Source organism: Eubalaena glacialis, chromosome 7 (assembly GCF_028564815.1).
Source record: "Eubalaena glacialis isolate mEubGla1 chromosome 7, mEubGla1.1.hap2.+ XY, whole genome shotgun sequence".
NCBI classification, from domain to species: Eukaryota; Metazoa; Chordata; class Mammalia; order Artiodactyla; family Balaenidae; genus Eubalaena; species Eubalaena glacialis.
The window spans coordinates 99,066,069-99,642,784 of NC_083722.1; the positions used below are offsets into that span (position 1 = coordinate 99,066,069).

At 37.5% G+C, this 576,716-nt stretch overlaps 1 long non-coding RNA gene across 1 annotated transcript; it reads left to right on the forward strand.

Moving 5' to 3' along the window:
- The first annotated feature begins 2,663 nt into the window (after window positions 1-2,663).
- LOC133094809 (uncharacterized) lies at window positions 2,664-469,427 on the forward strand. The gene is made up of 4 exons (XR_009701506.1): window positions 2,664-2,786; window positions 151,918-151,958; window positions 243,163-243,218; window positions 469,300-469,427. It is a non-coding gene; the product is annotated as an uncharacterized LOC133094809 (long non-coding RNA).
- The last annotated feature ends 107,289 nt before the right edge of the window (window positions 469,428-576,716 follow it).

The window sequence follows — 576,716 nt, forward strand, 5'->3', positions numbered from 1 at the left end:
GATTATTTGCAAAATACATGAGCACCAGTAATTCATTCATGCACTGATACAGAGTAGGGACTCAGTGCAGTGGTATTAAACTTGCTGCTGGCAGTGTCAATTGATTCGTTTGGAACATTTCCCCCCAGAGAATCCCAATGACAACTTCCCTGAGCAAGAAACTGACACCCAGCCAGTCCCGGATATGCGGGGACACACGTGTGAGGATGTTGTCATCAAAATAAACCATTCTTGTCTCCTGGCAGGGGCTGGTTCTCCCAGGAACACTCCCCAATCCTGGGAGCTTTAGTGAGAAGCTTCCTTTCTTGGCAGAGATGGCAGGCAGTAAGCTTCATGTCTTTTCTGTCGGATGGAAAAGAGGGACTGGATTATTTGTTGCATTTTAAACTTGTGGCTGTTCTTCTGGGAAAAAAGGTTGGGGAGGTGCTGATTAAGCTTAGCATTTGATCCGTGTGACCCTGTTGGTGAAAAGAAAAAACAAATGTCTCTCATCATAACACTTACTGACATTCCCTCAACACGACCCAAATCTATCTCTCCTGATACATAATGTCTGTTTTCCCAACTACATGATGAACTATGGGCAGATTCTAAGTTTTGGTCATTTTGTTTCCCAGCCCCTGCTAGAATACAATGCCTAGCATGTAATAGACAGGGAAGAAGGGTTAAAGGAAAGAATGAAAACAAAATATCTAAATGTGAAATTCAGAAACACTGTTAAGGGATTTTGTCCAAAATCTTCACAGAACTTTAAAAATTGCCTCAGTTTGTAGTCTCCTTGGGAGAACATGACAGCTTGCTTTATTCTTTTTTCTTTGAAATTTTGTTTTGAGTCTAAAATACCACTTTTCCCTAAACATGTTAAGAGTATGCATGTATATGTATGAATATTTCCTGGAGAATTTCTGGCCAGGCATTTTTTGTCATATATTTTTACTGAAAAACATATATATATATATATATATATATTTTTTTTTAATTGACTAGGTGTAGAAAAATAATCAATCTAAAAAAATTACAAGTAATGTTTCTGTCAGGAACACAAAAGCCTTCAAAGAGAGGAGAAACAATTCATTTTAACTAGTTATTTGCCATGTAATATATTTTCATTATCAACATTCCCATTTTGCGAAAGTGCCTCTACTAGAGAAACACACCACACAAGGAGGAGGGAAAAAGCTTAAAATTTCTTTCCAAGTTTAAGCAATCCAGAAATCTGGGAAAAACAACAACAAAAACTCCTTTCCTTAGCATTAACTGGAGCAACAAGGAAAGCCATGGAATTTCAAGTGGTGAAAATTTTGACCACGGCAATGCCCACTACCATGTTTGAATTTGCCCACTTCCTGAACAGGAATTAAAAAAAAAAAAAACCGAAAAAACACTGTGTGAACTAACAAGGCAGCTGCATATATTCGTAGGAGTTGGGTGTTTGCTTACTACAGTAGTTTAAAAATAGTTTTCCAGTTAACGACTTTTCCCCATAATGGAGATGTCAGGGTAGGTTTACATGATCGTGTAAATGGTCAGAAGTTGTTTATGTAGCTCTGAATTGCTGAGCGACGCTCAGGAAGACCAGGGTTCAGCAAACGCTGGGGCTTTTTCCCTGGGAGAGGAACCCGGCCTCTCTTGGGATTTCTGGACATGCATTCCAGATGAGTTCGAGTCGGCTGGCTTTCCTCTGCCTGTCAGACTCACTTTTCACAGCGTTGTTGAGGGGCTGGGCATTGCTGCCCATCTCTACGGTTACCCTGAGGTTGGAGTTGGGGTGAAAAGAGCCATTTCTGCGAGAAAACAGTGGATGCATACTATAGAATGACCATGGTAACGTCACTGTCCAAAGCACATGTTTCTGAATAACAAAGCTTTCAGTGTGCCCGCACACACCGCAAATGGATCCTCGGACCTATTTCATGGCAAACGTTTCCTCCCCCCCCCCCCCCCCCCACACACACGTTCCGGCTCGAAAGCCCCCTCGTATGGGTGAGACTCCAGGCCGGTAACGCTGCCTGTCTGGCCAATGTCCTCCCCCTACGGACAGGGAGGTAAAATCTTTCAAAAGTCCCCTCTTCCGGCTTCTCAAGTTTAGGGTCCACCCCCCCCAACCCCCCCGCCGCTCCCCGCCAGTCCTCCTGAACTCGGCAACTCTCAGCCCCAAAGCAGAAGTGCTTCCCTGGCCAGGGCGCCTTAACGAGGCCCCGCGTCTCCCGGAGGCCAGAGGTTTGGGTACCGGAGCAGGTCGCGCCTCCTTGCGCCGCGCCCCGCCCCATACTCGGGTTGCAAAGGAAGGCGGCATCGCTTCGGTTTGTTCCCCATCGCTAAGCTGCGCGTCCTCTACACGCCTGCTCCGTAACCGGCTTGATGGTCTTCGGGCGCCTGGGATTCAGGCGAGGTGCCCTTTCACAGATCTTCTCGCGGGGACCAGGGCTCTTCTCCCGCCGACAGGGCTGGGCAGGTGCAGCGCCCCGGGCGCGCGCCTCCTCCGATCGCGCACTGAGCATGCTCAGCGCGGCTGCGCGTCGGCGCCCGCCCTCCCCGCGCCTCTCGTCTCCCTCACGCGTCTCACCCTCCTCGACGCTGAGGCGCCGGCAGCCTGAATTCCGCCGCGCCGGGTTTTTTGAGCAGCCGCGAGCGTGAGGAGGGAGGGGAGCGCGGCACCAGACAGAGCACCGGCTTCAACACCAGGATTGGTCGCAAGTAGGAAGCTTTCGCCACTACACTGGGACCGTCGGACTGTGCCAGCGCCGCACCCGAAGCGGTAGCGGGCTCCGCGCTCAGGTGCTCAGGTAAGTGAGGCGCGAGCTGCCGGGGTCCGCTCCAGCCCGGGTGCGCGCTGCCCCGGGCACCCCGGCTCTCGGATTCGGGGAAAGAGCATGGTTCTCGGAGGCTGCCAGGTGGAGAAGGTCTCTTCGGGGCTCCCCCTCCTGCAGGGCTGGAGAGGGGCTGTGGGCCGAACCGCCGTGAGCCCGGTTACCCTGCGGGGTCGGGGCAGCCGGCGCCGTGCGCCCTGAACCCGGAGGAGGCAGGGCACCGAGGACGCCGCCGTCACCCCACGGCAACCCTTCTTCTTTTTAGTCAGAAAATAAGTTTGTTGCGCTGCGAGGCAGCCACAAAACAAGGAGCCCAGAGCCCGTAATGCTTCGGGAACCCTTAAAATCAGCTCCTCCGGCTGGTTCAGGTTGTAGCCCCGTCTCCGTGCGCCTTCGGCCCCGGCGCACGGTTCTTGGCGAGAGAGTTTCCCTCTGATGTTGTTACCCCGGGCTCCGAGGGCCCAGCTGCAGCCCACGGTAGAGGAAGGCGAACTTGGGCTGAGGTTTGAAGGGACTAAAAGATCAGGATCCCGTAGCCGTGGTGGAAGAAGCCGTGTTAGAACAGACACTGATTTTCGGGGACGCCCACTGTGTGCCAGGCCCAGTGCTAAGCGCTGGGGGTGCAGCGGCGAACCACCTCCACCAGGTCCCCGCTCTTGTGGCACGTACCTGGTGTACCCACGCGCTGCCGACGGGGCTTGTGGGGAGTAGCGTTAATTTTTCAGCAACTTCGGGGGGATTTGCAGTTTCTTTTGAAAGGCCAAGGCAACAACCTCGTCTTCCCTCCGGACCCAGACACCAGCGAGATGTGCGCCGGGCACCCCGCAGACACCAACGGGCTCGCTCTCCTTCTGGAAAGGAGGGCTCAAAACCTGCGTGCATTTCTTCTCATTGTGCTTCGCGTATTTATATATTTTTTGTTTATGAAAGGTGTGGAGGTGAGGGTAGGAGGACGTGGGCTCCTGAATCTCTCAGAACCACTCAGGGCGTCTGATGCATGGGGACATTCTGCAGCACAGCGGAGCTCCTGCAAGGAGGCGGCTTCGCGCAACGCGAAGATTGGGAGGTTGGGTCGTTGGCTGGGGTCTACAGATTTGGAGCGAAGAGGCTTGCGGAGGTGGTCGTAGGGCCAATCAGTGTGACAGATCACCTTGGGTGGGTGGTCTCCGTGGAGGTGGGGTTGGATCTTGGGGTGTGTTGGAGGGTTCTTTGCAGGGAGGAGCTCCTGGGAGGAATGCTCGGCTCGTGGAACTTTTTCTAGTTTTCCTACCGGAATCAACATAGGGGCGGGAACACATTTGTCAGTCTTTTAATTGCTGGGGAAGCTCCTGCAGTTTACTGTGAAGGGGAACTGGGTATTTCAAGGAATAATTCCACATAGCTGATTTGTTTGGACACTTACAATAGTAATTTGGAATGTGCGTTTATTTTTGTATTTTGAAGTTTATGGTTTATGTCCTTTAGGGAGAGGGGCAAGAGAATGAAGACTGTAGATTTCCATGCAGGCAGGTCCACGCAGTAGCACTGTCCGTCGGGCTGATTAGCAAGTTTGTTTTCTCTGTGTCTGCCCAAGTGGGTGAAAAAGAACGTTGTGTCATGGAGGCAGGCACGTTGAGGTAGTTTTCCCAGCATTGATGAGAAAACTCACATTTCACCCATAACTTTATGCTTGCCATCTTCATATTGATTTCGCTCAAGACTTGTGTGAATCAACACAAGGGGTGGTGAGAGTATAAGATTGATAAGGATCGAAAACAAGTTCCATGGGAATGTTGTTTTTTGCCACTTTATAAATTGCCATTGATTTTGTTTGTTTGTTTAAACTGACTTCCACTGCTCTGGATTGATGAGGAGGGATCATGATGGTAAGCCCCATGATTATTTTTCAGTCTGGACCCTGCAAGTTTGCTGGCTAGCATGAAAAACTGACCTTTTAAAATTAGGGGCTAAGACTATAGGAGACACGACCTGCTGTTTAAGGGTGCGGGTCAGAGCCACTTGGAAATTACAATGGAGGCAAGTTTCCTTATTTGCAGCCGTTATACAAACTCTTTTCATTTCCTTTAACCTGGGGGACTTTGTCTCCTCCAGTCAGTTTGCTGCCTCTTTCCCTAGTCATTTCATATTGGTAGGTCATTAAGGGTGGATAGAGAACAAGCCTTTCAAATAAAGTTGGCTTTTTTTGTTTTTAAATCATCCACTTATTTTACCTAGTGCTCTCTCCTTTTTATTCAGAAGTAGGTCTTTGAATATTTTTCCCTTTAGGCACTAAATCTTTTAACTAGATTTTTTTTTTTTTCTTAAAGATACACAGGACATCTGTTACTTCAAGTTAGGTCTTAAAAAAATAAAGGTAACCTGGACAATTAAACTTCTCAACAGAAAACTCCCCTTTATAATTCTGACTCTTTTCCCAAGTTTGTATGATCATGGTTTTAACGTGTTTGATTCTTCTTTGTTTTATTTGAAGACATAGACATAATATACATTAGTTTCAGTGTTTCTTTTTATATAAAGAATTTTTTATGAAAACATGCTTTTATATGATTTTAATTGAATTAATCCATTTCACAGTATAAGCTAGGAGATGTCTGTATACACAGATGTGGCGAGTTTTGTTGTTTTCATTTCCCATAACACAGTGTTTTAAGTCTGGTGAAGGAAACCAGATTTATTAACTTAGACTTATTGGTCTTCATATTTTTTAAATTATGTACTATCAGAAGAAAATTTGACTGTAGAGCACTAAAAGTTATTTATAAATTACACACATGTACTGTTACATTGATATACTACTTATAAAACATACCCAGAAAGAAACTAAAGGATAAATTAAGCAAAAATCATGGAGCAGAAGTTCTAATATTCTTTTTCTGTATGTATCCCAGTGGATTGTTTTGCACAGCCCCTAGGGTGTACGCCCAGCTTTGGAGATCACTGATGGATTGGTGTTTTTTACCTTTCTCTCCTTATTTGTGGCTCTCTCATTTATCATCTCTGATACTGTAGCCAGTTGCAAAACTGCTAGGAATCTGTGTCTCCTGTAACAGATGAGTTAGGAACACTTGTTTCCCTGTCATGGACTCATAGGTGGATGAAATGAGGCATAAGAGATGAATGTGATCTAGGGGTCTTCCTAGATCTCCCAAATTGGAGATACAGATGAAAAAAAAAATGAAGTTTTCATTCAAAGACTAAAGTTCCAGTGGTCAGAAAGTGAGGAAACGAAGGAGTAAATGAGTGAGGGAAGGAAGGATACTTTTTGTGTTACAGTATTTACTGTGTGGAGGGTAGAAAGCCCATTTACCTTGGAGCAGATTAACCTGGACCTAAATGTGGCCCTGCCACTTATTACATTCATGATATTGGACAAGATAGTTCCATAACTTCTGTGAGCCTCTGGTTCCTTAGCTATAAAATTGGAATGACATCTATTTCAAAGCAGTGTGGTAGGTATTATACATAGGAGTACAGGTGTAGAGCTTGGCTGTATTAGATTGGGTAGGTTAAAAGCTATAACAAATGAATCGAAACAAAGTGTACTGCCTCAGATGCAACAAATGTATTTCTCATTCATGTAAAGTTCCGTAATGCATGATCCTGGCAGCACTCCTCCAAGGTGTGATTTGAAGATCCAGCTTTCATGCATTCTGTGTCCCTGCCTCCTTTAGCAGGTTCCCTGTGTTCATATGCATCAAGCCATTGGATGGAGAAAGACTTGCAGGATGTTAACTGCCCAGACGTGGAAGTCATACATATCACTTTTGCTTTCATTCCATTGGCCAGAACTCAGTTATGTATGTGTGTATCTTACTATAAGGGAGTCTGGGAAATGTAGTTTAGCTGTGTTTTCAGGAAGGAGAAAAAAGGCTTGGGGGAATAGCCATCATTGTCTGATATTCTATTATTGTATGTGATATTTCCTCCATGTTCAATAAATGTTACTTCTCTTTTCTCCCCTCCCCCCCACCCCAATCCCCGGTTGTCTTGGCAGAAAAACTGGAACAGATATAAGACAAAATGATAGAAACAGCTAATACATACATAGTGTTTACTATTTTTGAGGTACTTTTCTAAGCACTTTGCCCCCCTAGATAGGAATTATTATTGTGTCTATTGTATAGATGAGGTAAATTAGGCTTAGAGAAATTAAATCATTTGCCCGACATAGCCAGCAAGTGGCAGAGCTGGGATTTGAACCAAGTTGTACGGCTCTAGAATTGCTTTTCCTAGCAGTTTCACTATACTAGTTTTTTGTTCTTGCTGCAACGTTTTTCTTATTGCAGCCATTGGACCACCTTTTCTTTTCATTTATATAAAAAAAGTTGGAGGAGAATTAAAAAATCCTAAAGAAGATAAAAGATTGCATCTAATCTGAAATATACTGGAGCAGAATTATATGTGATATTGGTTTATCTTGAATACCTACCAGGAGCGGATAGTTAAAGGAAGACCACCCTCCGCGCCAACTAAATGCTTTCTCATTTCTGGTAAACATATTGCCAGGGTTTGTTCCCTGAATTTTAACCTTCTTTTTAAGCTTTCATTTTGGAAATCCTGGGCTACCACTTTTATGCTGCAGTATGTGAAGATAAACTCCTGTTCATCTCTTAGCCCAAGCAAATATCCTTTCTGGTAAGTTCACAACTAAAGCATTCTCTCCTCACCTTCCCTTTGATCAAAGGCATTGCTGTTCATCAACATCCCCAGCTCCCAAGAAGCCTCCCCCTGTTCGCTCAGCTTTGCAAAACTGTTTCAGTATTTCCTGCATGACTGAAGGGACCGCTAGCTATTATCCTAGTATCCTCTGAACAAAGTGACCCCTCTCGCTGTTCTCATCCTGTTGTCCCACTTACATTAGAGAATCTGCCTCATCTCATCTTTCCTATGCATTTGTCTTTTACAAAAACACCTAGTACAGTTTTGGTTTCCAGTGGCCACAGTGGAAATGTGAGGTGGTCACAGTGAGAGTGGACTTTTTGCTAGGACACTTCATACTTCCACATGATTAACTCATTTTTTTCTTCTTGTTCAGTATGTATTTGTGGCATCTTCACAATTAATTAATGAGAAGACACACATCTTCCCACCATGTAGGGAGGCAGATGTACTGTAAACTTATCAATCAACTCTCAAAAGCCCATGTTCATTTCCTTCTAACTTTCCCTGAACCTCTTGTCCTCAGAGATTTGTTTTATTTTGCTTTTTTTCCCCTAAATTTGTCTCCCTTCCAGTATCCCTCACATCCATGCCATTTGTATGTGTGTTTTCAAGCCCCTTCTTGTGATGTAATGGCGTTAGAGAGATGGAGAGGTTTACTCATGTTTTTAGACTCCCAAAGAGCTGAGTCCCACAAGGCCTTGTGAAAAGCTAATTCTAGCTGTTGTAACAGATAAACTAAATTTTCAGTGACTTGAAAAATCTTTATACTTCTTGCCCATGTGCAGTGCTCACAGCACAGGAGTGGCTTTCCATGGAGTCATTCAAGGAATCAGGTTCCTCCTCCTTCTGTGGCTTTGTCCTCTCCTGAATCCCCACAGTCCTCTTTGTTCAGACAAGGTGTACGGCATTTGAGGAGAGAAGTGTCCTGCCAGGTTTCAGAGAAGCTTGTTTTAGGCTCAGCCTGGGAACGGTTATCGTGGCTCCTGCCCACATTCCACTGGGCAGAACTCAGTCACTTGGCCATTGTTTACATTGCCTCTCTGTCTGGTCTACCCTTGCTGTCTTCTTCCACCATGTTTACTATATTTTGCACAAGGCTCAACTCAAATGTCACTCTGTTAAGCCTCTTTTGATACTACTAAGGAGTAGAGAATGGTTCCCTTCTCTGTACATACTCCTATTGGGTTGTTTTTCATGCCACTTGTATAATACCTATCATGAAAGTGACCAGCTCTCCCAGTTATCCCAAGACTGAGAGGTCCCCAGTGTGCTGGACATTCATTGTTTGTTTGTTTTTTCTAGTTCATCTATTTTATTTTTAGAATGTATTTGTCTTTTTTTTTCTTTTTTTTAAACTGCAGTATAGTTGATTTACAATGTCGTGCCAATCTTTGTTGTACAGCAGAGTGACTCAGTTATATGCATATATACACCCTTTTTAAAAAAATATTCTTTCCATTATGGTTTATCACAGGATATTGAATATAGTTCCCTGTGCTGTACCTTAGGATCTTGTTGTTTATCCATTCTAAATGTAATACTTGGCATCTACCAGCCCCAAATCCCCAGTCCATCCCTCCCCCCCCCCCGCCCTTGGCAACCAGAAGTCTCTTCTCTATGGACATTCATTGTTAAAATCAGGAAAGTCCTGGGCAAATTGGGACAAGTTCATTGCCATACCTACTACCTTGTAAAGTTACTTCACGTGTCACTCAGTACCATGTGAGTTTCTTGAGACAGTGGATAAGAGCTTGAAATTTGGAGACAGATTTCTTACCAGTCCTGAATCCATTATGTACTAGATGTATTATTGTGTGTGACAGCAAATTACCTACCTTTCTAGGTTTCTGTTTCATCAGCTGTATGATGGGATAATATGCATTTTGTAGGCTTGTTCAGATATTTAAAAGACATGGTAAATTAACTCACTGAGTGTATTGATGGACATATCCATAAATTTGGGTAGTACCTAAAGGTGCAGGAGTTTGTGAAGACTATGTGCAGTACTGCATGCAAAGTACTTAGTACATCCTAGTACTTAGTACTAGTACCTAGTACTTAGAAAAGCCTAGTAAGCTTCTAGTAAACAGTTTTTAATTGACTAATCTTACTTATATTGGAGTATCTCTTGCCTAAAACATGATAGGCACCAAAAGGACAATTAAACTCAATATACGTGTTCATGGAGCATTAATGATATTACAGGAGTTTGGGATAAGGGGAGCAAACAAGTCAGTGAGAGTGGTTAGGAAATATTTGGCAAAGATCTTCTGATGTTTGAAACTTGAAAAAGCAAGAGTTGGCTGCAAGATTCGTTTTTTGTTTTGACAGAGTTTTATTTTTCTTTCTTATTTAAAGTCAGAATCAATAAGTTTCATGGTTTGGAAAGTGAAAATGTTTTTCCATATTTAGGCAGGGTCAGTTTCAGCTCATAATCCTTAAAATGCCTTTTTTTTTTAACGGTTAATTAAAAAAAGTGGTGCATTTCTGGGAAGGGAATTTGGTTCATGAGAAAGTGAGGGTTTGGATGGCAGCACGCCTGATTCCACAATGAATTTGAGGTTCTAAAAAATGTATCCAGAAGTCTCCTTTGTTTTTACTACAATAAAATAGCTTTTCCACCTTTGGGCTAAACTTTTGTGTATAAAGTACTTTCTACCCTGCACAACTGTACTAATATAACTTTGGTAATTCATGTTGCCTATCCCTTTTAGGTTTGTCATGGAAATTTCTAATGAGGACAGGTGTTAACCAGTGTGCTTATGCTGAAATGGGTCCCATTTGGAGGAGAAAAAAATAAAACAAACAAAAAATGACGTGACTCAAATCCCCTATAGGGCTTGATTCTAGGCACACTGCCATCATTTTGAGTTGTACAAATTTATATTGTCATCTGTTATGATTGCTGTTCAACTAGCAAATATAAATGTGGATATTTTTGTCTTTAGTGACTCATTTGATTAGCTATTAGCTAGCTATTGATTCTAGACTCCATGCAGATCAGTGAATTAATTGGGAGTCCAAGCAGTACTTTTACGGTATTTAATTAGGTGAATGACATCCTTAAAGAGAGAATATTTACTTAAGTCATGTTTCTAATTCCTAGTAAAAATTATAGCAAGAACATGGTTATCTAGAATTCTTGGAATTAAGTAATGGTAAATAGAGGTTTGTCTTTAGTCTAACAATAGTGGTTTTTAAAAAAAGGAAATCCATGTAAAACTATATTACTTTCCCCTTTAAACAGGCAGCTAAATATGATTTACTTCTTGACACAGATCACTGTGATGAACATAGTCTAGTAGTTTAGACTAGAACATTGATTGGCCTTTGAATCAGACCCACCTGGATTTGTTCTGTCACCAGCTGTGTGATCTTGAACATGTTCTTAACCCTTACAAGGCACTTTTAAAAATCTGTAAATTGAAGTTGATCATGCCTACCTTGCAGAGAGGCTGTGAACATTAAATGATGTGAGTTTAATACTTTCGTACAGTGCACACAATACATTCTAAGCACTAAGCAAATTAGCCCTATACTATACTCTTGGCAGTTTATACAGAACACGGTACATACAGCTGCTTTCTATATTTGTTGAGACAATGAATGTTATACCAGACTGTGCAACAGGATCCCATCAGGTGCTGGTGAAACATAAGTCCCTATGCCGAGTGACCTCTGTCTGCTTTCCTCTGTCTTTCAGGTGGTCATATATGATTCCTTGCTTTGGTGAACGAGCCATTTCTATTTACTTTTTCTTATCGTTTGTGCAGTAGAAAAAACCAAATATACAAGCCATTCAAACTATATTTAATGGTTTGAATAGTTCTGAATGAGGCTCTGAAGGGCTCTCCCCCCCCCTTTTTGTGAGAGAACAGTACGGATATTTCATATCCATTTTTTTTCTTTTTTTAAAATTTTTATTGAGGAATGGTTGATTTACAATGTTGCACTAGTTTCAGGTGTACAGCAAAGTGAATCTGTTATACATATAGATATATCCACTCTTTTTCCCATATAGGTCGTTACAGAGTATTGAGTAGAGTTCCCTCTGCTCTACAGTAGGTTCTTATTAGTTATCTATTTTTTTTTTTTTTAATATTTTATTTATTTATTTATTTATTTATTATATTTATTTTTGGCTGTGTTGGGTCTTCGTTTCTGTGCGAGGGCTTCCTCTAGTTGCGGCAAGTGGGGGCCAGTCTTCATCGCGGTGCGCGGGCCTCTTCACTATCGTGGCCTCTCTTGTTGCGGAGCACAGGCTCCAGACGCGCAGGCTCAGTAGTTGTGGCTCACGGGCCCAGTTGCTCCGCGGCATGTGGGATCCTCGCAGACCAGGGCTCGAACCCGTGTCCCCCGCACTAGCAGGCAGACTCTCAACCACTGCGCCACCAGGGAAGCCCAGTTATCTATTTTATATATAGTAATGTGTATGTGTTATATCCATTTTCACTCTTCTCAGCTTCCCCTTCCCCTACTTCCTGACTGGGGTACTGAGAGGTACAGTAGAAATAGAAAATAACTTTCTTTGATAGTATTGTCACATGTATTTGTGATATGCTTTGTAGCAGCAGCCTGTTTGTGAAGATTTCTGTGTTACAGTTGTGGAAGGTTGGCTAGCTTGCCTGTGGTACAGTAAAGTTCATTCAAAAGTCTGTACTCTGAGTACATGATCTTTACTGTATAAAAAAGTTCCTTTTATTTTCTTTAGCACATTTCAAGTTCTCATTTACCATTTACTAGAACCTATCTAAAAATTCCTAGTCTGTTCCCTTTATTTTCTTTCTTGAACCTAATGGTCAGAATTGGAGACATTTCAACAATTCTAGGTACTGTTAAGGTGGTGGTAAGGTATGTATGTGCTCTATGTAACATGGGTTTATTGTGAATTTGTATTTCCATGAACTCTACTCAATTCTTTTATTAGTAACAATTTACTAGTATATTGTAGTTTTTATTTTCTGTTGTAACTGAAATTAGTATTTTTCTTTTAGACATTACTGTTATTCAAAGCAGCAGTCTTCTTCTGAATTAATGAGCTTTTACAAATTTTAGTAATTTTCTTATAATGTAGCTCCTTAAATCAATATATTAAGATTAACGCTTAAGGAAAGGGACATAATGTAATACAGTCCCCATAATAATGAATTCCATGTTTTAGGTTGGGATTCAGTCTCCACAGATGGAAACACTGTTTTATGTGATGTAAAAGAAAGGCAGTAGGCAGATTGGTGATTGAAAATGATTTGATGATTCAAATTCTGGCTCTACCACTTATATATTTGTAAGATTAGACCAAATTATTTAACACCCCTCAGCTTCATTTTTCTTATCTGTGTAATGTGGGTATTCTTGTAGGGTTGTGAAGACTAAAATGAGCTAATGCTATATACACATAGCCTGGTGCCAGGCATATAATTAGATTATCCCTAAAAACGTTGAGTTTATCATTATGATCTTATTCTTCTCATACAGTTATTCAATATGATATCTATGTTGTTGATGAAATATGTGAAAGTTATGATTTACAAACTTGAAATGTTATTCTTTTAAAATACTCAATAAAGTGATGTATGTTTGTTCCTGTGTCTTTATCCATGGATAGACAATATGATCTCCCTTGGCTGCGTAGAAACAGAGGAAGGCATCCTTTCCATAGCACGTTGTTTTATGGTTGACCATTACAGAGGCCACTGTATCAGGACTGAGATGCGATTAGCACTGTTTGAGATTTCATTTTGGAGAAATGGTTTTGGCTGTGGTCAAGAGTCTTATTTATTATAAAGAATGAATTACTGAATAGGCTCTCATCTGTATTCTTTCTACTGCAGCTATAGCCCATCTTACCATGCTGCAAAAAGAAATGCTGACATGTGACAGAGTAGAAATATAAAAATGTTTCCAGTTGCTCTCAGTCAAATGTGATTGAAATTTTTAAAAAGGTTTACACAATTTTTAAAAATGTGTGATACTGACAGTATTGGGGAATGAATTTCTGTTTACTTGGGAGAATATCAGTCTACATAGTCTCTTTATGGGTGCTTTGAATTTCAAAACTTAGCAAGTATAACAGTAATGACTGGTATATTACTAATATGCTTGCAATGAAGGAGTTTTACATATTTGAAGAGAAACAAGCTAATGTTATTTTATTTTCCATGTGTTTGTATATAATGAAATATTTTTAGTAATTTTATTTTGAATGCTTCTCTACTTCCTCCTTGTTTGTAGGTTTACTGTGTAGGTTTTTGAAATTCAAAACTACTTATATCATATATTGTTTTATTTATAGTTCACCATTTAACCTCATTACTTATTTTAATTACTTTTATATTTGTTTCTATAATTTCTAACACATACAGTGAGAACTTACTGTTTTTCTTTGTGTTTTACATCCCTCCCCACCCACTATCTACTAAGCTAACTCACATCCAGATCTTAATTCATTGACAGACTTCCATCTATTAATTTATAACCTATAGAATCTAAGTTTTGGGCTTTGTATGGAAAATTGCTTGACTGCAGGCTTCTAATCATTCATGCCCTGGTGTTCTCTGCTGTTAGATTATTTCCCAAATGAACTATGTATCACAGTTTTTAGGTGATTCTTTGGAGCACCAGACCAAGTGTTCATGAATGTCCTAAAGTATACATTTTCAGTGGAAATGGTGGTAGAATTCCTGCCGTTTCTGGCTTCTTGGGCTTTCAGATGTTAGAAAGAGCTACAGAAACATAATTACACTGCTGGATTTCACCACTTCCAATTATTTGAATTACCTGGAGTGAGTAACTGAAGGGGTGGAGGGGCTGTTTCTCTTATATCTGAAAATAATATAATGAATTGTCCATCAATAGGGATTATTTGAGTTTGCTATTGATCCTTGATGTTGTGTACCCTACTTCTCATTGACTAAGAACATCCGTTTTAGCGAGGCCTAGGTATACAGGGTAGGTATACGGTGTGTAGTTCAGAACAGAATATCATTCCTATGGGTAATTTGCCCAAGACCTTACTGTCATTGTTGTCCATAGATGAGTATTTCATGGGAGTTTGTGCGAAATGCAGAACTTTGACCCCCACATCACACCTACTGTATCAGAATCTTCATTTTCTCATGTGATTTGTATTCACATTAAAGATTGATAGGCATTGATTTACCTCATATTCTTTTTTAAAAAATAATTTTCTCTTTTATTTTACTTAAAAAAAAAAACTTATTTATTTATTTATGGCCACACCATGCAGCTTGCAGGATCTTAGTTCCCTGACCAGGGATTGAACCCACACCCTCAGCAGTGAAAGCACCGAGTCCTAACCACTGGACCACCAGGGAATTAAGATTTACATCATATTCTTAACTAACTGAACCAACTGGTTCCCTGCTGCTAGTTATAAGTGTCAAACATATACTCAACATGCTTAATTATATATATATATATATATATTAAGGACCCAATACTGCAGGATTAAAGATAGGTACAGTAGGCTAGTAGCGCTTGGCCAAAGGATGATCAGAATCTAGATGGGTAGATAAAATATATAGATATGTAACTCACATCCATTGTAGCTAACATCAGAAATTCGGGTAGAATATGGTCAACGTGAATGGAATAGACAATGCTTTAGAAATCATTGTAGGGAAGTGGTTTTATTTCTTGGAAACATGTTCTCATCATGTTCTTCTTGAAGCTCTTAGCAGTAGAGTATCTCAAGCCATTTTTGCTTATGTTGAGGTCAGGATCTCGAGTACAATATCTACCATCTTACCCATCATTGTAATTGATCAGGCTTTAGTGAGTTCTTACATAGCCTATATATATATGTATACACACACACACATATATATATGTATATATACATATATATATTTGTGTATGAAGAGACACGTATAATGTGCTTTCAAGGAGCTATTTGCTTGGTGTGAAAAGAAAACTCAGATTACAATGTGATGTGGGATATTATGGTGGCAGTTGCAAAGAGATTATGGGGAAGAATTGATAATTGAGTTAAAGTGAAAAGATGGACAGAATTTGCAGGTTGGGTTTAGAAAGAACACTTAAGAAAAAGGATATAGTGTGTACAGTGGCATGAGGTCATGAGAGAAATGGCGTGTTCAGGGAATGGCAAAGAGCTGAGTGTGAGTGGACCTTAGGGATGTAGGAGGGTGGCGGCAGGATCTTCACCGTATACAAATGCATAGACTAGAATGTGAATGATCCCCCAAGAGTTGGGCAAAGAACAAACAAAGATAGTGTGATTAGTGCATCATAGAATTGTATAAAGTAGCATCTTTGAGGAATAAGAGAAAATTGAGCTGTATCCTTTAGGCCATAGAAAGCCATTACACGATATTAAAGGGCTGAAATGACGTCAGATTGCTAAATTTGAAAAACTCATCCAAATTTAATGTGGAAATCTGAATGATGGGCTGGGGGTGGTGTGTTGAGTGGCATCTGTAACCTGTCTAAGCTTTTAGATGTGTGCCTGACCTATGAATATTTCTTATTTCCTATTTTCTGATCATGTTAATTATGTAAGATTACAGTAAACTAGGTACAAAAGTCCATTCACATTTTATTTATATAAAATATTTATACTTGTTTAATGTATTTCATATTTAAATCCAGTATGCATAGGGATTAGTAAGTAATTTGGGGTTTAAATTAGAAAACTAAGAAAGTGAGCAAACAGCAACTGTTCTTAAACATATAATGGAAAAAAAAAAGCATTACACAAGGTAATTAAATGCTTTTATATTGTAGCATGAGATTTGTCTCATGGCAGTAGGTTTCCAAATGTACAATTTCAATTGAGTACAAGACACTTCTTTTTTTCCGTTTAAAAACGTTTTATTTGAGATGTCATAGGTTTACATGGCGAGGTATCCAGTGCCCATCTGCTATCCCCCCATATTTTCTGGTTTCACTCCATATTGCTCTCCCGTGGCTGTGGTACATTCCTTTGCTAATAACATTTGCTGTCCTTAGATATTGTTAAAGGGGAACTAATGCTGTTTGACAACATTTCAAGTAGTAGCCATTGATACTGGATATTTTAAAAATTTAATTCACCGGAACAAGCTTACTTTCCTAAGAGTAAAATCACTTCCACTGTATGTGGTCTTGTAGGTTGATAAATCCAGAGCCCACCCTCCCACTAAGAAGTGGTCCAGGACATCTTTCTTCACCTGGCCCTTCCTCCGTCCCAGTGTATGAAAGGTGCAGGCATATGACCAGCACCTCTGAATGCATGGATTATCAGATCCTCTCTCCTCATCGGTAGAATCATGAGCTCAGTAACACAAGGATGAAGAAAGAGTTGGAGTGGTTATTCTTTGTACTGTGTCCGTGTCCTGGCCAGACTGCCCAGTGGTATCTGCTCCTGGGGAATTTGGGAGCTGTTTGATTCCCACATTCTCTCTTCTATCTTATGATCTCCTTATATCCTTTTTATAGAGTATCTTCTTCCCTAGGTTCTCAGAGGTCACTATTCTTGCTTGCAACCCAAGGACTGTAAAGAGTTTCTCCTAGTATTTGGAAATGTTTGGAGGTGCTTCTTATTTGCGACATGCCTTATAGTGTTATGCCCTCATCTATCTGTCAGGAACTTCTGAAGCACAGACACAAAGGTTATTTTTTCAGGGTGCACTACTCATTAGTTTGAGGCCCCTCCAGGAATTTGGAAAAGTCATCCCCTTGGAGAGCCTATGGCATTTTCTTCAGTTTACGGTAACTACTCTCATGCCGACGTTCTGCAGGATGGGGAAGTTGGCTGGGAATTCGGTGTGTAAATCCCCTTGCCTATCTCTGGTTTTCAGTTTTGGGTGAGTGTTTTTTTTCAGAAGGAGTTCTAGCATCTCATACAACTGCAGATGCCAAGGTGTTTCTTAATAAGCTTGTTCTTCTCTGAATAGTTCATATCAGCCAGTACTTTCTGATGTTTGATAAAATCAACAGCTGAAAGTTCCCTTCTTGGTCTAGTCAGTGCTTAATGTCTTTTGTGCAAATGTGTTTCTGGAGGCTCTGTTATCACAGTAAGGAGCTAAAGCTTAGATTTGTGGGCGCACCTTGCAAACTTGTCATTAACTCTGGGAACCAGGGCTCTTGGTATTTATGGGCTGAGACTTAGTCTTTGTCCAGTGTGCCTTATAGTAGTCTGAGCATAAAAGTCTCTGAGTGTAACTTGGGCCTGGTGTTCATAATTGAGTTGCACCCCAGGCCTGATGATCTTCTAATACTCTTTCATATAGAGTCATGCACCACTAAACTCTTGTTGATCTTCTGTTAGAAGCAAGGCATTGCAGGAGGCCTAGTGTCAGATATAAAGACCCATTCCCTGCCTTCAACTTGGAAGTGGAAGAGGAGGCCATGATTATGGGAGTGAATATAAAGTCTCTGGGGTAATTGCTACAAAATATGATCCTCAGAAAAACCTGGCACTTTAGAAGAAAGTAAAGATTCACAGCCCCACTCTAGAGGTACTGAATAAGAGTCCCTGGAGATGCGGTTTAGGATACTGTATTTTGAATATGCTCCCCATGTGATTCTGATGTTCAGCCAGGTTTGGGAAGTAGAGCATGTTCTGCAGAACACTAATTCTTCAAGATATAAATAAGATTCCCTTTAAAAAAATTCTCAGCAGGAATGAGCTTAGGAAATTGTGGATTTTGAATAGGTTTTCTTACATTAGAATTTCTCAGTATCTTTATGTGCCTTGTGAAAATACGTTTCTGAAATTTACTTGAGTAAGGTCTTTCAGGCTGCTGTAACAGAGTACCATAGACTGGGTGGCTTATAAGACAACAGAAGTTTATTTCTTACAGTTATGAAGGCTGGGAAGTCCAAGATCAAAGTGCCAGCATATTCAGTGTCTGGTGAGGCCCACTTTCTGGTTCTTAAATAGCCATCTTCTCACTGTAACCTAACATGAAAGAAGGAGCAAGAGAGCTCTCTGGGGTGTTTTTCATAAAGACACTAATCCCATTTGTAATGGTTCTGCCTTCATAACCTAATTACCTGCCAGAGTCCCAACCTCCAAATACCATCACATTGGGAATTAGGTTTCAATATATGGATTTTGAAGGGACATACACATTCAGTCTATAGGAACTGAAAAACAACCTTCCTCCCCAGTGCAAAGATGGTCTATGAAACATCTAGTGGGGTGGCTCTCAGCCATGGCAGTGCGTTAGAATCATTTGATTTAGTTGGTTTGGGGTGAAGGTGGGTTCTGGGTAATATAATTTTTATAAAGGTTCCCAGATGATTTTATTAAATGCAGCAGGGTTGAAGACCATAGATATTGTGGTATATTCTTTGGAATACGTGTTGGGACATTTAGTCCTAGTATGTGTTCCTTATCACCCAGGTTATTTTGTTTCACATCTGTCAGGTAGTTTTACTCAATTTATATGTCTCATGTCATATTTTTTAGAGTAGGTTTTCAAATGTCTTTTTTTCTGATTATGATAGAAATTTCTTTTTAGGACTTGGAGTCCTTGGAGACATTCTACGAGAAAAATATATATATACATGGGCTTTCTAAGTAAATTTTAATCAGAATGAGTAATGTTAATCATATACTCACAATGTACCAGGGAAGTTGCTAAATGCCTTTATTATATTATCTCATTTAAACCTATAATCATCCTATGAGTTAGGTGCTGTGATGACCTCTAGGTCCTAGATGAGATAACGGAGAATCAGTTGTCAGTTATTAAATAACTGAGTTCACACAGGTAGGAAGTGGCCACACTGATGTCATATCCCCGGTCTGCCTGCCTGTGAGCTAAAGCTTTTAACCAGTATGGATTCATCACTAAAGTAGAGATTTTTATATTTAGTGATCAGTATATGGTTAAAAGACCTAAGCACGTGTACAATGCTTTCAGAATGACATTTTATTGCAAGGATGGTGCATCTCCATAAACTGTAGGGGTTTGGGAATACATACCAAATGTTAAGAACCATTTTAAAATAGGAAGATTTTCAGACAAACATTGGTATATGAATGTAAATAGAATTTTTGCAGTTATAATAGATTGGTAATATGTGTATGTAAATTATATGTTATGTTCATTATTCTGAATTTATTTGAATATTCAAAATTCAATGTATAAATATATTTTTCTTACAGCTAGCCTTCCAAGTATTGCTAAGATTCTAGAAAATATTGAGTTTGATAGATTTTTGTTACTCTGGCCACAAATCTAAACAAAGGGAAAGAGTGCTTTTGACTACTGGCAATAAAACTCAGTGAAGGGGATTTATGTGTGGGTCCAAATGCATGCTTATTAGTTTCCCAGAACATGATGTTTCCTTTTAAAAGTACATGCCTGGGCATCTTATTATGACAAGTAGAAAAAGTTTCCAGTTGCATGTCTTTCATTTTCCCAGAGAAGATAAATTGAGTAATGTGTAAATGACAATACAGAGTCTTTTTAATGAAGTGTAGTGATTTCATCTTATGTGTCAACTTGGCTAGGCCACAGTCCAGATATTTGGTGAAACACATCCGGATGATGCTATGAAGGTATATTTAAAGATGCGATTAACATTTAAATCGGGACACTATGAATAAAGCAGATCAATAACGTGGGCCACATCCAGTCAGTTGAAGGCCTTAAGAAAGACTCACGTCCCCCAAGGAAGAGGGCAATCTACCAGAAGACTGCTTTTGGACTCAAGGTACAACCTCAGCTCTTCCCTGTGTCTGTGGCCTGTTCTGCAGATTTTGAACTTGCCAGCTTCCATAATCACATGCGCCAGTTCCTTAAAATAAATCTCTCGCTCTCTCTCTCTTTCTAATACATATATATTTTGTGTGTAAACACACACACACACACACACACACACACACACACACACATTCTCTTGGTCTGTTTCTCTGGAAAACCCTGACTACTACACCAAGATTCCTTATTCTCCCTGTTTAAAGAAGGTTCTCCCATTGTTTTTCAAATAGTTGACTTGGATGTTCTTGTCCACAGTTGCCATCATACTTTTGCAGAATGATGAGCAGTGGATGGCACCAAATTCTACCCTCTCTAACACTGGTGATGTGTCCCCATGAATTGGGCCATTTCATAAATGTCATAGAGAGTAAATGTGAGCACAGAAAGTTCAAAATGGCATTTCTTGCTCCTTGCAAATTTGTGGTATTTACAGGTATTACAGGTATGGGTTTGGTCTTCTAGTCAGAGTAGGGTAATTTAGAAAAAAGTGAATGAAATATCCTACAATTCACTTCATTCATCCATTTTACTTATACATATTGACCGCTGCTCTATGCTAGGGCCAAGTTAGGTCATGTGGGTAGGAAAAAAAAGAAAAACAGACATGCATCCTGCTTCATGGAGCTTAGGGTCTGGTAGGGGAAGCGGAAAAAAGTGTTAAATAACTAATACTTATAATAAAAATAATCATAAACCGAAATAGGTGCTCTGAAGGAGAGAATGATGGTGCTAAGCTGGAGAAGAATGTGGGAGGGATCTACTGTAGATGGCTGAGTGAAGCAAGTCTTCTTAATGAATATGAATTTTGAGACCCAAAACTTGAGAAGAAGCTAATCATACAAATAACCAGAGAAGAAAGTTCCAGGCAAAGAAAATAACATGTAAAGGGACAGGAAGCAAGGAAGAGCTTGATTCGTAAGTTGACTTCATGTGTAAATGATCAAGTGGCCCTTGGTCAAGAAAGCCTTAGCGAAGGCTGAGTGAAGGAAAATGCTGGGAGTGAAAGCTGTGAAGAGAATGATGTAGGAAACTGGTTCCACTGGGTAACTGAAGTTTGTTTAGCTGGATTCAAGTTTGAGAGTATATTCGAGGGATAATATTACCTTTAATATTAATAATATTACGTTTAACCAGTTTTTCAATATGTTAACTTCCATATTATTGAAACCATACATGAGGCATTTAGGTAATAGAGAAATATTTTCTGTTTTTGGTATGAATATGACCATCATGAGCATGGATTGCTGTCTAAGTCTAGCTCATGGATACTTGTCTAGAGATCATAGATCTTAGAGTGTCATTTTGTTGGTCTGGAAGGCTGTCCATACTTTAAGAGGCTATCTCGATATCTCAAGTCACTTGAAACTCTGGGCTTACTGACTTTTGGAATTTTAATTGTATGACTGTTTATTTTCTTCTCTTCTCCTTTCCCTGCTTCTCCCCCCACTTCCTCTACCTTTTTTACTTTTTTAATCAAGTCCTTACCAAGAGCTTAGAAGTCAGTACAGCACTGTATATGGTGAATATATCATTTCAGTTGTAAAGAGTTATGTGCCTGGATATGTGCGTCCTCCAGTTCTGTAGAATTGTAAAATAGGTCACTCTAGAACTTGTGCTGTATATGAAGCCCCTCACTGAATAATTTAAGCAAATCTCAGACTTTCAACTTGGCAGAGTTTTCATTTCATATCTTGAAAAATTCAGGTATACAAACTCAAATGAACAGTTAAGGTAATTATCCATGTTATTTAAAAGAAACAAATTCTGGTACTGATGAAGAAGTAGGGTCTGGGACCTTGATTGATTTGGACTGGCTATTAATGTTGTTGAATTTCCCTGGATAATGTCTGAACTTTCAATTTCACTTTGGCTTTATAACACTTTGTATTTTTAAATTATTTTTCCAAAAGGTTATATGTCTGTGAGTCTGCATTTTAATAGTATAAAAGGGTATCTGGTCAAAACTAAGCTTCCTTTCTGTCACCTTCTATTAGCTCTCTCTCCTAGAGGCAATGCCACTATTATTTGTCTTTCCAGAGATATTTAATATATATGAGCACATATATATTAAGATACTTATTCAATAAAAAAAGATATGTGACTGTCTACTATAAAAACAATGGCATGGAATATCCTTTTTTTAATTAAAGATAAATCTTAGACATCAGTCTATGTATAGCTATCCCTTGCTTGCCAGTGACGACTCAGAATATTTATTCCCTTATACCAAGACCATAATACTAGACCCCTGGTCATCAACATTTATGCTCTTTATAGGCCTTTGCTACTGTCAACATTATTTTTGTAAACATATGTGAGTGTATCTGTAGAGCAAATTCCTGAAAGAAGCATTGGAATTTCTTAGTTAAAAAGTAGTGCATTTTGCATTTTTAATATTTGTTATTTCCAGATTGCCCTCCAAAGAAACAATCACAATTTACGTTCTCCAAATAATGTCTTTATCCCTTTTGAAATGATGTAGTAGCCCCTTAGTAATTAGCAGAAGTTCATTCTATAATCAATGTTAGCAATTTTCAGAAAGCCTTACAAGCGATCATGTACCCAGGCAGAACAGCTTATATTAGGGCATTCTTGTGCAAGGTCATAGTTGTTGTTGTTTCTCTCCTTTCCAGCTATAAGAGCTCATTAAGGCCTCTCAGCTACAAGGTTGCATGTTATATTATGAGGTATTAGGTGCTACAGGTAAGACAGTGTCGTGACTGGGCAGTCAAAATTGGTCTTCAATTTTGTGCAGCGGATAGAAGATGGATAGAAGATGCCAAGAATATATGTTCTTAGCTTAGGGCAGCCTCAGGATTTGGTTACCAAAGTGATAACCTAACTGATCTTTGGAGAACTTGCAATCAGGTATATTAAGTTAACAATGAATAATAACTCTCATTTGTTGAGCATTAACAATAGGCCCAGGATCTTTGCCTACGTTATTTCCACTCTTTACAACAACCCTCCAAGGTGGGCATTATTATCTGCACTTTACAGTTGTGGAAAAATAAGTTCAGAGAGGCTGAGTGCCTCTCAACGTCTAATAATTGGCAGAGCAGGAATTTCAGGAAAAAGCCTAATAACTAATAATTGGCAGGGCAGCCATTTCAGTTCTAAAGTCTCTGTTCTCTCCTCCACGTGGCACCAATATTTTTGACGTAGAGCTACCTACTTCCATAGGATTTTTTCCCTTTTATTTTGCATAATTTCAATGGGCCATTAGAATCACTCTGGTAATCTTTGTGCATTGAAAAGGTCCTTGTTATCAATATTCTGGAAATTTTAGACAGTGCCTTGTCTAAGGAATCCCTGTCTTTTGTTGGTCCAGCTTTTGTACCCCTGCTGCTTAGCATCCCTCTAATATGCCTGCTATAGATAGTCTGCTAGTCCTGAATCCAGCAGTGCTGTCCCCTGGCAACACCCACAACCTAACGTTTCTGAACTGACACCTCACAAGATTTATTGAGATGCTGTAGTTTTTTCTTGCACTACACTGACTGTAATTAGTTGCTGACATAGGATGATTTATTGTTGGAAATTTCCTTAGAAATTTACTTTGTGTTTTGGGGCTAAGAGATGAGTGTTAGAGTTTCAGATTTACAGCTCTGTCTTGCACCACTTAACATATCAAAACTACATTTGGGATCACCAGGCAGCTTGACATCATAGGGAAGGTCATCCCAACTCTAAGTAAAACTGAAATGTGTAGCAATTAAGAGCAGTGAAGAAGCTACATGACCAAATCAATTCTTCTTGATTAGGCCCTGGTTGAATCTTTAAAGATATAAACAGATGGAAAGAATTTAAGATGGGAGCTACTCAAAGCCAAGAATCCAGGTAAACATCTAACGATTCTACAAAGACAAAGAAGCCAGAAAACGAAACCCTAGGCCCTCAAAGCATGAAGAGCAAGTAAGAGGAATCTGCCTGTGGCAAGGCTGACACAGAGAATGCAGATCAGGGAAAAACCACTTACAGGAGGTTGGCAGCATATCCTGTCTGAGAGTCTGTCAGAAGAAGCCAGGTAAAATTCCCAACCCACTGACAGATTTTGGAGAAGTGAAGCAGTAGGGGAGAGGGGAAGGAGTTATCCAAAAAGTATGAGCAGGGTAACAGAAAGAAGAGGTCAGCACCAACTTCCATTCTCACTTGTTTTGTCACCCCCATTAACCATGCCACCGAGGTCAACTAGTTATGTTGTTTAACTGGGTTAGTTTTAGGTCATGGTGGCTTTCTTGGTAATAGATTATTTTCTCTTTTTTAAGTCACACATTTCTCAAACCTATTGTCTGCATTAAGACTTCTGGGTCCCTCAGTTTTTTGGTTTTTTGTGTGTGTGTGTGTTATTTTTAATTTTATTTTAATAAATTTATTTATTTTTGGCTGCGTTAGGTCTCTGTTGCTACGTGAGGGCTTTCTCTAGTTGCAGGGAGTGGGGGCTATTCTTGGTTGTGGTGTGCGGGCTTCTCATTGTAGTGACTTCTCGTTGCGGAGCACAGGCTCTAGGTGTGCGGGCTTCAGTAGTTGTGGCACGTGGGCTCGGGAGTTGTGGCTCGCAGGCTCTAGAGCACAGGCTCAGTAGTTGTGGTGCACAGGCTTAGTTGCTCCACGGCATGTGGGATCTTCCTGGACCAGGGCTCGAACCCGTGTCCCCTGCGTTGGCAGGCGGATTCTTAACCACTGCGCCACCAGGGAAGTCCCTGTGTGTGTTAATTTTAAAAGTTCTATTATAGTTAGGATTTCCATTCTGATGGGTATGTTTGACATCGATAGTGACTCTGTGTTGTTATCAGAAGCCCTTCCCATAGTGTATCTTATTACAAGCATCCCCTGACTGTGGAATTGTGGATATAGCCGTTTGAGTGTCTGAATATTAAACATCTGATGCCTTTATGGAGTATCCACCAATGAACACTTTTTAGGCGCTCACTGATCTCTATCTAGTTAGAGCCCACAGACTCTAATTTGGTAGGGTGGAAAATGAATAACAACATCTCCATTGTGTGTTATGATGTTTTCTTGTTCATATCTCTCATCAGAGTTTGAGATAATTGACTGTTTCTTCCTTGTCTGTGTTCCCAATGCATGTGGCATTTCTGTGTGCCTCACAGTTCCTAGTATTAAAGTGCTCAGTAAGTAAAGGTCTGAGTAAATTTTACTTTTGGTTCCTTTATCTGACACCTTTTCTTATACTTTCTGGGTAATAAGAAGTAGAGATCTGTGTTTCTAGTAGATTTATGCCTTATAATTAAGAAATATTGATTTAATACTTTTTTGTCCTGTGGACTTTATTTAATCATTAACTAATAAGATTTATTGAGCACCTTGTACTTGATGGTGTTAGCTCCTAAGCACATAATTGTTTTGAATGGAATAATAATTTAGGTGAATTTGATATACAAAACTAAGTGCTGTGTGTTAAAAAAAATTCAGCCGAGTAAATTTTAAAGATCGTATTGGCTTTATTCAATGATTCATGAATCCCATCTGGCAAATAGAAAGGAGATCCAAGCTGTACAAAAAAAAAAAAAAGACTTATAGACAGCAGTGAGAGGGAACAAGGAAGTTATACCAGCAAAAAGTGGATTAGTTGTGGCAAGGTCACTTTCCTTTAGGGGATGGCAGGGGTCTTATCAGGTGGATTAACCACTAGTGCTGACCAGGTGATTCCAGATTGACTTGTTTAAGATTCCATTCCTGGGAGAGGCTGAAACTGTAATTAAGTTAGGTATTAAGTCTCTGGTTGGTGACATGGGGCTTAGCACAAGTGACTCCATATGGGTTCTGTTGGCTTTTTTTTTTAACATGTGTCTGGAGGTTGAGAAGAGGAGGGGAGATGGTAACTTTAAACATGGTTGGAAGCTCATCAAGGAGTCGCTTTCTTCCTTTTACATGTGCGTTGTCCTCTGCTGGTTACAAGCAGTGAAAATTTATCTAGGTTTTGTTAAGTAATGGGGGTTTATCAGAAGGTTAAAAGCAGAAATGAAGAAGAGAGGAATATCTTTCACATGGAAGGTTCTGATTGGAATACTGGGAAAGCTACACAACCGTGGTACACTTAGACCTCACCAAGACAGGGACGTCTAGGACTAGAAGGTTATGTGAGATCTTTTTTTGATGTTTACCTGATTAGGGGTGTTAGCAGTTTATGGGTCCCTATTTCACTGTGGCACAGTTAATATGATTTACCTACTCTTTCTTTCTCATCTGTGTAGTCTGTGGGGTTTTTTTCCTCGTTCCTATGAATTGCTTACTCTTTTTTCATGAGAAGAAACTGAATTGGTTAGGTCACCATCTCCCCAGTTTGGGGGCAGTGCCCTTGCTAGGGGCCACTTGGTAGACTGCTGGCTGCTCTGTGGTGATCAGCTGTCCTTTACCAGGTGTCCAGCACAGCCCCAATATGTGTTGATGATGGGGTAGCTTCATTATCTGAGATAACAAGTACATCAGAGAACTCTGAGAAGTACCTTTCTGTGAATCATCTTTCAGAACCTAGTGGATGCCTTTCCTTTTCCTTTCTTTCTTTCTTTTTTTTTTTAATTTAGGAAAGAACTCAATATTTGATCACATTAGGTGGAGTGAGGGAGAGAGTAGTAACATGATCCTAAAATAGTGGGATTTAACTATGTGATGCTCCATAATCCCTTCCATGATTGAAACTAGTCTGTTTCTTCTATTTACTTTTTAAATTGATTGCTAGAAATCAAGGCCATTCCTAAAATATCAAAGAAATTGCTGAAGAGAGAATTTGAGTCTCTTTACTTCTTATACTACTGCCAAGAGTTCTCCTCAACCTCACCAATCATAGAAGGATCAGAATCCATATTGGAAATATATGCCAAGTTTAGTGCAACTGCTCTGTGCCAAGAACTCTTCCACCTCTAAGATGCTACAGGTTTGGGCTAAATGGAGCCCCATTCATCATTATTGTAGAACTCTGCCAGTGTTTAAAAGGTGCTACAGGGAACTATAAGTCATGTGCTAAATTAAAAGATTGTGAACTCCACTGGTATAGCCAAAAGCAAGCTCAGAGCTGTGTGGCATCAGGCCAGGAGTAGAAAATAACCTGACACTGAGTTTTTCTTCCTTTGAATGACACTCCTTCAAGCAGAGCAGGAAAAAGTTGAAGTCTGTGTTGTTAAAAGATGTTTATTTCCACACCCCCATTTCTCATTCACACTGAAGGCTATTGTAAAGTGTGTTTCACTGAAACCCTTAAAAGAAATTGACATGTTACGACATGGGAAGACAAAGATAGAGTCTGTTCACTAACGATTATGCAGTCAGGGCTTTATCTGCTTGCAGATAATTTGTGGCTTATTTTTAATCCTCTGGCAGTTTCTTTCCTCACTCTTCCATTTACCTGCTATTTACAGCCCTGAGCCAGTCACTGTTGAGTACTTGGTGAATTTTACTTTTTATAAATTGACTAAAAGAAAACACATGTTTCCAAAATGGACATACTGATACTAGCTAATATTTATTGAACACTTTTTTGGGGGCAGGTTCAGTATTTTAAATGTAATGTTCACAGAAGCTTCATGATGGCAAGAACTATTGTTACTACTGTTTAACTAGTGAGTAGAGTGAGGCTTAGAAAATATTGGCTATCTCGTCAAGGTCTCAAAGATAGTGAATGGCAGAGCCAAGGCTCAGGCCCTGGGAAAACAGGCTCATTATTAATCCTGTGCTGACTTGATCCCACTCTGAGAACTGTGATCTACACGACTGCATGTATCTCCCAAACAAGGAGGTATCATGAGGAGATCAGTTTGGTTAATGAGGGCCTCCCAAACCATGAAGAATTTAGGATGTTTAGCTTTTAGTGGTAGAAATTCAGTGCAAGGGGTTTCAGTAGATGTCTTCATATACAGGAAAGGTTTTCAAGTGGAAGATGATCTGTTTTGCATTTATTTGCACAGAGGTAAGAACCAAGACATACTGAAGGAAACCGTAGAGAGGCAACTGAGTGGAACGGCCCCAAAATAAATAGGCCGTCTCAGCATGTAGTGAATCCCCCATCACCAGAAATGTTCAAAAATAGGCTATTTTGGTTTTATAGGAATCTTAGATCAGTGGGTTGGTTATGATGTGTTATAGAGAATCACAACCCAAAAATACTCTGTGCAATGTCAAGAACAAACCCTAATTTTCTGTGGATACATATTTGGGAAAAGCATCTTTTGTCAATTTATAATATATATTAGAACATTAAGGGCCCAAAAATTATTCAGGAAAACAAAATAAAACAAAACTCTTCAAACTGTTTATTTAACCCTGAATTTCCCAAGATGTTAAAATTTATTGTATTATTATTTTAAAATACCACAAAATTCTTCTTTTCCTGTGGCCCCAATCAAGAGCCCATAGAACATTGTTTGCAAATGCTGATATAAACCTACAGAAAATAGCATTGTATGCAGAGACCTTCCATGGTCCTTGTATGCAGCTATTTGTAATGAGAAACAAAAGAACTCTTAGCTTCCTTGGTGATTCTGTGAGAAAGCAGTAGTTTTGTGGGATGGATAAGGAAGGTTGTTTTAGATATGCTAGTTTGCATTCTCTTCTATTCTCAGAAGTAATCAAATGTTGATGGTATTAAACTTGCTTTCGCACACAGGTAAAGAAGTAGAGCATGTTTCTGGACTTTGATTTTAATCTCTTATAATGGGCCTTATGTTCCCTGGGTATGTTTCTACTTACTTAAAAACAGATGCTCTCTGAAAAATTCATGAAAACTGAAAATATGCTGGAGACTTTGGAGGGAAGCCCTTCACCCTGTTTATTAAAGTCAGATTTTTTTTTTTTTTTTTTAAACAAATGGTCTTTTGCATCATTTGCTTGGCAGTTAGCTTCATGACCTTGAGCACACTTCCTGGTTTTATGTAACTCAGTCTCTTCATTTACCTACTTAAATAAATTGTACAGAAAATGACATCCCTCATATCAATGTTTATGTGAACAGATAGATCCTTTCAAACAAACTTATATTGGTGATTTCATGAATGAGTCTTTCAGTTTGGGCAGCTAAACATGTTCTCTAAAATAAAGGTTTTTGAACCTGGTATTAGGTGTAAATTTTACATAATATCATTTGCATGCCCCAAAATTTGCACTGTGAATTAGAATCCATTTAAAGGAAGAATTTTTTAAAAAGGATGTAAAGAACTACAGTGGTGGGGACTTCTCTGGCAGTTCAGTGGTTAAAACTCCGCACTTCCACTGTAGGGGGCGCGGATTCCCTGGTTGGGGAACCAAGATCCTGCAAGCTGCGTGATGCGGGCAAAGGAAAAACAAAAAAAAAGGAACTACAGTGGAAAAGATGATAGTGTGCTTCATAGCTTTGCTCATTATCAGACATAATAAAGCTCTCTCTATATCCTTCTGCTTTGAATTACAATTTTTATTTTTGTCGTGTAGGGATTTGCATACATATATCCTCAACCTTCCGTTTTAATTTTAAAAATCGATCCTCACAATGTTTCTTCTAAAGTTAAAAATTTAACCCTAGAGAAAGGATGCTGCAGTGGTTTAGCGTGTTTTTCTGGAGCTCTGGACCATTGAGAGCCAGATCGGACAGTATAAACAAATGCTGCAGTCCCAGGATGGGATTATAATTTAAACCTCTGATTTATCCAATTCACTATGAGTAAGAGGATACAGTGTGAGTGAACAGCAAGCCTGTGAGAAACCTACAAGTGTGGAACCAATGGTATTTAATTCAGGTAATAAAATATAATTCTTAAACACACACTAAATTAAAAAGCCAGAAGATGCAGTTCTAATTACATGCCTTAACTAGAAGTACAATATTTGTAGAGTAGCTTATCCAATTATATGTACATTTGTTCCTTTGGTACAATTTGCCTATATAAGCAGCGTTAGTTCAGTATAAAATGTTTGTTATTGAATTGGCTCCAGTATAATTTCTGGGTTTTTATAAATACTTCCAGTTTTATAGGATCACCCATGGTTCTCCTTAGACACTGTTCTCAATGTGTATGGTTTTTATTTTAAATTTCTTGAATAATAACTTATAGGTTTACAGTCTTTTATCTGAAACCCTTGGGGCTAAAGGTGGTTTAGAATTTTACATTTTAGAAAGGTAATATGCCCCTGGCATATGTGCAATATGCCATGTGGCATTCCCATAGGATCACAGGCGGCACCTAAACATGCTGACATTTCCACAGTGAGGCATAAAATAGTCACTTGAATGGGATTAAACATCACAAAGAGTTCCATTTCAGCTCAAGTCAGGTTTTACTAACAGTGGGTTTGGTTTTCAGAGTTTTTTGAATATTAGAATGGCAGATAAGGGATTATGGACCTATAATATTAAACATAATACCTAACCTTACCTGACCTTGCTATGAACAATACACTGTGCTTTACTTGTACTATCTCCTTTAAACATTGCAACTGTTTGAAGAAGATGACATTTTAAATTTTGATTTAAAAATGAGGAACAGCTTCAGAGAAGTTAAGTAATTTGCCTAAATATGGACACACCCAGTAAGTGGCAGATTCATATTTAAACTAAGTTGAGTTAGACCCCAAAGTGGTGCTTACCACTGCTATAGTATGCTTCGTATCCCAGACACTACATGCCTGGTTGTCGGTGTATCTGACCTGCAGGCCATCGACTCTGGCTTACATTAGCACAAAGGGAATTTACAGGAAAGAAATCGGGTGGCCAGAGTACCAGGCCTAGCGGATAACTGGGGGAGGAGATGGGTCTTATTTATAACAACCATTTGGCAGTCTTTCCAGGACGTTGCCAGTAGAATAAATGTGGTTCAAACATTGTAGGCCTTTTGCCACTCTGTTTAAGATTCAGATCCCAGAGAGTTAGAAAATACTTGAGCCCATGGCTGTCTTCAGCTAAGGTGGAGCAGGGTATGCTGTATCCAGTGTGGATAGAACAGCATTCCTAAAGGAAAATTGATGGCTGTTAGCAAAAGAAGGTATGATTAATGTGGGATAGCAGACTGCTCTGAAATGTCCACTCTATGGATGATTAATTAATTGCAGGTAAAATTAACATTTGGATGAAAATCATATTTACATTTTTAATTATAATCCATTTTGACTTTGACACCTTAAAATCAGGAAACTTGGATTCGTGTCCCAGTTTGGACAGTTTCTAGATCTTGGATCTCAGAACTGGAATCAAAGAGTCTGTTTCTTATTTGTAATTTGAGAGAAGTAATACCTCTCCCCATTTACCCAGCAGGCTTTGTGGTAGCTGAGATGGCCCAACTTGCCTCTGGTATTTCCTACACTGTGTGGTCATCTCTCACACTGAGTCTGCGCTGGCCCTGTGCAATCAGTAGATGCAGTGGAGGTGATGCTGCATGACTTCTGTGACTAAGTCACTCTGGGGGCAGCCACTGCTGTGTTAGAAGTGTGACCAATATGCTGTGAGGAAGCCCAAGCTGGCCACGTGGAGAAAGAGCCACTCCTGGCCAGCCAGCTGCTGTTCCATTATTCCCAACCGATGTGCCAGACATGTGAACTATCTTGGATACCCCCGCCTAGCCAAGCCATCAGATAATTTCAGTCTTAAGTGCCATCGGTCTACAATTGCTTGGAAGACCCCAAGGGACAGCTGCCCAGCTGAGCTCGTTCACAGAAACATGAGAAATAATAATCCATGGTAATAAGTCGTGAAGTTTCTGGGTGGTGTGTTATAGAGCAGTAGATATCCCAAAGAGGTTTGTTGTAAAGATGGGAGATAATGTGTTAAATTCCTCAAGTGAAGGTGAGCAGCTGTTTTATTATAATTGTTTTGACAACCTCAAAACCAAGGCCTTTCTCTCTAATATCCTTGGAGGTTTTGTTATAATATGCCATTGTGATGAGGATAGTGATCATTCTGTACTCCCTGGGCAAGTATAGAGAGTGAGTATTTGTGGTTGGCTGGCAGCCAAGGTGGTCATCCTTCCTCCTTACTGCAGGAGTTTAAAAAATTCTGCGTTTTTTTCACTCATATTTATTTTTTCATAAAGAATGGGATTTTCTATAATAACCGTCCTTTATTGTTATGACAGTAACCATGCTTAGACCATCTGATGGATCCTCATTCTAGATGACAGCACCCATTTCTCTGTTTTTACAGACTCTGTGTCTGGAAACTATAAGGGAAATAAGATGTGGTGGATTTTGAAAAAGTGACAGCAAGAGTCGAAGAACATTTGGACGAAGAGCTTCCCAACAATTGGGAAAGGCTGCCAGAGTGACTGTTGAAGAGAAATTGGTTCTTTGGTGGTGTTACAAGCAAGCAGATAAGGAAACAAAAAAAGAAGAAAGCAGTAGGAGGGATGCAGAGAGGAAGAAATGAGGAATGTGACCCTGGAACACCAGAGCAATCTGTAGTAGGTTGAATGGGAGGGGTCGGGGAAGAGAGAAAGAAGCAACTAAGGGTTGGTTGACACATCATCACCTAACGGGTTCACTCCGTCCTATGTGTAATTAATTCCGGCTTTACTTAGTTCATTTTCTCCCTAGAGAAGGAAAATGATGACATGGATTGTCTTCTCTATATTATACTTTTTTTCGGAATCAAAGGACATTTTCTGTGAAGTCAGTTTTCCCATGTCATTCTTCAGGTTTCTTAAGTGTCATTGTCTCATCAAATTTAAAGTCTCCATGCATTTTGTGACTGTCGCTAGCAGAGGGGACTAGGAGAAGATAATTGTATTTTGCAAAGAGTAATAAAGAATAAATTACATATTCCAGTCTTGATCTAGTCTCAAAAGAGAATTAACTCAAAGTTTCTCCATAGCTTTTTAAAAAACCTCTGATTTCTGTATTTTTCCTAGCTGTACATAGATTTTACTTGGAGGAAAATTTTATATAGTTACATTATCCATAATATTTACTGATTTTCTGTAGTGTTAAAATGAACACATGAAAGCCCTTGAGAATGAGAAACTTATATTCTAATTTGGCAAAGTAAATATATATGTACTGCGGCTTGAATTGTTGTTAGAGAATTTTAGGAAATTACTTGTATGTCTGAGTTCATAAATTATTCAATTTAGGGTTACTTTCCTTTTCAAATTTATCACCAGCTAAGTCCTTTAACAGTCTTTTGATTTATTAAAAGTCACTTTCCAGAATCAGATTTAAAGCCTATTGTTTTCTCACGATTTTACTATGAAAATTGAGTATGTGTCTTCTAAAGCCTGTATTTCTTTTCTATGACTTTGCCTATTCCTCTGCTAAGAAAGATAATCCTTTTAGAACTAATGGAATTAAAAACATTTGACCTCCTTTGAAGAACTAGCCCACAGAAGTGACAAGACATTTCATGATCTTTCTTCACTTATTGGAAAAACCATTGAGGTGAGGGAGGCCCACCCTGACTTCTTTTCAGAGGCAGGATACTTGCTGTATCTAGAGGTGTTCGGTTTCCTGGATGTCATGTCCCTCTCGGTCCTTGCTGCCATGTTAGGGCAATTGTGCTTCTCCTGGGGCTGTGCACCAGGATCACCTCTGAAGCTTTTGATTAATTGAGAGTCCCTGGCCCTACACCAGGTTTGTTAAATCGAAACCTCCAGAGCACAGGTGTGCTGAGCAAGCCTCACAGGTGATTTGAATTCATACCCAGCCCAGGTCTGAGAACCATTAGTTTATAGACAGGGTAGCACATTGGATGGGTGACAGGATCTAGCCTGAGGCATAGAAAAGCTTTAAGAAGAGAGCATGGAGACATGGCTAATTTAAGAAACACTTGCATGTTGTGAATGATGGTGTAATCACTGCTGAAAATTTGTGATATTTCTAAGACATTTTTATGTCCCCAGTTGTCCTGATGGTGTCTCCAATTGTAACCTCTGGTGCTGTGATTCTCAACCAGGGGCAGTTTTATCCCCAGGGGATATTTGTCAATGTTTGGAGACACTTTGGTCGTCACAATTAGGGGGATGCTCCTGACATCTAATAGGTAGAGACCAGAGATGCTGCTAAGCACCCTAAAATTCAGGGGAGAGATCCTATATTAGTTAAGTTTATCCAGAGAAACAGAGCCAAAAAGAGATGTCTATATGGAGACATGCATATCTATACCTATATCTATATATGTATGTGTATGTATATATGTACATATATACATATCTGTATATACACATATATATCTCCCTATCTCTATTCTATCTCTATCATCTCTGTCTCTATCTCTATCTAAAAAGATTTGTTAAAAGGAAATGACTGAGACAATCATGGAGGCTGAGAAGTCCCGAGATCTGCAGTTGGCAAGTTGGAGACTTGATGGTGTAAGTCCCAGTCAGGGGGTTTTCCCTTCTACTCAGCCCTTTGTTCGATTCAGACCTTTAGTTGATTGGATAAGGACTGCTCACTTTAGGAGAGGCAATCTGCTTTACTCAGTCTTCCAATTCGGATGTTAATCTCATCCAAAACACCGGGACAGACATAATCTCAATAATATTTGCCCAAATGTCTGGACCCTGTGGCCCAGTCAAATAGACACATAAAATGAACTGTCACATCCCCTTTTAACTAAGTGTTAATCTGGCGCCAAATGTCAGTAGCGACAAGGTTGAGAAACTCTGATCTAGTGAAGTGCAATGAAATACTTCATTCTGAAAAACGTTCTGGGAACCAGCATTAAAAACGGTGGTGACAGGCCGGTCCAGAGAGTATTGGGGATGACCTGTGTGGACCTCGAGGAAGCCAGGTGAGATAAGGAGGAGGAGAGGGAAAGAACATAGGATAAAGGCCTGGGACAAGAGGAGTAGTGGTTCTAATGAACATCAGGAGTTTGAAAAAAGGCACGCTCATTGGAATATTATTCTTCCTGAAGGCAGTGTATAACATACAAGTATGATGTATCTTATAGTCTGAAAAAATAGAGCCTAAATATCAGATTTAAGATAGTACATCTCCTCTGTTCTGTAAGACCTAATGATAGTTCTTGAACCTTGAAAACTGGAAACACAAGACAATGATCCAGAGAGAATTTGATGGTACGTTACTATTCTGGGACTGTTGTCACCAGGAGGAAGAGTCAAGAGAAAGACTGGGGTAATCAGCATATATTTTTGCCTCTCCAGGGCTAGTAATGGGGTAATAGGGTAGGCAGAGCCTTATGTTTGAGGGGGTGGAGCTGGTCAGTGCAGATGAAGGAGTAGTATGGAAACCATGTAATTTAAATTACACTGTTTATTGTCTTGGTCCATATCTCTAATTGCCTGATCTGTGTCCAGATTTGTTGTTCAGAATGAATGGTGTTATCATAAGTAATGAAAATGGCTCCTGGCTTCTTGGAACTTACGTCTAATTGGAGAGAAGAGGCTAGTTCATACTCCATCCGCCTTCTGGTAAATACTTACTAATTTTCGCACAGGGATACCCTGTCCTCATGTTTGGTCTCCTTGGTCTGTGAAATGTTGACTTCATCCCTGGCTCTAGGGTTGGGTTTGTGACGTAGCCATATGGTTTCAGAGGCATTTGGTTTTGAGTCTCTTTCTGGTACGGACCGATGACCTCAGGTGATCCATTCAGGTGTAATGATGCTAGTTCTAAGACTCTTTTCTTCCTTTGCTTTCTGTACCTGGAGGTGTGAGGATATAACCCCAAGTTCTTGGCCATCATCTTGCCATCCTGACAGGAGGCACTGACTAAAAATGTATTCAATTTAATGGAGAACAGAGCTGAGAGACATCATATCATTTGTGCTCCAGGATGAAGCTGTATCTGAAGCCAGTATAGACCCAGAATTCAGTTATGTAAACCGTTAAGTTTCCATTTTGATGATACCAGATTGTGTTATATTTTCTTTCACTGACAACTGAATAAATTACTAAAAGGTACACTGAGTTATTAGGAGAAACTGTCAGTAAGAGAGGAAGTGTTGTACCCAAGTAATAACTTTGAATGGATTAGTCTTTCATATTCCATTACTTAGACTTTGTGAACATATTCATAATATTCTTCCATTTTTGTATGTTTGTGTTTTGGCGAGTTTCAACAAAATGCACAGGCTCTCTCTATTAATGCTTTATTTAAGGTGTTTCTTATATTTTAGAGAGTTATATTTGAGAAGTGATGTGATAGTAATTTGTGAGAGTGTAGTTCTTAGAAAATTAAAGGGTAACAGTGCTTCCTTGGTTAAAAAAAGAAAGAAAGGAAGAAATCCTAGAGTGTCCAGATGTGTAAACAGGGACAGTACACTTTATGGTATATGTAATTACAGACACCATTCAACAGCATTGCCTGTGTTTGCTTTTTTATTAGTGTACTGTAAGAATTAGTTGATTGTGAAGTCTGTTCTTATCCAACAACATGGAATGAGTAAAGATAGAAATATATGGATTATCAGTTTGAAGGACTAGTTGCATGTCATCCTGCTTCATAATGATTGCTGAAATGCAAAAAAAGAAAAGAAAGTTCTTAAATAGAACATCTGTGACATAACAAATTAGAACCTGGGAGAGGAAAAATATTTTCACAGTGTCTAAAGCCATTGAATCAAAATAATCGTGTAGATCATACTTGAGTTCAGATATAACCTAGATAAATTCTCTAGCCGTGGCATCCATCTGTCAAAAAATAAAACTCTGACTCTCACATAAAATGGCTCTTTTAGACTAAGGTCATCTAGCTGTACCTAAAATGGACATGAAATGTCAATTTCATATGTTATAGTAGCACATTTTGTATTGCTCTGCTTAAGGTTATGTCAGCCTTACCCATAAAACGAAAGTGATTTAGATCTTCTTCTAAATGAACTAAGCACAGGTATCAGCAATGGGACTGCCTTGCCACTATAGACAAAGGGATGTGTGGACAGCGGCTTAACTCTGCAGCTGTACAGTGTTCCAAAGCAAGATGTCTTCTCTGCATTTTTCCACATTTTCCTTCCCCATATGTGATAAATTGATGGGGGAATTCTTTGGAAAGATGCTTGACTCAAAATGAGTTTTGTTTCCTGCAAGCGATCCACTTGATTAAGTTCTATTTGTGTGTTGTTTCATGTAACTATTACATTGGGAGGTTTATGAATCTTCTGTGGGAAGAAGATTGTGTTTGGGGAACTGTGTTCATCCTGACTTTACTCGTAAGTGACAGAAAAGAGCTGCAGATGATAGAAGCAGGAAGAAATGAATTTCTTAGAGATACTATGTCCAGCAGGAAGATTGGAGAGTCAGTCTTAGAGGATGGCAAGATCCAAGGAGGCCGGGCAGGTGTCCCCACAGCTACAACCTCCCAGGGTAGCAGTGCCGTCAACACCCACGGCTGCTGCTCAGCCCTGACTGCTGCAGTGGACACTGGACGTTCTGCTGGTACCCCTTCCCCTGGTCCCTGGAGACAGAACGTTGCTGCCTCTTGCTGCAGTGTTCACACGGCTCCTTATTCTTTCCTTCTCTGGACCCCATTCACAGTCAAGGGAGCAGTGCATCTCTTTGGCTGAGCACGTGTCAGGCACTTGTTTTCAAGCTGCAGGGAGGCTGGGAAAGTGAGTAGCCAGCTCTTTTGGGTTCGCTAATGGGCTGAATACCTCCCAATACGCCTTCTTCTGGTGGGAACTTCCCCAAAGAGGAAGAGGCTTCAGATGCTTGGCAGCCAAAGAATTGTCATGCATATGGTTTTATGGGAAGAGGAGAGGAGGAGAGTATTCTGAAAAGCAGGAGTTAGACAGAGATTTGGGTACTGCATCTTTTTTCCTTTAACAGATGAAGATATGGTCTTCTGGGTACTGGTTTTTTTTTTTATTAGCTAAACAGGAAAGCCAGTATTTGCAAACATGACCTTCAATGAAACAGCATAGATCCAAGGTTCCCCAACTTTCCTCGTTCATGGTGCCCTTAGTACCTCAGTAGTGTTTTCATAGCACCTCATGCCAATGGAAATGCCCAGTAGTTTCCTTTATTAAGTAGTTAGGTTGAAACAAATTAACAAGTATTTATGTCCTAATGTAATTTGAAAAAAAATTATTCTGTTTGAAAAAAATACAAATTGAAAGAAAAATATTTTTATTCCAGTCTTGACCACAATTACTTATGAATATGTCTTAGTTGGGCAGGGGAATGACTTCTCAGACATTGGAATTAGATTGGACACTGCCACTCTCTTTCCAGTCCACATTGATTTTCATGCAGCACATTTCGTCACAGCAATGGTATGAATCCGCCTTTGCAGAGATATGATGTCATCAGAAGGAATGTAGTGCAATCTAATGTTGAAACTGTGAACTACCTGCAACTACCTTGAAAGTTTAACACAAATGGGAAACACACATGGATGTAAACTGTCAGTGAAGTTCTGAAGGGGTGATGATGGAAATTTGAGTTTAAGGGCACGCCTGCAAGACAGCTTGGTTGGGGAGTGTTAAAGCAGTTGTGTTACAGAACCAAGGGCTGGGCAATAGCTTTGCCAAAGTGTACCCTTTACCTTGGTGTAGCCACTCTGTTTTCATTTGGTGTTTCCTTTTCTCAATCAATTGGGCACTTAACGTAGATGTGTACAGTCTTTTCCTTTCAACAAAACTCTACAACACCTAAAAAACACATCTTTTAAAATATTTGTTTACTGACTCGGGAGAAAACATCTTTCTTCTTATATGATTAGCAAAAAGATGAGTACCTCTGTTGCCCAGATCAGAGTTAGGTGTACGTGAAAGCATGGTTTCTCTTTTTGGGTCCTGTGCGTGTTAGCACAAGCTGGAGTATGCGTTGAACTTTGTGTTTTGGATTTGGAATAATACTGTCTTCTTTTTCTTTTTTTCTCTGTTGCTTGTTCATTTGATCTCTACTGGTATACGCCCAGGTCTGTTATATATATGTGTGTTGACTGTTTCATTGAGACAGGAGTACCCTCTGCTTTTGTTAAGAATTGCAGCTTCATTCCTTTAAAGTTCCCAAGTTTGATCATCTACCAGCCGGACCAAAATTCAGTATATAGTCCACAAGGTAAAGGGTTATATGGAGCCTCAAATCAGATACTATTTAGCCCTGTGTTCAGCTGGAATACTAGTTGCTGGAAGAGTTGGGGGGAAATTTCTCAAAGGCAGAGCGCCTTAGAATTTTAAATGCTTTTTCTTCATTATAACAGACAGCTTTCTACGAAGTTGTCACATGGGGTGATGTGATAGGCAGAATAATGGCTCCCACCAAAGATGTCCGTGTCCTCGTCCCTGGGAAGAGGGAGACAGGAGAGTTAGAGTCAGAGAAGGAGCTGTGATGATGGAAGCGGTTGGGGGGATGCGATTGCTGGCTCTGAAGGTGGCGGAGGACCATGAGCCAGGAATTGAGAGTCACCTCCAGAAGCTGCAAAAGGCTGGAAAACGGATTCTTCTCTAGACCCCTGAAAAGGAACGCAGCCTGTCAACACTTGATTTTAGCCCAGTGACACCCACTTCAGACCTCTGACTTCCAGAACTGTGAGATAATCAATTCCTGTTGTTCTAGATCACTATGTTTGTGGTGCTTGGTCACATCAGCAGTGGGAAACAAATACAGGCATGAAGGTGAAAAACCAGAGAAAGCTCACTGAGCCTTTTGAAATTAACCTTGAACTCATCCTTTAGAAGAATATGGCTCTCAGAGTCTCAGACTGACAACTATACAGTCAACTTCACTGATCTCAGTTTTACCACGAGCAGAATTATACCATCTTTGTGCTCAGGCAGATGGACTCTCACTATCAAATTCTTTTTACATGGGGTTCTGGTGATTACCTCCAAAAAGCGTAAAGCCTTTGGCAGATGCATGCATTTTATGAATCCAGCTTCAATAAAAAATAAAGACTGAAATGCTCTATATCACCGACCGTTAGGGGCTTAGTCAGGAACCGAGGGTGAGTCTGCAAACCTCAAGCTGCTAGCCATTAGACCTCACTACTGTCAGTACATATTTCTTCATCCTGATACATTTCACATTCATTTTATGACACTTTAATTGTTTCTGTCATCAGCATGTTAACGGTCCACACATAAGCCTCTGAGACACTGTTTTGCTTTTCCATGGGGCTATCTTCACTGGTCATACAGCCGAAAATGGAAGCAGAGGATATGCAGTGTGGGTGCATACATCTTCTCCCAGTATTTGTGGAAGCATCTGTGTCTACGTCTGATTATTGCAAATAATAGTTTTTGATAAAAGTATTTTGTAATCTGTCCAAAATACACCAGCATTTTCTGCTCGTTTTAGAACTAGGGCCTTTGCATTCCTGCTTTGGGATAGTCTTTCATTTCCCAGTACAGTTTTCTTAGTCTTCCCCTCCCTTACCAGTTCAGAAACTATAGAGCTGGCTTTGCAACGGAGGAGTCTGAGGAAGAGGAGCAGGAGGAGGAGGACGGTGAGGGGACATGGAGGAGGAGCGGTAACGAGAAAGGGAAGCAGCAGCACTTCAGAAAAATTAGGATTTGACTTCAGGCATATAATGTAAGCTCTTAGGAGAGAATTGGGGAGCGAGTTTCACATGGCTTTCAGGTTTTGTGAATGAGCTGCCTCTATTTTTTGCACCTGTCAGGTGGTGAAACTGTACTGTATTTCGGCTTTCCTCTGAAAGAACAAAATGAATGCTCTGTGGCCTTAACCTCTTTTGTCTCTTAGCTAGATTCAAATGTATGTCCTGTTTTGTGCCTTCATTGCATAAGCAATCAAGGTCACTCAGAGCGTGGCGCTCCCTCCATGGGGACGGTTCACTGCACTGCAGTATGGCCACAGACTTTCTGACCATCTCATGATTTGTGGTACCTCTTCACTTCTTCGTTTTATAGACTGGAGGAGTTTTTGGTTTGTTTTTATTTTTAAGGTTTCCCATTTTCTTTGTGATGTGGAATGAACCGTGGCCAAATTAATTAATAAAATTGTTCTGTTTGGATGTATGTTTTTTCTTTCTTTCATTTGTGGATTTGGTTCACAGTTACCCACACAAGTGTTGTGGTTGCTAGTGAGATTAAAGCAAAGATTGTCAATTCTGGTTTTGCATAAACTATGTGCCATAACTGTATTGGGTTCAATAATATTCATTTTTTTGTTTGTCTTTACAACACCTTTTTGGAATAGGTGAAAATATTCCCACTATAGAGATAAAGAATCTGAAGCTCAGAGAGTAACCAGCAGAATGCAGTTTTGAGCCGAGATCATCAAAATCTAAAGTTTTACTCCTTCTCTTATACCACTCTGCCAATTTTATTAATAACTAGCATTTGTTAAATGCGTGCTCTGTGCTAGCCATTGCTCCCAGTCTTTTATTAACACTCACTCATCCAATCCACAAGCCTATGAGCTATCATTATCTCTGATTTATGTGATGGGAAAGTGAGTTTATGGTTAAGAGATGACCCGAGGTTTTGTTGTTAGCTCAGTGCAGAATCAGGAACCAAACGGACGTGCTGTGTCCTCTAGCGTTTGAGCTCTTGCTTTGTGATGAGCCATCAAAGGTGAAGGGGCCAATTAAAGGCAGCCGTGAGTAATTTTAATGGGCAATACAGTTGATTTATACCATAATATTTTGGTTACTATTTAGGCCTTCTGAGGCATATGTACTTGAACTGTAGTGGCAAATGATGTAAGGCAGAAATAGGGTTTCTGAACCCCCCTTTTTGTGAGTTACAGCCATGGGTGGGGCTAAGAAGATAACTTAAAATCAGATGTGAGCAAAGCTTTTTCTTTTTTCGTTTTTCACCACTGCCCACGTACAGGGCCCTGGGATTCTTCTTGACATGGGAGGTTCTAGTCTCCAACCTTAAAATGATTCCCTGGCTACTAGGTATATAAAACATGAGTTCCTTTTACCTGAAAAATTTTCTGTAGACTGTTTCATGACAGTTCACATAAACCAATGGCATCTCTGTTTGTGTCTACTTATGGGGTTTCATAAGGGTTCTAGAAGGGACAGACATACATTTGCCTAAGCATGGTTCCCATTGCAGAATGGTCAGCCTTGGCTGGGCACACAGATCAAGGAGTTCAGGACAGGGAGGTAAAGGGTGGTTTTGAGGGATATGTGTGTCATTCGCCTACCTATGATAGTTGATTCAACTTGGCCACCAGGAGACATGGGTTGTTGAAGTTCTGAGTTGTCTTGTATTCATCCTCCTGACCCCAGGTCCTCATGTGAAGCTCATTGTTAAACCTGAAATTGAGGACCTGAAGACAAGGCAGTGCCTGGCTGGTGTGCTATCCTCTTGCTAAGAGAGAAAAATCTGCCCAGGATGTCCATGGAGAAGTGTCTCAACGTTGGAGTCACTCTGTTCATACCAGATTAATTTTATTTATGTAAATAGGAATACATATGCACGGAAGATAAGCTACCACCGTAAGACTTTTGCACCATGTTATACATCCTGACGCCTCTTCCAGGAAAGCAATGTGGATTAAAACCATTTTGTGGGGGAGGAGGGTTCTCTCATGAGAGTTGATGTGCAGGTAGAGGTAACCTCTGGTGCTCTGGGCTTATTTTTCATAATTTTCTCCCTACAGAGAGTCGTTTTTAACCTCAAATTTCCTTTTCTCATTTGGAAATATAGTAGCAGAAGGGTGAAGAGAGTTTGTGACCCAAAACTAAAATCTGTGTTCTCTTGTCACTTCATCAAATTAGTTCTGGTGGCATTTTGTTTCCCTCCAAAAATAAACCACTGTTAAGTGATTCTTTATAAAGCAGTCCCACATTTATCACACCATGGCAGTCCAAACCATTTAAAGTGCAGCTGGTCGTTTGCTGGAGTAGCAACTTCGGCCTTGTCACGCTGCCGTTAATCCTCCAGAAGAGAGACTGAAAGCTTTGCCACTTGCAGGTTTGGAAACTATCACATGAAACACAGTAGGCTGGCTAGGTGAGACAGAGCTTTTAATTTTTCCGGATTAACAGAGAGTGGGAAGACTGATAGGAAAGGGCAGATAAATTGGGAAAAAATCAGGAATAATGATGAACTATCCTCACAACTTTAGCTTTTGTGATTCATTTGCCTCACGCTCAGTTTAACTGGTATGAAATTTACTGAAAGCAACAATTGGCTTCTTGAATAAATTAGTCATGCCAACCATTAAACATGAAATGTAATTTCAGTCACATTTGTTGAGCATTTTCTAAGAGCTTGGCTTTCTTGCTCTGCCCTTTACATATAGTTTCTCGTCGTGCTCCTTACAAACCTATATGGTAAGTAGTATCATTCTCACTTTTAATACAGGATATTTGGGGATTAGAAAGTTTTAAGTAATTTGACTAAGGTCCTACCGCCTAGAATGATAGTCTGGGATACAAACCCAGGATGTTCTAATTACTGCCCTAGAATAATTCTTATTATTTAAGAAGGAAGTCTTGGCCTTTTTTTTTTTTTTTTAACACTTGTGAAAGTTGATAATTAACCATTTTAAGAAAGCAGTTATGTTATATAAACTTAGAAGTCATCTGGAAAACAGGTAAACTTGCTACACTGTGTATTTATGATGTTTATTTTATTTCAGAAATAAGTAGTAATATTTGTTTATATTTGAGCAGTGTCTAGGAATCCAAGACTTTACTGTATATTAATATTGATTTTGTTTACTGTGATTTTGGGGAATAATTTAATAGTATTAGTTCATATGCAAACTTAGAGTAACTGCTGTTAGAATTTTAGAGTAAAAATTTATTTATTCCCAGAAGGAAGCTGAGTAACATCTGTGTTTTGAGCATCTTGTAGTGAGTGTTGTAGCTTTCAAACCTACTTTATTATGACCCTGAATAAATACTATTCCTTTAAATATACACATACAAATACATATATATGAAACTAACATTTCCTAAAATAGTAGTTACCCAAAATATCAGTGCTCACTGATATTTTGTATTTTATCCCATTTCAAACTATATGCTGGTCCTGACCCACAATATGGTTGTAACCTGCAGTTTGTAGTTTGTTTAAATGAGATTTTTTTTCTAGTCAGATAACCCTGGTTTGGTCCTTATCTAGTATATATGAGTTGTGTATCACCTAACCAGTGAAATGATGAATACTTCGCCAGGAGGTTGTGAGGCTGGTTACTGAGTAGACACTCAAATGTCCATTTCTGTTGCCTTTAAAGTTCACACTTCAGCCATTATTTATTATTCCATAGTATGATAGAAAATATCTAGTTGTTTGGGCATACCTGCATTCTATTGGATTCTTAGACTATATATGATTTTAACTATGTCTGCCCTTCATATCTTGGGCTAAAAAAACACCCAATAAAAACAAACAACAGCAAAAAAAAAAAAAAAAATCTTGTAATTTTAACAGACCCACATTGAGTGTTCCAAGAACCAGAACAGAATCTAGGGACTTGTTAACTTTTATGTATCACAAATGGAAATGACTACTTGTATTTGTTAATTTTTTTTTATGACCACCTTTTGGAAACCTTCTAAGACATTTTTTTTCCAGCCTCTACTCTTTAACCTTCCTGGCCCATTTTCTTGTAGCGGGGCCAGTAAGGTCTTTCTCAATCAAAGCTTTAATCATGTTATTTCCCACCTCATTTCACTGGCTCCTTGTTATCTTTCAAATTAGTAACAGGTTGGACTTCCCTGGAAGTCCAGTAGTTAAGACTCTGCGCTTCCACTGCAGGGGGTGCAGGGTCATCCCTTGTGGGGGAACTAAGATCCTGCATGCCTGCCGCTTGGCAGGTGTGGCCAAAAAGTAAAAAAAAAAAAAAAAAAAAAAAAATTAGTCACAGGCTCATCAGCTTGAATTGAAGCCTTCATGATACAGGTCCAGCCCACCTTTGGAGCTTTATTTCCTTTTGGTTTCTAATCTGTTCTTCATACTAACTACTCTCATCAGACAAGATGACCTGTCATTCCCCAAACAGATCTCACAATTTCCAGTCTCTGTGCCTTTATTTTCTATGTAGAAGATCCTTATTCTTGTCCATCTCTACTCATTAAAAACTCTGCTCCTATTTTCCTATTTTCAGATTTCCTTTCAGAACTGCCAGTTTTATTGTGATTCTTCTAGTAATCGACTCCCCCTTAACTCCCACATTACTTCCATTGACAATGGTTTTTGTGAAGCTCCTTTCTAGGGCTTTCTTTCTTTCTTCCTTCCCTTCCCTTTCTTTCTTTTTTAGTCTCAACTTTATCTGTAGATATGTCCGTTTTGTTGTTCATAATACCATCTCCACACTATGCAAAAGCATTTGGAAAAAAAAAAGGGCAAATTCCTTGAATAAAATAATCTACCAATTAAAAAATCATTTTCTTTCTAGCTTTAATGAGATAGTTGACATATACTGTTGTGTAAGTTTTAGATGTGCAATGTGTTGATTATTCACACACATATTGCAATTTGATTACCACTGTAGTGTTAGCTAACATGTCCATCATGCCATATAATTTCCACTTCATTTGTGGTGAGAACATTTAAGATTTACTCTCTTAACAACTTTCAAGTATATGATACAGTATTGTTAACTGTAATCCCAGTGCTGTGCATTAGATCCCTGGAAATTATCATGTGACTGGAAGTTTGTACTCCTTGATTAACATCTCCCCATTTTCCCACCTTGTGCTCTCTACCACTGCCTCCTGTAACCACCATTCTAGTCTCTGTTTCTGTGAGTTTGACTTTTTCAGATTCCACATATAAGTGATATCCTATAGTATTTGTCTTCCTCTGACTTATTTCACTTAGCAAAATGTGTAGGGTCCTTTTCCTTCTTGTCTCAAGGCATGTACAGTCTGACTCAAGTTGAAGTATTTCATGGCTCCCATATAGTTGATTGGTGGTGGGATTTTATCCCTGAAAAAATAATAGTGAAAAAACAGTAGTAAGAGCAGAGATTGGTTCAAGATGGTGGAGTAGAATGATGTGTGCTCATTCCCTCTTGCGAGAGCACCGGAATCACAACTAACTGGTGAACAATCATCGACAGGAAGACACTGGAACTCACCAAAACAGATACCCCACATCCAAAAACAAAGGAGAAGCCACAGTGAGATGGTAGGAGGGGCACAATCACAATAAAATCAAATCCCATAACCACTGGGTGCGTGACTCACAAACTGGAGAACAATTATACCACAGAAGTCTACCCACTGGACTGAAGGTTCTGAGCCCCACGTCAGGCTTCCCAACCTGGGGGTCTGGCAATGGGAGGAAGAATTCCCAGAGAATTAGACTTTGAAGGCTAGCAGGATTTGATTGCAGGACTTTGACAGGACTGGGGGAAACAGAGACTCCAGTCTTGGAGGGCACACACAAAGTAGTGTGTGCATCAGGATCCAGGGGGAAGGAGCAGTCACCCCATAGGAGACTGAACCAGACCTACCTGTTAGTGTTGGAGGGTCTCCTGCAGAGGTGGGGGGCAGCTGTGGCTCACTGCAGGGACAAGGACACTGGCAGCAGAAGTTCTGGGAAGTACTCCTTGGTGTGAGCCCTCCCGGAGTCTGCCATTAGCCCCACCAAAGAGCCTGTAGGTTCCAGTGCTGGATCACTCAGGCCAAACAACCAACAGGGAGGGAACTAAGCTCCACCCATCAGCAGACAAGCAGATTAAAGTCCTACTGAGCTCTGCCCACCAGAACAACACCCAGCTCTACCCACCACCAGTCCCTCCCATCAGGAAGCTTTCACAAGCCTCTTAGATAGCCTCATCCACCAGAGGGCAGACAGCAGAAGCAAGAAGAACTACAATCCTGCAGCCTGTGGAATGAAAACCACATTCACAAAAAGATAAACAAAATGAAAAGGCAGAGGACTATGTACCAGATGAAGGAACAAGAAAAAACCATGGGAAAACAACTAAATGAAGTGGAGATAGGCAACCTTCCAGAAAAAAAAATTAGAATAATGATAGTGAAGATGGTCCAGGACCTCGGAAAAAAAATGGAGGCAAAGATCAAGATGATGCAAGAAATGTTTAGCAAAGACCTAGAAGAATTAAAGAACAAACACCTAGAAGAATTAAAAAACAAAGAGAGATGAACATTACAAAAACTGAAATGAAAAATACACTAGAAGGAATCAATAGCAGAATAACTGAGGCAGAAGAATGGATAAGTGACCTGGAAGAAAGAATGGTGGAATTCACTGCCATGGAACAGAATAAAGAAAAAAGAATGAAAACAAATGAAGACAGCCTAAAAGACCTCTGGGACAACATTAAACGCACCAGCATTCACATTATAGGGGTCCCAAAAGGAGAAGAGAGAGAGAAAGGACCCGAGAAAATATTTGAAGAGTTTATAGTTGAAAACTTCCCTAACATGGGAAAGGAAAATAGCCACCCAAGTCCAGGAAACGCAGAGAGTCCCAGGCAGGATAAACCCAAGGAGAAACACGCCGAGATACATAGTAATCAAACGGACAGAAATTGAAGACAAAGAAAAATTATTAAAAGCAACAAGGGAAAAACGAAAACATACAAGGGAACTCTTATAAGGTTAACAGTTGATTTCTCAGCAGAAACTCTACAAGCCAGAAGGGAGTGGCACAGTATATTTAAAGTGATGAAAGGGAAGAACCTATAACCAAGATTGCTTTACCTGCCACGGATCTCATTCAGATTCGACAGAGAAATCAAAAGCTTTACAGACAAGCAAAAGCTAAGAGAGTTCAGCGCCACCAAAGCATCTCTACAACAAATGCTAATGGAACTTCTCTAAGTGGGACATACAAGAGAAGAAAAGGACCTACAGAAACAAACACAAAACAATTAAGAAAATGGTAATACGAACATACGTATCGATAATTACCTTAAATGTGAATGGATTAAATGCTCCAACCAAAACACACATGCTCGCTGAATGGATACAAAAACAAGACCTGTATATATGCTGTCTACAAGAGACCCACTTCAGACCTAGGGACACATACAGACTGAGAGAGAGGGGATGGAAAAAGATATTCCATGCAAATGGAAATCAAAAGAAAGCTGGAGTAGCAATATGCATATCAGATAAAATAGAGTTTAAAATAAAGAATGTTACAAGAGACAAGGAAGGACACTATATAATGATGAAGGGATCAATCCAAGAAGAAGATATAACAATTATAAATATATATGCACCCAACATAGGAGCACCTCAATACATAGGGCAAATGCTAACAGCTCTAAAAGAGGAAATCGACAGTAACACAATATTAGTGAGGGACTTTTAACACCCCACTTATGCCAGTGGACAGATCATCCAGACAGAAAATAAATAAGGAAACAAAAGCTTTAAATGACACAATAGACCAGATAGATTTATTTGATATTTATAAGGCATTCCATCCGAAAACAGCAGATTACACTTTCTTCTCAAGAGCACACGGAACATTCTCCAGGATAGATCACATCTTGGGTCACAAATGAAGCCTCGGTAAATTTAAGAAAATTGAAATCATATCAAGCATCTTTTCCAATCGCAACACTATGAGATTAGAAATCAATTACAGGGAAAAAGCGTAAAAAACACGAACACGTGGAGGCTAAACCATACGTTACTAAATAACCAAGAGATCACTGAAGAAATCAAAGGGAAAATGAAAAAATGCCTAGAGACAAATGGCAATGAAAACACAACGATCCAAAACCTATGGGATGCAGCAAAAGCAGTTCTAAGCGGGAAGTTTATAGCAGTACAATCCTACCTCAAGAAATAAGAAAAATCTCAAATAAACAATCTAACCTTATACCTAAAGGAACTAGAGAAAGCAGAACAAACAAAACCCAAAGTTAGTAGAAGGAAAGAAATAAAAGATTAGAGAAGAAATAAATGAAATAAAAACAAAAAAATAGCAAAGATCAATAAAACTAAAAGCTGGTTCTTTGAGAAGATAAACAAAATTGATAAACCTTTAGCCAGACTCATCAAGAAAAAGAGGGAGAGGACTCAAATCAATAAAATTAGAAATGAAAAAGGAGAAGTTACAACAGACACTGCAGAAATACAAAGCATCCTAAGAGACTACTACAAGCAACTCTGTGCCAATAAAATGGACAACCTGGAAGAAATGGACAAATTCTTCAAAAGGTATAACCTTCTAAGACTGAACCAGGAAGAAATAGAAAATAGGAACAGACCAATCAAAAGTAATGAAATTGAAACTGTGATTAAAAACCTTCCAACAAACAAATGTCCAGGACCAGATGGCTTCACAGGTGAATTCTATCAAACATTTAAGGAAGAGCTAACAGCCATCCTTCTCAAATTCTTCTTTACACACAAGCAAAAGCTAAGAGAATTCAGCGCCAAAATATTGCAGAGGAAGCAACACTCCCAAACTCATTCTGTGAGGCCACCATCACCCTGATACCAAAACCAGACAAAGATACTACAAAAAAAGAAAATTACAGACCAATATCACTGATGAGTATAGATGCAAACATCCTCAACAAATACTAGCAGACAGAATCCAACAATGCATTAAAAGGATCATACATTATGATCAAGTGGGATTTATCCTAGGGATGCAAGGATTCTTCAATATACGCAAATCAATCAATGCGATACACCATATTAACAAATTGAAGAATAAACACCATATGATCATCTCAATAGATGCAGAAAAAGCTTTTGACAAATTCAACACCCATTTGTGATAAAAACTCTCCAGAAAGTGGGCACAGAGGGAACCTACCTCAACATAATAAAGGCCATAGACGACAAACCCAGAGCAAACATCATACTCAATGGTGAAAAACTGAAAGCATTTCCTCTAAGATCAGGAACAACACAAGGATGTCCACTCTCGCCACTATTATTCAACAAAGTTTTGGAAGTCCTAGCCACGGCAATCAGAGAAGAAAAAGAAATAAAAGGAATCTAAATTGGAAAGGAAAAAGTAAAACTGTTATTGTTTGTAGATGACATGATACTATACATAGAGAATCCTAAAGATGCCACCAGAAAACTAGAGCTAATCAATTAATTTGGTAAAGTTGCAGGGTACAAAATTAATGCACAGAATTCTCTTGCATTCCTATACACTAACAACGAAAGATCAGAAAGAGAAATTAAGGAAACAATCCCATTCACCATTGCAACAAGAAGAATAAAATACCAAGGAATAAATCTACCTAAGGAGGTAAAAGACCTGTATTCAGAAAACTGTAAGACACTGATGAAAGAAATCAAAGATGATACCAACAGATGGAGAGATATACCATGTTCTTGGATGGGAAGAATCAATATTATGAAAATGACTATACTACCAAAAGCAATCTACAGATTCAATGCAATCCCTATCAAATTACTAATGGCATTTTTTTACAGAAGTAGAACAAAAATCTTAAAATTTGTGTGGAGGCACAGTAGACCCCGAGGAGCCAAAGCAACCTTGAGGGAAAAAAACGGAGCTGGAAGAATCAGACTCCCTGACTTCAGACTATACTGCAAAGCTACAGTAATCAAGACAATATGATACTGGCACAAAAACAGAAGTGTGATCAATGGAACAGGATAGAAACCCCAGAGACAAACCCACGCACCTATTGTCAACTAATCTATGACAGAGGAGACAAGGATATACAATGGAGAAAAGACATCTCTTTAATAAGTGGTGATGGGAAAACTGGACAGCTACATGTAAAAGAATGAAATTATAACACTCCGTAACACCATACACAAAAATAAACTCAAAATGGATTCGAGACCTAAATGTAAGACCGGACACTATAAAACTCTTAAAGGAAAACATAGGAAGAACACTCTTTGACATGAATCACAGCAAGATCTTTTTTGATCCACCTCCTAGAGTAATGGAAATAAAAACAAAAATAAACAAATGGGACCTAATGAAACTTAAAAGCTTTTGCACAGCAAAGGAAACTATAAACAAGACGAAAAGACAGTCCTCAGATGGAAGAAAATATTTGCAAATGAATCAATGACAAAGGATTAATCTCCAAAATATATAAACAGCTGATGCAGCTCAATATTAAAAAAACAAACAACCCAATCCAAAAATGGGCAGAAGACCTAAATAGACATTTCTCCAAAGAAAATATACAGATATCCAGGAGGCACATGAAAAGCTGCTCAAACAACAAATGCTGGAGAGGGTGTGCAGAAAAGGGAACCTAACCCAAAGGGAACCCTAACCCTCTTTCACTGTTGGTGGGAATGTAAGTTGATACAGTCATGATGGAGAACAGTATGGAGGTTCCTTAAAAAACTAAAAATAGAATTACCATATGACCCAGCAATTCCACTACTGGGCATATACTCAGAGGAAACCGTAATTCAAAAAGACACACGCACCCCACTGTTCACTGCGGCACGATTTACAATAGCCAGGTCATGGAAGCAACCTAAATGCCCATCGACAGATGAATAGATAAAGAAGATATGGTACATATCTACAATGGAATATTACTCAGCCATAAAAAGGAACAAAACTGGGTCATTTGTAGAGATGTGGATGGACCTAGAGACTGTCATACAGAGGGAAGTAAGTCAGAAAGAGAAAAACAAATATCATATATTAATGCATGTATGTGGAATGTAGAAAAACGGTACAAATGAACCAGTTTGCAAGGCAGAAATAGAGACACAGGTGTAGAGAACAAACGTATGGACAGCAAGGGGGGAAAGCGGGGGACGGGTGATGGTGGTGGGATCAATTGGGAGATTGGGATTTACATATATACACTAATATCTATAAAATAGATAACTAATAAGATCCTGGTGTATAAAAAAAAATTCAAAAAATTATATATATATATATGTAGCAATGCAGAAAAAAAAGACAAATTCACAATTATAAAAAAATAAATTAAAAAAAATTAAAATGCCAAAAATATAGTAGTAATATTAATTCCAATTTTACAATTTGGGCTTTAAACATACACCGTTTCTTCGGCTATGGCAGTAGCGTAAAATGATCCAGTTTGTATAAATCTTATGAGGCTTGATAAATGCACTTAATAATTGTCAGGTGATGACAAAATTAAATGAGTCAGTGAATGTTAATATCTCTCCTTTCATATGTCTAGATGCCTTGGGCCAGTTTCAATATGTGGCATATATAATGTATTATGATGTATTAATAACGTGGATCAGAGGGAAGCAAAAGTCAAGGACAAATGAAATTTTTTGTGAGATGTACATTTAATACTTTTTAACATTTAGCTGATTACCTTTGGATGCCAATTAAACATTATACCCCCTTCCTCCAGTGGTTTTTTGTGTGTATCTGTTGACTGAGCGTATTAATTCTCATTACTAATACAAAATACTAAAATATTGTAGATTTTCTTTAATTGTACTGAGTTGGGTTTATTTTATTGATTCTGCTCTAATCTGAGAGGTTTGTTCTTGTAGTTTAGAGCAAACCAGGCAGGTTTCACATTGTGTTAAGCCTTCAGGTCACCTATTAGTTTCTTACATCTTTTCAGAAATGTTCATCTGCCTTATGGTGGTCCTCAAGTTGGGTCAAGTGATGGAGCAGCGCAAAGACTAGTGATATAGTAAAAACCTCAGGACAGTAGACAGTGGTTTTATTTCGCTGTGAGGGGTGTACAACTTCCACTTGGTTGTGTTTAGGCAGAGCATAGCACACTTGTGAAGGTAGGTGAAATGGCAACGTTTAGTCTGTGGAGGGATACAGTGAGAAGTGTGTCACGGGACCGTTAATTATCAATTTGAGATTAATGCTTACTTCAGAGGCCACACTGGGTTATAGTTATTGCTCTACCCTAAAAGGATGGTCCATGTGCTTAAGGTGGTGACCTTCATAGTTAGAAAATAGCATATCCCTAGATCATAAGAAACTCTGTCTGAAATTCTGTAACTGTATTTGATGTCTCTGAAACAGCTTGCTACTTAGATGCTAACCTAGGTTATGTGTATTTTTATACAAAGGCAGTTAAGCCCATGGTTTTTAAGAATAGTAAAGCTTATATTTATATAAGTTGATGCAGTGAGTTTTCCCTGTAATATAAAATTATTTTAGTGCTTCGTAAAATGGCAGGATCCAGCTGCCTTGTACGTTACCTGGTCAACTTGTGTGTTTTTACTTTGTTGTACTGATTACAGAACCAGGGGCCTGGCCCATGCTAGTCCAATAGCTAAAAATGATGTCCACAAGGTTATCAGGCAAACATTTGGGTCTCAGTGCAAACTGAATAGGGAACAGAGTAGAAATAGCTTTTGTTCATTTTTTCATGTTGTAAGGTATGTGGACATGTAGGATTAGAATTCAGAAAATAATGATTAGGTTGATTCATATACATTTATAAGCCAATATCTACAAAGTGCTTAGCACCATACTCAGCTCATTGTAAGCACTCCTTATACTGATACTATCCTTTGAGAAGCTTTTACCACAGGGGTTAACAGCATACACTCTGGAGCAAAACTCTCTGGGCTTAAGCTAAGTAACTTCAGGCAAGTTGTTCACACTATCTGTTCCTGTTTCCTCATCTCTAAACTTGTGATAGAAGTATTTACTTCATGGGGTGATTGTGGGAAATAAAGGTTGATAACAGTGGTTTTAATAAGAAAGAAAGTAATAATAAAAATGCCAGCTAAACATTAGTTATTGTTATTTGTAATGTATTCTAAAACTAATTCCTAACATGGCTCTACGTGTTAACATTCTTGGAAAAGTAGCATCTCTTTGTTTCCTTGCCTTTTTTGGAAATGTGAAAGTGCATGTATCTCTACCTTGTGTGGGATATATTTTTTCTATTTTTTCCCCCTTGTTGGAGACATCTATTTCCAAGGGATAGTGTGGATATTTGTCTACAGATCCTCCCCTGGGGATTATGTGGCAGCTACTTCAAAACTATCCCAGCTTGCACTTAATCATTTGAAACATCAAATAACTTGCTTGTTCATTTAATGCATGTTTTCTTATTGAGGAAAGTAGTTAACCTAAAATGAGCACCAGAAGCTGCTTTTTCTTGGTTTTCCTCCTAGAGTAGCTCTCAAGCATGCTTCTCTTGGAAGCATTGTGCACTCTCCTATAGCTTTTTAGGATGACTGAACTTGGGAGCATTCTGTTTAACCACAAAACTCATGTTCCCTCTGTTTAATTTCTTAAGGCTTGCCCTCCCTTCAGTGCAGTTACCTTTTCTCTTCCACATTAGGTGGATGAGATTTGTACTGCCCTCCCTTTGAGAAGGGACCTTGATTTATTAAGGAACTATTTGAGTTCTTACTGACCCACTAGGCACTGTTCCTGGTGAATTGAGGAGACAGTGATGAGTAAGATAGACCATGTCCCTGTTCTCATGGGGCTTTCACCCTTGTAGGAGAAGACATACAGTAATAAGCAAACAAATCAATTAGATATTTTTGAAAGTGTGAAAGTATGATGAAGAAAATGAAACAGGAGAATGGGACAAAGAGGCAAGAAGAAGGAGTGTGCTTTAGATGAGGTGACCAGAGGCGGCCTCTCTGAGGAAGTGATGTGTGGGCAGAGATGTGAAGGATGAGAGGCAAAGAAGGTTCCAGGCAGAAGGAACAGCAGGTGTCAGGGCTCTGAGGCAAGAAGGAGTTCAGTCTGGGTGAGAATGGCAATACTTGACTGAATGCATTTCTGTAACCTTCTGGGTTCCAGGTGCTATTCAAGTGTGTGGGATATATACACCAGTGAACAAAATAAACCTTTTTTTTTTTTTTCCCCTCATGGCACATCTTGTCAGGCTAGGGCATTGGAGGGTGTTGGGGGAGAGTGGACAATAAACAGGCATAATAAATAAGTTAGGTGGAGTATTAGCTCATCAGTGATATGAAAAGAATTAGTGTGGAGGTTTACAGTGGGTGGGCTACAAATTAAAATACTGCAGTCAAGACAGGTCTCACAGAGCAGGCGACATTCAAGCAAAATATTGAAGGAGCTGGGGAAGTCAGCCACATGAGTACCTAGGAGAAGAAATTGCCAGGCCTAGGTAGGAGCTAGTGCAGAAGAGGTAGGTAGCAAGCATTAGGCTTGGCTTGTTCAGAAGGCCTCAAGGAAGTGTCTGATACCAGAACAAAGTGAGTGAGAAAGAGGTGGGTGGCACATTTGGAGAGGTAATAAGTGATACCATGCAGGGTCTTGTAAACCACTGTCAGGAGTTCATTCTGACTCTGAGTGAAATGAGTGGCTATCTTGGGGGGGTGAGTTAAGGGGCATGGCCTGGGGCTGGGGGACTATAAGCAGGGAGACCTGCTAGAATAATGGAGTGAACCAGGAGACACACCCTAATGGCTCGTAGAAGGAGGTGGTCGAGATGGTGAGACTTTGTCAGATTCTGAATATATTTTGTAGGCTGAAGTGGAGCGTGTGAGAAAGAGGAGTCCAGGATGACTCTAAGTGTTTGGTCTTGAACAAATAGAAGATTAACATGGTAAAGACTTGAGCTGGAGCAGGTTTGGACGGGGTGGGCTTGGAGACGTAAAGTGGGAGACGTCTGTTACACACTGTGGTTACTGTTCTTGTGACCTCGGGTACACTGTATCCCCCCTCCTGACTTAGTCTGGGCAGTGTGATCGCCTTGGCCAGTGGGTCATTAGAGGTGAGATGAAACGGGGTTGAAATGTGCTCACAGGGTTGGGTGCAGCCTCTTGTGAGAAGAGCTTTCTGTCGTCATCATGAGAAGGGTTTTCCCTCAGTAGTAGTTGTCTTCTGACTCGGTCCTCCAGTGAGTGCAGGTGAGGCAGTTACCCAGCCAAGTGCAGCTAGACCAGAGCTGCCCGCTGAGCCCACGTTAGATCATCAGACCCTCACTGACCTACAGATCCTTGAGAATCAATGGCTGCTGTAATAAGTCACTGAGTTTTTTTTTTAGTTTTTATTTTTATTGGAGTATAGTTGATTTACAATGTTGTGTTAGTTTCAGGTGTACAGCAAAGTGAATCAGTTATACTTATACATATATCCACTCTTTTTTAGATTCTTTTCCCATATAGGTCATTACAGAGTATTGAGTAGAGTCCCCCCAGTCACTGAGTTTTGAGGCAATATGCTATGCAGAAGTTTTATGGCAGTAACTCTCCAATAGAGCATCTAAGCAGTGAAGTGAAACAGCGATTTGGAGGTAACAGTCTGGCGTTCAGAAGAAGTCTGGGCTGGAGACAGAAATTTAGGAGTTATTAGCATATTAATGATATTTAAAGCCTCAAGATGAAATGAGATCACCATGGGAGTGAATGGAGTAGAGAAGGTAACCAAGGATTGCGTTACTGCATCATTACAAAATTCTAGAAGAAGAGGGGCAACCAGCGGCAAAAACTGAAAAGGAACGACCAGTGAGGTAGAAGAAAAGCAGATTTCCTAAAAAGTAAGTGAACAAAAACAATATGGAGGAGGAGGAAGTGATCAACTGTGTCAAAGATGACTACTAAGTATTGGTTATTGGCTTTGGTAACCTCATTGCCTTTATTTTTTATTGAAATACAGTTCATTAACAATGTTGCATTAGTTTCAGATGTACAACATAGTAATTCAATATTTTTATAGATTATACTCCATTTAAAGTTATTATAAAATATTGGTTATATTCCCTGTGTTGTACATTATATCCTTGTATCTTATTTATTTTGGGGGGAGGGGTTCATTGCTGACCTTGATAAAGGCAGTTTCACAGGCACGGTGGAGGTGCAAGCGAGTGAGTTTAAATGTGAATATAGGAGGAGAGGAGTTCTGTATAGCAAGTAAAATAAGTTTGTGAGAAAAATTGTGGAAAGGGGATAAAAATGAGATTAAATGTGGCCTTTTCACAGAGGGAATGGTACATCATGGTAAAGGCGTTGGATTTTATTCTAACTGAGGTGGGAGGTAGTCGGAGGGTTTAAATAGTGATCTGTTTGTCTGTTTAGTATTGCTCTGGCTGCTGTATAGAGAAAGGTCTGAAGTGAAAAGTGGGGAGAGCAGTTAAGAGGCCATCTCTGGACTTGAGGATACAGGATGGGAGGGGGAAGCTGGGGCGAAGTGAGAGTAACATCGACATATATACGCTACCGAATGTGAAATAGATAGCTAGTGGGAAGCAGCAGCATAGCACAGGGAGATCAGCTCGGTGCTTTGTGACCACCTAGAGGGGTGGGATAGGGAGGGTGGGAGGGAGGCTCAAGAGGGAGGGGATATGGGGATATATGTATATGTATAGCTGATTCACTTTGGTGTACAACAGAAACTAACAGTATTGTGAAGCAATTACACTCCAATAAAGATCTATTAAGAAAAAAAAAGAGGCCATTTCTGTTTCCCAGGTGAGAGATTATGTTGGCTTCGGCTAGAGTTGTAGATGTGGAAAGCCATGTATAAATTTTACAAAGAGGTAATGCTGTTAGAAGGACAGTAGTGTGGGATCTCTAGCTTACAGATTTTTAGAAAGTTTTTGTGATCAAATGAAAATCACAAATGCACATGAGAGTTTTTTTATAGTTTATTTCCAGTTGTACCTTATCTACATGAATAATGCCTATTTGAAGCAATATGATGTTATGTTGGTTAGTTTATAAAATTTACATTCTGCTGTTTTTCAAAGTAATAATTTGTGTTGTCTATGGATAAATATGGAAAAATATGATAATTTTTCTCTCCTTCAAATTCCATTCCAGTCTGAGCCATTCCAGTGACACTGGCCTATTTTGCTCAAATGACATTAGTGGCAGTTTCTGGTATAATGTCCTTGACTGAGTTTGTGTGCAAAATAACTTTTTTTTGCATGGAAAAATTTCCATGAGTTCTATTTGGGATGAGGATTAAGCAACAACAAAACACATTTTTACTTTCTTCGATCTCGGATTTATATGTAGTAGAGAACTGTTCATACAGAAATGGCCAATAAAGTATTTTGCCAAGTGTGCTTTCAGTAGAGACTCCAATGATTGTCTGTGATCTGTTTTGCTCTTATACCATGTCCAGAGGTTCCCATGGGAACCACCCCCAATTCGTGGGAAGAGTCAAATTTAGCAAACAATACAGAAAAGCCATTTAATCATCCTCTGTGTGATCCATGAAAGAGCCAGAAATACAGAGGAAATGAAGTCACTAGAATCTTTCTATCTACATGGGACTGCCCGGAGAAAAAGTCCTGCTTGTGGTAAACAGATTTGATAGATAGCAAAACAGCTAATGTCCTAAATCTGACAATACCAAAACCTCTTCCATCATCTGTCTCTCTCGGTTCAGATATCTTTCCAAGATTTGTTAAGTGTTTTGGTGTTTTAGACTTTGGCATCCTGACAGTCATTTTCATTTAACTTATCTTTCTCCTGAAAGATTGTTTCCAGGAAAAAAAAAAAAAAGCCATTGAGCCTTATACATAATCTTCTCATTATGTTCAGAAAGCTAATTTTAAACCTGAATTCCCCAGCTCTCTCTCTCTCTCTTACCTGACTGCATTAATTAATTCCTGTACAGCAGTGGAAATTTGCCTCAGACACCTGACCCATCAACTTCTGAATATGGAGACTCCATCTTTTATGAAAAACTGGGGCACCCGTTACCACAGGACATGTGAATACAGATTATTTGTACCTGGGAGGGAACTTTTCTGAGAACAGAGACTTTGGGGTCCCCCAGGATCAGCTGCTCAGACAACTGGTGATTAAGAACAGAGAACACCCCCATAACCTTTGTATTACAAGACCTGACTCTTCTCTTTTCCCTGACTTGACTGAAAACTATTTTTAAGTGAATTTGTTTGTGCTAAGTTGCCAATGGACACTGAGTCCGGGAGGGTCCTGGGGTCCACATAGTCCAAGGCTGCACCCGATCTGGACCTGGCCTTCCTCTCCAGGTTCATCTTCTCACTCCCTACCTTGTTCTCCACCATGAACTGTATTGACCTGTTTATTTTCTCAAACACATCTACGGCTTGTCTGCTCCAGAGTCCTTGCACATGTGGTTTATTTTTCCTCAGGTGCCCCCCGGCAATTTCTATTCATCCTTAAGATCTCAGATTATATGCCATTTCCTCAGAAAGCACTTCTTTGACCCTCCAGTTTACATTCGATTTCCCTCTATTGTTTTCTCATCACACCTTTACTTTTTCACCAAAACGTTTAACGTGGCTTATAATTACATTTTGTCGATGAGGTCCTACAGGGGGGGTTTTACTTGGGTTTGCTTTTTCTCTTCTCCATCGATAGAGATTCCAGAATTTCTCCCCTTAGAACCATATGTGCGAGTTTCCCCCTAATGGCAGACTGGGAGCAGGGCTGCCTTATAAGGGGTACAGTCGGACCGAAAAGCAAAAACCCTTGTGATCTTTGAAGGAAAAGAGTTGGCATTTTGGAGAGATGGAAGATGCCAGAGCCATTCCTGCCAGTGCTTCCATGACCGGCTGGGGACCTGGGAGGTGGCTGTTTGTGAAAATTAAAAAAATCTGAGTCATGAGAATATTGGAAGCCCGAGAACTGCGCATCTTTGATGAGCTTAGCCTCCAGGAAGTGAAATTGTCTTCCAAGTGGCATGCGGGGCCCCTCTGGAGATCCCATTGCAGCAATAGCTCCGCTTCCTCCACAGCCTCCGTAAACAGCGCCACCATGAGGCAGCAGTACGCGGTGACAGTGGTCAGCTCTCTGTTTCCTGGTGTGATTGTCCTAGGAGGACTTCCTGCCCATTATGCATGTGGAAGAATGAGCATGCAACTGCATATGAACCCTGATTTGGAGAAGCCTTTGTCTCCATTGGTTTGTAAGATTCATTGTAGACTCTCAATGAATGCTTGTTTTATAGATGAGGAGATGGAAACTGAGAGAAGTCAAGTAACTTATCACAGGATCACAGCATTACATAGTGGTAGGGTTAGGATAAAACTGTGTGAATCTTCTGGTCCCCGTTTTGGTAGTTCTGCAGTTGAGTGAAACCATGAGGAAGGCTGCCCAAATTTCCATGATGTGTATTGAGAGGTTAAATTTTATGCCCTCCTGGTGTGAATACCTGGCTGTTTTGGAATAGGTAAGCCTGTGTCTATGGGGTGCTTATCTTATGTCTGTCAATCATTTTGGGATCATTAAAATTTCACATCTGTATATCTGAACCTCTTCATTCTAGTTTTCCTCGTAACCTCCCTGCTTTTCTTCTTGCCTATCTCCATTTCTCTTTCATTACTTTCCCAAAGAGATTTTTAAAGAAAGAGAAGTTTTGCTTTCTGATATGAACTTACTCTTACACTTGTGAAAATGGAAGAAAATATTTAAAAACTGAAATACATGAAGTAAACACCTATGAGCGTAATAAAATAGATTACGTAAGGCCTGGTGGGTAATAAAAGTGAGAATGGGGTGAGACTGATGGATGATGGCTTCTTAGAGGAAGAGGGTTTTAAGGTAGGCGATATGAAAATATCTGAAGAAGATGTGCATCCCAGGGAGAAGGAAGAACAAGGCACGTGTGTTTATTGGGGTTGGGAGAAGAGAGGTGGTTAGCCTTGGTGGGATCACTCAGAACCAGCTGAGGAAAGGATGCATTGGAGAAGGAGTTCCTCGAATCAGTGGGTTTTAAGTTGCCAAAGGACTGGTGCATAAAGATCAGTAGAGGAACTTGTAAAACTGCAGACTCTCACAGGGTGCAATGAATGGGAAAGGAATCCTCGTATGTTTTGTGTGTATAAATTGGGGATTACCTCTACAAAGTAAAAATTCAAAAATGAACAATCTCTGGCATAATTTCTGGTTTCAAATCTGACTTTATTGCTTACTACCTGAGTGACTTTGGATAAGCTTTTTAAGATTTAAGCCTATTTCCTCATTTATAGAAATTGGTTTTTGAGATGATAAAGTGAAATATCCAGTGAGATGTCCTAGGATAATGCTAGCTTATAGGAGGTGTCCAATAAATGTTAGTTTTATGTATTAAAATATATTCATTCCACATTGCAGTAACTGACTTAGCTATAGTTTTAAATGAATGTTTTCAGTTAATCTTGAATTATTGTTGCTGACTTAAAAACTTTTCCCTTCAAATTTTCTCAGAAATTAATTGTCTTTCATGAGTAGGTGCAGAATAAATCATTGTTTTCAATCAAGAAACATGGCTGAATAAATACACATTTGCATAAAATCACTCCCAGGAATCTTATCAGAATGAATGAAAAGAACCCCAAATTAGGGAGGATGATTTCACTTATACTGAAAGTAGAGTGGAGCCTCAACCTCATACCCTAACTTACAAGGACTAGTGTTTGGATTCAATTTAGTAGAAGTTGCCAGGATTTAATTCACATGTTCTTTAATCTTGGACATGCTCTCCTACATGAGAAATGAAAATGAAGGGCTTTTTAACAACCCTGGCAAGTAGGACAGAGTGGCCAAGTTACACATCAAATTTTATGTTCCAGAAAATGCAGCTTATAACACAAAGACAGACAAAGTGGTGGAGGAGTGTTTTCCAAAAGTATTAATGTAAGAAGTTTAGGTATGTTTCCAAAAGTCTACTGTCCATTATTATTTGTGCATTAATGTTTCACTACATACATACTCAATGTCTCTTAAAATGCATTTCATAAATAATAGAGAAATCAAAGCTTTTATTTAACAGTTTCTTACCATACAAATGTGATTGTGGTCTCCACAACTGCTAAAAGAATTATGAAGGACAAAGTGAGCTGTTGCACCAAAGACAACCGTCATAAATGCTGGCCACTTAGATGAAAATGGCTGGGCCAATTATCCTCATCTTCTTTCCTATTCCACATTTGAAAAGAGCCTAGTCTCTCAATGAAGTGAATCATCACTGATACAGAGAAGTGAAAATGTCCTTGCCAGCAGGGACCACAAAGAGAGGAGAATCAGACTAGTTATAGAACATGTGAGTGGTTGAGTCTGCAGAGAAGGCTGGAGAACAGGCAGCGTATGCTGCTGGTTTTGCCATTTGGGAATTTGAGCCCATTGTTTCTAGATCTGCACTTTTTCAAGAGAAGCCAAGTATCCATTGGTTTTTGTTTGACTGTTTGTTTGTTTAGAGGGGTTAAATCTGCAAATTTTAGAATATTGGGAAATAATCCAGCATTCTTTCCACGGCCTAAGTCAGTGCAGGCAGCACTGAGTGGGCTGGACAGGACATACCTTGTGCCACATTTGGCCCAGGGACTTTGAGCTCACAACCTCTGAGGCCTAATGCATGGTGTGGAATCCTGAGAGGCAAGAAAGGAGGGTGATTATGATCTCAGATCACAATCAGTGCTCTTGGCATCAAGCCTACATCTTGTTCCTGGAGCGCTGATTGACTGTCTTAGCACAAGACAAGATCCGATCAGGGAGATGGTTATGTAAGATTAATGTTCCAGAATTGACACGTTTAACCAAGATCTTTCCCCTAAGAGTTTTGTTCCTCAGTATGAACACACTGCTCTCATGAGTTTGAACATTTTTTTTTTTCATTTTAAAAGAAAACAGTTAATTTCAACATATGCCCAAACCTTGCCATATCTATGCCCGTAACACTTCCTTATGAACTTTCTTAATATTTAAAAAATTAAATATCAAAACAAACTACAAAATTGTTAGGCATCCTTTGTCTCCTCTTGTCCTGACCTATCTCAGGTTCTTTATCAAGCTTTTCATCTGGTGATACAAGCCAGTTTTACCTGAGCATTGGGAAAGGATTGTAGGTCCTCAGAGCAGTGGGAAAAGATGCAAAAAACATCAGAAAGTTGGTTTTGAGACCCTCCTCATGAAAGGTATTCTACCCCATGGATTTTTTATTAAATGGATTATCTTTCTGCCAGGTGTTTGAGACTTCCCCCATCACTGGCTTTTTCTGAGGACTGTTGAAGTATTCTGTTGTGTGAGGTGAGCCATTTTTTTGTAGGTGATTTGCAGGAAATGAGATCTGTAAGCAGCCATTAAAAATACTCTATTTCATTTGTAAAGCAGCGTTTGAATGGATTATGTTTGTCCCACTATGGTCTTTTTTTATCTGAACAATAATAAGATCCGTTTGACACAGCCTGACTTTTTTTTTAAAACGTTTAGTTTAATCCTTTGACAGACCTTGCTCACATTTGTCTTTAACCTTGGACCACCTGCCTTTTCTGGTTATGTAATTTGAAAATTAAAAATGCTTATTTCCTTTTCCTTGTTATTGAACTCCAAAGCTCACTCAGACCCTTTTTTTCCCTTGCTTTCCTTTCCCCTCTATTTCCCCAATTTCTTATTCTTGGATTAGTAAAATTGCTTGAAAAATAATAGTTCAGTCAAATGCAGAGTTACCTAATTTGTTTATGGAAAAGTTAAAGTGGGATGGGAAGGACTTGTTACTAAATTGTAATTTAAAGATTTTTATCACTGAATGTCAGTCTCACAGTGTTCCTTCTGTGACTGTATAAATATGCGTTCTGTTGATTGTTAGAGGTGAAAAGCACTTGGGCAGTCATTTGGTCTAACACCCTCCTTTTACTCAAAAGGCCATGGTGAACCTTGTAGGAGGGTCATCTTGGCCAAGGTCGTGCAAATGCTAGTGGTGAGATGGTACTGCATAGTGGTTAAGGGCTTAGGATCTGAAGGTGGACAAACTGTGTTTGTGTCCTGGCTGGCTGACCATATATTAATTATCTTGCTGTGACTTCAGGCAAGCCAAATAAAATTTCTGAGCCCTAGTTTCAATGATTTTAAAATGGAGATAATAATAGTACTCACTTCAAAGGATTGTGATGAGGGAGAAGTGATAGGATCCAGGCCAACCGCATGACGCGTTCCCTGGCACATACCAAGTTCTCAATAAATTGTCACTGTTACTGCTGTCACTGGCATAATCAATGTTCTGATCACCAACCCAGGTTTATTTTATCACATAGCTCTAGCAGTGCTTCCAAACTATCTAAAGGCTTTCTTGAGGTCTGTTACAGCTTCCTCAATAGGGGCTTGGAATGCGTTGTCATTTGCTGCGGGTGTCTTGTGTGGTTCAGCAGTGCACATGGGTGTGTATTATTAAGTTTGCACCCCATTCCCCTTGAGGCCATATTCATATTTGGTTTATAAATTCAATAAGTATGTATTGAGCACCTTTCTCCTCTGTACACACTTCTGTACTAGATCCTGAGCAGACATTTGGGAACAGAGGGGACACCCCTCTTTTCATGGAGCTTAAGTTTTGGGGTGGGAGATAGATGCTAAACAACTAATCATATTTTTGTTTATTTATGGCTGTGGTAAGTGATAAAAATGAGTACTAATTGCTATGAGTGAGTAAAACAGGGCGGCCAATGCATGGAGTTCTGAAGGATGAGGAGGTCTTAGCTAGGCAAATAGGGCAGAAAGCTTTGCGTTTTGAAGCTTTCTTCAAAGGTACGTGCAGAGGTGCAGGAAGAGAAAAACATATTGTAAATCTAGGAATAGATGGAAATACTTGTGGCTGAAGTAAGTGGATACTGGAGGATGAAGCTGGAGAGGAAGGGGTCCTAGATCATGAATTTTTAGGCCATGTTAAAATATCTGGGCTTTATTATGAGATAATGGAAGGTTATTAGGCGATTATAAATAGAAAAAGTCCTAGCCAGATCTTTTATAAAGATCGTTGTAGTGCTATATGAAAAATGGGTGGAGGGAAGAAGATTCAAAACAGAGAAAGCTCTTCAGGAAAGAGGGTGGCTTGTGATAGGCTGGGGAGAGTGGAGGTGAAGAGAGATCTGAGGAGATACACAAGGGGTACAGTGAAGGAGCCTGGTGTGTGATCAGTGTGTTAACAGAGCCCGAAGGAAGTAGAAAGAGCGACTCCACTTCTGTCTTGGGCTCCAGATATTATTAATACTGGATCAAACTTGATATATGATCAGAATTTTCCCTGATGCAACTGAAGCACAAGGGTGTTCCGGGTTCTGGCATAAGAATATCCACATGGTGGACCACACAATAGAGAGTGTGTAGGAAAAATACACTTCTCCTTTAGTCACACCACCACCATACTCACAACGCTTCTGACACCATATGTGAGGATTTTTTTTTTTAATCCCACGCCAAGCAACTCTCTTTGACACCAGCTGAATGTCCTATAATTCAGTGCAGTTCTGACACTAACCAGAGTTAGTGCAGAACCCACAGGTTAAGGGCTCAGTTCCACAAGACTGCCCCTACATCAGAACCAATTGCAAGTAGTAGGTCACCAGGTTACCCACAAATTCTGTCAGACTTGGCACAATTCAGGGGTTCATATGACACCCCAACCCCCCAACCTTGGATTCAATCATTTGCTAGAATAGCTCATAGAACTCAGGGACACACTTACTTACATTTACCAGTATGTTATATAATAAGCATATGATAAAGGGTACAGATGAACAGCCAGATGAAGAGGTACGTAGGGGGAGGTCTGGAAGTGTCCTGAGCACAGGAGCTTCTGTCCCTATGGACTTAGTGTGTGCCACCCTCTAGGTACGTGGATATGTTCACCAACCTGGAAAATCCCTAGACTTTTGGGATTTTTATGAAGGCTTCATCATGTAGGCAAGCTCAGTCATTCACTCAAATCTCCAGTCCCTCTCCCCTCCTCTGAGGATGGGGGGGTGAGACTGAAAGTTCTAAACTTCTAATCATGGCTTGGTTTTTCAGGTAATCGGTCCCCATCAGGAACTATTTAGTAGCCCACCAAGAATTGCCTCATTAGAAAAAAAGATACTTCTATGATGTAGGAAATTCCAAGAGATTTAGGAGCTTTGATTAGGAACCAGAGTCATAGACTAAATGTTAGAACCAAAGATGCTCCAGTGCTCTTACTAGGAAATTCCAAGGGTTATGGGAGGTCTATGCCAGGAACGATGGATGAAGACGAGGTATATTTCTTATAGATCACAGAATCGCAGAGAAGGAAGTGAAAAGAGGACTTCTTGGTCATGATTAGTGTAATGTTGTGAATTGGTTTGATATAATTTCAAATCCACTTGTTTATGATTTAAGTGAAGTTTTTTTTTTTTTTTAAATTCACTTGTTTATGGACAAAAAAAGTTGTTTTTTAGAGGTAAAGTTGTTTTGATATAAGAATGCTGTAAGTTATGTCATGATGTCATCGTCTCCTCTGGTATAATCGATAAGCAGTTAGTAGCTCAGCTGCTGAGGGTCCCCACTGGGGGCTTATCAATAAAAACAATTAGAGAAGCCAGTCTGGTGAGGGGACGTAGATTATAAATACCCAGAGTTTGTGAGGATAATCTGAGAATTGAGGTCTGGGTAAGGTGACTCTTTGCTGATCTACATGCCTTGGGGCATTAGCTCCTGCCTTGGTAAAGACAAGTCTTTTACCAGCAGTGGCAAAAGCTGTTAAGCGGCTCAGGAGGATGGTCTTGCTGCCAACACCAGTGCCATTGTTCGCTAGCAACGTGCTCTAGCAACGAGGCACTTTTATTTTTGCACTGGCAGCTGGAAGTCAGCTCTAGGTTGGTCAAGCATCTCTCCCCAGTACCAACTCCTATAAAGATACAGGGGATATGGGAATATATGTATACGTATAGCTGATTCACCTTGTTATACAGCAGAAACTAACACAACATTGTAAAGCAATTATAGTCCAATAAAGATGTTAAAAAAAAAAAAAAGATACACCTCAAACTAAATTTGGTCTTTACTCCTTTCATCCCCCCTTACCTGGAACAATAGTGTGATTAATCTGTCATTGGATTTGAGTGTTATTTCTTTTTTAAGAGACATTATCCTGTGTGCTATTGGCTTGTGAAATTATTGTAATCCCCACAGTGAACCTGTGTTTAAGTAAAATATTGGCAAAGACAATCTCATTCTCTGAGCCTAATTTGCTGCCTCTTCTAAACAAAACAGATAGAATACATTCCTACTCCAAATATGTTGAGTAATAAGATAGTCAAATACCAGGAGTCAGTGTAGTTAACTTTTGAATTGTGAGGTTTGTGTATGTTCATCAGTATTGAGGAATTCTTGTTTCTTGTTGTTTCCATGGGCACAGTGTTTTTCAATGACAGTAATCAGATAAATTGCTTAGGTCAACTAAATTCATCGCTTTTTAATAGAAACCTGGAATAGTCTGTAACAGTTCTTTGGTATCAATTGATTGGTTAGAATATTTGCATCTGATTTGCATCTGAAATTAAGGTAGAACCACTGCCATTCGTACACAAGATAATGATCTTGCATCTTTTAAAAATATCCCCAATATTTTATTTTTTGGTTAGTTTTATTCTTTTTCAATGAAAACCTAGGCTTAAGACTAAATATAATGTAGGCGTGAATGAGGATAAAAGAAACAAATCATATAATTTAGTGTAGTTTTCTTATATGCATTTTATACATTTGAGCATATTATGATGTCAACTTGATTTGCACTTGAATACTCATGTTTGTTCATTGCCATGAGGTTCCCATTTGATTGAGAATTAAGTATTTTTTGTTCAGAATTCTGTTCATTGTATTGAAAAATATTCCTTTTTAATTCACATATGTTCACACATTGTACATATGTTTGGATTTCAAAGAATTTAAAAGAATCTCTTCACTGTGAAACAAATTGGAGGTAACACCATGATGTACAATTTAATTAGGTTTTATTTGTTTTTATTTTGTTTGGACTTTTCTTCTTTCCCAACTTCCTACCACATAAAGTAGAGGGAAAACTATGCCCCACAACTGGAAAATCCCTACGGGTCCCCATCTATGTGTTTGAAATTTTGTGGGTTGTCTGAGGCGCCCATTCATTCAGAGAGAGATATGGGAGAGCTGTTGTGACCTGTTTATTGACTCAGGGGTATTTGTCAAACTTAGGGACTGGGGAATGTTCCTCTTGCTATCTGCTGGCCACGTGGCCTGTCAAAGCCCATAACCACAATTGTTTAGAGAAAGTTTAAAGCTCTATATAGACAAGGACTATAATGATATACCAATTGAAGTTTTCAGTCAGTCACAGGGGTTATTGCATTTATCAATCAAAAACCACCATGAAAAAAAGGGGAAATTGAAAATTAAAGGGAAAAGATTCTTTCAGGAAAAAACACCAAGTATATGTAGAGGTGGTAAATATCAGAAAGGATTCTCCTGGAAACCATATTAGTTAACTGGAAGTCTGGCAAAATGAACATAACTGCAAGCAAAAAGACAGTTTATAAAAGAGAAGATGAGACACGAAGGGTAGGTCCTGGGGCTCAACTCATAGCTAATAATAGGCATTTTAGAAATAGAGAACAGATGTGAGGAAGGAGGAGAAATGATAGATTACCATTCCCCCTAAGCCGGACTCATTCTTAAAGTTTTCACATTAAATGAACTCACCACAGGCTGGTGAAGATTAATGAAAATAAAAACTTTTAGACATATCGTGGTGAAAACTTTGAATTCCAAGGATAAAGAGAAAATTCCTACAAAAATTGACACAAAAACAAAAAATAGGTTACTTACAAAGAAACAAGAATTTGTTACCTACTTTCTCATCTGCAACACAAAATGCTTGTGGACAGTGCAATATTCTTTTCAGAACTTTGGGTGGAAAGGGTTGCAACCCTGGTATTCTTTAACCAGATACCCATTCTCATATATGAAGGGAAAGAGTACATTCTGAAACATGAAAGGACTCCAAGTATCTACAAATATATTGTTCCTTAAAAAAACAAAAAAGAAAGAAAGAAAAGGAAAGAAGAAAAAAAGAGGGGAGGGGAAACGTAATGAAGCAGTGAAGTACTATAGCCAAACTGAAAATGCGTCAGAATGGATCGTGAAGGAGGAGGGCATGGTATATAGTTCACGGATGCTGCTCTAAAACTGGCCGTGGGCTGACTGCATTAAAATCACGAGGAGACTTTTAATGCTGGTTTTTAGAGTCCAAAGTTAAGGATGGAGTATGTAAATCTGAGCTAGGACACGGCAGTCTGTATTTTTAATAAGTTTCTCGAGTGATCTGATACCTAGCCTCATTTGGTAACCTGTGAGTAATGAGTCCAGTAAAATATATAATTAAATTATTGTTGATAATGTCATCATGAATGTTAATGTAATGGTTTAGGGTTTAACATAGAGGGTCTTCAACTAGAAAGAACATAATGTAAATAATTCTTTTACTAAAACTAAAATCCTAGCTTATTTCAGAAGAAACTAGGTGATTTGTGAATATTGTGGTGAAAAGGTTATACCGGGTGAGGAAATAGAAGCCTGTGATTTCCTAGCCTTGTTCTTAAAGGGGAGTTCTTAGAGATGGTGTAATTATTGAGATTGGAGAAATATGTTATGTGTGTTTATACAGGCAAACCTCATTTTATTGTGCTTCACTTTATTGCCCTTTGTGGATATTGCATTTTTCACAAATTTAAGATTTGTGGCAACCCTGCACTGAGCTAGTCTGTTGGTACTATGTTTTCAAAAGCATTTGCTCACCTTCTGTCTCTGTGTCACATTTTGGTAATTCTCACAATATTTCAAACTTTTTTATTATTATTACATATGTTATGATGGTGTGTGATCATTGATGTCACTATGGTTTTGGGGTGCCACAAACTGTACCCATGTAAGATGAAGAACTTAATTGATAAATGTTGTATGTGTTCTGACCGTTCCACTGACTGGCTGTCCATCCATCTCTTTCCCTCTCCTCAGGCCTCCTGATTCCCTGAAACACACCACTATTGAAATTAGGCCAATTAATAACCCTGTAGTGGCCCCTAAGTGTTCAAGTGAAAGGAAGAGCCACATGTCTCTCACTTTAGATCAAAAGCTAGAAATGATTAAGCTTAGGAAAACATGTCGAAAGCCAAGATAGGCTGAAACCTAGGTCTCTTGCACCAAACAGGTAGCCAAGTTGTGAATGCAGAGGAGAAGTCCTTGAAGGAACTTAACAGTGCTATTCCAGCAAACACATGAATGATAAGGAAGCAAAACAGCCTTATTGCTGATATGGAGATAGTTTTAGTGGGCTGGATAGAAGATCAAACCAGCCACAATGTTCCCTTAAGCCAAAGCCTAATCCAGAGCAAGGACCTGACTATCTTCAATTCCATGAAGGATGAGAGAGGTGAGGAAGCTGCAGAAGAAAAGTTTGAAGCTAGCAGAAGTTAGTTCATGAGATTTAAGGAAAGAAGCTGTCTTCATAACAGAAAAGTACAAGTGAAACAGTGCTGATGTAGAAGCTGCAGCAAGTTATTCGGAAAATCTAGCTGAGATAATGAATGTAGGTGGCTACGTTTAAACAACAGATTTTCAATGTAGACTAAACAGCTTATTATATCAGAGGAAGATGCCATCTAGGCCTTTCATAGCTAGAGAGGAGAAGTCAATGCTTGGCTTCAAAGCTTCAAAGGACAGGCCGACTCTCTTGTTAGGGGCTAATGCAGCTGGTGACTTTCTGTTGAAGCCAGTGCTCATTTACAATTCCCAAAATCCTAGGGCCCTTAAGAAATATGCTAAATATACTCTGCCTGTGTTCTAAAATGGAACAATAAAGCTTGGATGACAGCACATCTGTTGACAAAATGGTTTACTGAATATCTAAAGCCTACTGTTGAGACCTACTGCCCAGAAAAAAAGATTCCTTTGAAAATATTACTGCTCATTGACATTGCACCTGGTCACCCAAGAGCTCTGACAGAGATGTACCATATTAGTTTGTGTTTCATGTCTGCTGGCACAAAATTCATTCTGCAGCCCATGGATCAATGAGTAATTTTGACTTCCAAGTCTTAGCCTTTAAGAAATACATTTTGTAAGGCTATAGCTGCCATAGATAGTGGTTCCTCTGATGAATTTGGGCAAAGTAAACTGAAAACTTTTCAAAAAGGATCCATCACTGTAAATGCCAATTAAGGTCATTTGTGATTCACGGGAAGAGATCAAAATATCAACATTAAGAAGAGTTTGGAGGAAGTTGATTCCAACCCTCATGGGTGACTTTGAGGGGTTCAAGACTTCAGTGGAAGAAATAACTGCAGATGTGGTAGAAATAGCAAGAGAACTAGAATTAGAAGTGGAGGCTGAAGGTGTGACTAAATTACTCCAATCTCCTTATAAAATTTTAAAGGATGCGGGGTTGTTTCTTAGGGATGAGCAAAGAAAGTGGTTTCTTGAGATGGAATCTACTCCTGGTGAAGATGCTGTGAAGATGGTTGAAATGACAGCAAAGGATTTAGAATATTACAACAACTTAGTTGATAAAGCAGTGGCAGAGTTTGCGAGGATTCACTCCAGTTTTGCAAGGAGATTACTGTGAGTTAAATGCTATCAGACAACATTGCATGCTACAGAGAAGTCTTTCGTGAAATGAAGAGTCAATCAATGTGGCAAAGTTCATTGTTGTCTTATTTTAAAAAATTGCCACAACTGCCCCAACCTTTAGCACCCAAAACCCTGATCAGTCAGGAGCCGTCAACATCAAGGCAAAACTCTCCATCAGCAAAAAGATTAAAACTCACCAAAGGCTTAGAAATTGTTAGCCTTTTTTAGCAAAAAATTGTGTTTCGATTAAGATATGTACAATGTTTTTCTAGACATAATGCTGTTGCACACTAAATAGACTACAGTATAATGTAAACATAACTACTATATGCACTGGGAAACCCAAAATGCTTTATTATAATATTTGTTTATTGCAGTGGTCTGGAACCGAACCTGCAATGTCTCCGAGGTATACCTATGTATTTTAAGATAACTAACAGTGCAAAAGAGATAAGATGAGGATCTCCATGATGACTACAGATTGGAAAATAACAAAGAGAAAAAGAAAACTTCAGTAATAGTGTAAAAATTTGAGGGAAGAAAACAACAATAAAATATAAACAAACAAAACAAATGAAGTGATAGAATATATACAAGTTATGACTAAAGTGGGTAAGTAAAATCTTAACTACAAAACAGATATGCTTATATTAGGTAAAAGGTATAACCCAGTTACATGCTGTTTAAGAGACGACACATTTAAATAAAATGGCACAAAATAATCAGAGGGTTATTCATAATTATATCAGCCACACTTGGCATGTGGCTCAAAAATGGTTGTCAACTCATGGAATGAAAGGGTGTGCAAATTATAACAGAGCCTCCCATCACCACCACCACCATCACCAAAAAAGAAATTCAGAGTGAACAATACCAATATCAAAGAACACTTCAAAGTAATAAAGTATTAAAGTATTACAGGACTATATTTATTGATGAAAATTCAACCATTAACCAAGATATAGTAGCATTAAACCTTCATGCACTGAAAAACATGCATTAAAGTATGATGAATTGGAATCTTAAAAATCTAAGGATTAATTAACGCAACTGCTACTGGACTAGGAAATTTTAGCACATCTCCTAGATTGGACTGTCAAAGAAATCCTAAATAAATCATACACGTAATGTTTTCTACAATTTTAAGTTTATACCTCTTCTTTGATAATATAAACTTTTACTTTCTTCTTTAATGTCATTCCAATTTTAAAATAAATTGGTGACTAAAAATAAAGCTTTAGAACAAAACACTTCTTTGTTTATACATCCCTCCTAATCCATTTTGATAAGACTTTTAGGTTATTGTAATATGTGCTGATTCTCTTTTCTCATTTGATAATCACTCATTTGAATATTATAATTCAATTAAGATTTATTGCAAAGATATGTTTTGAAAATTATACTCTACTAACATAACGTCTGCATTCTTTAAAAAGTGTGGAATGTTTATGAACATTGATTATATAATATATCTAAAAGAAGTTCCACATTTAAAAATTTAAAAATCTTACCGGTTGCATGCTCTAATTAGGGAGAAATAAAGCTATAAATTAACAAGTAACAAAAGTGGAACTACTTGAAAATTAAAAGAAAAAAAAAAAAAAAAACAATTTCAGAATGGCTCTTGGATTGAAGAGGAAATCCGAACTAAATTTTACAATATCTTAAAAAAAACTCACCAAGCATACTTATTTAATATTTTGATATTTGGTCAGTTTTATACTCAGAGATTTTTTACAAACATTATTGCTTCCATTTTTTAAATATAAAAGACTGAAATTAAGTAAACTAAATAATTAAGAGGCTGGAAAACAAACATAACAAATGAAGAGAAATTAGTAATTGAAAAAGCAGAAATTAGTGAAGTGTTTACATACAAAATATACAGAATTAAAAATAGCTCATGTTTTGAAAAGACTGGTAAAATCAAAAAAGTTTTATCATGTCTGATTCAGAAAAATGAGAAGTCCATTAATAGGTATTATTAAAGTTTAAAGGGTATAGGACCATAGATATGTAATAAATTTTTAAAATTGTCAGTGATTTTATTGATATATACATGCAAACAAAATTGGTGACTTGAGGAGGAAAAAAACAGAATCAATATTTTTTTCAGGAAAAAGAAAAATTCCCAATTAAATGAATTTCCTAGGGGGAAAAATGAAAAATATTGTCTTAGATTTACCTTTATTTCTACAAAACACACAGAATCAGATGGCTTTATATAGTTAAGTGCTGGAAGCAGTTTAAGAAGCAAATCATTACTAAGTGATTTAAAATATTTCAGAATTTTAAAACTTAAAGTAAGAGGGAACACCTTCTATTTTAGGTAAAGTCCATATTTTGAGAGGCTAACATAAAAGTATACTGTCACATTTGAGAAGGGCTGCACCAAATAACAACAAAAATTATAGACCAGTTTCCTTATGATTGCTTATGGAAGTATTGGTGAATCACAGTCTTCATTACATTTAAAGAATGCTATAAACTTATCAAGTGCATTTATTTAGAAAATGCAAGACGAGTTCAATATTCAGAAGTATGTTAATCTAATTCATTACAATATATTAAAAAGATAAATTCCATATTATTATGTTGATAGATGTTGAAAGCCTTTTGATAAAATTAAATAGACATTCCTCAATAAAGATCTTAGCAAACTAGGAAAAAAATAAAAGAAAAGTTCTTAGCATGATTAAGATTGAGGGTAACTATGAAAAATAGTAGTAAACATGACAGTTCATTGTGAACACTAAAAGCATTCCTGTTCAAAGTCAGAAACAGGACAGACATGTTCCTTATAAATGCTCTTAGTCAACAATGCTCTCAAGGTTGTAGAAGGTAAAATGGAAACATAATTAAGAATAAATATTGGGAAGGGACAAATTATTACTATTTTCAGATTACTGTTGTGAGTTCTTCAATAGAAGTTTTACAATTACTTAGAAACTTTTAGAACTAATGAGCTTAGTAATATAGCAAGCTATAATATAAACAAAACAAGTAGCTTTGCTTATAAGAATGAGAAATGTAAAGAAAATTAAAATACCCATGACATTTTTCATAGAACTAGAACAAATAACCCTAAAATTTATATGGAAACACAAAAGGCACAGAATTACCAAAACAATCCAGAGAAAAGAGAATAAAGCTGAAGGCATAACTCTTCCAGACTTCAGACTGTACTATAAAGCTGCAGTAATCAAAACAGCTTGGTACTTGCACAAAAACTGACACATGAATCAATGGAAAAGAATAGAGAGCCCAGCAACAAACACAAACACCTATGGTCAATTACTCTGTGACAGAGGAGGAAAGAATATAGAATGGAGAACAGAGAGCCTCTTCAACAAGTGATGATGGGAATGCTATGTGTCAATCAATGAAATTAGAATACTCCCTCACACCGTATACGAAAATAAACTCAAGATGGTTTAAAGACCTAAGAGTAGCATCGACATATATACACTATCAAATGTAAAATAGTTAGCTAATGGGAAGCAGCAGCATATCACAGGGAGATCAGCTCGGTGCTTTGCGACGACCTAGTAGGGTGGGATAGGGAGGGTGGGACGGAGGCTCAAGAGGGAGGGGATATGGGGATATATGTATGCATATGGCTGATTCACTTTGTTATACAACAGAAACTAACACAGTATTATGAAGCAATTATACTCCCATAAAGATCTGTTAAAAAAAAAAAAAAAAGACATGACACCGTAAAACTAGAAGAGAACAGAGGCAAAACATTCTCTGATATAAATTGTAGCAACATTTTCTTAGATCATTCTCCCAAGACAAGAAAAATAAAAGCAAAAGTAAACAAATGGGACCTAATTGAACTTAAAAGATATTGCACAGCAAAGGAAGCCATCAAAAAAATGAAGAGACAACCTACAAAATGGGAGAATATATTTGCAAACGATGCAACCAACAAGGGGTTAATATCCAAAATAAACAAACAGCTTATACAACTCAATATCAAAAAAACAAACAACCCAATCAACAAATGAGCAGAAGACCTAAATAGACATTTTTCCAAAGAAGACATACAGATGGCCAGCAGGCACATGAAAAAGATGCTCAGCATCGCTAATTATTAGAAAAATGTAAATCAGAATCACAATGATGTATCACCTCACACTGGTTAGGATGGCTGTCATCGAAAAGTCTACAAATAAGAAATGCTGGCAAGGATGTGGAGAAAAGGGAACCCTCCTACATTGTTGGTGGGACTGTAAATTGATGCAGCCACTATTGAAAACAGTATGGAGTTTCCTTAAAAAAATAAAAGTAGAGCTATCATATGATCCAGCAATCCCACTCGTGGGCATATATCTCGAAAAGACAAAAATTCTAATTTGAAAAGATACGTGGACCCCCAAGTTCATAGCAACACTACTCACAATAGTTAAGGTGTGGAAACAACCCAAGTGCCCATCAACAGATGACTGGCTTAAGAAGATGTGACATATATATATATATATATGTATATATATGTATACACACAATGGAATATTAGCCATAAAAAACTGAAATACTGCCATTTGCAGCAACATGGATGGACTTAGAGAATATTATACTTAGTGAAGGAAGTCAGACAAGAACAAATATTATATGATATCACTTATATGTGGAGTCTAAATATGAATGAGTCTATACACAAAGCAGAAAGAAACTCCCGGATATAGAAAACAAACTTTTGGTTACCAAAGGGGAAAGAGAATGGGGGAGGGACAAATTAGGAGTATGGGATTAACAGATACAGACTACTATACGTAAAATAGATAAGCAACAAGGATTTACTCTGTAGCACAGGACATTATACTCAATAACTTGTTGTAATAACCTATAATGGAATATAATCTGAAAAAAAGCCTGAATCACTTCGCTGTACACCTGAAACTAACACAATATTGTAAGTCAACTATACTTCAATAAAGAAAAAAAAAAAAGAAAGAAAAAGAAGTGTAAAGGAAATATATTCACAGGAGAAACAAGTACAAAAAAGAAAAATAGAAGTAAACTTAAGAGGAAATGCACAAGACCTACGTGAAGAAAAGTATTACCGTTTACTAATTAGTATAAAACAAATACTTGATTGAAGAGTAAAGCACACTTTCTTCCTAATTGTGAAAACCTATCATTTCAAGGATGTCAGTTGTGCACACATTAATATACAAATTTATTGGAGTTCTGATAAAAATCAACAGGTTTATTTATTTATTTTTGTACTTAGATTTAGGGCAGAACTTAAACAATGAATCTAAATTTGATCTGAAGAAAAACTCGCTAGAAAAATGTAAGGGATTTATTAGAAGTAGGTCACTGTGTAAGGGGGATAGGGGACTTTCTTAAATATATACATGAATTAATAAGCCAAAATAGTTTTTTAAAAACTGCACAATAAAAAATTGTGCACATATAGATAGCTCAATAGAAACAAAACAAATTATAGATAGGAATTTAAATGTTTACTAAATGTCATGTATATGGATTGATAACAGATACTGCAATAAAAAAACACTTGTTTTAGTAGATTTATACTTCAAACAAAAAAAATGTATATTAGCTTGAAATTTAAATATAAAAATAATCACACACTACAATAGGAAAATATGGAATATTTTTAACTTTGAGGGAAGGACCTCTTTAGTATGATTCAAATCCAGGAACTATAAAAGAAGAGAAAGCTAAGTAAGGTTTTCTTAAAAACTTAAATTCAACAAGACAGAAGTTCTCCATAAGCACAAAGGTATATGTAAATGGGAGTATTTTTGATTACGTGCCCCCCCCCACAAAAAAATTAGGCACCTAGATGTCTACCAGTACTTAAATAAAAATAATACATTCTTACAAAAGAATGTTTAAGTGACTCTAAATAATGATAAGGTGGGTCTGTATGTATTGACTTAGAAAATGTTCAGTGTATGTAGTTTCAGAGGAAAAAAAACAGTTTCTAAATAGGGTATAATCTGTGGTCTCATTTTTGTAAACCTTTGTCTTCATGTTTGTGTCTGTCCTTTGTGTAAAGAAAAGAAATATTTGCAAAAATGAAAGCCAAACTTTTAAGAATACAGTGGCTGAAATGACAGAGTGGAGATTTTTAGCTTTATTTTATATAGTTAAAATTCTAAATTATTTGAATGTTTATAGTGAACATTCACTGCTTTAAGAATTGGAAAAAGTAGAGCTGTTTTCATTTTAGGTAAGAAATTCAGTGGGGAGTTACAGTCTATATTCTACCTGTATGGTAAGTAAAATCCTAGGGCAAACTGTAATTCTTAGAGGTGTTCCAGTTGACACATTCCAAAGCTCATGTAAATCAGGCTTATTCTCAGTGTGTGGTCACAGTTATGAGGGAAACATAGTCTCTAGCTACAACGAAAACCATAAAGGACAAGAACAGATCATTTGTATAATGTATTTACTTGAATTACTGTATTATGTGCATCAAGTTCTTGATGTGTTTGGTGTTAATATTGTCTGTGATGCTCTAGTCTAGACAAGTGGTTTTCATAGAGTGGTCTTTGGACCAGAAGCACCTGGGAACTTATTACAAAATGAAATTCTCAAGCTTCATCCCAGACCTACTGAATCAGAAATGGCTGCATCCTACCCCCAGAATCTGTGTTTTAACGAGCATTCCATGGGTACTGAAGTTTGGGAACCACTGCTTTGGTACATTCAAGGGAAAGCTTTTAACTAAGTCAAGTTTTATTATAAGTTGATCTTTCCCTTAGAGAGTATCAGAGAATTTATTAACAACGATTAGAAAGTCAGTTGCTAAAATGGCTAGCCCATGTGAGCCTGTAAATACTTGGCTAAGTAAGTTGGAGATTTTTTGGTAGAGGATAGGAAAATTCAAATGTTTCTGAGTATGGGAAGGACAGGTATAGAGATGTCCATCAGGACAGCTGTTCCTTCCAGCCGTAGTGTATAGCAAGTGGATTGTAGGGGAATGACACTGGAGCTAGAGAGACAAGTTAGACAAGCAAGAAAGAGATAGACATTTGGATAGACAAGCAAGAGATAATAAAAACCTGAATGGTAGTAGAGAAAATAGAGTTGGAGAAGAAGAGGGAAATGAGAGAGATTGTGAAAGTGAAAACAGGACTCGGTTACTGATTGCATGTAGGGGCCAAAAGCAAAGCAAAGCAAAGATGATTGAGATTTTAAGCTCTTGTGACAGGTATCATTGGCACTACAGATCAGAAAGCCTATCAGTGATCTGCAAGTTGGTAGATTGTGTTTGTGCTGATATCAGTCATCAGAAAAATGATTGGTTTGTTTGGATGTCTAAATTGGGGCTTTCAGTTCATCAGAAGGGTGGTTAAAATATTCAACAATTAGCATTAGAACAAAAGAGAACACAAATACAGTTGAGTACTTTGCCAGACTCATCAAATATGATTTTGATGGGCTAAGAACTCCTAATGAGAACACAGTGATCAACTGAGCAAACAGACCATTTGGCTTGAATGGAAGTGTCAACATAGGCATAATCTCCTAACTTGCTGATTAGGGATGGTACTAGCTGGTTGGTGTACTTTAGCAAGACATGGAGTGGTGGGAAGCCAGTGCAATAAAGCCTCTGGGAATCTGAATAATCAATGATTTTTCATCTTGTAACCTAATTTACCTGTATTAGAGTTTATCTGCAGAACTAAACACACCTTCCTCAGAGTTTCCACGGTACTTTATGTTTTTATCATAGTGATGGTTTATTAATCTTGAGCAGAGCTTCTTGTGGGCTGTAGAGCTATTAATAGCTATCAAGGGATAGACTGAATATTCCTGGGAGGTGGATCAGTGTGAACCAAGGTTTGAAGTTGGATATACCATGTTAGGTAAGATGTAGGAATAAGATAAAAGTCCTTGGCAGTTCAAAGCCAAACTCTGCTGCTTACTTTCTGAGAGAATTTGGTTTGACTTGAACTGTCTGGTTCCTCATCCATTAAATAGAAATAATAATAATGGTATATATCACGGGGTTATTAAGTGAATTAAATGAAAAAACTTAAATGAGATTATGCATATGTAACATAACACAGAATCTGGAGAAGTAACGTCTCAAAAAGGGTAGCTGTTGTTGCTGCTGATGTTATTTTCTTTTATTGTTGACTAGGCTTCGAGTCAACTAGAAGTGTGCAGACCTTGAGGTGAGAGGTTTCTGCATCTCTCGAATACACTTCAGCGGCCACTATTAGCTACAAGCTAAGCAAATGTCATCGAGCATACACTTGTTTGTAAAGGACTGGTAAAGTCTACATTGATTTGTTTTTACTTTTAGGGTAGAAGAGTGCAGTGACTTGTTTATTCCAAAATATACCATTGCTGTCTTTTCTGTGGAAAGTGAGGGTACAGTTGATCCTTTAGATTGAGCACCTGATGGTAAAACTGTAATAATCCCTGATGGAGGTGGATGAGAAAACTAGACTATTTTCCTCTATAAATATATATATTAAAAAATATAAAAATTATATATATATTTTAATTTATAAAAATAATGTCTGTACTGGACAGGTCATAAAAGGCACCTTCCAGGTTAACTGTCCTATTTTAGGAAACCTCAGAATGTTTGAAGATCTCTTAAACTTCAGCTGATGGCTTACTTTTTCTCTGTGGCCTTGAATTATTTTGTGAGATTCCTTGCCTAGGCTATCCTAACTTGACACTTCTAAGCTTGGAAATCACTAATCCTTCAAGACCCAGCTTATAATCCTCCTCCTTAGCAAAGTAATTTCCCTTGACTTCAGTGAGGAATGACACTATTATGACATGCATTTTAAATGACCTGCTCTTGTATATGTTTGTATACAAATATTTTAAAAATCTTACTAGATTGTAAACTCCATCAGAGAAAGGTGAGAAAATGAATTGAAAAATATGGGGAAGAGTCCCCTAAATGCCATACTGAGGATTTAGCTTGCACAGTAGTGCTTGATACCATATGACTTAACCCACTAACCAAGGTTTAATGAACCAGAGATGGCCTCCAAAGGTCTGTGATCTTTAAATAGTGGCTTGGCAAGAGCTCTGGTTAACAGGTGTGCCCAATTCTTCATGGAAATACTGACCCAATGAGATCGTCCAGAGGGAATGAGCAGAAAGTGGGTTGACTAAAGCTGAAAGGTGCAGAGAGAGGGCAGAAATCAGATACCACGGGCAAGCAGAGAGCACAGCCTGAAGTCAGTGTAAACAAAGTGGTTACTAGAAGTTGGAGAAGATTATCGGCTCTTTACCAACCCATTTATCTTTACAGTAAACCTCATTGACTGAAATGACTAGAAAATGTGGCTTATTCCTTGTATCTGAAAAAAAAAAACCTTCCCTAATGTAGCATCATTTTATAATCTCTGTGATAGAAGTGACTTTATACGTTGAGTTTAGATATGCCTCCCTGTAGCTTCCATGCTTAAGTACTTGCCGTGCTTCCTGAAATCACCAGAACATGCACTAACCCTCTGGCCAGTGATAGGCCTTGTAGGATGGACAGATCTCCCAGCAGTAAGGGGATGTTGTCTTTTACAGAAAACAAGAGTCAGTAAGGTCTTCTTGTGGCACATCTTATACCACTATCTCAGTGAGGAATGGTGGAGTGTAACTGAAGGATCTAAAATTTAGTTATTAATTTTATGGAGTTTTCCTAAGTAGAATATATATACCACTTAGTGGTACTATGGTTATATTGGATGACACATTTCAGATTAGCTCTTGTTTTAATAGTTATATATCTATTATAACTTATATTAGGGAATTATAATTAGCATGGCAAATCCATGGTTTCCTAGATTCTCTTGATTAGGACAAGTGTAAAATAGGTATTTAAATTTAAAACATTAATTAAAAAATACCACTTAAGCAGTTTTGGTGGCATGCACATATGGTCACAATAATGGAGGATCTTTGCAAATGACTGTAATCAGTATAAGACTTCTTCTTCTTCAAAAAATGTTACCAGATTAGTATGATATGCCGTGGGCAAACTGGACGAAGATAATCCCCTTTATTTTTGCTTTCTAAATTCAGTGGGTATATTTTAAGATATTTTATATAGTTTGGGGGATATGTTGCTTTAAAAGTGAGTTTAAATATAAAATAAACTAGTCTCTGTACTAGCACTAGTAATGCAGGTAACTATTAAGTGTTGATAATAACCTTCTTTTACCTGGTTTCTCTATATCTAGTATCTTTTCTCTCTTTGATCCATCAAGAATACTACTGACATATCTGCCTTTCTAAAGCACCTCATGGATTGTTCTGCTCCTCTCCTCACACATCTTCAGTGGCTTCTCCATGAGTTCCTCCCCACATCTGAATTCTTCAGCATGCCTCTGCTCTATGTTCCAAATCTACTTCTCAAGGGTTTTCATGTATTCTTGGATTTTTTAACTTTTACTATACTGTATCAGTCAGGGTTCTCCAGAGAAACAGAGCCAATATGATTTTACGTGTGTGTGTGTGTGTGTGTGTGTGTGTGTGTATGTATGCATGTGTGTATGTTAAGGAATATCAAATATATATGTTAAATATATAATATATTAAGGAGTTGGCTCACATAGTTGTGGAAGTTAGCAAGTCTGATACCGGGCAAGGTGGCAGGCTGGAAACACAGGCAAATGAGTTGCTGTTGAAGTCTTGAGGTTAAAATTTGTAGAAGAGGCTAACAACCTAGAGACTCAGACAAGAGTTGATGTTATAATCTCGAGTTTGAAATCTGTAGGGCAGAGTGGCTGACTGGAAACACAGGCAGAATTTTGTTGTTACAGTCTTGAGGAAGAATTCCTCTTCTCCAGGAAACCTCAGTTTTTGCTTGTAAGACCTTCAACTGATTTGATGAGGCCCACCCACACTATAGAGGGTAACTCTTCATTTAAGTTCAACTGATTATAGGTATTAATCACATCTACAAAATACTTTCACAACAATATCAAGACTAATGTTGGAACAAACAACTGGGCACCATAACTTAGTCAAGTTGATGCATTAAATTGAACCATCACACATGCCTTGTGATAGAAAGAATTTTTTTCTGTCAAATGGATATTGTATTTGCTTCCTCTGCCTTACATATCCTTACTTGACATTCCTAAACTTGAATATCCTTCAAGCCCCAGCTCATTTTCTCCCTCCATTGAAAAGTCATTACTGTTCACTTCAGCCAGGAATGATTGAGCAAGGACCTGTGAAATTCTGTACCAAGATACACCACTTTCACAGCATGCCTTTCATGCTGCTTGGTATTGAATGTATTTGTGTAAGCCTTTTGCATTGTATGAGAGCTTTGAGCATCTCAAGGGCCAGGGTAGTAACACATATGTCTTTGCACTGAGTTAGTGTATAATACATTGCTCTACACAAAGGTGCTTATAATTTTTTGTTTTGTTTTGTTTTCTAAAGTGCAGAGTGCTATTCTAAGCCATTCTTTTTTATTATTATTATTTTATTATTTTTTTTAACTTTTGAATTTTATTTTATTTATTTTTTTATACAGAAGCTCTTATTAGTTATCCATTTTATACACATTAGTGTATACGTGTCAATCCCAATCTCCCAATTCATCACACCACCACCCCCACCTCCTACCACTTTCCCCGCTTGGTGTCCATATGTTTGTTCTCTACATCTGTGTCTCTATTTCTGCCCTGCAAACCAGTTCATCTGTACCATTTTTCTAGGTTCCACATATATGCGTTAATATACGATATTTGTTTTTCTCTTTCTGACTTACTTCACTCTGTATGACAGTCTCTAGATCCATCCACATCTCTACAAATGACCCAATTTCGTTCCTTTTTATAGCTGAGTAATATTCCATTGTATATACGCACCACATCTTCTTTATCTATTCATCTGTAGATGGGCATTTAGGTTGCTTCCATGACCTGGCTATTATAAATAGTGCTGCGATGAACATTGGGGTGCATGTGTCTTTTTGAATTATGGTTTTCTCCGGGTATATGCCCAGTAGTGGGATTGCTGAGTCATACGGTAATTCTATTTTCAGATTTTTAAGGAACCTCCATACTGTTCTCCATAGTGGCTGTATCAATTTACATCCCACCAACAGTGCAAGAGGGTTCCCTTTTCTCCACACCCTCTCCAGCATTTGTTGTTTGTATATTTTCTAATGATGCTCATTCTAACTGGTGTGAGGTGATACCTCATTGTACTTTTGATTTGCATTTCTCTAATGATTAGTGATGTTGAGCAGCTTTGCATGTGCTTCTTGGCCATCTGTATGTCTTCTTTGGAGAAATGGCTATTTAGGTCTTCTGCCCATTTTGGGATTGGGTTGTTTGTTTTTTTAATATTCAGCTGCATCAGCTGTTTATATACTTTGGAGATTAATCCTTTGTCCGTTGATTCCTTTGCATATATTTTCTCCCACTCTGAGGGTTGTCTTTTCGTCTTGTTTATGGTTTCCTTTGCTGTGCAAAAGCCTTTAAGTTTCATTAGGTCCCATTTGTTTATTTTTGTTTTTATTTCCATTACTCTAGGAGGTGGAACAAAGAAGATCTTGCTATGATTTATGTCAAAGAGTGTTCTTCCTATATTTTCCTCTAAGAGTTTTACAGTGTCTGGTCTTACATTCAGGTCTCTAATCCATTTTGAGTTTATTTTTGTGTGTGGTGTTAGGGAGTGTTCTAATTTCATTCTTTTACATGTAGCTGTCCAGTTTTCCCAGCACCACTTATTGAAGAGACGGTCTTTTCTCCATTGTATACCCTTGCCTCCTTTGTCATAGATTAGTTGACCATAGGTGTGTGGGTTTATCTCTGGGCTTGATTACTGTAGCTTTGTAGTATAGTCTGAAGTCAGGGAGTCTGATTCCTCTATCTCCATTTTTGTCCCTCAAGACTGCTTTGGCTATTCGGGGTCTTTTGTGTCTCCATACAAATTTTAAGATTTTTTGTTCCAGTTCTGTAAAAAATGCCATTGGTAATTTGATGGGGATTGCATTGAATCTGTACATTGCTTTGGATAGTATAGTCATTTTCACAATATTGATTCTTCCAATCCCAAGAACATGGTATATCTCTCCATCTGTTTGTATCATCTTTAATTTCTTTCATCAGTGTCTTATAGTTTTCTGCATACAGCTCTTTTGTCTCCCTAGGTAGGTTTATTACTAGGTATTTTATTCTTTTTGTTGCAGTGGTAAATGGGAGTGTTTCCTTAATTTCTCTTTCAGATTTTTCATCATTAGTGTATAGGAATGCAAGAGAATTCTGTGCATTAATTTTGTATGCTGCAACTTTACCAGATTCATTGATTAGCTCTAGTAGTTTTCTGGTGGCATCTTTAGGATTCTCTATGTATAGTATCGTGTCATCTGCAAACAGTAACAGTTTTACTTCTTCTTTTCCAATTTAGATTCCTTTTATTTCTTTTGCTTCTCTGATTGCCGTGGCTAGAACTTCCAAAACTTTGTTGAATAATAGTGGCGAGAGTGGACATCCTTGTGTTTTTCCTGTTCTTAGAGGAAATGCTTTCAGTTTTTCACCATTGAGTATGATGTTTGCTCTCCGTTTGTCGTATATGACCTTTATTATGTTGAGGTAGTTTCCCTCTGTGCCCACTTTCTGGAGAGTTTTTATCATAAATGGGTGTTGAATTTTCAAAAGCTTTTTCTGCATCTATTGAGATGATCATATGGTTTTTCTTCTTCAGTTTGTTAATATGGTATATCACATTGATTGATTTGCCTATATTGAAGAATCCTTAAATCCCTAGGATAAATCCCACTTGATCATGGTGTATGATCCTTTTAATGTGTTGTTGGATTCTGTTTGCTAGTATTATGTTGAGGATTTTTGCATCTATATTCATCAGTTATATTGGCCTGTAGTTTTCTTTCTTTGTGACATCTTTGTCTGGTTTTGGTATCAAGGTGATGGTGGCCTCATAGAATGAGTTTGGGAGTGTTCCTTCCTCTACAAATTTTTGGAAGAGTTTGAGAAGGATGGGTGTTATCTCTTCTCTAAATGTGTGGTAGAATTCACCTGTGAAGCCATCTGGTCCTGGACTTTTGTTTCTTGGAAGATTTTTAATCACAGTTTCAATTTCATTACTTGTGATTGGTCAGTTCATATTTTCTATTTCTTCCTGGTTCAGTCTTAGAAAGTTATACCTTTCGAAGAATTTGTCCATTTCTTCCAGGTTGTCCATTTTATTGGCATAAAGCTGCTTGTAGTAGTGTCTTATGATGCTTTGTATTTCTGCAGTGTCCATTGTAACTTCTCTTTTTTCATTTCTGATTTATTGATTTGAGTCCTCTCCCTCTTTTTCTTGGTGAGTCTGTCTAAAGGTTTATCAATTTTGTTTATCTTCTTAAAGAACCAGCTTTTAGTTTTATTGATCTTTGCTATTTTTTTGTTTGTTTTTATTTCATTTATTTCTGCTATGATCTTTGTGATTTCTTTCCTTCTACTAACTTTGGGTTTTGTTTGTTCTTATTTGTTTAGTTCCTTTATGTGTAAGTTTCGATTGTTTATTTGAGATTTTTCTTGTTTCTTGAGGTAGGCTTGTATAGCTATAAACTTCCCTCTTAGAACTACTTTTGCTGCATCTCATAGTTTTTGGATCATCGTGTTTTCATTGTCATTTGTCTCTAGGTACTTTTTAATTTCCTTTTTGATTTCTTCAGTGATCTCTTGGTTATTTAGTAACGTATTGTTTAGCCTCCATGTGTTTGTGTTTTTCACGGTTTTTTCCCTGTAATTGATTTCTAATCTCAGAGCATTGTGGTCAGAAAAGATGCTTGATATGATTTCAGTTTTCTTAAATTTACTGAGGCTTGATTTGTGACCCAAGATGTGATCTATCCTGGAGAATGTTCTGTGTGCACTTGTGGAGAAAGTGTAATCTGCCGTTTTCGGATGGAATGTCCTATAAATATCAATTAAATCTATCTGGTCTATGTGTCATTTAAAGCTTGTGTTTCCTTATTAATTTTCTGTTTGGATGATCTGTGCATTGGAGTAAGTGAGGTGTTAAAGCCCCCCACTATTATTGTGTTACTGTCGATTTCCTCTTTTATAGCTGTTAACAGTTGCCTTATGTATTGAGGTGCTCCTATGTTGGGTGCATATATATTTATAATTGTTATATCTTCTTCTTGGATCGATCCCTTGATCATTACGTAGTGTCCTTCCTTGTCTCTTGTAACATTCTTCATTTTATAGTCTATTTTATCTGATATGAGCTTTGCTACTCCAGCTTTCTTTTGATTTCCATTTGCATGGAATATCTTTTTCCATCCCCTCACTTTCAGTCTGTATGTATCCCTAGGTCTGAAGTGGGTCTCTTGTAGACAACATATATATAGGTCTTGTTTTTGTATCCATTCAGCAAACCTGTGTCTTTTGGTTGGAGCATTTGATCCATTCACGTTTAAGGTAATTATCAATATGTATGTTCCTATTACCATTTTCTTAATTGTTTTGGGTTTGTTTTTGCAGGTCCTTTTCTTCTCTTGTGTTTCCCACTTAGAGAAGTTCCTTTAGCATTTGTTGTAGAGCTGGTTTGGTGGTGCTGAATTCTCTTAGCTTTTGCTTGTCTGTTATGCTTTTGATTTCTCTGTCGAATCTGAATGAGATCCTTGCTGGGTAAAGTAATCTTGGTTATAAGTTCTTCCCTTTCATCACTTTAAATATACTGTGCCACTCCCTTCTGGCTTGTAGAGTTTCTGCTGAGAAATCAGCTGTTAACCTTATGGGAATTCCCTTGTATGTTTGTCATTTTTCCCTTGCTGCTTTCAATAATTTTTCTTTGCCTTTAATTTTTGCCAATTTGATTACTATGTGTCTTGGCGTGTTTCTCCTTGGGTTTATCCTGCCTGGGACTCTCTTTGCTTCCTGGACTTGGGTGGCTCTTTCCTTTCCCATGTTAGCAAAGTTTTTGAGTATAATCTCTTCAAATATTTTCTCAGGTCCTTTCTCTCTCTCTTCTCCTCCTGGGACCCCTATAATGGGAACATTGTTGCGTTTATTGTTGTTGCAGAGGTCTCGTAGTCTGTCTTCATTTCTTTTCATTCTTTTTTCTTTATTCTGTTCCACAGCAGTGAATTCCACCATTCTGTCTCCCAGGTCACTTATCCGTTCTTCTTCCTCAGTTATTCTGCTATTGATTCCTTTTAATGTATTTTTCATTTCAGTTATTGTATTGTTCATCTCTGTTTGTTTGTTCTTTAATTCTTCTCGGTCTTTGTTAAACATTTCTTGCATCTTCTCGATCTTTGCCTCCATTCTTTTTCCGAGGTCCTGGATCATCTTCACTGTCATTATTCTGAATTCTTTTTCTGGAAGGTTGCCTATGTCCACTTCATTTAGTTATTTTTCTGGGGTTTTATCTTGTTCCTTCATCTGGTACATAGCCCTCTGCCTTTTCATCTTGTCTATCTTTCTGTGAATGTGGTTTTTGTTCCACAGGCTACAGGATTGTAGTTCTTCTTGCCTCTGCTGTCTGCCCTCTGGTGGCTGAGGCTATGTAAGAGGCTTGTGCAAGTTTCCTGATGGGAGGGACTGGTGGTGGGTAGAGCTGGCTGTTGCCTGTAAGCCACTCTTAATCTTAAGGAATTACAGATACATTCTAGCATACAGTGGGAGTGTGATATAGGGTAGTGTTTCACATAGTGTGGTACGCATTCCACAGAATACTGAATAATACTACAGAACGTAGTGTTTATATTAACAGACATGTTTCATTTTAGCATGATTTAGGAAAAATTGTAATTGACATGAAAATAATAAATTTTTAGGTATTAATGTTTAGGATGAGATTAAGATAGAGAACAATATTAGGCTTGAGTCAATTATTAAATAAGTAATAGAGGGTCAGTATATAAATATGGCAACATCGTGAAGTAGTATGTAAAGGAATTAGGTTTGGGAAACATTAGTGTAATACAATCCTAGACTGGAAATGAGGAGGTTGGAAATTAGTTCTCTCACTCACTGTCGGTGTGATCTGCACACATTTTTTCTCTCTCATCACCTGTATCCCTTTTTCTTATAGATACTCTGTTATTTTATCTTCCAACTCTAAAAATGTGATTTGTTACTTAGATGACTTTAAATACACAACACAGACCACCACACAGATGATGCATACATGAAGAAACTCTCTGATTGGTAGACTAACCCAAATAAGCTGTGTATATATTGAGTGAAATAAGGCTAAAAAATTCGCTACCAGCAGGCATGGAACATCCTTCAGCTTGGAACAGAGACAAGTAGATTTATGATCTCATCTTACTTATTCTGTGACATTCCTGTTAAATGAATGTCCCTGATCCTCCTGCCAACCTACTCACATTTCTGATGTGCTGATAGTACTCCAAGGTAATCATGATCATTTGCAATTTTAAATGTCCTGTTATCAATTAATTTGCAGTTCACCAGTAACCATCTGATTATCTCCAACAAAGCTGTCTTGGCGTAGTAATTACATTGAAAGTAATTATCATGTAATTGCACATAATTATTTGTACCTTATTAAGTGCTCACGTGATTAAAATATTTCTGGTCAAATAAAAATTATACATGGGACTAATATTTTTCTTTTTTTGAAAAGAAGAAAGGTTGCTTCCTGGTCATCACTTTTGTGGGCAGAGTAGAGCTGTCAGGGTGACATTCCCACAATACCCCAAATGAATGAATTGGTAAGGAGAGGAGAAACTTAGATTTCATTAATAGGATTCCTTGTACATCCAATGAAGTTGAGATAATAAACTTCAACTTTCAGCATGGATGAATGCTTTCCCTCTTGTAGCTGTAACAAAAAATATTGCCCCATTAAGAGTATACACTATGAATGCCATTGAGGACAATGTGTTTTTCATGTCCAGTACCACCATTAGCGATTTTACAGTGAACTTTTATTTTTCTCACACTATTCTTTCTTCAAAACTTTAATATTCACCTACTCATATTCAGTGTGTATTTTAATTTTCAAAGGGCTTGTTTAGAGTGGGGCAAGCTACATGTATGAGTCCTAAAGTAGCTCCCAAATTTGTTTATTCAGACATCCATTAAAGATCAAATATATATATACCGGCACTGTCCTTCAGAAATATTATGTGAGCTACCTATCCAATTTAAATTTTTCTAGTAGTCACATAAAAATCAGCAAGGAACAGGTATAATTAGTTTTAGTGGTATATTTTATTTTAAACCATCATTAATTCAAAAATACTCAGTGTAAAAATTATTAATGAATTATCTTACACGTTTTGTAGTAAGTCTTTGAAATCTGTTATACATTTTGCTTACAGCACATCTCTTCAGATTAGCCACATTTTGGAAATAAAGGAGTGTGATGTCCATGAGCAGGTTATTAAAGACATTGCAGTTTTTTCACACCTGTCAGAATGGCCATCATCAAAAAGAATACAAATAACAAATATTGGTGAGGTAGTGGAGAAAAGGAAACCCTCGTACACTGTTGGTGGGTGTGTAAATTGGTGCAGCCACTGTGGAAAACAATATGGAAGTTTCTCAAAAAACTAAAAATAGAACTACCATATGACCCAGAAATTTCACTCTTGGGTATTTATCCAAAAAAAACCAAAAACAGTAATTTGAAAAGATACATGCACCCCAGTGTTCATAGCAGCATTATTTACAATTGCCAAGATATGGAAGCAACCTAAGTGTCCATCAACAGAGAAATGGATTAGGAAGATGTGATATACATATATATGTATGTATGTATGTGTGTGTGTATGCATATATATAATGGAATATTACTCAGCTATAAAAAAGAAGGAAATTTTTTTCCATTTGCGACAACATGGATGTTGCAACAACATGGACAACATTAGAGGGTGTTAAGCTAAGTGAAATAAGTCAGATAGATAAAGACAAAAATACTGTATGGTATCACTTATATGTGGTTCTAAAAAATACAACAAAATAGTGACTATAACAAAAAAGAAACAGATTTACAGATGTAGAGAACAAGCCAGTGCTTACCTGTGGGGAGAGGGAAGGGAGGAGGGGCAATATAGGGATAGGGGATTAAGAGGTACAAACTAGTATGAATAAAACAAGTTACAAGGATATATTGTACAACACAGGGAATATAGCCAATATTCTATAATAACTGTAAATGGAATATAAACTTTAAAAATTATGAATTACTATACTGTAGACATGTAACATATTATGTTGTATATGAACTACACTTCAGTCAAAAAAAAAAGACATTGCAGTTTTTGCCTTGGATCACTTGCTCTGGGGGAAACCAGTGGCCATGTGGAGCCTTAAGGGTATTCAAGCAGCCCTATGGAGATGTCCATATGGCAAAGTACTGGGACATCCAGCCAGAAGCCAGCATCGGCTTGCTAGTCATGTGAGTAAGTCATCTTGGAAGAAGATCCTCTAGTTTAAGTCAAGCCTTGAGATGCACCTCTGGATAACATCTTGACTGAAACCTCCAGAACGACCCAGCTAAGCTACATCCAGACTCCTGATGCACAAAAATTGTGTGAAATAATAATTATTTATCGTTGTTTTAAGCCAAAAAAGATTAGCCACATTTCAGTTGCCCAATAGCCACATGTAGCTATGGCTACTGAATTAGATAGTATAGGTATATTGATTATATTGATCATATCTACATGGTAGAAATATGGCTCACAATGTATAGTTTACTTTCTGATTTGTATGTATTACATCAGTTTATATTTCATAATTTGGTAAAATATATGTCCAGCCTAAAAGAATTCCTATTTTTTTGTATTCAAATGTTTACTAAAAGATAGGGATGGAACTAACATTTATGAACTATTTCCTAGGTTATATATGATGCTAAGTACATTTACAAGTATTGCCTAGTTTAATTCTCATGTAGCCCAGCAAGGTAAGTTGTATGTCCTCATTTTACATATTAGAAAAGTGAGGCTCAGAAGGTTTTACCTTACAAAGTTGTACAGCGAATAGTAAACTGGGATCCAAATTTGTCTCTCTTTGATAACAAACTTTGTCTCATGGTTTTCCATTAAGAAACATATTTTGGGTTCACTGGCTCATTGGTGGTCCTAGCAAAAGGATTTTGAATGACCCCATACTTCCTTAAATATTGTGTAGCAGGCTTCATTAGAAAAAGGTTGGTTGTTTGATTAGTTGATTAATATGATTCTTAGGTTTACTCTTGACCTTCCTTATCCACTGAATTAAGTTCCGCAGTTCAATTCCTTGAATTGGACTCTCCTGACAGCTAGCTCTGGCAGATTTATCTCAAATAGTATAAATTGTCTTTCAGTGGCATTTTAACTGAGTTTGTTGCCTATTGTGCACACTTCTAGAAAGCCTACCTTTGGGGATAACTCAGTGACTGACAGCAATGCCTTAGCAACCATCTGATTGTAGTTATAGAGGAAATTTACCTTGGATTGAAGAATCACATGTCATTGTGATTGACAGAGTCTGTAAGACAATCAAGGTCAAATCCAGAGTGAATTGAATATGTGGCTGTGAGCATTGACAGATAAGTCATGTGTCAAATATTGCCTAGCCATCTGGCTACTGCTCATGATTAGGCTGGACTCATTGTGTTTAACATTGTACTGAGGGCAACTACGTGGGAAACTTGTTTGGTTTTAGTTTATATCAGTGAAATGTGCTTTATCTGCTAAAACAAACCGATTCTGCTTAAAATGAACTTGAAAAACCATTGGCTAGTATGACTCCAGCATGACCTTCAAAAAACCTTTATTTGGGAGATTGCCATAACTGTTGTAAAACATTTTCTCTTCATTTTTGAAATGACTGATGCATTATTGAAAAAAATATATTAGGTGCTGAAAATGGCACTCACTAATTGGTGCATAATTCCTTCAACAGTAATTAGAAAACAGAGTTGGCTACCCCCAGGGGTTTTAGACGCTGCCAAATGTTTAAAGACCATTAGCCAATCTGTTGTTACTCAGATATATGGGTAGTGAAAGGTGTGATGGGGTGTCCCTGATGAGCCAAGCATAAAGGGGCAGGTGACTTGTGTGAAATTCTGAAAATTTATATTCAGCAGAATGTGTCAAGAACCAGGAGTCATTTGAATGAAACTCCACTAGCAAATATTTGGTTTATTTTTGAGGAAAAAATGAAAACACAGGGAAGTGAAGTTAATTGTCATTTGTCATATTATACTTAGAGTGGGGCTCCTAGTCTCCTGACTAAAAATCCAGTATTATTTCCTCGTATAAATTCGGTGGCTTCGTAGATGATTCTGTTTTAAGTGGCTGGTTGTTTGTCAATTAATATTAAAAAGCCAAAGTTGCTCTTAATCACTGATGGATTAGTAATTTTCATTCTCTTTTCAACTACCATATTTTCCTTCTAACTGGACTATTAAAAATATGTGTCCTGTTGGTCATAGGTTGAGTGAACACATGGTAGGGGCTAATCAAACATAAATTCCCAAAGAAAATAGAAATAGCACCTGTTTTGGTGGTTTGATGGTTACATTTCCATATACAAAATATTGATAGAACACTAGATAAACAAATAATATGAACCAATTTTAGTTGGTGGTCTGTGTGTCATTGCTGGTTCCCCTGCAATAATACGTATTGAATGCCTTTAGGCATTGACAGTAAGCACAGAAAATTGATTCCAACAATGATGATTCTTGAGAAAACAAAATAATAGAACCAATAGGTTCTAGCGAAGTGTAATTTTGTCATCAATTACATGATGTTCCACCGTGTCAACACTTATGCTCCAGAGTGTTTCGGATAGTTTTGCTGAGGCTGGAATTCTCAGCCAGTACACTAGGTGGTGCCTATTTCAGGATGCAGCCAGTGATAGCTGTTTGTAAGTGGAAACTCAGTTATCAACTGTACTTTCTTTTTTCTTTACTCAAGTTTGTCTATTTATCTATCTATCCATCTACCTACCTACCTACCTACCTACCTACCTACTTAGCCACCTACCTGTCTATTGTTGGTAGCTATTCAAGGGCAAGACCATAAATAAATTCACAATATTAACTGAATAGAGATGATATAACGTTGTTAATCATCTTTAATAAAGTCTGGAGATATAATATTAGTTGTATCTTGTTTATTCCTTTCTTACTAAATAGGAGATCCCAAGTTATGTTATTTTATATTCTCATTAATAAGCAACCAATATGTAATATCTACCATCTATTATTGTAAACTATTATGAACGATTTGTACTAGTATTTAAAATTATGGGATGGCCAGCAAAAAAGCTACTGAATCTGCAGTTCATTGTACATGTTATGAATTATCTGAGTTAATGTTTAAAACTATGGGTCAATCAGCCAAAAAGGTATTGCATATGTAACTCATTATAACATTAATAAAAGCAAACATGTCTTCCTGTAATCCAATTATTGGTAATTTGGGAGCTATTTTCTAAGCAAAATGTCCCCATAAGTTTGTTTTTCTCTTGGTTGAGAACTGTGGTACTTTTGAGATAAAGCCGCTAGCCCAGCATGTTTTTTTTTTTGCCTCGTGAATGATTTTATTCAACTTAAAATGACTGTTCCTAACAGCAGGTGCTCTTTTCTTTGTTTTAAATTATATTGAACATGCCTTTGGTGTTCACAAATACTGAAAAATCAACTATAACAATGGTGGAGAAAAAAGAGCTATATACATACGGTAAGAAAATAATAATTTAGCTCTAATTCACATCTTCTTTAAAGAAGAGTTCTTGATAAATTCAATAACTTACAACATGCATTCCACCTTTCAGGGAATCCTTAGATTTACTTTCAAAATACAGTTAAGCATTGAACAATGTGGGGGTTAGGGGCACTGACCCCCTACATAGTTGAAAATCCAGGTGCCGCTATCTCTGCCTCAGAAACAAAGGAATTGATAAATGACTCACCCAAGAGCAGGAAGCTGAAAACAGTTTTCATAGACTCAGGACTCAAACCCTAGGGCTTTTGATTCCGCATACTGTGATCTCTAATTGAACACAAACTTGTTCCCACATTTAGTTAAAGATCTGGAAAATGAGAATACAGGTACTATGTTTATTGAAAAAAATCCACATGTGTAAGTGGACCATGCAGGTTCAGACCCATGTTGTTGAAGGGTCAACTTGAACAAGAAACAAACAGTTATAGCATCTGACTAGTTCCCTTATTATAAGTAAAATAAAATCTTTAAGAGCTGTCAATCTTATATCTTTATGACAATCATGATTTTAACTTTTAAAAAAATTAATTATATTTTTCAAGTTTTGAGATATCCAGTGGATTCAACAGACAGAGTCAGGTAAATTTTTTCACAAGAGAAATATACTTACTTCATGGGAAAATTAAGCCTACCTCATGTCTTTTCTCGGCTCCCAGAGGGACAATAGAATTTTGCTGAGTTTGTTTTTCTCATCTTAATTTTTTCTCTACTAATTTTATGCTTTTTGTCTGCTTGTTTTGTTTGGGGTTCATTTTTGGCCTTATAAGTTATTTCTCATTAGTGTCAAGAATGACTGGCAATTTGGTGTTATGGTCTCACCATTTGGTGAGGTCTGTAAGTAGATTAATGGTTTATAGAGATCTGTTCTCTGTTGGGTAAGAGGCAATAGAGAATCTGGTTTGTTAGTCTTTATTTGTTTGTGTATTTGTCAGCTTTGAGCTCAAATCAATTAAGAATTTTGTGCCGCCTTGGAAGGAGAATGACTCAGGTCTGGACTGTATATAATGGGACATAATGGCTATGCAATCAAAGGTGTGCATAGAATGTCATATTTGAGAATGATGCTTACATAATCAGCCCAAGCTACTAAGACTATAAACTTTGACTGCAAATGCAGCAGAGATAGAAGACACAACTCTCTCATTAGAAGAAACAAATGTAATTGGACAAAAAATATTTTGGGATAGAAGATATAAAGGCTGTCTTTTTCAGAGAACAAGCTAGTGAAATACATTTGGTCCACATGGACTGAAAATTTTCATTGACAGTGTTTTCCCTTCTAGGAGGGAACAGAGGAGGATTTTCAGGCACACTAGAAATGCTAGGCCCAAAGACAGAGCCCAGAGCAGGGGTGAGGGTGAGTGTGACATCTTCCATCCTGGACACCCACTGGTAGGTCCAGAATGGGGACAAAGGCTCCTGAGGAAGCATGGAAAGAGGATGCCTCAGACACAGTTGACCTTCTCAATGTTTCCAGGACATCAATTCCTGTTTCTGAACCAACTGTTCTTCCTAAAAAAACCACGATCCTTAGAATCTGCTTGAAGTCTGCAGGATGTGGCACTTAGCACTTTGCTTTGCTTAAGGAAGGAGGAAGGTCTGCATTGGCAGGATCGTTCAGCCCTGGGCTCTGCCTGAGCGTGGAGTTCTTCCACGTGTGGGCCATGCTATCTTGCCTGAAATTTATGCCTTCCTCCCAGTCTCCTCTCCAGAACCAGGCCTATGACTGATGTGTGCCCTTACCCTTCGGGGACCACACTAGCCAAACGCAGCTCTGATTTGAACAGGGCCTGGGCTCTGCCTAGAGGCTGGAACTGACTTGGCATTCTACAAGGCACCTTGCTGACTTTTCCCTTTTTCCCTTGGATGATTCCACGGAGACAGATGACTCATACTTTCTCTGAATTTCATTTTTTGAGGAACCCATGCCCTTTGGGGCAGAAACTGGGAAATCTTGCTCAGCAGGGTCTCTGCTATTCCTTTGTCCTTCACAGGTTGGCTTTTTCCCTTGTTGTGGAAGGTCACCCTTCTTGTATTCCCTCTGGATTGTCTCCTAGTTACTGGCTGCTTGATGCCTCATTTTCTTCAGATGGGTCTAAATTGGCATCCTAGATCTTTCTTAGGGTCTGAAACTTAGGAGGTCCATGCTTCTGCGATCCTAGGGCTTGCCCTCCCCTCTATGTGAATATATAACACCTGGGAAGGTACCATATTCCCAGGGTGCATGCTATGGGGATGGGGCTATGAGCCATTAGCAGCCAAAGTACCCGAGACAGGGAGCACTTCAGTGGCACAGTTATGAACCTGGCTCTTAGGCTTTACCTTGTTTTGAGCTTGCTATTTATTTATTTATTTATTTATTTATTTATTTATTTATTTATTTATTTATTTGACTGGGGCAGGTCTTAGTTGAGGCATGCTGGATCTTCGTTGCCGCGTATGGGATCCTTGTTACGGCATGCGGGATCTTTAGTTGTGGCATGCGAACTCTTAGTTGCAGCATGTGGGATCTAGTTCCCTGACCAGGGATCGAACCTGGGCCCTCTGCACTGGGAGCATGGAGTCTTAGCCACTGGACCACCAGGGAAGTCTCTGTTTTGAGCTTCAACTGAGAAGAAAGTTGGTGTTTAAGGCATGGTTTCCCTAGATTTTGGATTACCAACAGTCATGGTGCCACGAGGCATTCCTTGGTTATTAGAGCCCATAAACTACTCAGATTTCCAGTTAGTATCTGGGAGCTTCCTAGCTCAATGGTGCTTAGAATGTATCTTCATTTTTTTCTTTTGAGGCATCATGGACTCTGCAGCCCTAATTATACTATCTCTTTGGAAACATTGGCCCTTGAAGGCACCTCTAACACTACCTTCCATATCTCTACTCCATGAGGACACCTATGCTATGGCGGGAGTCTCCTGGGGCACAGTTTTCATTCTTATCTTTGGGTTCATGGTCTGCTGTTGCTCAACTTATAGTTAGCTCTGGGTCACCCTCTTGGCCCCCAGCTGAGTCATACTCTGCTAGGTTTTTCTCTGTTGCAAAGTATGGGGGTTTTAAAATGTATTTGCTGCCTTCCCTAGCCTGATGAGTCTGTGCAAGACCACCACAAATATCAAAGCAGGACCACCTCATGCCTCTGGACTTGCTCACCCCTAGGAGTGGGTGGTCCAGGGTTGGTACTACATTTTTTCTGATTATCCATTTTCCCTAGCTCAGTTGTTGAGTGAGTCTCCCCTGAAATGTGGATGACTGAGTGGGGGAAAGATAGCTTGGTGAAAAGGCCAGGCTGGAGCCTCTCATCTGATACCATAGTTTTATGAACCCAGGGACCTTCAGAAGTAGGCCCACTTTGCCACTCATGAAAGCAAGTGAAATAGATGTTTGGCTTCTAGTGGTATGCTCCCTTGGGCCACTCCACAATTCCCTGAGTGACTCATCAAGTCCTTTTTTGTCTCCCTATCAGCACCAGCCCCGTGAGTGAGTCTTCATTGGATAGCTTTCTGAGCCCCTTGATAGGTTATTTTTGGACCCCTCCTCAGCTTATTCCTTAGCTAGAATTATCTGGATCTTCTAAACAGAATACTGGATGCTTCAGGTCAATCCTCTTGAGATCCTTGTTTCTCTGGCCCTTCATCACAGAGGGCTGTGAGAGTCCTTGTTGCCTCTTCATCTGTGAGGTTCCTGGTAATTAACCTCTAGGCTGCATTGGTGCCAGTCTCTCGGATGCTGAAGGCTGACCCCTCTCTTCTTCTATGAGCCTATTTTGAAGGTGATACACAAGTTGCTTCCACATTTCCCTGTTCAAAACAAATTCTTCAGGAAGGTTAGAGGTATTCTCCATTTTCTGTAGCACACTGCTTCCTCAGTAACTGGGTATTGACCATGAATACTCTATCCTAGAATTCTGGCCCACATCTCAGAGCCATGGGAGAATCACAAAGGGGTCTCCAGGGTTGGGGAGGGGAGACAAAAAATGATGAACCTACAGACCATTCATCACCACCCTCATTTCTCCTAGCAGATCCCCACCACCCATCCTGAGCCTATTAAATCCCTACAGCCTTCCCTGGGCCTTGTTATTTTCCAACTTCAACCTTTCAGCTTGTATATGTTGGTATGTGTTGGGGTCAGGACTTGGAAGACTAAATATACATACACACAACACGCAGTATATGTACATACATATACATATTTACCAAATATACATGCATATGTGTGCATATACATATACACGTACACACCCCATGCACACATACAAGCCCACACCTTAGTAGAATTTTCTATGTATTCCACATATATCCAGATATTAGCTCCGTTGATCTTTACTCCTTGGTGTTTGTGGCTTTAACTTCACCAATTCAGTAGTCTTGAAAATCTGGAGCTTTCCCAGAAATTTTTACTAATTCTCAGCAGTTCACTCCCTTAGAATCTCCTCTGTTCTCATCTCAGGCTTCCCAACGTAGTATGTTTTTTTTCTTGCATTAACCCAGACATAGACCTCAACTCTCACCGTGCCCCGCCCTTCGAGTTTACCCAAAATGTTATATTTGCACACACACAACAAATCAGTAAGCAGAATAGCCTCTGTGTTAAAGGTGCTAGAAGAGAAAAAAAGCTGGAGAAAGGTGTGAGTACCCTCCATAGCCGATCATGTAAATACTCTCAGTCATTGTTTGCCATTCTTGTCCTTCTCAGAATGCTTTGCCCTGAGACCTCCCAAAGCTCCCCCAAAACACTTCCCAATATTAAAAAAAAAATAGTGAGAGAAAATATGTGTGTGTTTGCCATGTGTTCCAGGCCTGTAACAGATTTGAAATACTTACAGCATCACTGTTAAGATCACAAACTGCTCAAATCAAGCACCGTCTAATGTATTTGCTTTGATTTCCTCATTTCCCTCTCTTTCTGTTGCATTAGCTATGGGAGGACACCTAAACCTTTCCCACTCATAGGATGAGCATTTATTAGAGCTGTCTTACTTTCTTTGCCCAGTTTCTCCTGCGACAGAATCTTCTCCACAGGTGCTGTCCCCTCCAAAATTCTTGGATTTCAAGCCGCGCCCCTAATCTGTTCTTCCTTCACTGCAGGATTTCTTTCCGTATGGAGAATTTCCTCCACACATCCTATCATCTCTGTCACTGTCAATGGTAAAATGACCTGACCCTGATTGGCCCTAAAACCTCAGGACGCCCCATATAGAAACATCTTTGCCTTCTAAGTCTGAAGGAATGTAAACTCTAGAAAGATAATATTAAGGTCATATAAAGGACTATAAAAATGGCCCATCAACTTTGTTCTGCAAAAGTATCAGTATCATAAAAGTAAAAGAAAGGCTGGAGAACTTTTACAGATAAAAAGATATGAAAGATATTTGATGACTAAATAGATATAGCCTGGATCTTAAAGTATAAGGCATACTAATAGGTGAATTAACAAAATAGCAATACAACCAGCAGATTAGATTAAAGTTCTGTATACATATTTAGTTCAATGAAGTTAGTAACTGTTCTACAGGTATAATAGGAAATATCCCTTTTATTTATTTATTTTTATTGGAGTATAGTTGATTTACGATGTTATGTTGGCTTTCTGCTGTACAGCAGAGTGAATCAGTTATACATATACATATATTCCCTCTTTTTTAGATTCTTTTACCATAAAGGTCATTACAGAGTATTGAGTAGAGTTCTCTGTACTACACAGTAGGTCTTTATTAGTTATCTATTTTAGGGAAATATCCCTTTTAAAAGAAATAATGAAACATGATACCTGTCTCAAATGTTCTAGAAAAAGAATAATGTGAATATGTATAAAGAAAGTAAATAGGACAGAATGTTATGAGTAGGTTTTACCAGTTGAATTGTGTCCGCATAGAAAAGATATGTTGAAGTCCTAACCCCTAGCACCTTGGAATGTGCCTTTATTTGAAAATGGGGTGATTGCATATGTAATTATTTAAGATATGGTCATTCTAGAGTAGTATGGGCCCCTGATTTAATATTACTTTTCTTTTCCCAGAACAAGTTTGTTTATTCAATAGCAAAGAGCTGAAAAATGTCCTACAAAGGAGCAGAACCTGACCCAAGGCCTGTGATGCATCTCTACCCCCACAGAGGTGCCAGCTGGGCCAGGTAGGGGTAAAGGCAGCAGGAATGGGAGGCCCCACCCCAAGATGGGCAGCCAGGCATGGGGGATGATGTAGTGTAAGGACCAGGCAGGCAGAGCCCTTTCAGGTCTTGTTGAGTGTCCAGAGCAGATCCAGAAGGCTGAGGGGGTCGTCAGTGGGCTGGGTAGCCCGCAGACCCTGCCCGTTATGGGCCTGCAGACAGCCATAAGATGAGGGCCAAGTGAAGATACAGAAGCGCAAAGGGAGAAGGCCATGCGAACACAGAGGCAGAGATTGGTGTTTATGCAGCTGCAAACCAAGGAACACCAAAGATTGCCAGCAACCCCTCAGAAGCTAGAAAGAGACAAGGAAGCACTCCCCTGCAGATTTCAGAAGGAGTGTGGCCCTGCTGACACCTTGATTTCACACTTCCAACCTCCAAAACTGTGAGACAATACACTCCTGCTGTTTTAAACCACCCGGTTTGTGGTGCCTTGTTACAGCAGCCCTAAGAAGCTGTTGAATAATACAGTAGGTGAATCTGGGTAAAGGGTTTAGAGGTGTTCTTTACTATTCTTGCAGCTTTCAGTATGTTTGGAATTACTGCAAGTTAAAAAGATTTAAAAAATAGAAACACACACACACACACATATACACACACTCAGAAATGGAAAGTCTTTTACCACCTTCAGTTTCATCACCCTCGTCTGAGTCACCATCATCTCTCTAGACTATTGCAGTGCCTTGTCATCGTTCTCCTGCTTTGATGTTTGCCCACTCGCCCATCAGCATTGTCTAGTTTCAGCAAAGTGTGATCTATTTAAATTGTGTGTGAAATCATGGCACTTCTCTGCTCAAAGCTTTGCAGTGACCCTCCATTTCACCCTGAGTGTAAACTGAGGTCCTTACAATGAACTACAGATTTTTACAGGATGTAGCCCCTTAATTTTTTCTTCTACTACTTTTTCTCTCACTCTGTTCCAGCCACAGTGACCTTGAACATGCCAGGCACTGGCTCGTGTTTAACTTTCACTCTCTGAATCCTCTAATTGACTTACTCTTTTACACATTTAATTCTTTCAAGTCTTTGCTCAAACTACATCCTGTTTAATGTCTTTGGACACCCCTATTTAGGAGAGGACACTGCATCCTCTCCTTCTGCAGGAGTCTCTCTAGTAGTCCGAATCCCCCTTACTGTTCTGGGTTACCTTCTATAATGCTGTTTACCTTGCTTATTGACTCTTACGGATTATTGTCTGACTGCCTCCGCTATAATATAAACTCCTCAAGAACAAAGGTCTTTTTTGCTGTATTTTGCTGTATCTCAAATGCCTAGCCCATAGTGGGTGCTTAGTAAAATCTGTTGAATGAGTGTCATGTTAAATGAAATTGACTTAAATCATACTACTACATTGGTAGGAAAATCTTAAAGTAAATATAAATTTAGTAATCACTTTCTCTCCTAGTTACTTGTGAAATAATCTGTCATTTTGTTTGAATAACATAGCTATACCAATGACTCTTTGCAATAATAGATTATTGGTAAGTAGCCCTAATTACTTAGAGTAGAATTTTTTAAAGTGTAATAAATACAGAATTCTCACTCTGTTCTGCAGTGTGGATCTTCCATCATTCTTACAATCCTATATTATAAAATAGTCTTTTCAGAGGAGCTACTTCCTTAGTCTACTCACATCTATTCTCCTGTCTCTTCCCAGCCAGTCATTTCTCTGGCATTCCATGATCTGAGAATATTATTAGGAAGCTGTTGGCTGCAGGTAAAAGTAAGCCCTAACCTACCAGGCTTAAAAATGAGCATCTTTATTATTTTACCTAGAAAGAAGCTCTGGGATAAGCAGGCTCTAAGTTTGGTTAATTTGGTGTTTCACTGACTTCATCAAGGGACTAAGTTCTTTATTTTCACTCAGATTTCTTCAACATACAGTTTTTCTCCCATTAAGGAAGCAAAGAAACAAACAAAAAACAGGTTGTCCCAAATTTAGCCACAGTATGCAGGCATATCAACATTAAAAAAAAGAAAAGGGATTATTTCTTTGTGTGTGTTTCTCTTGATTAGTAAGGAAACTTTTCTCAGAAGTTTTCATCGACTTTTCCATATATCTTATTGGATAGGATTGTGTCATATGCATTTATTCAAACTAGTCACTGGTGAGTGGAATGAGACAATTAGGATTAGGTTACACCAGTGGGTGGCAGACTTTTTCTGTAAAGGGTCAGATAGTGAATACTTTAGGCTTTACAGGCAATATTGTCTTTGTTGCATTTACTCAATTCTGCCAATGTAGCGGAGAAGCAACCAGAGATATATGTAAAGGAATGACATGGCTTTGTTCCAGTAAAGCTTTATTTGAACAACAAACAGATGGCCCACTTTCCCTCCCTGGATTAGACAAATTTGGATTTATCCCTTCTTCACATCCTTGAGTTTGAGAAGAAAGAGGTAAATTCTCAAGCAAAACCCATGCTCTTCCTCTAAGTAAGAAAAAGATAATGTCCAATGGATAAGCAACTAGCTGTATGTCCTACACAAGGGCCCTCATGTTAAGTTTGAGATTTTCTTGCTATTAAAATAGAGATATGGGGCTTCCCTGGTGGCGCCAGTGGTTGAGAATCTGCCTGCCAATGCAGGGGACACGGGTTCGAGCCCTGGTCTGGGAAGATCCCACATGCCGCGGAGCAACTAGGCCCGTGAGCCACAGTTACTGAGCCTGCGCGTCTGTAGCCTGTGCTCCGCAACAAGAGAGGCCGCGATAGTGAGAGGCCCGCGCACCGCGATGAAGAGTGGCCCCCGCTTGCTGCAACTAGAGAAAGCCCTCGCACAGAAACGAAGACCGAACACAACCATAAATAAATAAATAAACAAACAAACCCAAAGTTTAAAAAAAAAAAAATAGAGATATGTAAAAAGTCTTTTAAAAAGAAGTTAAGAAATCTGTGGTTGAGTTCTGAGAACCAGGATGTGGTAGTTTCCTACCCCATGTAGTTAAGTTAGAGATGAATATTCAAGGAGGTAGTTATCCAGTTTTACTCCTTTTAATTTTTCTTTCCAAAATATAGATGTACCTTTATAATCAACCCTAAATTTCTCGAATCAGGACTCAGAGAAGGGGAAGATTATGCTCTAGTAACGCTAGTTTCATTGGTGATTTTGTTTAATGGGTCAAAAGAAATGTGGTAAAACAAATGAGTACAAATTGCTGAGATGAGACAATTTAAAGATTACCACTGAAAACGAGATAGAGAACATGAGGGAGTATATATGTTAAGAAATGTTGAACAGATTCTGTTTATATTTTCTTGAGTGCCATCTTTTTCACTCATGATGCTACTCTAATAATAGCATGTGCATTGTAATAGAAAATATGATTTGTCAGGAAATGGACTTTCTTGTAAAATTAAAGTTTCATTGTTATATATTAATATTTGGAAATAATTGTTATTCTGATGCAATATATAATACTAACACCTACAAGAAAAAAATACGGGAGGAGAATTAGCATGTGTTCTTAAGTATTAGTTACTTATATAGGACAGGAAGTAACTGACACTTTTTAGATGCTTAACAGTTCTGGATCCATAATATCAGATAAGCCCTCCACTGACAGGTGTCATTCTAGGAACCACATGGTTGTCCAACTCGTGGAGAGTTGCGTTCAGAAACAGGGGTGAGTACTTTCCTAATATTTCAAGATAATACTTATAGTGACAATCACCTAGTTTGGCTTGAAATAATCTGAAGCTTCTTGTGAACCAACTTAGTTCTGGAGAGAAAAATCACTGTCTTGCAGACATGTTCTTTAATTGTCAGGGAATAAAAAAGTCAACTTTCTCAGTGAATTGTCGGAAAGAATTGTGGCATTATCTGCTATGTTGCTAAGCTTTTAGTAAGTACTCGTATGTGTTTGTTTGATCTCCTTTTGAGTATAAATGTCCCCCAATTTCTAGAGATGGCATGGGAATAAGTAAGTTTCTGTAGGCCCTGTAATCAGTAGTATCTGACCCAGCTTTAGAAGACACTAATTTATATAGAGCTATATCATCTATAAGTTATATCCTGTAAAGAAAACAGGCTGGAATTAACACCACTTTGCTATTTTTTAGACACCTAGCTTTTATGTCTTACTTGGAAAGACATATTCTGAGGTATGTGTCTGAAGGGCTGGAGATGGAGAGAGCAAAAATTGTGCCAGAGTAATTTTTGAAATGGCCAGCTTGATATTCTTGCTTTCCTGTGAATCCTACCATGAATCCTGATTTCTGTTATGGACTTTGAATTATTTCACTGGTAGGCCTTCTGGAACATATGTGTTCTTTTATTCATTGGCTGCTTGGTAGATTCAAAGGAACCTTCTTTCGTTTGTTCATTCCTTTAATCTTTGTATCATTTGTTCATCACTTCATTCATTTGTTCAATACAGAAAGTATTTGTTGAGCATCTACTCAAGCACTTGATCTCTGATTTCTTTTCCATTACTTTTGTTGGTATCATTCATTTATCATTCAACAAATACTAGTGCCTACCATATGCCAGGCATAAAGGGATAGAGACAAGTGATAATACTTCTTGTGAAACTCCTGGCTTAGTTGACTGTGATGTCTTCTCTGTGAATCACTCCTATCTTGTCTGTGCTCTGAGCTGTGATCCACTTCTGACCTGTGAAAGATTCCTACACTGGACCTCTTCCACTAGTAAATTGAAGCACAGCCTTTCATGAAGTTATAGCAACTTTTAAGGAATCTTCACAAGTTAGCATCACTTCCCTAGTTCTCATTTCAAACTGGCTCCTAGGCCTCTACTGCTTTTTATAGATTTCCATGGATGCTGTTTACCTGGATTCATCCTGTGTATATAGTGGAGGGTAACTGCCCATTTAAAAATTCAAAACACTGTCATTCCCTTTTCATTCCTTCTTGGTTTGCTAGCTTGAATTAATTGACTTTTTTTATGAAAGAAAAATCAAGAAAGAGCACATCTGAATTATTCTACAGTAAACACTTATTGAGTGAATACCATGTGCCAGGATGGTGATGCTGCATTTCCGGGTAATCCTCAAAATAATACTTCAGGGCGAGGGTTAATTTCTTCATTTTACAGATGAGGAGCTGGAGACTCAGAGATTTGGTCACTGTCTCATATTAGTATATGTCATCAATGGTCAGATCTGGATTTGAACTTAGGGTTTTCTGGCATGAATTTTCCAATCTTTTAATGCTTTCCTAAGTAAAGCGTTATCAGTCTTGTGAAAAAGATGAAAGCTGGTAGGTACATACTTTTGAAGATAGAGGGTTTTCAGTAATGTGTGAATTCTCTTGAGGGAATAGTGCAGCAGATATTTTGGTTTCCCACATGGGGTTCTTGACTAGTGACAAATTCATACAGAACCATAAATCTGTACTCCTGTCATACAAGGAGGAAGATGTATTTGTCTTATAACAATGTTCTTTTTAGCTTTGGAAAATTTTAGGTTTATCCTGTTAACTTGGTTGCTCTCAATTTTATTACCATTTGAAATACATATTTTCTCACATCACAGCAAAAGAAAATAATGCCGTTGGATGACTCATTTTTAATATTCAAACAGAATAACACATAGAATTCAAACTGGTGTCAGTTTTCAAGTTGGTATGATGCTATTTTTTAGCCAGTACATGCAGAATAGGAAAGTGTTTGTATCATGCAGATTTGTACTAACCCCATAATAATTTAACTTATGGTTGTGAAATCATACAGTGGATATATCCTATCTGAATCACAAAATACTTATTCTAGTTAACCCCCCCCCAATTTTTATTTCTAAATATCCAAATTTATGAATAACTTTGGACCTCTGAATTGGCATGGAGTCAGTCAAGAAGAAAAAAAGTACAGTCAGAGAAATAAAACACTCCTACTCCTCCCTCCACCCATCACAGTCATCAGGGACTTGCATAGAGTGTACTTGAGACTTAATTTGCTTCATTTTGAGTTTCATTTTCAAAGCTATTTCTTTTCTAGGCTTCCCATTTCGCTTTATTTGAAAACCAGCTCTTATCATTTTAGTCATTATTGTCACAGATTCCAAGTTCTTAAATTATGCTGATCACAAAAGATACCAGTTTTATGTTCTCATCTCATTCAGTGGCTGTTCCAGTATCCCATCTGAGGGGCGCACTGGCGGTGTTCAGCGCAGATGACAGCTTTTGTTCTGAGCAAGTACACAAAGACATGGCTGGGGAAGCTGAGTCACATTTCACTCACACAAGAAAGGAGTGTCTCTCTGGGTCATGCAGCCCGTGGCCAAGAGATGTCAGAATACCTACAGCAAACATATAAGCAGCATAATTAGCTCAGTCTCTAGCTGGTAGCACCCCTCACTTGGCATTATTAATCCAGGCGTCCTAAAGGCAAAGTGTTGACAGCCTGTAGTTGGCTGAAATACATATTGACCTATGCTTTTTTCAAGATGCAGCTTAAGCTCACCTCCTAAATGCAGGCTTCTATGATCCCACCCTCTACTTCTTTCTCTTCCACTGTTTTGTGTCCATACCATTGTTTTGGTGTTTCTCTCATGTGCTTTTAAAAAATGTGTGTGTGTGTGTGTGGTGTGTGTGTGTGTGTATGAGAGAGAGAGAGAGAGAGAGAGGGAGGGAGACATTCTCCCATAGATTGTGAGCTTTTCCACTGCAGGGACTCCCCCCTTATTCACCTACTATCCCCCTGTCCCTACCTTTCTTCTGTTATAAATATTTTTATGAATTGATGGCTTTGAAATGACTGTTTTTTAATAGTATAATGGAAAGAGCCCTCTGGATTCTGGTTCTGACTCCTTAGTCATTAATACCTTTATTCAACATGATTAATTAATTGAGTGCCTACTCTGTGCCAGATTGTTTCCAGCCCTGGGAATATAGGAGTGAACAAAACAGTCAAGATACAGACTAGACATCCCTGCTGTCCTAGGGTTTGCACTTTATGGAGAAGACAGATGACAGATAACACATGAAAATAGTCAAGACAAATATTAAATGAATGGTATGCAGAGAATTAAAATAGGAAATGTGTAAATTATTATTTTAGGTTTGGTAGTTAATTAACTGAGATATAACGAAATCAACCATGAAGGTCAGGGAAAAGGAATTCATGACTGAGGGAATAGTTTATGCCGAGACTCCAAGGCAGCAATGTACTTGTCATATTCTAAGAATGTGAAGGAGATCACTGTGACCAGTGTCCTGGGTGAGGGTGAGATGCCAGAGAGATAAGAAAGATGAATGTTTGGATTTTATTTTTAGTGCATTGGGATAGCATCTTAGGTTTCAAGCTGCACAGTGTTGATATTCAGTTTGTTTTAAAAGTATTACTCATGTGGAATGTGGAGAATGGATTTGAGAGGGGGGAAGAAATAGTAAGGGTGCTAGATGGGACATTATTGCACCAGCCCAAGCAAGAGATTGTTCGTAGGTCTAGGTGGTGGTAATAGAGGTGAAGATGGGTGGATAGATTTGGGGATATGTTTGAGGTCAAATTAAATATTTACTGATGGTTTGTGGAGGTTAAGTGAAGAAAGGAATCAAAGCCTTTGTAAACATGGGTGAGTCACTTAAATGTTTCTAGTGATGGACCCCTCATAAAATCCAAATTATAGATACATCAGTGGTTCCCAACTGGGGGTGATTACTGGGGGTGATTTTGCTACCATTCCCTCCTCCCCAAACCCTGGAGACATTTAGCAATATTTGGAGACAATTTTAAATATCACAACTGTGTATGGAGTTGATGCTACTAGCATCTAGTAGGTAGAGGCCAGGGATGATGCTATGCATCCTACATTGCACAGGGCAGCTGCCTCCGCAAAGAATCCTCTGCCCTCAAATGTCAATCATGCTAAGGTTAAGAAACCCTGAAGACATCTACCCGCCTCACAGGGCGATTGTGAGGATTTACTGAAGTAATATGTTGTGAAGCCGGATGGAGGTTTTAAATTCTATACACAGTTTTATTGATGCCACAATTTTACAATATCTGTTGGAGTAAACATGGTACATTCTTGCAGTTGAGTAATCAGAATGATCTCTTCTCTTCTTGTCCTGAATGAACGTGGTGCATTTTGAGCGTGGTACTTTGGGCAGTAGCCCCATCAGCCTTCAGTAGAGTAGCAGAGAAGAACTGAAAAAAATTTGCTTCCAGGTTTCTTTTGACTCCACAATAGCTACAATTTTAAATTGTGTTGCAGAAAAGACTGATGATAAAATTCATTGGAAATGAGTAGCAAAGTAAACTTTTATTTTTAAGAGAAAATGGTGGGTGGGAGAACATGAGACTTTAGGGGCAGTGTGCTACCTTTTTCCCCTGAGGAATGGCAAGGGAATTAATTAAAGAAGGTGGCGAGAAAGCAGAGTCATGAATAGAGTAGTCAGTTCTCCATGCCTTCCGTCTCCAGCACTGAGCATCCACCCCATGCTTTGCTCTGCACCAAGCTCTTGTTAGTAACCTCCCACAGGACAGGGTGCCTCCCTCCAGGAAGTTAATGCCTTCAAATGAGGGGAACAAGCAAGCCATTCCTGTAATTAAGAACACTCCCTACAATGAAAGAGAGGTTAAAAAAAAACTGCCTCAGTGAGTTCTTAATTGGGTACAAGATAATGTTGGTAGAAGTTTAAAATACTTAACCAGCAGTAAATATTCAAGGCAGTCATTGAAGTAGTCAATGGCTAGGTGAATGCATGCATCAGTTGGCAGAACATCACTTAATCAACAGTTCAAGTAAACAAGAGGAGAATTAAAAATGCAGAACTTAAAATATAGAGAATTAGCAAAGTTGCTAATTACATACAGGTTCTTTCTTACTCCAGGCATTGACTGTTTAAAGTTTGGTCAAAGTGTTGCTAAAAATAACCAGTTATCAAGAGATTCATTCATTTTCAGAAGGCCTGCTTACGAAGAATGATGGCCAGGTCCAGCAGATAGCTTAGAAGTACCCAAGAATGAAGTGTTAGGAGGTGACCTCAGAATGTAAAGCCTGAGAATCCTTCAGCTGGCGTATGCTGCTGGCAAGAAAATGCTTTTTTTTTTTTTTTCGTTTTTAGTCTTTATCACTTAAAAGTTCTAGACTTTTATAGAGAGGATCTATCAGGTAGACAGCCACATTCATAGTAATACGCTGATACTGACATAATGCATGATTTTCTTCATTTAACAAATTCTTACAATCCTCTAACAAATTCCTACTTCAATCCTCTCAACTTATTATACACCTGCTAAATGTAAAATATATTAAATTGGTTTAAATATTATAGGGGAGGCTATTTTCAGTATCTCCAACTAGAAGAACAGAGTTCTTAAGCTGTGTAATAGGTTCACTTGTTAAAATGAGACTCTATCCTACAGGCATTTTTCTTTTGCTTTTTGAAGGAAATATGACTTTTTTTCACTTCAAAGAGCAGCTTCTTGTTCTTCCTCTAGCTTCAGTAGCCATTAAGCAGTTCTTCATTTTGAAGGATATATATTGATCCCAAGACATTGTCTGGTTGGAGAAAAACAGTGCATATTTCTAAGTTTTTCTGATGTCAAGGCTCCTAGTCCTTAAAGTAGCAGGATAATCAGATTAACGTGTTGTTGCTTATATTTTCCTTGGAAGAGTCACGAAAATGGGGGTTAGAAGTATTTGTTCTAATTTCAGCATTGTTACTACTTACCTCTGTGGCCTTGGGCAAGTCATTTACCTTGAGTTTCAGTTTACATGCAGGGATGTTAAAGTAGAAAGGGTCAATTTGTTAAGTGGATTTGAAACCTGATGGAGAGTAAGAATCATACCCAAATGGATTTGAAACCTGAGGGGAGTGTTAGAACCCACTGAATTTAGGTTTTTCCAAAGTCTCAGGAAATGCATTCTTTTACACCATTTTCCTGGTGTTTGTGCATCACTGAAAATTCATTCCCTTCAATTTGCAGACAATAAAAATGTAAGGTTCAGAGAAACTAATTTGCTCAAGGTCACATAGCTAGCTAATGGTGGCACTTGGATTTTAAATGTAATCTGCTGACCTGCACAACTGCTTATTCCCCAATTTATTAGCTGCTTATTTAATCTGGGGATGACCATACCTTTTTGAGTAACAATCACAATTTAATATTAAAAAATACACAGACACACACACTCGTACACTAAACAAACCGGGTATAAAGGAAATATGTATAACATAATAAAGACCATATGTGACAAGCCCACAGCTAACATCATAGTCAATGGTGCAAAGCTAAAAGCTTTCTTCTAAGATCAGCAGCAAGACAAGGAAGCCCACTCTCACCACTCCTATTCAACATAGTACTGGAAGCTCCAGCTAGAGTAGTTAGGCAAGAAAATAAATAAATAAATAAAAGACATCCAAATCAGAAAAGAAGGAGTAAAACCGTCTCTATTTGCAGATGACATGAGGTTATATATAGAAATCCCTGAAGACTCTGCCAAAAAACTGTTATAACTAATAGACAAATTCAGTAAAGTTGCAAGATATAAAATCAATGTACAAAAATCAGTTGCATTTCTATACACTAATAACAAAGTATCAGAAAAAAAAATCCCATTTACAATTGCATCAAAAAGAGTAAAATAGGGACTTCCCTGGTGGCGCAGTGGTTAAGAATCTGCCTACCAATGCAGGGGACACAGGTTCGATCCCTGGTCTAGGAAGATCCCACATGCCACGGAGCAACTAAGCCCGTGCGCCACAACTACTGAGCCTGCACTCTAGAGCTTGTGAGCCACAACTTCTGAGCCCATGCGCCGCAACTACTGAAGCCCGCACGCCTAGAGCTGTGCTCCGCAACAAGAGAAGCCACCGCAATGAGAAGCCTGTGCACGGCAATGAAGAGTAGCCCTCACTCGCCGCAACTAGAGAAAGCTCATGCACAGCAACGAAGACCCAATGCAGCCAAAAAAAAAAAAAAAAAAAAAAGAAAAGAGTAAAATACTCAGGAATAAATTTACCAAGGAGATGAAAGATCTGTGCACTGAGAACCGTAAGATATTGATGAAAGAAATTGAAGAAGACATAAATAAATGGAAAGATATCCTGTGTACATGGGTTGGAAGAATTAATATATTGTTAAAATATCCATACTACCCAAAGTGATCTACAGATTATTTGCAATCCCTATCAAAATTCCAATGACGTTTTTTCACAGAAATAGAAAAAACAGTCCTAAAGTTTCAATGGAATGGCAAATGACTCCAATAGCCAAAGTAATCTTGATAAAGAAGAACAAAGCTAGAGGCATCACACTTCCCGATTTCAAGCTACATTGTAAATCTATAGTAATCAGAACAGTGTGGTACTGGCATAAAAGCAGACACATAAATCAACAGAACAAAATAGGAAGCCCAGAAATGAACTCAGGCATATATGGTCAATTAATTTACAACAAAAGAGCCAAGAGTATACAGTGGGGAAGGGACAATCTCTCCAATAAATGGTATAGGACAACCACATGTAAAAGAATGAAACTGGACCCCCTATCTTACATCATACACAAGAAAATCAACTCAAAATGGATTAAAGACTTGCTCGTAAGACCTGAAACCATAAAACTCCTAAAACAAAACATAAACAGTAAGTTCCTTGACATTGGTCTTGCCAATGAATTTTTGGATTTGACACCAAAAGCCAAGAGTACTAGTTTCCCAGGCATATTGACCCAGCATTAGAAGCTGACACCATTAGAAGTCATTCTGCATCTACACTCCATGGGATGTCTTCATTCTGTAATTCTTTGGATTTTATTAAATTACATCTTATATGGCTTGGTTTGGTATCACAGAAGACTGCAAGAAAGAAGAGACACGATGGTCCAGAGTATAGGGGATAAAAGGCAAGAAAGTCCGATAATGAGTGGATGGAGTAGGGCAGGTAGAGTAGCCAACAGGACAGGAGAGAGCTGTGTGTAAGCGGTTCATTAGAGAGGTTCTGTAGAGAACAGGAGAAAGTGTCCAAATACTGTGATGTTTCATATGGTAGATTCTTCCCAAAGGGAGAGCTGTCACTATTTCTTTGTCACTAGCTTGTTGAATATAATGAGAATCAGACACAACTAACAGTGCAATAAGAAGAAAAACATGAATGTGCAGTGTCCTGGAACCCAAGTGAAGAAAGTGTAAAGGGATGATCATTCTTGTCAGATGCGGGTGATAGGTCAGGTAGGATGCAGACTGAATAGTAGCCTGAGATTTATAGCTGCTATATTTAAATAGAGCCAATTCAAAGAAAAAAAAGAAAGCCAAGGCAATAAAAACGTAAATTGACATTACACTAAAAAGCTTCAGCACAGCAAAGGAAACCATCAACGAAATGACAACCTAGAGGATGGGAGAGAATATTTACAAGTCATATATTTGATAAGAGGTCACTATCAAAATATATAAAGAACTCATAAAACTCAATAGAAAAAAGAAACAATTCAATTAAAAATGGGCAGGGGAACAAAATAGACATTTTTCCAAAGAAGACATACAAATGGCCAATGAGTACATTAAAAAGGTGCTCAACATCCCTAATCATCAGGGAAATGCAAATTGAAACCACAGTGAGATGTTACCTCACATCTCTTAGAATGGCTATTATCAAAAAGACAAGAAATAACAAATGTTAGCGAGTATGTAGAGAAAAGGGAACCCTTGTGCACTGTTGATGGGAATGTAAATTGGTTCAGCTACTGTGGAAAATAGTATGGAGGTTCCTCACAATTAAAAAAAAATTACAGTTACCATGTGAACCAGCAATTTCGCTTCTGGGTATATATCCAAGGGAAATGAATACAGGATCTCAAACAGATATCTGCATTTCCATGTTCATTGCAGCATTTTTCACAATAGCCAAGACATGAATGCATAAAGAAATTGTATATATATACACGTATACACATATATACATATATATATATGTATATACACAATGGACTATTATTCAGACCAGAGAAAGAAGAAAATCTTACCCTTTGTGACAGTATGGATGGGACTTGAAGGCATTATGCTAAGTGAAATAAACCAGATAGAGAAAGACAAATACTACAGAGTATCATCTATTTGTGGAATCTGAAATAAAAAAGTCAAACTTACAGAAGCAGGGAGTATAAAAGTGATTGCCAGTGGCTGGGGGATGGAGGAAATAGAAGTTGGTAAAAGGGTACAAACTTTCACCTCTATGATGAATAGTGTCTAAGGAGCTAATGTAAAACATGGTGAATAGTTGCAAAAATATATACAATGTGTATTCCTATATGTATACATTGCCTTTTACATAATTGACTAGGACTTAGAGAGGTTACTTACTAATTTTTCAACAACAGGCAACCTACTTAATTTATGTCAGCTTAGTTTGTTTTCCCCTAACTCAGAAACCATTATGAGAATCTCAGGTGTAACTAGTCAGAGTACCTTAAAATGGTTCATATAAAAATAAAAGTGTTCATTATTGTATTTTATTGGTATCTCTATGGAGCCGTAATACTTATCATTTTAACCACCAAAAATAATTTTAATGCGTTTATTTTATCTAACTAACCTAAGTGTACCACTGGTTAATGCTTTCCTATCTGGGACTCAGGAACGTGCTCATTTATTGTGTCCTTGTATTTAACATTTTCCAGTATGTGAAATGAAAGGATTTGGACTACATGATTACAAAAGGACTATCTGGTTCTTACCTTATAGAGAGAGTATGTATCACTACCTACCATTTTATCAAACCACATTTTGTACAAGACACCATGCTAGGTATTACAGTTAGACACTGAAAAATGGGGTGCTATCTTTATGATGATGTGATGGCCATTTATGTGAATAATATTCATAGTCTGTCTGTCCAAGAAGTGTCTCCTTCCTATCATATTTCTGAGAGGAATAGATATATAAAGAAAGGAAAAGAAAGCAAAATAGAGTCCGTTATGTTAACCTGGGGCTTGGGTCAGTATAGAACTGAAGTCTAATAGGATGGACCACATGGAAGAATTCATTTTCTCTGGGATAATTAGTCTGTACTTGATCTAGTTGGACCTGCTCAGGTTCATTCTAGAACAGGTGCATGTACTGTCTACCATACACGTAGGTAGAGGGATCGTATTGAGTCAGCTCATTATCCCAGACAGTCGCGTTGAGAGAGAGAAAAAAGTCAGAACGTATCTTGGTGTCCTGACCTTAGAAGCCCCTTGAAAACTCTATACACAGGAGACTTGACCCAGTTAATGCCTTACAATTGTCCAACTCAGATCAATTATAGTCCTTTTCCTAGCCTATAAATAGGATACTGGGCAAAACGCCTTTACATAGATAAGAAAACTAGCATATAGGTTTAAATCACAAGCCCGGAGTTGCTTAGCCAGTTAGGGCAGAATCGGTATGTGGACCTGGATATATAGTTAAAATAGAAAACAAGATTTCTCCAAGTGTCTTTTTTTTTTTCTCTTGCAATTTCTTCATATATTTATGTATATGAATGGTGTGTGTATATTTTAAATCTATATATTCAAAGGTTTAGCCTGTAAATGTAAAAATTGTAATTTTTAAATTATTAAATTTCATAGAAAATTAAATTTTATAATTTGTATTTGAGGTTTTTAACAATTTAAGGTTTAACAATTGAGGTTTAACAATTCATTCATTGTTATAACCCATGAGGAGCACTTGTGAATACATAGAAATGCAGAGAAGTGGTTAACCTTTAAGATCTTTGACGTACAGACCTTAATAAATAGGTTCAGTAAAATTCATATTTCTTGACATATTCGTTACCCAGCAAAAAATTGCATACGTCTTTTTAATTATTCACAAACTTACAATGCCTTCAAATGTTAACAATGAATTAATGCCTTTGATGTTATTATACACATTTAATAAAGTTATATGCAACTGCACAGAAAAATAATATAAGCCTTTGATCCTAAAAATAGATAATTAAACTCTTTCTTTTGCAATTGTAGAATTTGTTCACAGATTCTTCTTGAAGTTTTGCACTTTTGTGGTTTGCCGCTTGCTGGTTTGTTGGTTAAGCAAAGTGAGACTTTTGGGTGGCTTTTAGAACTGTACACATGCTTTAAAATTAATAAATGTGGTCTTTAAATAAATAATGTTAAATTAAGAAAGAACAATTATTTTTAAACTTTTTTTTTTCCCATTCAGACTTAGGGCACATAAGAAAAATGCTCGTGTGTTAATTTTTGTTTCATGATTGTCCAAGGAGGCAAGGCACTGCTTCGGATAAATTGGACATGTTCAGAGAAATAGCAACCGTGTCAATTCTTGAAGAAACACTTGGAGTTTGAAATAGTAATTTGCTGAGTGGATAATTCAGAAGGCTGAGTTATGACAACACTTCTGGTCTGAATAACAGATGGATGTCTCATAATTGTCAGTATAGAATTATGTGAAATCTACTTTGAAACTCACTAAAGATACTATTTCATTTATATTTAAGTATTTATTCATTTGTAGTAGATAGGTGTAGATTGGGATATACTTAGGATTTGCTTAAAATAGTCACTGTTTTTTTTTTCCAAATCATGAATTTTTTTTTTTTTTTGGTGAGGAAAGTTCACGTCAAAATGAATTATCTTTAACATGATTTTAGTATTGTCTTTTCTTATGGCCTGTTGAGTTTAAAACAACTTTTTTAGCCTTGTTACTCCACTTTTTATTATGTGGATGATTTTCTGTCATATTCAATATATTATTTAATAATAATGTTTTAAAAATTCCTAAATACCACTATTTAAAATTTTTTTCTGATTATGAAATTCAGAAAAGTGTGATCCCTGACTTAAAGTAGGATGCTCCAACCTAATTTTACATTTCTTTGACCATGGTAGGAGCCATGTAGTTTTTCTCCAACTGAAACTTCCACCAGGGACATGAGACGTGAACTTCAGGGACTTGTATATTCCTGAAACCAGTTTGGGCCTCAAATACAACCCGGTTAAGTTCTTACTCAATTATAAGCTCCCAAAGGGCAGAGATTATATCTTGTCTTGTTTTCAAGAGCCTAATGCATGTCAGGCTCCTAGTAGCCATTCAGTAACGAATGACAAGTGTGCTTATGCAATTTTAAAACAGTCTCTCAGTTCTTTTTCTCTGGAGTCGAAATAGTAATACTAGAAACACAGAATGAAACAGAAGTAATATTTGTCTCAGCAAAGTGACATGTATACAGTTCTCGGAAAACTGGCTGTTTCATCCTTTTTAGAAGTGTACGATTATTAAGTAAACTTCTGTACTCGTGGATAAGATGGTGTATCCTATACAAGTAACCAGAGAAGCAATCAGCAATTGTGAGAGACAAAAGTCTCATTTTGAGGAAATGCAAAACAATTGAATACATTTCATCACTTTGCATTTAAAGTAGGGAGGTGATGAATACTTAGAAGAGCATTCCAGCTATTCCAGTCCTGTTTCTTAGCAGGCAGTTATTTTTACTGAACAGGTGAGAACATTTCACCTGTATTTTTTTGACAGAGGTAAGCTCTTACGACATACCTTTTCCTTCCGTGGGCCCTCTCCCCTTCTCCTTCTTCCCAAGTAAGGTGTAGAAACAGGACTATTCCGAAGTAAAGTGAGGAAGAAGAGAGGTAATCTGTCTCTGCCTGCTCTGCCTAAACCATAGGGAAAGATCACAGTTAGGATCAGCGCTAATAGTGTCAACTTATGAAAGAGCCCACTCATCATGTCTAACTTTCTTTGACAGTATCTACAAAGGCTTCTGTATCTAAGGATGATTTTACTGTCAATATGCAATCAGGCAGGTCAATGTTCATTTCATTTGTGAAGAAAACCACATCAAGCAAATTTCATTATAAAACCTAAAAATCAATATACATTCGTGCCAGTGTTCTCTAAATAATGAATGTGAGTACTCCTTTACCCTGAAATAACATTTTTAAGGATTGGATTTTTACTAAAAGAAGAAAGAAGCCATAGTTAGTTTTTCCTTGGACAGTATTTGTATTTGATATTAAGAATGACTTTTGGAGTCCATTTTGTTTTAAATATGTTTATTGGTCAGTTATGGTGTCTACGCACGTTGACACTGACTAGAGTGAAAAAATATACAGATGTGTCAATTGGTAAATATCAGAACAGTGATGAAAATCATAGCTAGCAGTGGTTTAATATGCACTGTTTATGGATGCTGTGATAAGACTTTTCTTTTGATTTTTGCATGTAATCTTTATAACTACCCTAGTACAGGAGCACATAGTTTGTGTAGGCTAAATGCCATAAGCTAAAACCACCACAGAATAGATATTTTTATTTCACCTAACAGTTTAATACACATGTGCTCTTCCAGTTGTGGTCACCCTTTCACAGAGCTTCCGAATCCTTTGCTGGATTCTCTGTTGCATCTGACACAAGAAGGGAGAAAGAAGGTGAGGATAGAAAGAATGGTTTTCAATGGAAAAGGCATCTGTCCTTTTATCTATGTTCCAGTGGTGAGAGCTCAGTCATATGGCTACACCTAATTGCAAGGGAGTCTGGGAAATGTAATCCAGCCATGGGTGCAATGGGGAAAGGAAATAAGTTTAGTGAAAAACTAGCCAGTCTCTCCCACGAGAGGCTGTATTCCTTTTTTATAGGTAAGAACCTAAGGCTTAAAGTTCAGATAATATCTGATATCATCTGGGTGAGTTATGGTAATGCCAGGTCTGCCTCACAGTCCATGTGTTTAAGCACTGCCTGGGCTGGGTGCACCTTACTGTGATTTACCCTGGAGAACATGGTATCTTCCTGATGAAGAGATTAGCCAGAGAGATGCATGGCTAGAATTTTGCCTTTCGCTCTATGCAGGGTCCTCCACTAGAACTTGCTATAGCTCTACTGATAATGCTAAAATCCTAAAGCAGAAGTCATCAGTACACCTTCTAGGGGAAATTTTAAGAATCAGTGTGCAATTCCTGTGTTCGCTTTTGCTCCTATCAAGACAACAGGTAATGCTCCAGTTGGAGCTGTTCTGTCACCCTGGGTTCCTATTAAGGTTGATGCATAGACCCATGTTGGATGTGTGGTATGAGTGATAAATAAAATTTTGTGTGAGCCACTGAGTTTTAATTTAATTTCATTTTGTAGATTTTGTAGTGTTATTGTTATTGAAGCATAACCTAGCCTTTCCTGACTGATACACAGTTCAGCCCAGAATCTCTACTTTTAGTGTCTTACAGGAGTGTATATAGAGGTCCATAAAGATATCTGTGTCCCTGTGTCTGTCTGTCTATCTGGTAATATTCGTTGGAGTCTTGTTTCAATAAGTCATGGCTGAAAGAATTCAATAAGTTATGCTGTAATTACACAGTAGGATATATGGAACTGGTAAAAAAGTTTACGCCTATGTTTACCTACATGAAAAGATGTCTGTGATTATGTGGAAAATGTAACTTGAAAAATGCATAAAATTATATACACACACACACGATATTTCATAATGGCAATGAAAACTTTGTTTATATTTTCTGCAGGGAAGTAGACTTCCCAGGCAGAGAGCTGGAGGGGGTGATGGCATCCTGCATTATTCCTAATGTAATCACAGCCACAACCATCTTTTCCCTAAATCTCCAAATTAGCTTTCTTTTTAAATTTTTATTGAGGAATAGTTAATTTACAATATTGTGTTAGTTTCAGGTATACAACAAAGTAATTCAGTTACATATAAATATATATATACATTTTTCAGATCCTTTTCAACTATACATTATTACAAGCTATTGAATATAGTTCTCTGTGCTATACAGTAAATCCTTGTTGTTTATCTATTTTATATATAGTAGTGTGTATTTGTTAATCCCATACTCCTAATTTATCCCTCCCCCCACTTTCCCCTTTGGTAACCGTAAGTTTGTTTTCTATGTCTGTGAGTCTTTTTCTGTTTAGCAATAAGTTCATTTCTATCATTTTAGATTCCACATATAAATGACATCGTATGACGTTTGTCTTTCTCTGTCTGACTTCACTTAGTATGATAATCTCTAGGTCCATCCATGTTGCTGCAAATGGCAGTATTTCATTCTTTTTATGGCTGAGTAGTATTCCATTTTGTGTGTATGTGTGTGTGTGTGTGTGTGTGTGTGTGTGTGTGTGTGTGTATCACATCTTCTTTATCCATTCATCTGTTTCTAATAATTAGAGATATTGAGCATCTTTTCATGTGCCTGTTGGCCATCTGTATGACTTCTTTCAAGAAACGTCTATTTATGTCTTCTGTTCAATTTTTGATTGTTTTTTTCTTTGATATTGAGTTGTATGAGCTGTTTGTATATTTTGGATATAACCCCTCATTGGTTGCATCATTTGCAAATATCTTCTCCCAGTCCATAGCTTGTCTTTTCATTTTGTTAATGGTTTCCTTTTGCTATGCAAAAGCTTTTAATTCAGTTAGGTCCCATTTAAAATTTTTTGCTTTTATTTCTTTTGCCTCAGGAGACTGATCTAAGAAAATATTGCTACGATTTATGTCTGAGAATATTTTGCCTGTGTTCTCTTCTAGGAGTTTTAAGGTGTCATGTCTTATATTTAGGTCTTTAAACCATTTTGAGGGTTTTTTTGTTTTTGTTTTTGTTTTTTTATGGTATGAAGGCATGTTCTAATTTCACTGATTTACATGAGGCTGTCCAGCTTTCTCAACCCCACTTACTAAGGAGACTGTCTTTCCTCCATTGCATATTCTTGCCTCCTTTGTCAAAGATTAATTCACTGTAGGTGTGTGGGCTTATTTCTTGACTCTCTATTCTGTTCCATTGATTTATATGTCTGTTTTTTGTGCCAATGCTGTGCAGTTTTGATTACTGTAGCTTTGTAGTATCATCTGAAGTCTGGAGGGTTATGCCTCTAGGTTTGTTCTTTTTCCTCAGGATTGCTGTGGCAATTCTGGGTGTTTTGTCAAATTAGCTTTCCTAATGGTCTTAGTCCCTCAGTTTTGACTCCCCTCTAATCCACAGCCCATGTGATCTTTGTAATAGATCTTATAAATATCTTTGTCTCCTATTGAAAACTTAAAGTTGCCCCCATCGTTACAAAGAAAAACTCATGTCTTATCCTTGTTCCTGGAAAGACAGAGCCTAAGACAAAGTGTTCAAGCTTTACTGGGAGGTGCCATTCCGTAGTGGCAAGAGTGAGGAAAAGGGCAGTGAGGACAAGGAGAAGGGGCAGCAGAAAGGTGCTGCATTTCCAGGGTGGCCACTGATTTATAATCTGCTTAACATCAAGGACAGTTGCTTGGCAGGTACAGTGGTTGGATCACGTGGGACATTTCTGATGTGTGAACGCAAGAAAAACACAGCTTAAAGAAAAACACATCTAATTAGTGGAAGGAAAAGAGAGAGAGTTCACCTCCAGCTCTCTCAGGCCTCTTACTGGTGAACCCTCCCATGCTTCTGGGTTTCATCATCTGGCCCTGAGGAGCTGCTTAGGAAGCCAGATTCCGCATTTGCTGTGGTGGTCTGAATATGAAATTAACAGGTGGTGGCAGAGATTTGGGGGCATATGGCAGCTGGCTCTCAGGAGGCAGAATCTAGTGTGCTGACATGAAGTTGGACAGCAGCCACTCAGGCTGAGGTGGAACAAAATGGCAGAGGGCTCAATAAAGGGGGAGGCAGAATGAACTTTGAGGAGGTACATGTGATGTGATGAATGCAGTTCATTAGAGTTAGGACCCTAGGTCCTGGCACACTCAAGTCCTTACTGGGTGTATGAACGTGTTAGCCCTCTTTTCCTGCCCCCATCCCTGTACTTGACTAAATATTACTAATTTATTTAGACCCTCAACTTTTTTTCCTCCTTCTGTGTGATGAGACTTATCATCTCTATCTTAGTTGCCCCTTCTTTGTTCTTACTGCTTTATCGTCTTTTAATTGTCTGTTTGAATCTCCTAACTTCCTTCATTACATCAAAAACTCATTGGAAGCAAAGGGTTTTTATTATTAACTGTTTTTTACCCAAAAGCAAACACATAATAGAAAAGCAAATAGGAATGAATTGATGAATGATAATAACAACTAATATTTATTATTTGTCATATTTTAAGCAATAAAACAATTTCCCTGATAATTGGGTTTTCAGACGATTCTTTTTTTTTTTTTAAATTAATTATTTATTTATTTATTTTATGGCTGTGTTGGGTCTTTGTTTCTGCGCGAGGGCTTTCTCTAGTTGTGGCAAGCAGGGGCCACTCTTCATCGCGGTGCGCGGGCCTCTCACTATCGCGGCCTCTCCTGTTGCGGAGCACAGGCTCCAGACGCGCAGGCTCAGTAATTGTGGCTCAGGGGCCCAGCCGCTCCGCGGCATGTGGGATCCTCCCAGACCAGGGCTCGAACCCGTGTCCCCTGCATTGGCAGGCAGATTCTCAACCACTGTGCCACCAGGGAAGCCCTTCAGAGGATTCTTGAGTAAGGTAGTAACTGCTGCTTTAGTTTGTTGTTTTCCTGTTGGTTCTGAGAACATTATGCACTCATGTGCATGTGTAATTTTATGCTAGTCTACACTCCATATAGATTTTGTCTTTTCATTAACATCATACACATAGAGAACTATGTGTATGTTTTCTCAGACAGATTACAATCAACTCTTGTTTTTTTTTTTTTTTTTTTTAAACATCTTTATTGAAGTATAATTGCTTTACAATGGTGTGCTAGCTTCTGCTTTACAACAAAGTGAATCAGTTACACATATACATATGTTGCCATATCTCTTCCCTCTTGCATCTCCCTCCCTCCCACCCTCCCTATCCCACCCCTCTAGGTGGTCACAAAGCACCGAGCTGATCTCCCTGTGCTATGCGGCTGCTTCCCACTAGTTATCTATTTTACATTTGGTAGTGTATATATGTCCATGACACTCTCTCACCCTGTCACATCTCACCCCTCCCCCTCCCCATATCCTCAAGTCCATTCTCTAGTAGGTCTGTGTCTTTATTCCCATCTTGCAACTAGGTTCTTCATGACCTCTTTTTTTTTTTTTTTCCCTTAGATTCCATATATATGTGTTAGCATACTGTATTTGTTTTTCTCTTTCTGACTTACTTCACTCTGTATGACAGACTCTAACTCCATCCACCTCATTACAAACACCTCCATTTCATTTCTTTTTATGGCTGAGTAATATTCCATTGTATATATGTGCCACATCTTCTTTATCCATTCATCCGATGATGGACACCTAGGTTGCTTCCATGTCCTGGCTATTGTAAACAGAGCTGCAATGAATATTTTGGTACATGACTCTTTCTGAATTATGGTTTTCTCAGGGTATATGCCCAGTAGTGGGATTGCTGGGTCGTATGGTAGTTCTATTTTTAGTTTTTTAAGGAACCTCCATACTGTTCTCCATAGTGGCTGTATCAATTTACATTCCCACCAACAGTGCAAGAGTGTTCCCTTTTCTCCACACCCTCTCCAGCATTTATTGTTTCTAGATTTTTTGATGATGGCCATTCTGACCGGTGTGAGATAATACCTCATTGTAGTTTTGATTTGCATTTCTCTAATGATTAATGATGTTGAGCATTCTTTCATGTGTCTGTTGGCAATCTGTATCTCTTCTTTGGAGAAATGTCTATTTAGGTCTTCTGCCCATTTTTGGATTGGGTTGTTTGTTTTTTTTCAACTCTTGTTTTTAATTCCTATACTAAAGGCCTTCCAAAACCTATCTGATAACACCATTTTGTCTGTTAGTAAGTACTACTCACAAGGAGTTTAAAAGAACAATTTAGCTAATTCTTACTGATTTTAAAATTTATTTTTTCTTGGTTGTTAGTTAAAACTATTGAAACATATTTGAAATATTTTGATTTATAAGCAAAGTATATATTTGGCCATTCAGATGACCAAATATATATTTCTCGTTTCTCATATATATTTGGTCAGTCTTCATCCATGGTTCCTGACTCACAGGTGCCAAAACCCTTGGAATTTCCTAAGTACTGAGCACGATCAAGGTGTTTCTTGTTAGGTTAATGAGGTTAATTTTGGATTCCCACCTAAGGATGAGGACTGGTTGCCAGAAGAACCAACCATGTTATTAGAGGGTTGAAACTTTCATTCCTGCCCCCTGACTTCCGGGAGGGGTGCTGGAGGTTGAATCAATTGCTATTGGCCAGTGATTTAATCAATCATGACTATGTAATGAGGCCTCCATAAAAACCCAAGAGAGGAGGGTTTGGAGAGTTTCTGGGTTGTTGAACTCCCGTAGGTGCTGGGAAAGCAGTGATTGGAGGACGTGGACGTTCTGTGCCCTCTCCCCATACTTTGCCCTATGCATGTCGAGCATCTGGTGGTTCCTGAGTTATAATCTGGTAAGTGAAACGTTTGTCTGAGTTCTAGTAAATTAACCAAACTAGAGCAGGGGATTGTGGGAAACTCTAGTTTATACTTGTAACAAAGTTGTACAGGGTTGTACAGGTAACATCCTAGGCTTGAAATTGACATCCTGAGTTGGAGGGGGTCTGGGAACCTCCAGTTTGTAGCCTGTTGGTCAGAAGCACAGGTAACAGCCTGGGTTTGTGATTGGCGTCTGAAGTGGGGAAGGAGGCAGTCTTGTAGGACCGACCTGTTAACCTGTGGAACCTGATACTGTCTCTGGGTAGATAGTCTCAGAATTGATTTGAATTGTAGGACACCCAGCTGATATCCTGAGAAGTGTTTGTCAGTGTGGGGAAACCCCCATCCCCCGCTACTGCCATTAGAATTGGTACAGACTCATTTACATTTCTTTAGCATTCTTCCACATAGGTCAGTCATGAAATGAGCATATGCACTCATTGATTCGGTGAAGTACCCTCTTTGGGTGGACTTACGGGTAGCTAAAGCCAGCTTTCTGACCTTCTGTTTAATGATATCTTTTAAAAAATTCCCCATGTTAATAATTTCGCTTGCCTTTTTTACATCTCATTATAGGCACTCTGATGCTTTAAAAATGTTCCTTTCTCATATTGAAGCTCTTCTGGAATGCCCTTAAAGTGCCCCACCCCATTTTTCATTAATTTTAACTTGGTTTAAAACAGTGCTTTCCAGTCCTTGAACACTTGAATTGACTAGGGATGTTAAAAAAAAAAAAAGCAATGACGGAGACCCTCACACAGAGATTCTGGTCTAATTGATCTGAGGTGGGAGTTAAGGGAGAGATATTTCTAAAATTCACCCCATGTGTTTCCTATATGTAACTCAGGTTGAGGAATTTTGATTGAGAAGAGTTTCTCAAGATGTGATCCACAGTTCATTGGGGGATTTTTATGAATCTTTGAGATCATCCAAGCTCTTAGCATATTAATACATATTTTGTTCCTCATGTGAAATCATGAATTTTTCAATTTCAAACTTTCTGTATATCTGGCTAGTACTGGCATCAATTTCATTAATGATGTGGTTTGTCTGGTGTTGGTTAGCAAGTTGGGAACCTGACCTACTGATTGAAATTACTGTTTTAAAGTATCTGAAAGTCAGGGGACATGTAGAATGTTGGAGTTGAGAGTTTGTTATCCTTAGTCTACCTCCCCATTTTATGGATGAGGAAATTGAGGTCCAGAGGGATGAGATGTATGGCCCAACTTCACAGGCTGGTCAGGTGGGGAGCAGGGACTATGAACTCGAGGCTCTTAGCTCTTGTCAGGTGCTCCTTCTGTTTTACCCCTTGCTTTCTGGAAGAAGCCTTGTGAAATAACCCTGGACTTGAGATTTCACTTGTTCTTTCTGGGTCAGGTCCTAAAAATTCCATTTGTTATTTAAGCCCCAGTGCTAAGTTCTAATTACCATTGAGAAATTACTTTACAGTGAGCAGGTGTGTGTTATTTTCTGGAAGAAAAAATAAAACGCAGTAATGATCTACACCTGTACTTTCGGCAGTGTTTCTCCACTGAGAAGTAGCAATCAGCATTAATGGATAAGCTCAAGTTACCGAGGTCTCAAATTTAGCTGATGTGCAGTGCGATGTAAGGGTTTCTGTTGCCAACAGATCAAATGTTCTCCAGGCTCCCATCAGCTTTCCCAATTGCCAGTCACCAAATTCTGCTCTCCCCCTGAAAAGCAGGTTTTGTTTTTGGTCAGTTAAGTGGTCCATTGGTGAAATGAGACAACATCTTTCTCATAGGAAATAACTTTTTGCTCCCAGGGAAATTAACAGAATAGCAAAGTGAATCAACTGAGGATGTATTTTTGTTGTTGTGAGTTTCTTACATTGTACACATCTAAGATTACAGAAGGTGGGATGAGGTTAGCAACAAACTATATCAGTGGATTTAAAAAAATTTTTTTTGGTGGAATGGGCTCATCGGCATGCTGCATTCCTTATTGTGTTCAGAAATGAGGGTAGAAAATACTAGAAGGCTTATTTCTTATTATGATTCATTACATCATGTTATCTGGTGGAATATTATGTTTGTTTCACTCTCATTTTATAGTTACAAATTTTGCACACTTTCAACCTGGGCTTAAGTGGTCTCCACGATTTGAAGATAGGACTGATCTTTTAAAATGTATATTTGCTCAGGGTTTGCTCTTAGAGATAAGGTGGGTAATATGGCTTAAATAGTCCTGAGTGTGGAAATTTGGTTCAATGCAGCTTAAGCTGGGGATATGAGTACAGATACTTCATTTGAAGTCTTCCTATTTCTACATCCTCAAATAATCTAGCACTTCAGATCAATTGGTGTTTTTTTCCCCTGAATTTGGACAGTTGATTATAGTGATGAATCTTAAATGGTGTCTTCGTGGTAGTCAACCATGATCAGACAATTGATCAGATTTACATTTGTTTAGTATTGAGCTTTTATAAATGTCTGTCACTTTTTTCCTTGAAAGGGATAATGCTAGCCCCTCCCCCCATCTTTCCTTTTTCCTTTCAAAAATTAGTAATGGTAGTAAGACAGACGGTGTCTCAGACTGAAGGAGAGGGAAATTACGCATGACTGAATTTTGACATTATGAGTTGATATTACAGAATGAATCTTCCTCACATGAAATTTGATAACATAAAATTTTTCACAAAGTCAGAAAAAGAGCATAGAGTCCATGAAAACCATCACATAAAATCAGCCACAATGATCATGTGAGAACTATCAAAGCCTTAGGTAGGAGAGCGTTTCTACCTGAGTAGGGGCTTAGGCTGCGTTCCAGGAAGTACATAATAAATCTCAGTGTACATACTCTGCAGTGCTGTTAAATGTAATCTGGGAATCCTACTTAATAGAAATTTAAAATAGTGGTGTTCAGTAGAAAAGAGGAAGTTCTGCAAGAAAAATATTTTCTGCCATTTTAATTGTGAAAAATGTTATAAATATTCTAAAGATAAATAATATTATAGAAGACAATACTAATCCATATCCATGTATCCTTAACCAGCTTTGAAAACAGTTGAATACTTTACTGTTTAGATCCATTTTAATTATAGATATAATTGAATCCTTAAAGTACAGATATAAATGAAGCCCCTCGCCCCAGTCTCCTCCTTCCCACCTCTTCAGAGGTATTACATATCCTGAAGTAAGTGTGTTTCCTTCCCATTCAAGTATTTATACTTTTATACACATCTACTTAACTAAATATATGTGTGTATATGTATATATTTATATTTATATACACACACTGTTTTGTGTTAAAACTTAATTTAAAAACGTGATACAGTGTATGTCCTTTGGCTAATGGCTTTCTTTCTCCTTATATTTAATATGATCAACATCGATAATAGTTCATTTATTTTAAATGTAATATAATAGTCTAGTGTGTGACTGGATCATGATGTCTATCTGTTCTCATGTGGGCATTTCAGTTTCAAACATTTCCACTTTAACTGTGGCAATGAATTTCCTGGTACATACCTCCTCCTGATGTAAACGTTTCTCTGGGGACATCCCCCCACAGATGCTGAATCATTGAGTTGTAGTGTATGTGTGTCAGTTTTCCTGGATACGTTGGTGAATTGTTTCCTGAAGCGGTTGTACCAGTTGACGTTCACACCAAGTGAAGACGAGCTCCCTTGCTTTGATTATAGTTGATGCTACGCCCTGAGTGGTTTCAGTCCACGTACCCTTCTTACCGCAAAGCCGCGGCCTTTTGAAACCCTTTCAGCCTCAGCCTCGTCTCCTTTTCTTGAGCAGACCTTGCCCTTCCGTAGCAGGTTTGAGGGAGCTACAGCCCACTGCTCTGTAGCTCATGGGTGGATTATGCTTGCTGCTAGTCTGGCCTTTGCTTTGTGACTTATTTCAAATAATGAGACTTTTCTTTTATACGAAATATGCTTGGACGCACATTCTGAAAAGTAGAAAACTCTGCTCTGTCTCAAAGCCTATTCCTTTAGGATCCGACATTAAATGTAGGATTTGGACTTTATCTAACTTCTTAAAGTTTCTCTTCTAAGGATTGAAGTTCATCCCCTGAAATTTAGTTTGCTTCTTTGGGACGTTGATGCTGCTGGGCTTTTTTGTAGCATGATCCTTGGTCCCCATGCTTCAGCAACCCCTCTTATCTTCTTTTGGGCTTCTTTCCTGTCTGTAGTATAAGAAGGTTGCTCTTTATTTATTGTCATAACTTTCAGGATCCTTCTCTTGGCACCTTCCTGGCCTGGAGGGCTGACTAGTTCCAAACAATCTGTTTTCTGGTATGGACTCTGCCACTGATACCATTTAAGAAAAAGATTGATTGCTGTCATTTCTGGAAGTGATTTCATGCTGTTTGCTCTAATCTTTTGTAAAAACTGTCAATTGTTTGGTACCTATTTTTTCCCCCTTGCGTACGTTTTGAAGGTCATAATCATTACCAGGACTACCAGATACTTCAATATCTTCTTTACTGTGTGAACATCATCTCCACAGATGTGACTAATACCTATATTCTGATCACCTAGCAGTAAATGACTGCTTTTAGCTCAAATATATGGAGTATATCAGAAAACCAAAGCCCTAAGAATAGCATTATAAAGGGAAAGCAACCCTCAAAAAAGAGAATTTTTTTTCTTGATTTCACAAGTCAAATACATGTGTTCATTTTAGAAATTCTGTAAAATATAGCAGTGCATAAAGAAAACAAAAGGTTTTTCATGGAACCATAATTAACTTTTTGCAGCAATCCAGATGTAAAGATGAACATGTATGTATTAATTGAAAAAATTTGAGTGCCTACGAGATGTTGGGTACACAAAGAAAGTGATAAATAAATTAACTATAGATCTACCATTCATGGAGCTTAAAGTCTACAGGGGGAGATGGTAACAGACAAATAACTAAATATGTAAAAGCAAATAGAGAAAAATGGTGTAAAAGTAAGAAAGAGGTACAGTGATAGCAATGTTGTGACTGAAAGGGAAGGAAGAGTGGGTTACATAGACTGAGTTACACGAGTAGAGACTAATTAGTGTGATGGGGAAAGCCAGTGTGTTTTTAGAAGAAAACGTTTCAGCTGAGTTTCACAGGATACGAAAAGCAGGCGTACAGAGATCAAGGAGGACGAGATTACAGGGAGCCAGCGCTGCAGGTTCAGAGTGTATAGAGATATGAAAGAGGTTGGAGTGTAGCTAAAGTTAGGAAGAGACACCATCAATTTAACCACAGCTTTCTAAGGAGTCAAGGGGAGATAGGAATACAATAATTGAAATGTACAACCCAATTTAAGGATCTAACTAGTTTCAGGTAAACAGAAAGTTTATAGAAGTGCATTTTGGAATCAGATAGTATGGTATGTTTCTATTTTTTTAAGAAATTGGGAACAGGTACACATCTTGTAACTTTCTTTCAAAATATAAGTCTAATAATAGCTGTTTTCTGATACATGCCCAGGCCCGGATGTGTAGAAAATAAGTAATTTGTAAATTGGTTTAAATATTTGGTGGCATATAACTGTAAAAATTCCATTATCACTAATTCTTTACCTTGTATATTTTTCTGAAACACATGCTTATTGTATTAAACCAAAGGGATCCTTTCCCCTGATGTAAAGGCAGAGTAAAAGGTTACATATAACCAAGGAGGATTGGTCCCAATCCACCATTCTTCTCCCCCGTATTTTCCTATCAGGAATGAGGTCCTTCCATTTCTCATCATGCTAGGAGTGGCTTATCAGATGGTCCTATAGCAATTCCAATTTCGCTTATCAGTTATGACCAAGATGTGTCATCGTGTTTTCTATATATAGGGGTTGTAGGAAGCTGTGCTGACATGTGGGATGTGAGGAGCATCTGTTAAAGTGAATGCTGGAGTTGAAGGCGTTAAGTGTTTAAAGACGTGATGAGGCTTTGGGCTCAGCTGTCCCCTAGGTTTACCCAGGACTTGCAGATACTAATTCTCAGCACATTTCCAGGAGGCAGATCTGATCTTCCATAAGTGCCTGGATGCATAGAAATGGTGAGTTGTTGCAGTGCTAATTTTCATGTCTAGCTTGATGTTAACAGTAACTCTGAAGGAAGAGAGTTGGTGATTTATATTTGAACCATTTCCTTACTTGGGACAATCATCTGTCTTGGCTACAGTTAAATACCTTTCGTAGGGCTCCAAAAATAAACAGATATGTCTACGATATTTTTGAGTTTTTGTATCCCAGTTCCAGAAAAATATCTCTGGAAATGTATATGAAACAGAGAATCAGTGAATTGAACTTTACTTCCTTTATTTAAATTTTCTTTGCTCTTGTATGCCTTTACCAACTGTTACTGAAAAATGTTATTTGGCTTGGCTTTGCCAAAGTCTACTATTTGGGTTATAGTGGATTTTCTAGGCCATTGCATTCTTTTCCTATTTATTATTTAGATGCCCCCAGTTATCAACTGAAGTGTCTATTAAACTTCTTCTCCTAGAGCTTTGAAGTCATTTCTCTCTATCCTTTAAGGTACACTCTCTTGGAATATTCCTTAATTTTGTCCCGTATCAACAATAAAAGGTAATACAAAATAATGACTTTGTTTTTGTTTTAATTATGGCAGGGTAATTTATAACAGCTTTGTTTCTTTACTTATAACTCATAATCATTAGTCACATTTGAGACTGCTTTTAGCATTATTTTTATGGTTTTAAGCTGGATCTTATGCCATCTTTTATCGGGGAATATTTGATAGCTTTTTTCAGAATTATAGACCTTGAAGTTAATGGAATTAGCTTTGCCAAATTCATACCATGCTTCTATTTATTTCCCTATGACAACTTTCTTATTACATCTAATTTGTTTTAGGTTCTCTTTCCATTTCCTTTCCATCTACTAGGAGGATATTGTTTTCACCATGTTCAGGACACAAGTTTAAATAAGTTGATTATTTCACTACTTGATTTTGGGTAAATACAACTACTCATCTCTCTTTTTCTATGTTGTCACTCATAGTGTTTCCTGCATCTGGTATGCTATTGTTTTAGCTCAAGCTGCCATAACAAAATACCATATTCTGGGTTGCTTAAGCAGACATTTATTTCTCACAATTACAGAGGCTGGGAAGTCAAAGATTAAGGTACTAGGAGATTGGGTTTCTGGTGAGAGCCTTCTTCTTGGCTTGCAGATGGCCACCTGTTCCCTGTGTTCTCACATGTTGAAGAGAGCTAGCACTGGGCTATCTGTGTCTGTCTGCGTCTCTAGTCTTACAAGGACACTAATCCCATCATGGAAGCCCTACCCACATGACTTCATGTAAACCTAATTACCTTCCAAAGGACCCACCTCCAAATACCATGAAATTGGGGATTAGGGCTTCACCATATGAATTTGGGGGAATGCAAACAGTCAGTCATAACAACTATCTTTCTCTTTTGTTAGGTTCCTTTACTTCCACCCAAATCCTACTCTAAAAGTAATCCTCAAATCACACCTTCTTGGGTTTGATCTTTCCATTTGGAATTACTGTGAAAACTTACCTCCATCTGCCACTTATTATGTATATAGGCGAGGATATTTTGTTTTCCCACTATGACAACAACTACTAGATGGCATGTCATTTTTGTAAGCTGCAAGGCATCTACCTTCTCCATAATACGTATTTAGGAAGACTGAATGTAAATAATTAGGAAGCTTCTTAGTCAAGCCATTGCTCTTGAAATTACTGGCCTTCAGATATTTGTATTTGCCAAAAACAAGTGTTGATGAAGGAAAAAATTTGAACCCTCATACACTGCTGGTGGGATTGTAAAATAATATAGCTTATTTGGAAAACAGTTTGGCTATCCCTCAATGTTAAACATAAGGTTATCATTTGACCCAGAAATTCCCCTCCTAGATATATACCCAAGAGAAATGAGAACATAAATCCACACTGTTCATAGAAACATTAGTCGTGAAAGTCAAAAAGTGGAGTCATCCTAAATGTTCATCAGCTGATGCACAGATAAACACGTACTGAATATCCATATGATGGAAAGTTATTTGGAAATAAAAAGAAATGAAGTACTGATAATGCTACAACATGGATGAATCTTGCAAACATTATGCTGCGTAAAAGAAGGCATGTATTGTATGATTCCATTTATATGAAATTTCCAGAATAGGCGTATTCATAAAGACAAAAAATAGATTGGTGGTTGCCAGGGGCTAGGAGGAGGAGAAATTGGGAATGATTTTGAATGGAAATATGGGAGTGAATTTATATAGTTTCTTTTGTAGGGAGATGAAAATATTCTGGAACTAGGTGATGGTGATTTTCCAACCCTTGGAAAATGTTAAAAAACTACTGATTGTATATGTATAAATATATAAATAAAACCTTCATATGTCCCAGGGTAATGAACAGAAACCTGACTGAGCCAGAGTCAGGCTTTCTGCAAAACTTTGTATATCAACAATTGCTGGCCTTAAACAAATAGCGTTTCTGTAAAGAATGCTGAACTGAGGTGCGTGGGATTTTTAAGACAGAGTTTTTACTCTGTTACTTTCTTTGCCGTGCAAAAGCTGGAGTTACCACTGTCACATTGGTCCACAATGTTTATTCTTTTTTCTAATCCTTGAAAGCTACTTAGGGACTTCTAATCCATTCTAAAGGAATCTGACAGAACCCACCATGATGACTCAGGTATAGCATGGGGAGTCACACTGCCTGAGGTTTAATACAGACTGTTTATTCTTTTTATACCCTATCTTTCATTCTCTGGATGCAGATTTTGGCTCCCACCCTTGCTGCAAAGCCAGGTTGTGTTTTGCCTCAGGGATTTTTGCTTTCTGCCCTAAGATTTCTCTACTATGAGGAGTTAATAGCTCCTGAGAACCTTGACCAATAGGGGATGAACAACCAGTAAATAGATATTCCCCTGGTCGGTGTTTTGAGTGGAAAACTTTGAAGTTCATTTCGCAGTGTACCACAGTGGGACTGACTCCTGCTTGACCACGATGGTAACCAATTTAACTACAAACCCTTGGATTAGCTTGCTAGCCTTCCTTTTTCCACACCTGGCTATCATTGTGCCCACCTACAAGTAGCCCTTCAGTTTCCCGGATCTCTCCTAAAACAAAACAGCTCGCCTATAACCTTGTGTCATGTCTGTTTCAGGAGCTCTCAAGCTGTGACACATTGTCTGGCACTTAGAACTTCTAGGATCCTAGATGAGTTAAATAATGTCTCTAACTCAGTTACTCCTTCTACATGAAACAATAATAATTGCCTCCTGTGTAGGAAAGAGTATATCAGACCTGAGACTCCTATCCTAAGAGGAATGCATGTGAGATTGGCCCTTGGCTGACATCTGAGATCTTGGCTGGTACTAATATAATTTTTTTAATTGACAAGGGTTGATGACTATGCCTAGACTGTCTGTACAAATAATGTGGTGTATGCTCAACACCTGCTGTCTTTGAGTCGTATGGAATTTTGGTAGTTCTAGCAGAGTGTACCTATGTGACCAGCCCTCCTACAAACGGAATAAACAGTGCCCACACTGAGTCCCTAATCAGCTTGCCTGGACAGAAATATTGCACCCGTGTTGATGCATTTTCATTGCTAGGAAAGTATACACTCTGTGTGACCACCTGATGGGAGGAAGGACACGTAAGGAAACTTGCATATGGATTACTCCAGACTCTGCCTGTGGTTTTTTTCTTTATCATCCAGCTTTGTATTCCTACTACACCATTGTAATAAATCTTAGACATAAGTGCAACTTAGATGCTGAGTCCTGTGAATCTTTCTAGCAAGTCTTTGATTTTAGGAGTAGTCTTGGGGACCCTGACACAGCTGCTGTGGTTATTTTGAAGATTAAATGACATGACGTGAAAGATTTTAGCACAATGCTTCTAACATCATAAGATACTGTGTATCTTAAGATTTACTCAAGTGCCTGCTGTCATTCAGTATGGGGTAGCAATTGGTTTGGGGATCCCAAGTGAATCAGATTGACTGAGTGTGTAGGTCATATCAGAGTCTCAAGAGATAAAGGGGTAGATACACATTAGAGGTGGTGGAGTTGAAATTTAGTTTCATAATGCCTGATGCAGTTGCTTTAAAACTCCAGTCCTTCTCTCCCATCTTTTGCACAGCCAATAGGAAACACAGAATACTAGCTAATGACTTTTCTACTTGTGCCAGCACAGACCTCCTCTCCAAACGCTCCATTTAAAGCCATTGACCTGGACTTTTTCTTTACTTCATTGAGCTGACACCATTTCTCATTTGCAGTGACCTTGCCCTCTGGTCACATGACCACTTCTGACCACTCATCATGAACTGGCTCACACCCTCTCTCTAGGAAGTGATCACAGAGTGCTGGAATCTTGTGGGTCTCTCCTTTCAGGGAACAGAGCGCTGTAGTTTAAAATCATGGATGTGAGTGTGAATATCTAGGTTCTGCACTATGGCTTTGTCTGTAATTGTAAGACTTCGAGCAAGTTACTTATATTTCCCGAGGCTCTGCTTGGTAGTCTGTAATACCAAGATAGCAGTTTTTTTTTAACTTGCTGGTCTACAGTGGGATGGAGGCACAGAATGAGTTACTGTACTGGTGAGAACACTGTATAGACACTAAAGCACTGCACCCATGTTTGCATTTTGGGTTCTTACTTCCTTTCTGTATAGTTTTATGTTGCCATCATCTTCTCACTTTTTTATACTTTGTTTCTCTAAATAGATTGTAAGCTCCTTGATAGTTTGGGCTGCCTCTTTTGTGTATTGACATTCTCTATGGTAGTTAGCAAAGTGGTGTGCTGCTAAATGGGGCTCAGTTAAGAATCTTGTCAAGTTTGGGACTTCCCTGGTGGCGTAGTGGTTAAGAATGTGCCTGCCAGTGCAGGGGACACGGGTTCGATCCCTGCTCTGGGAAGATCCCACATGCCGCGGAGCAACTAAGCCCGTGCACCACAACTGCTGAGCCTGCACTCTAGAGCCTGCGAGCCACAACTACTGAGCCTGCGTGCTGCAACTATTAAAGCCTGCGCACCTAGAGCCCGTGCTCCACAACAAGAAAAGCCACCGCAAGGAGAAGCCCGTGCACTGCAACGAAGAGTAGTCCCCACTCGCCACAACTAGAGAAAGCCTGTGTGCAGCAATGAAGACCCAGTGCAGCCAAAAATAAATAAATAAATAAATAAATTTAAAAAAATAAAAAAAGAATCTTGTCAAGTTTATTGATGAGGACCTGGGAGTTTGGAGGCAGTAGGTCATAGGGGTATTTAGAAGAAAACACTGGATTGAGGGTAACCACTTTATGTAGCAGGAGCTAATTTAGTGGCCGAGTCTATACTGCTGGTTAAAGGCTTCTTCATTATTAGGTGCTTTAGAAGTAAGTGCCCTGTTGCCCTGTAATTTTGTTTCATTAATTATGTCAGACATTGGTGGTATTTGAGGCAAACAACCCTTAGATTGCCTTTTCACCTGTATCATTGGCAAACATTTATCATTGATGGGGCTATTAAGTTCTTATGATTTTTTTTCTCATAGAGATCTAAAAAGAGCCGTGTAGTAATCACCTATCAAAATGCAAACATTATAAAGAAATGGTAATAGAGTATTATTCAATAATAAATACTTTTTTAGCCATTGCTTTATTTAACATTTACATAGTTCTTTGTGTCAGACAATATTATAAAAACTTTATGCATATTAAGTTAATCCTTCTAACATTCTGTGGTGGCTCTGATTATTTTTTTTCCATTTTACAGAGAAACTCAGGAATACAATGATAAGTGAATTAAGATCACATGGATAGATAAATGGCTGAGCTTACAAAACTGGTCAGTCTGGCTCTGTAGCATGTGGTCTTAATCCGTGCTTTTTGCTGCCTTCTGTTATTATCTGTGTACTTAACTATCTGTAGATATGTGCATCCATGGTAACGTGGATATTGTGTTAATTGTTTGGGGGCTGATGTGATGCCATGACTCAGAAAACAAAACAGAAACCTATTCTGAGGATTTACAAACGTTTCTGACTTACTTATCTTTGCATTCCTAACATTTTTACTTTTCATTCTAATTAGGTTCAACAAGGTAAATAAATTGGTGGGTTATAAGATAATGATAGATTAGGAATGCTTGGTAAATCTCTTTAAACTCTAAGTTAATGTCACAAGAGCAACTAATATGAACCTCAACAGCATGTCGTTTGGTACCATAGTCGGTTTGCTTGATTGTCTCAGCATAACTGGCCTGATATTCACGGTCTTTTGTTCATTTTACATATAATCCAGCATTAAAAGCATAAGAAATAAAGGGATAAAAGGTCGATGCCCCGCTTAACTTATTCAACTAAATTATTAAGCCTTCACCTTTTGACCAAATCAAATTCATCTTCTCTCTCCCTGTCCTTCTGCCCATTTTAATACTACAGCACAGATTTAATGGATTAGGAGTAAGTAATAAGAACACGGAGAAGAGTGGCCAACATGATTAAGAATTTCTTGGTGGTGTAATTCCATTATAATTAACATTGTGTAACTGGAGAAATATGGTGTTTGCACATCTTGCTGGCAGATGTTTTTAAGTCAGTGGCAGAAAGGAGATTAAATAGTAAATGAAGACCTATTTATTGAAATTGTTTTTGCATCTTGTATTGTTGGATTTATTTGTTTGTTTCACGAACCACAGTTAATTTAGTAAGGAAAATAAGCAATATGTTTAACAAGCACTGGAAATAAATTTGTTTGCAATGCTTTGAAGTACCATAGTTGAACTTTTTACGTTAGAGAGAAAATACTACTTAAAGATCTATAAAGTGGAAGGTGATTAAATAGTGAAAACAGAGTATTTTCTTCCCAAAAATGTTCAACAGAATTTGAAGTAAATGAAAATAACATGGTTTTGTATGTAGAGAAATTTTCAATTTGTTACAAGTGATTTTTTTCCCAAAAACTCTTTGGCCAATTAAATATATAATCAATTTACATAAGGTTGGATCAGAGTCTTCGGGCCGAGGGGTTGGCAATTTATGGCCCATTGGCCCAGTCTAGTTCTCCACTTCTTTGTGTGTCTTCCACATACTAAGCATGCTTTTTAAAAATATTTTTAGATGGTTGGGAAAAAATCAAAAGAATAGTAATTCATGATATGTGAAAACTATGACATTCAAATGTCAGTGTCCATAAATAAAGTTTTGTCGGCACACAGCCACACTCGTGTGTGTATATATTGTCCATACTGATTTCATGTTACAACAGCAGAGTTGAGTAGTTCTGATACAGATTTTATGACCTGCAAGGCTGAAAATATTTATCATCTAACTCTTTACAAAAAAGTTTGCAGACCCCTGCCCTAGCCAATAAAGAAAATAAAACATCAGTAGTAATAATAAGACCGTGATTTCTAATAGGACAGTAATTTCAATACAAATATCTCCATTTTACAGATCAAGACACTGAGGCTCTGATTTTTAAGTCATTGACTTGGTTAGAATTGTGTTTTAAGGGCCTTCTTGAACTATAACAACTTGTAATATATATAGATGCCTACAATTTAGATCTATTTAAAAAATATTTTAAGTCTTTTGAAAATGGGCTACATGTTCTAATTTAATTAAGTTATTAAATACAATTTGGTTGATTGATTTAAAAGCAGTCATTCCAGTGTAGGGAACTTTGGACATGCCGTATCAACTTGTAGCTATCTACAAAAGGGAGGTTGGTATTCCGTTTTCATAGTAGATGGTAGAATCACTTTTCTGTGTCAGTGTGGATCCTGCTATATATAAAAATGATTACAAGTTGGTGCAACTTTTATTTTGAGAATTTTAATACAGTGGTCTTGGGGAATTGGCCCCTAAGGCCTTTCTGTGGAAATCCTTGCTGCTCACTCATTTATTGCAGAAAAAAATAAATTGGCAAAGACGATGGCTGTTCATGGTAAGAGCTTACTTAGCTAGGTTTATGGAAGGAGGCAAGAAGTTATTGATGTTTTCCATCATTGATTTCTCATCTTCCTTGCTGAACTAGAGGGTCACAATAAATGATTGTTGCATTAGAATGTGATGATGATCAGTTTTCTGTGTTATTAAAAAATGGCTTAAGAGGTCTATTTAATAGGGTACTTAGGCTAACTTTAAGCCTGGTAGAAGAGGTTTTCTCAAGAGTTTCCTGAAATTCAGTGTTGAAAGACTTATTACATGAAACACGGTAAGGTAAACCGCATTTTAGTTGGCAAAATCTCTTAGGCTTATTGAATGGATCTTCTGAGAATTCAGGTTGTCATTACACAGTGCTAAATATCAGAATAACAGCTGAAATTCATATAGTTACCTGGATTCTTAAAAATACCCATTCTTATAGACTTCCTTAGATACAGCTGATAGATGATAATCTATATAATGCCTTGAGGGCTGAGCCTTTGTCTTTCAGTATCTTCAGTATCAAGAACAGTAACTAAATAATAGTAAATATTATTATTTTAGCTAACCTTTACTGAACACTATGTGCCAGGAATTGAGCTAATTTTTTTTTTTTTTTTTTTTTACAAATAATACTTAATTAACTGTCTAAACACCTTCCGCTCTTAATAATTTATTCCAATAATACAGGGTTTACAGGGCCATATAAAACACTCAAGGTGGCTGAAATTAACACTCAGGTATCTCTGACTCCAAAGCTTGATCTTTGTCATGCTGCGGTTGTAGGGCATTCTCCAAATGTTTGATGAGTGAATGCATGGGTGTGTGAAAGAGTCAGTTGTTATCAGCAATACATCATCATGGTTTCTTTCCTCTTAATTCTAGTACTGTGATCATAGTTATTAAGCTTTTTCAGAGATCCACACTCGATTCACTTGCTTTGAAAAAGAATCCTTATGGAGGAGTCTAACTTATGACTTAGGGATCAGCTGCCTCTGTCATACACAGCAGTGTGACTGGAAGCAAAGATGTGGTATTTCTGTTGCGACTTAGATGGACTGCAAAGGATCAGTTGTTAAGTATGTCATTTGTTGAGCTAAAACTAAATGTTAATACCCCTTCAAGGACCATAATGAGTATGACTTGAAGAGGTCTCTTATATACATACCTCGAATGATTTGCACAGCAGTGCTCATGGCTAGAAAGAAAGGTATTTTATACCTACGACAAGGGACTCAGGGGATTTGAGTGATTTGCCCAGGTAACCCAGGTGGAAACTCAAGTCTTCTGACTGCAACACCATGTTGGGTAGGGCCTTGTTTTGAGGGGGAAGAGCTGGACTCAAATAAAACCCAAGCAGTTTTCCCATACCTAGATAAGATTGTACAGATACATGGGTTCTTCCCTTTTAGAGACCGACTTAGTTACTGGAACCATCAAAATACAAGTGCACACAAAGGAACATGTGGCATATACATATGTCATAGATACTAATGCTTTAGTTCTGTACTGTGCAATGGAAATATACTGTGAGCCAAAAATATAATTTCAATTTTTCTAGAAGTCACAGTAAAATGTACAATGAAACAGGCAGAAATTTATTAAATATATTGTGTTCAAAATATTATATCAACCTGTACCAGTATTAAAACAATTAGGAATAAGATACTTTACACTCATTTTTTTTACACTATCTTTTCATTTCTTATTAGCTACTTTACAAGCACTCAGTAGCCACATCTGGCTAGTGGTACCATATTGGATAGCACAGCTCTAAACAGTAGGATAGTATGACCCAGCTTTCCTGCTTGGGTATGGAAAAGCTCTGAGAAGAAAGGAAGGGAAGAAGTTTTCCTTATTTATTCTTCTACATCCCCCATATTTTGTTATTCACATGATCTCCTTTATGTTTAGATTTAAATGTCTTTTCATATTTTTAACCTAACTGGCTAGTCATCTCACTGTTTGACATTCACTCATCGGATGAAGAGTTTCTATTCTCAAGAGTTCTCTGAGGAGGCAGTATATCTGTGCAAGGAAATAGATAAGCATGACTCCAGTGATTGGAACAAAATTAGAAGAATCCTGAGGAAAAATTGCTGCTGTAATTTAACAGATGCACCTCAGCAGCATCCAAGGCTCATGAGAAGCAAATTGGTTATTTTGGGTTAATGTCAAATGAATATGCTTTTACTTCACATTTTTTTCTCTCTTTGTCATTCAGCTAAAATGAATGGTTGATAATGGTTAGAACGTCATTTAGCTACAGAAAGAAGAGAAAAACCCAGAAAATATTTAAGCTACTTTTCAAATCATTCAAACAATTATATCCTGATAAAATTATGATAATTTTGATCCAGATTACAAGGTTTTTGTGTTTTTCCCTAATCTTTTAGACATTTATTAATTCAGTATAAAACAGTCCTGTGAAATTAACACATGATTATATGCAAATTATACTTTTCTGTAAAGAAATTTCCCCAGTTGACAGGCTTACCAGAGAGCATTTAAATACCATGTTCTAGATATAGATATGTGTAGTACACACATTTGCTTTTTTTAATCTTAATATGAGGCTGTCCTCTACTTGTCTGAAATTTTATAGTATGTCAAAAAATGACTTGTATTATCATCTAATAATAATTACATGAACAGCATCATCTAATAATAATTACATGAACAACTAAGTTTTATCAGTGCTTACCATGAATACCAGTAAAATGCAAATTTTGTTCTGTACACTTCATATGAATTATTTCATTAATCTTAACAATAACCCTATCAGGTAGCTATTACAACCAGGAAGAAGTGCTCCAATGACCGTATATTCCTAGACTTTATATTTCTAGAGGAGGCATTTCTGAGTCAAAAAAAAAAACCAAAAAAGGCTTTTTGCTTTTTATAGATACTGGTAAATAATTCTCCCCAGAATTTGTACCAATGGATCCACCCACTAAAAATGTATGTGAATGTCTGTTATACCACACACTTATCAACACAGTGTAAAACTTTTGATCTTTGCCAATTTGATAGAGGGAAAACATGAAGTGTGAAAAAGTTTTGTTTCCGTTGGTGTTTTCTATTATAATTGAGATCATACCCTTTCCATAGCTCTTATCACACTCTGTATCTCAAAACAGCCTTGCCACGGAATCAACAAGTCTTAAGTGAGACAACCTTGGGGGTGGAAATTCATGAGAAAAATTGAATTGAGGAAGAGATACAGGAGCTTTTTGACCTTGGCAGATAGATTCTACTTTTATGAAATGCCCTATCGCCTTTCTGAGGTGGTTTGAGCCCTTTAGATACAAATCTGTTTTCTCACTAAGAAATTGGTTAATTTCACCTAATTGCAACAGTTAGGAGCATTCAAATCATCGAAGCATAGCTGATAACTCTGGCCACTGTCATTATATTTTTAAACTAAATGGGGGTCACATTGAACTGTTTTGAGATATGACGATTATTAAACATATACCCACAGAAACCCCAAAGGGATGCTAAGAATTGATGGGCTTTTATTTTTACATACCAGATTCTTAACTGATCCAGGACTGAAATCTGCTGTAGACTCCTCACTCAAAAAAATCGTAAGAATACTGAGTATTTCATTGTTAGTAGACAACTTTCTGTACTAGAAGCATACTTCGTACCTTCACCTTGTGGCCTGGCCTCTACATAACCTTTTAAGTGGTCGATTAAAAAGCTTTTGCCTCCTTTTTTTTTTCCTTCAGTCCTGTGATATATTCTGCATTCTCCCTCATGGCTATATGCACTATCATATACATAGCCTTTCTGAACGAGGCAGATACAATTCAGTATGTAGTACTTGATTTTGAATAATACTGCTTAACTTAAGGATTATCTGCAGTGATTGAGGACAGGCGTGGACGGTGTGGGAAATGAAATCCATTGAGAATCTTCAGATCATTTTTCTGGGTGCTTATTTCACTGGTGTTCTCTCTAATAAACCTTTTAACAAAGCAGCAGTATGATAGAATCATCCTAGGTATCACAGTTATTATCTCTTGCAGAGACTTCAAGGTCATCTGGTTCACCCCTGTAATTTTGTAGATGAAGAAGCTCATTAGAGAAATGACTTTTCCAAGAAATTATTGGAAACGTCCATCCAAACGCCTTGGTTTGAGCCTAGTGAGTTCTCCTTTCTCAAAATTATCCATGCCCTGTTTGAACAAGAAGTGAATGTGCAACAAAAGAAGAAAAGCAAACAAGGACACTTACCTGGAAAATATACCTGATGTAATTAGTGTTGGCAGTATTTCCTCTTCATTCCTGTTATTCCATATGATTTCTTGCTCATTTAGGCATCTAACACGTTTTCTTTATTTTCAGATGATAATTGGCCAGGTAGCTTTTAGATTCTGAAATGACAACCTACTTTTTGGGAAGAGAATCGGGAATAGATATTTATTAAAAGGTCATTATTGCAGCTAGCAGAGATTAACAAACTTCATCAGGTTGTTGAGTTTCTCTGCTTACCACATTTATACACAGAACTACTTATAGAAGTGACTTTATTCTGGACACTGGACCAAGAAGTCGTTGACAGGGATTCATGCTGATATATCTGATAGGACCATTTATTAAATGCCCTTTTATGGAGCTGACAAGACTGGGTATAGCACCTAGAGTTAGGAAGAAGTAAAATTACTTTCTTTAGCATGAGGCAGATGCATTGTTGACTGCCTTTGTCATAAAGGAATTGTATTTTAATCTTCATCAGTTACTCCAAATGAAGTTCAATCATTTTATCAGTGTGGACTTCACAAACAGCATGTTGCCTTTGTCTTTTTTCCTCTTCTATTCTCTTGCTCACTTAGTAGCACCCATCTCTCTGCCAGAAAAGCATGTTATTGCATCTTCAGTACTACCTCGGTCGCAAAAGATTCAAGTTTATGCTAAGTGGAGACCAGATACTTGTCTTTCTTGTTGCTTGAAGCTTTGACAAAACCTGTTCACTTGCTTTGAACAGTATTGCTCTGAGTTTACTTTTGCTTGGAAAAAGGCCATAGGTATTTGGAAAAATTGAGTTACTTATCTTGGCTTATCTGTGGCATTGGTAAGGGCTTCTGTCTTAGAGCTCACTCAGAACTAACAAAAGAACAAAGTGGCCACGAAGACCCATAAGTCTGGGTGTTTCAGAAACAAAAATGATTTATTTTTCCCTGTTCTCTTTGCCTTTTGACTAGAGCTTGAATTGAATGATTACTGTGAATTGCATGAGATTTAATGATGTTAACATTATCAATTTGTACATTTATCCAGGTGTGAACAGGTGTGCATAACAGGATAACATGAAAGCTATTTAGATTAAGCAGTTTATTAATATGAAAGCTAACTTTGATGCAGTCACAAACAAAGAACCCCAAATAGCTATCTAGGAAGGGTATATGTCAGCCTGTGTTTGAACATGCTACAGTAAATATTTAAAATAAGTCTGTCAAAATTTTGAAGAAATTAAAATTATCCTGTATCGTTTTATTTTTCTAACTTTAAAAAATTAATTCCTGTCATTGTTTTTCTGTATTTTTGAGCCTTTGTATATCCACTTAAAAATAATCTTCCCAGTGCAAATTTCATAGTCCTTTAACTTGTCTCTATATGGTAAGCATATGATGTATTAATGGTTACTATGCCGACTAGAGAACTAGATTTCAACAAAATGCTCTCATTTGATTTTAAATTTTGACGATTGAGAAGTCATAGGAGCGTCTAGTATCATGCATGTTCTTGGGCAATTCATTTATTAACTGTTGCACACAACCACTCAGTATCCAGATTTTAGGTGGCCACTGTGGTGAAGGCATTGCACCTGGTGCTGGAATGTAAACATTGAGCACCGTCCTGTTTCAAGGCACATACAGTTTAGTTAAAGTAGATGTGTTAGTAAACCAGTTTAAAATTTAGTGCAGAAAATGTTGTGATAGGAGATGCAGAAAAGACCCATCTTAATTCAGTGGAGAAGGGCTTGGGAAGTTGAGGTTGGTGGAGTTGAGTTTAAGGGATGTTGAGTGAATGCTTCCATAGCTAGAAGGTAGTATGAATCACCCACAGTATTGTGAAAATGCTGTGCGGCAGCAATATCATCGTCATGAAGTTACATGATGGTCTCAGTGGGAGAAATTGTAAGGTTTACATCATCTGGATCATTGCCAAGGCTTTGTAATTGAGCAGGAAGTACACAGGAGTTGGAGATAAGAAGTCTCATTTTGCTGCTTATTAGCAACACAACCACACGGGCCACACACTGATCCTCTCTTACTGTACTTTCGTCTCTGTCAGCTGGAGATACTGCCAGTAGGTACTCAGTAAATGTCTGACTTCATGTTCAAAGGATATCATGTATCTGGAAGCATGTAGCAAATGGGAAAGGTCTATAAAACGTTAACTTGTGAGGCTGGAGAGGGACGTTCAGGATGGCGGAGAAGTAAGACATGGAGATCACCTACCTCCCCACAAATACATCAGAAATACATTTACATGTGGAACAACTCCTACAGAACACCTGCTGAATGCTGGCAGAAGACCTCAGATTTCCCAAAAGGCAAGAAGCTCCCCAAGTACCTGGGTAGGGCAAAAGAGAAAAGGAAAAACAGAGACAAGAGGGACAGGACCTGCACCTCTGGGAGGGAGATGTGAAGGAGGAAAAGTTTCCACACACTAGGAAGCCCTTCACTGGTGGAGATGGTGGGGGGGGGGCGGGGAAGCTTCGGAGCCACGGAGGCGAGCGCAGCCACAGGGGTGCGGAGGGCAAAGCGGAGAGATTTCCGCACAGAGGATCGGCGCCGACCAGCACTTACCAGCAGAGAGGCTTGTCTGCTCACCTGCCCGGGGCGGGCGGGCGCTGGGAGCTGAGGCTCGGGCTTCGGAGGTCGGATCTCAGGGAGAGGACTGGGGTTGGCTGCGTGAACACAGCCTAAAGAGGTCAAGTGCGCCACAGCTAGCCGGGAGGGAGTCCGGGGAAAAGTCTGGAGCTGCCGAAGAGGCAAGAGACCATTGTTTCAGGGTGCGCAAGGAGAGGGGATTCAGAGCACCACCGAAACGAGTTCCAGAGACGGGTGTGAGCTGTGGCTATCAGCGCGGACCCCAGAGACGGGGATGAGACGCTAAGGCTGCTGCTGCAGCCACCAAGAAGCCTCTGTGCAAGCACAGGTCGCTATCCACACCTCCCCTCCCGGGAGCCTGTGCAGCCTGCCACTGCCTGGGTCCCGTGATCCAGGGACAACTTCCCCGGGAGAACACACAGCGCGCCTCAGGCTGGTGCAACGTCATGCTAAACTCTGCTGCCTCAGGCTCGCCCTGCATTCCATACCCTTCCCTCCCGCCAGCCTGAGTAAGCCAGAGCCCCCTAATCAGCTGTTCCTTTAACCCCGTCCTATCTGGGCAAAGAACAGACGCCCTCAGGCGACCTATACACAGAGGCAGGGCCAAATCCAAAGCTGAACCACAGGCGCTGTGTGAACAAAGAAGAGAAAGGGAAATTTCTCCCAGCAGCCTCAGGAGCAGTGGATTAAATCTCTACAATCAACTGGATGTACCTGCATCTGTGGAATACCTGAGTAGATAATGAATCATCCCAAAATTGAGGCGGTGGACTTTGGGAGCAACTTGCGGTTTGCTTTCTGTATCTAATTTGTTTCTGGTTTTATGTTTATCGTAATTTAGTATTTAGAGCTTATTATCATTGGAAGATTTCTTTATTGATTTGGTTGCTCTCTCCATTTTTATATATATATATATATTTTTCCTTTTGCTCTTTTTGTGAGTGTGTGTGTATGCTCTTTGTGTGATTTTGTCTGTATAGGTTTGCTTTTACCATTTGTCCTACGGTTCTGTCTGCTTTTTTTTTTTTTTTTGGTACAGTTTTTAGTGCTTGTTATCATTGGTGGCTTTGCTTTTAGGTTTGGTTGCTCTCTTCTTTTATTTTAAATTTTTTTAACTTTAAATTTTTTATTTTAATAACTTTATTTTGTTTTATTTTTTTTCTTTACTTCTTTCTTTTTTTTTTTTCTCCCTTTTCTTCTGAGCTGTGTGGCTGACAGGGTCTTGGTACTCTGGCCGGGTGTCAGGCCTGAGCCTCTGAGGTGGGAGAGCCGAGTTCAGGACATTGGTCCACCAGAGACCTCTCAGCTCCACATAATATGAAATGGTGAAAGCTCTCCCAGAGATCTTCATCTCAACGCTAAGACCCAGCTCCACTCAACGACCAGCAAGCTACAGTGCTGGCCACCCAATGCCAAACAACTAGCAAGACAGGAACACAGCCCCACCCGTTAGCAAAGAGGCTGTCTAAAATCATAGTAATGTCACAGAAACCCCAAAACACACCACTGGGTGCGGTCCTGCCCACCAGAAAGACAAGATCCAGCCCCACCCACCAGAACACAGGCACCAGTCCCCTCCACCAGGAAGCCTACACAACCCACTGAACCAACCTTACCCACTGGGGGCAGACACCAAAAACAATGGGAACTACGAACCTGCAGCCTGCGAAAAGGAGGCCCCAAACACACTAAGTTAAACAAAACGAGAAGACAGACAAATACACAGCAGATGAAGGAGCAAGGTAAAACCCCACCAGACCAAACAAATGAAGAGGAAATAGGCAGTCTACTTGAAAAAGAATTCAGAGTAATGAGAGTAAAGATAATCCAAAATCTTGGAAATGGAGAAAATACAAGAAATGTTTAACTAGGACCTAGAAGAACTAAAGAGCAAACAAACAATGATGAACAACACAATAAATGAAATTAAAACTTCTCTAGAAGGAATCAATAGCAGAATAACTGAGGCAGAAGAACAGATAAGTGACCTGGAAGATAAAATAGTGGAAATAACTACCACAGAGCAGAATAAAGAGAAAAGAATGAAAAGAATTGAGGACAATCTCAGAGACCTCTGGGACAAGACTAAATGCACCAACATTCGAATTATAGGGGTCCCAGAAGAAGAGAAAAAGAAAGGGACTGAGAAAATATTTGAAGAGGTTATAGTTGAAAACTTCCCTAATATGGGAACGGAAATAATCAAGTCTAGGAAGCGCAGAGAGTCCCATAAAGGATAAATCCAGGGAGAAACTCGCCAAGACACATGTTAATCAAACTATCAAAAATTAAATACAAAGAAAAATTATTAAAAGCAGCAAGGGAAAAACAACAAATAACATAAAAGGGAATCCCCATAAGGTTAACAGCTGATCTTTCAGCAGAAACTCTGCAAGCCAGAAGGGAGTGGCAAGACATATTTAAAGTCATGAAAGGGAAAAACCTACAACCAAGATTACCCAGCAAGGATCTCATTCAGATTCAACAGGGAAATTAAAACCTTTACAAACAAGCAAAAGCTAAGAGAATTCAGCACCACCAATCCAGCTTTACAACAAATGCTAAAGGAATTTCTCTAGGCAGGAAACACAAGAGAAGGAAAAGACCTACAATAACAAACCCAAAACAATTAAGAATATGGTAATAGGAACATACATATCGATAACTACCCTAAATGTAAATGGATTACATGCTCCAACCAAAAGACATAGACTGGCTGAATGGATACAAAAAGAAGACCCATATATATGCTGTCCACAAGAGACCCACTTCAGACCTAGGGACACATACAGACTGAAAGTGAGGGAATGGAAAAAGATATTCCATGCAAATGGAAATCAAAAGACAGCTGGAGTAGCAATTCTCATATCAGACAAAATGGACTTTAAAATAAAGACTATTACAAGAGACAAAGAAGGACACTACATAATGATCAAGGGATCAATCCAAGAAGAAGATATAACAATTGTAAATATTTATGCACCCAACATAGGAGCACCTCAATACATAAGGCAAATGCTAACAGCCATAAAAGGGGAAATCGACAGTAACACAAGCATAGTAGGGGACGTTAACACCCCACTTTCACCAATGGACAGATCATCCAAAATGAAATAAGGAAACACAAGCTTTAAATGATACATTAAACAAGATGGACTTAATTGATATTTATAGGACATTCCATCCAAAAACAACAGAATACACTTTCTTCTCAAGTGCTCATGGAACATTCTCCAGGATAGATCATATCTTGGGTGACAAATGAAGCCTTGGTAAATTTAAGAAAATTGAAATCGTATCAAGTATCTTTTTTGACCACAATGCTATGAGACTAGATATCAGTTACAGGAAAAAAATCTGTAAAAAATACAAACTCACAGAGGCTAAACAGTACACTACTAAATAACCAAGAGATCACTGAAGAAATCAAACAGGAAATCGGAAAATACCTAGAAACAAATGACAGTGAAAACACGATGACCCAAAACCTATGGAATGCAGCAAAAGCAGTTCTAAGCGGGAAATTTATAGAAATACAATCCTACCTCAAGAAACAAGAAACATCTCAACTAAACAACCTAACGTTACACCTAAAGCAATTAGAGAAAGAAGAACCAAAAAACCCCCAAAGTTAGCAGAGGGAAAGAAATCGTACAGATCAGATCAGAAATAAATGAAAAAGAACTGAAGGAAACAATAGCAAAGATCAATAAAACTAAAAGCTGGTTCTTTGAGAAAGTAAACAAAATTGATAAACCATTAGCCAGACTCATCAAGAAAAAAAGGGAGAAGACTCAAATCAATAGAATTAGAAATGAAAAAGGAGAACTAACACCTGACACTGTGGAAATACAAAGGATCATGAGAGATTACTATAAGCAACTATATGCCAATAAAATGAACAACCTGGAAGAAACGGACAAATTCTTAGAAAAGCACAACCTTCTCAGACTCAACCAGGAAGAAATAGAAAATATAAAGGGACCAATCACAAGCACTGAAATTGAAACTGTGATTAAAAATCTTCCAACTAACAAAATCCCAGGACCAGATGGCTTCACAGGCAAATACTATCAAACATTTAGAGAAGAGCTAACACCTATCCTTCTCACACTCTTCCAAAATACAGCAAAGGGAGGAACACTCCCAAACTCATTCTACGAAGCCACCATCACCCTGATACCAAAACCAGACAAAGATGTCTCAAAAAAAGAAAACTACAGGCCAATATCACTGATGAACATAGATGCAAAAAGGAGGAATCAGGCCCCCGGAGTTCAGAGTATACTACAAAGCTGCAGTAATCAAGACAGTATGGTACTGGCACAAAAACAGAAATATACATCAATGGAACAGAATAGAAAGCCCAGAGATAAACCCACACACATATGGTCACCTTATCTTTGATAAAGGAGGCAAGAATATACAATGGAGAAAAGACAGCCTCTTCAATAAGTGGTGCTGGGAAAACTGCACAGTTACGTGTGAAAGAATGAAGTTAGAACACTCCCTAACACCATACACAAAAATAAGCTCAAAATGGATTAGAGACCCAAATGTAAGGCCAGACACTACAAAACTCTTAGAGGAAAACAAAGGCAGAACACTCTATGTCTTAAATCACAGCAAGATCCTTTTTGACCCACCTCCTAGAGAAATGGAAATTAAAACAAAAATAAACAGATGGGACTTAATGAAACTTAAAAGCTTTTGCACAGCAATGGAAACCAAAAACAAGACGAAAAGACAACCCTTAGAATGGGAGAAAATATTTGCAAATGAAACAGCTGACAAAGGATTAATCTCCAAAATATACAAGCAGCTCATGCAGCACAATATCAAAAAAACAAACAACCCAATCCAAAAATGGGCAGAAGACCTAACTAGACATTTTTCCAAAGAAGATATACAGATTGCCAACAAACACATGAAACGATGCTCAACATCAGTAATCCTTAGAGAAATGCAAATCAGAACTACAATGAGGTTTCACCTCACACCAGTCAGAATGGCCATCATCAAAAAATCTACAAACAATAAATGCTGGAGAGGGTGTGGAGAAAAGGGGACCCTCTTGCACTGTTGGTGGGAATGTAAATTGATACAGCCACTATGGAGAACAGTATGGAGGTTCCTTAAAGAACTAAAAATAGAACTACCATACAACCCAGCAATCCCACTACTGGGTATATTCCCTGAGAAAACCATAATTCAAAAAGAGTCATGTACCACAATGTTCATTGCAGGTCTGTTTACAATAGCCAGGACATGGAAGCACCCTAAATGTCCATCGACTTATAAAGGGATAAAGAAGATGTGGCACGTATATGCAATGGAATATTACTCAGCCATAAAAAGAAACAAAATTGAGTTATTTGTAGTGAGGTGGATGGACCTAGAGACTGTCACACAGAGTGAAGTAAGTCAGAAAGAGAAAAACTAGTACCGTATGGTAACACATGTATGGAATCTAAAAGAAAAAAAAAAAAAGGTTTTGAAGAACCTAGGGGCAGGACAGGAATAAGGACGCAGACGTAGAGAATGGACTTGAGGACACAAGGAGGGGGAATGGTAAGCTTGATGAAGTGAGAAAGTGGTATGGACATAGATACACTACCAAATACGAAATAGATAGCTAGTGGTAAGCAGCCATAAAGCACAGGGAGATTAGCTAGGTGCTTTGTGTCCACCTAGAGGGGTGGGATAGGGAGTGTGAGAGAGATGCAAGAGGGAGGAAATATAGTGATACATGTATATGTATAGTTGATTCTCTTTGTTATAAAGCAGAAACTAACACACCAATAACTGATTCACTTTGTTATAAAGCAGAAACTGTCACACCATTGTAAAGCAATTATACGCCAATAAAGATGTTAAAAATAAATAAATAAATAAATAGTTTTTATTCTGTATAAATTTTTCCACACCAACTATATTCCATTCTTCAAATTACATCTGGAGAGTAACTAATGTTGGTTTGTTAAAAAAGCAAAACAATTAGCATTTTATAAAGGTCATTATTGTACCCCATGCCTTTTGTTTTGGGGCTCTGGAATAATCTAATAATCTTAAATATTTTCCTCAGGAATGCAGCATGCTTGTGTTCCTTTTATAGCAACACACTTTGGTATGAATGGAACGTGAAAATGATAAACCCCAAACTATCATTTTCAGGCATTCATATTAATTTCACTTACTAATATATTGAATATGAAGCTTTATGCTAGGAACCAGGGATCTGCAACATAGATGCCATAATCATTTAGTTTAAAGTTCAGTGAGGGCTGTAGTCATAAATGACACAATTACAAAGACAGTTTGTGATAAAAGCTTTGAAGAAGCAAATGCTGTCCTGTGAGAGTATAGAATATTATGAGAACCTGACTTAGGGTGTTAGAGGAGGTTTCTCTTAGTGAAATTTAAGTGGGAGTCCACAGAGTGAATAGGTGGAAATGGGTTAAAGGAAAGAACATGACAGAAGAAACAGTATGTATAAAAGCCCTGAGATAGGAAAGAACATGGCTCATTTCTACAACTGAAAACACTTTAGTGTATCTGGGGTGCAGAGAGCAAGGTGGAGGGTGGTGAAAGGTGAGCTATTGGGAATATTTCACAAAGGTTAGATGATGCAAGGATTTGTAGGCCAATTAAAGACTGTGGTCTTATTTTTATGACTACTTGGACGACACTGAAGCATCTTAAGAGGGTTTGGGTTGGGAGAGGTGATAATACTGGCTAATGGATAGCAAAGGCATAGGTGGTGTCAGGAGACAATGCAGTGAGAATGTGCTCATTGCTACTATAGGTGAGAGGTAATGGTAGGTTGAGGGAACTAGTGGTAGAGATAGGGAGAGGTGGGTGAAGTGAAATGATCTTGACTTAGTGGTAGATTGAGTATTGATGCGATAAGAGACAAGGGAAGGTATGTGTGTCTCCTGACTCTCTGGCTTGATAAATTATGGTGGTGCCATTCGCTATCAACTCTAGAAGTGGGCCCTTTAGTGGGGAGAGAGGATTGGTATAGGAAGTCATGTGTTTGTATACAGGCACATTGAGTTTGACATCCCTTTAGAGTATCCAAATAGAGATGTCAGGTAGTCAATTGGCTGCATGGATCTAGAGCTCAGAAAAGAAAGTATGAAGACAATATAGAACTCAAAGAAACATAAATATGTTTTTGTGTTAAGTCCAAACTATCATCGGTATCACCTGGAGTTTAAATTTAGAAACGTTTAGTGTATAATTTTTGAGGGTAAAAAAAGTGAGGATTTGTAAATCTTGGACAGCCTTTATACTATTTAAAATTTTTATAATTGTACCGTCTGTCCTACTTTTATAAATTAGGTTTCAAGTTTTAAAAAATGTATTCTAAAAATTTGGCAGTGATTTTAAAGAAAGTATAAGGGAATTGTTTTCATGTAGTTTATACGGAATGAATATTAATTGTTGCTCTTTACGATCTTATGTAATTTATCCTTTAATTTCAAATGATACAGAGTTTTGATTTTAATACGAAAATCAAATACTTAATTTAGCTCATTTAAACATATTGCCTTATCAGTATCTTTCTCGTTTCAGATATTTAGATATAGATCATCCTACTGGCCTTTTTTATGGATTCACCGTGACAGTTTTCTTGCTCATCAGGGTATCTTACTACACAGTTTAAGGAATATCTTGGTAAAACCAGGTTCTCTGTAATTGACTGAGAAAAACTTTTTCTCGCATAACTTGCCATTGAGACTTTTTTCTAACACCATTGATGCCACTGGAATGCAGCTGATTATTAAAAAGAAAAAGTCTAGGTTTATGCTTTATTCTAAAATCCATTTATTTATTTGTAGGTGATATGCAATTGAACTTGAGATGAATAACATGTTTGGGGGTAAGTACCATTTTATTTAAATAAAAATATATGTGTAATATAATATATAAATATATTTTATCTTTGAGGAATTGTAGAAAAATTTTGATGTTGATACTCACTGGGACTACTTTTCCTTATGACTTATGGGATTAATCTATAACTTATGTAAATATACAGAAAGCAATAGCAATGGATTTTATATTAAACCATAAGATAGGTGATTTTAAATGTACTATGTGGCCCCCAAAATTCATTTACAAATAACATTTTATTATTAATCTCATTTATCAGTGCATTTAAAAACTATACTTTTTAAAGTAGGAAAGTTAACTAGCTGAAGTTTATTATCTGAATGACTAAATATAATAGGCAATGCATTTGTTTGTCTTCCTTCACATATTTATTCAGCTGTAAATCTTGGCATTTTATGAAATTTATATTTTTGCTGTGTTAAATTCTAATATTACCAAAATGTGCATTTTGGAACACAACTTACCCCTGTAAACGTTATTTTATATGTTGTCATGTTAGTGATCAAATGGTTCTGTTCTTAACAGCAACTATCTCAAAAATCATCTTTTTTGATTTTTCAACCTAACACGTTTATATTTTGTACAAAGTTCTCTGTCTTCGTTCCTTTTGGTTTAGTGCATACATCATATACTGGAGAATTATCAGTTTGTTTTAGCAATTTGTACTTTGGTAGTTCCATGATAATTACATGATTTGTATTTGGTTACCCAATTGCAGATAATCCTGTGGCATTACAGAGTTTAATTTATGGGGAAGATCTTTAGACTTAAAAAGGATTACTGACCATTTAGGAGTGATTAATTAATCAGTATAAAATTGAGTCTTAACTGTATTAATGCCTTTCTAAACTACACAGAGATACATGCACAGACACACATATTAGCCAATCCCATAGCAAAAATGACCAAATTACAACAAAGAGGCTGGTGTCCTACTATTTTGGGCCATCACAGGAAGTAGTGAGCCAGGGGTTCTTGAGTCAAGTGTTTTGAGACTGTTCTTGCTCTCCCAAGCTGTGGGATCTTGAACAATTCATTTTCCCTAAAGTTCACTTTCCTCATTTGTATGGTTAGTGTGCCAAATCATGATTTGTTAGGTTCCTTCTTTTCCTGAAATACTTTCGTTTCTTACTTCAAAAAGCTGAAGTTTAGAGGTGAATAGTTTCATATTGGTAAAACTGCTATGAATTAAGAGGTGACAGGGTAAGGTAAATTCATTTATTGGGATAATCATGTAGAAAGGTTCATTGATTGTCTAGTCAGCAGTATTTTTGTTTACTTACTGAATTCGGGGATTTGGGTGGATCTAGGAAGGCAGGCTTTCCTCCCTCTGTGCCCTTTTGTCCTACCTGACATGGAGACATAGGATTGATTCATTTTGAAAAATCTCTCATTTTGAAAGAATCCCTTAAAACCTTGTTAGCTCAGGGTTATCTTTTATCTGATTTCTCTCTTCCTGTATAGGTTGCAGGCTGAAGAGCATTAAAATATCTATTTTCTTAGTGATTTCCTTTTCTAGATTTGAATAATTCACTTGATTCTTCCAAGATACTTAGATGAAAGAGTGTTAACTAGGGATTGCTAATTTTAGTTACTTTTGTTTGAAATTAGAAAAATAAATGCAGTATATATTTAGTCTGAAGAGTAAGCCCTCATATCCTTTATCTGGTCATTTAAAAAATTTTAAATAATGTTCAGGCACCTTTTCTATTGTGAGGTTAGATATTTGCTTGACATTTGTTTTTTCCTTTTTCCTTCCCTTTATTAAAAAAAAAAAATTAAATGAAGTCAGTGAATAAGTAGAAAGATCCATGTGAGTGTTGGGCTTGTTCTCATTGACTGCTTCTTTTTGCTCCCATTCATATATTATTTTAAGCTTACCTCAAGCATTCCAACAGCGGATATCAAGTGATTGCTGTTTTATACCAGAGGGGATTTTTATGAACCAGGCCAAAGGATCCACCAGATCTCTCAGACCATTTTTCTAACTTTAACATTCCACGATACTACAATTTTAATCTTTTAGTTTAAATCTAAAAAATTACCCTCTTTGTAGGTGAAAAATGGTAAGATGGTGTCAATTTTATATGGATCAGCCTACATATCAGTTATTCATTGTTGAGAAAAAATATAGCTCATCTGTGAAAATGGTAATTACAAGCAGCAAAGCTTACTAAAACACTAACTTCATTTAAGAAAACTTAGTTATCATCGTGAGTGCCAGGTATTAAAAACTATATTTTAAATATTTGTAAATCAAATAGGAATAAAACCTTCATTGCATATCTTTCTTTTTTCAGGAATTCTTTTCCTGTGTCTTATGAGACAAATCATAGGCATTACAGTTTGAAATCAAGTTCATTGTTTTCTTTGCAATTGCTACATAGCTGTTGAATATTTGCAGTAAGTTTTCATGGCTAATGAAGTGCATGCTTGATTATATGCCATTAGTAAAAATATCTTTTTATGCCAAATGGTGGTTTTCAGCATGGCCTTGACAAAGGTAACATAAATGTGCTATTTCCCTTCAAAGGAATGCAAATCAGTAGAAGCAAATTTTAAGGGAAATATTTAAAAATAAACAATTAAAATAATGGATATTTTATGTTACTTATTGGAATTATATGAACATACAAATAGAGCAGCTAGATATACTTATTTTAAGAGGCCAGTATAATACTAATTAGGAAAGTGGTAAATATCATAAGTATTCTAGTGAATTCATTCCATTTTTAGTACCTACATCTTATTGCTGAGTATACTGTTGGATAGATAGCTATAATGCTGACCCTGAGAATCTTCCACGGTTACTTTTCAGTTTTTCTAACCATCACTTCATGTTCCTGCTACTCTTGCTGCTTGTCACTTGCTATTTCACCCAGTGTTTGATCCTACCTCTCTGCCTTCTTTAATTCAGTTTCCTTTGTCAGGGATACCCCTTTCTTCCAGTCCTTACCTGTCAAAAGTTCTACTTATCTTTCTGTGTCTAGTTGAACTCCTTCCTGCCTCTTCCAGGAGGCCATCCAGTTGCCCTCTAGTCAGAACTTGCTGTTCAAGGTCATTGCTGTCAACTTGTCCTTCCATCTGTAGCTCATCTCTATCTTGCTGCCTTGTGACTAACAGATTCTGTGTCCATTCTCCAATTTGATTGTGTACCTCTCTTCCCTGTGTTCCCTGCTTTGGCACAAATCATGCTTTCGATTGAATTGTTCTGTAAAATTAAAACTGTACACCAGACAAGGTAGTAGAGGTTCAGGCTTGATTTTTCCCACGTTGGGTGTGTGGAGTGGGTGGGCCAATAATTTTTGCTTCTTACTTTTAAAATGATCTCACTTATCCTCTTGTTTTCTGCTTCGTTGGATAAATCATCTCACACCACCATTTATTTAATGCAAACAGAGTTCCTAAGTGTTGAGAAATATCAGGAAAAAAAAAAAAAGAATGCATCTGCATGCATGGTCTTAGGTATCGGGCAAGAGACCATGAAAAATGTATATTGGTTCTGGGGAGAACACAGTTATTTAAAAGGGAGTTAAATAAGTAATATTTATTTTATCAAAGATCAGAGGCACATCTTTGGTAGAAATCACAGGGCGATAGATGCTTTCTTTGACCATTCTGTTTCTTAATACTTACTTAATTTTAAAAACAGCAAAATTGCCAACTCTGATGGCCACTGCAGTTTCATAGAGTTACTGTATGCATTCACATACTTCATCTTATTGGATCCTCATGTCACACCATGAGATTAGTAGGGCAGAAATTATATACTATTCAGATACAGCCAAGGTTGTTATGAACTCTGTGATATTTTTTTCAAAGCTGATTACAAAACCATACTATTCTTTTATTAAATGTTAGTCTAATATTTAATGTCTATTATCTCTATGCATAATTTCAAAAATAAAGTAACATCTGTAATCCAAAATGCAATGGCGTAATTTACAGCTGTATACTTATAGCTGTATCTTTTATAACAGATATAATAGCAATTCTGATAAAAATTCATGGGCCAGTGTGCCACGTTTCACCATTTCACAGTTCCCTATTCCTCTGGACAAAGGGATTAGAATAAGTGTAAGCCTAAACTCTAAAAAGGACCATCAGAGGATGAGGAGAATGAGGATGAGGATGGGGAGCTCTATATACAGGAAGGAGGCTAATGTCCATCAGATAAAGCTAAACCAAGGTACCCAGATAAGAGGGTGAACAAGGAGACTGGGAAAGAGTCTGGAAAGAGTTGAGTCCCCACTTCTGTCTTCTCAGGTCCTGTTTCCTGCTACTTTGTCCAGTCCCTTGAACTATATCCTTGGGTATTTAGGAGCTACAGAAACCAATAATTTACCCTTTTACTTAAGCTAGTTTGAGCTGGGTCTTTGTTATTCAATTCAGAGTCCTGACTCATAGAGATAAAATTATTGATACAACTGAAGTTTTCTTTCTATTCCACTTCCCATTCCTCTTTTCTGTCTTTCCTTTCCTTTCTTTCTACTTGTCCTTTTATCCCTTCCCCTGTCTTTCTTCCTCTCGTTCACTGTTCACTTGTTCATTCATCCATCTATGCGTGCATTCATCTAATAGTCATCAACTGTTGAGCATATATTAAGCGTTATGCTAGGTTCCGAGGAAAAAGAGATAAGCAACATATAGTCTTCGTTCTCTTTGGAATTAAATTTCCTCTTTTTGCTTTTAAGACCTTGTTGTTCTGGAAAGGGAGGCAGAACCCAGGCCAAACATGAGGGAAAGATCATAAAAAGAAATCCTGAAAGCATATGCCTAATATTTTAGATTGGTGGAAAGATTGAAGGTATGAAGGGTGAATTGGAAAGGGGTCATGAAAAAGTGAGCTTAGAGGAGGATTTTTTAAAAAAATAAATTTATTTATTTATTTATTTTTGGGTGCATTGGGTCTTCGTTGCTAGGCACGGGCTTTCTCTAATTGCAGTGAGCGGGGGCTACTCTTCGTTGCAATGTGCGGGCTTCTCATTGCCGTGGCTTCTCTTGTTGCTGAGCACGGGCTCTAGGTGCGTGGGCTTCAGTAGCTGCAGCACGCAGGCTCAGTAGTTGTGGCTTGTGGGCCCTAGATCACGGCCTCAGTAGTTGTGGCGCACGGGCTTAGTTGCTCCGCGGCATGTGGGATCTTCCCGGACCAGGGTTCGAACCCATGTCCCCTGCATTGGCAGGCGGATTCTTAACCACTGTGCCACCAGGGAAGCCCTAGAGGAGGATTCTTATTAATGACAATTCTTCACCAAGTTCTAGGCAGATGACAAATTCAAAATACATAGCTGTGCATCATTTAAATTGGCAGAGGTAAAAAAAAAAATTGTACTTTGAATAGTAGATTGAATCTTCTTGTACTCTATTATCGATACTAGGTATGGGTAAAGAGGGATTTGGACATGTTACCCTTTCTTCTTTAGTAAGCATTGTGAGAGACTAATTATACAGTACATCTCAGAATCACTGCCTTGTACAGGTCATTGTAATTTCACGAGAGACCAGCTTCAGAGGAATTGATGAACTTCTCCTGGAAACACTAGGCATGTGAAGAAATTCAGTCCAAGTCTACTCACATGGACATTCCCAAGTATGGTTGTAATTTGGAGACAAAAGATGGAAAATTTGAGCCCTCTTATCTGTAACACTTGCTCTTACAAAAGTTCTCAGCTAAATTAACTAGTTGGCAAGCAGGTCATGGTCTAGTTTTGCCTCATCACTTCAGTCTTCTAAGTTTCTGTGTTTCTTTATTTCCACGCCTCAGCAAATGGGGTTTCTCTCTTTGGGTGTGTTATACTTCTCAAAAGGCTGTCCTCTTATACTTGGTGAACTCGTTCTTTGAAGGCCTACCTCTTGGAAGCTTTCTCTGACGATCCAAGGCAGAGTTGGCCTTACTTTGTAAGTGTGTGCATCTCTTGCTCATGTCGGCAGACTCTGCTTTGAGTTACTGTTATTTTATTTTTCTCTCTCAAATGAAACAAGGGCTCTGTTAGAACAGAAACCTTTTATATTCATCTTTATATGACCAATTTCCAGGCCCATGCATGGGGTGTATTGAGGGTTTAATGTTTGGTGAATAAATGAACAAAATGGAATGAATGAGACACAGAGTGTAGTCCAGTATGGACAAGTAAAAGGTAATGCCTGTCTCAAAAATAAGGTCAAAATAAATATTCCGATATTTGTAGATGTGTTATTCTTCAAACTTTTAGAATTGACATGTGGAAAGTACATCGTTCAAATTCTTATTTTATAAAGTAATCATGTTACAGACGTTCCTTATGATCTATGTTCAAAAAGACTGTGCAATCAAAAAGACTAAGATATGCTGGTTGCCTGCAGGAAGATATTTGAGACAAAGCTGAAAGCCTTATGATTCATGATATTTCATGTTCAATGTATGAAAAGGTCTTGTCAACCCAGTACAGTATTTTAATTGAAAAGTATTCTCAAGTCAAATTGAGATGTATTATATATATTTTAATCCATCTACCATAATATACACAATGTATGTATGTATATTAAATAAACTAAGAGTGTTCTAAAGCTCAAAATATATTCCTGTTTCAAAGACATATGTTCACATATTTTGAGGATAGGACCCACTCCCCTACTCATAACCAGTATTTCATAGAACATATTTTGGGAGTTGCTGATCTAACAGACGACAAACTAATAATAGCTTGATAGGGAGGAAATGAGGCTGAGTGAATCCCCAATTGATTTGTGGTTTTAAGCTGCCATTTTAGAATCTGAATGCTAGAGAAAAATAGATATATTGATGAAATAGTCAACACAGCTTAACAGATACTTTCTGAGTAGCCACTTTGTGCCAGGTACTTTCTGGCACGTGAAGATGCATGAGATAGGCAGGTTGAGAAGTATCACAATCGATAGGTCCCCACATGATAGTTCTCATATTTTCAGAAAAAGGCAATGACAGTGTGCACACTGTATCTGCACGTGATTCTCCTGCTATAATTAATTTCTTAAAAGCTCACAGTGCATTGAAACTCTTGTAACTGTTCGTCAGAAGTACAGACATTGAAGTAGGCAAAAGAAAATCGCTATGAGCACTGAGTTTTAGTAATTTACCCTGTACATGTTTTTAAAACTCCTACCGTTGTACTCGGAAACAATAAAAATGAGTGCACATATTTTTTTCTTCAGAGAAATGACTGTGTGGTGAAAAATTCTAAGTTTAACTTAATATTTCATTTTATTAATTGAGTCTCATTGGTCCTATGTCATGAAAAACGATATACCTTTCAGCTCCCTTTAACTAGGTATCCTGTCATCAATCACGAGCTGTCTAGCTCTGCTGAAGTTTTCATATTTTTTATGACTCAGGGCACGCGTCTCAGTAGTAAGTAGAGGTGCCTTCTGAGAATTAGCCTTCTGCTCCCACCCCTTCCTCTGACTTCGCAGCAACGGGCGGGCACATAGGCAATACGCATGTGTGTGCGCGGGTGCTTTCTTTCGCCCACACTGTCACGTTCTTACACTGTCCCATCCTCTAGATGAACACCTTCCTGGATGCTGATGATTGTCAGTAATCCTAGTTATTTTCCCCAGGTACAGATACGATTCTTAACCTCATATTCTCTATTAAGATGCTGTTTAACAACAGTATTGATCTATTTCCTTTCCATTTTTCCTATAATTCAAACTGTACTCCCTGCTTATCTTGGGCATGCTCCTCCTTCAGCCATCTCCCCTCCCTGAAATTTTGACATTCTGTGTCTGAGCTACAGTAATGTGCACATAATCATGCAATCATTTACTTATTCATTCAACAAATTGTCATCAAGGCAGTGTGCTAGCTGTTGTGGGAATCATAATGAAAAAAAAAAAATTCCTAATGCCTCTTATTCTGAAAGGAAACTTTTAATAGGGAGACTTTTTTGCCATTATATTTAAAAAATTTCTTTTGCATAATGGAACGGCTGTTTTTGACATTTGCTTTAAGTAGCTTTCATAGATACTTACTTTGATTCTGGCACTTAGCTATGATGGAAATGATGGAAGGCACGTTTTTAACTGAGGATATTTGTTTGAAGGTGCAACATAATTGGGATATATAGGATTTGTTAATTTACCACCTACCTCTGTAACACTGTAATAGGGAAAGACTATTATAGTAAGTAAAAAGATACACTGCTATTATAATTGCCCATAAATAATTTTTTTCATTAATAGGAAAAACAAGATGATAGATACAAGCAAATGACTCTACTATCAGGTAGAATACAAGATGAGTTCCTAGAAGAGGTATAGAATGAAGCCTGATGGGAAATTCAGAGAAGGCCAAAATTACTTCTCTCTGGGATTCCAGGAATAGTTTTATGGAAGGGCTTGGTGATGAAATTTCCTCAGTGACTATGGCTGGGATGTGAACATATAGAGATGTTGGTGATGGTCCTTGCAGGCTGAGTAAGTAGTACAAATATATACACAGAGCTATGAAAAGCTTTGGGGCATGGATGTGAACAGTGAGAGGAGGAGGTCAGTTAAATACAAGCATAGAACGGGGAAAGAAATGTCTGTCATGTGTGAAGCACATGCACATTGTGTTCTGCTATGTATTTAGGCAAGTGTCTCTTCTTGGCTCTGGGAGGTACATTTGCGTGGCTAGCTTTCTCCCTGGCCATCGTGCACAGTCGATTCTGTTGATAAGTTCTTGCCGATGTAGTGACTGCAGTAATCCTTGAGTTACACAGGCCTCACCAGCCCTGATAGAATGTTGAATGTTCAAAAGAAAAATCTAAGTACCTATTAAATCATCAAATGCCGTTGCATGTTTATGAAATCAGGTGAAAGCCAGTTTCTACATTGGAGCAAATCTGCTTCTCTGTACTCGGTTGGGGTTGTAAGGAGGGATTACTCTGCTCCCCTGAGAAGATTAAGCTGTCATCTCGTTAAATACGGACTTAAAATAATGCTGCCAAAGCAGCTGCCTCTTGTGATTGATGGTGATTGATGATGATGATGATGGATGATGATAGTTTTGAAATCAGTTTTGCAGGGGAAATGGCTGTTTTTCTCTTTGGCTGATGTTGTAATCCGGATTGGGGATTTCTTGTCATATTAGGTATCTTTTTGATTAAATGGGAAATTGCTAAGGACTGTATTCTCTATGCTAAAATGGCTCTAAAACTGAGCTATGGGGCAAATGATAATGAGTTGTTCTGTACATATTAGTTGAGTGACAGCAGTTATTCTGGGCTTTACAGTGTCCTCCATTGTGAGTTATATTTGGGGAATAAATAGCAACCCAAATCTAGACAGAGAAGTGGCAGACAGTGTGGTACTTTGAAGATAATAACATGCCTTACTAAAGTCTTACAAGAGTGTTGACACACATTAATATACAATGTTCTCTTCAAGTTCCTCACGGCTTATACACTTGTCCCCTCTTTTTGGATTGATCTTCCCCCCAGATATCTGCATGGCTGGGCCCCTTACTTCTTTGGATTTCTGCTCAAATATTTTCTCGTCAGAGAGGCCTTCCTGGCTCATCATCTCTAGAAGAGTGTCTGTACCTCCTCTGTTTGTTCTCATTGCTACATAGCACTTTTCACCCCCTGAGGTGTTTATTTATTTATTGTCTCTTTCCTAGGATGTAAGTGGCATCAGGGCAGAGACTGAACTGTTTAGTGCTATAAACTGAGCGCCTGTAAAATTTTCTGCCCCATAATAGGCACACAATTAATAATTGTTGAATGACTAGCTGGATGAATTTTTATTGTAGGCACAGAGGGGGCTAAATAGGGTGCTAAAGATGATTTAGAAAGCTAGTTAATATTTGGCTCCAGAGCCAAACTCAAGAATTTTGGTTTATTAACACAAATTGTTTTAGTTTGTATATACCCAAATAATACAGGCAACAAAGAGCCCTGAAAAGGAAATGGAACATTTCCTTACTTGTAGGTAGACCACTTTCACACATTCTAGAAAAAAGGAATCAATCTTATTTATACAAAATCACTGGTAACCACTATTGCATACCATTCCATTGTGTAAGCCAGAGCAGATGCTGGTCCGAAAAAGCCATGTTCAGAAAGGACAGGGAAACAAAACATACCCCCCACCCCAGTTTTTTTTAGAGGCCAATAACATTTGTATCCATTGGGTAAACATGATCAATCAAAGCTTTACAAACTTTATATGGGCTGCTTCCTTAACAAATGTGTTTTTTTGCCTTGGTCATTCATCATATCTGGAAGTTTGGATGATAAGCTTGAGCACTCTCTTAGGTTAACACCGAGAATAGCTGCTTGGTAGCTATGTAAAGGGAAAAAGCTTGTTACAGTGGCAGAACAACATGTATTCTCCAGACACCATAACATAGCATATTGTAGCCTGTTGATATTTGTGTTGGCTGGATGTGGTGAAATGCAGCTAAATTTCAGGAGGAGGATTTGTTGTAATGGGGAAATGAGATATGTGTGGAACAAGCGGAGATGCAGATGGTGAAAGTATTCCTGTGAGCCCTCCTAATGCATGAGGGATTTTCTGATGGGACTGAAAATATTAGTTGCTGAAAATAGAATCATCTACTGTTTTAAATAAGCTACCTTAAAAAATCGCAGAGGGCCTTAAATAACCCAAGATACAGGTAGCTGCTGTTACCAGCACTATTTAGAGGGATTGATGAACAGTTTTGTGCAGGAGGTAAAGAAGTGCTATGAAAAATGGAAAGTTAAATCACTGGAAGCAAGCTTATGGTATCACATCCAGAGAACACTGCACATAAATGGTCTATTGCAGAGTGGTCCAAATCATGCTGAGACCTCAGCAGTGAGATAATAATCCAGTTGTATGGCATCTCATGAATACAAATGTTGTTTCCCAGATCAGTTAGTGCTAATGAAAGAGAGCAGATAGATGGGTGAAGAAGACAGGCTCATTTATTTTTTGTGGTAGAACTGGTAAGGCTGGGGCAAAGGATCTAGCTCATTGGGTCAAGTTCAGACATTTGAGGTTGATAAGAAAAAGTGTGGAGAGCATTTGTAATAGCTTAGATTGGGCAAGAAGTTGAATGGAGGGAGAAGAAGGGAGTTGTGGAAAAACATACATTGAGATCCAATGAGTTGGAAGGAAATCAAGAAAACAGAAATCTTAGACCGGAAAGTCAGAGGGTGAGAAAAATTGTCCCACGAAAGTGTGGTTTAGATTTGCACTCACAGTACTGTAGTACTCCTTGCCATAGATATTTTCTTTTGAAAAAGCTGCAAACATACTTTGACCTTATCCTCTATATAATGAGTGTTGTTACTGGGCCTCACTTCTAGATTTTATTCTTTTCAGGATTCCTGCAGAGGGACTTTGAATCATCCCTATGTCTACTTTAGCTGGGATGTGTGCCAAAATGGAATTTAAAATAAACCGTCTCTTAGTATCTCCTCATCCCTTTCCAGGGACTTGCACATCGCCCTAAAATGTTCTCAGTGTGGGTTTTGAGTCTCATAGAGAGAAGGTGGCTTCTTGACAAAATAAGGTATCTTGTCACTGGCCCTTGTAATTTAACTTTTCTACGTAAAACTACACTCATTTCTGTGTGGCCAGTTAAGAATATAAGCTTTTAATTTCATGAGAGAATCTTAGATTTAAAAGGACTTGGGAGGATGAACTAGTCTTTAATTAGTAGACCAGGGATGAGGAGGGTGAATCAGTGTTTTCCTTTAAATGGCCTGGCTAATTCATAGCAAAATGGGATTGGAACCCAGGTTTTAGGACTGTGGCCTCGGTGCTCTTTCTCACAGGGAGAGCAGAATGGAGTGTTGGTGAGCGTTAAAATTGCAACTGTCATCTCTATTAGCTGTGTGACCTTAATCAAGATATTTACCCTGTAAACTTTTACTTCATCTGTAGCATAGGGTCGATAATAATGTTTAACTTACGAATTTGGCTTGAATGGGATAATAAATATTGGATTGGCCAAAAAGTTTGTTCGGGTTTTTTTATAACATTGTGTGGAAAAACCCAAACGAACTTTTTGGCCAGCCCAGTGTAGGATTTCGCACAATGCCTGCAAAGTCTTTGAAAATAATCAGTACATGATAGCCCATCTGTATTATATTTTTATTGCTGTGTAACAAATGACCACAGATAAAAAAGCTTAGAATAATCCACATTAATTATCTTGTAAATTCCCTGGGCCAGGAGTCCAGCATAGTTTAGCTGGGTTGTCTGCTCAGGGTTTCATAATGCTGAGATGGAAGTATCAGCTGGCCGTGTCTTCATCTGGAGGCTGAATTAGGGAAATAACTGTTTCTAAACTTCCTAAGATTGTTGGCAGCATCCATTTTGTTGGAACTGTGAGACTGAGGTCTGGGCCCCTGGCCTTGGTAGCTTTCTGTCAGTCAAGACTGTTTTCAGCCCCCAGAGGCTGCCTCTTGTCCTTGCCACGTGATGTTCTCTGTAAGCACCTACAACACAGCAGCTTACTTCCTCATATTCAAGAGGACAATCTCTGTTACTTGACATCTCTCCTTTTAAGAAGGGAGCCTGTCCCTTTTAAGTTCCTACCTCTGTAGGTCAAGATTCCAAGAGAATCTCCCTTTGGAATAACTAAAAGCCAACTGATGTGGAGCCTTAATCCAGTCCCCTTAGTCATATAAGGTAGTGTAATCTAAGGAGTGAAATTCATCATATTCATACCATCATTAATAGGGAGAGGGTTACAAAAGTGGTATATACCAAGGGGCAGGAATCTTGGCGCTGTCACAGATTTCTGTCTTCTTCAGAGAACTATTATTGTTAATTTTTATTAATTATTCTCATTATTATATACTTCTGAGGTTATGATGTCTGAGAGCTCTGTAATTAAAGGTGATTCTATGATAATAGTGGGAAATAAAGGTAACAAAACTGTCTTGGAACCTTTGCTTGTGAAATAATTTGCATTGTATCCCTCTTTTTTCATGTTCATTTGGTTTTCGATTGCATAACCATATTTAAAACGTACTAAATGTTATCCCCCCAAAACTATTACAGTTCTTCTTAACATGTCCCAAATGAAGACACAAGTAGACGGTGATCATGGAAACCCAGAATATAATACTCAGTGGTCAATATAATTCCTAATTCTTTAAAATAGAAACTTTCACTGATTTTGTTCTTGTTCTAGTTAATAGAGGAAGAGAAGAAATTATTTTAAAAGAATAATTAGTAATGGCACTTGTAAATATTACACATAAATCTGAGGAAGAGAAATTCTGCTTACAATGCTAATGTTGCCTTGTCACCTGTTTACAGAGTGTCATCATCTAAATATTTTCAGAATTCCAAATAAGAATGTCTTACTATTTACCATAGAAAAGAAGCTAATGAGAACAATGATCCTTCTGACCAGTTATTAAAATGTATTTTCTGTCCTATAAGCTCTGTCGTTAATTTCCTGGTACACCTTGAATATGCCACAAGCAATTTGTAATAACATCAATTAACATTTGGGAAGTTGAGCATAGCCATCTAGGATATTAAATATTTGCTCCAGGAATGCTAATAAAATACGGTGACATTCTGTTTCCAAAGTATTTTTTAATGGTAACAGCAAAGTTAAGGGGTATCAAATGAACGAAGGAATATCTATTTAGATTCATTTTGCTCAATTCTTCTGATTTTTGTGTTCCCATTTGATGCTGACCACTCTTACTTACATTTAGAGGTCCAAGTTTGGAAATAGGGCTCTCAGGGCTACATCACTAATGGTCCCTTAGGAAATATGTCCTTGCATAATCAAGTCATTAAGGGGACTTTCGTAATAAATTGAAAGAATGAATTTGCCCTTCCGTCTACTTCCTCATAGGTCCACTGCCATTTCTGTATTAGGGAATTTTTGGATAGCCAGGAAATAAATTATTATTTAATTTAGCTCTAGTTATAAAATACTATGTAGTCTCTTCTCTTAGGGTTACAAGTTGGCAAAAAAAAGATACTGTTCGATTTTAAAAAATTGAGTTAGTACTACTAATTTTTCTTGATTTGTAATATATTGTGGAGGCAGGTTTCATATTTTTCTGTATATTATACACCATGGATTCCACGGAAAAATAAAGTTGGTTTAGTTTCTTAGAAGCAATGCCCTGGAGCATAGATAATAAAAAGAGGAGGCTGTGTTACCATTTTAACTAGTTGTCTAGTTGATATATTTTTATCCAATATATTTTATGTAATAAAAACCAACCCTTAGGAAAGTGAGCACATCAAACTGTTTCACTGATTCGATTTTATATTGACCTAACCTAATTCACATCATCTCAATATGTATGGCATTGTAACCTGTGATGATTTCTACACACACTCTACATTCATATTTATAGGAGGTGGAATATTGCTTGGCATATAATAGGTACTAGATACATACTGACTTAATGAATGAAGGGAGTATACTTATTAAAGCCAACAGTCGCTAATGAAATGATTGAATTTATTTTTCCCTCCAATGTAGTTGAATGGTAAAAATACTCTTGATAAGGTTTTTGATTATAACTTAATACAGTAAGTCATGTTGAAAATAAAATGGACTTATTTCCAAATGAATCTTTAGCAAAACATTTAAGTGTTTACGTTACATTTATTACATTTTTGTATATCACTTTTGGGACCTTATTATTGCTTTATTAATTTATAACATTATGGTATTCCGTAAATATGCTTCCATACATTCACAGTATTTATATATCAGTAAAGGTAAAAATTACCTTCTACTCTTCCCTTCCCTTTCTTACATTTCCATTGATTATGTTCCATACATATGAACCAGAAAAAGGAAAAAAAAGTTGGAAGGCGTTTATTGAAAGTGAAACAGTATTGCTTGTAATAATGGTCAAATCATAGAACATCACTTTGATTTTACCTTTTAGCTCTTATAAAATATGTTCTCTTTTTCTGGGTTAAACTGTAGATTTAACATGGCTGATGATTAAAAGCCCATCCACTGGGGAACTTAACTCACGTACTTGAGTAACGTGATAAAAATGCTGAATCCCTTTAAGTACAGATTGGCTTGATAATTGTATTTGATGATTCAGTGGTCTTCCATAGCATTTTTGGTTCTTTCTAAAGTCATCAATACTGTTAATATCTAAAGACCTCAGAAAAAAGATTATCTTAAATTATTTATTACTTCTTTGCTTGCCAGGGTGTGTTGTTTTCTTACTTAGTTGCTTTTAAGCTAGTTAATTTAATTTTTAATTTGTTTTGTTATAGAGACTATTATATTCACAAAAGCATAGTAGATAATATATGCAAAGCACAAAGAAAAAAACCCATATTTAGTAGTTACACGATTGCTTTGAGTATATAAAGGCCATTAAAAATAATTTAAGATCCAAAGAGCATTCCTAGAGTCTAGAATTACTAGCTTGGTTTTCTTTTAACTGAAGTTGATCAAGGTGACTAGATTCTAAATCTCCCGTGTACTTTGTGCTATGTAATTATTCTAAACATATTGAAGAATTTGTCAGTGTTTTTAAACGTGTTTAAACTACTTCCATTTCTGCTGCCTTATTTTTCCGCCCATTAGAATGAACAGTAACTTTATTTCCGAAAGAAGTAGCCTTATTTCCTTTAAAAATTTTTTGTTTTTGTTAGGGGTTGATGTTATGGTGTCTATGAGAAATGAGATCAGAAATTCAAAAGTGATACTACGTTTTAGTAACAAAGCAAAACAACCAATATTCTGCCATATGATTTATGCCCTAATTCTAGAATTTCTTTTATCTAGCCTTTGATAAATTCACTGCTAAAAGCTCTGCTCACGAATTTTTATTTAATTGAATTATTTCCTTGAAGCAGAATACAGCTTTCTACTATTAATCTCCTCTTCAGTGGAATCAGTATGACCATAATGTGCCAAGAGTTCTTATTAATTTAACATTTTCAGTTATATCTGCATAGCTGATAGATGTCTTGTTACTTTCTGATATTCTGATTCAAGAAGTTTCATTGAGTATTGCAAAAATATTGTTTAATTTTTTGTCCTATTAAGCATTTAGATAGATACTTCCTAATAAATAAGAAGTAGGCCTAGATAGTTGTTAGATGAAATATTTTATTTTAGGATGAAATACTGCTTAAGAAAACAATGGGAGAGTTTTCCTACCTTTTTAATCATATCCTCCTGCTCGATGCACTTTATTTGCTCATGTTTGTGAACTCACAACCCGTACTATAATTGGCTTTGAACATCCTGGATCACAAATCCTATATTTAATAATTCTATTCACACAGTCTGTTTCTCACATCATTTCTGGAAACTCTAATCTTTGGCTTAACAGATATTTTGAATTAGCATCTCATGTCTTAACCTTATTTCCTGACCTTTAAAATTTTTTATTTTTGATTATTTTTATTATATATTGATCTGCTCATGTCCCCCATTGAAATGTGGGGCTTCGATGAAGAGTGGCCCCCGCTTGCTGCAACTAGAGAAAGCCCTCGCTCAGAAACGAAGACCCAACACAGCCAAAAATAAAATAAAATTAAAAAAAAAAAAAAAAGTATGCCTTTAATGAGAGAGCAGTATAAGATCAAGTACCTTATGTTTAAAAACAAACAAACAAACAAAAAAGAAATGTGGGGCTTATGAGGGCAGAGACCTTATCCATTTCATCCACCATTACTTCGCAGATCCTCAGGGTGTCGCTAGGCCTAAGAGGGATTCTCAAAAAACATACAGATATATCACATGATGGTTGTTATTAATATATATCATGCCCTGTGGTTGTTAATATCACAGCAGGTGTTGTATGCTCTGACAACAGTTCTTTTTCTTGTATTTCATTTAGTTCTTATAACCTTATGAGGTACAAGTACTATTATCCAAATGAGGCACAAGTACGAATATCCAGTATTATCCAAATTATTGTATACTCTGACAGTTCTTTTTCTTGTATTTCATTAAGTTCTTATTACCTTATGAGGCACAAATACTATTATCCAGATGAGGAAATGGAGACTTAGGTTAAATAATTCACCCAAAGCTATATTGCAATAGTTAGCTGATTATTTAGTGATTGTTTAGTCTCTCTAAATTTAAGACTTTTTGACTTCAGACCCCTTTCTTTTAACTTCTCTTCTGCATGCATCCCCTTCCCCCCCCCCCCATATCTTTATGGGATCTGGACATGTGTTTGCTTTTGGACCTGAGCCTAGTTTTTTAAGTCAGTATGTGAACACAAATTAGGACTTCACTAACCAGATGATAAGGGAGCAAGGAGAGACCAGTGAAATTTGTCTCTAATGTTGATGATAATAAGTAACACTTGGATAGCACGTTATGTTTTTATAAAGAGCTTTGCCTATGTATTTTATTGAGTAATCATCATATTACAAGTTGGGAACTAGGCTCGGAGTTGAAAATGTTAAGTCTGCATCTGATGGGTGAGTGGCAGGCCTGAGACCCAGATCTAGGTATTTTGTTTTCATTCTCCTCTGTTGCACTGTGGTACCTGCAGGTAGTTCCCTTTTTCCCATACTTCTTTGTTTTGTTTGTCCCTTGGTTTTGGGAACTTTGCTCTATTATTTTCAAGCTTTTTTGTTTTCGTCACCAAGCTTTCCCACAGTTTCTACAGATCACTGGACTTTTGTAATATTTTAGGAAATATAAGGAAGGTACTTGGCCATAGTTAATTTTTTTTTATATATGTTAAAGACTGATGGGCCTCAGTTTCTTATCCACAAATGGAGGTAGCAGTTCGTTTACTCTACCATACAATTTAGCTGTAGGATTAAATCAGGGTTTCTCAGCCTCATATACTGACATCTGGGGCCAGGCAGTTCTTCGTGGGAGGATGCCCTGTGTTTTGTTAGGTTTGTCAGTAGCTTCTACCCAGTAGTACCTCCTAGTTGTGACAACCAAAGATGTCTTTGGGCAATGACAAAATTTTTACCTCTCAGGGGAAGCAAAATTGCCCCTGGTTGAGAACCTGTGGATTAAATTAAGATAATGAATGGGAAAATGTTTTGTAAATTTTGAAATACTCTTTAAATTCAAGGTGTTATTAGGCTGAGCTTTAAGAACAATAAAAGTTCACTGAGGTGAGTGAGAAAAGGAGGCATAAGAGAAAACAGTGCAGATGTATTAAGGACAAAAGTTGGCCCCCTACTGTTACTGCCTTGTGAAAGCTCACTCACTCCTATGCCTGCTATAAATTCCTTGCTTTTGCATTATTCTAAGCAAGTATTTAATATAATGTTGCCTCTTAACAGGAGTTCCCATTACAGATTTGAGTTTTCATTACTTTATGAAATATGCTGCAGCACATTCACCGCCATATGATGAATAATTAAAACTAAATTGCAGTTGTCAAAATAAATGAGCACACCACATTTGGAGATGGGGAAAAAATCCCTAATTTTTTCCCACACGGTTTATTGCATATTACTCCTATTTGTGGTATTCGCTGGTATGTAGTGACTCAAAGTTATTATTCAGAGTGAGAGCATTTATGCTATATTAGCTTTGTTGAATTGAAATTATAGAAGGTGCCAATTAAATTTAAAGGTCTACATGTTCGTTTGTCTACTACTCAGAGTAAGAATCTACCAGTCCTCTGAGATGGCATGAACATGTTATGGCTCACACCGTTATTATCAAGTCTGCTGATATTCATATATGAGATGTTATTAAAATGACCCATTCATACATTATATTATAGGCTTTAGTGGTGGGGCTTTGAGAAAGCAGTCCAAGGGAAGAATGTGAGCATCTTCTCCATCAAGAATTTTCTACTCTTTTATTTTAATGTAACTTGCTGCATTTACCATCTGGGATAGAAGCTTGAGCACCAGCACCACCTATTCCAGGCTGCAGAGGATCTGTTCAAAAATTATATGGAATAGAGCAAACAGTGTAGGACAAGCTCTCTTCATTGCTCTTGCCTGGCAGTGGAGTATTGCTCAGATGTGGAAGTTAGTTGTTTAATTTTCAGACAGAACTGTGTACCTTGAGAAGCTAGACATCTTCCACTTGTACTGTTTTTTGTTTTTGTCAGAACTGATCAACTAAATCTGCCTGAGTGTCTGTGTGTGGGATGCATGTTGAAAGTGATTTTATTTTTGCCCAGTAAGTCCCAAACATGCTGTCATCTTCATTTTAATTTTCCTCTCCCATAGAGTGCCTTTTGCAACTTGCCTCACAGATCACATTGTCTCTACTTATTACCCAGGTCTTTCTCCAGCTGGTAAAATGCACTTTTTTCCCCTCAGCGATATTCAGAGTTTTCCATTTAGTTATTCCCTGTATGTTTCCCTTCACTTTTAATGTGAAAATTGCAAATATATTTCTAACCCTTCTGTACAACGCTTTCCATTTATTGAAAACTCAGGCTATATAAATATAGAAGGGATACCTAAAAAAGTTTCATCTGTTTTCAGCTGTGTATCCCCAACTGGACCAGTTTTTCCAGATAATTTTTTCTTTCTTTGCAATTTCATTTGCATGATATAATTCAGGAAAATAAAAGCTATTTTTTTTTGCAGAATCATTTTGTGCAGCACACTTTCTGACTAACAAAACACTACCAGAGCCCACTTACACTTTTTTGCAATTTTATGGGGGGGGTTTATGTAAGGGAATGAAAATCTTAATGTTGGACTAAGGCAAGCAACCCATTTAGGCACCTGAGTGAAGAGCAGGTTTTATTAGCTTGGACTTGTCTTATAACCTCTTTGTGCCATGTTCTTCTATTTAAAATGAAAATTCTATCATCTGTCCTTGTCCTGCACAGAGGATTTTTGAGGTTTCCAAAAGTGAGGTATACAAAGATGTGAAATACTTTTGCAGTTCCATGTTTATTTTATTTTTCAAATGCATTTTTTTAGAACTTTTTCTGATAACTATACTATCAGACCCAGTAGAACTTTAGATAACATTTCTTCATACAATGTTAGGTAGAGTTAGAGTTGGCTGCAAGAGAAAGAAAATCCATAATAGCAGAGACTTAAATGAGATAAAAGTTGATTTTTCCTTATCAAGTAAAAGTCAAAGTAGGCAATCCAAAGTAGTCACAGTGTTGCAGGATGTTAGGGATCCAGGCTTTGTCAGACATCATCTTTGTGGATGGAGCTTTGGTGTCATAGACGCATTCCAAGCAGCATAATAGAGAAAGGGAGCAATTATTTTCTCTTAAGGGAAGTTCCCAGTAGTTGCCATACAACTGCTCCGGTTAGTGTCATGGATCAGCACTTAGTTATATGGTCATGTGTAGCTTCAAAGAAGACTGGAAGATATAGTTCTTCTTGTGGCCCTGTGCCGAGCTCAAATGTCTGCCTTGTGGAGGAAGACTAGCAGTATTTTCCCCACAAAATAGTAATTTTAATATATCCTCCACTTGAGAATATTGCTGAGTAGATTGTGAACTACATGCAGACAGGGACTAGTATAATAAAATAATTTTGTGTTATCAGTCTTAACTTACTGCGACACCAGAGCAGTGAATAAATAGTCATTGAAGATGCACACAAAGAGTATTTTTAATGTGAAATATGACTAAAAAGGAGACTGACTTTTTAAAGTTTAAAACAATTGTACTCAATCAATCTTTATTCTTCCAATAACTATTGAACCTCTTATGTGCTAAGTACTGTAGTCAGATTACTAGAGTTTTTCTCAAACTGGTAACTATGATACAACCATTTATCAAGGCATGATGTGGATTCCTCTTTGGAAATGACGTTCAGACTTAAATTTTAAAACATATCAATATAAGAAAATAATTCTCTTCACTACTCATTTTGTTCTCTTAAAACCTGCTTTTGTTATTTTTTGCTCTGACAGCTTTCTGATTCTTCCAATTAAAAAAAAAAAGAAAAATCTACCATAGTAGGATGGTAAATAGTAGAGATATCTAGAGACCATAGTAGAGATTTGGTCCCCTTGAAGGATTTTTAAATAAGGGCTGTTAACTGTGATTGAGGTTCTCATACTCCTGAGACAAGGAGCCTTAATGTCCTGGGATCAGGTTAATTAAATGTTTCATTTATTGAGCTCTGTTGTTGAAGGACATATAATGCCTTCTATGCAAACTGATTCATTGGTAAAGAACAGCATTGCTGTTTTGAGTTTCCTAGAAATGTCACAATATTGGAGACTTCTCAGAGGATTGCTGGAGAGTTCTCAGCAGGGGAAGGTCATATGTAGTAGCAACAGCTGCCACCACACTCAAGCAATATGCTTGGCTTGGGGTTTTTAGATACCAAAAGAGTATGGGCTCTCACGTACTAAAACCAAAGATGAAATTGCCGAAGTTATTTTTATGGTTCCTCAAATATAATCGAGCAGTGGAGTGATACACTTATTATTATAGAATTTTAAAAGGGAAGTCAGTTAAGAATTAAATGCATTTATTGTCATGGATCTGTGTGTCTCAAAGAAACAAAGAGGGTGCTTGGGGAATTTCCCTTTCAGGGGTGTAAAGAGCTTCTGATGACGGAACTTTGCCTGTGTCTAAAAGATACCATTCGCCTCCTTTTCTGTCTCCTGTGCCAAATATGACTGTGTGGTGTAGAAATTAAGCATAACAACCACTGAAAGAACCATTTCCTGAGGTGATACAGCCATTTAGGAATAAGTAGGTTTCCTTTGAATTGACCTGCATGTGTTTGTAAAAGAAGCAAAAGTATCTCCTCTTCTCATAGGAAGAGGACTGTTTCAAAGAGCCATTTTCTTTCCTAACAAAGAAATTCATACTGAAGACAAATCAGCAATTTCACAGCTGGTTTGTGAAATCCTGAAATGATGTATACAAATCAAAGCAGGAGAGATTCATTGGGAATGAAAGGAATATTTGAATTGCATCCCAAATTCTAATAGGATATTATTCCATGGTTCTACACCATTATAAACATGCCGTGTATGTTATACATGACAATCCTATCTCATCTATGACTCATGAACTTCATGAGAAAGTGACAATTTGAAAGCATAGAATTTTGGGATTGGCTGGAACTGTTTTCTAATCTATCTCCTTTCCCTACTTTCTCATTCTTAATTGACCATGCTGATCCCTCTCTAATACATTCCTCAACAGCTATGTGATAAAACCCATTGCTTCCTAAGGTAACCTATTAGGTTTTTGGAGAGTATTAGATTTTCTTATGTACATTGAAAAATACCACTTTATTGATTTTGATTCTGCCACCTGGAGTCACATAGGACCAAGGCTTTCCATCTTACACATTAATAGTCCTTATATATTTATATATTGTTGTCTTGTCCTCTGGAACTTTTTGAGTCTCAGGCGAGGATTCTAGCAGTGGAGGGGATGAGAAGTGATCATATTCAGGATATGTAGCAGCATTAGAAGGTATGGCCCACAGGAATTGATCATGAGATAGATGTGGGCTATGAGAGAAGGGGCCATAAACATTTTTAACCTGAACACATTTTCCTATGTGTTCAATATACTAGATTTGGTGCAAAGTCAAACATGCATTCAAATAGTTGCTCCATGATATACAGATAGGGCTGTTCTGTAAGTCTAAGAGAATGTTTGCCAGACCTCTTAGGGCCAAATAGGGCCATAAAAATCGTGTTTTGACTTGAGACAGCAGTTCTATATGTTCATTATGGATTAAGATTAGATATTTAGCACTCAGCTTTATTTTAAGTCTAAAAATATACTTTTTGTTTTTACATCTTTATTGGAGTATAATTGCTTTACAATGGTGTGTTAGTTTCTGCTTTATAACAAAGTGAATCAGCTATGCATATACATGTATCCCCATATCTCCTCCCTCTTGCGTCTCTCTCCCACCCTCCCTATCCCACCCCTCCAGGTGGTCACAAAGCACCTAGCTGATCTCCCTGTGCTATGCGGCTGCTTCCCACTAGCTATCTATTTTGGAGGTATATATAAGTCCATGCCACTCTCACTTCGTCCCAGCTTACCCTTCCCCCTCCCCATGTCCTCAAGTCCATTCTCTACGTCTGCGTCTTTATTCCTGTCCAGCCCCTAGGTTCTTCAGAACCATTTTTATTTTATTTTATTTTATTTTATTTTTATTTTTTTAGATTCCATATATATGTGTTAGCATATGGTATTTGTTTTTCTCTTTCTGACTTACTTCACTCTGTATGACAGACTCTAGGTCCATCCACCTCACTACAAATAACTCAATTTCGTTTCTTAAAAATATACTTTTGAATGTCCAGTATTTACATGAGCGTGATTCCACAGGACTTAAGAGACAGTCTTTGATAAATTACCAGGGGATACATTTTCAGTCCAGAAATATTACTCCCCATTTACTACCACTAAATTTTCAGCTACTTTGAGAGCAGGAATTTGATTCTTTTATATGGTACCTGTTGGATACCAGGAACACAGTACATGCAGTCTGAACTATTGTTAAATTACAGCAGGAGTCTGCAAGTGGATTTGTTATATAAATTAGATTCTAGTTAATATGTGATATATCTAAATCTATCTAGCTATGTCTGTCTGGGAGGAAAATAAAGAACTAGTCTTGACAAATCTCAGTCTCTTTATAATATTTTACAGTTCTCTTACTCCTTTATCATCCATGGGCAGGCAAATACCATTATGCCTGAAATTCAAATGTGTAGGACAGAGTAGGCAGGAATCTTAGGTATATTTCAACCTTTAACTTTTATCTCTGGGGTAAAAAGCAGTTGGTTCTCTCCTGTTTATACACGCAGAGAGGAAATGAGGTGACTAATTACTTTGCGATAAACAGGTTTCTCCACCTATCCACAAGGTAGTTGAGAAATCTTAGTGCCACTATGACAAATTAACTAAATAGGCATCTGTCGAAATGTCTGATGCATTAGTTGCCCTTCCTATAACAGAGCTGGGCTGCCTTGAGAAATAAACCCAGACTGAATTCCAAATGTAGGTATGTGCCCCAAACTAGCATTGTTTTCAAAGGTATGCCCTTCAGACAAGAGCAGAAGTAAACTGCACATTAAAAGAATTAGCACTCAGAGGCCTTTGTTTAATCGATGGTTAGTTTGGTGGTGATTGCACAAACTCACTACATTAAATTTAATCAGGGATGTTTTTGGCATGTGGGTGGCAAGCCTACTGATTAATTCATTTATATTCTGGAAATGATATGTTCTATGGGGTGCATTTCCATAGTTTGGCGATTCTACAGTGTGCATCTCAGCATCTCTAAATCACTACTTTGTTCACAATCTCAGAGCCAAAGTCTTGCTGGATGCTGTGGACTGATTAGCTCACCAGGCTAAGAATGACAAATGGGAAATGGTGCCATTTTAGTTCATCTCTGGAAAAAACACCAAAGGAACAGTTTAGATGGCTGTAAATACTTGAGGATTTTGATGTTACCCACTTGAAATGCCTTAAGTAACCAATTAGGAGTGGAAAGGGAGATCATGATAAAATGAGAATCTTGAAGAATATACCTTGGTCAATGGGGTGCTGAAATTGGTTAAGTATACCCTATGTCTATGATGTAATGGATTACATTAAGCCTGTGACTTGTGGGATAGAAGAGTCTGGATAGATTATAGCATTAACTCTCTATTTCAAAATAATGAAAGGGAGACTCTAAGAAGTTAAGTGACTTTTTTTGGAAGTAAAGATAGTTTTGTAGTAGAGCTTTGAACTCAGTTTACTTACTGATCCTCTTTTCATAGCAGGTTTAAAGTGTGTGTGTGTGTGTGTGTGTGTGCGTGTGTAGTCGTGGTGGGGGCGGGAGGCTAGTTTCTATACATTCGGGGACAGAGAAGTAAAGGAATATGTGGGATCACCCTGTGTAAAAATGTCATTTGACTTCAAGTGTGGGGATGGGACAGGAGTACTTGTTATGACCTATAGGACCCCACTTAGTCCATTTTCAAAGATGTTTCACAGATGGCTCTAGGAGGACTGCTGGCGAGGTATATTCATGGGCACTGTGTCCATGCTGATTGACACAGTGACAAGAATATGGTTCATTGTGATCACTTTCTGGTATTAACCATGTGATTTGCTTGAGGAAGACTGAACTATGCACTGTGACAGAAAATGGATCTTAGAACTACCCAGGATGATGACATTTCTTTCGTGGGTCCTGGGAGGGACAGACCATGGCTCAGTTCCTTGTGTTCTACTAATCTCTCATAGTCCAGCTGCCTCCTGAAATGCAAACCAGCCATTGTTACATATGTGGGCTATCAGTAGCTCATAGGTTTATAGGCTGAAGTATCTGCTGTGTCTTAAAGAATTATTTCTGATGTTGAACAACTCTGATTTTCTTTATAGAAAGCTGAATATTAATTCGGCCACTTCTTAGAACTGGGGGACCTATGTGCTTTTGGTGATATATGGTAGCAAAAAGAATGTAGATGGTAGGAAAAAATCATACCATTTTTCAAAATGTTTTATTTATGTCTGTATATAATCAACCTGTTTATATACTGAACTTGCAGTCACTAGAAATATGAACAAGTAAGTGTGTCTTTCTTCCTCTTCTGCTTGAATCTCATTTACCAGATAATTTTGTTGTTGTTGCTGAAACAGAGTGGAATGTGATGGAAAGATCCTGAATTTACCCCTGAGTTCTGATCTTGGATCCCCTGATAACTAAGTATATGTTCTTGAATGAGCCTCATATTTTGTGAATTTGCTCATAATTTTGAAGAAAGTAATTACATGGAATCTGTAGCCATAGTGCTGAGTTCAGTTTCTATCTCTGCAGTTACTTGCTGTGTTATTTTTACCCCCTTATATAAACTCTTTTGGCCTGTTTCTTGTTAAATAGGGATAATAACAGCACCTACATCAAAGGATTATTATGAAGATGAAATGAGTTAATATTAGTAATGTGGTATGTAATTATTCACCGTTATTTTAATAGAAAAATCATTGGTTAGATAATCTTGTTAAGGAAAAGAATAGTATAATCGCAAGTAGATAGTCAATTTAGACTTTTTCTTCCTAGACTATCCTGATTATATCAGTGCCTCTGAGCCAGGACATGAGATGATCTGCAGCAGAATCACGTGGTAGGGTCCCATCCCCAGCAAATGGTTTTTTGGAGCCTAAGTATTTTTTTATTGAAGTATAGTTGATTTACAATGTTGTGTTAGTTTCAGGTGTATAGCAAAGTGATTCAGTTATATATATTTCAGATTATTTTCCCTTATGGATTATTACAAAGTACTGAGCATAGTTCCCTGTGCTATACAGTAGGTCCTTGTTGGTTGTCTGTTTTATATATAGTAGTGTGTATATCCAAACTCTTAATTTATCTCTCCGCCAACTTTCCCCTTTGGTAACCATAAATTTGTTTTCTATGTCTGTGGGTCTACTTCTGTTTTGTATATAAGTTCATTTGTATCAATTTTTTTTAGATTCCATATATAAGCGATATCATATGATATTTGTCTTTCTCTGTCTGGCTTATTTCACTTAATATAATAATCTCTAAGAGCCAACTATCCTTAACTTGAGCACCTTACCTTCTACCACCATCTGAACTTGTTCTTCAATAAATAACTCTGTAATTCAGAATCATATCATGTAATTACTTTCCATATCAGAAAAGTAAATAATAGTTAAAAACTAATGTATTATACAATGAATACTCAAGTCATTAAAAACCATATTTTGAAGAATATTTGAAAATATGGAACATGTTCACAAGATGTTAAGTAGAAAAAACAGGTTAACAGGTTGCAAAACGGTATTTAAGTATGATCCTAAATTTGTAATCATCAAAGAATTTTATTATCTTGAAAAATATTAAAATGTTATAATCCTGTGATAAATTTTAATGAGTACTTTCTTGATTTGGCCTTAACATTTTCCAGAATGAAAACTACTTAACAGGTTTCTTTTTTTCTGATTATAAAAGTAATGAAGCTCATTGTAGATATGTCAAGCAAAACAGGAAAAATATAAAATCATCTGCAATCTCACCTCCTCAGCATGACCATCGTTAATATTATTAATATCCTCCAGATATTATTTATGAATTTCCATATTCACTACTTCTTTCATTTTACGTAAATGAAGTTTGAATTATGTACTTTTTTCCACTCAACAATGCATCATACACATTTCCATTGTCAAAATATACTGACTTTCATTATTCTAATGGTCCAGTCCACTGAAAAGATGTATGAAAATCTCTTACAGACATATGTATATGTGTGGGTGTGTATTTTGTTTATCTTTCACAATTAATGCACTAAAACCTACACTCTGGTAAACGTTCTTGTGCATACCAATTTATATTACCAATAAAAGTATATGCAAATACTTCTAGGCTAGTTTTTAAAAATCTCATTATTGTTTTAATCTACTCTTATTTAAATATTAATGAGGTTGAGTATCTTCTCATAGGTGTACTTGAGCCCCTCATCTAGACAGTTGGATTCAAATTATTCACAATATAAGTGTGATCATTCATTTATTGGAGGGAGTATTTTAAGAATATCAGAAACACTTAGACAGCTTTTAGTTCTTTTAATCACACTCCCGCCCAGGTGATTCTGGCCTCCTCCTTGTGAGGGTGAGGGGGTGATTGGACTCCCAGTCATCACTTTTGTAATATCGTGGGGTCCAATCACAGGAAACCAATGGGGTTGCAGTTGAGGCAGGAGCTGAAGTGTGTGTCAGGGGACAGATGGAGCCTTATCAGAGTGCCCTGTTAGGTCTTTTTAGAGAAGCTGTGTGTGCCTAACACCAGATAGCTCTCTGCATCCTCAGGCAGGAATGAAAGTTATTTTTTAAAAAATATCAATATAGGATGTAAAGCCTTCTCATAGATTAAGTAAACTGGGAGGAAAAATAAAAATAAACGTAACCTCAAAATTTCCTTAGTGGTCCAATTTTTCTACCCTATCCAGTGCTGGAAATCATACACTGAACAGATTTGAGGATGCCATCCTAAAGTTGAAATTGTATTAAAGATCTTTTTTAAAAAAATTACAGTAATAGCAGTAAACCAGGATACTGTTAGATTGTCTACAAAATTTTTCAGTGACCATTTAAAAAGTATTTATTTGTTGTATTCTTCACTTTCACTTTATAATTGATTTTGTGCAGCCTTATGAAGACATTTAATATCTCCTTCAGTCCTGTTCTCTCTGTTTCTTTCTCTTCCTCCTTTCTCCGTGTCTGTGTATATGTATATGTATGTGTGTGTATACACATATGTGTGTGTATATATATATATATATATATATATACACACATACATGATTTTTAGATTTATATTTTTATATTTACCCAGGGAGGTGATAAAAGGCCCATTTCAGCCTTCTTTACGTTAAAAACAACAGTAAGACATATTGCTTAGATGTGTCCTTTGAGTTGGTTTTCTTGCACTGTTGATGTCTTACGTGGAGACATTTAACTTCACCTCTTGATCTCATTTGTGGTGACTACCGTGACTGATGAGTGAGTGGAGTTTAGGATGATGGTATATAAATGGAAACAGGGTTTCCTTGGTTGGAAGTCAATTGCTTGAATCCTCAAGTTTGTTTGTCCTAGAAATTTAATTGACTGAGCCTGCTAGATAAAGGAAATCTTGGACACACCAGTGTGAAGGTCAGCTCCACACTTTACTATTTTCCTCTTAATACTAATATGTATTAAATCAAAACCAGAACTCTGCTCAGTATTATGTAGCAACCTAAATGCGAAAAGAATTTGAAAAAGAATAGATACATGTATATGTAGAACTGAATCACTTTGCTGTACACCTGATACTATCACAACATTTGTTTTTTATCTCACAACATTGTTAACCAGCTATACTCCAATATAAAATAAAAAGTTAAAAAAAAAAAACCACCAAAATCCTGTGCTTACAGCATAACAAAACTGATTTTAAATTGTAGCTCTGTCATTTATTATTCAGGTCCGTTTTCCCCATGTAAAATAGGATAATAGTGTCTCTCTTCAGACTAGGTATCCAAGAAATAAAATCTTCTTTCTCCTTTACTGCATCTAATGGGGGTTTAGCATTATTTTCCTGTTCTATATAAACATAGCAGTAAGCATCCCCTGGAGATTTGTGTGAAAGAAAGCATTCCATTTTGGGTCTTAGGAAAGTAGATACGATCTTCCATTCCTTCTCCAATCTACAGAGGCCCATGCCATACTCAAATCTCCGTCCACAAATCAAGGAATCATCCTGGAAATTACTTGTTCTTCAAATCTATAATTGTTTCAAGATCCCTGTTTCTTTACTTCTCATAAAACCTAGAGAAATACTGTTGTTTTTTCTAATTAAAAACTTTTTTTGGTGGGGGTGTTATAGCTACTTACCTCCCTCCTTCATCAATAAATGTTACCAACACTGAATCACTTCATTTTTCTTCTGTTAAATCTGTCTCGAATGATACCCTCAGCACATTAGAAGGCCAAGTGTATGGATCTTGGAGAAAGAAAGTTGAAAACATATCCTGAGGAAAGGACGGAGGAAAAATGCCTTAGTCCATTTGGCAATATTGATTCTTCCAATCCAAGAACATGGTATATCTTTCCATTTGTTTCTGTCATCTTCAATTTCTTTCATTAGTGTCTTATAGTTTTCAGAATACAGGTCTTTTGTCTCCTTAGGTAGGTTTATTCCTAGGTATTTTATTCTTTTTGATGTGATGGTAAAACGGATTATTTCCTTAGTTTCTCTTTGCCTGATTGATTTATATTTTAACAATTTTTAAATAATGGGTCAATTAAATGATAAATATTCATAAAGTAGTACTGTTTTATTTTTTTGTGATCCCCATAACATAATTCATTGCAAATAAAAGTTCTCAATAAATAGCTTTTTATCTATCTATTTATTTATGTATTTATTTATTTTTGGCTGCGTTGGATGTTCATTGCTGCACACCTGTTTTCTCTGGTTGCAGCGAGCAGGGGCTACTCTTCGTTGTGGTGCGTGGGCTTCGCATTGAGGTGGCTTCTCTTGTCGTGGAGCACGGGCTCTAGGTGCACGGGCTTCAGTAGTTGTGGCTCATGGTCTCTAGAGCTCAGGCTCAGTGTTTGTGGCACACGGGCTTAGTTGCTCCGCGTCATGTGGGATCTTCCCGGACCAGAGATCGAACCCATGTCCCCTGCATTGGCAGACAGATTCTTAAGCGCTGCGCCACTAGGGAAGTCCCAATAAATAGCTTTTGTTTGAACTAAATGTTGGTCAGTTTCTAAAGTTATTTGCTCTTTTATTAGAATCATTTCTAGTCCATAATTAGGTGGTATAGTATAGATCAATACAATTGCTTTTAAAGAATCCATGTGCCTCAGGATAGCCCAAGGTGTAAATCTTTACCTTTTTATATATGTATAAAAAGATTATTATATAAATAAATGACAACGAAAGTGAAAAAAAAAATTGGTAGGTTTGGTAAAAACAGACCCAAAACAGCAAGAGAGAAGGAAGGAGCTATATGTTTTAGAATCCTTTATTTCACCAGGGGAATTTTAAGGGCTGTGAGGGTTCATAAAATCATTGTATCCCAAGTCATGTGAGACTATGATATAGTACATTACTTAATTATTTCTCTTTTCTTGTTGGAGAAAGGTGGTGTAAACATCTTGGCAGACTATCAGCAAGGTTAATAATGAGCAAAATGCTTGTTGGGTTGGTTTTTCAAATATTAGAGTGACTTTTAAAGTTATTGTACATGTGTAAGTTGTTGCTTAGTTTAAAGACATTCCTTGAAGCTGAACAAACATTCCCACTAAACAGTTTATAGAAATATACAGAAAGGAAGGTAGTTTTCAGCAGGCTCTGTCTGCCGTAAAATATATTTATGCTTTTTTACCCCTTTTTCTGGTCTCCCCCTCTTGACACTATTCCCAGCTGGTATTATCGTATACCTTTCAGAAACTTTGAATTTTCCTCTGTAGAGCACATATATGCATAATTATTCATCTTCCCCTACAGTCCCTATTGTTGGCAGAATTCTCACTGAAGCTAGTATTATACACTGCTTGCTTTTTTCCTCCTCCTGGTTTGTCCTTTTCTCCCCTGGGGGATGTTGATTCCCCTCCTTTGTAGGTGGGATGCACCTGCATGGCTCATTTGTGCTTACTTCCTTCTTGTTTGGAGACTCAGCAAGTTCAGCACAATGCTATTTATTGAATTTATCTGTCAATTTCTCCTTCCTTGCATGGCTGACTAATTCAGTGGAACCAGCACAATACTGGAGTGCACAGGATAATGACTTAAATTTTTTAAAAGAAAATTGTAAATCAAGAAGACACTTTAGATTTGAAGACCAATCACTTGAGAAGGTGACGACTTTGAAAGTTTGTACAGGACTTTTCTGGGTGAATATGGCAGCACAGTTTGGTTTTCTGATGGGCTATCTCTCAAATTTTCATTAAATGTTTAAGAAGGTACACAGAAATAGACAAATTGGCAGCAAGATTATAAATAAGAATGAGAAGAGCCTATAACTCAAGTAGAAACTCCTCCAAAAATAAACAAAGATAATCTGTAAAGAAATAAAAATCAAACAATCCTCACTTTCTCCATATCACTAAATAGTAAAAATCAGTAGAGGAAATTTCAATAATAGCTCAGTCTTGGAATTGGCTTAGGAAGTACATTTGTAGTCTACACATCCTAGAGAACACCAATATACCAGCTGGACATGGATAAGGTAGGAAAGTAAACTGAACAATAATATAGCAATCTTGTTATGCACTGAAAAAATTTACTAGAAAAGTATGTGACCCTTCTTGAACGGGGTACCACCTATAATCAGAGCTAGAATACCACTGTCCTCACTCCCCATCATGGTCAGCTCATGTATTTCTACATCAATGCAGAAAGTACAAATCTCAGAAAGCAACATGTTTGAGATAAATGGCAGTGTTTGAGAAAGGCAGGCATACATAGCTATGGAAAGAGAAATACTGTACATACTGTATACATGTCCCCTTCAAAGAAGACATTTAAAATACACTTATAGTAGTTAAAAGAAAGGATGTTAAATAGGATGATTTTGAATTCCAAAATAACTATGTGCTGTTGAACACTGGAAAAGTTGCCAAACTTCTTTGTGCCTTAGTTTTCCCATTTGTAAAATAGGGATAAAACACTTCATAATATTATTGTGAGGATTAATAAGTAAGAACTAAGTCTGGTGTTTGGTGTATATTGGTAAACACTGGATAGATGGTCGCCTCTGCTATTGGTTTATCCTTAGCTTAGGGTCAGAAGGAAATGAATCCCTGCAAGCTTTGCAGATCGAGCTGATAGATCATTGCCATCAAGTTAAAATTCAAGTTTAGACCTGACAATTGAAATTGCCAACCTTGTGTTTACCTTCTATGTTGGCAAAAAGCCTGGCCCAAGTAGATTTCTCCCTGTTCAAGTGTAAACAAATACAAAGAAACAAAGCAACTAACGGAAACGAATAAAAACATCCAATAGAAATTATTGATTTGGGTAAGGGTCAGCAATTTTTAATAAATTGGTTTATGGGAGCCAGATAATTTTATAATATCAAGGTAGAACTAAACATATAACTTTCGAAAGGAAAAAATATACAATGAAGGAATTAGGTTGTTTTCATTGTAATACAGTAGTAAGTCAGATATATGCCTCTTGATACAATGCAGGGTATAACAGACAGTATCCATGATGTATTCAAAGTTTTGTTAATATCCGATCATCAGGAGAAACAGGGAATAAACAAACTAGACATCATCATACAGATGCAACCAGACAAATAACAAACGTGAGGCATTCTGTGGGATAGCAGGCCTGATCTCTTCAACAAGTTAATGTCTGGAGAAGGAACTGCACTGTATTAAAAGGGGCCAAAAGGACATAATGAGTTGCGATGCTTGGTCCTGAATTTGGTACTTATTTTGTCAAAGCAGATTAAAAGGACATTTTTGTAAACAGTGCCTGCCTGTATAGACCAGGGTATGCATTGTAAAAAATAAAATAAAATAAGCAGCACTTTCGTTAAAATATCCCTAGATGCAGTCATAATACATGTATTTTTTATGACCTGCAAGTGTTCTCTTCCTTTTATCATGTTTTCTTGATTACCAGGTATAATACTGGACTAATCAATAGGCATTTATAAGCATAGTTATGAATCTAGTGTTTTTGACTAAAGGGATATTTCAAGGATTGTTTATTATGATTCTCTGAAAGGTAATTATAAAAGCAAGAGAAAGAAAGTGAAAGAAAGAAGGCACATCTCCCTCTTTTCCCTCCTTTCTTGACTTTACCCTTTAGAATCAGGCTGCAAAACCTTAATTTACTGTTGAGGATACAGTTGGAGAGTAACACTCATTGCTCTGGGTCCCTCACCTAGTGGCACTTGGAATTGAAATGCAGGCAGTCTGATTCCAGAAACCATGCTTTTAGCCAGTATCCTATAGGTCTTCAGCTATTGACCTCCTAGGAATATAAGGTCACAACCCTAGAGAACATGGTGAAATACCAAAAATAAAAAAGGAGACACTAAACTTTACTCTTTTTCATGGAAAAACCTAGCTTCTATTGCCTACTTTCTTTGTCAGTTTATAAGAACTTCTGTATGAAGTTTGGTACTTAAGAGCCCCAGATCCTGCAAAGTTGGTCTAAAAGCCTCAACCCCACTTAATTTAAGTCCTTCACAGAAGTTGGAAACATTATGAGAATGACACACATGGTGTTTGTTCTGATCACCTGGGGAAGACACATCACACTGGCATCAACCTCCAGCTGAGTCTTGGAGTGACAGAAGCAGCCTTTCAGAGGTGGCACCTACTTGCTCTGTTAGTGAAAAGCTGAGATTTGGATGGCATTTTCCACACTCTTGACAGTTCATGACATGCTGATGGGATGAAACAGAGAGACTGAACACTAAAAGTTAGCTGTGACCTAACAAGCAAAGTTAGAGAAGTCATTCCTGGTCACATAAGAGATGGCATAGCCTTGTTTAAAAGCTGGTTCTTTGAGAAGATAAACAAAATTGATAAGCCAATAGCCAGACTCATCAAGAAAAATGGGAGAAGACTCAAATCAATAGAATTAGAAATGAAAAAGGAGAAGTAACAACTGACACTGCCAAAATACAAAGGATCATGAGAGATTACTACAAGCAACTCTATGCCAATAAAATGGACAACCTGGAAGAAATGGACAAATTCTTAGAAAAGCACAACCTTCTGAGACTGAACCAGGAAGAAATAGAAAATATGAACAGACCAATCACAAGCACTGAAATTGAGACCGTGATTAAAAATCTTCCAACAAACAAAAGCCCCGGACCAGATGGCTTCACTGGTGAATTCTATCAAACATTTAGAGAAGAGCTAACACCCATCTTTCTCAAACTCTTCCAAAATATAGCAGAGAGAGGAACACTCCCAAACTCATTCTACGAGGTGACCATCCCCCTGATACCAAAACCAGACAAAGATGTCACAAAGAAAGAAAACTACAGGCCAATATCACTGATGAACATAGATGCAAAAATCCTCAACAAGATACTAGCAAACAGAATCCAGCAGCACATTAAAAGGCTCATACACCAAGATCAAGTGGGGTTTATCCCAGGAATGCAAGGATTCTTCAATATATGCAAATCAATCAATGTGATAAACCATATTAACAAATTGAAGAAGAAAAACCATATGATCATCTCAATAGATTCAGAAAAAGCTTTTGACAAAATTCAACACCCATTTATGATAAAAACTCTCCAGAAAGTAGGCATAGAGGAAACTTACCTCAACATAATAAAGGCCATATATGACAAACCCACAGCCAACATCGTTCTCAATGGTGAAAAACTGAAACCATGTCCACTAAGATGAGGAACAAGACAAGCTTGCCCACTCTCACCACTATTATTCAACATAGTTTTGGAAATGTTAGCCACAGCAGTCAGAGAAGAAAAAGAAATAAAAGGAATCCAAATTGGAAAAGAAAAAGTAAAACTATCACTGTTTGCAGATGACATGATACTATACATAGAGAATCCTAAAGATGCTACCAGAAAACTACTAGAGCTAATCAATGGATTTGGTAGAGTAGCAGGATATGAAATTAATGCACAGAAATCCCTTGCATTCCTATACACTAATGATGAAAAATGTGAAAGAGAAATTAAGGAAACACTCCCATTTACCACTGCAACAAAAAGAATAAAATACCTAGGAATAAACCTACCAAAGGAGACAAAAGACCTGTATGCAGAAAATTATAAGACACTGATGAAAGAAATTAAAGATGATACAAACAGATGGAGAGATATACCATGTTCTTGGATTGGAAGAATCAACATTGTGAAAATGACTCTACTACCCAAGGCAACCTACAGATTCAATGCAATCCCTATCAAACTACCAGTGGCATTTTTCACAGAACTAGAACAAAATTCACAATTTGTATGGAAACACAAAAGACCCCAAACAGCCAAAGCAATCTTGAGAAAGAAAAACAGAGCTGGAGGAATCAAGCTCCTGTGCTTCAGACTATACTACAAAGCTACAGTAATCAAGGCAGTATGGTACTGGCACAAAAACAGAAATATAGATCAATGGAACAGGATAGAAAGCCCAGAGACAAATCCACACACATATGGTCACCTTATTTATGATAAAGGAGGCAAGAATATACAATGGAGAATTGACAGCCTCTTCAATAAGTGGTGCTGGGAAAACTGGACAGCTACATGTAAAAGAATGAAACTAGAACACTCCCTAACACCATACACAAAAATAAACTCAAAATGGATTAAAGACCTAAATGTAGACCTAAATGTAAGGCCACACACTATAAAACTCTTAGAGGAAAACATAGGCAGAACACTCTATGACATAAATCACAACAAGATCCTTTTTGACCCCCCTCCTAGAGAAATGGAAATAAAAACAAGAATAAACAAATGGGACCTAATGGAACTTAAAAGCTTTTGCACAGCAATGGAAACCATAAACAAGACGAAAAGACAACCCTCAGAATGGGAGAAAATATTTGCAAATGAAGCAACTGACAAAGGATTAACCTCCAAAATTTACAAGCAGCTCATGCAGCTCAATATCAAAAAACCAAACAACCCAATCCCAAAATGGGCAGAAGACCTAAATAGACATTTCTCCAAAGAAGATATATAGATTGCCAACAAACACATGAAAGAATGCTGAACATCAGTAATCATTAGAGAAATGCAAATCAAAAGTACAATGAGGTATCACCTCACACCAGTCAGAATGGCCATCATCAAAAAATCTACAAACAGTAAATGCTGGAGAGGGTGTGGAGAAAAGGGAACCCTCTTGCACCGTTGGTGGGAATGTAAATTGATACAGCCACTATGGAGAACAGTATGGACGTCCCTTAAAAAACTAAAAATAGAGCTACCGTATGACCCAGCAATCCCACTCCTGGGCATATACCCTGAGAAAACCATAATTCAAAAAGAGTCATGTACCACAATGTTCATTGCAGCTTTATTTACAATAGCCAGGACATGGAAGCAACCCAGGTGTCCATTGGCAGATGGATGGATAAAGAAGATGTGACACATATATACAACGGAATATTACTCAGCCATAAAAAGAAACGAAACTGAGTTATTTGTAGTGAGGTCGATGGACCTAGAGTGTGTCATACAGAGTGAGGTAAGTCAGAAAGAGAAAAACAAATACTGTATGCTAACACATATATATAGAATCTAAAAAAAAAAAAAAAGGTTCTGAAGAACCTAGGGGCAGGATAGGAATAAAGACGCAGACGTAGAGAATGAACTTGAGGACACGGGCAGGGGGAAGGATAAGCTGGGATGAAGTGAGAGAGTGGCATGGACTTATATATACTACCAAATGTAAATTAGATAGCTAGTGGGAAGCAGCCGCATAGCACAGGGAGATCAGCTCGGTGTTTTGTGACCACCTAGAGGGCTGGGATAGGGAGGGTGGGAGGGAGACGGAAGAGGGAGGATTTATGGGGATATATGTGTATGTATAGCTGATTCACTTTGTTACAAAGCAGAAACTAACACACCATTGTAAAGCAATTATACTACAATTAAGATGCTAAAAAAACATGTCTAACAGTTACTGGGTTTTGTGATAAGTGGGTGTACCTCTATCATATTTTGGTACCTTCTAGTCCATTAGCATGGATAGCAGTGTTGAGTTCAGGATCTGAAGTCAGTCAGTACTATGATCTTAACCAAATTATTTAACTTCTTTGAGCCTCAGTATATTTGTCAATTAAGTAGGAGTGATGACAGTAATACCATATACTCTAGTCGGGAGGATAAATAAAATGCCCAGCACTGTGATTGTCCACTATATACTTACCTCAGCTACTGTGCTTGTTACTCTCCGTGACGCATTTCAAGACTAAAGATTCTTCAGGAGCTAAGCTCTGGAATGCACTGAAAGTGTTTTGTAATCTCTTCTGTCTACTGTACACTGTGGTCTTCTATCTCTTCTGGCCACTTTCTAGCTCCCCCTAAAGGAATACAGCAATTTTTGTGGCCCCTGAAGCTCTCTGTCACACCTGACAGTGTCATCGTGTGCCAACTGATAGGTTTCTATTTTTCCTAATTCTTGATGAGCTTAAATAGTTGGATCTCACATATTTACTTGGAAAAAGGTTTGGCTGACAGCTTTCTGTTTCATTAGCTATTTTGCATTTTCCTCTTCCCTTTTTGTGCTTTTATTTTAGTGGTAACTGTGTCAGTTGCTTCATTTGTCAAGCGCGTTACTTTGCTGTTTGGTGTCATCTCGTTCCGTGGAGATTGGGTATTCTTGACTCACTTATTTTTGGCTGGCAACTCTACTGACTCTGACACGAAGATTTTCATGTGTTTTAAATTTTAATAAGCCATCAGCTTTTAACCTCCCACATTTTCCCCAGCAGCCATTCATTTTTTGCCTGTATTTTTACCTATACTCCTGCTCCATTTTTACGGTAACCCTTTGAAATTTTCTTATTTTCCTATACATATTATCCTCAATATGTTGAGGATAATAAACATTATTGTCTGAAAGATCATGAATATAAACTTTTATTTTACAATTTATTTTCTTGTGAATGCTTGTTTCACACGGTTGTCAGGTGCTTGGCCTGAATTTTAGGAGGCTGGTTACATACAGTAAACATTTAGAAAATTACTGAAAGTGTATCAGTGGTGACAGACATTTAATTACGTTTGTTTATTGCTGATTGGTTGTAATTCCATTCGTCTCCAAGATATGTCCTTTAAAATAAGGATATATCAAACGACTCGTTACACAGTATGTATTTTTCCATGTTCTTTGACAAAGAGAGCAAGCACACAATATTGTGATCACTGTCAGCCAGTCTGTGCTGTAATGTGCTGTCCTGAGTTGTATTCTGTAGTGTATGTTGTTCATGAGTCTATGGCCTGTCTGATGCTTTTTTCCCCTCCTTCTGTTTTGATGAGTCATTTGGACAAAAATGGCATACCCAATATGTATATTTTACATAACAAAACAAAGCAAGACTATTACATTGACTATTAAAATGCTGGTTTTAAGTATCTTGAGTTCTTTCAAGAAGGCCTTATATCCAAGAAAATTGAGAATCTATTTTTAAAGAAAAACCTGTGCACAAATATTCATAGCAGCATTATTTATAATACCCCAAGAGCATAAACAATCCGGATGTCCATCACCCACTAAATGGGTAAACAAAATGTGACATAGCCATAAATGGAATATTAGTCATCCATTAAAAGGAACAAAATAATCATACATGCTATATCATAGATGAACCTTGAAAATATGTGATGTGAAAGAAGTCAGATACAAAAGGCCATATCTTGTGTATGTCATTTATATGCAATGTGGAGAATAGGCAAGTCTATAAAAACAGAAAGGAGATTAGTATTTGCCGGGGGCTGTGGGTAGAGGGGAATGGAGAGTGACCACTGAGTGGGATTTCTTTTGGAAGTGATAAAAATGTTCTGGAATTAGATAGTGTTGATAGTTGCACGAGCTTGTGAGTATTTTAAAAACCAATGAATTGTACACTTCAAAATAGTTAGTATTAACCTAACAGAAAATTCATCATTTATCTCAGTAAAAAGTAAAAAGATGTTATAGTGAACAGAGGGTATAAAAATAAAAAGCCATTAGAATTAGTGGAAATGCTTTGACATTAAGAGCATCATCGAGTCTAGATGTCAGGATAATTGACATATATATTGATAATTGAACATATATGAGCGATTGCAAAATAATAATAACATTAAATGCAGGAATGCTTTTGGATAAGAAACACTTAGCACAACCTTTATTATAATGCTAAGTTAGTGGGTGTTGCAATTTCCATGAATGGATTCCCTCTTCCCCACAAAATAAAAGCAGATAATAAGCCATTGAATGGTGGATGGAAAATAGAGTAATGCATTCACAAATCTGTCACCGAATATGCTCACAAAGAGTAAGTGCCACGTCTTGAGGAGTGGGATACAGAAGAGAGGGTAATTGACACTTCATAGCTGAATGGATGTAAAGAGACCTTTTGCCAGAGCGATTCTATTTCAACTACTTTTGGAAGGAGGCATAGGAGTTCCCCACGGTGTGGGTAAGGAGGGGATAACACGATCAGTAAGAGCTTTCATCTCACCTTAACTGATTTTTCTATCCAGGAAGGGTTAGTTATTTCTTCATTGAGCCCAGTGATTCCTTCCCTAAATGTAATTGAAATAGCTTTCAGTCCTTATTTTTGGTTCAGTTTGTAAGGTTTAGTTTTCCTACAACTTCCACATTTCTGCTCAAGGGAGACTATTAGAACTTTTTTTTTTTTTTTTTTTGGTCCTACAAAAGCATATTTCCCGTTATGAATTTTTCATATGCCCATTGGATGCTCATGTGTTTTCTGCCCCTTTGCCTGGCCTGAAATCTGCTTCCTACTTATCTAGTTCATCTCTTGCTATTTGCCAATGCAAATGTGAAACTAAGAACAGGTAAAATAGTAAGGGCATGTTGGCAAAGTGAAAAAAGGAAAGAGAGGCAAATAGAATAAGTACCCAAAGAGGGAAAAAGAGCCGGGGTGATAGATTGCTATATGAGGTTTAGGTAGAACGAAAGAAAGGAAATGAGGAAACAGTTGGGAAGAAATTAGAATGATGGCTATAGGCTGGGAATAGCAAAGGAAGCAACTCCAAGAACGATGGAAAAGTTAAGAACAGGACATAAACGTTTTTTTAAAAAAATTGAGTTGCAAGAATGCAGAACCAATTAAGTTATTTGCAAATATATTTTTCTTTAGGTCCATCTATAATATACGTTTGAAGACTTAGCTTGTTCTGGTTTTGAAGGCAGTTTTACACTTTTTGGATATCTTGCAATAATTATCTCATTCATCTCTATAACCTTTTATGAAAGGTGGTTTGAAAAAAAGTTTCTTAATGTTTTTCATGAATTTTATTTATACCATCTTCTCATGATTGCTTAAAATGAAGCAATTATATGAGGTTTAGTTTCAGAGAATTTATAATATAGCATCACAGTTGGGGTTTATTATATAATTGTGTTATTGAAGGATAGCAGAATATGCCTTTCACAAATATGCACCTTTTGCATAAGTATTATTTTGAACTGTAGTCATTTGAGAAGAAGCAGATACAAGAAAGGACCCCTGCACTACGCCTGTTTGCCTAAAAACAGGAGATAAATTTTCAAAGGTGTCACTCTTCCCCTCTCTACTAGAAAAGACAAAAGTTAATCAGCTGAGAACTTTATGCTCTATTGACCTGGAGATGGCACCAGAGGAATCTGTATAACAGACTTTTCAGACTAGCCTTTATCTATCATTACTTCATTACCCTACGAGTTTGCCATCTTTGAAAGCCTAAAACTGCTTTCCTTTGTCCTGTCATTTGTCCACAAATGTATTGTTTTTTGTTGAAGATGCTATTATATAAGTCAGAGTTCTGAGCCACCTCTTTGAGTTACTTAGTGTTCCTGGTTATCTCCCATGAACACATGAGGTACACATGCTAATAAACCTGTTTGCTTTTCTCTTGTTAATCTGGCCTCTATTACAGAGGTCTCGGCCAATAACTCATAAGGGTAGAGGGAAAATTATTTTTCCTCTCCTATGCAATTGTAATTTTCTGTTGTAGAATAATTTATTTACATAGTTAATGGAACCTAACTCCTGCAATAGAGCTATTAAAATGAGCCAGCATCATCTTTGGGGATGTTCATTTTTATCAGTAATAAAGTATTTGACAGTAGTGGAAGAGTTAATCTATGTACACAGTGTACTGAGAGTTACGAAAATAATCTTGAAGAAACATTTAATAATATGCAAAATATTCCTTAGGTAGGAGCATAAATATATAGTATAGGAAATTTTTAATACTAAATTGTTCAAATTATACCACACAGATAAGTTTTGAAAAATATGTTAATGCTTCATTGGTTGTAATCTTAGGAGGTAGGTAATAGGATAGTTTTTTTTTTTTTTTTAAATTTTACCCTAAATGGACCTGGCATTTGGGCATTTTTTTTTTTTTTTTTTTTTTTAGGTTTATTTGTTTTTTATTTATTTATGGCTGTGTTGGGTCTTTGTTTCTGTGCGAGGGCTTTCTCTAGTTGCGGCAAGCGGGGGCCACTCTTCATCGCGGTGCGCGGGCCTCTCACTATCGCGGCCTCTCTTGTTGCGGAGCACAGGCTCCAGACGCGCAGGCTCAGTAGTTGTGGCTCACGGGCCTAGTTGCTCCGCGGCATGTGGGATCTTCCCAGACCAGGGCTCGAACCCGTGTCCCCTGCATTGGCAGGCAGATTCTCAACCACTGCGCCACCAGGGAAGCCCAATAGGATAGTTTTAATTTTAGTTTCTTACATATACTATGTCTGCTAGTTTGTTTACCAGAGTATACTTTAAATAATAAAGTATATTTAAAGAGGAATAATAAATAAAACATAAAAAATGAAAAGGGCTCAGTCTACATAAAAATTAGATTTTAATTTTATTGCAACAAACACAAAATATGGAATTAGAAAGTGATGTTAACAATTAGCAAACAAGTAGAATATGGGATTTAGTAGTACCTAGAAAAGTACTGCAAGATGAGTAACAAATATTGATACATATTTAAAAGGTCATAATTAAGAAGTTCTTAATCTGCAAAAAATACTAAATAGGATTTAATTAGATGAATGGGCTGGTTAAAAAAATAGTTTATCTGGTTCAGTTACAGTTGATAAATCTGTTTAACGACATTGCAATTGCTTATTCTGTCATAACATAATTTAATAACACATATTAAAATTATTGAAGTGGAAACATAGGATTGCATTGGGGCATTGGGGTGCCTAACAGTTTGCCTTCTTTCCCATTCTTTTCCTATATCATACCTCTTTTTTCTTATGTTCTAAATATACTGCTATGTAGGAGGAATAACCAAGTGAATTCTTCCTTATATTAAAAAGTATCATTGCTTACTCTCCACTTACAACACAAACAGTGTGTGTTCACTTGAGAAAACTAGAAAAATCTAGATAAACAGACCAAGGCAATTAGTCATTGATAATTCTAATACCAGGGGATTATAACCAATGTCATTTTGGTGATGTCAATCTAGGTATGTTTTTCCTGTTTAAATAGTCACATAAATAAATGATTATGTATTATTCAACTGTATTATGGCCTGTATTTTACACATAGTTTTATAATATGAACATCTTCTATGTCAGGAAACACTATTTTCCATTATTTTAATGGCCAATTATTCCATTTATGGATGTACACAGTTTATTTAACTAGTCTTTTATCTCTTGAGGGTAAATTCCTGAAGCATAATTGTTGAACCAAAGAGTGTATATATTTTATGCTTTTAATGGATTAATAAATTTCCATTAGGAAAATTTGTACCAATTTACATGTCTATACTGAATTAAAGAACCAATTTAGCTACATCCTTGCCGATTTGGGGAGGCATTTTTCTTTTTATTTGCCAATATTATAAGCAAGAAAAAGGTATCATATCTTGATGAATTCTATTAATTTAAAATTTTAACTGTATTAAATTTAATATGTCTCTCTGTATGAAATTGCCACCCATCTCTCTCTCTATATATATGTATCTATTCACCCATTCATACATACAACCACATATATACTAGACTTTTAAAAACATTGTGAACCTGTATTTTGATGTTATGTTTGGTCTATACATCAATTTTCTTATTGATTAGAAAGATGAGTACTTCCCTTTCTTCAAATTTATAGTAACTTAAAATATAGTGAAACCTGAATGGAAAATATCAGAATCCCAACCATAAAGGGTCCAGTTAGCTTAAAAATACATGGTTATTAAACAAGGCTTGTCAAGATATATAAAAAGAACAGGAAAAAAGATAAAAATTGCAATTTCTAAGTAGGACAACTGCCCTGAAATAGGACTGGTGTTTCAATTAGATGAGTGTTATAGTAAAAATATCTGCTTAATGTTAAGCAGAAATATCTGCTTAAACTAAACATATGTTTAGTTTACTCTGGGTAACATATTTTGAAAGGGGCCTAGAGAACTGGAGAATGCTTAAAATACGGAGAAAAGATTAATCACAATGTCATGAGAAGTGTTTAAAAAAACCAGGAAAGGATATTGAACTTGTATCGTATGGCCTCATTACTAAATTTGTTTTCATTCTAGTACTTTTTTGTTGTTGTTTGGTAGATTCCCTAGAATTTTCTTCGTGAGCAATCATATTGACTACAAGTAAAGATAGTTGCACTTCTTCATTTATTTAAAAAAAAAAAAAAAAGAGAAAGAAACCAGGGAAGGTTTAGTTTAGATGAGTTAAAATTCAGGAATGGCATTTTTGTATACAAACACTAGAGGGGCTATCAGTGTAGATTGAATGTTTTGATTATAGTCTTAAGATAAAACAAGGAATTGTAGGTTAAAAGATGGGGAATGTCATACCTGTCATAAAACAGGCATTCCTGTGAGGAGATTTATGGCATATTCTTTCTTTGGACCTCTTTGTTCAGAGACTGGACATTCACCTGGCAAGGTTATTGTAGAGATGATTTTATCACTTGATGATAGATGAACTAGATTACCTTTAAGGCTATTTCCAGCTTGGCAATTTAATATGAATCCATAAAGTTGAACAACTAAGGGACTTTATACCATTCTATCCATTGTAGCTCTAGGATGTAATGTGTGAAAAAAAGATTCTATTTTACAATAGCACATTAGTAAACCTGAAGTTTGAAATTGGCTGTATGTTTATAACTTGGTTATAATTGGTAGTGAACTTAGTAAACTTTATATTCATCTCCTGATGTTCAAATTATATTACAAGAGTAAAAAGCTAATAAAATTTGCTAATAAAATTTTAAATGAAGAAGTTGAGAATTAAGATCTCATTTTGGTTGTATTAATTTTATAAAGAAATATGAGGAACAGAGGATTTCAGTCACTGGCAATTTTGGCAGAAACACTGACCTCTAATAATGCAGTGAGAAAATTGACAGCAGAATTAGCAAATAAATTAGAGGAGATATTAGTAGAAATAAGGTGGTCTGGATTTGAAAAGAAAACAAGGAAGGGAGGAAATCGTTATGAAGGCAGATTAAAGAAACTGGGAAAGTTTGCAATGTGCAGGGATCTTCAAATAGTTTCTGTTTGGAATGGAATAGATGAAGCCATAGTAAGTATAAAACAGAAAATATATCACAAATGCATTGTTATCAAATAAGTAGAAGGACAGTAAGAGAAATATGAATCTGAAAACCAGAATTAAAGAAAATAACTCATTTTTTGGACTTGTTGGAAGAGAGCTGGTAAATGTTAGATGAGCATATAAATAAAGGAAAATAGTTTGTTACTCAAGTTAAACAACTTGTTTGTTCAGTAATGTAGGGAAGGTGGAAGAAGAGCTAGAAATTTCAAGGAATGGAGTGAAATGAAGTATATACTGCATTAATGCAGTATATACAAGCATTAAATATAGATAGTGAGGTTAAAGGTACACAGAACTGTTTGAGGGCTAGAAAGATCTTATAAATCATTTGTTCCAGCTCCCTGTTTAGTGAGTGGACCTTACCTAGCCCCGTATTCCTGAAAAGTGCTTGCTTAATGTAGACTCAAAAGAGGGGATTAATTATTTTGTAAGATAACACATTCTAGATTTAAATAGCTTTTATTTATAAATTTATATATTACATTCATGTATTTATATATTTATATATGAGAAATTATAAGCTATTATAAAGATACAAAAAGGAAATCATCAATTAACTTTTGCCCAGTTTTATCCAAGTTCAGACTCCTTTTAGGTAAAACTTCTGCAAATTGATGGGGAATAGGACAGTGACATCCATTTTTTTTAACGTGTTGAAATTCAACTTCTCATCGTAAACATAAGTAGGTCAGAGAGGTAAAACTAGAAAAAGTGAGCCAAGACTAGTAGTTGAGCTGGCATGTAGCACAAATTCTACCGCGAGTGATCTCTCATGACAGGTGGAAACTGGTACAGGAGGAAGCAGGTGAAAAGAATGAACGTGATGCGGAAGAAGTCCCGCAGTGAGGCTGGGATCTCAGCAGGGGCAGGTGTACACTGGCGTAAACAGATTCAGTAAGGGTTTTCTCTGTATTCTCTGAAAATTGCAGACAGTTTATGTTAAATTCATGCAGATCCTCTTCTTGGAAAGGGTGGAAGCATAACTGATCTGAAGGTGGGCCAGTTGAAGACCGGAGCCGCAGTGGACAAACTGGTAAATGAAGGGACGACAGGCATAAGTCAGATGAGGGAGTTGTGGGGAATGGGAGACCAGGTCCTCTAAACATGAGCTGGTTAAATGTCATGATTTTGTATAGAATGATCAGCATGGGTCAGACCTAGGTTTTCCATTGCATAGAGGTATCCTACGCAAGTTCCTTTACTTTTCTGTGCTTAGTTCTATCATCTGTGAAATGGGGATAATAATTGTACCTACATCACAGGGCTGGTGTTAGGATTAATTTGATATAATGTGTGAAGCACATAGCATGGTACCTGGAACATTTATGATGTTCATTAAATGCTGTTGTTCATAATAAAAAGCAAGGCATGAAGACATCTGCTTTTAGTCAACAGCTGTGGAACACGCTGTAGCGGAGGGTAGTTGAATCACATATGATGATCTTTCTGGTCTTTTCAAATCCACGTGGGATTTTTGACTTTAGGCAGCTCTCTACCACCTCCGCGCCTTGCTTCTCATCCTGTGGAAATAAAAAGGAAAATAAGATAATGAAGACCAGACTGTGAATCAATTTTGGGGCCTCTTGTGACTATCTTTAGTTTTGAGCCTCTATCTAATTTTCTTCAACTTTTTTGCATTTATAAGAATAGTCATTTGATGTATAAGTTGTCACAATAGTGGCTGAATAACTTACTGAGACTATTTCTTTGTAACATAATTCTATCTGGAAGTTTGGTTGGAAAATTAAGACCACCTTATATGGAAACTTTAAAGTGTTGTTTTCAGAGTTTTAGAACTCTCCAGTACCTTGAGGTCTGACCTCTGAGCCAGGCACTTTCTGAGATCTTGTAACTTCCTCATCTAACATGGTGGAGTAACAGGGGCTGGACTTACCTTTCTGCCTAATATAACACCAAAAATGGAAAAATAACAACAACAACAACAACAACGACGAAACAACAGTTTTTAGACAGTGAACAGAAGAGGCAGGGTAGAACAATGATCCCAGAAACAAGGGCAGCAAATGAGGTGACTATAGGATTATCCTGGCTACATAACCTAGAGAGAGCCTCCTGGTCACAGCACAGGAAGGGGAAAGCCAGATGGACCCGGGACATATGCATAGTAATTTAAAGAAACTGCTCATTTTAGTCTGGTACATTATGACTTGAATATCATCACACTGAATTGTGTTTTATAGTATTAATTTGGGGGCCTTTCATCTTTTCATTTATACATGTAACTTACTGAGTACTTAAGTTCTGTGGTTGCAATTATAGGCAAAAATCATTAATGATGATTTTTATATAGGAAGTCCAGAGTAGAGAGAGACTGTATATGAAATAGGAGTAAGTGGACAAATAATGGTACGCCCAAGAGAATGAAGATTTTCAGTATGACTGAAATCACTTGTTGCATCAAAATTGGGAAGAGATGACTGAAGAGGAAGAGCTGAGCCAGGCTACATGGGGTCTTGGGCTCCACCTTAAAGATACGTGTATTGATGTGAAGGCATCAGGAGTTCAGGCAGGCATGAGACCGTGGTGCATGTACAGTGTTTTGGGATGGTAGCTGGGGAGATAGGCAGTAAAATATTTCTGACTTCAAATAGATCAGATTGGAGGAAACAACTCATTTTCCTTTGAATAGAAACTCTCTGTCTGAGCTTTGTTTAGTTCATTATTATTGAAATGACAAGCTCTTCCAAAGGAAAACTCAAGGAACTCATGTAAATTATGATTTGTGGCTGATTTTTGTTAAAGTTTTACATTGTAAAATCCTATCACTTTTCTTATTGAGCTGCGTTTATTGAAAAAAATAGAACTATATAGGATGAGAGTTTTGGTGCACTTTGATCATGACTCATGCCATAGCTGTATGTTTGGATGACTGCATCCCTAGCCATTAAGGTATCTGGACCCCATCATTGCAAATAGGATGATTTTCATTCTTTACTGTTCGTTTGCTTCGATTTGTGTACATGTTTTACCCTTCCTGTATACTCAAGTACATTAGAATTTTCTTGGTGGCAGAGAGTATATTTGAATAGCATGTTAACTTCCCCAACACTGAATATATAGCCTTGGCATTCAATAAATTCTTGTTCAGTGATTCTTATGGAAAAACTTCAACCCATGGAGGAAACCTCTCACTATTCAAGAATTTATCTTGTAGCATCATTTTAAAATAATGAATAACTTTTGACACGCTATTAGACTAGCAGAGTCACCCTAGTTACCACTGGTGCTTATTCACTCCTTTAAATATTTGAAGAACAAAATGGGGTTAAAAAGCCTCAATAGGAATTTTTAATTATGATTGTTGAATGGATGGTAAGATATCTTTTTGTTTATTTATCCCATATTTCACCACAGGATATCAGGTGCTATAAAATCATTAAGGGGTTAACTGACGTCTTTATGATAAACTATTTGGAGGTCCCTAGAATTCTTCTGGGATATAAGTGATTTTACTTGGTTGCTTTGTTTCAAAGTGTAATGTTTTAATGACTTTTTAAAAAAGATAGTAAAATGTTAATCTGTCACATCATTAACTCTTAAAACACAATCTCTCATGAATGCTTATTCCCTGTTTCACTTATAACAAGTGGTATTTGTGTTGTCACTTCTACAACACTTGTCTGACGCACATATCTTAGCAGCAGATTATTTTTCTCTTGGATTTTCCCCTGAGTTTTCTTTCTCACAATGGATGAACTTATTAATAGCATAGATTTTTGCAAGATTTCCTTCTGTCACTCAGGATTGCCTTGAGCACAGTGCTAAGTACATAGTAGGTACCCCATAGGTATTTGCTAACTTGAGTAAGTTGAAAATGATCAGTTTTGTTTCGTTTGCTTTTTCAACTTTGATGTGCACACAGTAAAATGCTCATATCTAAAGTTTACAGTGTGTTGACTTTCTGATACCCATTTGCCACCACTCAAATAAAGATACAGGACACCTTTATCATTCCGGGAAGTTCTCCTGTGCACCTTTTCAGGCGTAGTCTCCACTCCACCACAGGCAGTTGCTTTTCTGACATATTTATTACACCTCAGAATGTTCTTAGTGTTCTAGAATTTACCATAAACGGAAATATTGATATATAGTATGTACTCTTCTTCATCTGCTTTCTTTGGCTCAGCATAACATTTTGAAATTCATATATGTTATTGCATGTGTAGGTAGTTTGATCTTTTAAAATTCCTGAGAGTATTCTATTATATGGATATACCACCATATATTTTTCCTGTCTCTTATCCATGGACATTTTGGGTGTTTCCAGTTTGGGACTGCTAGAAGTAAAACTGTTGTGAATATCCAGTACAAGTCTTTTTGTGGACGCATCCACTCATTTCCCTAAGGGTGCAATAGCTAAAGGATAGGGTAAGTGTATGCTCATATTCATTAGAAACTACCAAGATGTATTCCAAATTGATTGTACCATTTACACTGTCACCAACAATGCATGGGAGTTCTGTTTGCTGACACATCCTCACTAATGTGTGGTAGTGTTGGTCTTTTTAATATTAGCTATTCTAGTGATTGTGTAGTGGTATTGCATTGTGATTTCAAGGTGGATTTTCTTGATGACTTGATTACAGTACCAAATTTTAAGGGGCACATGTGTAAATTATCCATTTTATAATAATATTTAGAAAATTTTCCAGCACAAGAAGCAGCACTAACTTTATCTCTCTGTGCCTTTGTTAGCTGTTTAAAAATAGGAATATTAATAGTAATATTTGTTTCTCTGAGGAGTAAATGTGATAAATTTAGCACAATACCAGACAGTGCAATCACTCAATAAATTTTAGCTATTATTATAAGATAAACTAATATTTTGTCATTTTATTATTGTTACTATTGTTATCATTATTTTTTAAAAATAAATTTATTTATTTATTTTTGCCTGCGTTGGGTATTTGTTGCTGCACGTGGGCTTTCTCTAGTTGCGGTGAGTGGGGGCTACTCTTCGTTGCGGTGCACGTGCTCACTGCGGTGACTTCTCTTGTTGCAGAGCATGGGCTCTAGGCATGCGGACTTCAGTAGTTGTGGCACGTGGGCTCAGTAGTTGTGGCGCACGGGCTTAGTTGCTCCGCGGCATGTGGGATCTTCCCGGACCAGGGCTCGAACCCGTGTCCCTTGCATTGGCAGGCAGATTCTTAAGCACTGTGCCGCCAGGGAAGTCCCAATCATTATTGTTAAGAGGCAGAATGGAATAGTATTTATTACTTGAATTCACATCTTGGCTTTACCACTCACAAGCTATGTGACTTTGGACAAGTTACTTAACTTGTGTTACAGGTTCCTCATTTGGGAATAACATCACATATTTTATAGGGTGGTTGTGATAGTAAATGTGTCAATAGATTATTTGGCACATAATAAGCGTTATACATGTGCTGGCTGTTAATATTATTAGCAATAGTGTCACTCCGTTATATATTTGCTATGAGTATATTTCTTTAAATAATCAGCAGGAGTAGCAATTTATTTAAACGTTTTCACTTCAACGTCTTTATGAAATATTAATTGTAATCCTATAATCTGGTTGAACTATTGATTGAAAGTATAAACAGTACTCTTAGTCTTGATTTTGTGCCAGTTGTCCATTGCTGTACTACACCCCTAAAGCTGAGTGGCTTGAAACACCATTTATGCAGTTTACAGTTTTGGGGATCCGCAGTTTGAGCTCAGTTCAGCTGGTATTTCCTCTGGTCTTGGATGCACTGCCAGTCACCTGACTCTCTTTCTGGGAGTTGACTTGTTTCCATTAGTGGTGGCACCTAAGACGCATATCTCTCATCACCCAGCCAGTTATGCAGACTTGTTCACACGGTAACTAGGTAGGACCTCAAACACAAGATACAGGGTGCCTTGTATCTAGTGCTGTGTTGTTTCCACCATGCTTTATCGTCCAAAGCAAGCGGCAAAGCCAGACCCGATTTGGGAGCTAGGGAGCTAGACTTCCCCTGTTGTGAGTGGTGACGTGAGGAGCTGCAGTTATGTGGCAGACAGAGGGTAGAGGAATTGTGTCTTTTTAAGTCTACCACAGCTTTGAAAGTTTTTCTTACTAAAAATATTATTCAAATGCTTGTTAAGAACAGACTGTTTCTGATTATTTCTGTGGAAATTATTGAAGAGCATTAAAATTTGTTAGAAAAAAATGCTGATACCACTATGATTTATCATCATTTAAAAGTGATAAATATTTGAAGACTAAAAGGAGGAGACCAAGCTCAAATGGTTCTGCCTGAGAAGAATGATTTGTCTCAGGAAGCATAGGTATAAATGTTGACAATTTACCATGACAGAGTTTAGTCAAATAGAAATGGCAACACTAGCTTTGAGATTTTATAGGACAAAGGGTAGAAGGAAAGTGAAACGATCCACAGATAACTGCAGCTGACAAGTAGTGTATATAGAAGGGTGTCTGTTTAGTTTCTGTTACTACCTCTTCCCCTAAAAAAACCTATAAATCCAATGAACTAGAAAATTAGACTTTAAGGAAAAACTAGCCTTTTAGATTGTCTTGGAAGATTTTTGCTTTACTATTGTAAAAGTTCTGTTGAGTTCATTGTATTGATAAATCATGTCACTCCTCTTTTTTTTCCCCCCTCTAAACAGAGTGGAGTTGAATAAGTTTCGTTAGGGGAATGGTGAAATAAAGTCTTCACTCATGCCTTTGATTGTAGGCATTAATTTTATTTTGAATGCATTGATTGGGAGTTTCAGAGAACTTTTATGATTCTCGCCATCTAAGGATCCTATTGACAAAATGTTGATTTAAATCACAGTATAAATTCAGCTTAAGAGTGCTTTATATGTCAGCTATAATGTCTTTCAATGGATTCATTAGTGAGATTTTTCCAGATTTGATGTGAGGTATCAAATAATTTATTTGCAACTGTTAGAATACACAGGATGCTTTATAATTTGCATGTAAAAAGAATGTAGGACAGACTGTTTCTATTTTTATTTTAAAATTCCCATCAGAAGGAAATCAAATCACCTGTATAAATCATATTATAGAATATTGTCAAATGATGTTAAATATTTTGATGCTTTAACAATTACTTTGAAAATTACAGGATATTGTGAAGATTCTGTTAAGAGTTTATGTTGCCATTTAAAAAAGGAATGCAGTAAAAAAATGAATAAAAAAAGATACTAATCATTGCAGCCTTCTAAGTGCTGCCTACCCTGATCCACATATAAAATTGCAACTCCCTTGTACCTCTGTCTGATTTAACCCTACCCATTTAATCCCCAAGGAATTATGGACTTATAAGATATTGTACACTTCTCTTGTTAGTTACTTTTATTTCCAGGCTATCTACACATGAATTTAAACTTCATGAGAGCAGGGATTTTTGAGTGTTATATTGAGGGATGTGTGCTTAGCAGCTAGACAGTACTTGGTACAAAGTGAACACTAAATAGATTTTGAATGAATGAGCCATTAAGTGGATAAATGAATGTATTTAACTGATCCTTAAAAGAGAACATAATTAGTAATAAATCATTTTATAATATATAAAATATATATTCTATTTTATGTTTAAAGATAGTTATAAATGTATAATTTTAACTTCCTCTGACAAGGCTGTCTTCATCTTGTCAGTCAAATTAAAATCTATTCTCAGCCTTTTTCTTGGTATTTAACAGGCTTATTTTCAAACCTGGCTTTTGTCCCTGCAGTTCTAATTACTTAGTTAGAATAAGTATATTAATTTTTTAAACATGCAGTACCTCATGTATTGCTTAGCTCAACTAATTATCTAATTAACCTGGCATTCTGAGAAAGTAGTTCTCTAATTACATTCTGTATGTTTCAAAATGCCCTTGAAACAAATGGGAATTTTAAAATTTGTTCTCCTCTTTCCCTTTCCCCTTCCCTTTTTTCTCCTGTCTCTCTGTCTCTCTGTACCTCTGTCTGTCCCTTTCTCTTGTAAAACTCAATGGAGAATGAATTTCAAATTCTTTTACATTCAAATTTTAAAAGCCAGTAACCTAGTAATCATGCTTAATATTTACCCACAGGACTTGAAAACTTATATCTACACAAAAACCTGCACATGGATATTTATAGCAACTTTATTCATAATTGCCAAAATTTGGAAGCAACCAAGATGTCCTTCAGTAGGTGAATAGATAAGTAAATTGTGGTATATCCCAACAATGGAATATTATTCAGCGCTAAAAAGAAATGGGCAATCAAGCCATGAAAGGACATGGAGGGAACTTAAATTTATAGTACTAAGTGAAAGAAGCCATTCTGAAAAGGCTACATAATGTATGATTTCAACTATATGACATTCTATGTCATAGAATGTCAAGACTATGGCGTCAGTAAAAAGATCAGTACCTGAAACTTCAGGGTAGATTTGCTTGTGTAAGTTTCTCAAAATAGAATTGTTGGGGAAGTATCGCAGTTTTTATCTTAAGCAATAATTTTTTCCCTTAAGTCAGGGGCCTTGAAAATTGCAGCAACAAGTGGATGTTTATTTTGAGCCCAAATGGTGGAACTAACATTCTCATTTATAACTGTTTGCTCTTTTCATTTACCCCAGAGAAAGGATCAGAGGATAGTTAGTCAGTGAACCTTCTTTTTTTTTTTTTAATAAAACATTTTATCAGAGAAACCTGAAAATACCATGAAGTCTTGCCTGTTTGATGGCTTTCAAATAAGACCTTGATTCACCTGCAGGAAGCACAACTTAGTGGATAATCATTTTCAAAATATTATTAGTATTATTCCTCAAATCCGGATTTGGGCTAAGCCCTCCTTGATATGTCCTTGACCATTCATTGATGCATTGCAAATTGAAATACATAAATCCACCAAATGTTCTCGTATTGAATGCTAACTGTACAGTAGTAATGTTGAAATCTCAAATGCATGCAGATGCAGATGCATTTTTAGTACCCATTACTATTAAATAAAAGAAACTTTGTAAGCAAACACTAATTACTTTTGTGATGTGGAGGAAAACAAATTCGTATCAATTTAGATTATTATGGCCTGCACTGTATCTGTTTATGAATAATCTGTTTTAGCCATTTATTAAGTTATAAATACATTTTTATAAATCTGGTTGACATTTAGATATTTTATAAAGCACAATAAATGCCAGGGAAAATTGAATCAAGAGAGCTTGTAATATGCTTTACTACTAGTTAAAAAAATTTTTGTGGCTGTAAATGATTCTGCTCTGTATCAAGAATAAATCTAATCCCAGACCAGAGAATAAGTGGGGTTTATTTTCCCTTTTTCATGCCGGAGGCCTTGACCTTTTTCTTGATAGCTGTTTTTTAACAGTTTCACCTTATGTTTTATTCCTTTTGATTTGTAAGAAATTTGATTATCAGCCTTGAGCAGAAATCGTAATCACAGCAAAAGGATGCAAGTCATTTAGGGAATAATAGAGAGTTGTTTGAACACAGTGTGAAACCTGAGTTTGGCTGAGTCAGATGCACATTTCTAATAGAGTGTTCATGTCAGACTTCAGACTGGAATCCACTTTTGGCTTCTATAAGCACTTGTATTGGATGTGTCCCTTAAGCCATCAAACTTGTGATTCAGGCTGGCTTGGCCTGTCTTTTTAAAAAAATCTCTCAGCCATATGATAATGACTAAATTTAAAAATTCACTCCTGGTTTCTACATTTTAGCAATCTACTTGACAAAAATCACTAAAAACATCAAACTGTAGTCTGAAATTGATAAGAGGTAAGCAGTTGGAGCCACTTGTTATTAATCACACCAGTGTGTATATATTTTATTCTGTCTAAATTGGAATTGAGCTAATTACTATTTACGTTTTCCTTTGTGAAGGAATTGTTGTGGGATAAGCATACTGTTTACTTTCTAAAGCTTTGAGTAATTTGGTTACGCAACTTAAAAATAAATTAATAAAAATATATTACAGGAAGATCTTAGTTTGCATTAATTGGTGTACCCTAGCTAAAGTCATTACAGCTCTTATTTTTGGAATGGAGTCTTACTTTCTAAAATTGATTCTCCTGCCAGAAAACCTGAGAGTCAGATCATAGTTGCCTTACTTTCATCTAGAGTTACTCCATCTCCATCCATTTTTATCATGGGAAGTTCATGAAGGACAGAGAACCCACTGTTTCTTCCCACTGAACCCACTGTTTCTTCCCACTGTAGAGGCAAAGGATGTATTAGTCACTTTGTCCCATAAGAAGGAGCATCTAATGAAATGCTGGGATGTCTCATCGATAAGCTTATTAGTCCATCTAGAGTTTTATTTGTACCTAACAATGCCAAGCAGGCAGTATGTACTCCATTAATATTTAAAAATAAACAAGTGAATGGAATTTTGAACAGTGAGGTGCCCTTTTGTTGACACATACGTTACCCACAATGGCAGCCATCAGCTTTCAGGAGATACCCTGGAAGAGGATGCTTTGGTTACCAGTAATAACAGCTCATGTTTACTATGTGAGACATTGTCCTAAATGCTTTACATATATAAAAATTATTTGGTCTTCAAAACTATGAAGTATAGATACTGTTACCATCTCTACTTTCAGATAATGTACTGAAGCTGAGAAAAGTTATGTCACTTTCCCATCATTGCAGAGCTCTTGAATGGTAGAGCCATGACATAAATCCATGGTCTTGTTAAGAAAAATAACAACTTTGTTGGGATATAAGTTATGTACCATACGTTTCACCTGTTTAAATTGTGCAATTAATGGTTTTTAGTATGTTAACAATGAATAATTATTGATTTGTTGCCTCAGTCAATTTTAGAATTTTTTCTTGTCCCCCTCTCAAAGAAAACAAACAAAAAAACAAACAATAACCCTTGTACTCATTAGCAACCACTGATCTTTTCCCTTAGTTTACTATCCCCCCCCATTTCCAGGCAACCACTAATCTACTTCATGTCTCTATAGATTTTCTGATTCTAGACATTTCACATAAATGGAGTCAGACAATATGTGGTATTTCATGATTACCTTCTTTCAGGTAGCATAGTATTATTTTCAAGGTTCACCTATGTTGTAGCATTTATCAGTACTTCATCATTTTTTGAAAAATAGTTTATTGTATGGATATACATTTTATTTCATCATTTATTCGTTGATGGATGTTAATCCATGTTGTTTTAACCACACCTCTTTGCTACCTCTCTCATTACTTAGATACAAAAAACCTCTAGTGGTTATAAAAGTCAACCCTAACAGTTGGGACCGCTCAGCAGACTCCTTCAGCACTGCCACAAAGGACAGCTCTGAGCTTAAGGTTTTGGAGTCCAAAAGGCACATCTGATTTAGCCTAGCTGTGATCCTCTGAGAAGTGAATACAGCAAGTGAGCCTGGGGTAGGAGCACACGGACTTGTCCTCTGTCTGCCCTCTCATCTCCCTTCAGCTGAATCCTTACCTCAGGAGTCACACTTACTGGAGTTGTCAGGACAGATTGGATACTTGGAATACTGAGTAAAGAGTATACTTTGTTTAAAATAGAGTATCACTTTTGGAGCTACCCTTTTCAAAAAGAAATTAGATGATGACACCTTTAGTTGAGTGTTATTCAAGTTTCCTGTAAATCTTGATTACATATTAGTAGGTGAGATGCACAATGATATTCAGTCTATCTATTTTTTGATGGGATGTACAAGATAGTAGTATCAAGAAAGAATCATTTGGTGACATGATCTGTTCATTTATCTGTAATGGGAAGTTGGGAGCTACTGTGTAAAATAGAAAAATTCTCTTATAAAATATTTTCTTTAATAGTTCAGATTTATATGCCTGTTAATTTCATCATTCACATCAAATTAAATTCCTTATTTTATGACTTATGTAATAATTATGTAGCTTAGTTATGATGCTCAATTTCCCTGTTACTAAAGTGAGTATATTTAGAGAAAGAAATTAACTGCATATTATAAATATCTCATTGGAAGATATTAGTTTATTCATCTACACCATTTAGATGCAGTGAAATATGTTTAGAGCCAGTTTCTATCAGTAGTTTTTTGATTTTTACGTGATCCTTGACATTGATTATGATTAAAAATGGACCAAAGTGAGGGAAGAGGTGTTATATCACGTACGAGCAAGACACTTCACACCTTCTTGCTTGAATTCACAGCATAATTTAGATGAAACACTGTTGGCCTTGGTAATTAGGAAAATAATGAAGGCAGAAAGTCGGTTTTATCATATTATGTGATCTGACCCAACAAATGATGTATCAGATAATTCCCCATATCCCCAGCGTGTTTATTTAACAGAAGTGAGTAAACAGAATGGGCCTTTTTCTGTTGGAACCTATGGTATGTGGCTTGAGACCATTGTGTCTCTTTGTGATAACCTGTTGAAATTGTATCTCTCAAAAACATCAAATATGCTGTATAAAAAAATGTTGGTTGACCAATGGGGAAACTTGCGCAGTTATTTATTTATTCCTAAACAACCAAAAGAGGCAAACTGATGTTCTAAAGAGATTAGAAGTATGATATGAGAAAGTTATTTTTAGCTCCCTGTTTGCAGGTAGAATTCACTTATAGGACCATTTTCCCAGTGCTGCTATGGCCTTTACCTTCCTTTTATACTCAGAGCTGTCCAATGTTTCCAAATTTTGACACTTGGAAAGTAGCTGTATGAATGGGACAGAGTGATCACACATTTCCCACAGTTATCAGTGTTAGAAATTTCTGGTTCTACTCTGGCCTGGGTAGTTAACAGCCCAGCCTGGCAGTACAGATTAGGGAATGGCTCTGTTTAAAGAAAGGAGACATATTTGACAGCTGAAATCAATTGCTCCTCTCTGGGAATTAATTGAAAGTCCTTTTACAATATATTTGCTTCAGGGAAATCTTTGGGAATTATTTTGCTTTAAAAATTTTATTTTTGGTTGGTAGTGACTTTTCTGTGTACTTTTTTGCTTAATATTTTATATCGACTTAATGTTTAATATCTAAGTAAAGCACTTTACCAGTTGCCAGATTCAGCTTCTCTGCTCTCCTGTACTGATGTCCCAGCTGCCAGATATTAGATTCCTCTTGCATAGTCCTTCAGCTTTATGCAGGCTAATTCATAAATTACACTGATACCTTCATAAAAATATTTTTGTGGATTTCCTCTTTTATATTGAAATATCATCTGATGACATTGGGATTGCTTCCATTTTTTACTATTATCAATAATGTTGCTATGAACATTTGTGTACAAGTTTTTAAGTGGACGTGCTTTTTATTTATCTTGGATATTTTATTAGATCTTATAGATATTTTTAGTGGGTTCCATAGGATTTTCTGTATAGATCATGTCATCTTCAAATCTGTTTCCTTTCCACTTTGGATGCATTTTATTTCATTTTCTCGCCTAATTACCCTGTCTAGAACCTCCAATACAGTGTTGAATAGAAGTAGCAAGAGCAGACATTCTTGTCTTGTTTATGACCATATAAGGAAGGCTTTCATCCCTTCACTAATAAGTATGTTGTTTCCTGTGGGTTTTTTGTAGATACCCTTTAACAGTTGAGTAAAATCCTTTCTTTTCCTTGTTCCTGGTTTAGTGTTTTTATCACGAAAGGGTGTTGGCATTTTGTCAAATGTATTTCGTGCATCTGTAAAATCATGTGGCTTTTGTCCTTTAATATATTAATATGGTATATTAAACTGATTAATTTTCATATATTTAACAAACCTTGTATTCCTTGGATAAACCCACTAGGTCATAGGTTCTTTTTATACCTTGCTATATTTAGTTTGTTAGTATTTTGTTGAAGTTTTTGTTGTTGTTGATCTTCATAATGGGTATTAATCTGTAATTTTCTTTTCTTGAGGTGTCCTTAACTAATTTTGGTATTAAGGTAATACTGGCCTGACAGAATGAGTTGGGAAGTGCTCCCACCTCTTTTATATATATTTTTTTAGAGCATTCCATTAAACATTTGGTAGAATTCACCAGTGTAGCCTTCTGTTCATGGACTTCTCTGTGGGAATTTCTTTATTACTAATTCAATTTCTTTAGTGGTTATATTCATAATTTCTATTTTTTCTTGATGCAGTTTCAGTAGTTTTATGTCTTTCTGGGAATTTATCCATTTCATTAGGTTATCTAATTTCTTGGCATACAGGAATTCATAGCATTCCCTTAAAATCACTTAAAAAAATATATGGGAGTTTGGATGTAGTCTCCCCTCTTTTATTTTTAATTTTAGGATTTTGAATCTTCTCCAATTTTTTTTTACTGGTCTAGATTTTGAATCTTCTCCAGTTTTTTCTTAATCAATCTAGCTGAAGTTTTGTCAAATTTATTATCAAAAACAACTTTTGGTTTCATTGATTTTCTGTATTGTTTTACTCTTCTCTAATTTATTTTCTGTCCAATCCTCATTATCTCTTCCCTTCTGGTAACTTTTAGGTTTATTTTGCTCTTGTGCTTCCACTGTCTTACGGTGGAAGGTTAGGTTATTGATTTGAATGTTTCTTCTTTTTTAACATAGGCATTTACAGCTCTAAATTGCTCTCCAACACTACTTCATCCACATTCTATAGGTATTGCCATATTGTGTCCTCATTTTCATTCATCTCAAAGTAATTTCTCTTGTACTTTCTTCTTTGAGCTCCTGGTTATTTTGGGAGAGTTATTTAATTTCCACATACATGCAAATTTCCCAAATTTGCTTTTGTTCTTAATTTCCAGTTTCATTCTTTTGTGGTCAGAGGACATTTTTTTTATGATTTCAGTTCTCTTAAATTTTTGAAACCTGTTTCATGACCTTTTGTAGTCTATATATAGTCTGTAGTGTACTAAATAGCTTAGAGACCTCTTATAGTCTAAGAAAATGTTTCCATTTGCACTTGAGACAAATATGTATTGTGTTGGTTTGGGATGGAGTGTTCTATAGATTTTGTTGGTTTAGTTTGAGTATAGTGTTGTTAAAATCAACCATTCTCTTGTTGGCCTTCTAATTTTGTTTCCACTCCTGGAAGAGGGCTATTGAGGTTTCCAGCTATTGTTGAATTGTCTATTTATCCTTTCACTTCTCTCAGTTTCCCTTTATGTACTTCGGGTCTCTGTTTTAAGTGCATATATGTTTATTAATTATTATATTTTCCTGGTAGATTGGCCATGTTTCATTGGAAAATATTCCTCTTTATTGCTAGTAACAATTTTGGCTTGAAGTATTAAAGCCTGATGTTAGTAACGCCAGTCTAGATCACTTTTGGATACCATATGCAGGGTATAGCATCTTCCATCCTTTAACTTTCAACCAATTGTGCATTTGAATCCACATTGTTTCCCTTGTAGATAGCATACAGTTGGATCGTGTTTTTTTATTTTTTTTAATCCATTCTGCAAATCTCTACCTTTTAATCTCTTTGCATTTAATGGTATTATTCATAAGATAGGATTTATATCTGCCTTTTTATTAGTGTTTTTTTGAATTTTATTTTATTTTTTATAGAGCAGGTTCTTATTAGTTATCTATTTTATACATATTAGTGTATATATGTCAATCCCAATCTCCCAATTCATCCCACCACCCCCACCCCGCCACTTTCCCCACTTGGTGTCCATATGTTTGTTCTCTACATCTGTGTCTCTATTTCTGCCTTGCAAACCGGTTCATCTGTACCATTTTTCTAGATTCCACATATATGCGTTAATATACGATATTTGTTTTTCTCTTTCTGACTTACTTCACTCTGTATGACAGTCTCTAGGTCCATCCGAGTCTCTACAAATGACCCAATTTCGTTCCTTTTTATGGCTGGGTAATATTCCATTGTATATATGTACATCTTCTGTATCCATTCCTCTGTCGATGGGCATTTAGGTTGCTTCCATGAGCTGACTATTGTAAACAGTGCTGCAATGAACATTGGGGTGCATGTGTCTTTTTGAATTATGGTTTTCTCTGGGTATATGGCCAGTAGTGGGATTGCTGGGTCATATGGTAATTCTATTTTTAGTTTTTTAAGGAACCTCCATACTGTTCTCCATTGTGGCTGTATCAACTTACATTCCCACCAAGAGCACAAGAGGGTTCCCCTTTCTCCACACCCTCTCCGGCATTTGTTGTTTGTAGATTTTCTGATGGTGCCCATTCTAACTGGTGTGAGGTGATACCTCATTGTAGTTTTGATTTGCATTTCTCTAATAATTAGTGATGTTGAGCAGCTTTTCATGCGCCTCATGGCCATCTGTATGTCGTCTTTGGAGAAATGTCTGTTTAGGTCTTCTGTCCATTTTTTGATGGGGTTGTTTGCTTTTTTAGTATTGAGCTGCATGAGCTGTTTATATATTTTAAAGTTTAATCCTTTGTCCCTTGATTCGTTTGCAAATATTTTCTCCCATTCTGAGGGTTGTCGTTTCGTCTTGTTTATAGTTTCGCTTGCTGTACAAAAGCTTTTAAGTTTCATTAGGTTCCATTTGTTTGTTTGTGTTTTTTTCCCCTTACTCTGGGAGGTGGGTAAAAAAAGATCTTGCTGTGATTTATGTCAAAGAGTGTTCTTCCTATGTTTTCCTCTAAGAGTTTTATAGTGTCCGGGCTTACATTTAAGTCTTTAATCCATTTTAAGTTTATTTTTGTGTATGGTGTAGGGAGTGATCTAATTTCATTCTTTTGCAGGTAGCTATCCAGTTTTCCCAGCACCACTTGTTGAAGAGACTGTCTTTTCTCCATTGTATATCCTTGCTTCCTTTGTCATAGATTACTTGACCATAGGTGTGTGGCTTTGTCTCTGGGCTTTTTATCCTGTTCCATTGATCTATATTTCTGTTTTTCTGCCAGTACCATATTCTCTTGATTACTGCAGCTTTGTTGTATAGTCTGAATTCAGGGAGTCTGATTCCCCCAGCTCCGTTTTTTTCCCTCAAGATTGCTTTGGCTATTTGGGGTCTTTTGTGTCTCGATACAAATTTAAAGATTTTTTTGTTCTAGTTCTGTAAAAACTGCCGTTGGTAATTTGATAGGGATTGCACTGAATCTGTAGATTGCTTTGGGTAGTAGAGTCATTTTCACAATACTGTTTCTTCCAATCCAAGAACATGGTATATCTCTCCATCAGTTTGTGTCATCTTTGATTTCTTTCATCAGTGTCTTATAGTTTTCTGAGTACAGGTCTTTTACCTCCTTATGTAGGTTTATTCCTAGGTATTTTATTTACCTTTTTTTTTTTTTTTTTTTGCTATGGTGAATGGGATTGTTTCCTTAATTTCTCTTTCTGATCTTTTATTGGTAGTGTATAGGAATGCAAGAGATTTCTGTGCATTGATTTTGTATCCTGCAACTTTACCAAATTCATTGATTAGCTCTAGTAGTTTTCTGGTGGCATCTTTAGGATTATCTATATATAGTAACATGTCATCTGCAAACAGTGACAGTTTTACATCTTCTTTTCCAATTTGGATTCCTTTTATTTCTTTTTCTTCTCTGATTGCCGTGGCTAGGACTTCCAAAGCTATATTGAATAATTGTGGTGAGAGTGGACATCATTGTCTTATTCCTGATCTTCGAGGAAATGCATTCAGTTTTTCAGCATTGAGAATGATGTTTGCTGTGGGTTTGTCGTATATGGCCTTTATTTATTTATTTATTTTAAACTTTGGGTTTATTTATTTATTTATTTATGGCTGTGTTGGGTCTTCGTTTCTGTGCGAGGGCTTTCTCTAGTTGCGGCAAGTGGGGGCCACTCTTCATCGTGATGCGCGGGCCTCTCATTATCGCAGCCTCTCTTGTTGCGGAGCACAGGCTCCAGATGCGCAGGCTTAGTAATTGTCGCTCACGGGCCTAGTTGCTCCGTGGCATGTGGGATCTTCCCAGACCAGGGCTCGAACCCATGTCCCCTGCATTGGCAGGCAGATTCTCAACCACTGCACCACCAGGGAAGCACTATGGCCTTTATTATGTTGAGGTAGGTTCCCTCTGTGCCCACTTTCTGGAGAGTTTTTATCATAAATGGGTGTTGAATTTTGTCAAAAGCTTTTTCTGCAGCTATTGAGATGATCATGTGGTTTTTCTTCTTCAATTTGTAAATACGGTGTATCATATTGAATGATTTGCGTATTTTGAAGAATCCTTGCATCCCTGGGATAAATCCCACTTGATCATGGCGTATGATCCTTTTAATGTGTTGTTGGATTCTGTTTGCTAGTATTTTGTTGAGGATTTTTGCATCTATATTCATCAGTGATATTGGTCTGTAGTTTCCTTTTTTGTAGAATCTTTATCTGGTTTTGGTGTCAGGGTGATGGTGGCCTCATAGAAAGAGTTTGGGAGTTTTCCTTCCTCTGCAATTTTTTGGAAGAGTTTGAGAAGGATGGGTGTTAGCTCTTCTCTATATGTTTGATAGAATTCACCTGTGAAGCCATCTGGTCCTGGACTTTTGTTGGAAGATTTTTAATCACAGTTTCAATTTCATTACTTGTGATTGGTCTGTTCATATTTTCTGTTTCTTCGTGGGTCAGTCTTGGAGGGTTATACCTTTCTAAGAATTTGTCCATTTCTTCCAGGTTGTCCATTTTATTGGCATAGAGTTGCTTGTAGTAGTCTCTTAGGATGCTTTGTATTTCTGCGGTGTCTGTTGTAACCTCTCCTTTTTCATTTCTAATTTTATTGATTTGAGTCCTCTCCATCTTTTTCTTGACGAGTCTGGCTAACCGTTTATCAATTTTGTTTATCTTCTCAAAGACCCAGCTTTTAGTTTTATTGATCTTTGCTACTGTTTTCTTTTTTATATTTTGTTTATTTCTGCTCTGATCTTTATGAGTCCTTTCCTCCCGCTAACTTTGGGTTTGTTTGTTCTTCTTTCTATAGTTTCTTTAGGTATAAGTTTAGATTGTTTATTTGAGGTTTTTCTTGTTTCTTGAGGTAGGCTTGTATAGCTATAAACTTCTCTCTTAGAACTGCTTTTGCTGCATCCCATAGGTTTTGGATCATCGTGTTTTCATTGTCATTTGTCTCTAGGTAATTTTTGATTTCCTCTTTGATTTCTTCAGTGATCTCTTGGTTATGTAGCAACATATTGTTTAGCCTCCATGTGTTTGTGTTTTTTACGTTTTTTTTTTTCCCTGTAATTGAATTTTAATCTCTTAGTGTTGTTGTCGGAAATGATTCTTGATATGATTTCAATTTTCTTAAATTTACTGAGGCTTGATTTGTGACCCAAGATGTGATCTATCCTGGAGAATGTTCCATATGCTCTTGAGAAGAAAGTGTAATCTGATGTTTTCAGATGGAATGTCCTATAAATATCAATTAAATCTATCTGATCTGTTGTGTCATTTAAAGCTTGTGTGTCCTTACTAATTTTCTGTCTGGATGATCTGTCCATTGCTGTAAGTGAGGTGTTAAAGTCCTCCACTATTATTGTGTTACTGTTGATTTCCGCTTTTATAGTTGTTAGCATTTGCCTTATGTTTTGATGTGCTCCTGTGTTGGGTGCATAAACGTTTATAATTGTTATATCTTCTTCTTGGATCGATCCCTAGATCACTATGTAGTGTTCTTCCTAGTCTCTTGTAACATTCTTTATTTTAAAGTCTATTTTATCTGATATGAGTATTGCTACTCCAGCTTTCTTTTGATTTCCATTTGCTTGGAATATCTTTTTCCATCCCCTCACTTTCAGTTTGTATGTGTACTTAGGTCTGAAGTGGGTCTCTTGTAGACAGCATATATATGGGTCTTGTTTTTTTATCCATTTAGTGAGCCTGTGTCTTTTGGTTGGATCGTTTAATCCATTCCCATTTAAGGTAATTATCAGTATGTATGTTCCTATTATCAGTTTCGTAATTGTTTTGTGTTTGTTTCTGTAGGTCCCTTTCTTCTCTTGTGTTTCCCACTTAGAGAAGTTCCTTTAGCATTTGTTGTAGAGCTGGTTTGGTGGTGCTGAATTCTCTCAGCTTTTGCTTGTCTGTAAAGTTTTTGATTTCTCTGTTGAATCTGAATGAGATCCTTGCTGGGTACAGTAATCTTGGTTGTAGGTTCTTCCCTTTCATTACTTTAAATCTATCATGCCACTCCCTTCTGGCTTATAGAGTTTCTGCTGAGAAATCAGCTGTTAACCTTATGGGAGTTGTCTTGTATGTTATTTGTCATTTTTCCCTTGTTGCTTTCCATAATTTTTCTTTGTCTTTAATTTTTGTCAATTTGATTACTATGTGTCTTGGCATGTTTCTCGTTGGGTTTATCCTGCCTGGGACTCTCTGTGCTTCCTGGACTTGGGTGGCTATTATCTTTCCCAAGTTAGGGAAATTTTCGACTATAATCTCTTCAGATATTTTCTCAGGTCCTTTCTCTCTCTCTTCTCCTTCTGGGACCCCTATAATGTGACAGTTGGTGCATTTAATGTTGTCCTAGAGGCCTCTTAGGCTGTCTTCATTTCTTTTCATTCTTTTGTCTTTATTCTGTTCTGCAGCAGTGAATTCCCCCATTCTGTCTTCCAGGTCACTTATCCGTTCTTCTGCCTCAGTTATTCTACTATTGATTCCTTCTAGTGTATTTTTCACTTCAGTTATTGTATTTTTCATCTCTGTCTGTTCTTTAATTCTTCTAAGTGTTTTTTCTTTAATTCTTCTTGGTCTTTCTTAAACATTTCTTGCATCTTCTCGATCTTTGCCTCCATTGTTTTTCCGGGGTCCTGGATCATCTTCACTATCATTATTCTGAATTCTTTTTCTGGCAGGTTGCCTGTCTCCACTTCCTTTAGTTGTCTTTCTGTGGTTTTATCTTGTTTCTTCATCTGGTACATAGTCCTCTGCCTTTTCATTTTGTCTATGTTTCTGTTAATGTGGTTTTCATTCCACAGGCTGCAGGATTGTAGTTCTTCTTGCTTCTGCTGTCAGCCCTCTGGTGGATGTGGCCATCTAAGAGGATTGTGCAAGCTTCCTGATGGGAGGGACTGGTGGTGGGTAGAGCTGGGTGTTGCTCTGGTGGGCAGAGCTCAGTAAAACTTTAATCCAGTTGTCTGCTGATGGGTGGGGCCAAGTTCCCTCCCTGTTGGTTGTTTGGCCTGAGGTGACCCGGCACTGGAGACAACAGGCTTTTCGGTAGGGCTAATGGTGGACTCTGGGAGGGCTCACGCCAAAGAGTACTTCCCAGAACTTCTGCTACCAGTGTCCTTGTCCCCGTGGTGAGCCACAGCCGCTCCTACCTCTGCAGGAAACCCTCCAACACTAGCATGTACGTCTGGTTCAGTTTCCTATGGAGTGACTGCTCCTTCCGCCTGTGTGCTGGTGTGTGCACTACTTTGTGTGTGCCCTCCAAGAGTGGAGTCTCTGTTTCCCCCAGTCCTGTCAAAGTCCTGCAGTCAAATCCTGCTAGCCTTCAAAGTCTGATTCTCTAGGAATTCCTCTTCCCGTTTCTGGACTCCAGGTTGGGAAGCCTGATGTGGGTCTCAGAACCTTCACTCCAGTGGGTGGACTTCTGTGGTATAAGTGTTCTTCAGTTTGTGCATCACACACACAGTGCTTATGGGATTTGATTTTATTGTGATTGTGCCCCTCCTGCCATCTCATTTTGGTTTCTCCTTTGTCTTTGGATATGGGGAATCTTTTTTGGTGAGTTCCATCATCTTCCTGTTGATGATTATTCAGCAGTTAGTTGTGATTCTGGTGCCCTCTCTATTATTTGTTTTCTATGTGTCTTATGTCAGTTTTGTTTGTGACTCTACTAATTTCTCCATTTCCATTATCTTCCCTGCAGTCCAGGCCTTCACCTGGCAGGAACTCAACAGAATACCCGACTTGGTTTAGGTAGGTAGTGCCATTACAGAATGGAGTCCTAGTGATGTCACTTTTTCCAGTATGCCAAAAGAAGTTAGAATTGTGAATTTTTTTGGTTTTACTCAATTTTAAAATTTTGGAAACTAGTTTAGATTTTAAAAGCATTGTTGTGGATCGAACAAACTATATTTACTGGTCAAATAGAGTCAAAGAGAAACCATTTGCCGCCTATGTTTTCCATATTTGGAAGGTCTCCTGGACCAGCTGAAGTCTGGCATTCTTGCTTCTATAGGTTGTCTTTACACACTTAAATAAATCCTGCCTACCTATAAAATAGTATGAAACAATAGTAGTAAAAACTAACTTTTATTAAACACTTGATAGTATGTGGGTACTTCCATGTCATAACTCTTTTTATGCTAACATATTTCAGTTGCCAGATGGAATATGTGAAAAATTTATCAGAAACCAATTAAACACCCAAAGAGCTTCTGAATGTTAGAGTTTTGGGAACCAACTGCATGAGTGGGAAATATATTCTGGATTGAGACTTCATGATAAAAGGGACAAGTGTTGGACATAACAGTCAAATGACTTGGCTTTTGCCTGTCTTCAACTAAATTTCTAGGTGCTTTTCAAGTTTCCCACTCTTAAAGAGATGCATTTCCCTGAATGACATTGTGGAGCTATGATCATGAATGACACTGTGGAGCTATGACACTGTGAAAGTACCTGAAGAAACTTCTACATAAGAAGTTTTTGCCATCAGTACAGAATGTACAGGGGTGAACAATGCAGCATGTCTGTCATTCACTATTCCTAAAAGTAATTTCTTCTATGACTTACAAAGCTACTAGAGAGACGTTTATAGCATAAGGATTTGCATTCCCACTTTTTCACCCTAGCACATACTGCTTCATCATATAACGTCCTTATTTTTAGTTTGATACCATCAACTGTAGCAAATGTTCGACCACTACTTGCTTCCTTTAAAATTGTTTCTTTCATATCCCAGTGGTATATTAAGCATCTGTGTGTCTTTAGGTGTCCCTTGATACTTTAACTAAAGTTACCATGATTATCTGTGGATATGAAAGCCTTTTAACACTCCACCATCTAGGAGTTGCTCTGTCTCTGCTCCCACTTGTTTTCTATTATCCTATAGAAATAAAAGGATTGCCATCGAAATGCTATAAAATGTTCTTACTGTGAGTGCTCAAGTGCACAAATCTGGTTAACTCTCAAATGATAGGTATTCAACCTTTCAATGCAGTGAATGTGTTTTGAAATTTTCATGTTTGATTTATAAACAGAAAGCCTCCCTTGACTTTATCCTCCTGTTTTTCACTTTTTTCCTTCTTAATGAAAAATAACAGCTAAGGAATGTAGCCTAGAATGAAAATATCAGAAACAGAGAGGCAGACTGAATCAAAAACATACCTACCATTCCCCCTTGAAGTGACATTAATGTCTTAATGAATCTGACAAATTTCGATGAATTTCTAATTGAAGGCTGTTTCTTCATTCCTGATTCAAGCTGTCCCACCTAGCAATAGCAGCAGGAATGAGTCATAGTCTCTTCAGAAAGGAAAGCACTGTGGATGAGTCGGTGATGTATTTTTTCCCTTGATTTGAAATGCTCTTGCTTCTGTCTTTCTGTCAACCTGAGATTTTGATTTGTAATTTTATATTGATTTTAATTTACTTCATTATTTTCTTGGAACCCCTGAAGAAATATATCAAACAGAAACATATTTGACAAGAATCAGAGAGACCTTTCACTGACACAGGCACTGTTGGGTTTTCTTTCTATTGATGCTTTTAATAACTCTTTGCCATTCTACTTCTTATCAGCTGCAGTAAAAGTAGTGAATGGAGTGTTACTTGAAACAGTCTTGTCAGAGAGTGCAGCTGTGCACCTGTGAGAACAAATAACTGATGCTCTTCCTGGTCACTCAGCAGGAATAGCATTTCAGTGGGTTTTCTTCAGGGCTCTGACATGCTCAGGGGAGTGTGGAGTGTGCGTCTCGTCTTGCGTCTATACAGCAAGTTTGTTAGGTCAGAGAAGGGCTGGTACACATTTATAATACTTTGGAAAACCATATGAATAGGCAGTTATTTGGGAAATTGCTCATATGAAAAGTAGTTGAATAGAAATATGTTTTCCAAGCAATTATATTTCTTTGTGAAAACTCTTTGCCCTTCATCTAAACATAACAGAATATTTCAGGCAATCCTTAGATATTTTCCAGAGGTATGAAATTCAGAGGATTCTTAACCAGGGATGTGTATCTGGTGTAGTGTAAGCACTTATGAAATAGTCATCGATGGGATGTATGAAAAACGTGAGGGTTTCATGCCATGAGAAAAAACTGTTTTTTAAGCTAAAGGGAAAAGTAAAGAATGAATTTTATGCAATATTCTTATTCTTACTGTCTTTCTGGGTACATGGTAGGGTTGTACTTCTCCCAAAAATGAGACCAGACCAACTGCTGTGGCCAATGGAATATGAATAGAAGTGACATGAATCACACTTGGATTAAAACAGCTTTAAAAACCGGTGCCTAATTTATTTCCCTTCTCACTGTTGTGGAGATTTTGGAAATGTTTGTTGATAGCCTCTTTCATGCCCCTGAATAATTGTGGTAAACAAACATTGCCAACAAACATTAGACATAGAGCATGAATCAGAAATGAATTGCTTTAAGGCCTTGATTTTAATCATATTGGGCTATAACCTAGCTGTTCTGGCTGATTTGAACCTCTTAGTTATCAGCTAATTTGTTACAAAGATCTACAGGAAATTTTGCATCCCAGTAAGCCAGGAGGAAATCCATCCTGGTAGATCCTGAAATCTGTGTAATATAATACTCGTGATTCTTCATGTAAAAGGTGATGTGACCCAAATGGTTCAGTCCTTTCTAATAACAAAATTTGTGCTTTCTGGAATATTTGTGTTTTGTAATACAAATCACATCATAAGTACAAAGAACATAGTTTTTGGAAAATAGACTAATTTTTTTCTCAAATGTTACAGAAACCTGTATTTTCAGATGAGTTGACCTAAACCAGGTATTTTAGGTGCAAGCATCTGGGTTTTCGGTTGGTTGTTTTTGTGTGCCTGTTTCTGTGTATGTATTTATGACTGAGATTGTTTTCATATATTGTGGACATAGATAAAATAAGAACTAAATTTAGAAACTAGAGTCACGTACTATTAAGCACATGACAAAAATAAAAGCACTACATGTCAAAGCCCGTGAAGTAGGACCAAAATTGTACTTGCAGACAAATACATAGCTTTAAATAAAATGTCATCATATGACATATTATTAATTAAGTTGATGTTCAACTTGAAAGTTAAAATAGATAATAAAGCTATAAGAGTAAAGAAAATAATGAAAACATCATTAAATAATGCAAAACCAGAAAATAAATTAGATAAATCTGAGAGCTGTGACTTAAAAATCAAGACATACATAAATTGCTGAAATGTCTCATGCACAAAAAATAAGGAAAACATATACACTGGATTAGTAATTATAAGGGGGTTATATCAATACAGAATATATTAAAAATGTTAGATGAAAGATTTTTTTGAGCAATACAAATTATCTAAATTAACCCAAGTAAAAAAATAATAATAATCCAGAAAAAATGTAAAACTTGTCATAGTTATCCCCAATGGGATGACACTGGGATGCCATCTTAATGGATAAACCACTTCAAATTAATGATAAATGTGTACTTTATGTTACATAATTGTTTCAGAGCACAGAAATAGAGGCAAACTAACAAATGTCCTTTATGAAGTGGCATAATCTAGAAGCACCTGGTGCAGAGTCTGACACACTGAATAAAAGTCAGTGCTTTTGGTGTTGATGGTGGTGATTCTGAAACCTCTGTCAGACTAGAGGCATGCACAATGCTCTTGTCTGAATGTTTGTGTCCTCAACATTTATATGTTGAAACATAACCCCCAAGGTGATGGTATTAGGATATGGGGCTTTTGGGTGTTGATGAGGATATGAGGGTGGATTTCTCACGAATGATAGCAGTGAGCTTATAAAGAGACCCTATGGAGAACCCTAACCCCATGTGAGTATACAGTGAGAATTTTCCTCAAATATAGAACTAGAAAATATGTTGAGATACACTGAACTGGCCTATTTTTAGCCAATTAGGATTTTCCTTATAGAACAGAAGAATTCATGGATCAAGAATAAGGAGACTTCGATTCGCATTATGGAATTACCAGGGATGATTGTTGGTAAATCACTTAGTTTGTGTGACTCTGAGTTTCCACCTGCAAACTATAGGCTCTATTAGTAATTAATTTGGAAGATGTGGCTTATCTTTTTAATATGACATATTTCCCTTTTTTTTTTTTTTTTTTTTTTTTAAATTTTTTATTTATTTATTTTTGGCTGTGTTGGGTCTTCGTTTCTGTGCGAGGGCTTTCTCTAGTTGCGGAGAGCGGGGGCCACTCTTCATTGCGGTGCGCGGGCCTCTCACTGTCGCGGCCTCTCTTGTTGCGGAGCACGGGCTCCAGACGCGCAGGCTCAGTAGCTGTGGCTCACGGGCCCAGTTGCTCCGCGGCATGTGGGATCTTCCCAGACCAGGGCTCGAACCCGTGTCCCCTGCATTGGCAGGCGGACTCTCAACCGCTGCACCACCAGGGAAGCCCTCCCTTTTTTTGTATCATAATTTCATGTTCCTGGTGAAACCAGTAACATGATACATTGATAGATAGATACATTGATAGATAAAAATATCAGTAGAATATTTGGTAAATTGTCAATAAGTAGATATTAAACACTCTGATGTTTAAAGTCTTTCATTATACGTGATCTGTATGTATTAATTCATCTGTTTGACAGTAAAATTTCAGTTTGAAAAGGGCATTCCCTTTCAAGATATATTTGAGGCATACCCCCTACTTATCTGTCTTACTTTAAGTCTAGAAGGTCAAATTATACTAAATGATTGGAGAAGAAAGTCTTAAAGTGTAGATTGCTGATGATTTAAATAATTGTAACAGACACATTAAAACTCCAGTTTATGGTAAATATTCTGACAGCCCTTTCCCTAAGGGAATGCTCCATAACAGAGGCATCAGCTGTGGTCTATTGTGAGGTCGTTTTTATCCATTTCGTCCATAAATAAAACGTAAATCATCACATATCATACCACATCTTCCCAGTAACGTGAACATTGCAGTTGCCCTTTGAAAGGTTTAATTTATCCACAGTTATCTTTTAAAGGTGTATTGATACAAACTTTTAAAGTAAGTACCTCAAAAAAGGGAAAAATACTTGCAAATTACATTGAGGTTGAGCCAATGTGTATCTTCCTTTGATTTCTCTTTCAGGACTTCTTTCCTCCTCCCCACACCTTCCTTTCATCCCACAAACAGGCACACTACCACTTTCCTTATTTCCTCTGCTGTTCGTCACCACGTTTAAACTCTCAGACCTCTAAGTCACTCATTTCTAAAACAGGTGTCATAATAGCAGTCTTCCCTATGTCTATGGACCACATGGCAGATATTTCTCAAACACACTGTATAGTTTCTGTATAAATGTGAGGTACAGTGCTTCCCACTGAATCTAGACCTGACAGATTATCATAAAAAAGACAAATGTACGTTTCTGAACTCAATTAACAGTGGTACTTGTTTGTGAAGCAGTTGGTGTTTCTTTTAGCTTAACCGCATTAATTTATGTAAGGAGCAGATATGTATGTTGTTTATATTTTAGTATAAGCTAGCAACCAGAAGATTCATCAGAATAATAGCTGAAATACTCGGAAAAATCAATAGCTACTTTTCTAATCCAGATCTTTATCCTCACCCAGAGTGAGTGCTGGGCACCACTGTCCAGGTTATCATTCCTGGATGGACCCTCTCCTACCCACACTCAGATCCTAACTGGTGCTGGCGCCGTGGATCACCGAGGCATTCCTTTCCGTGTGTTCTTTGGTCTACCATTCTGTTCTAATGGGCAGCCATAGTTTCTAGTGACGTCGGAAGCTTTCTTCTAGTTAATCTGTCAATTTTTCTCAAACAGTGCGGCTGCTATGAAGGAAATTGGAGCTGTTACACTCTGTGCTTTGATACAGTTGGTAAAATGCAAGGCGGGAGACAGTAAACCAAACACAGCATGCTAGTAATTTCTTTAAAAAGAGTGATGTGCTAGCCCTCAGAGTCTGTGGCCCAGGAAGCTAGCATCCCTTTTTTCTGAGAAGAGTAATATTGTTTCAAAGTGTTATCTTACTTTCGCATCAACAGTACAGATGTCTTCGGTATGTCCTCTAGGACTCAATTCAGAACACTTCGTCTTTTAACTTCATTTTCCCGGTGGTTGTGTATTTCTCTCGATTTAAGTCAAAATTAATTTGAGGTTAATCTTAGTGTGATCTGATACATTAAAAGTGGCAGCTTGAATATGCTGATATATCATCATGTGAATATACATCCTTTACTATATTGTGTATACTGGAGGACCTAATGTGCTGGAAATACACATTATTAGAATTATTCTTATCAGAAAGGTAACTTGTACCAGAAGAGCTTGACCCTGCCTCCATCAGAAATTGTCAGAATACCTGGGATGTAGCAAAGTGTCTTTTAACACATCAGCATTGCTCTCCCTTGAATAGGCTGACTCTGTTCTTCTCCACTGAAGAATTCCTAAGATTAATCCAGATTTTGGTATATTCCTCTCCTCCTAATGTGAGAGCTGCACATACTCGTTTTAATTGAGAATGCTTAGGGGTGTGTGGTACCATTTCAGTGAGCAGATTTACTTGCTGTTTTGTATCTTTAAGTTGTCTGTTTACGTTATAGAGAAGCTTACTAAGTAGCTCTCTATTGTAATAAAATAATTTTGTAAGTACAGATTTGTGCCTGCATATTAGTACTATTTAAAATTTTGCAATTTAATTATACATATTCAAAGGAAAGAGGGAAGATTCAAAAGGAAGAGAAATGAAAATTAATATTTATCCATAATTATCAAATGTATACTAGGGTCCAAGTATTGTCCCGTATTTTATATATATTATTTAATATTCACAACTACCATATGAGAGAAATATTACTGTTAATGATTTTAGACATCTAGAACATCCAGAGATATTCAAGAATGGTAGCCAGTAAGTTGAGTGAGACTTGCCTAGAAACCACATTTTCCTGGTCTCAAAGCCTATATTCTTTTGGGCTACTTAAAAAAGAAGAGACTTTTCAAAGGAGAGTTCAACTTTTTCAATGGCTTAAAAGTTACTTTTATATTTATAATAAATATATATATTTATATTTGCAATAAAATAATACAGTTATATAATTATTCCTATTATGAATATAAAATATAACTTTTTACAGTTTTCAAGTAAGATTGCAAGAACATTTGGTTTGTCCATCATAATACATCTATTTATTAGGCATTATTACGTCTATTTTACTTACTTTAAAAGTTGGTCTTGGCACTTCCCTGGTGGTGCAGTGGTTAAGAATCCGCCTGCCTATGCAGGGGACATGGATTCGATCCCTGTTCCAGGAAGATTCCACATGCCACGGAACAACTAAGCCCGTGCACCACAACTACTGAGCCCGCGCCCCTAGAGCCCGTGCTCTGCAACAAGAGAAGCCACTGCAATGAGAAGCCTGTGCACCGCAACGAAGAGTAGCCCCTGCTCGCCCCAACTAGAGAACGCCTGCGCGCAGCAATGAAAACCCAATGCAGCCAAAAAAAAAAAAAAAAGTGTTGGTCTTCTACAATCTGTCAGAGTTAGAGAACAAAAGGAGATAAAGTGCCTTAGCAAAGAGAAAGCTGGAATGAAAATCAAGCAGGTTGTAGGGGATATAATTCCGGAGTGAGAGTTAGACTGGGGCTCTTTTCCTCTCTCTGTGCTTCAGGATCTCTAGATCTTCGTTTCCTCATGTATAGAATGAGAAGGTGGAACTTAATTATCTCTCGTGATGCTTCAAGCTTTAAAAATGTTCTGCTATTTGTCAGCGTAACTAAGATGTATTAATGTGGTTTAGAGAAAGAAACTTTGGTCCCAGCTACTTAAAACTCATCAACACAAATTATAGGAAACAACATCAGTGATGATATGGGATAGGGAATCCTGAACTAATACAGCTTATGTGTCAACATTTATGATTTTTATTTCAACCAAGGTTTTAATATTTAGTGTCAATTGCCTTTCCCTTTTAACATCTACATTCCACATTAACATCGAGTTAATGTACATTTGCTGTGTATCCCAGGTGGATAAATGTTCTTGTAGTTGACCTTCATGAGATAACTTTATTGGTATAGTTAACGTTAATGGCACATTAATTTTACTCAAGACATCAGTCAGTATTCCATTTTAATTTACCATGTTAATAAAGACTACCATTCTAAGTTGATTGTGTCGCTTTTGGGATGCCATAAATAATCCTGAAGCAAATATCAATGTGAACTCCAAACCATGTATACTGCTGACTTCTAAAATTATTACTGCCGGTGCCTAGGAAAAAGAAACACAGGAGTCTACATTTGGCTGATAATTCCTTCATAGCTTACTCTCAGTGATTTTCTGTAGGCAGACTGCATAAGTGCTCCCTGAGGTAACTTGCTCCAAAGGGAACAATAGTGATAATTAAGAATAATTACAATAGCAACAGTGAAACTCTCTTTAGAACATTCTAGATATCTTTCACTCCTAAAATATTTATATTTCAGTAAAACAGCCAACGTTAGAAGCTCAAGGGAGAGGTCTAAAAGAAACAGTAGATGAATCCACGTGGAGCCATGCTGGGTTGCTAAATTCCCAGAATGGAGAAATACCAGATAATGCGGGAACTGTCAAACACAGGCTGAGCAGGCTCCGTCTCATAGCTCTGAGGGGACCCATTTTAATTCACAAGGCACGTTAATTCTTATCTCCCTCATAAACGCAGATTTGCTTGAAGCATTGTCCCCGTTGTGAAATGTGGTTTGGACCAATTGCAGATAGCACAGTCATAAAAAGCTTTATCTCAGGAGTCACATAGATAGTGGTTCAAAGTTCACCTCCACCGTTAGCCATGTGCCCCCATGAGAGTTATTTGAAACTCTTAGTTTTCTTAGCTTTAAATGGAAATAACAGTTTGTCCCCAAAGAACGGCCATGAGAGTTCAATAAAGTAATATTACGTGAGTGACCAAGACTTAGTAAACATCTTAAAAATGGAGAGTTCTGCAATTGTTTAAATTAGAAGAGCTGCTCTCTTAAAATAAGGTTTCCAAAATTTCATTCTTGGGTGTGCAGTTATTGTAACATTTAGCAATCTGTGTTTTCAGTACCATTATTTTGTTAGTATTTTTATTTATATCAACTTTAAACTTATGTTCCTTTTGTTCTTAGCCTCGTCACAGCTAGATTGCCTCTGAAGTCGTGGTTTTATACAACCTAGTATCTCAGTTTTCCATTCATGGAACTACGGAATTAATATATTGACATGGTTAAGAAGGACATTTGTGGTCACATAAACTTCAAAATCATTATATCTAGCTCTGCTCTGTCAGTTGGCTGTTTGTGGTAAAAGAGAGAGAAGTGTCTTATGATATATAGTGAAGTGATTTGACCTTCACTTTAACTTAACCAAAGATGTAGTGAGCTGCTTTGAAATGGAATATTATTTGTTTCTTCCAAGTCCATGTTCGTGATCTGCTGATAAGGACCAGGTATTTTGGGTGGCCAGAGAAAGATGAAAGAATATTACCAACAACTGTACTTATTTGTTGTATATGCTTTGGAAAATAACTGAAGTTCTCCAAGTGGCAGTGTTCGTATTTGTAAAAATTATCTCTACCTGTGCCACAGGAAGTCACATAAGATCATATTAAAAAGAAAAAAAAAAGAAAACTAGATTATCTTACTTTGTAACACTTTACAGCTGTCAGGTAGTTTTTTCTTTTTAATGAGCAAAAATGAATCAAAATTTAAATAGTAAGCAGGGACTCAGATACTTTTACACCTATGATATTAGCAGCATTATTCAGAATGGCCAAAAGGTAAAACCAACGCACATGTTCAACAGGTGAATGGGTAAACAAAATGTAATATATCCATATAATGAAATATTACCGAACCTTAAAAAGGAATGGACTTCCGATATATGCTGTAACATGGATGGACCTTGAAAACGTGCTAGTGAAATCTGTCACACATAAAAGGACATTTTTATTTATTTATGTATGTATGTGTTTATTTATGGCTGCCTTGGGTCTTCCTTGCTGCGTGCCTGCTTTCTCTAGTTGCAGCGAGCAGGGGCTACTCTTTGTTGCGGTGTGCGGGCTTCTCATTGCGGTGGCTTCTCTTGTTGCGGAGCACGGACCCTAGGCGCGCGGGCTCAGTAGTTGTGGCTCACGGTCTCTAGAGCTCAGGCTCAGTAGTTGTGGCGCACGGGCTTAGATGCTCCGAGTCATGTGGGATCTTCCCAGACCAGGGCTTGAACCCGTGTCCCCTGCATTGACAAGCGGATTCTTAACCACTGTGCAACCAGGGAAGTCCCACAAAAGGATAAATTTTGATAGAAAATTCCACTTATCTGAGGTCCTAAAATTGACAAATTCATAGCAACAGAAAGTAGAATAGAGGTTACCAGGGACTGAGGAGTGATTGTTTAATGAGTATAACATTTCTTTTAGGGATGATGACGAAGTTCTAGAGATGGATAGTGGTGATGTTTGCACAACATTGTGAATGTAACTTAATGCCACTGAATCATACATTGAAAAATAGTTAAAATGGCAAATTTTACTTTAAATTTATTTTACCACCATAAATATATATTTTAAAATGAAAAACAAAATTTAGATCCTAAGATACTGAAAATCTAAATGCCTGAAACATGCTGCCAGCAATGTCTTTTTTTAATTGAGGTACTAGCTGTGTTTATGTAATGTTGTAAATGGATCAGAGCTTTAAAATGGAGAAAAATTTGAGGTCTCAGATTGGTGGATTTCAGATTAATGGAATACTGCAGGGTTACCAAAATTCAGTCTCCTGAGCGCCCTAGCTCATTCTGACTGCTGTCATATGGGCCCAAAATTGCCATCTCACTGGCACAGAGCCTCAGCTTGACAAGCAAAGGTATTTTTCGTGCCTGAGCTGTCTTGCCTCGGAGGGAGTGATCTGGATTGACTGTCAGTAGCAGCAAGCACGTACCTGAAGAATCAATCTCTTCCATGTTAATTTCATAGACATGCACTGCTGGAACAATGATGATTACAGGATGAAGAGTCCTATAGGAATGCTGGCTGAGGCAACAAAATCAAGCCCCGTTAGCTTGTCTCTGGGGCACAGACTGTAAATGACAAGGAGAGAGAAAGACAGCCAGGAGAGGATTTTGAAATGGATGGAAACTGTGGGATCTGGGAGAACATATTTGCATGCCGTGGTCTCCTGGAGGTTCATGGAAGCTGGTAAACAAAAGTTCAGAGTTTTCCCATGAAGTGTCATTCTGCTTCAAGTTATATTAAGTCTATGTGTATAGACTTTTAGATGTCTCTTTTTCTTCCATTTCTCAGAGCTCCTCGGTAGTGATGATCACCCATTCTTTTTGTTGTCAGGGTGTGCCTCAAACCAAATGAACATGTTTTGAAGCTAAACAAATAGTCCATCCATTAAATTAAGTTTCTTTGATGCTTTATTTTATTTTTTGTCCTGGCACATTGTGGTCAAAGTAACTATGGCATTGAAACCCTGATTTGAATAAGCAAGCACATATACACTCATGTATCTGTGTATACTTTCATTAGTGCATTGACTCGAGTTAAAATAGTTTGTGAACAATACAGTATGAATACAAACAGCTTCGGGAAATAGTAAAGTTTAATACTGGGCTTAATAATATTGTCTGGGTGTTTTTAGAAATCTAGGTAGTATACTGGCAATTCAGAGAGTGCTAGCCTAGAAAAACAGAAATTCTCAAACCAAGGTTATTTCCTTGAGATGAACTTCTCAGCTTTAACACTGTTGACATTTTGGACTGGATAATTTTTTGTTCTGGGGACTTGTCGTGTTCAATATAGGATATTTAGCTGCATCCCTGGGCTCTATCCACTAGATGCCAGTAACACCCCCTCCACAAGTCATGACAATCAAAAATGTCTCTAGACACTGTCCATTGTCCTCTGGTAGGGAAGGGACAATATTGCGCTGAGTTGAGAAGCACTGTGTAGAGTATGGTGTGGAGTTCCAGGGCCTCAGTTTTGGCCTGGCTCAGAAAGCTTAAGTTTTTGGAGCAGAAGGTGGGGGCAGAGGAGAGGAATGATGGAGAAAATAGACAATGTATCTGTAGTATTTTTCTCTTAAGACAGACAGACAGACACACACACACACACACACACACGCATTATGTACTACACCAGATGTACGTATTCTCTGTGGCATGAACTTTATCAGAACTTTCCCATTTTCTAGTCCAGAAGCACAAGACACTAACTTAAGTTGCGGCTTTCTCTATTTCGGCCAGGAATGTGCTTTCTTCCAGATACTGTCCTTTGCTTTCAGTTTTAATTGTATAATTGACATTCCCTGGATTCAGTTTAGGCCTAGTTGAATCCAGGGGTTCACACTGTGCTCTCAGTAGGTGTCTCTCTGTGTGTCTCACCTCTGCTTCTCTCAGGCTGTTGCCAGGACAGAGGTAGGTGGCTCCTGAGAACCTTGAGCCTGCCCTCAAAAGTCCATAGATTAAACTCAGGGAAAAAAGTGTTTGGATCTGCTTGCGTCTTATGTGTTCTCTGGACCCAGGCGCTTTTCCAGGGGGATGAACCAGCCTGCGTTACCCAATCCCTACCCACTCCTCTCAGCCCACCCTCACTGAACCCCCAACCCTGAAAACAGTCACAAAGAGTGATTCCCCTGCAAAGCAGAGATCTTTTATTTACTCTGTAGAAGAGAAAATTAAGCTGAAATTGCTTTATGAAAACCACCCCCCCCCAAATTTTGCTCATACGTATTTTCTTCTTCTTTCTTTTTATCTCTCTTATTCTTTCTTTTTATCTCTCTGTTTAAGTGAGGTGTTGCTTCTCTCTGCTTCCAAGGCATCCTCTTACAGTAGTTCTCAAAGTCTGATCCAGGGAACCCTGGTCAGGGCGATAATGAAGATTTTCAGGTGGCTGGTCAGATCCAAGCTATTTTTATTTTATAATACTAAGATGGTGTTTGCCTGTCACTCTCACTCTTTCACAGGTGTACAGTAGAGGTTTTCAGAGGCTGCCTGGCATGTGATAACACGTAAATAAGACTAAATGCAGAGACAAATAGGAGAATTCAGTTAATCTGCTGTTGAGTCTGACATGAACACAATTTGTGAAAATGTACCAACATGCCACTCTTCTCACTATTTCTTCAGATAATATAGTTATTTTTCCATAAGGCATGTTGTTTATGTTAGTGTGTAATATACTGATTGTTAAAGGAATTACTACTTTTAGAAGTTTCAGTTTTAATTTCTAATATGGTAAGTATGATATACATAACCCATACAAATAAAAGCTCTTTGAGGTTCTCAGTAAATTTAAGAGTGTACCTTTTTAGGGTCCCAGTTGAATACCTGGGGTGTTCATCAGGTTTTTTCTAGTCTGGCTTTTGGATCTTCCACATCTCCAGCCCTGGGAGAACGATGGTATATGTTCATCTCAAGCTGCCCCAGTGTCTCTTCTCTGCCAGGCCTTGTGGAATCTTGCCCTTGGCATGTGCATTTTAGTTTTTAGCTGACAGCTCAAGTGGACCCCTGTACAGATGTCCACAGATCCTTCTCTGTGCAGCTCCCTCCTTTTCATTACCTACCCTGGAAATTCTAAATTCCAAATAGCCCCAAACTCCAGTCTCTACTTTACCCAGCGAGACCACGTTTCCAGTGTGGGCATCACTTCCCTTTGCTGTGGTTGGGAAGGTGCCCACAGAAGTCAAGTCGGGATGCGTGAAGAGCTGACATCATGTGCTTCTTTTCTCTCAAAGATCAGCCTCGTGCTGTCTGTTGTCCAACACCTGGAAACAGTTTCCTCAGTATTTTGTTCACTATTATAGCAGTTTACAAGACTAAAGTAAGTGTGGTGCTCATTACTCTGAAATGGCCAAAATTGGAAGCCTTTAATTGTTCCTGTATTTAGGTGTTTCTTTGCAACAAGGGACTCACCAGTGGTCAGATGCATGCTGGATGATAGCCAAATACAGTTACTCGTCCTTTGGGGTCCTCAGGGAATTGGTTCTAGGACCTGCCCCAGGCACCAAAATCTGTGGACGCTCAAGTCCCATAGTCAGCCTTCTATATCCACGAATTCCACATCCACAGTGATACAGGGCAAACTATATGTTTATTGAAAAAAATCTGTATATTAAGTGGACCAACACAGTTCAAACCTGTATTATTCAAGGGTCAACTGTATATGCATATGAGGGTGGGAAAATAGGAGAACTTCTATTTATGTATTTTACATCATTTAAGATAGTGTTTAAATGTCATATATAATTTAATAGTACAATTATATACTTTAGAGATAAAAATACATCATTAGAAGTATTATTTTTGTGTTTTTCCTAATAGAAGCATGCTATCAAAAAAACATGGAATTTCTCCTACAGTATTTGAACTTTTTTTTTTTTTTTTTTTTTTTGGAAAATTGTAACATGGTACAGAGTGAAAAGGTCAAATAATTGGGGACTAAGGAAACCATCAAGGAAATATACTTTAGCATATAGCAACTATGAGGGGAAATTGAGCCCTAACTTGGATAACCTTCTCAGTCTGAGAACTCATTCAGGTGACTTGGTCTCTGTCCAAGGACAGAACGAGGGAATAGGGTCTCACTTGAAGCAAGGATAGGAGTGACCGCCACTATCTTTGAATTAATACCATGTGCTGGGCGCTGAGCAGTTATTATGGCCTTTGTTTTACAAATGTAGAAATCGAAGCTAAGAGAGACTCCTTTGCCTCTGGTTATACAGGAGTAAACGAGATGGCTAGGTTTGAACCAGTGTTTCTCTAACTCAGAAGCCTGTTCTCTTACTAGTTCACCAAGCTTTCTTGGACCTGGACTATATATAAAGCATTTATCTATCTACAAAAATGTAGGACAACAAGATAATTTTTCAAATGGTTTCAAATGTAGCAGTGCCTACCCTGGAGTTTAGTTAAGTCATAACTGATTTATAGTGACCTGGGGAAATTTCAGGTTGGTATGAATTACACAATCCTCACAATCAAAGTGTGCATGTCTGTCTGTGTAAAGTGCTAAGTTTCTTTTCAAGAAAGCTAAAGAAATTTGCCACTGACTAGGAAAATGTTTGCATTCTTCACATACTTGTGCATGGATTTCCAAATTCATGGCTATTTGCTTCAAAAGTAGACAGGGAATCAATCCTGGAAATTATTGTATGTGTAACTCAATTCAGTAAGTTGTAAAATATTACTTCTTTCATCCCCTTTGTGCTGTTTAGTTACTATTTCATTCTTCATGGTAATAACAAAATATTCAATGGTATTGTAAATACATACTGAGCTTTAAGATTCACTTTAGAGTTCAGTAGCCCTTTGTTGAGATGGCACTGGTCTTTTTGCATCAGCAAGTCTCTCCCCCTTTAAGGAAGAAAACCAAGTCATTCTTTGTACTTTACCTTTTGTTCTGGATGCCTTTCCCTTCCAAGATACGGTGTTGTGCAGTTAATGCTTCTGTCTTTAAAAAGAACCATAACATAGATCTCTTTCTGGACCATGCACAGCAAGAGATATGGAAAAGAACACACATATTCTCAAGTGTACTGGTGGGAAGTAGTACTCTTCCTTCAGAAACCCAGAATAAATTGATGTTGCTAGTGAAGAGCAGGGTAATATTTGAAACCCTCCTTATTCTAGGCTCATAGATCTAATTATTCATATAGAATTTCCCTTTTCAAGTACCAGTATTCCCCACATTTTAGACAGTTATGTACCAGGATCATATTTCTTACCATAGCCTCATACCATCTCTACTATTGTCTACTTAACATTTTCTATAAATTTAATGGATTTTTAACGAATTGTGGATCTGAAGAATGCCTATATCAGTAATACAAATAGATGAAAACTTGTCATTAATGGAAAATAAACATACAAATAAATATATAAATATTTACACAAACATAAAATAAATACACATAGATTTACATTAAAATGTTCAGAAAATTTAAAAATAATAGTGTGTACCCCTAGAAGTCCTATGACCATATTTTTGAAAACTGAGATCCCCTATAATCCTTATTTATCAAGGTTGAAATTGGAGTTCAGAGCCCTTACCATGGTTTCCATTATATACAAGCCGCTTATGGCTATGAACAAATTTTCTGCCTGGAGGGACCAGATTGTGAGACTCTCAGGCCTCCAGACTGTTTCCTTCACCCCACTCTCCATTATGTCACCCATCACGTATAGTTGTGTGCCGTGTACTTGATATGTGCTCAGGGAGTTGAGCTCTCACACAGCAGTCAAACAGCACACTGAGGTCCATGCAGCTATGAGAACAGGGCAGTGCTGAGCAAGCTCAAGGAAAGAGTGAATCTGGGAAAAGTTACTAACACTCATAGAACTTATGTTACTTCTCAGGTAAATGGGATAATACACTCTGCCTTATCGAGGTGTTTCTTTTTATTTAAAAAAAAAGGAAAAAAAAGGAGGTCCTAGCCTTTACTGTGTATCAGGAGGGATTCTAAACATTTTCTAAATATTAATTTATATGATCATCATAGCAGCCCTATGAAGCAAATAGGAATGATACCTCTGTTTAATACACAAGGAGAGTAAGGCACAGAGAGGTTAAGTAATTTGCTGAAGGTCACTCAGCTAGACAGTGGAGATCTGAATTCTGAAAGCCCAATTCTGCACTCTCATCCACTATTCCATGCTGTATTTCATCTTAAAGTTTATGAAGTAATCCATGTGAAAATATTTGGACTCTAACATCTATGGTTACTTTCTGCAATTTTTGCTTCATTTCATTTGTCTTCCATTTGTTGGGCAGAAATATAGGTATTTTATTCCCCCTGTGGTGGTAAAACTGAGATAAGTAGCATGCACTTATAGGAAATATAAAATTCCAAGTGTCCAATGTATTTTTATATCACATCACATAATGTGATGTGGTGGAATGCCAAGCATTGGAGTTATATATGACTTGGGAATGCAGAGTGACAGGTTGTCATTACAACTGTGCCGAATTTTTGTGATAATGGTGAACCCTTGCAAATTTCATTTTCTGGTTTTGCAGATTGCCAACCCATTGACTCTACCCCTATGGTTTCCCAAGGGGAAAGACAATGGGATTTAGCCAAACTGATAATTATTCTTAATGGAAATTTAAAGGGCTAAAAAGCCTGCATTTGGATATGGACTTCAATAATTTGAAGAGAATTATTTTCCATCTCTATTCCTAGGATGTTGAGGCTGATGAGGTAGTTTTTCACAGCACTGAATTGTAGATGTGGGTGCCTCATGAGGTAAGTCATTCAAATTATGAGTTAACTGATAACAGTAAGTGTCTGTATTTAAAGAGAACAGGGTCCTGTGCATCATGGTAGGTCTGGCAATATCCGTGTCATCCACCTACTAGATGCCAGAGCAAACCACCCTCACCCCCATGCCCCAATTATGACGATCAAAAATATCTCCATACTTTGCTGAAACATTGCCTCTGTTTGATAATCACTGATTTAGAGCAATAGAATTTTTGGCTCTTTTATGCTGTAAACTCCTAAAATCAGTAACACCTTTGCACATGTTTTAAGACTTTAGATGTTTTGAGGATAGTATCTTATGGGCCAAAATGCCAAGCTTACAGTTCCAAGCATATTACAATAAAATAATTATTAATATTATGTATTCTCTACTAGTATTATCTCATAGAAATAAACTTAGGTCACATCACTGGCAGAACTTTTGAGAAATTATGTATTCTCACCCCATTTTTAATATTTATGTAATTAATCTCTCCAAATAATAATATCTGACAAATATAGGGTGTTATATAATTACAGAGTACTTTCAAACTCAATATTTTCTTTACTTTTCCCGGTAACTCTGAGGAGGCCTTTTTTTAAAACTCATTTTATTGATTAGTAAATGGAGACTCAAGATGAGTAAATTTTGTCTATTTTTTTGTGAGTTAGGGAGACCAGAAAATACCACCATTCCGAGTAATTTTAGGTGAATAGAGTTTTCTTGCTGAATAGAACCCTCAAGTAAAGCTCCATCTTGTGTATGAACTTTTTTCCATCCTTGAGAGCAGTGCTAAAGACTCATGCCTGTGTCTTTTTCCTACTGTCCTAATTCTAAATCCACTTGCCACCATTCCCTTCTTCGATGTCACTGGTTGTTTGTCCTGGGACCTCCTGGAGACTGGAACATATGTCTCTAGTCCCTCAGGTGAGCTGGCCTAATTATGTTTCATCAGGACAACTTGAGAAGCTCAGAATCTCAAGTCCCTAACCTTACAACTGATCAGCCGCATAAGCCGTTCCCATTGCTCTTCTCAGTCCCCTTTCTGTCTTAAATAGATTCATAGATCTCTAGGCCCTTAAGCATCTCCCAGCCCTGTTTATCTTGTCGACAAGACCCTAGAAATTAGTCTTCCAGAAAATGGCTCTTCCAGCCAGACTCTTCAAGGAGATGGTGCCTGTGTAACCTTGATATGAAGCCTCCTACACTGTGTAATATTGTCATCTCAGGGAGAGCCACTCCTTGTTAGCTTAAATTGTCAGCTTTATGTTTCAGTAAAATAAATGCACATTTTCCCTACAGTAATGACTTTTCTTCTCACTTTGTGAAAACTGCAAGTACCCTTGTTATCGAGAGATAATCGTGTTTTAGCAGTGCCACTTACTGTGCCCAGTGAAAGTCCCAAGGATGTGATTATCTCTTAATAACTCTAAAGCCTGTTATGTATCATGTTGTATTGTTGTTTATGTTGAGTGTGTGGGGGGGAACCCATTAGTGATCTCTGTGGTCGATATTATACGTCATGATAATGACAAAAGAATCAAATGACCATTTGTTTGCTTGTAGCTAGACAGCACGATTAGAAATGCATCCCACTTCCCACTGGAAAATGCATTTAAATGTAATCTCTTTCTTAGTATTAGTTTTATAACCCGGATATTAATACTAAATTATGTCAAGCCAAACTAATGGAAATTCTGGAAATAAACATGGGTAATTTAATGTCTACATGACCTTTACCTCTCACAGAAAGGTCAGGTTGGGTTTTAAGTACCTGAGAAGGAAGTAAACACCCATGAGAAATACCTGCTGATTCAGTGATGGAAAATGCCATCGATAACTTAAGTAAAACAGAATACATGTACGGAGAAACACCTTAAATGTAATGGCCTTTGAGAATATGGACAGCCATTGAACGGCATCTCTTTCACCTTATGCTATCTTTTCATGTTCAAACAAAGCAGTAAAAACAGACATCGTTTATTGAATACCTGCTGTATGCCTGATAGCTTTCATACGTTCTATCGTTTTATCTTCACAAGAACCTTGCAAGGTAGTCAATACTGTTCCTCATTTACAACTGAGGAAACGGACATGGTAGGGGTTAAATGACTTGCTTGAGTTCATGTAGCAGGAAAGTGGTGAAGCTTAGAATCTGACCTGAGAGCCCATGTGTTTGTTATCCACTGATTATGTAAAGGCATGCTGCACAAGTGGCTTCAGTGCAATCATAGACTTGTAACCGCTGTGATCATATACACGTTTATTATTAGATACATACCGTTCTGAGCCCAGTGAAGGTGAAAGAGCCCACTGAGTGAAAAGATTCCTGTTTCTCCCTTCTAATTTTGCATCCTACATCTGTGAGAACTGAAACAATTAGAGATGTGTCTTCGGGTTTTTTTGAACATTTTCATGAGACGTATTTTCATTCCTTTACCTGTCACTTGGGAAGGATTGTTTTGTCCTGAATAAATTACCAACACACCATTTAGTTCTGAAGTATTGGGAAAGGTCTAGATCAGGACATTTTGTTCTCTAGAGTAGAATGATCCTTTTTGACCCAGGCTTTACCAGCTGCTGCCTCTTTATAGTTGCTTCTTGCCAGGAAGGTCTATGGTCATTCATGGATTTCTGGTTCTTTTGTATTGTGATATAGCCAGTGCATTTGTGTTGATACCAGCTGATTTGTTCAGAACTCTGATTTGTCCAATCTTTTTTTTAGCCGAGGGAGATTCATCCATTTATTAATTTGTTCGTGTATTAATGTCCTCTCTATTCTCACATGTGCTTTTTTATAATAAAAACCATCATTAAAATTTAAACATAACTTAAAATTATTACAACAGCAGGTAAATGACATAGATGGTAATATTGGAAAATATAATAAATTTTCAGTGATTTTAAAAATTAAATATTTTGTGCATATTATGAGCTGGACACTGTACTTTACGTAGATTATCTCATTCTGCCCTTATAAAAACAGTGTAAGGTGGGAATATAATTATTATGCTCATTTTATTCATAAGGAAGCTGAACTTAAAGAAGATGAATGGAATGAAAACCTTTCCTCATGTTCTTGTTCAGGGAGAGGCTGTTACACAGTCAATGCATAAATGCATAGTTTCTTTGCTTGTGTAAAGCAGCACAAAGGTGGTATGGAATAATTCCTGTATTTTTACCCCATTTCAAGGAATGGACTTGGATGTCTATCTACCTGATTTATCTCTGTGTATGCTGGCACATCTGAAGGGAAGTTTTAACTAAGTCACTTTACCCCTGATAAGAATATGGCTAGTCAACTTTTCTTCCAATAAGGACTGAAAAAACATTTCCTAATTATTAAATCAAAAACTTCTCAATATCTGCCTAGGCATCAATAGAAATTTCTTTTTAAGACCAGCCATGAAAATACACTATGGAAATTGAACTTATTTTTAGTGTGCATCCCTTACTATAACTTAGTTTTTAAGTTGGATTCATTCATTCAGTCAGCACACATTTAAAGAGCACATGTTTTAGACCAAGTTGTACTAGGCTCCGCAGCTGCAATTTGAAGAACAAGACAAATTAAGACAGGTAACTGTTTCCCCACAATAAATGATGTGTGTTTGTGTGTGGTGTGGGTGATAAATATATTGTGATTGTTGTCATGCTGAATATAACAGGAGCACGAGATCCAGTTTGGAAATACTATGGTTTTGTTAAAAGGTTTATTTCAAAAATATTAATCTATTACTCCGTTACATTTATTTAAATGATTTTTGTTTGTTTTTTTGGGGGGTGGTAGAGTAGTAAATTTATGATGACAGCAAACCCTATGATGTAAGGGACCTTGTTGTGTTTCTTCTCCTAGTAATATTTTTGATTGAATGAATAAATGTAAACGTAAAAACTATTGGCCTAAAATAGTAAAGAATAGCTGACTATGATTCATATTCAGGAGCCAGGAAAATTTGTATATGGGGATTTCCTTGTAGATAAATGGATAGCATGATGGAGTGATTTTTGTTTGTTTCTATCCGTCTATTTTTCACCTGTATGTTTCCCTTAGTTTCTTTAGACACAAAGATGGGACTTGATATTATTCATGGAAAGCTTGCCTTCAGTGGGCTTATTTCTTGACAAGCAATTGTTTAGTTAAGATGCAGAAACCTGCTCTAGCTGACAGAAATAGAAGTGCTATTGAAACCACATGCCAGGCAAAACGATGGCCATCTCAGAACAGAAAACTAGATAAAACCTGACCTCATGAGGACTTGACTTGAAAGGTCGAGAGATGTGGCTACTTCTCACCCCTTTTACCTTATTTTCATTCCCTTGTTTCTCTTGGGGATGAGGAGTAAGCGTATATGTTATCTCAACTCTCTCTTTTCTCAGAATGTCTTATTCATTCCCCAATTCTCTCCACAGACTGGCTTCTTTGCCAGTTATTCCACCTTTACATGCTTGGACCTCTTTGTTGCAATTCAGTATCTCTGAGAGACTCTTACTGGCTTAATATGGGTTGAGTGTTCATGAGTGGTTCAAAGCTGTAGCCAATTAGGGTGAATCACACAGTGCGTGTGGCTTTCCTTTTTAGGAACTATGGGTAGAGCAAGTTCTTTTAGAAACAGACGTCCGTTCAGAGGCCTTCATGGGAACGAAGATATTCATTCAAGGAATCTCAGATATTCCTCCTTACTTTGCCAACCTTTCCATCCTGCTTTCCATTCTCTGTGGCATCATTCTTTGCTTGGTGGCACCTAACAAATCTGATAAAGGTATTCATGATGTTAGCCCATCCAACAGGTAAATTCTTTTGACCAAGTTTCCCTCAGGAAGCAATTCCTAAAATCAAAGGGGTGGGATTAATGCTAAGTGTTCTAGATAATGGGGAAATTCTTTGAAGTATGTGTTGTTTTTAGGTGCTGACTTTGCTTTTTGTGTGTATACTCATTTGTCATGAGACTATTCATAATGGATGAGAAACTCTTAACAATATTAATATCGAGTTACTGGTTACCATATGCCAAGTAGTAGACTGAATACTAAATTGCATTATGTTACCTACTTTTCAATTGTTTTTTGAGGCTGAATAACATTATCCTCCCCACCTTATAGGTGAAATTGAGGCTTGTGTCAGTTAATGAATTGCTCATGATCCCATGGCTAGTAAATAATTGAACCAATATCCCATCCCAGGTAGCTTTCTCAGAGATTGTGCTTTTAAACAAGTGGAACATAATTATAATTTAATGAATAAAGTTAGAGTCTGTTTTCATTTCAGGTCTGTGTCATTCCAGTGGATAAATGTAATCCTTACTTTAATTCTGTGAAGAAAAAAAAAATATGTATGTATATGCCAAGATTGTAGTAATAATTGAAAAGAAAGAATGAAACCTTGACCAAAGTTTTTTCATTTTTGTTTTTAGGATAGTTCTCATTTTAGCTGTTGTTTCTGATATGTAAGCTGGAGTTGCAAATGGTGCCAATAGCTGTAAACAGAGCTTTACCTTCTTACCAGTGGGTGTCCTTAGTGTAAGAAAATAGTCAGGCTTTGAGGCACATACACATATATACAGCTGGTGACCAACCATATTAAAATAAAACAAATAGTGATGTAGTTATGATTCATGGTTAAGCTGATAGCATTTTTTTCTATTTCATAGGAAGCACCTCCTTAGATTTGTTAGACTCATTTGTGGCACTTTATTTTTGGAGAATATGTGAGAAAGGAAAGAAAAAAAATTATATTCTTAATATATGAGCAATATAAAGAACACATGTTTGGTTCTTACCTTCCAGACATTATTGATACTAACCTGAAAGTAAAGGTAGTTAGGTACTTAATAAAGTGATGAACTATTATGGTACCGAGCAGGGGATAGCATAAGATTAAGAAGTGATAAGGTATTTATGGCCAGTCAAGAAAATACTATATTTCTATCCCTATCAAATATGCTATGTTTAAATGTAAATTAGATGAGAATATTTTAGTTAAATATATTTTTGAGTGGCTAATATATATATATATCTACATAAAATGATATTTTCAGTTATAAAATATTAAAAGACAATCATTTTACTCAGAAGTAAAGTTAACCACAGTAGAAGCTTGGTTAACAGATACACACATATACATAAACATGAAGCTACGAATATATACATTTATTCTTAGTAATATGTATATATTTTCCTTAGAAAAACTATTACTTCAAGGAAGAGTACTCCCAGGTAGAAAATTATTTTGCAATTAAAGTTTAACTTGGTGGATTTAAGAGAAGATATAATGCCATATTTATTGGAAGAGTTTTTTTGTTTTTGTTACCTTCATTTTACATATTTATAAAACTAACAAAAACAATAGGATGCCTCCTAGTTCATTGCTTACCTTTTCGTTATTTAAAATCACTTTGTAACGTATTTTGTTAGGAAATGGTCGCTCTTAGTGAATTTGAATACCACAGAATGTCACAGGCTCCAAGAGCTGGTAAACTAACAAAGAAGGGATAGAGTGGTGAACTGACTTGTCAGTAGTCACATGGCAAGTCACACAGCTAGTTTGATTTGGTTTGTTCATTTACTTTGTTTCTCTTGCTTGTTTATTAGTTTTTTATATCCTATATAGAAAGTATGAGAGAAGTCGTACAGTATTTGTCTTCCGCCCTCTAACTTATTTCACCTAGCATAGTACCCTCCAGGTCCATCCGTGTTATTGCACATGGCAAGATTTCACCTTTTGTAATGGCTAAGTAGTATTTCATTGTATATGAATCTTTTTTTATCCATTTATCTGTTCATGGGCACTTAAGTCGTTTGCATATCTTGGCTATTTAAAATAATGCTGCAATGAACATAGGGACACATGTGTCTTTTTAAGTTGGTTACCAGATGGGAAGGGGGACATGGGGAGGGCAAAATGGTTAAAGGGTGACAGATGGAAAATAAACTTTTGTTGGTGAGCACACTTTTTTGGTAGGGTATACAAAAGTAGAAATACAATGTACATATGAAACATACAATGTTAATAATTAAGGTTACTTCAATAAAAATAAATCAAAAAAATTTTTTAAATACATGAGGTAAAAAAAAAACACAAAAAACCAGAAAGTGCACACAGCTAGTGAGACACGAAGCAAAGAAAGAAATCCAACCTCCTAATCTAGACTCCTAATCTAGGCGATTCTACCAAGCTGGAAATCCACACCAACTGTCTTTAATTTTTATTTCCTTCTAGTTTAAGTTTAGAATGGGAATAATTAAGCATCAGCTACATATAAGAATATTTATCCTTGAAAAATGTATTTATTTGTATATTTTTTGTTTTTTTTATTCTAGGAATTGTTGACATATAGTAACTCCACAGCATGTGGCCCCAGGAACTGCCCTAAATGGTAAGCTTCCCACAGGGAAGTTTTTTCTTACATTCATTTCACCTTTGATTAGCATCCTTAGTTACTATGGAAACATTGAGATCCTTTCCTTAGAGAATGATACCATGAGATCATTTTTGATGTTTTTCTTAGGGTTGAAGTTAATGAAGGTAGTGAAGTCATATAAATTTAAGCCTTGAAAATAGGAAGTTGAGACCTTTCTGGGTCCTTTCTGGAGAAGATACTTGAGGCAGATTTTTGGTGGTTCAGATTAATTTGATAATTCAAAAACTTCAGAATTTGGTGTCATGGAGAGAGTCCTGGGAATAAAATGAAGGTTGTTGCATTTTTGCCCATGGTTTACAGATAAGACGTTTTCAGTCAAATCTTCAAAATACTAAGTTAACTAGATCCTAAAATTGAAGTCTTTTAGGGGTAAAACATGACTGTTGTAACTTACTGTCTATAGTGCACGCAGTTTTTTCCTTTATAAAACATACGGGTCTAAAAAAAAAAAAAAAACTGTTACTGTTTTAGTTTCCTAAGACTCCTGTAACAAAGTACCATGAACTGGGTGACTTAAAACAATGGAAATATATTTTCTCATGTTGAGTAGGGAAGAAGTCTGAAATCAAAGGGTAGGCTGGGCTGTGGTTTCTCTGAGAGCTCTATAGGAGAAATCCTTCCTTGCTTCTTCCATCTTCTGGAAGTTGCCGACAATTTTTGGTGTTCCCTGGCTTGTAGTTGTGTCACTCAAATAAATCTCTGTCTTCACATGGCCTCCTCCCCTGTGTGTATCTGTGTCCAAATTTCCCTCTTCTTGTAAGGACATCAGTCCTTATATCAAGGCCCACCCTAGTCCAATATGACCTCATCTTAACTTGATTACGTCTGCAAAGACCCTTTTTCCAAATAAGTCACATTCACTGTTATGGGGATTCACTGTCCCCCTTTTTGGGGGACATAGTTCATCCATAATAGTACCTGGCCCTTAAAAGAAACAAGAGTGATTGTGAAGTTAACTGTGGTTAACTAGACATAAATGGAGAAAAATACTAACCTGGAGGGTAGTGGTAGAGGAAGATCTCATTGCATTGCTATACACAAAATAAAATGCTCACTTACTTTAAAAGATGCAATAATTATCTCCTGATGGCCCAGTTGTCTCCCAAACAATATAATCAAAATATTCATTCATTCAGCATAAGGATTGATGACAATGGGTAAATATCAGTGCATGCTTTTGACTCTCAGGGAATTTTCTTAACACCCTCTATTGAAAAAATATGTAGAAAAAATTTTATTTTACTTGATTTCTCAGATGATTTTCATAAGCCAAGTTTGAGTAAGGTATCCTTTACCAATTAGCTATTAATCCATAAAAAGCACCCCAAAATTCAGTGGCTAAAAACAGTAACCATTTATTATTTCTCACGAGTCTGTCAGGTCAGCTGCTTAGGTCTTCTGATACGAAACAGATTCCCTCAGTCTTGCTGGGTGCGTTTGTGTGTCCGGGATCAGTTTGTAGGTTAGTTGGGAGAACCTTGCTCCCTATGGTCGCCAGTCTTCCAGTAGGAGCCCGGCTTCTTCTCATGGTGCTGGCTTTATTCCAAGATATTCTGAGTGTTCTCAAACTTGCTGTGAACTTCTATCTTTACCTCCTCAGACTTGTTGAGCTATAATCCATCCCACACAAGGCAATAGGATTGATCTTCTTAAATCACATTCTAAAGTTAATCCAACTACCAAAACCACCTGTAAATCTGCCACTGTTCCCTATTTTCCTTGGATCAATTCCAGCCATTTAACATGGTTTCAAAAGATTCTACATTATTAGGCTCTTGCTTACCTCTCTACCTTTCTTTCTTTCCCCCACCCCACACTTTCCAAAATAGGTTCTACCAGCCTGAATTTCTTTAAATTGTTAAAATATGCCGTCTTTTCTCTTGCTTGTGCTCATTCTGTCCCTTCTTCCAGGAATAGTCGATTCTCCTCCTCCTGCTACTTCTCCTATTTTTGTGTGATCAACTCACTCACTTCTTCCAGGAAGCCTTCTATGTTTTTCTTTGCCTGAATTAGGCTTCCCTCTGCTGCTAACATTGATGTGAACAACATGATAATCACAGTGTACTGTAATTACTTGCCTGATCATCTTACTCTCCCACCGTAGACTCTGAAGCCAGTGATTACATCTTCTTGTACATTATGGTATTCCTAGAACCTAGCAGTACATGCACAAAGAATGTCCTTAGTAATTATTAGTGGAAAGAATGAAGGATTCTTTTCTGGACATCTTTTCTGCTCCAATTCTTCTGTCTTTAAAGGTTTAAGTTGTTGGACATTTTTGGAATTAATATTGAAAGGCAGGAGGTCACCTTCACTCACATTTTCCTGATCCTCCTTTGGACCTGTCTTAAGGAGGGCTCTGACACCCTCCGGTGCCCTGGCTTTTTGTTTTCTGTAAAAGCAGTAGCCTGTGGAACAGAACAGCCGCAAAACAGGGTTATTTTGGTTCACGCGTTTGCTCTTTTTTTCTTTTAATTTGAAAAAGAAAAAGTTTAATTTGTTGCTAACACTTGAAAATTAGATTTCACATGAAATGATGATTTCTAGATTCTCTTAGAAGGAGTCAGATTATCTTTCTACCCTGAGCCTGCATTCCCAGATGCCAGGGGGCTTACCTGAGCAGCAGGTGCCTTCCTCTACCTTCAGTTCATCGTGCCCCATCATTTACTACCTATATGGCCCTGGCAGGCACTTGAGTTCAATGTCCTCAGCTACACAGACACCTGAATTGATGGTATGTGGTAGCTTAACTTGGCTTCTAAGAGTTTGTCTCTCATGAACCAAAGATGATAGGTTCGGTGGCTGGATGAGCCATTTAGTTGTTGCTGACATATATCTATCAACTACGTGAAAGTAATTTTGGCTTCATGTTCAGAGGTCTGTGCTTAATTTCCTTCTCAAATGCTTGAACAGATAAACTAATCTATCCAAGACTCTTTTTTCCCATCTGTAAAATGGAGAAATAGAGACTATGATACTGTGTATGGACTTGCATCATGTAAAGTTGCTTTGCAAAAACCACAAAATTCCACCTAACCTATACACACAGAGAAAAAGGAAGAAGATTGTTAGTTCTTTTTTTCTGGATTGGTACAAATAATTTTCATCTTTTGTTAGGTGATATTAGTTAAAATAGATAAGGAAAATTAAGTATCCATACGTACTACAACGTGGATGAACCTTGAAAATGTTATGCTAGGTAAATAAGCCAGACACAACAGGCTATGCATTGTATGATTCCATTTATATGAAATGTCCAGAATAGGAAAAACGATAGAGACAGAAAGCATTTTAGTGGTTTCCAGGAACTAAGGGCAGAGAATAATGTGAAGTGGCTGCTGCTGGGCCCACGGGGTCCTTTTTGGGGTGATGAATATGATCTGGAATCAGATAGTGCTGGTGGTTACACGATCTTGTGAATATACTACAAAACACTGAACTGTGCAGTGAATGGTGAATTTTATGGTACATGAATTATATCTCAATAAAGTAATAGGATATGAAATTCATGTTTTAGAATGACAAAGTTTCTGTTTCAGATATGGCAACTAGGGAGTGTAACAAAATAAGCAGGTTCCTTGGGTTGTCACTCAAATCAATATATATTGTCTTCCTAAAAGTCCTGCTGTGTCCTCCAAAGCCAAAGACAATGTCAGATTTCTAATTGTAAGAATTTATCATTTAATACAATGGTTATGAATGATGGGGTCAGACAGAGATGGGTTCATTTTTAAAATTTATCAATTACAACTTCTCTAAGCCACACATTCCTCAGATGATAAAGTAAAGGTACTAATAGCCATTTTGTTGGGTTATTGTAAGAGTTAGGAAGAACAAATGTCAAGTTTTTACCATGGTGCCAGTTACAAAACAGCTCCTTTATAATTTATATCTATATACACACATATATATAGATACTTAAATATATATATATTTGAATTGAAGTATAGTTGATTTATAATATTATGTAATTGATGCATTTTAATTAGTGTTATTTGGTTGTAAGTATTAGGCTATAGATTTTTGGCGACTCAACTAGATTTTTGGCGAGTCAACTGTTCCAAAGTTGGCTTTTTTTTTGGGAGGGGGTGGTGGGCATCTGGGCCAGAAAGCAAAGAACAGCTAGAATACTGCTAGTGCTTAATGAATTTAATCAGCCCCGCAGGGACTTTTGATATAGCAGGGAAATATTTCACAGAGAAACATGATTTTTATGCTTCCTGTGTTCCTCTTGGTAGTCGACAGATCCTTCCCTGGCAGAGGTAACATTACCTGTGCTGAGAGAGGAGCATTAACATACCGTGAAGGTGATGCTAGAACTAAGAGAACACATCCCTGTGGCCTTATATTAAAATCCGTCTGTGCCTGTGCTTCTGAATGCAAGTCAGGCTGTTGCCAATAAGAAAATAAACTGCTGCCTGAAAATGTATGATTCAATTGTCCATCATTTTTATTATTTATGATTTTTTCCCTTTAGAACATGGTAGAGATGCTTTTACCTTTGGCTTTGGCTTTGGAAACTGAAATTAAAATCATACTGTGGGAATATAGAAGATAATTGAGTTATTCAGTGAAGTATACTATAAATTATAACATTAAACAGAATTGTTTAATCTTCATTATGAAAAAAAATGACTGTATGAATTGCTCCATTTGATCCAGTGGCTGCTTTATGCTTTTCCGTATGGATAATGGAAAGGATTATGCTATGTTGAGTGGCCAGAATAGCCTGAGACTGCATCATTTGTTCTCGGAGCAAGTATGTACACCAGCATCTTCCTTAGGACCTGGCAATATGGTGACAAATAAAATATACATGTAGCCTCGAATTCTGGGTTTGATACCTAATAGGCGTGGCAGGTAATAAACAAGTAAAAAAGTACTAATTGTGTTAGGTGCTATGAGGAAAGGAAGAGGATGCAACAATAAAGAAGCACAGCTGATAGCTCTTCATCAAGACTAGCTTGTTATGTGACCCTGGGTAGGCTGCTTCTCACCAAAGGGCGTCAGACTTCTTTTCACATAATGATTTGACCCTTTGATATTAGGGGATGATCCTCTTTCTGTTCAGAATAATGCTTTTTGACATCATATTTATTTCATATCATATTAAGATTACTATTCTTCCCTTATTTAAGTTAATTTTTGCCAGGGGTTCCTTTTCTACTTTGTTTTCAGTCCTTATATGTCATTTTAGGTGTGTCTCCTTTTAGTAGCATATAGCTGTATTTTTTCCATCTAATATTTTTTTCTCATTTATCAAGGGAGTTGAAAAGTTGCCACTTATTTTGAATCTTGAACTATCTTTACATTCTTCCTACCATCTTATTTTGTGTCGGCATATTTTGTGTGAGGTTTTTTTTTGTTTCTGCATATTTCTTCTTTACTGTATTCTAATGGACCAACTGATTTTTCTTTTATTCTACTATTCCTTCCCATTATTTCAGATTTCTTACTCTATTTCTGTTTGTAGGAGGCTCCCTTAATTTTAAACTTAGCAATGCCAAATTTAACAATGTTCTCAAATAAAACCTAAAATGCTCTAACTCTAATTGTACCACTCAAAGTTCCAAGTTTTTGTTGTACACATAGTATTTTAGCTCAACTTGATTTTTCTCACAGTTAGTGATTCTAATTGTTATATTTAATATAGTTAAGGCTTCATTTACATTGATTTCCCTATATATTTACCTATTTATTGTTCATCATTGTTTCCAGCATCCTGCTCTTTTGTGTTCAAGTTCCTTTTACTTAACACACCCACAAAGTATTTCTTTTAGCAAGTTCTCTTAGTGGTAAATTCTCTGTTTGTTTATCATTAAATGTCATTCTTTTACCATTATTTTTGAGTAATATTAAACTAGGTTGGGAATTCCTAGTTGCCAAATTTTTCCCCTCAGTACTTTGAAAATATTGTTCTATTGTTTTCTACTCTTTATTTACTGCAGCTTTTGAAGTCTTCTGTTAGTCAAATTGATGATCTTTTATATGTGATCTCTTTCTTTCTGTTTCCTTTTAAGATTTTCTCTGTTTGGAGTTCTGAAGTTTCATAGTGATTTTTCCAATTATGCATTTATTTTTAGTTTTTCTCATGTGATGCCTTACTTTCAATCTGAGGACATGTTCTTTTTTTCAGTTTTGGAAAATTCTCATTCATCATTTATTTGAATATTGACACTCTTAACATTTTGTTTTCTACTATCCTTTTCTACATATCTAAGTAGACATATTTTGGACCATTTATTTCTCCTATCTGTAATGCCTAGCTATCCTTTTAAATGTTCTATTTCTTTACATCTCCATTTTGCTTTTTGAGAAAATCCCTCAGATTCCTCCTCCAAGTTTTAAATCCTTTCTTCATCATTGTCTACTCTGTTATTTAACATTTTATATCAGTCAAAATAGCAAGTTGATGCTGCACTAGCAAACAACTCCCAAGTCCTACGGGCTAAAGCAACAGAAGTTTATTTCTCCCTCAGGTTACATACCCAGTGCAAGTTAACATGGGGGCTCTGCTCATTATATTTACTCAGGGACCCATGTTGATGGAGTCATTGTCAGGAAATGATTCCATAAGTGCTGAGGCAACATACAGAGAACCTGTGGGATCATGAGCTAAGCCTGAAATCTTTTTCCCAGGATGGACACATGTCACTTTTGTTTACATTTCATTGGCAAAAGAAGTCACAAGGCCATGGATGACTCCAAAGAGGGCAAAGAAATACAATATTAACATTTGCTTGGAAATAAAGGACAATACTTGTGAAAAGCACTTAATTGCAATACCAAATGTCTGTTGGCTTTTAAATTTTCAATTATTTTTTTTCCTTGAACTTCTATTTGGTTTATTTCGTTTATCTTCTGTGTGTCTTTTATAATGTTCTGCTGTTTTATTATGGGTTCAATTCCTTTTTATCACTTTCCAAACTCTTATTTTCTATTCATGTTCATGATCTTTTATTATTCCTAGTGCTTACATTGCGTATATTTTTTTACTGTGCTAGCGGATTCATTTTTGTGATAGCTTTTTCTTTCTCTCATATATTTCGTCATTTTGTATTGTGAACTCATATTAGGTATGTTTTTTTTTCTGTGGGAATGCTGTGGACCCTGTGTTGTGAAAACTTACCCGTAAACTAGTTTTGCTTTTGCTTTTGCTTTTACCAAGGTCTGGGATGTAAAGTGTCCCAGACCAGTGTTAATTTCCTACACCTCATGAGTAGTATACATTTAGATCATATACTTAAGCTTGGCAAAGGCTTGGAGTTTCATTTTCTTCCAGGGGGCACATTGAACCTGGTGCAGACAGCAGAATTCCAGACTGTGTCTTGAGGTGGCTTGAGATCACATAAATTGGTCTCAGCAGTGACTTCGTCTCCAGAGCGTCCCATCTGGTACCTGCCTCTCGGGCAAGTGCTTCAAGATTAGTACCTACCGCCCAAGCACTTTTCAATCCAGTGTTTTTGTGCTGGTTTTCGTGTTGAATGGTTCTGCACATGAGCCTTTTATAAAGCAGGTTTTCCGTTCCCTGCAGCTTTTTCGTTTTCCTGAGCATATGCCCCTTTGGTTTTAAAATGCAGACGTTTTGGGGGCTCATCTCTGTTGTGCAGGATCTAGCCATTGGGGTGTTTGATGTGGAGTTCAAATCCCTCACTCTCCAAGGAGAATAACCCCACCTTTGTAATCCCTCCTGTCTGTGGACTGCTGTGGCTGGCATGTGAGGTTTTCCTTGGTGAGCCCATATGGCTTCCTCTTCTACCTGTCTCAGTGCTGTCCTTTTACCTTTTGTTGTGGAGACGCTCTTCATCTAGTTTTCAGGTCTCTTTCTGAGGGAATTATTCCATTTGTAGCTGGCGATTCCTTGTGTCTGTGGAAGAAGGTTAGTTTAGGATCTTCCTATGCCACCATCTTGAACTCTCTAAACGGTAAAGTACTTTGCCTGTAATCAGTTAATGGAAACTCCTCTCCCACTCCCTTTCCCAATAGCTGGAAATGGATTAAACAATAGAAAATGGAAACCCTGAGTCTTGTATTGAATTTTCTTTGACACAGGATTAGCAGTCAAGAAGCACTAAGTGAAACAAGGTAAAAAACATACAGGCAACTACTGATGGGAGTTTTAGAAGGCAGGGAAGAAGTGGCTCCCCTGGTGTTAAGTGCTCATATTATATATTAACCAGGGATAAGCCCCGTCCTTGCTATAATTTGAGTCAGATCAGAACTGAACATTCAAAGCAATTTGCTGAATACAAAAGAAATCTTTGGGTTGTCTGCTGAGTATACAGCCCTTTCTCTTAGAAATATCCAAGTGCCACAGCGCAGGCTGAAAGGATGTCCAGGTGTCTCCTTGTACCCCAAACTGATAGGAGCAGGAGATTTTTCTCTTGGAGGATTTTGATGAGGACACAGAGATGAGACCTGAGCAAGGGAGCCAGTGGGTCATGCTAATCTTGGGCTATTTAAACTGACTATGACTACATACTAACACAGAAAGAAGAATGTGAAAAGAGAAAAGAAAACAACATGGCAGAGAGAGAGAGAGAGCTGAGTGACCGCATGGTCCCAGAAATAGAGAAAGGGAAGCACCTTTGCACCTGCCCTGTTGGTTGTGATTTTAGTCTAGCTGTACTTTGTAGCAGTAGGTTTTCCGAGATTCCTTGTATTCTTCCAGTAAACTTTTTGCTTGGCCTGCTTTAAGGGGTTCTCTCTTTCTTAAAACTGAGATTTCTTGGCCTGGGCATTGACCACATGTGCCCTATGACAGCAAATTGATACTGTCTATTTTTAAAAACCAAGACTCCTTGAAATCAACATCATAGTTTTAAGTCATTGACTGAATGACTGGGAGATATTAGGCAAAACTTCTCTAATTCTTTTTATTTCTGTATTCCTACCATTACACGTAGATAAAATTCCATTATGATGTCCAGACTCACAGGTTAGAAGTTGGGACAAATGCTAAAGCTACTTGAGAAACGGGCAAACTGTGCATAATTCAAGGATGTTACTAAGCAGATGCTAGTTTGAAGGCATTAAGATCAGTGCTGGCACCTTTAAATAGCTAATACAGCTTTCTTCCGAGGTGGCCCAACTACTGACACAGTGCGGGTTTATCCACTGGGAGGCTGTGACTCACTTGTTCTCCCAATTCCCTTATGTAATCTGACACAATGTATCCCCAAGACACTTCCTGCTGCTAATGCTTCTATTTCTATCTTGGAGCCTTTTGATTTGTATTTTCACCAAATGGCTTATGTCTGCTTGTCAAGTGGGGTTCTCACCTCACTTGGAACTCCTGGCTCTTTGATAGGGAAGAGCAGGCTGGCAAGGGGAGCTGGCATGCCACAGAAATCGTGCAAGCAATCAACAGCTTCTTTACAGCCAAGTGTGATTTGTCTGCAGCGCTGGGCATAAGCGGCTCAGCACAGCTGTCTCCTCCTCTGGCAGATTCTCATACACAAAGTTCCGGTTAGTATTTTACTACCGTGTGGAAGGTAAGAGTTTGGGTGCAACAAGCTGCTCTGATATCACCCTGGTGGCTGCATTTCTTCAATCCTATGTGCGTGACCCCTTAATTGGCACTTGAAGTTCAAGAACATGCAGTTCCTGTTACCTGCAGACCTGTGAACAGTGATTATGAATCTTGGTCCTGGAATCAAGAAGGATCTGAGTTTGAATCCCAATTCTGCCCCAGATTTACTGTAAGATATTGGGAAACTTATTTAACCTCTCCAAACTTAAGATTATTTATTTAAAAAAATGAAGAAAATGTTAGAACCTACTTTTGGGTTAGATTTTTAAATTTTGAAGATGAAAATGTGTTCATAAAGATTAGGCAAGTGCCTGGCACGTCATATGTGCTCAAAATCAATTAGCCGTTATCATCATCATCAAGTGAGGACTGCTTATGGTTTAAAGCATGTCTCCTGTGTTCTCCCATTTCTATTGAGCACAACTAAATGTCATTCAGTTCTTTAGGGGAAGTAAGATCATCCTCCTTGAGGGTGGAAAAAAAAAAACTTTTGGGAAAGTAAATTCTCACCATTGACACGAGGAAGACTCGCCATCATTGTGGACGAAGCACAACTCTGAACTTCAGGACTGCTGTTTGGTGTGAGTGTGAATCTGGACAAGTCATTAACAATTCTGAGCCTAAGTTTTCTCAACTGTAAAATGAAAGTTCTGGCCTGGATGTTACCTGGGACTCTTTTTTACTTACTGTGTTCTAGGAGTTTCCTCTTCCTAGTTTGAACGTTAAATGATCTCACATTCACGGTAGGAGTGATGCTATACAGTTCTCCAACTATGCAATAAACAGAACTTGAGCTTCAACAGTCAATATGTTTCAGGTAAACTCAACATAGGGACTTTTAAAAATAAAGAATTACTAAGACATAGAACCATTGCATTGCACCGAAACAATTTTTATTTCATGCTTTGTGGGGAGGGGGGCTGTGTTAATCAGGATTAGTTAGGCTCTACTATAATAATCAAGAATATTAATTGCTTAATATAGTAAAGTTTTATATCTCTGTCTCACGAAGTCTGGTGCCTGTTGCCTGCTTTGCTTCTCATTTTCCTTTGTTGCATTGGCTTTGCTTAAATTTTCCTTGGATAGTGAGACATGTAGATTAGTTCCTGATTAAATTCAATTTATAAGCATCAATTAACTATTGACTGAGAGCTATTCATTTCTAGCTATTTCCTGAGCAAAAAATTAATAAAGAGACATTAAGAGGGATTTAGACCCTCCGTGAATAATAGCTTTAGATGTCCCTTGAAGACAGGACCACCCCTAGAATCCTACATCCTACTCTGTTTTATCTTTTATGTAGCCATACTTATTACGTCTTTATCTTATACTTGTACACAACTCTCTACAGCAACTGCCTGTCTCTTTTTTTCAAAATTATTAGTGTTAGGACAAATTTGTCCTTGTATACTTTTGATGCTCCTTCTATTTCACTGCCATCAACCACTTGGTGGAGGTTTTTATTTTCCTGCTATTTTTCTTCCTGTGGAGTACAGATGAGGTTAAGAGGATTATTCAGCAGCTGTGTCCAACCACCTGCTCTCCAAATCCTTGGTTTTCAAGCTCTTAAGAACACTGCTGGGGATACCTTAGGTTCTGTCATTACCAACGCGGTTAATCCCGCACGTCCCTAAGATTTGGCATCCACCTACCTTGAAGGCAGCTGTAATTACGGCTCTCCTTTAAAAAGCTTCATTCTTCCAGCAAGGATCCAGTTAGCTTTCATTTTATCTTTAATCTCTTATTTCAAATGTGGATTAAAAGGTAAAATAACCACAACCACGTCTATAGGGCACATTCAGTCGTTGACCTTTGAGACAAGTGCCTTTCTCACTTCAAAATAGATCTCAGTGGGGACAGTAGATTGCTCTGACTGTTCCATGCCCTGCCCTCAACAGACTCACCAGAGATATGTTAACATCCTCCTGTTGTATGGTATTTCATCCTTTTCAGATGAAGTTGCCTGTTGTTTCCTTTCATTTTCCCTGCACTGATCCCCAAGTTTAAGCTTCTCATATTACTCTGGCTTGTTTCTGGTTGTTTGTTTCAATGTACTCAGTTCAGAATATTGGTCCATCAGCACTCTGAGATCTTATTCCACTTTGTATTTGAATATCTCCACTGGGGTAACATTATCCAAGTCATGTGCTTGCAAAGTCAGAGCTATGCTAATAGTTTGCATATAGTCCATCGGTCTCCTGAAGCCTGGATTTTTAATAAATTTTCTGTACAGTCTTTAGACAGATATATCTTTATTTTTTCCTTAAAACATATGTGCTTAACACAGAACTGACAGCAAATCATTAGCTTTTGGGTAATATCTGTTAGGATATCTTCGACTTCTATGTTCAAATCCTGGGAGTGGTTTGGACATGACTTTTAAAGAGGATACTCTAAAGGGAATTACACTATGTTTTGGGTGGTCTATGAAGTTTACATTCTTTCACTACACATGTAGTTAGAAGGGTGATTCTGCCCTGAATATACTAAATTCAAGACTTGGTTTTGAAATTTTGACAAGCTACCATATGTCTTATTTTAAACATGTCAAGCTAAAAATGTACCCTAATTCTTTTTTTTCTGTATGATGAAATAATAAGGCATGCTACTTCAGAAGGCCTCTTGAAAAAGTATCTTATGACAATCAACAAACACTTCATATTCATATTACCTCTTGAGACCCTTATAATAGCAACCGTAATTTCATTCAATCCATAGGTTTAAAAAGTCATAATGGTTCTTCACACACTTATAAAATATCACAAACCAAGTGGGCTTAAGATGTAATTTTTTTCAATAAGGTATGTTAAAAAAATTCTATTAGAAATAATCGAATAATTAAATGTTAGAATATTGGGAATGAAGTAGGGTCTTTCCAAAAAACTTGCCAGTTCTAAAGTTGCTTATTGTAGAGAAGAGGATCCATTTACTTGAGGCATTGAGTCCCAACTTCTAACTTTATAGATTGGGAAACTTAAGCCCAACAATATTTAATGATTTCTCTAACATCACACAATTGGTTAATAGCAAAGTGGAAAAAAGACAGGAGACCCGTTATTCAGTCTGGTTCTTCTTCCCATTAATTCATAGAGAGATATGTCCTAGAGTTGTGAGATCATTGTGGATAATATAGTTAGAGCATCATTTCTAACAGATTAGAAAGTTGATGCTACAGACTTCCAGTTTTGAAAACATCATGGATTTGGCTACTGTAGACCAATGCCCACCTAAAAACACAAAGAAATAATGAATAAAATCATGTGCATGGATCATATGTAAAAGGGACCCACCTACTGATCTTGAAGCATCTGCCAGGGAAGAAGGAACCAGGTGCAATACTCTTTGGGGACACAGTCACTGCTGGGAGCCATTTACGTGATCTCGAATTACCTTGTTAATACCAGTGTTGGTCGGTGCCATTTTGGAATGGCATTTTGGAAAAGATAAACAAAATTGACAAACCTTTATCTAGACTAACCAACAGTAATGAGAAAATTAGAGATGAAAGGAGAAGTTAAAACTGTTACTACAGAAATACAAAGACTCACAAGAGACTACTATGAATAATTATACCCCAACAAATTGGACAACCTAGAAGAACTGAATTAATTCCTTGAAACTTCCAAGACTGAATCATGAAGAAATAGAAAATCTGAATAGACTGATTACTAGTAAGGAGATTGAAACAGTAATAAAAGTCTCCCAAAAACAAAAGCCCAGGGCCAGACGGCTTTATTGGCAAATTCTACAAAACATTCAAGGAAGATTTAATACCTATACTTCTCAAACTCTTCCAAAAAATTAAAGAGGGGAAAGCCTTCCAAACACATTTTATGGGGCCAGCATTACGCCAATACCAAAACCAGACAAGGACACCATAAAAGAAGAGAAAATTACAGGCCAGTATTCTTGATGAACATAGATGCAGAAATCCTCACGGAAGTATTAGCAAACAAATCCAACAACACATTAAAAGAATAATATAGCATGATCGAGTGGGATTTATTCCAGGGATGCAAGGATGGTTCACCATTCACGAATCAATAAATGTGATGCATCACATTAACAAAACAAAGGGTAAAAATCATATGATCATCTCAGTAAATGCAGGAAAAGCATCTGTCACAATTCAGCATCCATTTATGATAAAAACTCAACAAAGTGGGTATAGAGGGAGTACCTCAACATAGTAAAGGCTGTATATGAAAAACCTACAGCCAACATCATTCTCAGTGGTGAAAAACTGAAAGCTCTTCCTCTGTGATAAGGAACAAGACAAGGATACTCTCACTACATTTATTCAACATAGTATTGGACGTCTCAGCCACAGCCGTTAGGGGAGGATGTAGATCCTGTCCTTTGGTTGAGAGGTCTTTTTTGTGATGTCTAGCTGTTAAAATCTGAAGAGTTAATTTTTACAAGAGATATTTTAATACCCTTAATGATTTTCGTATTTTTACTAAAAATTCCAAGACTGTCAACACAATCAGATTTATGCAGACTAGATGACATGGTGCCTGTTTATTATTACAACTTGATGTCTACACCAGTACTTTTCAAACTTAAATGTGCCTACAGATCACTTTGGAATCTTGATAAAAATGCAGATGCTTTTCCAGTAAGCCTGGGTAGGGCCTGAAACTTTAATTTCTACCAAATTCCCAGGTGACCCAGATGCTGCTGGTCTAGGGATCATGCTTCAAGTAACAGAAACATTGGAATATATATATATATATATATATATTTTACATCCACAGTTGGTGGATTTTTCAGAACATAAGAGAATATCCTAAGTTCTTATTTGAGACCTGAAGAAAACAAACCTCAGTGTAGTGAGATAACTGGCATAAGGACGCTCTGGTTTGTAGCAGTGCTGGAATTAAAAACTAATTTCTGTTGATTCTAACAGCTTCAGGGACTCTCATATTTATTATGTTGATTCCGTGCTCTTTTGTTCACTTAGTAAAAGTGCTGCATTCATAGCCCTAATTCATTGTTACTGTCTGGTTTTCAGCTCAAGCAGGTACTGGAAATATAAACATGCACACAGAAAGACAGATTTATCTGTTTATCAGCCAAGCTTTTTCAAAGCAAAGCCCAGGATGCAGAGAGATTGTTGATAGATACTAAAATTTTGACACCTGGGAGTATTTTTCAGCAACAAGATGAGTAACTTGGGCTAAAGGGGACCGATGAGAATAAAGCTCAGATTTATTAAGGACCTTTCCAGTGAGTGGGTTGTATCCTTTCTCAAAGCAAAAATAAATAGTCTATAATTTCAATTATATGATCCTGCAACATGTAGTTTAGCTTTGATTAACTGCTATAAATAGCCATCATCTTCTTAATCCTGTATATATTTGGTATCATGCTTTAACATCTGTAAATTAAAAATACTGTGGTAGTCAATATATTTCTGAAAGAATACTCTCAGAATATACCATATTTCAGTTAGAGGTTTTTAAAATAACTCCAGCGACTGTCTTTTGTGCAATAAAATGCATGATTTCTGTACTTCGCATTTGATTATTAAACCTACTGTGTAGCAGAATCAGTAGTCTGGGAACATCTATTTACCCCCCATGCAACATTCTTATTTAGTGTGGATGAGAGAAAGCCTGCTGGGGCAAATCTTTTCGTTGGGTTTCTACCAGTTTTATCTTTGGATAAAAAGATACGCAAAAAGGATACAGTATTTCTGTCTATTCAAGACGGATATCACAGTCCCCTTAGCAGTTTGAGTAATAACATGTTTTGGTCATTGTGTGACTTTGGGTAAGCTTAGCATTTTGAGCCTCAGTTTTTGCATTTATGACATGAAGATAGTAATATCTATCTTACAGGGTAATGTGGGTAAAATGACAGCATATTTAAAAGCATTTAACCAGCACTTGGCATGCTAAGCTCTCAGGAAATACTGTTTTCTTCTTATTCCCTGAAGCATTTAATATCTCCAGGAACAAGCTGTAGCAAAATGATAATTCTCTTTATTTATTTACCTCAGGCACCTAGAATACTCTTGGGTGAGTGAAATAAGTTTTAATTGTAACTGGACAATTAATAGTGTAAAATTACTGTGGGAAAAGTAAAGGAAGCATGCTTTCCAGAACCAGTTAAAAATGCGTTTTGATAATCTATTATTTCATATGGCCCAGATTGCTTCATCTATTAGCATGTATAAATGAGAGTTAATGATAAATAATAGCAACCCAAATCAGCACTAATGTGCGTAGACATTTTTCATCATGTAGCTATAATGGTATTATTAGTATCAATTTCTTGGATATATATTGGAGGGATATTGAAGGGTTTTTTTTGAATTTTGTAAAAATCATATTTTTGTCCCTATATAGGTACTTAATCGAGGAGAGTAAGTCCCTTTTAAAACCAGAATATATGGTGAATGAACAAATATGGCTGGTCCAGACATAGGGTGTGTGTCCAAAAGCATGCATTTTTCTGTCTTGCAATTCCATGAGCTTCTAAGAAGAGGTACTTTCCCCTTCCTTCTAGTTGCTGTTAGGTACTACTGGTGGGTTTATGAATATGTCATATTTGTATCATGTCATCTAATTATTCTGGGCCTTTTCACCCCATCCAAGTAAAATCATCATCTTCTTTGACAGAATTGTGATAAATATTTATTTACGGGTTTTAAACAACCAATGGCAGCCCTGTGACATAATGAAACAGTGACTTTATATGATTTGATGCCACACAGATACATCAGTCAGGTCTGCACCATTTAATTAGCTGGACGTGAGTTTACAGATAGAATTGCCTCAGTTATAGCTGGTCTCATTGTCTGGTTGGAGTGGAGTGAATACAATTATGTAATTATTATGATGTATAATGTACATTGTAATGCATTATAATGTATGATACCTGCATGTTCACTTCGCAGCCCCTCTCTGGGATTGCAGGAATGTGTTACTAAGAGCTTAGGTGCTACATTTCCAGAAAGAAGTTACACAAACATCAAGGGGGTTTAATCATTATGATCTATAACAGATCATCATCCTCCAGTTAAGTTTGAGGCAAACCCAAACTAGCATGTGCTTAACATAAATCATGTATATTTCATTGCTCATTTACTCATTCATTCACTTGTTACACAGATATTTTGGAGTTCCTCCGAAATTCTCAGTACTGTGCAATGTAGTTATAAACACATGCCTTGCCTGAAGGGATTTAACAGAGCAGAGTGAAAACTAGGTGAACAGATATTCACTCTACCTTCTGACTAGGCCTGTCCTCTTTGGAGCACAGAGTATATGGAAAACTTCACAGGGGAGGTGACATTGGAACAGGATGGTAAACAGTAAGTAGGAGACAAGATCCAGAGCACTTCTAACAGAAGGTCATTTAGAGCAAGAATTAATGATTACTTTGTATTGCAATTTTTAGCAGTAAAAAATGTTTTACTCTTCAGGTCAATAATGTTTCTAGAATCTTTAGAATTTTCTTCACCCCCCACCAAAAAAAAAACAATTCTATTTCATCTTTCATTGATCTGAAAAGACTGAAAAAATATAATTTTCCCAGTGTTTCAGTCTTCTGTGTTTGCCCAATGAAATGTGAACACAGTCTTGCGTAATGCTGAAAGTTGACTTTAAACCTTTTCTGAATGCTCGACACTTACCTCTCCTGAAAGCCTGGTGTGGTGTTCACTTTTTCTTCTGGCATAATAATAATCACAGTGCTGATGGTTGTGCATGTTCCCCAGGGCTCTGTGGTGGGTACTGTGCAAGGTATTACTGCTTTTATTAAGCAGTTTATAATGTTGATTAAGAATTGACATGGCCACGGTAAATTAGCATGAGACAATACATAATGAAATGCTAACTTCTTGGAAAAGGAGAGATTCTTTTTTAAGTCTAATAGCATTTTTTTGTGTGTCTCGGTTATTCTTGTATACCTGTATTAACACCACCCACGTAGGCTTGCAACTCATCAGAGCAAAGACTGTGTTTTAATACAGATACTGTGCATCAGTGGTACTCAACCAGGGGATGATTTTGTTCTCAAGGAAATAATTGGCAATGTCTAGAGATACTTTTAGTTCTTACAACTGGGGAGTAGGTGCTATTGGTATCTGATAGGTAGAAACCGGGAATGCTACACTGTACATGATGCATTGTACATTGTACATGATAGCCTCCTCAACAAAAAATTATGTGGCCCGAATATCAGTAGTATTAAGGCAGAGCAACCCTGCTCTACACTCTACCTAAGGTCATTCTGTGACTTAGATGTTAGCTTATAGGTTTATGCCTCAGTATAAAAGGGAAATTAATTAACCAGTGTGTGTATGCCACTATATTGGAATAAGAGCTGAATAACTAGGCTGGAAATTACATGCTCTGCTATAAAACAGAGCTAAATCTTTTCTTTTATAGAATAAAAACATTTTCACATAAAATAGCTGAAGAAACAGCTCCTCGATTAACACTGTATGACTGTAACATTAGTGACTTTGTTCTGTGAGTGTGCATTTGAGCACTGATTGTAACGATAGACACAGGCATTGCTCTCATTAGGTCTATAATTTCATGGGCTCAAGAGAGATGCTAAACAAATAATTATAGAAATGCCTATTAAATTAAAATTTAGATGAGTGTTTTATGATACATGGGGTTGTCTAAGAACTGTAGGAGGACCTGAGTTAGAAAGGTCTGACAAAAGTTCCCATTTAATTAGAAAAAAGGAGGAGCGAGAGTTGACAAGGCCAAGGAAGAACCCCAGGCAGAGGGAACAGTACAGGCAAAGGGGGAGGTAGGAAAGGGCTCGGTGCACTCGAAGAACTGTCAGGGGTTAAGTAGGACTAAGTGTAGCAGTTAAGGAGAGTGTCTTGAGAATTAGGCAAGACCCAGATCAACCGAGGTACTGTAAGGCCGTGTAAAGAATTTTTAACTTTATTCTAAAAATAAGATTCGACTTTTAAGACTTTCAAGCAAGAGAGTGACTATGTTAAGATTCACATTTAACGCCTAATATAGACATTTAGAAAACATTATATTCTAAGTTTCTACAGGAGCCTCTCTTATAATACTCTAATGATGGGAAGGGCCGTGGGTGTCTGTATCTGAACCAATCAAGGCCTGGTGGATTCTCTCATCTATAGCTGTCCAAGTCTCCCCTATTCTGTGCTTCTCCCTTAGTGAACCTGGTTTTTAATCAATTTGTGGTGAAACATCACTTATGTGATACCAAAAGGAAGCCAGCATCTTTCAAATGCCTCCTGTGTAACAGGGAAGGGAACTAACATTTACTGGTTATTTACCAAGTGTCAGTACTCGGCTAAGCATGTCACAGCTATCCTTCCTCTAAGGCAAGTGCCATTTTTCGCATAAAAATCAGGTCTCAGATCTTAAGGGACCCTACTAGTTTGAGATCCCACAGCCAGTAACTGGTAAAGATGTGATGAAAGTTAACCTCTCTGATTCCCAAAACTCTAATTTTCTCTGTATATACTACAGGAGATAGGTAATTTTTATGTCTTATTTTTGAGCTTAAAATAACCATGTGAAGCAGATATGATTTTGCCTCTTTTTTTTTTTTGTAGATGGGAAAATTCTGTCAAGGGTGTCTTTGTTAACAACTCCTGGGAGATGCGGTTTAGATCCACATGGGTCTGACTCCAAAACCGTATTTTCTTTTCACTGCACCTCTATGCTGTCACCAAAAATTACCAAAGTCTAACATCTCCCCTCTTTTTATAGACTTCTGTGCAGATGGAAAAAACTGGTCAGCATTCTCTTCAGAGTAGCTTTCTATATAATTTAAAGTCCTCTTCAAGGTGGTATTGACAGCAAGCTTCATAAAGGGTGGAATATAGTAATTCTGTTGAAGACTGAAACAATAAATAGTAAGGGAACACATAATCTATAGCTTTAATGTAGGTGATTTCCTACAAATTGAAAATAAATAATGCATATTTATTTGAAAATAAATATGTGTAATGAATATTTCCAATTATATGATAGCTTCTTAATGATCACTGAATAATGGAATATTTATAACAGACTAGGCAAATTTATGTTCCGGCCGTCTCAGGACCAGAGCTTTGCTTGGATGTGGTGCTATCCTATTTCAGTGCTACTCCTTAACCTTGTGTTTTGTGGGCAACATGGAAGAGTTCTACTAAATTAAGTTAGGAAATCAGATAGCCTTGGGTTTGAACTCTAGTGCTGAAACCAGATGGCCGTATAACTTTAACTTTTTGATCCTCTGAGCCATCTTCTATAAAATGGAAGTATTTCTCTCAGAGGAATTGTCAGAATATTTTTACAGTGCCTAGTACAGGATCAGATAGGAATCCAGTAAACTATCATAGTTTCTACACTTGCTGTTTCCAAGGACCACTAAGTGTTGGCATGTCAGAGGAGGAAGGGGTGTTACTGTGATCTTTGAAAGTGATAACAATAAAATTTCCATTTTCCAGACTGTCAAATGTTAGCCTGAGTTACATCATTTCTGGCATTCTTCAATAATACAGCCATTCTAGATCTCTTAATTTAGTTGTATCCCCGAAGAACAGTTAAATTGTTATATAATGCAGCTTTGCTTAAGAAGCAAATGATGTCAGTGGAGAGTGTATTGCATTTTGTTTTGGAAGTTGCAAGGAAAAGGAAAAATTATGCAGAATCTGATTTTATGAATCTTGGTTTCCTGTTAATTGAAAGCATCTATTAATGATTCCAACAAAGTTAAAAAAAAATTGTTACTATTTTTAAGAGAGACAACTCCGTGGTGAATCTAGGCCATTGCCATGACAATACCAAGCCCTGCAATTTCTTTCTTGCTTTTTTTCCTCTGTGTGTGTGTGTGTGTGTGTGTGTATGTGTGTGTGTACTTTATTCTGCTTCAAATATACTATTTTTATAGTCCACAAAATACTCTTACTAATGCTGCAATTTAACTTTGTAGTGGAGACCTTTTTCAAACCATTTATTTATCCTTTGGGGATAAGGAAGTTACAATATTTTATTTTTTTATTTTTTTTAAAATTGAACATGACTTTATTTTGATTTCCTAGATTTTGCAGGTAAATGTTCTTTATTATTTTATTTTATTTATTTTTTTTGTGTGTGTTAGTTTCTGCTTTATAACAAAGTGAATCAGTTATACATATACATATATCCCCATATCTCTTCCCTCTTGCATTTCCCTCCCTCCCATCCTCCCTATCCCACCCCTCTAGGTGGTCACAAAGCACCAAGCTGATCTCCCTGTGCTATGCGGCTGCTTCCCACTAGCTATCTATTTTACGTTTGGTAATGTATATATGTCCATGCCACTCTCACTTTGTCCCAGCTTACCCTTCCCCCTCCCCGTGTCCTCAAGTCCATTCTCTAGTAGGTCTGCGCATTGTGTGTATTTCACCTGGTGGCTTAAGCACTTTTCTAAATATCTAATTTTTAGAGATCCTGTGGTAGTTATTTAGTTTAATATTATTATTTTATCACGGGAGAAAAGACCACAAAGGGATTTGAAACAGTTGTAATAAGTACAGGTAATAATTTATCCAGCATTTCTTCTCATCAGCGCAGAGTGACCATATTTGCTTCAGTCTCACATTTTCTTTGGTCTGTACTTCATTATCTGTTTCTGAAGATTCATCTGCCTCTGAATCCTTATGTGGATAAAAATTCTCGCCATTATCTGTGCAATAGAGAGTCTCATCTTGCCGTTCACTGTTCTCCATCATCTGTGCTAAATGTGCTGTTCTCATCTCTGTTCTGATCATGTTTTCCACGATTTCTCAGGCCTAGTCATATTAATCTTATTGATGTGTAATTACGTTAAACACAAATTAGTCTTTTCAAATTCTACTCTACTGGTTAATAATAAAAGAACAAGGAAAAGAGGGGATGGAAGGAGAGAAAAAGTAAAAAAGAGAGAGATGGTAGAGTGCAGGCATTTGCTCTTTACCTTCCATGAGTGAGTGATGCTTTTTGCCGAAGTGAGATTGAGATGAGATGAGATGAGATTCTGCTCTTCTAGTTCCCATGTGACCATCTTGCCAGGTCCAGTGTGATTCTAGAGTGTAAATATTAATAATTGTTGGGCTTCCCTGGTGGTGCAGTGGTTGAGAATCTGCCTGCCAATGCAGGGGACACGGGTTCGAGTCCTGGTCTGGGAAGATCCCACATGCCGCGGAGCAACTAGGCCCGTGAGCCACAATTACTGAGCCTGCGCGTCTGGAGCCTGTGCTCCGCAACAAGAGAGGCCGCGATAGTGAGAGGCCCGCGCACCGCGATGAAGAGTGGCCCCCGCTTGCCGCAACTAGAGAAAGCCCTCACACAGAAACGAAGACCCAACACAGCCATAAATAAATAAATAAATAAAATTAAAAAAAAAAAAAGAAACCAAGCCTCCTTAGTGCCCACCAGTGCTTCTTAAAAATAAATAAATAAATAAATAAATAAAAAATAATTGTTAGGCAATGTGACCCCTAAATGCCAGTCAGAAGTCAACTAGGTATAGTGTTCTGTGAAGAAACAGTGATCTGTTCCAATGCTAGGGTAAAATAAAACAAAAACATAAAAATCTTTCCATGTTGGGCCTATTAAGAGAAGGTAAATTACTTCCATCCCCAACAGGGCAACTCCATAATGAATGAGGGTAATTTTGATTATATGATATTTTCAACTTATTCTTTGAGTCTTAACCCTCAATTCTACTCTTCTGCTTTCTGTACTGATTTCTCACTGTCTTCGGGAAGCAAATTCCTTTCTTGACTATATCCTTTCCTGAGAAGTGAATCTGTACATCTTCACATTTTGTAATTAAGTGAAGGCCCAGGAAACTAAATTAATCAAGTCAAATTTGTCAGTTTGCATCCAAATAAAAATTTTTTTTAATAAGTCATCCATAAGAGAATAAAATTCAGGACCTAAATTCTGGGCTTCTGACGTAAAATCCATACCTCTTTTCATTCTTAACATACTTTTTTTTTTTTCTTTTTAAAATTTATTTAATTTATTTTTTTAGACAGCAGGTTCTTATTAGTCATCCATTTTATACACATCAGTGTATACATGTCAATCCCAATCGCCTGATTCATCACACCACCACCACCACCCCCTGCCGCTTTCCCCCCTTGGTGTCCATACGTTTTTCTCTACTTCTGTCTCTCAATTTCTGCCCTGCAAACCGGTTCGTCTGTGCCATTTTCTAGGTTCCACATATATGCATTAATATACGATATTTGTTTTTCTCTTTCTGACTTACTTCACTCTGTATGACAGTCTCTAGATGCATCCATGTCTCTAAAAATGACCCAATTTTGTTCCTTTTTATGGCTGAGTAATGTTCCATTGTATATATGTACCACATCTTCTTTTTCCATTCCTCTGTCGATGCGCATTTAGGTTGCTTCCATGACCTGGCTATTGTACATAGTGCTGCAATGAACATTGGGGTGCATGTGTCTTTTTGAATTATGGTTTGCTGTGGGTATATGCCCAGTAGTGGGATTGCTGGGTCATATGATAGTTCTATTTTTAGTTTTTTAAGGAACCTCCCTACTGTTCTCCATAGTGGCTGTATCAATTTACATTCCCACCAACGGTGCAAGAGGGTTCCCTTTTCTCCACACCCTCTCCAGCATTTGTTGTTTGCAGATTTTCTGATGATGGCCATTCTAACTGGTGTGAGGTGATACCTCATTGTAATTTTGATTTGCATTTCTCTACTAATAAGTGATGTTGAGCAGCTTTTCATGTGCTTCTTGGCCATCCGTATGTCTTCTTTGGAGAAATGTCTATTTAGGTCTTCTGCCCATTTTTGGATTGGGTTTTTTGCTTTTTTAATATTGAGCTGCATAAGCTGTTTATATATTTTGGAGATTAATCTTTTGTCCGATGATTCGTTTGCAAATATTTTCTCCCATTCTGAGGGTTGTCTTTTCGTCTTGTTTATGGTTTCCTTTGCTGTGCAAAAGCTTTGAAGTTTCATTAGGTCCCATTTGTTTATTTTTGTTTTTATTTCCATTTCTTTAGGAGGTGGATCAAAAAAGATCTTGCTGTGATTTATGTCAAAGAGTGTTCTTCCCATGTTTTCCTCTAAGAGTTTTATAGTGTCCGGTCTTACATTTAGGTCTCTGATCAACTTTGAGTTTATTTTTGTGTATGGTGTTAGGGAGTGTTCTAATTTCTTTCTTTTATATGTAGCTGTCCAGTTTTCCTAGCACCACTTATTGAAGAGACTGTCTTTTCTCCATTGTATATCCTTGCCTCCTTTGTCATAGATTAGTTGACCATAGGTGCGTGGGTTTATCTCTTGGCTTTCTATCCTGTTCCATTGATCTATATTTCTGTTTTTGTGCCAGAACCATATTGTCTTGATTACTGTAGCTTTGTAGTATAGTCTGAAGTCAGTGAGGCTGATTCCTCCAGCTCCATTTTTTTCCCTCAAGACTGCTTTGGCTATTTGGGGTCTTTTGTGTCTCCATACAAATTTTAAGATTTTTTGTTCTAGTTCTGTAAAATATGCCATTGGTAATTGGACCGGGATTGCATTGAATCTGTAGATTGCTTTGGGTAGTATAGTCATTTTCACAATATTGATTCTTCCAATCCCAAGAACATGGTATATCTCTCCATCTGTTGGTATCATCTTTAATTTCTTTCATCAGTGTCTTACAGTTTTCTGCATACAGGTCTTTTGTCTCCCTAGGTAAGTTTATTATTAGGTATTTTATTCTTTTTGTTGCAATGGTAAATGGGAGTGTTTCCTTAATTTCTCTTTCAGATTTTTTATCATTAGTGTATAGGAATGCAAGAAACTTCTGTGCATTAATTTTGTATCCTGCAACTTTACCAAATTCATTGATTAGCTCTAGTAGTTTTCTGGTGGCATCTTTACGGTTCTCTGTGTATAGTATCATGTCATCTGCAAACAGTGACAGTTTTATTTTTCTTTTCTATTTTGTATTCCTTTTATTTCTTTTTCTTCTCTGATTGCCATGGCTAGAACTTCCAAAACTATGTTGAATAATAGTGGCGAGAGTGGACATCCTTGTCTTGTTCCTGATCTTAGAGGAAATGGTTTCAGTTTTTCACCATTGCGAATGGTGTTCGCTGTGGGTGTGTCGTATATGGCCTTTATTATGTTGAAGTAGGTTCCCTCTATGTCCACTTTCTGGAGAGTTTTTATGATAAATGGGTGTTGAATTTTGTCAAAAGCTTTTTCTGTGTTTATTGAGATGATCATATGGTTTTTATTCTTCAATTTGTTAATATGGTGTATCACATTGATTTGACATGCGTATATTGAAGAATCCTTGCATCTCTGGGATAAATCCCACTTGATCATAGTGTATGATCCTTTTAGTGTGTTGTTGGATTCTGTGTGCTAGTATTTTGTTGGGGATTTTTGCATCTATATTCATCAGTGTTATTGGTCTGTAATTTTCTTTTTTTGCAGTATCTTTGTCTGGTTTTGATATCAGGGTGATGGTGGCCTCATAGAATGAGTTTGGGAGTTTTCCTTCCTCTGCAATTTTTTGGAAGAGTTTGAGAAGGATGGGTGTTACCTCTTCTCTAAATGTTTGATAGAATTCACCTGTGAAGCCATGTGGTCCTGGGTTTTGTTTGTTGGAAGATTTTTAATCACAGTTTCAGTTTCATTACTTGTGATTTGTCTGTTCATATTTTCTATTTCTTCCTGGTTCAGTCTTGGAAGGTTATACCTTTCTAAGAATTTGTCCATTTCTTCCTACCTGGGCTCTTTGGTGGGGCTAATGGCGGACTTTGGGAGGGCTCACACCAAGGAGTACTTCCCAGAACTTCTGCTGCCAGTGTCCTTGTCCTCACGGTGAGGCATAGCCACCCCCCGCCTCTGCAGGACACTCTCCAACACTAGCAGGTAGGTAGGTCTGGTTCAGTCTCCTATGGGGTCACTGCTCCTTCCCCTGGGTCCCGATGCGCACACTACTTTGTGTGTGCCCTCCAAGAGTGGAGTCTCTGTTTCCCCCAGTCCTGTCGAAGTCCTGCAATCAAATCCCGCTAGCCTTCAAAGTCTGATTCTCTAGGAATTCCTCCTCCCGTTGCCGGACCCCCAGGTTCGGAAGCCTGACGTGGGGCTCAGAACGTTCACTCCAGTGGGTGGACTTCTGTGGTATAAGTGTTCTCCAGTTTGTGAGTCACCCACCCAGCAGTTTTGGGATTTGATTTAATTGTGATTGTGCCCCCCCTGCCATGTCATTGTGGCTTCTCCTTTGTCTTTGGATGTGGGCTATCTTTTTAGGTGAGTTCCAGTATCTTCCTGTCGATGATTGTTCAGCAGTTAGTTGTGATTCTGGTGTTCTCGATAGAGAGAGTGAGAGCATGTCCTTCTACTCCGCCATCTTGTCTTTCCTGAGGTATCAGGTATTTCTTGGTAGACTTGACCATTAGGTTGAAACTAATAGTATGAATTTTAAGGTGGAAAATTCGAAGTCCTGCAAATACTGACCACACAGATACAAAGATGAGAGACCAGTTCTTATAAAGGAATTTCTCTGAGCCTCATCTTCTCATGTATAAAACTGGATATTAACTTGGAATGCTCTAATAGTCCCCAAGCTGCTCCCTTTGGGGAAGAAGGAGACATTTTCAGTAGAAACACAAATTCTTAATCTTTGGGGCTCAACATGTAGTGCAATAAACAGCCTTCTGTTTCCTAGGCAATTTCAGAGTGGTAGTGAAACCTTCATTCTTAACATACTTTTTGGTGTTATAATTTCCCTCTGTAAAAAATGAAAGGAAAGGGGACAAAATCTACCTTGACAAGGTCTGTGGCTCTTCTTAAAACTTGACTTCAGAGCCATGTGTTCCTGAGGTTTATTGTCAGCAGTCTTTTTTTGATTATGTTTGCATAATTTCTTTAATGGCTAAAGAAGGTCATGTTTAATCATTTGTATCCCGTCATGTTAAATTGAAAATACTCATGCTAAGCTGTAGTTTGTGGAAACCCCAAATAATAAGGATAAATGCACTTTGTGTGATGTTCATTCAAATTTAATATATGTGACCTCTTTGATCTGGCTATATTTAACTTTTATTTTCTAATAATGTTTATTAAGCATCTGTGTGTGTGTGTGTGTGTGTGTGTGTGTGTGTGTGTGTGTGTGTATAGGACTGTCCTGATAGAAGACCAAATGGTATATAAGAAAAGAGTAGTTTTTAGCATAAAAAACAAAAAACAAACAAAAAAATCATAGAAAATACACAGATCTGTAGAAGAAAAATTACTGGATTTCTAGATGTCACATTTTATTATTTTTGGAGAAAACCTCTTGGATGGCACATGTAAAATGTATAAGTTGCTTTTCCAGATTTTTTCATTAAAATAAACAAAGGCACATTACTAAAGCTGTATTGAAAGCTTAAATTATCCTCCTCTCCTTCATATTTTTAGATTATTTTCAAGAAAATAAAGAAACAAAATATCCTTGAAAATGTAACAATCTTAATTATAGTTACAATATATCGTGGATAAGTGGGAATAGAATATCCTTCCACTGGTGGAATAATCTCACTTGGCTTTAGCTGAGTCTTTCCCTTTTTTAACATAGGGATAGGACCCATTGAAACTTTTTTATCTGAAACTCCTAAAATGACTCAAAATTTGAACCTTTAACCCTCTTGGCTCTACTTGGTATCATTACATTCACCTTAGAATTTGTAAGTACTATTATTTTTCTATAGAACTTACCTCCAGATTTATTTAAAGAAGAACCTACTCAATGATTCACTGTGACATTATACAATTCATTGTTTTAAAAATGTGCTGTTATAGCCATATCGCCTCTCTTTTTCTTACCTCTTATTTTGAGATTTCCTTCATCTGTGTTTTCATAGTCTGAATTTATATATGGATGTGTGTGCACATGTACCTATGTCAGCTGTACTCAAAACCAGTTTTTCACTTGAACCACCCTTTCTCAAGTTACTTTATTTCCAAGTTCTCCTATCATTTATTTTGAGAACCCACAAATTTATAGGAGCTAATGGGCAATTCATTATTTTCAAGGCATTTTTAAACCTGTTATCAAGTCTGTTTCCTAACATCTATGAATTCTATGTATTACGGATGGTTGTTTGAGATATAAAATATGAATGAATTGGATTCTTCACATTTCCTTAAATAATAAGAGAAATAAGTAATTGAACTGAAGTGCAAGACTTTAAAATCTCTGACTGTCTTAGGAGATCACTGTTGTGATATTGAAGTGTAAGGTTGTGTCTACAAACTAAGGAAACAGATTTTCTTCTCTGGTTAACTCACAGTCATACCTCAAACATTATAAAGAAGCAAATAGGAAAATGCTAATGTAAAATTAGACGGTGAATTAAACTTTCCTCTGTGTGTTGAGCTAAGCATCAGGTCAAAGTATGGAAATATGTCAGTAAAAGTAGTGATTTGCTGATTTTAAAATATAAGTGTTGTCCCCATTTCTTTTGCGTTTTGGAAAGCTAGCATCTTAAACTCCTATTCACAAGGCAGGTAAGAAGAATTTCACTCGCTCCTCTTGGTCTTTTAATCATACAGTTACTCTTGTTCTTGCATTAATTAAAATGAAAAATCAGAGCCATTATTATTTAGCAACGTGCATTTTTCCCTCTAAGTATCAATTGGCAGGTTCTGACATGAAGAGCAAGAAGTTCTCCAAGGAAGTCTCCTTTGAACAGAGAGTATCACGAAGTTGAAGCAATTAGAAAAGTTACGAGAAATCACAAATGTTCTTAATTTTAGACAGAATATAATGACCCGTGTTACACATAACGGCTTTATCCTCAGGATGTGAACCCATGCAGCAGAATGTCCAGGCTATATTAGAAACTGGATGCTTCCTTCCTCTTGCTTGGAAATTAGAAAGATATTTACATTTTCAGAAAAGCACAGGTTCCCTCTCTGAGGTAGAGCCCTGTCTAGCATCTAATGGTGGAGACTACAATGCTTGTCACAGATGTTAAGGAAAGAAAGAGAAAAAAATTGCATTGATTCGGAACTAGCTTCCTTTCTTTTATCCACCATAATAGAGTGGTGGTTTAATCATTTCTCCTAAGTAAAATGCTGTTTCCCTCTTGAGAACGTCTGGGTCTATTTATACTGTGACCACTGTTTTGATACAGAGTGTAATTGTCCATATTGGTAGTCTCTTTTCATACTAAATTTCCTATAGAGACTGTGAACTCATTGAGATTATAGCCACCTAGCCCCAATATACAGCCTTACTGGCAGAGTGCCCAGCCCTGGGTAACTGAGTAGAGACATCACCTTTAATTCTAGAACATAGGAATGAGTTGTTGTTTGTTTGTTTTTAGTCTTTGCATTCTCTCTGCTCTCTTTAATACACACAACTGGATTTACAGCCTAAAGCCAGAAAAGAGGTTAGTTACCCACATCTAAAGACCTGATATTAGAAAATACATTTGTGATATTTAATATCTTTAAAAGCACTTATACAGGACCAGTGTTATTCTGTGGTATGCTTAAATCCATTAACTTTTTTTTTTTAAAGCTCACTAATAATATTATGTTGAAGAGAACTGTTTCATAACTCTGGTGCTTTGTTTTGGTCTGCCTGAAATCATAAAATGGTCATGAAAATGACTTACAGAAAAACCGGGTTACAGTGTACCAGAGTCAAGTTCAATGACATCCAAAAGAATGAAATGAGCACAGATAGAGGAGGGCAAGGTGACAGAGTGATGAAATGCCCCCTACTGCTTCTGTTCCTGTTTGATCTGACAATACTGGAAGGATAACTGCTTAATGAGACTATTTGATTCAAGACTATTTGCATATTTTTTATCAGACAAAGTGGTTCTGTAGTTTCCGGAATAGTTCTTTTATTCTGAGTATGGTGGTGATCTCAAAGACAGCTCTACTCTGACTTTTTATAAGTGAATGGGTTATCTGATTCATTGCTTACCAGTGTCGATGTGTTTTTGTCATAGATTCCTAGAGTTTTAGTGTTCTAGAGGTTTATCCCAGTGTTTCTCAACTCGGAGGTGGATGTAGACCAGTTTTTCAAATTACGTGCTGGGTTCCACATCCACCTTTTTCTATGAAAGAAGCTCAGGCAGACGTTTGTGAAGACCCCACCGCCCCAGTAGGAGTGATAAGCTTCACTCTCCTGAAAAGTATGATTTGAAAGCAACAAACCGAGGCATAGGGAAAGTTATGGCATTTCTTGGGGTTTTCCTGATTTCATATTTATATCGAGCGAGAATTCAAATCTAACTTCCTTATTTGTGTTTGCATATAATTTAGAGATGGGAATGGGATCCTGTGTAGAGTGGTTTCTGATCCCTTCAGTATTCTGGATGCCACAGTTGTAGACAAAAGAACTGACAGCTGAGGACTTTACTTCTTATACTTTCCCCTCTTTGCTAACTCAGTAAATAATCCCACCATCCATTTTATCAAAGGAGTCAGAAATTTGAGCCATCCATGATGACTCAAATTTTCCATAAAGTTCACTTCCCATCACACTTGGCATAAACACCACACCCTTTTCATGGCTCCCACATCCCTGCCTGACTTTCAAGCCTCTGTTTTGTAATAGTTTTTCAAGGCATTTAATACCTTTTAAAAGTCTCCTTAATGGTCACCTTTCAGTAAAACTCATCCTTAACATGCTTTTTAATATTACTACTCGCAACTCCAATGCTCTGAATCCTCTTTCCTTCTCCACTTTTTCTTCTTTTCCTCCAGCAGTTGTCATGGCATCTGCCTCTGCATCCTGGAAGATGACTACAAAGAGGGCACTGATTTTTGTCTGATCACTGATGTAACCCAAATGTCTAGAAATAATGCCTTCCGCATTGTAGGCTCTCAATAAATATTTGTTGAGTGAATGAATATTTAGTCAGGAAAAGTTTTTGTGGGTTTTTTTCTTTTAATTAATTTATTTTTTTTTGGCTGCATTGGGTCTTCGTTGCTGCGCGTGGGCTTCCTCTAGTGCAGCGAGCGGGGGCTACTCTTCGTTGCCGTGCACGGGCTTCTCATAGCGGTGACTTCTCTTGTTGCAGAGCACGGGCTCTAGGCGCATGGGCTTCAGTAGTTGTGGCTCACGGGCTCAGTAGTTGTGGCTCACGGGCTTAGTTGCTCCACGGCATGTGGGGTCTTCCCGGACCAGGGCTCGGACCCATGTCCCCTGCATTAGCAGATGGATTCTTAACCACTGTGCCACCAGGGAAGTCCAAGTTTTTGTGTTTTTTAATCATTATTTTTTGCTCCCCCAGTAGACTAAAATTCATGAAGATAGAGAAATGGTATATTTGCTTTTTGTGCTAAGGATTGTGTCCCCAGTGCATTGCACATAGTAGTCATGTAACGTATATTTTTGAATGAATGAATGAAGGAAATAAAAAAGGACTTGGACAAATTGTAATATTCATGTCTGTAAAAATCTTCCCTGCAGTCCTCACAGAAGCCCAAAGCTAATGTGATGCTGATTTCTATTAAATAATTTCCTTTGGCAGGTGATGATTGGGAAACATGCTAAATAATCAAGTGCTTGTAGTTGTAATATTTATAATACAGCAGTTGGCCAAGTCCTGTAAGTATACAAATAATTTTTTCAGTGCAGGAATTAAAACCAGATTAAATCCAGCATCTGATTACTTTGTGCTGTTTGGTTTAGAGAAGAACAATTTCATTTCATTTAAATAAACAGTCATCATGTTTTTATGTATAAACGATGATACAGGCTCTGGTAATAAAGGTTTATATTTCTGCTTAGAGTAGGAAAGTTGCATAAACATGATCATTCTCATTATAATCTTTTGTTAAACCCTCAGTGGAGTTATGACAAGCCCTTGCAGTAGCCTTATTTATGTATGTATGTATGTATGCATGTATGTTGAAGACATATGCTTCAGAGGCTTAAGACTTGCAAGACTGAAGCAGTGATATGAAGGAGGCATAAATGATTTTTAATGCTTGCTGAATACCCAGAACTACGATAATTGTGTGATGAGTTATGAAAATAATGGTTTTATGTGATTGATCAACTAAAAGACCAATGAACATTCTGGCTGGAGATATATGATAGGATATAGAATATAAAAGGCAGCAAACGGTATGGCTAATTTGTACATTCGTCCCTGTTCATTAAAGTATGTGACATGTGCCATGCTGAAAGGTCCATAGAAGAAGTGTACTGATACTTCAGAAACTTGCAATGAGAAACAGAGTTGAAATTTGACATCCGGTTCCAATCCTTAAGTGTCTTGTAAAACACGTGTTTAGAAAGGAAAGAAATGTTTCCAAAGACAATTCCATTACCTTTCAGAACTGGCTAGCTGGCATTCAGAGTCTGACCGGAATGTTTTTATCTATTCAGTTCTTGAAAAGGAGAAAACAGGCAGGAGATGATAGAACAATTGAATGGGAGTCAGGAGATCTGGAGTCTAGTGTCAGGTGGGCTCTAATAAATTGTTTGACCTTGGAAAAATCACTTTATTTCTAATCCTTCCCAACCCCCAATTTAAGATAGGATGGAACACTGAGGTTAGAGGACTTAATCTCGAAGGTTCATCCAGTAATTACAGATATGGGAAGCAATGTTGATCTTTCGTGAACATCAGAAAAGCTGTGTTAGGCCCTGCATGGCTGAGGCAGAGTCTTACTCCTTGAGGGTACTGGCTGATGAAATAAATATTGATACTTAGATATGAATGAAATTTCTCTCCCTGAACCTATTTCCTCATCTTTAAAATAGAAGACTCTTCTTCTGTACTTCCCAGGAATGCTGTAATTTTCAAAAGGATTCAAGTAGGTAGAAGTGTTTTATTAACACTGAAAACCAAAGTAAGAATTAGAGAAGTATGGATGTCATGATTATATGCTAAACACTTCCAAATGGATACGCTGCTTAGAAGATGTTAGGGAAAAACCCGAACGAACTTTTTGGCCAGCCCCATATTTGCTTGGTATCTTGAAGCAAGTTTTGTTTTTTGTTTAACCCACACCCACCCCAAGAACACAATTTTTAGCGTTTAGGCCAATTCTAAACTAGCATAAGCAAGTATTAAAATTTTAAATCTCTTAATGGCTTCTAAACAGAACTCTAATGTTTGACAGAAGTGACAAAAATAATAATTGGCGTCTAAAACAAATATTAAGTTGTGATTTTAAAGCTTTTATAATTATATTTGGGTAGATAGATTGCATGTGAATAGTAGCATGCCGAAGCATTTTAAAGGATTTCAGTTCTAGAAGAGCTCTTTAAAGGTCACCCTGATTAAGGCAATGTTTTTGAACCACTATAAAGCAGATACTATTATTGGAAATTCGTTGCAGTAGCAGGGAATGGCATTTTACTTACAGTTTAAACTCTTTAGGTTTAATTTGGAAAGCAAAAATGATCTTTTTTGGGGTTCCTGATCTCTCACTGAAATGACATTTTAATCAATAATAATGATTTCTTTGCTATGATTGGGAGGACTTTTGTTCTCCAGGGTGCGTGGCATGCATAATTAAGCAGCTCTATTTTAGAACCCCTGAGGGAAAGGGTTCTTTTGTAAGGTAAGTGTCTAATTCAGCAAAGGAAAATGGGCTCCTGAGGTAGAAGGTGATATTCAGGAACATTCATTTACAACCTTCTGTCTATAGATCATGGAGTAAATTGGCCTGGGAGGGACATCCAGGATTTCCCCTCGCTGGCTCACAGATAGAGCTTCAGGTAGTACAAATAGGCTGTGCAGGGAATGCTCTCTTCAAATCCTTCTATAGTGAAGTTGACTTCCATGCTTCTTGATGCAGTTTTAACTCTAATAATATCTAGAAAGAAGAGTTGTTCTTTTCCCTTTTGATGTCATATCAGCTGTTGATATTAAAGCGTTTAACGTAGGGACTTCCCTGGTGGTCCAGTGGTTAAGACTTCACCTTCCAATGCAGGGCGTGCGGGTTCGATCCCTGGTGGGGGAGTTAAGATCCCACATGCCTTGTGGCCAAAAAACCAAAACATAAAAAACAGAAACAATATTGTAACAAATTCAATAAAGACTTTAAAAAAAAGAGTTTAATTTTTAAATGTTACTAGTGAATATCATTAACTACCCAGTATTCTTCATAGAGTAGGTATTTTGGAGTCTCTTGCACTATCACGTAACTAGAAATCCCCAGAGCTATTGCTCACTTGTCTCTTATTTCTGTGTACAGAAGGACATCATACATTCCTGATGGACCATTCTAAAGTGCCAAGGCTTCTTGGAAAAAAAAAAGAAAGGCTATGTTTCTAATGAGAAAGAATTATTAGAAGCAATAAAATATTTATGCTTTAGTCATTAAACATGATTGACCATGAGAAAATTAAAAAGTCTCGAAAGCCAAAACTCTCATAAATACAGAAAATATAAATGAACGTTTAAATTTTTATCTAACGATGAAATCAAAGATCATATTCTTTGAGCTCTGATACTAATCAAGTGTCACTGGTTGAAATATTGATAAAATAAATAAGAAGACAAATGACTTCTCTAAAATGCTAGACCTATATTTATAGACGTAGGATAGCATTTTATGCCAAAGTCTGTTACTTATTTGAGCAAATTCAAAATACAGTGATTATTGTTAAATTGAGTGATATATTTTAAAAAATGAAAATCTATCTGACAATATACATATAATGTGTTATCTTAAGAAGTCATGGTGCAAGTCTTTTCCAGTCACAAGAGTTTTACTGAGACTGCATATTGTTTGAAATTAATCAACAAGTTGATGACAGTAGACAGTTTCTAGTGTTTCTAAATATATGGCATATCTTTGCCACAAAATAGAAATCGCTACCTTAGGGGCATTATTTTTCTTACAGAGAATATCTATAAGACAAATGATTTGTAAACAAGCTTCATCTTTGCCAAAATGTTATGCTGTTTCTATTTTCCTTGGCATGCCAAAAGTCTTTGTACCTTTTCCCGCCTCACTTTTTTGCTTTTGCCTTTTTTCTTACCCCCTTTTTTTTTTTTTGGCCAAAACCGAAGGAGCTGGGTCATTTTGAAGACAGAAAGTTTATTACAGTGGCCTTGTTTTCTTCAGGGCTTTTCAGTACTCAGTAATATGACTTCTCAGCTTCTCCAGTGAAAAAGGCCACACAGGTACATCAGTTAAGTCACAGATGCTTTTCCTCTTTTTCTAGCGATAGAGGAAGCCCATGATTGCTTAAACACAAAGCTTCTGTCCAGTGCTGAAAGGTGCTGTGGCTGGAACAGAATTCAACTCATCTTCCCAGGGACCTGCTCTGTTTGGAACACCTCCAAACGAAAATGATTCTTTTTTTCTTTCTTCTTTGTCAGTCTTCAGTCACTGTTTTTATGTCATGAAGTGTCACCAGGTTTATGTGCCTGTCCACATTTCATAAAGTAGAGAGGATACATGATAAAAATCTCAGAATAGCATCATAAATCATCCATGCCTGTGAATTGCTTGGAAATGTTAAACGCCTTGGTTTCAGTCCAGATGTTCAACTCGCCCCTTTTATACCAGCCTGACATACATCAATTGAAAAAAAAAAGAACAGATGGTTCTACAAAACCTCTCTTGTTCACTTGCAGCTTAATATTTGGTGTATTTTCCTTTTTCTTCTTACTTTGCTATTTATTGTAGCATAGAAGGGTGCCCCACCTTCCAGGAAAGCTGTGTTCTACGACTCACGAAAGCTAAGGAAATGTGAGATAACTACCTACTGTTCTGTTCCTGGGTGACAGTAGAGTGTTAGTAGTTGAATAAAGGCATGTAGTCCCAGGACTCCTTTAGGGCCTCCACTCTAAATTTGAAGTTATCAGTAATCCATGCATCAGATAGAAATTGATATTCTGTTTCGCACTATTCTTCTAACTGTTCCTATTGGACTATTTAATTGAAACAGTAATTCTTATTATATATTCTCTAACCCAAACCAGAACATTTGCTTGTTTGTATGTTCCTAGTAATTGCCCAATGTATATTAGTGGTGATGATGACTGATGATTTATCTTATGAGGAGAACCAAGAATATTGGGAGCACACGAAAGGCAGATTACCTTTCTTTTTTTGGACAGGGGAAGATAGGAGCAGGGCAGGAAAGGCTTCAGAGATGGTGATGTTTGAAGTGGGCTTTGAAGTGTAGATATTTGTGTATCACCAGGCAGTCTCTGAGATAAAGGTGTTTTTAAGCACAGTCCACAGAGTTGTCGCTGTTTTTTAGGTGTTTTTACCTCGAGAATTCTTATTTCTCAATTTTCACGTTTTCTTAATTTCTCTATAGTTTTATGGAAGGAGGTATTCATATGTAAAAATTGTATGCCTAACATTTAATATGCTGTAATATTCCAACTTTTGGTGTCTGCTGACCATGTGTTGACTCATTATCATCAGCGTACAGGTCTGAGATGGTGTTAAGGCACCAGCTGTATTAACACAAAAAGAAAATGACCTAGAGCTCTTCTCGTATCAGTTTGCAGGTACAATATCCAGTCTTTTTTTTTTTTTTTTTTTAACATTAAGGTGTTATTAGTGTTTCTGATAGCTCCACTGTAGGATAGGATGCAAATAGCATGCGTAGCATACTGTCTTTAATATAAATGCCACCTTGAACTGTGCTTCATTACACAGAGTATTAATAGAATGATGGGTTGTACCTGCAAGGCACAATCTTTCTCTCTATCTCCTTCACCCACGCACAGATTGTTAAGTCACCGAGAGATGTGTTGTCCCTGGGCACTAGTAAAGCTTTCCTCTCTGGAGACGTGACACCTTCACGGGAAAGGACAGGCAGCTTTCATTGTCTGTGTACACTAACACACTAATTTTAGATTTGAGTTTATTTTTTGTTTTGGAAAAAGAGCTCCATTATAGCTAAGAAGACAGTAAAACTGAAGCTGCCCAGAATATTTATAATATCTATGTCGGCATAAAATATTTTTAATAAACAAACAAAATGTCAATGCAAAGGTTTCTTTTTCTAAAGGAAAGTGTTAGTAAAAGGTGAGCTCCCACCAGCTATTGTGGTCACGTCATAGTTTTGTGGGTCGTGTGTATGAAAGGGAGCAGTTGCAAGCTCTTTCATTATTTGGAATATATATATTGTTTAAAACCTAGATGCCAAAATGTGATTTGGGGCTTGAGTTCTGTGATTACCCATTGCATTAATTTAGGTAGGAGAAAGAGATGCAACAAATGGACCCAAAATTCATTGAGTTAATAAAATAGAATATTAGTTCTCAAGTTCAAAAATCTAGGGTGGTTCCATGTCCAGGAGTTGGGGAGGTTGGTGTCATCTTACCTACGTAGTTGTTCAGGGATCCAGGCAGACGAGGGTTCTGCCTCTTCAGCATGTGCCTTCAGGATGGTTCTGGGCCTCACCTTTCCAGTCAGCAGGATGAAGAAAAGAACTTGGAGCAGCTAGTGAGAGGCTTTATAGGACAGGCCCTTAATTCCATTCATTCGCCTTGGTTGAACTTCAGTCACATGGCCTTCTTTGGCTATGTATGGGAAGCTGGGAAACAGCATCTAGAATAGTATCCTGGAAAAAGAGGTAAATGGATCTTGGTGGACAGACAGCAGTCTTTACTACACTCCCTCATTTATTCTTTCATTCAGTATGTTTTGGGAGCAACCTGTTTGCTAGGCATTGGGCTAGGGACTGTATTATCAGTTCATCTGCCCACTGGCCTTCTCACAGTGCATCAGAGAAAACGGCTAATTTAATTTATGTCTTGTATAAGAGAAATAAGGCTGAAAATTCAGATAAAGCATGTGGGAACTTGAGAGGTCAGGCTCAGCTTCTTTTTCTTTTTGAGAAGGGAAGGATTACAAATAATTTTGGTAATGGCATTAATTTTTCTTTTCCTGCCCTTTGTATTCGCCTTAGTAAGAGGAGAATCTGCATTATTTTTATTAGTGTTCTGTAAGAGTGCTGCCTTTTATTACTGATACTAGAGGAATGGAAATGTTACACTACAGTTCCATAAAATTTTCACTCTAAGGCGCTTTGTTCAATCTCCATTACTCTCCATACATTAACAGTTTTTCTTTCCATTGTCATGTAGGTTAAATGAGGGCAGATGAAATGCTTGTGCTTCTTGTACTTCCCATCCATTGCCAAGCATATTTTCTTATACAATAGGGGTATGATACTTGATCATTCAAATGGGATCATGGAATTATAGCCAAAGCAGCATAAAGGAGTCAGGCTTTTTCTAACAATCAGACCATATAGCCCATTTTTTTTCTTTTACTTCCCTTTCTTTTTCCTTCCTTCCTTCCTTCCTTCCTTCCTTCCTTCCTTCCTTCCTCCCTCCCTCCCTCCCTCCCTCCCTCCCTCCCTCCCTCCCTCCCTCCCTCCCTCCCTTCCTTCCTTCCTTCCCCTCCCTCATTTCTTGCCTCCCTTCCTTCTCTACAAATGGTTATCATTGTGGGTAAAATTCTTCAAGAAACCTGCAGCTCTGCCTATAGTAGAGGAAAAAATAGTAAGGTTACAAGTTCTGGGTTCTGTTGCCACTCTTGCTACTAACTTCTGATGGTACCTAATTTTATTAATGTGGTTGACCTCAGTATCCTTATCTAAAAAAGGAAGACACTGTAGCAAGATTGTCACAGGCCTCTTTTAGTTTTGTTACCTAATTGCTATGTTGGTATAAATTGTTGGTTAAGAACATGAAGTAGATGTTTATAAAAGAAAACACTGGGGAGGGAGCATTTATTTATTATTAATCTGACCTTTGAAATCAGACTGCTGGGATTTGAATCTGTTGTTACCACTTGATTTAGCCACATGACCTTGGGAACAATGTGTAACTTCTCTGAGGTATGGTTTCCTCGTTAGCTTAAAAAATTGTGGATTATAAGAGTATCAGCTTCATAGGGTTTGGTGAGAATTTAATGATATTATCCTTCTTATAACATAAGCTCTCAAAGAAATGTTGATCAACTTAAAAAAAAAAAGTCATTCCCTTTCCTCAGTCCATTGTGTTTTTATAGAAGTTAGGGAAAATAGGGTGAAATTTTTCCAAAGCACCCTTTCACTTTTTTATGTGAAATTTGGATATTGCCTATATATCTCAGCCTTGGTGATGACATTGGGGGTTGCATTGGTGTTTCTCACTTTCAGGGATCTGTTTTTTCTCTTTTGATTCTTTAAGGCATTTCGATAAAATATTAAAGAGCCCTAAGATCAGATGTTGAAGATTGGAGGCAGGAAATAGATGAAGAAAATGAAACGAGTCTATTTTACATTTATATAGCTTTGTGGAACGGGGGAGATTTGGTATTAATTTGAATAGTAACGATGCTTACCACTCTTGGAGCATCCTATATTTGCAGAACACTTTGCAAACTTTAATTAGTTTGAGCATCACTTCTGTGGGCTAAGTAAATATTCTCACTTTACCCCTGTGGACATCTAGCAGAATGGCCAATTTACCTGATTCATTTACTGTACGGACTATTACTAAATTAAGCATACCCTGATTTCACGTGCTGATCATGCATGCTTTATGTTGTTTGTTTGTTTTTTTCTCTCTTTTTATCTTATTTGACATTAGACTAAATAAATTACTCTCTAGAGTTTAGTAACCCCATCTGCAAAATGGGAAACCTAAAAGACAGAAGGGCAGATTACATAGACATTTCTTTGTAACTTCAAAGACTGCCAGCAATTCTGTGATTCTGGATCACTGATTTATAACTGACCTGCTCCCATGTGTTTTATATGTGTTGCCTGTCTTCTCAATTCAATGCTGTTGTGGTCTGGTGTCCCGAGTACCAATTATGTCAGAATTTTTAAACCTTGGCCTTCTTTTTCCTTTCCAGGGAGAGAGGGTGCCTGATATTTGCTTTACTATAGTATGTTTCTTGGTTAGACTTAGACTCAGAAGATCTGGTTGACCCTTTTCATTTAGGTGTCTTCAGTAGATCCCACTCACTAGTCGGGAGAACCTGGAGAACGATGTAAACGTTTTGAGCTATTCGGTTCTCTTGTGTAATGTGGGACTACGTGGATCATGTGGGAATTACATGACAAAAATGTGTTAAAGTGCTTAGGAGAGTATCTGGCACATAACACATAATAGTCTCTTCCTTCAAGGTCTGTAGGTTAGGTTGGAAATTTAAAGAATTTGAGATTTGTTATATCGAAGTTAAAATTAGTACTTGTAAATGATTTGTAGACTGTCTCCATTCTTTAACAAAGGGTTAACTATAGTAATATTTTGATTATATAACTCAAGAAATGATCCACTTCTTGTAAAATATGGCATATTTGGAAAACGTATTTAGCTCATAGGAAATATTTACAAAACATGATATAGTATGATTTTTTTTTTTTTGCCAGTCGTTTGAAATTTTCCTAGCAAGGTAGCTGTGTAACATTTACAAGGTATAATTTCAAACTGTCAAGAAAGCATATTGTTCTTTTTGAATCTTGTGGCAAAGACAGTGCACACAAGGGAGCAAAGCGAGTTTCACACACACAATAATTTTGATTTGCTTATGAAGATGGTACATATACGACTCTGTGATTTCAGCTAGAGGTATGTTAAACCTGGATCACTGTACAACTTTACTTTAAAAGCCCAGTATATACTTTATTGACAGTGGCTTAACTTTCTTTTGTCACACTTTTTGTGTTATGTTTAGGTTTCTTACCCCAGGTATTCTTCCATCTAAACCATAACCAGTAAAACAGGAGCACTGTCTAAGAAATGCTCCCTATTCTCTAAAAGGCTTATTTTGCACCTCGGTTCTGCTCTTTTAAGCGATGGTTATTTGATTTTGAATTACTGATGAGTTAGAACCAAAAATAAGGAACACTTCTCTTTGGCTCCAGATTAGGCACTTTATATAATATGTGTAAAATAACACCAACGTTGTCAGTTCTACTCAAGTGTAAAATCAAGGAAGGGTCATACAGTCTGACAGAGCTCAGAAATTCTGAGTTAAAAGCAAGAGAAACAGCTTCATTGACCTTTGAAACTCTTGATAGACCTGACATTACTTTTGAAATTGCAGGAAGGGAATATATCATGTAGCATTTCCCAGACTTAAATGATCACAGATCCTAACTCGCAGGATAATGATTATCTTACCCAATTACCTATTCAGCCTGTGAAACCTTTTTATAATACCCCTGCTGTGTATTTGTCCAACTCCTTTTTAAATATCTGCAGTAACGAGTAACTACTTACGATGATGATGATGATGATATTGATGAAAATGATAACACTAGCTACATAGTACTTTCTACCTGCTTTCTATGCATGGTTTCATATAGTAACTCTTAATCCTCCCATCGCCCTTCAAAGTACCTACTATTTATTTTTCCCATTTTACATTCTGAGGTCTATAGAGATGAGGAAAATTGTCCCAGGTAACACAGCAAAGATGGACTTGGATTTGAATTTTGATCCTGCAAAATCTTGTCAAGAGCCCATAAACTTATTTTATTTTCTCTCTCCTCTCTCCTTCCTCCCTCTCCTCTTCTCTCTCTCTCTCTTTCTCCAACTCCCTCCCCCCTCCCTCTTTTATCTCTCTGTCGACACACACACACACACACACACACACACACACACACACACACACACAAATGTGTTTTAGACATTTGGTACCTATGATTGACTGTAATAACCTAATGATTAAAAGTACATTCAAATCCTTAATTCACCACTTGGAAAAGTTATTTATCTTTCCTGAGGTATGGTTTCCCCATCAATAGAATGAGAATAAGATTATGGCCTACTTTATTGGTTTGCTGGATAGATCAAATAAGATAATGCAGTGAGTTTATAGTATGGAGCCTGGCACATGATAAGGGCTCAATAAACACTAGCCACTATTATTATTGTTAGCATCATTATTGAACAAGACAAGCCTAAACAGAGGCCTCAGCCTCGGTGTACTGACTGACTGTTATGTAAGTTCATCATTCTGACCAAGTGGAGGGTAAGTACCGTGAGCCCTGAGTTCAGTTGCTCTAGTCCAGTGGAGGTATGCTTCCATCTAAGTTCTTTTCTTGCCTTTTCCAAAGTCATGTCCACGTAAATCCATCAGCTAGATTACATTGGGAGAAAAAAGCAAGGGGAATTTTCTTACAGTTTAGATTTAATGTCAGAGAATGCCAAGGAGAGATATATTTATTATGCTTATTTTAATGGTTTTTAAAAACACAACAGATTGGGAAATGGTAATTTTGTCAAAAAACAAACCCTAAATCAGAGTAAACTGCAAATGCCCAGATAAATCAGGATTTAGGGGCAGTCCCTTTGTGAAGTCTCTTTTTCTGCTTTGAGACTCAAATAGGATGCTCACATCTGCCTGGTTTTTAGCCTAGAATTTCCAGCAGCTCTCTCATCTAGATTTCTCTCTGGCTCCCACACTAGGAGAGACCCAGCATGTTTGTGTACATGTGTGTCGGTGTCATCTGTACATTATTCATTTCTAAATGGAAGGACTAAATTTTACTTATCATTTTATCTATTTTTGAGGGATTTTGTTGTTGTTGTCTTTTACTAGCACCATTGCCTTAAACAATATTCTAAAAATTAAAAAAGAAAATTGGTCCCCCATAGCCTCTTCTCTGTAGCTCTAAGTTTGAAATCAATTTGACTTGAAAGTCCTTGTTGCGACCACCACCTTCACTCAGATCCTCATTTTATCTCTTGCTTGTCCTATAACTGTAGCTTCCAAACTGGTCTCTCTCCTTCTGCTAGTGCCCAGATCAAATTGATTATCTTGCTAGCAGAGTGACCTGCTGAAAGTATAAGCATATCACTATTTCCCTAACTTCAACCATAAATCATACTGTTATTAACAGGATTAAACCCACGCTCTTCACAACTACGAAGAAGAGTTTTTAGGATCTGGCCCTGCCTTCCTCTCCAGCCTCATCATCCCACTTTTTTCTACAGTAATATCAAATCACGTCCAACTCTCCCAGTAAACAACACCTGTTCATAACTTGTGTTTTGTTTATATTATTCTTATTGCCCAGGACAACCTATTAGCATCTTGAGTCTTTGTTCTTTTCACTACCATTTCCTGAGTAATACTCTTCATGTGTTGTCCATAGTAGATGTTGCTATTAGTTTCCTAGGGCTTTTGTAACACAGCGCCACACACTGAGTGCTTAAACAACAGAAATCTATTCTCACAGTTTGGAAGCTAGAATTCCAAAATCAAGGTGTTGGAGATTGGATCAAGATGGCGGAGCAGAAGGACATGTGCTCACTCCCTCTTGCGAGAGCACCAGAATCACAACTAAGTGCTAAACAATCATCGACAGGAAGACACTGGAACTCACGAAAAAGATACCCCACATCCAAAGACAAAGGGGAAGCTGCAGTGAGACGGTAGGAGGGGTGAAATCACAATAAAATCAAATCCCATAACCGCTGGGTGGGTGACTCACAAACTGGACAACAGTTATACCACAGAAGTCCACCCACTAGACTGAATGTTCTGAGCCCCAGGTCAGACTTCCCAACCTGGGGGTCCGGCAACGGAAGGAGGAATTCCTAGAGAATCAGAATTTGAGGGCTTGCAGGATTTGGTTGCAGGACTTCGACAGGACTGGGGGAAACAGAGATTCCACTCTTGGAGGGCACACACAAAGTAGTGTGCGCATCAGGACCCAGGAGAAGGAGCAGTGACCCCATAGGAGACTGAACCAGACCTTCCTGGTGGTGTTGGAGGGTCTCCTGCAGAGGCGGGGGGCGGCAGTGGCTCACCATGGGGACAAGGACACTGACAGCAGAAGTTCTGGGAAGTACTCCTTGGCGTGAGCCTTGCCGGAGTCCACCATTAGCCCCACCAAAGAGCCTGCTGGGTTGCCTTAGGCCAAACACCCAACAGGGAGGGAACTCAGCCCCACCCATCAGCAGAAAAGTGGATTAAAGTTTTACTGAGCTCTGCCCACCAGAGCAACACCCAGCTCTACCCACCACCAGTCCCTCCCATCAGGAAGCTGCACAAGCCTCTTAGATAGCCTTATCCACCAGAGGGCAGATAGCAGAAGCAAGAAGAACTACAGTGCTGCAGCCTATGGAATGAAGACCACATTCACAGAAAGATAGACAAAGTGAAAAGGCAGAGGACTATGTACCAGATGAAGGAACAAGACAAAACCCCAGAAAAACAACTAAAGGAAGTGGAGACAGGAAACCTTCCAGGAAAAGATTTCAGAATAATGACAGTGAAGATGATCCAGGACCTCGGAAAAAGAATGGAGGCAAAGATCGAGAAGATGCAAGAAATGTTTAAGAAAGATCTAGAAGAATTAAAGAACAAACACCTGGAAGAATTAAAGAACAAACAAACAGATGAACAATATAATAACTGAAATGAAAAATAGACTAGAAGGACTCAATAGCAGAATAACTGACACAGAAGAACGGATAAGTGACCAGGAAGACAAAATGGTGGAACTCACTGCCACGGAACAGAATAAAGACAAAGGAATGAAAAGAAATGAAGACAGCCTAAGAGACCTCCGGGACAACATTAAACACACCAACATTTGCATTCTAAGGGTCCCAGAAAGAGAAGAGAGAAAAAGGACAGGAGAAAATATTTGAAGAGGCTATAGTCAAAAACTTCCCTAACATGAGAAAGGAAATAGCCACCCAAGTCCAGGAAGCACAGAGAGTCCCATGCAGGATAAACCCAATGAGAAACACACAAAGACACGTAGGAATCAAATTGACAAAAATTAAACGCAAAGAAAAATTATGAAAAGCAACAAGGGAAAAACAACAAATAACATACAAGGGAACTCCTATAAGGTTAACAGCTGATTTCTCAGCAGAAATTCTACAAGCCAGAAGGGAGTGGCATGATATACTTAAAGTGATGAAAAGGAAGAACCTACAACCAAGATTACTCTACCCAGCAAGGATCTCATTCAGACGCGATGGAGAAATCAAAAGCTTTACAGGCAAGCAAAAGCTAAGAGAATTTAGCACCACCAAACAAGCTCTACAACAAATGCTAAGGGAACTTACGTAAGTGGGAAACACAAGAGAAGAAAAGAACCTACAGGAACAACCACAAAACAATTAAGAAAATGCTAATAGGACCATACATATCAATAAACCTTAATTGTGAATGGATTAATTGCTCCAACCAAAAGACACAGGCTCTCTGAATGGATATAAAAACAAGACCCATATATATGCTGTCAACAAGAGACCCACTTCAGACCTGGGGACACATACAGACTGAAAGTGAGGGGATAGAAAAAGATATTCCATGCAAATGGAAATCAAAAGAAACCTGGAGTAGCAATACTCATATCAGATAAAATAGACTTTAAAATGAATGTGACAAGAGACAAAGGATGACAGTACATAATGTCAAGGGGTCAATCCAAGAAGAAGATATAACAATTATATATGTACCCAATATAGGAGCACCTCAATATATAAGGCAAATGACAAGAGCTATAAAAGAGGAAATCTACAATAACACAATCATAGTGGGGGACTTTAACACCTCACTTACACCAGTGGACAGATCATCCAGACAGAAAATTAATAAGGAAACACAAGCTTTAAATGAAAAAACAGACCAGATAGATTTAATTGATCTTTATAGGACATTCCATCTGAAAACGGCAGATTACACTTTCTCCATAAGTGCACACAGAACATTCTCCAGGATAGATCACATTTGGGTCAGAAATCAAGCCTCAGTAAATTTAAGAAAATTGAAATCATATCAAGCATCTTTTCCAACCACAATGCTATGAGATTAGAAATCAATTACAGGGAAAAAATCATAAAAAACACAAACACATGGAGGCTAAACAATATGTTACTAAATAACCAAGAGATCACTGAAGAAATCAAAGAAGAAATCAAAAAATACCTATTGACAAATGGCAACAAGAACATGACGGTCCAAAACCTAGGGGATGCAGCAAAAGCAGTTCTAAGAGGGCAGTTCATAGCAAAACATCCTACCTCAAGAAACAAGAAAAATCTCAAATAAGCAATCTAACCTTACACCGAAAGGAACTAGAGAAAGAAGAATAAACAAAACCCAATGTAAGTAGAAGGAAAGAAATCATAAAGATCAGAGCAGAAATAAACGAAATAGAAACAAAGAAAACAATAGCAAAGATCAAGAAAACTAAAAGCTGGTTCTTTGAGAAGATAAACAAAATTGATAAACCTTTAGCCAGACTCATCAAGAAAAGGACGGAGACTACTCAAATCAATAAAATTGGAAATGAAAAAGGAGAAATTAAAATGGACACCGCAGAAACACAAAGCATCATAAGAGATTACTACAAGCAACTCTATGCCAATAAAATGGACAACCCGGAAGAACTGAACAAATTCTTAGAAAGGTATAACCTTCCAAGAGTGAACCAGGGAGAAATAGAAAATATGAACAGACCTATCACAAGTAATGAAATTGAAATTGTGATTAAAAGTCTTCCAGCAAACATAAGTCCAGGACCAGATGACTTCACAGGTGAATTCTATCAAACATTTAGAGAAGAGCTAACAGCCATCCTTCTCAAACTCTTCCAAAAAATTGCACAGGAAGGACCACTCCCAAACTCATTCTACGAGGCCACCATCACCCTGATAACAAAACCAGAGAAAGGTACTACAAAAAAGAAAATTACACACCAATATCACTGACGAATATAGATGCAAAAATCTGCAACAAAATACTAGCAAACAGAATCCAAGAGCACATTAAAAGGATCATACATCACGATCAAGTGGGATTTATCCCAGGGATGCAAGGATTCTTCAGTATATGCAAATCAATCAATGTGATACACCATATTAACAAATTGAAGAATAAAAACCATATGATCACCTCAATAGATGCAGAAAAAGCTTTTGACCAAATTCAACACCCATTTATGATAAAAACTCTCCAGAAAGTGGGCATAAAGGGAACTTACCTCAACATAATAAAGGCCATATATGACAAACCCACAGCAAACATCATTCTCAATAGTGAAAAACTGAAAGGCATTTCCTCTAAGATCAGGAAGAAGGCAAGGATGTCCACTCTCGCCACTGTTATTCAACATAGTTTTGGAAGTCCTGGCCACAGCAGTCAGAGAAGCAAAAGAAATAAAAGGAATCTAAATTGGAAAAGAAGAAGTAAAACTGTCACTGTTTGCAGATGACATGATACTATACACAGATAATCCTAAAGATGCCACCAGAAAACTACTAGAGCTAATCAGTGAATTTGGTAAGGTTGCAGGATACTTGATCAATGCATAGAAATCTCTTGCATTCCTATACACTAACAATAAAAGATTCGAAAGACAAATTAAGGAAACAATCCCATTCACCACTGCAACAAAAAGAATAAAATACTTAGGAATAAACCTACCTAAGGAGGTAAAAAACCTGTACTCAGAAAACTATAAACACTGATGAAAGAAATCAAAGATGACACAAACTGATGGAGAGATCTACCATGTTCTTGGATGGGAAGAGTCAACATTGTGAAAATGACTGTACTACCCAAAGCAATCTACAGATTCAGTGCAATCCTTATCAAATTACCAATGGCATGTTTTACAGAACTAGAACAAAGAATCTTAAAATATTTATGCAGACACTAAAGACCCCGAATAGCCAAAGCAGTCTTGAGGGAAAAAAACGGAGCTGGAGGAATCAGACTCCCTGACTTCAGACTGTACTACAAAGTTACAGTAATCAAGACAATATGGTACGGACACAAAAACAGAAATATAGATCAATGGAAAAGGGTAAAAGCCCAATGATAAACCCATGCACCTATGGTCAACTAATCTATGACAAAGTAGGCAAGGATATACAATGGAGAAAATACAGTCTCTTCGATAAGTGGTGCTGAGAAAACTGTGGACAGCTACATGTAAAAGAATGAAAGTAGAACACTCCCTAACACCATACAGAAAAATAAACTCAAAATGATTAAAGACCTAAATGTAAGACCAGACACTATACAACTCTTAGAGGAAAACATGGGAAGAACACTCTTTGACATAAATCACAGCAACACCTTTTTTGACCACCTCCCAGAGTAACGGAAATAAAAACAAAAATAAACAAATGGACCTAATGAAACTTAAAAGCTTTTGCACAGCAAAGGAAACTATAAACAAGATGAAAAGACAATCCTCAGAATGGGAGAAAATATTTGCAAACGAATCAACGGACAAAGGAGTTATCTCCAAAATATATAAACAGCTCATGCAGCTCAATATTAAAAAAACAAACAACCCCATCAAAAAATGGGCAGAAGACCTAAATAGACATTTCTCCAAAGAAGACATACAGATGGCCATGAGGCACATGAAAAGCTGCTCAACATCACTAATTATTAGAGAAATGCAAATCAAAACTACAATGAGGTATCACCTCACACCAGTTAGAATGGGCATCATCAGAAAATCTGCAAACAACAAATGCTGGAGAGGGTGTGGAGAAAAGGGAACCCTCTTGCACTGTTGGTGGGAATGTAAATTGATACAGTCACTGTGGAGAACAGCATGGAGGTTCCTTAAAAAACTAAAAATAGAATTACCGTATGACCCAGCAATCCCATTACTGGGCATATACTCAGAGAAAACCATAATTCAAAAAGACATATGCACCCCAGTGTTCATTGCTGCGCTGTTTACAATAGCCAGGTTATGGATGCAACCTAAATGCTCATCGACAGAGGAATGGATAAAGAAGATGTGGTACATATATACAATGGAATGCTACTCAGCCATAAAAAAGGAACAAAATTGGGTCGTTTGTAGAGACGTGGATGGATCTGGAGACTGTCATACAGAGTGAAGTAAGTCAGAAAGAGAAAAACAAATATCATATATTAACGCATATATGTGGAATCTAGAAAAATGGTACAGATGAACCAGTTTGCAAGGCAGAAATAGAGACACAGATGTAGCGAACAAACGCATGGACCCCAAGGGGGGAAAGTGGGGGAGCGGGGGTGGTGGTGGGATGAATTGGGAGATTGGGATTGACATGTATACACTAATATGTATAAAATAGATTACTAATAAGAACCTGCTGTATAAAAATAAATAAAAAAATCAGGGTGTTGACAGGACCAGGTCACTCTGAAACCTCTAGGAAGTGACCCTTCCATTCCTCTTCTAGTTTGTGGTAACCCCTGCCATTCTGTGGCTTGTGAGAGCAGAACTCCAGTCTCTGCATCTGCCTTCAGTAGAACATATTGTCTGTATCTGTATGTCCTAATTTTCCTCCTCTTATGAGGGCCCTGCTCATAGTAGATTATGGCTCACCCTAATGACCTCATCTTAACTTGATTGTACCTGCGAAGACCTTATTTCTAAATTGGTCACATTCACAGGTACCAGACATGAACATCTCTTTTGGGGAACCCAATTTAACCCATAATAATGCTCCATCAGTATTTGATAAATGGATGTATAAATGCATGTGTGCTCAGCTACCACTTCTGAAAATCCTTTTCTTATGCTCAAAAGAGAGGTAATTACCTCACCTCCATATTACAGTAATTATGTGTTACTATACTTTGCACATGTTGTTTATTAATTGGCCTGTCACAGTGCATTTGTTCATATATATGTATCGTTATATGACCATGAATTCCTCAGGGAAGGGCCTATGTACTATTCATCGTCATACCTCATTGCCTAGCACGGTCCCTGGAAAGGAAGAACAAATGTTTATATAATTAAGTTTATGCTTTCTTTATGACTGGATTATTTCCCTTATTTTCCCCCAAATTACATTGATGTCTGCTCAACCTTTGTGTGGTGGCAGCAGAGTGGCCAGGTGGTAAGTTTGTAACATTGAGATGTACAATTCATAGTCTTTCTGTGGGGCTGTTTTACTGTAACCACTTAAGACAGTAAAGAATGCTGTGACCATCTGTGGCCAGCTTACATAACCGGCAGTATCCCAGAATACTATATAATAGTGTGGTTTGTGGAAATTAGTTTAAATCAGTGCTTGCAAAGTATGTTTACATTGCATTTAAAATATTTGTTGGAAAAGATGTTTGCATTTTGGGCAATAATTTTTGGAAAACTTTATGTAAAGAGGAATAATTTTCTAGCTTCGCATGCTTGAAGCTAGAACATTTCTGAGATATGTGAATGTTGAAAAGATATTTCTGTTTGTAGCTTTTAGCTAAAAAACTGATGGCTAAGGGTATATTTTCCTCTTTAGATACAAAAGGGGAGCTTATCTTATTCTTTGGGGTGGGTTCTAACTAAAATATATGAATAGGATAAAGATAAATTGATAATTTAAAGATTACTTTGAGCATAGGAGATAATTATCACAACAAATTGAGGTAAGATATAGCTGCAACTGAGTGTTTAACTTAAAGATTACCTATTTACAGGTGGTTGGTAAAGGAGACGGATAAAAGTTATAGAAGTCATATATGTAGCAAATCCGTGAATATCTGGCTTTTGCTTTTTTCTCCATCTCCTGGCTTTGCATCTTTATTTCAGGAAGCTACATACAAGGGAGGAGATATCTTTTAGAGTTTTGAACTTGCTAACCTTATGTTATGCAGTGACTTCCAATGTCAGTTATTACATTCTGCTATGGTAACAAATAAATGTTCATTTTACATGTCATCTTGAGTTATTCAAAGTCATAAAACCTATCCTTATGTTAAATAAACATTAGCTTAAGTTAACTAAATATTTTAAAAGTATGAATAATTATAATAAAAATTACTTAGTTGTGACTCAGTCCATTCTTTTGCTATTTATCTCTTAAAAATGCTATTAATAATCCAGGAATTGTGGTTCTTCCAGACAGCGGAAGTAATGTCTTTACAAACGGTTTGTAAGTCACTTTTAATATATGTTAATCTGGTGGGTTATTTCCACTATTCTCAAGGCAAATATTTATTAATAGTAAAAAGAAGAACATTTAAAAATAAAATTGGCTTAGAGTTTCAATGCTCCTGTGAATTTATTTTTTATCAAAGGAAATATAATTTCTGTGTTTTATTTTGACTATGATGTTGAAATAAATAAATGAATAAGTAATAAAGATACCCTCTTCCACTTTAAGTAGTTTTATTATTGACTAAGAACTTTATTTGATTAATGCATGGAAGAATATTTAAAGGACAAATTTGAAAATTATAAAAATTATAAGGAATTTAATTATCATAAACCTAAAGGTAGCTAGCTGGATGAATTTCATGTTTTATTTCCAAGCTCTTATCCAAAAAACCAATTTTCAGTGATTTTCTTGTTTTGCTTTGCTGTTCTTCCTGCAAGATTTGCTACGCTAGTTTTAAGGGATACACTTCCATTATTCCTCATTAATGGAATTAATTATTTGTTATGTTCCACCCATTATACCTGAACTATGTGTATCATCAGAAGACTGACAACTAAGACTTGGTCTTCCCAAGAATAAAGTGTGAACCAAATTGATTTTTAAATTGCACTGTTCCATGCAAGCTCCGAGGTTCTAGAAGAGTACCGTCAGCTTTTCTGAAAACGTGGTTAAAACAATAGTTAGGGTCCATCATTTTTGGTTTCCATGTAATGACTTAATTAAGTGTGGTTATTAGGATTTTGACAAAGGCTTTCATTCCAAATTTAGTCGAGAAAATTTTTAAATATAAGAAATTAAATAATATCTGTTTTTGGAAAACATTAAAAAAAATTTTCTCTCTGCAAAAGGTACTTAAAATGGAGAGTTAAATGCTGGAAATATTTCTGATGAGTTGTAGATATGTTCAGTTGAAAATTTCCAGGTATTATTAACACCATAATCACTACATACATATAGTTAATCTGTCTTTCATAACTGAATTTTCTGGATACAAAAATGCATAGAAAGTAGGTATATGAGAACTGTTTTCTCTTGAAACCAATGCAGTGACACTCTCAGTGGATGAAAAGGTTGGGACCCAATGTTGCAAACAGATGAGCCCATACTGGCCTCTCTTCCTCTGCTCTTACAACTCTCTACATTTCATTATCCAAGGAAAACGTGCATTATTTCGCTCCTTGGCTTGCTCTCAGAATAAAATCCGAACTCCACGCTACAGCCTGCATAGTCTCAACATGACTGGAAATCTGCCTAAGCAATCTGATTTTAACCCTTGCTCCTCATTTCTGTCTGTTGAATTTCCTGTTTTCAGTCAGGAATACTCTTCCCCCTTGATAGACCTTCACATGGCTGGAGCCCCTTCACTAGTTTGTTCACTGAGGAAATGTTTACCTCTTCAGGGAGGCTTTGCATCAACTCTCTTCTAACTGTCCCTATTCTAAAACCCGTAGCCTTATTCTAATTTTCACCTAGCATTTACTGCTCCTGGAATTTATCTCTTGCTTGTTTGTTCTTTCTTCCTCTCCTCCTTCACTATCTTTCTCTTTTCTTTCCTTTCTCCCTCCCTTACTTTTTTTCATTTTATTACAGTCTACATCCCTTGATAAAATGTACATTCCATGAGAGAATGGGCCTTATGCATTTTCTTTGTTGACATATGCTATTGCCTAGAAAGGGAAAAATAGAAACTTTACAGTGGAGAAATCTGTCTTTCACCATCTTAATCCCATGATCAGAGTTAACATGATCAGTGATGAGACAGATCAATATCATGTGCCTCTTAACACGTTACACTGAGGAGAATACAAAAAAAAAATTCACCAAAGAATCTAATCATGAGGAAACATCAGACAAAACCACATTATATAATTGTCCATGACATTCAAAATTTCAAGGGCATGAAAAACAAAGTAAGATTGAGGAATTGTTCCATTTTAACTGAGGCTAAAGAGACCCATCAAGGGACTTCCCTGGGGCTCAGCGGTTAAGAATCCCCCTGCCAGTGCAGGGGACACGAGTTCGAGCACTGGTCTGGGATGATCCCACATACGGCAGAGCAACTAAGACCTTGCGTCACAACTATTGATCCTGCGCTGTAGAGCCCGCGAGCCACAACTACTGAGCCCTTGTGCCACAACTACTGAAGCACGCACGCCTAGAGCCTGTGCTCTGCAACAAGAGAAGCCACTACAAATAAGCCTGCGCACCGCAATGAAGAGTAGCCCCCGCTCGCCACAACCAGAGAAAGCCTGCACGGAGCAACGAAGACCCAACACAGCAATCAATCAATCAATCAATCAATCAATAAATAGAGAGAGAGCGAGAGAGAGAGAGAGAGAGACCCGTCAAGCATGTGGAGTATAGGATCTGAGATTTGCTTTTGCTCTAAAAGGTATTATGGGTACAATTAGAAAAATTTGAGTAAGGTATTTATGTTAGGTAGTACTACTATATAATTGTTAATTTCCAGATTTTGATACTTTTATTGTGGTTATGTAAGAGAATGTCCTTACTTGTAAGAAATACATACCAAATTATTTACAGTTAAATAATTGTTATGTCTGCAACTTACTATCAGTGGTTTCAGGAAAAAAATGTGTGTGTGTGTGTGTGTTTATAGAGAGTGTGACAGACAGACAGAATAGAAATGATAGAGAAAATACGGTAAAATATTAAAATTTGGCCAATCTTGGGGGATTTGAGCATACAGTAATTCTTTATACTATTATTGAACTATCTTTAAGTTTGAAATTATCAAAATTAAAACAAGAAAAATGCTTCCAAAGTTTAACAAAATAACTACAAACAAACAATTTCACATACTAATTCACTCTAATTAAAACCTTAAATATGCTTAAGAAAAACACATGTTCTAATTGTTTATAAACTAAACTGATGTGAAAATCAAAGATTTGTATTTATCCTATTGAGATCATTGTAGGTCAGCTAAAGAGTTTATGGGTTCTACTTGGAGAGTAACAAACAAGTTAACTCCTCGCAGTTAGTGATTTAAGAATAACCTAAAAAGGATTCAGAGATTTTATTTCTACCTTTTTTGGTGTAAATTAATATTTGTAGAATGAGAATAGTTTTACAAAAAAATAATGCTGGACACATAACTGAGATTTCATCAAGCCTCATTAATTTCTAAATAATGATGTTTTATTTATTTCTTGCCCTGGGGAATTTTGCTCAGAGAGTTGCTAAACTCAAGCTTTTACTTGAATGCCTTTTAAATAGTGCAGACTCTGAAAAGGCATTTCCTTCTTCCAGAAGATAGTTTGTTCTTTAAGTACATTTTTTAGGTTATAAAATAAAAGATGCAAAGGAGAGTTCATAATGGTTAATATCTGGCTTTAAATTCTAATTACGGGTGTTCCTTACAGATTCTGAATGGCTGGACTGTAATACGGGAGCCAGGTTTAGTGTGTAATGGCCTCAGTATTGACCTTCCCTGCCATACAACCTGTGGCTGTCATGCTAACATGACAAAACGGCTACTATCCAAGGACTACCTTTGTTCATGGGGTTGGATACCTTCCATATCTTCGAACATAATAACAAGCATCCAATCCAAAATTACTGAAGCAGATAAGTGAAACAGAGTACATAATAAGAGTGTGTTAGAGTCATTTAGTGCGTGCTTGTTTTAAGCTCATTTGACTCCTTGTTTCCTGATTCAATCCATGCTAGGCCCTTTTATGACCATTTTTACAATTGCATTATCTCAGCCCTACATGGCTGAGAGTCATTATCAAGTTCAGTAGATGAAACCATGACAAATCCTAAGAAATATGGAAAAGCTGTAATGTTTGGTGAAGAGAATACAGTGAAGTAACTGGCCACTGTTAGAGAGCAAGAGGAAAGCAAAACCAAGGCAAACTCTGCTTTCTAACCTCTGTTCCTTTCTACACCTGGAAGTTCTACCAACATGGCCCCTCCAAAAATAGGTAAATCAGAGAAAATTGAGCCTTGCTTTGTTGGATAGTATCATGCATGAATCAAGGCTGGAGCACAAAGGACATTTACATGTGATGCCTTCATAGATTGAGAAAGATAACTGGCTGCACATCATTGTACATACTGGTCATCTGCATGACCCCAGCAAGCATTTTGAGCTTGGAACTGCTTCTCCCATAAACCAGTAGTTGAGAATCAGAGATCATTTATGATCATAAAAGCTTTAGTGGTTAGCTTTTTTTTATTGAGTTTGTGACCCATGAGAGCTTACTGTAAAACTGGAATGACCCACCAGTTTTGGAAAAGTGGAGTTAAGCCCCTTACGTAGGCGTTCTCAGTCTGCTGGTTCAGTGGGTCAAGTTAGGACAACAGCATTAAGTAGTTGGAGTGAGTTTTTATTCAACTTGTTTAGGTTAAGATGTTAGAGTTGTTGTGGCTGTTCTTAGGGAGCTCAGAACAGAACTGAACCTCTTCCACACTGCACCCTGCTAGTCAAGCTGAGCCAAGAAAAATGCTGCTCCATGACCCCAGATCAGAAGGTTAAATCAAATTCTACCAGTCTGTTTCTCAGCCTTCCCAGATACGTTTGGCTGCCTTGTCAAAGGACAAGTTAGTATCAAGGAAATAAAAACAAGTGTCACTTTGTCCCTGTATGAAGATTCCTCTTCAGGAAGTCCATAACCAGCTCTATCCTGGTAGAGATTTGGTGATTTGATATGACTTAGCTCCTTCTCCTTCCCCTTTATTACCTCCGACACCTCCTTTGGAAACTCTACTCTGTACCCTCATGTCAATCAAATCCTAGTCATTAAGTATCTCCTGTTGCTTTACTAGTAATTATGCCTGTTAACCTCAGAGTAGAAATAAACGCATGGTCTTCATGACCTAGGAGACATGACATCGATTCTCCCATAGCCTCTCGTTCTGCAACTCTTGACTTACCCATTGCTAGGGCTGCTGTAACAAAGTACTGCAAACTGGGTGACTTAAAACACAGAAATTTATTGTCTTATGTTTCTCGGGTCTAGAAAGCCTAGATCAAGGTGTTGACAGGGCTGGTTCTTTCTGAGGGCTGTGAGTGAACCTCTTCCATATCATTCTGCTACCTTCTGGTGGTTGGCTTGTACCTTTGGAGTTCTTGGTTTGGCAATCTCTGCCTTTATTGTCACACTGACTTTCTTCATGTGTGTTTGTCTCCACATTTCTGTAAGGACACCAGTCATACTGGATTAAGGCCCACCCTAATGACATTATCTTAATTTAACTAATTACATCGGCAGCAACTCTGTGTCCAAATAAGGTCACATTCTGAGATGCTGGGACTTAGGACTTAAGCAGATGAATTGGTATGTGGAGTTCGGTGGGGGGCACAGCTGAACCTGTAAGATACGTCATTTTCCCGCACACTCTTGAGGCTCTCTTTCATCCTGGTGATAGTGTATGAAAAATAGAAATCAGCCATTCCTTTTGGTACATTTTTTTTCATAGAGTTATATGGATTATACTCCTTTTTGTCTATTTTACTATACTTGTGTAGGTAGAGAAAAATAGTTACCTTTACTCTGTTAGCAAATATGCACTTAATAAAATAATCAAAACTTTTGTGTATGGATCTGACTTACTCTGTGAGACTATATCAAGTGCAATAATAGTGAAGATTTCGCATCACGTTACCTTCTTTTTTCCATTATCTTTATAAACTATAAATAATCGTTAAGTATTATCATCATCATCACTGAAACTTGCAGATGATAAATTATATGCCTGAAGAGATCAAGTGAAATACGGGGAAGAATCACCATAAATCCACGAGTTCACTCAAAAGAATTATCGGTGTGAATTGAGATCACATGCAGATTGGGTAGCAGGTGTCATAACTGCTACCACCTCCTTACCTCTGCTGCTGTCAAGGGGTCCAGCTACGTCAGGTACCAGTTGTCTATTTTAATCCTCATAACAACCCTAAGAGAAAGCTATTCTCATTTTACAAGTAAGAAAAGAAAGAATCAAGACATGAGTTTTGGTCAGGGTTACCTATGGATGTTCAAATACCAGTCTGTCTTAGTCCAACATCCATCAGTGGACGCTAAACTTTTAGGTATGCTAATGGGCAGAAGTTTGCAAAGAGTGTCAATTTATAAACAGTGCAACTTATTTTTAAATATTGAGAATGAAAAAATGACCAAAAGACGTGGCATCATCAAATCAGAATAAAAGGAGAAGTAGGGAGTGAGTAGGTTTAGGGCTTAGGGTTTCCGTGTTAACAGGAACAGTATTGGCTCACAGGGGCAGGGGCTACACCTAGCTGAATGGAAAGACAGTGTTTCATTAGATGCACTGGTTCAAAGACAATTAAGTCTTAGGCCTATGTGGAAAATCTCTTCTGGATCTATCACTAACTCAAAACCCACTTTATTAACAGTTAGTGAAGATTGAACCTTATTGCCAATAAGCTCATGAAAAAAGTGCTCAACAGCATAAGTTGTTGGAGAAATGAGACCATATGGCCGCTAAATACTCACTAAATGGCTAAAATGAAGGCAATTGACAGCCACAAACATTGGTGAGGGTGAGGAGCAACTAGCACCTTCCTACATGATAGGTGGCAATGTGACACGATGCACATTACTTTGGACACTTTGGACAGTCTGACAGTTTCATAAAAAGTTAAAATGAATATACCCTATGACCTAGCAATTATGTTTATATGCAAAGAAATGTATCCAAGAGAAATGAAAACATGTCTACAAAGAGCCTTGTATCCGAATGTTCATAGCAGCTTGATTGGTAATGACAAAAAACTGGGAACGGTCTTTCAACAGAAGGAAGGGGTAAGCAAATGGTGGCATATTCAGACACTGGAATACTGTTCAGCAGAAACAAGCAGCAACATGAATGAATCTCAAAACTTGATGCGTGAAAGATACCGGACAGAAAGAAATACATACTGTATGTTTTCATTTATGTAGAACCCTAGAGTAGGCGACGTAGTCTCTAGTGAAAGAAGCCAGTTCCTTCGAGGGCAGGATGTTGACTGGGAAAAAATATAAGGGAGCTTCGGGAGTGGTGAAAATATTCTGTGTCTTCATAGGACTATGGATTGAACTGTACACTTCAGATCTGTACAGTTTAGAATATGTAAGTTATTCCTCGATACAACTATTCTTTAAAATTATTAAGCCTTACAGATTATGGATCGCTCAGGCATTGAAGGAATTGCTTTGTATGAATGACTGTGTATAACCAAATATTCATAGGGGAATGAGCACAAAAAAACACAGTTACACATAGCATATGAATGGTGACTGTGTCCCTGACTGATCTGTTTTCAGGTGTGAGGGGTAATGAGAAAGAGGGTACCTTTGAACCTGAAATGTCTTCTCAGAAATCCTGTCAAAGGTTACTTTTTAGGAACAGCGGGTGAAATCTTCCCCTTTTTCGGTACAAAGTGCCCTCAGATTGAATTTACTGACTGCTCCCCCAACTTCCTGCATCCCTTACTTTTCCCTGGACATCCTCAGTAGCCATATGGTCATTTAAAATATGATTATCCCTTTGAATTGACTGTGCTCAGAGAGGTGGAACTCCCATGATGCCACAACAAACCCAGCTTGTGCAAAGGCAGGACTAATTTTAAAAACTCAAGTGTTATGTCTGGGATTTTTTTTTTTATTAACCTCTCCTAGAACTCTTCTCTGCTGTCATACATAAATCAGAGGATTATGAAAGAACTAGTCAAAGAGGCTGTTTCCTTCTAAGGCTGTAATTTGGCTCCATGAATTATTAATTATTGAACCGGTATGGCATCAGCTCCTCAGAACCTAATATAAATGTAAAAGGCTCACCTTATCAGTTATAATCTAAGGAGCTGCAGTAATGTGATTCTTACCATTTAGTGCTCTGTGGTATGTTAAAGGGAGTTGGACTATTCAACCCATCAAACTTTCTGAAATAAAATACGAAGCAAGGAGGAGGATTTTTTCTTTGCAAGTAGATTTGAAATTCAGTATAAGGAAGCAGATGTAGATTGCTTCAAGGGTTTTGATTATCATGAAGGATGGAGTTGTTTCATAGATGCTGAAGCAAATAACAGGACACGTGAAAGAGTGTGGTTCAAGAAAACTGTCTGAAAGCAAAGCTTTGGAACATCTTGCATCTCTGCTGCTGTTCAGGAGGAAATAAATAATGCACCAAAGATTGAAGTTGTGCTACAGATAAGTTCAGTATTTGCTGAAAGCAGACATCTGACCTAGTAAGTACAGTGTTTTTCATGTACGAATTACAGCTCTTCAAAGAAGCAAGAACTAAGATTGCATGATCCTTTTTGTTTTTTTGCTGGGATACTTAGCTTTAATACTTGATGAAGCCTCCCAGACTTCTTTGGTTCTCTCTTTAATATGTAATGTTTTATTTTAAAAACTTCTACAGAAAAATAAATGAGCTTAAAATCTGTTCTTTTCTTTTTGCAAACATAAGATTAGTCTCATTTTACGTGCAGGTTTTTTTTTTTTTTTTTTTTTTTAGCCATTTCTGAATATTTCAGAAGTGTGCTCTCCAGGTATACATACAACTGACTCTATCAAATTCAGACAACAGCAGTCTTAACTGATATTACATTTTCACAACTGTTCAACATTACAATTTAAAGAAGGAAATTACACCAAAGCTCTGATCTAGCCAATGATTGTAAATTGGTGGTTTTATCAATATAAATTTTAATAAGGTAGAAATATATGTTATGGTTAGCCATGCTAAAATAAATGTGTTATGTGTCTCTAGCTTAGCCAATATAAAATATTATTTTAGAAATAATTATTTTGGTAAATCTGTGTAAATTTTCATATTATTAATAGCTAGTTAGTAGCTTTATTACTTTGAGTACACTGCAGTGATGCTAGTCCTATTTAACTTAAAACAGATTACAGTTTTTAAAAATAATTTTATGAGGTTAAGTTTGGTACAGGAAAATAGAGAGTAAATTCATTCTATAAAAATGTCTAAATGTGAAAATGACCTAGGAGATAAAAGCACCTTGATTATGCTGTTACTTTTGTATAGCCAGTTTTTAACATAATGACAAGTTAACATTTTGCATGAACCTATATGACGTTAAAGTATTAAAAATAGAGATGATTTTCCTGGTTAGGCCAGAGAGGCCAGGGTATGACATGTAGCACTTCAAAGATAAATAACAGTACATCAAAAATTATGAAAATTCCTATAATTTTAAGTATTCTTGAACAATAGCATACATACCCCAAGAGTTTCCTGAATGAAAAGAGATGATGCCACATAATTGTAGGATGCATTAAAACAAGAATAAAAAATGTTTCTCCTTTAGGGTGAAATAATTCATTTTATGTTTTAAATAAATTGTTGATGCAAAATTAGGAGCAAATATGCTCCTAATTTCATGAAATTACATGAAATTGTTTAACTGATAATAAGGTACTACTAATATAGTATGTAATTTAGACCGATTTCCACTACTAGCCAACAGCTACCATTTTAAAAAAGTAATATTTTCCTGACTTTATTTTCTGTATGCGATGTTGACCCGTTAAATTGCCATTACAGGGGAAAAAATGTATAGAAGTAGGTTTACTACGGGCAGGTTTAGTAAGACTGTATTGAGCAGACTATGCTTTGGTTCAGTATTAAAACAAGTCTCTTTATAACCAAAGCATTTCCAAGATCCGGTTTCTGGCCCATCAGTTCTGGGCAGCATATTACCAAAACTTGAGAGTTCCCTGAAACTCTTGGAAATGAAATTTGTTCACCGATGATGGGCTCATTCTCCGTTCCATTTTGCTAACTGGATTTGATTCCCTACTTTCCATTGCCAGAGATTTGGACTGTGTATTTGGATTTTCAATGAAACTATAGAGTGTAGGAGTCAGGCTTTTCCAGAAGTTGGTTTGTTAGATGAATGTTAAATTGTAGATTTGCCCAGTGACAGATGCTAAGTTAAAAATCAATAAGGACTTGGGAACAGGGCAGCATTTTGGGAAAAAAAAGCAATATGCAGAGAGTATCCTGTGGCTCCACCCAGGCATTATACTAAGAAAGCCGTTGAAGGTGGGGAAAAAAGGTAACACTTTGCTTGGAGACCCTTCCATTGTTGCTCCATATCTGCAATCACTTTCTCTCCTGAATTGTTCTTGCCCTGGGTTAGTCTCTAGGGTTTGTCCCTAGATTTCTCTTCGCTGACCATGTTAAGCCAGGATAAGCATTTTAAGCTTGCTCACTTGCTAACACCCTGTCTGGTGTTTTCTTTAAATCTTTTTTTTTTTTTTTACTCATGTAAGGTTTGAGCATGGTCGCTTCTGTGACCATAGTTTCAAGACTGTGTTCATGTAGCGGATTTTTTTTCATGATGGATATCTTAGGATCCATCTGTGATTTCAGACTGGAGTGGACTAGAGTTGTTTTTGAAAACAAGTTATGCTGCTTTCTAGCCTTTGCGTATTACATAAACTCTCTGAGCCTTAAAACTACCTCACTCATTAGATTATTGAGAGGATCAAATGAGGGAATTCATATAAAATACTTAATTTTTGCCTTACATATAGTAAATGTTCAATAAATCTATTACTGCATTCACCTAGTATTTCAGGAAGGCTTCTGCTTTTCCAAAAAATCCCTGCAATTAATTCTAGTTTGGGGTGGTAATGGATTTGGTCTGGTATATGGATTCTAAGTAGAGTAACCATGAATTTTATTTAAATGTGTATTTATTTTTAATGAAGGGTAAAAATCAAATGGTTTCTGTCATTACCAGCTCACCACATAATCATGCTGTGGTGGAAATCCTGTAAAGAGTAACTTTCCCATTTTTCTTCAAATAAAATCAATAGATATGAGTGATTTTATTAGTTATGAAATACATCAAGGAGAAATGTAACTGTGTACATGATATAATATAATTTAATGTGGGCAGACAAACTGAGACTAATTATGGGGTTGGGTTTTCCAAGGAAGTATTTATATAACTAACTTCTGTAGGTTGAAAGTCACTCCTGTTAGGATTTCCGGGTTTTCTGCCTAGAAAGTAAAGTAAAACCTTTTCTCCTTCAAGACCTATCTTCTTCATAGAACTTTCCTGATAAACACCACCATGAAATAATACTGTTCTTTTTTAAAAATTTTTATTTTACATTGGAGTATAGTTGATTAACAATGTTGTGTTAGTTTCAGGTATATAGCAGAGTGATTCATTTATACATATACATATACATGTATCTATTCTTTTTCAAATTCTTTTCCCATTTGGGTTATTACAGCATATTGAGCAGAGTTCCCTGTGCTATACAGTAGGTCCTTGTTGGTTATCTATTTTATATATAGTAGTGTGTATATGTTAATCCCAACCTCCTAATTTATCCCTCCCCTTCACCTTTCCCCTTGGGTAACCATAAGTTTATTTTCTAAGTCTGTGAGTCTGTTTCTGTTTTAATACTTTTCTTATTTTAAACATTTCTACTGCAACAAAACCAGAAACGTCTTCCTGTATTATTTTGAAATTTTCTCCATTTTTTGCATACTATCTGTTTTTCTCTTAAAGTATATTACAAGGTTTCAGAATCATGTGCTTACCATCAAACCTTCCCCTGCCGCTTGATGCATGATTGTGTTTCTGTAGATAAGTAGGGAAGTAAGTAATAGAGCTTAGCTTCTAAATGCTAGTTCAGTAAATCAAAGAGGTTGTAAATCGTAGATTTAATAACAATTTAATATTGCCAAAATATTAATAAAATATTATTTTCTACCTGACTATATCTGAATGATGGTACAAAAATCATGCCTATTATCATTTTTAAAATGAAAGATTTGGTGATATTTTGTGCCTGTAAGCCAAGAAACTAACTTTGTAATGGCTTTTATTCCAAGTTTTCAAATAACTACTTTGACATAATTTGGATTATGCTGTTCATAATAGGAGAAACACTAACCCGTGCTCCAATTTTCAGGTTCTAACAATACCACCCTCGTTTTTTCTCCCCTGGTTTAAAATGACCGCCTTTTGGGGCACATTCTTATAGTTTTCTCATAGGATTTTTAAAGGATAGGGGTTAGTGTATGGAGAAACTAGCATAGAACATAGCACATGAAAAATTATTATTTCACTTTAATTTTTGCTTCTCTTTCCAGCTTTAAGATATATACCAAATGTTGTGATAAAAATGATCTCGTTATTCCCACTTTGATCAGCCTGTATTTAGAGTTAGTTTATTCTCCAAATTGGCCAAAATCACAATCGAGAATTATTTCTTAATAGGTTTTGGAGAGTCAGTTACATTATTTGGATCTCATAATTTTAGATTAGAAATCGACCTCGGAGATCATTAGCTCATTACTCAAATAGGGAGATAGTTCCCAAAAGGCCTCTCAAGGTCATAGAGCCCATTAATAGTGGAGCCAGATACAGAAATTGGGTCTCCTGACTTCTTGTATAACGTCCACTTTAGTGCACCTTATTTCCTCTGAGTCAGATAGATAAACTGTTCCCTGCTGGCGTTCAGACATCTCTCAGATATTGGTGGATAATGTAGCACAGTGGCTATTTTGGAGTACCACCCCAGAAGTTAAGATAACAAAAGATAGTTTTCACTTGAATGTGCTTTCATGTGTAAATTATTTCACAACTTAGAACATTATTTTCTGTTAAATAATAGGTTTCTGATATCTTGTTTTTTTTCTAGTTTTCTCAAGTGGGATGAGGGATGGAGACAATTCGAGTAATTCAAGGGGAGGGAAGCAAACAAGAAATAGAATTTCATTCTTATTCAGAATGAACGATACACCTAGTTTGATGTTTTCTTCAGGGATCCCAAATCTATTGGTTCTATAGTTGATAGTAGTTTGCGCTTCAGATAGGCTGCACACATTGTAGAGGTTAAAACTTTCACCACACAAGTGTAGCTGTTTGTTCGCCACAGTGCATTGTCAGGTGAATTTTAACCAAAAGCTCAAGAATTGAATAGTTTAATCCTACAGAAGCAGTTTTGTTCACTGGCAAATGGGTACCTGGATTCTGAATATTTCTCAGAGGACCTTGCTGGGAATTTAAAATACCTTAGAGCTCCTCTTGGGGCAAAGAACAGCTGCTGGACAGTTATCTAATAAAACAGAATCGGACAAAGATGAGATCTGTGACATAAGCTCTGCTGAACTGCACCTGACAAACTGATCAAGACAACGGGCTTGTGGAGACGGCCTCACCAGGACAGGTGTAACCTTCCTTCAGGGTTCTGCCCCCTACCCCACCTTGCAGCTGAATTTAATGGGATTTTATCCTGTACTAAACATACAGTCTAAGGGCTGAGCTTCCTGAGCAATTTTATTTGATCGTTTCTTCCATCTGAGTTTAGGATTAAGTATGAGGAATTAAGCCAAATGATAATTGACCAGACGACAGACTCTAGGTCCATCCACATCTCTGCAAATGAGAAAAACAAATATCGTATATTAACGCATATGTGTGGAATCTAGAAAAATGGTACAGGTGAACCTATTTGCAGGGCAGAAATAGAGACGCAGATGTAGAGAATGGAGGTGTGGACACGGGGAGGGGGAATGAATTGGGAGATTGGGATTGACACATATACACTATAATGTGTAAAACAGATAGCTAGTGGGAACCTGCTGTATAGTGCAGGGAGCTCAGCTCGGTGCTCTATGATGACCTAGATGGGTGGGATGGGGGGTGGGAGGGAGGTCCAAGAGGGAGGGGATATATGTATACACCTAGCTGATCCACTTCGTTGTACAGCAGAAACTAACACAACATTGTAAAGCAACTATACCCAACAAAAATAAATAAATAAAATAAAATACAAGAACCATTCCTTCTTTAGAAAAAAAAATTTGACCAAATGGCATAGAGAAAGGTGTGGATTCAAACTTAAAAGTTTCAGATTGAAGCTTTTCCTCCATCATCTCTGATTTTAAGCAAGCTTCTTAAATTATCTTACATCCATTAGTTTCTTGTAAAATACAGTAAGGATTCCCACCTTCTTCATGGTTCAAGAGTTGTTTTTTTTTTTTTTTTTTTTTTAAGAATTAAATGGACTATAAGGAATTTGAAAGTTTTTTTTTAAGTAGTTCATACACTTTGGTGGATAATTATAATTGCAATAGTTCCTTGGGTATCTTCACTTGAGTGGAGGAGTGCATTCATTTACTCAGGCTGCCATAACAAAGTACCATGAAGTGGGTGACTTAAACAGCAGTAATATTTGTTGCCCAGACCTGAAGGTTAGAAGTCTGAGATCAAGGTTTCTGCAGGGTTGGTTCCCTCTGAGAGCTGTGAGGGAGAATCCTCTCCAGGACTTTCTCCTAACTGCTGGTGGTTTGCTGCCAATCTTTGGTGTTCCTGCGTGTGTAGAGACAGCACGCTGATCTTAGCTTTCATCTTCACATGGTGCTCTTTGTGTATCTGTGTCCAAATTTCTCTTTTAAAAAGATATTAGTCCTCTTGTATTAGAGCCCACCCTACTCTAGTATGAACTCAACTAATTACATTTGCAGTGCCCCTCTGTCCAAACAGGTCATACCTTGAGGCACTGGGAGTTAGGAGTTCAACATAAGAATTTGGGGGGGACACAATTCAGCCAATTATAAGGAACATGGGCAATTTTAAAAATTACTTTCTTAACTTAGTGTTCTTTCTACTGACTGGAAACTTTGGGATTACTATGATGTCATTCTTCATCCTTCCGTTCCTCCATTACTCTTCCCTTTATTAACTACAAATAACAAACTACCTCCTAATATACTAAATTTATAATCTCAAAGTAGGAGAATATACAATGAGATAATCATTATAGTGAGTAATTATGAGTCAGTCTTAGTAAATTAACAGTGTAGACTAATCTGACCACCAGCAATTATTTTAGTTTTTGAGAATTAGCGAATAAGGTAGCCAACCTAATGAGAGTTTATATATTTTCAATTTTCAAAGAACTTTAATTTGCATTATGTCACTTAAACCGAAACAGTATGATATATACCCATACTAAAGATGTGGAAGTTCAAGTTTAGAGGTGATGAAATGTCAAAGGTTCCTTGGCTAATGATTGGATTAGATACAGCCTGGATTAGATTTTATGATCGATTTCAAGTCCAAATCTTGAATTCTTTCTCCTCTAATCATCATGTTGCTCTCTAGAAAATTGGTGTAGGTAGGTTTATGACTCATATGGGTCTCAAACAGAGACTGATTGAATTATATAGTGAACCCTGTAAGCATAGATTGCCCATATAATACTTTCTCAATTTCCTTAAATCAAATCTTTCTTATTCCTGTTATCAATCAACAGTAGTCATTATGTATGAGGCTCTATGGTTGACATAGATTATGAAAATAATTGTTTCATTGCTCTTAATCATTGTTCTTCTGGAGAAACCTGATATATTTGTTTTCATTGCTGTTCTAACAAATTATCACAAATTTAGTGACTTAAAATAATACCCACTTATTAGCTCACAGTTTTCCTGTGTCAGAAGTGTAACCACAGCATGAATCTCTGTTCACGGTCTCTCAAGACTGAAAGCAAGGGATCAACAAATTTTTTGTCTTTGTTTTTTGTTTTTGTTTTCCTGGCGCTGTAGGGGAAAATCTTTCTCCAGGATCATTCAAGCTGTTGGCAGGATTCAGCTCCATGTGATTGTAGAACTGGTCCCCGTTTCCTTGCTGGCTATTGTCCTGGAGTCATTCTGAGTTCCTAGAATCCACCTACATACCTGGCTCATGGCCATCTTCAAAGGCAGAGATGGTGGGTCAGGTTCTTCTCACACCTCTCTCGGCCCTCCCCTTCATCCTCATTTCTCAGGCCTCATCTTCTTATTCAAGCACATCTGATGGGCTCTTCTGTCTCCTTCTGCTTTTAAGAGTTGATGTGATTACACTGGTCCCACTGATTATCCAGAATAACCTCCCTATTTTAAAGTCAGCTGATAAATACCCTTGATTCCATCAGCAAAGTACCTTCTAAGCAGTACCTAGATTCATGTTTGATGGAATAACCAAGAAATGAGAATCTTGGAGGGACATACATAGAATTCTGCCTGTCATATCCTAGTGATTTTTTTTCTTAAGCATTTTCATATTGAACAGCAATATGCCCATAAAATCATGTATTTTAGAGTATAAAAAGTACCTTCACATTTATTATAATAACATGTATTTTCATGAAATCTGTAGGGGATAGAGATAATCATCCTCATTTCGTAGATAAGGAAACAAGAGCATCGAGCTTAAGAGTTTTTCTCAGGTGCAGGAGACCTGTAGTTGAAAGTATATTAGAGTTCCTCTCAGTGTAAAGAACATCTGCTAGTCCTTAACGTAATACAGAGAACCAGGCCTTTATTTTACTCCTTCTGTTTTAATTATTTATATAATTGACATTATTATTTCCTTATTCATTTCTGATTTGTGAATCTTACCAAACTAGAAACCAGTTCAGGACAGGGGAGGAGATTGTTAGGGAGAGTGAAAATTCCTGGATTAAACGCCTGGGTTCTTTGTCAGTATGATACACATATTTCCAAGCTTTGTTTACTGAGAGGGCTTGGAAGCAACAAAACTCCAGTAGCAAAGAGCACACCTAGAACCTAGATCTTGGTATTTAAATACCATTGTCTCCCGGCTCCTTGGAGAAGTGGCTGATTACAGGGCTGGAGCAGGGAGACTATAAGATGAGCTTGGAGCATCTTTGGCACCAAATGTAAGGGAGTGCTCTAAAAGGATGTGGTCATGTCAAAGGACACAGGTGCCAACCTGAAAGGGCTCCCAAAGCTGGAAAATTAGAGCAACCCAATAAATAAGTATAAGACTGAGTTTTAACCCACAGGGTAAAATAAATAATTATGAGCCCATACTGAAATAGATAGATAGAGAGATAGCAGAGAAGACACAGTTCATCCTTATGGAAGAATTTCAGTTAGTAAATATACAAGAAATAAAGAAGATGCAACATCATCATTAGAAAACCATGATAATAATTGTTGTAAGCAAGAACCAATGATGGATGCTAAAACTAGTGGATGCAAGTTTTAGGAAAAGAAAACTTTTCTTACTCAAAAAGCATCTACCCATAAGTCTTCATTAATTACAGAGGGGAAATTTATAACTTTACATTGGACATACCTAGCAGACGCTACCTTAACCAAGTGTTCATTCTTAAGAACCATGATCATGATTGACATCACTAACAATGAGACATATGGACATTATGAACCTCTGACATGATACCCTTAGAGGGACATATCACTTCTGTTTTGTTCTTGAGAAAAATACATAACCACCATCTAATCATGAGAAAATATCAGACAAACCTAAATTGAGGGACACTGAACGAAACTATTTAACAGTTCTCTTCATTACATCCTTATATCTTGGAAATGGAGAAAGGCATTAGTGAGAACACTGGTAAAACCTGAATAAAGTTTGTCGTTTGTTTCTAGTTTTAGTAATGGCACTATGGTTATGTAGGTTAACTTTCGGGAGGATGGATGAAGAGTATGTGAGAACTCTCTGTACTATGTTGGCCATTTTGTAGTCTAAAATAATTTTTTTTTAAAGTCAGGTTCTCCCATATACTAGCTTTGTAATATTGAATTAACTCATGTAACCTCATTGAGCTTCACTTTACTTATCTGTAAAATAGGCCTAACAATTCAGAGGCTGTAACAGACAAAGCATGTGAGATGTAATTTAGACAGCATAATAATTAAAAGCAATGGCTTTGAAGTCATACAAATGTGGTATAAGTCTTGATTCTGGTGAGACCATGCACAACTACCTAAGTTCATTAAGCCTCAGTTTCCCTGTTGATAGTACTGATAGGTTTATTGTGAGTTTTAAATAGGATACAATAAGTAAGCACTTATCAGAGTCTTTGATACAGTATAGTCTCAAAAACTTGCTATTATTATTATTACATATTTATGTTTAAAGTTTCAGTGAATTGGTTAGGTTTTAATTATTATGTGTCAAATTCAATGAAACTTTAAAAAGTGTGGTAAAATGTGTATAACATAAAGTTTGCCATCTTAATCATTCTTAAGTGTACAATTCAGTAGCATCAATTATGTTCCCAGTGTTATACAACAATCTCCAGTATTTATGTCCAAAATGTTCCCTTACCTCCTGAGGGAACCTGTAAAACCAATAAGCAACAACTTTCCATTCCTTCCCACCCCCAGCTCCTGGTAACCTTGCTGTGTTTTGTGTCTCTGTGAATTATCCTATTCTAGATACTTTATATAAGTGGAATCATATAATATTTGTCCTATTGCCTTTTGTTTCTGTTCAGGGCAGCTTTATACTTGAACCTCGGCTCAGCAACTATTCCTCTAAACACTATTTTCCATACTTGTATGAGTCAGATGGTCAGGTAAATATTTTGTTAATGTCTTAATAAAAAGGGAAATGAACAATAATCTGTCAGTCTTATTTAATAAATTTAATAACCAAAGATTCTGCCAAGAAATTATGTGTGAAAATGTTCACCACAGTGTTATTAATTGTAGCAAATGGTTAACTAAATGTCCAATAACAGGTGAATGATTAAATTAAAACTGGTAGGAATTGTAAGAAAATGCTGCCTGATTATTTCTGGGTAGTGGGATAACAGGTAAATTTTATTTTCTGTTTTATTTTACGTATTTGTTATTTTAAACATGTATTATTTTCCTAAGAGAAATATCTAAATATAAGAACAAGTTTACGTTTAGTCAACTGATCAGTAAATTTATATATACTACTAATATAGATAGTATGCAAGATAAATGTTCATACTACTACCCAGAGTATTACTTGTGATACTATTTGTCCATAACTTACTTGTGAATGGGCAAGTAAATCTGTAAATGCTTATACCAGGAGGTAAACGAAGAATGAGCCAAAAAAAATAATTGAATCCAGTGCTCTGGATTCCAGTATCTCACATTAGATTTTCTTTTTTTTGCATAAAACAGATACTAAAAATTAAGCATCTAAAATATTAATTTATTTAGTTTATGTGTTATTATTTGAAGCTGGCAGTAATAAATAGGTTTGATTTATAGCATAATAGGCATAGTTGAATATGGAGAGAAGGTTCATAAAAAAGGAAGTTATTTTTACTTGTAACTTGTTTAGTTCAAAACAAAGAGGAAAAAATATTGAGATGAATCAGTTGTCAAGAAACCCAAATATAGACATACTTTTAGGATTTTCTTTAGTTTTTTCTTTGCAAATCCATTTTATACACCACTTGATCTATGGATCAACCAAGATGTAATAACTTTTGCAACATAACTGCTATGAATCTATCTTGCTATATGGAAGCATGCCTTAAAACATAGAAAAAAACATAAAACAAATATAAAGAACACTAGAGTGGGATTTGGTGGTGCATCTGTATTTTAGTACTCTTAGCTGCATGTGTTTTTTGGCCACATTTGTTGGACTTGCTTCCTCATCTATCATATGGGATGATACTCCCCCTCTGGGTCATGAGAAGGTGAAAATAGTGTGATATGTTGAAATTCATAATCGAAATCAGTCAAAATGTCAAATTTGAGGTCTGATGGATATGACAAATGCAGTCATGAAAAGTTGTCCCCATCTTTACAAGAGAATGTTTCGCTTTAAGAAAACCCAGTATTTTAAAAATTGGTAAGTTAAAAGATTAATAAATCTTCACTTCACAAAATAATCCATATGTGATATGTCTAAATTGTTTTAACGTCTAAATTGTTGACTGATGTGTTGACCATACAACTTTAATAAGTGTGTGTACATTCTGTATATAATGTACATATGTATCCCTCCACTTTTACATGCATGATAAACATTTGCAACACATTTGTTTAAAATTACTTCATTTATGAGCAGCTTGGCAGTTCAAAAGGATTAGAGTGGTCATTATATTAAAATATGCTTTAGGGAGAAAATATCTGAAATCACAGAGCACTTATTTTTTGCTTTGTTTTCATTCTGATCATAAGCGATTGCCTTATACAAACTTTATAACAGCAAATAAATATTTTTTGTAAAATCTAAGAGGGAGTTTGGACTAGGGCATTTCTGTATTGATATCCTCAGAGTTACATATCCCTTGAGACCAATTACAAAGGTTCACAAGGTTGTTTTTATTTTGCTTTCTCTTGATGCCTTTTTAATGAGGACTCCCAGTAAACAGCAAGCATGGTACTTGTTGGAGACCTGTCTGCCGCCTACAACCATTTATTACTAATACATCTGGGAAATGATTTATAAATTAAATATTAGGAAAATGTACTTTAGGAAAAAAAGTAGTAAGAGGTATAATTTATAATTCTCATTTAGGGAGTCAGGCCAGCAGTTTGCTAATGGAAGGGCACTGAGAGCCACTCTTGGAACCATGGTCATGGTCTACGTAATAAATAGAGAGTGGATGAAGGGAGTCTTCAGTGTGTATATTTGATATGTGGTTCATTTTAATAAATTGTGAAAACAGAAGATCCCAACTCTTCCTTCAGAAAGACCCCTTGGAAAAGTGAGAAATAATAAATAACAAAACTGACATAACAATATGTATTATAACTTCTCCATAGGACAAAAATATTATGTTTATCAATAGTAAGTGAATATAGTTTCATCATAGAATAAAATGTGATAATAGAAGTCAGTGTCTTCATGGATTTGAAGTAGAAAGGATATTAGAGGCTTTTATTTTTAATTTTTTGTAATTGAAGTACAGTTGATTTACAATGTTGTGTTAGTTTCTGCTGTACAGCAAAGTAATTCAGTTATATATATATGTGTGTGTGTGTGTGTATATATGTATGTATTCTTTTTCAGATTCTTTTCCATTATAGTTTATTACAAGATATTGAATATAGTTCCCTGTGCTATACAGTAGGACCTTGTTGTTAATCTATTTTATATATACTAGTTTGTATCTACTAATACCATACTCCTAAATTATCCCCTCTCCCTGCCCTTTCCCCTTTGGTAACCATAAGTTTGTTTTCTATGTCTGTGAGTCTGTTTTGTAAATAAGTTCATTTGTATCATTTTTTAGATTCCACATATAAGGGATATTGTATGATATTTGTCTTTCTCTGTATGACTTAATTCACTTAGTATGATGATCTCTAGGTCCATCCATGTTGCTGCAAATGGCATTATCTCATTTTTTTATGGCTGAGTAATATTCCATTATATATATTACACACACACACACACACACCCACATCTTCTTTATCCATTCCTCTGTCAGTGGACATTTAGGTTGCTTTCATGTCTTGGCTATTGTAAATAGTGCTGCTATGAACATTGGGGTGCATGTATCTTTTTGAATTAGAGTTTTCTCCAGACATATGCCCAGGGGTGGGATTGATGGATCCTATGGTAGTTCTATTTTTAATTTTTTAAGGAACCTCCATACTGTTTGCCATAGTGGCTACACCAATTTACATTCCCACCAACAGGGTAGAAGAGTCCCCTTTGCTCCACACCCTCTATAAGAGGCTATTTTAGAACAGTCTTCTCGTTGTAGAAATGGTGAAATAGAGGACATGCCTGTTGATGACTTACACAAGGTCTCATAACTTTTAAAATATTAAGCTTTGGAGGTTATTTGCAGGGCTTACTTTGCAATTTATTTTTGTACATATACAGTAGATTTTATATGGTAGAATTCTGCTCTTCAGCTAATCAGTCAGATTAGGTCTGCATGTTATGAGACTATCTTTCACATCTGTATCATTAAAGGAAGATGAACCATAGTTGTGTTTATACACCCAGAATGTAAGGGGAACAAAATTATAGGTTTAGGATCATCTTCTAAAATGTTTTGAATCCTAGGGAATTAAAGCATACTGATCTTGGATGTTTTATTTAATAAAAACATCTGTACCTTTTATAAGGTTCTGAAAATTTAAAGATATATTTTCAATATTGCTATAATGGCTACATATAATAATTTCAAATATATAAGAAATGAATTCATAACTATGAAATCATAACTTTGTAGTCACATTTATTTCCAGATCCCATTTCAATCTCTTTTATTTCATTTCTGTAAGAATGTTTAGGCCGTATTTCAATATGAATTTCAAAGACACGATCAAACATGTATCATGATATCTATTCTCTCTTTGAAAGAAACATGCACATATATTTTCTGTATGTACATTATACGTACATACAGTCGACCTTGAACAACATGGGGGTGGGGACACCAACACCACCCCCCCACAAACTGCAGCTGAAAATCTGCATATAACTTTCGACTCCCCCGAAACTTAACACCTAATAGCCTACTGTTGACTGGAAGCCTTACCACTAACATAAACAGTTGATTAACACATATTTTGTATGTTATATGCATATCTGTATTTGTTTTATGTATTCATTACATTCCTAACTTTTTCTTAATCTTTTCAGTATTTCTGGGATACATGGTTTGTCTGCAATGTTTTTCTGAATATCGCAAATCTCCAAAAATATTTTCAGTACATTTTTTGAAAAAAATTGGCATGTAAGTGGAGCAATGCAGTACATACCCATGTTGTTCAAGATTCAACTGTGTATTTATAGAATTATGTATATCTGTGTTTATAATATTACTATTTTATATTGTTAATTTTTTCAAAATATTTTTATCTAATTTTTTTTAAACATCTTTTTGGAGTATAATTGCTTTACAATGGTGTGTTAGTTTCTGCTTTATAACACAGTGAATCAGTTTTACATATACATATGTCCCCATATCTCTTCCCTCTTGCGTCTCCCTCCCTCCCACCCTCCCTATCCCACCCCTCTAGGTGGTCACAAAGCATGGAGCTGATCTCCCTGTGCTATGTGGCTGCTTCCCACTAGCTATCGGTTTTACGTTTGGTAGTGTATATATGTATATGCATACATTCCTACAGAGTCATTGTCTTTTTGCTGTTTTGACTTCTGAACTGATAGTTTCTACAGAAAACAATTCACTAGTGGGACTTTATTGATATCTTGCTGTCACCACATCATGAAGGGAAATCCATTGGATCATTGATAAATATTTCAGTATTTGGGGAGGTTAGCTATATGATAGTTTAGTCATTTTTAGCTTTATTTATAGCCATTCATCAAACCCACGTTGGCTTATGAGAGAAACTTCAGAAATCAGTGACGTACATTTAAACATTTCTCTTTATCTAATTTAAATCAAGTTATTTTTTAAAAATTGAAGTATAATTGACATATAACATTTTATTAGTTTCAGGAGTACAACATAATGATCCGATATTTGTATATAATGAGAAATGATCGCAATCAAGTTCTCTTGATGAAATGGTATCTTGGCAAATGTAAGAAGACAAAAGACCCTCAAATGAACTTTGTGGGGCAGACACTGAAACTCTGTTGATAGCTCTTCTCTAATTCATCCTTCTGACAACATTTACAGTTAGAAGAGAACAGACTATTCTCTAAGAGTCATAGTTTTTAGATAAAGATTGTTACAGAGGCATAATAATTCCAAAAGATTTCCATCTTCTAACAATCTCCTGAAATTAATGAATAAAGACAATGGCCTTTTATTCATCCAACTTTACCACATCCGGCAGTGGAAATAGAAAATGGTTTAAAATTAGTCCTTTCTCTTGACAGTTGTGTAGTGGTAATCCTCCATTTTTATCCTCTCAGAGGACATTTGAAGATAACATTTTTATTCTCCTATTTTCATATTCTCTCTCATAATCTCATATATTACATTGTCAGTTTCATTGCTGGTGGCCAAAATAAAACTGCTGTAGAAAGTCAGGGCCAGGTTACTAGGGTTCTGAAGAATGTATCAACACTGAAAATCAATTTCAGGTATATTTTCAATATTACTGTGTTAGAATACATATCCTTTAGTGAGAAATCAAAAATGAAAGACTAGATTAACCCATTTATGTGAATAAGCTTAGGGATAAATTAGCTCTACTTTCATATTTAAAAAGTTGTAGTACAGCCAGTCTGACTATGGTATCTTGGTCTAGCAAAGATAAATGTTATTTTTATTCATGTGTGATATTAGTAAAGTGTCGGAACTATTCCTTAAGCCCTTTGTTAGTTTTGCTGTGTTGTTCTAATCTCTTTTGTTCAGAGTAAGCACCAGCCCACCATAGTGCAACATCTGTATTTCAGCTGGACTGTACATTTAAAGTAAGCATTAGTGCAGTCAGTCTCTTCCTTGGTTATTATTCAGTCAATTTGAAAACTGGTATACATGTATGATGCATACTTATTTCCTCAGAAGTATTGAGCAATTTATTTAATACAACCCATAAAAGTGTTCAAAATCTAATTAATAACATTTTAATTAAATACATTTTTTGTGGAGAAGGTAGACTATTTATATATAAAGAAAAATTGAATGTTGGGGCCTTAAATGATTGCCCTGTTTAGTTTTATGGAATGGCTTTTCAAAAGAAAATTGTTTTTTTCAAACTGGAAGTTCTACAGTGCCCTGTTCTATCATTCACTGGACTAATTCCTTCCTTTCCTTTCTTTCTTTTTTTCTTTTTTTCTTTCTTCTTCCTTGTCTCCCCCTTCCATCCCTCTCCCTCCTCTTTCTTTATTATGGAAAGGTAAGTCACTGGGAAAAGATATTGAATTCCTTTATGCTGTGTATATCATGTAAATTTCATTGTTTTGTGCCTCTTTTCCTTTTATTCTGAGGTTGTTGCATTTTGGAGCATATTTTCTCCTTTTCATAGATACAGTTTACACACTGTAAGAAACTTAAATCTTAAGCATATAGATCAGTATATATATTCATGTAATCATCACCCAGATCAAGATAGAGAATATTTTCTTTACCTGGGAAAAGTTCTCTTTTACCTCTTCTCAGTCAATGCCTCCCTACCCTGAGACAATTGGTCTGATTTCTGTCACTATGGACTAGGTTTGCCTGTTCTTGAACTTTATATACAGACAATCAAATAAAGGATGCATCTGACATCCTTTTGTATCTAGCTGGTTTAGCACTACATAATAATTTTTGAGATTCATTCATGTTGTTATATGTGCTCCTTTCATTGCTGTATGTTATTCTGTCATTTTAAAATATCACAATTCTTTGTCCGCTCTCCTGGTGATGGACACCTCTAAAGCATATTTACGTGTATATTTGTCCTCAACTTTCTCGTCAGTTGGATGTACCCACATGGGGTAGTGGTTTACTCTTCTAATTGTCATGCTATGAAAGTTATTCTTTGAAAATACTGTGTTTGAATATTATTGAAATCTCAGAAATTATCTAGCAAGCACAGGTTTTAACGCATATGATGCAGTTACCTGTTTTATCTTCATGGCATTGTTGTACCACCAGCCAGAATTTCCTCTTCTGGTGACCATCCATCTGCCTTCTTTATATTTCTTTTTATATTCTATCCTGCCTACTTCTAAACTGGGAGCCCTTTGACTAAAATTTTCCCTGGTTTCTGAGAATCTTGAACATTTTGGCGCTTAATACGTACTCAGTCATGTTTGATGAATTAATAATATTTCACTTCAAGTTGTTGGGTTCTTCATAGAGATATGTTCTCATTAAACATTTAGCGGGCTTCCCTGGTGGCGCAGTGGTTGAGAATCTGCCTGCCAATGCAGGGGACACGGGTTCGTGCCCTGGTCCGGGAAGATCCCACATGCTGCGGAGCAGCTGGGCCCGTGAGCCACAATTACTGAGCCTGCGCGTCTGGAGCCTGTGCTCCGCAAGAAGAGAGGCCGCGATAGTGAGAGGCCTGCGCACCGCGATGAAGAGTGGCCCCCGCTTGCCACAACTGGAGAAAGCCCTCGCACAGAAAAAACGAAGACCCAACACAGCCATAAATAAAAAAAAAAATTAAAAAAAAAAACAAAACATTTAGCAAATACTTAGGTTATTGTTGTTTTAGCATTATAATGAAAATGCTAATGTAATTACACCTTTTCAACATAGTATCAAGGGGAAGGGGCTAAAGATAAAGAATCCCTTTTTCAAGTGTCAGAATTGTTTTAAATTATTTTATATCAAAAAAAATCTCTAAAGGCAACTATGCAGTTTTATATCCTCCCAGCTGAGTATATGGTCATCTTTATGAATCATTTGGAAACTGATTATTGCATGGTATTGTCTTTTATAGTTCTTTTGCTGCTTTCTGCTCAGGCTTCTATCATATATCATTATATTAACTCAACTCTCTACTCCCTACTGTCACTTAAGCCTCCTGGTTTTCTTCTTCTGATCTTCTTTGTGGCATCAAGCAAGTAACCATGTTAGAAGCAGCATAAAAATTTAACTCTATAAGCTGTGAAAGAGTCGAGTCCACAGGCTTGAGTTCATACACTTTGTAAGATTTAAGAGACCATTCTTAGTGAACTGAGGTGAGGGGGGAGTAGTGTTCCTCTGGCATTTAACTTGAACTTTCAAAATAATCCATCTGTTCAAGTATAGATGACATCTTGCATTTTTTCCTGTATTCAAGTTTAGAGAGAGCATTAGAGCTTACTAAATACTCACTCAGTGCAGTTAATCAGAGACCCTCCATGGACAGTCAGTGCTTTCATAATATGTGTTCTTCCTCATTTCCATACCCTGATGTTTTCATTACCTGCACACAGTTTCAACTCTAGATCTTTCTGTTTTTAGTCTTCTCTTTTCCATATTAATTTATGCATTTACCCTTATTTTGAATGTTCATATTACTTGCTTATTATATTTTTAGTATTATACATTTTATTCATTTTACTGTAGATTGATAGGTTACTCAGTTTTCTCTCTGTCACATATGTATGTATATGTATGTGTTTTAATGAGAACAGTGGACTCTCTCATCACTATGCAGCAATATTTGATACAGTTTAACTGAGTTATTAAATAATTGATGATACTTTGGTAATAGGTTCTTTGCTGCACTTATGCATCATAAGTATACACTTTTGTAATTTAAAACAAGGCAGAATTGCATAGTAGTTAAGATAGAAAGCTTTAGAATTAAACTGCCTAAATTTGAGTCATAGATATTCTGCTTGCTATTGTGTGACTTGAAGGAATTTACTTAAATTCATTGGATCTCACTTCATTCATTTGTAAAAACAATGGCACTAGAACCTACCTCATAAAGTTGTTATGACGACTGAGTTAGACTATACCTTCAGAATAGATAAGCACTTAACATATGTTAGCTATTATTGCTATTGTTCCAAGCAGGCAAGTCATTTTTATTCAAAATATATACAAGATTCCATATGATCCTGTATAACTTCACATAGTAAAAATGTAGTATGTGAATTAACCTATAGACTGTTTTCTGTAACCGATATTGCCAAAAGGCTGAATATTTTCATTCAGTTTGGCTCTTGTATCTCTACTTTAGCTAAACCAAAGTGAATGATAACAACCATAGAGAAATTGCTTCTTGACTACAAATAATGAGACACTGGAGTTTAAATTACTTCAACCGTGGTCTTGATTGAATCACTCTCAACTGCTTACTTTCAGAATCCAGACATTACTTGTAAGAATAACAAAAGAAAACTCAAACCTCCCTTTTTGAATCACTAAGCCTTTTGATATTGGGAGAATGCTTTAGGTATTAAAAAAAAAAGATAAATATCAAATTTGTTGAACATATAGGTGTGTCTTCCTAAATTATTTACCTTTGAAAAATAAATTTTTCTTAATATGTTTCTCATTCTATAAAGATTTCTGTATAAAGCCCTGAGTATATAAATATTAAATTAAATTTCTTTTTTTGAGGACCTACTATTGGCAGCTACAGCTGTGGGTGTTTTCAGTCAAACATTTTGCATTTTTGGTGCTAACAACACAGTGTTTAGCCTAATCTCTGCATTGGCATCCAGAATCTATATTAGTGCTGCTAATTGAGTAGCAAAGATGACAGAGACGTAAGTCTCCCTCTCACCATGAACACTAGGGACAGTGCCTCCAGCATATGAATGATAGATGATGGGATGGAGGTATGGCTGGAAGATGGTAGATGTAAGACTTCCCTGGTGTGTGGGATTTCAAGTTTTTCCAACAGTGTAAGATGGCTGGTAGGTGCCTCTGAGGTACCAGAGATGCTACTTGAATTATTTATGTAGGCGTTTCATCCCCCACTCTGAGAATGTAACCTCTTTGGGAAGCACATTTTAGGTGTTAATTTGTTTCTTCTGTATCACTTAGCATAAGGCCTTGCACTTATGCCCCACATAAATATTTTTCAATAAATGAAACAAGCTTATAAGATTTTAAAAGGAGAGTGAAATTTAAAGAATACTTTAAAAGAATATGACGACAAAAATGGCACATATGAATAAAAATATGTAAAATGATTCTCACTAAAATATTAATTTGTGGTTGTCTTTTGCTGGGAATTCAAATGGTTAAAACATTTCTTTGTAATTGTGTCATTTGTATAGTGTTTATGCATTATTTATATAATCAGAAATAGAAGAATATACTCATAGTAGATTAAAAAAGAAAACCTGAGCAAACCATTAACTGTAGAAGAAATCAGTGAAGTTTTCAACAACTGCTTTCCAAGAAATTATCATGCCTGCACCTTAAAAGAACAGATTTTTCAAATTTAATTTTTACTTGCGTATGGAGAAAGACAGAAATCTTAAAAATTATTTTTATAAAGCCATCATTACATTAATGCAAAGACCTGACAAAGATAGCCCAAAAAGGAACACTTTAGATCAGGTAGACTTAGGAATGTAAGTTCAACAATTCTGTTTTAAAACCAGCAATAATTTATACGTATATTTAAAAAAAACACATAAAGAGGAAAATGATAAATGTTGAGTGAATTTTGTTGGAAAACTCTCCCAGTATCTCAAAATCAGGAAGCTGTTTCCTCTTCATCTGAATCTTTACTTCTAATATATTAAGTATAATGCAAGTATAGGTTTAATCACTTTCTATGTTGGTTACTCATTCAAGAGCACCCCAGTATTTTTCCTGTGGATGAGGTATTCTGATTTCTCTGTTGACTTAAAAGAGTGCCACCTAGTCAAACATCATAGTGTTAAATGCCTTCATCCTAAGAGAGTCTACTGTCTGTCATGTAGCCCCTATCCTTAGCCTTCTCAGCATGAATGACCATTCCAGCAGCAAGCGTATTTTGTAAAGGTATTGATTGTGTTGGCTTGTAAAGGCCCTATAATGTTTTGCTCACATCAAACCTTCGCTCTCTGAATGAGAGAACTGTAATAGCCTGAGCCTCCTGGTAATCTATATGAATTCTATAGAATTGCAGTTTATGGATCAGCTTTGAAATAGTACAGTGTTTCATTGGGCTTAACCAGGTGTGGGAAATTGTTAGGTGCTTTTATAAAGTCATAACATTTTCAAGGACAGGAATGTGATGGGTCATTTTATAAGAGAGAAGAAATGGATTAAATATACCACATTATTTTTTGTCCAATAGTAAGTGTGAGAAGGGAGGTACGTTTTGCTTGCTGTACTTTTCTGTCTCACCAGCATTTTGCTTTGATGGTCTGCTGCACTAAATTCCTTTGCTTTTTCCTTTTTCCATCATGTTTTTTTCTTTTATCCTTGTATTAATAACATAATAAATTCATAAACTTCCTAAAACTCTGATATTTCATTTATATGTCGTTGCTGCTGGCCTTGTTTATTTTCACCTCTTCTTTGAATATTGTTTTTAATTAATGTTGGCCTTGTCTCATTAGAACTCTGGATTTCACCACATTCTCCTCCTTCACTACCAACTCTGGAAGCTTAACAACCCAAGTTATAACCTGTGTTCATATTACTGTAATATTCTTAACTACTGGGTGGATTTCAAATATAAGGTGATTTGGAAGTGAGAATTATTTAGTCAGTCACCAGCTATTGTATAACTATTAGGTTACCTGCAGTGTCCTGTCCTTACAGAGTGAACAATCTAGTGGAGAGAGAAATTAAAAATATATTTAGCAGATAATGATTTTATGTAATGAAAGAGAACTTTTCTGTAAGTTAGAATCTGATGCCCTCATAAGGTCATTCTATATCATGGACCACCTGTATCCTCCAAAAAGAATAGGATCATTAAGTTTCAGACTTTATAGATGATGTCGCTTTATAGTCAGACTCTGCCATGTACTGCCTTGGTGACCTTGGGGAAATTTACTTTATTTAGCTATGCCTTCAGACTTTGCATCTTTAAAATGGAGATAATAGGAATATCTGCCTTATGTGGCATATGTGAAATAACCTTTGTGCAAAAATGTACTTAAATGATAGTTGGTAGGTAGTTGAACCATCTTGTGTTACAGGTGAGAATACTGAGGTACCAAAGTTAGGAGGCTGCGCATAGTAGGGCTGGTGTGCTCCCTTCATGTACTGTATATTGGTGAACTCCTTCATGCTTCCTCATTTGAGTTTCCAGTTACCACTGTTCATTCTGAAAAGGCTGTGTAACTTGTGTTATAAAAGAACCAAGGGGCTGTCTGGTATCCTGACTTACTCCTGCATCAGATTTGCTTCTCTTATCAGAAGCCTCCTAGTTTGATAACTACCCTTCTCCACTGAGGGCTGGCAGACAGGTTATAATGGCTACAGCTACCTACTAGGTTTGTGCTGTGTTGCCTACTCCCTTGGGGTATTTATCTGCCCTGCATCAGGCAGAGGTGCATTTCGTTTCCTTAAAACATACTCTCTGTTTCTCCTCTTATCCTCTACTTTTCCGTGTTGAAGCAAACGTAAGTTTGTGGATGGATGAGAATAAGCCCACTGGAAGGAGTGGTGGGTGTGGGCAGTGTCAGAGCTGTTTCAGTCCACGAGTTGTTGGTCCTTTTAGTCAAACAGACAGTTGGTGGCAAATTCAGGAGTAAAACCTAGTTCCTTCAGTTGAGTCCACTATCTACTGTATCATGAGCCAAGCAAGGACATGAGCAACCACATTTTGAGCTGGTTTCAAAAACAGTAACCTCAGTCCAGCTTTGAATTCAGAACTACTGAGTTTGCCCTGAACTGTTTGATGCTCTACTCCGGGGTTTTGAGCAAGGCCGTGAACTGCTGCTCCTTTCTCACCCCTGATATTATGAACTTGCCAACAGGCCCCTTGGGGAGTGATTGTAAAAAAACTAAAATGAGATTAGAGCAACCTCTTGAAAATAATATGTAGAGGGCATTTATAAATGCTAACTAAGACAAGCGATTCACAACACAAAACGGCTTACAGCCCAGGTACTAAAATTACTACTAAACCATTAGCTACAGTAGAATTTCCCCCAGTAGCAAATGTTTACTTCCTGTCCTGTTATATGCCTTTTAACATGATCCACTGTCAGCATAAAGCTACAATTTGGCAATTGCATTTGTGTATTTAATAACTGTTGATAAAGCTGAAATAAAGAATCAGTAAAATGATTCCACTTCTGTAATGCACATCCAGGGTTTAAGCAACAGGAAATCATTCAGCATTTCTGATATATAGAGGGCAGGATGTACTATATTAAGAAGAAATAATGCATAAAATGATGTCTGGGACATTGAATTGAGGAAAGTAATCAATATCATTTTTAATCAGTGTTGGCTTGCATTGTGAAGAAAAGGAATGATTTAAAGTGCATGATGTTTGTATCACAGAGTTTAGAAGATCCCAGGAGATGAAAGAAGTCTTAGATCCATAGGGTGAAAGAAGAATGAATCTTACTGTAGGACAAGGACACTGAAACCCAAAGAGATAATGGGTTTTTTTAAGATTTTGTCATAAAAGTAGATTTAAGTTCCAGGATTCAGGACTAGGATTAATAGGTAGAAGGTAAATGGCCACATGGTTCAAGTTTTAAAAAGGATTTCTACAAATTGGATCTTCCCAACAATGGGAAAAAAATAAGCTGCTTTGAATAATAGTGAATATTCCATTATTGCAAGTAATTAATCATGTAACAAATAAGCTTCTGATGTGAATTATGTACCCCAAATTTCCACTGGCTGAAAAGCTTGAATGGTTATCATCTACATTTCACTCTAATACAGCTTTCTGTACCTTATGATTTTCAACTTTATTAAGATTTTATAATTTTTAGGGTGGTAGTTGGGATATTTCTAGAGATCACCATGTGTTTAGGATTTGTCCAACATTTATTTGTTCCTATATAGGGGACACAATAAACTGATCTCCTTAAGTGCCTTCCAGCTCAATGATTGAAAAAATGCTGGCATTTTAGTGAAATGTAATGTGGATGACATAATATAACATAGTAAATAGAAAAGTCTGCAACTAAAAGATAAAGCGCTTATATGACAAATAACATTGTGTGAATAAATCTAAAATGTGATTTTGAACCAATTTTTAGAACTTCTACTAACAAGCATAATAAGTTGTCATGCAGAAGATAATGAGGAGCAAAGGATATGTTAAGGAAATTTACAGATAAACAAATGCCTTCTTGTATTAAATGCATTTGCCGAATCTTTAAAGGAGTAATTGTGTGTATCCAAATGTGAGTGGTTTCCGGGATCTACCTATTCCCCTCTCCCTCCCACATATACACAAACATAAGCACACACATCAGCGCCAATATTTATTTCCTTTATGTTTTCAGAACATTAAATGTTTGTAATCACTGCACTGCATGACTATAATTTTTAGTTATAGGTTGAATAATTCTGAGGTGTTGATTCTGCTGGAAGTTGTGGTCACTGGGCCACATGATTTCTGGAAAATACTCTGGCATGTAGAGTCCTAGGAAATTTGCTGTAATCTGTTCCTGATTCCACCTGTTTTCAGGGCATAGCACAAGTAGATATTATGACCTCCTGTATCTAGTGCTGTCAGCGCTCTGCCTATATGCCTCAGACCCTTAATTATGTTCCTGAAGACCTCCAACCCCTATTACCTACAGCTTTTCCCTAAGGTCTGTCTTCTTGGAACTGTGGGAAATTGCACTGCCCATATGTATAACTGAGCTTTCAGTGCTGAGAATTAACATCCCCTGGAAGTAGCCCTCCGCAAGTGACTCTCAAACGGTGCTGTGTAAGTACCCTCGCTCCCCTGCCCCTCAGGCAGGATAACCTGCAAGATGTGTTTTACACCACTTTGCAGAGTTTCTGTGCAGGATTGCGCACTGTATTAGCTGCTTTGATAAAATGTTATTTATTGGATGTTTTTACTCCTGTGTAACATTTCCTCAGTTTCTTCCTAGCATTACCTTCACTTTCTGAATAAACTCGTTTTATTCTAATACTTGTTTCAAAATCAGCTTCTGGAAGAACCCAGACTAAGACGCATCCCACCCCCAGCTGGCAAGAGCATGCCATCTTGGAAGGGTTTATAGAACCGGCTCTTAGTTCAGGGTACATTTTTCATATTCCAGTCCCAGTTCAGCCATCTCCCATCCCCCTAATAATCAACATCCTATACTAATCAGTGCCTTGTTATCAAGAGGCGGTAGGGAGTGAGCTTCAGGGTGTCCTTAAGAGGGTTTCGTATGTTGATCTTAATTTCCTTTTTCTACTGCGCTATAATGGGCAGCACTAGGCAATCGGTCCTTGAAGCCCCTTTTCACATCCTCACTCAGCGTTTTGTTGAAGGATGCGTGTCCTGACTGGAGTCTAACATTTCTACATCAAAGATAGGGCCAAGACCAAACTCATTTACAACGTAACTACTGAGCATGGGACTCTTACCTTGTGAGGCAGAATGCTAGGCACTTCACGGTCATTATCTGACATTATGTTCATGGCCATCTTTTGAGAGAGAATGGTTGTTCCCATTTTACCAATGAGAAACCTTAGTCACGGAGAGATTATATAATTTTCTTAACAACACACTAGCAAGTAAGAGGCTAAAAGAGCATTTGGACTTTTAGATGTTATTTATAATACTTGGCATCGGAACACTGGCGTACTTACTTGATTTTGTGTTCCTAGCCACTATCTAGTCTGACCTCTTTAACTGATATGGACAGCTTTGTTTCTGTTGTCTGACAGGGGAATAAAAAAGCAGTCACCAGGTGGCTCTCACCGTGGATAAAGTTACACAGACTTGGGGGAGGGGTATTGCACATGAGGAACGCTGTCCAAGGGAACAAAAAAGAGGGGAATGCAGACCAAATTTTTAGGCTAAGTTGTGTTACCCACTGAACTTTTCTACCCTTTATCCTGAGCTCCTACCCCAGTTCCATTCAGGCACTTCCCTTTCCAAACGTCTCCATTGTAGGAGCAGGTGTTCATCTAGACCCTTTGGTTTTAGTTCTGCTCATTCTGGAGCTTTTTATAGAATGGAAGGTCTGAATTTGATAGTGGCCAAGGTTCCCTCTTTCACCCCCAAACAGATGTTGTGTTCTTCACTGTCCCTAAAAGACAAAGACATCTTCTCAATGGCAAATTCTAAATGTATTGTAAGAGTGAGCTCTGTTTTGATTCCCGAGAGCCAGGATCAGGAAGATAAAGATTTGCATCAAGTCCTTATAATCTAAAGCTGTTGTTCTGCAAGCTGGTTTCCACTGCAGATAGCTTCTTCCGTCTAGATTGTTGGTACTTCTAGTCTAAAATGGGATACAGGAATTTATTTTAGCATTTCATAAGCATTTCTACATCCTCAAAATTGTTGACAGTTTTAGATGAGTGGCTTTATCTCATCGTCATGGTGTGGAGATCTTTTGATGTAAAGGGAGATCTGTTAATATCCTGTTTTATTCTAGTGTCTGAAAGTGACATGGTTTCAAAGGGATGCTTTATCATGTGTAGGCATGGAGGGACCATCAGGTCATGAGATAGGAGATTTCCTGCAAATTAATGAGTGCTGTGTTGTCCAGGAACTAAATTTCTTTTATCCCTATCTGCCACCTGTCCTGGATTTCTGGTTCTGAATCTGAATTTCCATGCCAAACTGGAAAAGCAGCATTGCTGTCTTTTTCACAGCAACTTTGGATTTTAGCAAGAAAGGTGGTGCCATTATTTTTAGTGACATGAACTTTGAATGAACTCCAATAGTAATAAACCAATAAAATAAATAATTGATTCGTCTCAGAACTATCTGACTCCTAGAAATAGTGTTCCTGGGAAGCTTTGTGTGTAACTGCCCTCTAGAAAGCCTCACAAGTTTTTGTCTTTCTTTACTTTTTTTTTTTTTTTTTTTCTTTTCCAAATGGACGATTTTTGACAAACAGACTCCTAAGGGCAGTCAAGTATCAAATACAAAGTTATGGCTGGTACAGCTGCCTTTGGGATCACACGCTCCATTTATTCATTACAGAAAGCTCAGATGCACAGCCGTGCGGTGCCGTTTTGTGTACCTGTCAGTTTAGTTCATTTAATGAACATTGATCATGCTCATTCAGACACATTTCTTCATGCTGCAAACAGGTTAGTCATTTCTGAAAGATTTGGTAGACACTTTAGTTTTCTGCAAAATGCCTCTGTGGAATGCTTTTTGCCAAAAATAAATAAACAAACATGACTAAACTGTACCTTTATTTTTGCTACAAAAGAGAAAATATGTCAATTAAAAATTTAATTCTGGTTTTGCTGATATAAATCCAGTATTTGTCTACTTAAAATTGAATTTTCACTTTCTTTGATAGTCATTAGATTCCTCTATGGATGTTTCAAGGTTTGCAGCTTTATCTGTACCAAAAGTCATTTTTTTCTTCTTTTTCAAACATTCTTTCTATTATAAAACTTCCTACTGGGTAGTTTCACCATTCATAAATTGTGTGGAGTACACTGATCAATTGGTACCAGATTTATTGTCCTACATTAGAGTGAGAAAAATACTTATTGTTTTTCTTACCATTTGATTTTTGCACCCTGTCAAAAAGTCTCATAAAGGGAATAGTTTATATCCTTTAGTTGGAATACACCATTTTTTATGAATGATATTTTGCTTTTCAATTATTAATGGGTGCAAATTAAAAAAATATGTTCACTTAGTTTGCCTCAGCTAGAGGTGCATTATATTTAGAAATGATTTACTGATAATTGTTGTGTCGGGAGACAATCCTAATCGGGTTTTGGAAAGGGCTAAGTACATTCATATTATTCTATATGTGTTGTTATTTCAACGTGCGTGTTTCTTTTTTTTTTTTTTTTTTTTAAATGTGTTTGCCTTTATTCTTTATTTTATTTTATTTTTTTGGCTGTGTTGGCTCTTCGTTTCTATGCGAGGGCTTTCTCTAGTTGTGGCAAGTGGGGGCCACTCTTCATCATGGTGCGCGGGCCTTTCACTGTCGCGGCCTCTCTTATTGCGGGGCACAGGCTCCAGACGCGCAGGCTCAGTAGTTGTGGCTCACAGGCCTAGCCGCTCCGCGGCATGTGGGATCCTCCCAGACAAGGGCTCGAACCCGTGTCGCCTGCACTGGCAGGCAGACTCTCAACCACTGCGCCACCAGGGAAGCCCCAACGTGCGTGTTTCTTTTGGTTGAGTTTTTTTTCCATCACCCTGGGGTCCAAGGTAGCTGAAAAAGACAGATGTGTTCAAATTATAATAGAGACTCATCTAAACAACTTGTGGGGTCTCCAAGTTGCTGATGAAAATTAGAATTAAATCATGATGCCAAGAGCCTCACATATCCACCTTTTAGACTTAAAAATCTTGTGAAATAAATTGAGCATTCCATCCAGAATGTAGTACACATTTAGAGAAAAAACAATACTCTCCTGGCATTTTTTTTGGTCTAAGACTCTATCATCCAAGATCATTAAATATGTGTATAATGAAATGTTTTAAGGGATATTCATTGCAGCTTTGTCATACATAAGAATTATAAATAGTCTAAGTATCTATAAATAGGGGAAGAGTCCTGAAAGTTATGGTCCACACCTACAGTGGAATAGTATAAACCTATTAAAATTATAAGGCAGATCAGTATGTGCTGGTATGAAGGGAAATGCCGGTCCACGAGAAAAGCAACATGTAGAATAATATGCAGATGAGGATACTCTTTGTCTAATAAATAAAAAGCATGTCTATCTCTTTATATATGTATGTAGATGCAAAGAATAAGTTTTGAAAGAGAATTATCTTCCTCTGTGGAGAAGAATGGGATGTGGAGCATTGAAAAGAGGATTTTGATACATACAGTTCTACTTTACATTATTCTCCAAAAATCATGCATGAAACTGAATTTTCTGTTATTGTTTATAATTGGCTTTTTAAAAGAAGAAAATCCATGAGACAGGTATGTGGAGTCATAATTATCCAATTAATCTATTCAACAAATGTTAATGGTACTCATTCTATGTACAAGTTACTACCGTTGCCAATGGGAATACAGTGGAGAACAAAGAGACACACTGGGCCTGAGCTCAGGGATACAGAAATTGATCAAAGAAATATATAAATATACACATTTATTACTATGTAGGAAAAGTACAGGGAGTTAGAAAAGTCTGTAATTATATGGTCAGGGATGGTTTCCTGAGGAAGGCACCAACATCTGAAGCCTGAATCAGGCCTAACTAAGCAAGGAGGCTGTTTATGAAGTCAAAGCAATGGAAACACTAAAAAGTTAGGTGAATAAAAATGTGCAGAATAGAGTATTTCTTAAGAAATAGGCCAGATGATCCAGTCTATCTGATTGACTATAGTTAATCTGTAATGCTTTGCAAATGGCAAACCATCCAGAAAAATCAGTCAGTAAGTCTCACTGCACAAGCAATGAGCCAGGTTTTATTGAAGTTAGTACATCTTCATGTGTTCATTTCTGATGCACTCAGGAGGCCTAGTCCGATTGATCTTCAACTCAGTTTTTGGACATTATGTGTGTAACTGAACATCTGTCATTGCCCAGGCCATACCCAAGTGTCACCTGAATTCCTTTTTTTCCCTCTCTCCATCCATGTGCTCTTGCATTCCTGCATCCAGCAAATATATATGGAGCATCTTGTATATGCTGGATATTGGGGAAAGCAAATATGGTCCTTACCCTATAAGCTCCAATTCTACTGGAAGAAACAAACAAATAGTTAATAATAAGTCATGAATAGAGATTGATGTTGTGAATGAAATTACTGGAATAGAGAAGGTCTACTTGGTATATTCAGGGAAAGTCTTTCTGAAGAGGTGGCGCTAAGCTGAGACTTCATTGTTAGAGTCACTTATGGGGAGTGAAGGGAGAGGCATGTGTAAAAGTCTTGAGCTAGGCAAGAATTTGGAGTATTCCAGGGGTTGAAACAAGGTGAAATTGAACAAGAATCTCAGCCACAGGTGTGTGCATTACCTGGGAGGAAATACTACCCGGAAGTACTGAAAGCACAGCCCTTATGGCGACAGTGAAAGATCATAGTCTGTTTTGTAATTTCTAAGAATGGCATTCTTTATCTTGCAATCATTGCATCTTAGATGTGGCAGTTAACTCTAAAGATGACCTAATCAAATCATTTCCTTGTTGAATGCACTTTGTAGTGCAGGTCTGTCATTACACAGGGTTTTTTCCTCTGAGTCAATTTTGTGATCGACTCAAAGACCTACTGTCATTTTCCTCCACAAAGTTCATTCTGAATTCATTTGAAGCACCATCCTATGGACTTTTAGTTTGTGCCTTCCGTCTCCTGATAGAAAGCCCTCTTTACACCTATGGAATCTCATTAGTTGGAAACATGAAAGCAGTCATTGTTTTATGTGGAGGTCTCTTAAATCCTGAGCCAAAGGACAATGACCCTCTCTTAAACCATCTCAAGGAAGGAGTTTTTCTAAGTTAATTTCCCCTGGAATCTGTTCTAGTGATTGTTCAAGATGTGTGATATGGAGAATTGAGCCAATTTTCTAAGTGATTCAAATCAAAGAGCTTAATACTAAATCTCCTGAATTATCCCCATGGTTGTGTATACCGCTAAACACCATTAATTCCATCAGTTAATTACCGATTCATTGAAGTAAGTTATGAAAAATTATACATAGATACACATCTACATGCAATCTGTAATGGAGACACTGCCAGACTGCCTTTACCGGGGTTAGACACAACCACAAAACACAGGAAATAATTCAGGTGACTGTTTTGTCATTTCTCCCAAGGAGTACTACTCCTGTTCTAGTACTCTTCTAAATGTGTAGGAGAAAAGATAATTCATTACATGCAACAGACGTTTCTCTTTCAAGACCACTTAAGAAAAACTAGTAGGTCATTGAGAAGACCTATACATAAATATATGCTATGTACAATATCTACAGAATTTTAGAGAACGCATTTTATATCCGTTTACTCTTGTTTTCTTCCCACAAAACTTGGAGCACTACTATGATTTCCACCCCCTTGTAATTAATTTCTGGTTGTAAAGCTAAACTGTGCCTTTATTGGCAAAGTAAAGTGTTAAGGCAATTGAAGAGATAATACAGGTCCAAAAACCATTCATATCTCTATTACAGGCAAAGGCTAGACCCTTCCTAAATGCCTGTTGAATGAAGTTGAATTAAATTAGTTTGAATTGAATTGAATTGAATTGCCTTGAGAGAGCTGTAGCTGGAGCCAATTATTACTTCGTCCTTTGGCCAGTGTTTTCAGCTGAATATTTCAACAATTATTCATTCAACAAACATTTTATTGGGTGCATACCTATTATGAGGCAGGCTGAAACTCAGTTCACAGCTGTGGATTCACAGATTTAAAATAAATATGGTCCTTAGTTTGTAATTTCTCACAGTGAACAGAGGAGGATACTGTACAAAGTGCTCTCCGTGGTATAAGTAGAGAGCTCCAGGGAGCTCTCACAGGGATAGGTAAATGAGATGGGAAGGGTGATGGATGGGGTTGCAGATGGCAACCTGGAGGGGAGGACACCTGCTTAAAGTCCTAAAGTATGATGACCTTTCTAATCGGACGAGGCAGTGAGCAGCATTTCTGTGCAGCGGGAAATGTGTCATTTTAGTATTTACTCTTAAGTGTTTTCCAAGATTTTTATTACCTTATTGAATTTTTCTAAAATCACTTTCTATTGGCCTCTGGTGTTGTGAATTTGGACCCAGCGTGTTGGAAAGGAATCCTTTGTGATCTCAGAGCTTGATGGTACTGATAACTGCAAACTATAGTGCTTTCAACTCTTGTGGCTGAGCTGGATATATGTCTCACACACACACTCTCACTGTAGTTTTTAATCTCTGCTGTGTAGTTTAGTGTCTTATATATATTTTATTTTAAGCGGCTTCATATATTTTTCCCATTTGGTTAATAGATATGGCCATAAATTGGCATTTTGTAAATGAAATGTATTCGTTAACCTGAGAGTGTTCTTTAGAACTATACTTTCTTTCCCTTTGGAATTGGCTAAGTGATTTTTAAGATTGATTTATTGGAAGTATAAAATGGTAGACTTAGAGTTTACAGGTCTTGATGTTAAATTCCATTTTCATCAGATAGGAGAAAAAAGTGTTGCTAAGATTAATTTTCACCAACTTTACACCTTAAATGGAGGAAGGTGGTTCTATGTGAAGCTTGAAATTGGGTTATGTAGAATGTTTACTTCTTGTGGAGATCGCTTGAGACATATGATGTTAAATATTTCTTCATCTTTAACTTTTGCTCTGATTTCTACCTATTGTCATATGAATGGAACCTGTTAATTAGCAAAGTGCCCAGACATATTTAAGAGTTGTGCATTCCCCAGTCACAATTCTAGTGAGGAAAAGGGAGACTCTGATAATTAAATCTGTTTAATTGACAGTTTCATAGTTTTCTTCGTCTTGGAACTCACTTGAGTGTGAGAAGCACCAGAAACAAATAAATAACTGCTGCACATTTTAGAAGAAAAGAAACCTACTCCATTAATGTTTCTTAAAATAAAATGCTGAAAGATAAAATAATGTCTATTAAAAGACTCAATTACTTGAATTATTTCTTCACAACATGGTGAATGACAGTTTTTCACTGCCATAAATGTATATTTTATGTAAAGCTCTTTATATTGTAAAATTTAAAACATGTCATTGCCAACAATCACACTCCAAATTTCTGAACCCATATACCCTTTTGTTGCAGAGGCCCATCCACTTAAAAGCAATGCAAGAGGGAAGAGATGTGGGGACATATGTATATGTATAACTGATTCACTTTGTTATAAAGCAGAAACTAACACACCATTGTAAAGCAATTATACTCTAATAAAGATGTTAAAAAATATTAAAAATATAAAATAAAAGCAATAAAAGAAAAGAAGAAAGAAAATCCTAACAGAGGAAGTTCTAAAAAATTTAATGTGCGTATGTATCACCTCTGTATTGGTTAAGATGTAGACATCCAGGCTCATTCCCAAACATTCTGATTCTAAAATCCTGCCTTGCAGTCTAAAACAATTTTTGAAAGATGGAAATCCTGAATGATTATGATGCAGGTGGCTTCTGTTATGCACGTAGAGAAACTTTGAAGCATGAAGTTTAATCACCTCTGTCTTTGAAGATTCATGAAATATATACTGGCAATGGAGGAGGCGATAGGGTGGGTTAGGGTTGAGTTAGTGTAAATGTCTGGAGGTAATGGCATGCTTAATCTACTGGGGGGACCTAAACAAATCAGCATTCAATGAGATCTTTACAGTCTTTAGTCTGTAAGTATTAAGAGATCCATTCCCAGCATCAAAATTTGAACTTGCGATATATTTAAAGCCTATGAGATAATGTGCTTCCAACCAGAGTTGGTTTTGCCTACCTTATATTCCATTTATTAATGCTCCTTTTTTGTGGTTATGTTTATATTGACCTTCGCAAGGTCAGACTTTGCCACAATTTCTTAACCTGCCTGCTTACCTTTACCCTATATATATTTCACCAGTTCTTTAAAGGTGTTCTGAGCTGTAAATTTTTCAAGATATTCTTTTGTTTTTCAGTTTTGCTTGTTTATTTTTTGTGGCCAGTTCAAACAATATCTTTTATTCACACTTTCTGTTTGAAATTATTGGCGAAAATAAGAAGTAAAAGGCAGAAAGTGGCGTGTCAGTTCAGTAAATAACATACATTTCAGGAAACTCTTAGCTCAGAGTACAGTAGTGGGTCACTGGCTGGCTGAGCAGTTGCAGTACCGGCAGGTAACGGCAGGTGCGTGAGCATCGCAATGGTAGCTGCAGGAATGGCAGACTGAGGAACGGGGCTGCAGCTCCGGTTCTCACTGCGTGGGCAGAGGGTCTTACAATGGGTGTGAAGACTGGTGATTTACTGATTTGGTGTACCTCTGCATCAGTGTTTCTCAAGTTATGGTTCACAGATAAGATAAGCATATACTGAATCTTCAATTCCACTTTTTAGAGAGAAAGTAGATGGGGCTGCCTAGATGGGGCACTGAGACAGCAAGTGTGAACTACAACAGTCCAGAGTAGACTGTGGCACTGATCTCTCTATTCCTAGACCACCATCCCTAGAATTACCTGAGATGTTTGTTAAAATTGCAGAAACTTAAGACTTATTTAAAAAAATCTCTGGCAGTAGGGTGGGAATTTGCAGTGCCTCCTGTTCCTGGGAAGTTGAAACAAAGCAAGAGAATTACTGCATTAGAGCATTAGAACTTCAGCGCAGTGGTTCTCCAAGCGTGAGCCCCAGACCAGCAGCATCCTCACCATCTGATAACTTGTGAGAAATGCAGCTCCCCAGACCCCACCCTAGACCTACCGAATGGGAAACTGGGGAAGGGACCAGTCCAGTTGTTTTCACAGACACTCCAGGTCATCCTGATGCACACTGAAGCTTGAGAATCACTGCTTTATTGAATATGGCAAACCAGCACGTTTCTGGTTTACTGTGTTCATTACTTAGTATTATAATGAAATGATTAAAAAAAATTTGGGTGCTATTCTCACTTAAATTTTCTCATGTGAGAGATTATAAACGTTAAGCATCATAGGAAGAACTTTGGAGGAGATAGGTGCTGCCTTAACTTGAATTGTAGTCATCTGACTTTTCTTGAAAGTTTTGGACAGTGTGTGTGTGTGTGTGTGTGTGTGTGTATGTGTGTGTGTGTGACATTCTAAAACGGAGGAAGATGACAAGTTTGAATTGGAGAGCTAATGAGGAGTGGATGGGGTTATGCAGAAGAGAAGAACAATAAAACAGGGACACATACAGAAGCACCGTACATCTCAGGGGGCCTGGTTGTGAGGCTCCATCGCCAGTGCCTCAGGCACTCAACTCTGAGGCAGGCACTGAGACCCTCAGGTTCACCTGCTCTTCAGCACAACAGTCTGACTATTTTAAAAGTGGTTCCTTTTGAAAAAAATAATTTAGAAGTAAGTTTTTTTTTTAGTTTTAGCCTTTTAGTAGTGTCAAAACTAGCGTTAGCAAAAGCCTCTAGCAATAAATAAATGAGATTAATAAACCAAACCTAAGAGGAGTGCACAGAACTTTTCCAACCCAGAAAAGCAGTTTTCTTTTCTTACCATAATATTATATTTGCGGAGACATACTTGGTTGGCCTTGTCGTATTTGTTGATTGTCCAGCTCGTTTTTCAGTTTCCTGTTGGCAAACGTACTTGCTGAAGAATTAAGTCACACAGACCTCAGATCCAGTAACTAATGGTACTTGAAAATGCCTTGTATATCTTCAAATTCCAGTGCATGAGATTTTATTTTTTTGTGTGCCATTGTTTAATTAGATACAAGTTTGTTAAATATTGTGAGCAGATCGTTTGTGAATCACCCATAGTTCTCAAGAACTGCAGCTCCTGAGTTCACTTTTAACATGTCCAAGTAAGTCAGAGCCAGTTATGCTAAAAGGACCAATTGATGTGTGTATATGTGTATTTGAGAATAGAGTGTGTGTCTTTTTGAATAATTGGATGTCTGTGTGTTACAAAGCCAAACATTGTGAAATCTTTTCTTTTAATTCATTTTTCCACTCAACAGGTATAGAAGACAGTTAAGTGATAACTAGTTCAAAACCCTGTACTTGATTAAAGATTGATTCAGGATTGGAACTGGTGCCTAATGATACAGTGTGTCTACTCTGTATTCCAGGCACCATTCACTTGTATGGTCTTCAATTCATTTATAAAATATTACTATTGAGGTCAAAATTAGTTGCTATATTTTACATTCAATAATTTAATAAGTAAATAAGTGAGGCCTTTGAATAAATTCAAGGGAGGCCCCCAAGAAGCCCTTTATTGAGATGAGTAGAATATGATATCCATTAATAAGCAGGTATTAATATATGTGATTCAAAAGTAACATTTTCAAGGAAGGAAAGGTGTCTTACTTAAGTCTCCCAAATCTGTGTGATCTGATTGAATTAACGTTGCTTACAATAGGGCCCAAGAGAAATCCAACTATATTTCTGTATATTATCTGTCCTTAAAAGACACTCTTATTCCTGGGGAAGTATTCTAACAAACTGAAGATAAAATATTACCTTTGGAGGCCTCTTCTTCCTCATATCCTATTCCTGAGAGTAGCAGGTAATAAATAAAGTATTAGGCTAGATTTTCAGTTTAAATTTAATTTTGAGTCCTGCAGTGGATTCAGCTATGGCATTCAAACATCGTTTTTGCAGGTGCAGAGAGAGTTATTTAGCTCTGCAGCATGACTAATTGCTCGTAATTGCCTATAGGAAAGGAGTTGGGAAGGCTTATCTCCAGAGCTTCCGCATTATATTTTGTGCAGGGGCCCTGGCAGCATGGGACAGCAGCAGGGCACAGTAGAGCCATTGAGAAATTGTCATCAAGCATGCAATATACAAAACAGGTGGGTCTCAGTTTAAAGAAAAGCTCTATGTAAAGTGAATTTTTATACAAATAGAAAACTATGAAAACATGCTCTTTTACATAAGGCGTCATTTTCATTTCTGATTAACCTTTATGTAGAACTGGCTCTTACCAGTACAGTACTTTCCCTTCTCATCTCTAGCTTGCTTCCTCTTTCCAATGACTAATGTGCTATGTACTAGTACTTAATATGCCTTCTAAAGAAATATTAGGTAATTTGCCTATGCATGAAAAGAAAAATCTATTTACAAGGAAATTACATGTTGGAGTAAGTTTGACAAGATAAAAATTGAGTATATATTTAAGTCAGATCTTTCTGCAATCTTGTGAAAGTGTAAAGGTCCTGTGTCATTTTTTGATTATTATTATTATCATTATTTTTGCCTTCTGTCTCTGTTATACTTTTGTTAAATCTAACTCAGTTTCCAGAATGGAATTCATCATGTTGTTGCCTTTCTACAATCATCTGGAACTGCAAAACCCTATCCAAAAAAAAAAAAAAAAATACACAGTAGCTTACGGACCATAAAGATTTAAGCAGATATAACCCAAGAGATAAAATGGATTGTTTCTAAGTATAAGATGAAGGAAACCCAGCTCTTAGCTAATACTGAGGATTATCTTACTATCTACAAAGCATCTTGCTGAATTTCAAGACATTTTTTGAACAGAAGCATAATTCCAACACTTTTTTTGTTCTCTCTAATTATTTCTTTTATCTCATATCTCTTAAATATTGAATTACCATAAACTTGTGATTGACCTGCCCCCAACATATATAGTTTATCTTAGAAGCTTTGTGAATTAAGCCAAAAAAGGAAATGCAGTATAATTTTGGACCTTGGTAATATCCAGCTTGGTTAGTTTTATTCTATTACATGGACCTTAAACTAATTGGGTAGTTTAAATAGTGCCATTTAAATAGTGATTTATCCACTACTCCTATTTCGGTGATAGATAAGATTCAGAAGCTTATTTCTAGGTGTGTGTATTAGGAGAAACAGAGCCTGTAGGAAATATAAATAAATATACACACACACACACACACACATACATACATACATACATAAACATACATACATACACACACATACAGAAAGAGAAAGAGATTGATTTTGAAGGCTGAGAAGTCCCACATGCTGCTCTCTGGAAACTGGAGACCCAGCAAAGCCAGTGGTGTGATTCAATTCAAGTTGGAAGGCCTGAGGACCAGAGCATCTAATGGTTTAAATCTCAGTCCAAGGGCTGGAGGAGATGAGATGAAATGACCCCACTCAAGTGGGAAGGCAGGCAGGAACCAAGAGGGGTGAATTCCTCCTTGTTCTGCCTTTTTGTTTTATCCAGGCCCTCTGTGGAATGGATGAAGCTCGCCCACAATGGTGAGGGCGACTTTCTTTACTCAGTCTACCAATTCACATGTTAACCTCTTCCACAAACACCCTCACAGACACACCCAGAAATAATGTTTTACCAGCTCTCTAGGCATGCCTTATCTCAGTCAAATTGATACCTAAAGTTAACCATCATAGTGTGACTGATAAGATTCTTAAATTATGATTTTTTTTAAAGTATTTATTTATTTATTTATGGCTGTGTTGGGTCTTTGTTTCTGTGCGAGGGCTTTCTCTAGTTGTGGCAAGTGGGGGCCACTCTTCATCGCGGTGCGCGGGCCTCTCACTATCTCGACCTCTCTTGCTGCGGAGCACAGGCTCCAGACGCACAGGCTCAGTAATTGTGGCTCACGGACCCAGCTGCTCCACGGCATGTGGGATCTTCCCAGACCAGGGCTTGAACCCGTGTCCCCTGCATTGGCAGGCAGATTCTCAACCACTGCGCCACCAGGGAAGCCCAAATTACGATTTTTGAAATGGTTAAGGAGGGTGCCCCTGTTTCTTTTTTGCCAAGTTTAATTCCCAACTAGATTTCTGCACTTTGAAGAAATATATCCTAGCGGGGAGGAAACACTTTTGACTCTTTTTAATAAAATACTTAGGAAAAGTAATTTATACGATAGTAGGAGCTTACTTTTGGAAAAGTAATTTACTTAAGAGAATTCTCTAAGAGAGGGATGATTTTAAACGAAGACATTTCAGGGAAGAGTTTCTTTTGATAGAAGTGTCTCTTCAGTATGGTGGATGAGTTGGTTCCTTTCTGGTTCCTGGTGACCTGTGCAGCACCAAGTAGGAAATGATGCAGAAATGAATGGTATGGACTCATTTGTCAGGCACGGCTTCGAGTTTCTTGAAGGACAGCTGAGTTTCCTTCCCTTCTTTTCTCACACTTACCCACTCATCCTTTTCTCTTTCAGTGGTTTTTCTCTCTCATTAAACCACTAGGGTGACTGCCCTTCTAGTAGCATCTCAGCATTAGTTTTTAAGGGTCTGCAGCCTCTTTTAAAACTTGTATTGGGCTTCTATAGCAAAGAAGACAAATCATCAAAAATCACAATAGTTCTGGGGCTTCCCTGGTGGCGCAGTGGTTAAGAATCCACCTGCCAATGCAGGGGACACGGGTTTGAGCCCTTTTCCGGGAAGATCCCACATGCCGTGGAGCAACTAAGCCTGTGCGCCACAACTACTGAGCCTGCGCTCTGGAGCCCGCGAGCCACAACTACTGAAGCCCGCGTGCCTAGAGCCCGTGCTCTGCAACAAGAGAAGCCACGGCAATGAGAAGCCCACACACCGCAACGAAGAGTAGCCCCTGCTCGCCGTAACTAGAGAAAGCCTGCGTGCAGCAACGAAGACCCAACACAGCCAAAAATAAGTAAAATAAATAAATTTATTTAAAAAAAAATCACAATAGTTCAGTAAGAGAGAGTATTTCTATCATTTTGAGGTCATTCCAAAGGAATTTTGGACATATATCACTGAGCTCAATTTTAAATATGCATTTAAGTGTTTACCTAATCAACTCACCGAAGCTGGGTCTCTGACCTGTTTGGAAGACCTGTCCTCTGCTTAGAGACCAGCCTTCCAGACCAGCTCATCTGTAGAAGGGACAAAAAGCAGTGACCCTGGGGTGTGGTTCCATGTTGTTGTTGTTTTTCTCTTCATTTAGTTAAGCAGTCAGTTTTAATTTCACTAACCAGTTTAATTTATGTATAAGTTGATTCATTTGTAGTTTATCTTATTTCCTTCTAGGTTTTAGGCAATGAAGGACCAAATTGATTTACATAATTTATCTGACAAACATGTGTGATTAAATTTGAACAGCATTTCCTCAGAAACCTCTCTTTAGTCTCTTCCAGGATAGCTCTAATAACCTTATTTTATACCTCAGTAGAACCATTTATCTTTCCTTCATGGTCTTGTAATTATATATATATTTGTGTGCCATTTTCTTCCATCAAGTATTTTTCTAATGACTATGTTGTATCCCGTACCATTAAGTGAATATACTCTGTGAGTAAACTGGATAAAAACCACTGCCTCTTGAAACTTATGTTCTAGCAAGAAAGGCACAAACTTAAGCAATGTGTATTATAATGTTCGGTAATGAAAAAGGCTATGAAGATAAAATGAAGCAGGATAAAAATGGAGCATAACCTGGGAGGAGAGGTCATGGCAAGATTAGGCTGTCTGGTTAGGAAAGACCTCTCTGAGCAGATGAGGCCAAGCCAAGAACTGAATGATAAGGAGCTGCCCATCCTGTGAAGGTCATTGGGAAGAGTTCTCCAGTCAAAAGGGGAACCCTGAAGGGGACTCGGTTATTATCCTGGAGGAAGAGAAAGAAGGGCAGTGACACTGGGTTTGATGAATGAGGGAAAGTGGTAGAAATGGAGACCGTAGAGGCTGACAGGGAACAGATCACTTTGGCCTTGTTGTCTGACGTAAGTTCATCTTTTTTTTTTATGTTCAGTGGAAAATCATGGTGGGATTTTACATCATATCTCATCTGTTAGACCATGCCAGCCATATAAGCATGGGATCTGCAGTTATCTTTTCAGCCCTGAAGCCTAGCACTTAGTATATATTGGATGGGTGGATGGGTGCATGGACAGACAAATGGGTTAATGGCCCTACAGCCCTGTTGCTCTTTTTCAGTGAGTCTGTTATAAACAGCTTTTTTGCTAGTTTATTTTGCTTTGCTTTTCTAATATCAGAGTTATACGTTTTGCTAGTTGGTGCTGCATTTGTTGCCTTTGACAAGAGCAAGTTTAAAACTTATTACATCTAGGTAATTACAATTTTCTCTGCCTCCTGCCTTGAACGTTACACCCGTTTTCATCCTCTCCCTAGGTTAAAAAATCTGATTGGCTTGACATCTTGAGAACGATTGACTGTCCACTTAAGGTTACTTGTATTTCCATCCGATAATCCTAAAGGATAATGTTAAGCCAGATTCCCCGGCTCAGAGGTCAGAGGATCAGACATCAACTCTCTTAAAACAATGAGGTGGAACAGGCAGAATGATCATAACTTGGTTAATCCCCCTTCATCAGGGCCCTGGAGCCCAGTGTGTGTTGTGGGCTTGGTGACAGCCTCCTTGCTGGGCAGAGGAGACCTGAGCATCCTTGTGAATCCTCTCTAACAAGGGGTCCCATCAAATCCAGGTGCTACTACTTGAAAGTATGAATATAACAGCCATTTGTGGTTTTTGATTAGTCTGGAAAAAAGTAAAATTAGGACATTATAAGAGTATCATTTAAAAAATCTTTGCTATGGTTGTCTGCACATGGGAAACTGAGATTTTAAAAAAGCGGCAGGTAGAGCTTCTGACTTCTAAGACATGTTTAATTAGTAAAATCGAAGTATCTTGGAAATCTATGTGATTTAAAGACACTAAATTTAGATTTAAAAAATATGAGTTGTGACCAAATTCTATAATGGATCCATATATACGCTAATACGCTCAGGCGTAAAATAATATGGTTGCAGAACATAACACACATTTTATCTAAATAACTGTCCTTTAAAAATAATATTTAAATCTTAAGATTATATTTTGTCAGAAGAAATCAGTGTCTTGATGCCTGAAGTTTTTTCTTTATATAGCTAAGTAGGAGGTTTATTTTTTTTTTTCTTTTTTTAACATCTTTATTGGAGTATAATTGCTTTACAATGTTGTGTTAATTTCTGCTCTTTAACAAAGTGAATCAGCTATATATATACATACATCCCCATATCTCCTCCCTCTTGCGTCTCCCTCCCACCCTCCCTATCCCAGCCCTCTAGGTGGACACAAGCACCCAGCTGATCTCCCTGTGCTGTGCAGCTGCTTCCCACTAGCTAGCTATTTTACATTTGGTAGTGTATATATGTCCATGCCACTCTCTCACTTCGTCCCAGCTTACCCTTCTCCCTCCCCATGTCCTCAAGTCCATTCTCTATGTCTGCGTCTTTATTCCTGTCCTGCCCCTAGGTTCTTCAGAACCTTTTTTTTTTTTTTTTAACATTCCATATATATGTGTTAGCATACAGTGTTTGTTTTTCTCTTTCTGACTTACTTCACTCTGTATGACAGTCTCTAGGTCCATCCACCTCACTACAAATAACTCAATTTCATTTCTTTTTATGGCTAATATTCCATTGTATATATGTGCCACATCTTCTTTATCCATTATTCTGTCGATGGACACTTAGGTTGCTTCCATGTCCTGGCTATTGTAAATAGAGCTGCAGTGAACGTTGTGGTACATGACTGTTCTTGAATTATGGTTTTCACAGGGTATATGCCCAGTAGTGGGATTGCTGGGTCATATGGTAGTTCTATTTTTAGTTTTTTAAGGAACCTCCATACTGTTCTCCGCAGTGGCAATATCAATTTACATTCCCACCAACGGTGCAAGAGGGTTCCCTTTTCTCCACACCCTCTCCAGCATTTATTGTTTGTAGATTTTTTGATGATGGTCATTCTGACTGGTGTGAGGTGATACCTCATTGTAGTTTTGATTTGCATTTCTCTAATGATTGGCGATGTTGAACACCCTTTCATTTGTTTGTTGGCAATCTGTATGTCTTCTTTGGATAAATGTCTATTTAGGTCTTCTGCCCATTTTTGGATTACGTTGTTTGTTTTTTTGATATTGAGCTGCATGAGCTGCTTGTATATTTTGGAGATTAATCCTTTGTCCGTTGCTTCATTTGCAAGTATTTTCTCCCATTCTGAGGGTTGTCTTTTTGTCTTGTTTATGGTTTCCTTTGCTGTGCAAAAGCTTTTAAGTTTCATTAGGTCCCATTTGTTTCTTTTTGTTTTTATTTCCATTTCTCTAGGAGGGGAGTCAAAAAGGATCTTGCTGTGATTTATGTCATAGAGTGTTCTGCCTATGTTTTCCTCTAAGAGTTGTATAGTGTCTGGTCTTACATTTAGGTCTTTAATCCATTTTGAGTTTATTTTTGTGTATGGTGTTAGGGAGTGTTCTAATTTCATTCTTTTACATGTGGCTGTCCAGTTTTCCCAGCACCACTGATTGAAGAGGCTGTCTTTTCTCCATTGTATATTCTTGCCTCCTTTATCAAAGATAAGGTGACCATAGGTGCATGGGTTTATCTCTGGGCTTTCTATCCAGTTCCATTGATCTATATTTCTGTTTTTGTGCCAGTACCATACTGTCTTGATTACTGTAGCTGTGTAGTATAGTCTGAAGTCAGGGAGCCTGATTCAGGATGTTTAGTCTTAAGTTTTATAGTTCTCCTTACTTCTCTTGGATTATCTCTAAAAAATAATCATAGGGTTTTCAAATATAAGCTCAAATAAGGACTTGGCGATTGTGGCTAGATTCTTCATGAATAATTATAATAATAGAATAATTTTGGTTTGCATTTATTTTTGTATGATTCTAGCATTTAACCTCTGTCTCTTGATCCTGTTCATCTTAAAGCTAGCACTCTTTTCCTGGTATTTTCCAGGCAGTGTATTTGAGTGGAGCTTCCAAAACCCATCCCTCTCCACCACATCCTCCTCTCTGCACACTCAGGGACGTCCCAAATGTCAATTTAAGGCTTTGCACAGAAGTCAGGCTTACCCACATTGTTCGTATGTCTCTCCCTCATCTGCTTGTGCAGTTCTTGAAGGCAGTAACTATATCCTGGTCTTTTTGCTCTCTCCTTTAGCACCCAGCAGAGACCCTGCTATGTAGAACATACTCAACTACCTGTTCAATGACCCGCTTAGGTAGATAAATGAATGAAAATTTTATTCCTATTTTTATTTTGGTTGAGTTCTTAAATCCATAATTCCCGAATTTCCCAGCTCTGCTTGGAGATCTGAATCTCAAAATGCCCTGTGACCTTGAAGAGACCACAGGGAAGGGTGACATTAGCCAGAGAAGGGGGAGACTTTTTTTCAGTAGAAAGTCTTCTTTCCTGTGCATTTTCCTACTTCAGAGAGAGAATAGGCCCCTTTTTCTGCGGTGCGCACTCCTGTTTTTATTAGCATACCGAGCTAGACTGCTGTATGCATGCCACAGTGAGCATGCCACACTGGTGTGATGTTAATGTGACTTGAATGCAGAATCTGTTTTTCTCTGCCATAGCCTCCAGGGCTTTAGAGAATTTTTTGTCACCGTCTCATTTAACTAGCATCTTGCTTAAAGGGTTGGCTTTATTCATACCAATTATTTTCTCGTTCTCTCCCTGATTCCTTTCACTCAAATTCAGTAAACTCTCATCTTCAAGTACATTATCCTGCAGCTCATTCATACCTTCACCCTTGCTCCTTGAATTGAATTCAGAATCTGATTTGGGGCTTGTCTCTCTGAGTGTAAAACACCTCCTGCTATAAATAAACACACTGAGTTTACTGAGGTTTGATACTTAGATGAGTCACATCAGCATATGTTTTGCTTCATGCTATCAGCATCTTGTGGGTTGAGCTCTCATCATTTTTTGCCCTGAAAATGACAGTGCTAAATATGTCTTGAGGGGCTAAGGCAGGTTGAGGAAACTATCCTCATTGCAGCTGTGGGAGAGAGCCAAGTGTAATGTAGCCTAGTGGAAGAAGCATCATCTTTCTTTTCCTTCCTTCTAATTTCCTTTACTTTTAAGGGTCATAGATTAGTAAACTGTTGTATTGTAGGTAAGCAAGGAATAATCAGGGGAAGAACAACACCACCAACAAAAGCAGTTACACCTGTTCTATAGATGTACGCCTGAGCCTCAGAGAAGTAAAGGACTTGTCCCTAGTCACAAAGCAAATACGTGATAGAATTGGGATTTGAATTCAGGCTCTCAGACTCTGAGTCTAGAGCATCAGACCTTAGTGAGTCTCCGTCACTTGGCTTAAGATGCGATAAGCTCTCCATTTACCCCTAGTTTCGGCATAGGTTGGACTGGGAATGCACCTTGAACTGACAGCTCTCCATGAGGAAATCTGCAGAAAAGCCATTCTTAGCACTTTTGCCAACATTTGCAGATCCTTTCTGGGGGGCGGGGGGAGCTTCATCATTTGTAAGTTTTTCAGAAATGGTCCAGCAACTAGGTTTAAAATGTAAGGATTTCTTTCTGTTGTTTGAAATTTGGAGACCCCTGTCAAATGTCCGGGTCATGATATGTCCTGCTTTAATATCAATCACACTAAGGTGTATTTGCATTCTTACTCTATACTGATTACAACTTTGTCTTTATCTCTATTAGTTCATTTAGGTATCATCACAACCCATCAAATGTAGCTAATACTAGTTCCATTTTACAAATGAGGAATCATTGAGAGGTTAAGACACTTGTCCAAAGTCACACAGATAATGAGTAAAAGTTTGACTGGCAGACTGGCTTCAGAGCCTCTGCTGTAAAGTTCTATAACTGCTACAATGTTGAGATTTAGAGGAGTTAAGCATTGACCCCAAGGCCATATACCTAGTAAGAGGTAGGCTTTAGATGTAGACCAGTTCCACATGATTCCTGAAACCATTCCTTTAACACCACTAAATACATAGGGCTGAATAAATACCTTCTGTCACTGTTTATGACTATAGTGTACTTTTAAAAAAAAAATTTAGTCTTTTTTTTTTTTAAACTGAAGTATAGTTGATTTACAGCGTTGTGTTTCTGGTGTATAGCAAAGTGATTCAGTAATACATACATATATATATATACATACATATATATATTCTTTTTCATATTCTTTTACATTATAGGTTATTACAAGATATTGAATATAGTTCCCTGTGCTATACTGTATGACCTTGTTGTTTATCTGTGTTATAGATAGTAGTTTGTATCTACTAATACCAAACCCCTAATTTACTCCTCTCTCCCTTCCCCTTTGGTAACCATAATTTTGCTTTCTATGTCTGTAAATCTGTTTCTGTTTTGTAAATAAGTTCATTTGTATCACTTTTTACATTCAACATCTAAGTGATAGTGTATGATATTTGTCTTTCTCTGTCTGACATACTTCAGTTAGTATGATGATCTCTAGGTCCGTCCATGTTGCTGCAAATGGCATATACCCCCGTGTTCATAGCAGCACTATTTATAATAGCTAAGACTTGGAAGTAACTTAATGTCCGTTGAGAGATGAATGGATAAAGATACGGTGTGCGCACGCGCGCACGCACACACACACACAATGGGATACGACTCAGCTATAAAAAGGAATGAAATACTATATAGTTCTTTTTTATTATTATTACTATTATTTAATATCTTTATTGAGTATAATTGCTTTACAATGGTATGTTAGTTCTGCTTTATAACGGAGTGAATCAGCTATACATATACATATATCCCTATATCTCCTCCCTCTTGCGTCTCCCTCCCACCCTCCCTGTCCCACCCCTGTAGGTAGTCACAAAGCACCAAGCTGATCTCCCTGTGCTATATGGCTGCTTCCCACTAGCTATCTATTTTACATTTGGTAGTATATGTAAGTCCATGCCACTCTCTCACTTCGTCCCAGCTTGCCCTTCCCCCTCGCCATGTCCTCAAGTCCATTCTCTACCTCAGCGTCTTTATTCCTGTCCTACCCCTAGGTTCTTCAGAAACATTCTTTTTTCTTTAGATTCCATATATATGTGTTAGCATATGGTATTTATTTTTCTCTTTCTGACTTACTTCACTCTGTATGACAGTCTCTAGGTCCATCCAACTCAGTACAAATAACTCGATTTCGTTTCCTTTTATGGCTGAGTAATATTCCATTGTATATATGTGCCACATCTTCTTTATCCATTATTCTGTCGATGGACACTTAGGTTGCTTCCATGTCCTGGCTATTGTAAATAGAGCTGCAGTGAACATTGTGGTACATGACTCTTTTTGAATTATGGTTTTCTCAGGGTATATACCAAGTAGTGGGATTGCTGGGTTGTATGGTAGTTCTATTTTTAGTTTTTTAAGGAACCTCTATACTGTTCTCCATAGTGGCTGTATCGATTTACATTCCCACCAACAGTGCAAGAGGGTTCCCTTTTCTCCACACCCTCTCCAGCATTTATTGCTTGTAAATTTTTTGATGATGGCTATTCTAAATGGTGTGAGGTGATATCTCATCGTAGTTTTGATTTGCATTTCTCTAATGATTAGTGATGTTGAGCATCCTTTCATGTGTTTGTTGGCAATCTGTGTATCTTCTTTGGAGAAATGTCTATTTAGGTCTTCTGCCCATTTTTGGATTACGTTGTTTGTTTTTTTGATATTGAGCTGCATGAGCTGCTTCTAAGTTTTGGAGATTAATCCTTTGTCTGTTGCTTCGTTTGCAAATATTTTCTCCCATTCTGAGGGTTGTCTTTTCATCTTGTTTATGGTTTCCTTTGCTGTGCAAAAGCTTTTAAGTTTCATTAGGTTCCATTTGTTTCTTTTTGTTTTTATTTCCATTTCCCTAAGAGGTGGGTCAAAAAGGATCTTGCTGTGGTTTATGTCATAGAGTGTTCTGCCTATGTTTTCCTCTAAGAGTTTTATAGTGTCTGGCCTTACGTTTAGGTCTTTAATCCATTTTGAGTTTATTTTTGTGTATGGTGTTAAGGAGTGTTCTAATTTCATTCTTTTACATGTAGCTATCCAGTTTTCCCAGCACCACTGATTGAAGAGGCTGTCTTTTCTCCATTGTATATTCTTGCCTCCTTTATCAAAGATAAGGTGACCATATGTGCGTAGGTTTATCTCTGGGCTTTCTATCCTGTTCCACTGATCTGTATTTCTGTTTTTGTGCCAGTACCATACTGTCTTGATTACTGTAGCTGTGTAGTATAGTCTGAATTCAGGGAGCCTGATTCCTTCAGCTCCGTTTTTCTTTCTCAAGGTTGCTTTGGGTATTCGGGGTGTTTTGTGTTTCTATGCAAATTGTGAATTTTTTTGTTCTAGTTCTGTGAAAAGTGCCATTGGTAGTTTGATAGGGATTGCATTGAATCTGTAGATTGCTTTGGGTAGTATAGTCATTTTCACAACGTTGATTATTCCAGTCCAAGAACATGATATATCTCTCCATCTGTTTGTATCATCTTTAATTTCTCTCATCATTGTCTTATAGTTTTCTGCATACAGGTCTTTTGTCTCCTTAGGTAGGTTTATTCCTAGGTATTTTATTCTTTTTGTTGCAATGGTAAATGAGAGTGTTTCCTTAATTTCTCTTCCAGATTCTTCATCATTAGTGTCTAGGAATGCAAGGGATTTCTGTGCATTAATTTTGTATCCTGCTACTTTACCAAATTCATTGATTAGCTCTAGTAGTTTTCTGGTAGCATCTTTAGGATTTTCTATGTATGGTATCATGTCATCTGCAAACAGTGAGAGCTTTACTTCTTTTCCGATTTGGATTCCTTTCATTTCTTTTTCTTCTCTGATTGCTGTGGCTAAAACTTCCAAAACTATGTTGAATAATAGTGGTGAGAGTGGAAAACCTTGTCTTGTTTTCAATCTTAGAGGAAATGGTTTCAGTTTTTCACCATTGAGAATGATGTTTGCTGTGGGTGTGTCGTATATGGCCTTTATTATGTTGAGGTAGGTTCCCTCTATGCCCACTTTCTGGAGAGTTTTTATCATAAATTGGTGTTGAATTTTGTCAAAAGCTTTTTCTGCATCTATTGAGATGATCATATGGTTTTTTCTCCTTCAATTTGTTAATATGATTTATCACATTGATTGGTTTGCGTATATTGAAGAATCCTTGCATTCCTGGGATAAACCCCACTTGATCATGGTGTGTGATCCTTTTAATGTGTTGTTGGATTCTGTTTGCTAGTATTTTGTTGAGGATTTTTGCATCTATGTTCATCAGTGATATTGGCCTGTAGTTTTCTTTCTTTGTGACATCTTTGTCTGGTTTTGGTATCAGGGTGATGGTGGCCTCATAGAAAAAGTTTGGGAGTGTTCCTCCCTCTGCTATATTTTGGAAGAGTTTGAGAAGGATAGGTGTTAGCTCTTCTCTAAATGTTTGATAGAATTTGCCTGTGAAGCCATCTGGTCCTGGGCTTTTGTTTGTTGGAAGATTTTTAATCACATTCTCAATTTCAGTGCTTGTGATTGGTCTCTTTATGTTTTCTATTTCTTCCTGGTTCAGTCTCAGAAGGTTGTGCTTTTCTACGAATTTGTCCATTTCTTCCAGGTTGTCCGTTTTATTGGCATATAGTTGCTTGTAGTAATCTCTAATGATCCCTTGTATTTCTGCAGTGTCAATTGTTACTTCTCCTTTTTCGTTTCTAATTCATTGATTTGAGTCTTCTCCCTTTTTTTCTTGATGAGTCTGGCTAATGGTTTATCAATTTTGTTTATCTTCTCAAAGAACCAGCTTTTAGTTTTATTGATCTTTGCTATCATTTCCTTCACTTCTTTTTCATTTATTTCTGATCTGAATTTTATGATTTCTTTCCTTCTGCTAACTTTGGGGGTTTTTTGGTTCTTCTTTCTCTAATTGCTTTAGGTGTAAGGTTGGGTTGTTTATTTGAGATGTTTCTTGTTTCTTGAGGTAGGATTGTATTTCTATAAATTTTCCACTTAGAACTGCTTTTGCTGCATCCCATGGGTTTTGGGTCATCGTGTTTTCATTGTCATTTGTTTCTAGGTAGCTTTTGATTTCCTCTTTGATTTCTTCAGTCATCTCTTGGTTATTAAGTAGTGTATTGTTTAGACTCCATGTGTTTGTATTTTTTACAGATTTTTTTCCTGTAATTGATATCTAGTCTCATAGCACTGTGGTCAGAAAGGATACTTGATACAATTTCAATTTTCTTAAATTTACTGAGGCTTGTTTTCTGACCCAAGATATGATCTGTCCTGGAGAATGTTCCATGAGCACGTGAGAAGAAAGTGTATTCTGTTGTTTTTGGATGAAATGTCCTATAAATATCAATTACGTTCATCTTGTTTAATGTATCATTTAAAGCTTGTGTTTCCATATTTATTTTCATTTAGGATGATCTGTCCATTGGTGAAATTGGGGTGTTAATGTCCCCTACTATGATTGTATTACTGTTGATTTCCCCTTTTATGGCTGTTAGCATTTGCCTTATGTATTGAGGTGCTCCTATGTTGGAGCATAATTATTTCCAATTGTTATATCTTCTTCTTGGATTGATCCTTTGATCATTATGTAGTGTCTTTCTTTGTCTCTTGTAACAGTCTTTATTTTAAAGTCCATTTTGTCTGATATGTGAATTGCTACTCCAACTTTCTTTTGATTTCCATTTTCATGGAATATCTTTTTCCATCCACTCACTTTCAGTCTGTATGTGTCCCTAGGTGTGAAGTGGGTCTCTTGTAGACAATATATGTACGTGTCTTGTTTTTGTATCCATTCAGCCAGTCTGTGTCTTTTGGTGGGAGCTTTTAATCCATTTACATTTAAGCTAATTATCAATATGTATGTTCCTATTACCATTTTCTGAATTGTTTTGGGTTCGTTATTGTGGGTCATTTCCTTCTCTTGTGTTTCCTGCGTAGAGAAGTTCCTTTAGCATTTGTTGTAAAGCTGGCTTGATGGTACTGAATTATCTTAGCTTTTGCTTGTCTATAAAGGTTTTAATTTCTTCCTCAAATCTGAATGAGATCCTTACCGGTTAGAGTAATCTTGGTTTTAGGTTCTTCCCTTTCATCACTTTATGTCTTGCCACTCCCTTCTGGCTTGCAGAGTTTCTGCTGAAAGATCAGCTGTTAACCTTATGGAGATTCCCTTGTATGTTATTTGTTGTTTTTCCCTTGCTGCTTTTAATATTTTTTCTTTGTATTTAAATTTTGATAGTTTGATTAATATGTGTCTTGGCGTGTTTCTCCTTGGATTTATCCTGTATGGGACTCTCTGCACTTCCTGGGCTTGATTGACTATTTTCTTTCCCATATTAGGGCAGTTTTCGACCTGAATCTCTTCAAATATTTTCTCAGTCCCTTTTTCTCTTCTTCTTCTGGGACCCCTATAATTCGAATGTTGGTGCATTGAATGTTGTCCCAGAAGTCTCTGAGACTGTCCTCAATTCTTTTCATTGTTTTTTCTTTATTCTGCTCTGCAGTAGTTATTTCCACTATTTTATCTTCCAGGTCACTTATCCATTCTTCTGCCTCAGTTATTCTGCTATTGATTCCTTCTAGAGAATTTTTAATTTCATTTATTGTGTTGTTCATCATTGTTTGTTAGCTCTTGAGTTCTTCTGGGTCCTAGTTAAACGTTTCTTGTATTTTCTCCATTCTATTTCCAAGATTTTGGATCATCTTTACTCTGAAAGATGGATCGTCAGATCCATCTTTGGATCATCATTACTCTGAATTCTTTTTCAGGTAGACTGTCTATTTCCTCTTCATTTGTTTTGTCTCATGGGTTTTTATCTTGCTCCTTCATCTGCTGTGTGTTTCTCTGTCTTCTCATTTTGCTTAACTTACTGTGCTTGGGGCCTCCTTTTCGCAGGCTGCAGGTTGTAGTTCCCATTGTTTTTGGTGTCTGCCTCCAGTAGGTAAGGTTGGTTCAGTGGGTTGTGTAGGCTTCCTGGTGGAGGGGACTGGTGCCTCTCTTCTGGTGGATGAGGCTGGATCTTCTCTTTCTGGTGGGCAGGACCACATCCGGTGATGTGTTTTGGGGTGTCTGTGACCTTATTATGATTTTAGGCAGCCTCTCTGCTAATGGGTGGGGTTGTGTTCCTGTCCTGCTAGTTGTTTGGCATAGGGTGTCCAGCACTGTAGCTTGCTGGTCATTGAGTGGAGCTGGGTCTTAGCGTTACGATGGAGATCTCTGGGAGAGCTTTCACCGTTTGATATTACGTGGAGCCGGGAGGTCTCAGGTGGACCAGTGTCCTGAACTCGGCTCTGCCACCTCAGAGGCACAGGCCTGACACCCAGACGGAGCACCAAGCGCCTGTCAGCCACACGGCTCAGAAGAAAAGGGAGAAAAAAAGAAAGAAAGAAAGAAAAAAGGAAAATATAAAGAAATAAGGTTATTAAAATAAAAAATTTAAAAAACTATTAAAAATTAAAAAATTAGAAAGTAATAAAAAGAAAGAGAAAAGAAAGAAAGAAAGCAGAGAGCAACCAAAGCAAGAAACAAATCCACCAGTGATAACAAGTGCTAAAAACTATAAAAAACAAAACAGAACAAAAAAACAACAGACAGAAAGTGTGGACAAATGGTGAAAGCACAGCTATACAGAGAAAATCACAGAAAGAAGCATAAACATACTCACAAAAAAAGAAAAAGGAAAAAAATATATATATCTATATATAAAAGAAAAAGGAAGAGAGCAACAAAATCAGTAAACAAATCTAGCAATGATAATACACTCTAAATACTAAACTAATATAAACATACAACTAGAAGCCAGTCAGTCGCATACAGCAAACCCCATGTCTACAGTTGCTCCCAAAGTCCACCTCCTCATTTTGGGATGATTCGTTGTCTATTCAGGTATTCCACAGATGCAGGGTACATCAAGTTGGTTGTGGAGATTTAATCCGATGCTACCGAAGCTGCTGGGGGAGATTTCCCTTTCTCTTCTTTGTTCACACAGCTCCTGGGGTTCAGCTTTGGATTTGGCCCCGCCTCTGCGTGTAGGTCACCTGAGGGCGTCTCTTCCCCCCCAGACAGTATGGGGTTAAAGGAGCAGCTGATTAGGGGGCTCTGGCTCACGCAGGCCGGGGGGAGGAAGGGTATGGAATGCGGGGCGAGCCTGAGGCGGCAGAGGCCGGTGTGAAGTTGCACCAGCCTGAGGCGCACCATGTGTTCTCCCGGGCAAGTTGTCCCTGGATCACAGGACCCTGGCAGTGGCGGGCTGCACAGGCTGCCAGGAGGGGAGGTGTGGATAGTGACCTGTGCTTGAACACAGGCTTCTTGGTGGCTGCAGCAGCAGCCTTAGCGTTTCATGCCTGTCTGTGGTGTCCGTGCTGATAGCCGCGACTTGCGCTTGTCTCTGGAGCTGGTTTAGGCAGTGCTCTGAATCCCTTCTCCTTGTGCACCCCGAAACAATGGTCTCTTGCATCTTAGGCAGGTCCAGACTTTTTCCCGGACTCCCTCCCGGGTAGCTGTGGCGCACTAGCCCACTTCAGACTCTGTTGACGCAGCCAACCCCAGTCCTCTCCCTGGGATCTGACCTATATAGTTCCTTATTAGAGAAATCTGTCTTTTCCCTTCTAAGTTGTATGTCCTGTATGTCTCTGGAAGGCAGAGACTTTATCATATCAGAGATTGTATTTATAGCCCTTACTTCTCCAATTATTGTCAGTGTTGTGTCACCAAGCCTTTTTCAAGTAAACTGGAGGAAAATCCTCAATGAAAGAGACTCCCTCCAAACCTAGAATCTTGATATCTTTCTTGCTCATGGAAAATAACAGGTTATCGTATTATCTTTGACTTACCTAAGATCACACACAAAACTGTAGTAGTAGTAGTAGTAGTAACAACAAAGAAAATAATAACATATATTGAGTGCTTAAAATGTAATAAGGATTACTCTAAGATTTTTATATATTCTCCCTCTCTCTCTTAATATATATATTTTATATATTTTAATATATATTGCACTTATATATACACACACTCAACATAAAATGATCATATGTATATTACATACACTTGTATACACTTGTTATTTACTTTGATAAAAGAGAAAATTTAGACAAGGAATTTTAGTAACTTTCCCAAGATGACTTACCTCACTTGGACATGGAACCAGGATTCAAATTCAGGTTGTCTGGCTCAAGTTACCTAGAATCCTAGTGTATTTTTTACTGCAGGAGCACTTCCACCTAATTATAATACGAGCAAGTCACTGCTAGTGTCTCATTTGTAAGGACATGCACAAGATACTAAAAATAATGGTCGGTGTACTTAAATGATTGCATGTGTTAATCACGGCCAACTTTTACTGTATCCGAAATGTTATTTTACTTGGAAGGGCCAGTAACACTAAAAGAACACATGACAGCTGTATTAATATACATGTGGGGGGACTTCCCTTGCTGTCCAGTGGTTAAGCCTCAGCGCTTCCAATGCAGGGGGCATGGGTTCGATCCCTGGTCGGGGAAGTAAGATCCCACGTGCCACGGGGCACGGCCAAAAATAAATAAATAAATAATAAAATAAAATAAACATTAAAATACATGTGGGAATCTGGCACTCTAGAGAGAGTCAAGCCACTGAAGGAATACCAGTGTCTCTCTGTGTATATATTATGTCTGTTAGTTAATAAACAGGAGAAAATAACTACTGCTATGAAAGCCATGTATCTAAGTCAGGGCAATAATGTTTGATAAACAGTGATAATTAGAACCTTGCTATCTGTTCAGTGTGTAGAAATATTTGTGTGTGTGTGTATATATGTATTTGTGTATGTTTAAATAACTGTGTGTGGTTATCCAAATATATGTAAGGAAGTTTGGTACTTATGCCTCTCAAAATAATTGTTTTATGCTGTTTTACATTTCAATTTATTACAGTGATGGTATATTTTTTAAAAGTAAAAGCACTGTGTGCTTTTCTCTTACCAACAACATGAAAACCTTTTAAGCTTAAATTTGCAAAAACACTGTCCCTTCCATTTATTTTTCTCTACCACTACTGCCACTATCTGAGTTCTAGACTCTGTAATTTATCTCCAGGATTACTGTTATCACCTCCTAATTATTCTCCCTGCCTTTAATCTCTCGCTCCTAAAGTTTATTTCCCATAACAAGGCCTTTTTGTAACACAGAATGATTTTGTTGGTGGTTCTTCATTGGTTGAGGTCATAATTTATCTGTCAGTTCAAGAAAATATTGGTGAGGTTTCATATGCTTTCCTTAACTAATAGACTTCTGTAATGATGACTCTTACTTCGTTTTTTTCCCGAGTCGTCACATTACATGTGCCTCTACTTCACGTTTATTTCCTTATTAGTTGTTTTTAGGTGTAATTTACCTTAACATCCCTTCCTTCCCCATCCAAAGAGCCTCAGCATATTGTCCTGAGTATAGTAGCTTCTAAGCACATGCCTGGTGGGTTGAAATGTTGCTCACCAGTCATAAAATTTGTCATATTCTAATTACCTAGTGTCTTTAAGAGTTAGTGTTATAATAAATATATAATAATTATTTTTCTGTCAATCATTTAGTCCATATCAGTGTAGCAGAAGTACTAACTCCTTAAATAGCCTAAAAATCAGTGTTTACAATTAACTTCTCTCGTATTTAAGTGTATTGTATTTATATATTTATATTAAACCTTCTTTTCGTGTGCTTATTTGTTGTCTGTGTCTACTATTATAACGTAATGTCCACAAGAACATTTTTGTGTTGTTTAATCTGGATCTCAAGACCTTGTAGAGTATAGGAGATATACTTCACTGTCATATGTATATAGTAATTATATATATATATATCTCTCTTGAGATATATATATTATGTATATATATATGATTATCATATATATATAATTTTTATACTCAACAAATACATTTGAATTAATTTATTGAGTCCTTATTATGTGTTGGGATTTGTCATATATACTTCAAATGCATTACGGTTTCAATCCCTCAAAATCCAAATTAAAGGTGGATACTATTATTATCTTAATTTCAGGAATGAAGAGAGTAGGTTTGGTCTAGGTAAGTGGCTTACTGAAGGATACCTAGCTCATAAAAGATGGAATCAAGACTTAGATCCAGGCCTGTTTGAAATAAAAGCAAATGCCCTTAATCCCTGCAATATACTTCCTCTAAAATAAGTGCCTGAAAGAAAGTTTTGCCTGAAAATGCAGGAAGAATTATGGCTCATGGGGTCATGGGTACTAGCAGTAAGGTCATCAAGTGGACTTACTGTCCTCTAGGAAGAAGAGAGTATAGCCACGCTCAGAGCAGGCAGCAAAGACTGCTGGTGAGTGAAAATTCAGGGACATGTAAGAGGAGTAGTCACGAGTATGGGGGATTGTATTGTAGGGATCAATAGAAAGCATTGTTAATCAGAATCTGAGTAACCAGGGAACCATGAACCAGAGCACTGGGTAGGTATAGTCATCTCTCAGGAAGGGGAACAAATGAATATACAGGTAGAAGGGAAAATAACCCAGGTCATTGGAACACTGTCCTCTACCATTGGGAGTGATAGGGAGATGTGTGTAATAATAGGACTTTTCAGTTGCAGGTTATAGAAACACAACTCAAATGCATTAGAGGATTACCCTCTTTCTCTCCACCATCTAAATTAAAGACCAAAAGATCTCTGACGTTTTGACCAGGGCATGGAGTACTGACGACTCTAGATCATGTACCAGACCTTCTACATTGACACCCTCTCCTCTTTCCGAGTCACACAGAGATGGAAGAGATACTTCTCTGAATGGATATTAGGCAAACAACATACACAAATCTCTATTTACCATAGTCGTGGCAGCTGTATCATAATTATCCATTTAATGAATATTACTGTGTACCAACTCTGACAGGTTATAGAATGTATTCCTTCCTCTGTTAAGTCTGTTCTGGCTGTCCAGTAGCCCAGATGTCCTCATCTATTAAGTGACATGAGTCAAATCTAATCTGTGTTGGTATGCAGATTAGATAAGAATGTATGTGGGAGCATTATGTGAAGATGAAGTACCATATAAATATGAGGTGCTGTTTTATCATCAGTACCCAGCCTTATAAGTCTGCCTTCCTATTGCCAGCTGATTTTACTTTAAATTTCCAGTGTAACCCAAGTTACTGTGTTTTTTTTCCCCAATTCTCACTCTAATTTTCACTTCCAAACAAAAGATCACAGTTTTGAGAGAGCACATATTACCTATATAACTCCCTGGTCAAAGGGTGATGTTGGGAGCTAAGGAAAACCTGAAACCTTTACACATTTTCCCAAGCTAGGGTGATGTTTGGGACATGTCAGATTTCAAAGACAGAAGAAAAAAATAAGGGAAAGGCATTGTTATTTTCAGGATCATTATTTGAAAAATAGTTTTATTGACCAAGAAGAGGTACATCAGTCTGTAGGGAGCAGCGATCAGGGAATGAGCCTGCAGGAATGGGTTCAGAGATCCCATCCCCAAGTCCAGAGACCAAGCAGATAGAGAAAAACTGTACCCTAAGACCTGAGATAAATGATAGAATATAAGACCATGATATGTAGTCAAACATAGGAGAAAAACAAAGAAAACACCTGACTTCTCAGAGAATGAGTTAGAAAAAACTGATTTGTTTCCAGGCAGTTCCTCTATAATTCACTTTAAATGTTGTATATTTTCTTCGTATGTTAAGATATCAATCAGGTGTGTGTATGAGGGGTGGAGGGAGAAGAGGAGATGTGTTTGGGTTTCTAAAAGCTGTGGGGGCAGTGTTGATTCTTGATATGCAATGGTAGTTTGCTGGCAGATATAATATGGTAATTTGTCAGTGCGATTCTTTGGAGGGGTGAAGGGCTTGTTAGTCACATCCTGCCTCCTGTCCCAGCTCTTCCCAGTTGAAAAGGGAACTAAGTGGCCAAATACCCCTCAAGGTTTGATTAATGGAGGCTGAATAACTCCCAGTGTACAAGCTCTCGGCTAAAATGGAACAAGTGAATTTGGCCTGGACCAAAGTCCTCCCATTCCCAGCTTTGAATTAAAGATAAACTGTCCGGCTACATGTAAAAGAATGAAATTAGAACACTCCCTAACACCATACACAAAAATAAACTCAAATGGATTAAAGATCTAAATGTAAGACCAGACATTATAAAATCCTTAGAGGAAAACATAGGCAGAACACTCTTTGACATAAATTACAGCAACATCTTTTTTGACCTACCTCCTAGAGTAATGAAAATTAAAACAAAAATAAACAAATGGGACCTAGTGAAACTTAAATGGTTTTGCACAGGAAAGGAAACCATAAACAAGGCGAAAAGACAACCCTCAGAATGGGAGAAAATATTTGCAAATGAAGCAACTGACAAAGGATTAATCTCCAGAATATACAAGCAGCTCATACAGCTCAAAAAAACAAACAACCCAATTCAAAAATGGGCAGAAGACCTAAATAGACATTTCTCTAAAGAAAACATACAGAAGGCCAGCAAACACATGAAAAGATGCTCAACATCACTAATTATTAGAGAAATGCAAACCAAAACTACAATGAGGTATCACTTCACACCGGTTAGAATGGCCATCATGAAAAAAATCTACAAACAATAAATGCTGGCGAGGGTGTGGAGAAAAGGGAACCCTCCTGTATTGTTGGTGGGAATGTAAATTGATACAGCCACTATGGAAAACAGTATGTAGGTTCCTTAAAAAACTAAAAATAAAACTACCATACGACCCAGCAATCCCACTACTGGGCATATACCCTGAGAAAACCATCATTCAAAAAGAGTCATGTATCACAATGTTCACTGCAGCTCTATTTACAATAGCCAAGACATGAAAGCAACCTAAGTGTCCATCAACAGATGAATGGATAAAGAAGATGTGGCACATATATACAATGGAATATTACTCAGCCATAAAAAGAAATGAAATTGAGTTATTTGTAGTGAGGTAGATGGACCTAGAGACTGTCCTACAGAGTGAAGTAAGTCAGAAAGAGAAAAACAAATACCGTATGCTAACACATATATGTGGAATCTAAAAAAAAAAAAAAAAGCAAAAAACATGGTCATGAAGAACCTAGGGTCAAGATGGGAATAAAGACACAGACCTACTAGAGAATGGACTTGAGGACACGGGGAGGGGGAAGGTTAAGCTGGGACAAAGTGAGAGAGTGGCATGGACATATATACACTACCAAATGTAAAATAGATAGCTAGTGGGAAGCAGCCGCATAGCCCAGGGAGATCAGCTCGGTGCTTTCTGACCACCTAGAGGGGTGGGATAGGGAGAGTCAGAGGGAGGGAGATGCAAGTGGGAAGAGTTATGGGGATATATGTATATGTATAACTGATTCACTTTGTTATAAAGCAGGAACTAACCATTGTAAAACAATTATGCTCCAATAAAGATGTTAAAAATAAAATAAAATAAAAATAATAAAAATGAATTTTAAAAAAACCCACTATGGAAAACAGTATGGAGGTTCCTTAAAAAACTAAAAATAGAACTACCATATGGCCCAACATCTCACTATTGGGCATATACCCAGAGAAAACCATAATTCATAAAAAACACATGCACCCCAATGTTCATAGCAGCACTATTTACAATAGCCAGGACATGAAAGCAACCTGTATGTCCATTGACAGAGGAATGGATAAAGAAGATGTGGTACATAATGGAATATTACTCAGCCATAAAAAGGAATGAAATTGGGTCATTTGTAGAGACGTGGATGGATCTGGAGAGTGTCATACAGAGTGAAGTAAGTCAGAAAGAGAAAAGCAAACATCGTTTAATAATGCATATATGTGAAATCTAGAAAAATGGTATAGATGATCTTATTTGCAAAGCAGAAATAGAGACATAGACGTAGAGAACAAATGTATGGATACCAAAGGGGAAAGGGGTGGGGAGGGAGGAATTGGGAGACTGGGATTGACACATATATATTACTGATACTATGTGTAAAATAGACAACTGAGGGGAATGTACTGTATAGCACAGGGAATTCTACCTAATGTACTGTGGTACCCTAAATGGGAGGGAAATCCAAAAGGGAGGGGATATCTGTATGTGTATGGCTGCATTTTGTTGTGCAGTGGAGGCTAACACAACATTGTAAAGCAACCACACCCCAATAAAAATATAAATAAATAAAATAAAGAAACCTGTCCCAGGAAGAGTCTACTTTGACTCAACCAAAACAGTTGCAGGCCCTGATGTTGGAGCAAAGAGAGAAGAGACCCAGCTGGGTCTGTATGTGGTAGACTGTCATCTCAGCATAACATAAGCAGGCTAGAACCAAGCTGAGCCCAGCACACATGTTGTAAGAGAGAAAGCACAAGACAGAGATTACAGAGCCCTTCCTTTCTTGGGAGGAGCAAGTGGGGAAGGCTAGAGAGATGCCAGCGTGTGAACTCTGCACCCCAAAGTGGGAAGGATGTTCATTCCCTTCTACGTGGCCTAAGAGAAAAATGTGGAGATAGAAGAGAAGGTATTTGGTTTTCCCCTTCATGATTAATCAATTTTATTTATGAGAATAGAGAAGAAATATCCTTAAGTAAGGAAAGAGAATAACCTTGAAACCAGGTATATTGTTATTCAGATAGGGGTATAGTCTGAATTTAATTTTTATTAATATAGATAACAGCTTACATGGGCCTTATGGTGACATTACTAGCACTCTAAAATTTAATTAGATTTTTATAGCTTCTGTTAATGTCTTTTGTAGGATTATACAATCTGGGGCATCACTAGCAAGCTTCATATGTTTTATTTTCATTATGATTTGAAATGAGCAGAAATGAGGTATTTTGCATATTAAAACAGTTTGATTTTAGGGTCTTTATTTAAAATTAACCCCAGAGGGTTAAAATCAGTATTCTTTTTTTTTTATCAAGCTATTTATATATATGTATGTATCTGTCTTATATATATGTATTTTATATACTGATTTCTGGGTTTTTTTTACTTTTATCAATGTTAATTTTGTCATAATTATTAGTTGGCTATAACCATATAAATGTATATACTCTATAATGATTTTAAAATAACCATTTTGATGCATCGTATTTTCTTTAGTGTACATATTTTCCTGAGTTTTTTGTTATGATGAAATGTTCCATTTCTTTGTCCTTTAATTACTGTACCCTGATTTTATACATAACATTCCTTCCCAGCTCCAGTAAATCCTTTAAATTAGTAGAAAAATCTGTTCAGCATTTTTTAGACTCACCACAGCAATGTGCTAGATATTTCTGTGAATTTTAAGCAATTTATCTCATTCCCTTACAGGCCTCAAACAGGAATTCTGGACAAGAATTAAATCTCTATTTTATATAAGACATGCTCATAAAGGGAGAGAAATACTATTAATTCTTAGCTGAATTGTCATAGTTATCACTAGTCAAATTCTTAATTTTAGGGCCTGCAAATCAGGTACATGACATTCACAGAGACTGGGAAAGAAAAACCTAACCAGCATTGACATGGAGAAGTAGGATTGTGTAGAGAGCAAAGTGAGAACAGGAGCCAGAAGCTTATGTATGGGCTCTGCTATTTATTAGCTCTTTGAGCAGGAAAAGTCATTTTACTTGCCCTGGCCAGAGTGTTCGTCTCTGTAAAATGAGGTGGTTACACAGATGTTCCCAGGATCCCATTGATCTCTAGCACTGTACAAAGTTAATTATTGTGGGAGTACCAAGTGTTCCTCACTTGGCGCATGTATGCGGTGAATTCACGCAGGCTCTGTGCAGCCACCTTCTGCTGGAGTAGTCCTGTCCTCATATGGTTTCTGGTCTCTTTAGAGTGAGATTCTGTTTGGGAAGGGACTTAGTCTGGCATGGTTTCAGCCTAGTAATTACAAAGTACCAACTGGTCCTCATCTATAATTACAGAAGGAGCTTGTGATTCGTTTTCCTCTATCCCACAAAATTTTTTTAGGCAGAAAGGAGTATGGACAGAGGTTCCTAAAACTTAAAAGCATCTGTATTTCCATCTTATGTTTTTCACTGAATTGGTAGTTATCTTTCGTGAATGTCAGGCTTCTGTCCCTTCAGAATCAATCATGTCTATTTATGCACTTGATGGAGTGGGAGGGGAAATGGTCTAGCATGGAGGAGTATATAAGAAACAATCTCTAATCAAAGTTTATTTCTTCCTCCCATGAAGCCCCAGCATACAAAAGAGGCATGACCCGAAATAAGCCTATTTCCCTCTTCTCTAGGAGCTCTAAAACATTACCATTTTGTTGTTATTGTTGTTCTTTTACTGGCCTTGATCACTGCAGATATTCATGGTTGTACTATACAATGAATTTTTAATTTTTTTCCTGATTAGGTCTTTGTAATTATTCATAATGTTCATTTGAGGGAAATAAAATCGATATGCACTGAAGCAAATGTTAACAGATCATAAGATTTGATATGTTTTGAAAAGAAATCATAATGATAAATGACAGTTACCTAATTTGTGGAAGAATCTTCTTGCATAAAATAATCTACTAGTTTGTAATTATGTGATTAACTCTGCAAGAAAAAGAAAGTCATTCAAGTCAGAATCATCGAGTTTTAGAATCAAAAAAATGTCTAGAACTTTTCAAATTAATTTGTTACCTATAGTGAACTTTGATGTCAATTCTAAACATAAATACTATTTAAAACTCTTTTTAGGAAAAAGGAGTTCATTTATTTGCCACTAAAATTCAAGAGAATAATCAAGAAAAAAAATAGCAGAAATTTCAGTAGAAGTATTGATAGGTACTTTTTGTTCATTTTGGTGTTCATAAAGCACTTCCACATATAAAACCTCATTTTAAAAGAAATAAATGACATAGTGAGGCAAAGTGTCATCAAGAACACTTTAAAGGCGAGGAAACTGAGGTTCATTTTAAATACCATGTTCATGATCACGTAGCTTTTCAGAGGCAGAGATAGGAAAAATTAAATACTTTAATAGGAGTGAATATAGAAAATATGGAAAGTATTTAAGTGATTTATGTGTATGTGTTTCTGTATCCTGTAACATTGTGAGAAGGTGGATATAATCAGCCCCTTATTATAAGCAAGGAATCTGAGGCTCAAAGACATTAATTTCTCTGTTGTCACATGCCCAGTAAATGACAGAGCCGAGTTAAAGTCTAGGTATTTCTAATTCCAAAATCTTTACATTTGTTTTCTAGTCCTTGAATGTCTCTGCCCCATGTTAACTTTGATATTAATTTGATACTCAGTAAATATTTCATTGCTGAATGTGTGAACATTTTAAAAAACTTTTTGGATCACCTTTATCCTAGAGTGAGTTTAAAATACAGCCGTTACACTCAGGAGTGTGAGCGATGGGCTAGTCATTGAGAGATGTCCTACGGCTTTCGGAAATAAAGAAAGGAAGAGAGTCTTCAGTGTATTTGGTGATGAATAACTGAAAGCAATGGCTACTTCACTAAATAACAAGCACGCTTCATCCATCTTAGAAACAAAAATAAAACCAGTAAATATGGTGTAAGCAACTAATCATGGCTGGATTGCTCAGAAGAGGATATGCATGAGACTCACATAAAGGTCGGGGTGGATATGTGAGTTCTTCCAGGAAAGGGGTGCAGCTGAATGCAGCAAGGGCTGTAGCAGACGAATATGCAGGAAGCAATAGGCAAATGTAATATCATTAAGGAAGGTTTGTCAACCATTACTCTTCATTTGGGGTTATCGATTATTTTACAGGCTTGGACAACACATGCAATGAACTGTTACAGCCACTCTGGGCGAATGTCAGCCCTCCAATATGATCATTATCCAAAGAGGGCAGTGTAAATAGTTGAAGTTTTGAAAGGACAGTGCAAAGAAGAGAGGCAGAACAGGGAGAAATAGGCCCTTGATTCCTTCCTTGGTCTGTTTTTTAAGGGGAAACACCCTTGCTTCCATAAGCAGAAATCTCTTCAGTAATCTTGAACTGCTCTGATAGTAGGAGAGGAGAGGAGGATATTTTTACTCTTAAGGTTTTACTGTTTTGTCAGTGATGGAAGGAGGGTACCTCCAAAATGTATGGAAAATTAAGTTCAGTGATTTAATAATTTGCGTGCTTAGCCAGGTGTGTCTGTGTTTCTTGCCTCTTCAAGTAGTCATTGTTGAAGGGTGTCCTTTTGGGTAAGAATTTGATTACTGTGTGGCCCCAGAGGGAGAACTAGAATCAAGTTTTGGGAAAGGGCCGTTGATGCATCGGTCAGCAGAGCTAACTGTTAACAGTTAATCGTTAATTAGTGATGAAATTTAGCCACTAGAAACGTCGCAACTTCTAAACATGCCCCTCTTCTTTCTCTCTTACAATACCCCCACCCCGAATCTGTGTCAACACTTAGATCTATTAAGTTGAGATTGCATTTGTTGCTGGTAAGCACCTACTATGTGCTGGCCACTGTACTAGACGCAATGTAGTTACTTTAATGCAAACTATAGACTGATCCCACAGGCACTTGCATTCCTGTTCTACAGAAGAGACTAGGTAACTTGCCACCTCTGCACAGCTAATAGCAGATAGAGCTGAGAAATGAGCTTAAGTCCATGAAGCCCAACAGATCTTTGATGACAGCAAACCTCCCAGAACATGGAATTGGTTGCCTTGTGAGGGAGTGAGTTCCCCATCCATGGAGGAGGAAGGGGAGGAGGAAAAGTAATATATCAACAGTTTACCTTTTTTATTATTATGAATGTTATCTAAGTATTTATCAAGGTGAAATTCACATAACTTAGAATTAACCACTCTTAAATGAACAGTTTCCTGGCATTTAGTACACTTACAGTGTTGTATAAAGATTACCTCTATCTCATTCTAAAATATTTTCATTACTTTAAAATAAAACCCAGTACCCATTAAGCAGTTACTCCCCATTCTTTCTCCTTACATGCCCCAGCCCCTATCAATCACCAGTCTGCTTTCTGTGTCTTTGGATTTACCTGTTCTAGATATGTCATATAAATGGAATCATACAATATGTGACCTTTTGTGTCTGACTTCTTCCACTTAACATCATGTTTTTGAGATTTCATCCATGCTGTAGCATACACTTCATTCCTTTTTGTGACTAAATAATATTCTATCTATGACAATTTTTTCATCCATTCATCAGTTGATAGACACTTGCGTTACTTCTACCTTTTGGCTGCTGTGATTAGTGCTGCTTTGACCGTTCATGTACAAGTATTTGTTTGAGTAACTGTCTTGGATTCTTTGGGAGCTACATCTTTTGGAGCATTTACTTTGTGCTAGTTACTGAACCAAGTGTTTTATGTGTAAGACGTCTTTGAATTCTCAGAACCCTGTGAGGTGAGTACTATTATTATACCTGGCTTATAGTTGAGGAAACTAAGCTACAGTGAGGTTAACATACCTTGCATTGAGTCACACACTCCTAGAGCTGGGACTCAAATCTTAGCATCAAAGTTCCAGAGTCTATACACCGTGCTTTTTCTGTCTTGTATCTTATCACCTTCAGACGTAACACCTACAACTGCGTTAGCTGTCCCTTCCCTGATACCACCCTTTCCTGTCTCCCCTGGGCATACTCTGATTTGTCAAGTTTCCTCTTAAAATGCGGAATCCAATATTGGATAATAATATTCCAGGAGTAATTTATTTTTACTGTTATCATCATCACTACCATTATTGATAGTTTGGTTGCACTTGAAAGATTATTAGGTGTTAGTTTTTCAAAATAATATTTATGTTTTTTATTAATAATAAAAATTATATAATAAATAACAAATTAAGAAACAAGCCCCAGGTTTCACAGCCCAGAATCTCTCTGTTGCCATTAAACAATCAAGTAAAATCACAGTACATATGCATGTTGAAAATCCAAACAGTAAAGAAGTATATAAAATTTTTATTATGACTTCTTTTATGGAAAAATGCAGTGTATATATTTCCAAATGCACCTTCCAGGTATGTTTTGGCATTGGTAGCGTTCAGAGTCTTATTTATTTCCTCAAGGTTCTGTTTTAAGCTCATTTAACGATGCATACCAGAATCTGCCACTGAGTTTGGGGTGGAGTAAAACTCCCAGGTACTTTTCTTAGGATCTGTTGTTAAGTCAGAACTCCATTCTGCTGTGCTGGTTTATGCAGTTGATTTTCTTAACCTAAACGTAGAACTTTCCATGTCTTTGTGTAATTCAGTGAGCATGTTCTGGCCCAATGCCATTCTGTCAAGATAACTCTACAACCTAAGTCTGATAACCAGTTTGTTACTGATCATTCTCAGTTTGGAAAATGCAAAACACTCCGCCACTTGACCATCCTGGGAATTTTTCATTTATTTTAATGGGTGTATTTAACACTATCAGCTGGGAGAGTTTGACCACCTAAGCTACAGAAGTATGTCTGCTTTGCACTTATTTCGGAAAGAATTCTGCTCAAACATCCCCCACCAGCCTTGGAGTTATGCAGAGTAACAAGGTTCCAGGTGTAGAACTAGAACTTCATTTGCAAAGGTGCGACATGGAGGGATGGAAAGACATTTATCAAATTTAACAATAGCATTGGAAACCAGAGGTTCTATGCAATTCTCAGTTCGAGTATTGAATTGCACAATCTCTTGCTCAGTATAATTTATTATCTGAGGGATGTGCCTACATTAATAGCATTTGACCACATTTTAATCTTACTAAGCTGCTATGAATTAAACCAAATGGTAAAGTTGTAATGTAAGACTCCATTTTTATTACAGTATAAGTTAATATTAAGTGATAAAATGAAATGTGTTTTTAAAAAATGAAATGTATTTTGCCCAACCCTGAGATACGTGTCTTTCTTGTGTATAACAGACCTATAGTGTAAGTCAAGCTAAGCTTTTTCTTTTATCTTTTTAGATAAACTTTGTATTAGAGTAGAAATCCCTAATTGTCAGGTGTGTATACTTGAGTTTTGATGTCTTCACTAAGTCTAAAGATATTAATTAGGCATCATCTATTTACTCCCTCTTAGAAGATGTTGATAGTGATCATCCTGGGGGTGGACATGCCTTTTAAAACTACACAATTTACTAATGAGCTTTTCAAGAATGGATTTTTTTCCCCACCAATTCACTGCCCATAAATGTCTGTGATTTCTTTATATATAGGGATAAAGGCAAGCGAAATGAATGGTCTTCTTGTTTTTATTATGATTATTTCATGGAGGCAGATATTCATTCTGGCTTCCTTTTTAAATGGATTTTGTGATGGGAAGAAAATGCAAATGAAGTGACAGTAGTTCTCATAAATTTCTGGCCTCGTGACTATAATGCAGGGTATCGGCCTTGCTAATCAAACCTCCCTAAGCACATTTTCTTTGTGTTAGTGACTTAGGTAATAGTGCATCTTTCATCTGTACAGTAGACTCTGTAATTCTTCCTTTCTACCTGTGCGCCTCACATACCACTTTTAATGTGTGTATATGAGTGTGTATGTATATACGGCATTCATTCTTAGCTGAAGCTGAGAAGATTCAGATTTCCTCTATACATTTCAAATCTGATAAATGGATACCCTGTGGTTATGAAAATTACCTATACTTAATACCTGTATTAATCTTGTACTCTCAGCAAATGCCTGAATGATGATCTGCCCCTTTGTTGATACCAAAAGCGATGTTAACACTTTCCTAGGAGCAATCATAGATGAGGACAACTCCCTTGTAGATTCAAATGTACTACTATACTTTTTCAATCTTTCTTTTTCCCCTAATTTTATGAGTCATATCCATCTTTAAAAAGAAACATTCATTTCGGATTTTCCAGCTAGAGACCCATGCCGTGAAGCCTCTGAAGACAGTCAAAAGAAGCAGAAAACTGGAAAAATGCACAGGTGATACACAATCGCTCAAAGTTGCCCTTACCCTTTACATTGCATCTGCCGTCCCGTCAGTATTCAATCTGCAGTGCATCTCCAAAGCAAAATATATTTTGAACAATTTATCGGTGGTATTTCAAATTTTAAACAGTAAAATCGGCTAGATGCAGAGCTACTCTCGAGGTTTGGCCAATCAGGCTTTTCACCTTGGTCTTGCCCTTTAAGATTACTTTGCTATGCTGGTGGCAGGTTGGCATGCAGAGAGAAAAGGAGTTGCCTTCCAGAGATGGTACTAAAAACAGCTCAAAGCTCTAAAAGTGTAAGTCTTTGATTAGACCACTTTGGCTGCTACAAAAAGGCTAACTGGGTTCATGTCCTTTCTGGCTGAATAACCCCAACTATTGGGTCCACAGGGCAACAGATGACTGTAAGGAGGTGATCTGATTTTTTTGAGTTTACTTCATTGCCTGAACCAAAAAAAAGGAAATAAGTAGTTTAATTGTTATCACTCCTCTACCCTGTATTTCTAGCAGTCATCACTAATTTGTTATGGTATTCTGTCCTGCAAAACCCAGATATGGCTTCATAATATTTCTCAATCTAGCCCTCGAGAAAGTCACTGTTGCTGGTCAGGGTTGCCACGTGAGATGTAACCAGTCCGGCCATCCAGCTCTATGTTGAGTTATGGCCACATTTTTCTCTAACAAACCTTTAATACATCGAGGGTAGAGTCAAAGGGCTCTCACTTTGTCTGGTAGGTCACCCTGATAATAGAAATACCCTGGACTTCTTATCCAGGGTAGGGTTTATTGCCGCAGTCAAATCAGTATGATCTTTTCTGGTATTCGCAGCTCAACACTATCTCATTGTTCCTCAAGTTTAAAATTACCTTCTAAGTGATGCTATTCCAAAAATCGTCCCCTGAGCCATTCTGACAGTTTCCACCTTGAAAATCTCCCATCACATCATGAGAGATGAATATATGTATTCCAGAACTCCTGGACAGTAATATCCTGATCCTATGAATGTTTGGTGCCACTATCAGTACAGTGAAATCTGGAACTTGGCTATGAACAGAACCCCTTTGTGACTCAGGTATTAAGGAGGAAGATCTTTGTTGCACATGACTACTGAATCATCTTCACTTTCTTGATGTTCTTTGGAGTTGTCATTGGTGAAAATGATGGTTTTGCCCATCTTAAGTGAAAAAATGATCCATGGTTAGCTCTGGCCTCTAAAGATCAGACAGGGTTAACTAGCCTCTAAAGATTACAGATAAGGATAGTCCCCCTAAATAGGGCTTAAGGAAAACCTTTTCCTGTAGATTAGATTACTACAAATGCTTAGCATCTCTACCAGAGATTCTGGCAGGGGTTGGAACACTGGTTCTGAAATCATCAGTCAGTAAATATTATGGTGTACTACCCACTCTGTGTCTGACACTGTGCTGGTTACTGGAAATACAGCAGTGTGAGAGAGGAAGAGAGCACTTCATGTAGCTTCCAGTTGTAGAGTAGGTAGGCCTTAAGCTGATAACTCTGCTTCTTGAGGGCCCTGATCAGAGAATATCCTTGTCTAATTTAGTGAGCCCGTGCCCTTCTGGGTGATAAGTGGAATTCATGTGTATAGTCTTGTGATGGTCTATCCTAAAAGGATAGTAGCCCACCTTAGACATATTCTGAGGACTCTCAAAGGCCATATTCAGAGGTCATTATCCCTTGCCTTTTGAAGTATCCAGGTAAAAAGGCTTCCGTATTTACTCTAGGGTACTCTAGACATAATAGGAACCAAAGTTATGTAAACACAAGTGAATTGGTCTTATTTTTCTTTTCTACATACTCCACTGAGGCTACTTTTTTATTTGTTTATTTATAAATTTATTTATTTATTTATTTATTTTTGGCTGCCTTGGGTCTTCGTTGCTGCACACGGGCTTTCTCTAGCTGTCGCGAGTGGGGGCTACTCTGTGCTGCGGTGCGCGGGCTTCTCATCACGGTGGCTTCTCTTGTTGCGGAGCACGGGCTCTAGGCACGGGGGCTTCAGCAGTTGTGGCACGCGGGCTCAGTAGCTGTGCCTTGCGGACTCTAGAGCGCAGGCTCAGTAGTTGTGGCGCATGGGCTTAGTTGCTCCACGGCATGTGGGGTCTTCCCGGACCAGGGCTTGAACCCGTGTCCCCTGCATTGGCAGGCGGATTCTTAACCACTGCGCCACCAGGGAAACCCGAGGCTACTCTTTCAAATGACTTACTTCCCCTCACTTTTATAGTTATCCATACTTTAAAAGCCAGAAAGACTAATAGTGTAACAGTAGCTACTGTTATATTGAGTATTTACAGTGTTATTGAACATTCTGCTAAGATTTTTTTCTGCATCATCTCAGTTAATTCTCACATGAACACTGTGGGGTTGGGGTTTTATTATCCAGGTTTCATGGTATGAGAGCACAAACTTTAGGCATGTTCAGTGACCTTTCCGAGGCCACGGAGGTGCTAAGTTGTGGATTCAGGACTCCTACACGAGCAGTCTGATTCCAGAACCTGAACTCTTAGCCTCTATGCTGCACTGCATCACTAACTGGCATTTGGTCTACCCTCTATTTTGTTCACAAGAAAATTGAAACTGGTTGTTAAGTGACTTGCCACGTGGACATACTATTTAGCTACAGACTTGAGACTAAATCTTGTGTCTTCATTTTAAAATACTAACAATAACAACAGCAACAGCAGCAACTGAATCTTTCATAGTGCTCATTACTACGTTCCAGGCACTCTCCTAATGCTTTATTTAGGCTCATTTATGTAATCACCTCAACTACCTTGAGGAAAGTACTATTGTTATCCTCATTTTACTCATCAGGAAAGTTATGCATTCTGAGACTAACCTGATTGCTTAAGGTCACACCTCTGCAAAGGTAAGGAGCTAGGATTCTCACCTAGCCAGTCTGGTGCCAGAGTTTGTATTCTAACCCAGTGGTTCTCAATGAGGAGAGGGTTTTTGTTTGTTTGTTTGTTTTTTTAATTCTTTTTCTTTTAAATTTATTTGTTTATTTATTTATTTCTGGCTGTGTTGGGTCTTCGTTTCTGTGCGCGGGCTTTCTCTAGTTGCGGCAAGTGGGGGCCACTCTTTATCGCGGTGCGCGGGCCTCTCACTATCGCGGCCTCCCTTGTTGCGGAGCACAGGCTCCAGACGCGCAGGCTCAGTAGTTGTGGTTCACGGGCCCAGTTGCTCCGCGGCATGTGGGATCTTCCCAGACCAAGGCTCGAACCCGTGTCCCCTGGATTGGCAGGCAGATTCTCAACCACTGCGCCGCCAGGGAAGCCACGAGGAGAGGGTTTTTCCTCCCTCTCCAGAGATATTTGCAGGGCCTGGAGACATCTTTGGTTGTCACAACTCGAAGAGGATGCTGCTGGAATCTTGTGGGGAGAGGCCAGGGATGCTGCTAAACATCCTACAGTGCACAAGACAGCCCCTCACAACAGAGAATTATTTGCTATAAAATATCAATAGTGTTATAAATCACTGTTCTGGCTTCTAGAATATACTATCTATGCCACCCACATGATCTGTGAAGAAGCATACAATATAATACACCTCCCAAATTAGGAAAACAGAACATAGCCTCCAGTGTGCATGATTAGTTTGGCGTGTCTTTTACCATGACTGAAATTCTGGGTTGGAATATTACAGTTTGTTGGGTACGTCATAAGGATACAAACTAGTCTTGTGCCCAGCAAGAACCTATGGGGGGATATCAATTATTACAATGGAAACACAAATTGGTGTGTTTATTAAAGAAGGCAGAGCACTTGGGGAAGATGATAAAAGTAGCACTCTGATGACTAGTGGTGATTTTGGCTTCAGTAAAGAAAAGTAGCCACATTGTTATTCAACATGTTATTTTGGAAAGGAAAAAAGCTGGTGTTTCAGACATTTTCTTTTCATTACAACAAACCTATTTTGCAGATTTACTGTGCCTTTTATCAGTACTATAGCTCAATTACAGTTTAGGCAGCAAGTTTGGACAAAATTAAAAAGAGGAATAAAAATATTTTTATACCTACATTGTATATTTCTTACAAGAGTTTCCAAGTATAATTACCCATGAATTTCGTCCAAAATCTTCAACTGTGCACATCTTATATTTGGTTACTAGCTAATCAGAATTGGGCATGAGTCCAGTGTAAAAGTTATTTAGAGGGGCTGGGACATACATTCCAAGCAAGAGGGAATTTCCTTATTATTCCTACCAAGGTTTTATATTTTTTATTATCATCCAGGTAATCAAACATAGAACTGCCTGCCTACCTGCTTCTCCCCCTCTAATGCCCCAACTCCTTCCTTTGTTTTCCATTAATAGCTATTTTGGTCTATTTACTATGTACTAGCTTTTGTGGAGACCACAAAAGAAATGAGATACAGTCTCTGCTTTCATGAAACTGATAAGTAAATAGAATTAACATACCTGATATAAATAAAAATCCATGAACCCTTAGGCTGGTGCTACTGATTATAGAAATTTCAGAGAATGGCAGACTCCTGTGAAGTAGAGCAGTATCTTGACAGACAAGGTGGATATAAGAAGGTAAATAATGGTAAGGATAGGATGGTAGGTGGAGAGAATAGTATGCTAGAACACAGAGGCATTATATGGCAATACCAGAAATAGGCTTTATTGACTGCGATTTTCTTTTATGGGTAGAAGCCCAGGTTCTAGAGTCAGACAGAATTGCATTTGATTCCTGGTCGTACCACACGTAGTTGTGTTGCTTTCGGGATATTACTTCACTTCTCAGCTTTCTTATTTGTGAAATGAGCATAATAGAATTGTTCTGATTATCAAACAGAAACATTCACGTAAACCATTTAGCACGCTTACATACCAGCTATTATTACTGCTGTTGTCTCCTCACACTTTCGGGTCTATGCAGTATACTTCTAAATTCATTCATGTGCATCTACATAGCTATCTGTACAAAGCCAGACCGAGTGTTCTCTTAGATGTCTTTCTCACTATCTATAGCAGTGCTGGCCAACAGAACCATAATGCCAGACACATACATATCCAATTTTAAATACTTAATAACCACATTAGAAAAAAGAAAAGTAAGCAAGTGAAATTAATTTTAATAATCTATTTTATTTAACCCATATATCCAAAATAGTATCAATTCAATATAGAATCTGTGTAAAAATTATTAATGAGATATTTCACATTTCTGCTCCCCCCCAACTAAGTCTTTGAAATCTGGTATACATCTTACACTTAAAGCACATTTGAGTTTGTACTGTACAATTCGCTGTTTCTGAGACTCAGCTGTGTTTGGGAACCATTCCCTTACTGTGTACTCGTAAGGAATGAAATTGCTCGCCCCGCATGTCTTTGTAACTTTAACTGTATACAGTCAGGGATGATGACAAATGAAGCATCCTGTCTGAATACAAATGTAAAATGGCAGAAGACAAAGATACAACTGGAGTAATAGAAGACTATGTCTGTTAAATAGGCTGACATTTAAAAAAAAATTCTTGACTTGAAAGCAACTGATAAAACTTTAAAGTGAGAGTGTGCCTGTGAAATGAAAACACATCATAGAAAATAAAACCAAACTGCAGCTCCTTCAGCTGAAATAAAAACTTGAGTGAGGATCTACCAATTTATATTACTAAAGTTAGAGGAACGAAAACCATCCTTAGGGTGCAGTATAAATTTTTAGCTGATGGAACAACTTTCTTTCATATGAAATTATGCTGTTTGATTTACGTGAAAGATATTTGTCAAATGGGAAGGAACTGCTTTCTGTTTAACCCTGCTTCTGGGTGTCCGGTACTAAGGTATGAGATGCCGTGTCCCTGGGTAGAAGAGCACAGTCCCTTCATGTGCAAAGCTGACTTTTATGACCTAGAACCAGGAGAAACACCTGTGTTAGGCTTCATTTTCCGAACCTAATAACGGAATGCCTTGAACTGCTCGTTCTCCCATCCAATCTTCTCTAAAACTGTGTTTGCACCCCTAACTGCAGGCAGCTGTTTTGTACTTCTCAGACCATTACACTAAATTTGATTTCTACATGAAGTTAACTGTCTCTAACTTATACTGAACCACTTATGATGACTTCATTAGTGCTTTGCCCTAACCGTCCTAGGTAGTCTCCTAAAGATCGTAGGCTCAACGTTGTAATTAACTGCTCCACTATATTGCTGTTTTCAAAAGAAATGCCCTATTATATTAGTAGAACTCAAATTAAATTCAGGAACCAACCCCCTGCTTGTACACTCAGTGTAAATTTCCACATAGTAAGCTGGACTGAGGGCTTGGATCGCCCACGTTCTGTAACTGGAAAAGACACACATACTCTTTCTTGGCATTTAATAAATAGTGGGTGCTGTTGGGTAGTCATAAATGAAATGTATACCATCATTTTTTTTCTTGCCTACCCAAAAGGTTAACCATCCGAGAAATAATACATTCAAGTTATAACCTTCTAAAGATGACCACATAAACTACTTCGCTGCTTCTGAAAGGGGAGTTCTTAATTATTCCTGAAATAGCTTCTATAATTAAGTAACTTGTCTAATGTGAGAAAGAAAATGAAAGATCGCCAGTGAAGGTCAAAACTAAGGGACGCATTGTGATGTATATTTTGTTTAGTTTTATTAACTTCAAACATTTTTACTACATAAAGGCGTTTTGTAACTGGAACTTTTATCTAAGATACACACATACATATATATATAAAAGAATTAATTTGCACCGTATTTTTATCCATTCTTCTTCTTCCAAAAGGCAGTGTATGCCACTAGCATCCTTTTAAGAATATCCTGCAACTTTAAATGAAGTCAACTTAGAAATAAAGCTTTAAAAAGTCAAAGTAAAGTATACATCTTTTATTAAAAATAAGAAATAAGCCAATTGAGTAAGTACTGCAACTCTGGATTTGGGGAAATGAGCAAGTTTAGAATCAAGTGTGGGTGCTATCAGTAATGACTTGGTACTTGCGTTTTTACTGTGGTTTCTGCCTCATTTTGTCTTGTGGCCGAGTTGGTTAAAATGAGGTTCAAGTTATGGGCTTGAATACCATTTGACAAGAAGTCCTTTTGTCACAGATCTTAGTGTTCATCTTCTTTCATCATCAAGTGTGTTTTTGCCCAAAGACTATGAAAGATACATAGCACACAACCTTCCAATAGCGTGTAGTCTAATAAGGAAAATACAGCATGAATGTTAGTGAGGTCTTACAAAACATGCTGTGGATCACAGAGCAGGGAGATGGTGAGTATGCATAAAAAACACATATGGGATATTTTAATATTCTGGAGGTATATTTCCTAATGAACACCCTAAGGTTTTCAACCCATAGGTTATTGGGAAAATATAGCATAGTCATGAAGCTCTATACTTTGGTAACTTCAAAGTTTGCTTTGTGAGATATTCGGGAAGTCAAAAATTTTACTTCTCTGTGCACTTCAAGCAGTTCATTATGTGTGGATTATACTAAACAGAACTCGCCACTGGAGAAAACGATTTAATATACATGCCCTATTCTTTTTTGTTCAGGATTGTCAATGTGGCAAGCAAGAGAAGGCATAGTTACTTCTTCCTTTGATAAATTATTTCTAAATGTTATTGTGGGAACTTTTGCATTAGGAATTAGTCTTTTGGGTTTGTTTTAAGACTGAAACTTTCTTAATTCCCTTTACCTGAGCCATTGCCTCTCTCATCAGACAGGGACCTAAAGGGATGTTTAGGAATAAAGGGAAGACACAAAGAGGTATTGTGCATGGGTGGAGGTGGTTGCGCGATGTGTGGGAAGGGCATGGGGAAGGGACAAAGAGTGAGAGGCAGGCAAGCAGCATGTATCAAACTTTGATGTGGATTGCAGTCACCTGGGGACCACATGATACTCTCTTGGGTTTCTGCACACCTCCCAAGGAGGCTTTGAGTTACTGGGTCTCAAGTTGGAACTGGGAAACTGCATTTTATCAAGGATCCCAGGACTGTGGACTATACTTGAGAAACTCTGCCCTAGAGGAAAAGGAAGTATCCTGTATTCCATTTGCTGGTTCCTTCTCAAGACAGCAGAGAATCCCAAGACAGATGGCTGCTTTGTGGCAACTGCACTTATTCATTCTCCTTCTCTGGCATGTAAACCACCTAGAAATGACTTCCCTGTTGAGGCTCTAATAACCTTGTAAATCCTGTAATTTAGATTCTGGAGCAAATTAGGATGAGAAGAAATTTTTTTTCTTACATGTGTTCCTTAAAAAAAACAAAACAAAACACGACATGATGGGCACAGAGTTTCTGTTGGGATGATGAAAAAGTTCCAGAAACAGATGGTGGTGATGTTTGCACAACAATGTGACTTAATGCCACTGAATTCTCTACTTAAAAATGGTTAAAAGGTACATTTTATGTTATCTATATTTTACCACTATACTATATATTACAACAAAAAAGCTTCTTTTACTTACTAACTGCTACTTTTGAGATTATGTTAGTAATCTGTTGGCATGATTCTTAATGAGAAGTTTAGTGCACAGACATCCACAAAGATTAACTGTTCATTAATTTAGGAAAAAAAATAAATTCTTTGCAGTTTATTTCCTTTCATTTTAGTCTTAGCAAAGATCTGAAAAATGTAAATGATGTTTGCTTTGGTTTCTTAAAAAGTGAAAATTAATAGGATAACAATGCAGGTGTTAAACTTGAAATGTCAATTATTTCTTGAAACCTGAAAACTCTCAGTTTGTGGGATGGATCAGATAGTATCTGGGCTCTTTTCTGATGTTCCACAGGTCTATAGTTTACTTATGTAGTTTATTTAACATTTTGATATGAAATATTTCACCTAAAATTGAATATGAGATTCATAACTGGTAAGTTTTGGGAGGAAGGTTTCATTGTTACTATTTAAAAGCGACTTGGTACGTGTGTTCAGATTGTGTTATGAGCAAGGTCAAAAGCATCAAGTGTGCAAGTACTCTGTAATAGGCTGTCTGTCTGTCTATGGTCGCATACCAGGGAATTCAAGCTATTACGTGCACTTTGGTGCACTAAACCAACACTACATGAAGTCATCAGAGCATAGGACGGCTTCACTAGTCTCACTGTGGTAATTACTGCAGGTGTATCTCGATCGTTTAAAATGGGCGTTCAATCCAATCCTGCTAATGTGTGCCAATCAGTAAATTACTATTTAATTTCCTGAATTTCAGTGGTTCCATGAGTGGGATAAAACTGAGCTACTGTTTCTCTAGAAACTCCTGGGCTATTAGGAGAACTTTTGGCAAGTCTGAATAATTGTTCCATTGGGTCTAACTCTGATTCTCTGGGTCAGGGTCCCTCACTCTTAGGTTCATTGGATGTACTTCAGAGGGTCTGTGAAATTGGGTGAGTGGGTGAAGAAAAAAAAAGTACATTTTTATTTTCACTACCCTCTAGCCAAAATGTGCTTTTTCCTCCAATCATGAAAGGGGGCCATAAACCATATACTATCAGTAGCACCTGTGGCTTTGCCACATAGAAATTACACATTTTTATATCACGTGTAGGAGGTAGTTTAAGCTATCAATTATGCCCATCGCTGCTCAGAAAGCTACAGTAGCTCTTAGACCTGCTCTTGTGTCATGTTTTTTATGCATTAAGAAGCACACATTACTATTATCACAGATTGCTTTCTAAATATTTTGATGTCTGTTTCAATATAAATGATTTTCTTTGTAATCGCATTTTCTATGTCAAAATCACTCAGAAACACTCTGATTGGAGGGTCTAGATTGCTGAAGCAGCCCATGGCACTTAAAAGGTCACATGCTCCTGCCTTGGATGGCATCCTTGTATCTTTTCTATCTTCCTTTGAGACGGGATTTGTTAACATTAAAAAAAAAAAAAAAGGCTCAAAAAAAATAAAATGGGCATTCATATTAGGATGCATTGTTCTGTTGAAATATTAAGTCCAGTAGAGAGTATTATAAGAGAATTTCACTTTGAGTACTTGAAACAAAAGATAAAACGCTTGTGAAGCAAATAGACTCTAAAAATCCTGAACGCCTAAGGCTGATTTCTTGGAACTAAAGTATGCACATGTGAAACCAAACCTCAACGTTCTGTGCTGCTCTCAACTTGTACTTGTATATCTTACCGCGATCTATGCATCTTACATAGAGTGAAGAACCCTTCAAGGAGTTAAGTAACAAAATTAGGAATTCAAAATGAATGAAGAAATTTTCACGGGAGGCAGTACTTTTTAAGTAAATTTTTAAAGTATCTAGAATGATTCCTTCTTTCACCTAGTGATTGTGATTTTGCTGCTATAGCAGAAAGACTCTTGTTGCTATGGTATCTCTGAATATCGCTTTTGACATTGCCGGTCACAGCTGTAACTGGTCATTTTACAGGGGCATTTTACACACATTTTGACTATTGTTTCCATGTGAAAGCTGGATTGCTTTCACATGTGTTCTATCTCAAAATTAAATTATTTACTTAATGCAAGACTCTACCAAAAATGAACATACTATGTGAACAAAATGGCACTTATATATTAATTATTTTAATAGCAGGAAACGTTAACTGTTTTCGTTCCAGCTGTTATGTTCATCATGGGAGGAAGTGGAGATCTCTTTGCTTTTTTAACAAAGTCCCAAATCTTTATTTCTTGCTTAAAAAAAAAATTCTTGTTCCATTTCCAGCTGCCAGAGTTCTCAGTCACTGATCTAATTTTAGTATTCACATATGGAGTAAATGCCAGTCTTGCCTCATTTAAAAAGTCTTACAATATTACTAATACATATTTTTCCATTGGATAGTAGGCTAAAGTTATGCTATTTTTTGAGGAAAAAAAAAAATCCTGGTCAGACCCTGGCTTCAAAAATACCAAGGGTATGAATATTGATAAGATGCCTAAATTGGCACAGTATTACAAATACATTTACTTTCTGAATCCAAAATTTAGTTTCCAGCTAGCATATGCATCGGCCCTTGCTGTAGCTTGGCCTCTAGATGCAAGACCTGGGAAACTGTGAATGCTAATTTTATTTGCCGTCGGACAGTTACAACTTCACTTCCCAACCGTCTCCAACGTACTTTTTAGCTAGGTCCTAGTAAAACTGAGTTCTATGTGTGAGATGCATTTTAACATTATATCAACAGAATGGTTTCCATTGTAGGATGGACTTATCTCCGTATCCCAGTCCTGCTACTTGTGTTTGTGTGACTATAAGTTACTCTGTGTCTCCGAGCCACTGTTTCCTCAAATGTGGGTTGTGATATCTGACTTGTGATGGTAATATAAAATAATATATGTAAAGTTCTGGGTAGAATGCCTGGTAGACGGAGGTATTGCAGTAAATAATAACTAATATTCTTCTTATTCTTAACAGTAATTATGTAATAAATGAATAAACCTTTAAATAGAACAAAACCAGCTTTTTAAGAGCAGAACAGAATCCTCTTTTTTGATCGAGACCAGATACGACAGAGACAGACTTGAACTTGGCCTTGCAGTGTTCTGGTCCCTCCTACTAATGAAAACTCTACCTTTAATCTACCATTCAGACAGCACCCAGTGATACCACTATACTTTTCAAAAGAGTTAGATGAACTGGGTATCATTTTCCATATTTTATAAATGAGGGACCTGAAATTCAAAATGACCTTGGTCACTCTGAAGATGGGGACAGAATCATGCCCAGACTCAGTCTCTACTAAGTCATCATCCAGACATACTTCCCTCACTTTGCTGCTCCTTGTCAACTGAGTCCAGTCCTTTTTAAGACACTGGAGCACAAAGAGTTCTATAAATAAGACCAAAGTTGGCATTTATTTTATCTATCTTATGAAATGAAATTAATCAAAAAGCAATATTAAGAGTAAAGACATAAGAAATCATATAAATGCAGGATTCTTATATGTGGATCCTCTCTGAAGACCATACCAGAAATTGATGGATGGTTCAGGGAGCTCCCCAAGCCCCGTGAAATTGTGTGTTTCATATCGCATGTTATGAATACATTTCTAGGGCAAAGGGCATATCTTAGTTTGGGTCTGTGACCCCTTTCCTATACAGAGAAAAAGAAAAGAGTATCCCCAAGCATATGAGATAAGCAGATTGTTAGAGCAGACCACTAGGGCGTCGCCTAAGAGATGGGATATATTACATTTGAGAAATGGAGACTTCTTTGATGGGCTCTTGTGGGTGGATTCTGCAGAGAGGACTGTACCGTTTAGAAACGTGTCAGGCTGCAGAATATGTGCCTTAAACATTACGTTATCCTCACTTAATTGAAAGACTCTGGGTTAGGTGGGTCCAGGGTTAACTCAGAGGCTCACTGTTGTCATCAGTGACCTCGGCTAGTTCTTTCTTTCCTCTCTGCTCTTGTGGCTTCGCCTTTAGTTCTCATGCATCTCAGTGTATGGTCTCAAGACGGCTGTCATTACTGCAGGGATCATATCAGTGGTGAAAGTAGGAAAAAATGGGGAAGAGATGCACCATTAAGCTCTCTCTTATTCCTATCATTTTATTTTTTTAAAAGTGAATGTTTCCCTAAAAACACCCCTCCCATGTAAAACTTTGCTCAAAGCTCATTAGTTAAAACCAGCTCACAGCTATTTCTAGCTTGAAGGATCCAGATATGTAAATATCTGGCAAAGAGAAATAAGATTGCTATAACTGACCCAGCCCAGTCATAGATCATCACTGTGGCTGAATTCATTGCTGCTCTGAAGAGAAATGGAATTCTGTTATCACAGAAAATGATAGGCTTACAGTTAGCTAACCAACCACCCGTGTCTCTCTTTACTGTGACAATTTTCCACAAATCCTGATAAGTTAACTAAGTTTTACTTTTTTTATTAAGTTGAGAAATACCGTGTCATTCCTAAAAATATTCCAATGTGTAAACTAATAACCATTTACTTAGTTCTTTGCCTCTTACATACGGCAAGTATTTCTAATATTCTGCTTTTAAAGTTGGAACTAGTCTAACCAAGAAAACAGTGAGTGATTTTATTAAGCAACTGACAGAGTCAGGGAAAGCCTGCAAGTGATCATTTGATTTTCTGGCAGGTACTCTCATTCTAACAGTGGTCACAACCAACATGATGGCTTATTCTTAATCTAATCTACTTAATCTACTCCCAGTTGCATGGACTATGCATTTTTTTCAGTTTTTAATATTTTTATTGAAGTATAGTTGATTTACAATGTTGTGTTAATTTCTGCTGTACAGCAAAGTGATTCGGATATATATACACACGCGCGCGCGCACACACACACACATCCTTTTTTCATATTCTTTTCCATTATAGTTTATCCTAGTACACTGAATATAGTTCCCTGTGCTCTACAGTAGGGCCTTGTTGTTTATCCATCCTATATATACTAGCTTGCATCTGCTAACCCCAACCTCCCACTCCATTCCCTCCCCCACCCCCTCCCCCTTGGCAGCCACGAGTCTGTTCTCTAATGGACTATGCATCTTTTACAATCTAAAATTTTTAGAATAATGTTGCACAGGAAAAATGCACCACATAATTTGCAATAGTCTTTTGCTTTTCTCATGTAGATTTGTCATACAATTAGAGAAATCTTCTAACACTGGGTCAGGTTGGAGCCTCATTTGGGTAGGACCGTATATTGTAATCAGAATATACAATTTGCTGTTTGGAGGTAATGCCCATTTTTCAACCAGTGTTTCAGTTGGTTTATAGAAACTAGGTGAACTTTTTGAGCAAATACAAAAATAGACCTTCCATTCTCTTGATCCGCTGTTTCATATCTGTTGGCTTATGGGCCCAGTAGAAAAGTAAAATGTTTAAATTCCTGCCCTATGTGAGAATCTACTTCCTTATGTCTTAGTGGGAAAATTAAATTCAATTTCACTGAGTTACTCATCTAAAGTCTCCTTACTCACCTAGTGGAAGGACGTACAAGGTATATCTGGGTTAATATGTGAGCTGACATTTTTGACTAAAGATTGTGAGAGAAATGTTTCTATATAACTATTCACCAGTATAAATGTATTACATGGGAGTGGCATTGGTTTTCAGAGTACTGTGGAATTTCTTTTATGTTTAGGTGTATGTCACTTATTTTTAGCAAACATGGATATTGGGTAGTTTTCACTTTCCAACAATGTATTTTGTCTACAGATAAAATTATACAGCTTATTCCTTTTTGTTTCTTATTTCTTCTCTAAACTCTTGTTCATTCTGGAATGGGTAGTAAATGCTCCTCTTAACTTCACATCTACTCTCACTTCTGATCTTGTTTTAATATTGGGACTTTTTCCCAGCACTCTTGTTCTGCTACCATGAGAGGCCAACAGACTTTCCAGCCCCATCACTTATTTCCCCTTGTCAAGTTCTTCTGAAGAACTCTGCTCTAACAGCTTTACCCATGAGAAAAAAATGTTTCTTCTTGCCCACTTGAGCTTGGATTAAAAACTGACCTGCTCTGGCTCTCATTTTAGGAGCGTAGCACATTTAGAGTCCTGCCTATATGTACAGCCTCCCAAGTAGAACTGAAGAAAGTTTAGTGATAAGTCCATCAGCAAATCATTGCACAGGTATTGAGGAAGCACCTGATGATATGTGTAAGGTTTAGGGTTAGATGCTTCACAAAAATGCAAGGAGGACAAAATACAGTCTTTGCCCTCAGGGCACTGCCACTTTTGAAGGGGAAGGGATGGCGTGTGTATTTGAAAGTTAACTTGCCCTGTAAGACTCTCTGTACAGTATTGGCTGAATTCATTTTTCTGAATGAATGTAGCACCAGTATCTAGAGCTATAGGAGTTCATAAAGGGTACAGACCATTTTGAGCCAAAGACTAAAAAGACATGGAACATCGAAGAGGTTACCCTGTCCCCTCATCGTACAGATAAGTAAAAGGAAGTCTCCAACTCAGTCCCAGAAAGTGATTGTGGTTTTCAAGGAGCTACACTTTTGTTATTGACAGAACCAGGATTTGTTCCTAGAGACTGCCAGACTAGATTTATTCAGGAAGGAATGAAAGAAAATCCTAAATTGGGGCAGGGGGGATGCAGAACATAAATGTGTTAATTAACCATATATATTTGGAGAAAAATACACATAAATCTATCTATCATGAAGAGATTGGGAAGATGGCAGAGGGTTAGATTTCTGCTTTGCACCTCCCGCTTTATGTTCCCTAAAAGGATGGCATGCTCTAGAGCTACAGTCATTTTTTCCTCTTGGAAGTGAGTGACATCTGTGTTCTCTCTTTTTAATGAGGAAAAATTAGCATTTCCCTTCTGAAATTGTTAATTCTAGGAATAATGCTCACTTCATCTTGCGATTGTCCTCCATAAATGTTAAACTTGTAAATCATCAGGCTTTGTTGAATTGGAAAGCATCTGTCCCTCCAGAGGTGTGTTGGTTCACAGTATTCCAGAATGAGGTGATCATGGCATGTGCCAGCATGGCAAATTAAGAAATCTCTCATCTGAGTGTTCTAAGCATTAGTAGGGCATGGTGTCAGAATTGTCTGCCAATGAACTTTTCATTAACCTTAACTGCATCTTGTATTAGAGTCTTGGATTTTTACCTTCTGAGAACACTTATAACTGCCTCATTCTAGGCAAAGCTGGAGGCAATCAATACATGTTTTAAAGTCTACTTTAAAAGCTCAGATGTGGCACAAAATGGGGGTTTTTTTGAGTAGTTTTGATACGTTACAGATGTGAAGTATTTCTTTAGCTATTTAAAATTTGAATAAGGGAAAGAATCCTGAGTTTAAAAGTTTCTCCTCAGCTTTCCAGCAGATAAATTAAGGGCGAGTTTTACTTAAATGGTAAACAAAATTATTTTGGAAATGGTCGAGTACAGGAAAGGTGGTTATGTGATCAAAACTAAATTACTATTGAGAAAAAGTTGAAAAACAAAGGAAGTCAAAGACAGTACAGGGCTTTGGCAGTGAAAGCAAAAATAAAATTGCAAATGAAGATTTAAACAGATTTCTTCCATTGCAGAAGAAATGTAAGATTTATCCCAGAAATACGTTTGACATTAGAACCCCCTAATTCTAATACAAGGAAGATGGTGTCGAAAGGACTAAAGAATTTTTGAGGTTCAGTAAAAGTGTGATTGCCTCTTTTAATCCTTTCACATTCCTTTCATCTACCTTGTAATGTAGTTATATGTTGTGCTTGTTAACAGTACTTAAACTCTTCATACCAGCTAAAACATTTGTGCATGGGGGGCGGGGTGGGTACCCACAGCAAGGCCTCAGTAAGTGACTAAATTAAATTGAACTGAAAGAGTTACATTGTTATGTTCTTGAGGCAGAAATTCTTGTAATACCATGACAAATAAAAATAGATAACTTTTATTGAAAATGTGTTACATGCTAATTCATTCATTCATTCAAAAAATGGTTATTGAGAACATTTTAAGGTACCTTGGATATATCAGTGAGCAAAGCAAACGAATATTCCTGACTTCTAGGAAACATACAAAATGACCGAGGTCTCTTGCCAAACCAGAAAACAAGGAAGCTATCAAAGACAAAGGAGATAATAACAAAGGATAAAGAGTCAACGTGCAGGGCTCCCCATTGACCTAAAATGGGACAATTTGAGCATTAATAAATAATGGCTGCAATTGATGGAAAAAATATGAAATATGTAATGAAATCTATTAGTACATAAATAATACGGTAGATAGATCTGTCGATAGATAGTGTTCACAACAGTGTGATAAGGTGGATTCTGCTCATAATTCCCTTTTACAGATGCGGAGGATGAGGCTTTAAAAGGCTGGGCAGTTGGCCCAAGACAGACCATTAATAAATGGTAGAGGTGAAAATTCAAATCCAGAGAGCTTACATTGACAGAACTATGACAGCTCTATTTTATATCCTTATGCTTAACTAGTCATCTGTCTCGATGTCCTTATGGTGGGGGAACAAAAGCATGGATTCCTTCATTGTTACATTGTCTGTTTCTGGAGGGCTCATTCTGAACAACTCCAGTGAAGAATTTTGGGCTGTGGGAGGTCAAGCTAGAAAGTTTCTAAATACAAAAAGTAGTAACCACCCCACAATCATTCTTAGCTATTTAACTTTAAGAGCAGATCCACACATCCTTGTGCGCGCGCGCGTGTGTGTGTGTGTGTGTGTTTCCCACTTCCGCAGTTTCAGTCCTAAAACTCATTCTATCAAGATAAATGATGGATATGGCTCAGATTGAATATGAAAGTTGCCATCTTCTGAATACCTTGGACTTCAAGTAGCTGTGAAAACTGATTTGGGACAATTCTATTTGATATGACATTTGTTTTAATCATAGTAGACACTATTATCACTACTTAAGGAAAAGCAAGGTAGAATAAATACAGAATTTGTGCAAAAACAATATCGCCTAGGGGAGACTTTGATAGTGTGCTTTGTCATTTCTCATTTATGACTCTTTTATGATTTATTGTAGAACATAATGTTATTTATTGCTACACATAAGGATGTATTCCAGGACATGTATGTATGTCTATAGCTTAGGTATGTAATTCAGCATATCGAATTACCAACAAATGGAATCATAGACTCCCATCCACAGTCAAAATTGAGATCAAGCGAAGAGACATGGCACAGAATACTATTTTTTGTTGACTAACATTTTTTGAAAAACAAGTTGTCTTTAATTCAAGTGTTTGATAATAAAAAACAAACGTGTCTTTGGAAATATACCCCTAAAATCAGATAACAGATCTCATCAGTCATCTGATCTGACCTTATTGAACGATGGGCCCTAAGAAGTTAAGTGACTTGATAAAAGTCACCCACCTAGGAAGTAGCAAAATCAGAATCCAGTGATGGTAGTTCCTAAATTCTATATCTCCACCAGTGGTACCACCATCTACTCTGGTCCCGCTGGAACAGGGTATCACTGCTTATCATTCCCTATACCTCTCTGCCCACATGCAGTCAATCCCAAGTCTGTCTGTTACATCTCCTGTCAAATTCTTGACTGTAGCTGTTTGGTTCATCCCTTATACGGTGTGGTCCCTCAGTATCTGCGGTTGATTGGTTCCAGCCCTCGTCACAGATACCAAAATACACGAATGCTCAAGTCCAGTTTTCAGCCCTCATTATCTGCAGAATGTGCGTCCGCGAATTCAAACAACAGCAGGTCTTAAGCATAGTACCTCATCCGCGGTTGGTTGAATGAGGATGTCTGACCTGCAAATACAGAGGGTCTACTGTATATTGCTACCTTGTTAAAACCTCTAGTATTTCTCGCTTAATTTATCAATACTATGACGTCATGGTGATCGGTCTCCTTGCCTTTAGCCTGGCTTCTTCAATTCCATTTTCAATAGGAACTTTTCTGAAGTTCAGGCTTGATTATGAAATCACTGCATTATTCTTGGTTATAAGTTGCCATTACATAACAGGAATGATCCAGGAGACCGGAGGTTCAAAGCAGAGCATCCTTTTGTAGTTTGGGACATCAGTGTAAGAGAAATGAAAAAATCCCAACTGTGTAGAATTCTAGAAAATGTATAGACAAAAACACAAACAAAATACTCTTCCTTTCCTCCCCTCCACATCCCACCATAACTGCCCACACTTCAGTGTATTAAGTAGGTCAGCTTTACTTATTTCAGTCTGCAGAATTCAGGGTATCATTAACAAGGAGGCGGTAAGGTGAGGTGGGTATCTCAGTCTGTAAGTGCCTTGTTGACTGGCCTCCGTGGACTCCTTACCCTCATGTACATCGTTTCCCCTTACACCATGGTTGTGGTGGCACCCTCCACATCACATGACACACACATCCCCAGGGAGTTAAGCCTCCACCTGCCTTGCCTCTTGCCACCTCCCTCCTTCTTCACCATCCCACACCTTTTGCCGTAGTCACAGTGAACTTATTTTAGTTACGCCAAAGCTGTGCTCTTCAATAATGTAGCTGCTAGCCTCCTCTTACTATTTAAATTTAAGTTAATTAGAATCAAATGAAATTAAAATTTCAGTTCCTGGATCACCCTACCCTTATTTCAGATGCTCATTGGTCACTTGTGGCTGGTGGCTACCCTACTGGACAGCACAGATTTTAGAACATTCGCATCATCAGAGAAAGTTGAGTTGGGCAGCAGTGCTACAGAGATAAGTGCCCTTCCTTGCCTTTGGTCTTCCTCATCAGCCAGAAAGTTACTGGGTAACTGAGCTTTCACTTACCAAGCCCCCCTTATTTACCTAACTCCTCCTTCCTGTTCTGGTTTCATATGCTGAGGTTCCTTCCTCTGGGGCTTTATCCTGGGGTATCTTCTCTACCTTTCCAATTCACCAGCCTTGATTAGGTTCCCTTTCTGTGCTGTTCTTCATACCTATGGCTTCCGTTAGCATAGTGTCTATCACATAGATTGTAATTGTGTGTGTATTTTTCTCCGTCACCCACCAGACAATAAACCCATGTTTCTGGCTCAGTCTCATGTTCGGGCATGCAGTTGAGTGCCTGGCCCTTTGCAAGAACTCAGTAAACTTATGATTAATAATGGATTAATTTAAATGTTTATTTGAAATAGGCAAACTTACTTGAATAAATGTATTTATAATTTTCCATGAATTGAAGCCTTTTTTTTCATTTGACTTCTATTATAAAAGTAGATATTAATTTCCTCAGAGACTGACCTTAAGAAAATTACCCTTAAGGATCTGTTAGTTAATGTTAAGCCTGTTTAACCCTAAACCGTACAGTAATGATGCTGATGACAGTGGTGGTCATCATCATCATCTTCATCATCATCATCATAGCAGGAAATCTAAGGGAAAATAACCATCAACCTCACACTCACTTAAGGAGAAGGAAACTACATTCAACCCAAGTCTGCTTTATACCAGTGCATGTGAGGAGCCCACTATCTAATATAATTAGAACAAATCAACTGTTTTCATTTGTCCATGTTGCCTTCTACCCCTTGACTACATGGATGCATAATTTGACAGTTGCTTCTGTAGCTCAGATAGTTTCTATTTTTAGCTTTAACATTAATATTTCATCATAGACATCCAGCATGGCAGTGTAATTATTTTTAATGGCTGCACTATAGTCTATCCACTAATGACAAAGTAATTTACTTAGAAATTCACCTATTACTTTTTGGATAGTTAGATTGTTTTCAGTGTTTTGTATTTTAAATAGCATTGAATATTTTATGCAAGCAGATTTTCTTATCCAGAGAGAGAGATTTTACCTTAGGCTAAATTGCTTAAGTATAAAAATCTGTAAAGTTAATGGGATTTGCAAGATTTTGCCAAATATTTTCCCATGAGTTTGGGGATGTTGTCATCATGTTGAATTCTTTTTTTAATGCAACAGGTACAAGATGGACAAAAAGGATTTAAAAAATGAGTATATGGTGGGAAATACTATTTTTTTATTGAAACACTATACTGCTCTTTTCAATCACCACTATTGTGTTGACAAAGAAGTGAGTTCAAAGAAAAAAAAAGATGCCATTTATTTTATTCCATTGTTTAAACTAAGTCACTAACCTCTTATACACTGAAGTTAATATCCCCTTTATAAATTTGAATTCTTAGGTATTCCTACTCAAGGGGGTAAAGATGTGACATTAGTGTCGCATCACTCCGTGTGCAATAGGATCTAGTGAGCTCAAGAACACAAGTAAAGTATGTATTCACAGTTTAGCTTTAATGGAAGCAGTTTACGTATTTTTTTTTCTCTAGGGACATTTTACATTCTGTTTTATTTCAAAACATGACCCATGATAGTCCATAGATGTGCACGATCTTCCATATTTACTCCCTTCCCCCAGTTTCCCGTATCAGTTCTTTTTTTATTGATACCTATTTTTGTTTGCTTATTTAACTGCCATGATTAAAGCTATTTGTGCTTCAGGATGTACTTCTCTGCCTCCTAATAACAATAATAATATAAAATTAGCAATAGCAATAATAATACCTGAACTTATTGAGTATGTATTATGTGTTGAGTGCCACTCTAAGTGCTTTGCAGGTATTAACTCATTTACTCCTCAAAGCAGCACTCATGATGCATGCATCCTTTTTAACCTCCATGTCAAATACTGCAAAACTGAGTCCCAGAGAGGTTCCGTAACTTGTCCAAAATTGCGCTACTATTTAAATCTAGACAGTCTGGTTATCTGGGTTTCCTGCCCTTAACCTGTGTGCTATGCAAAATGCATCAAGTCTTTTTTTTTAAGATATTTCAAGTAGTTACCTGTGAAATTCTGAAATATTGACTATAAAATATATTAAAGGTGTTCTTGGAAACTAATTTGAAATTTTGCCATTTGCATCAACGTGGATAGACTGGGAGGGCATTATGTGAAGTGAAGTAAGTCCGACAGAGAAAGACAAATACTGTGTGATATCACTTACATGTGGAATCTGAAAAATAAAACAAGCTAGTGAATATAACAAAAAAGAAACAGACTCACATTTGTAAAGAACAAACTAGTAGTTACCAGTGGGGAGAGCGAAGAGGAGAGGGGCAAGATAGGGTTAGGGGATTAAGAGGTACAAACTATTATGTGTAAAAGAAATAAACTATAAGGATATAGTGTACAACACAGGGAATATAGTCAATATTTTATAATAACTATAAATGGAGTATGACCTTTAAAAACTGTAAATAACCATGTTGTACAGCTAAAACTTATGTAACATTGCACATCAACTATACCTCAATTTAAAAATAGATAAATAACTTGTAATTGGATTTTTAGAGTACTTTCCAAATCCTTTCAAAATCTCTGTTTGGAAAGCACAGGTATTAAATGGACTGAGAATCCGTTTGGATTTATGCCAAATAAGTCGCACAAAATTAATCTCCCTTATCTTCGTGACTGGTACACTAAAGGACAGCTTTTGGACAGGACAGCTTTTGGACAGGACAGTTGTCATTCAGCAGGATAGGGGGCAGCAGTTTGAATGGCATCCTTGTGGAAAATGTGGCTAACGATGAGTAGTCTAGCTGATATTGTGGGTATGTACTTTCTCAAATGCCTGATAATTGTCATGAAACTGGAGGCACGGTAGGTTAGGTATATTGGAGTGGAGTCAGCCTGTCTGGGTTCAGATTTTGGCTTTTCCACAGCACACTTAGTCTTTGAGTAAATTTCTTAGTTTCTCCAAGCCTCAGGTTCTTCATCTTCACTATAAGGATGCCGGTGTGTGGCATCTACCTCCTACAATTGCTGTAAGTGTTAAAGCGGGGTAATGTGTGTACAATGTTTGCATAGTATATTCCTAAAATGGTATACTATTTAGCAATAAAAGTTACAGATTACTAATACCTCCTCCAACATGGATGAACCTCAAAAATACTATGCTAAGTGAAAGGACTCAAATGTGTCGTATGATTCAATTTAAATGGTATGTGCAAAAAAGGCCAATGTAGGGAGACAGAAAATATAGTCTTGGTTGCCTGGGTCTGGAGCTGGACATGGGGATTGACTGCATATGGGCACAAAGGATCTCTTTGGGGTGATGGAAATGTTCTAAAATTAACTTGGTGGTAATCATGCAATTCCGTAAATGTACTAAAAATCATTGAATTGTACACTTAAAACAGGTAATTTTATGTTGTATAAATTAAACCTCGATAAACTGTTTAAAGAAAACCCCTAAAAATACTGTTTAGCATAGTCAGTGATTGTTAATGTCTTTTTACTATTAAATTATTTTTAATAGTGTTTATTTTCCATCTTACCTAAAGTGAAAGATTCTGGGGATATGCCATAGGACCCTGTACTTGGCTGTGCTTCATCAATATTTTGTCAACTGTTTTGGATGAAGACATGCTTTCAAATTTGTGAATGACACAGCTAGGAGGGATAACTAATAGAATAGAAGCCAGAACCAAGATTTGAAATTGTTTTGACAGCCTGAAAAGCTGGGCTAGTACCAGTAAGATGAAATTCAGCAAAAATAAATGTAAAGTCTGACACAAGTTGGCTTCCTCAGGCAGGCAAAAGGGGTATAAGCAGCTGGCTTCTAAAGTAGCTTTACCCTTATAAAAATGTGTTTGCCTGTTACAAAGAGAGTCCCAGAAAATCTAGGAGGGGATTCAGGCCAAAAGGGAGGCTTCCGATATAAATGGTACATTAGGTTTTTGGTAGATGCTGGAAGGATGCCCATCTGGAGAGTCCATCCTTTATGTTCACATGATGATGATAATGATTATAGTAATGATTTTATTTATAATGATATTATATAAAGTGATAAAATCCAGTGCTTACAATGTCAGAAGCTCTGTATAAAGTACTCTATATACATTATCCCATTTAATACTTACAACAACCCTACAAACAGAATATTTTTATCCCATTTTGCACATGCAGACCTGAGTCTTAGTGAGCCTTAGTTAAATAGTGAGTGATTGGCAGACGCAGTTTTGAAGCAGTCCTAATTCAGGGCCTATATTTTCAACATTAAAGTCTATGATCTGCCTTTAGAATTCCTTGTAAACAAGATATAGTTCTTAAACTCTATGAAGTAAAAATGCAAAAGCAAAGAGATACATAGCTTATGCCTTTTGCGGGGGGGAATCACAGATGATTTGACCAATAGTAGGATTGGTTTATTTTAGCTCTAATCCTTCGGGAGGGACTAATTTCCATCACTGTGTTCTAAACTGTGCTCCATCTAATGAGCTGTGTGAAAATGCTGAGGTGTCACGGGCTATGGCCATTCGAGCAAGAAGACAGTAAACTCAGTAGGAACAGCTGCTTAATAAAAGACTATTAGTAGGCCAGAAAATAAACAGGAGATGTTGCTGAAACATATAATCTATTTTTAAATTACTTTGAAATCATCTCTTGGGCATTGATAGAGAAGAGGAAGTTTTATAGAAAACACTCTATCTTAGAAGTATGCTTTCAGATATTGTTTGCTATTTTATATTCAATAATCTGAAGAGGGGGGGAAAAGGGAGTCAGCATGTGTTAATGAAAAATATAAAAGATGATACGTTGACTTGAAACCCTGTTATTATAAAGAAGAAGGAAATTGCATTGGCACAAAGTCAGAAAGGTACATACTTGGTGTTTTCTTATTTCCAAGGGTGATGATACACACAGGAGATCTCAGTTAGTCTGAGGTACCATGTAAATCTGGGGATCAGGGAGTTGCAAGTCCACCTTTCAGCTCTTTCACAGAGTGTATACGTGCCATAAAAGTGACTCTCAAATTAGTTTTTAAAAAATAATGAATGAAAAATTTTAAGTTCACTGATACATAGATGTCTTTTCTTATTTAGCACTTAGTTCTATGTAATCATTCATTTTTACTACGTAAAATCATGATCACAGCTTTATCAAGTGGCTTCGATTTTTTCTTTTTCTCTCTCTACCACTAATGGAAACTTATATTAGCTGTGTGTTCTCTCCTTCAGGTCTCCCCTACTTCCCAGCAGGAATTAAGTCCTTGGTCATTTTTTTCCATCTTCCTACTACTTTGGCAACAGTCTATAACTAGAAAGTCCCAACCATTTCAGCATATTTGTTTTGTCTCTCCCTTGAAATATTCAAAAAGAACATACATTTCCTTTTCCTTCTTGAGAAGATTAAAACTAATATTCAAATAATTTTGCCTGCTGTTGCCATTTCCTTTGCTGTTTATCTTTTTGACCCGGGAAACAAGTTAATTTTAAGCCTTCCCCGTTTAATGCAACAAATTAACACGTGCATCACATGCTTGTAGAAATCCATTCGTGCAAGGACAGTTTTTTCCGTTTTTTTGAGTAACAAGCGACTAGTAACTTATCCTGAACGATCTGTCTCATAATGGTTTTGGAAAATTGGGATTTGGATCAAAGTTTTCTCCTTGTCTAATGGACGTTAATAGAATGGGGAAATGGAATTTTCTAAAAAGCTCCCGTCGGTAGCATAACATTTGATGATGGTAACTGTCCACGTTCAGGTTATTGCCTTCAAATTCTTAACCTGTAGAAGAAGAAGATATTTGAAGTGACTGTTGTCAAAACACTCCTCTGAGTACATAACAAAATCCTTTTCAACATTTGAATTTCATCTTCCGTTACTCTAGCGTTGTTAACCTGCTAACCTGATATGACAATAAATACAATTCCATCACTAGATAGTATTGTTTTGGGTACAAATAACTTGTAGTTTATAAATTGTATCTGCATTAAGAGGAACTGTAATGGCCTCTGATACTAGATCGGGGTGTAATGCTTGGACTCCCCTGGAATGCAGTGACCCTTGTAACTGGGTATACCTTGTGCGGGATTGTTGATGTTTATATAAGTTTTTTATTTTCCAAATCACATTTTCGTTTGGATGCAGCTGTAAAGGAATGGATTAGCTTTGATTTCTGATCATTGGTGAACCTTTGACAGTTTAACCATCTTATCAGAATGGGTAAAAATTGACCATTTGGAGGGTGGCTGAACTTAAAGTTACAGCCCTTGTTTTCTCCAAACTATTTTTCATGACATTCCAAGATTATATAAAATAACATTATTAGATTGTTCTGTTTGTTTTTTTAAATCAAGTTATGAGATCATTTCTTTATGTAAATCAGATAAAAATTTGCAACCTTGTTGAAATGATGACTACCAAATGTCTACTACCTTCTTCTCACTTTCTTCTTTTTGGAATTCCACCTGGTGTTTTTTTGTTGGTGAAATTTCTATTTCTAAAAATAGTTTTAGTTTATATAAGCATATCATTTCTGAACCTGACTCCTTTCCCAGCTTATTTGCAAGTAGGCTTATCTTTACCCCCAATGCACTGACTTTTACAAGTATTGCCACTACTTGGTAAGGTTTGGGTGAGGTATGGTTTAAACTTAACTTAAAAAAGTAACAACAAGGAAAGTTACATCTTTGTAAAGCAACTTACCTCCTTCTTCTCTCCCTTCCCACCATCCAGCCAACCTACCAACAGACCATCCCTGCATCCATCCATCCATCCATCCATGTACAGTACAAGTATTTGTTGCCAGGGGATTTAGAGATAAAATACATAATCCTTGTCTTTAAGGAGCTCACAGTCAAAATTATTGCCTAGGATAATATCAGCATTTTTAGGTACTCTTTATCATGGATGACTTCCTTCAAACTAAAATAAAATCTGTATCTGTGTATAATTATAATGCAAATGCATATAAGCACTTAAAAACTTTGTTAGTATTTGGTGAAAGTTTTCCCTCTTTTTCATACAATAGATTCTGTGATGTCAGGAAAGTTTAAAAGCCTTTGGCTAGACGTTGCATTGTTATTGATCTCTTTCCTTCTTTGTCATTGTAATTTTCGGAATATATGAGAATTTGTCTTTTATACTTTCTTTTCAGTTTCTAATATACTGTGGGATTTGCCACATTCAGAGAGTTGGAAAGAAACAGTTATCAGCCTTTGGCAGTAAATTAGTTTTTGCAAAAGCAAATGTACCAGTAGGTTATATCTGTTCGTGAAAATAAATTTGTAAAGTTAAATTATGACTCAGTACATTTTTAAAACTGCACATTGAGAGTAGGCTTAGCAAACCTATGGGTCAGCACAGATTAAAAAGACACTTCTAGATTCTCTCTTTTTCCTTCCTTGCACGTACCTTGCCAATTAACACCCTAAAGCAATTAAAGTATCTATACTTATCCCTAATACAGATCTACTTTCTTGGGCATTAGCCAAACTGTACATTTTACAATCACTTACCCTTCAAGCACAACTATTGGTAATTATCTAAGATGTTTAGATGCAAAGTCTTAGCAATTAAAAATCTAAGTTCATGTTTGCTGGGAAAATGTGCAAAACAAGTCTGAACTTTCAGAGCTTGTATAGTAGATTCAATGGCAATGCATAGACATCTCCTTGCATTAGTGCATTACCATTCCCTTCAGTTGAAATGGATGCTTACAAGTGAGAAAAGCAACTAACATAATGTTACTTAAATTGAATGTAGGCTCCATTTTTAATAATAGATAGTCTGGAATCATAGATAAAAAGGAATGATAAATAATACAATAGAATCCAAACCATTCATCTTTGCATAGCTCTACAGAGACATGCTGATTTCCATCAAATATTTTCCTGGCATCCAGCCTTGCTTTGTTTTTGCAGTTCTTTTTTTCCAGTGAGTTCTTATGTTGAAATATTTTCCACATTAGCATGTATTGACTCATTTTCTTTTTGGTGAAATATTGAAATAGCTCAGTTTAACGGATCATCTGGGAGCTTTTGCCAATCTTGAGAGAATAAGAAACTTGTTGAAAATTATTTTTGCCCTCTCAACAAAAGACATTAGATGTTTAAGCATTCTAGAATTTTCATATTGAATCTAATAGAAGTCACCATAGTGATTAAGGCTGTTCTCAAGCCCCCCCAAGATTTGAGTAACAAAACTGTGAAGTTGCATCATTCATCAGATTTTCCTCACTTGAATGAAATTGAGAGGGAGGGGACCTCTGAAGGAAGGAAGCCCGCACTCCCGCACCCACTGTTTATTTTCCCATCCCCTTAAGCTAAACCTTGTCTTCCCTGCTGGATGAAATTTCCCATTTCCTACAGCTGAAATAAAGACAAACACAGAGGTTATTTCTTAGTTTCCAAAGTACCATGTTCTGTGGAGTTGAAGGAGTTTGAAGAGCATCTTCATAGGTCCAGTGTAGGAAGCATTATGTACTCATTTTAGAACCTCCACACTCTAAAATAATGCTGGTTATATCAGTTACTCTTAAGAATGCCTTTTCTACGTGTTGCTAAGTTTTAAAGCTACTTATATAGAGTATAATGTTTTTGCCTAGACTAAGCCACATATTCAGCTGTTTAGAAAATGATGGAATTTTATCTTTTTTTCCTCCCTCTCCCTTCTTTTCCTTTCTTCCAGCCTTCCACATTTGTTTTTTCTCATTTTCTCTAAGGAATATACCCTCTAAGGACCAAGGAATACTCTAAACAATAGTGGTTCCACCCACGTTGCTGATTTGACCTTCGTTGTAAATAGAACATACGTGTGTGTATGTGTGTTAAATACACAGTCTGTCCTGCCATGTTACGTATGTTTCTAAACAGCAATAGGAAAAGAGTAAATAAGGGAACATGGAAGTCATAATTGATCATATGATATTTTCCTAGGCAAAGGTTGCTGAAGTAGCAGGATTAGGATTATTGTCTTCACCAGGAAAGAAGAAGCCTTCAGCTAACAGCTGCTTAGACAAGAGCATTCTCCACTCTAAAGAAAAGAAAAAGAAAAAGGGGAAAAAAGCCTTAATTATCTGCACCGGAGACTTTTTACATCTAAGGAGATCTTTGTGCTTGTGGCAGACTACACTTCCTCCTGGGCCCACCTTAGCATCAGTGCTACTCACCCCAAGCCCATTGCTATTCTGCTTTGTCTCAGTGCAAGAAACCCTGATGCCCCGTCTCATGGTTTTCTGTATTTTTGATTACCACCTAGGCAGTCTCCAGTCATGCTCAGCTGCCTGCCTAGTTTACCTACGATAGTTTTTGAAGGAGGTGCCCTTAATTCTTTGCTTATGTGCTGCTTATAAAGTTGCATGGGTTTTCAGTGGTCTACCTCAAATTTGTTTTTCCCATAAGCCATATTTTTAGTGCATCATTTTGCAAAGAGTGAGGTCTTTCAAAAGCACATATATTCTGGTGTGGTGGAAATGCCTGCTTTATACTCTTTTACCATAATACAGAACTCATTTACAGTTTTGTATTTGTGTGCCAGCAACATTATTTATAGAAATGTATAGAAAATAGCTTGAACCCTGGAATATATGTTGTAGTTACAAGTCACTGTATCTACTTTGTATGTTTTAGTAAACGAAAATGGTATTCAGGAGGAAAAATCTCACACTAAAACATGGACATGAATTAAGGATAAAATCAATTTTCACATCACTGATCTGGATACCAAGACATTACCTTCCGTAGTTTATACAAACTTCCTATTAAAAAAATTAAGGACAAAAATTCAGTGCTTCTGGGAGGGTAGGATCTTTCACATGAAGCAAGAAATAAACTTCTTCAGAGCCTCAGTCAACTGATTGATTGATTGATTCTGGAGAATCAATAAAAGAAGCCATGTAAGGGTAGAGATTGTGTCTAATATATGTCTTTTACCCTCCATGCCACCCAGTAAATGGTCGGTATTCAGAAACAACTTATTGTGTTATCAGTAAATCCACACTACATGCATCCATTTACCATTGCCAATAAAAATAAGGTTGGCTCTAAATATTGAAGAACTAAATTATAAAAGAATAACAGATTCAAAAATCTTTCTGCTAGCAGGTCCTCCTTATTAGGAGCCTTAGTTACCAGTGGGTCAACAAATGAAAAAAAAATATATGTGTACACACATGTGTTAAAATGTTAACTGTTGTTGCATCCACATGGTGGGCAAATTGGTAATTATTGCCCTTTTTTAAAATTCTGTGAATGTGTAAGCACTTTCACAATAAAATACTGGGAGAAAGCAGATGCAGTTGCCTATATGTAAGAAAAGACATACTATTATCTCATATCGCTATAGACTCTCCTAGGCTATAAGCAGTTATTAAACTGCATCATTTAGTTTGAACTATCTCATTCAACCTGTCTTTTCCTGTGTGTTTAAAATTCCTCTAATTACAGTTTTAGTATTTATGGCCTCTGATATTTAGTATGACGGAAATGCCTCAAAACACGTGTGTATTCCCCAACTCCAAATCCTTTTGTAAGACTAGAAATTCACTTAAAGAATGAGGAGGTGACTCTTCCTTCACCAAGCAGACTGCCTGTCATGGTTTTATTGCACTCTGGTTCTTTACACTGGGATTCTTTCTGTGATTATCTGCAAATCATTCACAAGTTTTTATTTTATTTTTATTTATTTTATTTATTTTATTTCGTTTGTCTCACAAATGTATACTGTAAGCTTCTCAGACAAGGAGTGTTTTAAGTTTTCGATACCTTATTACCTACCTGTAAATCAGAAAATATGGCAGTTTAGGCTCTATCATGTTGTTTTGGTTTTTATTGTTTTGTTTTTTTTTTCCAAAAAAATCTTTAGGCACTCTTGTAATGTTACTCAGCAAAAACTTGATTGAATCCCTGAAGGCAGGGAATGTAGCCTTCTGGGTTTCTAGCATAGTGCCTTGTACATAATAGGTGCTTAATAAATACTGTTTGACTTTGATGCAAGAGATGGCTCATATGCTTTGCAGATATTTTACACACTTTTAAAATTATAGCACCTCTTTTATAGCATTTGTGAGTCCTTCCTTCTAAATGCATCCCAAATTTCAGAGATTATAGATTCGGATAGTAGGTCTGGTGGCTGGGCTTGGTCATGGAGGCTTATCTCATGTGTTCAGAAACAATCTGAAGGCACTGGAAGTGAGATGCTGCACGCAGTAGAGAACGGGGTATCTTGTTCAGTGCTCCAAGGTGGCAGAATGAGAGAGCAGTTTCTGCTTCCAGGTATATTTGTCTTAAAGATCTCAGAGGTGAGATTAGCCATTCTTTTCCTTTCTGCTTTCCCATATGTCACAGCTACATAGGTGACCATATTGTCCTTAGTAGATATTTTTCCTCTTTGGTAAAATAATTGCAAGGAAGAATCTTAGTCATTTAGCTTATTATTACATTTTCTACTTAGTTTTCTATTTAATTCCCTTTTATGACACTCTGGGTCCTTCTATTTAAGAAACTGCAATAAATGAAGGAGAGGCACGAGGCAGATAAACTTGGATTAGCTGTCTTCCTTGATAATGCTTAGAAAGAACCTCAGGCCGGTACCCTAATTAACAAATCTGAAGTGTGGCGGCGGTTTATAATCCAAACAGTATTGTCTGTACTCCTTTCAATCTATCAGGTTTTATAGGAAGATTGTACAAAGACTTGATGGTTATATTGTTACACAGATTTAATTCTATGAACATAAAAACATTGATTACCCTACAGGCATTAAGAGAACTGTTTTTACTGATTGAGTATTTTACTTACATAAATGGTAGTTCTTATAAACAGCTACATATTTTACTGTTAGTATCTTACAGTTCTTAAATTGTAAGCATGAGTGTTTAATTTTAATTGTGAATTTCCATCCCCTGCCCCAAATATCAAGATCATTTACAGAGTGTTTTACTTTCTATTGGTACCAAGATGATAAAGTTGCCATCCACATTCAACTTCCAAAAGAACAAGAACTTCTTTCTTGTTTTCTTTTCTTTCTTTTTTCCCCTTATTTAAAAAAAAAGAAAAGAATATCTGCTCTAAAATGATTCAATGGGGCTACTCTAATAGTCTTATTCTGTTACTCTAATAGAATCTAACTTAGACTATTCCCAGATGTGGGGATAGTCTACATGTCAAAAAATACCATTCCTTAGGAGGTAAGGTGATGAGGTAACAGTTTTGCTGTCCTGAAACCTCAAAGCTGGAGGATGCCTGAGAGACATTCTAGTCTCTAGCCTCCCTCATTTTACACAGACCACACAGGGATCTAGTTGATATCTTCTCATCAACAGGAAATCCCATCTTCAGAATCCTCATTCAGTGATTTCTGCCACTAGAGTTTCATTGTTGGCTTGAGTAATTAGTGTTGGGTAGTGATTATGGAAGAGACTGCTGGTTGCCAACCAATATCCATTCTTCCTTTGTTACTTAATAACAGAACACCAGTATTATTTAGAGCAGCAACGTGCCCAGATAAAATGTTGTAATTTTTATTACATGTAACTAAGTTTTGTCCAATTATATACAAGCAGAAATATTTGGGAGGACTTCCAAGAGGTCTCTTCAAGGGGAGATGTTTTAGCTGGGAATTGAGATTTCTTGTCCTCCACTCCACTTCCTTCTTTCTGCTGCCTGGGAAACAGGCTTGATGGCTGGAGCTCTTGTAGCTACCTTGAACCATGTGGTGATCTTGATTAATGTAACAAGCTAGAATAGTGGAGGAAAATTATAGACGCAGCCTCGGTTCTTAATTGAAGACTATGGGACTGCAATACCAGCCCTGTATGGCTTATTAAGATTCTTTCCCTTCAAGTGAGAAATGAGTTTCTTTCACCTGAACTATTATTATTGGGTTGACCAAAAAGTTCGTTCATTTTTTTTTCCCTAAGATGGTGCTAATAGCGCTTTGTTGTCTTTAACTTCATTCAAAGCAATTTTGTTAGATTGTATTGTGACAGCTGTCATATCAGCGTTCATTTTAAAAAACTTATCAAAATTGGTGAACTTTTGTGTAGCCATTTTAATATTGAAGATGGAAGAAAAAAACCAACGTTTTCAGCATATTATGCTTTATTATTTCAAGAAAGGTAAAAACACAACTGAAACACAAAAAAAGATCTACACAGTGTATGGAGAAGGTGCTGTGACTGATCGAACGTATCAAAAGTGGTTTGCGAAGCTTCGTGCTGGAGATTTCTCGCTGGACGATGCTCAACGGTTTGGTAGACCAGCTGAAATTGATAGCAATCAAATCGAGACGTTAATTGAGAACAGTCAACTTTATACCATGCGGGAGACAGCCGACATACTGAAAATATCCAAATCAAGCACTGAAAATCATTTGCACCAGGTCGGTTATGTTCATAGCTTTGATGTTTGGGTTCCACATAAGTTAAGTGAAAAAACCCTCTTCGCCATATTTCCGCACGCAATTCTCTACTGAAACGTAACAAAAATATTCCGTTTTTAAAACAAATTGTGATGAATGATGAAAAGTGGATACTGTACAATAATGTGGAATGGAAGAAATCATGCGGCAAGTGAAATGAACCACCCCTACCACACCAAAGGCTGGTCTTCATCCGAAGAAGGTGATGTTGTGTATATGGTGGGATTAGAAGGGAGTCCTCTATTATGAGCTCCTCCCGGAAAACCAAATGATTAATTCCAACAAGTACTGCTCCCAGTTAGACCAACTGAAAGCAGCACTCGATGAAAAGCATCCGAAATTAGTCTACAGAAAATGCGTAATCTTCCATCAGGATAACACAAGACCGCATGTTTCTTTGGTGACCAGGCAAAAACTGTTACAGCTTGGCTGGGAAGCTCTGATTCATCCGCCATATTCACCAGACATTGCACCTTAGGATTTCCATTTATTTCGGTCTTTACAAAATTCTCTTAATGGAAAAGATTTTGGTTCCCTGGAAGACTGTAAAAGACACCTGGAACAGTCCTTTCCTCAAAAAGATAAAAAGTTTTGGGAAGATGGAATTATGAAGTTGCCTGGAAAATGGCACAAGGTAGTGGAACAAAAGGGTGAGTATGTTGTTCAATAAAGTTCTTGGTGAAAATGAAAAATGTGTCTTTTATTTTTACCTTAAAACTGAAGGAACTTTTTGGCCAACCCAGTATTTTGATTTTCCTCCCACATGTAGTTGAATCAATTTTTCTAAAGTTTCAAATGAATGATGCTAAGAGAAGTGGAATTCCCATAGGTTAGGGAGGCATTTTAATAAACACTGGCCTAATCCCAGGAACTCCCAAAGAAATTGATAATACTGGAAGGGATGCTTGATTTCTCTATATTTTACTTTTCTTACTTGAAAAATAGAAGCAATGATAATAGCCCTGTTACTTCTTCATATTGTGATAACGTGGTAGTTCTTAAAAAAGTATAAAATACTATTTATATGCAATATGCTTCCCATTAATAATATTCTCTTGATCTAAAGCAAGGTTTCTTAACTGAAAGTCTGTGAATTCCTTGATATTTTATGAAAAACTGTAATTGTGGATACAATTTTTTTCCTAGGGAGAAAGTCCTTTAAATCCTCAGCAGAATCTAGACGTCAGAGACAGTGTCCAAAATGGGAAGATGATACTTGTCTAGAGAAAGGCCCTTTCTGTTGTAGAGCAGTTACAAAATATTATTTGCAAGCCTATCTTCAACATCATAATCATCATTTAGTAACCATCTCTGAATGGCTAAAATTGACAGTCCTTCAAGTTCTCATTTCTAACACCACTTCCTCCCCAAAGCATTTTTTAAAGTGTCAAGTAGGAAATAATCTTTCCCTTTTCTAGATTCCCATTGGACTTTCATAAATACTCTTTTAAAAAGCGTATCTATAGGTTTTATACTTCTCTACTGGACTTCAAATTCCTGAAAAGCAAGTATTAAGTCTAGGCTTGTATTAAATCCCTAGCCAGTTAATCCTATGACTTATCATATGCTTGTTGGATGAATAAATTCCTCAGGACATTTGCTTATTTTAGTGGTGTATACAGTACATTTTTATAAAGCCCTGGTGTAAAATATAGGAAACTTCAGCCTCAAAAGTAATTTAAAAGGAAGGGTTTCAAATTGGATCCAGAGTTCAGCCACTGGAACATGGCCCAGAAAGGGAGCAGATGGTGGTCTGCAGTGCACGGCTGCAGTGCACATCCTGTCACTTGGTCTGCGGTCCTTTACTATGCACATGACAGTAGGAGTGAGATTTGTGCGTGGGTTTGCTCAGAGAAGTTAGGTTTAAAAAGATACAAATGACTTTCTACCTAGGAGATACCATTTGTTACCATACTATACTTTCTGTGTAGTAGGTGTAAAACAAAGGAAAGTTAATCAATTTTTTCCTTTAGACACAAACTCAACTTTTTCGTGCCATCTGAAAATATATTGGCACTACAAAATTGTACCAGTAAGAAAGCCATTTATACTTGATGACATCTGAAATTTTGGTTAAATTATACTTGGTTGCTTTTAATCAGCTCATTTAATTTTTCTTGGGTTATTAGACATTCTAGGAAAAACCCTGTTTGGGGACTTTAGGAGGCTTAAGAATAATTCTCTTCTTTACTTACAAAGTTCAGAATTAATTGAGAAACATACTTAGCAGTCAGACTGATAGAAATAAAAATAAACCTTTATTACTGATAAAGTTAAAAACTTGGCATACATTTGTTGACAAGTAGAGTACTAATAATTTACCCCTGAATTAAACAGATTTATTCACCCAGTTACATGCACACCTGGACTGCTTTAGTGTCCTGGGCCCCTTCTCAAAGGGACAGGCTCTGTGCTGCGTGGTCAGAGGACAGAACAGAAAACACCTTTTCTGAAGGTAGGGGTTGCCAAAGTAAGAATAGAGGAGGAAACTGGTAAACTTATGTTCTGCTCCTTCTAATCTCATGGCAAAGTCCAGGAGTGTTACTCTGCCATTGCCCATCCAAATGGGAACTTGTTCCTGGATACTGAGTGTTCCCACTTCTTACATATGTATTTCATAGTGTTCCTCTGATACTGTTTTGTGTCATCATTTTCTTCTCACCAGTTATAGAAAAACTTCTATGAACACTCATCCCTGATTAAATCGCATGTAAAATCCTTAGCTTGACACACATGATCCCTCTGAACTGGCCTCAGAGCAACTGAAATCTATACCCCGCAGTTTGCATTCCCCTAACATTCACTTTCCAAATGACTTAGCTCATTAGCTTGTCTTTGGAAAATCGAGAATTTGGTACATTTCATATCTGCTGTCGGTGATTCTGCCATTGACACATGCAGTGAACACTTTAATGCCCTTTGTCCGTGAGTGTACACAGGTAGAAACCTAAGCCATTTTAGTAAGAAGGGATTTGGGAGATGGAGTGGGGTTATTCTCACAAGACCCAGGTAGAGTTAGGCCAGCACTGTGGAATATAAAAATTTCACATATTTTCTATTTATGTTGCTTTTTAGTGATTACTTCTTTAATATTTTTCTGATATTTCCTACTCTGATGAATACCAAAGAGCCAAAATTTGTTATTCTCTATCTTAGGACTCTTTTTTAAAAAAAATTTTTGCAGAGTTCTTGAAAGAATCTCTAATTATTTAATTTACTTATTGATTGCTTATCTGCTGTCTGTCTCCCTCCCCAGGGATAATAACTTTGTAATTGTTGCCGTCCATTTGTGTGGCTGAATGTGGCTAAAACCAGCTCACTGATTTGCACCCAATAGATAATAAGGATGAGTTGAATGAACCATTTCACTTACTCACTTGTTTATTTACTTGTTCTCTCTTCCTCTCTCTATCCCACAAATAACCACTTGTCCTTTGAATTAGAAACAGACAAAATAATTTTAAATGCCCCATTGGAATATAGTAAGTCAATGTTAGGAAAAATTATTTAGATCGTGAGGTACTAATAAGTAACCAGTTCACTGAATATTTCCATCTTATTTCTATTTTTTTAATTTTTATTTTTATATATGTTATCACAAATACATGTGAATACTTACACATGGAATTTGATAGGTGCTTAGTAAATACTGATTGCATTTTTGGCAATAAAGTTTCAGTTTTATGCCTCTTCTGTTCCTGTCAGATATTACAGCTCATTCTCTAGCCCCCAGAGATGCTTTCTTGCACAGTTTCAGGAAGTAATTCACATCATATCCTATGTGAATGACACCTAGAGATGTGTGGCCTGACATCCCAGCCAGCTCTCAGGGCTCATAGGCCCCCAGTCGTCAGCTTAACCTTGCTACTTTGTCTTGGCATTTTTTTTTTTTTTCCTCTCAAGCTCTGCTATACACATGTGCATACATGTAATTTTGGTGTATTTCTTTTATTCTTTTAACCAGCATTTTTATGACTCTTAAAGGAGGTGTTTTAGTCCACCATGTTTCTACAACTTCTCCTTCATTTTGCAGATGAAAAAAGAACTTCCCAGAAAAGTCAACTTACTTACCTGAGCATACTTGACTACTAAACAACCAAGATAGAATGCTGGTGTCCGAATCTGATGTGAAAGCTCTTTCATAAAACTTAATGACTATGCTTTTATTATTATTACTCCTGTCATTTTAATACCCATGACTGAATTGTCAAATGATATAAGAACCTGATGAAAACCATATTGTTGCATGGCTTTGTAACTGCCACTCATGTTAAAAAATCATTAATTCTTTAAACATTTACAGAGCTACACCACTGAGCTAAATGCTGGGTTAACGAAATTGAACAGGACGTCATAGCTCTTTTGAGGAGGTCATATTCTAGTAGACAAAATAGTTGTATCACCAGATAATTACAGAGCGGTGTGCCTGAGGATCATGTGAGCGCAAAGACGACAGTGATACTGTCCTGGGGGGTGGGGGAGGAGGAAGAATGGGTTCAGAAATGCTTCATCCTGAAATAGTTCTTTTTAGATTAATGAATGTATTGGATAGAGAGATACAAAGATGGATAGTTACATGATGAAGATAGTTACTATCATTATCACTGTTACATAGAAAGTCAGGCGCAGAGAAGTTAAGTAACTTGTTCAGGCTCACGCAGTTAGTAAGTGGAGTATCTAGGCTACCAGGCTGTCTGACTCCAGAGTGTTCACCCTTGCACTTTGATAGTTAGAACTACCTCTAAAAGACTAGAAGTACTTCGTCATGAAGGGGTTTCGGGTAGAGTAGCATTACAGACAAAGAGAGAATATATTTGCATGGAGGGGAAAAGTAGCGTGAAGTTTTTAAGGAAGGAAGAGGAAAAAAATCCTAGTTGATGAATGGAATAGAAAGCACAGATCATTGAGGGAGGCGGTCATTAGAGTGGGGACCAGGTATGAATTGGTTGTGTTTAGGTTTGACCAGGTAGTTGATAGGGTCCTTTGAAGCATTTTAAACAGGAGGATAATGTTTAGATTTCTGTTTTGGAAAGGGCACGCTGACATCACTGTGGAGAACGGATTTCAACCAGGGCTTTTCATTTTTTATTCATTTTCAGGTGAAAAATGCTACAGCAAAACAGAGTGGTTTAGAGATCAGTAAATGGCACAATTTGAAATGTCTGAAAGGAACTCTTCGGCTCCTAAATATAGAGTGCATTCTGCAGAATCTGAAAGTGACCCTAATCTGATAAGTGTAGTATTTTTAGCATTTACAGATATGAAGGGGGATGTCTCATTATTCAACTTAAGACATCACTAAGAAGAGTGATATCCAGATTTATCGGGACAATTTCCCTCTTGCCCTCAAAAACAATGGTTAATTTTATATTTTTCTTCCCACCTTTATATGTTCCGGAGCTGGTAATAAATTTTCATGAAGAGCTTGATGAGTTATCATTGGCCTCTGTTTCTGAGAAAACTTGCAGAAATTTCCTGATGGCATCCATTAGCACCACTTTGATGTTGTGTGAGAGGGTAGAGTGAGAAGGTTGGGATCCTTTAAGAAAATAAATTGACAAATTATTGAGGTCAAAGAATCCAGGTATTTTGTAACCATGGTTGTGAAAATTAAGTCAAGGTTCATCAGTGTGTGCCAAAATGAGCAGGTGAAAGCTGTTTGAGAAAATGACATATAGAAGTATTCTCCAAATATTACTTACTAGTTACAAAAGTAAAATGATACCTTTACATTTATAACAGAGAAATCTGGAGATCAAACTTAATACCACCAGTAACAGGATAAACTGGCAATACCTACCTCCCAACACAGTGCACCGAGAACTCAGTGTCACCTAACCAGAGAGAATGTAGTAAGTGATAGTTTTTTATCAGTGTTAGGCTCCTTGGATTCCTTACTCTCATTGTGGTTATATAGGTGAAAGTCATTGTTCTTTGGAAAAACATTGTTTGGTGAACTACTGCATTATACACGTTAAATATTTTACAGTTTTATGTGTCAATGATACCTCAGTAATGCTGAAAAAAAAATTTGGCGAGTTCTTAAAGTGACTTAAGGGTAAAGTGTTAGGACGTCTGCTACTTTCAAATGATTCAGGAAAAAATGAATATAACAGAGAGAAGGAAGAAGGGAAGGAGAGAGAAGAGCGACTAAAAACAGAAAGCAGTCATCAAAATGTTTACATTAGTTCTAGGTCAAAAATATAAGGGTATTATTGAATGTACCATTCTTTCAACTTTCCTCTAAGTTTGAAATAGCTCAAAAAAAAAAAAAAATTGGGGCAGATGGAAGTCCAGATGATCAAGTTGAAAATAGTGCTCTATAATCTTATCCAAAATTATTACATTTTGTATGTTATTTTAGATCAACCCTACCCACCAATTTTGAGGTTTAATACATTTGCTTTATTTTGTATCAGCCTGTTTTAAAATTTCAAACTTTAGAACCGTTGGTTTACTGTAGGCAAACATAGTTAAGAACATTTTCTGTTATGAACATGATTAGAAAAGGAAAAAAAAATATCAACAGTGAAAAATAAAAGTTCTACATAATAAAGTTTAAAAAAAAACCCAAATCTGCCATTTATGAGCTATGAGCCCTTGGACAACTTACTCATATCTCTGGTTCTCAGTGTCTTCATCTATGAAACAGGAATAGTAAAAACACCTAACTCATAGGGTTGCGGTGAAGATTCAATTAATCCATGTAAAGTGCATAGCGGTTTCCGACACATAATAAACTCTCAAAATAATGATGGGCCATGGCAGAAAAAAACGTGTGTCTCTGGACAAAAGTCATCCTCCTGCTGTACTGTTCACTGCTCAGAATAAATCTGTAATATCCCCCACGCCATAAAATTACATACTGTTTTCAAATTGCAGAGTCTCAAATAATCCCTTAGCATAAGAACAGATGTATACTTTTAAGATACATATGATTATGTGGCTATATCAAATAGATTACATAAACTTTAGATTCCTAGAATTAAAGGTTGCTTTCCTTACATTTGTCGTTTGCTAGTAGTGTTTCTACATCATATAGATACAGAGGATAGAAGGGTATGAATTTAAAAAGAAGTTTCCCTGAAAACAGCTTGTAAAATTTCTAGAGAGAATCTTGAACTCTCTCTTAATCTTTGATTTACGTGTGTTCTAAAATTGTCTACTCCTCTGTATCTGGGAATCAGTCCATTTTGGAAAAAAAACTTTAACCCATTTTCTCAAAGCAGGTAGGAAGGAAAGCAGGCATCTTATTCTCCTTTTCTTTGATCCATAAAATATAAGAATAGTTTTAGCCCATTCTAATCAGACACTCACTTTTTTCCTAAAGTAACATTGGTAATCTTACCAAGTACAGAACTTTTTGGATTTTGCTCTGCTTCTGCCAGTCTCTATCCTATGGGTACCTTTGTCTCATCTTGTTCCAGCTGCAGCAGATCTAAGGGGAAACAGTTTCCCTTTAAGAAACAAAGGTAAGCTGTGACTCACCTAATGTAAATGCCAGAACAAGGCTTTCTGCAGTTGATGGAAGGGATGCCAAAGAATAAAATGAAAAGCGCCTGCCATCTACCTAGCGCCTACCCTCCCTGGAGCCGACAGAAGAGCTCAGCACTAGAGCTGGAGTCATTAGTGATAAAGCTGATTATAAATAATAATAACCTTAGTGGATGATGAGAAATGCAGTAATCTTTTTCTGAGCCAGACGGGATGATGTAGGGGATACCATATAAATGCATGAAGTTTGTAAGGAAAGCAAATGCTGAGAGATTTGATTTCTCTCCCCCATAATTTAAATGGACAATGAATTTAGTAGGTGCTTAATACATTGTTGTTGAATGAGTAAACAAAAGAGGTCTTACAACTGAGTTCCTAAGGAGAGTCCATGAATTGAAGCATATTTGAGGCATATTTAATCCCAACTCTGTATTAAAAGTGTATCTATTTCAGGAGTGAAATCACATTCCCGAAATGGGAACATACAAAAGGATACCCATCTGTTTAGGGGGAATCGCAGAGATAGAAAAAAAAAAATATGTGTGGAATTACACGGCCGTCCACTTGCCATAGACTTGTGTTCATTGGTTTCCATGGTGGGGGGGCGGGAGAGGGTAACAGAGCTGGGTTGAGATTCATTTTTCTCAGCTCTATTTGGTTTTGTGAGAAACAGGAGGAGGGAGCCGAGGGCCATATTGGGTGCTTGTGCTGACTTGACTTTTTTACTTCGTCATGCCACTAGCCATTTGTTCTAAGGCCCACGTTTGTTTGCACTAATAGACTTGGAATTACAGTATTTTCTCAGCTTTTGCACTAGCTTCTTGTACTGAATATTGTAATTTTTGTGAAAGCATACTGGAAAGTCTAAAGTAACGTTCAAGGCAAAATAGTCCATTTGCTACTGCAGCTATATTTAGAGCAACACCATTTAAACTTGGTCAGTTTTTCATCTTAGCTCTGAATTCTTAAGAATTCTAACTATGAAGACTTCATCAAGATTCCTTTGGGTCAGGGCTTCTCAGATGTGGGACAGATCATTTTGAGGGAGGGGATGCCCGGTGCATTGCAGGCTGTTCAGCAGTATCTCTGTCCACCAGATGCCACTTACCCCCCTCCCCTGAGTTGTGACAATCAAAAACTAGTCTTTTAAAACTTCCCGTTTTTGTTGGAAGAAAAATCAGAATCTTCTGAGGAAAAGAATTTTTGTTCTCAAATGGTAAGAAAATCAGTATGTGTTCTTTGGCCGGTGTAATGAGGATAAATCAGTTCTACCCCTAAAAGTAAATGAGCAATACCACTTGCAAAACCATTTGTCTACAATTTGTCTCTCTTCCTCTCTCTCTTTCCTTATCTTTCTCCACACACACATGTGTGCACACACACATACACACACAGGCACATGCGTGCACACCTTAAATTAACAGACATTTTTTGCTAACGATAGCTCCAAACTTGTGAGCAGTTAGTGGTAGATAAATATTGAGGCATACTGCATTTTAATCTAGCTTATAGGTCAATTTGATGTCATTGTGACATAATTTTCAAAATGAGCTATTTTCTCTACAGATTGTTTTAATTTTGTGACCCTGGTCTCAGTGGATTACTGTTACAACAGTCTGATTACTTCCTGCGAAATGAATATGGCTACACACTTTCTCGTGTGGATCCACACTTGCGGCTTGTTTCTTGATTAATTTCTTACTGGCTCCATCACTTTCAGTTAGAGAAGGAAGTCCAGTCGAGCTGCTTAGATTGTCATTCCAGTGGGTGCCCTGGGCAGTGATTTCTGAACCGTCCGTTCCTTTGAAATTTTGTTCTCAGCTGGAGAAATGTCGTTTGTCTCAGCTTTTGGCTCTGACTTCTAGTGAGAGAGGCAAGGAACGGGAAGTATGAATCCTTTCTAGAAGAAGCAATGAGCACTTATATGCACATCAAGCAACTTACTGCTGAAGATTCCAAAGCATTAAAAAATATTGATTAAGCCTCAACCTGTTGGGAAATTACTGTCATAACTTTCATTTTTCCCCTAGATTTGCTGAAGCTCAGAACTGTATTTAACTTGCTGAATCTTGTGTTGTGGCCAGAAAAAGACCTCAGGGGCCCCATTCCCCAGGTCCTTATTAGCCTTGACAAGAGTGTTGTTAAAAATGTAGATTGTTGTCAATTCCAAAGAGATGCACTTTCTTGGAGTTTCCACATAAAGTCTAAAACAATCACTGTATATTTTTGGCTTCCAAAATACATTCTGGGGTAATATATCAGGTCCTACTGTATTTATGAAGACAGTCTCTTTTGTTTGCAGTTACTAATCATTTTGGTCATTTTCTCCCTCTCTTTGCTATATTTATTTTGCCATTAATGTTGGCTTTGACCTTAAAATAAAAAAAAAAAACAGACATTTCCCAGATTCAGGCTTTTATTTTAAACCATATTTTAAATGGTATGTCTCAGGGGAGTAATGTATGAAGAATTGATGGAAGTTAGAGATTTTTAGTTGATAATTATCACCTACCATTAGAAAGAAGTGCAAATCACATGATGTCAAAGTGAATCTATCACATACCATAATCAAAGATGAATCAAAGTAATTACCAGGCAAAGAGAGATTGAATACAACTTAAAACCAATTAAACTATTTATTTCGACTGTACCACTGAATAAACAGTTTGTATTTTAATTTGCTCCTGTTTTCATTTGCTTCAGCAATGTGTTTGCTAATATAACTGAGACGCACAATTGCTATTTAATTAACCTGTTTTTGTCAGCACCTCACATGAGCCGCGTGAAGTAGATGTGCTAAAGTCTCAATAATAATGAGCCAGATAAAAATAACAAACATGAAATTTGTGCCAGTCATTTTACGTTATGCCAATTTGCAAGACTACCCAAAGGAATTTTTTAAAAATGGGTTACTTTAAAGAAATTGGATTGAAAATAGTTGCAAAAACAAACGTATTGAACCAACACAAAATTACTCAAAAGTTTGGTGAATTTTTTTAAGTTTAATTAAACTGTTTCATCATCCCTCACTTTGTATATTGTTACTATTAACTATTGATAGTAAGTCTACTTGAGGCCTTGTATCTAGTTTGAAATGAGTTGGTAATGGACACAGAAAGATCTGGTAGCATGCATCTTTTGCAAAATCTTGTGTCCTTTGGGTGAGTTAGTTTTCTAGTTATTCAGTAAAACATCAGAAAAGTGTGGATCCATTTTTCTGTGATTCCCTGAGACCAGTATCAAAACCCTAGGACAATTTGGATTTTCTTGACCTTGACGATACATATTTTCCCACAAAAGATGGCGTGACTGACAATGTGAAGAGAAACCCTATCTTTCTTTACTTTGGATAGTAAGAGTGTAAGAAAGTAAGATGGAATAATCCCATTTAAATATAAAAAGACTCTTTCCCCACAAATCAAAGTATCTGGTGATTGACACCATGAAGACAAAACATTTTGACCAGACTTTTGGCTCTTCATCCAGATGTTTTACTCTCAGGCAGAAATAGTTTGTGTAGAAATAGCCAAAACCATCTTCTGGCCGGCCTTTTTTTTTCCTTTTACACATTTATAATTTACTCACATAGATCATACTGCCTCTAGTTCTCTAAAACAGCTGCATATTAGCCAGTTTCTCATGGGGCCCTCAAAGGTAACAGAGACCTCCCAATTGAGGACAGTTTAAAAAAAAAAAGCATACCTTTATTTCATTCCTGTTCCTCAGGTCGCTGCTGTGAAGTGTAAACACTATTCTATCGGAGATCCACTTTCTAGCTCTTAGAACAATAGTAGACTGTCTAATCTGCAAGAGTCCTCAGAGATCTGGACCAAGGCCCCATTGTACAGATAAGAAAAACAAGGCTCAGAGAGGTGCAGTCATATTGTAGGTCATCTGATTTTTGTAGCAAGATGAGCATAAGAACTCAGGTTTTCTCTCCTCCTAATATCTGCCCTGTCTTTATCACACAGGCCTATTAATTATAAGCAGCTTTTTGTGTGTGTTGGAACTTTAAATTATCACATGGGTGCCTTAATCACAGCCTTTGATGAGTGACACAAGAGATGAGTCTCCTTTCTCTGAAATGGAAAGTTTTACATCTCTAACCCACACTTGCTTAAATAAGGTCAAATTTACATAAGCAAATATCTTCAAGGGCTGGCAGGTAGCGTATATGAGCAAAAGCAGGAGTTGGCACAGGTTTGGTGAAGTGCAGAACACATGTTCTGTTTAAAAATGTTCACATTCAAATGCTAAAGTCTCTCTCTTGCGGAACCAAGCATGTCCACAGGCTACTAGTTTGCGACTCCTGACTGTATCACCATGCAGACAGAGTAAAGAAGAGTGTTATTCCAGTTACACAAGCGGAATCAACATTACCAGTTCCTTTTTGAATACTTGGTGTCCTGAGTTCCATGCCAGACCCTCTGCTTTGAATGCCCTGGACTTCTAGGACTCTATGCTTCTAGAAGCATATATTTGGAGACGTAAAATGCCCCCAGAGAGACTATCTTGAGTCTAACCAGTCTCCCCAAAGTTTAGATCTGCAAAGAATATACGCACACGTGTCCCATGTAATCCAGAGGGGAAATGCTGCAGCCTGTAAGCTTCCTGGGAGCTGCAAGTAGCCCTAACAGACAAACCAAATCACAGGGCAAACCCACCATATATACCGAACAACCAGTGTAATTGTATTCTATAGTTGAGGAATTACATAAATTGCCCATTGGGAAGGAAGCCTTAATCTGTACTCCACCCCTTGAAATCTATAAACAGCTGTGCGAGTCTCTGCATATCTTTGAAAGGTTGAACACATTTGATCGGGGAACCAAGTTGATTTCCTAATCAGGTTCGATGTGAGCAGAGCCAGTTAGAGATGTGTGTGATTCTCCCAGTGTGCGTCTTTGATTCATGCGCTAATTATGTCGATCCTTTGGGGAACACAGCCACGAAGCTGGGTCCTCCTTGATTAATGCTGGCGGAGAGCCATGCAGTGCGCAGCGGAGAGCAGTTCAGCATCTCTAGTCCCAGATGAGAATATGGTCCCATTATCTCCCAGCTGCCTAAGCAATCCATAAGGGCCTGTTCTGCGTGGATGATCAGTGTAGTGGAAGCAGGGACTTGCTGAGAGCTGAAATCTCTGTTTGATTTGCTGTAACATGTAAAGCGAAACTGGGACATTTTACTTTGCAGTCTGTAAGTACCAGGTTTTCCTCTCCCCCTCTTCCTCCCTACAGCTCCATATGAATGTGACTTTGCAAGCTGCATTTGATTTTCTGTTCCATCGCTCTTTGTTGAATCAAGCTGGTGAGACAGAGTGTAATCTGTTTAGAGCTTGCTGTTTCTGTCAGATCTCTTTTATAATTGATTCATACAAGGAAATAAGAGACCTTTTAGAATGCTTTTATAGAAGTTAAAAATTATTGGCTTTGTTTGAAATTTGGAAGCATGGGTGCATTGTCTGTGGTGCTCGGGATGGCTAGAGCATATATTTATCTTCTGTATCTCTGGCCATTGCCAGAAAAATGTAAGTAGAAGTAATGCATATATGTAAAGAGATCATCTTACTTGCATTTCTGTATAAAAGAAGCTTGTGTCAGTGTTTCCAGAATTTATTTAAGACAGTTTATTTTGTGGCTCTCTCCTGCTAATAAGAAATGCAGAAACAGGAAAGTTTCTCTTGTTTTTCAGTTGCATGCTATTTAGAAACTTTGCCAGGGGTGGGGGTAACTATTAGGAATATTTGCAAACATAAAGTATATGTCTCTTTTTTCATTCTGAGGGATGGTATTGAAAAATAAGAGCCTATGTTTAGCCCATTTTTGCTTTTGAATGCACTACTTTTTATGGAGATGTGAAATTTAAAAAAGCAAAAATTATCAGTTCAGCTCTGGGTTCATTTATCTTTCATATGTCTCCAAATGCAACCTATCAAATTAGTACTTGTTATCTATGCAAGATGAATTCATCTTAGAAATGGTATTAGAAATTAATATTGTTAATAATGTTTGCATGGTGTCTTTCAAATGATCAATGGCTTAGTGAAATTAAAGATCGTTATCACTGTGGAAAAGGATATATGGATTTTTGGTCTGGGTTTCCCCTAACCTAAATATAAACCACACTTTTCTTCCTGGATTGAAAGTAGGATAATTGAGCTGCTGTAAGGATAGAATTTGAATATAAGAGGCTTTAACCACTTGAACCAATGGCCAGAGCTGAGGTGAACCAAAGTGAACTTCAAATCATTCCTATCTGCAAAGGGGAATCGAAGTGCCCTCATTGAGCTTGAGTCCATGGAGCCAGAGGATCCCGCAGTTTCCGGAGTGGAAATACAATTTTTCTGAATAGGCAGTAAGTTTCAAAGCAGAGAGAAGCCACAGGCTGTGAAGTATCAAAGTGTCTCACTGGTGAGGACAGAGGATGTTCTCATTAGATTTGGTTGAGGGGAATGATGCAAGGGGGAGAAGACTCAAAATAGATGGCAGTGTACATGAGCACAGGCATTTTCAGAGCTTGAGGTTTGGAGGGGAAAAGTTAACAAACCAATAAAGAGCGCTTAACATCTGGCAAGATGAAGCAAAAGGAGAATGGCCGTGGTACCTCTGGGTAGCCAACAGTCCCAGGGCCGTCCTTGAGGAGAATTCTGTTCTCTGGAAAAAAGTAAGTGTGTTTAAGGGTCTGAAATATGGAAATCTGAAATAGTGGCAAGTGGATTTGATGGTTAGTTACGTTTCCCCTAAGCAAAAGATTGGCCTCATGCCTTCTTCCCAAACTGAGCTGACTTGTGTGAGTGATGGTTACTGAGGAAGTCTCAGCTATATTTTAAATAATAGTTTGTGTTTTTCTGACTAGTGCAAGTATGTGATCTCGCAGAGGTGTGATCTTGTTTAAAATGGTGTAAGGAACAGAAATAGAAGTAGTTAAGGTCCAGTGATTTTTGTACAATCGTTTGTTTTGTGTCTAAATAATTTAGTACGTGCTGTTTTCTTTTGAATTTCAATTTTGTGTGTGACTACTGAATTCTTCTATATATATGTGTGTGTATATATACACATATATATGTATATGTGTGTGTGTGTGTGTGTGTATGTATATATTTAGCAGGAACTTTTGCCCTTTGTAGAGAAGTATTCTTCTGAAGTAGTTAAGTTTGACTTCTTTTTTTCCATTCAAACATTTAGAAATGTCAACTCCTGTGATGTTAAAAAATTTTTTTTTGCGGCTGGTCACCTCAAAGCTCCAAGAGGTATTTGCAAGATTTATAGTGTGCTCCTATTATTTAGAAATATTTTAACTATTTAATAAAAATTGGGACACTGTCTCCTCAGTTATGCTTAATCTGTAGAAAAGGGGATTGGATGCTTCAGGGGTTAGTTTAGGGTCTGGTCATTTGACAGATGGGGAGGCCAGATGGGTGTTACATATACCTTGTAATAGGGGCTTTTAAAGTCATGGTGATTTGATTGGCCTTCAAAGTAAATTTTAACTGCTGTAAAAGATAATAAAAGAAAAGTCTTGCATTTTGTATGTAAAAAGAGTTTGTCTCTCTATGCGTTTGCAAGCGTGAGTACAAATCCACCAAACGAGCCCTGTAGATAATTTCCAGGCTGTTCCCAGTTCAGGGCTCCCTCAGCATCCAGAAGCTGCTAGAGTTGAACAAAGTAAAGAATCCTGTGAGAAGGGGCACAGCAAGAGAGAAAAGCCCCCTGGCAGCTGTGCTTTGGGCCCTTGGCTCACTGTCATGTCTGTCCCAGAGCTGCTGGGCTAAGCACAGAGGGAACTTCACAGCATCCTCAGCAGCATTTGTCAGCAGGTCCCTTTTGCATACAGACTGCGCCCTATCCCTGCTTGATGGGTTGCACCCGCAAATGTGAGGTGAAGCAGGAAGTTCTGTAAACTTTTTCCACGAGACGTTCAAAAGTGAATATGGTTGAATGGAAAAAGCATGACTTTAATAACCTAAAAAATTGGGGGATGATTTTAAATGTTAGTAAACCTCGACTCTGCAATATCAGTGTCTTCTCCTTAGGTTTTCACCTGGCCCAGCAGACGCTTAAGTTAACCTCTTTTCAGCTGCTGTGCAAGCTCTAACAAGGCACTTCGCCTCTCTGTGCATCAGTATCCCCTGTAAAATGGTATGATTTCTAAGATACTCTCTAGGTTAGGAAAATCCATGATCTCATGACACCTCATCCTAGCCTCTCACTCACTCCTGATAGCCCTTCAAATTGCCTCAGGACTGGGCAAAATGTGATATAATTGTCATCCAAAACAAATTGGATTCTTGTTTTTCTTTCTTCCTCCTTTTCTTCCCTTCCCCTCTCTCCCTCCCTCCTTCCCTCCCTCCCTCCCTTCCTCCCTTCCTCCCTTCCTCCCTCCATCCCTCTATTCTTCCCTCCATCCCTCCCTCCGTTCCTTCCTTCCTTACTTCCTTCTTTCTTCTATCTCCACTCCCTCTCTTTCTACCCTGTCCCTGGTTCCCTTTTTTCCTGCCTCCCTCCTCTGTTTTTTCATTAGTGACTTATTCTAAAGTCAAACAGAAACAAGGTTAGGATCGCCTGTTCTTTTGCGTAAGTTGTTTGTTTGTCACCTTTTCTTATGAGAGGTCATTGAGGTATAATTGATAAACTGATACACTGCTCTGTTGTGTATTATGTTTACTTAGTCCTAGGCAGGTGTGTGCAGAAAGCACACTGAAAGTTATGGGTGTGTATATATGTGTGTGTAGATTTCCCATGTTAATTTTTAAAGTAAGAGAATAATTTATCTTATATTCTAAATTGAAGGTGACTAAGCAGGATTCATCCTAATGTATTCAGCTGACAACATGTAATTTAAAAATAAAACAAAAACAAAATTTCACAAATGAGAATCCACTTCAGTTTTGCAGGATATTAAAGAGCTTGATTTTTAAAAAGGGAAAAAATGTTCACCAAAGGATTTTATTTTTCCATGAAAAATGACAGTCTTGTTAAAAGGTATGGAAAATAAAAAGCCATAAATGATTTTAGTATGAAATATATACCTGACAGCATAATCATGCGGGCAACTTTGTAGCCTCCAAGAGCGTTAAAAGAAAAACACCTCATGGAAAATTTTCTTCGTTCTATGTTTATTGTAATCTCAGAACTGTTCATTACGAGATAAGACTGTCAGTTAAAAAATCGACAAATGATGAAGTTACTGAACCATCACTAATGATTCTGGGGCTTTTTGATGTACTCATACCCAATTGTGAGTAAATTTTGTTTGATCACCTTCGCTGCAAGTACTGGAAGAAGCTAAATTAATTTCAGAATTGATATTTGTAATACAAGGATGACTGTTTTTTGTTTCTTTCACTTGTAAATGAAGTGAGCATACACGTTGACTGAATAGCTGGAATGGCACAAAATAATTGCAGGCTAATATTCTACTTAACACTTGACAACATTTATATATATATATATATATCTTAACATCCAGTGTGTGTACTATGAGATGGATTTTAAGTGACCATTCGATGACATTAATAGCTTGGATGGGCTTTGCTGCTTATTCCAGAAAAGGGTAGTGTTAGGACAGCTTTTAAATATAAGTTGGAATATTAATTTTTCTTTCAAGTTTTACTATTAGGAAATCTCTATGTGGATTATTTTGAATATTAATGTTATTCCTTATTGAACTCATAGACTGTATTTGATGTGATCCATGCAGAGTATAAAATTAATTTTCCAAATCTCATAAAATTGGGTAGATATCCTGACTTTTTAGGTGGCAGGCCCTGTAATAAGTAGAATCAGTAACGTGGAATATTTCCTCAGCTTTATAGTCGTGCATCGTTCCATGACCAAAATGATTTTGTACTTAAGTACTATTTCTATGCAAAAAATATTATGGTGACAGATATGTCTGATAATTTGTGGCTCTCAAATCCCTGATTATAAAGTTACCAGGCAGCTTCAGGGGCACTACTTTTGGTTTTAAACCAGTGGATCTGATGACTTCAGATGTTCAGTTCAGTATCACTTAGTTAATAGCTCCAGTGGTTTATCAGACTGTTTTATTGTGTAGTTAAAAAGTAAAGTTGTAAATCAGTCTCAGACGTGGCAGTAGTTTTTGTTCATGGTTTCCTGTCTTTGCTTATATTCCAACGTAGGAATGAGAGTCTTTCTGCATATCAGCATGAAATTTCTCTGTTGTTTCTAAGAAGGACCAGGATGATTTAATATTGAGGGGAGCATATCAGAAGGAGCTGCAAGGGAATAAAGTATTTCTGTGGTTAGATATAAAATGCAGAGCAACAGATTCTGAGGCTATGACAGAATTTAGAGAAGCTGACTGTGCCACGCATTCGGCAAAGGGGACTCGAGGAGGGAGATTTAAGGCTTGCCAGAAGGAAACCCTATATCAAGGTATAGAAATTTGAGTGCTCTGCAAAAAAAAAAACAAAAAACAAAAAAAAAAAACAATGTAAATAAGGAAGTAGAGGAAAGAGGGTATTGTGATGAGTGAGTGAAAAAATACCAAGTGTCAGGGCACTGGGACTAATTCCAAATTAATTGGCATAGGTATTGCTAAGTTACTGTGCAAATGATTAAGAAATTTAAATCAGTGAGGAGATACAGAGAGAAAGGAATGCCTTTGGCTCTTAACTGTCCAAACAAGTTTTAAAAATAGAATTATCGTAAATGGAGTGTGTACTGTGGCATCAGTGTGAGTTGTCTTACTTAGTGAGGACTTCTGGAATAGCGTATATGGGTATCATGTTTCATGTGGTAAGTATTCATAAACATTGTGTAGCTGTCCATACAGGTTGCTAGTGAATTGTCTTGATTCTTCTATCAATTTTTGTGTTTCTGATCTCCCCCCCCACACACACCCGCTCACCATTTATGTGTATGACCTCAAAGAGTACCAGGAGAGGTGACCAGGAAGTTTTAGGAGTTTGATTTTATTAAATCACTTCAACCGCTCAGAAGTGAATTTAACGTTCCTATTGTGGGGCGTGATGCACCATGATATGGAAGGACTTCTTGAAATCATTTCACCTCACTTTTCCTCTACTAAGCATCGTATCCAGAGTAAAATGTTTAGGTTTCTGGAGCAGTCAGATAAATGCCCTTTTCTACCAGACAAGAGCCTCTAAATGAGTCACGTCACTAATTATACACAGTCCTTTGCAAGAACTTTGCCTCGTGCTGCTTAGAATTCCATGCATTTGTGCACCTTTCAGGTTGGTAGGCATGATGCTCGACCCCGGGTGGGGAAACAAGCACCATCTCCCAGAAGAGAACAAATCATGTGTTCAAACATGGTCTCTGGCATCTTTATGATGTGTGTGTTAACTGTGAATCTGGTAATTTAAGGTGTGTGACTCTTCCTCCCATCCAGCTGTCTGGCTGTGTGCTGAGAGCAAAGAAAAGCAGCAGATTTAGACACAGTCCTTCCCTGGAGTCCCCCCTCTACCTCTCCCTGCAGGAATCCGCCAGGGTATTCAGTGGATTGCTGTCGTTAACCTCTCCTGTAGTATTATATTTCTTGTTGAAAGTACCTTTTGTAGCATGCGAGTACCTCTAAGAGATGTGAAAGCTTTAAAAATGACTTTACTTTTAAACGTGCTTACCTAAATTATTAGGAGAAAAACAGTTTCTCAGCTAAGTGGTTGTGTGCATGTGTCTGTGTGTGTGTATGTCTGTGTGTGTGTGTGTATACAACAAAGCTAAAATCTGCATATTTTTGATGTTCATCAAGGGGTATGGCTGAATGATACATTGGTTACAGTGGTATTTTTTCCCAAATTAATTTCATAACACGTGAGTAATATTCAAGATATTCATGTAAAATGATAGACTAAAATATTTCCCTTGGGAAACATTCTTGAGTTTGTATTTGAAGGTATTCAATATCAAAATTATCTGAAAGATAGAGTTAGGAACCTGTTTGAAAGTCTGGCTAAGACTCTGATAATTTCTCTAAAATATCCATTTTAGTAAACTTTGGGCTCCACATGGCAGTTTTTCCCAGAGTGTGAAGCAAATACCACTGATGGAATGTCTGATGACTTTAGGATATAGATAGATACTTTTAATGGATATGTTAAAAGAAAAAAATATGTAACTAGGAAATAAAATATATTATTTTACAGATATAATTGCTTAGGGCAAGGCTACATTGATAAACTGTTTTTCTAAAAGTATTTTTGATTAACAATTTTAGAAGGCATTCTCGTATGTAGCAGAATGTGTAATGGGGACATGCAGGTGACCCTGTCATAGGTCAAGAATGGCCACCCTAGCAAATGGGGAAACAGTGACAAGAAACCATGGAATGTTAAGTCTGGAAATGTTCTACAGATTGTCTTGTCTGATTCTCTTCTATTAGGGCTAGGGGCTTATCTAAAATAGTAAGTAGTGTGACTAGGAATAGAGCGTAGAATTTCCAGAACACCATGGTGCTCTTTCTCTGGCAAGAGAGTAACCCTTGAATTGCTCTCTAGATTCTATGATCATGCCATAATACTAGAATGCTACTGAGAGCCAGAAAGCCCAAAGAAAGGGCCTGTTGATAACCAGGCTGAAAACATAAATGAGTGAGGTAGACCAGATGTCAGAAAATAGAGCCTCCACAGGGTTGGCTGAGGACAGTGCATAAGCATCCCTCTTTAGTGCCATGTAGGATTGTGTGCTCAGTGTTGCTACACGTCACCCATGTTAAATACCTCTATTTATTTTTTCAGTGTTTCAAAGCTAGAGACAGCTTTCAAATCTATACTCATAGTTTACATCCTCTAGGATAAGTTATTCTATGCACTTTTAGAAAGGAATTTAAGGGGAGACTAGAACAAAACGTGTTAGGATTCCTACAAAGCTTCTTTAGATCCTAATATGTCTCCAAATTGTCAATTTGTAGGGGTCAGATTTAAGAACTCATTATTTTACAGGTATAAGTATGGTGTTAATCACACAGAATTCAATAAATAAATAGATCTAATATACCTGTTATTCAGTGTGATAGACTACAATTACAGTGACTCGTTTTACTAACATGTAATTTTTGTATTTAAATTTGGCACTAACGTTGCCAAACATGATTTACACTACTATTGAAAGGGATACGTTGATGATTATTTCCTTTTTTTAAAAAAAAAATAACTTTGCACAGACACAGAGTACGTATCTAATCAGGCAGGTAGAGGAAACCTGCAGATGCTTCTGTCACATCTGCATTATGTGAGATTAGACACGTCACATCACATTAGAAAAGATGGTCTAATTTTCACTTGTTTTTCACCTCAAGGACACAGCCTATATGCCATGTAGTTTTACAACAGACGTTTTGCAGGTTGTATCTGCTAAAGGAACACAATGCTTTGATGTTTAGGCATTCGCATTTTTCTTGCTTACCGTGCAGCTGACAGAATCAGCAGGTGGGCCCATCTTCATGATTGCCAACCTAGTTCATTCATTCATTCATTCATTTTAACATTATTTATCTACTATTTACCTCATTCTGCTCTAGGGTGTAGGGATACGGCGATGAATAAAACACACAAAGTTACTGTCCTTATCAAAGTGTGCCCATTCTCATTGGGCAAAATCTGTGAAGAAGAGGGAAGGAGAGGTTCTGTAGGCTATGCTGGGGACCTTGGTGGCTTTTCTTTGAGTCTCCACTGCCTCCTTTTGCTCTTCTGGCTCATTTCTCCAGCTAAGAGTACGTCTATGGTATTTAAGTTGATCCTATACAGGCCATATGAAGTGAAGGAACAAAACAATTTTCTGGATGTTTTGTGAACTCAGAATTATGTTGGCCTAAAATAGCTGAATCACTGAAGCAGACTTCTTGTTTGTACGTTTGTTTGAGAGTAGCATTTTGTAATAAGGCGCCCAAGTTACTAAGGCAGACCTTCCCCTCTTTTCACTTCTGTGCATAAAGCTGGACTTCTATCTACCCAACAAGTCACTCATTTCTTAGGTGTTTCCTTTCCACCTGCCTTAAATGATGGAGTCGATCGAATTGACTAATTTGAAACCTATTTATAACTATATTTATACCATTGGTATGGGTACAGCCATCCCTCCCTGAGACATGGTCTTAAGCAGAGTTGAATTGATATGTGAGGAAACATTTTGAGCTTTTTGGAACAAGATGTTTTTATAACTGCAAAGTGCTGTTAGTATTAAAGATAATAATTAGGAAGTAAATATTATGCCAACTAAGTGAAAAGGGGCTCTTAGTGCACTATTTCATTTCAGTGTGTAAAATGAAAATAGGTACTAGAATATATAGTGCCTGTCTGCCTTATCAATTCTTTCCCCAAGGCTATTGACTTTTCTCTCCCTTTTAACTTCCCTTTGGTAACCTGGGAGCTTACCTAAGTTTTGAAGTAGCCAGTTAGAGGGATTTACTGAGGAGATGACAGCTTTGTCTTCTTTCTGAGGGCTGAACACTCTTCAGTGATTAATTGTGTGGGCATCTGATGTCATTTTTCTTTTTTCAGAGGCACAGAAGTAGTAGTGCTTCAGTCACCACAGAACGTTGTCTCTGAGCTTTGGTACAGTGGTCCTGACCTCGTGTGATCCTAGGAAGTGATGAGCTGGATGATTCTTAATGTTAAGAGCCTAAAGGCTCAATGGCTTTCCAAATCTGCTTCCTTGATTAAACACAGAGCACTCAAGGGTTTATTTTTACCATTACCAGGCAGGCAGATCCTCTACAGACATCATTGAATTGGGTATGCATGTGGCCTGCCTAAGCAGTTGTTGTATACATGAAATACGTCACTGGCCCGTTCAAAGCATATCCCATTACCTGCCGGCACGATACAAGCCCCTTCCTTTTCATCATCTAGAAACCCCACCTTCTTAGGCAAAGTCACATTTGTGTAAGCATCAACCTCAAATTGCCTCAGCATCAAAGTGATGTAGTATTTTAAAGATCTGTACTCAGTATTAACAAGCGTGTTTCATTTTCCATAGAGACTCTAACAAATGATGTAGTCTTAGATATCAATTGATTTAGAATATCTCTTAACCTGCCCTCAGTATTAAGGCTTTAGCATAGCTGTCACATGAGAAATCTGATGTTTTGAACTTTTAGTTAATTTAACAATAGGGTATGTATTGTGTTGCATTACATTTCTTTTCTCATGTCAATATTACTTAATAGCTGTAACTAGTAAGATATGAATTGTTTCCATGGCCCAAGAAACCAAACATTGTATAGTGACACGAGTGGTAAAATAGCGTGGACAGTGCTTTTCAGACATTAAAGTATGAAAATGCAGATTCTGATTCAGCAGGACTGGAGTGAGGCTTGAAATCTGAATTTATAAATAGCTCCCAAATGATAACAGTGTTGGGGGCGGTCTGCACTGCATTTGAATAATAAGAGTAAAGACCAGTTTGAACTCCTCCTTCCGCCCACACTGAATTTTATAACTAAGGAATTCTTTCTTGGGTATCTTTTTATCACTGTATTGTTATTTGAAATCAGAAAAGAAAATGTATTAGATCAACAAGTCTATCAACCTGTCAAGGTAAAAGTTTTTGCCTCGCGCAGTGGTTGAGAATCTGCCTGCCAATGCAGGGGACACGGGTTCGAGCCCTGGTCTGGGAAGATCCCACATGCCGCGGAGCAACTAGGCCCGTGAGCCACAATTACTGAGCCTGCACGTCTGGAGCCTGTGCTCTGCAACGAGAGAGGCCGCGATAATGAGAGGCCCGCGCACCGCGATGAAGAATGACCCCCACTTGCCACAACTAGAGAAAGCCCTCGCACAGAAGCGAAGACCCAACACAGCCATAAATAAATAAATAAACCCAAAGTTTAAAAAAAAAAAAATGTTTGCCTCATTTTATGTTACACTGCTTTACGCCCTAAATCTTTGCCTTCCATCCTAAATTGATCTGATGTATCTTTCCCTGACACCCAAGTCTTGTGGTTAGTTATTTAAAGACATGTGAAGTGAAATATTTTGAATGCTTTATCTGGGATAGATGCTCTCTCCAGAACCATAGGAATTGAGATGTATACTGGAGACAGGACAGATATACTCCATAGGGGATATTCTGAAATATTATAAATGATACTACTGTTTCCCTTTGATCCTACCATTTATGAAAGTAAAATGTGGGCTTTTCCAATATAGGCATTGTCTAGTTTCTTATACAGTGTTTATTTCCCCTTGGTAACATTGCATATTATGTTGCCGCTAGTGGTGACAACGGTCGGGAAAGCAAGAGGCCTTTCTTTTTTAAACTTTTCTCTATATATGACATGGTGACAGCTGTCATGGGAATGGGGAAAGATAGAACAATTTTTCAGAGTCCGTCAAATGAAGGGACATTCATTGCTGCAACTTAATGGAAGTCGCTTCATTGTGACATGTGTCAGAGTCTTTGTGATGCAAGTGTGGAAGGATCTTTTCTGAAAGATTTATGCCTCAGGACTGGATTTGAACTGAAGGGACACGACCTTGGCTTTGAACATACAAAAGGTTACCCCTGTAATAAAATCCAGAGTCATATGAAGAGGTTTTCAGATCAGGAAGGCAACAGAGAGTAAACAACAGCATGGAGATTGTCTCCAAGAGGTGCAAATATCATGACCAGTGTAGGTCTCCTAACCCTTATTTTACCCAGAGTCCTCACGTAATAGGGGGATATTTAGGTAGTCATCTGAGTACTTAGAAATCAAGGTGAATAACTACCTTTTTCAACTTTCATCAAAGCAATTCTCCTTTTATAAATTAAAAAAAAAATCATTTCTCTATTTTAAAAGATTTCTATTGTTAAAACCCACTGTGAATGTATGACCTTGTTGAAAAGACTGTGAAAATTAGAAAGAAAAAATTCTCAACCAGATATTTTTTAAAGAGCTTTATTGAGTTATTCATTCATAATCCATATAATTAACACATTTAGGAAGTACAGTTCAGTGTTCTCAGTATATTCAAAGGATTGTTCAGCCATCACCAGAATCAATTTTAGAATACAGCTGGCCCATGACCAATGTGAGGGTTAGGGGTGCTAACCCTCCATGCAGTTGAAAATTTGCATATAACTTGTAGTTGGTTCTTTGTATCCAAGGATCCACATCCGTGGATTCAACCAACAGTGGATCGTATAGTGTTGTAGTATTACTATTGAAAAAACTCTGAGTACAAGTGGACCCACACAGTTCAAACCCATTTTGCTCAAGGGTCAACTCTATATTCATCATTCCATAAAGAAACCCCATACCTATTAGCAGCCACTCCTCATTTCTCCTAAACCCTCTCCTAGTCCTAATCTACTTTCTGTCTCTATGGTTTTGCCTATCCTGGATATTTCATATGTAAGGAATTATACAATATGTGATTTTTTGTGACTGACTTCTTTCACTTTGCATCATGATTTAAAGGTTTATCCATGTTGTAACATGTGTCAGCACTTCATTCTTCTTATGGCCCAGTAATATTCCATTGCATGGATATACCACATTTTATTTATCCATTCTTCAGTTAATGGGCATTTGGGTTGTTTTAACATTTTTGCCTATTGTAAATAATGCCTATATGAACATTTGACTACAGTTTTTGTGTGGACGTACACCTGGGAGTGTCATTTTGGGGTCCAAACTGAAGATTTTTAACTAATATGTTTAAACTTCATCAACCCTGAAATATGGTGAAGTTTTAAAGGTAATATGTTAAATGCTATAAAGTAAAATTCTTTCTCAATGAATCGTTTTACTCATCTAAACTACCTCTTCAGTGTTTTACTCTCTAGAAAATAAGTATCTCCTAAAGCTTTAGTCCTCCTGCAAACTCAGTAGTGGCACACCGTCCAATGATTAAGGATTTGAATACAAGACAAGAAGTTAAATTGTCTATAAAAAACGAAACAAAGAAAATGTCCTTTCCTCTTATTAAGAGCAAAATACATGCAACTTGGATGTGGTATATTGACAAACAAGTTTAGTTAGTATATCAGGGGAAAAAATCTAATTGAATCCCAGCTCAGGCTTTTGGGGGCTTAGAATATTTGCATGGCAATAAAGAAAACTGTGGGCGGGCTTTGTCAACCAGTCTGTAAAACCCAAAAGTTATAGATGCAAAAAGGTATCAAGGTTGTATTTTCTCATCCCGGGAAGTGCCAGTCAAGACTGTAAAGCATGCCCATATTGGAAATAGATCTTTACTATCATTGAATGTGATGACCGGTATCAGAACACCTATTAGAAAGGAGGCTGAATGAATGCACTGGGGAGAGTGATGTTATTCATGCAGTGTGCACCTTGGAAGGCTGTTTGGATTGCATTTGATTACCACTCCTGTGTATTTGATGTTTTGCAGGTATTCTGCTGGGACTACCTTTTCTTTTTCCAATTGAAAATAGGTTAGAGGAAGGATATAAACATGTTAGTGTTCTGAAAGGAAAAAATAAAGATAAGATACTGCCACTGCCACAAAATTATCTTCCTTGACCTGAATGATGAAAGAGTGCAAAAAAGCAACTGACTAAATATTATTTAGTAAATTGAACATTGTCAGTAGATGTTTAGTCAAAAACATTTTAAAATTCATATATGTCTGTAAAAGTCATGTATGTAATCTTCATTCAGTGTGTTCCAAAATCAAACATGCAAGTATTTTACTTAAAATACAAGTTACTGACATGTCTTTATTGTACATGATTTAATGTTGTTGAACACCAAGCACAAATATACATTGGTTTGTATTTTGCAAAGCTTGTCACTAATGTTTTATTTGCTTTTCATCTTGGCGAGGCCAAGGTTTTCCATTTAATAAGTGTCATTACTAACAAGTGATCTGGAACAGAATCAGTATCGAGTGTCTACTTTCTAAAAGGATTGAAAATATGTATTTAGAGGTGAATATGACAGATACACTGTGTAATGAAGGAAATGGTTGAGCAATATCATTCAATTCTTTTTTAGCAGTGATGGCATATATGTACAATGTCACATGGAAATAGAAATTAACATTATACCGCCACCCCTATTGCTACTCCAAATAACGGTCTTAAGACAGGTTTCTTACAATGTGACTTACAAGTCAATTAAGTACGTCAGTTAAGAATGAGAGCCAGCACAAGACAAAACTGTGCAGTATATACTGTTGATTTTAGTGAAGTTTTCCTTTATACTCTCACCCACACCTTTGACAAATTTTACCCATGCCTGGAACTATGGTCCTCTCCATTACTCAGCCCTCATGCCCTTTTCCCCTCCCAACACTCTCCTTTCTCTCCAATTTCTCAGTTCTCTACCAAAACATATTCTTAGAGAGACTGAGAGTACTCCATTCCAGTAGTTCTTATAATTCTTAGAGTTTGGAGGAGTAAAAAGAGCTGGTGTTTCACAGTATGTCAGATAGTTTCTCCTGGGTCTTTTGACAAATCCTTTATATGGCTACAATTTTCATACTTGGAAAAGACATATCAAAGTCAGAGCCATTCCTAGTATCTGTACTTTTTAAAAATCAAAGTTGTCCAAGTAGAAATTGACTACTGGAGGAAATACAATTTTATAAAAGCATCTTATTTCATTTATTTATTATTTATTTTTATTTTTATTTATCCAGTTTATACATATTAGTGTACTTATGTCAATCCCAATCTCCCAATTCATCACACCAACACCCCCCGCGGACACTTTCCCCCTTGGTGTCCATACGTTTGTTCTCTATGTCTGTGTCTCTATTTCTGCCCTGCAAACTGGTTCATCTGTACCATTTTTCTAGGTTCCACATATATGCGTTAATATACGATATTTGTTTTTCTCTTTCTGACTTACTTCACTCTGTATGACAGTCTCTAGATGCATCCACATCTGTACAAATAACCCAATTTCATTCCTTTTATGGCTGAGTAATATTCCATTGTATATATGTACTACATCTTCTTTATCCATTTGTCTGTTGATGGGCATTTAGGTTGCTTGCATGTCTCGGCTATTGTAAATAGTGCTGCAGTGAACATTGGGGTGCATGTGTCTTTCTGAATTATGGTTTTCTGTGGGTAAACGCCCAGTAGTGGGATTGCTAGGTCATATGGTAATTCTATTTTTAGTTTTTTAAGGAACCTCCATACTGTTCTCCATAGTGGCTGTATCAGTTTACATTCTCAGCAACAGTGCAAGAGGGTTCCCTTTTCTCCACACCCTCTCCAGCATTTACTGTTTGTAGATTTCTTGATGATGGCCGTTCTGCCTGGTGTGAGGTGATACCTCATTGTAGTTTTGATTTGCATTTCTCTAATGATTAGTGATGTTGAGCAGCTTTTCATGTGCTTCTTAGCTATCTGTATGTCTTCTTTGGAGAAATGTCTATTTAGGTCTTCTGCCCATTTTTGGATTGGGTTGTTTGTTTCTTTAATATTGAGCTGCATGAGCTGTTTATATATTTTGGAAATTAATCCTTTATCCATTGATTCGTTTGCAAATATTTTCTCCCATTCTGAGGGTTGTCTTTTCATCTTGTTTATGGCTTCCTTTGCTGTGCAAAAGTTTTGAAGTTTCATTAGGTCCCATTTTTGTTTTTATTTCCATTACTCTAGGAGGTGGATCAAAAAAGATCTTGCTGTGATTTATGTCAGAGAGTGTTCTTCCTATGTTTTCCTCTAAGATTTTTATACTGTCTGGTCTTACATTTAGGTCTTTAATCCATTTTGAGTTTATTTTTGTGTATGGTGTTAGGGAGTGTTCTAATTTCATTCTTTTACATGTGGCTGTCCAGTTTTCCCAGCACCACTTATTGAAGAGACAGTCTTTTCTCCATTGTATATCCTTGCCTCCTTTGTCATAGATTAGTTGACCATAGGTGCGTGGGTTTATCTCTGGGCTTTCTATCCTGTTCCATTGATCCATATTTCTGTTTTGGTGCCAGTACCATATTGTATTGATTACTGTAGCTTTGTAGCATAGTCTGAAGTCAGGGAGTCTGATTCATCCAGCTCTGTTTTTCTTTTTCAAGATTGCTTTGGCTATTCAGGGTCTTTTGTGTCTCCATACAAATTTTAAGATTTTTTTGTTCTAGTTCTGTAAAAAATGCCATTGGTAATTTTTATAGGGATTGCACTGAATCTGTAGATTGCTATTGGTAGTATAGTCATTTTCACAATATTGATTCTTCCCATCCAAGAACATGGTATATCTCGCCATTGGTTTGTGTCATCTTTGATTTCTTTCATCAGTGTCTTACAGTTTTCTGAGTACAGGCCTTTTACCTCCTTAGGTAGGTTTATTCCTAGTTATTTTATTCTTTTTGTTGCAATGGTGAGTGGGATTGTTTGCTTAATTTCTCTTTCAGATCTTTCATAGTTAGTGTATAGGAATGCAAGAGATTTCTGTGCATTAATTTTGTATCCTGAAACTTTATCAGATTCATTGATTAGCTCTAGTAGTTTTCTGGTGGCATCTTTAGAATTCTCTATGTATAGTATCATGTCATCTGCAAACAGTGGCAGTTTTACTTCTTCTTTTCCAATTTGTATTCCTTTTATTTCTTTTTCTTCTCTGATTGCTGTGGCTAGGACTTCCAAAACTACGTTGAATAACAGTGGCGAGAGTGGACATCCTTGTCTTGTTCCTGATCTTAGAGGAAATGCTTTCAGTTTTTCACCATCGAGAATGATGTTTGCTGTGGGTTTGTCATATATGGGCTTTTTTATGTTGAGGTAGGATCCCTCTGTGCCAACTTTCTGGAGAGTTTTTATCATAAATGGGTGTTGAATTTTGTCAAAAGCTTTTTCTGCATCTATTGAGGTGATCATATGGTTCTTCTCCTTCAACTTGTTAATATGGTTTATCACATTGATTGATTTGCGTATACTGAAGGATCCTTGCATCCCTGGGATAAATCCCACTTGATCATGGTGTGTGATCCTTTCAATGTGTTGTTGGATTCTGTTTGCTAGTATTTTGTTGAGGATTTTTGCATCTATATTCATCAGTGATATTGGTCTGTAATTTTCTTTTTTTGTAGTATCTTTGTCTGGTTTTGGTATCAGGGTGATGGTGGCCTCATAGAATGAGTTTGGGAGTGTTCCTTCCTCTGCAATTTTTTGGAAGAGTTTGAGAAGGATGGGTGTTAGCTCTTCTCTAAATGTTTGACAGAATTCACCTGTGAAGCCATCTGGTCCTGGACTTTTGTTTGTTGGAAGATTTTTAAGCACAGTTTCAATTTCATTACTTGTGATTGGTCTGTTCATATTTTCCGTTTCTTCCTGGTTCAGTCTTGGAAGGTTATACCTTTCTAAGAATTTGTCCATTTCTTCCAGGTTGTCCATTTTATTGGCATAGAGTTGCTTGTAGTAGTCTCTTAGGATGCTTTGTATTTCTGTGGTGTCCTTTTTAACTTCTCCTTTTTCATTTCTAATTTTATTGATTTGAGTACTCTCCTTCTTTTTCTTGATGAGTCCAGCTAAAGGTTTATCAATTTTGTTTATCTTCTGAAAGAACCACCTTTTAGTTTTATTGATATTTGCTATTGTTTTCTTTGTTTCTATTTCATTTTTTTTTTGCTCTGATTTTTATGATTTCTTTCCTTCTACTAACTTTGGGTTTTGTTTGTTCTTCTTTTTCTGATTCCTTTAGGTGTAAGGTTAGATTGTTTATTTGAAATTTTTCTTGTATCTTGAGGTAGGCTTGTATAGCTATAAACTTCCCTCGTAGAACTGCTTTTGCTGCCTCCCATAGGTTTTGGATCGTCGTGTTTTCGTTGTCATTTGTCTCCAGGTATTTTTTGATTTCCTCTTTGATTTCTTCAGTGATCTCTTGGTTATTTAGTAATGCATTGTTTAGCCTCCATGTGTTTGTGTTTTTTACGTTTTTTTCCCTGTAACAGATTTCTAATCTCATAGCGTTGTGGTCGGAAAAGTAGCTTGATATGATTTCAATTTTCTTAAATTTACCGAGGCTTAATTTGTGACCCAAGATGTGATCTATCCCTTAATTTGTGACCCAAGATGTGAGAATGTTCCGTGCGCACTTGAGAAGAAAGTGTAATCTGCTGTTTTCGAATGGAATGTCCTATAAATATCAATTAAATCTATCTGATCTGTTGTGTCATTTAAAGCTTGTTTTTCCTTATTAATTTTCTGTTTGGATGATCTGTCCATGGGTGTAAGTGAGGTGTTAAAGTCCCCCACTATTATTGTGTTACTGTCGATTTCCTCTTTTATAGCTGTTAGCAGTTGCTTATGTATTGAGGTGCTCCTATGTTGGGTGCATATATATTTATAATTGTTATATCTTCTTCCTGGATTGATCCCTTGATCATTATGTAGTGTCATTCCTTGTCTCTTGTAACGTTCTTTATTTTAAAGTCTATTTTATCTGATCTGAGTATTGATACTCCAGCTTTCTTTTGATTTCCATTTGCATGGAATATCTTTTTCCGTCCCCTCTCTTTCAGTCTGTATGTGTCCCTAAATCTGAAGTGGGTCTTTGTAGATAGCATATATATGGGTCTTGTTTTTGTATCCATTCAGCAAGGCTGTGTCTTTTGGTTGGAGCATTTAATCCATTCACGTTTAAGGTAATTATCGATATGTATGTTCCTATGAGTATTTTCTTAATTGTTTTGGGTTTGTTCTTGTAGATCCTTTTCTTCTCTTGTGTTTCCCACTTAGAGAAGTTCCTTTAGCATTTGTTGTAGAGCTGGTTTGGTGGTGCTGAATTCTCTTAGCTTTTGCTTGTCTGTAAAGCTTTTGATTTCTCTGTCGAATCTGAATGAGATCCTTGCCAAGTCGAGTAATCTTGGTTGTAGGTTCTTCCCTTTTCTCACTTTTAAATATATTATACCACTCCCTTCTGGCTTGTAGATTTTCTGCTGAGAAATCAGCTGTTAACCTTATGGTAGTTCCCTTGTATGTTATTTGTCGTTTTTCCCTTGCTGCTTTTCATAATTTTTCTTTGTCTTTAAGTTTTGTCAATTTGATTACTTTGTGTCTTGGTGTGTTTCTCATTGGGTTTATCCTGCCTGGGATTCTCTGCACTTCCTGGACTTGGGTGGCTATTTCCTTTCCCATGTTAGGGAAGTTTTCCACCATAATCTCTTCAAATATTTTCTCGGGTCCTTTCTCTCTCTCTTCTCCTTGAGGGATGCCTATAATGTGAATGTTGTTGCGTTTAATGTTGTCCCAGATGTCTCTTAGGCTGTCTTCGTTTCTTTTCATTCTGTTTTCTTTATTCTGTTCTGTGGCAGTCAGTTCCACTGTTCTGTCTTCCTGGTCACTTATCCGTTCTTTTGCTTCAGTTATTCTGCTATTGATTCTTTCTAGTGAATTTTTCATTTCAGTTATTGTATTGTTCATCTCTGTTTGTTCTTTAATTCTTCTAGGTGTTTGTTCTTTAATTCTTCTAGGTCTTTGTTAAACATTTCTTGCATCTTCTTGATCTTTGCCTCCATTCTTTTTCTGAGGTCCTGTATCATCTTCACTATCGTTATTCTGAATTCTTTTTCAGGAAGGTTGCCTATCTCCACTTCATTTAGTTGTTTTTCTGGAGTTTTATCTTGTTCCTTCATCTGGTGCATAGCCCTCTGCCTTTTCATCTTGTCTATCTTTCTGTGAACGTGGTTTTTGTTCCACAGGCTGCAGGATTGTAGTTCTTCTTGCTTCTGCTGTCTGCCCTCTGGTCTTAGCTGTGCATTGTTGATGTGAATTCTGGATTCCTTATGGTCATCACAAGTCCCTTCGTACTGTTCTGCAGCTGAGGGTCGTGACCTAAAAGCCTCGATCTTATTTCCAATTTTATCTAAATGTCCTCTGAGGTTTTAAGTGGTTAGTTACACTGGCCTCCTTTTTGCTCCCTATCCTGTCACCTCAGAAATGTTTGTCAGAAGCTGCCATTTTACTCTTTGGGACTGATAGTAAATGAGGATAAACTTTCTTTTTGTTTGCATTCGTTGTTGTTGTTGTCTCCTTTTATAAACATATTTAAAATTGATGGTCGGAGGATTAGGTCATTGTGTGGACATGTGTATAAATAAAGATTTAGGTATCTGAAATGAAAATCGGTGTTGCGGACCTAGGGATTCCTACTTGACCTTATTCTATCTTTGCAAGTAATGTGAACTCTCCAGGCTTACCTCATCTGTAAAATACCTTGTCTATATAATAAAAAGAGTTAGATTTTTCTTATGTCCTTTATGGCTCTTTTTGATAATTTTTTAAAAATAGGAATAGCTGTCAAATTTACAAACGTAAATTTTATTAGTGTATCTTCCTAAGAACCAGTTGCCGAAAAGGTGCTTTTACTTATTGAAATTCAACAGAAAAGAACAACTTTGTTAGTATTTCTGACGGCATTTCTTCCCTCAGAGTTGGGTACTTTGTCCTCCCATTTTAATTCTGGCCGCAGTTCTTTCTACAGCTCTTTCTGATGTAGGAAACCTTGCTTCTCCTCTTCTTTGGAATATGTGTCTCTTCCTGGTATTTCCCCCACTCCAATGTTTCAGTTTTCACTTCTATTTTTTTTCTTTTAATTTCTTCCTTCCTTCCTTCCTTCCTTCCTTCCTTCCTTCCTTCCTTCCTTCCTTCTCTTTCCTTCCTTCCTTTTCTTTCCCTCCATGTGAGGGCCCTCTCTAGCTGCGGCAAGTGGGGGCCACTCTTCATCGCGGTGCACGGGCCTCTCACCATCGCGGCCTCTCTTGTTGCGGAGCACAGGCTCCAGACGCGCAGGCTCAGCAATTGTGGCTCACGGGCCCAGTCGCTCCGCGGCACGCGGGATCCTCCCAGACCAGGGCCCGAACCCGTGTCCCCTGCATTGTCAGGCAGACTCTCAACCACTGCGCCACCAGGGAAGCCCCTCACTTCTATTTGAATACAGACTTTTTCAGTGCTCTTTGTAATCAGTATATGTACTTTCAAGTTTTCATTTTCTCTTCTCAGTTATAACCTGTCAGGCCCACCCACAAAAACCAGGATATCCACTTGCTCCATTGACCTATAAAATGAGCCTAATGTATATTAGATATCAAATCACTCCCATTAAAACAAACGAACAAACACCCAGACAGCAATGATATTGATATAAACAGGCTATGACATGAGTATAACTTAACCTAAGGAACCAAAACTGATTTTTGTGAGATTGTCATACCTTACTGACTTATTTCAAACATAATTTTCCCAGAACACTTTTATGAGAACAGTAGTGTGGTGATTATTGAAAAATCTAGGTGGTGGTGAAGTAACTGTGTTACTTGGATAAATATTGTCACCTCTCTGGTAGAGTTAAATAATGAATACTTAATATTTCAGTATTAACCTTTAAAAAAATCTCTGAGTCTACCGTTAACCTATAATACAATAATTTATTCCTACCTTGAGTATTATAAGCTATTTATTGATTTTGATATTTATATAGAGCAGAAAATACATAATATAAATAGATTTTGTACTGTACTACATACAGTGCCTACTACATACAATCAGCAAACACAATAAAATGACATAACGTTTCCTGCAAGAGATATTTTAAAACATTGGGTGGCTTGGATAGGGCATGATTAAGACAGAGCACCTTAACTTGATTTTCTGGTTTTCAAAACTTTGAATTGCAATAAAAAATTTTTGATGTGCTATTTTAAGTTTCAGTAGCAAATAAATGTGTGTCTAGAGGATCTTATTAAAATTAAGATGCATTAAAACAAGACAAAAGACTTCCCAGGGTATGAGGTAAAACATCACAGGCATATAAAGTACATAGAAAAACAAGGAAAAAAAGTCCCAGAAGCTGCACTTATGGACCCTCTGTGCCGCAGGTTGCCAACCCCTCCCTTGAAGCCATTGTTTTCTCAGACATTCACCTCTCCCTGGCTATAAAAGGTATTAAAGGACCTGCCTTCTTGTGCAGGATACGTTGATTGTTGCATGAGCTAAATTGGTTGTCTCCTGTTAAGCTGGATCAGTTGTCTTGACTCATTAAGAGTGATTTGGTGATGGTGACCACTCCACAAAGGTCATGCTATGCATCACCATGATGGCATCATTGACAAAATGCAATACCAGAATATCTTGATATCCTAGTCCTTTAACAGCTGCTGATTTGATTCCAGTTAGGTTGCTTCTTTCTTGGCCACACTGCAGTGGAAGACCAATTTACAGTTGATATATTTTCATCAGTGAACATTGAAAAGTGGAGACGCTGTGCTTTAGATTTCCCTCACGTCCTTGTCTGGGCTGTATCATCATGCTTCTTCCCTGACAGTAGAATCATTACCTTATGCTGTCACCAGTGTACATTTTCAGAAAGTTTGCATTAAATCCACCGATAGGAGAGCAGCAGGGGCTTTTTTTCCCAAGTTTGTTGCTGCTTCACCAACATTTTCATCACAATATGCATTGGTTTAGAAGTCATTCAAAATAAGTAAATAAAATCCTGTTTCATCGTGGCTTGCCGGCCAAGTGTAATCCATTGTCAGTATACTTCTTTATTTTACTGGCATATTCTGTTTCCTTCTTAAAACCACATTGATTGGGACTGGGCTTCAAATTTTCTCATGATTTACTTCTTATATAGTGGCATTATCATATAGGTGCTATTTGCATTTTCCTCTTGTTATTTTGAGATGATTGTTTACACCGATTATTTTTTCCCTTGAGAAAGTATTCTTAAAAGACTATATCATATAATCTGAGAAATGTGGTTTACTCAATGGGTTACTCCAAGTTTTACCTTCTGAAATAATTTGGGAATAATACCCTATGACATTTGGGAATGAAAGGACATGAACCATCCTGAAGTTTTCAGTTGTTCTAACCATGTGTTAGAGATTCCCTTGTTTTTTAGTTGTGTTTTTAGTTATTTTACTATGGCAATTTAACTAAACAACTGTGTCATCTTCATGGATGATCCATATGGAAAAGGTTTACCTTTACTATCAGAAGTGATTGGAGATGTGTAAAAAATGGCTGCTGAGTCTAGGAAAATGAATTTCCCAAGGAGTGAAGGTATGGTTGATGACATTAAACTGAAGGCTTTCATCTTTTAGTATTGTCACTTGTCAATTGGAAACACCAGCAGGTCTTGAGATTGTACCCCTTTCTTTCTTGAAGTAAAGGGGACAAGTTGTTACCTTCAGGGTGTTCTCCTGTCACCTTGGGCCTTTCTGCGCCACCAGAGAAAGAAAGCAAGAGGAAGAGTTCAGGTGGGGAAGGGGGAGTAGCAAGAGGCATGATTTGCTAAGTTTTGCTTAGGAATAGTCAGGAATTCATTACCAGCAGCCTAGTCTAGGGGAAGAGTGGGGGCACAAATGGGGTACATTCTCCATCTCCGTTGTCCCTCCATCCCTCCAATGTGGGAAGCAGTAAGTCCTTAGGGATCCAAGCTGTTACCCATAGTTGGTTTTCAATTAATTACTACACTAACTAAAAAATGTGGTACGTTTTCACTGTTCCCAGTCCCAAATGTGAGGGTAGTATAATGACTCACTGTTGAATGTCCATTTATCGTTTCAGCCTTTAACCCGTCTATTCAATTAAAAAGAAAATATTGACTCTTCCCTGACTCTTCTCCTCAGGTTTCTGACCTTTCTTGATCCCTTTTGTATTGTCTCTAGAAGTGAAGATTCAATCTGATGAGTGGAATTATCTCCCCCGTTATCAGTGGTCAGGAATGCCCTTGCACGGATAATACATGCAATTTTACAAATTCAGACTCAAGTAAAAATCTGTCCTGATATTCCTAATGAGATTCATGTGATGTCCCTGACATCCACCAGAAATAACCCATGGCAGTGTTTGCTCTCACGCTTGATCTTGTAAGAGACAATCTTAGCTTTATGTGAATTGAAGAATTAAAACAGAGGCAGCATTACAATGCTGGGGAAAGAGAAGATTTTTAAGTGCTCTGTTTCTATATGTGCCAGTAGTCATGTTTTGAGAGTAACTGACTTGTGAACTCCCACTGGACTTCTTTACATCTTCACTTTCAACAACCTGTATTCTTGTTGCCAGTTTGGTTACGCATACTCGTGAATCTTCCTACTTATTGGCAGATTGTATATTTATCATTAAGAGAAGTAAAAGAGGCTGGTATTTCTCCATTTTGTCAGAGAGTTTCATCTAGGTCTTCTGACAAGTGTAAGGGACAAGGTCTTTCATTTGGCCCATATGTTCATACTAAAGAAAAATACAAAGTAGGAGCCATTTTAACATCTGTATTTTTAAATGAGTCATCAATTAGAAGTTGACTGATGAAGGAAATACAGTTTTATAAAAGTAACTACAGTTGCCCCTTGAACAGTGCATGTGAGGGTTGGGATGCTGACCCTTCACAGTTGAAAATCCATGTATAACTTATAGTCAGTCCTCCATATAGTTGGTTTCTCCATATACGCAGTTCTCTGTATCATATCCCCAGATTCAACCATGGGTCGTGTAGTACTGTAGTATTTACTGTTGAAAAAAATCCACGTACAAGTGGATCCACACAGTCCAAACCATGTTGTTCAAGGGTTAATTGTGATTTTAAAACTTCTTGCTTTGTCCATAGGTAACTGGGAGGAAAGGAATCCAAGCATAAATATGGTCCGCTTACATTACTTGGCTTACCATAACATAAGTGGAAATCAGAGCAACTATTCACTGTAAAATGGTTGTTTACTTCCTTAAAAGAATGACTGTAACAGTCTTCATACTCTTTCTGTTACATTCATAAGCCATTTCTTTCTATTTTGATAGAGAAAATTTATATTGTCCTAAAGTTTATTTTGTTTAATATTTGCATACATATGCATATACCCACCATGGGCTGGGAAGACTATGGGAAAGGAGATCATATTGTTCTGAAAAAAAAGGTGGAACTCAAGTGTACTGAAGGTACTACCTGTGCAGGACTTGTGAAATCGGTACTGTAGTTGTACCAGTGATCAGTTGGTTTGTGTAATCACTAACAGACCTGTAGGGTTTGAGACCTGTTTCCACGATTGACTTCCTTTGTGACCTGGGCCATGTGACATTAACTGTTCTGAACTTGGGTTTCTTTCTCAGAAAATAGAGAAGTTTGGATGACTTAAGATGATTCGAGTTGTGGCATTCCTTTAGAATGAGGCTGCTTCTAGCTGCAGAGTGGGTTACTAGGGATTGGTGCTTTTTCTAAGAAACTGTTGACCAGAGATCTTAGCTGTGCATTGTTGATGTGAACTCTGGATTCCTTATGGTCATCCCAAGTCCCTTGGCACTGTTCTGCAGCTGAGGGCCATGACCTAAGAGCCTCGGCCTCATTTCCAGTTTTTATCTAAGTGTCCTCTGAAGTTTTAATTGGTTACACTGGCCTCCTTTTTGTTCCCTGTCCTGTCACCTCAGAAATGTTCGTTAAAAGCTGCAGTTTTACTCTTTGGGACTGATACCAAATGAGGAAAAACCTTCTTTTTGTTTGCATTTGTTATTGTTGTTGTTGTCTCCTTTTAGAAACATATTTAGAATTGATGGACATAGAATTGGGTCATTGTGTAGACATGTGCAAGAATAAGGATTTAGGTATCTGAAATGAAAATCAGTGTTGGGGACATGGGGATTCATGCTTGAACCTATTCTACCTTTTCAGTAAAGCAAGCTCTCCAGCCTTGCCTCATCTTTAAATACCTTATCTATATAATAATAAGAATTGGATCTGGGTATTTCTTATGTCCCTTTCCACTCTCTTCTTGAGGATTGCTTTAAATAAAAATACCTGTCCAGTTTTTTAAAGATAATTTTGTCAATGTGTCTTTCTAAGAGCCAGTTGATGCCTTTTTATTTGAACTTCAACAAAAAAGAGCAACTTTATTGGTTTTCCTGATAGCGTATCTTCCCTTACAGTTGGATGCCTCGTCTTTCCCTTTTAAATCCGTCCCCAGTCCTTTCCGAAGCTATCTCTTTTTGATGGAAGAATTCCTGCTTTTCCTCTCTTTCCGAATAGGTGTCTCTTTCTGTTATCTCCTCTTATTTCTAGGTTTCACGTTTGCATCATAGGCTTTTTCTCTGCTCTTTCTAAAACCATCAGTATTCTTTCAAGTTTTCATTCTTCTCACCCATTGTTAAGAAGCTTTTCAGACTTTCATGTGGAGCCAGGGATATCCCCTTGACTCTCCAGACAGTTGCTTGCTACTTGTTCACAGTTCTTAGTAATTAATCACATTCCAGTTCAGATGTTGATTGGACGGCTCCCTTTCACTCCAGGGACTCCTATATTCTCATCTGCTACTCGATGTTATTATTAAAAGGAGTCCTCCTTCTCTTTTTTAGAATTCAGAAAGAAACCTCTAAGGTTGATTATTTTATACGTCGATGTCATTTCTTCTTTTAAGTTTTGGAACATTTGAATGAGAAGTGAAAACATTTGTATGTCCATGTGTGGTCAAGAGGCTCTCTCAAGATAGGTCGAGTTAAAAATATGCCTTTTATTAACATATTTCAGCATTTATGATACTGATCTAGAAAGAGCTAATCTAGCACTGCTGGGCAACCTGGTGACGTAGAAAACATCTTCCACTTTCCCAAAGCTGTGTTTTTGAAGTCTCTTCTTCAGAGAGCAATCTCACTGTTCTGCTATTAGTGACAAACAAGAAGAACGAATAGAACTTTCTGTGTCATAAGGAAAAGCAGTCAACGAAAGATCTGAGTGCCAGCAACTTGCACTTGAAACTTCACTTCCTTTAGAGAACTGTCTGGAGGACTGTCACATAGGCAGGGGTTTAAGGGTGAAGCAGTTCAGGCCTACATCTACCACCATATCTCGCAAAGGTGGCATTTATATATCACGGAATCTTTTAAAAACCATCTAGATCTATGGGTAAATTTCAAATCTACAAAGTTCAACTGGTTAAAAGTTTACTCAAATGCATTCCTTCATGCCTGTTTTTAAGCTTAATCCTACTTCTTTTAGGCTGACTCAGATTCACAGAGCTAAAATCATTACCGTACTTCCCCCAACGACTGGTAGTGATATTTGATTTCATAAGCTGAGACCGATTTTTATTTAATTCACTGTTTTTAAAGAGCTTGACCTGAAAAATCAATATCCTATGATGAAAATATTAAATTAGCGTTCTCAAATACATATCATAAAAGAAGTTGACCCCACTGAGGCAAGGTCATATCAAAGTAGTACACTGAGCTTGATCCCAGAAAAATTTTAAATGAGTATATTTTTAAGATATCAAAGCCCAGCAAAATTTTCTAGGTCAGTGGAAATAGCTCTTTTCTTTCTCTATCTCAGAAGTGAAACATTTGACATCATGTAAGTAGATGTTACAGAATATCGTGTTGAAGAGCCCAGATTCTAGAATCCTACTACAAACTTCAGACCTTGGCTCCAGTGTGTGGCCACTGGACTTTGAGAAATTTACTTAATCTCTCTGCACCTTAGTTGTCTCCTGTGTAAAAATAAGTAAAAAACAATATTTACCATGTGGGATTTTTGTACATATTAAGTAGAACAAAATTGAATCCTGTCAACCAACTGGAGTCTGTACTGCATGCTAATGTAGTGTATGTAAAGATGCCGTGGATTTTTAAATTTCGGGGGAGAGTTGTATTTTACACACATGCATTCTGTAGTGGAAATTTAGGAAACTGTGCACTGTGTATTGCCATGCAATATGTTGGTAGTGATATCAAGGCTGCGTAGACAACAGGAATACTGTCTCAAAGACTTGTAATTGCTTGAGTCACAGAGGTTCTTGTGAATCCATTAGGATAGAAGATACTGACTAGGGTTGGTAGATCTGAGATAGTGTGTAGGAAATCTAAACAGTAATATCAGAATATATAACTCAGAGTCCTTACACTTGTGAGAGATCTATGTCTATAATTTCCCCATTGATGACCAGCATGTATTTTTTTTTAACTGCTTTTTAAGTGGTCGCTATTCACATCTGCTTGTTCACCTCCATCTTGCCTTATATTCTCTCTAGATATAAATATCTAGCTTATATCTGATGAAAAGTGTTTTCTGTCCAAATTATTCAGCAAGGGTGTTGGCTTGAAGCAGACTACGACACTTCTAGGGGACTTTGATACCTCATGACCCAGGATATCAGATTCATCTTTACCATTAGCTGTCCCCTAAAAGTACCTTGGTGTCAGGAACCAAGATCATGAGAATGTTTAGAAAGATGAAGTGTAATTACCATCCGTCCATCCATCCATCCATTTATCTATCAATCCATATATCCACCCATCATAAATACTATTGCATGTAAATCACTTACAATACTGAATGGCACAAAGTTAAGTATTAAATAGCTATTAGTTATAATTATTGCCTATGATACACATATATGTTTGGAGGGAAAGAGTATCTTGCTTTCTAATTTAAAGTTGTACAAGAAATGTATTGCAAATAATACAAATAAAAATATATAATCACAAGTATTGCCACCACCCATATTAAATATAGTTAATATTTAGACATATATTTTACCACTTAGAATTTGTTTGCCTATTTATTTCCATTCCTTCCTTCATCAATGTCGTATTTTTACCTCTGAAGGAAAAACCCAAGGGACTTGAAAACAGGCCAACTGACAGAAGGAGTTAAAAAGGGTGAGCTTAATGTTCTCTTCCTGAGTTCACTCTTCAGCTAAGGTACCTCTCCTCCTGTAGAAGTGATAAAGCAGAGCAAAAAGGAGTTGAGTGTGCATCTCCAAAAGCTCTCCCCATGGCAGCAGAATGAAAGTCCCTTCCTTTCCTTCATTCTCACTCCAGTAGTTACAGGCTGAATTACGTCCCTCAAAATTCATATGTGGAAATTCTAACCCTGAATACATCAGAACGGGACTTTGTTTGGAAACAGGACTGTTGAGGCTGTAATTACTTAAGATGATGTCATACTGGAGTAGACTGGGCCTGTATAAAAAATGGAAATTTGGATGCAAATAGACACACAGGAAGAATTCCATGTGAAGATGGGAGGTATCCTGCCACAAGCCAAGGAAGGAAATACTAGAAGCTCCAGGAGAGGCCTGGAGCAGATCCTACCCTACTGCCTATAGAAGGCACATGGCCATGCCAACACTTTGATCTCAGACTTCTTACATCCAGAACTGTGAGACCATAAATTTCTTTTTTTTCAGGCAACTCAGTTTGTAGTACTTTGTTAAGGCAGCCCTAATAAACTATCACAGTAAACTATGGGATTAATCTCTCTCCCCAGCATTGCATAAACTATTCTGGATCTACTTGGCAATACATTTTGGGTATTCTTCTGTGTCAATAGGTATGTGTATATGTTATTTCTAGCAGTTTTAGTATATAGTTATTCCCCAAATTAAAAAATATTAATCTATTCACAAAAATATAGCTTAGTGTAATAAGTTGTCTCTAACTTACATTAAAGATTAAATTCTGCAGACTACTGACTTTATAATCTGGTTTAGATCTGAAGCTAACTGTTGCTCATGTTAATTTCCATAGCACCTGCTTTTACATATGTTATGTTATAGTTAAATTCTTAACTAGGCTAACTTATAAAAACATGACTGAATAATTTAACAAAGAAATTAAATATAATCCCTAATGGCAGTTCTTTTTTGTGTATTTACACCTAGTTTTTACCCATATGCATATGTATTTTACATATTTCTAATTCTGATATACATATATACAATGTTCTGTAATTTATTATTTAATATATTAAAGCATGTCCTGTTTTCATATTACCTTTATGAAATATTTTGAGCTACCATAAAATACTCTATAAATTAAAAGGTGTATTCTCTAAGTATTATCGATGAACAATTCCCCATTATTAAACATTTCCTTATAGCTTTAAGCTTTTGGAATTTATGCTGCAGTACCCATGACTATTCTAAATAAAGAAGAATATCTATTTGAAGAATAGATTAAAGGTTATGACATTTTGTTGATTTCCAGTAATTATTTCCTTAAGGACTATTTATAAGCAAAATAACAGTGAAATTGACAAATTTAGTATGGCAATTTAGTCTTAAAATTAGCATAAACCAGTAGGATAGAAAACAATAATATAGGGGTAAGATTCAATTCTAATGCTAAATTTTAATCATAAGAATTCTAATTTCCTGAATATATTGTGTACTTTATCATTTGAATGCTTTAGCTGTTCATATGGACCTCAACTTGCCTCATCTCTGCAACATAATATTTTGTCTTTGAATCCCTGCCAGTTGGTACTAACTTCTTTTCAGACATGTGTCTTGAAAAAAAAAGGAGATTTTTCCTAGTTCAACAGCTTCATTATTTTTCCCTTAATCTCCACCTGAGATAATAATCTTGAGAACAGAAGTATTTGGAAATGCCCTAGGTATAAATCCCCAAAGAAATTCAATATAAGAAGTCCATGTTATTTACACTAAAAAACAAACTTTGACTTTTTGTCCTTCACCACATAGGCCTGATACAAAAATCAATAAGATGTTCTAGTTTCACAAACATGATTTCTTTTTATCTTTCTTCTTCATAAAGAAAAACGTGTGAAATTAATTTTATAAGTAAACAGATTCCCAGCTTTTCTCTCTGATGCTGAACATCTACATACTTCAAAGATGATGCAGAATCTTTGAGATAAAATAGTGTGGATTTTTTCCTTCTGATAGCTGATATGAGTGAATGAAAGCAGTTTGCGTCAAGAAATGCTATTTTTGCATACTGTAAATTGCCACTGATCACTCAACACTTGTGGTTTAGAGCTAGGAGGGAACTTAGAGTTATTCTAATGTTTTTCCTTGTAGATCCAATAACTGTATTGAGAAAATGTCTTCAAACAAATACGGATCATCTATTAAATAAAATTAAAGTGGCAGAGGAAGAGATAATCTGCCATAATCTGCATCATCAGTGTGTGTATCAGTGAATATGTTTTGAACTAACTAAGAGATTAGAAAAATTGAGCGCTATAAGACGCATCCAAAGAAGCCAGCCTAAGTTACCAGCCATTCAATTGTTTGCCTCCTTTTGGAAATTTATTTCTTTTACGACTAGTAATAAACTGTAGGGTAAATGCAGTTACATTTTAAAATGTATCACATCAGAGTCTGATTACCTGGAGCTGCATCATGTTGTTTGGCACCATTCATTTGGGTTACGAACAGTTAGTTTAGAACCACGTGTCTCGTGGGCACTGAGTCTTAATCCTCTTGTAACAAAACAGAAAGCTGTCAACTGAGAGAGCAGAGGTGTGTGGTTGTAGAGCAGATAGGAGGAAAGAGGGTGAGGGGTAAAATTGTATTTGTCCTGCTTCTACTCCAGATAGTGGCTGTCACAGGATCCTACTTACTGCGGTAAATGGTTTCACTGGTCTTATAAAAAATGGCAGATGTTTCAGTGTGACATGTCCACTGTCTATAGAAATTCTAAATGTGAATATTTTTCAGACATAATATAGTAACGTAGTTAATAAAATAGCCAATTCCATGAACATTATAGTTTAATAAGTAATAGCAGGTCAAAAAATAGTCAAGGCCAATTACAAGGAAAAGTAGAATTTTTTTGTAACAATGTTTCACGTATTCCATTATTCTTGATCCAAGCTTTATATAAGTAATTTAGACTCTGTGCTTACTTAACTTTATTTTCCCGTTAACAGAGTGGATATAGATAAAAGAATAAAGCCGGAAGAAGGGATATAGTTGATATTGTCGATTAATGATTGTACCCATAATAATTTATTTGGGAGTACAGAAATATTGAAACCGTAAATTAAGATTATGAAGCATCTATTTTGCAAATGAGGAAACTGAGACTTACAAGATTTTTTCTTTAACTTGACCCCATGTCTTTATATTATCATCTAGTAGCCTTCTAGCGTTCTATAGCTATCTTCTGGGACTCTGGACCAGATTCAAGGTGTTCGACGAATTATTTGTTTGTACACTTGATTTCCTGGAGTGAAATGAGGGTATATAGTATTAAACCACCCAGTCATTTATGTATTTGTCACTTTTCTATGCCAACAAAACTTCTCAATGTATCCTATTAACCTTATTTTGCAAACAAGTCAGGAGAAGAATACTTTCTTTCCATATGAAGGAAATGGACGGGATAAGCAGGGTTAACAGAGAATCCCCAAAGCACTTAGCATCACTTTCCTCTTCCGGAAACAAGTACAGTAGAAGGTAAACTTTGGAATTTTAAGACCAGTCACTGTTCATGACACTATTCATCCTACATTTGTCACATATAATTTTCTTAGGCTACCTGATATCACCTCTCCCAGACATTTGGTTTAAAATTAATTGGCAGTCAATGGCAGAGGGTAGAGTCACTTAAATTTGCTGAAGCAAGCACAGTAGCATCTACCAGAGTACATGTCATCTTGTTCTCAGAATGCCAAGGGCAAAAATCTGTGCTGAGGGGGGCTGTGCGGGTGCCACTGTGTTACAGGCCTCCTTCAACTCTTAATTAGCCTGCAGTGAGCAGAGACGTCCTCTTGATTGGCTGTCCGTGATGCCATTAGGCAGGGTCACTGACCTTGGCAACTCTAATACAATCTCTGTAGAACAGAGTTGTGACACTAAAGGGCACTGCACAGGTGTTTCCAAGTATTTAAAAACAGCAATGTGGAGACAACACGTATGTCATTAAAACTAACTATCAGTGTGTACAGTGACCGGGGCAGGACACACTCCCTGTAGGTAGCAACCTACTTTGGGGTCAGTTGCACTGTGCTCTTTGCTATCTAATCCCACTTGGGTGACATCATTTCTTATTTTTAGCCTAAACATGCCAGCAGGTAAAATGATATGGGGAGTAACTCTTCTAGATAAGATCAGCAAGGATGCTAGAAGTAGACTGGGGTGAAATAGCCACAGCTGACTGGCCTCTCCACCAGGAGCCTTATCTCGTGGATGAGTAAGAAGCCTGCAACTACGTTGGAGAATATCTAATAGTCAGATAAGCAAAACAGGCATTCGCAGACCCAGGTTAAAAGGTTTGATTGTGAGATACGGTTTAAGGCCAAAGGAAGAGAAGTAGCAAAGACACAGTAGCAGAGGAGGGGAGACCAAATCTCTGTAATGAACTAGCACTAGAAAATCTACAAAGAAAGAACATAAACAAGAAATAATCTCCCAAGCACAGCACTTAAGCTTCTGCATTTTCTTTTTATTCCTAACAGCGTGCCTAGCAACAGCTGATATAGTACAAATTTCACTGTATGTCAGATTGAGAGCTCCAGAAGGTTTATTTCTGCAGGAGATTAAGATACAAATATTTCTAGATTAGTTTCATGGTGGCAAGATCAACTCCTAGCATGAGGTCTCTGCCATCATAGAGATGCTTTGTGGCACTTTTTCTTCTCTCGTAAATGAAGCGGGAAAATTGCCTCTTGAGTCGAATGGGAGAAGTCAAAATGTAGTCTTATTAGGTGTCCCGGGGAGTGAGTGGCATGTTTCCTGGGCTGGATAGCAGGTCAGGAATTAGGAAGGATTCAGTGTTCTCTGTGGAACTGGGCAATCAGAAGACAGCTGGCCACACCTGTGTTGTACCAATGATAGCCTTGAAAAGAAACATTTCCACTCATTCTTTTATCACTACAGTGAATGTGCATTAGGAAAGCTGGAATGGAAGTCATCAGTATTAACACAGGCTAATTTTATGGAAGGTCACAGCCAGATTATACATGTGGACATGTTGTAGGACGTGCCACAATAAATCCATATAATTTATATTAGTCTCAATTGATCTGGGAAGCCTGTTTTTTTGTCAGTTATACAAAATATATGGTTAACTGGCTACCATTAATTTGAAAAATAAGGCAGAATGTATTTTGACCTGCAAGGGGTAGAACCCCGATCCTATTGCAGCTGTAGTAAAGAGCTACGCACCTAACCTGCTGTTGGAAAAAGTCATCTGGCAAAGACAGAGCTGTTCACTTAAAGCACTCAGATTCAGAAGCAACCTTTTAAAATAGAACCCAGCCGAGAACCATTTGATAAACAAATAATAAGGGAGGCAGTCCATGTGTAGTTAAGTGTTTCCTTCTTAGTATTGGGTTCCATTTAGTGGGAGCCCTGGGATTTGGGGCCCGAGAGGGGTTAACAGTGAATAAGGGCTTAACTCTGGACTTGACTATGTGGAGATGTTAGGGGCCACTTGGCACTGGTTGACTTCAGAGCTTCATCGATTTGGCTACAGAAGGGTTAATAGGGAGCCCACGTAAGACAGTTCTATTGGTTAAATTGCAACTACCTCTGTATGAAGTTAGGTATGTAGAGAGTTCACAGGGCAGACTATGAGAAATCCTCTGCTGTGTTCACTCACGGTCCGAGATTGCTTTAAGAGACAGAATGGTGCTAAGAAACAGAATGGTGCTCTCTCCATTAGTTAATACATCCTTTTCCTATATTGTGGAGCATTTACACAGTGGTTTTATCTTAAGTGTTGTTGACCTACAAACAGTAAGAAAGAAATATCTCATTGTTGTCTGCACCGTGGACTTGTGTTTTTCTGTTTCAGTGAAGAGCTGGCTTGGTATGGAGCTGAGGAAGGGACAAGCCTCTCTCTGCTGAGCATCCAGCCTTGCATATTTCTGATATATCTGCCCTGTTTTTCCTCTGAGGACGCATAAGAGAACCCTTATAGCTAATGCATTGAATTATAAATTCAAAATATGTTCTTGATACAGAAGTTATACTTTTTTTTTTACAAGTCAGATTCATGAATCATAAATTTGATATTATAATCCTAATAAATCAGATTAAATCCGACTCTGAGACGCTACATGCCTGGATTCACGATTGCCCCAGGGTCTCCTTTTTTAGAAGTATTCATGGAGTGGAGTTCAGTGTATTTGGCAAATGATGGGAACATACTTCTCAAAGCCTTAGTCCTCGTTGGAAAAGTTGGGAAGAAAGATTATTCTCGTGCAATGGTAAGTGCACTGTGACCATCCAAGCATATTTTGATACAAGGTCAATCCCACCAAAAGCAACTGAAGAGAATATTGTCGGTCATCAAGAAATCAACAAAAGATTTTAAGCAGCTTTAAAAATATACTCTGCTAGACATTTTGGTGGGATACACAAAATATGAGAATATAGACCATCCCTTGTCCTCACGAAACTCACAATATAATTGGGGAAAGAAAATGAGTACAGTGTGAACAAAATACCAATGTAAGGGATGAAGAATGTTCAGTTAAATACAGATGATGTCACGAAGCAATACTTGATTGAATGAATAGTAGAAATAACAAATGCTCCAGGAGACTAGAAGAAGGAGATATGGCCATGTAGTATCCTGGCCTCCAACGTAAATGGAAGAAACTGAATTTGAACGGATTCCCCAAGGATTGTTAAGATGTAGACATGTAGTCCAAAGCAGGAAAGGTGTTAAACTGCACAGATGTGAAAGCAGAGAAATTTAAGTGTTAGGTCTAATGATAATAGAAGTTAACTTTTTATTGATTACTTAATAGCTTCCATGTAATATTGATTAATCTTCACCACAGCATATAAGATAAATTTAAGCCATGCAAATGGAAGGACTTAGTCACTGATTGGATGTAGGAAATAGAGGTGTAGGGAATGGAGAAGAAAACATTGGGAGAAATCACCAATAACCCCATGTCTTCAAACTTCAAAGAATGTATAGATTTAACTGAAATAGGTGTTTCTTGAAAGACCTGGCTCATGGGGAAGAAAGCACAAGTTGTTTATGAGATGATTTTTAGTGAATTGGAATGAGATGATTCAAAGGGAATTATTCAGTAAGCATTTAGAAATTTGGGACCTAGAATTCCAGAGAGACTGAATTAGAGAAACCAAGAGTTGTACGTCCAAGGGAGTAACTGAAGTCACCAGAGTGGGTGTGGGAGCCAAGGGCTGTGGACTTTCCTTGGAGATGTCTTACATCTAGAGGGCAGTGAAACAAAGTGGGATTTCATTCTTTGTGGGAGGCATGCAGTCTTAGCCCGAGGTAACTCCTGGAGGAGACAGTATGTCTCTCACAAAAAGCAAAGCCCTTACCCTTGACTTGGAATGCACTCTTTGTCCCAGGCCTGAGGAATGTAAAAGAGATTAGCAAAGCTATCTCAAGCCAGGAGACCTCAGGGAACTGAGAGTCCTGGTTGTTCCTTATGGCTGTGGGCTGTGTGTGTGCCTGGTTAAGGGAAGATAATGTTCAAGGATGGTCGTTGTAAACTTGCTGATGTCCATGGTGGTGACTGAACTGAGACAATAAGCAATTCTATGGGTTCATTGTTTAATAATGAGTTCCTCTTCTGTCTATACAAGATTCAGTAGATTCTAAATAAAGTGCCTTGCAACCATCAGTTGTCTTGGTCCTTCTGACCCCATACTCGCAGTGCTATTCAGTCCCTTACCCCTCTCCGTTGGGACGTGGAAGACCCCCTGCAGTGGCTGGATCATTGCAATTCTTCTCATGTAAAGATAACTTATTAATAATTAGGTTTCTCGTGATAATGCGCAAAGGTCCACAAATCCACAAGATAAAAATTAATTTTTAATAGGGACCTGCAGATTAAGGACATCTAGAGAAGACAAAAAAAAAGAGCAACTGTAAAATGAGAGTGCTAGGTGTAGAACAAGCAAAATCTGTGAGTCTCATCTTTACTCCAGTGGTTGTTGGAGCATGTTGTAAGGTTTTGTGTTGATTCCTTAAGAAGCAGAGAAAGGTATCTCTTAATTGAGATCTGTGTTAATCAGGAAATAGTGTGTTTTTTGACATCTGATGCAACATTTTTAGTAGAGAAGGACTTCACCTGGAAAATCCAAAATGTGTGTGGATGGTAGGAGAAGGAAAGTGTTTGACTGTATGCATGTGTAAGTGTGTATGTGCTTGAGTGTGTGTAGGCTTACATATACACACACACACACACCACACAGTCTTCTCCCTTATTACACCAGGATGGTAATGGATAAGGACGATTTACAATGGCTAAAAATAGACAAACTGATACCTAACTTATGTTAGAACAAAAGTGGTAAAAAAAGTACTTAAATCACTAATATTACTTTGAAATGATCACAGAAACATTTAAAAAGAAAAAGAACTAGCCATCTCTTCATTAGTAATATCAGGAGGCATGCCATGGAACATGAACATGAGTTTGTGAGGAATGTGAGGGTTTTGAATAATGCAGGAAATAATGCAGGAAAGGAAAAAAATATCTTCCCTAGTGGAGATGTACAGATACATGTTGATCATCAGCTCTTTTATAAGTCTTTATTTATATCTCTAAGTTTCTCTTAGAGGATTTTGTACAAGTATCGTGAATAACCAAGTTTAGCTGGAATCACTGGCTTACAACAGCTTTTTAAATTTATTTTCTTTAGTTATTAATAGAACCCCACATTTGCAACCTAAATATCGTCTTTGTTTTATTTAGAGAAACAGTAAAGCGTCAGAGAGGAAATGAAAACAGACTAAAATAGATCCTCAGAATTTCTTGTTACTTGATTCAGGACAAAACAAGATACCCTTCCCTTCTGACTAAGAAGACAAAAGTGTCTGTCTTCACTGTCCATTCAGTGAAGGAGAATGATTTTCTCAATATGTAAAGTGAGGAAGGAAAAGATACATAAGGTGAATCGAATCTTAAGTAAGGCCAGAGTAAAGAGCACCAAGCCCCACTTAAGTGGATTCATGTATCTAAGCCCCAATGGATTAAAACTCATGGAACTTTTACAAACATAAAACAGAAAGCAAACTTATTCAAGTGCTTTTGTAGAAACCACTTAGAGTAATAGTATTTTAGGAATGCTGATGTTCAGGGAGAATTTCAGAGTGCTTTACAGAACAATTCCAGTTGTTTTGACTTTTAAAGATAGTTTAAGAATAAATTCTGGAAAATGAAGATGTCAGGGTTTTTTTTGCTAGGGATGAGATACATTTGTCTGCCCTTGTAAATTAGTAAGCATAGGTTCAGTACCTATGGCGTGTAAGACAGGGTTCTGAGCCTGTTGTGAGGGATGCAGAATCTTATCAAATTCTGGACTCCACCTAACCTCAGTGAGCTTCCATCCTAATAAAGGAGTTAACATGCAATTATAATGCAAGTTGGGATTTAATAAGGAGTACAGTAATGATACAGAAAAGGTGCTTTATTAGTCAAAGCATAAGTGATAACTTTGACCTGTGGAAATTTGGATAACTTATCTGTTTGGAGGGTGACAGTTGAGGAGATTTTATTTTAAAAGGTGGAGGGATGGAGGAAACAGTCAAAGCAAAGTATAGAAACAGTATAATATGCAGCAAGCTCATGCATGGAAAACCCAATCTGATTGAAGCACAGTTGTATGCCAGGGAGGCTGGGAAATGTGATTGGCAAAGTCAGTGGGAATTTGACTGGAGACGGTCTTATGAGGAACGGAAATTACTGTAAGGCACTAGAGGAGCAGGGAGTGGGAGTCTGGAGACCAGAGTTCCAATCTCGTCTCTGCCATTCACTTACCCAGTGTTCTTGAGAATCATTTGACCTCCCAAGGATGTATGCTTCAACCTGGAAAATTATGGCGCCCTGTTGGAAACCAGTGTGTCATCTCACAGTGATTCTATACAGAGAGTTTTTCTTCTAGTTTTGGGGTAGATGGCCAAGTTAATGGTTGAACACCAGCTGAAGCAGTTGGCTTGTGTTTAGGAACCATACTTTATAAAGCTTTTGCATCTATAGATGGAAGAATCATACTCACCCCGATGGAATGCTCACAATATGAGAGATAATTGAGAACTAAAATCTCCCATGGGAAGAGTGAATTGCGTTGTTATGTCCCAACTAACCCTCATTCTGGGGCATGTGCTGTTTACAGGATTCTATCTCTGTATGTATGTTGTGTGGGTTTGCTTTTCTTCTTTTTCACAGCACATTTAGTTGAATTTATGTGTTATGTACAATCAATTTGGCCATCTATCCCAAGAACAGGAACATGGAAACCAAAGTTCTTTATTTTGGAACTCTAGTCAAGGGGCTGCCTTATAATAACTATCAAAACCCCTGTATATGTTAAGTGTTCTTGCCACAAGGAAAAAAAATACCAACTTTGGCTTCTAAAATGAGCCAAAAGGCATTTAACAGTTTCTCCAAGGGAATCAGTTTTCAAATGTGATGGTTTTTAACGCACAGGGAGAAAGAGAGCAGAGCCAAAACCCAGTGGCAGCATCTGTCAAATATTTTGGGGAGATGGAGGCTGAAAGATGAGGAGAAAAGCAAATGAGAAACTGAATTTCAGACTTATTCTGCTGAATTATAGAAATAGAGAAAACTTGTATTTCTGCGAATGTCTATCACCAGAAGTTACTGTTAACTGAATTATTTCTTTCCATTTTACTCTTTTCTTTTAAACTAATGACAAAACAGGTTGATTCTAGCAACTCACAAAATAATGTTGAATGTGTCCTGAACCAACCCAATATTTGACTCACTTTAAATGTATGGATTAACAATTGAAGAAACAAGAATTCTCATTACTACTAGGAATTAAAGCTGTGTATTTTCTTTAACTACCAGACTGGAATAAAAAAATCAAATCATCTATTCCATGTACTGTACGTGAATTGATATTTCATTTAGATAAAGTCTAGATCACAAATGTTGTTCAACTCTAGTCTTGTGTGACCAAAACAAATTTTTATAATTAAGTATTTTAGGTACTTTAGGATACCAGCGTGATTTCTTCAAATTATCAAATAAAAGTTTAGTTGTCGTTAGTAAAATTTCCAGTATGTCAGTGTTTTAATAACTTATCTACCCATAAGATATTTTAGGGTATCTGTTTCAGACTTCTTTATGGTAAATGTGTCTATATCTGTAAGCTTTAATATGCTTATTTAAGAATATGTATTAAACAGTTTCTAATTAGAATTTGAAGCAGAAAATCCAAAGATATTTTGCTTAGTTCACCTTTCAATTTAGAAAATACTGCTGGTCAGCTCAGTGTTTAGGGAAAATATGATGCTCTCCAGTTTCATGGATCATTTCAGCCTGCATTTGTACAACAGTTTTGTATAAAACAGCAGCAGTGGGTCCAGCTGATTGTGGTAAACCTATTTATACCCAGAGGAGACTTTTATAGTGAAGTTTAAGAAAGAACAAAATATTACTATAAATTGGGGATCAGCAAGCATTTTCTGTAAATGACTAGGTAGCAAGTATTTTTTTTCTTTAATTCCAGGCAAAATGATTGTTGTCACAACTCTCCATCCCTGCCATTATATTACAAAAGCAGCCATAGATATGGCTGCCAATACATTTATGAGCAGGCCTGGCTGTGTTCCAATAAAAATTTGTTTACAAAAACAGGTGTTGAGCTGGGAGCAGCCCTTAGATTGCCAGTCCTTGCTGTAGATGACAGACATATCCCAAAGTGAGTTCTGAGGAACTTTTGTCCCATGATATGTTCACGGATGAAAAGGAACTTCTGGTCAACTAACTCCAGGCAACGCCACCTGGAATGCCTCTTTCTTCTTTTATATAAATTCCATGTCATCTTATTGAAGTCTATGAGAAGTCTTGGAATAAAGTGATCCATCTACTTTGGTTAACTCACTTCTCTCAAACAGATGGAAACTTGGAATTATTTGTATCATATTAACTCTTAAACATATTTGAGAATCTGTGATTTAGAAGCAAGTTTCCAAACTTATAATTTAACTATCTATATAGATTATCATAGGCATATCTTTATTGAAATCTTGTTAAATTCCCAAGCCAACTCACAAACTCTTGTCCACAAAAGTAGCCAGGGTAAAGTCCTAACCTTCTTAACTAGTTCTGAGTAATTTTCTGATTATTCTTTTTTTAGGTTCAAATTGTATTACTCCCTGCTGGCAATTTGAGCTATTGGACTTACTCTGCCTTCTCCTAAGTAATTAAATGTGTTACAGTTTAAGTTGATTCAAGATATATTTACTTTGGGCTTACTTTCTCAGTACATGGATGAATGAGACAGACTTTGTTTCTCCTTTCTGGGCATTTATAATAACAAAGGAGGATAAAGACAAAAGTTATAATACTATATGATAACTGCTCTAATAGAAATTCTGAATGTTGTCAAAGCACGTATGAGAAGTAAAATCATAATTAAGAGGTCAGAGAAGACTTTCAGAGGAAGTTCATCTGCGTATAAATTTCAAGCTAGCTACAGAGAAGTGGGAAAGAAGCAGGAACAGAGATAAGGAGGCAAGATTGCCAGACCTATCCAGCTGTCACGCAGTAGAGCTCTAAGACAGGTGTCTGCTGCAGAGATGGGTGGGAGGTTGAATTAAGCAGGTCTTTCCTGGTTCTGTAAAGGTATTGAAGGTAAGTGGAAGGTTGGAGAATGTGGCTCTATCGTATTTACACTCTGGTAACATAGCTGTGGCTGAAATGTGGAGAATGGACCAGAGGGATCTGGGCTGCTCAGATATGGGACTTTTCTTAAGCTGACCTATAGCTTTCCCAGGGAATCTGCCATTGATGACCCATTACTCACATTCTTCCTTCAGACAGGTAACATGCTGCCCAGCCTCCTATGTTATGTTAAGAATCCAAGAGGCAGGGAATATTTTTTCCTGGAATTATCTGGTTGCCATTAGAAATATTAAACTCTCTTTATTTGGGGATATTGAAAAATTTTAAAGAGTGAATAATAAGTATTTTTAGAAAAATGAAAGGAGACTTTACTAGGCATTTGTCTTTAGACAAAAGTTGACCCCAAGAGGCCAGCCTGATTGTTGCACCTGAAGGAAATGATTAACTGTGAAGGCAAACCTGGGCCTTTTCCTTAGCAACAGCAATTAACCTAGAAGAGCTTTCCCTTAAGTCTAGATAGCTAGTGGGAAGCAGCCGCATAGCACAGGGAGATCAGCTTGGTGCTTTGTGACCACCTAGAGGGGTGGGATGGGGAGGGTGGGAGGGAGGGAGATGCAAGAGGGAAGAGATATGGGAACATATGTATATGTATAACTGATTCACTTTGTTATAAAGCAGAAACTAACACACCATTGTAAAGCAATTATACTTCAATAAAGATGTTTAAAAAAAAAAAAAAGACAACAGAACTGGTGGGCATATAAATATACACAGGAATAATTGCAGACCCTGCCTGTCCTTGTTCACCTGCACTGTTCATTTACAAATGCATGAGGTATTTCTGGAAGTTATTCTCAACTAGAATGTAGCATAATGTTTTGTTTACTGAATAACAATGTGTGAAATATGTCCACTTAGCACAGTGAAGCACTTACAAAGATGTGAAGGGTTTTTTTTTTTAAAACACTTTTCTTGTATAGAACAAATTATTCTGTGTTGACAACTGGACCCTGAGATATCCTGTGTATATATATATACACACACACACATATATGTGTGTGTTTGTATACATATGTGTGTATATATATAGTACGTATGTCACAATCATAATATATATTCACAATCAGATATATATACACACATAGATATGTGTATATATATATTCACAATCAGATATATATACACACATAGATATGTATATATATATATTCACAATCAGATATATATACACACATAGATATGTATATATATATATTCACAATCAGATATATATACACACATAGATATGTATATATAATGTATATGACTTATATACTGTTTCTATATTTTATTCTGGCTATTTAAGATTGCTCAGAAGTGCAACTTCTAATGTCCATACTGAAGGGTGTGTGGAGTTCTGTGGTTGTGATGGAAGATTAGGTGTTAAAAAGTAGTGGGACGAAGCCATGGGTTAAGGTTTTGGGGATTTGGATCAAAGAGGGGCTTCCTGGGGGTCCCTATTAATATCAACAGAAGCAATGCATTTCTTCTCTGATTATTTTCCTGGTTTCTCTGAGCATGCTCACCGTGGCTCCCAGACTCATTCCTCAATTGTGTGAACTCAGGAGAAAGTAGCATCTCTTGGGAGGAATTGGTGCCAGAGCTTTGAAGTAACACAAGTCTGTCATTACAACCTGATGCATTTCCACTACCATTGCTACCGCCCCACTTGAGGGCTTACTGTGGGCTAGGAACATAGTTAAAGTACATACAAAAATATTCATTTTTGATTAGGAAAAATCTGCCTTCCTGCACTCAGCTAGACACTTGGAAGGCTATTTCATTGTATTTATGCAGGTTATTTTTTCTCATCCTTCAAGATTACTGGTTCCCAAGTAGTTTTTGGTTTTCCTCTAGCAGAGCTTCTCTAAGGTAACTTGAGGTACAGTCTGAGCCTGAAATGTGATGCTAGCGAGGGTCAGATGAGAACTTACATATATTTACAGTTATATAAACTTAGGCACCAGGAGGACATATTTCATCAAGTTTCTTCCTACACTTGAAAATACTTTCCTGAAACTTGCGGCTGAGGTGTAGTAAGTGAAGGACTGGGAGGCAATAATATAAAAACTTGAACTGTGTGTAAGAATACACTTTAACATAGGTCATGGAATTGAATTTTCCTCAGTAACTACAACTATTTAGATCATTCTTTTGTTGTTTGCCACATCTCTGAAATAGCCTCAAAGTTGAAGTTATCACTAATTAGAATTATATTCTCAAAAATGTTTTCATAGATAATTCAACTATGTCTTAGTTTCCCTAGGTAAATAGAATTGCTACATTTTATTTTACCAACAGCAGACCTAGACTGCTTATTTAGGGAGGAAGTTTGATGTCATGAAAAAATATGATATAGTATTACAAGTATTCCCATCTTCATACTTTTCTCTCTTTACATAGATCTCACATGTCATTACAAAGAGCTCACAGTGATACTAAATAAAAAGTTTAGGGAAAACCTGGGTGTTGTGTTTTTAACATACAAGAAGTAAAGAATTCTGGCTTTATTTTTTCTTCATTAAGAAAAGCAGAGTAAACTTTTTTTTTCATACCTTAACTTGTCTATTCAGCAGTCTAATTTCAATTAAATTGGAAGAAAGTCAGTATTGTCAATATGGATTGCAGCCTGGGCATCCAGACATTTTTTTTTCCTACATAATTTTTCCTTTGACCGATGTGTCTCCTGTGAGCACTTTCATGATCATTGAACTTTCTCTAGAAATGATGTGGTGTACCTAAATATAATGTCTAAACTGGCATTATGTGTGCACATATCTTTCAAGGAGGATAGATCCACTGTTATAAAAACCAAAAATGGATTTTCTTTTTTCAAAATTTTACTCTCAGGCTAGGAAATAATTGATGCAGTATTAGCTTTATTTTGAAATAATTATAGGACAGTTACAAAAAGGGCTACAGAGTTCCTTTTCACGCTGGTTTTCCTAGTGTTAACATCTTACATGGCCATAATATAGTGATCAAAAGCAGGAAAGTGACATTGGTACCATTCAGTTAATGAAACAGCAAGCCTTATTTAAAGTTCACCAGTTTTTCTACTAATGTCCTCTTTCTCTTCCAAGATCTAATCCAGAATCCCACCTTGTTTGCAATATTCATTTCTTTGTACTGTCCTTTAATTCATGACAATTCCTTAGTCTTTCCTTTGGTGATCTTGGCACTTTTGAAGACCGCTGGTCAGTTATGTTGTAGCACCTTACTCAACTGTCTGATGTTTTCTCATGATCACACTGAGCTTAGGCGTTGTTTGCAAGGAGACCACACACGAATACTGTGTCCCCCTCAGTGCTCCATGGCAGAGGGGGCTTGAGGCCAATATGAATTGGCACTAGTGATGTCAGCCTTGACCACTTGGTTAAGAGGGAGTTGGCTAAGTTTCCTCATGTCAAATTATTCTTTTCCCCCCGAGTCTTAGCTTTAGACAAAGACGCGTGTATTTATTCTTAATTTACTAAGTATTGTATACTCACTATACTCTTTTATACCTCAGTTTCCCTGCCTAAAAATTATAATACTGGAACCTATCCCTCATCCCAAACAGTGTAGACTTAATACACTGTCCTTTGGAGATTCTCAGATAAAAGCCACTTTATAACTGGAAATGATCACTCTATCACATTTTAAATAAGAACATAAGTAGAATGGTTAAAGTAGATTGGCAGCATGTGCTCATCTCACACCCAGAACTACAGGGACATCTGCTTTATATGTGACAGGCCAGGCCTGAAATCTCGTTCCCTGAGAACCAACTAATGTTTGCTCAATTTGGCCTAAGTCACCCTGATTAAACAAAGAGCACATTGATCACTTTCTACCTATTTTGGCTATTAAACTAACCGATGAATAACCATGCATTGATAAGGGCTATAAAAACCTTTTTTTAAACTGTCACATTTGCAATTTCTGCTGTTCTTATAAGGGGGGAAAGTGTCCCTTGGCATGCTAATGATTCTGGATCCATATGCAATAATTCAGTCTCATTAGTTTGTTTCTGATGATGAAATATCCCCACCAATGCAGAGAAAGGCACCCTTCGCACAGAGGTTTACCAGCTGTCTCCTCTATTTTTATTTTGGAATATCACCGCTATCGGCCCTGATACAATAGGCTGAGAAGAAGTTAGCAACTTACAGGTCTAGGAGAAAGCAGTGGAAGGAATACCAAAGAAGTAACTGACTCACTTGCCTCTCCAAGCCTCACTTTCTTCTTTGACAAATGGGAATAATGATATACCTACCTCCTCAAGTTACTGTGACGATTACATAGTTCATGTAAAATCTTTGGATAGTAACAGACGTAGTATGTACTCAAGAAAAAAGCTTGTCGTTTTCTCTCTCTATCATCTTTCATGCCTGAGTTACAGATCAGGGTGCAAAAAAAAAATAAAACAAGAAAATGGAGGTGAGCACTTGCTTAAATAGTTTTGTATAATATGCAGTGGATTTCTGGAAAACTATTCGATACCAAAAAAGAATTCAAAAGAGTTTGTCAAATGATCTGGAAACGTCCTATCATCTGCATGCATTCCTAGACCAAATGAGAATGATGCTGAGGTGTGCCTATAGGAATTTAGCTTATTCTTCAAGAAAATGAGTTCCATGGGCAAATAAACTGGAAAGTGCACCAGAATGCAAACTCCATGATGACGGGACTTTGTCTACTATGACATCAAGTGCCTAACATACTGTGTTTACTCATCAAATTTTATTTAGATGAATGTTCCAGTATATTTATTTCTATAAATAATAGCACAGGATCTAGAATGTAATTTGTTTACCATTTCACGAGATGGCAGGCTATGAATATAAATCCTGTTTCACCACTTCACTAAAGAGTAGGGTAGTTTCATGTCCCACACTCCACTTAGACTTCTAAGCTTCCCCTAGGTAAGACAAAGTCGATGTTAAGACTGTCTTAGAGTGCTAACCATTTTCCATGCATTAGCTCACATACTTCCCTATGCACTTCTGCAGTAGATGGCAGTCTCCATCTTATAGACAAAAAATTGGAGCATCCAAATAACTTTTCCAAAACATTTCAGGCATTGGATATAGAAAACCAAGATTTGAACATAGGTCTGTTTCCAAAGGTCATATACACTCTTGATTCTTACTGACACGCTTTCCTGGTTGTCCACTGTTACCAGCCCCCCTAGAGCACTGTGTTATTTACACCGCCAGTAGAATAAAATAAGCTCCATGAGGGCAGACTATGTGTGTCTTATTCATTTCTGTATCATGTGGCATGTCAATTAGTAGAAATTTAGTTAATAATCTGTGAGTGAAGTACAGAGGATAAATGATTTTAGCCTGTTTATTTTTATAGCCTGTCATAATTTGTGCATTTATGTTTGCAGTCTTATTTCTACTTCTGATTAAGTAGATACAGACTCTGTTTTAGGCTACCACCTATCTGATTTGGCTGTCCAAGCAATCAGCAAGCTGTGCATAGTGATGAATATACTGGTAGCTTTACTTCCCCACTAAGTGCATCCAAGTAAAAGCTCTGAAAGTCACACGATTCTTTCCACTTTAAATCTGACAGCTAATATATTAGGTATTAGAGTGTTTTGTGCTTACCTTTAGCTCTTCTTTGGTTTAGGTGATTAAAAAATGCCTGTTGCTGTCTGTATGTGCAACATGCTTCATTACCAGTGATTTATTTGGGAGTTTAGCAGAATTGGCACTCTGCAGCACACCAGTGGGCAGAAGGAAAACAAACGTGAGATGATTGCTAAGAACGCTTCTTTCCTGCTCTGTTGGTAGCATCCTTGAGAAAGTTTGCAAAGTTTACTTCCCATTACCCAGAAAGCAAGACTAAGACTGGCGTCTCTGGGAAATGTCATTTCCGCCCCCCCCCCCAAATTCCCCAGGTTCCTCCACGCACTCTGCTCTGATGCTCAGGTGGGAATGCAGTGGGTCATGGGTTTTTCCCCTTTGTCACAACGAGCTTCCTGCATCCATGTGTCTCCTGAAGCCAGGTGCTTCCGCTGATTGTCCATCTTCTTTTCCCAACAAGTTTACCTTCTCAAAGCCATGCTCAACTTTTTTAGCAGAATCCAACTAAAGAGATTTTCTCTTATATTCCTTTCAACAGCCCTGAATCATCACCGTCACTTTGCTGAAGAGAAAAGTAAGGCTAGCCTAGGTTAAATGACTTGCCCAAGGTCAACAACTAAATGGTAGAGCTGGGATTTAAAGCTGGCTTGTGTGATTCTAAAGCTGATGTTTTCAACCACCATAGGGAAGGCAAAGAAGTTTTTATGTTACTTACAAACCGTATTGATTTTGTTGTGCCTGCTTGAAATGCTACCTGGAAAAGATTCTGGGACTGCCCTTGGGCTAAGTGGGAGAAGGTGCCATGCTCAATTAGCATTGCTTTCCCTGGGAAGGGGCCATGGAGGTGCCGTGTCTTTTCCTGTCTTCTGCTGTGATCTACTTTTGTTCTCATTTCTGTTGTACTGAGAGTATACTAATATGGGAATGATATTCTAAAGGGAAGATGAAGTATCAGAGAAGCAGTCTAAATAAGAGGAAGAAAAAAACACGTATCTTATATGTACTACAGTTAATAAGCCTGTGTTATAACTATTTGGGAGAATTTCAGGAGAATGGATAAACATCTATACTCCGAAGTTAAACTTTTAGGGTTGCTTTCTAGGGTGATGGAAATATTCAACATCTTGGTGGTATAGTAGTGATATGACTACATAAATTTTTGAAATCTCATTAAACTTTACACTGTAAAGAATGCCTATCAGTGTATGTAAAATATACTTCAGTAAACTTCTGGGGAAAATATTCAGAGTTTATGTCCTATCTCCATTACTTCTCAGCTCTAACTAAAGACAACATACTTAATCTTTAAAATGATATTGTTGTCTACTTAAAGGGTTGTTTTAAAGATTATATGTGTTGATACTTAATAAGGGACTACTATATAATAAGTGCTTCGTAAGGGATATCTATTATCATCTCCTCAGTTATTTCATATTACATTCTACCATTACATTGCCTCCAACGTTGTTTAATAGTTTAATCACATATCCTTTTATGTTGCTTTTTAATTACATATGTTGTATTGGAAACTCACAAATATGTAAATTTCATATATGAATAATTGCATAATGTATTTAATTATATCTTTGAATGCAAGGCTTTTCTGTTTTCATCTAAAAGATGCTAGAACACGAACCATATCTGTTTGTTTTTCAACTGAAATGTAAAAGTGTTCAGTATCTACATGTCCTAAATAAGTATTTATTAAAGCTGATGGGCTACAAGGTGTGTTTGAACATAATGAAAGCATTAGATATGATAGAATGTTTAGAATGTATCTGTAATATATACTTAGAAACCTAAGCAAATAAAGAGGAAATTATTAAGTCTTTAAAAACCCAACTATTACAGAAAGGAAGCATAAGCAGTTTACTCTGGGACTCTGTTGAAAAATTATTAACCAAATTAAATGATGTAACTAAATTTGGGCAACAGTGGAACCAGGCGTTTGTGTGTGTGTTGTGTATGTGTGTCTGTCATTGGGAGTGATTATATGAGAAAGCTGAATTATTGTCATCCATAAAAGAAACTAATAATACATAAGACCCCCAAATCAAGATATAGTAGTATAAGCATTTTTTTTGTGAAGATTGCGATACATATCAGAAAGGCAACCTATTTTCCTTGGGAAGCAGTTCTCTGAGGGGAGTAGGAGTAGGTATTTAAGCTACGTTGATGTATTACTTTAATAAAAGTAAAAATTAAGTACAGCTTTAGAAAGTAGTACAGTAAGTGATTACCTGATGGAGACCATGAATGGTGAATATGTATTTGTGGCCTGGGATTACATTGCAGTAACGGCACCATACATAGAACTTAAAAGCAGTGTATCTCAGACAACTTTGACGCATGAGAAGATGATGTCATCTGAGAAATTGTGAGATGTCTAATTGGTGATGACAAAGGCAGAGTGACCACCATTCATTTATTGAATTAAATCTTTTGAATACACACCGTTTTTCTGATGTAATGAGGCAACAGGACTTAAACGATTTTTAGAAACAGTCTGATCCAGACCGCTTTTATTGGTACAGAAACTTGCCCAGCAAGTAAATAACAGCAGTGAGCTAGGAACCCAGTTGTTCTGAATCTCAATCCAGTGATCTTTTTTTTTTTTTTTAATCCAGTGATCTTTTGAAATAACACACTTTGATTATTGCAATGACTTCAGTTCTTGTTTTTAAGATGGTCTCCTGAGTAGCAAAGTGTAAAGGTCTAACATCAAAGGAGAACAAGGTTTTATAAGGAGAAAATTTGTTGAGAAAGTGGTAGTGCGTATATATTCTAAGAAACTTTAATATGGGATTTTTCATAAATAGTGTGTAGAATTCTTTTGGCTCTCAGAATGTCTAAAAGATATCCTTCAGTGACTGAGTTGATAAGATGTTGGCTAGCTGGCTTTTATGCCAGAGTGAGTCTTAATGTAATCATCATATTTCTGGTTAGAATTGCCACAAGTGGCAGACACCATTTTGCCTAGAAAGCCTTTAAAAATGGGGATAATTGTTCCCATTTAGCTGACCCTCTGTCCTCAAAGTCCTCTGTAATGTGATCTTATGATGGAAATAGAGTCCCAATCAGCCACTGAGTAGCTGGGTACCATCTACATAAGGAATTCCATCTCATGCGTGCCTACCTGTTGGTTAATAAGTGCAGTTTTCCAAATGTATTATCCAGTCCCTTTTATATCTTCTTTACACTGTCCTCTTAATACTTTCAGATGCTTGGGACAAGCAATCCAAAGAGAAACCAAGCAACACACATTTTTTCACATTCCTGGCAGACTACTTATTTCAGTCTCCACCGAAGTAGGGAAGACCTCAAGGAAATAGACATGGAAATATGTTTCATGTAGAAGATAGAGTAAAAAGCTGGTACAAGGAGAAAATCTATTAAGCCAATTTGATTGATATGAATTTTCATTATCCAAGAAGAACCTGTAGACCAGATACCATAAGGATAGAAAGTATAGATTATTTTGTACCCCTAAGTTGGCATATAAACTAAGTTATATAGTCAGTAATCTTTTCTACCCAGCTGAGTTGTCATCCTTTTGTGGGCAGAGGCCTTGACCTTGACTCTTCGCATTCTGCATATTACCATTTGAATAATGAGCACTCAATAAATATTTGTTGACTGGCTGAATATTAAGATTTGACTATATGCCGTTTTCCCTTGAAATGATTGACAGGTTGCTTTCTGAGGAAGCTGAATGTGTCTCCTGCTTTCAGTTCTGCTCACTGCTTCCTCGCCATTATGATTGACTTGCACCGCTTATTAGTTAATTGTAGAGTTAGAAAATGCTCAGCTGTACACTGGGAACTGTGGATGATCCTTTTTAAAATTCTTGCCTTAAGAATGGCTGCATCCTAAATAATCATTAGGAAGAAAACAAATGTTCCTGTTGTTCTTACGTTTAGAGGGAAAGAAGCATTCCCAGCTGTGCTCTCACAAGGAGTTGTGAATTCACACTAGTGAAATGCAGTCTTCTGACAAGGTCTCAGCTCTGAAACCCATGCTCTACTTTGCATTATGAATATTATGCAGATTCTGTACCTCTGCTCCCTGGTATCTGGCTTCTATTCTGCAGAAGGGCAACATGAAAAGCAGAGTTAGAAGGGTTACCACCAGAACTTTATGGCACCCCTTTAAAGACACATTGATTTATTTACATTTCTGTTGCTGTGGTAGAAAAGAGCACAGTACTTGAAGTATGAAGACCTAGGTTTGAATACTGGCTCTGATGATTTCTAGATGTTTGACCTTGAACAAGTTCCATTCATAGTCTAATTTCCAAGATTATAATTTTAAAGAAGATTAGTGATACCTGACCTCCAGGGTTGTGATGAAGGTTAAATAAGAAGGGAATGTAAAAGTACATAGTAGATCCATGAAAGATGTTAAATTTATTCTTTGATTTACATACTATTTATTGACTGCCTGTTCTGTGCCATGTAATTCTCCATGAGCCTCTTAAATACCTATGAAAAAACAAATATTACTACCTTTGTAAAGTTTAAAATCTCGGAGGGGATTTGAATTAGAATCTACACAATAAGAATAATTGATATTCACTTTCAAAACATAGGTCAGTTAAATCTTACAACACACGTGTGAGAAAGATAGGGCTCATGGTATGAGTCCCAAACTATAGATAAGCAAATATGTTTCCAAAGGTTGTGGCTTCCCCAAAATTGATAACTGGTGGCAAAACCAGGAAGAAAGAACTCAATTCACTTAATTCCAAATCCAGTGTTTTCCCACTCTGTCTTACTGCCATGAGGTTTTGAAAAAATGTGTTGAATATTGGAAGTATACTTAGTAATTAGAGTTCACCTGTTGAGCAGAGGAGACAAGCAACGGGGAAAATAGATATTCTCTGCTTCTGGGGATTGCATGTAAAGCAGATCCCCATACAGGGAAACCAACTTTATTCAGAACTTCCCCCTGTTTAAAGTCATTTCCACCCTCTCCTAGTCTTCAGATTCAGGTCCAAACTCTTTAATATACATTCAAGGCTGTTTGGGGATCAGGTACCTGGCTTAGGCAGTGCTGTACTATGTTTAGCAAGGGTGGCTACTAAGTGTCAAGGCCCTGACCTTGGTGCCTTCCATACCCTCTCACTAATCCTTACAGTAAGCCTGGATGATGGGTATTGTTGTTATTTTACAGATGAGCCACACAGCTGGAGAATGTAGGGCCAAGATTAGAGCACACGTGTGAGTCCGCCCATTGTGCTTCTTCCATTTTCTTGTGTTGCAGTAACTTGAAGATTCTCTAAATTCTCATGCCTGTCGGTTGCCCTTGTCACTTGGCTTAGAATTTCCTTCCTCCCTCTTATTTATCCTTTAAGACACAGTTCAAACTGTTAGCCCCTTTGGAGAGTATTCTTGAAGCCCCTGCCCTACCCCACCCCCTGGCTCAGTTAGATGATGTTCCTTTAGCATCCTTAGCACCTTGTCCTTAATAGACTTATTATGTGAATCCCACTGAAATATAATGCCTGGTTTAATCGCCTTTCTCGCCAAGTAGACAGTGAGCTCCTTGAGGACAGGGCTCTCACCTCCATCACCTCTGCCCCTCCACCCCCTAGCACTGTCCCTGCCCCCAGTAAGCACACCTGCTTATTTGTTGAGCTGAATTAGAGCATTTGGATACCAGCAGAATTTTAATTTAGCAAAGTGCTAAAAGCAGTCATTATATAATGAGACCCTGCATGTAGATTCTTGGAAACCAAGATGTTTAAGGAAGAACTGCATCATGATTTGTCTTACACACTTTAGACTGAGTTCTTTAGCATGACTCTTGCTATATAAGAATTGTTTGAAGTGTTGGAGGCTGGAGGAGTTTTGCTGTGTGGAGCAATGTGTACAGATAAACTGTGGGATTCTCAATTATTCATATCCTTCTGGCTCAGCCAGAGAAAGCAACCCAGTCCCGTTTCATTGTGTGGCCCCCTCCCCAGGATTTACGAGTCTAATTCTTGGTCAAGGTCCCAGAGTTAGTGCTGAGTACACCTTTTCCTACAGCCACCTTAGGGTAAACCAGAGAGAGCTCCAGGCTGCAGGGGAGATCTATTACTGCCATAACTCTCGCCTCATCCCACAGCTTGCTTTCTGGTTCTGGCAGAAAAACTGAAATTATGAAACTTTGTATCCTGCACCACAGTCCCACATGAGATTCATGAATCTTCAGCTCCCTTCAGAAAACCCTGTGCTCTGGTTACGACTGCCCACCAGACGAATTACCATCAACGACCCCATTATTTCTGATTAGTGAAGGTGAGCCTTACCTACCTGGATGTAAATAAACGCCAGTCGGGTTCTTGAAATCCTTTGTCCTTAAAAATCTACAGCTCTTAACAGAACACACACTGTAAATAGCATCCTATCTTGAATTCAATCTTAATGGTGTAATTGGATACATTTTCTAAGCTAATTTTAATTGCTTCAAGAAACTGCTTAACAATGTAGATCAGTCCGCTGGTCTGAGATGACATTTCCGTCACAAAATTAATTATTAATACCCTGATCATTTGCTAAAGACATTAATAGTTTTCATTGATCAGCACATCCTGTTTATCTAAAATGGCCTAATCACCATGCATGTCAGAAGAGTATCTGAACATATCCAGTTAGAGACACGGGCCACTTTTCAGCCACGTCAGCACATCAGAAGTTAAGAGTCCCTTTTGTCTTCACAACGTATCTAGTCTGGCTTTATCAGAAACTGAGCTATTAAAGGGCACAAAAGAAAGACGAGTTCTCTAATGATGGTTCTTCACTTTCTCTTAGCTTCATGGTAAACATAAAGGCTTCTGAGTGACCACGTGGCATCAATTAATGCTAAGAGCCCTTGATTGAGGAGCTCATGTTAGTCCATGTTGATCCATGCTCTCATGTAAACCTGTGTTCGCTCAGTGTTTTCCTGGTAAGTGGCAGTGAGAGGAGAAGACCCAGGTTATCATCAGCTTAAAAAATATCAGGGCTACAATAATAATCATATCTAGCATTCGTATGGTGCTGTGTGGTTTTCAAAGAGGTTTCATTTACTTAACCAGGAAGTTTCTTTTGAAACAACCTTGGGAGAGAGGCGGGGTGGGGTGCATAACCAGGACCAGGCAACTTGTTACCGCCCAAGCTGTAAACAGAGTGTGTCTTCTGCTTTCCTAGATTTCTCCCTTATTTGGTTAAACGATGAATAGGAAGAAGCATCCTTCTCATCTTTCAAACACCAGTAGGAGCTCATCTCCTTTATGAAGTCCAGAAACTGTCCTCCTTCCTTCAAAATGGCATGTTGTGTTGCAGTTTTATGAAACTGCAGGTAACTGACCCCACTGGAGTAGGAGATTCTTACGGCTACATACAGCTGGGATCTCCATTTTGGCAGGTCCGGTGCCTCACTAGTGTCTGGCAAGCAAAAGGCACTCCACAGATGCATAAATCCATGGCTGGCTCACAGGATGGATGGGAGAAGGGATGAGTGGATGAGAGCAAGCCAAGCACAGCGTGAGTTCTGTTTTACCGAGGTCATGTTGCAAAACTGTGGCACCTGAAGGCAATTTGGTGGTGTTTGCTCCCTCAATGTTTTAAAAGAATCTTTTGAAGTGGTTTCCAACATTTAAAACTTGAGAGATTTTCAAAATACAATAATATTTTCAACTTTTCTTTGAAAAGTTGTAAGTGCTCCTGCAACCCTAGGTCTATGCCCCACACGTTAGCCATCAGTATGAGCTGGGGGGGTACCTGCCCCTTCAGACAGGATGTGCCCTTGCCCTCCCAAGGGCCCGTGAATGCTGCCTGCTTCACCCATCCACTTACCTGCTTTGTACATCGTACACAGAACAAGCAGCCTCTCTTCACCACGGAGTTCTCCTGTTTTAAGATTCCTGGCTAACGGAAGAATGACTGTTCTTACTCATGCTCTGGATTTGTCCAAAAGAACCTAGTAGACAGCTACTCGTAGGATTTTTCTCTGTAGGCACTGGAGCTGCACATCTCTGTTGCATTTTGGGGATGAAACATGGAGCATTGGGGAAAAAAATGTTTGAATTGATGGGGTAGTTATAATTTTTCACACATGTAACTCCATTCTAAGACTTCAGAATTTCTCCTTAAAGTCCACCAATGCTAGCCCCGTTTTGTTCAGTGGAATTTCTTCTGTATTCACTATTTTGGGTGTATTATTAATTGGAAAGTAAATAAGAACAGGGCCTGGAAACTAAGGGACTGGAAAGGGTTGGTTCACATCTGATCAGAAGCTGTTCTTACCTGCACTCAGTAGCCACAGGGACCTACCAGCTTCAGTCTCTGCCCAAGTATTATTGGGAAGCAGGAAAGGAGCCTTATTTGCTTCATATTCAAAATTTAACATGCTCTCTCTTCTTCAATAGTAGTTTTCCAGAAGTCATTTTTATTTGTACTCAAGTAAAGATAAATTTGCAGAGAGCACAAGGAGAAGTATTCTCAAATCTCATTGTAATGTCTCTTCTCTCCCACAGATTAAAGGTTGAATACAACTTAAAAGAAACAGCTATTTTATTCACCTGTTATTGGACTTGAAACTCCTTTGACCTCAGAAACTGAAGATGAGGTTGCCATGGGAACTGCTGGTGCTGCAGTCATTCATGTTGTGCCTTGCAGGTAGAGTGTCATTTTAAAACTTTTTGATTTAAAAATGCCACTGTATTTCACACTAATTCAAAAGTGAGCCTTCACTTTAGATGGCAATGATAAAATCGTAAGAGTGCACGCTACTATGACTAGCGTTTGCTGACACTTCTGAATACTCTCTCCTGATAGTCTTTTACTGCCTCTTTCCATGGTGTTGTATCCAAAGCTAGACATTGATGTTTCACCTGTCTGTCTGGTCCTTTTAGAGTTGTTTGAGCCATTATTTAGTGTGAAAGTTGTTATTTGTGCTCATTCCAGTGCTCAATTGCACAGAGATATTGGGCAATAAAACTGATAATATAGTCTAGAGTATTGCCTACTTTGATGTCATTGGATGGAAGTTTATCTGGGAGACTCTTTCAATATCTTTGTTGATATCACTCCGTCTTTTGATACTTTCTTTTTCGTGTCAATGCACCTATAGCTTAGCAGGAGCCAGAAAGCATAGACACAAGGCTTTTACCATACTTTCATGGTCACCCGCTAGACAAGGGCTTTAAAAAGTTCAAACATGCTATTTATTACTTTCTTGGTTTTCTGGAAGATAGGAGCCTACCAGCTGACATACATAACTCAGTGTTGACGCTGCCTAAGTCCAGCATGCACTGAGAGTTGGTTTCCAGGTTGGGATGGTGGGTGTCTTTCCAGGTCTTTTTGAAATGAGTCTAGTTCACCTGCTTTGTTATTCACAGTGTCAAGTCCAAGAGGGACACCTGGAATATATCTGGGTTTTTACAACATAAAACAAAAAATGACTTTTGGATCATCATGACCTTGATTCATGCATTCATTCAAATAATGTTATTGAGTATTTTACAAGAAGACAGGTCTGTGTTAATATCTGTGAATATACTCCTAAGCAAGACAGACACAGAACTCTATTAGCTGCGTTCTATAGCTATATTGACCGACAGCTTGATACGGCAGATTATGTGCAATTGTTGAGTAATTAAAGGTAGTAATGGTAGTGCTTACATGTATGGATCCCTTACTCATGCCAGGCACTGTGCTAAGCCCTCCGTGTACTTTTATTTCATTGTCTCATGATCACTAGGAAGTGTTTACTCTTTATTTTTACTTTTGTCGCTATTATTATTAATATTATTACTGAAGCATTAAGAAGTTAAGAAACTCACCCAAGGTCACCAAGACAGGAGGTGGTAGAGAAAATAAGGTTCCAACCCAAAGCTGACTAACTCCAGATGCCATAGTTTTGACCAGCACACTCTACAGCCTTGTGGCTGTCTTGTCGATTTGTCCAGTAAACGGTTGCAAATGTACTCTTTAAATTTTGGTTTTCATTCTTCCTGCGTTTTTCTAAATGTAAACCCCCATCCACTTACAAACTTTAGAATGCCCTACCTTCAAATCCTAAACTTCTTGCCTTAGTTAGGTTCATAGCATCCTCGCCATTCCCTGATCATGGACCTGTTGGCATCTAGCTGTCTCTTTTAGAACTATTGCTTTTCTCCCTCATCTGGTCAGGAGCTTTATCTCTGCCCCCTTCCCAAGCCAGTGCCTCAGGCTCTGTGCCTCATTTCCTTTTCTCCAGTCTTTTCATGACCCTTGACCCTCCCCAAAGTCCTCAACTGAGATAGTCTGGCTCTAACTTCTCCTGACTCTGGGAGAAACATATTCTCTAAAGCATAACATAATGAAACGATTCCTCAGTGTTTGACCAAAGCAATGTGTTTATTTAACTCACCGTGCTGAGTAGATATCAGAAATTAAAGGGTTGAAAATCAAGGAAGCCATTAATCGCCTCAGTGGTGTTTTGAAAAACTCGGAATTTTCACCCAAGATGTGTATCTGTGTCTTTTTTATTCACTTAGTTTTTTGTAGGAAATCAGTATATTGATTTTTTGGTGAGTCTTTTTGGTGAACTGGTTTACATGGCATTAATATTCCCTTACCATATGCCTCCTTCAGTGTAAGTAAAGTCAAGCTTTAATTAATGTTTTTGTTTTCTTGCTATTTGTCTTGATTTTATTAATTTACATAGCACTCGACACTCTGAATTTTGAACAAATTTCTTTAACTGTTCATTCTTTTCCATTTCTATACTTCCTTAGTCATATATTTCTTGGTGAGTTTTTGGCAAGGAAAATAATTTGTCTATTATGTTTTTCATAATTAGTGAATCTCAAATATGCTTTTTCCTGATCTTTTTCCCTAAATAAGATAGAAGATCCAAATATATAAACAGGTTCCTCCTGCAAGGGATGCACCTTGAAAGGTCTGCTAATTATTTAAGGAATTGATTAGTAATTTATGGTACAATGGAAATGTTCTCTCTTACCAAAGCTAGACTCAGTCTCTGACAGTAATTAAAAAACAGAAAAGACTACTGATGAACACAGTAACAGGGAACACATAGCCCAACTACCTAGAAGAGCAAGGAAGCTAACAAATGAATGAAACATTCTTAAAGGAATAGTGACTCCTGCTGACAAGAGGGAAGGCTGGTGACTGCAGAAAACTGGACCAAACATGTCCCATTAAAGTACCAACCAGTGCACCGCTCTGGTCCTATATGCCAGGTCTCCCAGTTTTTTGAGTTTTTATGAATAAATCTCCTAATTATTTAACATTGCCAACCAACTCAAATTAATTTTAAAATAAAAATTAGAAGGCTGTATGAAACAAATCAAAGTGGTCTTCCGGGGAGAGGCTGTTCCTAGCCCACAAGGTTGCGAAGTCTGTTTCAAGCACTCAGTTTTTATTTGTTATTAGACACAGTGCCAAGTAAGTAGACCTTAGGATCTTTCTACTGACTTTTTCCAATAATGCTGTTGCCCTGTATGTTCCCATCAGTTGCCCTCTAGCCTTCTTTGGATCTGTGCTCAAATGCCACCTAATTGGTAAGGCTTTTATTGACCACAGTAAATAAATAAAATAAAATAAAATAGCAATAATTCTTTTCACCAACATTTTATACCCTCTTCTTATTTTTCTTCAGAGTTCTTATCAATATATGAATAACTATAAGTTTTGTCTTTATGCTAAATGTCTTTCCTGACCAGACTGAAGCTTTGTTAAGGCAGGCATTTCTATCTTTTTAGTTCACTGCTGTATGCCCAGCATCTTCAAAATGCCTAGTACATAGTGCCATTCACTAAATAAATAAACATATATCAAATGAACAAATGCTGCCTACTGACCAGAAAGGAGAGAGAGACCCAGTCTCCAATTTCAAGGTGTACTCTGGACACAAGGCATGCTGTAGTCCCTTTCATGTTAAGGCAGTGAACCAGCCACCTCTGAGGATAATACATACAACTGTGTTGTTTAAATTAGATTGAAATGTATGAAGTATTAAAAGTGGTTATTGTGCCTTGAACTGTGTATCAGTTGTTCTTGGTGCAGCACCCCCTCGCCCATTTCTTTTTTTTGTTTGTTTTGTTTTTATTTTTTTATACAGCAGGTTCTTATTAGTTATCTATTTTATACATATTAGTGTATATATGTCAATCCCAATCTCCCAATCCCCTCACCCATTTCTGCTTTCAACCACAGCTGGGTTGACTGTCCCTGTTCTGTATTTTTGTATCTCAAGCCTTTCTCTAAAGTCACAAGCAAGGGGAACTATGAGAACCTAACTCTCTTCTTCAGTGCAGTCCTCACACAATGGGGCATGAGAATCAGTAGATAAAGGTCTCAGGGCCTGTCATTTAGAAGGAGAACACCTAGGCACATTCTACACGGTTCCTTTGAGGTCCCCAGCAAGACTGGAGCCCCGTTGCCCACAGTACCCTCTTCTACCTTCTCCTTCTCACTCCTACTTCCTGGAATTATCTTCCAAATAAACTGTTCCCAGGTCCTTCTCTCAGGCTCTGCTTTTGGGGGAATCCAAACCAAAAACATGCACACGCCAATTAGTAGCAGAAAAGCAGCCCAGTATTGGTCATATAAGTAATTAGGATGAAACCAGACAGAAAACATGGTTTTGACAGAGATTATTGAGGTGTTGACTGGGATGTGGATCCATATGTGTACATGCATGTCAGTACTTATGTGAGTACATGCACGCCTGCCTCTACATAGATATGCCTGGAAGTATTATCCAGGTCCTGCAACCAGGTAGTTTTAGTCTTTTACTTGCTTTACTGTTTACTAGTTTTATTATTAGCCAGCTGCTGGGAAAGTTGTTTTTGCCTCTCTGGGATTCAGTTTACACCTCTGTACAATGAGGGTGTTGAACAGATGGTCCCTAAAGTCCTTTCTAACTCGAAGAAAGTATAGTTCTAGCTAAACACATGATTTGAAAGGCAGATATATATGCTGAAGGGTTACAGCTAAGCCTGAAACTGTATTCATCTAATACGAAATTTCCCACAGATCCTATGCCTTACTTGTGTTACTGATTCTGTTCACATTGACAGATTTGAGAAAAAGAATAAAATGGCTGGTCCATATGTTCATATGGAACAAGAGGTGTGAAGACATTTAAAAACCCTCTGTGAATGGGTGAAAAAAATATATGTTTGATGTAGTCTCAGTTGATGTTGGTTTCAGAGAGGCTAAATTTATTCCCATCTCTGTGGTGCAGTTTACCAACTTCAGCAGTTATTTCTTTTTGAGAAAGTGCATCCTCTCCAAATGTAAGCATTTTGTTGATCTGTTCACAAAATTTCTGCTGCTGTTACAGCTGCATCTGGGGTGGGCAGGGCAGAAAGGGTCCTGTGTCATTCACGTGAGGCGTATTCTGGGATTAGTGAGTGTTCTCAAAATTGGAGCAAGGAGGAGGCCTGGGTTGAATAGTTAATCACAGGGGTGTAGCTTGAATCTATGGCAGTAAGAAATGCAAACCAGGGGCCATCACCTGCAATCAGAGCATGTGGAGACACTGCCCAGTGGTCCTCAGAAGGCATTTTAGGCTCAGGAAGTGTCTTATCACTAAGACTAATGTAGGCCGTAGATGGTTTTGTCTTATTCTAGGGTCAGAGAACGCACATGTACAGTAGGAACCTCCAGTATTTGTTGATATTGATAGAACTCGATAAGCACAATCTTATCGAGTTACCCCTTAATCAAACATTCCTGCAAAGCTCAGGACCTGCCCTGAAACATCCCCCCGCTCCCCACCATCATGCCCATATAGCCCCACCAGTATGCAGAGAACACAGAAGTGAGTTTCAAAGCTTGGCCTCACAGCGCAGCAGCCAGGAACAGTATTTCACTTCTCAAGACTCTCATATGTTTCCCCAGAATAAATAGAAGAACAGACAGCTCTCACATAATTCACAAGTCCAGACAGATATTAAACCTAGTACTGCCTGTTTTTGCAAAAGTAACAAGTGTTCAATTAAGATCAAAAGAGAGTTGAGTAAATGTCAGTTTTCACACAGTTACTGCAAAGCCTAGTTCTGTACTGAACTTTTATTTTATTGTTTCTCTTTCTAAGAAACTGGCTGGCCAGTGCATTTACAGTCATGCTGACTGCAGCCAAAGAATGGATTTCCTGTTTCTCTGTGCTGTCTCAAAACCATGGCCATATAATGAAGCCAAGGTAGTAGAAAGATTTAGCAAGAAGAAAGCTAATAACTAGATTAAAAAGCAGTGACTCCAGTGAAGAAAATTCAGGAAAAGAATAGGGAGAAATATACCCAAAAAATAATGAACAGCAAATGGAAAACTCCTTTTGAATATCAATTTAAGTACTTAAATACATTTCATGTTGGGAAAATATTAATCAGTAATAAAGATGTTGAGGTAAATAGAGAAACTGGCAGCAATTTTATATCCCCACCGGCATGGACATATAGTAGCAGTGATACAAACCAAAAGTTATTAGAAATATTCAATTTAAGACCTCTCCTGAAGCAAAATCATTAATGGCTTCATTAGACATGCTCAGCCAGGCTGGTTGTCTTAACTCTAAATAAAACTCCCTTGCTGATAGAGTCTGGGACATGTATTAAAAAAAAAAAAAATGATTGAACTCTGTTGAATGAAATAAATTAGGAAGAGGGGAGAAAAACAGACAAGTGAAAAATCCAAACATTGTATGCATTTAATATCAGCTAATGTGATAATGCTTGGTTGAAATGTGAGATCAATGATACTGCCTCAGAGGTTGAGGGCAGGTGAAGGAATAGCCGTGGCATCTCCTACCAAACCAGAAACACCACCTGGAGATGAAGTGGACCTGGAAGTTAAGAGCATGGGTTTTGAAATGAAATAGACAGATCTGCCACTTACCAGCTGTGTGATGAAGCTATTTTATCTCCCTAAGTCTTGGGTTGCTTTTTTTTCCCCACGTATAAAATGGACAAAATAAGTGTTTATTGGGGTGTTTATGAGGATTGAGATCATGTATATGTTCTTTGGACTTAGTGCAGTGTCTGATCCTTGCAAGCAACACTGAGTGTGAACTGTCATTCATTGAGTCATTTAGCCCATATTTGAGGACCTGCCAGTGCTAGGATTGTGCTTCTCTCTAACAATGTAGTTTAGCTCTAAGTGAAATATCATCTCTGTCCTCTTTGCACTGCTGCTGGTGCTGATGCCACCACTATCAGCTTCCTAGCACATGGGTGTCTCGCTCTTCTTCAGTGGTTGAAGCAGAGTTCATAGCACCTTTGTTGCCCTTCCCCCACCTTTATAGATGTGACCTCATCTATAAGGTAGGGATATAATAATAATGATAAGCTTCTCTGAAAAATAAATACCTAAATTGATTAAACTTATTTATATGTGTAGAGCACTTAGGAAGATATCTGGCTTAGTAACATGAACTAAGTGTTAGTTGCTGTTAATATCACCACCACCACCACCACCACCACCACCACCACCACCACCATCATCATCATCATCATCATCATCATCATCATCATCACCATCATCATCACCATCATCATCACCATCATCATCATCACCATCACCATCATCATCATCATCACCACCATCATCATCATCACCACCACCATCATCATCATCACCACCATCATCATCATCATCACCACCATCACCACCACCATCATCACCATCAGCAGCAACAAGCCAGGGGGCATCCACATGCATGTTTCGCAGCCACAACTTTTAGGGTCTGCCTCCTGGCAGCAAGGCCCCTGGGGCAGGTGCCAGTGGAGCCAACTATCCGGGGGCCTGGCACTGGGAAAAAGCTGGGGAGGTATCTATGATGGGCCTCCTAGAAATTTATCAAGTTGCAGAGTTAGGGGTTCTAAAACGAGAAGGATCCGGTGGTTCAAAATGACGGAAGATTTTTAAAATGCATTTTGCTAAAAAAAACAAAACAACTAAGATAAAGAAAGGAGCACATAGAAGACCCTAATGCATGTGTTGGAGTGGGCTCAAGCAGACTCCTTTCCATTCTTCTCCCCTCCCAAACTCCCATTGGTGATGTTAACCATGGATTTCATCTGTAGCAAGAACAGAGTTTGATGAGGATGTAGCCCCACACCACCCTAATAATGCCCTTAATTTGTTTAGCACTCGTTAGTCTATAAAATATTTGCTGAACAGTCTGTTTAACAAATCTGTTAGGGCTAGAGACAGGCACAATAATAACATTAAGAGTAAACGTCTGTTGAACATTTCTGTGCCAGATGTAGTATCACATTCTTGAGTGCAATATCCCATTTAACCTCAGAACAACCCGTTTCCTAGATAAGGGGTTACATGACCTGCCTAAGGAATTAGAGTTCATACAGGTCCTGCTCATACAGGCCTATCCAGCTCAAAAGCCAGGGCCTCCAACAGTTATGCTATGATGTCTATTGACACACAGTACCTGTCCTCATGGGGCTTAGCATCTTGTAAAATACTACAAACCAGTGGTTCTCAGAATGTAGTCCGTGGATGAGCAGCATCAGCTGGTAACTTATCAGAAATGCAGGTTCCGGGGCCCCAGGCCAGGCCTACAGAATCATAATCTCTGGAGGTGAGTTCACGTTCCCCCTCCAGGAGACTGATACTTCCAAAAAGCTTGAGAGTCATAGTAAACGGTCTTGAGAGGCAAGTCAGGCAGAAATTGTCATTATTCCAATTTTACATATGAGAATCTGAGTGGTCAGGGATCTGCCCAAGGTTATATTCCTGACATCAGTGGCATCAGCTGGAACCTAGGCTTTCTGATTCATAACCCAGTGGTTTACTCTTCCCCCAGTACATATGCTGCCTTTTTACTCAAGTCAGTCTGGCTTTCAGGGCAATTTATTGAATACCTGACGATACAAAGGAAGGGCTTTTTATGTTGAAGAGGTGTCCTGAGTATTGAAATGATTTAATTTTTCTGCTGAGCCTTATTTCCTTGCCTGTGAACCACTAACAGGTATGGTATTGGCCTGTACTCTTTCTCTGTTTTGTGATGTAATGAACGCAAAAAAGATGTTATTCCTTAATTTTAAAGGGAAATAGAATTACGTTGCAGCATCTTTGGAGAGCAGAAAATAAAGGAGGAATGTCTCCTGACCCTACAGCTAGAGTACAATTACTGATCATTTTGGTGAACAATAAGGTGTGAGTTCTGTGCTCAGAGAGATAAAAGAAAAATAGTTTTCTTATTTTGCAAAACCCCTAGTGGATTGCTGGGATGTTTTGTCTTTTTAGAGTAATTAAGAATCCTTTGCCTTAAGAAAGGTAACAGATTATTTTGTTTCAGAAAGAAATGATTCTAAGGCAGAGGGCTCACCCCTTCAGATCTCAATTAAGACTTATCTCAGAGGTTCTCATTTCTAAAGCAAGGTTTTGGAAAATGAGCACAGAGGACTTCTCCTCTAAAGATTTTAAAATGGTGCTCAAATTAGCCATATGTGGCTATTGCACCCTTGAAATGTGGCCAGTCCACACTGAGTTACCAGAATCTGTGGTAGTTTCCTAGGGCTGTTGTGACAGATTACCGCTAACGTGAGTGGGTTAAAACAACAGAAATGTATTCTCTCAGTATTCTTAGGCTAGAAGTCTGAAAGCAAGATGTTGGCAGGGTCATGCTCCCTCTGAAGACTCTAGGGAAGAATCCTTCCTTGCTCCTTTCTACCTTCTGGCTGTGGCAGCAGTCTTTGGCCTTCTTTGGCTAGTATTAGATACATCACTCTCTTGTCTGTGTCCATGCTCACATTGCTTTCTTTTCTGTGTCTGCACTTCTGCCCTTGGATGTGGGAAACCTACTACAAAGAAGGAATATAAAATACCTCATTGGTAATTTTTATATCAATTATGTTGAAATGAATATGTTGGGTTAAATAAAACATTTATTTTGCCAGTTTGTTTCTACTTTCTTTTAATGTAGGTACTAGAAAATTTAAAACTACATATGTGCCTCACATTATATTTCTGTTGGATAGCAGTGCCATTGAAGATAGAGGAACTAACCTACTAATTCTTTTTTTTTTTTTTTAATTTATTTTATTTATTTATTTATTTTTTGGCTGTGTTGGGTCTTCGTTTCTGTGCGAGGGCTTTCTCTAGTTGCGGCGAGCGGGGGCCACTCTTCATCGCGGTGCGCGGGCCTCTCACTGTCGCGGCCTCTCTTGTCGCGGAGCACAGGCTCCAGATGCGCAGGCTCAGTAATTGTGGCTCACAGACCTAGTAGCTCCGCGGCATGTGAGATCTGCACAGACCAGGGCTCGAACCCGTGTGCCCTGCATTGGCAGGCAGATTCTCAACCACTGCGCCACCAGGGAAGTCCAACCTACTAATTCTTAACCTATAACTGTACCTGAGAATAATTCCCTCCTTTTCTTGTCTTTGTAGAAGTAGAAACCCTGGCTAGTAGCCCCAAAGGGAAGTTGACTGGGGATAAGTGTAGATGGGAGAGGTACAAAATGTAAATTCACTAAGTTGCTGATTCAAAGAATAGGGTAAATGCTTCCCCTTGCAGATTTTAAACTTTATAAATGTAGGAATATTTGTTTTATTCATTGGTTTTAAGAGGCATATGGGATAGTACATGGCACAGAGCAGGCAGTCAATAAATAGTATATAAATGAAAGAATAAATTTAACTAACATCTTTTGTGGATCTACTATGTGCTTTTCCATTCCCTTCTTGTTTAACCTTCTTAACAACCCTGGAGGTCAGGCATCACTAATCCTCTCTAAGATTATAGTCTTGGAAATTAGACTGTGAGAGGCTATGGAACTTGTTCAAGGTCAAACATCTAGAAATCAACAGAGCCAGTATTCAAATCTATGTCTTCATACTCCAAGTACTGTGCCCTTTTCTACCACAGGGCCTCAAAGATGCCTTCATAGAGGAAAGAATCACCATCTTATATCTAGCAAAAACAGTGAAACAGTGAAGACCAGAGGATTTTTTAAAAAGTATTTCCAGAGAGCTTGCAAATTGCATCAACAAAAACAGAAGTAATTTATACACAAATATTCATAGCATGATTATTCACAATTGCCAGAAAGTGGGAACAACCCAAATTTCCATCAGTTGATGAATGGAAAAACAAAATGCCATATGCCCATGCAGTGGAATATTATTCAGCCATAAAAAGGAATGGAGTACTGATATTACAACATGGATAAACCTTGAAAATATTATACCAAGTGAGTAAAGCCACATATTCTATGAACCTATTTATATGAAATGTCCAGAATAGGTAAATCCATAAACACAGAGTGAACCAGAGCAGAACTTAGGAGGGTTTAGGGTGTGATTTTTAGTGGATATGTGTTTTCTTTTAGGGTGGTACAATATTCCGGAATTATCTAATGATGATGGTTGAACAACCTTATGGATATACTAAAAACTACTTGTCTTAGTCTGTTCAGGCTGCTATAACAAAATACCACAGACTGGGTGGCTTGTAAACAGCAGTTCATAGTTCTGGAGGCTGGAAGTCCAAGATCAAGATGTCAGCTTGATCAGTTTCTGATGAAAGACTTCTTGCAAATCACAGATTGCCCACTTCTCTTTGTGTCCTCATTTGGTGGAAGAGGCAAGGGATCTCTGGAGTCTATTTTATAAAGGCACTGATCCCATTCGCGTGGGCTCTGTCTTCAGGACCAAATCACCTGTCAAAACCCCACCTCCTAATACCATCATATCATATCACATAAGGCATGAGTTTTCAAGACAGAATTTGGAGGGACGCAAACATTCAGACCAGGGCACCACTTAATTGTACATTTTAAGAGGGTGAGTTATATACTGTGTGAACTATATCTCAACAAAAAATAAGTCTTCTGAGAAACAAAACTAACACAAGTGTTACTACCTCCTGAGAGAGCCTGTCTTGCTGTCAGGAAGTCAGGGTTACTGGAGCCAACTTCCCTCAGACATGATTCACGGGATTATAAACCTATACCTTATCTTAAACACAAATTGACTGCATTGACCAAGGACACACAGATAATTAGTGGCATAATCTGAGTCCAAGTTTCTCAAACTCCAGCCCCTCGTGTCTCTTCCACTTCCAAAGGGCAGCTACTGCAATAAGTGAAAAAGAATGAGGGGCAAACCTCCCTGGCAGCATGAACCCTCTGACTTTAACTCACCTGAGGTGTCATATTGGATCCCTCTGGAAGCGAGAAGGAAGGAGAGCTTCTGTGCTGTGAGAGGGATCTTGAGGAGTCAGGATGTGCACTGACTTCACCACTTCACCGATTTTCAATTTTGTCCCATATCAGCATCTGTAGGGAGCAGAACATCTTTTCATTTCCTGCCTGTCTGTACCAAACACCCTGGGGGCCAAAATTAAAAACCCATAGTATTGACTATGTGATTACCACACACCCCATCAGAGGGTTATGTCCCAGACCAAAGTCTTGAAAATACTTTTGATACAAAAAGGGAAGGCAGTTGCCTGGATTAAGAGTGCCTGAGGGAAACATGATGTCATATATATTATTTGAAAGGTATGAAGGTTGTAATGCATATGTTGCTTGAACTAGTTAAGTAAAAGGAAACAAAAATCAATATAAACTCCCTCGTTTCAGCTATAGTGCTTCCACTTAGATGACATCTACACCAGAAAGGAATTAACACAGCTAGAAACGTATTCTGCTTGTTGATTTGGAAACAAATGTCAAAACAAACAACTTACAATCAACCTGAGATACTACAGAAGAAAGCATTACTCTTTTCTAAGGAACTCTGAAGGCTAGGCCAGTGGTTAACTTAGCAATCCCTTGCAGCAAATACGTTACTTCCACAGTCAGAGATTCACAGGCTGTCAAAGTTGTGCTCTCATCCAATCTGTCTCTACTTGGGCAGATTTGAAAACCAGTGAACAAAAAGATTAATTCCTTTGCCCAAGTTCACATGGCTAATGACTTTCAGAGCAAGGGTTAAACTGAGAAGGTTTGATTTACTTTTCTCACAATAATAATAACTTTTTCTGATTTCGACTTGATAATTGTTTTCTTGTTATTATGTCATAACATGTCTAAACTCTATTTATGTAAATGGACATGGAATTTTATTATTAGAGGTGTTTAGGACAAAAGCATTTGATTGCCTTTGTCAACTGTTTCCCCACTGGAGATGGTGGTTTTTGGTAGGTTGTCTAATAATCCCCTATAGACTTTTGATACAGCAACAAATAAATTTTGAGAAGAGATTATTAAAGTTAGAACTTTTTATTTCTTTGAAAATACTTACACATTCTTTACTAATTTATTCACTTATTTTGTTATTTACTAAGCATCTGTTACATGCTATGTGGTGATAGATGTTGGGCATACAAAGTTATTTGTGGTTTAGTCCATGGTTTAAGGAGCTTATAATCTTGATTTTAAATCTTGAACTTAAATCCAGATTTAAGTGAGAAATCTAGGCAAAATACACTATTCTTCTCAATGAACCATAATGTTAAAATATCAGAAGCTATTTCCTTGGTACAACCTATAGTGGAAAGCACCGTGATCCTGGGGCTGAGATAAATCTGGGTTCAAAACCTTTCTCTAAGTGTAGTTACTAAATGTATGAAATAGAAAAAATTGCTTAATTCTCTGAGAAATTAGATGTAAAATACTTAGCACAGTGGCTGGCCTGTAATCAGGGTGTAATAACAATAAAATGGCCATAACCTTCTTCCCCCTTTACCACTGAGTCCCAATACAAGCGATGTACTTACGTCTACTTCATAGACTCCAGTGGATCCTGAATTACATAGTATAAATAAAGAGGGAAGAGAACAGTGGGAGTGAGAGAGAAGGAGAGAATGCCAAAATCTGGCCTATCATGAATAAAACTGTGGAGGAAAGGTCAAGAGTGATACTGTTTAATTTTGTTGTGAAGTAGACTAAGAAGGGGGGAGGTCACAACCTCCTTTGTAGGTAGGGAAGGAAAAGAAGGCAGGATTGATGACCATTTCTCTTATGTAATTATATTATTCTAAGAATAAATCTGTATCTTGTTCTCTCTATAGCCATATCGATACAAATACTTAAAAGCATTTTATTACTGTATATATACCCACTCTCTCGGGCTGTAAGCTAATATTTGAATTAGAGAATTTTTGAAATAGAGAATACTATATCACCCATCTAATATTTTATTAACTATTAATAATTATTATTTTACCTGATGGTTCACATTTCTTACCATTGAAACATTACTTAGAGTCCTGGGCAACTTATTCATTACTGATGATGATGATCATGATAATAATAATAACGACAATAATTACTGTCCACCGATCTCCTCTAAATCCTCTAAATACATTATATAAATTATATTGGGCCTAAGATGGCTAATATCATCATTTCTGCATTATAGAGGGGCAAGTAAATCATAGTGGCTGAAGATCATGCAGGAATGGCTTCACCAATACCAGGTATCTCACTCCTACTCTCACCTGGTCAACACCAGCCTCAGACCTTAGCAGGGACCTTCTGGAGCAACACTCTTCTTTTTGTAGGTCGTCTCCTGAGCAGGAACTCAACCTTTCTGTCCCTCCCCCAGTGTCTGTGCAGTTTAGCCCTTCATCATCTTCCTCCCTAGTTATTGGTTAACCCGTTACTCTGGAGAAAACTATATTAAAATGTGTAGATGTTACCTACCAAAATTGCTTTATATTTTGCATGCAGCCACAGTGTAGTGATCCTGCTTTCTCTCCCAGGAGGTATCTTTCCCCCAGCTCCCCACATTATATATCCCTTCGAATTGTCTCTTTGTTTTTTCTCCACCCTCTGGGGTAATAGTCATTATCTCTTCCTCTGACCTACTCCTGCTCTGTTCTATCTCCCTCCCTCCTGCCTTCCTTTACTTTCTCAGTCTAATTATATCTTAGCTTAGGATACAGATGTAAAGCTAATGAAATTGTCTTTAAACACTCCTTCAAACTCCCAGCTGTTCACCTCCCTCTGTGTTGAAATGAGTAAAGTTTTAATTTATTTGTTTAAAACTCACTAGGCTAATGTATTCATATATGCAGATGCAGTATGCACTTTGTATATGCTATCTTCTGTGCTTCCTTTAAAGGAAAGGGTGAAATTCTCTAACAAAGTCTTATCCACAGAATAAAATACCACCCCCCCCATGGGAATTACGATAATTCAAAGAACAAAGCAAAACCAAAATGAATTCCCATCTCTGAGCAAAAGAGTAAATAATAAAAATGCAGCAGTATTTGTCTGGGTCAACACTTTTTGCCAGAACTTGATGTGATATTCTCTGTAGAATTTCACTGAAAAGTTATGAATTTCTGCTAAGACTGGCAAATAGGAGTTGCACACAAGTGATCTTTGTAAAATAAAAACTGTCAAGTAAAAGTGAATTCTCCCCTCTCCTCTTGTTTTTCATAGGCAGAGTTCTTAGACACCCTCTTTGGGACTGCTTGTCTCCCCAGTGGTGTGATATTTGCACAAAAACTTGGTTTTAACATAATATTTATCTAACTGGAAATAGAGTCAAGTTTGAAGTTGGTGCTCTGTATTCCTTGTGTTTCCCTTATGATTTCATAGTCTTGCTTTATTCAGTAGCATTCAAGATGAGGAAAGGGGGGCCCTGAACCAAGATGGTGGAGTAGAAGGACGTGCTGTCACTCCCTCTTGTGAGAACACCAGAATCACAACTAGCTACTGGACAGTCATCGACAGGAAGACACTGGAACTCACCAAAAAAGATACCCCACATCCAAAGACAAAGGAGAAGCCACAGTGAGATGGTAGGAGGGGCACAACAACAGTAAAATCAAATCCCATAACTGCTGGGTGGCTGACTCACAGACTGGAGAACACTTATACCACAGAAGTCCACCCACTGGAGTGAAGGTTCTGAGCCCCACGTCAGGCTTCCCAACCTGAGGGTCCAGCTACGGGAGGAGGAATATCTACAGAATCAGACTTTGAAGGCTAGTGGGATTTGATTGCAGGACTTCGACAGGACTGGGGGAAACAGAGACTCCACTCTTGGAGGGCACACACAAAGTAGTGTGCACATCGGGGCCCAGGGGAAGGAGCAGTGACCCCAGGAGAGATTGAATCAGACCTACCTGCTAGTGTTGGAGGGTCTCCTGCAGAGGTGGGGTGTGGCTGTGGCTCACCGTGGGGACACGGACACTGGCAGCAGAAGTTCTGAGAAGTACTCCTTGGTGTGAGCCCTCCCAGAGTCGTCATTAGCCCCACGAAAGAGCCTGGGTAGGCTCCAGTGTTGGGTCGCCTCAGGCCAAACAACCAGCAGGGAGGGAACCCAGCCCCACCCATCAGCAGTCAAGCGGATGATAGTTTTACTGAGCTCTGCCCACCAAAGCAACAGCCAGCTCTACCCACCACCAGTCCCTCCCATCAGGAAACTTGCACAAGCCTCTTAGATGGCCTCATCCACCAGAGGGCAGACAGCAGAAGCAAGAAGAACTACAGTCCTGCAGCCTGTGGAACAAAAACCACATTCACAGAAAGAGAGACAAGATGAAAAGGCAGAGGGCTATGTACCAGATGAAGGAACAAAATAAAACCCCAGAAAAACAACTAAATGAAGTGGACATAGGCAACCTTCCAGAAAAAGAATTCAGAATAATGATAGTGAAGATGATCCAGGACCTCGGAAAAAAAATGGAGACAAAGATCGAGAAGAAGCAAGAAATGTTTAACCAAGACCTAGAAGAATTGAAGAACAAACAAACAGAGATGAACAATACAATAACTGAAATGGAAGCTACACTAGAAGGAATCAACAGCAGAATAACTGAAGCAGAGGAACGGATAAGTGACCTGGAATACAAAATGGTGGAATTCACTGCTGCGGAACAGAATAAAGAAAAAAGAATGAAAAGAAATGAAGACAGCCTAAGAGACCTCTGGGACAACATTAAACGCAACAACATTCGCATTATAGGGATCCCAGAAGGAGAAGAGAGAGAGAAAGGACCAGAGAAAATATTTGAAGAGATTATAGACGAAAACTTCCCTAACATGGGAAAGGAAATAGCCACCCAAGTCCAGGAAGCGCAGAGAGTCCCATACAGGATAAAGCCAAGGAGAAACACACCGAGACACATAGTAATCAAATTGGCAAAAATTGAAGACAAAGAAAAATTATTGAAAGCAACCAGGGAAAAACGACAAATAACATAAAAGGGAACTCCCATAAGGTTAACAGCTGATTTCTCAGCAGAAACTCTACAAGCCAGAAGGGAGTGGCATGACATACTTAAAGTGATGAAAGGGAAGAACCTACAACCAAGATTACTCTACCTGGCAAGGATCTCATTCAGATTTGATGGAGAAATCAAAAGCTTTACAGACAAGCAAAAGCTAAGAGAATTCAGCACCACCAAACCAGCTCTACAACAAAAGCTAAAGGAACTTCTCTAAGTGGAAAACACCAGGGAAGAAAAGGACCTACAAAAACAAACCCAAAACAATTAAGAAAATGGTAATAGGAACATACATATCGATAATTACCTTAAACGTGAATAGATTAAATGCTCCAACCACAAGTCACAGGCTTGCTGATGGATACAAAGACAAGACCCATATATATGCTGTCTACAAGAGACCCACTTCAGACCTAGGGACACATTCAGACTGAAAGAAAGGGGATGGAAAAAGATATTCCATGCAAATGCAAATCAAAAGAAAGCTGCAGTAGCAGTACTCATATCAGAAAAAATAGACTTTAAAATAAAGAATGTTACAAGAGACAAGGAAGGACACTGCATAATGATCAAGGTATCCATCCAAGAAGAAGACATAACAATTATAAATATATATGCACCCAACATAGGAGCACCACAATACATAAGGCAACTGCTGACAGCTATAAAAGAGGAAATCGACAGTAACACAATAATAGTGGGAGACTTTAACACCTCACTTAACGTGAATGGACAGATCATCCAAAATGAAAATAAATCAGGAAACACAAGCTTTAAATGACACAATAGACCAGATAGATTTAATTGATATTTATAGGACATTCCATCCAAAAACAGCAGATTACACGTTCTTCTCAAGTGCACATGGAACATTTTCCAGGATAGATCACATCTTGGGTCACAAATCAAGCCTCAGTAAATTTAAGAAAACTGAAATCATATCAAGCATCTTTTCTGACCACAACGCTATGAGAATAGAAATGAATTACAGGGAAACAAATGTAAAAAACACAAACACGTGGAGGCTAAACAATACGTTACTAAATAACCAAGAGATCACTGAAGAAATCAAAGAGGTAGTCAAAAAATACCTACAGACAAATGACAATGCAAACACGACGATCCAAAACCTATGGGATGCAGCAAAAGCAGTTCTAAGAGGGAAGTTTATAGCTATACAAGCCTAACTCAAGAAACAAGAAAAATCTCAAATAAACAATCTAACCTTACACCTAAAGGACTAGAGAAAGAAGAACAAAAATACCCCAGAGTTAGCAGAAGGAAAGAAATCATAAAGATCACAGCAGAAATAAATAAAATAGAAACCAAGAAAACAATAGCAAAGATCAATAAAACTAAAAGCCGGTTCGTTGAGAAGATAAGCAAAATTGATAAACCATTAGCCAGACTCATCAAGAAAAAGAGGGACAGGACTCAAATCAATACAAGTAGAAATGAAAAAGGAGAAGTTACAATAGACACCACAGAAATACAAAGCATCCTAAGAGACTACTACAGACAACTCTATGCCAATAAAATGGACAACCTGGAAGAAATGGACAAATTCTTAGAAAAGTATAACCTTCCAAGACTGAACCAGGAAGAAATGGAAAATATGAACAGACCAATCACAAGTAATGAAATTGAAACTGTGATTAAAAATCTTCCAACAAACAAAAGTCCAGGACCAGATGGCTTCACAGGTAAATTCTATCAAACATTTAGAGAAGAGCTAACACCCATCCTTCTCAAACTCTTCCAAAAAATTGCAGAGGAAGGAACACTCCCAAACTCATTCTATGAGGCCACCATCACCCTGATACCAAAACCAGACAAATATACTACAAAAAAGGAAAATTACAGACCAATATCACTGATGAATATAGATGCAAAAATCCTCAACAAAATATTAGCAAACAGAATCCAACAACACATTAAAAGGATCATACACCATGATCAAGTGGGATTTATCTCAGGGATGCAAGGATTCTTCAATATACGCAAATCAATCAATGTGATACACCATATTAACGAATTGAAGAAGAAAAACCATATGATCATCTCAATAGATGCAGAAAAAGCTTTTGAAAAAATTCAACACCCATTTATGATAAAAACTCTCCAGCAAGTGGTCATAGAGGGAACCTACCTCCACATAAAAAAGGCCATATACAACAAACCCACAGCAAACATCATTCTCAATGGGGAAAACTGAAAGCATTTCCTCTAAGATAAGGAACAAGACAAGGATGTCCACTCTCGCCACTATTATTCAACATAGTTTTGGAAGTCGTAGCCATGGCAAGCAGAGAAGAAAAAGAAATAAAAGGAATCCAAATTGGAAAAGAAGAAGTAAAACTGTCACTGTTTGTAGGTGACATGATACTATACATAGAGAATCCTAAAGATGCCACCAGAAAACTACTAGAGCTAATCAATGAATGTGGTAAAGTTGCAGGATACAAATTAATGCACAGAAATCTCTTGCATTCCTATACACTAATGATGAAAAATCTGAAAGAGAAATTAAGGAAAAACTCCCATTTACCATTGCAACAAAAAGAATAAAATACCTAGGAATAAACCTACCTAAGGAGACAAAAGACCTGTATGCAGAAAACTATAAGACACTGATGAAAGAAATTAAAGATGATACCAACAGATGGAGAGATATACCATGTCCTTGGATTGGAAGAATCAATATTGTGAAAATGACTATACTACCCAAAGCTATCTACAGATTCAATGCAATCCCTATCAAATTACCAAGGCATTTTTTACAGAACTAGAACAAAAAATCTTAAAATTTTTATGGAGACACAAAAGGCCCCAAATAGCCAAAGCAGTCTTGAGGGAAAAAAACGGAGCTTGAGGAATCAGACTCCCTGACTTCAGACTATATTACAAAGCTACAGTAATCAAGACAATATGGTACTGGCACAAAAACAGAAACATAGATCAATGGAACAAGATAGAAAGCCCAGAGACAAACCCACACATTTATGGTCACCTAATCTATGACAACGGAGGCAAGGGTATACAATGGAGAAAAGACAGTCTCTTCAATAAGTGGTGCTGGGAAAACTGGATAGCAACATTTAAAAGAATGATTGCCAACAGACACATGAAAGAATGCTCAACATCATTAATCATTAGAGAAATGCAAATCAAAACTACAATGAGGTATCATCTCACACCGGTCAGAATGGCCATCATCAAAAAGTCTAGAAACAATAAATGCTGGAGAGGGTGTGGAGGAAAGGGAACACTCTTGCACTGTTGGTGGGAATGTAAATTGATACAGCCACTATGGAGAACAGTATGGAGGTTCCTTAAAAAACTAAAAATAGAACTACCATATGACCCAGCAATCCCACTACTGGGCATATACCCTGAGAAAACCATAATTCAAAAAGAGTCATGTACCAAAATGTTCATTGCAGCTCTATTTACAATAGCCAGGACACGGAAGCAACGTAAGTGTCCATCATCGGATGAATGGATAAAGAAGATATGGTACATATATACAATGGAATATTACTCAGCCATAAAAAGAAATGAAATGGAGGTATTTGTAGTGAGGTGGATGGAGTTAGAGTCTGTCATACAGAGTGAAGTAAGTCAGAAAGAGAAAAACAGATACAGTATACTAACACATATATATGGAATCTAAGGGAGAAAAAAAAAAGGTCATGAAGAACCTAGTGGCAAGACGGGAATAAAGACACAGACCTACTAGAGAATGGACTTGAGGATATGGGGAGGGGGAGGGGTGAGATGTGACAGGGTGAGAGAGTGGCATGGACATATATACACTACCAAATGTAAAATAGATGGCTAGTGGGAAGCAGCCGCATAACACAGGGAGATCAGCTCGGTGCTTTGTGACTACCTAGAGGGGTGGGATAGGGAGGGTGGGAGGGAGGGAGATGCAAGAGGGAAGAAATATGGGAACATATGCATATGTATAACTGATTCACTTTGTTATAAAGCAGAAACTAACACACCATTGTAAAGCAATTATACTCCAATAAAGATGTTAAAAAAAAAAAAAAAGAATGAAATTAGAACACTGCCTAACACCATACACAAAAATAAACTCAAAATGGATTAGAGACCTAAATGTAAGACTGGACACTATAAAACTCTTAGAGGAAAACATAGGAAGAACACTCTGACATAAATCACAGCAAGATCTTTTTGGATCCACCTCCTAGAGTAATGGAAATAGAAACAAAAATAAACAAATGGGACCTAATGAAACTTCAAAGCTTTTGCACAGCAAAGGAAACCATAAACAAGACGAAAAGACAACCCTCAGAATGGGAGAAAATATTTGCAAACGAATCGACAGACAAAGGATTAATCTCCAAAATATGTAAACAGCTCATGCAGCTCAATATTAAAAAAAAACCCAATCCAAAAATGGGCAGAAGACCTAAATAGACATTTCTCCAAAGAAGACATACAGATGGCCAAGAAGCACATGAAAAGCTGCTCAACATCACTAATTAGCAGAGAAATGCAAATCAAAACTACAATGAGGTATCACCTCACACCAGTTAAAATGGGCATCATCAGAAAATCTGCAAACAACAAATGCTGGAGAGGGTGTGGAGAGAAGGGAATCCTCTTGCACTGTTGGTGGGAATGTAAATTGATAGAGCCACTATGAAGAACAGTATGTAGGTTCCTTAAAAAACTAAAAATAGAATTACCATATGACCCAGCAATCCCACTACTGGGCATATACCCAGAGAAAACCATAATTCAAAAAGACACATGCACCACTGTGTTCATTGCAGCACTATTTACAATAGCCAGGTCATGGAAGCAACCCAAATGCCCATTGACAGACGGATGGATAAAGAAGTTGTGGTACATATATACAATGGAATATTACTCAGCCATAAAAAGGAACGAAATTGCGTCATTTGTTGAGACGTGGATGGATCTAGAGACTGTCATACCGAGTGAAGTAAGTCGAAAGAGAAAAACAAATATCGTATATTAACGCATATATGTGGAACCTAGAAAAATGGTACAGATGAACCGGTTTGTAGGGCAGAAATTGAGACACAGATGTAGAGAACAAACGTATGGACACCAAGGGGTGAAAGCGGCGGGGGGATGGAGAGGGGTGTGATGAATTGGGCGATTGGGATTGATGTATATACATTGATGTGTATAAAATCGATGACTAATAAGAACCTGCTGTATAAAAAAATAAATAAAATTAAATTAAAAAATAAAAAAATAAAAAGTTGAGGAAAGGGAAAAGGAGATTATCAATCAATTGTACTTCATAATTGTTTATGATTTCATAATATCTAAATTAATCCCCAATTCAATAAATAAGTAAATGAATAAATGTTTTGTTCAGTGATTTGGAATCACTTTTGAAGAAAATGTAACTATGCGTACTAATGAATGAAAGTAATTACCACTTATAGTGATAATTATTTCTTTATATATACATGTATTAAATCATTACGTTGGATACCTTAAATTAATACAGTGTTGTAGGTCAGTTATATTGCAGTAGACTGAGGGAAAAACAAACACTATTACTAACATCAAAAAATTTAAAAAAATACACACACAGAGAAGAAATCACTCTTGAAGTTTGTTCTTTCCTTTTTATTATGTTAATGAATAGAAATCCGAGGAATCTAGAACAATATTTGCCACTTTGTAGTTTTATAACTTTAAGTAAATAACTCTACCATTTAAAACCTGAGATTTGCATAAGTAAATAATGGAATGGAAGCAAAATGAGTTTTCTGGGCTAGTGTTACCCACACTTCAGTGATCATCTATTTCTGTTCAATCTGTATACTCCTTGTATACAGAGTATTATTATTTAGTCCAATTTTTTTTAGCCAGCATTTTATTTATTTATTTATTTAAATTGAAGTATGGTTCATTTGCAATGTTGTGTTAGTTTCAGATGTACAGCAAAATGATTTATATATGTATATGTATATATATATATATGCTTTTCAGGTTCTTTTCTATTATTTTATACTTTATTACAAGATATTTACTTCCATTTTTATTAACTCTGTTTTTTACCAAAAGAAACTTCATCATAGCAGTATCATTTGTTACAATTAAAAAATAACCATAAAAGTAAGTATTATAGAAACAAATGCGTGAAAGCCTGGCTTGTTCTCAGATGACTCTGATTCCGAGTCCTGATTTTTCTCCGCAAAAATAAGACTGTCAAATGTTAGACAGGTTTTTAAGACATGCTGACATCAACTCAGACTTTCTTCTTTATTTTAATCAGAAGAAATCAAAGAGAATTCAAGAAGGAATGAATTTATTCTGGAGTGAGTCAGTATTATTTAGTGCCTTGTCTCTGTACAGTCTAAAAATTATGTCTCATACCAGTGCTGTGCATCCCACATTTTGGGAAATGCTAATATAGAAGGTTGACATTTTCTCACTCTCAAAATAGATGTAATACCCCAGTGTGATGTATCAGATGCACCCTGGCAGTATTGATTCAGGTATATCATATTTTTATGTGAGATTATGTTCTCTTCATGCCTTATTTTTTATATGTGGAAATAATTGTATTTTTGACCCCATATACTATGCAAAAATTAGTATAAATCAATTGTGGGCTAAGACATGTAACGATACTGTTATATTGCTTTTATTATTCTATTTAATGATGTTCAAAGGTTTTGTAAATAGAAAGAATATGACCCATCTTCTTACTTACCTCTGCCTATCCAGCATATCACACAGTGAGTGACATAAAGGGGCTGGACTAACCTGTGAATGGGGTCCTGGAACAGGGACCGCCTGGCACATAATATTATTGTGATTAGAGGCCCTTTAAGCACATGATATTTTGACAGAGTGCTGAGTAGTTGTGGTATTAGTTGTGTGAGATTTAACACAGAAACCATTCTTAAAGTCTGAGGGAGTCCAGTTGCCTCTTACAAATGGGACTTACGAGTTTCTTTGGTTTCAGTGCCTTATTTTTAACATTCTTTGAAGTGCCTTTCAGTTCAGTGATCTGTGAAAGTGCAATCTTGTTTCTGTTTTTAGCCATCCAGTGCTGTTATCATAATAAGCCCAATGTTTTAAACGTGTGTCTTCTAGTATAATTTCTCCTTAAGCAGGACTATCTAAGCCATTCACTCCCCACCCACAAAGATAATATCTGGATAATGGAAGCATTAGAAGAATGCTAGGGTCATTCTCAACTTTTTTTTCTCTTTATAAAGTAGTAATGAACGTTTATTGTCTCATGCAAGTTTTTTTTTTGTCAGGAATTTGGGAACAGCTTAGCTGGGGGGTTCTGACCTCAGGAAGTGGCAGTCAGATGTCATCTGGGGCTGCAATTTCTGAAGGCTTGACTGGGGCCGGAGGATCCACTTTCAGGTTGGCTCTGTCACATCCATGGCTGGCAAGCTCATCCTGGCAGTTGGAGGGGGGCCTCTGCTTCTCCACACAGAGCTCCTCCGTGGCTGCTGTGTATCCTCATGGCAGAGCCCTCGGCTTCCTCCAAGAGCAAATGGCCCAGAGAGAAAGCAAAAGGAACCGCAGTGCCTAGGTGCAAGCCATGGTGGTCGAAGGCCATTTCTTCCCTATTCTGTTTGTCAGAGTGTGTCCCTGTGTTTTGTTTACACTATAGGGAAAGGCATTAGCCTCCATCCTTCAGAAGGAGGAGCATCAAAGAATTTAAAACCACCCCAATCCACTTCTCTTCATCTCCTGTGTTCCCGCAGTGGGGCAGACTCTCAGCACTTCTTACGGAGATGATGCAGAACAGTTCTAACTGGTCTTCTCATGCTCACTCTTCTTCCCCTCGTCTCCATTTCTGTTCCATTCTCCACGTAGCAGCCAAAGTGATCATTTAAAAACATAAATCTACCTTATCACGCTTCTTAACTTTGAGTGGCTTATTACTGCACATGGAATAAAATGTAGAGGCCTGTGTCCTATGTATGATGTCCCTGCCTTCTTCTCTCACCTCTTCCCATGCAACTCTCTGCCAGGCTCATTAGGAATTCTAACCTCTCCATAACTGAAACAAGTCAGTCTCTTCCTGACGCAGGACATTTACACCTGCTGTTCACTCTGTCTTGGTCTTTCCCCTTGTTTTTCTGTGACCGGCTTTATTCTTTGACTTTGCACTTTAATCCCTCTCCATCAGAGTAACTTACCTGATGAAACTAAAGTAGCACCTTTCCACTGGTCTCTCTCTTCTTTATTAAAAAAACCCACAAAACTTTATTGAAGTATAATTGACATGTAAGAAGCTCACCATTTAAAAAATGTACAAATTTATACATTTTGACTTATATGTATAACTACGAAACCATCACCGCAAGTAAAATGATCCGTCACCCCAAAAGTTTCCTCATGGCCCTTTATAAAGAGCATCCTTCATTGTTTCCTGAATTAACCTGCTGCTTTATCATTACAGTGCTTATGACAGTTTACATGCACTAATTGCTCTTATTTCAGTCTGTACTAACTTACTTGTGTGTCTCTACAATTAAAGTGTATGTTTCATGTAAAGAGAAAATGTGTCTGTAGAATTCAGTGCTGTATCTCCATGATCACGTTGCCTGGAACTTTGTAGACGTTTGATAATTTTTTTGAATAAATGATCAATTAAACATACTATCAACTGACAAGGCCCTTAAAACGACACAGGTCAAGTGCTCTGGTGCTAAGTCAGGAAGTTGGCAGTGTCAAGGAGATTAGGATTCACTTAGGAATGTAGGGTTTGGTGCTATTGTAGCTGCCCTTTCAATATGAGTAGGTTTGTGAATTTTAACAAAGCGGGTGAAAGCCTTCTGAATCTGAAAAAGAGAATGAGGTGCATATGTTTAAAGAATAAACAAAGAAAAACAAGATCCCCATTGGGCTGTCATGTAAGGTGAGAAGAAGAGGAAGAAAGGTGAGCATTGAATGCCATGTATAGTAACCTGGTCTTTATTTCCGTAGAGAAAGAGAAGCAATCGTTGAAGTTTTTTTAGCCTGACCTCAACTTGTAGTCATCTTGTCCTTACCTCAGTGCAATTAATATCGCACCAGTAGATGAGAAAACACATGTGATTGTCTTTAAAACCTTTGCTTTACTTGTGTTTACATGATTTCCATCATTCTGAAAGAAGAAAAGTTAGGAAAGTACAAATATCATTCAAAATATGTGTTTGAACTTCTCTTAAAGAGAAGATCGGTTTAACCATTTTCTGGAGCGGTCCATTCTGTGTTGGTAGCAAATAAAGTGTTTATTTGTAAGGTTTTCGTAGCCTTAGAAATGTTTACACAGATGTTAGGAAATACATTTTGTACATAACCAAATAGACGCTTTGTCTGCACTTATTTTGGTATTGATTGCATTATACTGAGTGGTTGTAATTAGGTCACTATATTGAGGAGAGAAGCAGTGTCAGAATGAGGAGTCTGAATTTGAATTTGGATGTCTTTAAGGAGATTCCTTTCCTCTACGATTCCTAATTTGAGCATACATGGCACTCATTCAACATTTTCTGAACTCACCTATTGTATATGCCTGCACAACTGTAATATACACAACAAGAAGAATAACAAATATATGGGCTATACACTTTCTAAATATATTAAAACATCCATTTGATATACCAAGTACAATAGAATCTATAACTCTCTTTGATTTAATTTTATGTTTTGGTGGTTATTGACTGACTAACAGCATGGAGAATTATGGCCAATAAGTAAATAACATGACAGTGGAATGCCATGTGCATTCAAATAGTTCTTGACTATGAAACTTTCAGTAGTCTCTACCATGTGTTCATTCAGCACCTACAATATGACAAAAACTCAACTGAATGTATCTGCCTCCATTGATCTTGTCAGTTATCCTGGTAGGTAGATACACTGAGATCAACCCTGCTTAATAAATAAGAAAACTGTGGCTTAGATAGAACTTTCCCATAGTAACACTTTCCCATAGTAACATCACTTGTAAATTGTTGAACTGAATTGAAAGTTGAGTTTGTGGTCCCTGAAATGATCAGGCAATAGTTAATTGATTTTCAAGTCTGTGTGATGACACATTTTTATTTCATCTTAGAATCTGGATTGGGTATTTTTGATAGAAAGAATAGGTCATATTTTAGGTGGCCAGATTAAGGTTCCATAAGAATGTCCTGCGTTGGCTGAGATCTAGATGTGTTGAAGATATTTTAGCAAGTGGAACGTGTGGGTCGATGGATTTCTTTCATCTTCTTCTAAACTGAATGATTAAAGCCAGTTTTGCCTTATAGCTAATGGTATCTGATAAAAATTTAACCATTTGGTACTAGGAAGAAGAGTAGAGACTATGTTATCATCATCACCATCTGAGGTAGTCACATATATTGATTACCTGTGATGTCCCAGTCAGTTCCAAACAGTTATACTTGTATTTAAATAAAATCATGTATTTCAATAAACATTGCAGTCTGGCAAGAATCATATTATTTTTACATAAATCGGTGTTTTCAGGCAGTCTCATTATTTTTGTATTTTAAGAATACTGTACCTTGAAGACCTTGACTTATTTGGGAATGGCATGCAGATTGGGCTTCCTGAAAATCTACTGGCACATATTCAAGATAAATTTTCAAAAGTGGGAGATGATTTTGGGAACATAATGCATCACTTTGCTTACCTAGTTAATGACTCTCAGTCTGTATTTCATTGGAGAGCTACATTCTTGGAGTAATGTTGAATAGGGTTCCTGAGAAGCTGTTTTCTTTTGAAAATTTGAAACATTACTGATCAAGATCCCTTAGGCCGATTCTATGGACGAGGTAATATTTACATATCCATTGATTCCATGAAAATATGCAAATTCTTTGCTCTTCCTAAATAAATAATCTGGTAAAGGATGATTTCCCTGGAGTGTCTGGTTGATCAGGATATAATAGTGTGGAGCTTGGAGAGTTATTTAGTATTAGATCAGAAGAAAAGTGTGTGTGTATGTGTCTATGTGTCTTTCTGTGTAACCATGTGTGTGTATTACTTGGGTATTTAGAGTAGGTTTTTCCTTACTCTTTTTCAAAGATAAATGTGATGAATTTTGCAGATTTCTTGTCTCTGATCTCAGCCTATTAATGGAAACACTCAAAAACTGACTATATTTGGAAAAATTATAAACTTTTTAAAGAAGTAATATTTATCATATTAGACACAGTTTCATATCACATTGAGTATGTGACCAGTGTTTAACCAGGTAAAATACAGAATTTGAGATATGATTTGAGTTATACTTTAGAGGGAATAGTACATCCTTTGATGGTGATACTATACTTTCTTTGCTTGTCTTAGGATTTCATGGCATATTTTTATTAACTCCTTTGAAACATTGGCCAGTATTACACAATTTACTAAGTATTTCTGTGATGCATTCTTTTTTTTTTTTTAAACATCTTTATTGAAGTATAATTGCTTTACAATGGTGTGTTAGCTTCTGCTTTATAACAAAGTGAATCAGTTATACATATACATATGTTCCCATATCTCTTCCCTCTTGCATCTCCCTCCCTCCCACCCTCCCTATCCCACCCCTCTAGGTGGTCACAAAGCACCTTCTATTAATATCAAATGCCTATAAATTTTATAGTAAAGTGATTTGTTTTGGGCATTTTAAAGATGATATTGTTCATAGTTGCTATGGCAGGTCCCATCTGAATCTACATCTCTCCCGTAGATTTCAGGACATATTCCACAATGTCACACATCATGGACTAGAGAACAGGATTTATTGGGAAAGTCACATAGATCAAGAGTTAGCACAGAGAAAAGCCAAAGGTCCCCTAATCCTCCATACCCAACCAAAAGATAAGTTAGAACCTGACTGCCTTGAGCCTGCAATGCGGGTTTGTGTTCCCGTCAAGGCCCCCTTCTCTCCAGTGATCTACCTTTGTCAGTAAAGGATAAGCAGGCTGCTTGGCCCCAGGCAAGCTATTTGTAGGAGTTCTAGAATCCTGGGTCTGAGCTCCCAGAGACCTTAAGGCCCTGTGCGATGGTGTAGTTTCCCCTGCATGGAGCATGAGCTCGGGTGCAGCCTCTCCTACTGGGAGAGAGTAGGGCAGCCCCCATCCTAGTTGGCATATTGTCCATGGACACCAAGTGAGCTTCTTTGTTTATCTTCAGACAGTACTGCTCTTTCAAACTACAATGGTAGATTTACATGATCCTTAAGCAGGCAGGTAAAACATTTTGTCAAAGCTGGTCACCTCTTAGACAGAGTCTCATTACTTAGCGGAAGGTTCACTATAATAACCATGAGAATTATTTATCATTCTCTGTCCTAGGTGGGTGGCATTGCACTAATACTGGATAAAACAAATGAAGCTCTGTCATGTTTTTTCCCTTCTAGGAGTTTATGAGATGACATCATTCTCAGAGTCTAAACTTTTGGAATAAAAAATAGGACTAAAGTCTGTGCCTTCGTGTGAAGCTTTAATTAAAAGCAGTCAATAAACACCTATGTAGATATGTTAAACTTATTGATAATATTTTAAGGGTCCTGCGGTTTGAACATAGATAGGATTAAATGTTTAAAATAGACCTTTTAACCACCCTGATATAAATATTTCTTTGGAGAGAAGCAGGTGAGAAGCATATTGAATTATGAATAATTCCCACATCAATTTACATGCAAATTAATTTACTAAACAAATTATAGCTTATCCATTGAGCATATTTATTTTATTTTAAGAGACTAATAAAATGGACGTTTCTTGTCTTCCAAATTCTTTCTGTGTTTTCATTTAGGTAAAAATGATGATGCTCACAATGATAATCCGAGTATGAACAATAGTAACAGCAATAATTTATGGGGTGTTTACTCTGGTGGTAGTAAAGAACCAAACCAGGTATGTTTTGGGTTGGCCAAAAAGTTCATTTGGGTGTTCCCATAACATTTTACGGGAAAACCTGAACGAACTTTTTGGCCAGCCCAGTATTTACATACTTGTATATGTGTGTGTATATATTCATTTAATCTGTACACCATCCCTGGGAGGTAGATTCTTTTATTACGTCTATTTTTCAGATAGGGAAACTTATAATTAGAGAAGTTCAATCGTTTGCCTTTCATCACTCTCCATGCGGGAGCAGGATTTGAATCTAGGCGGTATAACTCTAAGTCCCCGTGCTTGTTATCACTATTCGATACTGCCTCCTGTCCGCAAGTTGTAAGACCATCTTGCAGATATAATTTTAATTCATAAATGTTATGTGCTGAGGTTTTTTTACGATCGGATGTTGAATTTACAGTGAATTGGCTCCACATCTGATTACCCATCATGTCTTTTTTGGTATTGCATACAGGACATAGTTAAATGTTAAGGGAAACATCCTCGATAATATCTTCTTCTTTGAGGTTATCTGACTTCCACACATAGTAAATATGAACTCAGAAATTGATTATTTAGGGAGATCATTGAACAAAATGTCTTGAGCTTTGTAGTGGGAAAGGGATAAAAGACCAGGTCACCACCAGGCATAGTTTGCAAATTCTTTGGCAGCTACGCTTGGCGGTCCCTGTGATTTCCAAGGCATTTGCAAGGCAACCTCCATTCTTTTGCACCTACTACTACTCTCCTAATCCTTTTTCTTCCCAAGATTTCAGAGACTGTCATGAAAATTATAGCAAGGTCAGTCCTTTGTTATAAATTTAATAAGAACCAAAACATTGGGATGCAAAGGAAAGGTCAGTGCCTCTTCTGAATTTGTCATGTCTCTTCTAAGTTCAGCATTAACACTTTAAATGAAGTTTCAGGAGCTTTCAAAGGTCTTTGGCAAGGAGCACCTTACACTTGAACGAGAGAGCCTGAACAAAAGTTCATAAAAATGCTAAGGCATTTTTGTCCTGACTTAGGGCCCCTGAGTAATAATTTTGATCAACGTCAGCATAGAGCTTTAGCAACATGGTACATCTGGTGACTGATGGCACCCCAGCTGTTCCCACGGAAGGGTGCAAAAGAAAGAACCAGCAGCCTGAAGCCATGAAGACCAGCATCTGAGAAGCACTGCTGTGTGTCTATGAAAGTACCAACGGAGAGGAGCTCAGACTCAATCCGAACTGTCCCCCAGTGTAAAGATGCTTGTGCATCAAGAGGCTACGGATGGGAAAGTCGGACTTTATCAAGTCTCAGATGTCAGAGAATGACATGATAGTGTTCAGCAGTCCCTTAAAACAGCCATTGTTTACCCCCATCTAATCCTATGACTTGAAAGTACAAGAAAAATATTCTGTTGAAAGTGTTACACTTTGTCAGTTTTTCTTCTCCCCTCCTCCTCCCTAATGAACTTTTTTTGCATTCATCCGTTCTAACCAGGCAGCTGCTGAAATTTTTATTCATGCTTTGGTCGCCTCAAGAATTGATTTTTGTAATTCTCTTTTATGACCTTCCCTTATCAGGCTATATTGAGGCTGCAACATACTCTGAATTCAGCAGGTGCTTGAAGCCTGGCAGCGTCTTACTGCCTCTCTTCCACCTCCCTTTAGTGACTCCCAGTAGCAAACGCAATTGCTCCTCTGATTTTAATTTTTACTTGCTGTGTCACCAGACAACCTTGTTAGTCCTATCACTGAGCCCAGTTGGCAGTGTTAGGAGGTCTGAGTGGTTCCACACTCCGTAAACTGCAGTGGTATTAGCAAATACAATTGCACATTCGGAATCACCTAAACCTTACTATACAGGAAGTCTTCTGGCTTATTTTGAGGGAGAAAATGCTTTAGAGAGAAAAGAGAAAAAAATCAAAGCAAACTCTGCTTGCCTCTCAACATTCTAATCACCAATGATTGGAATTTTTAGGAACCAATTTCAGTTTTATGGTTCTAGCTAAAATTGAATTTATTGTATGTATGTATATGTATATGTACGTATGTACGGATACATATATTTTTTTAATATGGTATTTGAAGTGCAATGAAGCCAGCACTCTTTCCTTGATTTTGTGTGTGTATCACTTTTATTCTATAATTCAAAAATATCAAGAAATCTATGTATCTTTAAGAGAAATTCAATGAAGTTAGACACTAAAGGCAAATAAATATAAATAGCTCCTGGCAGCTAAGGCCCTAAAAATCAGTTCAATTAGTTGATGTATTTATTTGTGCATGTACAGCCATGACATTTGTACAAATGTTGTCCCAACATATATACATAAATGGGGAGATAAAGATCCACTTCCTTGGTTTTGTAGCTGAACAAATTTCCTCAAGCTGTTACTAATGGTAACAACTTTTCCCATTTAAAAGGCATTTTCAAACGGGACAACAAGGTTGTTTTTTCTTTCCTTGGCCTTCAAAGTAATTTTTAATCTAAGAAAAATACACTTAAATGTATACAACAAAATACATTATTAATAATAACATCTGGTATTTGTTGAATATTTGCTATGTATCCAGCATTGTGTTAAATGTTTTACGTGCAGTATCCCATTTTAATTTTCAAAATGGGTTAGTCAGTGGCAGTTGTAGATATTCTATATACTAAGGAATCAGTGATGGCAATCTGGGTTTAGAGTAGACTATAGTAGACTTGTTTTGAAGCTGAATATCTATTTTAAGCACGTTATTTTTACGTGGTGTATATGTTTTGGATCAATATAAATTTCTTTAAAAAATACATTCAGCCATAGCTGAAATAACATGCTTAAAGTAATAAATAGCTTTTCCACAAAGGAAAAAAAAATGCATTCAGTCACGCTGTACATAAGACTAGGAAAATACCAATTGTCCATTTCAGAGATTAGGAGGTATCCACATATAGGGGTTATGGTTGGAGTTTTGGCTAAAGCCCTTCTATACCACCCCTGGGCACTGATGCTAATTGTGGGTTCCATTTTATCCATTTTACAGAAGATGAAACTAAGGCTTATAGAGTTTAAATGCTTTCTCAAGATCATACAGCTGGTAAGTGGTGGAGGACTAACTCAAAACTAGTCTTTCTGAACCCAGAATCTGTGAGCTGTTAACCACCATACAGCATCACCATCGTTAGTCCTCTGGTAATCTGTTTTCCATAAATCCCAAGTTTATGGCCCCTTTATTCTGATGTCATTTTCTCCGTCCTTTTGGGTAGTTTAAAATAAACCCTGTTTGCAACTTCAAAGATGGTGAGCAGCTAGACCAATGTGTGGTATTATTGCATAGGGTCAGAAGACACCCAGAAAGCCCATCTAACTACTTAACAGCTTTGCTTGCAGCACTTTCTGTATTATGGCCATCTTTTATAGCATGGTTTGTAGCATTCATCAAACTTCCTTTGGTTAAAAGTTTGTAACGCCAGAGAACCCTCGACTCATCAGTCAAAGAAAAATAATTCCTTGGAGGAAGTTACATCAGCATTATTCATTACTGCATTAGAGAGTGTACTTGGGTCAATTCTCTAGCACACATCAAATTCCTGAGGGAATTAAATGGAGAAACAAGCATTGGGTATAAGTTGGATGAGGTTCTCCATTGCCTGAGGTCTGAGTTAGTTGTCAGCAAGAGTCTAAAATCTCTTCTTTATTGAGATTTGGAGCACTTGTTTCTCAAGCGATAAAATATTCAGAACCTCAATTTTGGGATTCTACCCCATCCCTATTTTAGTTATGGGATTCTTATTAATAGAGAGCATGTCATCCACAGATTACAAGTGCTATGTGGTAGTAATATAACAAAAACAAGAGAGAAGACTAATGTACTAGTTACTTTCTTGATGAAGCACAAATTTGCCTGCTGAGCATGCTGTCCTACATTTTGGCTTAGGGGGAAAAGAAGGCTTAAGTAAATGAGGTTTCAGTGAGCACATACAGGAGTATGTCCGATCATATTAAGGCAACCTCGTAAACTGTTTGAAAGTTTAAATCCCAGGGTGGTTGAGGTGGCTGAATGAACATGAGTGAATATGAGTATGGGGCGAAATTGTTTCTTCACTTACTTGATTATAATTTGTTGTTTAAAATGCCTTCTGGAATTCTTGAGTCCCTTCCCATGTTTCTGTGCCTCTCACTTCTCTACCAAATTATAATTGTCAATAATTTTTTTTTTTCATTTCGGATGGAACAAACTTGTTACTCTGTATGACTAGGGAATAATATTTAGGGTTAATTAAAGAGTAACTGACCCTTCCCTATATGCCAAACATCGAAGACTAATAAAATTAGAAATGCAGTGTATTCATTATGTTGAAAGTATACAACATGAAATTCTGTCTTTGACTGAGAAGGTACTTTAGGATCTCCTAGGGTGGAAAAATCGTTAGAAATAGTCTGCCTCTTGTAATGTTATGCAAATGCAGGTTTATAGAGATTTTTCTGTGGTGTGAGAAGCAGATAATCAAGTCTCTACAGAAACAAAACCCTATGGAAAATAATTCTGGCGCTCTGCTGATTTAAGTGTCTGAATAAAATGGATTAGGTAAATAGAAAAAATGAACATGTAAGTATTAGAGATAGTAGTTTCTAAATATCGAATTCAGAAACTTTTGAATAATGACTTGTATTTCACGTCTTACGGCTTAAAGATTTTTTTCTTTATTTCCTGTGCTTGAAAATGAAATGAGGTGTATATGAGAGCTCCAGTCGAATACAAACAGCGCGTTATGGGCTCATCTATTCCTTCTTTAACAAAGCTCTGTCTCTTGTCACAGGGCAGCTTAGAATGATAGGAAGGAGATGTGGATTTGTGTCCTATCTCTTCCACTTGGTAGCTGTGTGTATTATTTGGGATAAGCAACATAGTCTAGCTTGTGCTACAATGAAAGTTTCAATGACACGACCCTGGGAATGTGTGTATTTCACTCACACTACATCTTCCAAGGGGATTTGTCGCCAAGGGGCCTCTACTATTGATTCATTCAGGGACCTGGGCTGGTGGAGGCTTCCTCTTAACACCTGCTTTAAACACCATCGACAGTAGGAAGGGAAATGTAAATCATTGAGGCTATTTACATTTCTACCTGGAAGTGACACATAACTTCTGTCACATTTCATCTGCCAGCGCAAATCACGTGGTCAAAGGCAAAGAAAGTAGAATCCTACCATGTGCCTAGCAAGATGTTACTCATGACTACCACGCTGTGTGACTTTGTTTAAACCTCTTAGTACATCTGAGCTTCATTAGTCTGTTAAAAAAGAATGTAGAGGATTTCCCTGATTTGACCTCTCTTTCCAAAACCCTCCTCTGATCTTGCATATCCTGGAAACCAGAATAAAGCCTTTTCCCCCCATTCATTTAGCAAATATTTTTTGAGTTCCTATGAGTCAGACAACTGGCTAAACTTTAGAGAAACTGCAGAAAGCAAAAACAGGCAAAATTCCTGATCTCGTGGATCTTATATTCCAACAGTGTTGACAATACACAAATAACTTTGCGACATTTCACGTGGTAAAAAGTTGTAAGAAGAAGAATAAAGCAGGGGAGGTTTTTCAATGAAAACTTCTCTGATAAGAATAAACGTGGAGACTTCAGAAAGAAAGGGGGATCAAAATCCGTGATTATCAGTAGGAGGAGCCTTCTGAAAAGTGGAAGAGTGAATTCAGAGCCCAAAGGCAGGATGCTGCTGGGGACATTTGAGGACCAGACAGATCCTAGAGTCTCCGGAGTGCAGTGAGTCAGACAGACAGTGGAAGGAAGTGGGAGACTTGATCAGAGAACACAGCAGGGTGTCAGGTCTCGAAGGGCCCTGGAGGCACAGTAAAGAATCTGAGTGTTATTCTGAGAGAGAAGGGAGGGTTACAGGGCTTTGAGCAAAGGGGTGTCATGACACGATTGGAATCTCTCTGGCTTCTCTGTGGAGAATAACCTGTAGCGCAGCAATCATGGAAGCAAGGAGCACAGCTGGGCAGCTGCTGTAGTCATCCATGTCAGGTGATGTTGGCTTGGACTGGAATGGGGGTGGTAGCATTGAGGGGAAGGGATGGATTCTGGATGCATTTTGAACGTGGAGCCTTCAGGTTTCTTAATGGATTGTCTGGGAGATGTGAGATTACCCTGGTAATTATTACTCTATAGATGCCGCAGATCTATGCTATGGAACTAACTGATAACCTGTCACGGGCTAGTGCGGTTCCAAGAATTGGGGTTGCAGGGATTGAATTTTCATGGGGTTTAATTCTAATTGAGGGAGGCAAACAGTAAATAATTTGGAAAAACTGTTAAATGAGAAAGTAGACAGTAGTCAGTACTAGAAGGAACATTTAAACATGGGGATGTGAGCGACTTAAGTGACTACGTCGGCCAGGTAATCAGGTAAGCCTGGGAGAGCTGAGGCCTAAGCAAAGAGAAGCAGACATCAAGAGATTGGAGGAATGGAAGGGGAGCCCTCAAGCAGACACACTGTAGTGCAAGGATCCTTAGGCTTAGCCAGAGGTGGAAAGGTTATAGTCTCTGTAGTTTAAACATAATGTGAAGGTAGAAGATGGTTCGGTATTGATAGGGAAGCCCACAAAGGCCAGGTCACACAGGGCTTTTAAGCCAGGGTAAGAAATTTAGATGGTTGTGATTCTGTGGCCATACGAAGTCATTGTAAGGTTTCAAACTGAGTTTATTACCTGATTTACCCTTTTAATAAGAATTCGCCCTGACTACTGCAGAATGGACTTTAAAGGGATTTTAGCCTTGAGACCACTTTGGAGGCTATTGTTTGTTTTTTTTTTTTAACATTTTTATTGGAGTATAATTGCTTTACGATGGTGTGTTAGTTTCTGCTTTATAACAAAGTGAATCAGCTATACATACACACATATCCCCGTATCTCCTCCCTCTTGCATCTCCCTCCCTCCCACCCTCCCTATCCCACCCCTCTAGGTGGTCACAAACCACCCAGCTGATCTCCCTGTGCTATGCGGCTGCTTCCCACTAGCTATCTATTTTATGTTTGGTAGTGTATATATGTCCATGCCACTCTCTCACTTTGTCACAGCTTACCCTTCCCCCTCCCCATATTCTCAAGTCCATTCTCTAGTAGGTCTGCTATTGTTTTATGGCTAATTCCACATCCTTTTCTTATCTTTGCACAACCAGTTGCTATTCCTTTTGTTTTTACAGTGAAATAAATATTTGCCCCTCTAAGCGCGCACCATTCAGCATTCTTAGTGAATGAAATGATCCTTGGAAAAAGACTTCCCAAATAGCTATGGGTTGCCCTTTTAAGCCCTGCATCTTTAACAAGTGTGTGTTCCATTTAAATGAAAGTTTTCCTGAATATTTAACACTCACGCATCATTTAAATGGAGGGGAGCTGTACTCCAAATCTTTTCCTTTGCCTCACCCTTGTTAATTAGATTGATGAAAAGTGATGACCTCAGACTCTTCAGATCTCCAGACCAGTGAGTTTTATAGATACTGCCTCTACTTTGTCCCTTGGCTCCTGGCTGTTACTTCTTGTGCTCACTTCTGTCAGCCCTCCTCAAGCTCCCACGGCAAGCTTTTCTGAATAATTTTAAGCTCCTCTCCTATTGCACTGCTGCCTCTCTTGTTGAGTAAATTGTATGGGCTTTGTTAAGTAAATTATATATTCTTCTAAGGACTTTTTCTTTTGGTATCTGGTTCAACCTATTGCTTTTTGCTAAAAAACTGTCATGTGGGTGAGGAATAGAGTATAAATGGTTACATTCATATTGTAGAGGAATGTAAACAGTCCACTGAAGTTGATTATGTACATACTTAGAATCCAGCAATGGTAATTCTAGGTTTCTGCCCAAGAACAACATGAGCATGTACACAAGAACACAGGTGCCCGATGTTCACCATAGCACTGTTTTAATAGCAAAGAGACAGAAGCAACCTAACGGTCCATCAGAAGGGGAATGAATACATAATTTTATTCATAGAGTCGAATACTGCATCATAAATAACTAAATTAGAGCTACATGTATCAATGGGAATACCTGCAAAAATATAATATTGAGGGAAAATAGTAAATTTCAAAATAACATAGAAATGCAGTGCTGTTTATATACATTTAGAAATACAAAATTATATATGATATATATAATTTTATTTCTCTATATACATAAATACACACGCATACATATCAATATATGGTTAATAAAAGTGTAAAAATATGCATGGTAATGATATATACAAGTTTCAGAAAACTTCTGGGAATAAAAGCAGGTAGGAGAGATAAAGAAGGCCTTAGCCAAACCTGTCATTGTAAAATGCTATGTTAAACACCATTGTAAAGCAATTATACTCCAATAAAGATGTTAAAAAAAATAAATAAATAAAATGCTATGTTAAAAAAGAGATAGATATATTTTAAACTAATCTGTAAGTGTTATCATCTCTTAAATCTGGCTTTTGAGTACATGGGTGCCATAGTAATTTATGAACATTTCTGTGGGATAGAAGTATTTAATAATTGAAAATATTAAATAATAAAAAAAACTTGTCTTTTTATAGTTACTTTTCCCACAAGCCATATCTTGATCACTTTGATGGGTTTTTTTTCTGTGCTTTTATACCATTCAAGCACATAATAAAATCTTTTTTTTTTTCCCTAGTGAGTGACTGAATCATTTTTAGATGTGATGCTCTACTTTTAATGTTTAGGTTGACTCTTCAGTACAATCACAGGGTTTGTTGTAAGATCTAACCAAGAGTCTGAAATAACTTGACAGTAGCGAAATGTGAGGTGTCATTTCAACTATGTACTTAATAATCACATGAGATGATGACGTAGTTTTGAAGTCAACATCAGGTGAACGTTTGTGCTCCGAGTGAGCTGGAGAAATTCAGGCAGAGAAAAATACTTAAAGCCTTTTCCCTAGCCCACCGCATAAACCATTTGATTTGAGCATGATTAATGCTCTCAAAACGACCCACTTGTTTGAGTAGAATGGATGGAAAAGGAAGTAGTGGCTTGAACTGTCTGATTCCCTATTGCTCCACCTTTGGGAGATTTCACCACGCAAATAATCTCTCTAGACATGGGAGTGCCTGGGGATGCTGACAGCCGATAAGGTCTGGTCTTCCTCTCCTTTCATCATCTTCTGAGGTAAAATAATCAACAAGAGAGGTTTAAGAAACCCTCTAATACTTCAGCCAAGTCACATTGAGCCATTCTATGGAAACGCTCATCTTTCTACTAGGCTTTCTTGAAAATAAATATGTATGCTTTGTGTGCTGACACGTTCAATACATAATTCAAAACAATGAAACAGCTATTTGTATTATACAATAGAGATAGTTCTCAAGAGCAGTAAGTTCAGTAGGGTAACTCTCTAACTTATCTCTAAATAAGTTAATTAAAAAATAAGGATTATCAGACTTGTGGTTGCCAAGGGGGAGGGGAGGAGAAGGATGGACTGGGAATTTTGTGTTGCTAGATGGAAACTATTACATTTCGAATGGATAAACAACATGGTCCTACTGTACAGCACAGCGAACTATATCCAATCTCCTGGGATAAACCATAATGGAAAAGAATATAAAAAAAGAATATATATATGTGTATAACTGAGTCACTTTGCTGTACAGCAGAGACTGGCACAACATTGTAAATCAACTATACTTCAAGTAAAAATAAAAGATGTGAAAAAAATTAAGGACTATAAATGAGTTTCTTCTCATTGTACTTTCTAACGAAAATAAATCTTTGGGGCTTGAAAAATTAAATGCTAAATATATTTCCTATAGGCATATTTCTATATTATATACATGTGTATTTCTATAATAAATAGTATATTGATATTAAAATCATATATTTTCTCTTTTTAAAACTCTTCTATTTTTCAATTTTTAAAAAAATTCTCTCCCTTACTATAAATAAAACGGTAATTTTAGATTTTCATAGCCTTACATATGGCATCATTTTGTTTCATTATACAAATGTCATCACTGATTTCATACTCACAAAAATTTATTGTCTTCACCTTAATTTGGAACATGTTCACCCAAACAAAAATATATGTTTATCTTTGTCCTTTTGATTTATTTATAATGTCTTATTGATTTCTCTCTCCCTCGACCTGCCCTGTGCATGGCACTTGTTAGGTACTTAAATGTCTATTGACTGGGTAAAGCAGTGTCCGTATTATAAGTAAATATAAAATACCAAGTTTTACAAAAGCACTTGCCATGTGGTGTGCCACCCCCATCCCACTTTTTCTCCGTAGTCCGTATTAGTATGTCTGTGCTTTTACTTGTTTGATTTTTGTCTGTCTCCTTCCATAGAATGTACACTCCAAGAAGATAGGGATTTTATTGTCCCTACTGCTTTACCCACCTGGAAAAGTGTGTGTGTCACATACAAGTGTATTACAAATTTTTCATCAAGGAACAAATACTGGTTTGCAATAGCTCTAAAGCAGATTGTTAAAGAAAAGGCAAGGAATAGGAATCCTCCTTTAATTTTCTTCTCCCAGGATTTTAACACGGACTTAAGCTTTTTGAGCATTTCCTATAAGAATATTCTGGATTCACTTCATCTCTTCTATCAAGGGTGCTGTTTCCAAATGTAGAAGTGATCATTTTGCTGCTACTGGACCTTTAGGAAATTGACTGCCTTTTGCATAGTGACCTAGGGTCTAGGAGAGTTTTCTTACTTCTACTCTAGTGATTGTAATCTTCTGTTACTAAGGAAAAACACCCAAAATGTTAAAGAGCATCTCTCATACCTTAGTCCTTATTTGCATAATGAGATAATTTTATTTCTTGGGTAACCATCGTGAAGGCACTTTTTCTAAGTCTTTAGAAACCTGTGACTATTTTTAAATTACTGTTGCTATACATGATAAAGTTTAAGTCTGTGGCCTTCAGGGATGATTCAGTTAATCAGTTCTAACATCTCTTTTTGGCGGCACTGTTTTTTATGTGTGTGTGTTTGCTCTCCTCAACTTTTTTGCAGTTGTTTCCACTGAATCATATTTCAGCACTTGTAGAAACTCATAACAACTTGTCATCTAGTAAAACCTTATACTTTGTGCATTTTGCAGTTGTAGGGGTGGATCGATGTGCTGTGAGTGTACAAAACCTTGATGTAACAGCAAGCCGTAGGTGGAGAAGAAAACACGAAAACAAATTGTGTTAGTTTGCTTTTCTGAGAAATTTAAGTATATCTTATGAGACTGATATCAGAGCATTTAAAAATTATAAACATGCAGCCAACTGGGAGACCAGCTATTATGAACCTTGTAGAGTGTTTTATCTGAGAATGTGGTGGTGTTTTCCACTACCAAAAAGAAATTGACATTGTATTCCACTAATAACTTGGGGAAAATACATTTTCAAGTATATGATGCAGGAAGTTATTTGGCCTGGAAGGGGTGCTTAAATTTGTGTTGATTGTATAAAGATAACTGAATAAATATTTTTATGCTTTTTTCTCCAAATAGAGTTGTTCTCATCTAAATCATATACTTCTAATACACCTCATATGTATTATCTCATTTACTCCACATGATAATCCTTTTAGATATTGTTGTTATCCCCATTTTACAGATCTTGTCAGCAAAGCTTAGAAATGTGTAGATGGGTCATTGATGGAATGTGACAGTTCATATGCTTAGCCTCTATTACAGTGCAGCACTCATTGAACAATCATATACCACCTGTTCTGTGTGCCGCTTCCCAACTCATGCAGGAGAGGTTTAGAAGCAAAAGTCCTCACAGCACCTGAGACAAAGAGTGGGACCTGTTAAAAATTTCTCTATTATAGATAAGACCCTTTCAAGAATGCTGAGAGCCATGAGACAGAGGTAAAGATGGGTAAAAGCGAGCAGCCAGTGAGCGTGGCAACACCTCCCCAGCTTCATCGCCAGAACCTTAGGGAAGAGCCAAGTGACCTCTGTATCTTGATTGTTGGCCTTTGCTCCTTTGAGAGGCAAGGATGGACCTGACCCTGCCCAGCTCCAGTAGTGAGAAGATCCCACAGGCACAATAGGAGACCCAAGTTTGGAGAGAAAGAAGTTATATTCTTTTATTTTCTGTGCCCCTTCAGCCGTCACTATCCTTGTTTCAGAACAGATTTTCAGTATCTATTGATGTGAATGTAATGTAATGAACGCAAACGTAGCTACGAAGGTAAAACTATTTGCGTGGCCTTGGGAAAGTCACTGTTCTGAGTCTGGATCTCCCCATCTCCTAGATGGGTGATACTATCTACGTGAGAGAGCTCTTCATGAATGTACTTTGTGAACTCTAAATAGAAACATGACTTGGATAATTTCTCACCATCTCTGTTCCTTCTTCCCTGGGCCACCTGGTGCCCACCTGGCTTGGACTTCATTGTTGACCCCCAATTAATGGGTGGAATACAGAAGGAGAAGGATCCAGAAAGGTTAAATTGATTTGTATTTTTAAATGGCAAGAAGGAATTTAGAGGCGGAAAGGAACCGCAAACAGGGACAGGGGTAGAGAATGGAGCAGGAGGAGAACAACACATTTTTATGAGGCTGTCTTGAACATTTAGGAAATACAGGTTGGAGGAGACCGACCACGGTGCTTTAGCTCTCTGTAGTGTAACAGACTGCCCCTGTGGCATCTCTTATACAGATGACACTAAAAATTTTAATTACATTTTTTAACGTCAGGTGAGGTTTGCTTTTAAGTGCACCAAACCTATAGTGAGATGAACTACTAAGTGGCCTAGTTTTATTCAGACTGCATAGGGGCTGGAATATTGTAAAGCTGCATCCAAAAAGATTCTATTCCATATGCCCAGCTGATAACATTTTAATGGCTAAAAACACTGTAATGTGTTCCATTTGAAGTCTACTGTTCAACTTAATATAACCAAAACGTATATATACTTTTGGAATTGGAGCACACGCAGGTGCTTTGGCAGCAGTTTTGAAGTCAAGATATGACATATATTAATACTAGTTGCACAAAGTAGAGAACATTATTACTATTTTTTTTGAATTTTATTTTAATTAATTTTTTATACAGCAGGTTCTTATTAGTCATCCATTTTGTACACATCAGTGTATACATGTCAATCCAATCTCCCAATTCATCACACCACCACCCCCACCCCACCGCGGTTTTCCCCCTTGGTGTCCATACGTTTGTTCTCTACATCTGTGTCTCAACTTCTGCCCTGCAGACCGGTTCATCTGTACCATTTTTCTAGGTTCCACATATATGCGTTAATATACGATATTTGTTTTTCTCTTTCTGACTTACTTCCTTCTGTATGACAGTCTCTAGGTCCATCCACGTCTCTACAAATGACCCAATTTCATTCCTTTTTATGGCTGGGTAATATTCCATTGCATATATGTACCATATCTTCTTTATCAATTTGTCTGTCTATAGGTATTTAGGTTACCTGCCCATGACCTGGCAATTGTAAATAGCGCAGCAATGAACATTGGGGTGCATGTGTCTTTTTGAATTATGGTTTTCTCTGGGTATATGCCCAGTAGTGGGATTGCTGGGTCATATGGTAATTCTATTTTTAGTTTTTTAAGGAACCTCCCTACTGTTCTCCATAGTGGCTGTATCAATTTACATTCCCACCAACAGTGCAAGAGGGTTCCCTTTTCTCCACACCCTCTCCAGCATTTGTTGTTTGTAGATTTTCTGATGATGCCCATTCTAACTGGTGTGAGGTGATACCTCATTGTAGGTTTGATTTGCATTTCTCTAATAATTAGTGATGTTCAGCAGCTTTTCATGTGCCTCTTGCCCATCTGTATGTCCTCTTTGGAGAAATGTCTATTTAGGTCTTCTGCCCATTTTTGGATTGGGTTGTTTGTTTTTTTAATATTGAGCTGCATGAGCTGTTTATATATTTTGGAAATTAATCCTTTGTCTGTTGATTCGTTTGCAAATATTTTCTCCCATTCTGAGGGTTGTCTTTTTGTCTTGTTTGTAATTTCCTTTGCTTTGCAAAAGCTTTTAAGTTTCATTAGGTCCCATTTGTTTATTTTTGTTTTTATTTCCATTACTGTAGGAGGTGGATCAAAAAAGATCTTGCTGTGATTTATGTCAAAGAGTGTTCTTCCTATGTTTTCCGCTAAGAGTTTTATAGTGTCCGGTCTTACATTTAGGTCTCTAATCCATTTTGAATTTATTTTTTTGTATGGTGTTAGGGAGGGTTCTAATTTCATTCTTTTACATGTTGCTGTCCAGTTTTCCCAGCACCACTTATTGAAGAGACTGTCTTTTCTCCATTGTATATCCTTGCCTCCTTTGTCATAGATTAGTTGACCACAGGTGCGTGAGTTTATCTCTGGGCTTTCTGTCCTGTTCCATTGATCTATATTTCTCTTTTTTTGCCAGTACCATATTGTCTTGATTACTGTAGCTTTGTAATATAGTCCTAAGTCAGGGAGTCTGATTCCTCAAGCTCCGTTTTTTTCCCTCAAGACTGCTTTGGCTACTTGGGGTCTTTTGTGTCTCCATACAAATTTTAAGATTTTTTGTTCTAGTTCTGTAAAAAATGCCTTGGTAATTTGATAGGGATTGCATTGAATCTGTAGATTGCGTTTGGTAGTATAGTCATTTTCACAATATTGATTCTTCCAATCCAAGAACATGGAATATCGCTCCATCTGTTGATACCATCTTTAATTTCTTTCAACATTGTCTTATAGTTTTCTGTATGCAGGTCTTTTGTCTCCCTAGGTAGGTTTATTCCTAGGTATTTTATTCTTTTTGTTGCAACAGTAAATGGGAGGGTTTCCTTAATTTCTCTTTCAGATTTTTCATCATTAGTGTATAGGAATGCAAGAGATTTCTGTGCATTAATTTTGTATCCTGCAACTTTACCACATTCATTGATTAGCTCTAGTAGTTTTCTGGTGGCATCTTTAGGATTCTCTATGTATAGTATCATGTCATCTGCAAACAGTGACAGTTTTACTTTTTCTTTTCCAATTTGTATTCCTTTTGTTTCTTTTTCTTCTCTGATTGCCATGGCTATGACTTCCAAAACTATGTTGAATAATAGTGGCGAGAGTGGACATCCTTGTATTGTTCCTGATCTTAGAGGAAATGTTTTCAGTTTTTCACCATTGAGAATGATGTTTGCTGTGGGTTTGTTGTATATGGCCTTTATTATGGGGAGGTAGATTCCCTCTGTGCCCACTTTCTGGAGAGTTTTTATCATAAATGGGTGTTGAATTTTGTCAAAAGCTATTTCTGCATCTATTGAGATGATCATATGGTTTTTCCTCTTCAATTTGTTAATATGGTGTATCACATTGATTGATCTGCGTATATTGAAGAATCCTTGCATCCCTGGGATAAATCCCCCTTGGTCATGGTGTATGATCCTTTTAATGTGTTGTTGGATTCTGTTTGTTAATATTTTGTTGAGGATTTTTGCATCTATATTCATCAGTGATATTGGTCTGTAATTTTCTTTTTTTGTGGTATCTTTGTCTGGTTTTGGTATCAGCGTGATGGTGGCCTCATAGAATGAGTTTGGGAATGTTCCTTCCTCTCCAATTTCTTGGAAGAGTTTGAGAAGGATGGGTGTTAGCTCTTCTCTAAATGTTTGAAAGAATTCACCTGTGACGCCATCTGGTCTGGGCTTTTGTTTGTTGGAAGATTTTTAATCACAGTTTCAATTTCATTACCTGTGATTGGTCTGTCCATATTTTCTATTTCTTCCTGGTTCAGTCTTGGAAGGTTTTACCTTTTTAAGAACTTGTCCATTTCTCCAGGTTGTCCATTTTATTGGCATAGAGTTGCTTGTAGTAATCTCTTATAATCCTTTGTATTTCTGCAGTGTCAGTTGTGATTTCTCCTTTTCATTTCTAATTTTATTGATTTGAGTCCTCTCCCTCTTTTTCTTGATGAGTCTGGCTAAAGGTTTATCGATTTTGCTTATCAAAGAACCAGCTTTTAGTTTTATTGATCTTTGCTATTGTTTTCTTTGTTTCTTTTTTTTTTAACATCTTTATTGAAGTATAATTGCTTTACAATGGTGTGTTAGTTTCTGCTTTATAACAAAGTGAATCAGTTATACATATACATATGTTCCCATATCTCTTCCCTCTTGCATCTCCCTCCCTCCCACCCTCCCCATCCCACCCCTCTAGGTGGTCACAAAGCACCGAGCTGATCTCCCTGTGCTATGCGGCTGCTTCCCACTAGCTATCTATTTTACATTTGGTAGTGTATATATGTCCATGTCACTCTCTCACCCTGTCACATCTCACCCTTCCCCCTCCCCATATCCTCAAGTCCATTCTCTAGTAGGTCTGTGTCTTTATTCCCGTCTTGCCACTAGGTTCTTCATGACCTTTTTTTTTTTTTTCTCCTTAGATTCCATATATATGTGTTAGCATACTGTATTTATTTTTCTCTTTCTGACTTACTTCACTCTGTATGACAGACTCTAACTCCATCCACCTCATTACAAATACCTCCATTTCATTTCTTTTTATGGCTGAGTAATATTCCATTGTATATATGTGCCACATCTTCTTTATCCATTCATCCGATGATGGACACTTACGTTGCTTCCATGTCCTGGCTATTGTAAATAGAGCTGCAATGAACATTTTGGTACATGACTCTTTTTGAACTATGGTTTTCTCAGGGTATATGCCCAGTAGTGGGATTGCTGGGTCGTATGGTAGTTCTATTTGTAGTTTTTTAAGGAACCTCCATACTGTTCTCCATAGTGGCTGTATCAATTTACATTCCCACCAACAGTGCAAGAGTGTTCCCTTTCCTCCACACCCTCTCCAGCATTTATTGTTTCTAGATTTTTTGATGATGGCCAATCTGACCGGTGTGAGATGATATCTCATTGTAGTTTTGATTTGCATTTCTCTAATGATTAATGATGTTGAGCATTCTTTCATGTGTCTGTTGGCAATCTGTATATCTTCTTTGGAGAAATGTCTATTTAGGTCTTCGGCCCATTTTTGGATTGGGTTGTTTGTTTTTTTGTTATTGAGCTGCATGAGCTGCTTGTAAATCTTGGAGATTAATCCTTTGTCAGTTGCTTCATTTGCAAATATTTTCTCCCATTCTGAGGCTTGTCTTTTGGTCTTGTTTATGGTTTCCTTTGCTGTGCAAAAGCTTTTAAGTTTCATTAGGTCCCATTTGTTTATTTTTGGGTTTATTTCCATTTCTCTAGGAGCTGGGTCAAAAAGAATCTTGCTGTGATTTATGTCATAGAGTGTTCTGCCTATGTTTTCCTGTAAGAGTTTGATAGTGTCTGGCCTTACACTTAGGTCTTTAATCCATTTTGAGTTTATTTTTGTGTATGGTGTCAGGGAGTGTTCTAATTTCATACTTTTACATGTATCTGTCCAATTTTCCCAGCACCACTTATTGAAGAGGCTGTCTTTTCTCCACTGTATATGCTTGCCTCCTTTACCAAAGATAAGGTGACCATATGTGCGTGGGTTTATCTCTGGGCTTTCTATCCTGTTCCATTGATCTATATTTCTGTTTTTGTGCCAGTACCAAACTGTCTTGATTACTGTAGCTTTGTAATATAGTCTGAAGTCAGGGAGCCTGATTCCTCCAGCTCCATTTTTCGTTCTCAAGATTGCTTTGGCTATTCGGGGTCTTTTGTGTTTCCATACAAATTGTGAAATTTTTTGTTCTAGTTCTGTGAAAAATGCCAGTGGTAGTTTGATAGGGATTGCACTGAATCTGTAGATTGCTTTGGGTAGTTGAGTCGTTTTCACAATGTTGATTCTTCCAATCCAAGAACATGGTATATCTCTCCATCTATTTGTATCATCTTTAATTTCTTTCATCAGTGTCCTATAATTTTCTGCATACAGGTCTTTTGTCTCCTTAGGTAGGTTTATTCCTAGATATTTTATTCTTTTTGTTGCAATGGTAAACGGGAGTGTTTTCTTAATTTCACTTTCAGATTTTTCGTCATTAGTGTATAGAAATGCAAGAGATTTCTGTGCATTAATTTTGTATCCTGCTACTTTACCAAATTCATTGATTAGCTCTAGTAGTTTTCTGGTAGCATCTTTAGGATTCTCTATGTATAGTATCATGTCATCTGCAAACAGTGACAGCTTTACTTCTTCTTTTCCGATTTGGATTCCTTTTATTTCTTTTTCTTCTCTGATTGCTGTGGCTAACACTTCCAAAACTATGTTGAATAATAGTGGTGAGAGTGGGCAACCTTGTCTTGTTCCTGATCTTAGTGGAAATGGTTTCAGTTTTTCACCATTGAGGACAATATTGGCTGTGGGTTTGTCATATATGGCCTTTATTATGTTGAGGAAAGTTCCCTCTATGCCTACTTTCTGCAGGGCTTTTATCATAAATGGGTGTTGAATTTTGTCAAAAACTTTCTCTGCATCTATTGAGATGATCATATGGTTTTTCTCCTTCAATTTGTTAATATGGTGTATCACGTTGATTGATTTGCGTATATTGAAGAATCCTTGCATTCCTGGGATAAACCCCACTTGATCATGGTGTATGATCCTTTTAATGTGCTGTTGGATTCTGTTTGCTAGTATTTTGTTGAGGATTTTTGCATCTATGTTCATCAGTGATATTGGCCTGTAGTTTTCTTTCTTTGTGACATCTTTGTCTGGTTTTGGTATCAGGGTGATGGTGGCCTCGTAGAATGAGTTGGGGAGTGTTCCTCCCTCTGCAATATTTTGGAATAGTTTGAGAAGGATAGGTGTTAGCTCTTCTCTAAATGTTTGATAGAATTCGCCTGTGAAGCCATCTGATCCTGGGCTTTTGTGTGTTGGAAGATTTTTAATCACAGTTTCAATTTCAGTGCTTGTGATTGGTCTGTTCATATTTTCTATTTCTTCCTGGTTCAGTCTCGGCAGGTTGTGCATTTCTAAGAATCTGTCCATTTCTTCCAGATTGTCCATTTTATTGGCATAGAGTTGCTTGTAGTAATCTCTCATGATCGTTTGTATTTCTGCAGTGTCAGTTGGTACTTCTCCTTTTTCATTTCTAATTCTATTGATTTGAGTCTTCTCCCTTTTTCTCTTGATGAGTCTGGCTAATAGTTTATCAATTTTGTTTATCTTCTCAAAGAACCAGCTTTTAGTTTCATTGATTTTTGCTATTGTTTCCTTCATTTCTTTTTCATTTATTTCTGATCTGATCTTTATGATTTCTTTCCTTCTGCTAGCTTTGGGGTTTTTTTGTTCTTCTTTCTCTAATTGCTTCAGGTGCAAGGTTAAGTTGTTTATTTGAGATGTTTCCTGTTTCTTGAGGTAGGCTTGTATTGCTATAAACTTCCCTCTTAGCACTGCTTTTGCTGCGTCCCATAGGTTTTGGGTCGTCGTGTCTCCATTGTCATTTGTTTCTAGGTATTTTTTGATTTCCCCTTTGATTTCTTCAGTGATCACTTCGTTATTAAGTAGTGTATTGTGTAGCCTCCATGTGTTTGTATTTTTTACAGATCGTTTCCTGTAATTGATATCTAGTCTCATAGCGTTGTGGTCGGAAAAGATACTTGATACGATTTCAATTTTCCTAAATTTACCAAGGCTTGATTTGTGACCCAAGATATGATCTATCCTGGAGAATGTTCCATGAGCACTTGAGAAAAATGTGTATTCTGTTGTTTTTGGGTGGAATGTCCTATAAATATCAATTAAGTCCATCTTGTTTAATGTATCATTTAAAGCTTGTGTTTCCTTATTTATTTTCATTTTGGATGATCTGTCCATTGGTGAAAGTGGGGTGTTAAAGTCCCCTACTATGATTGTGTTGCTGTCGATTTCCCCTTTTATGGCTGTTAGTATTTGCCTTATGTATTGAGGTGCTCCTATGTTGGGTGCATAAATATTTATAATTGTTATACCTTCCTCTTGGATCGATCCCTTGATCATTATATAGTGTCCTTCTTTGTCTCTTGTAATAGTCTTTATTTTAAAGTCTATTTTTTCTGATATGAGAATTGCTACTCCAGCTTTCTTTTGATTTCCATTTGCATGGAATATCTTTTTCCATCCCCTCACTTTCAGTCTGTGTGTGTCTCTAGGTCTGAAGTGGGTCTCTTGTAGACAGCATATATATGGGTCTTGTTTTTGTATCCATTCAGCCAGTCTGTGTCTTTTGGTGGGAGCATTTAATCCATTTACATTTAAGGTAATTATTGATATGTGTGTTCCTATTCCCATTTTCTTAAATGTTTTGGGTTTGTTATTGTAGGTGTTTTCCTTCTGTTGTGTTTCTTGCCTAGAGAAGTTCCTTTAGCATTTCTTGTAAAGCTGGTTTGGTGGTGCTGAACTCTCTCAGCTTTTGCTTGTCTGTAAAGGTTTTAATTTCTCCATCAAATCTGAATGAGATCCTTGCTGGGTAGATTAATTTTGGTTGTAGGTTTTTCTCCTTCATCACTTTAAGTATATCCTGCCACTCCCTTCTGGCTTGCAGAGTTTCTGCTGAAAGATCAGCTGTTAACCTTATGGGGATTCCCTTGTGTGTTATGTGTTGTTTATCCCTTGCTGCTTTTAATATGTTTTCTTTATATTTAATTTTTGACAGTTTGATTAATATGTGTCTTGGCGTGTTTCTCCTTGGATGTATCCTGTATGGGACTCTCTGTGCTTCCAGGACTTGATTAACTATTTCCTTTCCCATATTAGGGAAGTTTTCAACTATAACCTCTTCAAATATTTTCTCAGTCCCTTTCTTTTTCTCTTCTTCTTCTGGGACCCCTATAATTCGAATGTTGGTGCATTTAATGTTGTCCCAGAAGTCTGTGAGACTGTCCTCAGTTCTTTTCATTCTTTTTTCTTTTTCCTGCTCTGCAGTAGTTATTTCCACCATTTTATCTTCCAGGTCACTTATCCGTTCTTCTGCCTCAGTTATTCTGCTATTGATCCCATCTAGAGTATTTTTAATTTCATTTATTGTGTTTTTCATTGTTGCTTGGTTCCTCTTTAGTTCTTCTACGTCCTTGTTAAATGTTTCTTGCATTTTGTCTATTCTATTTCCAAGATTTTGGATCATCCTTACTATCATTATTCTGAATTCTTTTTCAGGTAGACTACCTATTTCCTCTTCATTTGTTAGGTCTGGTGTGTTTTGACCCTGCTCCTTCATCTGCTGTGTGTTTTTCTGTCATCTCATTTTGCTTATCTTACTGTGTTTGGGGTCTCCTTTTCACAGGCTGCAGGTTCGTAGTTCCCGTTGTTTTTGGTATCTGTCTCCAGTGGCTAAGGTTGGTTCAGTGGGTTGTGTAGGCTTCCTGGTGGAGGAGCTAGTGCCTGTGTTCTGGTGGATGAGGCTGGATCTTGTCTTTCTGGTGGGCACGTCCACGTCTGGTGGTGTATTTTGGGGTGTCTGTGGCCTTATTATGATTTTAGGCAGCCTCTCTGCTAATGGATGGGGCTGTGTTCCTGTTTTGCTAGTTGTTTGGCATAGGGTGTCCAGCATTGTAGCTTGCTGGTCGTTGAGTGAAGCTGGGTCTTGATGTTGAGATGGAGATCTCTGAGAGATTTTCGCCGTTTGGTATTATGTGGAGCTGGGAGGTCTCTTGTGGACCAGTGTCCTGAAGTTGGCTCTCCCACCTCAGAGGCACAGCCCTGATGCCTGGCTGGAGCACCAAGAGCCTTTCATCCACACGGCTTTTGGGAGGTCTGCCATTTTCTGCCAGCGTTCAGTGGGTGTTCTGTAGGAGCAGTTCCACGTGTAGATGTATTTCTAACGTATCTGTGGGAAGGAAGGTGATCTCCGCGTCTTACTCTTCCGCCATCTTCTTCTCCCGACCACCTCAGACTGCCATCAAGAAGAATAACCCACGGAAATATCTGCGCAGTGTTGGAGATGGAGAAACTGTGGAGTTTGATGTGGTTGAAGGAGAGTAGGATGCAGAAGCAGCCAATGTGACTGGCCCGGACGGCGTTCCCGTGGAAGGGAGCCACTATGCTGCAGATCGGCGCCGCTACAGCCGCGGCTACTACGGCAGACCTCTTTGTTTCTTAATTCATTTATTTCTGCTCTGATCTTTATGATTTCGTCCCTTTTGCTAACTTTGGGTTTTCCTTGTTCTTCTTTTTCTGGTTCCTTTAGGTGTAAGTTTAGATTGTTTATTTGAGATTTTTCTTGTTTCTTGAGGTAGGATTGTATTGCTATAAACTTCCTTCTTAGAACTGCTTTTGCTGCATCCCATAGGTTTTGGATCATCGTGTTTTCAGTGTTTCAGAGATTTCTTCTTTGATTTCTGCAGTGATCTCTTGGTTATTTAGTAACGTATTGTTTGGCCTCCATGTGTTTGTGGGGTTTTTTTACGTTTTTTTTCCCTGTAATTGATTTCTAATCTCATAGCATTGTGGTCGGAAAAGTTGCTTGATATGATTTCAGTTTTCTTAAATTTACCGAGGCTTAATTTGTGACCCAAGATGTGATCTATCCTGGAGAATGTTCTGTGTGCACTTGAGAAGAAAGTGTAATCTGCTGTTTTTGGATGGAATGTCCTATAAATATCAATTAAATCTATCTGGTCTATTGTGTCATTTAAAGCTTGTGTTTCCTTATTGATTTTCTGTCTGGATGATTTGTCCATTGGTGTAAGTGAGGTGTTAAGGTCCCCCACTATTATTGTGTTACTGTAGATTTCCTCTTTTCTAGCTGTTAGCTTTTGCTTTATGTATTGAGGTGCTCCTATGTTGGGTGCATATATATTTATAATTGTTATGTCTTCCTCTTGGACTGATCCCTTGATCATTATGTAGTGTCCTTCCTTGTCTCTTGTAACATTTTTTATTTTACAGTCTATTTTATCTGATATGAGAATTGCTACTCCAGCTTTCTTTTGATTTCCATTTGCATGGAATATCTTTTTGCATCCCCTCACTTTCAGTCTGAATGTGTCCCTAGGTCTGAAGTGGGTCTCTTGTAGACATCATATATATGGGTCTTGTTTTTGTATCCATTCAGCCAGTCTGTGTCTTTTGGTTGGAGCATTTAATCTATTCACGTTTAAGGTAATTATCGATATGATGTTTTTATTACCATTTTCTTAATTGTTTTGGGTTTGTTTTTGTAGGTCCTTTTCTTCCCTGGTGTTTCCCCCTTAGAGAAGTTCCTTTAGCATTTGTTGTAGAGCTGGTTTGGTGGTGCTGAATTCTCTTAGCTTTTGCTTGTCTGTAAAGCTTTTGATTTCTCCATCAAATCTGAATGAGATCCTTGCTGGGTAGAGTAATCTTGGTTGCAGTTTCTTCCCTTTCATCACTTTAAATATATCGTATCATTCCCTTCTGGCCTGTAGAGTTTCTGCTGAGAAATCAGCTGTTAACCTTTTGGGAGTTCCTTTGTATGTTATTTGTCGTTTTTCCCTTGCTGCTTTCAATAATTTTTCTTTGTCTTTAATTTCTGCCAATTTGATTACTATGTGTCTTGGTGTGTTTCTCCTTGGGTTTATCCTGTATGGGACTCTCTGCACTTCCTGGACTTGGGTGGCTATTTCCTTTCCCATGTTAGGGAAGTTTTCGACTATAATCTCTTCAAATATTTTCTCGGGTTCTTTCTCTCTTTTCCTTCTGGGACCCCTGTAATGTGAATGTTGTTTCGTTTAATGTTGTCCCAGAGGTCTCTTAGGCTGTCTTCATTTCTTTTCATTCTCTTTTCTTTATTCTGTTCCGCAGCAGTGAATTCCACCATTCTGTCTTCCAGGTCACTTATCTGTTCTTCTGCCTCAGTTGTTCTTCTATTGATTCCTTCTAGTGTATTTTTCATTTCAGTTATTGTGTTGTTCATCTCTGTTTGTTTTTTCTTTAATTCTTCTAGATCTTTGTTAAACATTTCTTGCATCTTCTCGATCTTTGCCTCTATTCTTTTTCTGAGGTCCTGGATCATCTTCACTATCATTATTCTGAATTCTTTTTCTGGAAGGTTGCCTATCTCCACTTCATTTAGTTGTTTTTCTGGGGTTTTGTCTTGTTCCTTTATCTGGTACATAGCCCTCTGCCTTTTCATCTTATCTCTCTTTCTCTGAATGTGGTTTTTGTTCCACAGGCTGCAGGATTGTAGTTCTTCTTACTTCTGCTGTCTGCCCTCTGGTGGATGAGGCTATCTAAGAGGCTTGTGCAGGTTTCCTGATGGGAGGGACTGATGGTGGGTAGAGCTGGCTGTTGCTTTGGTGGGCAGAGCTCAGTAAAACTTCAATCCACTTGTCTGCTGATTAGTGGGGCTGGGTTCCCTCCCTTTGGTTGTTTGGCCTGAGGCAACCCAACACTGGAGCCGACCCAGGCTCTTTGCTGGGGCTAATGGCAGACTCCGGGAGGGCTCACGCCAAGGAGTACTTCCCAGAACTTCTGCTGCCAGTGTCCTTGTCCCCACGGTGACACACAGCCACCCCCCACCTCTCCATGAGACCCTCCAACAGTAGCAGGTATGTCTGGTTCAGTCTCCTATGGTGTCACTGCTCCTTCCCCTGCGTCCCGATGAGCACACTACTTTGTGTGTGCCTCCACGAGTGGAGTCTCTGTTTCCCCCAGTCCTGTCGAAGTCCTGCCATCAAATCCCGCTAGCCTTTAAAGTCTGATTCTCTAGGAATTCCTCCTCCCGTTGCTGGACCCCCAGATTGGGAAGCCTGACGTGGGGCTCAGAACCTTCCCTCCACTGGGTGGACTTCTGTGGTATAAGTGTTCTCCAGTTTGCGAGTACCCACCCAGCAGTTAGGGGATTTGATTTTATTGTGATTGCGCCCCCCCCTACCGTCTCATTGTGGCTTCTCCTTTGTCTTCAGATGTGGGGTATCATTTTTGGTGAGTTCCAGTGTCTTCCTGTCGATGATTGTTCAGCAGTCAGTTGTGATTCTGATGTTCTTGTAAGAGGGAGTGAGAGCACGTCCTTCTCCTCCACCATCTTGAACCAATCTGGAGAATGTTATTATTGCTAAGGGAATTTAGTGAGGAAGATGTGGCTTTCAGTCTGGTAGAGTGATGCAGATAAAAGATATCTTCTGGGTTATTTGAATTAGGGATTTCATGTGATAAGCTACATTTCTTATCTCTTACTCTTTAAAGAAATCAACATGTACTTTATGATACCTTTATTACAGATGGAAATAGAGTAGTATCCCAAGATGGAGACATTTAATTTAGTCAAATTCAGCTATACAAACTTAAAATGAAAGGGAAGGATGAGAGAAATAGCAATTTAATTAACATGAGCAATTTCTCACACTTTTTGACACAAAGAGTGCTAACCTGAGTGACCTTGAGATGGGAGAAGCGAATCAGCTGGTGACTCAGTAGTTCCCATTTCATTTCATGCGTGACTAAAGGAAGCATGTTAGGGTGCTGCCCATGAGCATATGTTTAAAAATATAATATGGTTAAAATATATTTTGCATATTATAACAGAAGCCGGTAGCTGTAGATTAATAGTGCAGTGGCATAAGGTTTTGGGTTTTTCCCCCTGTTAATTTGCTGTGCCATTCTGAGAATGACCACTTAGTTTCCCTTCAGATTGCTGCCATAGTTCTAAGCTCAGATGGAGACTCCAGGTCCAGTGGAAAACATTCTGTTTCTTCTCTTATATTTTATTAGTGATGATACCTTCCCCCAGACACTCCCACAGCCTGTTTCTCCTCACTTCTTCTTGGCCAAAATTGCATCACACACCCAAACCAGTCCCTGGCAAGGAAAATGATACCATGATGATTTGCTTAGATCAGCCATAATTCAACCACTGGCTTGGGAGCGGGCCCTTATTCCCTAATGCATAAGGCCACCATTAGATTCTGTCAGAAAAGAGGAATGGGAGTAAACAGTGGTCAGGTAGGCAAATGAGTTCTACCACATATTTATTCACTAATGTGTTGTAAAGCACTGATTCTATTTCACATTTTTATATTCATAGTACTTTATAAAGTGGTATACTCAAGACTTTATTGCCCATTGTACTTCATGGGCAATAAAAAGGTGTTTTGTGGGGATAATTGTGACTCAGACTTTTGCCTTAAGATTGGTGTTAGAATATAATGCACACATAAGGTAAGAACTCAACTGTAGTATCAAGATCTGCCTAAGTTTACCCTTTATCCTTCCTGGGTGTATCATAAGCATTCTCCTCAAGGATGAATAGAGAACCAAGTTTGCTGTTAAAAAAAGTTTGATCAGCAACTTACATGTTTGTCTTTTTGGAAAGAAAGCCAGTGTAGAGTAACTCTACATTGAATAAACCTCACCGAATCTATCCAAACACCTAGCTATTCAACCAAAAAAAAGAAAAAATACTGTACCTCCTGTATACTTGCCACTATTCTAACTATTGTGGATAGAGGACAGAATGAGACAGTTAAGGTTCCTGTTCTTACAGAGTTTACATTCTATTGTGGAAAGAAAAAATAAGCAAATATGTCAACTAGAAAAAAAAAACAGTAAAAAGTTACATGGTGAAAAGTGCTCTGATAACAGTCAAATGGGTGGCTGTTTTGGTGGGTCAAGTAAGTTCTCTCTGAGGAAGTGGCACTTAAGCTGAAATCTAAATGAAAAGAAAATGAAAAGAAGGAGCCTGCATGTGAAAGTCCAAGGAGGTGCTGGCTAAACACTGGTAATAGCTAGTGCCAAGACCTGTAGGTGAGAATGAGCTTAAAATGCAGGGAGCGGAGGGAGAGAGGGAGATGAGGTCAGAGAGGACCACAGGGGCCAGATCATGGGGAATTGTGTAATCAAATGTAAAAAGGTATTTATTCCAAGCACGTTGGGAAGCCATTGGAAAGTTCCATGTTGAGAAGTGACGAGCACATACTGGATGGTGTGGGGACGGTATCATAGGGAAGCAATCAAAGTACAGCTAGGGGATTAAGAGGTACAGACTATTATGTATAAAATAAGCCACAGGATATATTGTACAATGCAGAGAATATAGCCAATATTTTATAATAACTATAAATGGAGTATACCTTTTAAAATTGTGAATCACTATATTATACACCTGTAACTTATATAATACTGTACATCAACTACACGTCAATGTTTTTTTAAATGTACAGTTGGGAGGTTGTTGCCCAGGTGACAGATGTCGGTGGATAAGACCAAGGTGGTAGCAGTGAAATGTACAAAATATGTACAGATTTGGGATGTCGTGGGAAGTAGGGAAATGAGAGAAAGGATTACTCTCTAGATGTTTGGCTTAAGCTACAGAGTAGAGGGAGGAATTGTTTTCTATTGAGATGGGTAGGAAGCGAGATTGTTGAGGAAAGGTGATGGGAAGCCTCAGGAGTTCTCTTTTGGCCCTATTAATTCAGATGTGCCTGTCGGACATCCTGGTGGAGATACCAAGTAAGCAGTTGGGTACAACAGCCTAGAGTTCCAGGAAGAAACTAGGTCTGGCGATAGAGATTTGGGAGTCATCTGCATATAAAATAGCAGAGAAGTGCCCACACAGTTATTTTAATTAATTCCACAGTGCATTGCAAAGTATAATTTGGATGACTGAAAACTGATGGGTACTTATTTATTGAAACATTTGTCTTGAAAATTTGTTGACAACATGATTTCTGAGAAATTAATTGATGGTTCATGACAAGCAGTGATGGCTCATTTCATCAAAGCTTCCCTAAAAGATAAAGAAAGTTTTATAGTATCAGCTTTGGCTTGCTTTGAAAATGTGTTTTTGTACCTCACTGTTTGGAGTTAGCAATAAAATACTCTGCTTTTGCTTCATAAATCAAACAAGGACACAATTGTTAAATAGTCTATATCATATTAATTAAGCTCTGAAACAAGGCAAGCATTACAGCCGTTTATAACGGGATTGCATAAGTTGTTAATCAATGAGAAAAGCAACCAATTAACAAGCCAGTAGTCAGCATTTTGAGCAGAAGTCGGTGACTTTCAGCTTAATTAAACCTTGCAGGTGTCAGTGATGATATGAAAGAATCTTTAATGTTTGTGTCTAAATTGCCCCAGATCATTTTCACATTTGTACATCTTTAAGTCCTCTATCTGTTTTGAGGGAGGTACAGGGATTTGTGTCTTAAAACACTACATTTTTAACAGCCCTTTTAAAAACTAAATTGTTGATATTTCTCTTGGATTAAGACAACAGAATGAAGTTCCTGAACTATTTCATTCAAAAAATAATATACTTAGAGTGTTGACTGAATTCCACATGCAAAAAATAATTTTAAAAAACCCGCTGAAAGAATATAAGTGAGTTTTTAAAGCATCCGTATTGAAGCATAATTTACATACCATTAAATTCACTTTTTTAAGTGTAAAATTTAATTTTTTTTAGTAAATGTATAGGGTTGTACAATCATCACCAAAGTATATTTAGGAAAGATGAAATTTTAAAGTTTGGACAAATTTATCCATGGTGGTGTTGAATTTAGCTTGCAGGGGAAGCTGGGATGTACCTAGCCTTTAGAAATGACCTATAAAAGGATTGGTATGCCTTTCTTCTAAAATATTTCCATGAGTTGGCTAAAACTAACATCGAAAACAGGATTCTAGACAGGAGGAATCAAGGATTGGGATTAATTATTCCTTAAATAGTATTTAAGTAACACAGATTCTTCTGTAATTACATTATTTGGCAAAAATTAAAAATCCTAGTTCTTCACGATGCCCTTATTTCTTTTTAGGGATCATTCTCTCATGGTTAATCTGAGGAATACAAATGTTCTTTCCCTAACGATAATGTTCTTATTTCTTCTCAGTTATAATCTCTTTGCTGAGATGGTGTCATTTTCAAAGAGTTGCTTAGGAAATGGACAAACATTTTTACTTGAAATTTAGATAAGTGTGCATATCAAAAATATGTGTCACATTGAACACATTCACATGAAATTATTTGAAATTTTCAAGAGCTAGATTGTGGTATGCCAAATAGAAGTATCAAATAAAAATCATAATCATAATAAAAATCATAACACTTTCTATGTTTCAGGTACGTTTTAAGCTAGAGGTATATTTTTCTTCATCTAATTTTTACAACAACTTGTGGAATAGGCATTTCTATTGGCCCCATTCCACAAACTAGGAAAGTAAGTCACAGAGAAATTAGTTTGCTCACGGTGCCCCAAATAGTAAGTGGCAATGCAAATTATCACCATTGCTCATATCATATGGCTTCAATTGTTTAACATCAGTAAGACCTAATAAAGTTTCATGTGATAGTCCCAATCTAATAATAAATATGAGTTTGCTCTGAAATAGTTCTTTTAAAATTGTAAGATATTCTCAGACACATTGGCCACCTAGTGTTGTATGAAGAATAGTAAATTTGGAATCTGGAGATTTGGGTTAGAAATGATAATTCTTCTAACATAATTGCATGAACTTGGGAAATTATTTAGGTTTGAACTTCAACTTGAACTTAGCTTTGAACTTGTTATCAATAAAATAGAGAAGGAATTTCTTGGCTGTCCTGGTGCCTCTCTTTTATGTCTTCATAATAGCAACATGGTGACCACATCACATTGCCTGGGAGTTTCTGTTCACTATCTTTCCATAACAATAGAGACCTTAACAGTAGGGACCACATCTTTTTATCTTTGTATCTCCATTATCGTTGAGGATACTCTCTGTCACCTCAGAAGTACATGTTCAATATGTGCGGAAATAAAGTATAAAGGAAGAGATAATATTATATATCCCCCAAAGAGTTGTCATCAAGATCAAATAGGATAATACAGGTGACATGCTATTCTTGGGCTCTTGCTACCAGCTGTAGTTGACTAAAAATACCAATATGGGGCTTCCCCTAGTAGCAATATGTATTGATTCATAGGCACAGATGCAACATAGGAACTACATGGGGAGTAAATATTTTCAAACAAATTGCTTGAGGAATAGATAAAGAACATTCCACTCTTCACCTACGGGGAAAACATGTGCAGCATCTGTGTCTACCTTGATTTTCTGCTTCTATTATTTCTTAAAGTCATTCACAATTGCTTATTAGAGACCAAGTGTGATCATTGGGTCACAGTTGTAAAATGGTTGACATCAGAAGAACTATTTGGTTTAGTAATGAAAAAGGGCAAGTCATATTGAATCTAGTTCTAGGGATCACACACTTTATTTCATGACTCTTTTTGTATCCTTACAGAGAAGGCTTTTTATGTGCTGATGAAGAATATGAGGGAAGAAACACTTTTTCCTTGAAATGTTTTTTGTATTTATCAGACATGTTAATAACATAACATAGACAGTCTACCAGGGCTGTGACTGCTTATAGCTCTCCTGGCCACAAGACAGTGCAGAGCATTTGTTATGCCTTCATTTTCCCAGAAGTACTCAGAGCTGATAGCTTTAACCCTTTCAATTTTGGAATCTCTTGTTCTTTGATAGAAACTATGCTCTTGTTTCTGTACCTGGTGTTTTTTGTTGTTTTTTTTCTAATAAAAGTAAGAGTATAATGTTTTCTTTTTTCTAGTATAAGAGTATCGCTCTGCTCCAAATGTGTACTCAAGCAGTGACTTGTAATCTTTCCCAGTCCCTGGGGAGCTTTGAAAATTGTAAGCCCGTCATTCATTTGGTTGTACTAAGATTGAGTGATTGAAAGCAGGGCAATGCCGTACTATATAAAATCATATTTGACTTTTCGCTTAATACAACTCTAGCTGAGCTACTCTAGTGATGCAGAAAGTGGTTTTGAATTTAAGATATTTATTAATTTATCAAGAGTACATGGAAATCTAAGTTATAGGACTTGTGGGGTGAAATAATAACCCTATACCTTTAATATGCGGAAAAAAGATTCAGTAAATGTTGCTACAAGTTGGATTTAATCCTTTATAATTGCTTGGATTTAAGTGAAAAATCTGTTTACACAAGAAAGTCCTTGTATAGGATTAATAGGATTTTAGGAAATCTGAAACCCTCACTTGCAGACAAAATAGACACATCACTAGCCTCTGTAATAACCCCATATCATTATCCCTCCTTTGAAACAAGACATTCAAACTCCAGAGCACCTCTGTTAAAATTGTTTGGTTAGGTGTGATTTTATCTTTTAGACCCCTTTCCTGGATGTTTAACAAAAGAAGACTCTGTGTTTTAAGAGAAACGAACCTAAACATAAAAAGAAAGACTTGATATCTGGTTCTAGAAAGTATATATTTGAACTTGGGTCAGTACTGGACCTCACTGAAACATAAGTTCAATCTTTATAAAATGAAATAATAAAAACTGTGTCTGCCATATAAGGTTGTTGGGAAGATTAGATTACATGGGAAAACTCCTGCAAAAATATTGACATCTTGTCAGACACATAGAACATTCTCAGTAAATATCAGCAGTGCCCATTCTCCTCCTGCTCATCATCTTCAATGTATATAAAAGTACAACATGAGGGGGACTTCTCTGGCCGTCCAGCGGTGAAGACTCCAGGCTTCCACTGCAGGGGGCACGGGTTCGATCCCCGGTTGGGGAACTAAGATCCCACGTGCCACGCGGTGTGGCCAAAAAGTAAAAAAAAAAAAAAAGTCCAACATGAGGAATCGGGACTGGACTGAGTTTGCCTAAGAAAATTCTGGAAAGGAATAGTCTGTGCTGCCAGAATTTTGGTTATAATTCTCAGATGTGTGTCACCCTATTTCAGTAACGATCTGTGAAAATACCTGGATTGTTCTTAACTTGTATTTTATTAAAAACGCAAAAAGTGTAAGTGGAGAAGGACTTAATGAACCTCATGGAATGAAAGCCAAATACAGTTTACATGCATGTAACTTGTATAGTTATAAGGAATTTTTTCACTGCATTATGATACATTCTGCTTTTACAAAAATACCAGTGAAAACCTTAAGCGGCTCTGGCCACGAGAATGAATCCTAGTCAGCTTCATTTTAGACTTCTCCAGAAGGGTGATGTCCTCTCTGGCTCCCTTTCCATGCCCTGCACGGGACTTGCTCCAGACCATTACATGCTGTCATGTCACATCTGGATATCGAGGCTCGTGTCCTGCTCTGTAAAATCGCAGGCTCGCTGCGTATTTAAGCGCATGAAGTTCTCATTAAGGGATCCTTTGTCAGAGAGAGTGCTGAGGCACTTTGTTTCATTTCTGTCCTAATTGTTAGAAAATACCCCCTTTCTCTAAGTCCACTCTTGATCTGCACGTCGGCCTTTTGCTTTGCTGTTTCAAGGTTCTGCTTTTTATGGTGTGTTCTATACTCACTGTGGCTAGAGGAGGGGATTTTTATATTTGTTACCTTTTGGTAGAAAAGAGTAACTTCTAGATGGGAATCTGAGCTGTAAATGTAGTCCTCATTAGACAGAAGATAAGGACATCACTTTGCCGGGGTGGTACCAGGAGACACTTAGCCGCAGTAAATGTGATGTAACCCTTTTAACAAAATCACACAAGTTACAGGCCTAGCAGTGGCTAAAGTAATTGTTGCTCAATAAAGATTCGTTGAGATGAGTTCCGATAACTAAGAGTCTTTGCGCAGATGTTGAATGACCTGTCATGGGCATCACAGAGGGGTAATGATTTCAAAAATTTATCTTTCTTTTGAAGGGCATTCAGTTAGTATCATTTATTATATTGGGAAAGTCATCAATTCTGATTCTGAGGTATAAAGGAGTCTAGATGTAGGACAAGTATGTTTTGCAGTAGAGGAAGACTGCTGAAAAACCTGGAACATGTGAGCAATTATGGAGGAATAGTAGTACTTAATATAATTATTATTGTTTATTGAATGTGTTAATATGTAACACACCTTCTGAGAAATCCCTTACATACATTATCTTAAGAGCGCCTATTCCACAATAACCATAAAAGAGAGAGTATTAATATATCCATTTATAGATGCAGTAACAGAAGCTCAGAAAGGTCAATATCTCACCCTAGATCACACAGCCGGAATGGAAAAGCTAGGATTTGAGCCCAGTGCACTCCGACTCCAAAACAAGTGCTCTTAAGGATTGAATCTCCTAGTGTGAAAAGTAGGTCCGAAGAGGACAATGGGGACACATATCTGTTTTCTTTTTCTTACCCAATATCAATTCTGTATTTATACCTAGTAATTTTCCTATAGCTATCAAAGAATTACCTGTAAAGGAGTGGATGAAATTAAAGATCCATGCTGTGTTTTGGAAGGGAAATTTTCTTTCACCTTAAGAAATGATGCAAAGGTTGTAGAAAGATATTTCTCTGCTAACCCAAGTATGATGAAATCCCTTCATATTCACCTCATTCAAGGATGATAATCTGGTGTGTCTGTAAATACTGAATATTAGCTGCTTTTTTTTTTTTGAACATTAGCTTCTTGAAAAATCCTTTTTTGAGATTAATCCTCTTTTATTTCCATTTTTATTCTCATGTTTTCTTTCCTGATTTCCTACCTCCTTGTTTTGCCCATTCATGGTCCATATATTTTTGTCATTTTAACTCCTCATCTTGAAGCTCCACAATCATTTCTGAGTTTTATGGATCAGTGCACAGATATTCTGGTGGTGTGTGCTATTAATCCTCCTCCACCACGTGGACATTTTACCAAGGCTTTGGGATGATATTTAGCTGTTACTGTGGAGCTTCCTACCGGAATCTAGACAGAAGGGGGGCAGGGGAGGTCAGGGGAGAGGTAAACATAAATCAGGTTTGAACAAACAAGCATGATGAATGCTGGCTCCCAGAGTGCTCTGCCTTTTGTCAAACTCCTATTTAGGAGAGAGGGCTGTGTGGCGTGAATGATGAATCATAGAACTGCTCCCTGGTGAAAGAGCAAGCATGGGAACTACCGCAGTAGCACAGTAGCTTGGATACATCATAGGGCTTGGGGATACAGAGTGAAAAACAGTGGTATCTGTATCAGCCTGAATGAAAGTACAAGGAGGAGCACACTTTCCCTGACTGGGAAAACCAAGTCAGTCAGAGGGAGGTGAGCCTGGAGAAGCAGAGTAAGATACAATACACCCGGGGTTCTTAACCAGCGGCCACAGATGGAAAAAAACAAAACAAAGCCAAACAAACAAAAATCCCAATTCTGTATTCATTCACCTTTCACTGAAATTTAGCATTCCCTTCAGTTACGAACATAGATAATGATCATGGAATTACGATCAGTTACTCTGCCTTCACCACCAGTAGAAATCACTGATTTATTTATATCATGTTAATAGTTATTGCAAATATCTCAAAATACTTTTGTGATATTCACTACTTTGAAAGTTTAGTAGTTATTATAGTCACCTTAGAAATGTATATTTTATCACACAAGCTTAAAATATTTTATAATCATTTCATTATAAATGGTTGCCTCTGTAATTCTATATATATGTTCTTCTGATGTCCAAAAAATACTATTCTAAGAACCCATAGTTTTCACTTAAGTATCAAAAGGGTCCATAGCACATAAAAAAGCAATGAACTCTTACAGTAGGTATTGCTTTTAATGTTAGATGAGGTCTGACTTCTAAAGGGCTTAATTTTTTTTAATGTCTGAGGAAGCAGAAGTTGTACTTGGATATATTCAATGTGATATGTGTTGCCACGTCAGCATCTACCGTGAATAAAAATTAATTTGGGGAGTAATACCTTACCTTTGACTTATCAAACCTTGCAACCTGGATGCTAACCCAGGAACATGGCATGATCTTCAGACTAATCAATAGTAATCTACCCCCATATTAGCCTTTACTTTCATTATGCAGGTACAGTTTGAATTGTGATTAATAGTCCTGGTTCTAGAAGTGGAATTCCTAGACGTCAACTTTAGCTACTACTTTATTAGATGTGTGGTGTTGGGTATATCTTATTTTACCTTTATAAGCCTCAGTTTTCTCATCTATAAAACTGGGAATAATAACATTACCTAAATTATAGGGTTGTGGTGAAGGATAAAAGAAACAATGTACTTAGAGCACTTAAAACAGTTATAAATACATAGTGCTTAATACAAAATCACCAGTATTGTTTTTAAAACTATAATTATGTGTGTAATAAGAATTGCTGCCTACCACCATCTTCATCCTCCAAAAATTTAGTAGGTCCCTAGAAACCCATGCCCCCTCACCCCAGGATGCCACAAGAGTAGACTCGGTCATTTGGAGCATCCTGGTACCTACCTCATATGATAGCTTATCATATAATCAACCTATATTCTACTTTTAAAATTAGCTTCAATAAATATTGGGTCATTATACAGGAATACTTATAAAGTATATGTAAGTTATAAAGAATAACAATGTAACGGATACTAATGACAGTTTAAGGAAAACATCATTACCATTATCTTTGAAATTCCTAGAATGCTTCTCTATGATCCCAGGTTCTTTCCTCCCCACAGTTGTAACCACTAGCCTGACTTATGTTTAATAGTCCATTGCTTGCTTTTACAGTTTTATCACGCATATCTACAAATAAATATAAACTTGATGTGAATGGAGTCATACCGAAATTTGTGATTTCCTTTTTTCACTCAGTTTAAGTTCCTAAGATTCATCCATACCGTTACAATTAGCTGTAATTCATTTTACTTTATTTTCTCTTTTCTATCATTTTTCTCTGAATGGATGTATCACAATTTATTATCCATTTACTACTGATAGCCTTTTTATTTGCTAGTAACAGTAAGTGCCACGCTGAATCCTGCCATATATGCCCCCTGTTGTCCCTGACTCTAAGAAGAATTACTGCATCTAGAGTATCTTTACCTTCACAGTAAAGATAATTTGAAATTCAGATAATTCAAAATTGTTTTTCAAAGGATTCTTCTAATTTAATTTCTACCAGCAGTGTCTAATTGTATCAGTTCCTTCACATTCTTGCCAACACTTGATATTGTCAGACTTCTGCACATTTAACAATCTGTTAAGTTTGAAATAGTATCACAGTATGATTTTAATTTGCAATTTTTATTTTTATTTCTTTATAGACCATTTATGTTTTTTCTGTGAATTGCCAATTCAACTCATTAGATACTTTTCTTCAAGATTATTTGTATTCTTCATAATTTGAAGACGTTCTGGACACTATTCTTTGCCAGATATATGTATATGTGTATATAAATAATATGTCTTCCAGTTTGTAGTTTGTTGCTGGCCTTTTCCTATTTATTTGGAGTCTTTTGAAGAGCAGAAGTACTTAATTTTACTATAGTTGAGCCTGTTAAGCTTTTTCCGTATGATTGTGCCTCCTGCCCTGTGTAAAAAATTCCACAATCTACTTTTCCTAATGGTAAAATGGATCAAATAAAAATTCCACAGTCGACTTTTCCTAATAATGAAGTGGATCAAATAAAACTCTTTCTATCATTAAAAGAGGAATAATAACGCAAGGGAAGAGGAAAGAGTTGTCTTGGAGTTGGTTCGTTTTACATTTTTTTCTGTAAATTTTTTTTTTATTGAACTATCGTTGATTTACAGCTTTTTACAGTTTTCATCTGTGGCTGCACTGTGGGTAAAAGCCAGAAACTTGCTTGTGATTACCCAGATTATTTAAAGAGAATCTTTAGTTAATAAAACTGTAATGTTTCTGTGGTGTCCACCTCTCATTTAACTTACAGAGTTTAGGTTACCCTTTTTTACTCAAATACACTAGATGCTAGAGATATAAAGGCTGTCATAAGGAGGGGAGGCATGTGCCTGGGCTTCTACATCTGGATAGCACGTCTCACAGTTACCATGTGACTGGGGCGTGATTCAAGGCTGATGCACAGAATTACATCTGCATTTCCTTTATAATCTCAGTATTTGCTGTGTCTATATCCAGTTTATACTTGGCCCTCAATCCCCACTCTGCTCATCTACTTAGTATAATTTGGTTTATGCCTCCTCTTCCTGCTGGTCTAAACATACTGTCAAGGCAGGTTCTAACCATCCTGCTTTGGCTGAGTTTGAGGAGTTTCCTGGGATGCAGAACTCTCAGTACTAAACTCAAGCTCCAGGCAGCTGGGACAAGTTGGTCACCCTCCTTTGAGGACAAGAACTTTATATATTGCATCTTTTTTATGTGTACAACTCTTTTCACAGTGTTTCCACATAGTCAGCTGTTTTAAAAAAAAATGTGTTTTACTTTAAATTGGGAGATACTTAGTTCTGATTTGGATTCTACTAAGTCTTTTTACAAGTTATGTTTATTTCCTAGCATATAATTTCATTAAGGTGGCAGTTTTCTTAAGTACGTTTAATCTTTTTAATCTGGTGACTTTAGGGTGACAGTGGACTTCCTTTACTAGCAGGGTCTACCTCCATATGAGTGATGTGTCCATTAGCCAGCATGTATTTTTTTTTTTTCATTTTCACAAATACATCACAGGTTACTAATTAAAATAAATTTACTATGAATTGCAATACTAATTAACAGTTTCATTAACATCTTGCAAACTTTAATTGAAGATACTGATTTAGTTTTTGTTCTATCATCAAATGTCTCTCTTTAGAATCATAAAAGTTTTAGTTGTCAAGTTTTTGACACTGTTGAATTATCCTGGAGGTGACATTTTTGTGTACAAATTGATGAGGGATTTGCTTCATGGTGTAATTTTAGAGGTGACTGAAATGGCTTCTGTAGCTGGCAGTATGTCTAACACTGGCCTAGTGTGTGCCTTAAACTCACCAATTTTCACCCATACGTTGGTTAACCCTGGTTCCCTAAACACCAATGCCTTGAGGAAGCTCAGCATATTAAGACAGTTGGATTAGTACCCCTTTTAGCAGAAATTAGTTTATCAGCTGCTTTCCAAAGTAACAGCATAGAAGAGAGAAAATTTGGACAAGAAAGGAATTGTAAGGCAGCAGGTAGGAAGCAGTCATCGGGAACACAGAATAGCAGGCCCAGAAGGCTGTGGCTGCATGTTTGGGAGATAGAGCAGGGCACCTTAAGGATATTAGCTCCAGAGACCAACTTTGCTATTCCACAATGCTCTGATCTTGGGACAAAAAGTAAAAACTTTAAAAGGTTTGATTCATGATATTATTTTCCACTCCAGATAGAATGCAGTGGATATCTGATGTAGTTTTGTTCTAATCTAAGTGACTATTGAGAGAAGATTTCCAAATTTCTCTGATTGCCATCAGTAGGCAATGATGAAGTGGGATTTTTTTCCCTAGTTGCCTTTATCAGTGTCAGTGAAATGAGAGCAAGGCTCTCCATTCTCTCAAATTGGAAAGAAATCAGATCTGAATCTTTAAAAATCAGTTGAATGTCCTTCAACCTGTAGTTCCATGTCTGATTTGTACAAAGTGGTAACTGCCTTATTAAAAGCCACCTAATCATGTTCCCTGTGATAATTCAGAGCTGGACATATCAAAAAGTGCTATAAAAAACTCACAAAATAATTTTTCTTTATCATGCCCATTTAAAACTGGACAAAACCAAAAAGTTTTTAACTCACGGTATAATTGTTTTTCTGAGAAAATATTCCCCAATTATGTGGCAAATAGATTAGGGTAACTGTTAGGATAATAATCCAACTACTGCTACTATGGACCTTAGAATAATTTAATTTTGTCAGTTATCATTGGCTATAGTGAAATTATATCTTAAGGTAATATATCCAAATGGGCGTCTCATAGATTGAATTGTGTCCTCTCCATAATGAAGCCCTAAACCCTAATGTAAGTATATTTGGAGACAGGATCTTTCTAGAGGTGATTAAAGTTAAATGAGGTCATAAAGGTAGAGCCCTAATGCAATAGGACTGGTGTCCTCATAAGGAGAGGAAGAGGTGCCAGGGATGCGTGCACAGAGAAATAGCCATGAGTGGACACAGAGAGAAGATGGCCATCTACAAGCCTAGGAGAAAGTCCTCACCAGAAACCAACCCTGTCCACACCTTGATCTTGAACTTCCAGCCTCCTGAACTGCAGGAAAATAAATTTCTATTGTTTAAGCCATGCAGTCTGTGGCATTTTGTTATGGCAGCCGTAGCAAACTAATACAGCACCTAACTTTAAAATAAACATTTTGAAAACACCTCGTTTTCCCAGGGCAGATTATCACTGCTTGACTTATGAATTAGATTCTCTGTCTTCTATTAATGGCCTTTGACCTTAGTCCTTTCCATCCCAGGTTCATAGACTGACTTCTTGTCCTCCCTGTGGGTACTCCAGCCGTTTGGTCTATTGACAAGACTTTGTAAGTTTAATACGAAGCAGAAGGCCCAGGTTATAACATTGCCCTCCTTGGTGATCTGACAGGTTGCATAGGCCCTCCTCTAGGCCTCTAGGATTCCTGACACATGCTTCCAGGTTTTTGTCATCCCTGAAATTGCTTGACTCTATAATAATTGAATTACTTCAATTCAAATGATACCTGATGCTGTGGTTTGTTTTTTGGTTTTCCTAAAGGGGGAACTTGTGGATTGTTACAGAGGCCATGATAGTCTGGGATGAAATTATGCTACAAACTCCTGTTTATCCGTGGTCATCCTCTACTCTCCCCAAAACTCAACTGGAAATTTTTTGTATGTTTCTCTTTAAGATAACTTTTATCCTCTACTAAGTAATCTTTTTTCTTTATTGGGGCTGGGCAAACTAGAGCTTTGGGCCGAATCTGGCCCTACACCTGTTTTTTGTCAATGAAGTTTTATTGGAACAAATCTGCACTCATTGGCTTATATGTTATCTAGGGCTGCTATCATACTACAATGGCACAATTGAGATGTTGCAAAAAGAGCAAAAGAGACCGTAGGAGCCTAAAATATTTGCTACCTCTGCATCCATATATTACTAACACATTCACTATCTATATTAAAAAAAAAAAAATTAAGGAAAAAACTTCAAATCCCTGGCTGTATACTGACATCTTTGCTTGATAGCCCCAATATACTCCAATCCCTTATTAATATGTAAAGCATAAATAATGCTGAGAAACTATAACTTAGTATTGTTAAATCTTTTCTTTCAAATTATAGAAAAATTTGAGAGAAATTAATATGACATGTCTCTAGGAGCATGTCTTTATATGTAAATATTTATATATGCCATGTGTTTAATAAAATCTTAGGAACACCAGGATTTATTGAGTAACTTCCCTTTTTAAAACAAGTATAAAACTTAAAATCAAATAAATATTCTCAGTACAGGAGTCTTATTAGCACAAAGATGTACCTGGGTAAAGACACAGTTATTCTCTGCACTTGATCAAGCAAGTTCTCAACTTCATTAACAGATGGTATATGTTACTTTCATCTTATCAGCCCTCTACTCATTTATTACCAGTTGACCAAGTTACAAAAGATTTTCTTTGTATTCGCATCAGATCTCATCCATAGTGGCTGATGTGGGAGTAGTAGTATTATCAGGCAAAGTTTCTCATGCCTTCTCCAGAAGCTAATTAAGTCTTGAAGGTGTTTCCTAAGCGTGATGGCTGTCAGGCAGCGTTTTATGGTTTATTTCCACGTTTGTCATTACTGACTGCTAGGAAGCCTAGGTTACTAGGTCAGGAATCTAGCTTAGGGGAATGAAAAAATGGCAAACAGTCACTCGAAGCTTAAAATCCATACAGTGTGACAGGTTATTGCAGTGAATACTTAGTTTTGAGAGACTTCATTTATTATATAGTAGCAGAATGCAGTTAGCGGAACGCTTCTGTCAGTGAACCTTACAGAATGTTTTAGTAACCCCCAGAGATTAGCTGGATGTTCATATACACTTTACGAAGGAAACAAGTTTGACACTAAAAACTATACATAATTCAGTGAAAATAAAATACCCCTAAGAGTTACCACGTCCTATAGAAAACCCATTGGTCGTCCGGAGCCTGATGTTGGTCACTCATCTCCACCATCTGGCTCTGTGCTGGTTCTTGTGTCTTAATCATAGTTTTGACAATGTACCAGGCCCTATACTAAGGGATTAACTTATAAATAATTGGATTTTTATATTTTTTTATCTGAGAATATTGAAATCAGGTTAACTAAGATGCCTTAGGTAAAATATGATTCAAACCCAATGTACAAGAATCTGAAATCTGTGCTGTTTTTAAAAATTATTTCTTTCTTGTTGAGCTGCGATGTGTTTACCTTCTCTCCTAATCTATAATCCCATGAAAGGCAGAGACTGTGTTTTATTAATTGTTTAATTCCCCTAGTGCTTGTCAGGTGCATTTCCCACACGGTACAATCATATCTTATTCAGAGCTTTATTTTTAAAAACAGTGCAGAGACAAAATTACTTTTCAGAACCTTTTGGGAAAGGGACTTGTTGGAGATTGATATATTACTTCTCAGTAAATCCAACACTTCTGAATTTCCCCTTAACACTGGAACAAATTCCTGTTGAGCATTAGACGAAGTACTTTTCTTATCCTCAGTGGCCATGTTGTATGTAAAATATGCTCCTTCATACACCAGAATCACGCTCAACATGGCCGTGAGAGGCATGTAGAGATCAAGGCTTACTCAAAGAGTTTCAGGTTTATGCCTCTCTTCGCGTGCTCACTGTAGGGCACAGAGTCATGAAGAACGTTCTGAGCAGGATCCCCACGTGAGCTCCTTAGGTGTGATTTAATTCATGTAAAATAAATTCACCTGTGTTCCTAAACCATTGTACCAGGTGGTGCATCTCAAGTTTCTTTAGCACTTTTCTATGGACCATCCACATTGTATGCACTTTGCAGCAGTAGTTCTCACGACACTGAACAAGACCTATGTTACCATCTTTGCTTTAGGGGTGATGAAACTGACGGGTAGAAAAGTTGAGTCAATTGCCAGAGTTCAGTCTGCCAATGAGTGCCAAAATCAGCATTTAAACACCACAAATGCTCTTAACCGACCAAGCTGCACTGCCTGAAGTTCTCAATTAGTATATGTTGATGTTGACGGAAAAACTGCAAGTAATAAAAAGTATATTGAATTTAACACTGTACAGTAGCTACCTGTTGCTTCAGGTTCCTTTTTAAAATTATTCTTCCGTATATTTATTATTTCCATAGTCCAAAAAGTGATTTAAGGTAGTAAAATCCTCAGTCATCTGGACATAGGAATCTGGTCATGTACACCTTAACTGTACCCCACCTACCGTATTGCGCATGGTGCTTCATGTGAACCTCACCCCCACTGCACTGCAAAGTTGTGCAGAGCAATCAGGGTCCAGGCCCACTCATTAGTCATTGGATTCATCATCAAAAGGGTTTGCCTTTATCACACAAACAGTTGTGTCTTTCTCCCACTTCATGAGTCACATTCATTGCTGTGTCTCCAGTTCTGTTCCTGCACATATTTAATACACAGAGATTTCAACAAATGTGATGACATATTTATTGTGCCTAACTTTAAGAGTGAAGATTTCAGCCTAGTGGACTTGGTGCCGTAAACACGTTGGTTTCTCATGTTTGTAGAGAAATCCAAAAGTGATTTTAGGCTTCAATCCTTTGTGAAAATTCAGTCTTTTTTAATTAAGTGGGGATTTTTCTGAAGACATCTTTTATCTCTCTTTTTTTGGTGATGATAATGTAATCATAAAAACAGCTAAATAGGAGGTGTCTTGCAAGCAATCACAGTAGTCTGCAGCCTGTAAAAGTCTTTTCGAAAGCAGAAGCACTGTGTTTATAACCTTGCTGGCATGGGGTTAATTCAGAAAGTTGCTCGGTCTTTAGCTCTTGACCTCAAAATCTATGTCCCTATAAGGAAGGAAAGAAGGGGGATGAAAGTATCTGCTCTGTCACTTGTCAGGAAATGAAAGAAGAAATGCGACACTCAGAGTCAAGTAATATAGTGGAAACACGAATTTTCTACCGTTAAGTGCCATTACCTTCAGACGTTGTTGATATGGTAGATAAAGAAATGCTTACCTACTCTCTACAAATCATACCTACCCCTTACAATCATTGCTTTTCTTGAGCAGGGGAACATAGTGGTTGAAAAATGATTTAAATTGTTTCTGAGTTCTTTGGAGAATCTCATGTAAATTCATTAGTAACTCTGGAACCAGCTACTATGCATTTAAGTAATGAAAAATGTATTAGTTTCACTACAAAAATGTATTCGCTTCCACTCTGTAGTCAAATGAAAAATGTATTAGCATCTATGTATAAATACATTAACATTCACTCTGTGGCATTTTCTCTTAGACGTTACTCCACTTGAACTAGTCTGTAATGCAAACACTTCTTAAAGTCTCAATGCTGAAGAATTACACTTTAAAAAAGATTCTCTTAAGTAGCAAGAAGTATGTGTGTCTCCAGTGGTGTTTGTTTAGTATAGAAAATAAGCATTCCTTCCTAAGAAAATGTTGTTTCAGAAAATATTCGCTGCTGGGTTTTTGTAGAGAAGATAGTATGATTTTTAAAACTCTGTAAATAACTACATACATTAATCATTTGGAATTTCAAAAAAAAATCTAGAATTGGGAGGTAAAGATATTCTTTTAAGTGGAAAGACATGGCATAAGCCACTCCATTATTGAAAAGGTTCACTTTATGTAGTAACTAAATTTGTATCAGTAAGACATATTCCTCTGCACCATCCAGGGGAATTTTTTAATTTTCATGGAACATTTTTTCTCTTGAACATTATTGTTGCACTAAGTTTAAACTGAAACCTATTCATTCCTTACTTCCCTATTTAACACCACCACTCTGGATAACTGTTAAAATCCCTTCCCCTCTGTATCTCCTTGAAAAAATAGCCTGTTATGTTTGATGGGTCAATCTGACAATCTCCAAAGAAAGATAAATCAAGTTAGAAAAAAGGAACGTGTGAGATATCAAAATGTAATTTGCAATCAAGGTATTTTCTCTTAATTTTTCTAGTTCCCATACACTTCTTTCTTTATTAACATTTTAGTCATGCCTCATCTTCCATTGAACTGTAGTTTGTAAACAATTTAAGAGTCAAAAAAAGGTGTTCTGTCTCTGTATATCTACAGGCACATTGATGTATCTGTATGTACATAACCTCTATCCCCCTGACTCCTTCGCCATGGAATAACTGGATCTCAATTCTCTGCCCTTCCATTCTCCAGTTGTTTTGGAAACTCCCACCAGGGGTCCCTTGAAAGTGCCCACAGAGGACATGCAAGCTGGACGCCACCCAGCACTGCCTTGTTCTTTTCCAACTCCAGCTTCCTCTGGCCATGTTCAGAGGTTGCGATAATCTGTAATCTTGATGGGAACTGCCTCCACCCCTCACGGAAAGAGGAAAAGAGAGCTAATCCCAGATGCTCTCAGTACTTCCTGTCATCAGGACGTACTCCATCCCCTCTCCTCTCTGTCCCCTCTCTTCCTGCTGAACCACGTTAAATATGCCTATTTAACTTACAGAAGATAGAATGTTGATAGTCTTTAGGGATTGTGTAATCATTTTCCCAGAGTCTTACAGTTTACAACCTCATGGGGATCCGTTCACCTCAAAGAGAAGAAAAACCAGGAATTGATTATCTCTACTCCTTAAATTCTCTGAGTTAACCTGGAAATGAAGTGGTTTATAACGTAAGTTTTTCTTAATGTATTTTGTTATTGGGCAGTTTCCAAAATCCCCAGCCTAAACTCATACCTGTTCATTATTTTACAGCTGCCCCCCTACTCCTCATATCAACAGTGAAATCCAAACAAGTTGGTAAAATCCTAACAGAATCACAAGCATGAGGTTTTTAAAAGCATCAGATGTTTTGAAGACTATTTTCTACTTCATTCAAATGCATTTTCTGCTGAAGGACAACACAGTATTAACTGTCTCAAGGGCAGTTGCTTTAGAATTAACAATACTCCCACATATACCTCTCTCTGTCCATTTTTAATTATTTGTAAATGCAGTGCGTAATTTCCATTTTTTAACATACACAGGGTTTTTAAAAAGTTAAGCTAGTGTCTTCCTTTGCCCTACTTCTAAGACAGGCAGAATACACACATTTTGGTTACTATTGAATTTGAAAGTCATACCTGGAACCAAAAGTCTTTGCACTTTTCAACTGTATGACCTTGAACAAAATTGTTAATCTATAAACTCTAGCTCTACAGTCGAGGTAGATAAATGATAGTCTATAATGAGTTATATGTATAAACTGTCAAGCAGAGTGCAACACATCTTGTGGGAACTAAGCAAATGGTAGCTCTTGTTTTCCTCAAGCTCGACTTTAACTTCTAGCTCTTTAGGTAAATTCCTCCATTGGCCTCTGCCTTACTGCTCACTCTCATTCGGCTTCAGATTCATCATGACTCCATGTATGCTGCCGACTGAAATAAAAACACACAAAGGGAGAGTTGTGAGTTTCAGTTTCATATGGGGACTTACTGAGGACTACAGCCAAGGAGACAGCCTCTCAGGTAGCTCTAAGGAACTTCTCCAAAGGGGTAGGTCGGGAGGTCAGTATAAACTTCATTTTGTCAAAGGGAGTCCGTGCAACCAAGCGCGCATCTCAGTGGAAGGTTGCTGCTAGTCGCGGGGAACAGGTATCTTAGTTAATGGTTTTAGTGTTTTCTAAGTATGGGAAGATGCAAGAATCCAGGTTCATAAAAAATTTCTCCTGGAAATATCCAACTATTTGAAGGCCTGTTCTGCCAGTTTTCCCAGAGTACAGGGTGCCTCATTTCCTGATCTCCACCCTGAACTCCTTTCAGAGTGTGTTAAAGGTGAGCAGTAGCTAATGACTCAGTCCTTCTAGAGCCTGATGGCTAGTGACATGCTTCAGCTGGCCATGCTTAAAATCTCTCAGGGTAATATTGTGACGTATAATAAGAAATCTATGTATATGGTTTTCATCCTCATTTCTGGCACAAAAACCCTAAGTGGTGAGAGTGATAAAGTTGTCTTAACATTTATAACATACCCCTTTGAACCACACCTGTGGTCCTATCTACCTCCCTCCACAATCATGGGTCTGTTTATCCTGTTCCGTGTTTTCTTTTTTCTATGACATTTATAAGACTTTTCACCTACCATATATTTTATATATTATATTTGCTTATTGTATTTCCCTCCTGCTAGAATATAAGCTCTTCAAAGGCGGACATCTTTGTTTTATCCACTCATGTATCCCAAGTACCAAGAACAGTGCCTAGCACAAAGCAGGCACTCAGTAAATTCTTCTTGAATGAATACATGAATAAATGGGTGAGACTATCTGAAGTAAATGCCTCTGGAAAATTTAATACATGAGTGTTTTGTTGGGGGAGGAGGGAGGTTTGTTACTACTGCTGTTTCGATGCAAGGTTGGAATACAGAAGGGAAAAGAGAATCTTACCAGTTATCTCCCTTTGTGCAGATAAAGCCAAATGACTGAATGGTAGACCAAATTGACTGCTTGTTTGGACATTTTTTAAAATAATAGCTTAAGGAAAAACTAAGCTATTTGACTTCCACCTCCTCTCCCCTTGCTAGAGCTGAAATTGTCAAAAAGGCACATAATACACACTTTTTTTTTTTAAAGAACTTAGTTAATTGAATTCAATGAACCAAAAATACAATGAAAATCATCAACATTTACATGTAAAACAAAATCTGTTTTTGTCTGACTTAAAGGGGGTGTATCTGGGGACTAAAGGATTACAAGCAAGTAAGAGAATGATCTGACATTGCTTTTCTTTCCATGCAAGCTTTCTGAACTCTGAAATGACAGTGTTTGGAAAATTCATTACATGATAGTAAAGTGTGACAAGATGAAGAGTTTAAATTGAGTAACAGAAGCAAACCTTAACATATCTATCGTGCGTGAGAACTACTGTGGAGACAGCAGAGCAAAAGCTGAATTCTATAACAATGCTGTACTCCTTAGGAAACAACATTCTCTGTCTTCAGAGATTTGGAAGGCCGTTTATAGATTGATTAGCATGGAAAGAATAGGTTTTTCACCAAAAGGTGATATGCAGTTTTTGGACAGAAATATGTCTGGCCGGGATTATGTAATCAGGGAACGGTGGGTTTGTGGAAAGACTAGGATGTGAAAGAAGAAAAAAATGTACTTAAGAACCGGTGGTTACCTGGTAAAGTGCTTAGGGAAGATTGGGTGATGGTAAATATTACTTGGGAACAAATATAAAGCTGAACAATGACTGACGTATAAACAGAATCAAGAGCAGCTCTTTGATATCCAGGGGCAGCTTATATCTGAGTGCGTGTGCATGTGTATATATAAAACACATATACACACATATACTTATAACAAGCACACACAGTGTATGTGTATATGACCAACACTAGGAAGATTCTTGGTCAAAAATACGAACATCACTATTCAGCTCTCGGCATCAAATTTTCCATTACTGATGGCTAATTCTTTTATTGTTGAATGACTTTGGAAGCAGAGGGTCCTTTGTAATAACTCTAATTATATGAATTAATAATAATTCTAATAACAAGTCCTAGGATTGTATGTCCTCATAAGGATTGTAAGACCTCTTTTTAAATGTGCCACATTTGTCAGGCCACTTTCCTCTCTGACCGCAGGCAGCATTAGAGTGCTGGGCAGGGGCTAAGAGGGAAGAGGGATAGGGTGATTAAAGGGAAAAAAGAAAAATTGGAGGTGGTCATGCAGACTTTTCTTGATTTTTCAATTCTGTACTGTCGCAGACCTAAGAAGAATTCTGCCAGATTGTTCATTACAATTTAGCGTATTCATTAAATAAATCTGATACACAACTCCAAGTACACGTTTCAAAACAAATGCAACAACTGCATCGCTTTTTTTTTTAGTTTTATAAATTGGGTATTACTGTTTGTTTGTTTTTTTAACGTCTTTATTGGAGTATAATTGCTTTACAATGGTGTGATAGTTTCTGCTGTATCACAAAGTGAATCAGCTGTACATATGCATATATCCCCATATCCCCTCCCTCTTCCATCTCCCTCCCACCCACCCTCCCTATCCCGCCCCTCTAAGTGGTCACAAAGCACCGAGCTGATCTCCCTGTGCTATGTGGCTGCTTCCCACTAGCTAGATATTTTACATTTGGTAGTGTATATATGTCCATGCCACTCTCTCACTTCGTCCCAGTTTACCCTTCCCCGCCCCGTGTCCTCAAGTCCATTCTCTACGTCTGCATCTTTACTCCTGTCCTGCCCCTAGGTTCTTCAGAACCTTTTTTTTTTTTTTTTTAGATTCCATATATATGTGTTAGCCTACGGTATTTGTCTTTCTGTATGACAGACTCTAGGTCCATCCACCTCACTACAAATAACTCAATTTCGTTTCTTTTTATGGCTGAGTAATATTCCATTGCATATATGTGCCACATCTTCTTTTTGCTTTTTTTAAGATAAAACATAGTTTTATTCTTTTACCTATTGGGGAAGAACATGATCTCTGAGCCTTGTTTTCAAATTATGATACTATTATTTTACACCCAAATATATTGAAAAAGTATTAAAAAAACAAAAATTAAGTAAATATAGCCTTTTAAAAAACAAAATATAGCTTTAAGTAACAAGGACTGCAAGGGGTAGGGCATATTTCAATTGACATTCCTAGTTAACAGAATGAGATAAAGAACAAATACTAAAAAAATTTTTTACTGTGTATTAGTACACTGTCTCCCCAAATTTTAAGTGTATAGTACTGAACACACCTAAATCTTGCTCAGAATTAAGGATACTGAAGCTTCGGAGGTAATCATTGGAACATCATTTTCACCAAATAGAGTAACGTAGATTTAGACATAGTAAGAGGTGTATGTATCCATTCATCTTTCGATGGACAATTAGGTTGCTTCCACGTCCTGGCTATTGTAAATAGTGCTGCAATGAAGATTGTGGTACATGACTCTTTTTGAATTATGGTTTTCTCAGGGTATATGCCCAGGAGTGGGATTGCTGGGTCATATGGTAGTTCTATTTTTTAGTTTTTTAAGGAACCTCCATACTGGTCTCCATAGTGGCTGTATCAATTTACATTCCCAACAACAGTGCAAGAGGGTTCCCTTTTCTACACACCCTCTCCAGTATTTATTGTTTGTAGATTTCTTGATGATGGCCATTCTAACTGGTGTGAGGTGATACCTCATTGTAGTTTTGATTTGCATTTCTCTACTAATAAGTGATGTTGAGCAGCTTTTCATGTGCTTCTTGGCCATCTGTATGTCTTCTTTGGAGAAATGTCTATTTAGGTCTTCTGGCCATTTTTTTATTGGGTTGTTTGCTTTTTTGATATTAATCTGCATGAGTTGCTTGTATATTTTGGAGATTAATCCTTTGTCAGTTGCTTCATTTGCAAATATTTTCTCCCATTCTGAGGGTTGTCTTTTCATCTTGTTTATGATTTCCTTTGTTGTGCAAAAGCTTTGAAGTTTCATTAGGTCCCATTTGTTTATTTTTGTTTTTATGTCCCTTTCTCTAGGAGGTGGGTCAAAAAGGATCTTGCTGTGATTTATGTCATAGAGTGTTCTGCCTATGTTTTCCTGTAAGAGTTTTATACTGTCTGGCCTTACATTTAGGTCTTTAATCCATTTGGAGTTTATTTTTGTGTATGGTGTTAGGAAATGTTCTAATTTCATTTTTACATGTAGCTGTCCAGTTTTCCCAGCACCACTTATTAAAGAGGCTGTCTTTTCTCCATTGTATATTCTTGCCTCCTTTATGAAAAATAAGGTGACCATATGTGCGTGGGTTTATCTCTGGGCTTTCTATCCTGTTCCATTGATCTATATTTCTGTTTTTGTGCCAGTACCATACGGTCTTGATTACTGTAGCTTTGTAGTATAGTCTGAAGTCAGGGACCCTGATTCCTCCAGCTCCATTTTCCTTTCTCAAGATTGCTTTGGCTATTCGGGGTCTTTTGTGTTTCCATACAAATTGTAAAATTTTTTCCTCTAGTTCTGTGAAAAATGCCATTGGTAGTTTGATAGGGATTGCATTGAATCTGTAGACTGCTTTGGGTAGTATAGTCATTTTCATAATGTTGATTCTTCCAATCCAAGAACATGGTATTTCTCTTCATCTGTTTGTATCACCTTTAATTTCTTTCATCGGTGTCTTATAGTTTTTTGCATACAGGTCTTTTGTCTCCCTAGGAAGGTTTATTCCTAGGTATTTTTTTCTTTTTGTTGCAGTGGTAAATGGGGATGTTTCCTTAATGTCTCTTTCACATTTTTCATCCTTAGTGTCTAGGAATGCAAGCGATTTCTGTGCATTAATTTTGTATCGTGCTACTTTACTAAATTCGTTGATTAGCTGTAGTACTTTTCTGGTAGCATCTTTAGGATTCTCTATGTATAGTATTATGCCATCTGCAAATAGTGACAGTTTTACTTCTTCTTTTCTGATTTGGATTCTTCTTATTTCTTTTTCTTCTCTGATTGCTGTGGCTAAAACTTCCCAAACTACGTTGAATAATAGTGGTGAGAGTGGGCAAGCTTGTCTTATTCCTGATCTTAGTGGAAATGGTTTCACTTTTTCACCACTGAGAACGATGTTGGCTGTGGGTTTGTCATATGTGGCCTTTATTATGTTGAGGTAAGTTCCTTCTGTGCCTACTTTCTGGAGGGTTTTTATCATAAATGGCTGTTGAATTTTGTCGAAAGCTTTTTCTGCATCTATTGAGATGATCATATGGTTTTTCCCCTTCAGTTTGTTAATATCATGTATCACATTGATTGAGTTGCATATATTGAAGAATTCTTGCATTCCTGGGATATACCCCACTTGCTCATGGTGTATGATCCTTTTAATATGCTGTTGGATTCTGTTTGCTAGTACTTTGTTGAGGATTTTTGAATCTATGTTCATCAGTGATATTGGCCTGTAGTTTTCTTTCTTTGTGACATCTTTGTCTGGTTTTGGTATCACGGTGATGGTGGCCTCATAGAATGAGTTTGGGAGTGTTCCTCCCTCTGCTATATTTTGGAAGAGTTTGAGAAGGATAAGTGTTAGCTCTTTTCTAAATGTTTGATAGAATTTGCCTGTGAAGCCATCTGGTCCTGGGCTTTTGTTTGTTGGAAGATTTTTAATCAGAGTTTCAATTTCAATGCTGGTGATTGGTCTGTTTATATTTTCTGTTTCTTCCTGGTCCAGTCTTGGAAGGTTGTGCTTTTCTAAGAATTTGTCCATTTCTTCCAGGTTGTCCATTTTATTGGTATATAGTTACTTATAGTAATCTCTCATGATCCTTTGTATTTCTGCAGTGTCAGTTGGTACTTCTCCTTTTTCATTTGTAATTCTATTGATTTGAGTCTTCTCCCTTTTTTTCTTGATGAGTCTGGCTAATGGTTTATCAATTTGGTTTATCTTCTCAAAGAACCAGCTTTTAGTTTTATTGATTTTTGCTATTGTTTCCTTCATTGCTTTTTCATTTATTTCTGATCTGATCTTTAGGATTTCTTTCCTTCTGCTAACTTTGGGGGGTTTTTTTGTTTGTTTGTTTTCTGGTTTTTTAAAATATTTATTTATTTATTTATTTATTTATTTTTGGCTGCATTGGGTCTTCGCTGCTGCGCGCAGGCTTTCTCTAGTTGTGGCGAGCGGGGGCTACTCTTCGTTGGGGTGCACGGGCTTCTCATTGCGGTGGCTTCTCTTGTTGTGGAGCACAGGCTCTAGAGCACAGCCTCAGTAGTTGTGGCGCATGAGCTTAGTTGTTCCGAGGCATCTGGGATCTTCCCGGACTAAGGCTCAAACCCACGTCCCCTGCGTTGGCAGGCGGATTCTTAACCACTGCGCCACCAGGGAAGTCCCACTTTGGGGGATTTTTTGTTCTTCTTTCTCTAATTGCTTTAGGTGAAGGTTAGGTTGCTTATTTGAGATGTTTCTTGTTTCTTGAGGTAGGATTGTATTGCTATCAACTTCCCTCTTAGAACTGCTCTTGCTGCATCCCATAGATTTAGGGTCATCGTGTTTTCATTGTCATTTGTTTCTAGGTATTTGTTGATTTCCTCTTTGATTTCTTCAGTGATCTCTTAGTTATTTAGTAGTATATTGTTTAGCCTCCATGTGTTTGTATTTTTTACACTTTTGTTCCTGTAATTGATATCTAGTCTTATAGCATTGTGGTTGGAAAAGATACTTGATACGATTTCAGTTTTCTTAAATTTACCAAGGCTTGATTGGTGACCCAAGATATGATCTATACTGCAGAATGTTACATGAGCACTTGAGAAGAAATTGTATTCTGTTGTTTTTAAATGGAATGTCCTATAAATATAAATTAAGTCCATCTTGTTTACTGTGTCATATGAACTTTGTGTTTCCTTATTTATTTTCATTTTGGATGATCTGCCCATTGGTGGAAGTGGGGTGTTAAAGTCCCCTACTATGATTGTGTTACTGTCGATTTCCCCTTTTATGGCTGTTAACATTTACCTTATGTATTGAGGTGCTCCTATGTTGGGTGCATAAATATTTATAATTATTGTATCTTCCTCTTGGATTGACCCCTTGATAATGATGTAGTGTCCTTCTTTGTCTCTTGTAATAGTCTTTATTTTTAAGTCTATTTTGACTGTGATGAGAGTTGCTACTCCAGCTTTCTTTTGATTTCCTTTTGCATGGAATATCTTTTTCTATCCCCTCACTTTCAGTCTGTATGTGTCCCTAAGTCTGAAGTGGGTCTCCTGTAGACAGCATATAGATGGGTCTTGTTTTTGCATCCATTCAGCTAGTCTATGTCTTTTGGTTGGAGCATTTAACACACTTAAATTTAAGGTAATTATTGATATGCATGTTCCTATTACCATTTTCTCAGTTGTTTTGGGTTTGTTATTGTAGGTCTTTTCCTTCTCTTGTGCTTCCTGCCTAGAGAAGTTCTTTTGGCATTCGTTGTAGAGCTGGTTTGGTGGTGCTGAATTTTCTTAGCTTTTGCTTGTCTGTAAAGGTTTTAATTTCTCCGTTGAATCTGAATGAGATCCTTGCTGGGTAGAGTAATCTTGGCTCTAGGTTTTTCCCTTTCCTCACTTTAAATATGTCCTGCCACTCCCTTCTGGCTCACAGAGTTTCTGCTGAAAGATCAGCTGTTAACCTTATGGGGATTCCCTTGTATGTTATTTGTTGCTTTTCCCTTGCTGCTTTTAATATTTTTTCTTTGTATTTAAATTTTGATAGTTTGATTAATATGTGTCTTGGCTTGTTTCTCCTTGGATTTATCGCATATGGGACTCTCTGCCCTTCCTGGACTTGATAATTTCTTTTCTCATATTAATGAAGTTTTCAACTGTAATCTCTTCAAATATTTTCTCAGTCCCTTTCTTTTCTCTTCTTCTTCTGGGACCCCTATAATTCGAATGTTGGTGTGTTTAATGTTGTCCCAGAGGTCTCTGAGGCTGTCCTCAATTCTTTTCATTCTTTTTTCTTTATTCTGCTCTGCTGTAGTTATTTCCACTATTTTATCTTCCAGGTCACTTATTCGTTCTTCTGCCTCAGTTATTCTGCTATTGCTTCCTTCTAGAGAAGTTTTGATTTCATCTATTGTGTTGTCATCATTGTTTGTTTGCTCTTGAGTTCTTCTGGGTCCTTGTTAAACGTTTCTTGTATTTTCTCCATTTTATTTCCATGATTTTGGATAATCTTTACTGTCATTACTCTGAATTCTTTTTCAGGTCGACTGCCTATTTCCTCTTCATTTGTTTTGGTCTGGTGGGTTTTTACCTTGCTCCTTCATCTGCTGTATATTTCTCTGTTGTCTCATTTTGATTAACTCACTGTGTTTGGGGGTCTCCTTTTCGCAGGCTACAGTTTCATAGTTCCTGTTGTTTTTGGTGTCTGCCCCCAGTGGGTAAGGTTGGTTCAGTGTGTTGTGTAGGCTTCCTGGTGGAGGGGACTGGTGCCTGTGTTCTGGTGAGTGAGGCTGGATCTTGTCTTTCCTGTGGGCAGGACCTTGTCCAGTGGTGTGTTTTAGGATGTCTGTGAACTTGTTATGATTTTAAGCAGCCTCTCTGCTAATGGGTGGGGTTGTGTTCCTGTCTTGCTAGTTATTTGGCAGGGGGTGTCCAGCACTGGAGCTTGCTGGGCATTGAGTGGAGCTGGGTCTTAGCATTGAGACAGAGATCTCTGGGAGAGCTCTCGCTGATTGATATTATGAGGGGCTGGGAGGTCTCTGGTAGACTAATGTCCTGAACCCGGCTCTCCCACCTCAGAGGCGCTGGCCTGATACCCGGCCGGAGCACCAAGACCCTGTCAGCCACATGGCTCAGAAGAAAATGGAGAAAAGAAAAAATACAGAAAGAAAGAAAAATAAATAAATAAATAAAATAAACTTATTAAAATAAAAAATAAAAAGAATTATTAAAATAAAATAATAAAAAGGTAATTTAAAAAAAAAAGAAGAGAGCAACCAAACCAATAAAGAAATCCACCAATGTTAATAGCATTAAAAACTATACTAAAAAAAAACCAGACAGAACCCTAAGACAAGTGGTAAAAGCAAACCTATAGAGACACAGTCACACAAAGAAGCATACACATACATGCTCACAAAAAGAGAAGGAAAAAATATATATAAAAAAAAGGAAGAGAGCAACCAAATCAATAAACAAATCTACCAATGATAATAAGCTCTACATACTAAACTAAGATAAACATAAAACTAGAAACAAATTAGACACAGAAAGCAAACTCCAAGTCTACAGTTGCTCCCAAAGTGCACCACCTCAATTTTGGGATGATTCGTTGTCTATTCAGGTATTCCACAGATGCAGAGTTCATCAAGTTGATGTGGAGATTTAAGCCACTTCTCCTGAGGATGCACGGAGAGATTTCTCATTCTCTTCTTCATTCGCACAGCTCCTGGGGTTCAGCTTTGGGTTTGGCCCCACCTTTGCATGTAGGTTGCCCTCTGGCATCTGTTCTTCGCCCAGAGAGGAGGGGGTTAAAGGAGCGGCTGATCTGGGGGCTCTGGCTTACTCAGCCCGGGGGCAGGGAGAGGTATGGAATGTGGGGTGAGCCTGCTGCGGCAGAGGCCAGCATGACGTTGCACCAGCCTGAGGCACGCCATGTGTTGTCCCAGGGAAGTTGTCCCTGGATCACAGGACCCTGGCAGTGGCGGGCTGCACATGCTTCCGGGAGGGGAGGTATGGATAGTGACCTGTGTTTGCACACAGGCTTCTTGGTGGCTACAGCAGCAACCTTAGCGTTTCATGCCTGTCTCTGGTGTCCGCACTGATAGCCGCGGCTCACGCCCGTCTCTGGAACTTGTTTAGGCAGTGTTCTGAATCCCTGTCCTCGCGCATCCCGCAACAATGGTCTCTTGACTCTTAAGCAGTTCCAGACTTTTTCCCGGACTCCCTCCCGGCTAGCTGTGGCGCACTAGCTCCCTTCAGGCTGTGTTCACACAGCCAACCCCAGTCCTCTCCCTGGGATCTAAACTCTGAGGCTTGAGCCTCAGCTCCCAGCCCCCACCCGTCCCGGCGGGTGAGCAGACAAGCCTCTCCAGCTGGTAAGTGCTGGTCGGCACCGATCCTCTGTGTGGGAATCTCTCCGCTTTGCTCTCTGCACCCCTGTTGCTGCACTCTCCTCCATGTCTCCGAAGCTTCTCCCCCGCTACTCCTCGTCTCCACCAGTGAAGGGGCTTCCTAGTGTGTGGAAACTTTTCCTCCTTCACAGCTCCCTCCCCAAGGTGCAGGTCTCATCCCTATTCTTTTGTCTCTGTTTTTCCTTTTTCTTTTGCCCTACTCCCTAGGTCCGTGGGGATTTTCTTGCTTTTTGGGAAGTCTGAGGTTTTCTGCCAGCATTCAGTAGGTGTCCTGTAGGAGTTGTTCCACATGTAGATGTATTTTTGATATATTTGTGGGGAGGAAGGTGATCTCCACGTCTTACTCCTCTGCCATCTTGAAGGTCCTCTCCATCACATTTTAATGATGGATGAAATTAAATGTTGTCATATGCTTGATTGTTCCCAAATTATTCCGTTAATTATGATAGGTAGTTCCACTGTGGCATGTAAGTGTTAAAAAACCTATTGAATTTGTCTGTAAATGCATTTGAAATGATTTGTGTATATTCTGTTGGTGTTTCCCAGGGAGTACACATTATTCACATATTTCACAGAGACATGAAAAGAAGAAACACTTAGATTGTCCAGAAATCAGTCTTGGCATTAAAATATCTAGGTTATTTTAATCCTCATGACTGCAGGAGATATCTGATTAAAACCATCTTGCCATAGGCCAGATAAATAAATGCAGATAAATTCTGTCATGGAGAATGTTAAATTCATCAACTTTAGTCCCCCTCCCCCCCACAGTTTGCAGACTTACTATTAAGACTGGTCCATATTTTCTTTTCTATTGATATTTTTCTACTTTGTCCTCAGGATGGCGCTTGTTTACAGTTCTCATTACTCTAAATAGCCCCCCAGATTGTGGCAAAGTTTGTAGAACGATGAATTACAATTTGATATCCTGGTGGTGAATTTTTAAAATTTTGTTCTTTGCTGGTTTGCCGGAGTTTATTTGATGCCAGCAAGGAAAATTGCTTAGAAGCTAGGATTACGTTATAGCCTGTATTGACAGATGGAACTTTAAAAGCCAGTCAGATTGCAAGCCATATTTGTATTATGTTGAATAATATATTTAATTATATCATGCTTTTTCACACCTTAGCATTGGTGGATCCCTAAATGTTTCATGAAAATGTGGGGAAAGAAGATACTCTCTTTCCTCATATAAGCCACATAAATTATATAGAGTGTATTGGTTCTCTTCAGTACCAATACCTTCCAGTATACAGGTATGCATACTTAGAAGCAGGTATGTATATGCATCTTCTGTGTATATTTATATTATGGCCAAATGTAATATGTTTAGCCTTTCTGTCTCTCGCTAATCCTCCCCCCAACTTCTTTCCTCCTGTTCCATGAGTGCACATATGTTTATTTCTGCAGTTAGAAGATTAAATACTTCACCTACTTCTGTCCTTCTGTCTTTGTCCCTGATATTCCTTAGCTCCATCATCTCTATTTTTTTAAAACCCTGCCTGTACTTCAAGACCCAAGAGACATAATACATTCTGATTGCTTGGATACCAATTCAAATCCACCAACAGATGGGCTGTATGATTTGGGGCAAGTGACCTAACTGCTGTAAACCTGTGTCCGCTTCTAGAAAAGGTTGATGGTATTAGTACATACCTCCTAGGGCAGATGTGATTGTATTGAAATAATCCTTTTAAAGTACTGTGCACAATACCTGTCACATAGGAAGTGCTTAAACAAAGCAAGCTGAGCTGTATCATCACCATGGAGCCCTTTTTATCCCCGTGTATTAATCTCTTCCCCTCAAGTGACCTCATAGTGCTTGGCTACTGGAATCTTATCAAATCTGTGTTCTCTCTTCCAGTGACTTGCATGCATGCCTGTCTTCTGTGCACTGAGCATTTGTAGGGCTCCTACAATGCAAACGCTGGGTTAGATGCTGAGAATGTGGGAGTAAAAACACAGGCCAGGAATACCTGCTCACCTTCCACCTGGAGAAGACAGATAATAAAGAAGTTAATATAAATGGCCTGAGATAGTGGTAAGAGCCAGGAAGGAAATAAAAGAGGTGATGTAATTGTCACCGTTTTGGTTTACATGTTTGGAGCTATGTTAGTAAGAGTAGAGTGAGACCAGGCCACTGCTTTTGAGTCTCTTTCAAAGTATCCCTGACTGCCGTCGTCTGAGGTCGTAGGCATCTTATAAAATCTGCTGCACTTCTACATGCTAGCTTAGGGAACTTCTGTGGGAGCTGCTTTCTTCTTTTTGTTCAAATTCATTTGTTCTTATCAGATTTGAACCCATCTTCCCCTGGTACCTGATCACTCCGTTGTGTCTTCCATTCCTCTCAGCTTAAGGGCACAGTCAGCCTGACCCTGATTTCAGGTTCATCCCTCGACACTATCATTAACTTAGATCCCTCTTTTTTTTTTTTAATAGATTTATTTATTTATTCATTTTTGGCTGTGTTGGGTCTTTATTGCTGCATGCAGGCTTTCTCTAGTTGTGGAGAGTGGGGACTACTCTTCATTAGGGTGCACAGGCTTCTCATTGCGGTGGCTTCTCTTGTTGCGGAGCACAGGCTCTAGGCATGTGGGCTTCAGTAGTTGTGGCACGCGGGCTCAGTAGTTGTGGCTTGCGGGCTCTAGAGTGCAGGCTCAGTAGTCGTGGCGCACGGCTTAGTTGCTCTGCGGCATGTGGGATCTTCCTGGACCAGGGATCAAACCCATGTCCCCTGCATTGGCAGGCAGATTCTTAACCACTGTGCCGCCAGGGAAGTCCCTAGATCCCTCTTTATGATTCCATTTACTGTAGCCAGGGAGTAGGAGCACGGAGCCAGGACATCTGTTCCTGTGCCCTGCTCCCCACTTGGTGTTCCTCCTTGCCAGGGAGGGAAGAGTAGATAAGGAATCCCCTAAGGGTAATTTCTAATTATCTCCCCAAAGAAAAGAACTTGGGCAGAGAGACTCTCAACAACAGTACCAGCTGTCATTGCTGATTTTTATTTTAGAGATTGAAGAGGGGTTCAGCAACACTTGTACTCACACTGCAGTAGAAAAAAAGTCTCCTTTGGACAAATTGCTCCGCAGCCTTCTTTACACCAGCTACCGAGATTTTGGTTTCTAATATGTTTACTATCTTATGAGCTCTTTTTAGAACCTCTCTTGATTCTTAGAGCCAAGGATGAATGCTGATGGCAAAGGGAAATTACACCGGTCTTGCTATGCTCATTCTGTCTGTCCATCTGTCTCTTATCCATCCGTCCTTCCATTCCTCTGTCTATTTATCTGTCTACCACTCAATTCCAATACATGCTTTATTTGTCCACTGTTCTGCAAAATAACTGTGTCTAAACCTCAGAAGACAAGACTAAGGTGAAATTGGATTCCCCAGGATGAATCCATGAATTTAACTCACCATGGCCTCTGTGATCTGTCTGTAGGAGAGTCACAGAAACTAGGACCTTTGAGCTCTTTGATCTGAGTCATTGAAAATGGACCCAGTCTTCGTGTGGCTAACCCCTGAGAAAACTGGCCTGATACTTCTGTTTGGACTGTATGTCAGTTTTGCCTAAGGCGGTAGACACAATGACGCTTCCCAATGGGGAGAAAAGCAGCTAACCCCTCATCTGGTATTTTGCAAATGTCTAGTATTACTCTGCTTATTCCCAAGACACAGGCCTCATGAATTAATGCCTCCTTTCCCAGTTAAGTATTCAAAACTCATTTGCTTAAACTGAGTGACAAAGAAAATAATTTTAAAGATGGGTGGTAGAGGGGGGCTGCTCTATTGTATTGGAAGCATTTGATTAAATAGATTTGAGAGCCACTGCTAAATTAACAAAAACTGGCACACTTCACCCATTTTTCCTTCTTATTTTTCGATGTGTAAATTGCTCAGATTTCAAGTCTAGTCTGTGTGAAAGCAATAGTGTTTCAGAAATCAACGTGTCTTATCAATCTGTCGTGCTCTGGGAAAAAAGCCCACTTGTGACATTATTTCCTTACGTTCTAGAAACCTGATAATACCTTATTGTACATCAGGAGTATAAGCAGGCTTCACTGTAAAGAGATACTTGTGACAAGATCTATGAAGAACATTTGTTACTTACATGTCTGCACTTATAATATAGCTTTTCCAAGACAATTTTTGTTGGGCTACAGGTGGTTATTTAAGACAATCAATTTACATAGAACAATTTATTCTTTTTTCATGCTGTTAAAGCAAATTGGTATGTAATTAGATTTATATACTGAATAATCTCATTTGCATATCCAATTAATTATTCCTGTTTTAATTTGCCAGGGTTGAATTCACATTAGTGGTAAAAATAACACTTAAATTATCAAGGACTCAAATTTTCCTTTGCTGTGACTTGTTCAAGATGTTCCGTTTAAAAATTGGGCCCCAGCATTCTTTTCATTGTCTACTGCGAATATGTGAAAGAGTTTAGTTAAAAATGTCCTTAGCGGGCTTCCCTGGTGGCGCAGTGGTTGAGAATCTGCCTGCCAATGCAGGGGACACGGGTTCGAGCCCTGGTCTGGGAAGGTCCCACATGCCGCGGAGCAACTAAGCCCGTGCGCCACAACTACTGAGCCTGAGCCTGCGCGTCTGGAGCCTGTGCTCCGCAACAAGAGAGGCCGCGGTAGTGAGAGGCCCGCGCACCGCGATGAAGAGTGGCCCCCACTTGCCGCAACTAGAGAAAGCCCTCGCACAGAAACGAAGACCCAACACAGCCAAAAATAAATAAATAAATAAATAAAAATTAAAAAAAAAAAAAAATGTCCTTAGCCAAAAAATCACAAAGTTGAGGTTTGCCTGTTGTTCATGGTGAACAGGGAAGTGGATGGTATAAAGCTAGTTCCTGCCTTACTACACATTATTCAAAACAAGGAAAAGTCAGGTCCCAGATTTTCATCCTCTAACATCTTTTCACATTTCAGAGTATGTTTAAATACAGAGACATATACATGCAAAAATGACATCTCTTCCAAAAATGATTTATACTAATTCTTCAATTGTATCATTTCAACTACTGTGGTGTATCACTGCAGTAGAAAATGTATGACACTGGGATTCAAACAAACCAGGGCCTAATATTTGTTTTCTACTTTTGCTGACTTTGATATTGGGCAGCTGACTTTATCTGAGAGTCAGTGTCCTTATCTGTAAAAATAAGAAAGTATAAGATGTAATGTATCAATACCTTCTAGAATTACTGTGATTTCATATGGCATAGCATGTGAAGGTATCTGCTATGATGGAGCTGGCAATAGAAGATGCTTTGTAAACAGTTGTATCTGGTCTGTACTAAAGATACATGAATGGTATTAAAATGAAGTCTCAATTTCTAGGACTCAATATTTTTATGAAACTCAGTGAACATTTATTAATGATCATTTTTATAAATCCAGCTAGATACTGGGTTCAAATATTGGCTAAGCATTTTATGTAAGTTACTTAGTCTGTCTATGCTTCAGTTTCTTCATTTTTCAATTAGGAATAATAAAGAGTGCCTACCTCATTAAATCGTGGTCAGAATTACAGGGGTTAGTACATGTTAAACCCTTGGAATATTTTCTAGCACATAGTAAGAACTCGGTAAGAGTTAACCATTGCTATCATTGTTACCCTCTTGAAAGAATATGCACACATATCAGAGTTTCCTTATCATTTTCTGTTATCTAGTGTATTAGTTTACTGGGGTTGCCATACCAAAGTACTACATACTGGGTGATTTAAACAACAGAAATTTATTGTCTCGCAGTTTTGGAGGCTGAAAGTTCAAGATCAAGATGTAAGCAGGTTTGGTTTCTCCTGAAGCTTCTCTCCTTGGCTTGCAAAGAGCTGCCTTCTCATTGTATATTTAAAGGTCTTCCCTCTGTGTGTTTCCAAATTTTCTCTCCTTTTAAGGACATCAGTCAGTTGGATTAGGGTTTACTCTAAGGGCTTCATTTTAATTTAATCACCTCTTCAAAGGCACTGTCACCTAGTCTGTCACAGTCTGAGGTTATGGGGGTTATAGCTTCAATCTTATGAATTTGGGGGGAACATAATTCAGCACATGACCCCAAGATAGAACTTGACCTACATATGGCAGTTATCCTGATGCTCTACCTTCAGGACTCATACCAGGATGAATGTATTTAATAGCATATATAATCTATGCCTTATCTCAAAATCTCTGTCCAGTTTCTGTGGCTACAGTTAGTCTTTCAACACCACATGTTTTTTTTTTTCCCCTCTGATAATTAGCATGTGTGTCAGACTCATGCCATAGAAAGATGATAACATTTACAGTCCAGAGACTTAGGTTCACACTTCAGATTTGCTGCATATTATACAAATAGACTTACTGATATTATACAAATATAGGAATTATGTAAACTCAGGCAAGTCATTTCACCTCTAAAGACTTGCTTTTACTTATCTGTAAAAGGGAACACATATCCTCACAAAAAGATATAAACTAAGCCAGGATAGGGAAAAGAATTTTGTAACTTCTAAATTGCTATACAGGTACCAGCCTTCTGCTTACTGAAAAAGTGATATTAATTCCATTTTCCATTTTACAATCTTTGTTGCTTGACAGTTATTAATATTAAATGGCTTTAATGGTCACTTTAGGAAAGACACTTACCTCGTTGCTGAAGCAATACGTTTACAATTAGATGCATGTTTCTTTCTAGATTTTAAGAAAACTGTAATTTTCAGTTGACATTTAAGCAAATTACTGTGTTCTGCTGTATACCCATTTCAAAATACAAACCCTTCCCAGTCATCATTGAAAGTATGTATAACAAATTCAAAGCAAATGCTCTAAAGATTTTTTTTTTTCCCTGTAAAATACCACTTTGCCTTTGGAACCACCATCTCTATGTAATTTTAATGTCATTTATTTTATTTGAATGCCTGTATCCTTTGTGTACTTTGAAATAGCCCACAGATATTTGGGAAACTTTACCAGCTTCTTCTTCATCATTTCAGTTTGGAAGATGAGCAATCTTTTACAGGTTAGACTATAAAGGCTTGGCATTTTATAGGCTGGAGGAATCTTAAAGAACAACTAACTTGTTTGTAATCCTATTATGAGACCCTTTCCAGTCTTTTCCTTTGTCATGTCTTCTAACCTAGCAGGATAAGGATTCAAGTCCAAGTGGCCACTGCAGTCTATTTAACTGCTCCATCCTTCTACCACCCTCCCCTCCTTTTTATCCCATCTTTAGAGCTTCCTCTCTTACAATGAGGGTCTAGAGAGGGGGGTAGAATTTGTTCTTAGGACTCTCTCTCATTCCTTTGTTCTTCCTGTGATCCCTTTGTAGCTTTGATCCATGGGTCTCTTTAATGCCTTCACTCCCTCCTTCTCTCTAAAATACAATTTCTTCTCCAGGACCACCTATGTAGGTTGTCAGCCATTCAGTTCTATCAGATTTGTGTGGAACCACCCTTTTCCAAGAATGACCTCCTCTTAGCATATACCCTGGATGTTAGGTTGAAATAAAATCCATCTCTTCCTCTGATTGGATAGTGTTATCAAAACCACCAAAGAAAGTTGAGAGCAAAAGAGAGAGAAAAAAACTTCATCTCGTCATACATTCATTCACAAAACACGTATTTAATAAGCGCCTATGCTAATGTCAACTGAAAAAAATGCACAACCTAACAGTTGAGAAATGTGTTTTATTCGGCAGATATACTGAGGACATAGGTCCAGGAGACAGGCTCTCAGATCGCTGTGAGGGATGGCTCCAAAGAGATAAGGGAGAAACCAGGGTAGACAGGCAAACTTTTTGCAACAAAAACCCCGCTGCTGGAACATCAAGAGATTACTGTAAACTGAAGAAAAACCAGATATCTCAAGTTAATGAATTTAGCGCTTTTCTATGTATGGGAAGACTCAAGAGTCTGGGCTCAGTGAGATCATTCCTTTGTTATGCACCTTAACTATCTAGGGCCAGTATCCTGTTTTTCTCCACTCTGAATCCCCTCAGGGTACATAGTCAGAGCAGGAAGCTGCAGTGGCTGATGGCTTGGTGGCTGCAACATCCTTTGTTTACTGATATGGCCGGCAACATTCTTGGTCCACACTAGTTACTGGGAATGTGTTCTAAAAAGCCACACATTTCTAATCTGCTAATCTAAACACACACACTCCCCCTGAAATACAGTAAGTGTTGGACAGAAACTGAGCACTGACTACAGTGCAGCTACAGTGAAGCATAGCATCCAACCCAAATCTAACCCAGCCTGGGGTTACTAGTGGGATGTGCGAGGGAGTGAAGAGATAGAAGACTTCCCAGATGGTGTTCTATTATTTCTAGACCCAAGGGATTTAGCAAAGAAACCTGACCAGGGGCCCAAAGATTAGAAAGACTTGCCCAAGGATGTGAAGGAAGGAAGTAGTAATACAGGTCCCAGTGGAACCCATGCCTTAGTAAGTTAAGTCATTGTTTATATGGTTGACTCGATTTCTCACATGTGAATGTATTCTCCATCCAAGAAGTATGCTTCCCAAACTACATACTTATTATCGCACTTCTGCTATCGTTTAAAACATTTATTATGGATCTTTTTGAATTTTCTTTATGGCTTGTGGTTTATTGCTCTGATTATTTAAAACTGCTGGTAAATCCTTGTCCTTTGAAGTCGGATTTCACTTTTGACAACAGCTACCTTTCTATTTTTAGAAACGTATTCAGAGCCAAGTGACGATAAAAGTCAGTGTTCATGCTGGGAAACACCATTTTTGGTCGAAAAATGAATTGTGACTATAAATTAATGAAGCTCATTTTCTTCTGTGGCTCATAAATCAGTTCTGTATACAGTTTCAAAAAAGTTTTAAAATTCACGTGAGAAAATGTATGCGAAAGCTTTTTTAAAAAACTGTGATTCACTCTACAAAAGGGCTTATTTTTTTATTCGTGTCAGTTATTAAATTATATTGATATTTCAACACATTCCTTTAATACTCAATACACGTTTTAAACTACCTTTTTAACTGCTAAATTCACTCCTTTAAAAATTGCTCCTTTGGTGGTATCTACCAGCTAACCTGTCGATTGAGCACTTTTCCATGTTTTATCTTCAGTTCATAGGAAATATCTTAAGAGAATAGTCAAACGAGGAACCTGAGGCTCAGGAAAGAGAAATAAGTGACTTATCTATGATCAAAAAGTTAGTAACTGATGAGCCAGAGAATATAATTCGAATTTCCTGCCATTAAGTCCACTAAACTTTGCTCGTTGCATTTGTGTAGGTCAAGTGATTTAGCCTGAAATATTCTTCTTTCTCCTGTTTTCTCTCTGAAACCTCGGCCTTCAACCTCCATAGTCTATACCAAACTCCTTGTATAACTTCCAGCTGTTTTAGGGTTTGAGTAACAAGCAAAGTCTTCTTCTTCTTTTTTTTTTTTTTTTTAATTTGTATTGGAGTAGAGTTGATTTACAATGTTGTGTTAGTTTCAGGTGTACAGCAAACTGAATCAGTTTTACATATACATAAATTCACTCTTTTTGAGATTATTTTTCCATCATTACAGAGTATTGAGCAGAGTTCCCTGTGCTATACAGTAGGTCCTTATTAGTCATCTATTTTATATATATAGTAGTCTGTATGTGTCCGTCCCAATCTCCCAGTTTATCCCTTCCTCCCTTTCCTCCCTGGTAACCGTAAGGTTGAATAACAGTCTTCTTGACTATTCATTTCCTTTCTTTCCCATCAGTTACTAGTGTAAACTGATGCACATGCATGTAATGGGCACTAGATAAATGAACTTTTAATTCTTTGCAGTTTCCTCTTCCTTAAAGACCAAGGGACCAGTTCATCTGTGCCAAATCCAGGATGTGGTTTTGACTGAGTTATGAGTGGCTACATAGGGACAGCTAGCAGCAGGTAAACAGAAAGGTTAAGAATATAGGTACTTAGAGAAAAGCAGAGCATGTTTTGTTTTCTTTTGTTTTGCTTTTGTTTTTTGGTTGCTTATTTTGTTTTTGCTTTGTTTTCTTTTGTTTTATTGTCCTTGGTAGCTAAAACTAACCTGATAAGCAGATGTATGTTTGCTAATTTCCCCAAGGCCTTGCTTTCCTTCCTGTAAGCAATTAATTGCTGAGTTTCTGTTCAGGGGATGAGCTTTATCTATTCCTTCTGCCCCAAAGCTGAGCTACGAGAATTCAAGAGGGATCTGGAAAGACCATTGAAAAAAAGAATTCATCTTGACCCTCAGTTTTGTTGCCTTTGCCAACCACTTTGTTGTTTGTTGAGAATATTGTCTACGAAAACCCCCTTAAAGTTGGAAGCCTCTTAAAAGTATACAGATTGTAAGGCCTTAAAAGGGTTCTTAATAATTTAAATTATTGTGCTACTTTCAGAGTTACATTGTTTGTGACCATAATGTTAAAATAGCCTAAAATCTGAGATGTATGTGTTGCCTTTACAGCACATGTATTACTTCTCAATTGAAAATGTCGTGAAACACTTACAGTACTTACATTGTTTTAAGTGGACATGTGTTGGAAAGAGATGACCATTTTCACAATTATTGGCTGTTGTCATGTCATGAAAATGTCTTTTTCCATCAATATATTTTAAATCCCAAAGTTGAATTTGTTGATGAAAAACATAAAGCAAAAGGTTCTGTTTGTGGAAATAGAAAGGGGTGTACACCAGGGGCACAGTTCTCATGCTACCATTTCGCTTTTGTTTTTAGTGCTGAAGGGCAGCTAATTGGAAGGTGTAAATAGGCTCTAGCTAGTCTCATACTGTATTTACAATAATTTATCACGGGTTAAAACGTCTGTGGTGCATAGGGAACTGGGCACATTACTTCTGTTTAGAATTATGGAAGCTTAATGTCTCATTTCAAACATAGCTTGAATATACTTCTTTAGCCTAATCTTGCAATAATTTCCATCAATTTTTATAGAATATATACAAATGGATTGTTAGGGACCTTTCTATTTGTGACATTTTTTTCTTCCTTCCTTCCTTCCTTCCTTCCTTCCTTCCTTCCATTGGGTCTTAGTTGCTGCACCCAGGCTCTCTCGTTGAGGCACTCGCTCAGTAAACTGTGGAGTGGGCTTAGTTGCCCTCCAGCATGTGGGATCTTAGTTCCCCGACCAGGGATCGAACCTGTGTCCCCTGCATTGGAAGGCGGATTCTTTACCACTGGACCACCAGGGACGTCCCAATTTGTGACTTATTTTGTACTTGCATAAAGTTTGAAAATTTGAATTTAAAAAAAGTAGATGCTTTAGAATCACTAAATCATTATTCCTTTTCCACCCCCCATGCTTTTTTTATGATTTGTATCTCCCTTTTCCAAAAGACTTCATGAGGCCAGCCCGAGGGTATTAATTCTGAAAATGAACAAAAAATGGTGTTATTTTTTCTCAGTCCTTAGTCATTACAAGCATTCAGCCCTTCCTTGCAATATGTATTTGAAGAATCAGTCTTTGGGGTAGAAAAGGAATGTTTGGGAAGAGTGTGGCGGTTTTCTTATAGGCTGCTTCATTTGTCACCTCCTCCTCCCCCAGTCCTTTCTTTCTAACCCCAGTAAGTCCAGGTGGGAGACCTGGATTTAGGTTTGTAAAAATAAATAGGAATCTAGCAGTGCTTTCTGGAAGGTCTGGGTCATAACTTCTTTGCTTCTCGTTATTATCTACTCCAGTAGCTATTAATGTGCTGGATATTATGCCCCAGTTAACGCCAGGGAGGAATTTGACCCATTGACATCCTACGTGCAGTGTACATCCTAGAAAGCAGAGAATTTTGTGAAGCAAGTTAGCATCTCACCCTAAAAGGCAGATAGCTTTGAAAAATTTTCCCTAAATAATTGTTTTTGATGAAATTCATGGTCTACCCAAAGCACAAAGTCACACATGGTCACTTTCTCTCTAGAAGAGTCACAACCCATAAATGATATGAATCCTGATATTTCAAGGAATTTAGAAAATCTTTGTTTTAGTCTTCCTCCTTCCAGTGTGATACAGAATCTTAATGAGAAGCTTACATTGCCTTTTGAACCAGTAACTCTGAAGAGAGTTAAGGGATGTTAGACTTGGGAGATTCATAGCTGTAACTGCAGAGAGAAATCTTGTCTGTTAAAGAATGTGTGTGCACTATTGCACCACCCAGTGTGTGCACCAGGCTTTCTATATTTAACATTTTTAATGACAAGCTGTCTCTTTGGTTCTGTATGCCCTTCACCTTTCTCAGAATGAGATTGATAGTGAAAGTTTCTCTACTGTTCTCATAAAAGTTGAATTAAGGGTCTTGATTTCGGTTTAATGCACCGCCGCATTAGCTCATATTCATGTAGTGGTCTCCCCTCTGGTTCTGTTTCCTGCTCCCCAGTATTCCGACATGCAGGGCAGTTCACCTTGAAAAAATACAGCTCTGTATTGAGATACCTGACTTGTCTGTAACACAGAAAGGAAACGGAGTCTAAAGAGCTGAAACAAAGGATTATACACGGCCAGAGCAATTTGAAATGATAGAACTTGAATACTTGGACATGTAGTAGCCTCGTACCTCTTTGCCAGAGGATGCTAATGAAATGAATATGCAAATCGTTGCAGTGTTACAGAGTTTCTTTCGACTCTTGGTTTGGGGTAATCCTACTGGGTTGTTAACTTTCAAAAATTTGAAGGACCATCATATAGAAGAGGAGGCTGACTTGTTTGCAGTAGCCCTAGAACTTGGACCAATGGTGAAAACTGAAGATATATTCTACCTGAGATTTAGGATTTACTTTCTCATGATTTGACATATCTAAAAAATAGGATGGACTTTCTGGAATGGAGAAGAAGAGAGTGTTGTTTTGTTTATTGGTGTTGTTTTCTTTTTTCTGTCATGGAGCTGTCAGGATTGTGGCAAAAATTATCTGAATTATCTGGCAAGGGTGTTGAAGAGGAGGACCAAGGATCCTATGGAATTTTAAAAGCAATAACAATAGAATAATTATAATTTAAGTTATAAGGAAGGGCAGATATAGTCTTATTTCACTGCATGATAGTAGGTGAGAATACCCATCATATCTCAAGACAGGAAAATCTATTCAAAGTCCAAGAAATTGAAGAGAAATTCAAATGGAGAAAAAGTAAGCTGAGAATAAAAGTACTTCTGCCATGCAAAAAGCAGTTTGATCTAATCCCAGGTTTAGTTGCACAGAAGTATCATCAGATCCCCTGTGTTGTCCTGTCTTCAAAGCATGTTTTACTGTTGTAATCGAGGGTTTGTCGTTGTGACTGATTAATGTCCAGTTTCTCCCATGTGTTGTAAATTCCATGAAGACAGCAGCTATGTCTGTTTGTTCTCCATTTGAATCCCAAACTCTAGTACAGTGCCTGGAATATAATACAGGCTAAGTTAGTATTTGTTGGATGAATGAGTGAGTGGATACATTTTGACAATTTTAATGGGACAATAAATTGAACAAGTCTCAAAGGGGTGGGTCTAACTAATGAATGTTTTGGATTTGTATGCAAGAATAGCTTAGTGTGGCAAAATCTTTTCCGTGTGGATAGATAGTAGTAACTGGAACTCAGTGTGGACGTATAGACCCAAATGTGGATAGGAATTCAAGTAGTCTACTCATACCTTCCCATCTATCTTCCTTTTTCTGGGGTAGAAGGACTGCCAGTTTCATGTAAGTGGTTTGCCTCATCCTTCAGGAGAACAGCTCATGGAGATTTCTGGTCAGATACTTAGAAATTCAAATAAACAAGCTCTCTGAAATATCTAGTATACACACGGCAAAATAATTTGAGATTGCAGTGGTGCTCTGTTGTGATCTGGAACAGTTCATCTACTCCTCCTTGGCAATGAAAGTAAATTAGATAATGGGACAGCCAACTGTTACAGCTTGGAAAACTGTTAAAGGCTGAAAATAAATATATAGGTTAATGCCATGAAGCACTTGACCAGACAAGCGTATTTTTTCCAATTCTGGGGGCAGAAAGTATCTGTAAACATTCCTGTATGTCAGAAAACAAAGTGAAAATGACCTCTAGCTTTGAGACACTTATTGAAAACCCATTTTAAATTGAATACACAGCCAAGATAATATAGGTTGTTTGATAAGAAACACTAGAGAAATCTATAACATGAGGCTTTTTATTATAGGTTTATTACATCAATCTCTGCAGTGGGTAATGGAACTTGTAAATATACTCTTATGTAGGAGTCCCCTTGCGGGCTTTTTATTCATGCTGAAGTAAGCACAGTAAACTTATTTGCTGTCAGGGTACATTGAATTTAAGATTAGTATTTATTTTGGTTCTAAGGAGGTTTTGCTTTTGTGAATTGAAAGTTGGACCAGCTGCATGAAAACATGATGGGGCTACAGGGAGCACAGGAAGTAAATTAGTTTTTTCTAAATATGCATTCTGTAAACCTGCATATTTCGTTAGCAGAGGGTGTATATGTGTGGTTTCTCAGATGGGTGAGTCATGAGTCGGATGTGTATGTTTATGGCTCTGTGATCTGGATAGAGAGATTCAAAATGGCATGGTTTGCCAATGCAAAGAGTTTGAGGGCCAAAAAAAAAAAAAAAAGTGTTTTTAGAAGGGAAATTTCTTAACCTCTTTTGAACTAAAGCCTTTTTTAATTTCAGGGGAGAAAGTGAATAAATATAAATAAAACTCTAAAAGGTCATTGAGCTGCACTGTAGTTTCCATAAAATTAACAAATAGCATTAGCAAATTGCTCCAAATTTTCTTGGCAATTGAATCGAGTTCATCAGATATAACTGAATCCATGAGAATGACTCGCCACAGAAATGATTGGAGGAGTAATAATAGTAAATAGCTCTGACATATTAATCATATACTAGGGGCCAGATACTGTGGTATGTGATCTACATTATCTCATTTAATACTGTGGTTAAATCAGGTGATTATGAAGGGAGGTACCATTGATACTCCCATTTTACGGAGGAGGAAAAGTAAGCTCAGAGAAGTGAAACAACTTACTGAAGTTCACAAGAATAAAGTCCGTTCCATCTAGCTGTCTCGTATTGTTACTTTGTTACCTCAGTTCATATTTGACAATTATCATCCTTCCCATTTCCTTAAGTCCTCAGAATAAGCATTTGTACCATCCTTTTCTTCTTATAGACACTTTCATTATTTCATTTAATCTGAGAAGTTAATGTTGTTATACTTATTTATCTAAGGGAACTGACAATAAGAAAGGTGGAATAACTTGCCCAGGCTAGGTAACTTACTCTTAATGTCAAGCCTTTTATATAACAAAACCCATACTTTCTCCAGTAGAGCATGTTCAGGTTTCTAAGATTTGAACCCAAAAGAGGATCAGCTGAAAATTCCATATCCATGATTTTAAATAGCTGCTTGGTAATTTTTTTTTAACTTCTGTGGACACACACACACACATATACATACACAGAGCAAATATTTCAGGTCTTATGAATTGTATTTGGTTTTAAGTACAGTGGTTCTAGAGAGAATGTCTTTAGTAGAACGACACATAGTTCGTACTCTTTATTGCACAATAAAATTCCGTAAGGACCTTCTTAGAAAAAGGAACAGAGAGTAAATCTGTAGTATCTTTATAGTATCTTGCAGGCATCACCCTCATCTGCCAGGAAGTTTCTCTTAACGCCCACAATCATTAGTGAATTGTAATATCTTTTAATTTAATGTTCAAGCTGTTCCTTAGTTGTTATTATTTACCTTTGCACTCATTTGTCTTGGCTTCCTAAGTATAAGATGGTCAGTCTGAGACCAAGGACACATCTTATTCTTTCTTTTCATCCTTTAAGACTTTTCATAATATCTGGTATATATTTGACATGCCCAAGTATTTATTTGATTGTTTTATTTTGATAGAATAATGCTTTGAAGTCATCCTCAATGTACATAATCTTTTTGAGAGACATATTAAACCTAGCAACATGTGAATTTCTCAAAATGTTGCTTTTGTTCAGATATATAGAGCTAGAAACCTCCTCAAGGATTGTTTGAACAGCTTCATTTTCTCACCTATACTTTGTACGTAAAATCCTGTTTGTGTTTGTCTTTTATTGGCTTTTAAAATAGCATGACAATTTGATGCAGTGTCACTGGGCTTTGTCCAATCTCTATTTCCTCCTGGCCAGAGAAATTTACATTTCTTCCCAAGCTAGTCTGTCAGTGAACAATCAATCTGAAGAGTGACCTCAGTTCAGCTGAAAGCATCCAACATCCTGAAAACTGTAAAGCCGCAGCACTTACTGGTATTCTAAGTGCTAAGAGATGGTTTAAAAATGATAACAAAACTACAGGAGTATACTCGAAACATTTTTTAAAAGAAAGAAAACTCTCAGTCTACCAGGGCTTACTTAAGAAAGATGTACTAATGTTGGGGGTGTTGGATTCAGCTACACTATTACATCAAACAAGTATTTCATGTGTGTGGAGATAAAGCAGCAAACTATGTAAAATAAACAGCATGTGTTCATCTGAGATAGCCAGGACATTTTACTTTGAATACGTTTGCTTCTGGCAAACTAGCACACTGCTTTTAAGAATCCAAGGCTATATTGTCTATGAGAGAGGTTCTGTATTTGGTCTGCTTCAGGCCTGTTTTAACCCTGTCATCAATAGGTGTACACCAGGCAATTAAAATTATAGTATCTAGCAAATTAGGAAGGTGAATTTAAGTCCCCAAAGTCACTGGAAATTGCAAGGTCAAATTAAAATGACATTGAATTTTCTTCTTTGGGGGATTATCCTTGACTCTGTCTACACCAGTGATAATAATCTAGACTTGATTGCTTCCTCTTAGCATCTTCAAAAGGGAAAGACACAAGAACATGATTTGCTCAAGGGCAGAATGACAGATACGAGACTGAAGTTAAACAGGACTGAAGCCCAGTAAGTCAAAGCGAGACTAGGAGTCCGGGGCAAATTTAATCCCACTCTTGGCTTTTGAAAGACACTCTGAAGCCCAGAGTGGTAAGTGGACTTGTCTAAGGTCACCACAAGGAGACTCCCACCAGCATTCTTCCCGTTAATAACTACAGTAAAGAACATTTGTTGACCAAGCACTCTTCCAGACTCTTTACATGTTTTGATTGTTACAGTTGAGAGCACTGAGGTACAGGGCCAGCAAAATAAGTTTCCACTTCGTCATACTGACTCCCAAACTGTTTCTCTGTGACTGAGCCAATAGCTACAGTCCTTCCAGCCCATTCTTAGCCAGACTCAGAAAACAAAGGAAGTCAAGAGGCAGGATTTAACTTAGCCTCACTCCTAGTTCTTGTTCGTAACGTGTACTCACGGCAGAAACATCTCCGAAAGCTAGGTGACCCCAAATGAAGAGAGACTCTGGCGTGAATACTCCAGAAACTCTTCAGCCCCTGAATATTCAAATTGACTATGTGATTTATGCATCTAGGACTGAAATAAAACATTTCAGAGTTTCTATGCAAGATTTTGCAGTATTTATATTATTAGTCAAGGTCAGCTGTTTTCCAAAATGTGCTCTGTGGATCGCGCGCCTCTCAAGATGTTCCGTGAGAAAAAAAGCCTGTGATCAAATAATTTTGGGAACAAACTACATCATTTTGATGATGCTCATTAGTATACAGAAGTTTTAAGAAGGCCTATGAGAAACATTTCGTTTTGTTTAACATAGCATTTCCCAAATTTGGAGAAACTCAGAAATTCTCCTTTCCCCCCCACTTTTTGTTAAAAATTCCTGCTAACATTCTTGCAGAACAGACATGGGGAAAGATGTGTGAGGAGAACTTTAACTCATTCCGCAAATACTTATCAAATATAAGGGGTATATATACACCCCGGATACTATGGATGATGTTGGGTCAAAGCCCCAGCCCATGACTTGGTGGAGTGCACAGGCCAGGTGGGGAAGGAGGTAAACTTGTAGATTGCAGTTACGTTACAGTTTGGCAGGTAGTGTGATGCACAAAAGGAGGCATGTGGAGATAGAAATGAAAAAGCCTTTCTGAGCATCTGCTTGTTGAAGAGTTGGATTATCCCTGAAATCTGAGGCTTTGTAGATGAGAAGTTTGGTTCTTACTCACGTAAAGATTCAGTGGAGGAGAGTGGCTGGAACAACTGTGGCTCATGTAGTCATTCAGGGACCCAGGCTCGTCTTCAAATGGGACTTTCAAGGTGTCATCAGACATCAACATCCAGTCACTTGACAAGAGGAGAGAAAAAGAGAGAGAGGAACATTGTACAGGAGGCTTTTATAATCCAGGTCTGAAAGGACCCATGGGCCAACAGTGAAGTTCAGCCACGTGGCCATGCCTGACTGCACGACAGGTGTGGTCTAGCTCTGGGTCCAGGAAGAAAGAGAAGAAGGTTTGTTAAGCAGCTAACTAGTCTCTGCCTCACCGAACAATTTGAAATTAGGCAACAGAAGAAGAGGAAAGGACATTCCAGGCAGAGGGAATAAACTGTCCAGTGGCATAAAGGGAAAGCAGTCTGATGTGACCGGATGAGAGGCCACCTGTGAAGAGGCATGTGAGGTAAGTTAGAGGAATAAACAGAGATGAGACCAGGGAGGACTTTGTACCTTGCTGAGGAGCTTGCAGTTTATTTTTTCCAATGATGGTGAGTTATTAAAGAATCTAAAAAGTGTTAGAGTCCGAAAAACTGGAGTTTAAGAGGTTAGGGCTGTAGAATTAGGGATAAATGATGAACTAACAAGTAATTAATGACATGGAATAGGGATGGATTCAAGAAATAGCAGTAGTAAAATATACATGACTTGTGGACCCACTGAATGTGAAAAGTGAGGAAAAAAGAAGGTACAGTCTAGAATATCTCCTGGGTGATATCTGGCTAAATAGATATTGGAAAAGGTAATAAGTAGGAGGGAAAGATAGTAAGTGGGTAGGAATCTATATGGGTCTGAAGTACAGAAGGGAAGTCTTTATAGGTTGTGATTTGAGGCTTATCAACATGTAGGTTTCCTTGAAGCATGCAGAGTAAATGCCATCGCAAAGAGAAAGAAAACACCAAAGGCTTGCAGAGGGTATACAACAAGCCTGCAAGGCAGAATTTAAAAGACTGGAAGAAGAAGAGTTTGTCCATGAAGAGACTAAAATGGTTACAAAGAGAAGTAAGAGAAGAAAGAACTATAGAAAGAAAGGTAGGAAACACCCCAAATGTCCATCAGCTGATGAGTGGACGAGTAAAATGTGGTAAATCTGTACAATATCATTCAGGAGTAAAAAGGAATAAAGTACTGAAACCTGGTATGACGTGGATGAACCTTGAAAGCATTATGCTAAGTAAAAGAATCCTGTCACAAAGACAACAGATTGTATGATTTCATTTGTATGAAATGTCCAGAATACGCAACTCTACAGAGATAGAAAATAGATCAGTTTTTCCCTAGGGCAGGATGCAGGGTGGAGAGGATGGGTTGTAGAGGAGAAAGGGGAATGACTGCTAATGGGCTTTTTGGGGGAACGATGAAAATATTCTAAAATTGATTGTGGTGATAGTTGCACATTTCTGTGACTATACAAAAAACATTGAATTCTAGGCTTTAAACAGGTGAAGTGTATGGTATGTGGACTATATCTCAATAAAACTTTCATTTAAAAGAAAAGGGAACAACAAAGTCTTGGGTACAATAAATATCCATATGTGTTCTAAGCAAACTTCTGGAGGTAAAATTCTGTGATTTCTAAACCAATCATGTTTTTGTTTGTGTGTTTGTTTTTATCCAGAAATATATTTAAATTTCTGTGTAGAAAAGACTTTTATTTGTAATTGGGCATATTCTTAAGGCGCTGAGATCACCACCCATGTTTTTTCCTTCTTAAGTCTACGTCATCTGTAAATTAGCATTGAGATTTATGATAAGTACGTTGGGGAAGTTTTGTTTATAATAGAAGACTTTTAATATCAAGATTAATGTCAAATTTATCTTAGAAAATATTGCAGTTACCTATAAACATGTAGCCTCCTATTATCCAGGGTTAGATAATCAGGACCACACCCTCAGTAGTGTCTGGGACCCAAAGTGAACCCAGCTAAACTTATCAGAGAAAAACATTTGTCATTTTACGTTCAAATCCTCCTCCAAGATATTCTCCAGGTTTTCCTGGAATGGCACAAATAACACTGTTATACATTATTTAGTAACCAGCTTGCTTTGCAGAGGTCAAGTCCATGTTATCCAAAATGTGATGCTTATAGTATGCAATAACACAAACAGATTTGTTGTTTGCAAGTAATAGGATGTGATGAGTGAAACCAAGTTTCTCTGGAAGAAAGATGTCTCTTTTCGTCAGCATTTGATTTGCAAGCGGGTTTGGCTTCATTAATATTTAATTGTCTTTTTAATCTGTATGTCAGTTTTTATTGTGGCCTGCTTCTGGGGAGGTTTTCCTTTGAAATACCAATAACGCCCATTCTTCGCTCTAACATCAAAAGAAGGGCTCTCTCAGGGGGACAACTAGCTGTATTTCATCTCTTGGGATATAATTATTTTGTGTTTATCCACAATTCCTCAAGAGGCTGGTGATGTAGGACACCCTTCTTGCAGGCCTTTAGATTTCAAAAGAGAATCTCATTTGTTAGTGCAAATATTAACTCAGATGGTCTTGCATCATTCTTGTGAATTGCCTGTTCTTAACCCAGCTTTGTGCAAGTTCTACTTTTTTTATTAGCATGGTACTCAGGTCTTTGAAGCTGTGTGAGTCGATTTTTTCAAGATGTTTTCATGAGCTTTAGTAGTTTAAGGAACAGAGTATCTTTTCTGTTGATGTGTTTTAAAACCTTAAATTCATTTTCAGACTCATAATAGACTAAATCAGAACAGGGAATAGAATTATACACAACCCTCTTTGAATTTTCAACATGATCATATCTAGCAATAAAGCTACAAACAGAAACTCAGAATCAGTATCTTTGGAGATTGACATTGAGAAATGGAGCTTGGCATGTCTGCAGCAAGCTTGAACCTCTTTTGTGCAAGTTTGTAATTTTTGTTTCCTGGTCACCTGGGAGAACCTGGGTGAAAAAAAATTTGAAAGTCTCAGTTTTTGTTTCTGGTGGGAGAAATCCTGGTGATCAGAGCCTCAGCCTGATTTGGTGACCACTCCTGGGGCTCTCAGGAGGGAATGGGAGAGTAGGTATGATGGTAGAGACTTAAGCTACCCTCTCAATCAATCCCAGTGGGGCAGAACTGAATAATTTACCACATTCTTCTCTAGCTGGATACTTGGCGTGTGAGGAGTAAAGATGGGGTATGGAGGACGTATTTCTGTCCACATCCTAACATTATAATGTTGTCCTGTTCTTACACAGATGGCATGTGGCATCAGTAGGATGGATGCTGTCATTGGCCTTTTCAGGAAGGTCAATAGTGGCACTGCTTTGATTCTTCAAGGATTTTATCTCCCTCATAAAGGATATTATTCATTTATATACGTATATTTTGAAGTTATAGTATAACCTGTAATTATGAGCAGGTGAAGATAACTGGCCCTCCTAAAGGTCAGACCGCTCTACCCTGCACTGGTAACACATCATAGCTAACTACAGAATAAATTCACGGGGCTTTATCTCATGACTTTTCCTAGAAGAGGAATGATGATTCATCTTGTTATCCAGGCCAATTAATACTCTTCCTTTTTAGATTTCTCCTAGCTATTTTTGGTATTAGAATAACTGGTTTCATGTCCTTGGGGTTTTAATTTACGTTCAGAGTCTTGTTTTTGTAGAGTTGCTTAAGTCTTCAGAGCCATTGTTTATTATTCTACAAATAGGTCATTATAAGTAAAACCTGATTTTTGAACTGGTATTGAGAAAATGTATATTAAAAAAAAAACAAAACTAAGTTTCAGGGAGCAACCATTTTTCTTTCTAGATCATAGTGCAGTAAGTGACCCTTTTATGATCATTACTGATTTTTCCCAAAGTTATTGCGGATTTATTTTTATCTGTGTTACCATTTCTTCTCTAAAAATATTCCTTGAGGCAATTTTTTCCACTAGGAATGAAAATTTTAAAATATGTAACTTTCCACTGCTCAAGGGAGAAAACACCCTTACTTAGCTTTGTTAACATTTAAATTAATTAACAAGGATTTCCCTGGTGGCACAGTGGTTAAGAATCCACCTGCCAATGCAGGGGACATGGGTTCGAGCCCTGGTCCAGGAAGATCCCACATGCCGCAGAGCAACTAAGCCCGTGCGCCACAACTACTGAGCCCATGTGCCACAACTACTTAAGCCCGCGTGCTTAGAGCCCGTGCTCCACAACAAGAGGAGCCACCACAATGAGAAGCCCGCGCACCGCAACAAAGAGTAGCCCCTGCTCCCCGCAACTAGAGAAAGCCCACACACAGCAACGAAGACTCAACGCAGCCATAAATAAATAAATTTTTTTAAAAAAATTGAGAACTTAAAAGATATGTTTAAAAATAAATTAATTAATTAATTAACAAATTTAGTAATAGTTCTAAGAAGTCTGCTATGAACCATCCAGCCACTGTTTTAGGCCCTGGGGTTACACAAATGATTAAGATCTGTTCCTTGCCCTAGAGAAGCTTTAATTCTCGTGGCCTAAAGAACATGCAAATAGGTAACTACAATGCAGTTTTATAACTGCAATAATAGATATGCAAAGTACAGTGGGAATACAGACTTAA